At 40.3% G+C, this 576,716-nt stretch overlaps 5 protein-coding genes across 6 annotated transcripts; 3 read left to right on the plus strand and 2 right to left on the minus strand.

Moving 5' to 3' along the window:
• The first annotated feature begins 17,729 nt into the window (after positions 1–17,729).
• On the plus strand, positions 17,730–209,147 carry ME1 (malic enzyme 1). Its single transcript, XM_082480516.1, has 14 exons — positions 17,730–17,908; positions 67,909–68,042; positions 74,518–74,667; positions 99,426–99,501; positions 100,634–100,795; positions 127,028–127,131; positions 166,563–166,672; positions 176,637–176,734; positions 178,486–178,599; positions 190,600–190,705; positions 193,797–193,939; positions 196,957–197,130; positions 206,431–206,529; positions 208,807–209,147. Exons 1-14 carry the CDS (start codon positions 17,807–17,809, stop codon positions 208,963–208,965), a joined length of 1,731 nt encoding a protein of 576 aa, XP_082336642.1. The 5' UTR covers positions 17,730–17,806; the 3' UTR covers positions 208,966–209,147.
• A 2,417-nt stretch (positions 209,148–211,564) lies between these two features.
• RWDD2A (RWD domain containing 2A) lies at positions 211,565–215,509 on the minus strand. Its single transcript, XM_082480667.1, has 3 exons — positions 215,302–215,509; positions 214,776–215,009; positions 211,565–213,010 (listed from the first exon to the last, which is right to left on the minus strand). Exons 2-3 carry the CDS (start codon positions 214,971–214,973, stop codon positions 212,333–212,335), a joined length of 876 nt encoding a protein of 291 aa, XP_082336793.1. The 5' UTR covers positions 214,974–215,009; positions 215,302–215,509; the 3' UTR covers positions 211,565–212,332.
• An 848-nt stretch (positions 215,510–216,357) lies between these two features.
• PGM3 (phosphoglucomutase 3) lies at positions 216,358–226,614 on the plus strand (the record flags this gene model as incomplete). Of its 2 annotated transcripts, XM_082481500.1 has the most annotated exons (12): positions 216,358–216,561; positions 217,180–217,364; positions 217,878–217,945; positions 218,254–218,387; positions 218,544–218,739; positions 221,262–221,419; positions 222,634–222,717; positions 223,435–223,533; positions 223,855–223,971; positions 224,709–224,831; positions 225,644–225,817; positions 226,436–226,614. In XM_082481500.1, the coding sequence occupies 12 exons, from the start codon at positions 216,358–216,360 to the stop codon at positions 226,520–226,522; spliced, it is 1,629 nt and encodes a 542-aa protein (XP_082337626.1). In that variant the 3' UTR covers positions 226,523–226,614. The 2 variants fall into 2 exon arrangements, with proteins under 2 accessions (XP_082337626.1, XP_082337627.1); XM_082481501.1 differs by lacking the exon at positions 224,709–224,831.
• A 1-nt stretch (position 226,615) lies between these two features.
• On the minus strand, positions 226,616–296,879 carry DOP1A (DOP1 leucine zipper like protein A). Its single transcript, XM_082481502.1, has 38 exons — positions 296,859–296,879; positions 283,674–283,865; positions 282,219–282,400; positions 279,767–279,937; positions 278,015–278,204; positions 277,395–277,493; positions 276,164–276,263; positions 274,236–274,345; positions 271,641–271,749; positions 269,856–269,976; positions 269,003–269,122; positions 266,063–266,177; positions 264,959–265,192; positions 261,183–261,807; positions 258,051–258,325; positions 257,312–257,464; positions 253,238–253,338; positions 251,694–251,953; positions 248,996–251,003; positions 248,771–248,882; positions 247,647–247,826; positions 244,682–244,807; positions 244,205–244,339; positions 243,629–243,684; positions 243,013–243,117; positions 242,268–242,334; positions 240,965–241,109; positions 240,638–240,717; positions 239,977–240,086; positions 239,666–239,815; positions 239,172–239,233; positions 238,398–238,550; positions 236,735–236,871; positions 234,728–234,783; positions 233,678–233,842; positions 232,042–232,171; positions 230,013–230,072; positions 226,616–228,086 (listed from the first exon to the last, which is right to left on the minus strand). The coding sequence occupies exons 2-38, from the start codon at positions 283,809–283,811 to the stop codon at positions 227,781–227,783; spliced, it is 7,446 nt and encodes a 2,481-aa protein (XP_082337628.1). The 5' UTR covers positions 283,812–283,865; positions 296,859–296,879; the 3' UTR covers positions 226,616–227,780.
• A 6,046-nt stretch (positions 296,880–302,925) lies between these two features.
• Positions 302,926–392,780, plus strand: UBE3D (ubiquitin protein ligase E3D; the record flags this gene model as incomplete). The annotated part of the gene is made up of 10 exons (XM_082480558.1): positions 302,926–302,987; positions 303,345–303,547; positions 305,826–305,916; positions 312,233–312,464; positions 319,474–319,543; positions 321,784–321,853; positions 322,714–322,822; positions 331,717–331,886; positions 360,289–360,427; positions 392,406–392,780. 10 exons carry the CDS (start codon positions 302,926–302,928, stop codon positions 392,424–392,426), a joined length of 1,167 nt encoding a protein of 388 aa, XP_082336684.1. The 3' UTR covers positions 392,427–392,780.
• Between the last annotated feature and the right edge of the window lie 183,936 nt (positions 392,781–576,716).

Raw genomic sequence — 576,716 nt, forward strand, 5'->3', positions numbered from 1 at the left:
TAAATCAGTCATCACTAGGTGTTTCCTACACTACTGTGAAATAACGAATGTTGCCAATATAAACAAATTAAGAAAGCATAGTGTTTTAAAAAGTTAGATATCAACATTACTGTAGTATTATTGACATTAAACTGGAAAATAGTAAAAGCTTGGCATTTGCAACCCATCAGTTTCAAACTACCAATTAATTCCGTAATTCAATCCCTATGTAATACAGCAATGCAGTAGTCAATACAGGATGACTGCTCATGGCATGAATTTTTACCTGCACTTCAGAAAGTCAGCTTCTCACTTCCTGGTCAACTTTAGACAATTTTCTGTTGAGAATACTCTTTGTCAAAAAGCTGTGAGAATTAAAATTACCTTTTCAGCTATTTGAGAAATTAATTTTGTTTCAATTTTAAGGGGAAAATCCAATTAGTTATTGGAACATGAAAAAGTGCTTTCACACAACAGATCTCTTCTTCATGGGACTACATCTTATGTGATTAGCCCTCTGTGATTAGCCATAAGCATCCAATATGGTCAAGGATTTTAGCAGTTATTATAACACAAAAGAATTACATTTATCCCCTTGTACAAACCCCAGGCTGCATACTACCAAATCATGCCCTAACTCCCAAATATAGTATGCTCTTACATCTTCATTACCTATGGGCTCCTCGGGCTGCTGAATGTCACCACTGGGTCAATCATGGGAGTGACCCAGCACAACTGTGGAGTGCCGTAGAAGTCATCCCATGCTTTCCTAGTGAGCTAGATCTTAGCTATGCCTCCTGGCATTGTTTTTACAGTTCTTAAACTAATTACTTTTTCATTGCTTTTACAAAATATATTACGATCCAGGTGCTGCTATGTTCTGAGGTGATATTTTAAGTAGCTTTATACTCATTTGTCAAATAAATGAACCTGGCACATTCCTTAATACCTTTATTTTTTCTAACTAATTGTAAATCATTCACCCTCAGTCAAATGTAATCCTTAATGCTCTGCTGGACTTTAATCAAATAATAAAACTAGTGATACAGAAACTACAATAGGATTTCAAATCACTACAGATTATCAGGATAACATTACAAATGCTTTCTTGTCACATGCCCAAAGATTGCACTTACAAAATGTCATCTTACTGGCTGTGCTGGGTTGACCCTGGCTGGATGCCAGGTGTCCACCAAGGCCACTCTGTCACTGCCCTCCTCATATGGACAGGGGGAGAGAAAATATGGTTAAAGGCCCATAGGTTGAGATAAGCACAGGGAGATCACTCAGAAAACACCATCATGGGCAAAACTGACTCAGCATGGGGAAAATAATTTAATTCATTGCCAATCAATTCAGAGTAGGATAAGGAGAAATAAGAACAAAACTAAAAAACACCCTCCTCCCACCCCTCTTTTCTTCCCGGGCTCAACTTCCCTCACGATATCTCTACCTCCTCCCCAACCAGCAGCACAGTGGGATGGGGAATGGGGGTTGCCCTCAGTTCATCACACGTTGTCTCTGCTGCTCCTTCCTCCTCACACTCTTCCCCTGCTCCAGTGTGGGGTCCCTCCCGCGGGAGACAGTCCTCCACGAACTTCTCCAACGTGAGTCCTTCTCAGGGGCTACAGTTCTTCAGAAACTGCTCCAGCATGGGTCCCTTCCTTCAGGAACAGACTTCTCCAGCGTGGGCTTCCCACAGGATCAAAGCCTTCTTCGGGCATCCACCTACTCTGGTGTGGGCTTCTCCATGGGCTGCAGATGAATATCTACTCCACTGTGGAACACCATGGGCTACAGGGGAACAGCCTGCCTCACTAGGTCTTTACCATGGAATCTGCTCCAGTGCCTGGACCTCCTCCTCCCCCTCCTTCTTCACTGACCTTGGTGCCCTCAGAGTTGCTGCTCTCACATATTTTCAGTCCTCTCCCCTGGCTGCTGTTGTGCAGCAGTTTTTTCCCCTTCTTAAATATGTTATCCCACAGACACTACCACCATCACTGTTTAGCTCAGCTTTGGCCAGCAGCGGGTCCACCTTGGAACCATCTGGCATTGGCTCTATCAGACATGGGGGCAGCTTCTGGCATCTTCTCACAGAAGCCACCCCTGTAGCCCCCTCTGCTACCAAAACCTTGCCACGCAAACCCAATACACTGGCTCTGTACCTTATTTTCCATATCTCTGAGCTATGCCACTTAATTTAGGCTTGAAAGGATAAAGGGGTCAATGTGTACAAATATGATTACAGGGTTGGAAGTTTCAGAAAGAAGAAAGAAGAAAGTTACCCAAAAACCCTACCTCAGCAGATCTAAAAAACAAATACATACAGCACAATGTTATGCTTTAATAACTTCGGTGCTTTTTGAATCTTTTTGCTTCTTATTCCAGCTCCTGTTGCCTGTCTGGCTTTCCTCATGCAAGTACTTTACAGACTTAAGAAACATATCTTTGCAACATGCTGTACAACAAGGACTTTGCTGACAAAGAAGTGGGACAGCCAGTAACCGAATGATCGCTCATGTCCACAGGCAGGTTCTCTGGCAGAAGGTCAAGTCCTTTTCAGAGTCTGAACTGCAAAGCTCTTCTACCTAGAAATGGTCTTTTAAATATTTGTTTTCCATTTACACTGGAAACCAATTCACAGGTTTCCACTGGTAACTCAGGGACGAGTATACGACACAGTTTTTCGGTTCCACTTCCAAATTAAGTTATTGCTGGCATTCCCCCCCTCTTCACCTCCAACAGCCTTTTTGCATCACTTCCACATGTGGGTCATACAAAGTGCAGATAATCACTTCAGTTAGCAAAAATCCAGCAGAAAATAGCTAAGTTTAATCAAATTGCGCTGCTGGTCCACTTTACTATGTCGCCTCCACAAACGGCTACAGCAGTGCAGAGGTGCTGTGGAAGCGAGTGACTTGGGGTAGCACCACTGAACATCAAACCATGGCTTTAGTGACTATAATTGGCACATGTCTGCACCTTGCTTTGGGTCTGTCCTTATTTAAGTGTATACTTATTATATAAGTGTGTACTTGCAGAAATAGATCACTTCTAGGTGTTATCAACAGGGTGCAACTTTCACCCCCTCTCTTGGGGCTTGAGAAAGGACATCAGTGGTTTGACTGGTAGGAACAATTTACAAGATGGCAGAGCTGTGGGGAATAAATTCATTCTCTTGAGAACAGCAACAGTAACGCAATGGGTGCTGGAGTGAAGGCCGAGGTTTTCTCGTCCTCCTTAAGAAAGCACTTAGATATCCTGACTCCAGAGGAGAACAGAGCACAGATAAGAGGTTCCCCTTCCTCTGCACAGCTTGCCTGAAATGGCTCAGGCTTTAAAGCTCTTATATATTAATGTTTAAAAAAAGGAAGCCACGTTTAAAATTTATTTTCCTTTTTCACACTAAAATGCATTAGAAATCTGTTTGAGTGCCAGTTAGATGATCCAAAACTTTTCCTGTCCTGAAGAACTTACCCCCGGTACATTTGAAATTGCTTGCCGTTCTCCTCTCAGTTTGTGGATTAAGTTGCTGTGCAAGTCCTAACTCAAAGTTCTACTATCTTCCAAGGAAAGGTTTGCTTTTTATTGTTACTCTAGTAACCATATACACGAATCATTTTTTTTCACTGTTTTTCTGTGCAGTCCACACACTTCTATGTTCTTAATTAAAAAAATAAAGTAGGATTTATTAGCTGTGTTTTTAGTATACTGGGCCAAATTCCCAGTTCATTATTGCTTGATGAAATAATAATAAGGTTAAAATGTGTTAGATTATTTTAGCTATTAATCTATTTTTGTTATTAAATTTTTACACAGATATATACGTCTTATCATAATCTTAGCATAATTGCAGAGCAAAGTAGATGGGATTTTGTAAATTAAGCTAATTTTAGGGTCCTCCAGTCTAGTGTAATAGTCTTTCTCCTGCCAGACAACGAAACCAGGAAAAATAGATTAACTCCTTTATTTAGGACCCATCCTCTGACAGGAGCAAAGAATAAATGATCCTTCTTGGACCAAAGCTTTATCCTGAAAAGTGTTAGACACTGATCTTAGTCCAGCAGATAAGTATCTAAAGACTTTGATGAATGAGAGCCAGAGCTCTTGGCATCTGGCGGGAGGGAGTTCGTAGTGAGGCAGCCTCTGCAGGAGAAACGAGCAGGCTGCTACAATAGGTGGTTCTCTTAACAGGGAAAAAAATGCTGAATATAAGGGCGTATTTAAAGTCTTCACTTCATACAGAGTATTTTTAATTTATCTAGAATTAAATCTATGGTGCCCAGGAATCTGGATCGCCATTTGAGAGAAATTATTTTGAGATATCAAACAAAGTTTTAGAAACTACAGGGATGTCTCATGATACTACATATTGGAATGAATACCACCTATAGGTAGGTGTAAAGGAGAAGATTCAGAAGCTAAACCTATGAGACATGCTGTACCTTAACCCCAAATGAAATAATAGACCTATTAAGGAGCTTGGGGTGGGAAGGGAAAGGGAGGACTGAGAGCCACTGCAAAGCTGGCAAAAGCTATAGAGCATTCAGGTCTGATGAAGACAACTGCTAACAGCTTTAGGACATAAATAATACCTGCCATGCCAAAGCCAGTATGAAGAGATTAATATCAGCCATCAGGAACAAATAATAAAGAAGAAATGCGATATTTACAGTTGTAGCATGGAATCCATGGATAAGATAAAAGATAGATACTTCCTTCATGGTGCTCTTCATATATAAAACATGACATAGCTTCTTAAAAGTACATTACAGTAGGTTCCATGAAAAATAACATGGCCGAGGGAAACAAGTTACACACTGAAGCCATGGCTGAGATAGCACTTCCATTTTATATCTTTTAAACTTCAAAATTAAATTCTAGTATGAACTGTCTCAGGATTTCTTGATCACAACCCCTTTTACTTTCTTTAGAAATCCATGACTGTACACAAAAAGTGCTGCCCAGTTATTAAAGAAAGTGGGTCACTGTTTTTCTGCATTCGGATACATTCAAGTAATGTGGCTTTAAACTTGAAACATGTCTCATTGTATATAACCCTCAGTAAGGAATGTGCACTTTGGTGCATATGAAAATATTGGTTGAGACACCAAGACGTTTGATATACTGCACATGTACTATTCATTAATTTTCCCTGACAATTTATATGCATAGCTGTTGGGTTATCCAAATATAAACTTGCACATACCCTGAGAGCTTGGAAGGTTCACACCCTTTTTAAATGCAGGCAACCTTTCTTCTTTGTGAATTCCCATTAGGCCTCTATAGTGCACTTGCCAGAAGGCTGAAGCTCAGCAGGTGTGGTCTTTCTTTAAATTTTTCCCAGTGGAAGTTTAATGGGAACCTCTCACACATATAAAAATATAATACTCACACAAATGTTTGCTGGATCAGGACCTCAGTTTTAAAACACAGGGAGGCAGGGTCTATGTCTTTTAGTATACACTAGCACATCCTGACTCCAGATCAGGGTCCTACATGCCACAGAAAATGAAATAATAACTGAATAGTCATTAAAATATTCTGTAAGAAATATACTAAATCATTTAAAGTCACAGTTCTAGAAATGCCATAGGCTCATTCTGGAAACCAAAAGAAATTCAGGGTGCTCAGCACTTTGTATGATGCGCACTTATTTACTCAGTGTAATGTTTCGCAAAATGAAATTTAAAAAGTGCAGCTACGTGTTTCCAGATAGGTGACATGAAGATTATTCTCTTGGTCTTTACAAAATAATTTGGAGATTAAATGTTGTGCAAAGGCTACGTGTTACTAAAACAGGCGCTCTCATTGCATCTTTGCACTGTCATGCTCATTAGGACACAGTAATTATAGTGGTACTCTTCTGAGATGGAGATCACGTTTCTGATAGCTTCTGCTCCTGACCCAACCATAAAATGTCCTTACAGCTAAAACTGAACATACCAACTTCAGGCCTGAGAGCAATCACTTTATGCCATTTGAATTGAGTTATCATTTAAAGGGAAGTTAAAATTAACACCTCGTAATACAGGAAAGTTACCCCCCCCCCCCCGCCCCCTTTTCGCTGAACAATTTGTTCAAAGCCCCAAGTCTGGACTCACTGTGCGTCCCGCTTATCTGATTCTTAGAGAAAACAATTCCTTTGGGGATCCAGGTCTAAAACGCACACTGGATTCTGACTCAGTTGGAATAAATATATTTCTAGCAGGAAAGAAATCAAATTAGCTCAGTTTTGAGGCACCCATGACCAGAGAAGTTAAAGCAAGTATGCAGTATACCTTCATTACAAGGAAAAAAACTATAGTTGGTTACAAGAATAAGCATTATAGAGAAAGATGCTGCCTACTCAGTTATCTGTTCTATGGATGCACTTCATGGACTGTGACTTCCTGCCTTCTGCAAAACTCCTTTCCAGTCCACCTAACTTTCACTAGTTAATGTTGTATCTACATCACGCAGTGGCAGTGAAAAAAAAAAAAAAATTTGGAGACTGTTGAACTGGAAGTAATTATTTTTTTTTTTATTAACCGTTATTCTGGTAAGAAAAGGAAAAAAAAAAACCCAGCACCTTTATGTGCCTGTTTTAGGAGGTAAGATCTGTCACCCTATGATGGAGAAACACTATTTCATGCCATAAAGAATACTGACATTTCGCTTTAACCTATGTTAATAGTACCACCTATATCCCTTTTTGGTTTCCTCACGTCCAAATCCACCACCCGGAGTCTGCATTACCAAGGATAAGTACGTGCTAAACCTTGTACTCATGGCATCTCAGATACAATATGATTTCTGGGAACACAGCCCACATTTATTGTGCCATGCTAACTGGACTTGCTTTGGGACCAGTCTGTGTTGCAAGAAGTTTGTTGCCCTTCCTCACCCTTCATGTACATATATTTGAAAGTATTTGTCAGAACCCTTCATGTTCAGTATTCTATTTGCTTCTTTCAATTTCTACTAGGGTATAAATTAGTAAACGGTTGTGATCTATTCCTGCTTATAAATTTATGGTGGAATAAGCACCTAGTGAGAGCACAACGTACAGGGCTTGAAAATGATCACTGTTTCTTCATGGCATGCTGGATAGTCACAATAAATTCATAACTGCCCCTCTGTAGACCAATGCTTCTAATACAACAGAATTAGCATAATACAGTAGGATGACTGTTAAGCTGACTTTAAATTATTGGCTGATTCATAAGTGTCTGAGCCTCTGATTAGTGCAGAGCTAAGTTGCCACTGTGCTCCAAAGTATAGCTATGTGCAAACTACATATGTCTCCTGCAATCCTGATTAGTGTTGGCCAATCAACCATTAAAACACTTGCGGCAATGGAGGTTTTGTTGTTTGACCAAAGATTATGGGCATCAGAAATATGACAAGTTCTGGGTTTCAGAGAATGGGGAGCTCACACTTTGTAGGGAACAAGGATAATACTTGTATCCACAGTTCCATTACCACAAACACATACAAACACGTCACCTGCAGCGTTTGTTCACCATTAGGGCAATTTCATGAGAACCATTCCAAGAACTACAGAAAAGATGCGTGATATCAGGATTTTGAGAAAGTCTTGTCACTTCTGACTCATGAAACTATGTCCTTATGTCAGAGAGCTTGGCAAAAGAAAGTCTGACTGTACGCTCACAGCTGCAGGAGGGAGGCGGAGTGAGCTGCCATTTCAAAAGTCCTTGCAATACCAAGTGAGTGGGTAATGAAACAGCAGATTATATTTAAACCAAGTATTGCACGCATGCACTGGATTAATCTAATTTACCTAAGGCCACTTAGGAAAGAGGCCACTGGATCATTGTAGATAATTCTCTGAAAACTGGCACAGAATTTTAGAGGCAGTAAAAAAAGTGAATACAGTTTCAGAAACTGTTTATACATAGAAACTGAAAACGAAAGACATACTACGACCGTGATGTTGTACAATGTCATACGTAGTACACTTGCATCTTGGACACTGTCTGTATTAGTGGTCACCTCAAGTCCAAAGAGTTTTAGCAAAAGCTAGCTGGTTGTGAAGAGTATAAAAAGGTAATGATTATTTATCATTTCTCATACTACAAAAGTAAGGGTCATCCGACAACATTATTAGATGAGACCTGAGAACACACTCCACTACACATTTTGAAACAATAGACTGTTAATTATGAAACACATCTCACTAGGACATTGTATAAACCAAAGCATAGGAATTTAAAAAAGAATCAGACAAAATCCATGTCTATTAAATGTGGTAGTCTGCTTGTAAACACTGACTCAGGAAGTCCCTAGTCCCTGCAAGTTATTGCCATGAATTGAGAGGGGATGCCAAGGAACGCTACGTTTCTTATGATCGTTCCCAAAGAAACTGCTACCTCTTGCTCTTAAAAACAGTATAGTGTGATAGGTGGCCCTTTAGTCAGACCAAGTATGACAGTTCTCATAATTTACGCTTTTACATTAGACAAATTGTATGTAAGATTTTACTGCCCACAGAATAATTTGAATCCCGATCGCTGTGGTCAATATTGTCCATATGATTGTGGCACACCTATGTAAGGCTAATTACAACTGTTTCTGCATACTGTGATTGTGCCTGTAGACCTAGTATTATGGTCCCAGCTAGGCTGAGCCCAGGCAGTTAATCATGAAAAGATGCTTTCTGTGCTCACATTCTGGCAACACAGTGATGGAGGATAATAAGACTCTTTAATATTGGCATATAATGGTGTGAGAGCTTAGAGGGTACTCTTAAAGGTACTCTGTTTCAGTAGTACCTCTGCTGTCGTCTTTCCCCTGGCAGTGCCTTCCTCTTGAGGCATGTTGCGGCACAGACTGCATAGGCTGCATAGAGGTGGGATTTGCTGAAAATAAATAACATTGTTTTTAATGGAGATTTAGAGGTTTTGGGTAATGACATGTAGGAAATCCATGATGTGAACATTCCTTAAAGAGTTATGAGGACTCTACAAGCAGTAATGGTAGGATAGAGTAACAAGTAGTGGGATGTAGCTGTTATGTAGACATACTGTTCTCTCCTGATAGGATTAAACCATTTTAGTGACTTTTAATTTTTTTTTTTTTAATTTTACATAATCACTCAAACACAGTTTGAGTAAAGCTTTTCTTCATGAAATCTCTTCTTGCTTCTTTGAATCAATAAAACAGCTTGCAAACTTAAGCAAACTTAAGACATCTGATTATTTGCCAGGTAAGATAACTAGTGCTATGTAGTGATGTTTTTCTCAGTCCACTCCATGTATTCTACCTAGAATTTCCCTTTTACTCATATTTCTCCCTAGGGCTTGTTTATAACCCCAAATTATTTATTTATTTGCTGAAATAAACAAACCGTGCCCTTCAACTGTGCCTTGCAGTTAATTACGTTAACTGGGACAGCTATTCTTTGGACATTTTATAAAACACTGAAACTCTCATCTGAACTAGGCCACTAACTAATTGCTATGCAACGGCAACAACGCCACATTATTTCTGAAATCCTGTCATCATTGTCCTGTAACTGAAAATGCACAGTAACGGTGAATTATCTTGTGCATGACCACTTTAAATCAGAAAATTTGCTGCTTAAACAAAGTCTCTCTTATTTCCTTTCTTTGGCATGGCAGAAAATAATATTAGACATTTTTACAAATTAAGTTTCAGAAGAAATAGTCTTAACATTGTAATAGGACAAAATGCTGTTTGGAAAATATTGTCAAAACTCAAAATGACCAGGTTAGTTCATCTTCAAAATACTGTCTTAGAAATACAGTATCCTTTTAGATTTTTGGTGTGGCAAGTTATTGTTATCTGTGTAGGAATACAGCTTAGTTTATGTTAGACGCTTGTTAGCTCCATATTAAGAATTTAGGTAGGGTATGCAAACCCACTGCATAAAACCTATAGTATCCAGACCTCTGAAGGCCTCTATAGAGCTGTATAGAATGGCTCTTTGGGTGACAAGGTGAACAGATCTATCGGTGAATACATTCTTGGGACATTGACTGCTACTGCCTGAGTAACCACGAGGTTGAGAATGACCACAGAAGTGGCCAGAGAGAAATGCATTTCTTTATCCTCTGGTGAAGTGTAAACTGAGAAGAATCATTTCTGGGGACTACTCACAAGCCCTTCCTCAAGTGTTCTCTTTTAAGTGCTAAGCTTGGTAAAATGATAAACAATATTATTTTTTCTCTTATGTTTTTTACTCACACTGGAGCTGTCTAGGCCCTTTACAGATACTTTCAAACCGGGCATCATAGCCGTTGATGGTCGTGATTCCTCATACCTAGTCTGCAGACTCCTGTTCAAGCAGAGTGGTAGCAATTCATTATCTCCAAAACTTTTGCCTTATTCTTCTTCCCTGCTGATTTAGCTGATTTTAACTTTTAAGTGGTCTTGTCTAAATGATTTGTATAGAAAAAACCATAAGCATGGCTGGAATCTCATGTGCCAAACCTTCTTGTGCTTTGGCAAGTGAATGGCACGTAACGGACTCCACACAGCTTCCTCTGCATATGGAAGGGGTTCTGATTTGTGCTTGAGCTTCTGCCAACATTTTTGTCAGAAGGTTTGTTTTTAGCATTTGCTAATGATTTGGAAAACAAAACGGAGGTTGTGAGACAATCTCCAAAATGGTAATTAGCACGTGGAAAAGAAAAAGCCCTCCACAGGCTCCCCAAATCATCTGCCTTTTTATAGGAGAGGAAGTAGTTAAAAGAGGAAAATTTCTGAGCATGCTTTGTCAGTTGCTAAACCATTAAAATTACTGTGCCAGACACAACCATGGAAGAAAACAATGGAAGTGCGCCCGACAAGACTATTCCAAAATTATCCTAAAGGTGCTGAAGTTGTTTGGAATCATGTCTGTAACTGGCAGAGCTGAAAGAATTCACCCCATTTTTATAAACAATGAAAGAAGTCTCGCAGAGTTACCAGTCTTATTGCTGGAACATACATCTGACACAGTAATTTAAGTAAAAATGCTGTTTGGGGCCTTTTTCTAAATCCTATTATTCCTAGCAAGACAGTGAACTCCCAGTATTAAGATACAAATCATACCATAAAGTAATAGTAATTTCATTTTGGCATTGAATAATCTTCAGCTCCAAATTCATTGTTAGCGCAACTAAAATGAAGCCAAGAAAAATTTGTTCTGGGACACTTATCCAAACAATTTAAAAAACTTTAATTCTAGTAATCTGAAACATTTTTCCACATATTTTCTCTAAAATATCTGAGATGGAAATATGTGTGCGCATCCAAATGTGTAAAACCATGTGTAGTGTTAAATGAAGGCATTTGCATTCGTGATGAAAAGACAGCACTATCAAGTTTTCGTATCTCTCAGATAAGCAGGTTTGGGAATCTAGAAATATTTTACATTCCTTATCACCAGCCAATTCAGGAAATTAATTTAAAAAGGATATTTCAAAGATTTGCTCCAAGTGTTTTGTATAGTTTGAAGTGAAGGAATGTGATTTTCCACACCTTTATGTAGGTCATTTAAGTCACTCCAGAGTGTATGTATATTCAAAATAGAAGCATTTTAGATCACCTTCACAAATCTATTACTGCTCACATCAGATCTGTTCTTGTGTGATTAAGTGACAACAAAAGCAGTGAATAGTTAGGCCTCTACAGTTTGATACATTTTTTGGGGGGGCGGGGGGGTAGAAATGGGAAAAATCTTAGGAAACTCTGCAGTATTTGGACAAATACTGAAAAAAAAATGGATGCTTACTTTGAGCGTCATTTAATCTCCTTGGATCATAAATCTGGCCAGAATATCTTCTGAGAACATGCTGCGCCGTAGCATATATATTTTATTTGCCTTGTGCTAGATTTGCTATAATAAGGACATGATCTGCAAGTCAAAACAGTAACACTGGCATGTGGGAGAATTAAATTCTCGTTCTACCCCAGGCATGCTGCGCAGCACAAATGAATGGCTGTATAGGCATGCAACTCCTTCTATGTGTCTCTCCCTAATTTACAGCCGTCTTGAGAGCTGATGGAAGTTGGTAATAGTATCATGTACGTGTGGATGTTCTCTCACAGCGCTTCAACAACATCCAGCAACATGTGTTGGCCAGGTACGGCTTTTTTCCTGCAATGCCTGGATTATGCAATGTCAATTAATAACAATTGTGACAGGCATTTTTACGCTTTCATTATATTTATATATATTTTACGTATATTTGATATTAAAATATTTTTTGTATTTCTGTGAATCTGGCATCAGATTCCAAAATTGTGGAGTCTTGAGATACCATCAGTTGTTGAAGTTAAACAGTTTAATTAGATTTAAGGCATATTAAATGCCTTGCAAGAAAGGGGTAAAGTGTAAGGGTTTCCAAGACAGTGCTGGGTAAAAAACCCACTGGCCAAACAGACATATCCCTAAGTAGAAAAAGAGACAGAAACAGAGGAGCAGGATCACAGAAAGTTGGTGAATTCACAAAGAGGAACAGCCTTTTGTGGTTGTAGTGAAATTCCTGTAGAAATGCCTGCATATTCAGAAAGTTTGTCATTCTCAGCAGCGCACTACCCACAGACTCACAGAACAGTCCAGGTTTGGAAGGACGTCTGAAGTTCATCCAGTCCAACCTCCTGTTCAAAACAAGCCAAACTTCAAAGCCAGAGTGGTTTGCTCAGGGCCTTGTCTTGTCAAGCTTTGAAAATCTGCAGGCACGAAACTCCTCAACCTCTCCAGGCATCCTGCTCCAGAGCTCACCACCCTTCTGGTGGAAAATGTCATGATGAAGCCCGACTGGACGTTCTCCAGGTGAACCTTGCTACTGCTGCCTCTTGGCATTGGGCTCCTCAGCTGTGACAAGAGCCTGGCTCTGCTCTCTCAGCAACCATCCACCATGCCAGGGCACGGTGGGGGGCCATGGGGCCTGGGGACTCCCCACGTGGGCAGGCATGGCAGGGTCTCACCACCCAGGGCCCATCCCACCACCCTCAATGAAGGCAGAGGGCAGGCTGGGGACAGCCGGGGGCAGCCCCCTGGCCAGGTCCACTGCACTGCTGAGGCTGGTCTGAGGTCAAGCTGGGAAAGTGAAGCAGGGTCAGGCCCAGTGAGGGTAACCGGGGTGAGATGCAGCCCCGTGATCACTGAGTGAGTCCATAGTGACAATCCCGACCGAGGCCAGCCTGGGAAGTCAGCCTGCTGGTGGTCAGGGTCCAGGCCAGCAGGGCCCATGGCCAGGCATAGGCATGGCTGTGGCGGAGCTGGGGACTGGCACTGCTGCGGCATGGCTGAGGCAGGGACCCATGGCCCCAGGGGGGGCTGAAATGGGGTCCTGGGCCATCGGCAAGGTGGGGGGAACCCTGGGGCAGGCAGGGCTGGTGGGGCCCTCAGGGTGCCGGCACTTCAAAACTACCATTTGATTCCTCTCTTAACTTCAGGAATCTATTATCCAGCTTAAAGTAAAATTAAAAACCAAATATCCACCTTTGTGTTACAAACAAGAGTTTTATGTTATCAAAAGACAGTAAATTATCCATGGCCCAGCAATGTGCCCTTGTTGCCAAAAAGGCCAATGGAATCCTGGGCTGCATAGGGAAGAGTGTGGCCAGTAGGTCGAGGGAAGTCATTCTCCCCCTCTACTCTGCACTGGTGAGGCCACAACTGGAATACTGTGTCCAGTTTTGGGCTCCCCAGTTCAAGAGGGACAGGGAACTGCTGGAGCGAGTCCAGCAAAGGGCAACTAAGATGATTAAGGGAGTGGAGCATCTCCCTTATGAGGAAAGGCTGAGAGAGCTGGGACTCTTTAGCCTGGAGAAGAGAAGGCTGAGGGGAGACCTTATTATGGCGTACAAGTACCTAAAGGGTGGGTTGAAGGAGGATGGAGCCAGGCTCTTTTAAATGGTTCCAAGTAACAGGACGAGGGGTAATGGGCACAAGTTAGAACACAGGAAATTCTGTTCAAATACACGGAAACACTTCTTTACGGTGAGGGTGACAGACCACTGGCACAGGCTGCCCAGGGAGGTTGTGGAGTCCCCTTCTCTGGAGATTTTCAAGACCCGCCTGGATGCAGTCCTGAGTAATGTGCTCTGGGCAATCCTGCTTTAGCAGGGGAGTTGGACTAGATGATCTCTAGAGGTCCCTTCCAACTCTGAAAATTCTGTGATTCTGTGAAAAATTACCAAAATTAAAATTAAACAATAACCTTTTACTGCTTGTACTGTTTAATTTTTTGCTTCTCCTTCAGCTTAACTAACTAAAAACGTGCTTCCCAATAAGCAAAAAATTAATTTTTCAAATTATCAAGCACAAGTCTGAATTGCTAACACTACTGTAAAACGTGTACATAACAGAGACTTCAAAAATGCTTCAGTTCTATTTTTAAATCATTAAACAATTTGCCTTTTTTTAAAGCTAGCCTTGCGCCTCTGCCAAATTTGGCGTGCCAACTCATTCAGCCTGCAGCCCCGCAGGAAAGGACACAGGGTTATACTGGGTTGCAAACCCAGCATGAGTTAACAGCGTCGGGCTATTGCAAAAAAAGCAAACACTGTGCTGAGGAGCAGAAAGGGAATTGCCATAGGTAAGACATGTGAAGTAAAGCTCGCAGTGGATTCAGGGCTGGCGAGGACTTGGTGGGAGTACCGTGATTCACAGTGAGCACTCCACAGTTACCATCGGCTGGTAACAGATTGACTAAAGATCTTGATGGGGTAAGTCAGACATGAAATGCAAGTAACACCCTAAAAAAGCAGCTAATGTGATGTTGTCATGAGGATGTAGGAGTTCCCTTTCTCTCCTTCCAAACCGGTAGCCCTGAAGGTAACCTCTCGCCAGTGCTACAGGAGGACTGCAGGATACGGAAATCCCAGACCCCGCGGTGTTTCAAACAATGGTTCAAGTGGGTCCAAATCCTCTCATTAGTCCCAGCCTGACATGGGGACATTTCCATTCTTAAATATTTAAACTGAGTCAGTCATCTTAATTAACTACTTCAGCAAAAAGGAGACTTTTTCATTCCTGTGCTTATCTCCCCTTACTGTTGGCTTTCCAAGGTTGTGAAGTGTCATTTACTGCAGCTTTTTAACATGAGGTTGAGATACGAAGGTACACTAGATGGCCAATGTTCCTTCTAGTCTTTTTTTCTAGGACTATTTCAAGTAAGAGCTTTTCATATATCCATAGTAGATCTGGGGAGATTTGAGAGATACAAGAAATTACCAGCAAATTTCAAATTAATTCGTTAAACTACAGAGTATTGGGGGGGGTGGGAGGAAAGTGTAAGTATAGGTATTTACAAAAAATCTTGAATACAATTCTTTAAAGCGTACCATATAGAAATAGAAATAGAATTAGGTGCCTGCCAGAAGGGAAAGCCACTGTATTTTCCATCAGAAACACCTTAACAACGTTTGGTGCTAATTGTTTATTCGAATATGGGCTATCATTTGCTAAAATACCTGCATCACACAACCATAACAAAATAATTCTGCCACTTACAAAGGCTTTATTGATAACCACCTCTGACTGCAGATCTAAGTTATTCCTTTGACCCATTTTGAATTGGTTTTGCAGTTCAAATGTCGTGAGATCCTGGATATGGTCACATAAGAGTCACTCTAAAATTCATCTTTCTCAAAAATACTCTGCAAAGGTGATACAACTGCGCGGGAAAATTCACAGGAGCTTATAAACACCAGCAAGGTAAGCAATCACTAGCAGGAGACTTGGACAAATAAATAGCAACTCATCCCGTCAAATGCTAAAATGTTGCAGCCTTTGAGACTTCTACAGGTGACAAGAGACAACCACTTCTTCTTCTTCTTGTTTCTTTGGTTTTTCTTTTGAGCTGAAAAGGGCTGTTGCCATTCTTACAACTCTGGGACACGTTTATCCAAACTGACAGCTATGATTTTGGTTTTATTAGTGTTTGCAAGTAACAAACAGAAATAAATTATATTTTTAAGAAGACAAGGAGGAGTAAATCTGTACTTAAAACACAGTAGTAAACTGTTTCTGAAGTCTGATTACATAAAAAAAATAATATATATATATCCAAATGGACTTCACCTGAATTAACTGTTTCATTACATACCTTTTATAACTGGAGCGAGGTCAGTCAGGACAAGTCCTTAGCAGGGGTCAGACCTCAGAACAGGTACTCAGAGCGTTTGCAGCGACTTTTGGCACAAATCAAAGAGGTTTTTTTTTTTTATAGACAGTATTGCAACACTAAGATAAAAATTACATCAGTACACATTGCGCTCTCTCGGACAAAAATATCGCATTTAGGTTAACATTCCATCAGAATAGTCTCAGGGTGCCACAAAGAAAGGAAAAAGGGTGTTTCTAGTTTGCTTTTTATTTTTATCATGACTAAGAAACACCTGAAATGCCACCCTGATATCCCTGTTAAAAGTTGAAGGTAAGATTCAGGATTAGGTAGGCAGATATTCAGTGATCCGGACAAATCCAAGGCAGGATGAATAATTAGTCACAAACACTCCAGCTTCAAAGTTTGTTCAAAACTTTTTATTAGTACTGCTTTCCATAGCTCTTTCTGAGATGGCGGAGTGAGGGAGAGGTTTATTTACTGAATTTTCTGCTGACTTGCTAATTAAGTTTCCAGAAATATAGACCTGGAAGCCTTCCAACTCTCCTTTGTTAATTAACCCCAAATGAACTTTTTGGAGCTACTTAACAGGAAATTCAGGAAAAGCCAGATGCTGTGGGAGCCCTTTTTTTTAAAAAAAAAAAAAATAAAAAATGAGGTAGCAGAATGGATACAGGCCTACAGATTAAATGTAAAGAGGTAAATTTAAAAGAGCTACAAAATTTTGATCTGTTTGCTGCTGCTTGACAACAGATAGCAAATATCCTCTGTACTTGAGAGGAAAACCCTCTATCCTTGAGTATTTTCGTAGCCGCACATTTAAAGCTGCGTGGTTTCTCTTGCAGGGTTACGGTATCCCTCTAGAAAGTATTTCTGCTTTCCACACACACCACCTTGGAGGAATAAAGCCAGAGTCACGCAGCACACAGCGGAGTAGAAGCGATCAATTTCAGAAGATATTGCAGACAAATATGAGGGATAGCGGGTACAAACCAGCCGAACACCTGCTCTGCCCTAACGCTCTCCATCCCAACCAGGCTGAACCCCAAACAGCGGAGCTGAAGCCGGCACACCGCTCCCCCCTCCCCCCCAAAAAAAAAAACAAACCCCAAAAAATCCCAAAGCTAAATTATACCGCACTCCTGCTGCTGCTGACTGTACCAAGCCACGCACCCCATCCCCTTCGGGAAAAGCTGGATTTCATCCTTGTTTAAATGGGAGGGAAGCGAAACTCGGCTGTCACCGAAGCGCACAGGCCCGCTTCCGCGCGGCCGAGCCCGGGCGGGGGGACAGCCCCCGTGCTCCGGCGCGGTGCTGCCCAGCCTGAGGCGGTTGCGTCTCCCCGCGCGGGGTGACGCCAGGTCCTGCGTAAAACCGAGCTGAGGGAGAACCGCTGCCTCGCGACCAGCCCGTTCCCAACGGTTCAAGGGGTCGTAAAACCCCTCGCAAACGCCGGGCCCACCTCCGCGCTTCCCCCCTTCGCACCTGGGCGCCCGCCGCGGGGTGCGCGGAGCTACCGGTGACTCAGCGGCAGCGGCGCCCCGGTGACCCCCCCCACCCCCTTCCCCGCTCTCCCCCTCCTCCCGGCGGCGGCGCCTTGCCGCGGCTCTGCCCCCTCCCTCCCGGCAGGATCATCCCACCCCGCCGGGCGGTCACCTCAGCAGGAGGAGCCGCCGCTTTGCCTCCGGCTCTCACAGCGACCTGACGGCAGTGAGCCTGGCCTCGCCTCGCCGCGCCGCGCCATGCAAGCAGGGAAAGCAGCCGACAGCCGGGACGGCGGCCAGCCCCTGCAGGTCACCATGAAGAGGGGCTACGAGGTGCTCCGCGACCCCCACCTCAACAAGGTAAGGGGGGATGGCGGGCAGGGCAGGTGCGCCGCGGCGGCCCGGGTCGCTGGGCGACCCCTCCCTCGCCCCGGTCCCGGAGGGGGACGGAGAAACCTGCCGCGGCGCAGCGCCGGCTGCGGAGCCGGAGCGGGGCCAGAGGCGGCGGGGGCGCCGGGCCCCCTCTGTCCGCCGCCTCCACCACCTGTCGCGGCACAGCGGCCGGGGAGGCCGGTGGGGCGGCGGGCGCGGGGCAGCGGTACTTCCTGCGGGCCGGGAGGCGCTTCCTCTTCCTTCGGGGCGGCGGCGGCGATGTCGGTGTCGTGTCGTGTCCGCCCCACTAGCCTGGGCCCCGGGGCGCGGAGCCCGCCGCGGGCAGCGGTGACATCCCCTCCGCGTCTCCCACCGGAGAAGAGAAGCGGCAGCCGCCCGGGGAGGATGCTGCTGAAAGTTGTGCCGCTGGGATGTGAGTTTCCGCTGTCCGTGCCGGTGTTTTCCCGGTACCCTCCTTCTCTTCCAGCCCTCTTTCCCACGGGTGCCCCACCTTGCTTCCTGCGGGCAAGCCCGGCTGTTCGTGCTCTCCTACATTTTATCCCCTGGCAGGTGGAAAAGGCGTTTTGTCACCATCGTTCCACTCGCAGCTGAAAAATTCAACTCCGGTTACCCCCTTGCTCTGTGTCAGCGAATGCAGTCAGCTTTTAAAGAGATGCCGTAACACAGCAAAACCTTTTTGTCGCATCTCTAATTCAGTTAAGAATGGTAGTTCAGCTTGATAAAACTTTCTAAGCATGTTAAACTAATCTGGAAAAAAATAAAACTGAGTAAGTGTTTGTGTAGCTCTGATAAAGATGCAAAGTTCAGATAGTAAAATACTTTGTTGGTGTGACAGGCCCTGGGTTTGCTGCCAAGATGGAAAAATGGGTATAGTCAAAGGTGGATGGTAAACCACACCTAGAGCACGAAGCCTTGGTCGAGTCCTTAGCCCTGACTTTGTTCTTGCACATTACTTTTAATGGTGCCCTGACTTGTACCTCTGCATTAGAATGTATGTACAGTTGTTTTACTTATTGCAGAGTTGTATAAATTGACAAAAACGGTGTCTCTAGTTTTACTGGATAGGTTGACTCATCAGTAAAAGCTCCATATATTAGTTAGATGAATAGTGCTTTTATTAGTCTTGGGGCTTGACTACAGAGTTTCTTCAGAGGCTGTCTCTGTGTGTGTAGGCCTGAGAAGGTCTCCTGAGGTCAGGTGAAAGGAAAATTAACCAAAACATAAAACTCCCAAGAAGAAACCAAGGAAAGGCTGTTTCACTTGGGATTGCTTTTAAGCAGCTGCACTATTCACAGAGAAAGTCTGATGCAGAAGAACCAGGAAAGCCAACCCAACAAAAAACCCACTTTGTTTTTAAGAAGTAAAATGGGGCTTATTCTAAAATGTGTTGAATAAAGGGCAGTTGAAGGCAAAGCAGGCTCATTGCTACCTTTTTCCCCTCAAACATCATACATACGTGGAGATGTGGTGCTAAAGAGGATGGGTCTTGCTTGATTTACTGGTTTAGGCTTTATTTTTCCCTTCCCCGTCAGCCCATAGCACATATGTACCATACAGCAGAGAAGCAAGAAAAAATAGTTGTTCATTACCAGCCACATCTACCCAGCTAACGTGGAGTTTGGTGTTAGAAAAGGTCAGCTGAAAAATCCAGTCTTTATGCCTGTGAGGAGAGTCTGGTCCTGGTCTGGTGAAGAATGGGTAAGCCAGTTTTCTGACTGAGACAGGTGATTTCTGCTGGGCGTGGGTGTATTACACCCTACTATATATATTTATATACGCACACATGCCCCCTAATATATATATATTTGTTGCCAAATATATATATCTATATGAGCAATAAAATCAAATATGTTGAGGACTGCCAACATGGTTGCCAGTCTGATAGCTTGTGGCCTGCCTGCCTGCATGGGACATGGTACTCCCCGTTCACTTTCTGTTGCCAAGGCTGTTAAACAAGCATCAGATTGCAGAGAATTCAATTTGAAGTAGATAAAATATCTCTTTTAATGATTCTAAAGTACAGGGATTGTTTGCAGTTCTGCAGAAGTGCCAGAACTTTCTGCTATCTCCTGGGCCCTAAGAGCTGCAATTCCTTGGTATCAGCACTTTCTTTTGGATATGGTGCCAGTTTTAGTAGTCCTATTTGCATATACTTGGCAAAAGTAGACTGTAAGTACTGACTAGTGGTATCTAGCAGTGACTCATTGAAAACTAAGACAAATGATGTTTTCGGGGTCTCTTGAGCCAAGACAGCTGGCCTGTCAAGCAGGTGAAGCTGAAGTATGCTGCAATATTCAGCAGCTTGGGGCTAGTGTCCTCAAATAATGTGTTCCTTCTCTCAGCCAAGTTGAAAGGAAAATTTTACAGGGAACTGTTCATACTTGGACATCTTTAGAAATAGATGTAAGATGAAATAAGGAGCTAGATTTTTTTTTTTTTTTTAAAATATCTGTCTCCATTTAGTGGTCCACTCACCCAACAATAAAGCTGGATTTCTGCACTCAATGCATACCTCACTTTTTACGCTTACCCTTAATGGCTGGTAAGAGGTGAGAGAAAGGGCTGTGGGAATGCCAGGGTAAACACCCAAATGTCGTCTTTTCCACTTGCTCTCTATTTATACCTAGACAGCAAAATTTCCAGAACATACTAAGCGCTGAAGTATGTTGAAACCCTAGGCAATGTTGTTCTTAAATCTTTTGTGTTTTATGTTTTACTTTGTAAGTAATCAACATGTACAAACTTCACTGAGGAAAATCTTAATAAAAATGTTTGGTGGTTTTGTGTTGTGTGGTTTTTGTTTGTTTTTTTTTTTTTTTTTGTCCCGTGCTGGTTTGTTTTGCCTACATATGAAACTGTTCCTGCTTTTACAGGGTCACTGAGTGGTTTGCCCCATGTCAGCAGAAATGATGCATCAAAAATCATGAGGAACAGCAGATTGTAACACACTGAGTCTAATTACTTGAGGACACATGTCCAAGTCTATGGACAGTAATCACGATTCAGATTATCATCTGAGATTTTAGGTCCATAGTGTTTAAAAGTGTACTTAGAACCTATTTGTTAATTGCCTTTTTTTCCCCTCAGGCAACTAAACACATTGTAAATAGCAATTACAAGGAAAACAAACATAGTTTCACTTCTTTTCACTGAAATAGATTGCATTAGCAGCCTTTGGCTGGGAGTTGTATGCTCTTTAAGCTGATGAGTTATGGAAGTGTGACAGTAATTTGCTCTACTACTATAAATCTCATTTATGCTTTATTCAATGTATGAGTTTGCAATTCTAAAGCACACAAATCATTTAATACTAAACTTTAATCTCATCTTTAATTTTTTTGCCTTTTAATACTGTTTAAACAAATCATAGTTTCCCATAAGATGCTTGTTTTCAGAGTCTCGTTGTGAAGATACGCAAACATGTATTTCAGTACCAAACTTTTCCAATAGCCTGTGTTAGTTGACCACTCTAAACACTTCCCAGATTGAGAAACTTTGCTATTGGAGGAGTGCTTTCCTTCCAGGCTACTTTCATATTCTTGCAGAATGATTCAGCAAGCAGGAAATAAGTGATTCTATTAAATCTAAGTACTCTCTCCCCTCCCCAGCTGCTAAATTTTAATGCCTCTCCCCTGACTGACTGCTGTCATCATTGCGGAGTGTAGTATGCTTGTAAACTGTTGGTCCCTCTTTTTTCTTTCCCTTTACTCAAGTTGCACTAAAGCACTGGAGAATTTCAGAACAGACTGTCTGATGGGGCTGCTGAATATTTGAGAGGTCCCAGTATTAATGCCACCTGCAATGGCATTGATGTTTTGTCCTTGCCACCTTCTGTATGTGATTCCCCTGGATCTTAGTAGGTTCTCAGCTAAGCACTGACATTAGTTGTTAGCTGGAGTTGGCTGTCAGTCCATTGACTCACTATGGGATTTACCATACAAGAACCACACTGGAACAGACCAAAAGTCCATTTATCTCAATGTCTTATTTCTGACAGTGGCCAAACCGGATCCCTCAGGAGAAGCAAAAGAGCGAACGATGCCTCTAGTGATACTTTCTCAGAATAATCAATTCCAGGCTGAGGGAATGAGCAGTTTATTAGGGGGTTATTAAGATAATGAATGCTTGTCTTTCCTATCAGATTACACAACTCTGTGTACTAATTTACTAAAAAACAATTGTAAACTTCCTTTTTTTTAAAACTCAAGTGAAATTGTTATCTGTGCTAAAGTGAAGCATGGACTTCCCTTTTTGCCCCTCCATTTCAGGCTGTGGGAAGAGAGTGCTTGGGAAATACAGATACGTTTTGTTCTGTGTACAGCTACTTGCTTCACGAAAATCAAATTTGATTTTGAGAAAGTATAATCATATGACTGGTGTGGGTAACATACAAAAAAGGTCTTATGACTTTGACATTTGTTGGTGACACTGTAATAGGCCTCAGAAAACCCAAATTTCAGTAAAAGATCAGAAGCATTCCAGTGAGATTTTCTCTATCTGATGGGTAAAAGAGAATAAACACTCAAGAAGCTCCTCTAAATAAACCTATTTTTTTCTCAAATAGTAAGCAGTAGAAGTCTTTTTTCTTCCCATCGGGTAATGTCCATGTTTTCACACCTTAAACTTGTGTGCACTTTCTCTGGGTCCTCTGGAATGTCCAGCGCTTACTGAGTGTTGCTTTTGCCTTAGCTGTAAACAGATATTCTGGGAAGAAAACTGATGAAGCTGGGGACGGAGGAGGAAAACACTCCTTAAAATGGCATACTAGAATGATCTATATTAATTTGTAAAATAGGTTTTCTGGAGGTTACTTGATACTGCAAGGGATGATTTCATATTAAACGGTAGTAGGTGTGATAGTGTCTTTTAGATTGGAAGATGGTCAGCTCCATGTGAAAGTAAAGAGAGAATTTTATGAGGAATTTTTTGGGGGGTATAGTTGCTGGTCACTCTCACCATCTTCTACCTCTTTTTTTCCCATAAACATTTTTCCCTTTACAAATTTGTAGTTTTTACCAGGAATATTTCCTCATTCTTATCAGATCACCTTGCAGAGCAGTTCTGATTGTGATAGAGATAAGCACATATTATATTTCTGGTCTTTGACAAGAGTAAATGGTGCAGTGTTTGTGCTAGTGCAAAATGCAAATTAATCTGGTCTTTGTCTGAAACCTTTTAGAGTGAACTTGTATCGATTTTGCCTGTGTGTTTGGCAAGCATTGTGGTTTTGATCTATTACTGGGGTCTCTGATACTGGAGTTCCTGTTCTGTGGAATGGCAACCTAAAGTAGGAGTGTCTTCAAGTGTGAGGTTGGTTCATACCAGAGTGGTTTGCTCGTTAACAATCAGGGCTGCAAGTTGCAGACTGGCAGAACTGCAGCTACTTTGTACACTTGGGTTTTGGGCAAGGGCATGAGCTCAGCGGTGGCTCACGGGTGGGTACCAATTAATTCTGTGCTTTTTTCCAACTTTCTTACTTTAAGGCAGGTTTGTCCTGCATACTATTAATAAGGAGAAAGTCTTGGGGAAAGCATAAAGTATTTCAATCAGATTACTTTACCATCGTCTATTTTATGTGTAGAGCCTGCAGCGTTCATTGCCTCCTAGTACTTTGTTCCCGACCTAGTAGGTAAGTTGCTGTGGTTGGTGTTACATTCTTTTCCTCCTGTCGGCCTCCAGTTCTTTGCTTGCAGTTATGAAAAAGAGTGCTGAGACAGCGAGTTGGGAACAAAGTTCTGTGACATGAATTAAAAGCAAATAAAATGAAGGAGAAGTTATGTAGGAAGCTATACAGCAGTAATAGCAACTGGATACTGGTATAAGTAGTCACAAGAAGCTTAAACCTAGAATTGTTTTGCTGTGAAGCTGTTCCAGGCATTATTAATACTTTTCAGTTGTGTAATTTTCATGTGAACTGTAATTGAAACAAAGTAATTGAAAACAAAGAGATTTGACCTTTTTTCTTTAGACTGAGGAATCCTATGCCTGCTGGTTATAAATGCTACTTGAATAGAAACAATAATCCTGGCACAGAGCTCCTTGCAAATAGGATTTGTGCATTTAGAATGGGTTAAATGTGCTTTTCTACACTAGGTTTTATGGACATGCTGCAATGGCACAGAAGTTGTTTTGTTTTTTTTTTTATTTTATTGATGAATGCTGACAATAAGTAGGACAAGAGCTCACTGAGAAATTGTACTTTTGTCTAGGTAAAAATAAACTGAAGAGAATATTTGTGCTTTCTGTGGAAAGCATATCTCAGCGTACAGAATTTTGTACCGTTCATTTCTCACTTTATATATCTGGTTCTGCTGAATCAGCCTCTTGTATCGAGTTGTCACAGAAAGAAGTTGCATCCGTAGCAGGCAGAAGCCTCTCTTCCCTGGCCCTGCTTCCCTCTCTGAGGGCGGGAGGAAGTGAAATGTGTGTGACAGAGATGTTTTTTATTAACCTGTGACCCCAAGTTAAAATGTGCCATCTTTGCTTTGTCATGCCTTTCCCTTTGCTTCCTTGCCTGCTCTGGTGAGCCATGTATTGGGTGTTTGACTTGGCCGTGGATGCTGTAGCCCAGGCCCGCAGGGGTTGATGTGGGGTTTCAGGCCGAAGGTCGCATTTCTCCAGGCTCTGATGGGTTAGTGGCCCACTGCCCTTGTGCCTTGTGTTATTGATGGAGGTCCGAAATAGGGTATTAATACCCTTTAATAGGTTCTTCAATGAGGATTTTCCAATTTAAGTTAGAGAATTTTACAGCGGAGCAGTGGTTTCGAAGAAGTGTCAAAAGCAGCATTTGCTGGAGGATGTGTTCCGAGGTTTCAGCCAGAGCAGCAAGTGGTTTGTGCTCCCTGCAAATCTGAAGAGCTCTTGTAAAGCCACCTCTGTCCTTCCCTGGCTGAAGCAAATGGACAATGGTTGCCTGACAGCTCTGTGGCCCATTGTGGCTGGAGGAGTAGCATGGAAAAGGAAGAAAAGAACAGGAATAAGAATGTTGTTGGGTTTGTGTGCCTGTGTAATGAGATGCGCAGGGTATTCTGTTCACTCCCATGTACCTGAAGCAAACAAAGAAGAAATTGTATTCTGTGAGCATTAATGGGAGTGGGACATTTAACATGTGCCGAAACCTCTAGTGGGCTTTTTCTTTTTTTCTTTTTCTTTTTCTTTTCCCCCTTAATGATAACGTTGCACAGGGTGGGATGCTTTAAAAAAGAAAACAAGCAGACCAATTCCATTCGCTATGCACATTCGTCTTCATGCTTCATCATCTTCATTGGGCACTGGGTTAAATCTGTCCCGCTGAGACAAGTACCTGTGGACTTCTGACTCAGAGGTGCCCATACGTGCCTATCAACAAGGCTTTAGTGCATGGAACTGAATTTGAAGAATTGTGCGTATTTTTCTTTGTGTGGGTGCTGTGATATCACAGTAGCACCGAGGTGTTTCAAGCACCAATTAATTAGATCGTTAATGGGTATAAATTAAGGATCCCTTGGATTTAATGAATAGTACAATATTTGATCATGCTGGTATACACACATGATCTTCTGTTAGAAGGATGGTGAATTTTGAACTTCCTTTAAAAAGACTTTTCCAGTGAAGTTAACACGGCCATCGTTGGAGGAAGGCTCAGTCTTACAGCTTCTGAGCATAACGGGTGGTCTGTCTTCAGTGGGAGGTTTTGTGAGACCCAAAGCTATGGTATGACTAGGAAAGGTGCCAGTTTTGGGAACACACCCTGTGACCATCCACAGCATTAGCTTCTGTAGAAGAGGGTGCAGAGGCGACATCATGAAATACAACAAGGGAAAGTGTAGGGTCCTCCATCTGGGCAGAAACAACCCCAGGTTCCAGTATAGGATGGGGAGCTACCTGTTAGAGAGCAGTGTAGAGGAAAGGGACCTGGGGGTCCTGGTAGACAGCAGGATGACCATGAGCCAGCACTGTGCCCTTGTGGCCAAGAAGGCCAATGGCATCCTGGGCTGTATTAGAAGGGGGGTGGTTAGCAGATCGAGAGAGGTCCTCCTTCCCCTCTACTCTGCCCTGGTGAGACCGCATCTGGAATATTGTGTCCAGTTCTGGGCCCCTCAGTTCAAGAAGGACAGAGAGCTGCTGGAGAGAGTCCAGCGTAGGGCAACTAAGATGATTAAGGGAGTGGAGCATCTCCCTTATGAGGAAAGACTGAGGGAGCTGGGTCTCTTTAGTTTGGAGAAGAGGAGACTGAGGGGTGATCTTATTAGCGTTTATAAATATATAAAGGGGGAATGTCATGAGGATGGAGCCAGGCTCTTCTCAGTAGCGACCAGTGATAGGACAAGGGGTAATGGATTCAAGCTGGAACACAAGAGGTTCCACTTAAATTTGAGAAGAAACTTCTTCTCAGTGAGGGTGACAGAGCACTGGAACAGGCTGCCCAGGGAGGTTGTGGAGTCTCCTTCTCTGGAGACATTCAAAACTCGCCTGGACGCCTTCCTGTGCAACCTCATCTAGGTGTTCCTGCTCCGACAGGGGGATTGGACTAGATGATCTTTTGAGGTCCCTTCCAATCCCTAGCATACCGTGATACTGTGATACTGTGATCTCTACTAGCAGAAACCAGATGTTGTAACACCTGGCACTGTGTGCATGTGCTGGCTGGTGAGGTGCTGTGTTGCGGGGGCTCTGGTCGATACTTCTAGGCCTCTTCATCTTTGAATTTCTCTGCCCCTCTCCTTTGCCATGATTAAAACACCTACAGAGTGACAGTAGTAGGCCATTAGTTAAGCTTTGTTTGAATGTCCTTCTCTTTCATGGAGGGGCTTTCTCTTTATTTTGTGCCAGGGCAGTGCAGGCCAGGGCCACCACTGGGAATAGTTTTACAGTATTTATCTCCATTGTCTGGTTTAACACAACATCGAGGAGTTAAATCTGGTATAGGAAAAAGGCAATAAAATGTTGTGGGAGTATCAATTTGTAATACATGGTAGCCAAAGTTTGGTACAGCAAAGCTGCAGACAAACTTGAAACAGTAGCCATGTGCCTGCAAAACTGGGATAGGTGGACTTGTAATAAACTTCCTAATAGGTAGGTAGAAGTAGGAAGACTATGCATTAACTTGTCAGAGACCAGGCAAAAGCTTTGTTGCTTCCAGTTTTTTACCTGACATAATAACTCAAATCTTTAAATAAAGATGCTGACTGTTTCTAGTCAGAGGCGAAGGATTAATTTGGCTTGACACTGGAATATTCCGCCTTATCATTCATGGAGGAGGGTATTTCGCACAGTCAGCAGCACTGCTTCCGAGCAGGACTTGCAGACATGAGAAACCTACTTTACCTGATTGATATATTAAGACGTGATATTTATTGTGAGTATCTTATTCTCAATAACTATGAGGTGATGACTTGTTCCAAAACTGCAACTGTGCAAGCTCTCTGTCGAATGTGCTGTATGTCTGTTCATCTTTGAAAAAAATCAAAGTCATGGATGAAGTCAAGCAAGGTAGGGGAAACCATCGAATAGATACTTTAAGAAAGTGTTGAAATATAGTTGAATTATTTTTGTTAATTTTCACCCTACGTAGCCCGCATAGATTGAACTTCTATGTCAGTCACTCTTTTCTTTACCTTCCCCTTTCTCCCCCTCAATAGCAGTTTCATAAGTAGCATTACACCTTTAATTGAGAAGTAAATGATTACTGTCAAGCATATTGAAACTCCATGAATTTATATTTTAGAAATATTTTGATTTTTTTTTTCTAGAGCCAATAGTAGAGTAATGATATGCTTTCAGAGAAGTAAGAAAATTGCTGTGTGGTTATAATGTGTTGGGTTATCATTTTGACTAGTTTTCATGATTTCATGGCATGTAACAAGATAGTAGGAATTTTAAGACTGCCTCAAAGGACTGTCAGTATGATGCACATTACAGACATCTCTAAGAGGCAGGACTGCCATGATACACAACCATGAGGAATCTAGGTTCAACCATAATCACAAATAAGCCCATGGCTTTTATAAGGATAAGTTTGTATATTAAAGAAAGGACTAAGAACCTGATTCAGCTACTGCTTTTAGTAGTGTAAGGTGAGAGTAAATTAATGATAGAGGGATGCAAGAGGGGAACCTGCTGCAAAACTGTCATGAAATTAGCACTGGTGCATTAATCCTTTCAAAAAACAACCCCCTTTGTCACTTGGAGAGTATGAGCACTGTTAACCTCCACATACTTCCTAAAACTTGATTCCTAGCAGCCCATTAGAAGGAAACATTGAAATATTTGTTCAGTGTGCAAGATAAATGTTTTTTGCTAGTCCAACCTTTCTAAAACTAGTCCAATTTTGTCTAAAATGTTGAATATTATAGTATCTAATTTTTTGATCAATTAAGATTATTTTAAATAGTCCAAATCTTTAGGTGATTTCAGAGAAAAAAAATGCTGTGGAGAAAGCTAAATATGTTTCTGTTAAAAACAGATATCTAAATTAATTTTGTATGAGAATTATTTTATGCATATTCCTCAGGATAAATTTTTTTCTAGGGGTTAATTAAAAAAAGACCTGAATTGCATACATAAGAAAACAAGTTTTGGTCTTATCAAAGCTTAAGCTTTGCTAATGTAATATCTGTTGCGTAACTCAGGAAGCAAAAATCCTGACTTAGAAGAAAGAGGTCACAGGGCACCGTGGAGGCAGTTCTTGCAGGCACTGTGTACTTTCTGTTGAAATCAGTGCTTGTAGTTTACTTGGATACTGCTAGTGCCTATTTCTGTGTGAAACACAATACTCTGTGCAGGACTTGAGGTTGTTTACAATATAGAGGAAGCAGGGGAAGTGTGGAGTAAACACTTTTAATATACATAAAGAATCGATAATGTAGAACTGGAAAAAAAAAAAGCGCGCATCATAATTCTCTTATGCTTTGAATATTTGTGGCTTTCAGCCAAAGATGTAGAAATACATCAGGATGTGATCGTCTGGTATAAGAGTTCAGAAAGAAAATTCATCACTGTTTTGCTCTTAAAATATAAACAAGGCATAGAGCAGCAATGCATCTTATCATTGCATGTTTATGCTTAGGTTTTTACTTTCTTTATTGTTCAAGTAGTAACTGTTATCTGTTTCTGTCTTAGAAATTTTTTTTTTTCTAGTAACTTAAATATGATATTAAAACTAAAGTCACTGTGTTCTGCACTTCTTTTATTGTATTCAGAAAATAATCCTACAAGTGGTTTGAAAAATTACAGACACCTTTGGTTCAATGTAACTTTGCTTAAATAAACTCAGTCTTCAGTTAGTACTCTACATTGATCTATCTTATTAATGACTTGTGTGTATCTTTGGAACACAGTAGGTGCTATGAGGTATTAAATGATTTTGGCATCCGGTTCAGATGGGATATCACAGTTTAGCTTTCTTCCTCTTGTCCCCTGTGAGTGATACACTTTTAAGTTTCCTTTTGGCATGGAGATTGGATAGTACAGAATCACTGCTTTGCCAGAGAAGAACAAGAATTGTTATGAAATACATAATTCCCTTTTCCACAAAGGCAAAAGTAATTTTGGCTTTTACTAATGATGTAAAAAAAAATCTTTGTCTTAAATCTGTCCTGGTGATGAGTGCATAGTGATGATTATGAAGCATGTTGTAACATTTTCAGTACCAGTGTCTAGCTGACTTACTGGATTTCTTCCTCCAGATACCTGACTTTAGAAAGCTAATTTACCTGTGGAGGTGTATTTATGAAAGAGGCAGTAAAGCCTCTTTACCTAAGTAGTACAAAAGAGTTCAATAGTTACAAATAGAAGTCAGAAGAGAAGCACACCCTATTGTTAAAATAAAATGAATACCTGAGTCTGCAAAGCACTTAATGTTGGTTTGATTTGGCTTAAATCTCTTCAAGTCCTGTATGATGTTTTTTGGGAGCAGTTAGACAGGAGTAGTGCACCTGAAGCACTACTACGTGGTTAATAAACTTAGTCTAAAAATGTGAGGTGTTAAAATGCAGTATTTCACCAGCTGACAGCCAACTCTTAAAAAGGACTTTTCAAGATTTTGTAGGACCTTTTCACCATTGTTAAATGAGTTTCTTTACGTAAAGTAGAAGAGTAATTTAATAGCCAAAAAAACATTTTAAGATTCTTTGAAGTACAGAATATTGAACCCTAATGGTGACATGTTCAGCAGTTTTAGTCCATGATAAATATATGGAATAAAATTCTTGTTGGATTTCAAGATACTGACTCTTGAAAGGTAAAATTATCTGCTGCTATTTATAGGCAAATGGAAGTTATTATAAAAATACATTTCAAACTCTTGATTTTGTGCTGTAGTAGTAGTTGGAGTAATTCCTTAAGGTCCTTAGGTTTATATAGCCTTGTTTTTTCCCAGGCATAAGCCATTGTTAAAAGTCATGTCTGAGGAGCAAGTGCTGGGGAAGGAATGAAGAGCCTTCTGCCAGGGGATTGGAATTCAGGCTCTTGGACCTTCTGCAGGAGTGAGGTCTTGCAGCAGTTTGTTCCTCCTTCTGCCAGGGCTTTTCAGTCTTCCTCAGATAATACATTTTAGGTGACTGCTTGACATCTTCATTCCCAAGGTTTCTCTGAAATTCTTACCTTGCTCTTGTCTGGACACCAAGCAGGACAGTTGTCCTTCTGATTCCAACACAACTCTGTGTTGGGATATTTCAAGTTGCCTCTATCCCAGGAGTGTTTTGAAGCTCAGCGATGCCCCCTTTCCACCTTTTTCTCACTGGGGTCCTTGTTTCTCAGGCTGCTGCTGAGTGTAGATGTCGTTTTACAGACTTCATCTAAAGGTTTCAGGCCTGGTGAAGGAGAGTTGGCTCCCTGCTATGCTTCAAAGCTTTTCCTCTGCAGAGGGTAGTCACTGAAGTTCCCTGAAAAAAATTACTAGAGTTTGTGTGTAACAAACATCTATTCATGAAATCAGTGAACATTGGTGTATTATTTCTATGCATAGCTTATGTGTAATAACAAGCTTGAGGTAATATAATTTTTAACAGTTTTAGACATGAAGACATTTGCTGTTTGTTTTTTAAGGCACACAAATGTGTACCTTTCAGGCAAATAATTTTTGTAGTGTTGGGGAGCATAAATGTAGTGTGTCTTATCTGTTTTTGTGTTGTTGCTTTTTGTTAAGACAAGATTTCATGCCAAATTCTGTAAGGATGAGGCTTACCAATTGCATTGCTTTCTCTAAGTGAATACTGGATAAAGCCTTCCTCTTGCTCATGTGATAAGGGATTTGGCATGGCTGTCTATTTATTAGGTCAGTCAAGGGTCACGTAAAGAAACAAGGAATGGCCCTTAAAATAGCTTGACAATTCTGAATTATTTTTTTTTTTTACTTTGTACAGAGCATACAAATTCTTGCATTTAGAACACTGCAGTGGTTGAACTGAGTACATCGATTGCAGGTGAGAATTAATAAATAAATGTAGGTGAGTCTGTGTAAACAGGTATCAGAAAAGGTGTCTTTTATTCACTGTACTGCTTTTTTTCTGCTTCAAAGGTGGCTTTCACCACACCCCCTCAGCAGCTGCTTAAAAGGAACACTTTATCCAAGCTCAAGAAAAGTAGAACATCTCACTTTGCATCTTACCTGGGGAAACATAACAGGTCCAGCTCTGTCTTATAGCCTTGCGTTTGCCAGAAGTGCAAAAGTGTTCCAGGTCAGGAGTCTGTGTGAAACTGGAGCCTCTGCTCTGCTGCCAGGCTGTGTGAGGTACTGATGTACATGGAGTACGTGGATAAACTCAAAGTAGAAAATAAAAAGCAAGCACTTCCTTCTGAGGTGTAATTCTTAGGGGAAAAAAAAAAATCTGTAGGATAAAGAAACATGCCCTTCAAACTAACGTTATTTCCTAAACTTGTTAGTTTTGTGTAGTTTATGGCAAGATATAACTTTCCTCTGATTCTCTAGTTACTGAGTCCTCTAAATTTATTCTGCAATAAGGATGTCGGGTAAAGCACAGGTAAGAAGAACAGATGAATTCTATCAGATGAAAGTACAGTTTAGTTGTCATAATGTTCCACTAGTAATTTAAACAGGGTGTGTGACTAAAAGACACCCTTTCTGGTCTCCTTTGAGGTACACTTCACAAATCTGTAAACCTATGATTGAAGCTTTCTTTGTCTTACTTCAGAACTGTGTAATGAGTATGAGTACACACATTTTTTCCCCCTTGTATTAGTGAGCTCTACTTCAGAAAGAGAGACAAAATATTGTAGTAGATTGGGCACTAGACTGGAAACTAGGTCATGCAGTTGTGGTGATTATTAAATCTTAATCATCTAGTTTTCTCATCTGAAAAGGCAAGCAGCATTTGAAGAGTTTTGAGGATGAAATCTGTCGTGGTTTGGGCCAGACTGGCCACTGAGGTGAAATGACAAAAACTAGTGTAAAGTGCTTGGTCTTGTATAATTAGTATTTTTAGATACTGTTTTGTTATGTTGTCTTTGCATTGCTATAATCTAATTTCTATTTACAATTTTCTTTCCTTGGTGGGGGGATCATCTTCTAGTTTTTGCCGTAATCAGTCAGGAGGCTGCTGTTTCTTTTAAAGTCACATCTGATTACACCCATGTCTAATCTGTATAGTCCTGACATATTTTGTCCATGTCCTTCTACCTCCTGCCATATTGTAGTTAGAAGTAGAAAGGGTGTTAATGGATGTGCGGTCTCCTGCACATACAGTTTCCTAGATCCATGAAAAGCCATTAGACAGGACTGCAAATAGTGGCCAGTGCTGAATGCTGTGGGGGGAAGGAAGATCCGAATAGGCAGGAAGAAATCATCCATCTGTGTAGTTAAAACTGCTCCTGGCTTCAGGCCATGCTGTGCCACATGCAGATTAGTTCCAATTAGATGAAGTGGTAGCTGACCCTTGGCTGCCTCCTCTAAGCCTCTTGGTCCTGGGCAGCGTTGGTAAGAGTTGCATCCATTCCAGCAGAGTTGGGAGAGAGGTGAGAAAGCATTCAGTATTTATCAGCTGAATGCCTGAGGAAGCTCAGGTCAATACTTCCTGGAAGAAAAGGTATTTCAAGCTTCAGCTAACCACTATGCGGTAGTTTTTAACTCAGTGAAACCTCATTTCCTCAAAAAGCTAGAATTCATGTCTCCAGGACTCAAATTCATGCAATGATGTGAATGAAGGCTGACTTTCTAAGGGTATATTTAGCTCTCTGAAGACTTTGCTAGCTATTGGATAGGCAGAGGTGATACAAATTTGAAATAAACTGTCTTCCCACACTTAGGATTCTAATGTTGATTCCCTAGAGAAGATGTCCTGCACAGAAAATGTCTAAAAGCTGAATAAAACTCCTGCCATACCTTGTGTAGTGGAGTTGACTATTGCATTCAAAAATATATTTTAAATTTTTTCTTTTGTAAAATATGCTAGAAACAATGCACATGTATGTCCTCTAAACAGAAGGTGCTGCATAGATTTTCTTTACGTATAGATTGTTATGACATTCTTACAAGTTATGCTTCTGTAGTGTAAATACGTAACAAAATAAGTTTTTCTTTGAATGGTAGCTCGATGAAGGTTTAACAATTAGCAAAATTAATCTATTTTCATGTCAAAATTTTCAATTATATCTTAATCTTCCCACATTTTGTAATAATTTGGTATTTCAAAACAGATTCCTGTTTTCTGTTATGGGATTTCAGCAGTGACCAGAAAGCATACATGATGAATTAATATCTGTGAGCCTAATCCTGAAAATACTTAATTATGTAAGTAGCTATAGAGAGGTAATGCTTGTCTGGCTGTGCTCCAAATTGCCAGCAGCACAGCTCTCAAAGTATACATACAATAAGCATTTTTTTGGCCCTGAAAATACTCACATGCATCTATTTACTTAAATACATAGAAATAATCTTCCAGATACTATGAGGAAATGTGACATTTGCATAGAAGCCCCATTTATTTTGTACTGGCCTCTTAGGCTTCATTTCTTTACATGCGCAAAGCTGCTATGTGGAAAACAGCAATAATGCAGTACTTAGAAATACAGATGTAGAAAACTGAAGCTGGATCTGTTATGGTGAATCTGCTCTGCATTCTGTGAATCTGTTATCCTCAGCAAATCTCATTAATAATAATAATAATAAACCCCTCATTAATCTCATTTTGGTTCTGTGGGTGTTGGAATCCAAGTACTAGCACTGTGAGCAATCCAGCTTGGGTTGAAGGCGGTATGACCTGTCCTGTCCTTTCTTCAGTTGACAATATATGTTGTTATAGGCAAATGAATTTCTGTTTGCAACACCAAATACATGTTTGCAGGAGCAGAACCTGTTCTGGCTGCAAACTTTTCTTTTGAGTCATAGAGTGAAGAGGGCCTCAGCCTCTCTAGAACATGTATGCTGCTCTTCCACTCAGACTTGAAATGAGTGGTTAAAGGAAAATGCAAGTTAATGACTGAGTGGTTTTGTCAGATGCAGCATATTGGACTGAAGTATGCGAAGTAATCACAACAGCATGTGCTGGGTTTTAAAAGAATACCTTCTAAACAAAATTACTTCCCCTCCTGTAGTTTTCCATGCTAAAGAACTTGCAAAGAGAGTATTTTTGTAAGTCTTTTCCATGACTTAACCTACCCAAGTTTGTCTGTGCTCTGACATTTTATCTGTCTAGCAAGTTTTGACAAAGCATGTTAGTTTAATTTTTGGGAACTATTTTTTTTGGGTGTATGTTTATTGCACTGCAATTGACCTATCTCAGTAAGGCTTTCCAGTGCTTTGGCCCAGATTCAGCTGGCTTACACAGATGTGTGAAACCAAGGTGAGTGTGTGTTCGTTTATTTGCCCTGCCTGACTCAAAGAGTAACATCAGGAACAATAATAATACAAACCAATTGAAATGAAAGTATCTGGCATTCCTCAGCCTGAAGTTAGTTATTTACAGTGTCTGGTGCTAAAAACTGCAACGTCTCTTGAAATGATCCTTTTTTCCTACAACTCTGAAGATCACCATCTGAATGCTACTTAGTGGAAGGAGTTTGTAATATCATCACGGGAAATATGAGTGCATTATTACTACAAAACCGTAGGGTAATTCCTGTCGGAAGGGATCTGAGGAGGTCTCCTGTCCAACCTCCTACTCAAAGCAGGATCAGATATGAAGAGAGAACAGGTTGCTCAGGGCTGTATCCTGTCAGGTCTTGAAAACCTCTAAGGACAGAGACTGTACAGCTCTGGGCAACCTATGTATGTGTTTGCGCTCATGGGAAGATTTTTTTTTTTCCTTATATCCAGTCTGAGCCTCTTGTTTTATCTTATGCCTGTTGTCTCTTGTTCTTCTGCTGTGTACTGCTGTGGAGCACCTGGCTCTTATCTTCTAGATAGCCTCAGCATAGGTGCTGGAAGGCTGCTATTAGGTCCCTCCAAAACCTTCTCTTCTCCAGGTTTAACGAGCCCAGTTCCCTAAGCAGGGCTGTGCTTCAGCCCCTGATCATCTTTGTGGCCTTTACTGAACTCGCTCCAGTTTATTGATGTCTTTCTTGTATTGGGGAAGCAAAGTTTAACTTATCATAAATGCGGTCTAATGAGAGCCAAGTAAAGCAGTATGATCATTTCTCTCAATCTATGCTCCTCTTAGTATGCTATGCTGTTGCTGTTGGCTGCCTTTGTTGCCTGTGCACACCGGTGGCTTTTGCTCAGTTTGCTGTCCACCAAGTCCTTTGTGACAGACCAGGTTCTTTGTGACAGACCTGCGCCTCCCCAGCCTGTCCTTGTTGAATTGCACAATGTTCCTGTCAGCCCATCCCTCCAGGCTAAGTCCCTTTGAATGGCAGCTCTGCTCTTGGGTGTATCTACAGTCACCCCTATATGGTATCATCTGCAAACCTGCTGAGGGTATGCTCCATTGCCTTCTCCGGGACATTGATAAACAGGACAGGTCTCATTACAGACTGCAGCACTCCACTTCTTACTGGCCTGCAGGTGGAGTATAACCTGTTAACTGTTTCCTTCTGAGCCCCATCATCCAACAACAAGTTTTTTAGCCATCTGGTTGTCCACCCATCTAGACTGTAATTTCCCAACTTGGGTGCAAGGATTCTTTGGGAGCCAGTTTGGAAAGCCTTGCTTAAGCTGAGATAAATAACATCTGTCTCTGTTTGTCCATAAATCCAGTCATTTTATCACAGAAAGCAATCAGGTTGATCAGGGGTGATTTACTCACAGCTTAAGTCCAGTCTGTAATGTCCTGCTTGCCTTCCTCAGTCCTCTCAGAATCTTGAACTGGATTAGTCCATAGTCACTTCACCCAAGGCTGGCATAGATTATTGTGTCCCCAGTCAGATCTTTCTTGTTGGTGAAGAGCTGATCCAGCTCTGCATCACCCCTGGCTGGCTCACCCAGCATCTCCTCTATCATCCCTGGCACTCTCCAGTAACCTCCCGGATTGTTTGTGTCCTGCCATATTGCTCTTCGAGCAGAAGTGGAAGAGATTAAAGTCTACCATAAGAACAGGGGCCTGTGATTTGGGGACTCACCTTGCAGGTACTCAAGGAACAAGGACAGTTTGTCAGCCTTATACTTGGTTGCTATTGTTGGTATCTACTGCAGTCAGAGATTTCAGTTACTCAGTTAAGCGTTTATGGTCTCCCTATATAAATAGCAGGAGGAGGAAGAAATATCTGCATACACATAGCACATGTGCACGAATTCTCTGTCAAACTTGTAAATTCTGTTGAATACAAGTCTCTTGGCAATATCATACAAGTTTTGGAATACTATAAAGAAAGAGAAGCTATTGTGTCTCTGGTTCCTCTGCTAGGTTAATAGTTGGACTTGATAACCTTAAAGGTCTTTTCCAACCTAAACAATTCTATGATTCTATTCCTCTGCTGCTATCTGTGGAATTTTCAAGCAGCTATTAACACTTCTGTAAAGGAAATACAATGCAACTACAACAGCTCCTTGAGAAGCTGGGAAATATTCAGGCAAACCCAAGGCAGCTTCATTCTGTTTGTGTAAGTAGCTGTTGCAGGGGAAATGTCTAGCAGAACCCTGTAGTTCTTGTCCCATCCTGCTCTATCTGGCCTGAGAGAAGGCCATCTGGGGCTGTTTCTAAAGCAAAATTGTTAGTATTAATTTCAAGAAATTCTCCTTATAGCTACTAAGTGGGCAATGCTATCATCACTTAAGAAATTTAATTCTCAGGTTGAAAACTTTCTGGCTGGGTCTACAGAGCAAAGCAGCTGTGATGTTTGGTGGTTGTTTTTTTTTTATTTCCATACATCAGTTATTTTCACTTTCCTCAGCTCAATAGATCTCTCAGAGGTTTTGGTGCATGGAAATTAAACTGCAAGCCACAGTCCAAGTGTGGTGCAGAAGAGATATATAAATGAAAGGTTTGAAAAGCCTCCACACCAACTGTTTCAAGTTGTCATCTGCTCCAGTTGAGTGAATTGTTAAAGTATTCCTACCTCTGTTACTAAATAAACTAATATGAAAGCTAGCAAGGGCAACTTGTAACTCTCCTGGCTAGCCACCTGCAGATAGGTTGCTGTGGTAGAGTTCAAGGCAGGTAGAAAGGATCGTCTGTCTTGCTGTCATAACTGATTTCACCCTCCTGGAAGAGAGGGCAATTCATATTCATCTTGCTAGATTTCTGGTTTTGATTTTTTGAATCTTTTGTTCTCCTTTTTTTCCTGTCCATTTTCAGCTGTTCCCATGCCAGTTACCTTTTTTAAAGTTGTTTCACAGCTTTGGCATTTGTTTGGATTCTCAGTGGTTCCTGGATGCCCTAATAGTAGCCTACAAAGAGAGACCCAGAATTCCTGAATAATTTAGGTTGGAAGGGACCCCTGGAGCTTATCTAGTCCAGCTTTCTGCTTAAAGCAGGGACAAATTCAAAATAGTGCAATGTGTGTGAATGGAATGAAACCAGATCAAATGGAGTCTGGTGGACCCATAGCTTATAGGAAATGGGGATGCCTATGTGCTTTTACCTTTGAGTTCCTGAGCAAAGCTTGCCCCATTGCACTGAAATCTTGCTGAATGTGGCACTTACTTCAAAGCAGGTTTAAAGCAAGCTCTATGGCATTGACTAACTAACTGACCACCTTCCTTGTTGAGGTCTTAGCCTGCTCAAACAGCCTGGAGCTCTACAGGCTCAGTAATCTTGGAGAAGAAATACATCTTCTAGAGCTACGCTAACTATGGAGCTTACAAGAGATAAGAATAAACCATGAAGTTTGGCTAATAATAAAGAAGACACATTAGGGCTGCGCTTGACCTTATCAGTGATAATGGAGTAGAAATAGCACAAAACATCCTGATGAGTCAGAATCTCCACTGACTGGGAACCTCTTTTTAGGGAGAAAGCCAAAATCAGCTGCTGTTGCTCCTCTTGGAATTATAGGCTGTTTTTTTCAATTTGCAGTTGTCCTGAGTCATGTGTAATTCTTTATGACTGCACAATTCAGAATAATTTAATCATATTATTCTTGCTTTTGTTAATGTGTCAGTGGAAATATAACAAGTGCACCATAAAAAAGAATGTGATGTTTTTCTCTTCTGTATTCTGTTGAAGAGAAAAACAGAGCACTTGCAGTACCCCATGCTCATGTTAGAATAGTTTCCGCTCTGATCTCTTACATCTTAATTAAAGTAATGCGCTTACATATATAGATTTGCAAACTGTATGCAAGTAATAAACACTCTGCCCTTTACGGCCTGTGTCTTCAATGGAAGATAGTATTGATCTATAGACCAGATGCCGACAGTATACAGTGTCAAGGATTTTCTTAGGAGAGTCGGGGGAGGTTGGAGCTCTTTAAAGCTTTATTTTGAATTTTTTGGGGGAGGTGGATTTTTTTTTTTTTCCTACTTTTGCGATAACTGTAGTCTGATCTGGTGGACTGAATGCCTGCTTACGGCTCAGGTATATTAGGTGAAGTCCTGGAACATGTTTTCTAATTACTTTTTATCCAAAAAGAATTCCCTTCAAGTGTTCTGAGACTGTTCCACAATGTGAGCCAAATACAGTGAGTGGTAACAATCAAGAAACATGATTCAAAAGCCTGCATCCTATTCGAATAAAAAAGCTAATGTGTGTGCACCTAATGCATATCATTAAGAAATACAGGATTCAAACCCTTTAATTGTCTGGGCTTAAGCACTTCTATAGGTCTCATCAGCTTTTAGTGCAGTAAAAATGTTCCACATGGTGTTTTAAATGTATATGGATGTATGCTAATTGTTTAAATCCACACAAGAGAAGACAATAGCCTTTCTTAGAATTTCACTTGTTTATCAGACCCAATATATGAAGTTGCTGTGGCTCAAAGTTCGTGCTGATTTACTGCTTTTTTTTTCCTCTTGAGCAAACACCCTTCTCATAACACAGAAGTGAGAGAATTTCACCTATAAATAAAGTAAGATCATTGAGATTAGACGTGTACCAAAATGCAGGCAGCACTTTCCGAGGAGGGTCCTGTCATTTCCCTTTCAAGCTGCCATCTGTTCCAATTGAATGAATTGTTAAAGCTAGCAAAGGCAACTTAAAATGCGGCTAGCTACCTGCAGATAGTTTGCTGTAGCTGAGAGAAATATGTTATTTATAGAATGTAATAGTGAAAAAGTGAAAACAGAGAAATTTAGACCTGCTTATGTACAACATGCTTTTATGTCTTCCCACTTATACATCAAAATAGTTGGGAAAACCTTCTCAGTTGGGAGCAGTACTTACTCTGTGTGTGTGGATGCGAAGATAGGGTCTAGTTCTTAATAGCTGTCAAAAAGTTTTGTGCTCTGAGTCAGACTGATGAAAATATTTCTGCTGCACTTGCTTTACCCGATGTTCCAAAAATTAAGTGGGGTGCAGTGCATAGCTACATTGAATCCTGAGGATCCAGAACTGGTTCAGTAATTGGTGGTGCCATCAAACCCTCCTGCATTTCTTCTCAGCTTCAAGAAATGCAGAGCTGGCTGTTCTCTTTCCTTCCTGACAAAAGTTTTTGTATGCTATGCATATTAAACCCTTAACAAGCATATTTTCAGCTTCCTTTATCTAATCACTTTGGATGGATAGTCTTCGGGTCAATGTGGTTTTGTGTGTTTAATTCAACCCCATTTGGAAGGAAAAAACCAAAGTAGAAGTACATAGAGTAACATATAGTAACAAAACCTAACACAGAAATAACTGTGGCTGTTATTACTGTTGGATGGCTACTGCTGTCTTACTGTGTAATGTCTTAAGAAAGCGCTGTTTTATATGAGATACTAAAAAGAATAATATAGCTGACTGCCTTTATGCTGTTAAGCTAGTAGTATCTTGTTACAAGGTCTCCCTTGCTATTGCTTAGCGCCAACTGAGATGCAAACCGTTGCATCTGAACTAGAGTTCAAATGGGGGAGATTCTTCCACCCTCACACACCTGTTGCTGCCCTGCTGCCAGGATGCTGGACAAGAGGTAATGGGCACAAACTTGAACATAGGAAGTTCCATCTAAACATGAGGAGGAACTTCTTTACTTTGAAGGCTGGAACAGGCTGCCCAGAGAGGTGGTGGAGTCTCCTTCTCAGGAGACATTCAAAACCCGCCTGGACGCCATCCTGTGCAACCTGCTGTAGGTGACCCTGCTCTGGCAGGGGGGTTGGACTAGATGATCTCCAGAGGTCCCTTCCAACCCTGAACATTCTGTGATTGTGTGATGCTAGTCTGCCTGCAGCTCCTCATGCTGTCAGGCACATACATAATTTAAATTCCCAAACTCCATAGGTTTTGAAAAAAGTTTGCAGGGCCTCCTGTATATACGTTTTTCTGCATATTTATTCAAGGTACAAATCTCATAAAAAAAATTAATAAAGGGCTCATTAGAGATTCTTTTAGCACAATATGGAAGTGAAGAACAAAGAACCAGCTTTTTAGGTAAAGCATCTTCTGATAGCCTGTGAGACCATCTGCAGGCCAGCTTTTCCATGAATTCTAGAAAATATTGGAAAGAACATGCGATAGTATTTGTATTCATTAATATCGGTGATGTATTATTTGGTTCACTGATGTGTGTATACCTATGAGAAAACTTCTCCAGTTAAAAAATCCTGTATAGGCGTATCATCTGGAAAATTGTTTTTGGATGGTTATGTAAATCTTTCTGATGGCTTGACACTAATCCTTGACAAAATTGAAAAAGGTTCATTTGTAGGATGTAGGGCAGGCCTGGATAGGGGTTTTGAGGTAGATTTCAAAACCAAAGCAGAATACAAATCATGTACTTCAGCATTCCTAATGTGTCGCAGCCTGAAAGGGCTCCAGAAAGTTTTCTTATTGCAAGAGTAGTTATGTTCTTGTTCTGGTATTTCTACAAGAGAAAGTTGATGAAGTGCATGCAAGAATCACCTCATTCAAAGAGCTGGAACACTTAAGGTTTTGTAAATATGTTCTTCTTGGAACGTGTCCTGACTGATGATCCGTTTCCCCTTCCCCGCTTCAGAAATGACCGGTGTGACCTTGCTATCTACTCTCACTCAGCAAGGAGAATAACAAGGCTTTTAATTTTGGTCATGGTACTGCATTAACCAGGGTTATATATTAGTTTCCATTTAATTTGGTACAAATCTTGTTCCAAAGGAGTGACCAGACTGAAGCAGTTTTTGGCGTGTGTGTGTTTAAAGGGCTGCTTGCACACACTGTTCAGCAGAAACAGGCTGAACCAAAATTATTTAACCAGACACACTTTTTTTTTTTTTTTTTTTTTTTTAGTGGCAATGATGTGAAGAGCTGCTCTGGAAGGCTCTTTCAGGGAGGGATGGGTGGTGATTTTGTAGAGGGTCGCAACTGAGCCTCCGCTGATGCAGCTGTGTCAGTAGAGCCCTCTTTTGGAGATGGGATGTATGCCTGCAGTAGGAAGTTTTTTGTCAACATAGCTTTGTTACTGTCTTAGGCAACATGGGCTGATCTACCAAAAGCATTCTTCTGCTGGCACGTACATCAGGGCTGTTGCTCACATAACTACTTGGCTAGAGTTTGTGACTTCCTCCATGTGATCCAGCCTGACACAACCGTGTCTATTGGCTTAACGTGGACTGGTCCTATGTTGGACAAGAGCATGCATAGAGGTCCTCCAGGTCTTGGTATCTGCAGAGCTCAAGATGAAACAATGGAAGAGAGAGGGTTTTCTCTCCCTCCCCATTACTGAAACTTCTTATTGTCTGTAGCGTTTAAAAAAAAAAATTTTTTTTATTATGAATTACTTTTATGCATGCAGATGAAAATGATCCCTTTTGGAATTCAACTCTTTACTGTACCTTAGAAATATATTAATCAATCAGCAGATATTGTAGGGAATTATTGTTGAACTGTTAAAAATCCAGCTGCTTAACAACAGAATATATATGATTTTGATGGTTGGCTTGGAATCAGTGTACTTTAATGTTGCTGCGAAGTCCACTGGCTTTTTTTTTTTTGTTTCTTTTTTTTAGTAAGAACTGTCCAGGGTGAGAATTGACCTAAAAAATTCATCTGGCAATGTCTTTCTTGAAAAGGCTGGACTTCAGATTTTGTTTCTAAATTGCCAAATGGTGTAAGATGAGTGAACACTAGAAATAATAAGAAAAAAACTATTTGTCTGTCTCTAATTATATGTGCTGTCCTGAAACAAAAAAAGTCACACTGGTGCTATAAATATTTCTATGATCTAACTTAGAAGCAATATTAACTGTGTTTAGGAAAGTCAAAAGAAAAAGAGGTTACTATCTTTCAGTCATTAGTCATTCACATTAAACCATAGATAAAATGAGGTTTTTAATCAGAGAAAATGAGGTTAGATTACTCTTCCCACCTTTCATAATCTCAACAAAAAGTTTCCCATGGAAAAGCAGTAGATGATACTATAAAAAACTGTCTTAAATTTAAAGAGTTTGGTTCAAGTAAACACAGAAAAGCAGCCAGTGCATTATCAGATATTTATTGTGCTTTCTTTTGTTGCAAAAACTATTTGCCCCTTGAACAGAGAAATAAATTAGCTGCTAGATTTTGTCCAGAAAATGATGCAGTTAGAAAAGGAAACATTTATTAGAACCTCTTAGTCATTTTCTAAAGTGAAAATGTGAAAATAAATACTTCCAACTGTCTTCATAGGAATACTTCTTCAACATTTTTGTTTGTCTGCCGTTTTGAAGAATTCTTGCAAACTATTCCTTTTAATTTCTAAAAATATGTATTTAGAAAAAAAAAAAACAAACCCCAAGCCAAAAAAACCCCAACCCCATGATCAAGAAAATCCTGTCAAGGACCACAGGAGGATAGAGGTGGAAGGAAGGACAGACCAAGTTCAGGGAAGATAAGGAGAGAAAACAGTTCTCAACAAAATGGGAAAAGCCTACAAAGAGAAAGTGAAAATTATCCTGTTTCTCATTTATTATTAGAGAAAATAAAGAGTAAACAACTAGTTTGGGGGACCACATAGATTTTGAGAAACTAAAAGAATACTCAAAATCCAAAATAAAAAGGAGGATGGAGTTCGGAGGCAGCATTCTAAGATAGACTGTGTAGTAATTTGGTTTTCTAAAGATTAAATTACAAATAGCCTACTTTGCTGTTGGACAGAGAAATGGTTAATACTTATTTTCTAATGCAAGAAAATGTAATCTACAGCAGTTTCAGATGGTTCCCAGCTGAAAAAAATTGTTATACTTGCTCGTGATCCTGGGTGAGACTCTTACCTGGGTATTATAGAATTGTTCAGGTTGGAAAAGACCTTTAAGATTGAGTCCATCCATTAACCTAGCACTGCGAAGTCCACTGTTCCTCAGCACCACATCTACCCGTCTTTCAAATACCTTCAGGGTTGGTGATTCCACTGCTTCCCTGGGCAGCCTGTTCCAATGGTTGATAACCCTTTTGGTGAAGAAATTTTCCTAATATCCAACCTAAACCTCCCCTGGTGCAACTTGAGGCCATTTCCTCTTTTCCTATTGCTTGTTACTTGGGAGAAGAGACTGACCCCCACCTTGCCACGACCTCCTTTCAGGTAGTTGTAGACAGTGATAAGGTGTCCCCTCAGCCTCCTTTTCTCCAGACTAAACAACCCCAGTTCCCTCAGCCGCTCCTCATAAGACTTGTTCTCTAGACCCCTCACCAGCTTCATTGCCCTTCTCTGGACACGCTCCAGCACCTCAATGTCTTTCTTGTATTGAGGGGCCCACTGGGAAATTATTATTTCAATTCATAAAATATTGTGGTTAAAACATAATGGACCGAACAATTTAACATCTGTATTAATGAGCTGTATGATGAGACAGACTGCATTATCTGCAAGACTGAGGACTATACATGTTAGACAGCAGGTGGCTTTTTAGGGTGACCTAGAAAGACTGGAAAAATGGGTTGACAGGAACTCCATGAAGTTCAACAAAGGCAGATGAGCAACCCTGCGATTAGGGTGGTATAAGCGTGTGCAACAGTACAGCCTGAGAAACAAGTGGAGAAAAAGCACCTCTGTAGAAAAAAGCCTGGGTGAGCTGGTGAACAAGTTGAGGATGAGTTCCAGTATGCCCTTGCAGCAGAGGTGGCCAACTGCAAACTGGGCTTGTTATCAAGAATATAGCCAGCACATCAAAGCAAGTGCTTCTTCCCCTCCATACAGCACTTGTGAGACCACATCCGGAGTACTGCATCCAGCTTAGGACTCCCCACTACAAGACATGGATGTGCTGGAGCTAGTCCAGTGCAGGGCCACCAAGATGGTCAGGAGGCTGGAGCACAGCATGTATGAGGAGGGGATGAGGGAACTGGGTTTGTTCAGATTAGAGAAGGCCTGAGGGGACCTTACTGCTGTCTACAAGTACGTAGTGAGATGGTATAGAGAAAATGCAGGCTCATGATGAGAGAGTCAGAGGCAAAGAAGACAAGTTGGAATAATAATTCCTGTGGACTCAAGCTAACAGAAAAAAATTTAGTGATGTGAGAGTTCACTACAACTACAAAGTTGTAACTAAAACATTTTTTGAGTGCTCTTGTCAAAGGGGGAAACAAGACTTTTTTTTTTTTCATTTAATATATATGCCTGTAAGAACAAGTGTATGTAGGGCATGTGAACTATGGCCCCTTAAAACTGTCTAATGTTGGCATGTGGGCTTTTTGACATCCAATTTTGAAGAAATCTCGGGCTGTATTTTGGTCGTTTTCTCTCTTTAGAAGGAAAAAAAAAAGGAAGAAAACCCAAACAATAGAAACCAGTCTAGACCTGCTCCCTCTCAAGTGATAATTGTCTAACAAATAGTGCTAACCTAAGCAGATATTATCAATTTCTGGTGTGCCATTTCAGAGCCCAGCATGTGGTTGTGTTTGCAGGGGGGGGAGAAGTGGACTTGCATAATCATGTGATTTCTGTTACTTGGATTCTGTTTTATCCAAGCTCCCTGCTGTATTATTTATGGAATTTACCAATCCATTTCTTTATTTAAAAAAAAAAAACAAACTAAAGTCAGACCGTATAGCTAAAATGCTATAGGGAAGCTTATGGAAAGCAAAGATCAGAAAGAAAAAAAGATTATTTTTTAAACTGAATAAACCACAGTGACTTTTATAGTACTATTGTGTATTTTTCTGAAGAGTGTGAAAAGATACTAGTTATGTAGATAAAAGTTTTGCTTTAATGGGTTAGAAAGTACGCTAAAATCCTTGGGATTTTGTTGGTGGACTTCTGCCAATGCTGTGTATTTTCATGCAACGTTCATCTGAAACAAACAAACAAACAAGTTTCATTTCTGAATTTCCTGTAATGTAAAATTCCTCTTAGAAGGAGGTGAGTTGACTGGCAGACTTCCTTAACAGTTGTAATGGAGAGCAAAGCATGAAAAGGCATTCAAACTTGACACAGTTTTGAGTATGAGATCCACTGGGAAAGAAAATAGGAAGAAGAAGGACAGAGCTATGTGAGCCCAGCCAGGAAGTTCTTCTGACCTACTTTTAGGTAACAGATCTTAACTTGACAGTCACTGACACTTCAGAAATGACAGACATTAGATACCATAGTATCATAGGTAATAACCCAAACAAAAGCTTTGGGGCTTAATTATGTTTACTTTAAAATTGCATTTTCCTTTTGTTGTTTGTACTAGAAGATATTTCTTCTTTGGCAAATTGTATAGTCTATGGAGGAAGTTACCTTGTTCATCAAGAATATGTTTGTATGTGTAACAGGATAAATGTTGTGGATTCTGTGCACACAAATCCACAATTTTCTGATTATCTAAGTTTACTGGAGTTGCCTGTGTACCTTTGACAACTTGTGTCCCTACTTTAGAATATAAAAGGTTAGAAATCTCTAAATGCTGCTCAGCTTGTTCTGTGGGAGAAATTAGAATATCTACTATGTTTTTTTAAATGGGTTTCTATAGTACTACTAATAATAGACTTGTTTAAGCCCTGAAAGAAAAGCATTAATTTTACAGAGGACTAGTAAATAGTTATGTTTCAACACAGTAATTTCAAGATTCCAACTTTAAAAACTTGCCAAGCTGGGAGATGCTTTCCCAGCGGATGATGTGTTTTGGGTATCTGCATTGTTTGAGGAACTGTCGTATTCCCCGCTAAGTGTGTGATTTGTAATTCCTTCTGAAAGCCAGCTGGGATTCAGGATTCAACCTTGTGAACTTCCAGTGGGATAGTGCAACCCATGAGAATTGTTTCTGCGGTGCCTTTTCAGCAAGTAGTTGCTTTTCCCATGTTGATAAATCAGGGATGTGGCTCTTGGGCCTGGAGTCAGTAGAAGTGCTTCGTGCTGGCCAGTGGAAAGGCAGTCATTAAATTGTTGTTTCAGTTCCTTGTGATGGAGAGTCAGCCTGGAAGCGTGCATGTGGGTGTGAAATGAAAGTTGTATACGAATACTTGTTCTGTCAAGATACATGACAAAAGTTTGGAGATGGTGATACTGGTGAACTGAGAGCTTAGATCTTGATTACTAGTTGGGAGCAAGTAACTTGGCCAAGGCTATTCATTCCAGTGAATGTCTGTAACTAGGTGTAATCACTATGAGTGCAAGTTAGAGTTTTTCAGTGCTACTGGAGAGCCCTCCCTCACTCTCCAATGCAGTGCCTATCCCCTCTGCTATTGAGGCTGCTCACCCTCGCCCGGGAAAGGAAATGGTACCTTTTCCAGTGTGATTTCAGCTTTCTTCCAGGCATGATTAGGAGGCAACAGCAAAGTAAGGTGCTTTGTGTGGCTGGGTGTGTTGTGCGTGAAGCAGGTTGCAGCAGCCCAAAGCTCTTCTGGTACAATTACTTGCAGCACCCATTTTTTCATTCTTGTGTTCTTCTGAGCTTGATTTCTTCAGCCTTCACATTTGCATTCATGTCTGTTCCCTGATCTTAGTGTTTCCAGGCACCATGCTCAGGTTGGACTTGCTTTATATGACTCCTACCTTTCAGCTCTCTTTCAATTATCAAAAAAAAAAACCCAACCCTGTTACTGTTTCACTTGCTTAGCTGGCTTTTCATTCTCCATCTGCTTAACTTTTCGACTTCCATAGCTTTCAGTCACATCATTTCAGTTCTCTACTCTTTCTCTGCTTTCTGTTGTGCTCTTTCAGCAGCTCCCAGCAACTCCTTGTTGTGTCTTTCCTGTTTTCATTTTTTTTTTCTAGAAAAGTCAGCTACTTCTTTTGGCTCCAGTGAGATGCAGATAGACATAACTGAACTGGGTCCGTGTCCCCAGGAAGGCTACAGACTTTGCAGTATTAAAGCTTGCTTCCTGTGAGCAGTGAAGTGTTTTTTTTACTATAAGGAAACCAGTTTTTCTCATGAATCTTGTAAACAGATCCTGCAGTTCAATCTATGTAAATCACATTTCCTACTAGAAAAATAAGCTGTCATTGGAAAACTTTGCGTGTTATAGCTTAGACATATGGTCTTATTTTGAGTGCCAGTACTGATGAAAGAAATCTGTTTCTTTGTGTTGCTATGCTGACAGACTTAAAATTGACACTTCTGTACAATGCTAGGAGCTACTTTGAGACCAACTCTTCTGGAGAAGAAGAGCCAGAGTAGCCCCTCTCAAAACCAGCCATGCTGGTTTGGAAGATTGCCGCTCCCAGTTTACGCAGCAAGCAGTGAAACATGCTTGCCAAAACAGTCAGGACCAATGGTGAAACAACAAAAAATGTTTAGATTGCCATCAAGCTCTGGGTACCTAGTCATCAGGAGTGGTTGTGAACATGTGAAATGGTCTGAATAGTGTCTGGCAGTATTACTACAGTATAGATAATCAAGGTACAGACAACCAGCGTGAATGGGGTCCACTTTTCCATTTAGTTTCTACCATAAGCTGTCTAAAACCCCAAAAAGGCAGTTTGGGTGACTGAAGTTAATGCGCAGGTTTTTGTGCTCTTTGAAACACTTTTGGTTCAATTTGTTTTGCTGTTTGAGAAAATTTTGTTGTTTAATTTTTTGAGCTTTTTTTATTGTGATCCTTTCATCTTTTACAGAAAAAGCTTGACACTCAGAGAAGGAAAATTTTGCCTTGATGTCAAAATGTGCCTGTGCTGGGGTTTTTTGTTTCTGCTTCTTATCTCCCTATTTCTTGCCCTTGAAGACAGGTTCTTAACGTACTCATGAGGGAGTTCCTATAGTCGTGTGAGACATACATTTGAAGATTATCTTCTGCCAGACTGGAGATAAGATATACTCTCAAATATATGTAGAAATAGTAAAACTAATAAAACAAAATCCCCAGTAACGTCTTCAACTACATTTCATGCACTAGATGAACTAGAAGTACAGGGTACTTCTGTTACTATGCTTTCCTTTTCTTCACCAGCTGGTCTTCGAACCATCGGGTACCTTGTGAACATTAAACTTCATTTAATAAGAATGACAAAGAAGGAGCTGCACTTTTCATGTCAAACAACCAAACCCCAAAAAGTTTGGCATAACAATGTCCAGAAAGGTAATGCACCCCAAAGGAAGCCTTCCCTTGGGTGTTCAGGGAGGTTAAGGCTAGAAGTGATGCTTGCTCAGGTCCATGGATTTCAGCTTCGCCTTTGGTAGAGAGGATTGCTTTTTTTATATAGCTCTCATTAGGAACTAATAAAATAAGTTTAGTGTGCTAGTTTGTAATGTGGAGGTTTATAAACAAAGAAAACACAAGTGTCTTTCTGAGTTGGTTTTGTTACTGTATTTTTTTGTTCAGTTTTGCTTGAAAGGGGCTTAATTTTGGTGTTACTGGTCTGGTTCACATTACTGTGAATTGTTGAAATGTTTCAAGAAGTGGACAGACTTTTTTTGTAATTAACTGGTTATGACACTGATGAAAATTGATGATCCTGCATCTTTCTTAGCCTGAGTAGACCTCTCACTGTTGCCTAAAATACGTTGCAAGTAGGTATCTTAAGTTTAAGGACCCCATGTAAGACTTAAGAAACCCTGTTAGGAGTGTTTCCTTAGATATGTCACAGCCTTATACTTTGCCTTCAATGTGAAAATGGGTTGGTTTTTTTTGGAAATGCCTTAGCTGTTAGCATGAAAATGTGTTTTGCCAGTTTATCTCAAAACTCCTTCCTCTTCTGTGTTACTGATTGCTCTGTACTATCTTGTGTAGGCACTGTGTTTATAGGTCTGCTAGCTCAGTGTGTCCAGAACAAGTTCACATCAAGGGCAGTGGTTAATGCTCACTCCAGATTAATCAGGTTTAAACAAGATACTTGTGCTCATTTTGTACAAGCAATGGATCCAGCATGATCATTTCCATTAGGAAAAGTGGCAGTTATGTCGCTAGAAAAAGCTTCTAATGGGGCTGCATAATTGGATACTAGAATAATTGAAAAGTGGGAACAGGGTGGCAACATTTCCTTCAGGTTCAATCAAACATGCCTGTGTTTAATGCCAGGATATGTTTTTCAATGTCAGCATAGGAAATGGTTTTCTTAAGATAATTATGGGTTGGCTTTTTTTCTGTTTTGTTTTTGTTTTCATGTTGTTTTAGACTTGAGTTTCTGTGAGTGGCACAGATGGATAAAAGGGAGAGTAAATCTTTTGTTTGCTTTGAAAAAAGTAGGAACTTGAAATGAATCGGGTCTACTGGGATGGGATTCTTGGCATTTTTTCACCTTCACAAACTGTCTTTCAGGTAGAGCTCTTGTGTGCCTGATAGCAAATTCAGGTCGTTTTATATTGGCTGGTTTCCTTAGCTACCATTCTGATTTTATTTCCATAATATTCACTTTTCTTTAATCTAGTATTTGCTTTGATGAGTCTAGCTCTTTTGGAGAGCAGTCAAATAAAAAGAAAAGTGATACACCCCATTTTATCACAGCTTTTTCCGTGATTTATTTCAGTCTGATCTTTTCTATGCAGATTCTAAGCAGATACAATTGACATACAGGTTGCATCTTGGCAAAAGTAGAGCCGTATGAACCCATCCGGTACAGCATTTTAAAATGGAATTGTTCTGCTGTTAGTAGAAACCTTCCTTCGATCAACTAGCTGTTTCCATACTCGGGAAGGCTGTTGCATGACTTTGCTTTCTTTCTGTAACTGGTTAAACGACAGTTTGAGGTAACAAAATCAGAGCTCACACTAAGATTCGGGGGGCTCTGTATCTTATTTTTCCTGTTGAATTTATGTTTGAAGAGTTTGCCTTCTTAGTCAAGCTGGTCCTTGTTTTTTTTTTTCCTCCTGCCTTAAACTAAAGGGACAGAACCAAACAAAATTGTAGCAAAGTTCAGATAAGCTCATAATTTTCAGGAAGATGTGTAACTGTATGACAAAGTTATGTGCGCTCTTCTATCCCTTAGCTGCTATTTCAGATTTTGTGATAATCTTTGCCTGTGGTTCTAGTAATGAGTTTGGCTACTGATGGCTATTCTGAGTGTTTAAGAATTCAAAATGGAAGAAAGACCCTGTCATGAATCAGGTACTTCATTGCTACATACTGAGCAAAACTGACACACAATGTATGTAAAGAAAAGAAAACTATCGATTATATATACATTCTTTCACCACGTATTGGGTTTGCGTGGCAAGGTTTTGGTAGCAAGGGGGGTTACAGGGGTGGCTTCTGTGAAAAGATGCCAGAAGCTGCCCCCATGTCCGATAGAGGCAATGCCAGATGGCTCCAAGATGGACCCACCGCTGGCCAAAGCCGAGCCCAACAGCGATGGTGGTAGTGTCTGTGGGATAACATATTTAAGAAGGGGAAAAAACTGCTGCACAACAGCAGCCGGGGGAGAGGAGTAAGAATACATGAGAGCAACAACTCCGTGGGCACCAAGGTCAGTGAAGAAGGAGGGGAGGAGGAAGTCCAGGTGCTGGAGCAGAGATTCTCCTGCAGCCCGTGGTGAAGACCTGGTGAGGCAGGCTGTCCCCCTGCAGACCATGGAGGTTAACGGTGGAGCAGATATCCACCTGCAGCCCGTGGAGGACCCCGTTCTGGAGCAGGTGGATACCCGAAGGAGGCTGTGATCCTGTGGGAAGCTCGTGCTGGAGCAGGGTCCTGGAAGGACCTGTGGCCCTGTGGAGAGAGGAGCCCATGCTGGAGCAGATTTGCTGGCAGGACTTGTAACCCAGTGGGGGGATCCATGCTGGAGAAGTCTGTTCCTGAAGGACTGCACCCCATGGAAGGGACCCATGATGGAGCAGTTCATGAAGAACTGCAGCCTGTGGGAAGGACTCAAGTTGGAGAAGTTCGTGGAGGACTGTCTTCCGTGGGAGGGACCCCATGCTGGAGAAGGGGAAGAATGTGAGGAAGAAGGAGCAGCAGAGACGTGTGATGAACTGACCACAACTCCCATTCCCTGTCCCCCTGTGCCAGTTGGGGGAAGGAGGTAGAGGAATTTGGAGTGAAGCTGAGCCCAGGAAGAAGAGAGGGGTGGGGGGAAGGTGTTTTAAGATTTAGTATTATTTTCTCATTATCTTACTCTGATTTGATTGATAATAAATTAAATTAATTTTTCCCATGCTGAGTCTGTTTTGCCCATGATGGTAACTGGTGAGTGATCTCCCTGTCCTTATCTTGACCCATGAGCTTTTAGTTGTATTTTCTCTCCCCTGTCCAGCTGAGGAAGGCAGTGACAGAGTGGCTTTGGTGGTCACCTGGCATCCAGCCAAGGTCAACCAACCACGTACTAAGTTTTGATATAGCTGGCAATGAAGCATGCAAATGTGCTACCAACTGCCAAAAGAAATAAAATAGAGAGGGTTTTTGTTATATTTATGTTGGCTATTTGTATATAATTAGAAGAATTTCTTACTTCGAAACAGGATTGTTTTATTAATGAATGCTTTCATTTATGTATGGTCAGAATCCAGTGAGGCCCTTGATGATGCACCTTTTCAGAGGTGTTAGGGGTTGGTCCCTTATCTGAAGAAATATTTCTCTTAATATTTGAGTTCTTGACTACAAAGGCCATCTGCTTTTATACTTACGCTATATTCCACTTTGTAAAGGAAAAAGAGTGGTAGAATAGCACCCAAAATTTCATAAAGCTCTCCAGGATTCAGTATTTGGCAAATGTTTATAGTGAAGTTTAGGGTTTTCTTGCATTAAACATGATAAAAACATTCACAATTAATATCTACATAGATTTTCTTTTCTACATTCTTGAATAACCATCTGATCTAGTCTGGAAAAGAATGGTTGAGACCAGGGAAATTAAAAGACAATTTAGATAATAAAAATCTGTCCAGCATAGTTTATCAGATAGTAAAGCAGAATGACCTGGTAATATAATATTTCACTATATTTTTTATTAATTCTATATTAAGCCAATTAAGTTGTCTAACATTTCTACTTAATGAAGAAAGCAGTGAAATTTATTGCTTGCAGTTGTTGGTTATATGATACTATCTTTAAGAAGAAATTGATGGCTGCACAATGCTTATCCCAAAATAGCTGGTTAGACTGTAACCCCAGAGTTTGTTCTGCAGGTTGCAGGGCATGGCTGGTTGCTTGGACTTAGGATGTCAGTGTAGTGTAATTCAACTATGTTAGTGCAGTGGTTCACTACTACAGCTGCATACTATATAATTAATCTCTTACATTCTTTCCAAGATTATCAGTGTATCATCATACTCTGTATGTCTTAATTACTGCTATGGTTTGGGCCAGACTGGCCACTCAGGCAGAATCAGAGATGCTCTGCCCTACCTCTCTCTGAGCGGAGTCGGGGAGAGAGAAAGAGACTTATGAGTTTAGAAGGAACTAAACTACTTTAATGAAATATTAATAATAAAATAAAAAGAAAATAATGAAATAGATACAAAACTGTATCAAGCTCCCAGGATGATGATCACATCACTGGCTGCCACTTGTGAAGTCCCAGACTGGACTCAGTGATGGATGGGAACTGCATTCCAGATCTGGATTCTGGAATGCATGGATTGGGATCAAAGGCAGAGGAACAGACAGAGTCCTCCTTGGATGCCAGCCATTGAAGAAAGAGTGCTGACCCTTTGATCCCTCAGCTTTTATACTGAGCATGAGGCAGATGGGATGGAATACCCTGTTGGTCACTTTTGGGTCACCTGTCCTGTCTGCTGCTCCCTGCAGGTGGGACCCTTCTACGCTTTTCCTCTTCCGACCCTCCAACAGGGCATATAACAAAGTTGGTTGGCCTTGGGTGTTATAGCAATAAGTATAAGCAAGAGCCTCTCTGCATACCATGGCTGGGCATCAGCTATAAACATAGGTCTTACCACTCTGAGAGAGAACAGTTTCTGCACAGTATACTGTTAATTTCAGTAGTTAGAAGAGGCTTAGCTAAAAAGTTACTGAATAGAAAATTGGTTGTGTTTTATCTCACACCAGGACAATTACAACAAGTATTGTTTCTGTCTTCACAGTTTAAATACAAAGCTGTTTTCAGCTGGGGCTGCCTGAGAAGGATGGAGGAGAAAGTTGCTTTTCAGAGTGGCAGCATCAATAGGTTCTGGGGACACTGAATGGGGAAGCAAAACATTGATGATTACAGATTCAAGGAAAGGTCTGCAACTTCGCATATGCACTTATATGTCGGGTGGGTAGAAACTGCAGTGTACTTGATAGCCCTGTACATTTCCTAATACTGATAAATATGCATTGTCAGTAAGGGATGTACATCTGTCTGTGGGTGGTTCTTTTAGAGATTAGGATACTTTACTTACTTAAGAGCTATTCCCTCTTGTTCCTTTTCTGCAAGGCTGCACTGCTTGCTTAAAATTTATTTGCATTTTTAGGGTAAGTAATGTGTGCTGATGCTTGTACCAGAAATCAGTTATACATACATTTTTTAGGTTTTGGTATTTGATGTTAACTTTCCACATGCATGTCACTGGGGCCAGCCATTTCTGCTAGTGAGTTGCATATCCTGGATATGTCCAGGAGACATGTTTCACATGAGGGAAATTCCAGCAAGAAAACAGTGTTGCACCCAGTTCAGTCCAATTCAGTACCGATTTTAGTAAAATAAGTCATTTATATAGAAAACAGATCTTACTTTAAGAGGTTGGGTACCAGTTTGATAAAACTTTTACAGAAATCTTGGCTACAAAATATATATTTGGATAATAAAACTAAAATGTGCATTGGCACTACACAATATTTTAATATAAATAATATATTCTTATTTTATATAAATAATATCGTCTTATTTTACAAGAATAAATCGGTTTAAAAAAAGCTGACAACTTTGCTATAAGTAGGAATTTGGGGTTGGACATGTTGAGAAGGTTCTTTGTTGAGTCTTGGATCTGTTGTTGACTAGAAATAATGTTGGCTAGGATTCAGTTTACAGATCAAGACATCTAAACTTTGGTATATGAATAGGAACTTAGATACTTAATCACATGGTAGATTGTAAAGCCATTTTAGATACTCTAAGGTATCTCAGAAATCTTTGTGAAGCTGAGACATATGACACAGGGCCTGTGTTTCTGGAGTGGTGGCTGGAGGCCAGACAGGATACCCGTGTGGCATCTCAAATGTGTTGCAGCACTGTCCCCTAGATGCCTATACTTCAAAATGTGCTAAATCAGAGTAGTTAGGCTTAATTGATTTTTATTGCCTCAGTTTTCTTTACTATAATGGATGGGAGGTTAGATACCTTAGATCTTCTGTAGACACCTCAGTTTATGTGTCTGAATCTGGGAGCTGAATCTTACCCTTATCAGGCTGCCCAGGGAAGTTGTGGAATCGCCATGCCTGGAGGTATTTAAAAGACATGGTGCTTAGAGACATGGTTTAGTACTGGTCTTGGCAGTGTTACGTTGATGGTTGAACTAGATGTTCTTAAAGGTCTCTTCCACCTAGACAATTCTATGATTCTATGATTGGTAACGTTAGTTATGTGGAACAAAACTGTTAGAAATGTTGGCTTGTTCTTGTAACATCTGAATGCTTATAGCTATAACCACGACAGGATAGTTATCTAGATTGTACCTGCTTGACTAGTGCTTTTTATTACAGCTAAATGTAAACCATTATCTGAAAGCTCAAGGGAACACAGAAATTCAGGGAATTGTCTGTAAGAGGTTCATTTTGAGGTGACGGCAAAAGAAGCATTTATCGTCCCTGGAGGCTGAAGAGCACTGGATAGAAAGTAGGATTATTTGTATAAGAAATGTCAGTGAAGACATTACCAGAACATACAGGTCTTCTGTTGCCATCTGTTGATTTCTGTTCTGCTAAGCATATACATAGTTTCATTCACATGAGCAAGTACATTAATCTGAATAGGAAGGTCTTGCTTATGTACAAATAAGAATGTATAAAAGTCCTTTAAAACCCACACTGGATAAACTTAAGGAAAAGCTAGATGACTTTTATTTGTTCCACTCATTTACTTCTTGCTGTGTTTGATTTCTTGCTTTAAGTGTTAAAAATAAGGCATCGATTCCCTGGAATGCTCAATGAACTTTTAACAGATACAAAGGCATGTTTTGATTTCATATTTAAGATTTTACAACTCTACTGCATTATGTGATAGGCAAAATCCTTATAGCTTAAAAAAGTGAGAGTTATCTGAAATAAAGATATTTAAATAGACATGTCTGCATTTATTCTAGGTGTCTAACCTCCCATATGGTCTAAGGGATTAATGGCAAGCACCTAATTGCTGGTCAGTTGAATTTCTGAGAACAGATCTAACCAGTAAAGTCAACAGCACAGTAAATGTGAGTGAACTGTAGATGTATCTGTGTAGATCCCTAAATTTAGACACAGAACTCAAAGTGACTCCCACCACAAAATGTAAATTTGAATAGTTACATCTTACTATGGCCAGAACTGTGTTTTTCTGATAATGTTGGGATGGATCTACATCCTAAAACAAACCACTTATGGAACAAGGAGGACAAAGAGGGTTGCTTAGCTTAAACAACCCATTACAAAGTCTGACATCTCTTTGCTTACCAGTGTGTAACGTAATCATAAGACAGTCTAAACTCTTGAGCAGTTAATAAACTTTATATGTAATGCTCTTGTATTGAAGAGGAAAGTGTGTAATAATATCTCATTTTCTATCTGAGAAGAGAAAGACCAGTTAGTTGCTTTTTAATTTAGCTCATTAGGAAGCAGGTAAAAAGAGTCAAAATGGGCATATAGTCTGAAATAGTTGTTTACATTACTTTATAGTCCAAAAAAGAGAAAGGGGTACCTCCTAGGGTCCCACTCAGTCTTTCTCTATAGTCTGTGGAGGGTGCCCAGAGGAATAATTTTGAGTAGACACATAACTTTCAGACACAGTGAAACAGTATGCTACCCATGGATAATCTGATAAGTAAGCTGACATCTGTCACTGATGTCAGCACGTTTCAGTGCCCTCAGCTCTCAGGTCAAATCTTTGTAGTTTATCAGGCTGGCCAGGCTTCTGTCACCACATGAATGCAATAGGGAGAATCCTCCCAAGCTGATGATGCTAGTACAGTTGTAGGCGTGGAAGGAGCTGTTCCAATGCAATCATCTTTCAGCCTGAGGACCACATGGGTGAGAGCAGCTGTGGGTCAAGGAAAAACACCTACCCAGGATGAAACCGGGTGGGAAGGAAAACATAGATGTCAGACATCTGTGTGTCTGCAACTGCAAGCCAAGTAGGCACTTAGTAGCTTGCTCATCAGAGGAAAGATTCACTTATTTTTGAGTTGCCATAATTAGGAAGATGCTTAAAAATACAATTTTAAGATATAATCATCTGTGTGGAAAGTTGTTTTTTTTTTTTTAATTGTCCACTAAACAAACTTCAAAGTTGTACCTTCTTTGCAGTACTTCTGCAAAAATGTGCCTGCTACCATTTGTTTCTGCTGATGTCCTTTTGTGTTGCATTGTCCTAGGCTGCTTCTTCAGATTTCATTTATACCATTGTAGTGCTAGAAGTGAAGACTATAGTATTGAGATTGGCCTCTGCCTTCCTCTAAGCAACTCTGTGTTACAGAATTTAAAATATTTATTTGTGTTAATTATTTATCATGCTAGTGAAGAGAAATGTGTTGCTTAGTCCTGTCAGAAGCCCAGAATACAGTAGTTGGTAATCTGTTTAGTATCTGAAAGGCAACAATAAAATCTGTTAAGCATATCAGGTTTATCAAATCCCCTCAGGATTTCAGGGCTTACTAACCTGTATTTGGATAAGTACTTATTTTAGACAGATGGAATTTTTGGCAGTCACTGAAATTCCTCTTCTACCTCCATGGAAATCTTGACTGACTCTCAAATAATATCTGATTTTGCAAATATAAATATTGCATATTGGAGACTGCATACTTGGAGACTGTACTTTACTTATAAAATTATTAGAGTTAGAGACCTTTTATTTGGCATTTCATTTGGAATCATTCTGGTTAGAAATAGATGTCACATGTCAGCTGATATTACGGTTGCCCAAATTCCCTTCATAAATAGAGATTCCACGTTAGTTATTCCGCTGATAGCATCTTTATTAGAGTTATACCAGTACTGACTCACAGCATCTACTGTACAAGTGAATTAATTTAAGTAGAATTTCAGATATGGTCTAGTAAAACTTAGTGACTTCTTTATTAAAAAAAAAAAAAATCACTATAATGCATTAAATGTTAATTCCTGTGACTATAAATTATGTATCTAAATGTACAGCTGCATGTTGATGCATCTGTAGAAGAAAGACAATATTCACAAAGGCAGAAATTAACAAGATTAATTTTGTTACCATGATTCATGCAGGGCATTAGAGATCTAAAGTTGCCTACAACCAGTGTTTTTAATCTATAGTATAGGTAAACTCTGTTGAAAATTGATATCTGTCGTAAGAACATGCTCAACAAATCTGAAAGTGATGTTGCAAACTGCTGTTGTCTCTTTCCAGAATGGCTCCCACAGCCAGAGCTTTCCTAAGTAGGCATCTTTGAGGGTCAATACATCCCAAGGGAGTTTTAAACTATTAGGAATGCCTCAGAAATAGCCAGGGAGAAAAACCCGCTGAATATTTGTTCAGCTTTTTTGGCTCTATGGTTTAAGCTGTGGTTCATGCTGATGTTTGATCTCGTCTTCTAGCTGCAACCCAGATTGCTGAGACAGGTCTCACTGCACTGGTGTGATGTTCTTGCTAGGGGATCACGTTGGGGGAGACACAGATCACAACCAATATTTTTTAGTATGTCTTTTATTAATTGTTACTAACAGAATCAAGCTGTTACTGTTAATAGCAGATAACTACGCCCACTGAGCCTGCTTGCAGTTCACTGGCGTACACGCTCATTGTAGGCCTCAGGAGGGAGCAGCAGCAGGGAGGGCAGCCCCAGCCCCAGCAGAGGCTTGGACTGACGCACTAGTGGGCTTGAGATGGATGTTCAGAAAGTCCCTCAGGGTCTCTCAGGGTAGTGAGTACTGGGGACCTCATGCAGAGCTGGTGACTCTGGTTGTGCTGAGTTTATTGGTTCTCACAGTCAGCAGCATCGCCAAACTCCGGAGCTCTGCAGGTCTTGGGAGAATTCACACGTTGCCTCTCAGCAGGCACAGCTTAGTTTTTTGTTCAGGAAACTATTTCTTCATCCACAGACACAGGGACCTACAGAGCACATCCACACCAGCTCACACCTGCTGAACTGCAGAATTGTTACTCTCACGTGAAAAATGAGAAGCTAGGCATCTTTGCAGATCTTACTCTAACACAACTTTCCCTGAGCAGCTTAATCATTTTAGCTGCAGGTGCTGCAAGACGTACAGGTCTGTGAGTTTGGGAGGTGGGGTATTGAGTGTTTCTGTCCCCTTATATGTTGCAGTTTGTAAATGATTTTGTGGCTTTAAAATTACATGAAATCTGCTTTTAAGACAACCAGTTCTGATAGAAAGCATACAAATGCAGCTCTAGCAATTTTTTGGTTGCTTTGAGATTATGAAGTCCTATAATTACATGAAGGATTCAGAGTAAGATGATTTTTAATGGGACACGTGGGTTGAGGAGTCAAAAGGACAATCCAAGCTTGATGTAGTAGCCCACATATGGGCAACTAGTGCCCCTTGAGATACAGAGGAGTATTATGCCTGGCTTTCATCTGTTGCTGTGCAAGTCTCCTATGCTGTTGATTCATAGTTGATATCACTGCCATAATAAGCTATGTCATGTTGATTTCTCCAGTAACTTCGAGCCTCCCAGTTGACAGTAGGTGCTTAGGTGTGCAAATCTGAATTTGGTCTATAGTCAGTATAGTCATTGGAGGAATTTGGATTACTGACTGAAAGGTATCTATTCTAGGGTGAGCTGGATCTTTCTTTAGGCTTTTTATTTTAATCAATAACTATATCTCCTATAATTATCATGGGAGGATAGGTACAGAGATTGCATGTGAACACCTACATTTAGCGTCTAGCTAGACTCAGTCCCATCCTACCTTATACCAGAGCATACAATATATTTTTATATATTGTTATCTCAGTGACTTGTTTTACTCTTCAGCTTGTTACTGTCTGCTGTTTGTGTAATACAACCTTCACAAACTTAAGGTGAGGAGAGAGATTATGCAATGCAAAAAGATTTTACTGTGCATATGTATAATAAAACAAATATATACAAAAAGTTTCTTAAAATAGGCTTATTGGTTACTTTCAGATAATTGTTTACAGTAGGTTAAAGGAAGGTCGCTAAAATAAGAATGCTGTGATGTGTCATTTCTAATGTGCTGGTCTGAATCATGCTTGTGTGCGATCACCATATCAGCTCACTGCAAGGCTGCCAAGCTGCCCACACGTTCCCATGCTGAATTTGCCAAGAGATGTCTGATCTCCTTCTGGCCATCTGCATTTGTTTTGAGTCATAAGTCCCTGGGCGTGTTTATTAGCTACTGTACTTATTCATGCTTTATTTGTTGGAAGCTAGTTTTGAGTTTTGTTTCACTTTTCCCTGTTGACTCGACTTTTTAAGTTTGCCTTTGAAAATCCTATATACTTAAAACTGGGCTGTGGATGTACTTCAGGTCTCTCGGCTTTCCTGAAAACTACAAAAAAAGGTGTGCGTTCAACATGCTGCAGCAGATCTATCACGACTCTAGGAAAACAACTTTGAAATTATAAATGCCAAATGTCAGGTTCTTCAACTTAAATACTTGTATAGTTCTTCAACTTAAATACTTGTTTAAAAATCTGTGTTTAAAAAATGTGCGTAAAACAAAACTTGCGCCTTTTGGCATTTTATAGCTGAAACTAGGACAGTTCCTTCTTTTCTTGTACGGCCAGTGCTGTGTCCATCAACTATAGTATTATTTTTTTATTTACCTTCAGTGTATCTTGTAGTCGCACAAGCCCCGATGTGTGCCTGTGCACAAGGGCTTATCAAAAGGAGCAAAGTGTTTTATCTGAACTGGGTTCTGCTGTTTACACTTCACCAGTCCTCCTTTTCTGGCTTTTTCCTTCCTTTTCCCAGCCAGGGAAACTGCCTGTACGTGGCTGGTTTTTCAAACTCCAGTGCAGGTACTTAGTAGCAGGATTCACTGCTATTTTAGGGGATCTCAGCTAACTGGTGTGCTGGGTACTGTGTAAAGACAACAAAACCACAGTCACTCTGCCAAAGAAGTTAATGGGTCATTAATCACTGCTTTGTATACTGATTTTTAAACCTTAATCCAAAATGCATAATCCAGAGCTAACCAATGTGCCTTCCTAAATCCCCCAAATGGGGATCTGAGCAAAGTTTTTGCGGAAAATAACTGTACTTTTTTGAAAGATGACAATTCTGTCTCACCAGTGGCTTTTCTACTTGCAGTCTAATAATACCATAGATAATGTTTACCTTATGAGTTATTACTGATCTCCTTTGCTTCTAAATATTCATTGTGCTTTTTTCTGTGTGGGCTGCCAGAGGGTTGCAATAGAAATTTTGTATTTTGATGTTCAGTTTTCATTTCTTAACTCAATGCTACACATCTTCAAACCCTGGTAACTTTCTGCTGGTGATCATATCCTTTCCTGTTACCAGCTTGTAATTGTATTTGTCATCTTTCTCCCTTGTCTTCATTTGAAAGGATTAGTTCTTTCCCTAAAATGTTAATAAACCTGATTTTTCATTAATTAAAGTTGGATTCTGCTATTCAAGCCCTTCTTTTGCATGTAGTGTTTACGACAAATCATTCCTAAGAAGAAACGTGGAGCTCTAAGTTAATATAAATTGACAGGTTACAGGGCTTTTTTTTCCTCAGGTCCAAAAGATGACCCCTGATGACAGAAAACTGTGTGTGAATTTGCACCATTAAAAAAATTACTCCCTCTCCTTACCTACAGGGACACTTTGTAGTACCAGTTTGGCCTAAAGTGCTGGTTGCAGAAGAGATGTTCATCCAGATAGCTGCATTAGTTGCCTGTGCTTGTAATATTTTTTTGGCAGTCATGACAAGAATGGGTAGAGAAACTAGCACTAACATCTTTAGCCATATGAAGTGCTCCAACCCCAATGCCTTGCCATGAACCACATTTGTTTTCAGCAGAATGAACTTATTACGCAGCGTGTGCTTAGATTAGTTATTCTAACTATTTCCTGGGGTTTGTGCCTTGAAATAAGTGCTGGACATGAAGTATTTAAAGTACTTATCTGGTTTCCCTGCAGTCATGTTCAGATAATAAAAATGCAAAATGGAGGGGAAACGCCTGTAAAACTTTATTTTTGCCTGTTTGTAAGTTGATTTTTTTAAAATACAAATTATAGAAAATACCTCAAAGGGATTTGCAGATCATTAAACTCTTAAATGTAGCTTAAAACAGTTGAAAATTCATGCGTGCTGTATTTCTATAAAGATTTTGTAAAAATTTCTTTGACTGTAAAATTTTGCAGGGTTGGTTTTTTTTTGTTTGTTTGTTTGTTTTTTTGTTGTTGTTGTTGTTGTTTTTTGGTTTTTTAAGTATTCTGATCTTAAAGGGTCTTATGTTATTTTAGGTGTCTGAAACGGTTTTCATGTAGCTTATACCTAGCAGGTCTATACACACATTTTGCTGCTTCCTCAGCCTAAGTAGTTTTCCTTAAAATAAAGCAAAAGAGAATTGTTTTATTAATTTTGACTTGGATTCCTCCTTAACAGTACTAGAGTAGTATAAGAAGCCAAAATTACTGAAGGCAAAAGCTTGATCAGCAAAAAATTTGCTTGCAAACAGTTACACATATCAATGATCATGTTTTCCTAAGGACTGCGTCTAGTTCTTCAGTTGAATTTCTCCTGGAGACAATCTTGTCCATAAAATGGTGTGAGCAGTATGGGATGGTGTGTAACTGGCGACTAATAGTGATGACAGTGATTTTTCATCTGGGACATCTTGGGGAAAAAACTCTTCTCCAGTAACTGGAGAATGGTTTTGGTCTTTAAGCCAAAAACATTCATCTTGTTTGCATTTCTTTTTTTTTTTTTTAAGAATATGGAATTGCAGGGTTCTGTAAGTCCATTTGTTCAAAGAACTGATTCAGATCTTGGGCAGACTTGTATTTCAGGCAGCTGTGGGATTTTCTCAGAGCTTTGTCTGGCAGAGAGCTTCCCGGCCTCTTTTACTCTGCTCGGGGTTACCAACTGCTGCGGGGGAAGGCTGCAAGAGGTGGCATCGAGCCAGCTGTCCTCCTTCCAGCCATGGCAGCTGATGTTGTGCATATCTGAGTCCCTCAGATTTGGCTGGTTCTTTCACGATAATGTTGAAATTGGTTCACTGCACTTCTATGATTTAGATATACAGGAGGAGATTTTTAATTGAGAGGTTTTTTACATTTTGAAGTACTCTGAGAAAATTATGAACCTGCTTGTCTGTTGTCCCCAAAATACTTTAGAGACTGTGTTTTTTCTCTAGTAGTATCTTAGATCAGCAATCCAGAGATTTCTTTTGTGTAGAATAGATGATACTTCTAGATATACTTCCTTGCTACATCTTTTTACCTTCCTCTTCATTTCTTCCTTCCTCCCTCCACCGATCCAGTCAACTCAAATATACAGGTGGGTACTTGAGTTTGGATGTTGGCATTGATGGTTGTCTCCTGAGCCCCAGGGATGACCTGAAGTCTTACGGGCCTTGATCTTCTCCTACCAGAGGCTGAGGAAAGAGTCACTGAGTCAGAGAACCTTGGATGTGGACATGATTTCCTCTTCTAAGCCAGCATCCTTCTGCATACTGTCAGGCTAATAGCTTTGTGGCATACCTGCAGTGAGGCTGACAGAAGGAAATAAACTTTTTTCTAAATGAGTAGGAGTTTATAAAAATGGAAGTTTTTGCCTACCAGAACAAAAGAGGGCTAGGTCTTGTCGGAAATTGCAGGAGGATCACTGCAATTAATACTGTTTGGAGACGGTTCTGGCTACCCTTTAGTGAAGCTGAATCTCATTAGTGCATAAACAGGATGTACACATTATTTCACTGTGCTCTCTTTTTTCTTGAGAAGTTTATATAAACTTAACAATTAGATGAGCTTCAGATATTCTATCTGAACAAAAACTATGTCAATGCAATGTAATTTGTATTAAGAGATAAGACTTGTCCCTGCCGACTGTGAACAAAGGCTGAGACAGCTCTTGAAATGCTTTGAATGCGCTCTCTGTCTTCACCAGCACTGCTTGAGAATTCAGTTGAAAGCCAGTGCAGAAAGCTATCTGACACAAGATGATGCTGTGCTGTTTATTCCATTTTATGGCTTTGGGGCACTGCAACTGAACAAGAGAATTGACATATGTAATTGCACTAAAACAACCTTGTAGTTGAGGGGTTTTTGGGGAAAAGAGAGAGGCTGGGAAGAGGACGTATAGTTAAGAGCTGGGTTGATAAACTGATAGAGATTAAATAGTGAAAGAATACTGAGCAATGTGCAGTAATAGCAATCACTGCTACAATTAAAAAACGTCAGGACATTACAAACGGAGAGATGAATCCAGAATTAAATCTATTTGCAATGGGTTGCACTTCTAGAAAATTAAAGTGAAAAAAACAAACTCAGAGAGCTTTCTGTAAAACTGAGAATATGAGACGGCATTTGTGTCAAAGGAGCAATAAAAAACCCCAACTAAACAGTTCCACCAGAAAGTTTGTGAGAAAGGAAGGTAATGAGGTGGCTGGAGAACAACTTAGTTTTACCAAAACCAGAGCATATAAAGAAGTATATGAAACACAACCCTTGAAGAACTGCAAACTCTTACCTGGGAGGCTTAATAATAACAACTATACTTGTCCTCTCTATGATAGATATGTTTTCTTTTGAAGGCATAAAGCAGTGAATAGATCAAAACAAATTAAGCAAAAGTTAATACTTATGGTTGGAGTCTCTTGCCTTGGTGCTGCTTTTAGCTTGTCATACTGTTGTTCTTCTTGGACAATTTATTTGTAATACAGAGTGCAAAATAAAAATGTCCAAATCTTTTATTATAGTTGGGGTGCACTTAAATGATGGAAGCCTCTCCCATTCAGGTGTGCACAAAATGTGGCTCTCGGGAAGAGAAAGGAACATGTAAACCAAGCTGGACCTAGAGCCCTCTCTGCTGGATGGCTGGGAAACAACACTTCAAACATGGAAAAATAAGAATTCTGATGTAGAAAAGAAAATCTGAGAAACTAGTGCAAGAAATTGAGACATAAACCACAGAAATTACATAAATGGGCTCTTCTTATTATAAGCAATTGAAATAGCATACGTTTATTGCATAAAATGTCCTTCTCTTATTAAATTATCAGGTGATTTTTTTTTTCTTTTGAACATATATAGTATCTGAGGAGAAAAAAGGAACTAACATTCCATCTTAGAAATTTGAAAAATTCCTAATATCTGTGCCAAAAAAGTATGCAAGTAAAGAATTTTAAAACCATGTACAGCATAGGAGGTGTAGATGGGTGCTGTATTTTTGTAGTGATGCCCAAAAGAAGTTAACACTTACTGTAGGAGCTGTAGCAATATGTGGAAAATACGCTATTCCAAGATAAAGTAGTTTTTAAAAAAGGCACTTGGCAAGATGTATCAACTTTTTGTATGTCTGCTTTAAAATAAAATATATTTGCCAGTAAGAGTGGAAACCTTATCATAAAATTCATACCTTATTCTTAAAGTGAGGGCAAACACAGACTGAGTTTTTTCTTTCAGAAAATTTGACTAGCAGAAACAGGGGAAAGGAGAGATGCAGAGAATAATTGGGTTGCCACTTTATTGCCAGCACTGAAAGATAGACTAAAACTATGCAGCTCCCTGAAGTCCAATTGTTTGGAACCGATGCCGAAATGTGTGTGTGAGATCACATGCACAGCTTTTATGTGGGTTTTTTTAAGCCAAAGCAAAGACTGCTGGAGATAAGAGGGATCAACTTTGAATAAACTCATGAGGAGTATTGACTCTCCCTTCTTCCATGGTCTTTCAAAATGTGATAGCAGCTGAAGACACTCATAATATATCTGGCCACAGAAAATTCATGTAGGGACAAGAAAAAACAGAGGTGTGTAAACTTTTGGAAACCTTTGAAGTCTTGTGTGCATGGAAAAGTATAGCAAAACCGTTATTGACCTTTATTAAACTGTGTGTGGGAGAAGTACATTCTAGAAATGTTTGATGTTCTGTAAAGTGTTCATTATGAAATTTTTTTTTTCCTTTTTTTTGGGTTATCATTTCACTTAAGGGTAACAACTTCATTAATGGCATTTTAGTGCAGATAGTGTTGTGGGGTTGCCTTAGGGTTTTCTTTTCTACTTTTTTTCAAGCAACGATAACATAACTGCTTGAAATTTATTTAGATTAAAAATGGTGTAAGAAGTGTAGAGTAGTAGGAGATGGGAAGATTTTTATAACGTATTTTTGTTCTGTAAGAATAAGTTATGTGAAGTGAGTATTTCTGAAATTTAAAAAAAAAAAAAATTAAGCCTGTCCAGGTAATCAAACTAACTGGTATGAATTTATCACATTGTATCACTCACCAGGTGTTGTGCAAAAGGCAGTAACGGCATTGTGTAAAGGACTGTGAATTTCTTCTTTTGAAAAGGGAGGAGTAGTGCAAATGTACACTGAAGGATGCCTTTTGTATTTGTGCTCTTGCTTTACCTGGTTTTTCCCATCATTTGTTGACCCAGCTAGTTCTAATGGTAGCATGAACAAAGAAATTTTAAAAGTATATTTACGGAGGTAGTTGTGAAAGTATCTTGGTAGTGTTTATTTTCCACAGGAGAGAAAATGCAGAAAGATTACATTGCCATTTTTTCCTCTTTCATCTCTCCCAAGGTGTTTTCTCAAATATTTTTTCATAAGAAACAAAGTATTTTGTATTTAATTGTATGATAGGTGTAGGATGTTAGGCAACTGTAATGGCGTGTTTATATATGTGTATATATACACACACATATATATATCTTCTTGGTAGAGTAATAAATGATATCTAACCTCTAGTGCATTAACTTTTGCATACGTTTAAGCTACATAATAAGCATATTGCAAAGACTATAGACATTTTTGGTGTTAAGCTAAGAGGGACCTCAAAGACACTTGCAGATCTGCCGGTGCTGATTCTGGAGTGGAAGCAGTGCGGGCATGATGCTAACGGAGAGCTGTAACAAGTCTGTGGAACCACCAACGAGTGGCTACAGTGTGAAACAAATGGGTAGATTTCATAGATTATACATGGAAGAAACTCCTCAGACATTCCTTTTAATCCCCTAAAAATATCAGAGGTCTGATCCCGTCCGTCAGCCCTGCCTGGCTGTAGTTACCACAGCGAAGTAAAGCTTTGGCAGTCAGAGTGCTTGATACTAGCGTGCTAAACCATGGTCATGTTTCTGCTGTAAAGGCATCCTCTTTCTTTCAATGGCTTGGGTAATTTCTGAAGATGTTTTAGACAGACAGACCTCATTAAAAAGCAGCTATTTGGCAGTCTCTACCAATCCACAAGCTGGGTTGAAGTGTTAAGCATTTTGTCCACTTAATACTAAATACTTTTAAATATCTTTTCTGGATGTAATAAGGAAATCCAGTACGTCTGTACAGATTTTTCTTGCTGTAACTGAATGTGAATTTGAAAAACAAAATAAACGTGAATCCAAGTTTGCACTGAACTCGCTATGGCCATGTGTTTCTATTGACTGACTTCACTAGGTGCTGGACCAAGCTCTTTGACTATAAAATGATAGTGATGACTTTATTGTACCACAGAGTCCTGTTCAAAATTCACATGAGCATCTGAGATAACCGAGATCTTGAAAAATTTCCAGATATTAAAAGCATAATGTTTACATTGAAAATGACCATAATCCATGTTTTGTGTTTAGAAGACAGCCAAACAAATGAGTGAATGAGAATATACTGCTGCTGTCTTCTTTAGCTGTAACTTAATAATTTTGCAGGTAATAGTCTTGCAGTGTCAGAAGACCTTAACTCATTCTGTGCTGGAATGGAATTATTGTACTGTACTGGCCGTTCTCTTATGACTCTAATAAAAACTTTTTCCAAAATCATTGCATAATTGTTAATTCTGTTTAATATTAAATAGTTTTTCTGATGCTGACTTTACCTGTGCTATATTTTGCTGCAGAATTTTCTTAAAAGGAATATATCTTGTATATATGTAAGCATGTTTTTTATTTTTCTTTTTTCAGGGCATGGCTTTTACCTTGGAGGAGAGGCAACAGTTGAATATTCATGGATTATTGCCACCTTGCTTTGTTGGTCAAGATGCTCAGGTTTATAGTATTCTTAAGAATTTTGAAAGGCTGACATCTGACCTAGACAGGTAAAGTATGGCTATGAAACTTTATACTAGTTATCAAACTGAGTCCCATATTTATTTTTTTTTTTATGGCAGTAAGGATGAAATTTTGTGGGTATTTTTTTGAGCTGTGGTGGTTGATGACTGGGAATCATTAAGCTAAATATATACTTTTGCTAGAATGCTTTCTTCAAAAAATCATCTCCTAATTTTAAATTGTAATATTCCAGTGCTGTTCACATGAATTTATTATTTCAATAACCAACTGATATAAAGGTCATCAGAAGCAAATGGATTAATGTCAAACTAGAAGTCAGTAATGTCTTTACATGCATATAGATACAAATATATAACATTTATAAAATATTATAAAATTAGTATGTAAAATAGTGGAGACCCCTGCTTCAACCACTGAGAAAACTTTCTCTGCCCTGTCCCTATCTCCTCCTCAACTCTGCCTCAAAGTAGTCCCTTTGTGATACAGCTGTGGTTTCATATGTTTCACGACGGTTAAGATTTTAAGGCAGTTTCTGTTCACCTGTAAGTTAAAAGTAGGAAGAAAAAAGGCCTTTTATCCCATTATTGTATGTGTTTCTTAACTAGCAAAGAAATTTTGCTCCTACTTCAGGTTATAGGATAAAAGCCCTTGTGTTTCTCAAAACATCACAGATTGAAAGTTACAGGTCTGGCTATGTGAAATTCAAGAGGAGAGTAGCAGTATTTCCAAATCTTAACTCTTTATTTTTTTAGCAAAAAACTGTACATATTTAAATGGCTTTTTGCCAAAATGAAAAATTTCTGCAGGAAAGGAAAAAAGAAATTATCAGTTTTAAATAAGAGTATTAAAAGTTTGAATGTTGTGCCATTTGAACCACAATGAAACACCATATACTGAAGTTTTGATTGCGGTGAAAATAATCAAATTAAAATAACTGTCTGCAAGTATCATGGAAATACTTTGCAGAAAACTTGTTTTATCATGTTGAAAGAAGGAAAAGAAAAATCTGTCTGTTTTGGGGGTAAGGGAGGAAAGGAACATATTTTTTTAAAGTTCACTTAATCCATATATGATAGACACAAATAACACACAAGTATAAATAAATATAAATATGTTTACAAATAAATGTAAATAAAAGGTTTTCCAGAAGCCGTCTGCTTCAGATAATTTTTTTCCAAATCTGTTCCTGTTAAGCTTAATGTCTGTATATAATTAATTAAACAAAAATTCAATATAATTATTTCCCACCTATAAGTCGTCTTTTGCGTTTTCTCATTTCCAAATAAATAGTTGGGTAAGGAAGAAATTTTTTTCCTGCTCCTGTGACCAGACATTCTTAAAACAGAAGCACAGCCATTACAATATTGCATCCATGTGTCTTGAGCATTAGGCTGTAGCTTGCCATTTTATAGCATAAAGTGAGTTTTTAGTATATAGGTTATATTGTAATATGCAGCTTTGCAGCACAAATTTGTTGTTGTTAATAGGGTTTTAGCAATGTACTTCAGCTGAGAAAACTAGTAAGTCTTTGCTTCATAGAAATAACTTGAAACTATTAGAAGTTTGGCTTTTTTCTCACTAATGTGATCACTAGTCAAAATACTTCAATTAAGAATTTAGTAATTAACATAATAGAAAAAAATTAAAAGCTGTGTTTATTTTCCAGTCTTATTCTGTGGCATGTGGCAGTGGTATTTTCTCAACCATAATTTTTGGTCCAGGTATTTCTATCTTCTCCTTTCCCTTGTAGTTTGAATAAACAGTGTGGCTCAATTTATAGTGCTGGATAAGATGGATTGGTGTCTTCATTCTTGGAGATATTAAAAACTGGACTGAACATGGTCCTGGGCAACCTGATCTAGTTGACTCTGCTTTGAGCAGGCGGTTGGATGAGGCGATCTCCAGAGGTCCCTTCCAACCTCAGCTAGTCTATGATTTCATAATTCAGGTTCATAGCAGTTAAGAAATAAGCTTATAAGATTTCAGAGGTAATCTTGGGTCAATGCAAATTTGTGTAAATTAAATCAGGTTGGTCCTTAAGCACTTAAAATAATATAAATCCACAAGTCCCCCCCAAAAGAAATTGTTTCTTTAAGAAATCATATTTGTATTCCGTGTGAATGCCCAGCAGGCATAAATTGACGATTCATGTCATGCTATGCTTTGATAAATATTATATTGCTGTGGTCTCCAGTTTTTAGCAAAATAAAATCATTTGTGCATTGGATGTGTAGGTTTACATTTAAGACCACTGATTGAAAGACTTGGTAACATTTGCATACAGGAGGTACTTCCTTTGAAGACTCTCAACAATGACATCTTGTGCTCCTTTGCAGAGATAAAATGCTTGTGTGAATTGAGTGTGCAGAAACTTGCACATGCAAAATGTGATTTGCAGCTGTGTTTATAAGTCAAGTGTCTGAAAATTTTATTGGAGTGTGTCAATAGAGATCCTGCTCTGAGAACATGTGCATTACATGTGCATAAGCTTAGTCCTCCAAGTTCAATATGCGAACTCTGGTCTCCTGTACTTATATTGAAGCATTTTAAAGGGAAGAGTGACTGTGACCTGCCGCGCTCTTTGGATACCTTCACTGATGGAGAATGCCAGAAGATATTGACTATTTTAACTGGATCTTGAAAGAAAATCTCAAGTGCTGCCTATAGAGGGAGGGGCTCAAGGGCAACCTTGCATAAGACCATGCTGCTATTGCCTTCTACTGAATGTAAATGTACTAATTCTAGAAAAAAAAAACAAAATTTCTTCCAACATGCATCTGGCATAGTCTTCACTCCCATAGGAGCAGTGATTGAAAAGAGATAAAGGGAAGCTGTTGTTTTCTTCCTAGAGCTTGGATTTGATCGTGGGTGTATACCTGTGCATTTTGTCCAAATACAAAAGATGAAGTGCGAACATTTGAATATTGCAGAGGTGGAAGCTGTTAAGTACCTTAGACTGAAAGATATTGTGTGATGAAACATTAAGGCTGTGTATGACAGCATCTTACACTGGCAGGATTGTAGCTTGCCCTGGTTTTGACTGGAAAGAAAGGGTGTGTAAATCCATAAAGCTAAGCTGATATTACCATGACATGACATGTTTTGGCATGGCTGAAACTCCTTTGCTGACTTGTAGCATGGAATTGCCGTCCTCTGAAATACCAAGAGTTCACACACATAATGAATGTGAAACAGCAGCGAATATATTGCCTGGTATGCTTGGCAAAAAGGAAGCCAATAACAGGAAACAATTCTATTCCTCTAACTTAATTTGGAAAAGCTGTGATGGATTCTGCAAGTAATTTAATTTTTTTTTTTTCCTCCCCTCTATGTTCTTAATTGTCTGTCTTCTTGGTCTGTATTGACACTGAAATCGTTGCTCCTGACACAGCCACATCTTCTCTCAGGGCCTTTCTTTCTCCAGAGAGTCACACTGGTAAAATGTTTTGCTGGATGTGTGAACATTAGGAGTGGTGCTATCAGATCACTTTTCCTGAGAAAGCTGTGTTATTTTGTTTTTTTTTTTTTTTCTTTAAGTTCTTTGTCTTTTATAGCATTTCTATATAGATACTGATGATGCAAAGTAATGGAGTTAAGTATCTCACACAGCTTAAAGATAACAGTATTTCCTCCCACTTTCCTTTATTTGCTCTCATGTTTTGCAAGCAAACTGAGGGTTTGGGTTTTTTTTTTTTTACCATTCCGTTTTATCTAGTAAAATGCATGCCAGTGATAGCAGGACCAGTTATCATAAGAAATCATCAGTAATTACCTGGTATTTATATCAGTTTTCTTTTGGGGTTTGGATGATATTTGGGTTCTATCCTTTTGTTGCTACTGTATTTCATTCCCTTCGTAATAGCAGACTAGCATGAAAAGTTCTTAGGTGAAGTAAAGGCAAGGGGCAAAAGTGACATACTGAAATTTGAATGCTTGGCAATCCCCTCTGTCTTACTTGCCAGACCTTGGTTTTCATCCTCTGATACTCTTCCCTGAAATCTTCATTCAAGACTCCTTGTCTGAGGACAGATAATATTTTTCTTCCTTTTTATAGTACGAATGATTGTTCTCAGTGTTTTATTGCTTGTTTTCACTATGTTTTCAATTAAATGTGGGCTTCAGTAAAAGATTCCATTAAATGCTGCATTTTAAATATATCTTTTTTTGAAACACAATGCTGAAAACCACTTTGTGCTTTTAGTTGTGTAGCTTACTTGGATGTTGGTAGAAGGTGCATGCTTGTTGTCTAATGCATTATAACCAACACCACATTGAGAATGAAGCGTTTTTGGTTTTCCCCTTAAGAAAGAATTTTTGAGAAAATTGATACCCCTAAGCAAGTTAGTATGCTTAGAAAGAAGAGATATTTTATACCTGCCACTGAGAAGTAGTCTTCTGATCAAAATTGCACTGAACATTCAATTGCAATTTTCAATTGCATTGAAAAAAATTTTCACTTTATAATAATATTTCTTATGCTGACTTGGATATGGCCAAGTATGTAATATTTGGAAATATGATTATGTAGTACGCAGTTCTTATCTTTGAAATTTCTTGAGCATATCCTGAATATAAAAGTGGCATGATAAATGCAAATAAGAAAATAAACCCCCATTTTAATGCTATAGGACAGTAAAAACAAAATAGAGAGTTTTAGCAAATAGTTTTTTGATTTGAAGCCCTTGAGGAAGCCCTTTGCTAAACTTTTGTTTTCTTTTGTAAGTCGTGTCTTTAACCCATTTAAAATTCAGGCTTGATCTGAGTAATAAGAAAGGATGATGAAAAGGTATTTTAAAATTTTAAGGAGCCACATCTCATTTTAAATGAAAGTGATAAAAAGAAAAAAAGCATATACTGGCAACTGCTTTGAAATGTAGTGATATGGCTCGCATGAATGCCTGCAGTCTCCGGTACAGAGCAGGCCAGAGTACACACAGTATTCTCTAACATCGTTTCCAAGATCCTCTGGAAACAAAATGAATCTTTTCAAATGTATTCACAACTATATGTGAAGGAGCTTGTATTTCAAGGTAAATGTTGGGATAATCATCCTCAGGAGAAAGGTTTTAATAAAGAAAATGCTCCAAGAATTCAAGAACATGGAAAGATATGCTGTATCATAACGAAATACTGGGAAAATGAAAGGTTAGTAGGGAAATGTAACAATATGAAAGAAAATTAGTATATATGTATATTTGTAGTTGAGAACGACAAGCGTAGGATATAATTTAGCCTTGGTGAACATTCAAAAATAGCGTGTATATGGAAGGTGGTTCAGGTTGCCTCATGGTGATGGTATTTAGAGTACATCTTCAACTCTTTGGTTTCTAGATCTTAATCTGTTTAGGATCCAAAGTAGCCTTAGTGACACAGGGGGAGGGACACTGTTTTGCCTCACTTCTGTCACCTCATTACAGTCATGAGGTGCCAAACTGGCTGCACTATAAGCCTTGCTTGTAGCGCTTGTAAAACGTTTATGTAGTAGATCATGAAATAAATGCTTCCCTGATATACAGGGATATATACACAAGCTAACCTTGAACGAAACAAATGCAGATTTAGTAAGCTGTTCTTTGTTTGATAGTTGCCTGGCTAGATTTGTGTCTTCCTAAAGTATGAATTAGGTTTTATTGGTACATATAATGCATGAGTATGCTGAAGGAAGGTTCATGTGATTAATATCACATGATATTAATCATGTGAAATGTTTGAATGTTTGAATGTTTGAAATTTGTCTTCCTGGTTGGGATCTTGGAGCAATAATGTATTTATTCAACATTAGAGTGATGGTAGTCTAAAGTAGATTAAGCTAAGCATGAACTTTTTTTCACTCTCATTTCTCTGATTTTTTTTCCTCATTGGTTTTCTTTTTAAATAAATATAAAACTTCTTCAAATGCAATCAAAAATTTATTTCCATTAGGAGATAAAGCATTGCAGATTTCATTATAAACAGAGACTTCAGGGACAAAAGGCTGCATGTTCATGCTTTGTTTTTGAAAGTTTTGTCCTGCAGTATTCAGTTGAAGTATTTATTTGAAGTATTAGTCTGGATTTAAGGGAAATTTCTATCAAGGCAAGAGCAGAAAAAGCTAACATTTATAGTTTCATTTTTTAGGGGCAAGAAAATAAGCTTGTTTAAGTTTTATTTAGTGATGGTCTCATTTCAAGTGGAACAACTGATATGTATGGATTAGGTTCTGACAGACCAAATACTCAATTGCGGCATAGTGTTTTACACCTGAGAGGGATTAGCTTCCTGAGTGTGTAGTCTGTCAACTTTGTGATGGTTTCAGCTTCTCTCTGTCCCAACCATCTTGTTATCATTTGTGTCTGAACTATTTGTGCTGTTAAGACAAAGAAGAATTTAAATATTTTTAACAAGAAACAGGCTCTTATAGAACAAACATAGCTTTAATTAATTATCTAAACACCTTTGTATTTCTAAGTTTACTTTATATGTTCACCTGATGTCTGTCTATTTATATGTAATTTTCCACAGGTATATTCTACTAATGAGTCTTCAGGATCGAAATGAAAAGCTTTTCTACAAAGTACTGAGTTCTGACATTGAAAGGTTCATGCCTATTGTTTATACTCCCACTGTGGGACTGGCTTGCCAACAATATGGTTTAGCATTTCGGAGGCCAAGGTATGTAAGTTTATATTTCAAATAAAAGTAATTGTATCTTATTTTCCTCTTGGCAGATTTCTGCGGGGGTTTTCTAACATAGCTGAACGTAAGCCAAAACTGCAATAATTGAGATAATTCAAACTACACTTTTTGGTCTGCATTAAACAATAATTTGTATTGCATTAACAGGGCAAATGGTTGTTTTAATTGCATTAAAACATGGGTACATTTTTAATCTCATTAACTGACTCTTTTTGAATCCTAGCTGCACGTTACAAGACCAGAGAAGAACGGATCTTTAGTCTTAGATTTGTTGTAGCAACCTGAAGTGCATAGACTTTTACCTGTATAAATATTTATATTATAGGTATTTTATATATAAATATATAAAAACAATATATATATACAAACTAAGGATGCATTATATATGTACCTACAGGCATCTTAAAAATAATCAATAATCATCAAAAGTGCCTATCTCACTGCTTAATAATTTGTTGTTTCATAGGTTGGTTACTGGAATGCTTTTATTCTGCATACAGTGTCTGTATTTATAGAGTGATGATGAAGTGGTATGAAAGAAGGGTAGATGCTTCTGTTTCCCTCTGCCCCTTGAACATCAGCCCACAGAGTCTGAAATTTATGGCGGCTGCTGTTTGAGAACCTTGTGTGCCTGCAAGTGCAAACTGGAACAACACTTTGGAGCCTTCTGTACAGTTTTCTGGCAAAGGAAGAGATAAATGAGCTGTATGTGCATAGCTCTGTTAACAGAAATAGGTTTTTTACAGTCAAGGCATTGATCGAAAATAAGAAGCTTGCAAGATTAAAGGGAACAAATGACTGCTCACAAATTCTTCAGCAGGAAGTATTTGAGGGAGAAGACTTATGGCTTGAAGGTTTTGTTGTTGTTAATGTAAAAATCATTTTGGCCTTGTGACTGACAGGATGAGTCAGGACCATCTGGCCATACACATTAAAAAGTTCAAAAAGACCTCAAGAATGCTTACTTAAACCTGTTAAACGATCTGTGGCTTTTAGGTGCCTCCCCTAGCAAAAAAAGTCATCTCCTTTTTTCCCCTCAGTATTTACCACCATGGTGATTTTACTGGCCTTCCAGGAAGTGCTGAATGTGTCTGGAAATTAAGTCTTTGCCTAAGCTGGTCTCATTGCCCCTTGTTTTCATATCCATTGCTGTATAGGATATTGCAGAAGGAGCACCTCTTGCCCATGCATATACTTTTCGCTTTCTCCCCAAACCTTTGGAGCATCTGTGGAGAAAAAAAAAACGTGTTAAGTTAGTCAACAGTTCATCTGAGTGTCAGTCTGCAACTGGTGAGAAACAGCTTGCAACAGCAATGGAAACAACCCACCAACCCCCTTCAGAGATTTTCAGACTCCTGAACTCCATTCTTCAGTCTGATCCTAAGCACACTCAAGACATGGAGAAAAACTGATTTGGGAGGTGGTGACAGGGAGAGGAAACATTTCAACTTTTTGCCTTTCTTTTTTATTTGGTGGAATTTTTATCTGTGGTGGACTTAGAAAGATGCCCTAAATCTTTCTCCTCTAGATATTAAGACTAGAATCCTGGTTCGCATTGCTCTGTCATGAATAAATGTAAGGATCTGTATAGTTAACGAAACTAATTATACTATAGATATGCAGTTAGCGCAGAAATACGGGGAAACAAGAAGTTATGAGTTCTTCACTATGCAACTAAGCTGCTCTTTAACCTCTCCTATAATCAGAATTGAGTAGGCTCTAAAACTTTATGGATTTGTTTGAATCATTAATGTATGTCATCACAAGCTTATATTTTATTTTCCTTTTAGCTTCAAATATGATATAAAAAGCTTTCAAAAGCAAGGCATAATAGCAGTAGTACATACATTGTGCGAGCCTTGGAATAGCAAGCTGAACTTTCTCAACTCATCAGATGACTGCAGTATAAACCTACTAGTAAATAAATAACATTATACTAACTTCCTATGTTCCCCATGGTTTTTCCTCTGTTCTACTTTTAAAAGTTTGTTTTTCTGGCACATGGATAGCGAACTTCTATTCTGATGATATATTTAGCTATTCTGCACAACGGCAGTGGTGATCCAAGCGCTTGTTGAGCATCCTCATATTTGTATGTTCTTAAAAGTATGATTTTATTTACCAATATTAGAACGGAGTCTCATATTTTTAGTAAAAAAAAAGTGTTAGTTTCTTTATGGAAAATGAGCAAATTCAAGGCAGATTATACTACTTAGATAGCTTATCTCCCTTATCATTTAACTTAAAAATGTATAGCTTTATAGGACATTCCATAATTTGGCATTTCACACCGTTTTTCACTGCAGTTGAACTGCTAATGAGTGAAATATGTTTTAAACAATATTAAATCATGTTTTAACTGATGTGTCTTTTGGTATTCAGTTGTTGTATCCTCGAGCTAGTGAAGTCAGCCTTGGCTATATTCATCTGTCTGCTGCTTCTCCAGCTACATGTATGCTTTATATATGTGACTGACTGTCTGGGGAGATGTATAACATATTTATAAAAGTCTGTTTTATTTCTAGTCCTGCTGAATTGCCTCACTACTTTCAAATAAGTGTTTTAATGACCCATTTAAGTAAAGATGGCTGAAAACACATGCAATCTTCTTCTGCCTAATAAGGATCTCATAAATAATTTTATTCTTAAGAACAAAATGTCATCTCCTGAGTCAGATGTTTACTCTTCCCTGTAAAATTTTCAATTGTTACGTTCTTGTTATCTCACTACCTGCTCTCATCTTCCAACACAGCTGATGCCAGTGTTCATTAGAGGTCTGAAAGGAAAGGACTGTAAAGATTTTCCCCTTTGATAGACTCTTTGCTGCTTAAGAAATAACGTTGTGATCTTCCGCTGTGCTCTGTTACAGAGATCTGTTTTTTCTAAGAAAACCCTTTTCTAAATTATTCCAAAACCAACTGTGCAAAGCAATCATTTTCATTTGGCTTGAAATTATATTCTAGAGTTTCTCATTTAGCATTAAGTGTTATATACCAGCATCCCTCATAAATGGCACCCTCCATGAGCTGAACTTGCAGGGAAGAAAAGAAACCAACATTTAATTTAACATACAGAAGGAGAAAAAAATATAAAATTTAGTCCAGACTATACATTCTCATGGTTTTTTATTAGTTGATTTTTTTTCAGTTGTTACAATTCAGGAAAAAAGTATGATCTTATCATACCTTAAAAGAAAGGTCTTATCTGTAAGAACTGTGTGTATCTGTTTTATGCTGACTCATATCGAAATGCTGTCTTTACTGATATGTGAATGTTTTTCTTCCAGAATGTTTTTATTTCAGAAAATTTCTATTACTGTATCTTCCCACAGCTCAGAAGATGTTTGATATTTCATAGTTAAACAAAGATCCTATTAGGAACAGACTTGTTTATATAGGTAAATAAGTAAAAATTACCCAATTGCTGCAAATCATATTTATCACACTGGACGCTGCAAGGACTTCTTATTATTTAGTTTAAATCTGTAAGTTGTTTTTTTTTTTTTTTATTCGGTTCGATTTCTTTATGTTGTGAACTGAATTTGAAGACCCTAGCTCACAAGTTATGTCATAAGGCAAGGAATAATGAAAATTAATTTAGACTTAAAAAGTAGGTGTCTTGTGGGATTATTAAATGAGATCATCTTCTGTGACTCCCTGACGTGTTTTTAGAAGACTATATGGGCTCACATGATGAGCTTACAGTTACAGAAGGACACTGTGGCTCAGGCGAGATATTTTTCATCCTGAAGCAGTATTTTGCAACTATAGAATAAACATTTGTGGCTGACCAGCTGATTAAGCAACATTTCTCAAGAGAACCAGCTGCAAAGTAACTTGACTCACTGGTTTGAAGCTCATCTGGATAATTGACAGTTGTTTGTAAAATTAAAACTCAAAATTGCATTACTCGCTGTGAATAGTCAGCTTAAAATTCACCAGTTTAATGAATAAGAGTGTTATTCTAGAAATAAACAGTACAGATCTGATAGCAGACCTGTAACGTGCCTACCTACACCACATAGTTACAGAAAAATAATTTAGAAGACCAGTTTTTCTGCTCTTCCTCACAATCACTGAGAAGGATGAGGGAGGAAAGAGGCTCCTCCAGGGGGTAGCTCAGAGAAGGAATTTGGACCTGTACAGATAAAAGCTTTAAAGGCTTATGCTGGGAATGTAATGGAGTTGTGGTTTTATTGCAGCGGTCATGCTATCGTTAAGGGCATTATCTGAGAACCTCTATTAGGTCACTTTTTCATGCAGAGTTTCTATCTATAATTTAAAAATAAATTCTTAAAGTAAAAAATTCTTCGTTGCACAAAGCGTGTACATACATATGACAACTTTTGCTGACTTACCAAGAAACAGTCTATTTCTATAAACGGATTTCTAAAATATAACAGTTCTTTCAGTTGCTTTATTCATCCAAAAAGAATAAATATGGGAAAGTTCAATGGAAATTTCCTCTAAGAATCCAAAATCAACTTTTTACGTCATATAGAGAACACCCATGAGTTTAAGGTTCTGGTGTAAACTCAGCATTCAGAGGGGAGGAAAAATTGCCAAGTATTGCTATGCTGAAGACTTTGGATGTTGTTAAAATGTTAGGTGACTGTTTATGTATTTCCATTCCTAGAAGGAAAAGCCATTTCGAACAGAATATGAAGAAAGCAAGCCCTGGTAACTATTGCAGCCACACAGGCATGGCAAAGTTCCTCTGAAATAACTTCCCGATGCAGTCACACACTGTCAAGCTGACTAGGAGCCATTTTTAAAGCAGCTATATTGAAACTGATGCTGCATATTGAAGATACAGATGCAGTCTCTTAAAGGCAAAGTATGTCAGCCTTAGCTTTGAAGTTTTTTCTTTTTTTTTTTTTCCATATAGGAGCAGATCTTGTTTGGCAAAGTGTTGTCACAGTTTTCTATAATAATTCTTTCAACTCTCTTTTTTTTTTTTGTTTTCCTTCCTCATAAATGACTAGACAGAGCATGTGTAGAGGTTTCTTATTCACCCCAAGTCTAAGCAAGATTACATTTTCAATTGACTTTTAATAAGTATTTTAAAAACGTGTTTAGCTCTTTTAAAATTTTTAGAGAGCACTTGGAATGTTATTAACAGTCTTTAATACCAACTTTTCAGAAGGCAATTTATCATGCTAAATACTCAGTTAACAAGTGCTGATATTATACCAGATTGCCTCCTCACTGAAGTGTGTGACTGACTCAGCACATACAAATTTGAGATCCGTTCCTTTCCTCATATTCCTCAAAGGGAATCTATTTATTTACATTAATTGTATGTATTTACGTTTACAATGGTTCAGAGCACTTTATTGAATGCAAATGCTGCAAGTACGAGTTCTTTTTTTTGTTGACATAGTAATGTTTACATATTGAGATTGTCAACTGCAAGAGAGCATCACTTGTTTTATAAAGAAGATGAATTAGAGAATAGGAAAATATTTATTTCCTGTGACAGAACTTACAAAATATTAGACCTTGGCGGCAGAAGTTGCAATCTGTTTGCCAGCACAAGGTGAATCCTGCAGTACATTTAATTTTATTTTTTTTTTGTAGTTTTTAATAAGGCTTTCACTGGAGTCTGGATTTTTCTTCTTAATTCCATTGGATGCCTTTGACATCCAAGTCTCTTCAGAAACCAGATTTGGCTTACAGGAGGCCAAAAACTTGTCAAGTACTCCTGGATCACATGAGCAAAGAAAGTTCAGTTCCTGGTGCTTCTTTGTGACTGTCTCATCCTCAGATATGTGGTATTTTCTGGATTGAGACCAGAGGGTCTGAATTCATTTGACCTAACTTCTTCACCAGTATTAACTGCCCCCTTAGATTTTTTCAGCACATCTAGATGTTTTTGTCCCAGGCAAAAAAGATGTATATGTTTTTAGAGACCTTATTAATCTGATTGTTACTATGGATAATTATCTTAATACCTTCATTTAGTTAAAACTGATTATTGCGTAACATAAAATTATATGAAAAGATATAACAAAGCAATAGTTTCAGAGTTATTTTTCCTAGTATTTTTTCTCTGAAAACTGCACAATTTTCATCTGGAAGTGAAAAAAAGAAAGTATGGGTTTTTTTAAAGCAATCTCTTGTAAGGGCTTGATCGTTAGGGCACTCTCTGAAATCAAAATGTGTTGCAATAAAGACATAAAATACAGCAAAATTCTGCTTTGAAAATAGCCTATTGGAGTTCCATTCTCCCACAGGTACTGGTGTGGGCTGGGTGTATTAACGACATGGCTCAGGTGGCAAGCTATTCTGTAACATTACAACAGATAATTAGCATAGCTGTAATATTTCTTCTAATTTTAGACAATCTTTCTCTTACTGACTTCAAAAGCCTGATGATGATGGCAGTTGCAGCCCCTCACCAAGCACTTTTGTACTAATGTTGGTTTGTCATTTTCAATTTTGTCTCTTGTGAAGATGACAACACTTGACACTCTCCAGTCAGCTTTTGGTCTTGTTTTTTGTATAGCCTTTCCATTGAATTCAAGCACCATGATGTCTCGTGACACCCAGTAATTCTACTTTTTGGCATGATTCTGATCTGCTCTGTTACCTTCATCAAGCTAAAACTTAGCTTAGCATGCTTCCTCAGCTCCAAAGCAAGGATAATAGATTCTTCTAGCATCACATTCGCCCTGCTCTGAAAAGTTGGAAAAGGAGAATTGGCACAGCTTGAGAGTGTTGAATTCCTCTCTTCTCCTAGACTGTCTTCTAGACACATACTACACTGGATTGTGCCCAAGGTGTATTCAACTTGGTCTGTCAGCATCCAGTAATGCTGGGGAAGGTGTGAGAATCTTGCACAGAAAATGTCAGTTGGCCTCATGTGATCTTAGAGTGATCTGTAAATGCTAAGCCAATTTCTCATTTGAAGAAATAGTTGAATGAAAAAGGTTGTATCTTGATTTTGAAAATATTAGGATATTCATTAGGTTATATGTACATAGTCATCTGGTCTGTCTTGAACTGTGTTAAATTCATAGCTTTTGGTAATATTTTGGCAAAAAGTTTCACCAGTGTGAATTTTTCTTTTTTTACTAAACTTGCACCTTAGAATAAAATCACAAATTATTAGCCTATTCTAAACTGGGAATATATTGTCCTGACCTAGCACTATGGAATACAGTGGCCTCAATGTGGTGTTATTTTTTGTGTCTACTTGGTGCTTGCCTGCAGGTGTTACATATGGCGACAGTGGAAGGATGTTATTTGCAGAAGTCACGCTTTGACCTATTCTTTCATTTAGTCTTTTGTGAGTTTACCTATTGTTAGCCTCTTCCTACTCTCAGGAGCTGCATAGATGGTTTCTTGGGCAGGTAATCTTCTAGGGACTTCGAGGTCATAAAAGCAGCTTTGTCCTAAAACACATCACAAGCATGGAATTTCTGTCTTTCAGACCTAAGTCCGTACGTCTTGATGGTGCATTGGTCTGTTTTTCCTGGAGGGAGTACATCTGGGCTGTGAGCAGGAGGAAATGAGGCCATCCGTATTCAAAACATGACTCTCAAAGTGTTTGGCAGCAGTCAGTGTTTAGTCATTTTCTTTCCCCTCTTAGCACAGTCTTCTGTGGAAGACTGCTAGCAAGCTTCAGGGCCGTTCTACAACACCATCCTTGGTGGTTTCTGTGCAAGAGTGCCAAAATTATCATGCGAGCTATACCTGTCTGTTTCCATCTCCACTTTACACCATGCTGGATATTTGCAGGGGATCCATGTCCTCATTTGGTTTGTAGTGTTGTTTTTTACACTTTTCCACCGTCTCTTGTGTGAGATTAGAACAGAAAGTTCGCCCTCTTCCACAGATTTGGAGGACTCAAATTTATCTTTTCAAGGGCATCTGCACTCTGAGCCAATGGGAACTTATGTGTCTATGGGTTTTGGCATATAATGATTATCTTTCTCACTGTGCATCCTACTGAGAGAGTCTTCTGAAACAAAGACATTTCTTACTGATGCTTTTCACCACATGTGAAGGACAGTTTGCGTGACTGTTATTGTGTTTGTTAGACCCTTCTCATTTGTTTTGTTAAAACAGTCGTCTCGTGGATCTACGTGCAGAAAACTGAGCAGAAAGTACATGATCCCAAGTTAAATGTCTTTACTCTGACTAATCTTTTTTCTCTAGTGCCAATAGCACATAAAAGGTAGGCTATATCCTTTTCAACAAATAAACTGTATCATTGCCTTCTAAAAATAGTGATACTCTTTTGGCAAGTTACTGTTTCATATCAATAATTAGGACTTGTACCAATATATAACCATGTCACTCTTTGATGTCTTCCTTTTTTTCTGAATTTTTAGGGAGATTTTGACTCTACACCAGCCCACAATACTGCCTTCTGGTTACAAGCTTCCAGATTTCCCAAAGTAGTACAGTCCTTAATGAAATGAACTTTAAGGGTAGAGATTTTATTTAGTTTTCACACCTCTTCTTGGCTAGAGACTTGTGAGCAATGCTAAAGCATCAGGTAATACGGTATGGGAGAGGTCTACTCATTGGCTCTGTCCTACTCTGTTCAAGCAATATTTATCTACCAAAATTTTCCCCTCATGAAACAGCCTCTGTCAACCTGCCAGATTTATACGGCCCCCTAATTGTCAACATTGTTTGGCCCCCAAAGCAAACCTTTTAAGGGTTACTTGCTTCAATAAAAGAGCCATAACTTCTCTTAGTTCAAAACCTTTTCAAGGACAGACTATCAAATCCCACACAATGTCTGCAAATGGATGTTACTTTATCTTTACCTCTTCTGGAAAATGATAGATATTGTTGCCACCCTTCCGGACTGAGGGGCTTTTGACAGCCCTGAAGTTGTGGCCTGCAGATGACAACAGCTTGCATATCAGTGGACTGGAATTCTGCACCATCCTAGCACTCATTTAGGACAACACAGACAACTGACAGCTTGTGCCACATGAACATGTGGCATCAGCCTTTAGAACAGCAACTTGAATTTTCAGATTTGCTTATCCAGAGAGTGGGAGTCCCTTTGTGGGTGATCCTAGTGATGTCAGATCCTCTAAGACAGTGCTCAAAGCGAGACATAGCACTGACACTGGTGGCTCCAGCATACAGCAGGTGACAATTTTGGTTTTAAGATCTGAATCCCTTGTCTTGGAGACTCGAACTTTTTTGCTGTTAATGAGCTTCAGTATATTGATGTCAGCTTCTCACCAAAGCATCTCAAACTCCCGTCGTTTTGAATGGCTTTCATGGAGAGAACAGATCATTTTAATCTTTAGGAGCATACTTAGTAATAATAAATGTATTTCTGCCATCAGTCTCAGTTGCCCCATATTTTGCTCCTGGACTCTGGCCACCACATCACTGTCTATGACATATACGCTAGTTTACTCCTAGGCTTCTCTCCAGAGCAATGCAACTGATTTACTGCAGGAGGTGAGGTAAATCTTTCAGTGCAGCCAAATGCAACCAGAAACCATAAAGTTAGAAACTGCTTTATCTGTGTCTCCACAGATGGCCTGTTTTTTTGGTGAAAAGAGGTTAGGAAGTGAGGAGAAGCCACAGCTTATTTATTGATCCTGTTGTGCACACCTTCAGTGTCAGGCATGCTTAGTCTTTTAGACTGACTGACAGATCCTTTTAGAAGACTTACATGTTACTTTGTGGTGTGCTGAGACAACCAAGGGACTCTCTTTTGTCAAAGAGCGACAACAATTGCACAGATGTTATGAAGTAGTTAAAATGGAATCACTTTCTATCAATAAGTGTTCATTGCACAACTTGAGTCAGCTGATGGTTCTCAACTTAAGCAGCAGCTGTGGCTTCTTTGCTGAGTCAGTACTAATGGTTATTTAACATTTATGCTGAATTTGCTGTTCCTGAGGAGTTACAGAGTTGGTTTTGCATTTTGGATGGCAGTCCCTCAGTTTTCATGAAAGTGGCTATTCTGAAACCCTCCTAGAAGAGGTAACCCTCCCCCAGGACGAGCACTGCAGGAATTGCTTAGTAGGGTGCATTAATATATGGAGAAGAACTTAAAGGAAGAAGCTGCTTTTCTGTGGCTGTTAGCTGTTCTTGGAATGTGAAATGTGTACACACCTGTGAGTGACACAGAACTAATTTCTCTTCTACTACTTGGGAAGACTGCACGTTTAGAAGACTGGTGTCTGAATTTGTGAAAATATTTACTTTGTAGCCAGCTATAGTGTGAGGGTTTTAAGATCTCGGTGTTTTTGAGCTCACGAGGTGCAGGGATGAGAAAGAGCGAGACCCGGGCACTTGACCCAAACTGGCCAACAGGAGTGTTTCATACCATGAATATCACATTCACTGTAAATTAGAAAGTTTGCTGCGAAGTTTGCTCTCCCTTCCTGGATGGTTGTGATCCTGAGAAAATCGTGCCCCGGTGCTGGACCCCTGAGCCCTTCCCTTCCTCCCGAAGCTGTAGTGCTCGCAGTGTCTGACATTTGCTGTCCGCTGCTGGGAGTGCATAGCTTCCTACTGATAGAATGGACTGAGTATAATCTGTACATATTCTGTATTGGTATTGGGATCAATATTGGTTCTTTAGTGCTATTAATGTTAATTATCTAATCTAGGGCTAATCTAATAGCCCTTCCATGTGCTATTTAAACTTGCAATTCATTGCTTTAGAAGTACTAAGAAAAAGGTGTGTGCCTTTTTCTCCCTTCTGAGGTCTATGCTGTGGAAAGGAAAGGGCTTACATATCATGAATGGGATAAAACAAAAAAGGTATTACTGCATGTGTTTGCAAATAGGTATCACCAGCAGTAGGGATGCATGCGTAGGCACCGTCAGCATGTTGCAGTGAACTAGTACATGTGATTGATAAGCATTTAGTGTGAGGGTTTTTTGATACTGAGATCTTCTTAAAGATAGAGGAATCCTGCTCTCTGCCTCGATGCAGAGTTTTATCCAAGTCCCCAGTAATTCCCATTGCTATCTCCTGATGTTGCAAAATGAGGTACCAGTAGTATTTCAAATGAGACACCAGTGACTTAGAAACATTACAGGGCTTTATTAGCTCATTCTGTATATATCCCAGCTCACGTCCAGAGGATGTTCTCCTTTAGGGGTTTGCTTACACTGGAATTTCTCCAGCTCTCGTTTTCTGTACATTTGTTGCACGTCCTTCAGCACCACCCATATCCACTGCTTACACATTCAGCAACTTCTCTGTTCAAAAAATACTCTCATTACTCAGCAGTCCAACATTGTCTCATTGTTATATTTCCAATACAAGATATAGTAGGTTTAAAAAAAAAACAGTCGGTTATTCCTGTAACTGTACTTGGTGAAGTCCAAAAGAGGATGGAAGAACTCCAGCAAAATCACTCTAACTTTGCAGTAGTTTGGATACTCTGACATCGTTGTTTTCTGTCTCTGTCTAGAAACTTCCCAAATAGATAGGGTAAATAGGCCTTAAAATGGAAAATTGAAAGAGAAGAGAAGACATAAAGAATTTCAGCCTTTAAGAGCATAACAGTGGGATGACTGTGTGTTTTAATATATCTTGAGTTTCTCTATATTTACAGCTAGATGCTTTTAGTCTGGGAGACTTTTACATGCTGCTTTTGAGACAGCCACATGCCCCTGCTGATGCAAGGCTTCTGGAAAAGGCAAGAGACAAAAATTTAGGGATAGAAATAAACTCTTTTATTTCTGGCATGGCATTTCCATCCTTTTTAGCAAAGTTCTATAGCTTTATACAACTGTTTTCTTATGTGCGCTGTTCAATAAAAAGTGTCAGCACTGTGAATTATAATAAACTTAAACATAAATAGACTAGGTCATAATAACCTTACCAAATCTATTGTAACGTAGCATTAACATAGTGTAATTTGCAGTTGGGTGGAGAAAGGTTAGTGAGGCATCTGTCAGCCTGACCACTGCTCTCTGAGTTAAGTGGTGGCATCACAAGTCAGTTCTGCTTTGTATAAGGACCGTCTTCGCCTAATGAGTATTAAGTGATTAAACCACATGCAAGAAAAACAGTACTTTTTAGAAAACAGCTGTAGGTGTATGAAAGGCTGCTGGAAGTCTAGCTCAAATACATGTAAACTGAACAAAGCAAGTAATTCTTGTAAGAAAAGCAGGGACTTTTAGCCAAAGGTAGACATTAATGTGGAAGGCATAAATCAATAGGCAGAAATAAGGGATGGACCCCAGGGAACTGTGTACTGAGAAACATAAAAAAAAAAAAAAGGAAAGCAAGCTTCAGTTTGTGCTGAATGACAACCTATGTCTGGCACAAAGATGGTCAAAAACCAGTTCTCATTTTTGCCTCTTTATTCCCAAGTACCCAAAGGGGGGGCTACAGGAAAGATAGGGAGGGAATCAGGGAGTGTAGCAATGGGATGAGGGGTGGTGGTTTTAAACTGAAAGAAGGTAGATTTAGATTAGATATCAGGAAGAAATTCTTTACTGTGAGGGTGGTGAGACACTGGAACAGGTTGCACAGAGAAGTTGTGGATGCCCCATCCCTGGAAGTGTTCAAGGCCAGGTTGGATGGGGCTTTGAGAAACCTGGTTTAGTGGGAGGTGTCCCTGCCCATGGCAGAGGGGTTGGGACTAGATGATCTTTAAGGTCCCTTCCAACCCAAACCATTCTTTGATTCCATCATTCTATGAAATAACTAGAATACGAGCATGGAGGAGTCATGATTTGCAAGTAAATAGCATATCTTTTAGATATCTTTTTAAGATTTCAATTCTGCCCTATTTCGATTTGCTGCAAGCAATGCACCTATTTCTATTTTCAGTTTGCCTCTTCACGTAGAAAGTAAAAACACTCCAGTGCAAGCACTGAAACGAGATTCTTCTTGAGGATGGTTGTAACTTCAGTCATTTGATAAGTGGTTGGTACATTGCATTCAAGCTTTACAGTGAAACAATTGTCATCTTTGAAAGATGACTGAATGTATGGCCTATAGACTTTCAGTGCCTATTTCCACAGAAAAGCCTATGCCTCTTTTTGACATTGGACTTGAGCATTCAAGTCCCTTGAATAGCTAGGAAGCTCACAAATAACATTTCAGAAACACTTCTACTATGACTGCTAGCTGATACTTTTTGAATACCTTCCTCACCCCATATGACTGCTTCTGTGACTCCTCACTACATCCATTCCGTATCCTGTGCTGCTTTGTAGGTATGTAGTAAAGGCTAGCAATAATATTAGCCATTTTTATTAGCTGATATCATTACAATGCTGCATTTTTCCCCTAAATGTTGATACTGACTTTATGTGATGAAAAACTTTACATGAGGTCGTTACTGAATTTATATAAAAAGGAGGGAAAATACAAGACCATTTGCCTCTAATGGATGAGGTTAATTTTTATGACAGTGGGCCAGACACATTCCAGATGTTAAATGCTTAAAATGTTACCTTGGGGTTCCATCTATATATTTTTTTTTCTCAAATTTTCTGATAAAGGCTTCTAGTAATTTTTAATTGAGTCAGAAAATCACTAGTTTATTCTTAAATATATTCAGTTCCCTATAATTAAATACACATTGTACAGACAATATAAGTATATGTTTCCTTGGTTTTGCTGGCAAAATTTTAATACTTTTTCTACATGAGAAGAATTTCAGAGAAGAAATGAGATGTTGGAATTAGTTAACAACAGATAACATAGTATTAGAAATAATCATGTATGCCTCAGTTTCTCTGTCTGAGACAGAGATGCACCTTCAGTTTTTTTCCCATCTTAAAATGTATTGTACATTCCTAAAAATTTTGTCTTACACTTTCATGCAAGTTTTAAGTTTAACAGGAAATAAGAGCAGCAATAGTGCTGCTGATCAGGCTGTTTGCATTTTTTTATTTTTAAAGCTTCGTTTTTGCAAATAGAAAATATGGTCATAGAATGATGGAAATTATTATAGCTTTGCTATAGGTGCTGTAATTGTAACAAATTGGTTAAAATCAAGAGGCCAAAAGAAAACAGTAAAAATTGGGTGTGGGATGGATTTACAGCCAAACCCTTCTTATGCCAAGGGCCTACTACAACAGCACTTTTTTGGAGTTCAAACTCAATCTATATTTTGACCAGTTCTTGTAACATTCCATTGGATTTTCTAAAACATTTTAGCTTAAGATCTGTGTTTTAAAATTACTCAAATTTTAAATAAGGCTCTAACCTATGAGATTTCAGTTATTATATGCTTTTTAAAGAGAAGTGTCTCAATAAGTCAAACATTTATGGGGCATCTACCACCTCTCTGGGCAACTTTTGCCAGTGTTTCACCACCCTCATTGTAAAAAATTTCTCCCTTGTATCTAGTCTAAATCTACCCTCTTTTAGTTTAAAATCATTATCCCTTGTCCTATTGCAACAGGCCCTGCTAAAAAGTTTGTCCCCATCTTTCTTATAAGCCCCCTTTAGGTACTGAAAGGCCACAATAAGGTCTTCCTGGAGCCTTCTCTTCTCCAGGCTGAAAAACCCCAACTCCCTCAGCCTGTCTTCATAGCAGAGATGCTCCAGCCCTCTCATCATCTTTGTAGCCCTCCTCTGGAATGGCTCTGACAGGTCCACGTCCTTCTTATCTTGGGAGCCCCAGAGCTGGATGCAGTACTGCAGGTACGGTCTCACGAGAGCGGAGTAGAGGGGCAAAATCACCTCCCTCGCCCTGCTGGCCACACCGCTTTTGATGCAGCCCAAGACACAGTTGGCCGCCTGGGCTATGAGCGCACATTGTTGGCTCATGTCCAGCTTTTCATCCACCAGTTACCCCCAATTCCTTCTCCTCAGGGCTGCTCTCAATCCCTTCATCCCCCAGCCTGTACTGATATGGGGGGTAGCCCTGACCCAGGTGCAAGACCCTGCACTTGGCCTTGTTGAACCTCATGAGGTTCACTTGGGCCCACTTCTCAAGCCTGTCCAGGTCCCTCTGGATGGCATCCCATCCCTCAGGTGTGTCTGCCTTGCCACACAGCTTGGTGTTGTCTGCAGACTTGCTGAGGGTGCAGTTTGCGGACTCTTCTCTTTCCTTCCCCAGATACGTTATAGGTTTCCAGGCCATTCAGCAGTGCCTCAGGTCCTGGAAGGCTGAGCCCAGGGTCTTGCATGAGGATGTGGTTGCAGGCCCAAAACGGGACAGGGGCAGAACAGATGGATGCGTACGGACTTTGCTGGGATCTTCCCACTGGCACCTGATCCTGCGATCAGTGCTGCACTTCAGGCGGGTTGGTCAGTGTCAGTGGAGTCATCTGTTTAAAATGACACTTGGTTTCAGATCCAAGTGGTTTTTGAACACCAGTGCAGGTACCCTTTGTCCCTGCTGCTGCTCTCTTGGGAGTTGCCCTTCCTGTAGGTCTCTCTGTGCCATGCTTGTGTTTACCCTGTCTAATGGTGAGTTGAAGCACAGGTAAGCCAGCCATATTAATCAGTGCAACAAGTAACTCGCAGGAATATTAAAACCATTGGGGATGTATGAGAATCCAGAATGGATTATTTTGCATTAGCAGGACTTTATGCTTGTCCCTCAGATGATGCTCTGAGAGATCACTGATTCACTGTGAGAACCCGAGGAACATGCTGTGTGCACTAGCAGGCAGTAAACTTAAGGTCATCATTTTTTTCTGTTTGAATAAGTTTGTAACTGAGTCAAATATTAAAATTAAAGTTTAAGCAGGAAATTATGTGAGTGTAATTTCCATGAATGATAGAATAGTCTATAAAACAACTGAGGCTGAATAATTGCTTGCTTTTCAACTCAAATTGCATTATTTTTAATCTCTTCTACTATTTTAGTAATTATAGGTCACAATACTACCATACCTGTACTTGATTCTATTCAAAGTAAAAGTTTCTAAGGAAGAAAATATCCATTTTGTGAGGATTTAAAAATGGCTCCAATAGCTTCTTTGCTGTCTGTTACTTCTCTTGCTCAAAGAAATGTTTGTGATGTGAAAGCTTGTTTGGTTTTGCCCTGAGATTAAATAGTTTGGGTTTATCTTAAAATGTGCAGCTGGTAAATTGAGATCTTTACTTTTTCAGAGTGTTATGCCCACCTTTATGTGCTGAAATGTAGGAGACATTTTCAATCGCTATCTGCTGATATGGTCTCCACTGAAAGTAGGAGTAGGTTTCTGCATATGTTTGGAGCACCATCCAAAAAGCATTTGATCTTAGGAACAGCAAACTCTGCTAGAACAGCTATTTTCTTTTTACTGCTAACACTCCTTACTGAAAACTAGGGAAAATTCATGGTCCGTACCAAATTTTTACTTCAGGGGAAGCCAAAGCAAAATAACTGCTGTAGTTGACCCTGCTTGGGAAGGGGGATTGGACTGGGTGGTCTCCAGCAGTCCTAGGCAACCTCAACGATGCTGTGATCTCTGCGCCCTCGGGGTACAGGTCTCGGAGATGCCGCAGAATGCTGTACACAGACAGCTCAAGCCTGGGTGAAACATCTTTGCTCTATGCCTGGGTTCTCGCTGACAATCTTGTGTGACAAGTTTAACCCAGACACTTTCACATCAGCCTTCCTGCCTTCTGACCGGTTACCTCTTAGCACTGCAGCTCCTGGTGTTCAGAACTGCTCTTTCACTGTGACATAAATTGGGTGGTTTCCTTGGTTCCCTTGCATCAGATAAGGTCAGCTCTACAAATAGAAGATAATGTCTCTTTTCAGAAGTGACTTCTTCATTAAAGTGGAAGTTGAGTAGGATATGCTGGAAGAAGAAGCCTTTTTAATAAGTCTTCACTTTTGTCCTTGTTAATGATTATTGAGAGCAAATGATGGTGATTTAAAGGTCAATGAAAACTGGCTTAAAGCACACTATTGTCTAACTGCTGGAAATTTTCCATGTTCCAATGAGCCAGGGCAGCACAAGTGGTTGAAGTAAATAGAAGGACAGTGATCTCACTTGTTTGAGTACTTCACAGTTTAAATAACATTTAAAAGGTTTTCTAAAAAAATGTCATTAGCATTGCAAGTTTCCCAGTAGATACATGGTTGATGTTGTTTGTTGATGGTTCTTTACGCAGTTAATATTAGCATAAAATAATACAAACATGATAGCTATTGAAGCAGAACAGTGGGTTATTTTTTGTCCTAAAAATGAATGGGTCTGGCTCTGGTAAACCATTCTCTCATTCACAATCTTCAAATAGTTCTATTTGTGTCTATTAGAGTGTAAGTAATTAAGTTATTTATTGAGCAACTGTCAGAAGGATTTAAGTAGCTTCTGGAGCAAAACAGCTCTGGCTCTTAAAACAGTATTTCTCAAAGTCTGCCTTTTCCTTTTCAAACAAATGCATCCCATTGAATTGCTGTTATGTGGTTAAGCAACAATACATAAAAGCTGATTGTCTAGATGAATGGTACTTTAGGAATGTAGTTAAATCAACAAATTCATGGTTTAAGAACTGAATATAAAGAAGATATTTGATCTACTCTGCTGCTGTATGAAAAGGATGCATCATTACAGTCTGAATATTCAGATCATGAAGTGCTGTGCTGTCTGCTTTTGTAAGTAAAGGAGGTGAAGCAGTAATTAAAAGAGTGTTATCTAGATGTACAAGAATGAGTATTTTATATAATTGATGCAAAAAGCCTGTTATGACAAAGTTCATGAAGTGTTGCTGTTATTGTGAAGTATTCTTAATTTTCATCTGAAATAGTTTGAGGTGGATGTTAATGGTTTCCAAAATGAAGTAGAGTCTTTTGAATTATTAGCAAAGTGACAAGCTATAATTGCTTTATGTGTTACATAAAATTGGGTTTAAAGTTTTGCTGTGTAAAACTTGTGATGTTTTACTCAGATCATTTTAACAATGTAATTTTTTTGTGTTGAATGAGAGCAGTTGAGGAGATACTTCGTTGGGTTACTTTCTATTGTACATAAATCTGACTTCTTTGCCCAGTTCTGGAGCCTGAGTTTACCTCATTGGCAGTCTGACAAAGTGACAGCAGAACGTTTCAAGCAAAAAAGGTTCCTTTTGCAAAAGTCTTTATACACTCAAAGTAGCAATGTAGAGATTACACACTTTAGTGGCAAGAATCAGGCTCTCAGATGGCTGGGAGAGTCCAGACTTATTGAAGAAAAGCAATAGGACAGCATGGACATGCAGATTTTTTCTCTTTTCCTTTTTCATTTGCTTTCAGTCTGTACTGCTATGGGCAACTTGTCCCTTTTTTTACTCTTGCCCACTCTGTTGTGTTACCATTTATAAAACATGCGCTGTATGCACACTCTGGAGCCTGTTTCAGGTGCAGAAGGGCAGATGGGGCAATGTCTGTGTGATCTGTCCCCTGCCTGGAGATGGATCTGGAGTGTTACGGCTCGCCGTCTTGCAAGTTATTGAACAGCAGCCTCTGGTTCCCCACTTCCCTAATCCCACATGGGATGGAAGAGGGGATGCCCTGAGACCTGAAGTCGGGTCTCTGGGCAGCTCTGGCTATATTTGAAAATGCACCCAGCCCAACTGGGTTGTGACATTTTGCCAGCTAAGATTGCTGGAAGGAAAACACAAGGTGTGAGCAAAGGGAGTCCCATTTGGAAGTTCCTGCAACCCGTGGAGTTGTTTGAACCAGTTCTTCTGACTATAGTTCAACCTGGATGAGGCTCTTTGAGGCACACAGTGTCCCTCATCAAAGAGACAAGGCAGACCTATGGACATCGAAGCTCTTGGGCAGGCCTGAGCATAGTGTAGATACTGTATTTACTTTTCTATTTACTTAGATGTGCAGCATCTGGAGCACTGCAGCTTGCTGAGGCTTGCACCAGAAGAAATGATAACCATAAGCAGCTACCTACCCCAGCTGTCTTTTTAAAAATTTTTTTTAATTATCATCATCATCATCATTATTTATTTTTAAATAATGTCTTAACATCTGTACTTAAAAATTCCGCAGCATCTAAATCTTTGTGTCACTGCAGATATGTGCCTTTTACTCCTCCATACCATATCCTTTGTTTTCTGAAACCTCATTCCCTCAGGGTTGTATTGTCAAATGCCAGCCTTACAGCTGCTTTCAGGTTCGTTTCATCACTTTTCTGCTCTAAGGCTAATTCACATTGTAGACTATAATGTTCTGTAACTTACTTGTCTCTGCTATGTAGATGTTACTTTTAACCGTAGTAACTGTTAAAGCACTGCATTTACTAACAGGGATCTGTGAGCAGCTTTGGTGGACTTGGGCACTTGAAAGAGTACTACTCAAGCTGCCGAGGCTGGATAAATAGTGTTTTCAGAAGGGATTCTTGAAATAGCACTAAATGCTGATTTGCTCCTATAGCTGAAGACTGACTGTTCAGATCCCTGAACATTAGCATTTCCTGTGCACAGTGGTTATGAAGACCATATTTTTCTCTATTTTAATTATTTCCCTACACTCTTGTGCCAAATTGGGCTTTTGAGTCACTACAAAAATCTATTATAATTATAATTTATAGTTATTCTTTTAAGTATAGCTAACTGGAGTTGGCAGATGTTAGCATTTCTCTTCCAGAATACTTGAAGTCTCTTTCCTCTAAAACTTAACTATTTATAATAAATCTATTAGGAAACCGTATGCCAAGCATGAAATAACATGTAATATTTATAAACTTTTATGTCTTTCCCAGGTTAATATCTTATTCTCCGTTGTCTTTCATATACTGTCTCTACTTGCCTGTTTTATGAACTGTATCTTACTAATGTATAGCTTCAGGCTTTCAAAGATGTTAACAGTATGTACTGTTCTCTTAATGCTCCTGTCCTTCTTTTGATGTGGGTTTTTTTTTCATTTAATCTTTGCTTTACTTCTGACAAACTTTTCTGTTTAAATATGGTTTGAGTATATGCGATGTATAGAAGATTTAAAGCCCAGGTTTCTTTAATACTGATGAATTTAGCATGAAGTTCAGTAGCAGCTGCAATTTCAGCATCAATATTTTATTTATTGAAAGAAATACCTGTGCATTGTAAAGTAATGAAATTCACCCAGTATAGAGGGAAAGGTAAAAAATAAATAAATCTGTGAACAGCTGCATTTCTTAAATCAGCCCATCAGTTGTATTTATTAGGCCTCAGAAGTCTTGGAATAAATGTTACTATGAAAAGGAACAGGGTAAGGTAAGATGTAATTAAAAGTTTCAGTACATTTTATATGATGATGGGAGACCATACTGAACAGTTTCAGTGGCAAAAGTTATTATGTCTTGGTGAAAAAAAGAGCAGACTGTTCTTTTGGGGCATATAGGTACTCTTAGTTTCTTGTACAATGTTTGTATTGTGGCACTTTATATAATTTTAACAAAAATAGGTGGGAATTTCAACAGGAACTGGGGAAGTAGTTTACCTCTTTTTTGCAAAGTGCAAGAGTTTAGGATGGTCTAGGCTCAGAAATAAACTGAGTCTGGTCCCTGGGGTTTTTTATTATTATTATTTTTAAGCTTGTTGATTTAGGCTGCCTGGGAAAGTGAAGTCACCTCTATTATAATTCTATGTACAGTTCATAATTCAAATAACAGTTTTAAACATGTAGGGTTGTGAGAAAAGTTTGAACTTTTTTTCATTAAAAGATGTTTGGCATTTTCTGAGACATGTTAGATTGCCTCCTGTTATTGTTTTATGAGGGAAGAAAGGTTATTCTGTTACTATGACACATTTTTCTAAACTATGCTTTAACAGAAAATAGAGAAAGACATTGCTGGTGGAACATTATTTCCTTGAAGCATAATAAACAAATACTCCATTTAATTCTGTTTACTTTGTTCTCATAGATCAGAGTTCTAATAAAACAGAGCCAAATTATGTGATGTAGAATGACCTCCACATAACTGGTAAAATCTGCTCAGTGACCCAAAATAGATCCACCCTTTGTGGAGTGGATCCTGATGTCCTAGCACGGGTTCTCCTCTCACTCTTCAGGGCTCTGGTTTTACTGATGGTGTGACAAGAAGAAAGTAGGCATAGTTACTTATTTGCATAATTATTCCTCGGCTGTAGTTTCATATATCGTTTGGCTGTCTGAAGTGGGCAAAAGTAGAAGTGATCCCTTTGGCTAAACCACTATAAATCAGTGCTGAACTGAAGGCTAACTGGGGCCAGAGTGACTGAAGATGAGCCCTTCTGCATATGCACTCAGACAAGTTCCATGTAGACCTGCTTTGTGCCAAGTTCAAAATGAGCACGTTAATTTGAAGACTAATCTGCTGCTGTAAGCTTTGAGTCAGTTTTGTCACAGTTTTGCTGATTGGCTTTTTAAGCCTCAGCAGGTCTCAATTTGTTGCCTTGCAAGAAAAGATAATATGTGTAACTGAGCTGTCAGTTCACGTAGAAAGGACCATACTGTGTCATAAAATCTACACTTGCTTTTACAGTGAGCTTGCCAACCTGGGCTGCTCTGAAAGTGTGTACAGGAGAACTTAAGCTTACTGCCCTGTGAGATGCTTTTCTTGTTAGATATGTGAATATGCACATGCTGAAAAACATGCAGCGTATTTTTCCTTATTTTTTCTTTTTTTTTACAAAACTTTATCTTTAAGCATTTTTTTTTCTGTACCTTCCTTCCTTCTCGATGTGCTGAAATGTGTTACTTGTCTGTCTGCGATAGACACCCCATACTGAAGTGCTATGTCAGACAGATGTGCGTCCCACAGGCTGTCTCTTGCTCTGCATCCGGCAGAGTGGGGTGTGCATCACTGACATGACTGTACTTCCTCTTCTTCTTGTAGTTCTTGTTCTTCTTCTTCTTCTTCTTCTTATTCTTATTATTATCATCATCATCATCATCATCATTCTCAAATGGATAATTCTGTCTTATTTCTGGACTGAAATACATATATAATTTAATCCAATTTAAATTGCGTAGCTTGCCCCTTTCTTGATTCTTCTCAGGGCTGTGCTTTGACAGCGAAAAAATAACTATAATGTCTGCTAGGTACAAGTGTCAGCTTGTGTCACCCTATCCCTCTTGTAATAACCTTGTTCAGTTGCTGCTTTTCCTGGCCATAGCATGACCTCATGGAAAAGAGAAACTACATAGTTCTACCTTTTGGTGGCTGCCTGCAGGTAGACATGCCAGAGACTTCAATCTCAGTGACGTAGGTTGAATATTCTTGTGGCTGACACCATTGCAAGCTGGGGTTCCTCTTGCAACCTGGTGTAGCTTCTTGTGGAGGACACCTTAAAGGAGAAAAGTGCTTTAACTAAAACAATTAAAGTTGAAGAAAACAGATTCAGATAAAAGAATAAAAGATTCTTATCTCTTATTCTGTGCCCTTAAATCTGGGGGTATCCTCTCAGTCAGGACACTGTGTCCAGAAATGTTTTACTAATCTACAGAAAGAATGGAGGGAAGGGGAGAAGGAGGGGAGTGAAATGCTTTCGACATGACTCTGTTTACACTTCAGCCCCTATTTTCCATTGTTGTTTGAATGTGATCCTGCTTGAACAGATTTCTGAAAAACACTCTCAATACTTATTCAAAGGTCCTTACAAATGTTCTAACAAAATTCCTTCTGGAGGAGCCACCCTGCCTTTATTTTCCTCTGCCAGGCAATTTATTCCATGGAGACCTCTCTCCTTAGCTTGCAAGGAAGAGGTCATTTAACCACACTGGGCTGGGCTCTGGCTCTTTAGAAAATCAATACAAAATCTTGCTTCATTTAACACGAATCTATTAGGTCGGTGTAAATTGGAAGGCGAGGAGGAGGAGAGGGGTGATGCCTCTAGATAGCTTTCCTCCTGCACTCTTCATTTTCTTTTGTGCACTTATCTCTCACGATTGACTGTCTCTGAGGCTAGCAATTTTGATAAGCTGTATTTTATGATTTAACAGTGTTTTATAAAATGACTAACTGTACAATACATTGGAAAGGAAGCATCCACATTTATTTTGCTTTGCTGCTTTACGGCATTTCACTGTTAAGGCCATGTTTTTTCAGGTCACTGGCTCACAAACTGAAATGGTTGTAGGCTTTAAGTACCACAACTTCTGCAAAGTGCTGTAAATATTAACCCTCCTGCCCCCGAGGACTGTCACTTCCACTGGGGTGGAGGAATGAATCTGCTGACAGGAGTTACTTCGTAAGGAGCAACCGCTAGATGTAATCATCCAGTCTGGTGCATTTCTTCTGAGCATGGGGAATGGAAGCAGAAGGGGAATTAATTGGGAATGCCAGGATCAGAGAATTCCCAGTTCTAGGAAGAAATGCATAAAATGAAATTTAAACAGTTAAAAATATCTAACCAGAAAGGACTGATTGGTTTTTTTCCTTTATACAGTGCATATATATTTTTCCTTTAGAACATGACAGTTTTTAGTTCATTAACTACTTGAGGTTGCAGTTTCTATTTCTGAAACTTTGGTTAATTGCAACATGTTTTACACTGCCTTTTGTCCAAAATAATAAACACTTTCGACTGTATATTTTTGATATCAAAGACGGAAAGAAGACACCTAAATAGGAAGTTAAATATAAAATTCAATATAAAAATATGTATCACCTGGTAATTTTTATATATGTAAACTAATATATGAAATATATAAACATATAAAATGAAATATAATTTTTTGACTCAATTTGGTGTTTTGACTAATATACTCTTAAGACTGCAGGAAATTTTTTGCTTGACTTGGAATACTTGCAGTCATATCTGACAAACATTTCCCTGAGTTATTCATTTATTTAGTCCTACATAGGCATGTACCCATTTCTATGAATACGGAGATATTATAGTAGACTTAGATTTAAATTATTTCTCAATGGTTTTCTGTAATTTTTACTTTATAATTTTTATAATAGGTGGATGAATGCTTTAGAATAATTCCAGAAGACGACTCCTTATACTTACTAGTGCGAAGTTTAATTAAAAGAAGGCATCTTTGGCATGTACTTCTTCATTGATGTTTTCTTCATGGTTTTTGACAGATTGCCTTTAGTGTGAGTTTTTTCCACTATCTCACATGAGAAAATTAGATAAGAAATGTCAATACTTGCATGTCAAGTAAAATAAATGAAGAATAAAATGCTGAGGAGTAGGATAAAATGCTGTATTGATTTTGCTTCTGTAAAATATAAAAAATGAAATGAGAATTCTACTTTTCTGTCATTTTGTTTTGTACTCTTCTGTATTGGTGGAATTAAAGGCCAATTTGCAAATGCATATTTGTTATGCTTAGCACTGTAGGATGTACTACATGCTTTCAAATCAAAAAGGTTTTCATATAGAGAAGATAATTTCCCACTCTTGTACGTGTCAAAGGGTCACTCTAATCAAATAGTCAGTCTGTTTTCTAGACACATAACTGAATGCTCCTGAATTATTTTATTTAATTATAATTATGGCTTATTTCAGGGTTTGTTCATAAATTAAAACTTAGGCCTATTCTTCTCTGTAAACACTAAGACTGTTGGGACACTAGTGATCACTGCCATATAATGAACACATTTGGTAGTTTGGGACAATTAATGAACACATTTGAACAGATCAAGTGTTCAGTGAGTTTTAAAATCAAACCTAGCAATTTTCAGAAATGACTCTTACAGGTTCTCACTGCTCAGTGAAGCTTTACTGGGTTACACGTTCTTTGACCTCTACTAAATGGAGACATTTAATTTATTCATTCATACAAAAATGAGCACTTATTGTTGAACTGAGTCTATGTATGTTGAAACACATTTGCATAGAGTTAATTTATTATTTAATTTATTTATACTGATGTATTTAATTGTCTGTTTATATGAAAAGCATTTTTTTATTTGCAGAGGTCTTTTTATTACTATCCATGACCGGGGACACATCGCTACGATGCTTAAATCCTGGCCAGAAAATATTGTCAAGGTAAGTTCAGTTTTAGTTGCGCTGGTTTGCACCTGAGGTTAAGATATTTTTATAAGCTTTTTATCAATTAGATTTGAGTGATTTCATAGCTCATTAAAAGCCAAAGTTTAAGGCTTTTAAACCCTTGTTTAGCTGTAGGCATCCTTTACTGATTAATTGGTCAATCATGTTGGCTACTATGCATCAAAAAAACCTGAATGCTTTTTCTGCATTTCAGGGAATCCCAGAGTGGTTGAGGTAGGAAAGCACCTCTGGAGATCATCTAGTCCATCCTCCTGTTCAAGCAGGGTCAGCCAGGGCAGGTTACTCAGGGCTGTGTCCAGCCAGTAGGTTCCAAGTATCTGCAAAGGTGGAGATTCCACAAGATCTCTTGGCAATTCATTCTTGTGTCTGGGTTAATAGTTCTCCACATATGATACCTGATGAGCTCTCTCACAAAAAAATATTAGATTTCCAACTAAAATGGCTTGTCACAGAGTATGACAAGGAAATTATTGTATTGTCAGCTGCTTGCCATACTGAGCACTTCTGTCCTTTTACAATGAAAAATCTTCCTTTTTAGCACAGTTTTGTGTTTACTGAGTTCCTGTATTTCTGTCAATGAAAACACATACTTCCTCACACATTTAAGTGTGATGGAGTGTGTTATTTGCTCAAGGGAAGAATAGATACATCTTTGAATGGTAAGAACTAGGTGGCTGTAGACAGCCCTGTTAAAGGCTAGCAGGAGTGGCTGGCTCTGGTTCTGCTGAAAACAGCCATGACAAAACCCAGGAGTCTGGGGTTCTTCTTTTTTTGTGGATAACTTCCTTTCCCTTCCTATTCTGTTTTCATACTGTTGACAGAAAAATGTAAGAGGGAACAATGCCAGTTCGCTTGTAATATAATACTAAATACCTCTCTTGTGTATTCTTAAAAGTTTTATATGAAAGTCCCATTTACAATGAAGCAAGAGCCTAAAATAGTGTAACAAAAATATAGTAAAATACAATAAAACAATTCTCAGCCTTTGATGTACTATTAATTTGCTTGTACCTGTTAAATTTTTTACATGAAAATTAAAAAATGATGGTAAGAATATAATGGAATACTTAGTACATATGAGCAAAAAAGCTTTTATTTCTTCCTCCAGGCTATTGTGGTGACAGATGGAGAACGTATTCTTGGTCTTGGAGACCTTGGCTGTTATGGAATGGGCATCCCAGTTGGTAAACTGGCACTTTATACGGCATGCGGAGGAGTAAAACCTCATGAGTGTCTACCAGTGATGTTGGATGTAGGAACAGATAATGAGGTAAATCCTTTTCTGAGATGTAGTGAATATTAGCTGTTTGAAGGGAACTATAGAAAAGTTGAATTGTAAAAAGTTGTTGTTCTTTGTTGTGATACTGGCTTTGATTACGTGCAAACAAGAAAAGTCATATGGAAAAAGTCTTATCCTTATACATAGTGTAGATATACTCATGCTAATGGACAGTGTAAACTGTTTTGTAAGACTCAAGTAATTAAGGATGGTGTCTGTAAAAATGTGCTGCATACATCATACATTTTAAAAAGTGGTATGGGAAATTAGATGTCACAAAGAGGGGGATGATAGAGTTAAAAACACAATTTAAGGCAGCATTCTTTCTCCACTTCTGCTGCAGAATTCCTCTGTAATGATTTCAGATGTGAATTCTGACTGTGCCCCTCATTTTGGTGAACAGCTTGAAGCTATAGCCTGATCTGTGCTGGGAATGCATGTCTACATACTTCAGTTGTACACTGACTTTAGCTACAAAAGTCACTGTAATACTCTGAAATTTCCCTAAATGAGGTCCTAGTGCTTCAAATAAGTGGACGTTACCCTCTTTAACTTGATTTCCCATTTGTGTGAAGTGCAAAGATTTAAGGTTGTTGAAAATTGGCTTTGTTATTTCTAGGGCTCCCGGGATTTCTAGTTAATTACTTGGCCCCTATCCTTCCTTCTTTTTTTTTGAAAGAATACTTCAATTAGTGACTCTGATTGATGTTAAATCAAATATCAAATACTATAAGCGATGCAAGATTTAAACTTTATGCATGATAAATGTATTAGAGATTTGTGTGTTTTATAGCTAAATAAAGCGTTCCTGTACCAGTAAATTTAGCTAGGACTTCTAGATTGTTGGGTTGGGTGTGTGCATCTTCAGCTTGATATACACACCTCCACCCCTGCCCCACTGGGATAATTTAGACAAAACATCATGAAAGCATTACTGAACTAAGAAATAGCCTATTACCCTCTCCCTCTATCCCCCCCAAAACCCCCTTCTTAAGGTGGACGGACTTACTTGTGAGATGTACCTGAACACTGTAGCACGTAGACATATCAAATCACATACAAGTCTCATTAGCTATAAAATGTTTTTATTCCTGGTTTGAGCAGCTGGGCCAGTTATCTAATCTATTATTGAATGTTTCTAGACAGTTAATGGCACCAGCAACTTCTAATACTGCAGTAGGCTTTACATTTTGCTTTTATGCTTGAGTTTCATTGTTTATACACACACACATATATCAAAAAAAGCATACCCTATCCAGTAGCTCAACTTCTTGTGACTAAACAATGAGTTCAATGTGTATGAAAGAATGGCAAACCTAAAGTATTACAAGATGCATAAAAATTGAGCTGGGGTTTATTGATGCTCTGAAATATTCACCTTCTGATTAGGAGGATGCCTTTTGTTGTTTTACTTTGGAATACAACTTCTTATTTTAGGACTGTGTTATGAACTGCTTCAGTTTATTCATACAGTGCAATCAGAGGCTGAGCGTGTTTTCGTCTGCAGCCGGCATGGTGGTCAGCAGTGTAGGACGGGTCTGCTTCTGTCGGGGTACTTTTCGTTCCTGCCTAGGTGTGTAAGAAGCTCAGACATGCACGTGCTGCCTGGAAGTCTAAAATCCCCAGCTAAATATACTGGTACAAGAGACCTTAAACTAAGTTTGAATGAATGGGAGGTTGAGTAAAGGGTTGGTTTTGTTGTTTTGTTTTTTTTTTCAGCGTTGTAGCAGATGCAAGGAATTCTATTAGCTTACGGATCAGTGCCGTTTATGCTCGTCTGGGTTTTTGCAATGGTGAGGAGAAGTCAGCAGCATGAGAGAAATCATGGTTGGGTTATGGTCAACTCTAGAGGCAGCACAATTGTTCTTTCAGGGCTGTGCTAGACTACACTTCAAACCATAGATGTTTGGTGGCTTTTTTTTTCCACTGGGGACTGGTTGCTTAGATATTTAAGCATTTATCTAACAGCTGTAACTGGGAATGAGACCTCTGAATTCTACGGTAGGATTCTGAACAGATGGGATGCTATTGGTGTACTCCTTGTCCAAAGAGACTGCACAGGACTGGTAATACTCATTAATTGGAGCTTGGGTGCAGTTCCCTGGCTACTTTAGTCAAAGTCAAGGATCCTGGGGCACCAGCTCCCTTAATTTCTTCCCTCTAACACCCTCCATCTCCTCCAGCAGCACATCCCTGTTCCCTCCATAACACTGGTGTCCATATAACCATGTGGTGAGCCACTACAGAGAACTGAAATGACTGAAAAGCAATCATATTTTGCTGGCTAAGCTGGTTATATTAGGTCAAGCTGCTGTGGAATTGCACTGTAATTCCTTATCTTAAAATCTAAACCTCTTCGACAAATAACTGTATTTTCATGCTATATTTTCTTACTCTAGCCAGGATTTTCCATAATAAGACACAATAGAAATCATTCTCATAACTTGAGCACATATAAATAATAATTATGCTGAACATGTTTTTTGAAATGTGCAGATGTTTTCCATTTAGATTAGTTCCTTTTCCCTTCTGTGGGGGCCTCAGTGCTTTAAAATAAGTTTTAAAATATGTATTTTTGGCAACTATAATGTGGTTGTGCACAACCTACAAATTCTCCAGAAAGATTTAATCTTGCTCTAAAGCAAATTTCAGGAAAAAACTTCACAAATTCTCATCCTGTATTGTTTTATTCTGTATAGGACCCAAAACAGTAACTCTGAGGAGTAACTCACTCAATTTCTGATGATTATTAAAAGCCTTATTACTGTTAGTTTTAGCAGAGGTATTTTTAGCTGGGGTATTATCCTGCTACTCATAAAACCAAGGAAAGAGAAGAGACGAAAGTAAACCATTTTTATACAATTGCCTAGGTAATAAGCAAGAGAAATGGAAACTGCCTACTTACGAATAAAAATTGACCTAGTAGAAAGACTTGCGTGACCAAACTAGTCAATTGCTCCATGTAATCAGTGTGGGCCTGAGCATCCAAAAGAAGTGGTGTAGACCACTGCCAAAAATAATGCGCCTGTTTTGTAAGTCACTGACAAATTGGAGGCAAGTAGTCGTTGATAAAACATTTTTATCCAAAGCACTTAAAACATTATTTGGAGTATTAGTCATTTACTGCAGACCATGACAGTCTCACTAAAAGTTGTGCCTTACCTAGTAGCCATGTATTTGTCAGGAATGAAGATGATGCTCCTCAGGTGGGATTTTAATCCAAGTAAAACATGTTCAGACACCAGCCTCAATACTGATATGACAGCGTTGCTGGAAATCCTGAGGTGATGTGATCTCTAGATTCTGGGTGTTCATCTAATGTTATAGAAGTATATGTTAATCACTTTGAAATGGTTAAAGAAACAGATTGCAGAAGAAAAATGAAGTTGTCAAGGTACAAGCAACTACAACTTAATGGAGACCTACCTGAAACACGTTCTCAGCGCTGTAAGTGGGATGGTTTAAGGATGATCGAAATAATTAAGCTGAATCAATGAAAAACATTTAAGCATTAAAATGTGAATGATGATCGTTTGTGACTTAAAACATTTTATTAAACTCTCACAAAATAAGCAATATTGAGGCAAGCCTCTTGGTTAAAAATTAGCCTGTCTTACAGGGATGTGAAAACTGGCAGTTGAAAAAAAAAACCACAACAAACAGCAAAACCCAATAATAGAAACCAAGTTCAAAACCTGAGTTTATAGGCAATAAAAAAGCAAAAGACACTAAAGAAAAGAAATTAAATCCATATTAATTACGAACCGTAAGAATGAGATTTTCTGTTGTTCCTGATGCTTTACCTTAATGGCGGTACTTGTGGAAGTATTAGATTGTCAGTATGGATATGGTAGATATTTTTAAAATGTCAGTTTTATCTATCTTGGAGTGAAGTCTTATTTTCCATTTTATTAACAGGAAGCAAATATTTAAACAAAAGCTTTAAAAATTTGTCAAGATCATTAAATCAGAATGTCCAAATAAGCTTTGGCCAGTTCCTTGAAAAAAAAACTCTGGTAAAAGCTTTCTGGACCATGCTGAGCTGGGTGGGGAGGATTTTTAATTACACCTGGGATAAATTGAGAAATTCAGGAAGATTGGATTAAAGTTAAAGCTTTTATTTAAAATACAGTGGTCTTGGTTGCTGTAACCTTAGATAAAGAATTGAGCAAGATCAGAAAGTTTGACTAATCAAGAATTGAGGGTAAAATAACTCTTGCTGATTAGCATGGGCTTATTAAAAACAAATTTAATCTAATGTTAATTTACATGGTTTTGGCTGACTCTTGTTTTTTACCTTCAGTAACACATTTGAATTCATACTGTTCCTTATAAGAAATGACCAATGAAAAAACAAAGCAGGCCTCCTGTGTTACTAGAGAAAATGCAATTTAAAACATATCTTTCTGTGAGCAGTAATAAAATAGTTGTGGTTTTATGGTATTTCACTTTTTTTTTTTTTCAGCTCTGCAATGTTTAATATCTTTATCAATGACTTGGAGGCAGTATTTTTAGTGTCCAAGGGTCATAGATGAGACATGGTTTAGGTAAAGTACTATTATCCAAGCCAGAGCAGGAATGAGATCTAAGAAGACTGATGGCTTGTGTTATATAGAAGTCAAATCAGTGGTGAAAGCGTTTTTTCTAACCGTAAAAATCTTAATCTAATAATGGATGCATAACAGAGGAATGAGAACTGTGTTTATTTGGTGCCTTACAAGAGAAGCTCTGACAAGTTCAGTGCTGCCAGAGCAATCCTGGACTGATTGCATGTGTAAATGCAATACTGGCAAAGGCCAGTTGTGGGAGCTTTGGAAAGATTAATTGTGTGTTAGCATTTAAAGGTAAACCATCAACCATAAATTTCAGCATAGTAGAAAGCATTCAACTCTCTTAAACAGTACTTTCACACAACACGGAGAAGCCAAGACAGCTGGTATTGGAAGAACTTTTTAGACAGTTTCTAGCAGAAGGCATCTTGGTGTCCTGGAGCCTTTGAGAGCTGGGACAATGGCCATGTGCTGGCCATCAGGGTTGCTCAGGTGTCACAAGTCACTCCTGTTGCTGACACGCAAACCCTCACTTGTATACACAGTTAAATAGCTGGCTGGTCATATATATATGCCATTGATGTACGGTCAATCATGACGGTCAATTCACTTTTTGTAAATGTGTATCTGAAGCCTTTCTTTATTCATACAACTGTCAAATACAGACATTTAAGTACTGGACAGTGCATAACAGAGAAACATGCAGGGCAGCTGCTAGCACAGCTACTCCTCCTTCGTTTGCCACACTTAACGCACTTGTGGGCTGCTATTTCAAGTTATTTCCTGCATGCTTGCTTTAGAATATTTTTTTCCTTAACTTACTACAAATATTTAAAGGCAGGAATGTGGCAGTTCTCACAGTTGCCCTAAATAGGTCAATGGGAATGAGTGGGCTGGCAGTTCTGGCTGTTCTGGAGGTATGAGAGGCATCTCTGGTGGAAGACCAAACCCAGAAAAATACGAGGTGCAAATTCAAGCTCAGTTCTTCAACTTGTGCTAGTTAGCTTTCAACATTTCCCCAAATTACTTCCAATTGTCATAAGAACTAGTATGAGCCTTCCAAGGTTCGTGTTCTTGTAAAATATCCACCTATGAATGTGCAAATGGAAACTGTTGAGAAAAAAAACTCATTATTATTATGCTTTTATTATTCATATTCCAACCAAAATAGACACCTGGACAAAAGAAAGCTGAGTATAGAGGAAACCTGCAATTTTATATCTCATTAATCTAAAGATATAAACATATCAAACAAACCATGTAAACTGTGTACAGCTGTAGGGATTTCTAAATAAAAGACAGTCAAAATTGGCATTCATATGGAGATGAGTAGCACTTTTACACAGTTGTTTGTGTAGTAAATGTATCATGGAATGCCTTCCCCTTGAATGATGGTTGTTAGAACTGGAGATGGTATTTCAGTGATACTTTTGATGTAAAATAATAGTAGCATTTCCTGAATTCTATGACTAGAGATTGCTTCCGTCTATATAAAAAGGATCCGGATCTGGTGCATATATGTGACTCTTGTTTCTGGTTTGTATTCTCCAGTGTGTTTCCTAGTAGTTGTGAGTATCTCTGAAATACAAATGACACTATGCGTGATCAGAACAGGAGGTTTCTAGATATACAGCTTTTCATTTAGCTATGTTAAAATGTCACTTCAAATGAACCTTGTTGACCGAGAGAGGCTTTTTCCCATGTTCCACAAGACAGGCCAGGGAAGGTGCTCAGAGGTAATGCTGTGGCCCTATGGCACTGAATTCCAGGCATGAAAATTTGTAAAACTATTGATGGAGTAACTCTTCTATGTTTTGTTTTGTTTTGTTTTGTTTTGTTTTATCATTTGGCTACTGCCTGTCTGTGCTATTCTGGTAGTAGATAATTGCACTTTCCTTCACAAATTAAGTTCTGTTTTACAAGGGGAATTTCCCCCCCCCCCTTAGATCTTGCTGCTAGATCTTTCCCTGGTAGTAGACTGCCAGCGCTTGAACAAAGGAGAAAATACATGAATGTGCCTTTTTCCTCCCCTTTCCCCACTTCCAGTTGGCAAGGAAAATATTTTGGTAGGATATTACTTTTCCTAGAGTCAATGCCATGAGTCATTTTTTTCTTTTCTCTTTTCAATGTTCAGAAGTCCTGAAAAGTAAAGTAATTTCTGAATTACAATTCTGTCTAGCCCATTGTGCAGAAGAAAAAAAAAACACATTTTTTTAATTTGCAGGAATCGGTAGTCTCCTTTTAAATCTGTTCAGTCATTTGTAGTGGACTGAGTATGTGTTAGAGGAAGGAATGGACAAGTACAATCTGTTTTTATCGATGCGTCTTCTAAAACTGGGGGGGTTTAGAGTCATCTTTCCAGTGTGTTTCAGAAGATTCCACCTCTAAAATAAATATCGTATTGCACATCGCTCCTAAACATGCTTTATTTAAACCACAGGGACACCTGGAACTGAGCCAAAGTCTGTATTACACTTGCAAACCTAAAGAACTGGGGAAGGGATGTTGCTTACGAGAGCCACCATTTCCCCTCAGTGCAGGGGTGCCATTGGGTGACATGCTTGAGTGGATCACAAGGATCCAACAGCTGATGTTTTTCAGTAATTTTTTGGAGAGCTTTCCTTTTTTGCTCTTTAATGTTCTCTTAGTCAATAGTTACAATATGTCTGGTAGTACATTCACAACTTGAAAGTTTCAGAAGTTATTTTGACTCAGTATTTTAACTCAGACATGTCGAGAATTTGTAAGTGTAATAATAAATCGAGATGTATCATTTGAATATGTTTCTGCCATATGCTGCTGATTTGTTATTGACACATGTTGAACTCAGTCTTTTGACTAAGCTGTAGCTCTCTTTTTCCATCCAAAGATATTATTTTACATTAGTCTGTTCTGCAAATTCCTAACTTTCTGTTTCTCAGGTATTGAGTCTTGTAAGCTCGCCAGGTTGGATTGTCAGTAGAGCACATAGAAAGTAATAAAACAGATGAGGAAGAGTAAATGAAACTACAGGCTTTAGGTCACAGACAAGAAATTATATTAAATAAACTTGCTTCAAGGGAAACTTGAAATAAATTGAAAAGTAAAGGTTTATGTGTGTGATCTTGTGGAGTATTGTAGATCCAAAGCAATAGCTTGACAAGCCTTATCTACTCTTAGAAGGAAATATTGATCAAAATTGTTAAATTTTACTAGAACAAGAGGATAGTTTGCACAGGTTTTTATACATGCTCTTGAACGTAGATTTATTTTAAAATGAGTGCAATATGGTGACAAAAATTATTTACTATTTATCATGTACTTTTTAATATAAAAGTTCAATTGCTTTCAAAAATGCTCCAGATGCTGGGTAGCAGTTTTTAGGTGGCATATTCAGTGAAAGACATAGTTAATCCTGCAGTCATGAAGTATACATACTGGAAAGGTAATTAATGAAAAACTGAAGAAAACCACCTGTATTATATTTAAATATTCAAATGGAGTAGAACTTCTATTATTACAGCAGAGGTTTTATTTTATTTTTATTATTAAAGAGTAGTTTTAGCTAGACATTAGTGCTTTATCCATTTAGATATCAGTGCTTTATCTGTTGCTCATTAGAAGGACATCATTGACAAATGCTAATGTCCCTCAGGTCTTCTTTGGGCTTGTAAACATATAATTTTTGGGTTTTCTTCATGTCTATTTATAATGTCATGTTGGCCTTTGTAAACCACATGTTATCACTGCTGGTTTTGTCTCATTAATATTTTCATAATCTATATAGTTTTTTATTTGTGGTAGACGTGAGGTGAGTACTTCACAGGACACAATAAACTTTATTTTATTTTTTCCTTACAGTAATATTTCAAGTATGTTCCCTCTGTTACAAATCACTACAAACTTGAGCCCAAACCTCCTGTACTCCAAGGATTCACATCTATGGGATGTTCTAAAACTACTGAGAAATAGTGCGATAGGCTGGTTTTGGGCTTTACTTTATGTATTAGGTGTAAGGGGGATTATCATTTAAATCCCAAAGCTGATTCCAACATTTTGTTTGCGTGTCTCATGCCTCAGTATTTTGTCTCTGTGCATCAGGAGTTTCCACCTGATTGACTGTGTTTGCTACGAAGATTCGTGGCCCCCATGTTGCTGAGCTGGTGAGGTACACCGTGGGATGTGTGGACTGGCACAGAGCCTTACATACAAATTACTATAGTGAGCAAGTGGAAGCATAGGCATATTTAACCACAATTACAGTTTTCCCACAGATTTTATTCGGAAATTTGCTGTGAACTGAAGTAAGGAAAAAACCCAAACATGCAAATATTCATCAGAATTTCAGAATGTTGCATCATTTCCAGTGAATAAATAGGTCCATGTGACATTTTTGTTGACTGTTACTGAAGTTGGTATTAGTTAATACTGAAATTCTTTTCATGGCAGGGGAAGGTGTGGTTGAGTGAATACTTATCCAAGGTCATCTTCTGTAGCATGTTAGAATTCTTGTTCTGTATTTTCTTTACTTTATTTCAGTAGTACAGATGTGGAAGAAGTTATAATTTTTATGTGCTTTTCTGAATCTTGTGGAAAAAAATTAAACTTGGATTTGGTTATTTTATTCTAGTACAGACATTATCATTAGTACAAATAACGAATCAGAACAATAAGAGTCTGCAAAGGCCTCAGTCAAACTATTTGTAATATTTGGTCCCATTATATTGCAGCACACAAAGGTAGTATTTCTTGAGTAACTTGCTGTTTATAATGTGATGAGAGGAGCAATTAAGTAATAGAGAATTCTGCTGTATTTGTTTATTTTTATTTCTATATTCATAGTAAATACTAGTTATTCCCATCTCGATCTAACCATAGGTGCATATTCAGACTTGGCATTCATTTATGTGGAATTGTTTGTGCTCACACAGATATGTCCATTACATAGAGTTAACCATACCTAGAGTTAGTATTTTCGGGGCTGTTAGAAAATTCTGTGTTTTCACAGCACCCTGTCATCAACAGAAATGGTAAATTGTTACTGGATAGAGAGGCTTTTATTGCACGTAATATTCTATATTTTGGAATACTGTGTTTTAGTTGGAAGCCACATTTCCTGTTTTAATCTTGTTGAATGTGTCAGTCTGAATGGTAGCTTGCATCTGACTTTTGTCTGCGCTTTTTTTTGTTCATATGTTTCTTTACCTTCTGTCCAAATTTATTCTGAGATCTATAATCAATTTTCACAGACGCTATTTTTTTTCCCCAACTATATTCACTGTGATGTGTGCAGGCATGTTCTCTGGCGAGATGCATCAAGCAATGCTCATGGAGAGTGATAGGTAATAACTGCAAGAAAAAAAAAGACAAGAGGGCATAAAAGCTTACTAGCCAAACAGTTGCTGCCATTAGTCTTAGGAAAGGAAAATGGCTCATTCTTCACTGTTGGCTTTTCTCCTTGAGCTCAAAGTCAGCTGAGACAGACCTCAGCTTTGAGCCAATGACAAGGAAACCAATGTTAGCAGTTAATGTTATCTGTTAGGTAGCCTTAAAAATACCATTGAGGAACATTCAACGAGACCTCTTGCATCATGATTTTCTTGCAAGAAATCAGAGAGTAATTTGCCGATGGTGTGTTTTACACTATTACCTTCATTGGTTTTAATAGTGGATGTCGCTATATTTCAGAATTCACTTCTGCAATTAAAAATTTAGGAATCAAATGTTTTTTATTTTACTGAATACTCAAATAATAAGTTTCCTAATTTATACTTCCAAGTAGATCCTCAAAACTGCATGCAGCTTTAGTCAGGAAGCTTTTTTACCCTCTATGGCCTAAACCCATTGCCTGAAGTGACTGCAGCATGTTGAGAAGGCGTTCCAGAGAGGGAATCTCTTGGGGGGAAACCCAAGATACTGAGGTTTCCAGTGTGTTTCAGTCTTTTAATACTGCCTTTTGAAGAATCCTTGAGTTTTTCTGCTAGTTTGTCTGTAATCTTCTGCAATTTACTTTTTTAATTACTATTTCTTCTGTATCTTCAGCCTTACTATATTTCCTTGGTTGTATTGAACTTGCAGTAGAAGACTGCATAAATGTCTCATGCTTCCTAAGGGATGCATTGTACTAATCATGCATTGAGAGCTGAAATACAAAACATTCCCTACTCCTTTTATGAAATAATTGTGTACAAAGGGGAACAGCATTTCCCACCATATTTAGAGCTGTTAACTGTTTTGACTTATTTGCAAATGTAGACGATCATTTGCTATTCTTTACCATGGTGTTCCCAGGGGAATGTATTACATCACCTCCCTTGTTTTCATTTAGATACTTTTCTCATATTTTCTTAGGCAAAGCTCAGCAGCTATAAATACCAGCAGTTTTACCAATAAAAATCGAATATAAATGGGCTTGGCTTTTAAACATTTAGTCTCTCTAAATATTTTTCTCAGTTTCATAATATGTACACTATCAGTATTTTGTTTAATGCTGCATTCACTTGTAATGGGCTTTGTTCTTTACTGTAATAATAGACATTCAGACTTTATGTTACTACTTTTATAATGGTCATCTCCTTTTGCCCTAGTATGGGGATGAAAAATGTCTTAATCTACGTTTCCTTTCAGTAGCAAAAATACTTACAGTCCTTTTTGAATAAATAAAAAAACAACAGAGCAAAGTCTTATTTTTTTTTTCACCAGGGTCTTACTGTTGTCATTGTACAACAAAAGGTTATTGCAATTTTTAAAACTCATCCAGTTGTTCTAGTAAAATTGAATTAAAGGAGACCTTCAAGTTTCTGTTATCTTTTAAATATGCATATTGTAAAAAATAGTATATTGTTATATATATTTCAGTGCCAGATTTACATCCACCATCATCCTATATTGCCTCTGGTTGAAATCCTCTTATACTTTCCAAAAATACTAGAGACTACTGTTTGCAGTCTTCTTGTAACCATCCAGCCTTTCTATGTTGCCTGTGTACTAACCCCAAATCTAGACTTTTCTAGTATACCCATGTAGGCAGCAATATTTTTGCCTGTTCTCTTTTATCTTTCCCATACTTAAGATCCAATGGAATGGACAATTATAATCTTGTGTTTGAATTATTAGTCTCGAGAATCTGGGGCCCCATCATCAAACTCGGTAAGTTCAGAATGACAGAAAGAGAAGTGGAGCTTGAGGGTCATCTGAACCTGAGCTAATCATCCTAGGCTAGTTTTATGAAGAGGAGCGGATGCTTCTTCTTGTAGAGTAGCTGTCTCAATTTTTTTCTGCTGAATTGTATTTCAAAACTATCTATCCTTTTGTTTGTTGACTATAAAAAGAGCTTAGACTAGCCACTGTGTATTGAAATATACAGTATAGGTTCTTAAGTTAGATAATGTGAATTCATACTCAGCTTGCACTTCACTTGCCATGGTGTGTGTCTGACATGTTGTCGCTGTGTGGCTCTGGAGGCTTCTACAGAGACTAATAGTTGTTTTTGAGCTTATGTCAACCTCTTATTAAAAAAGCTCTTTGTGTCTTTGAGAAATGCCATTCTACTGCTTAGTGTGTGAGGAAACCTCAGCAGTTGTCTATTACTTTTGGTCCATTGTTATCCTTTAAACTTTGCTATTTTGGCTAGGAATACATGCAATTCTTTTCTGAGACTGTTCATTTATTTTTATGAAATATGCTGTTTACAAATATTTCTTTTGTGAAATATTCTATTTCATTAGACAATGGAAAATGTGACAAAGCCAGGTGGTGCTTCAGATTTTCACATTTACCAAACAGCGTTTCAGCAATGATTTTTAAGAACCAAGAATTTGAAGAGGGGAGGGCTTTAGCAGCAATAATGTAAATGGTGACATGGGATTTAAGTCTCGGTTTTAGCTGACATTAGAAAGAACGAGCTGTGTACTGATATTACTGGCAATTCTGTCAGTCCATTTCATTTCTTCTTACTTCACTTTTCAGCACAAGGGGATCTATAAAAGAAGGCAGAAATTAATATCTGGAAATGGTTATTTTGGATTGCATGCATGAATATCCATAGACCAAATTGATGGCAGACTTTATTTCAAAATACGTTAGACATTTCCAACTCTTCATACTCAGAAGACAGAAACAGATAGTGTTTGTTTTGATTGGCTTCCATTCTTTCTGAAATAGTAACTGCTAGCTATCTGCCTCCTCAGCAGTTTGACAGGCAATGGAGAAGACGAGAGGGAATGAGCCATAAATATAGCTATTATCACAAGAGGTGGGACAAGATGCATCATTTGTGCCTCCACAGAAGTTGGCCTAGTGTCTGGGGCAAAATGTGTCACCTGTTGACTGTAAAGCTGCTGTTACAAATGTTGACCTTGCACTAGCAGGTCTGCTTTGTGCACAGAACTACTTTTCCTTTTTTTGGTCTGGTGCTAGAACAGATATATAGTCAACAGCTGAGATCCCAGCGCTGAAATAGTATCACCAGACTGTTTCATAATAGTCAGTCAGTCAAAGGGACTTTGTTGATGTGACTTGTCTATGTAGGAAGAGGCCCAACTCATTTGGCTTTAGTAAAGAAAATGGCTGAGTAACAGCACAGGAGACGGGTGTCAGCGTCAGATATTTTGATGAAAGACTATATGGGAGTAGCTTATGGAAGTCAACAAAATAAATAGACATAAGTTTAATAGAATGGAGGGGTGGCTGCCACGAGTGATGGAGATTTATAGTTAGATGTCAATGAAAAAAAAAAATTAAAACAAAATATCAGAACTGTTGATATAGAAATTAGAGGTACAGATAAGATAGAACCAGATTTTCAGTTTTGTAAATGGTGTATCTGTTGATATGTTAAAATCCTGTTCAATTAACTATGTGATGGACTCAAGACACACTTTTTGTGCTGTCAGAATGTGAGCTGATACAATATTAGCAAAATCCTTTTTATTAATAGAATATTAAAGATGAATGAAAGTGAGATCTGTAAGACTTTTTTTTTTGAGTTTATTTTATCTCTGTCTTATACCAGATGAAGGAAAATTATTAAGATGGCATTCTTCTGAATATTATTACTTAATAGCAAAACTTTACTGATGTAGTCTTCAAAAGAATAAGTGTTTGCTTTTTTCTGATTCACTTTGCTGGTGGCAGTTTGTCATTAGATTTTTTATTTTATTTTTTTTCGTTTTTTTGTCTGGTTTTTAAAGCTGAATGACTCCTTTCATTCAGACATTTCAGCTTCCTGTCCTAAACAAAATTTGGAAATGTAAGTTGATGTAGGAAAGTTTGATGTATTCAAAGTGTTTGAACCACTTCAAGCACCTATATCTTTTCATACCCTCTTGATTAAGCTGAAGAAGATAATTTAAGATAGCTACGGTCCTGGTAACTTTGCAGGAAAAAAGAAAAGAAAAATATCTCCAACTTCTATAAAAAGTTTCACTGAGGCTAGACTTGTTTTTAGCGTACTATGTAGGCTACTGTGGGTACTATTTTGGCCCTTCTTAAATATTATTGTTTGGCCACCTTCTGTGATTTATTATAAGCACTTACTGATGGACCCTCAAGTATGGTCCAGCACTTCCTCCCTCATTTTTTTTGAGAGCAATAGACTTAGAAAGTTTGGTTGTGATAATCTATTTCTATAGCTTCCAGTTTCCATTATCCATCAGCTTTTTTTCAAAGTGTAGCATTGAGGGTATTGTTAAATGTTTTGATTGTCTTGATGTCTTGATTTGTGGCAGGACACACAGATTGAGATTTTAGCCATATACCTGCTGGGGTTCACGAACAAGAAATGATAGTTGTTAACTGTAGGGGGGCTGTTGAAGGTCAGTTGTGTAGAAAGCCTAAGGGTTAGTCTGAGCCTTTTCTGGGATTCAGTAAAAGCTTTTATAGAAAGTAGATGTCAGGGGTTTTAGGAGATTTCTTGTCAGGTGGTCTGAAAATTGTATGAGTAAAATACAACAGACTTCTCAGATTTCTTTGCTTTCTGATTATTATTTTTATGTTAAAATATTAACGATTATACGCAGTATAATCTGCTGAAGTCCTAAATGATGTCGGATTCTTCAGGACTATTGTTTTCTCAATAGGCAAATGATTAAGTTTTTCAAGAAATGCCACTGGCATGAAGACAACCATTTGTTTTCAGTTTTACTGTATAAAAGAGTTATGCATCCTAAAATTGTGTCTGATGAAATGTTGCTCCAAAACCATGGTTCTGAGCGTCTTCCAAGTTCCAACTCAAATTACAGGCATTTGTGGAATTGGCATCGTTCCTATCCGTGCAGACAGATGTTAACATCAGGAGAGTTCTCTGAGACTGTTAAACATCATGCAGAGTATTTATCTTGCTGTTTATTTTATTTTTCTTAAAATACACAATGAATTAGGCCTCTCTGATCACCTTACTAAGTCTGCTAGATATAGTTCTGGCAGCGGATCATATGCTGCATGCTAGCCTGAATTAGTGCAGCAGTGCCACCTTAGACATTGTGGTGATGCTCTTTTGTTGCAAAATCATTTGTAACCTCCTGAGGAAGAGGTAGAAAGCACTATACGGTGGGACTAATGTGTTATGTCTAAGGAAGAGAGAAAAATTCGTAGGGAAAGGAGCAGGCTGTTGTCTGAGCTCCGTTAGTGGGAAACTGCACTTTTCGGGGCTTGTCAGAATTGCCCAGAATGGAGTTTTCTCATGGCTGGTTGGGACTAGTGACTCCTCCTAAGGGCTTTCTCAGCCCAGGGCATCCTTCAGCTACTCTTGACTTTACCCTGCTATGTGAGAGATGAGGGGTTTTTGCTCTTACTTCATTTATAAAGCTTTTTTGAAAGAGATTTGTCAAGCTGAGGAACTGGGAGAGTTTTTAGCTTAGTAGCACAACCAGAAAATACGCATTGAAATAAACTAACTATTTATGTGCAATCACATATTTCTGTCCACGGAGAAAAAGACAGGTTAGATGATAGTCAGATGATGATGATGAGGAAGAAGAGTTAGAAGACCTCTGGTGCACTTTACTTAAATTTATCTAGGGTCCTTCAAACAATAAATAAGGATAAAATAAAAATTTGAGGGAGTTTTTGTGCTGGCTGTCCCTTGGAAACTTTCAGGCGTCTGTGGGGAGACGTAAAGTCAGATTTTTTGAAGAGTTTTACAGTAAAGAACAAATGAAATTATGTAAGTGTGTTACTGTAGTTATGTTGCTTGTTGCCACTTAGTGCTCATCCCCAGAATGCAGCTGCCTCTGTATTCCACCCATAGTGACAGTGTCCTGCTTGTACAAAGCTTGCCATTATTTGCAGATTGGCACAAGTCACACAGAAAACAGATCATTCTATACTCTTTCTTTTGTATAAATTAAGGAAATTCCAAGATTAGAAATCGTTACCCCTCCCCTTTCCTCCTAGCAATCAATTGCCTTATTAACGACCTGCTTGTCATAGCTGCTATTTGGTGTAGAAGTTAAATGTAGATTTAGAAGACAGACCTGATGTATCTGTGTGGTGGTGGTACACAAGCATGGTACTAGGAAAAGAACTCTAGTGTTATAAGCAAGGACTTTATGAATTTTGGTTTTGAAGCTAGCATTCAGTTAACAGAAGATGTTGGCGTACTTGTATGTTTACAATTGAAAAACTTTTTCATTTTTCTGTATGAAAAATTGACAAACTCGCTAGCTTTGAAGGCAGGGATTTTTTTTTCTTCAGTTACAATATCTTCATAAATGATATCTAATTGAGTCTGGAGGAAAATGTCTGCTTCTCTCCTTATGAACAGCACACAGTTTGTGCTGCAGATTCAGTGATGGCAGTTCTATGATATTTGCTTCTAATAGTTTTTAGAAGTTAAGCTGATTTGAAAGAGTCAATGTAAGCTGTTTGACCTGAAAAAAGTTCCAATGGCTCTTACATTTCAGGGAAAGACCATTATTTTTTTTACTTTATCTCTTGTCTAGCAAAGATGTAGTCTGGGGTGTGCTTCACTGTTGAGCTGTACTCCCAGGTCTTTACTAATTTCAAACTGCTATAAAGAACAAGGTGTTCAAAGCAGTTTTTGCTAGATTCTCCATTAATTTTACTATAAGGGTTTTTTTAATAGTAATGGAAATTTTCTGGAAAAGCTTGATCATTTTTGTGTGAATCTCTTATGCTGTGTACCAGAAAGGTGAGCAGGAGAACAAAACCCTAATTGCTCTGAAAAAACCCACATTCATCTGATGTCTGATATATTATTGCCTTTTAAAATATTTAATTCTTATTATTCAATATGAAGTATGGCAAAATGTACAGTTAGCATAGCTATACTGTGTGTTATATGTAAGTTTTAAAGCCAATCCAAAAGAGAAGTTCAGGTGTCCATGTGAATTCCAGGTTACTGGGAATGGAAAAGTCAGCCTAGAAAGGAACTTCCTTAGGGATGTGAATCATTGATGGGCACCTGGCTGTAACTGGTATTGTTAGTTTCAAGTGCTTGGAAATACTGAATTACACCTAAAAATCGTGAGATAAACTTTTGATTTCTATAAAGTATTTTGTAATTTCCAGTATTTTGGAGGTACGCTCAGAGAGTGACTCAGGTGTACCTAACAGACTCACCCCTGCACCATCAACAGCCCGTGAGCTTTTCACCCATCACTTGATTCCGCAGACTGACTTGTAGATACAAACACCAATGTGTTGCCCGACTCAAAGAACAGTCAGCACAACAGCCTCTTGAAAAAGCCTGTGCATCTTGCCTCTTGCTGCAGCAAGTTTTTCTCTTTGGATTTTACACTTGGTGCTCCCTCGCTAACATAGCTTGTGCTATTTTGCATATTTTATGTATGTTTGTAAATGTTACCCTTAGGGGGCTGAATGATCTAGCTTTGCATGCTCATGCAAGGGATCGAATTGAACTTCCTGGGAGAGCCCTTTTGGGACCCATGAGAAGGGGAGGAGGGATGGCGCCCGCTCGGCATGCAGCCCGTGCACACTGGGGCCTTTATTTGGTGCCACATACATGCTCCGGAACCAGCCCACAGAATGTCCTTGGCACAGCCTGGCTTTGTGCAGTCTCTTGCTTGGGGACAGGCTGCGGTAACTTCATAGCGTGTTACAAGATTCCTTCATGAAGCATTCTTTCCACCCATTAGAGTGATTTTTATTTTGTTGTTAAATTAAAGTTCGCTGGAGCTGACAGTTTTTCAGCTGGGTAAAGCTGTCTGCACGCGTGGGAAATAACTAGAATATAAGCAACAGCGTTTAGTGCACAGTCAAAGCTACAACTGGTAATTCTTCATCAGGTTAAGAGAAGAGTAAGCTTCCTGAGAAGGCGGCAAGCAAAGGATGTAAAGGTCAAACGGACAGATAAACAACCTTATGAAAGGAACGAACAAGATGGATTGGATAAGTCAAGCCTGTCATTAAGGAGAAATAACTGAAAACATGTAGTGTAGCTGGTGCAAAGCTATAGGATCACTATGCATGTATGGAAGAGAATATATTCTTTTTTTTAGCCCAATCTTAAATTATTTTAAACAGAATTTGAAATACTGTAACTTCTTTTCTGTTACATTAGGATATTGCTTCATCAGAGTATTAATATTTCTATTTTGAACTGCCTCAAAAATGCATAATATTCTTTGTTGTTTTGTTTTGTTTTGTTTTTTCCCAGAAATTGTTCCCTTCCAACACTGTATTTAATATTGATGTCAAAGGAACATTATGAATGCATTATCTTTTAAATTCTTGACTCTCACAGGTCTAGAATTTAGTCTGGACAGACAATGGACAGTTTTCAGTGATGTTTCCAGGATTATAGATGGGAAAATGTTAATTATAGTGCAACTGTTGTCTGCATACACAGTCTTTGTCTCTCAAGTAGCTGTCTCTGGCAGCCACTTGGGTTTGGCGAGTCTAGCACAGTTGGGCTCAATTTTTTAAATTCATGTCTAATGTGTGGGTTTTTTCCTGCTTTATCTACACCTAGAATGACCCATTGTAATACCCAGTTTTTTGGCCTCCTATTTTGGGATCTTTTGTGCCATCCTCTCTTATGGGGAATCCCCTGGAGGAAACTGAGGTGCAAAGAGCAGCAATGCTCTGTATGCCAGTACCTGTCTGTTGGGGATATCCAGATAAAGTGCTACCTTAGACTCCCAAAGATGAGGTCAGCTTCTTTTGGGGAGAAACAGAGGATAAGGTGCCTTTTTCTCTTGCGCAAGACAATGGCCTAGTCTTTAGATAGAAGGGACCATGTTCTCTTCTTCATAAGTATGTCATGGGGCCCGTGTAGTTCAAAGCAAAATTTAAAAAAAATATTTAGCTCACTGATTATGAAACTTCTTTTTGCAAAGTATTCTACACCTTAAAACTCAATTAGTGTCATTGTTACTTGCAGCATTCAGCACATCCGAAATTCATTTAGCATTTGGAAACACAGAATCTGTTACACGTTTTAAGGCATCATCCTGTATTTGAGACTTCAAAATAAGCTTATTCAAAGAAAAAAAGGCTTCCTAGTCTGATATAAATTGAAATCTTATACATTCTTCCTAATGCCATAAAAAACACTTTGCAGCTGTTCTTGCAGGACAGAAAATTGTGATTCAGCATGTTAGTGCTTGCAAACCAAAAATTTAAATGAACGCAGATTGATTACTGGGTAATTAGTATTGATAGAAGCTGAAGTTAAGTCCAAAACATTGGCATTGTTTCTGACTGCTTAACTCTTTTATTGGAAAAAGTTTCACATTGAGTGAAATTTCAATCTTGTGGAACCAAAAAAAAAAACAAACCAGTTTGAAATGTCGAACTTTCCTGCAGAACAGAAATTCCCCCGTGCTCACCAGCCCCTCCCCAACCTGGGAAAACTGAGAAAAGAAGTTTACAGAAAGAATCTACAGTGTATTAGTATAAGAAAGTATTAACACTTGAAAAAGCAGCAGCATTCCCACAGTTTTCTTGGTAACTGTGTGCCCTGTTAGACCAATCATACTCTGAAATGTGTTTCATTTCTGGCATGTGGCATGCCTTTGTCCCAAAGCTTCCGATGTCCCATACAAATGTAGTTCTCCTTTAACTTTATAACTGTGGCTCTAACGCAAATAATTGTAGAACTGCTGGAGGGCTTTGACATTTTAATGGCATGGGGGAAGTTGTCTCTCTGAAGCATTACTGTACACCAAAGACTTTCTAGGTGGCACTGAGAGGTTCTGGATGCTCTCTGCTGCCATCTTTGTGAGTGGAAAAGCTCTGTATCTTGCAGTTCTTCACCTCCAATTTTCCATGAAGCTGTTCACTAAAGTATATATCTGTTCCAAAGAAACGATTCAGTGCCAAGTTTGAGAGCAGATGACATTTCCGCATGTTTGTTCTCCACTGATGATATATATAGGCGTGCAGTTTTCTGTTTCTTGCTCGTTTGGCTTTTGTAGCTAAATTAGAGCCAGGTGCACAGCTCAAGCCTTGCTTGAACTTTGATAGTTTACTGATCTCTCTACTATACGTGTGCACAAGTAAGATGGTATAAACAGCTTGCCTTTTTCTTGAAACCCCAAAGGTCATTACAGTTTTAAAACACTCAGGTGGTGCTTCAAAGAACTCTTTGTTATTTTACGCAGCTAATTCTAAGTAGATCTACATGATATTTCCAGTACCAGAACGTCAATTAAGCCCTTTATTCTTGTAAAACCTTATTTCTATTAAAGCTTGAATGTACCACATTGCTAAGCCTGAATGTTTTAGAACTTTTTTTTAGCCTTAGAGTGTGTCTAAAAATAAACCAGCATCAGCTTTTTCAGTATCATTCAATATGCATAACAAACCCACTAAACTGGGAAAAGCAGTTATGTTTTGAAGGGGATTCGATTTCCAAAAGAACAAAACAAAGTTTAAGCTTTGACAACAAGCTGGGGAACAAAAGAAACCCCAGTCATTGAGGAAAAGTACCTAATCATCGTGTCAGCTTGACATACTCGATTGTAAGATGGAACTTTCTTTTCGGTAATCTGTTTTGAAAGCCATGAAATAGTCGATAGCAAATGTTAATCTCTCAAGATGTGTGAACTCTCTAAAAAAAACCAACCACCGTGGACCCGGTTTGCATGGTGTTGACCTGAATAAGGGGATAATGCGCTTAAGCAGCTTATTCATTCTTCAGTGGCCTTTGGAAAGGCAGCAGTCCCACAATGGTTTGCCACTCAGGGCTCAGACGTGACCACTGTTCTTTTCACTTGCTGAATGTTTCATTCTTTTGTCTCCGCCCTGGGTTTCTTCATACGTTGTTCCAAACAGGACTATAAAGGAACTTTTTGGGGCTATTTCTTGTCGAACTGTAACGTTTGTGAAGCAGAATGCACTGAGCTGTAAAGGAATTTTGAACTCTGGGTATATAGCTGGCCAAGCTTTTCATCAGAGATGTGTTGCTGAATTAATTATCTCTGCTTGTGAGACTTCCCAGGCTGGAAGTTTAAACATACCTCAGAAACATTGTATTAATAGTTTTAAATATTCCACATTAAATTTCGGCATCAAAGATAGATGAATGAATTCTTATAGTGGCCTTATAAATGGAGCTGTTTGAGTCCTGAGTTTCAATGTTGGCTATAGATTTAAATGCTCACCAACATTAAAGATGCAAAAGTGGCAAAAGGAGTATAAGTGCCTATGTCTTAAGGCAGACCCGTGACTTGTTTAGCACTTTTTAAACAGCATAACTGTGAATGCCTATTTCTCTTGAACTTTCACAGAATCACTGCCCAACATAAGCTGGCTTCTTGAAAGAATCAGTATGACTCAGTCTGGCTGCAAAGGGTTTGGGAAATATGTCTTCAGAATTTAAAAAATAAAGGGACTAAAGATAAATATATGTGTCTTTTTCACTTCAGACTGTTTTACAAAATGAGTACACGGACTGATTTTTTTATAAAAGTCTTGCAGAAATATGTTAAAAGAGCAAATCAATTTGGGAAGAATAGTTACAGGAGTTGGGAAGGGGATAAGTTACTTACACTGTATTGGACCGTGGAGCATGCGGAATGCTTGCACAGGAGATGGAGCAGGAGAAGCCTGCTGGCATGGAAAGCCACGGCAGTGGGATTTTAGAAACAGGATTGCTGTGTCTGAGTCCTACCGTGATGCTCCTGACAGGGGCTCCTGCTGCTTGGCGGTTCTGCTTTCCGACCTTGCATGCTAAGTCTGGTGGGAAGCACGAGGCAACTCCCACAGGGTTTCCAAACTTGTCTTAAGATTTCACATTGCTAAACGGCTCATTTGCAATTCCTGTGAATTTATCTACCAGAGAAATAAAATTATCCTTGATTTGTCAGATTTTCCTGAGGTCATTTTAATAACTAGGCAAACTCAAAATGGAAATGAAAAAATAATTCCAGAAATATTCCTTGACTACAAAATTGGAAATGGTTATATACAAAAAAAGAAGAGCATACAAAAGAGAAAATTACTTTGGAAGGTATCTGACATCAAGCTCTTGCCAGCTTTTCCTGCAGTATCTGGAATAGGTACATAATTATGATTTTGATTTTGCTGCTAGAATACCTAGAATAATGTAATTGCACAGGTAAAAATGTTTCAGCCAAAGAATATGCTACTTAAGCATGAACACTACATAGAATTGGTGAAGGGAACAAATAAAATGATCACAAGGTAATGACTGCATTTTCATTTACAAAGTAATTTTGATTTTGAACTTCAATTCAAACAGTTGAACTAACAAATTCTGAAAGTCTATAAGTAATGTATTAGAAATCATAGAATCACAGAATCACAGAACGGTCAGGGTTGGAAGGGACCTCTGGAGATCATTCAGTTCAACCACCCCACCAGAGCAGGGTCACCTACAGCGGGTTGCACAGGACGGCATCCAGGTGGCTTTTGAATGTCTCCAGTGTGGGAGACTCCACAACCTCTGTGGGCAGCCTGTGCCAGTGCTCTGTCACCCTCAAAGTAAAGAAGTTCCTCCTCATGTTAAGATGGAACATCCTATGTTCAAGTTTGTGCCCATTACCTCTTGTCCTATCAATGGGCACCACTGAAAAAAGACTGTTCCCATCCCCCTGGCACCCTGCCTTTAAGTATTTATAAGCATTAATAAGATCCCCCCTCAATCTTCTTTTCTCTAGACTAAAAAGACCCAAGTCCCTCAGTTTTTCCTCATAAGAGAGATGTTCTAATCCCCTAATCATCTTTGTAGCCCTTTGCTGGACCCTCTCCAGCAGCTCCCTGTCTTTCTTGAACTGGGGAGCCCAGAACTGGACACAGTACTCCAGATGCGGCCTCACCAGGGCAGAGTAGAGGGGAAGGATGACCTCCCTCGACCTCTTCTTGATGCACCCCAGGATGCCATTCACCTTCTTGGCCACCAGGGCACATTGCTGGCTCATGGTCATCCTGTTGTCCACCAGGACTCCCAGGTCCCTTTCCACAGAGCTGCTCTCCAGGAGGTCAGCCCCCAACCTGTACTGCTGCATAGGGTTATTCCTCCCCAGCTGCAGTACCCTACACTTACCCTTGTTGAATTTCATAAGGTTTCTCTCTGCCCAACTCTCCAGCCTGTCCAGGTCACGCTGTAAGGCGGCACAGCCTTCTGGTGTGTCAGCCACTCCTCCCAGTTTTGTGTCATCAGCAAACTTGCTGATGGTACACTCTATCCCTTCATCCATGTCATTGATAAATATATTGAACAGGACTGGACCCAGTACTGACCCCTGAGGGACACCACTCGTTACTGACCTCCAACTAGACTCTGCACCACTAACCCCAGCCCTCTGAGCTCTCTCTGTCAGCCATTTTTCAATCCACCCCACTGACCATTCATCTAACCCACACTTCCTAAGCTTGCCTATGAGGATGATGTGGGAGACAGCGTCGTAAGCCTTGCCAAAGTCAAGGTAGACAACATCCACTGCCCTCCCCTCATCCACCCATCCAGTCACATAGTTTGTTTTGAAACAGTAATGAAATTAACAACAGTTTTAGACAAATTGGCTTTTAATTCTACTGAATTTTTGTGTTGATTTTTTAAATTTTCTAATCTGATATCTTTAATTTTTTATGATGTGGAGAGAGAATTGAGGGAGAGACAAACAGCTCTATCTGTAGGTCTGCGTCAGGATACTCCCAGGGGAGACAGAACACCACCAAAGGTTTTAAGTTTCATGCTGATTCAAATCAGTCTCCAACTGGGGCTTGTGACCCAAAGGATTTTTCAGTTCTACAACACAGAACAGCTGTGAAGGGAATTTAGGCACTTTTCTAAAATACAGAAATCAGGTTTCTGATTCCAAGCCTGAAAGAGGTTGAGCAAGGTTTCCAGCCTTGTTACTTTGTTTCATACATTGAAGGCTCTCTCCTAGAAGGAGAGGTGGTCTGTATTTTTCTTTACAATATTTTCCTAATTGAAGCTGGTGTACAAGTTTCTGCAACCATGTTGGTTTTGCAAATTGTTTTTGGATGAAAAATGTTAGGTCAAGCTCCTGACCGATTCTGCAAGCAGCTTGGGCATAGAATCATAGAATTATAGAATGGTTTAGGTTGAAAAGGGCCTTGAAGATCATCAAGTTCCAACCCCCCTGCCATAGACAGGGACACCTCCCACTAGACCAGGGTGCCCAAGGCCATGTCCAGCATGGCCTTGAACACCTCCAGGGATGGGGCCTCAACAACCTCTCTGAGCAACCTGTTCCAGTGCCTTACCACCCTCAAAGTGAAAAACTTCTTCCTAATGTTCAATCTGAACCTGCCCTCTTCCAGTTTAAAGCCATTCCCCCTCGTCCTATCGCTACATGGCCTAGTAAAAAGTCCTTCCCCAGCTCTCCTGTAGGCCCCCTTTAGGTACTGGAAGGCCACAATAATATCTCCCCGGAGTCTTCTCTTCTCCAGGCTGAACAGCCCCAACTCTCTCAGCCTCTCCTCATAGAAGAGGTGCTCCAGCCCTCGGATCATCCTCGTGGCTCTCCTCTGGACATGCTCCAGCAGGTCCATGTCCTTCTTATGTTGGGGACTCCAGAGCTGGATGCAGTACTCCAGGTGGGATCTCACGAGAGTGGAGTAGAGGGGCAGAATCACCTCCTTTGACCTGCTGGCCACACTTCTTTTGATGCAGCCCAGGATACAGTTGGCCTTCTGGGCTGTGTCACACACTGCTGGCTCATGTTGAGCTTCTTGTCAATCAGCACCCCATGTCCTTCTCCTCAGGGCTGCTCTCCAGCCATTCCCCGCCCAGCTTGTATTTGTGCTTGGGATTGTCCCAACCCAGATGTAGGACCTTGCACTTGGCCTTGTTGAACTGCATGAGGTTGGCTTGGGCCCACCTCTCCAGCCTGTCCAGGTCCCTCTGCATGGCATCCCTCCCCTCCAGTGTGTCTACCTCGCCACACAGCTTGGTATCAATGGCAAACTTGCTGAGCGTGCACTCGACCCCACTATCCATGTCACCGGCAAAGATGTTGAACAGTACAGGCCCCAGTACTGACCCCTGAGGAACGGCACTCGTCACTGCTCTCCATTTGGACATCAAGCCATTGACCACCACTCTTTGAGTGCGACCGTCCAGCCAGTTTTTTATCCACCGAGTGGTCCATTTTTCGAATCCATGTCTCTTCAATTTAGAGACCAGGATATCGTGTGGGACAGTGTCAAACGCTTTGCACAAATCCAAGTAGATGACATCAGTTGGTCTTCCCTTGTCCACTACCGCTGTAACCCCTTTGTAGAAAGCCACCAAATTTGTCAGGCACGACTTGCCCTTGGTGAAGCCATGCTGGCTGTCACCAATCATCTCCTTGTTTTCTATGTGCCTCAGCAGAGTTTCCAGGAGGATCTGCTCCATGATCTTGCCAGGCACAGAGGTGAGACTGACTGGCCTGTAATTCCCTGGGTCTTCCTTGTTACCCTTTTTGAAAATAGGGGTTATGTTTCCCCTTTTCCAGTCAGCAGGAACCTCGCCAGACCGCCACAACTTCCCAAATATGATGGCTAGCATGGGAGGATTGCACACTAGATACAATGGAGAAATTAGCTTATTCATTTTCAGAGGCCTGTGAAAAATAATAGCAAAGAGTGTCTTTAGATGAGAGTTCTTGGGAAAGCCAGTGAAAGTGTTGACTGGGGAACTGCTGTAGCTGGAGTGAATTGCCAAAAGTGATTGCAAAACACATATAGTAATTTGTAAGTTGTCATTTGGAAATACATGAGACCAAAAGAAGACCTTCTAGGAGCTTGGAAGGAAAAGGTTGAAGGCTTGGTTATGATTTGGCATATTGAATTTTAGAAGGCAGCACATTTTCTGAATATCGGCTCATCAACACAATTGAAATGATGGACTCTGGGAGAGATTTGTGAAACACGATGATAAAAGTAAAGAAAATGCCTTTCTTAAAGTGTCAGAGCACTGTCAGAATGTAAAGGGAAAAGAGAAAAGTACGAACTAAAGCTTTAAAAGATACTTTTGAAACCTGACTTAAACTTTTTAACGTGGAAACAATACACTTCCTTTTAGACTAGGGTATCCCTTTTCATTGATACAAAAGGGTGTTTCTTTAATCTCTTTGTTGCGTTTCTTCAGTCTTTATATAGAGGTGGATAAATGGATATGTACTTCATATGCTTGGGTTAATCCACAAACACTGTATTGTTGTCCTCTTATTATTAACTTAGAGTGTACTAGTGTAACTTGCTCTTGTAATAGCTGAAACATTTTTTTTAACAGGCATTGCTGAAAGATCCTTTGTATATTGGGCTGAGACACAAGAGAATCAGAGGTCAAGCCTACGATGATCTTCTTGATGAATTCATGGAAGCTGTGACTTCAAGGTATGTGATATATCTCTGCTATTCATTGGCGAATTCCACTGTGAACTTCATCTTAGGAGAAATAAAGGTCAGTAGTATATGAAAGAAAGACAAAGTTGTGTGTTAGGTTTCTGATAGCTGTTATTTTGAGCATAGTATTTTATAACTGCCTGAACTACTTGCCTTTAATATTGCAGTTTTATGAATTCACTGCAAGAGTGGTAAAACTCATCTTGAGATGAGTGAATTAGTTTTTCAAGCTTCTTTTTCGAGATTTGGATTGTTAAGTATTTGCCTAATAATTTTCTATGCATAGCACTGTGCCTACGTGATTTTCTCTGTGTCTGTGATTTCATATGTGAGATGTCAGCAGTCTGAAAGAAGCTATCATACTTGGCAACCCCTGTCTCTGCCCCCACCAAAACCACCGCAGGCCTGAGCTTTCAATGTTTTGATTTTAAATGTCATGGTATGGACCTATACCAAGTCAGCTCTTTCTCTTGCTTCTTTTTTCCTATACAGAAAGTAGTTAAATTTATTATTAGACCATGATGAATAAAATAGTTCTTCTCACATGTCAAATAACACATTTGCTCATATTTTCCTTGTTTGTTAAAATATTTGGAGTTCTAGCCCTGCATTCAATGTGCATACCTAAAATAGCCCAAGTGCCAGGATCCTTAGCAGAATGTGTTTTCTGCATCTGCATCCCAAACCTGGGACTGAGCTGTGGAACCTGGAAGTCCTTTCCAGCTCCTCAGTCTTTGCTCGTATCCCATCTGCACATTGACCCTATGTTGGGACCTTGTGGATGTGCACAGCCTCTGTTCTTCCTGCCCTGGTTCCTGCACAAAAGAAACTTGGGCAAGCAGGTAGGATTAATTTCCGTGCCTGAAGCACATATTCCTTCATGTATTACTGTACTCTTCCCCATCATGCCCAGCAGGCTGACACTCCCTTGTTCATAATCTTGCTATGACATTGCTGGTTTGGATCTACTTAATGTGTTTGCTCCTCTTCTGAGTATGCCCTTTCAAATAAAATTGATGCATTTTCACCGCCCTAATAGAAGGCTCAGCATTAGAAATTGCTCTGTGGACCACATTTTGAGAATACATTGCATTCCCTAACTCATCCTTTCTTTAAAATGAACCACCAATTGTTTCTTCGTGTATGAGGTTCAACAAGGCCAAGCGCTGGGTGCTGCACTTAGGTCACAACAACCCCATGCAGCGCTACAGGCCTGGGGAAGAGTGGCTGGAAAGCTGCCTGGCAGAAAAGGACCTGGGGGTGTTGGTTGACAGCTGGCTGAATATGAACCAGCCTGGCCTGTATCAGGAATAGTGTGGTAAGCAGGACTAGGGAAGTGATCATCCCCCTATACTCAGCATTGGTGAGGCACCTCCTCGAGTACTGTGTTCGGTTTTGGGCCCCTCACTACAAGAAAGACATTGAGGTGCTGGAGTGTGTCCAAGGAAGGGCAACAAAACCCTCAATGATTCTATACTGAAGGAAATCATCAGAGTCAAGCAGAAGATTATCTCAATAATGTTTGAAGGTCTGGTTGACATGTTCTTTTTACTTAAACATCTTTAAAACTCTATAATTTTGAGCAATTTTGAGCAATTTGTGTTTGCTTGACCTTCTGAAAGATCACTTAGTTCTCAGCTAAATCTGTCATGGTCTACACTGGTGTAATTTATTTCATGTTTAAAGTGGAGCCCTTACAAATTCTAATTTAAACTTTGCGTGGTTTACTTGTGAATTGTTTTGGCTGTAGTGTGACTTATATGTTGGTTATGATACTCATTTGCTAAGGTGACGGGAAAAGTGATGTAGTTGAGTCAAAAGCAAGTCCATTTGCTCAATAATGTCATATATTCCTAAATTCAAATTCGTGTTTAGCATCCTGCTAGCAGACTCAACACTTGCAGCTGATTCTGGTGTGGTGGGTCTGACTGTTAGGTCATGATTTGCTTTATTGTTTATTACTTTCCCTTGCCAACCATTGTGGTGATCTAGGTAATTGTATGCTTTGGTTAATGCTAGTTACCTTTTCCTTGTGAGTTTCTCTTGTGTTTTTCCTCTTTTCACTTTTCTTAGCCTTCTGCTGGCTGTTTCACAGAGGGAGTATTTGCTTTGCTGATCTTAGATGAGTGTTTGATCTGTTACATTTTAGGTTAGCCCTATTTATTATTAGTTACTCCCATGGTACTCCAGAAGAGGCTTTCTTATTTAGCATTGCCTAAACTATGCTGAGAATGGGAGTTCTGGGGAAATCTGTTGTATTTTCAGTACCGCAGAGTATTATTCTCCATGACATAGATAACCATGAATATCACAAAGCATAAGACTATAATGTATTTTTAATAAGCCAAATATAAAGACAGGCTTTTAATGCGATGACAAATATTTTCAAGAGAAAAGACATCAGGATGGAAAACTATGTTAAATGCCTGGTTTAGATATTTTTACCTTCATAATTCTTCAGAGAAGCCAAATGCTAATAGAAGTGAGAGCCAGGTTTTAGCAGCACTGCCTGGGAACAAGCAGGAGTGGGCAGCCATACGGGGCAGTGCACTTTGTACAGGCTTTTCACTGGCTTCCAGGGAAAGGTCCTAGACATGCACATCATCTTGATTGATTGCTAAATTTTGAAAATCTAGATTTTTAGAAGCTGATGCAGCATCATTTGTAACGTTTCATGTTGAAACGTCACCTTTTACAGTAAATGTCATGATGTGTAATAAAGAAAATGCATTATAGAAAAGTGTGTCTCATGAAGGTATAGTTTCATCAGCTACAATACTTTCCTCTTCCGAGCCTCCACTGCTGTTCACCCCAAGAAGTTCTTCTTATGAAACAAAATTATTTATGAAAGACTCAGGATTTAAAAAAAAAAACCCACAATTTAAATCATCCATTACTAAGAGATTCTGGTACAGTATCCAGTGTGCTATCATGGCAGAATGGAACTACTACAATGTGATTTTTCCCAGATGTGGGAAAGCAGAAGCATATGGAAAGTATCTGGATTTCTGTTGACATAAATCCAGTGCACAGCTTTTATTTATTTATGTATGTATACATTTATCTGTTTATTTAGTGCCAGCAGCTGCCCTCTCTGAGGGCAGGTGCTATAATTTCTCTGGACATTACCAGGTGTTTCTTGCTTTTGTGTCAGTGTAGTAATTTAGTGGAACAGGAATATTCTAAATGAAAGGAATGTTTTACAACTTGAGAAAAAATGGACAGTTATCTTCATCACTGAAGAACGTAAATCAGACTGGAATTCAGAAATGTTTGTTAAGTTTCTGCCCTATGGAGAAATGGGCCATATAATATTTTATACAGAGACGTAAAACTTTCCAAATGACAAGTTGTTCCTAAATATCTATGTTTACAGAGGAAACTCTGAGAGGAGGGATTGCTAAACAAGACTTTGGTAGCTGGGGTTGATCCACCAAGGCTTCCTGTGTAACCAGAGGAAATAGCTCTATCTTTATCCTGGTTCTTATTTCTTCCTTACTTGCCTATGATAATGCAAAGAGAAATATATCAATGGCCAAGAGTTATCCATGTACAACAGCAAAGGGATTATGGAAACACTTGAGGGGAAAATACATAGAATGGAGATGGAACGAGACACGAGAGGAGAGGAAAAAAGCATCTTTTTAATAGCAGGGTCTTGACTTTCCTTGCCTGATGCAAAGTGTAGATTTAAAAGGTCTGGACAATTTTTCCTTATTTTGAAGGAGACTTCCTTTTTACAAATCTGGTAAAGATAACTCCACCTTGAATTCCTCCAAAAAATGCCAGAGTAGGGAGGAACAGCATCCCACCAGCTTGCTTTCTGCTGCAGACCATCCCCAATAGAAGGCCCTGTGCACTGGGAAGGGACAATACTGACTTGCACCTCTGTTCTGTGAACATGTATGAAACTTTTAGAATATGGAAAGAATCTGGTGTAATTTCTGTAGGTTATTTCCTCGCCCACCTACCACAACCCCAAAGAGTTGGATGAAATTATTATTCTGTTATAAGTAAACCCCGTGGATTTGTGATGTGTAAAAGCAACCCTGTAACACTGAAATCATCTTTCTGTGTGTGTTTGATGATGAGTTTTCAGTTACACTTCAAGATGCAAATAATAGTGGTGGACCCTTGAAAATAATATCCTGTGTCATTTATGTTCTCTTCTGTAATCATATTTTAATTAAATCCTTCCCCACTCTTTTTATACGCTGTGCTTTTCTCAAGTTTGTGAGCTATAAACCAAGCTGCTGACAATTGTAATTCAGTATGTTCTGTGCTAAATTACCATGATGTAGTCATTATTCCTCATTTGCCTGATTACATTATTCACAGATGGTAGCAGGGTTTCATTTCACATCATGTGTTACTTTTAAAGTGTTTTATGGTAAGTATGGTTTATCTAACTTTGAGAAGAACTGTAAGAGTTATATATCCACAAAATAAAAATACACAAATATTTTAATAGATGTTTTCATTTAGTAGATTACATTAGAATATAATTCAATTTGTGAATAACTTAATTAATTCAAACAGCCCTTACTTTTGGCAAGAGAATATACTGGCAAGTCAACATAAAAGGTGCTTATAGCTGTGCATCATTAAGGAAGTGGTTGGACCACACAATGGTTCTGACAGTATATTCAAGCACAGATTGTGAGTACAAGAACATTGGTGCCTCTGTCCTCTTCTTCACTGTAGTGGTGCAAGACCAAGGCTTGTAGCACAGCTGTACATTCCCATATTGTTGAAGTTAAAGTGGCTGTCAGAAAGCGTGCAGGAAGAAATACTGCTGCAACAACTCCCTCCTATGGCAAATTTGGTGAAGATCTTTCTGCTCAGAGATTTTGTCCCTCAGTGGGACTTAGACCCTTTGAGGCAATTTTTCAAGTCTATGACTACCTGTTCCTTCCACCATTCAGTAAACATTACCTTCCTAGGGAAGAACACTGGACAGCAGGATAGAAGGAAGGTGGATCGTTAGGCAGAAGCCCATACACTGCCTTGACTACAGTTACAATTGCTTTTTGAATCTACCCTCCGAGGTTCATTTCCAGTCATTGCTGGGTGTGTGTTCCTGAAACTGCCTAGTCCCAGAGCTCAGGTATCCTTGCCTACCTAGACTCCCAGGTGGACTTTGCTTTTATACTGACAGGGCAAAACCATTCAGGAGGATCCTTAGGTTGTTTGCCTATTAAAAAAAGGTCCTAAAACTCAAAACCATTGTGGTTTTAAAACAGCAGCTATTGCTTTCGATAGTGGAGAGTGTTGTGGAAGAGGACAACTCAGTTTGATAAGCAGCATTTGTTTTTTATCCTACTTCAAGCTGGTGTGATGGTTTGCCTGAGGAAAATCTTCAGATTTGGTAATTAATCCTGATGACTTCTAACTATTATCACTTGCAACATTTAAATTCTCAACAGATGATATCACCTCTAGGAAGTTTGTTAAAGAACCCTGAACCCTTCCCCAGGCTGCAGCGCTTAGTGGGGTACCCTGCTTGGAATCGTCCTTGTCTGCCTATGTATTGGAAAAAGAGAAGTAACTTAGCTATAGTATTTTTTTTGAGATGGGATGCTTTTGTGTCCATTTGCTGCTCCTTCGTTTGCCAAATCCAGGGAACTCTGAGGTAGAGGAAAGAAGACTAGGTAGAAGGCATCTACTTCTGTATATACCATCAGGTAAGGGGGAGCAGGTTAATTAATTCACCCTCAGTATGAATATTTCTTATAAACAATATATCACAGAAAGAAGAACATAGGGAAGCAATCTTTCTTTTTGTTATTGGGTGCCTTGTACCCCCTGCTGGTTCATTTGGTGGTACGGTTCTTAAGATTCAATGGCTGGGCAGTGGTTGTTTGATACTCCTGGACAAAAGCAGCCCACTCTGACCTCCTGCAGAATGAATCTGAATTCTTCTTCCTTCTTTTAAAACCTCAGTTTAAACCTGTCCTTGGTTTTGCCATAATCTGTATTTCTAGAGGTTTGTGTCCTGCTTTCTTTGACACCAAAATCAACTGTGATTTTGTGCTGCTTCTTCTCTCTGGACTTCTACTCTCTGGAACTGCAGAAATGTGTGACTTGTGACATTAGTTTATCTGTCTTCATATTTTTACTTACAATTCATTTGTGTTTTCATTACCTGGAACATGAAAACAGATGGCAGGGGTTGCTTGATTGATTAAGTTGCCCCAGCTAACTTAAGAAAATGTATATATCTTATTTCTAGTAGGGTGCTTTCTACCCATCCTTCTCAATAGCTTTTGTTTGTATTCCATCTCTGGCCCTGTCACTTTTACAGCTTAACACAATAGAGATCAGCTCGATTAAGATTTTTTTGTTTGCCCCTATTGTATAAATAGCCAATAACAACACGTTTCTCCTAAAAATAGGACCATCTCTCTTATTACAGGAGAAGCGTTTGTCATTTCCCAAACGGGACTATTCTGTGCAGAAGTTCTGAGTCCTCTTCCATCAATGTCCTTGGCAAGGGAAGGGCCTATGCTTTGTCATCTGAAACCACACTCAGCTCTCACAGCGATATAAACTGTTCTGATTCATCGTTTCCTTTCTTTTGCGTACTCTTGAAAAATGCTGACAGCTTGCCAGAGCAGTAATGAATAAGTATAAATATTCCACCCTCTGAGTTTAGGTGACAGTCAAAACAGCAGCAGCAGTGGACACTGCTGGGAATGTTTCAGATGAGATGCAGAAGTGGGATGTGCTCTACTTTGAGGCAGAAAAGGCCTCTGTAACCTTTTCATTTTCTTAAAGTTCACCCGATGGCAAAATGGGAATGAAGGCCAAGTCACACCAGGTTTTTCATTCCATGTGTGATCTGAATCTTCTATAATGCAATTATAAGGTCTTTCTGAACCTCTTGTAATGCTATTTTCTGTTGCCAAATAATCCAGTTAGTTCCTCAGATGATACAAGTCTGTACTGTGCTACCTGATGCCCAAGCTTCAAGCCTTTGGCAGTGGAAGCTCAGGGAGATTTGCAGTTGCAAGAGGGTTTTTTTTTACCTTTACATAAAATGAAAGTGAGATAAAATTATGCAAATGAATAGCATTACAGTTTTAAAATCTGGCATGGAAAAGATAGAAAATCTAAATTTCAGACCAGTCTTATTTGCATTTGAGCTATGCATCATCTTTTACTAGGCTTTGCCTAGAACCTCAATTGACTCGGTTTCCAGAATGGGCAAAGCAGAAGGAGTAGACTTGGAGTTACACTGGCAGCTGTGCCTCCAGCGGAAGATCTTTTGGGGATTTTGTGACTGGTAACTTTTGACAGCTTTGAAGACTTCTGCATATTCGTTTTGTGATTCATTTAAAAACTTGTTATATCTAGGAAAAAGATAAATCAGCGCTGAAGGCAAAGTTAAATGATATCTGATTGATGGAACTGTTACAAATATATGCTTTCCAAACTTTTCTGACAGAGTAAGCAGCATACGGAAAAGTGAATCTGTCAGTGAAGCAAAATCACAGCAGGATAGACAGACCCTAATCACATCAAGTTTATTTGTAGAGTCCTATTATTGTTTGCAATGTGAGACCTTAGAGAAATTCTTAGCAAAGATCAGCAGAGGAGCCTTGAAGAAATAAAACCTCAATTCATCCATTAAAGAAAACAAAAAGTAATGAGATCCTCAAACACAGTACCGAGGGGGAAGGGTATTGTTTTGTTTTTGTGGGACAAGATAGAGAGAGCGAGAGAATATTTTTAGTATTTTTAATACGCCTCTTGTACCAAAACTGACTTTGGAGCTCAGAATTGAATGCATCCATGTTCTAATAACGCTCAGCTCTGTCCCAGACTTGCTGCAGTCATTCAAAACCCAACAAATGAAGAACACGTTGTTCTCAGGTTTTTCTTTTCCAAACTATTTTAAGAAGGGATTTTTTCAAATGGAAAAGGCCTGGGTAATCTCAGTTACTTTCCTTCCTCTTTTATAGCTCCAGCAAATGGTGGGCAGAATTCTCAACAGAAGTCAGCTGGTGCAACTGTATTGTAAATGTAGTGAATGTTGATTTATGTTTATTTGAATAATTTGTGTGAATGTAATATTTTAACAAGGTTCATATTGTTGTTACAGAAGTATAGTAGTTTTCCAGGCCATCAGAAGCAGCAGTTCCTTATTTTTTTTTTTTCTTTGGGTACTCTAATAAAGTAAAATATGAGATTTTTGGCTGCAGTGCACATCAGAATGTAATAAGATATCTGTCCCTCTTATCCCAGCTCTGTCTCTGTCCCATTACAAGTCAAGAATTATTTCTACCTAGATTTCAACTCTCAGGAGAACTTTCATTCACTGTCAGTCTGGCAAGTGAGATTGGGTACCTCAGTGCTTCATCCCTCCCTGGTCCTTTAACCAACCCAGACAGTGACGCTACTGAGCATCCCACACAAACTGCACCTGCTCCCACCTGAGATTCCTGATCTGCAGCAGCGGATCAGCCTGTGTCCATGGGTGCCTCTGCTGCAGCTCGCAGGCTGGGGCTCCAGGATGCCAACTGCAGTGGGACTTTTGGAGCCTGAGATTTGCTGGTAAAATAAAGCCCTGCTGTGGGAAGACAGAAGGCAGCTGATATGGCTGAGGCCAAAGTGAGTGCTGTCCTTCTGGACTGAACTAGATGTTCTATGCTGCCCAAATCAATCCTGCCCTCCATGAGAGGGCCTGGCCCAACTGAGGGCCATGGTCGTCTCCCATCTAGGAAAGACTTGCATCTCTCCTTTCCCTGCACCCTCTGAGGCATGTGTACCAGTTACAAGAAGTTTTTAACATATGGTTTGTTGACCACCCTTGGTAGGTGACATAGATCAAAGAGTTGGTAGTCTGAATTTCCTGATCTCCTGCTTGAGTACAACTTTTAGAAGTAAATCTGCTTGTTACTGTCTCAGAGTAAGTATCACAGGGGTAAGAAGGATGTAGTGGAGTCGTTGCTGCAGACCCAGGGACTGGTGGGGCCACTGCGTTTTAGTTAAGCACAAGTGATCCAGTGCTCAGGAGGGCACATACTTGACCAGATCCAGAATGTCTAAGAGCTTCCCCATAAGTTTGGTGGGACCTAAAAAACACTACCACCCAAGTGTCAGTTGTTGTCTGGGTCTGGAGCAATGCAATTGTGTAATGTATCATATGAGGAATTCCCTTGTTTTATACCTGCTATGGATTATAAACATTGTTAGTGCCCAGTTGCCTACAAATAAGCCATTAGGAAATATAACGGACATAACCTATTCATCTGAGACAGGTGCCCTAGTGGTGGAAGACACAGAGAAGGCAGAGTTACTGAATGCCTTCTTTTCTTCGGTCTTCACTGCTAAAGCTGTCCCTCATGAATACCATATTCTGAAGGCAAAGGGGAAGGTCTGGAGAGAGGAAGATTTTCCCTCAGTTGAGGAGGAACAGGAGAGGTGCCGGAGGACTGGAGGAAGGCTGACATCACTCCGATCTTCAAAAAAGGCAAGAAGGAGGAACCAGGGAACTACAGACCGGTTAGTCTCACCTCTGTCCCTGGTAAGGTAATGGAGCGACTCATTCTGGATGTCATCTCCAAACATGTTGAGGAACAGGAAGTGATTGGAAGTGGTCAACATGGATTTACCAAGGGTAAATCGTGCTTGACCAATCTGATAGCTTTCTATGATGTTATAACTGGTTGGCTGGATGAGGGGAGAGTCGTAGATGTCATCTACCTTGACTTTAGCAAGGCTTTTGACACTGTCTCCCATAACGTCCTCATTAGGAAGCTGAGGAAGTATGGGCTAGATGAGGTGACAGCGAGGTGGATTGAGAGTTGGCTGCGGGGCAGAACTCAGAGGGTTGTGATCGGTGGCACAGAGTCTAGTTGGAGGCCTGTAACCAGTGGTGTCCCCCAGGGGTCAATACTCGGTCCAATTTTGTTTAATATATTCATTAATGACCTGGATGAGGGGACAGAGTGTATCCTCAGCAAGTTTGCTGATGATACCAAACTGGGTGGGGTGGCTGACACCCCAGAGGGCCTTGCTGCCATTCAGCATGACCTGGACAGGTTGGAGAGCTGGGCAGAGAAGAACCTAATGAGGTTCAACAAAAGCAAGTGCAAGGTCCTGCACCTGGGGAGGAAGAACGCTAGGCACCAGTATAGGTTAGGGGCAGACCTGCTGGGAAGTAGCTCAGAGGAGAAGGATCTGGGGGTCCTAGTAGACAGTAAATTATCCATGACCCAGCAATGTGCCCTTGTTGCCAAAAAGGCCAATGGAATCCTGGGCTGCATAGGGAAGAGTGTGGCCAGTAGGTCGAGGGAGGTCATTCTCCCCCTCTACTCTGCACTGGTGAGGCCACAACTGGAATACTGTGTCCAGTTTTGGGCTCCCCAGTTCAAGAGGGACAGGGAACTGCTGGAGTGAGTCCAGCAAAGAGCAACTAAGATGATTAAGGGATTGGAGCATCTCCCTTATGAGGAAAGGCTGAGAGAGCTGGGACTCTTTAGCCTGGAGAAGAGAAGGCTGAGGGGAGACCTTATTATGGCATACAAATATCTAAAGGGTGGGTTGAAGGAGGATGGAGCCAGACTCTTTTCAATGGTTCCCAGTGACAGGATGAGGGGCAATGGGCACAAGTTAGAACATAGGAAGTTCCATTCAAATACACGGAAAAACTTCTTTACGGTGAGGGTGACAGAGCAGTGGCACAGGCTGCCCAGGGAGGTTGTGGAGTCCCCTTCTCTGGAGATTTTCAAGACCCGCCTGGATGCAGTCCTGAGTAATGTGCTCTGGGCAATCCTGCTTTGGCAGGGGAGTTGGACTAGATGATCTCTAGAGGTCCCTTCCGACTCTGAAAATTCCGTGATTCTGTGATCATTTGGATGTTACTAACTTGTTTTGCCACTGGCCGATTTAGCAATAAAACAGAATTTTTATTTTCAATTATTGACACATCACTCTGTTAAATTATTTGACTGGACTAAGCTAAAAATGTAATAATTCATACACCTGACAGAGAATTTGGAACAAGTGTATGAGTGTGGCAGGGGGAAGTTATTAAAGGTGACTGGCAGATTAAATGCTTTAAGGAATTGCAACTTCAGAATCTGTTCATTTTGGCCTGATTCTGAATAGAAATTCTGGAAACCTATAAATCAGCAAGCATAATTTTGAAAATATAATTTTTATGTAGTCTAATCTACTTTCTATTTTTTGTTTAGAACTTACACAGAGAATAGATATATACATTGTTCCTAGTTACTTTAAAATGATCCCTTACCACTTGAATCTAGAAGAGTAATAGGCCAACACAGGCTCTGCCAGAAAGACTGTCTTGCTTAGTTTGTTCCGAATACAGAGTCTGTGATACCTTCTCAGTTCCTTTGCTGATTTACTGCATCTGTGCTGATGAAATAAATATAACCATGACCTGCTGTTGACATTAATGGTGGACAACATCAGTGACCCTAAAAGATTCAGATGATACAAAAGGGGGGAAAAAAGTATTGTAACACTCTAAAAGTTTTGATAGCGATATGTTACTAGCTATTTTTTTAACCTTTTGACAGCTGTAACTAGAGACAAGGTCCTTTCTTACCAACAACTTGTGACCCAGCTATACTGATTTGGGGCAGGGGACAATGTCTTTGGCTATCAAGGACATGTTCCCAAGGAGCTTTATCCCATGGTAGTGTCTGCAGCCGGAGGCAACACAGAAGGGAGCTTATTCTGTCCGCAAGACATGGGCAGCCCCAACTCAGCATAGGCCTTTCCCTCACCTGTTTCTGTCCTGAGGCTCATGAAAATAGATGATAGTATCAACATCTCATGTTTTTCATATGGTATGCTTTTAGATTTCAGATGCTGCTGTGGTGTTTGTGTATCACGTGTCTCTGATTACGTCTCCTAATGTATAGTGCGTATCTGCTCGTATCAAATATTTATTTCAGTCTAAGCTGCATTTGTTACCTTACCCATCATGGTTTACTCTTTGGTATGTCAGATGTTTGCAAATTGCTGTATAACTGTATTTTATACTGTTTTCCACTGTAGTTGTACCCTTTTTAAACAAAATCTAGCATGAGAGAATAGATATGTTGCCATGGATCTTCAGTGGATATCTTAGAACTGATGTAAATTATTTTAGACGTTCTCATACCTGAGTATCAGAAGCTTTTTCTTGTAAGCATTGTCATCACTATATTAAAACTTGATAGTGACATTAGACAGAGTTGTTTGTACTCCCAGATTAGACAAACCCTTGTATTCCTGGAATTTAGTTATGCATGCTCCTTGAGACCGTTGTGAGACAGAGCACTTGCTAGGATCAAGGGCTCACAAACAAGTTTTTGTACAGTCTTCCCAGGAATTGCGATGGAAACTTCAGTGGCTTCCCCGTCCATCCTAGAATCTGCAGTAGTAATCCATATGTCCTTACATAGCAATGTAGCCTACTGAAGTGGGGACATATGGCACTTCTGAAAATTGGGTTACTTGTCTTGTGGTGCTTAACTGTGGATTTAAATGCTGACTGGTAAAATGGAAATATTTAACCTTATCCTGAGATTATGGCCATATTAGTCTTTCAGCTGTGCAAACTTTGTGATATGAACTGTCTGCCAGCAGTTTGGGATTAGGATCAGAAAGCATGTCAGAACCGACTTCTGGAGTTGTATACATTATCAGTGTAAGTAAGTACGATCCATTCAAAAATAATATAGAATACTTTAAATGAAGTATCTTCTATGTCAAGAACATCCTACTTATAGACTTTTCCTGTGTCTTTTCAGTATAATAAGGTGCAGATACCTTAGTTGTCCCACATGTCCTCAGTCATATCTGTCAGGTCTGTGCAGGTGCTGTGGATACCCTGGTGTGTCCTGGATGGCACAAGGTTCCTGTGTTTAAGCATCTGTATCAAGCCCCAATGTCTATCTGTATCTCCAGGTGCTTGAAGGCTTTCAAACATTGGCTCTGAGTGACCTTCCTAGTGTTGTGCAGGAAGACTGTAGCAAATAGAGGAGAACCCTAGATATCCATTGGGATAGCCTTCTACCTATGCAGCTATCCCTGACCAACTTCTTATATGGATATAGTTTTGGTAAAATTAGAGGTTGCATGCAGATTTTGCACTTGAGTTGTTTAGGACACTTAGAAATACCTCTCTCCTTCTAATCCTGCAGTCTCTCTGTACCAGTTTCATGCCAATGAGGCACACTGAGAGCTTGCTTAATTGAAGGGTGTTAAAGACTGCTGCTTTTAGTTGCAAGATCATGCAATTAATTTGTTTTACTGATTCATTGTCTTTTTATTTAATCTAGAGGTAAGGAGACAGTATTTGGTATCTGCAGAATTTTTTACACTTTTTGGAAATTCCAGATACACATCTTATTTCTGCATTATCAATCTCTAGTGTTTATACACCACTGTAAAAAATATTAGCCTGGAAATGGCTGGAAAATGCAATACGACGCTTTAGACCCACTACCATATGTAAGTGCAGTTAACTGACACTTCATTCACGCCCACGGTGGTGCCAGTGCTAACAATGACTGAATAAATTGGGTAATCTGTTTAGCTAATGTGTTTGTTTAATTACAAAATTACAAAAGTTCTTTGCAATTTTATAAGTGAGTTCATTTGAATAACTGGATTTCTGGAGTTCCAAAGGATGCTGATTGGGTTGTCTGGTAGGTAATCTTTATGTAACTTGGGGCATATATGAGAGAAAAAAGGAACACGTTTTGAAAAATAGAATGGGGTTTCAGCGATTCAAAGATCTTATTCTCCTAATCCCTTACTTTATCAGATTTTGCCGATAATCAGGAGGAAGAATTCCTACTGGTCTGCCTACATTGGCTCTTGCAGAAGGAAATTCTTTACTGTTTTATCTCTGGCACAGTGTTACTTTGATAATTCTCCTTCTAAAAATGGGATTTAGCTTAGTACAAAACCAGAAAGTTATCTGTTTCAAACATTATACTTTGGAAACAGAGAGAGAAGTATCACTTAATTGGCTAACTTTATTTCAGAATTTGGTGGATTTTACCATCAAAGTTAATCATTCATCTACTTGCTGGTCTGTAGCAAGCCTAAATGGCTACTGGAAAGAGATTGCTGGCAGGGTTTGCTGAAAATGAACTATGCAGATTTTAATAAAAAATGAGTTAAATACTGCTAGAAAAAGGCAAGCCTTCTTTCTACAATCATAGAATCATAGAAGATACTATTTCTGCAAATATTTAGTTAGATGATACTGTAAAATTAATTTTATTATAATTGCTTTGGGATTAGTTCTTACGGCTAAAAGTAAATTCCTTCTTTTTTTCGTTTCCCTTTTTTTTTTAAAGACCTTAATGGAATAGATGTTTGGAATCATTGTTCTTGCTTGGGATGGAGCTCTGATCTAGAAAACATTCACAGGAGTTATTTTTCCTTTTACAAAACATACGAATAGAAGAAGCAAGCTTATTTGTGTCTGTTAAATTAACTGAAAAGTTGTTATGATAGTTATTAATATAAGAAAAGTCTGCAAATCTGAAAGCATATTGAGAAATAATGCAGGAAAAAATAGTTCTGTTAATAAGCCATTAGCTGCCACATATAATTAGACTTAGACTGTATTGATTTAAGGTTCTGTACAAGCTTTGAAAGTGTTTAACCAGCTTTTTTTTTGCCTGGATATGATCTGGGTTTGTGGTTCTGTACTTTATAGAAAACACTTGTGCAAGTCTCTGAAATATGACAATTCTCACAGTAATCTCATATCTCGCATGCTTTAACAAACAATAAGAATATTCAAATATAGCAATAATATTTAAGTCCACTTGCTTACATATACTTTGGGCCTGTACCATTAAAATGAATAGATTTTATATATTTGATTTTTTTCTTAGCTTCTTTCAGTAGATGCAGAATAGAAAGTCAGCCTTGTTAGAAGTTTTGCATTTGTCAGCCCTGGAGTCATCTGAAAACCTATGAAGTCCAATTCTGTCACCAGGCACAATGGTTCAGACATTTAGAGATCTTTTTACAGCAGTGAGTTTTTATTAGCTCTGAAAAATTTGATTATGATCTGAGCATGTGTTTGACTTCGGGAATACTACATTTCTTCAGTGGTGTGACTGCAGTATTTTACTAAATTGATACTGGAAAAAAAATCCTAAGTAAATCTTTGATCCTTCACATTTACACCCGCTGATTTGAGAATGTCGTAACAGTTACAAAGAAGTGCTCTTTTAAATTTGTTAATGATTCTAAATTTGTATTAAAAAGTGATTTTTTCAGCTTAAGTCAGACTACACAGTGTTAGGTTTGTTTTCTTTTCTTTGCCAGAGAAGTATAGAAGCTGTAAATTATATATGGAAAATATTTTTAAAGAACAGTATTTTCAGGATCAGAGAACTGAGTGCAGCTGGTTTGGTATATTTTCCAAAATCAGATTTCAAAATGGGAACCAGCTGCTCATCTGTTGCTCTTAGCTAAAATGCCAGCATATGCTGGTTGTCGCGCGATGGCCATTTTTGAAATAATTTATACGAGGACTACTGGATATGACCTTGATGTCAGATTCAGTTGCAAAGTATGCTCACCTGGTTGCAGCACCATCTTCAAATGCTGCAGGCACCTATCCTAAAGACATTTATTTGAGTGAATTGTTTGCAAAAAATCCAAAATAAAACTGATGAGGGGATCGTTGCGTGCAGCATTCGCTGTGCCTTTTCAACAAGCTTTCTACCTGAATTAATCAAGTTACTTGCAGCTGTGCTGTTGGATTGCATTAGCAGACGCCGCCATCTGAGCAGGCAGCTCCTGTGCGGTGGTCTCTGGACATACGAACTGGCACCACTTTGCTTTTGTCCCAGATGCCTTCTCCTGTGAGCTCTATAGGCAGGTGTGCTTTGATGCTGGTCTTTGGCACAGGCAGGAAAACTGAGATGGAGGCGGGAAGAGGCAAGCTACGTGGCTTTGTGGTTGTTATTGTTAATTTGCTGGGAGCGTGGGATACATGTTTTTCAAATAAGACCTGCCTTTTCAGCAGAGGTGCTGACAAATTAAGAAATCTAGATTGGACTGCTAATAGAACTCAAACACAGGGCTGCAGTGAACAGTGCGTTCTTAAGGCTTTTTGTTTAGACTTGGGGCCAAGTTCGTTTGGTCGGAATGCAATTTTCACATTTGATAAGTAGCCCTACAAAACCCCTGTGATAAATATTATTTCATATTTTTTTCCCTTAATATTAAACACAAACTTTAATAAATTGGGAAATTTTAAAAGGTTAAATTGATCAATATCAAAATATGCTGTAGTATTTTTTATTTGTTTTATTTTAAAAAATATATTAAATATTATGCAGACACACTAAATCTTGGACATGAAGAACAGCAACATTACAGCATATATAAAAGAGGTTTGCTTAGAATCATTTGGAGTTTTTCCAGGTCTCCAGAAAACCCTATTTTTTTTATGTAGATTTCCAAGAGACTTTTTTTTTCCCCACAGAAAAGAAATTGCCATACTTTGTCCTGAAATTATATTCAACAATAATCCTGTTACAGTGACTTCTTAAAGAAAATCTTGTAATACTTTCCTTGAGTTAATCCCCATACGCCCTCATTGAACTCAAGGCGCCTTCTGCAAACATTCAGTAATGATGGAAAACCTCTTCTTCCACAGGACGTGTTGTAGCCATCATTCTGCTGCTCTGGGCTTTTGTTGTATTACAAAATATCAGAAAGGCGGAGTTTGTAATTGCAGCTACTGATATAAAGGCACGTTTTAGAGAAAACTTGAGAGTAGAAGACAAGGAAATGGCTGCGTTTCCTAGGACTCAAGTATCTGCACAACGCATTTTTGTTTCAGAATTAGGTGCTAAAACAGGTTTTTCTACTCTGTGTTTGGGAGCAAGAGGTCAGATGGTCGAGAACAAGGAGTTAATATGCACTTAAGCAGTTGAAAAGGTTACTGGAGCTATAGTGTTTTCTCAGTTGAGGCTTGTTGGCAGCAGGTTGAGCCTAAGGAGCAGAGGCAATGTCAAATAACCACTTTACGGAATATGGGACAAAACAGATTCCTGACAAAGAACATAGTCTGTGCTCCAAAGAAAACCACTAAACTAGTTTCAGCTTCAGTAAGTACTACCACACTGCACTATGTAAAAGTTTTTTGAATGTTATCTCATTTTTGTCACCTTGACTTCTTTCTTGTTTAGAAATCTTACTGTCATTGGGAAAAAAGAAATAAAATGGGGAAATCCACCTAAGTTAGTTTTTTCAGCTAACAAACACAGCGATATTGCTCATGGGGCTGGGGGTTTTAAGTCATGGGCTGAGCCTTAGTATTTGTGTCATTGAAACTATTGTTTGCACATAGGTGTTTTAATGGGTTTCAGGTATATAAATTGTCTACACTGATACAAACTAAGAAAGGTGATAAATATATAATCAAAATTCAAAGAGACTTTTAAACAAATGCCTAAATCTATAAGATAAAACTTAAAAATGAAAAATGAAGAATAATTAAAATGCACGGGCTTTAGGTGTTTTGCACTGCTTGTTTTCTCTGGGGTTACAGAAGTGACTTTGGAGCTGTTGAATCATTCTAAGAGGAATGGCCAAGGCTAACTTGTGCCTATTCCCAAAGAAAAATGTGTGGTTTTTTTTTAAAAAAGGCATCTAATTCCACTCCTGTGTCCAAGTCAAATATGGATGTACAGGTGCTTTTAACATAGGCCCAAAGAAGCTGAGTTGCCAGTGTGTGTACAAGCATTGGTAAATATCTCTTTTGGATAGGAATGACTGGAATGGAAAGCAATTTCATTTTTATTTGTAATTATGTTAATGAAAAAAGAAAGTGCTCTTAATTTTGGGCAGTTTTTTGTAGTATAATGTTATGAAAATAAAAGGGACTGACTATGGGGAGAAATAGGAGGCAGAAAACAAGTGCTAGCGTGCTACTCACTTGTCAGTTATAAAGCAAGACAGTGCTATGAACTAATTTTGAAGTTTTGAGCAGGGCTGATGATATGAAAATAGACCTGCCTTAGATTGCTTTTCTCATTGTGAAATGTCATTCAGTTTAAAGCAGTTGTAAACTTAACTACCGCCTGTGCTAGGGACACTCTTCGTTTACAGTGCCTGACACTTGGATTCAGATTGTGCCTGTGGCTGAAGACTGGGTTTAAATATCACATTTACAGGGACCCGTGTTCTTTCATTTATACTAAGATTAATGTTTTTGTTGTTTGTTTGTTGTTTTTTTTTTCTCATTTAGCTATTAGGTAATTAAGTCCAGTGTTGTGCTTCTCAGAGGTGTCACTGTGAGACTCTAATACAGGCATGGCTGTTATATCCTCAAAAGGAGGATGTGATAGGACAAGAGGAGATGGTCCTCTTCTGGGCAAAATTTGATGTTTCCATTTTCTATGCTTTGCTCTTCCATGTGCTGTGTGAGAGGACCGGGGGGGGGGGGGGGGGGGGGGGGGGAGTGTTACACTTTTTGTGTTGCTAAATGATAACTGAGACTCCTGACTGTAGGGACCACTGTGAGTGAACAAACTACACCACCACTAAATGACTACAACGTCTATCACAGCAGTGCTGGGGATTAAGAATAGTGAAGGCATCCAAAAAAATCCCAACTTGCCAGATTTTGCGGGTTTAAGCATTCCTGATCCAGCAGCTGATGGCAGAATGACCAATAATAAAATAAATTTTTTTCCCCTAATATGGTATAGACCTTAGTTAGGTTTTGAATGTCATGGCACAATTATTTGTGGTCTGCTTGAATTTTTCCTTCCCTGGGGGAGGTAGAAACTGTTAAAGACAGTAACCTCGTCTGGTGTGATGTGGCTTGGATGTTCTTTGCTTAACACGACAGCACCCTACCTCACCGGTAAATGAGACAATGAACGCACATGCTGTCTACAGGAGACCATCTACTGCAGCTAGTTAGCACAAAATATTGTGCAGCTTTGCGGTCCGAGCAGTGCCTGAACTTTAAGTCAGTGTAGAAGACAGGCTTAAGGGTTCTGAAATGCTTGCTTGCATGTAATAACAGTCTGCAGCTTTTCATTGAGTCACTCATTCTACATTTTTTGTCTGTTTATATTTCTGTTTTTGCTTACCTCCTACAGCTGCCTTCTATCAGTGATATCTCATCCTGTTGCCTTTTCTTCTTGGTTGACTTTAATAAGTTCCAACTCTGCTTACTCTGTTATTCCCCACTTCTTCCAGGAGAGGAACACATCCTACCCGTGTTCTTACCCATTTTTGTTCTTACCCATAATTATTTCTGATCCTTGTATGTCATGGATGTTTCCTCCGTATGCTTCTAGATTGTTGATTCGTGATTGAGTCTGAGGTTTTCTAAAAGTATTGATTTTATTATTCAATTACTTCATTTCATGGTTTCCTCAATTCTGCTGTTTCTGTCATGCTCTTGCTGGCTGGGGTATGTCCCACAACCTTAGTTCCTTGGCTGGCTCTGTCATAGCACAGCACAGGTCCCACCCTTCCCAGTCTCTTGAGAAGGGATAAACAGATGATAAGCAACTACTGCTTTTTGGTTTCTTTACTACTTCCTTGCCATCACTGTCCCCACTAAAAATAAGAAAGGAATATCATAACGTAACTAAATCGTGTTCATTCTTTCTCAAACTAATTTGCTTGTATATTCAGTCTTGGGAAGGGCACAGGATGGTTTCTTTTCTTTGGACCTGTAGCCCTTGAAGGCAGAGGGTCTGTCTTCTGCCACCATCTAGCATGGTGAGGCATCAGTTCCTTTTGTCAGCCTCGAGATGATAAATATTTAAATAGTTTTTATAACTGTTTTTAGAGATCACTGAAGCATCTCAAGTTTTGCTTCGTAAGCTTTGTCTCAAATGGGATATAAACGAAGTATTTAGTAACCTCCCTAAGTACTAAGGACTCAGCAAGATATTATCTTTATAGTCTTATTTTAGAGTGATTAATACATTGATGTGAGAAAGAGGAGACAGAGTTTCTTTCCACAAACATCTGTTTATGATTTAAACTCTGCAAAATATCCAAAAAAAGATTGTGTGGTGTATACTGACTTAGGACTTTTGCCACGTATCCTACTGTCCCAAGGACTGCTCTTACACTACTATTAATTTTGCCCGTACAATTCCAAATCTGTCATACTTAGTTTTAAAACCTTTGTAGTCACATACCCTACTACTAAACAAAAAAATAAAAGTGAAAACCTGGGGAACATTTATATTATTGATCTATAATATGGCTTGAACATTGATGCTGCAACATTAAATTATGGTCAAAAGCATATGGTCATTATCAGTGAGTTGTGCTGTAAATAGATGTGAAGGTATATGAGAAAGTCAGGTTTACTCCACATGCCTTTTTTCCTCTTTTTGTATGTGTAGCTGCTCCTTTCCAGTGACAGATCTCACCTGTTTTCCATGTAACAACCATCTGCTCTTAATGTCTGGGATGCAGCCCCCTTTTTCACAGCTTGCTAGGTCTCTCCCAACTAAGTCTGCTCTGGTCAAGTAATGACGTGGAGCTAGTGTATTTCGTCCAGCTTTACTTCTGCACTGATACGTTTCTTTCTCTTTCCTAGCTGTCCCTTGGACCAAAGAGAAATACATTATGTCAGTGTTTTAAGAGGCTCTTGGGCAATGCCCTTAATAATATGCCTTGAATTTTGGTCAGTCTTGAGATGGTGAGCTGGGCTAGATGTAGGTCCCTTCCAACTCAACTATTCTCTGTGAGCTTTGGCTTTGTTGAGAGAAGTACTTATTTTTCACTTTGTGTGGTGCAATATTGTAAGCTGTTGTTGTCGTCAATTTTAATCTAAACAGGGATTCTATAATTTGTTTGTAGTGTTGCAGTTTGAAAAATTATTGTTTTTTTCAGACATTATGTGATAGTCCTGGTTAGGGCATAGCCTGTACTTCTAGGAGAACAAGTTCTCCGTCTCTTGGCACAAAGATAAGGCAACACTTACTGCATCGATGTTCGAATTTGTATCAAGAAAGCACTGCAAGAATATCAGGAAAAATGTGAGATTTCAGCAACTAAAAACCACTTTGATCCATTAAGAAGTTTTTTAAAGTACTTTGAAACTACAAAAAGGGCAGTAGAGATTTTCTTGTACTAGAGATGAAAGATGAGAGCTCCTGAGGCGATTTTTGTAGGACAGAGTGAAAGCCAGAGTGTCACTCTTCCTCACGGAGAGGAGATTCCTTTGGAGCTCAGGTCATGGCATTATTGCTCATGACTTCAGAAGTCTTCTAGAATTTTTGCTGGAGACTTGAGCCAAGCTTTGAAAAAGTTTAGCTGCTGAGTGCTACACTTAAGAGTCCAACTCTGGGCATGTTGTGCTAGTGCATACTAGCTTTCATGATGCTTCTAGCCTTTGTTGATGCTAGAAGGGTAACAAACAACATCTGGAAGTTGAAAAATGGACTTCCAGAGCTGTTCTTCGTAGGGTTTCTCTGTATGGGGATTGTTAGTCTTTATACTATTCAGTATCTCATATTTGCTAGCCATTGTATGCTGGCTTTGAGTGCATAAGCTTAGTTCTGTTCACTGTGTTTGAATCATGTAACTATTTTCACAGGACTATCCATGCTCCCAATCAGGAATCTCATGGAGGAATCCCTAGAGATGGTCTCTTCTCACTCTTCTGAGTTGTTATCCCAGAAATGATACACTATTTATGAATTTGCAAAATGTTAATGCACTTCTTTTTTTTAATAGCTGAAACAAAGGGAAAGAAAGTGAAAATATTTTGGACACGTATACTTTAAATATTTTGAGATGGGTGGGGACTTGATTATTTAGCTGAATTTTGTCAAGATTTGAAGCACCAGCTGTCTACTTTGGATGCCAGGAAATGTAGACATTTTAAAAGATACATGTGTGTACATATGTATAAATTTATAAAACAATAATAATTCCAGAAGTATAAAATTGGCTGTAGTCCTAGTTTTTCATTAAAAATAATAGTACTGGAGATATTGAGTGGAATCTCATGGCATTAAAACTGTTTTACCAGATCATTGTTAGATGCTTTTCTTATTTAGTAGACTTTAAACATTTCCAAGAGCTCATTATTCCTATCTCTAGGGAAGAGACTTTGCAGACAGCTACAGTTATTGTACATCTTTCCTGGCCTTCTTGAGGGAAGCAGTGTAATGGATATGTGTTTCCTGACCAAAAATCCACCGCAGTGTCAATGTCTTTTGAGCATTTGGATGAGAAACTGAATAAATTCAATAACAAAAAAACCCTGATTACAGGAGCTACTGGCTTGGTCCATGTGATCTAGCTTCCTAAATTATATAGAGGAGAGATGTAGAATGACGGGAGACTTTGTTGTGCTGGCGTTGTCAATTTGTGAGAAGTTTACAGATCTAATCTCAGTTCACCATCTGATCCTAATTTTCAGCTGAGTTCAGTTTATCGTTGCCTGTCAGAGCCCTGAGACAAATGAAAAGAAAAAGAAATTGGCTGTGTTTCTGTATAAGAGGAAATTTTCCTGAATTCTGGAGGAGTTTCCTCCAGAATCTTGAAGAAGGATGTTCAATAGCAGTGCCACCCATTACCGACAGCAATCTCCGTGTTCGGTGGTTGTCCTTGTGCTAAGATGTTGGGGTCAGATGGCAGCTTTCCCAAAGCTTTTGAAAAGTACATTTTGTAATTTATGCTTTTCATTAATATAAATCACATAAATTGTAACTTTTGCTGATCATTACAGCTCACAAAAATAAATTATGAAAATACAAGGTACTATAATAGCAAGGTAGATGGAGAGTCTGATATTCCTGACCATTTTTAATCTATTAAATGGAACATTGATATTGTAAGAAAATACGCAGTTTCAAAGTGTAATACTTGTTCTTTCTTATGCCATTCTTATTTTTCAGTCAGTCTCTTCTTTTGTAGCTTCTCGAAGTAGAAGCAATGGTCTCTTCATTACCTTCTGCATTGCTTGAACACATGATTGAATATGATACGTGGTTGTGAAACAGTTTTGTTTTCTTTATTGGCAGTGAGGAGAGACATTTGCTATTTAGTGTATTATTTTAATGTACAGATGATCTTGCCAGTATGCACAAATCTCATGATGTAATCACTCTGACCCTTTTAATATTTTTAGCTACTAAAGCCTACCAGCAAATAAAAATATGAATCAAATCAAGTCTTAGCTCTGTCTTTAACTTACAAAGATATGGAATTTGGAGACTTAGGGACCAAGGAGAAATACAGATGCCAAGCTCTAAGCTATCTCGTGTAACAAAAAAAATTTTCAATAAGTAATTTTTTATGAAGGGAATCCAGATGAGCTTCTTGGGTAGTACATGACAGTTTACATAAGAGGAACAGCATTTGATAGCATAATTCTTGTTATATTCAGTATGTTATGGATCATATGCATCCACTGAACTGTATCCAGCAAGTGAGGGGTGGATTCTTGGGGCCACCTCAGATGCCACAGTGAATGTTTAATGTGCGCGTTTAAATATCTGCCTGATACTGTACAAGTTAGAAGCATTATTTAACCAATTAACTCACATTTCTTCTTAAGACTTCTTCCCTTGTAAACGTTTCTTCCCAGAATGGTAATGTGTGCGTATGTGTATTTGCTTCTGCATGACTGGAAGAATAATGATTTTATCATCTTCCATCTACTTCCCACATTTCTGCAAAAATAAGTATTTTGAGTTATCCAGTGTTACTGCTGAAGATGGAGTAGAGTGAGCAGGCTCACTCATTTACAGGCACCCATTAGGGTGTTGGGTCACACAGTGCTTTTGTGGGTGTTCTGCACTTGCTGTCATCCCAACATGTAATGGTTTGACAGCCTTCAAAAAGATCATGTCTATTAGGTGTGTGTCAGGGAAAATAGCTTTCAGACAGGTAGTTGAAAGAAACAGATGAAATTATTATTATAGTCTAAAAACGCAATCAAAGGTTAATTACACTTATTCTATGTAATCTAATGCCATGAATATGTTATCAGACCATTTTCAGAAAACTCAGTGTCATAGGAATTACACAGACAATTCAGATGTTCTGCTTTATGATGTGTAATAATAATTGTTGCCATGCTAAGGAAGCTCAAGCTGAATTTGTTTATTCTCAAGAAGGCACTACAGAAAATAATAAAACCTATTAAAAAATAATAAAACCTATTAAATACCTCTTCCTTACTCCAGAAGTTATGTTTCTGGATGACAGGATGGTTCACATATGCAAACAAAATTCTTAGATTTATTCTGTGATTTAAGATGCTGCTTTTTGGGATGCAAGGTGGCCTTAGGAGTCTGGAAAATCCAAGTCTATAGTTTTGTGAATAACTGTAAAGAAGAGTGTGTTGTATTAACTGGCATTCTTAAACTGCTCCAATATGACCAGTCTCAGTAGGTGCTACACTGTTCTGCATATAATGCACTCAAATAATGACTATGCAAGTAGACCGAGTAAATCTCGCTATGGGCGTGGACATTTTAATACTGATCAGGACCACAAAGAGCAGAAGTCAGATTGTTGCCTAGGGAAAAGGAATATTAACTAATCTTAAAAGGCAGATGGATCTCTGATCAATAAATCATGAACAGGGAACTTAAACTTACTCAAGTAACCGAGATGTATTTTGGGGGGCAATATATCCTGAACATTCCTAGTAAAACAATCCAGTTCTCTGAAGTCATTGGAATACATATAGATTAATAATTTGAATGATTACTCATAGAATTTACCAGTAATTACAAGTTACAGAAAGGTTTTTGCTTCAAACACCAAAAGAAGAGAATCTGGAATTAGTATAAATTTCTTCATGATTCCCCACAATCCTTCCAAAAAGGAGTGGCCTGGCTCTACTTTCAGAATTAAACTGTGCATCTTCAACAGTGATTGAATCCAGTAAGGATTCCAGCAGCTCATGTCTGAAAAAACAATCTCCCAAGACCATTAAGACATACATAAAGCTTTTTTTATTTGATTACTATTCAGAAATTCAAGGAATAAATGAGTTTTATGCAAAAAGGCAAATAATATAGATAGAAATAGAATTTAGAAAGAACATAAAAATATGCTTTTTAACTATTTGGTACATCCTACTTTCTCAATACACCAAAGTTGATATCTGAGCCAGCTAATTTGAAGCGCATGTATATTCTGCAAAATCTATATGCTACAGTCATATCCAGGCTGAAGTAAAATCAGAGAAATACTGCATCCATTAGTGTGCTGCTTCTGTAATCTAAAATAACATGTTAAACATAAATTTCTTACTTCCCTCTGTACCAGAAGCTGGGAGACCATTTGGTACACATCTGAGGTTCCCTGAGGAAGGCCTAAATAATACTGAGGTAGCATTTGGCTTAGCAGGGGTTTATAAACAGTTCTGAGGAGTGTGCAGCCACTTCCTTTTCTCACCTAGTCCCCAATTATAAGAGCTATAATTTTATACATTGCTCTTTTGAGATCAGTGATATAATCCCCAGGATCTTGAATATTTGAAGATACTATGAGGAGGAGCCATCTAAAACTTCTAACCACCTGTTTAAAATGTTAAAATAGAGCTAGAACACTTCTGGGACCTTAATTTAGTCTCCAATTAACCTTTTTTCCAGTCATTGTTAATAAATATTTGAATATAAGTTTACCGGTGAGACAGTTTGGGTTGAAAAGTTTGAACTTGCTTCAAAGGCAATTTTTAAGAAAGCTAAATTCATGATGATGAAACACAATCATAGGCACTAGCACAGGCTGCAATAATATATCCAGCATAGGTCAGCCAAAACTGTTGCCAGTTTTTCAATGAAAAATACAATGTTCATAGTATCCCTTTCTCTCTAGGGATTTCAGAAAGCTTCTGTTTCTGCAATGAAAGCAAGAGCGGCTATTACTTCTTTATGATGACTTCTGGAAAAAACATTACTCTTACAAATATACCATTTTATTGAGCTTGAATATTCTACTTCTATGGCAAAGTTTATAAACATTCCTCCAATTTTTCCCAAGTATAAATCCAATTAGGAGTGATTTTGAAGTTAATATGTGAAATCTTGACTTCATTAATAGTCATGGCAACTTTCGTAGTATCCAAGAGCAAGGAAAAGGGGGGTTGTTAGTCTTTAAGGGTTTACTTTTTGTGGGGGGCTTTGAACATTATCACGTATAAAACCATATTAGTAAAGTTATAGAAAAATGAGTTTAGATGGTAGTAATAAAGTGTGAGTTTCCCTTAAATTCTGGATAATATTTTCAAAACAGTTAATTACTTGAGTACCTCAGAAAAGCATTCTCTGAGTTTTGTTTTCTTTCTTACCTTTAAACACGTAATACTGAATTTCATCAACAGAAAGTTTTGTTTAAAAAAAACTTGTGACATACTTCTGATCTAATTTTCCATGGTCATTGGTCTAAGAATCTTTTTTTTAATTTCCCTGTGAACTCCTCCTTTCCTGGTCCAGATTAACCACAGTCGTCCATCACATGTGAAATCACAGAGCAATCAAGCAGTTGCAACCGTTTTGTAATGTTGATGTGATTGGTGAGAACACGACGTGTGCCAAGAGAGGTGCAAAATGCTCTATATTTTGAGCAGGAAGTGCTCCAGTTTTAGGCCAACCGTCACAAGTCTAGGAGAATTTTCCTTAAAGGCAACTATGTAACGCCTGTGGAGCACTTCTGAACTTTTTTTAGTTTCTGTTCTCTTCTGAAAGATAATAATTTACTTTAGCTTCTGATGCCAACTGCTGCAGATTAAATATATATTTATTAACTTGGGTTGCTGTTTCATTTGCAGAGCTCATTGGAAAAGCTTTTTATTAATATGGAATAGTAATCTTCTGGCATGACCCAAAAGTGCCTGGTGCATTTATATTTAGAGAATCTCTGATCTTCTCACAATAAGGCATGGTATGGAAGCTATAATCCAGATTCTCACCGGTGTATGTAACTGCCCAGGGAAAGGTAGAAAGAAGGAAGGATGCTGTGTGAGGAACAGCAGGTCACCATTCCCAGGAACTAAAGAGTTTGGGTGAACACATACTTATATTTGCTTTTATAACATTTTCTGGTTTGGGCTATCTTCTGTGCAATATGCACTGGTAGTGTTACCTATTTTTATTGCTGTTTCATTTCTGCTGAATAGCACTGAGCTGGAAAATTAAATTCCACTAGCAATGCTACTCAAACAGAACCCACCCAGCTTCTGCGATGGAAGTAACGGTGTTCTCCATCTCACTGGGATGTGTAAGATGAATCTGATGTCTTTCCCTGGGCATAGTTCTTATCTATGCTTATCTTTTATTAGAAATGATTTAAAAACATTTATAGTCTTGAATAATCTCCCTTGTGGATTACAGTAATTTCTGGCCCTCATGATACACACCTGATTTTCTTCCAGGCGGCCCAAAAGCTGCTGCCAAACTCTTCTTCCTCTCCTGTGCTTTGTTCTCACCACTTCCCCTTTAGATAAAGTCCTCATTGGCTCAACATTGCTTTACTATATCAAAATAGTTTTTGTTCTTTCATGGTTCTACACAGCTTTATTGCTACCTCTATCTCATCTCTGCCATAGTGACACAGTTCTGCTACCCACCACATTGTTGGGGTTTTTTCCTTTTTTTTTTTGAAGAGGAATTTTTTTTTTTCATTTTTAATGTGGAATGCCTTCCCCTGTTACATCTGCAACACAACTTTTTTTGCTTACTTCAGATTGCTGTTCAAAACCTATCTCTTGTAAATCCTTTCAACCATCCTGTAGAGCTCTGAGTGTATTGACATAATTGAATGTTTGGAATTCTATGTTATTTAGGCATTCTTCTAGCTATGTTGTGTACTGCAAGTTTATAAAGCCAGAAAAGATTTTTGTAAACTAGCTTGATCTTCTGCATAAAACGGGGCATTTATTTAGAGTCAGTGTGTTTTAATATTTAATTCTTTAATTGTAGACATCAGAAATGGTCAGAGTACTATAGCAGTGGTTATACTCTACCAAATATAAAGTTGAGATTACTCCATCCATTTTTGATAATCCCTTATCTGTACAGTCCTTATTTGTGGTAATATTTTTGGCTGTAATATTTGCTGAGCAATGGTGTATGTCCATTTCCTATAGCTTTCTTTGAAATACATCTTTCCAGAAAAGAGTTCTTCACTTTTGCTCCTTGCTTTATAAATTTACATTTGGCCGCAGTGAAATAAATATATTTCTGTCTTTGCCCAGTTTACAAGATAGCACCCTGTTTCATAATTTATGACAATCTTTGTGTCAAGTGTACACTTTATTAGTGATGATTTTATTTTTTCCCCATGTTTTTGTTATTATAAATATTTAATAACATTGTGCCTAAGCATTAATTCCTATAGGGCTCATCGGAGGGATAAATGCTGCTTTCTCTTTCTTTTTCTTCCTCCCCATCTCCTTTTATTTAGTTGCCCCGGACCTTTTTTCCTATGAAATTTAGATTGTATGTAATGGAGAGCAGAGATTTAGTTGTATAGTTTAATAGCCTGAATGATCTTAAGAATGCAAATAGAGTGGAATGGCAAAAAAGATCAAATGCTTAAGTTATATTGCAGAAAAACATCCTAGAGCCCATGTAGGTGGTATTCTTGGAAAAGTTGATAGAGAAATTGGAAGCTGGATGTTCTTTGGGCCTGTGTCTGACACAAGATTTATACTACAGAAGAGTTGTGGCACATTGATCTGGTCTTTTACAGAGTAATGTCATCCCTAAAGACAGTGGGATTGACTTTAGTCAATCCTAAATGTCAAGTTTATTTCTTTATACATAAAAAATGTCTGATCGGGATGGTGGCAGAACCTGAATCATCATAGCATGATTATGAAGAATTGTAAAATCACACAGGATAAGTTCAGATTTTGTCTAGGCAGATTTCTTTTTCTAATGCAGTGCAGGGCTTAAAACAGATAAACTATCTTGATATCAACGTAGCAGATATTCCATGCTTCTTTCTTTCTCCTTTGAGCGAGAGTGGAACTGAAGAGTTGCCTGGAATAGGTCATCTTCCCTTCCTCTTAAGGATCAGAAAACTTCTAAGGTTCACTGTGCTCAAGGACATACAACTTACTGATTTTCTTAGGAAACCTTGAATCCCATGTTTCTGGGCTCTAGTCTTTGACACTGCTGATCTGCACGCTGGGGAATCTGGTAAACCACAGACGTGGAGATTTTGCCAGTTTCCTGAGATTTGGTCCTTCAGCATCTCCTCTAAGCATGACGACTAGAAGCTGAGGTTCCTCTTCTTCCTAAGTCTCTGAGAGAGTAGTCTGCTAAACAGGCATCCTATAGACTGACTTTGGAAGCAAAGTGTGTCAGAAGAGTCCAGGCTGCCGTATTTCTCTCCAAAATACAGAAGTCCATAGAACCACAGCTAGCATCTGAAGATACTGCTGATTTTTCTCTCCCTGCATATGGTTGCAAGGGTATTAATTCCACAGTGCCTAAGACCATGGTATACACCCCAGGCATAAGATGCAATTCTGTCCCAAAGTGGTTAAGATGAGGTGTGACACTTCTTTCAACCCTTGTCCATCTTCTGCTACTGAAGTGTCACTTAGATCTCAATCCATGCGTTTACCCATCTAGGAAAATTATTTCATATGCCTGAGCCTCTTTTCATGAATTGGTAGTATTGGTTTTGACTGAAAGGATTCCAAATTAATTTTGAGCTTTTTTTACTTCCCTAGATTTGAAATGGCTGCATACTAAAAACAATTTCTAGCATAAATTATCGTTGCTAGAATATATTGGTTACCAATGGCTGGGGTGGGACATATTACAGAATTCAGCAGTTGCTGGGGTACTCAGAACTCCCAGCTCTCCTTCAGGGATGCTTGAGAAAAATTTCCGTTATATGCTCCCCTTCCCTCCAAGAAATGCTTAAGGACAATAAGGATTGACTTAAGGAATATACCATGCTATCCATTTAGGGGCGTAGAGTAATTTTCACATAGGTAAATGGTGATTGTTAATGCTACGAGCTGTTTTGGAAAAAATCTCTGATGCGTCCAAGGCAGACTGCAATTTCTCATGTTTTCAACTGTGGAAACTTGAAATCAAAATCACTAATAGTAAAACCTACAAAAAAAATTCTCTTGCAACCTACTTTCTCCCAGGCTTGGGGAGATAAGAGAAGAGACTTAAAGAACCAGTTTTCTTTACCATCAAGTACCATGAGAGTATCTAGTCCCAAGAAGCTTCTCAGATATCCTTCCTGAAGTCCCAGGATTTTGTCTGCTCCTGGCAATTCTCCATTTATGTTGATCCCAGAATAAATGTAATAAAGGTGTATCTTTTCTACACAGTAGAATAATAGCTCCATTGTGAAGTACAGTGGCTTCCAGTTCAAGGTTTCAAATGTAATAGAGATTACAGTGCAAAGGTAGTATAGCATGCCGCCTTTGCTGTGGAACCATTATACACGAAGGAAGTGTTCTGATCCAACACTGTGGCATCTCGGGTACCTCCAACTCTAGGCATCTGCAAGATTTAAAAGCACTCAACCCCTCACAGTTAGTGGAGCGGGTTTGCTTTTCTTGGCAAAGTAAAATTAATGACAATCTGAACCAGACAGTAATAATCATTGACTTTTTAACAAATGTTTAAAGATTGTTGTCGTGAAGTGACCAGGAAACACACCCATCTGAAATTCAAGTGATTTAACCTGTGTAGAGTGTAATGTATTTTATGTGCTCTTTTTTGATAACAGCAGTTCTTTTTTGGTTTAGTGTAAAGCCATTTAATTAAAATAAAAAAGTGAGCTTGAAGGGCTTACTGAGGACCACTCATTACTCATTACTGAGGACCATTTGTGAGGGCGAGACATCACACACACCTTTAGCTACAGCTAAAGATTTGTGAGGAATAAAGCTACTCAGTATTTCCAGCTGAGATGGATTTCTTTCTTGATTCTGTTTTTCTGATTTACCCTGCTCAGACACTTGACCAATCCATCTGTTCAGTACCCTTTCCTCCCTCAGCCAAAAGTGTCACAGTGCCAAGTCTCTAAAGAAGAACTAAAGAGGCTGAAAAGAAAAAAAAACAAATCCCAGATCATCTGTCTCAAATCTGCACTCATCTCTTTTAAGTGAATATAAAACTGAAGGTAATTTGAGATTGTTCTTTGGTCTAAGTCACAGTTAAAGCAGCTAAGCGGTAACACTGGAAAAGTAGTAGAACAGCTAGGGGAGGTAGAATTACATTTTCAGGCTCCCGGAGTTTTACTTTTGGCTTAGGTGGGGTCGGGATCACGTAACAAGTGAACTAATACAAATTCATGTCAGAGTAATTCAATTTGCTGTTTACTTCAAATCCACATGGAATGTTGTTGGTGTTTTGGGGGTTTTTTGGGTTTTTTGTTTTTTGTTTTTTTTTAGGAGGAAAACTACCAAAATTTACAAATTTACAGTATAGTTTTCTTCCTTTTCAGATTTAACCAAAACATTAGCCCAGCTCGCACACCTCTGTGTTTGTGGAAGTTTGTGTGGTATGTTTTTTTCATGGCAGTGATCTAGTCTTCTGCAGCTGATGTTTGTGTATGACAAGAACTGAGTGTAAGAGTTTCGCTCGTGTCTGACTTTGTGAAATTTCAAAAATATTATTTATTTGGAAAACATGTATTATACTGTATCTCAGTACTGTGTCATCCAGCCACCTTCCTGCTGAGGGGACTCTCACAGGGGAGAGGAGGCAACTTGACACAATCCACTATAGGAAATTAATTTGACAGCACTCAGTGCAAGATCTTACGGAAGAGAGAGGCAGTTTTATGTTACAAAATCTCCAAAAAAGTTGATTTTACTCAGCCAGTCTCACACCTGTGTACTCAAAGCATCAGGGTGTATGTGTTTACGTGGTCTGGTCAGGATTGCTCATGTGTGACACTACTGGCGAAAGGGCTCTGGCTGTCAAGTCCTCAGTGCTTCTTCCGGGCTCCTGGTGATAAACTTGGTTTCATATGGGTCTTGTATGCCTTTACGATCCAACACCTATGCTGGTATGGTTATTTTACCTCAGGGTTTTGCTTGCTTCTGCCTCCATACATTTTAGGCAAGTCTGCTGTCCATGTGTCTCTGTGTCCTCATGTTGAACTTCTTTGGACTCTAATATGACTTCTTCCTGTGCCCATAGGATAAGGAGTGGCATATATGATGTGCTGTGATAACAGATTGCTATTGTTGCCCTTCTGCTGTTGTCAAGGTGCGGCGTCCTGGTCCAAGGCTGGGCTGTGGCCTTAGCAGGGCTCAGGCCTGCTCATCTTGATGTAAACGAGACATTTTTAATTTTCCCGCAGTTAATTTTGTCCTTTCTTATCCGTGTGCACCACTGTTTTCACCTTTGTACTGCTGCAGCTTCCAGTAGTGCATACATTTCCATTCATACTTCAATCATACCAGCCTTCGTATTTCTATTACAAGACTCTGCACTGGAAAAGTCAAAGTTACAGTCAAACTCAGTTCCCCACAACATTGTTGCATGAAGTACTTAAGAAGAAATATCTAAATCCAAAATAAAATATGAGTATTTTTGCAAGAAGAAGAAATGAATCTTTACAGCAATGATAACTTACAGTTAATTATTCCTTTATATTTTCCATCCCTGAGATGTCTGGTAGTTAATTCAATCAGCTATTGAAGTAGAAGAAAGCTAGTTCAGGTTCTCTAGTGACTGTCAATCCTTTAATCGCACTTTGAAAATGAACAAAGAATTAGGGTATGTTTAGAAGTGTTTTCCACTTAATGTTTCAGTAGGACGGACTTCTAAGACTTCAATTTAAAGAGTCCGTGCTACAGAGTGTCATGCAATCAAGCTAATGAAAAATTAAGTTTAAAAAAATCTTTTTGTTGTAGTAATTGTCTCTGTTAGCATACCACAAAAGCTTTCAATTTAATTCTCTTTTTGCATAAGGGAAGCCCTTTATGTAAATAGTGCCTGACTGCGGACAGAGAATATGGTTTTGCTTCTCTGCTTCTGAGCAACAACTTCTAGGACCACCAACCACAAGACCTTCCTAATTCAGCACTGCTGTGTTCCTAAGCGTTGCTGTTCCCAAGGCCTGTGAAGTCCACACATGTAGTAGTGCTGTTGGCTGGCAAGGGGGGAAATATGGTGAAATTATGAGGCATCTTCAGCCCATTCTCCTCATCTCCTGTTGGAGATGAACACCAAACCTGTTCTGGAGAGGGAAAGAGCAAGCAGTGTTAGAGCGTTAGAAGCACTGGTACAAAGCAGGGCTGCACTGCAGAGACTGTAGTGCTGTCGTGGTGCCAGTGAATAGCAAGATGGAAAGTTTTTGTGGAATTATATTTCCTTAAGGGGAACATGAATTAAGGACAAGGATCTGCTGCTGGTACTACAGTGGGTGTTAAATACTGCCATCTCCACCCCCCCGCCCCCATTCCTAGTTTGGATATGTACTGACCTCATCAGGGCAAGGACTGGTTTGGAAACAGAAAACGGCGATGAAAAATACTCCTAAGAAAGTAAATGCTTTCTGTAGATAAAATAAAAACAATGGCTGCCTGCAGGGGGAAGGGGTGGTGGTGGTGGTGGTGGAGAAATTTAAATAGGGTCATTCATGTGGAAAGCAGAGATGCTGACAGTTTCTATTAAGTTCTTTAGAAAACCCCTTCCTGTAAAGAATGTCCTGTCTCTGACTTGCTGGTCTGACTGAGGAGACAGGGAGAAAGTTATCTGTAATTTAATGATACCTCTTCTGGGAAGGTATTTGCGTTGTAGCAGTGGCTAGAGCTAAGTACATCTTGGACAGATTTCTGTCCTGTGCAGCTGTAGCACATCAGGCTGTTAGACCGACAGCGTGAGTAGTAACATCTGCTGCAGAGTGGCTGTGGTGCTTGCCGAAGGGTTTCTCGTCTTGGCCACCTTTTTCCACAGAACATATACATAGCAATTATTGTGGAAAACACTATCCCCCTTGGTCAATTTTTCTTGAATTTAACCAGCAGGTTAAAATTGTAGTGGAAGAGGTGCTAGGATGAATGGATGACCTCATTGTAGTTTAGCTGCTTTATGAAATGAAGTTAAAGATAGCTTGGGGGGGACAGCAGGAAGAGAAGACATCCAGGTCATAAGAGCTGTCAGGAGGGAAGGTGGGAAGGCATCCTTTCATGAAAGCCCTTGTACAAAGAGGAATGGCCATTATGCTTTAAATCTGTTTTGAGCAGTGGGGTATAAGGAAATGAACAAGCTTACAGCGTTTGGAGTGGGGAGGAAGGAGATGATTTCCACATCATCCTGGTGCACTATAAATGGTTCTGGCTGCTGGAGCGGCTGCATGACGTGCAAAGCAAGGGAGAGAATGCCAATGTTGCTATCATTTTGGTTTTGCTCCTTCTTAGGAATGGGTGGCAGCAACCACTTCTGATGGTTTCTAAGGCTTTTTCATTTCCAGGCCCATACGAACAAAGAAAATAATCAAATAGGATTTTGGAAGCTCTAAAAACCTAAAAAGCAACCACTTGTTCCTTTAGGAAGGTTTCCAAAACAATGGCTGGCAGTAAGAACAAATGATCCAAATATATTTCCAGAAAAATTTCTTAGCTGTAGAAGTAAGCATGGATTTTACTGATCATATGGTTTGAATTCAAAATGATGCCCAAACTTTTATAGCTCCCACTGGATTCTTGAGGGTTTTCCCTGTTTGAGGTTCTTAAGAGCTCCGGGTTGCCAAAATGCTAGTACTGTGTATTTGGGATGGTTAAAGAGCTGTTGCATAAAGATATAATCTGTAGAATGATTTGAAAGATTAACATTGTAGTCACAGAAAATTGAATAAAAATTTATTTATAAATCGGGAAAACTATGCTAAGACTGTCACACAAAATATGTTGTAAATTGGGAGAATTATTGGAAGCAGTATTTTCTGGCAGCCGCACATTATTTAGTGGGATGGTTCTTTTTAAGCCGTTGTCCAGCATTTGCCTCCCATACTTGATGACATATCTGATCTCGCGTGCTTGCCACCACTCTTGTCCACATTTTCTGTCAATAACAGAAAAAGGAAAGATGGCTTTGAACTTCTGTCCACTTGGATCCTGAATCAGACTGCCTGTGTGACTTGGAACAGGAGACTAAGATCCAAGTACACAATAAGACATGGGTGACAAAACGGGATTTACGAGGAGGAACAATGATCTGGATTATCACTTTCTAGGGATGATTTATGTATGTTTAATCAGCTACCGTGGTGACAGATCCCAAACAGGCGGAAGAGAGGAATTCACAGCTACAAAACACTTGCCTACAAGAATCCAGCAGTCCTAGCCAGGCTACTCAAGCCTAGCTGTTGCTATCAGAGAAGTGTTTGCCAGAGCAAGAAAACAGTTAAGAATTCACTAGGGCATTTGTTATGGTTGCATACTGAGGAGGAATATCTCCCAGATTTTAATTTATTTTCTTAGTTTTGGTAGCCTAGGACTAGATATGTCATTTCTTCAAGTGTTCTGGTTAAGATAGTTGATGCCCACTGGATAAGTTCTCTCTTCTGTTTATTTGTACCACCTTTCAATATGAACATGCATGTTAATTATGTGTTTCTCCATTTCCCCAATTATCCCCTATGAACTGCTGGGTCAAGAGTAGTGATAGCTGGAGAAATGTTGTCTCCGTTTTGGGCAAGCAATAAGGCATGATATATTGTATGTGACTCATGTTTGCAGCATTGTAGCCACATACAATATCTGCTTACTCACGTGATTCTATTGTTGGTGACACATTCAAATTAAAAGGATTTTTAGGTTTTATTTTAAATGTGTATGCCTTAAAATTTCAAATAAGAAGATGAAATTCTCCTAAGATATATGATGATCAAGTTTAGCCACTTAGATAAACAGTATAAAAGTTAACACCCTTATTTCACACTAGAACGAAATGTAGTCCACTACTTTTCAAATACGGAGAAATATCTCTTACAGCATTTTCTGTCATGACAGTTCCTTGTAACTTTACCTCCTAATCTTCTTGTCGTGCCTGGAGCTGCTGCCACTCAACTGCAGGCCTTTTGCTTTTAACATGACCCCTGTAACAATCAACCACAACCATTCAATGGTGTTTCGAAATCTGATTATTTTGTTTGTAGCAAATCTCAAGTACTGACTTCTGGACCTGCCTGATCAGTCACTGTGTCATCTGAGGAAACTCAGTGAAGTCGATCTGTGCCATATTTGTATAAAGTATTTATGACAGATGTTAAGATTGTCATGTTTCAGGATGTTTTTTCTTTCCATAATGTTTGAAAGATAATATGAATTACAAGGCACTGTAGTGGTCCACAGTTGCTGGAATTTGAGCGATTTGGAAGGCACAAAAGGATTTGATGACTGCATATGAGGAAACAATAAAGTGTTCAGTTCCCTTCTCACCCAGCAGTTATTTGTCTACCATACCCACCTATGAAGAGGCGCAGTTTCAAACTGAAAATTTGTGATGACAATAGGGCATGAGGTGCAAACAGAGAGGGCACGTTCTGCTTTCATGAGGGTTGATTCAAACAGTTTCCCTTTAGAGTGGAGAAACCACAACCTAAAACCATCCATCAGAGTGTGATAGGGATGGAAGGTTATTGCAGACTGACACAGGAAGAAAAGTGGGACCGAGCTGTTGGCTGTGAACATTGTTTTAGGTTTTGGCTCAACTTTCTGCTGTAAGTGATTGCGATAGTAAGATGTGGATGTCATAGAAGAATTGATGGCTGTTTTGGTATGGTCACTGCTTCCAGAACCGTGTGGCACTTTTGTAGCCAATTCATTATTGCAAGGAGATTTTCTGGAATGCCAGAGATTAACTGTTTTGTATTGTCTCATCTATATATCTCATCTCTTAGTGGTTTTGAGAACAAGAATACTCCAAGCAGAGAAACACTGTGTCATCTTCTTGTCTATCATGGGTACCCAGTGACTGGATTTGATTAGACTTTTTTGAGGACATAGACCTCAAACTTCACAAATCTTATGAGGTACTACTGGTCATGGGCAGCACTGAAGTCTCAGGTTTTTACCTGGGCTTCATGTATAACACTTGCAACAAATAAAAATGCTGCTTAGAAATTTTTCTGCTATAGTACCAAAGTCTCAGAGGCCCAGAATTAGACTGCCTGCATTTTTTCCATTTTAATTAAACAGCCATGATAACGTGCTCAGAGAACTAGTATGAACAGTGTGCCCAGTATGAGATGAGTGGTTTCTACAGGGACACTGATTTAATATAATTCACAAGGAGTTTTGATCTGTGTCTACAAAGGCAATGGGTAAGAAAATGGAGAAAAATCAAATGCAGATGAGAAAATGGAATGTTATATATGGTAAAATAAAGAAACAGACATTGGCTTAATGATATCCAAGAAACACTTCTAACCAAGCTCCAGGATTCCAGAGTGTTAATATCATTAGTTTCATATTATTATCCAACTGTCAGGTCTTGGACCCTTATGGAATCACAGAAATTCATGTCATATACTGAATCGGGTTAAAAATTTAAAGTAATTATTGAAAAGTAGCTCTGGTTTCTTATTTGAACTCAGATTTACTGTACCGAATTACTGACTCGCCAAATTATCTTTTAAACAGTTGCCTGTCATTATGCTGCTGAAGAACTCCAGGTTTTTCCATAAAACCTGAAGATGTATTTATTTTCAGCAGGGATTACCATTCCTGCCAGTGGAATCCCAGTAGTTTTGGCTAATTGTAATATAGCTGTAAATATGTGATTTCCATGGAAATTAATTTAGTCACAGGAATTTTTGTCCTTTTTTTTTTTATATTGATGGATTTGCTTAATGTGGTTCCCAAATACATGTATGGTTTAAAGAAAAACTCAATTAACATTAGAGTAGATTATTTATACTGAAATGCTCAGTATACGTATGCGTTTCTTTTCTGGATGAAGCGGGAACTTCTTGACTGTCTCTCTTGGATTTGTGCTGTTAGCAGGTAAAGAAAAACCTTCTTTAGCTCAAACGGGATGCGCGCTGTTGAGATCTTGCCCTGTTAGACCTTAGTGGTAATAATTTCATAGCAACACCTTAATGCAATATTTTTTAAAAGTTTTAATCAAATGGTTCCTTAGTCTGCGCAAATTGCCATTACGTTTATTTAAGTTTAAAATATTTCTTTTTGAAGAACTTTTTTTGTAATATTATTCCAGGGTGGGATAATTTGTATGTGGTATTTCCAGATCCAAACTCTTACAGACTTTTTAGTACTAGCCCTATATTTTAAACTTTTTGTGTTTTACTTTTTTTTTTCCCATATGAGATTGACAGTATTCAAGTTATGTGGTGTTTTTTTGTTTTTTTTTTTGTTTTTTTTCCCCGGTTGCCAATGTATTCAATCTTTACATAGTTTTTGTCTAGAAATGTTTTTGGTGTTTTCTTTTTTTATTTTTGTGGGCTTTTTTTCTTTTTGTTTTAAGGAAGTGTTTGAAAATGCCATATGGGAATGTTAAGCATCCAGAGACAGTACTATTATGAAATGCATCTAAAGACTTGAAGATGCATAGTAGTAATATTACATTATTTTAACTTATTCTTAACTTCACTAGACTTCAAAAGTTACTTACCCATGCTGTTGAACTGACTTAGTTAGTTATATCAACATCTGGTGCAACTGCATACTATATTTTCAAAATAAAGTATACAGAGATTTCAAAGTACTATAGGAAATGCCCAGTCGAATTGTTTCATTAGCTACAAGGATGAGAAAACATTGAAATGGATGATAACACTGATTCTTAGCATACTGTTTAAGAAATATCTAGTATTGATATCAGAAAATCAGTTTTGACAATCCAGTGAAAGAGCAGATGTAAGAAATGTAGATAAACTCATTTCTGCATATACCCAAAGTTTTAGTTTATGTTAACCAATTGTAACTCGATTCAAATTTACAGCTAACATTTTCCTTCCTTAAAGTGTTCTCACATGTTTATCATTTGCCTAGATTAACTGTGTTTCTGATCAGTACCTCTTTTATAATAAGAGTGGTCAAGCATTGCATTGTGAGTGTTGTCATGCTGCTGACCTGCATAATGTCAATAAAATAAAATCCATGTTCTGAATGTTACCTTTTTACTACGTTATGAGGCCGATTTTTTTTTTTTTTTTTCTCACTAGCAGATTGCTGAGTGAAGACTTCTGTTGAGATGTCTGCAGAGAAATGAAGGCCTTTTCCCCTGATATTTTATTCTTAACTTAGAACTGAGTAAAGAGTATTAGTAGTCTAATTATGCCTTCGAGGTAATTTACATGAATGTAAAGATACAGAATATAGCAGAAACATATTAGTAGATGTATAAATCATATTATACTTGTATTTGAAATCTGACTGCAAATGTTAATAGCTTTTTAATATACAATTGTGTATTATTTTTAATGTAATGCACAATTTTTTGTCTTTCTAGGTATGGCATGAACTGCCTCATTCAATTTGAGGATTTTGCTAATGCTAATGCATTCCGCCTCCTGCATAAGTACCGTAACAAGTATTGCACTTTCAATGATGACATTCAAGGTAACAGACTCTTCTCTTCACTCTTGTGATGCTCACAAGCCAGAAAAATGAGTCTTAACTGATGTACCAGAGGGGAAAAAGATGTATCAGCTTTCCAGTGATATTTGAAGATGTTCAGTACAGGTCATCTTTTGCCTTGGGTTTCCTCAGCACGGCTTTCTCGTGAGCTGTCTTTGCTCTTAACCTTTCCCCTCTCATTTATGCCTTATGCTTTATTTAGATGTTTACTCTTCAGGGCTTTTTTTAGTAGATTAGTGTGTGAATGGCTTTCCCATATAAATTATTAACGTCAGATCTTTGGGCAAATGTCAAAGCTCAAGCCTGGATTGTACTTCCCCCTTTTTTTTTTTTTTTTTTTTTTGTTATGGCAGTGACAACTGTTCCACTGTTCCTCCATGTGACAGAGCTTGCTTGATAAATGTCAAACTCTATTTCAGTTCTTAAACTAGCAACTCAATTAAATATCCTTCTAATTTTCCTTGCAGTCTTGGGGCTGCATTAAAGTTTAGAAGGAAATTATCCCCCTGACATTGCTTTCCCATCTATATTATTTGTAGCAGCTGTCAAAAGGAAAAGATCTAGGATGGAAAACGTCAGCAAGGGGAATTGCACCAGTGCTCAATCTAGACAGGCATCTTGTCCCTTCCCTCCCGAGAAGACAGACAAGCAGGGCTGAAGTGGTGGATGCTGCTGCTTGGGTTGCCTTTTTTCCTGTCAGGAAAAGAGCACTGGAAAATAACTTTCTGTAGGGCAGTTAAGTGCGCTGGCTCCCATCCTAGCAAGGAGGCTGAAGTCAGATGAACCGCTGGAGAGAGGGATCCAAGGAGGGCCCTGCACACCCAGCTGCCTCTTACTCCCTGATGTTTCCTTGGGTAGATGGAGGTCCTCAGCAGTGACCGGATCAAAAATGGGAGTTTCACCGTCTTCATTTTTAATAGTTTGCAGTGACACTTTAAGCCAAGCATTCGGAGCTTAAGTTTTCCAGAAGTCATTCTTGAGCCATTCTAGGTCTTATTTCAGGGACTCAACACATGGTGGTGGTTTCAAAGAGCCCTTGTCTTTCTGATGTTTGGGATTTGGCGAGCCACATGAACTGTGTTTCTGTTACAAGCCTGGCAGAGTTTTACTCCTGCATCTGAAACAGATTATGGAAGACAAACTCCCAGATGGGAAATAAACTAATTATAAAATTTCATTTGTCTTTGTAAGAAGCATGGTGCTTCTTACCCTTCAGGGTCTGAGTGTAGCCATGGCTACGACAGTCCAATATAGCAGACCAAACAGCATCTAGAAATTTCCCTAGTTGTTTAGAGACCCAGGTCCCACAGGAAATTCTCTTTCCTTGCAGGATGAAGGTCCTTTCCCGAAATCAGAAAGAGACTCAACTAGAATGTAGTTTCAAAGAAATGGAAGGGAAGCTTTTCAGCAAAAGTGTACCAGATATGGATAAACTAAGCGGAGAAAGTCTTCTGTGTCTCTAGATGCATTTTAAAACCTCTGTGTTCTCTCTCATGCACCTTGGAAAGAAGTGTCTTCACGTTCAAAACTGTCGGAAGGATCTGTTTGGCTTTTGGCTGAGCTGCTGTAGCAGCTATTGGTCTTTCTTAGAAGTGCAGCTACTTGCGGTCTTTTAATTTGTTCAGTTTCTGCAATCTAATTTGTGTTTGTGAGTCTTTTGATATTTTCATAAATGATGTCTGGGACTTTTGGGTGATCTCCATCCTGTTATAGCTTCCAAGAGGTGATGCATTTAGTCTGCTCTGATCTGTCGTTTGTCATCATATCCCCATGAATACCTTCAGTATCTTATTTTTGTAGGATGTTGTCTTCCCCTCTGAGGTGGCAGTGGAGCAACAGCCCAAATATAGATCCAGTGATCTTTTCTCCCTCTTTCTATTCCAGCTTCATAAACCCTAAGGATATTTCACCTGACAACTTTGATGAGGATAGATGGCACTAACTTCTTTAGCAATCCTTAGAGATTTTCAGTTTCTAAATGGCAGGATTTTTTTTCCAGGGTACTTGAAAGAGTGGCCTTCTTTGTATGTGAGCTATATTTTCTACTCCTAGAGCAGTAAAGCTGACAAGTAAGGTCAGGCCAATAAAACCAACCAAACAAACATTGCATCTGATTTGCCATCATCTTCTGAAGATAGTGCTTACATGATATTTTAAACATAGTCCAAATATTTGTCAAGCCAAAGCTATTTTAATGATAGAAAGAAATGTTTAGTATGTTCATGAAAGGGCTTGAGGCTTTTCTCACTGCCGTAGGATATCCATACAAAGGATTTCTGGATATCTTAGTGATGCAATGAGGACCTTTAAGTATTTCAAATCTAAAAAAAATTAATATATGATCCTGACTCCTGCCAGACACTATAAAAGATAAAGGAAATATGGCAAGCTGAATACCCATGTGCAAGTAGTAACTTGGACAAATGCAGTTGCCTTCTGTTAGCTTGCAGCTATTTGCAGGGTGTCAGCATGCCCCTAACTGACGCCATTGCAGAACATTTGGAAAAAAGTGTCTGCCAAAACACTGATCTTATAAAACCACTAAAGATTGGCCATTAATGGTCACCTATAGATACATTTAAGAACTTCTGGAAACAGTTTGTCTCCATCCCTGCTACAGCACAGGCACATATTTGACTTTGGAAAAAGCTTTTTAACTTTTTCTGTGTCCCCTCTCTGTACTCAAGGAATTGGGAACAAGGGCAAACAGGATTCTGACCAACTGCTATAAATCTATATTGGAGTAATAAAATTGCTCTTATTTTATCATTCTAGAAAGCATCTTGGGTTTTGGATGGGTGATGAATTTTTTCCCTTTGCAATTATAATAATTTCCTTGTATTTTAAAAATATTTTTTTACAAATACAATAGCAATAATGTTGCTTTAGGGAAAAAATATTCACTTTTTTCCTTGTATTCTTGTTTGGTTTTATTCTGACCACAAATCAGCTTGCTTCTTTTTTTTTTTTCCTTTCTGAAACATATAGAATATGATTTTTGGAAATGAAAATTGGCGAAAGCCTTGGGTTCAAAACAAGTACTTTTATCTGGTTCTCTCTAACTATTAGAGAGCATTTTCCAAAATTGGGGTTTCCTTGATCATAGTTTCCTCTATTGAAGAAATGTTAATTAATATTGTAATGTCAAGCTTCACAACTTTTAGAAACACCTGAATTAGATCAGGTTGCTAGCTTTGCTCATCTCCAATATATTTAGGAAGGATTTCATATTTAAGATATGAGATGTGGGGTTTTTGTCTCCAACCCCTGCCTGGGAATGGACCAATGCCAGAAGAAGAAGTGGGGCTTGTGTTGCCAAACAAAGCTGTTTATCAGGGTGAAAGATGTTCTCTGCTTGATCACCCCTGGAAGGAGGCAAGGTTGGGATTCATGATTTAGGAGGCTGAAAATCCCCTTGGAGAAACCAACCTGTTCCCTTCCCTACTGCGGGGATGTTGAACAAATCTCTTAAAATTGGCTAAAGAAGTAGTCCTAGGTACAAGTGCAGGATTACGGTGTCTGAAACCTCGCTCTCGGGTAGGATCCGCTCGGACCATACCCGCCTGCCCCTCATCGAAGCCAGTTGGGGCAGAGCAGGGTGCCGTAGCACTCCCTTTCCACACCTGTCTTGATTTTGCTGCATCTGTTGAAAGAGTTTGTCTATGCAGTATGATACTGGTTTTATTCTAGTGTTATAGCTCTCTTTCACTGTGCGTGCAGTTGCAATGCTTTCCCCCATTATGGACACAGAGCCTCTATTTTATGCCAACAAAAATATTTACATGGAGAGATTGCACTGGATGGGAATTAACTTCAGTATCCATCATGACCTTAGATGTCATTCGTTTTTAACAGCTGTGCTGTTTAATTGCATCAAAATTTTATGAAAAGAAACAGACCTAAAATAAAGATGTAGAGCACATATAATTTAAGATTATTATTCCATCTCACATGTGTGGTTTGGTTTACAATATAGGCTAAATGTTCAGCAGACTGCCATTTGAATAATTAGGAAAATTATACCTGGAAGTTATGTTATGACCAATTTAACTTAAGTCAGTGCAGTTCTCAGAAATCGAAATTTCTCTGTCACAAGCATTCTCCTTTTTAAGATTTAATTCTTTTTAACACTAACACCAGAAATGATGCATTTGGTACCTGGAAATTCCAGTTCTTGAAGTCAAACTTTGAAGAGGGTTTGGGGTTTAGTTGTTGTGGTTGTGATGAGCATGGGGCTTCCAATTCATTCTTTGACCAAGAATTTGAAAAATGTGAAGTTGAATGACATGTAATAGCTTATATGTTGATATTATGTATCTCAAATTCTGATATTATGTTCAAACTGTAGAAAACCTCCTTCATAATATGAAGTGACGTTTTCTTCCAGGTGAAACAGGCATTTGGATTTTTTAAATAAAATAATAAAAAAAAAGGCTATTTAGATATATACTGTAGGGTTATGTGAAGTGTAGTTTTCTTTCAGTGTATTCAGGATATCACCTCTCCGTTACTCAGTGGTAAATTCACATTGAAGTCACTATACTTTTAAGTAAATTCCCTCTGCAGTTTTTGTATACTTTTCCATGTGTATGGACAAGTATTCTTCTGCTTCGTTTTTTGCTCATTATGGGTTGAAAAACGAAATCCATTCTCACCAGGTTCATGGACAATAGGCTCCAGGTAGCCCTGCTTGAGCAGGGGGGTTGCACCAGATGACCTCCCAGCCTCAGCCTCCCCGTGCTTCTCGGACTCCGTATCCCTTTTCAAGTCTACCAAACAGTTGCTCTTTTACAAAGGTTCTGTTTCTCCTTCACTATACCCTTTCCCCCTCTTCGCACAGCCCACCTGCCGCAGCTGCAGAGCAGGGCAGTGCGTGTACAAAGCTTTGAAAAGCTACTCCATGGCAAAGAGAAGGAGCTCCCACCTCTTCAGAGAAGGTCCCTTTGGACTACCCACAGCCATAGCATTTGCCTAACTAGCAACTGAGATGACACCTTTCAGATAGGATCTTTACTCTCACCTTTTTTCCCCAGTAAGTGTAGGAGAGCGACAATGGATTTATTTTTTCCCTGGCACTCTATACAGTGTTATTTGGAAGACTAGCTGTGTGTTAACATGTGATTTCTATTATGCTGTGTATTCAGAAATATGAATTTTACTTTTACCACTTCCTAATCTTTTAGTCCAGAATGAATAGCTCAGATTTTAGAATGTGCTGCAGAAATTCCTCCCTTCTTCTTGTTTGCTAGCTTTTTAAGATGGGGTAGAGAAAATTATATAAAGGAACTACTGATACTTGATTAAAAGTTTTATTTTTTGAAACTTTAAATAATGGACAAATCCTTCAGTGCTGTAAGCCATTTCTTGCTAATTTAAATTGAACTACATCCAATAAGATCTAATGTCTCATTCCACATGTTTGGGAGCTTTTTTCCCCCATTTTTTTTCTTTAATGTTGCATCTGCTGAAAGAAGACTGCTCCAAAGCATTTATAATGTGCAAACCCCAAAAGGTCATGCTCTCTAGGATTTCCTTTGACATATTCATACTTAGTCGTACAGTTACAGTAAAAAGTAAAAAGAATCTTGGACAGAAAACAAAGACTTGATAAAGGATAGTGTACTTTGAAATTTCACATCTACCATATTTTTATAAGGTATGACTCACCTTCCTAGAAAACTATAATGAAGTGTTTTCTGTCACAGCAGCTGACACTGCTTTAGAAAAACGTCCTTTGTTGAACTTGCTTTGGTTATTCTTCTAGAAATTTTGGGAAGATAGAATCCGTTTTCAAAATGCTATCTGTGAACAATGTCTATCTCATTCTGCATACAAGGGTTTTATCCTGTGGTCTGTGGGAGAGAGAGGCAAAGCCATTTCTCTCCTTCCTATAGCGATGACAGTCGGAAAAGCAGCGAAATTTTGTTTCTGCTTCATAATGTCAGTGAGAAGTGGTTAGGCTTTGGCAGATGGATGTGAATTGCATTTTGATTCTTTTCAAAAACTCAAGTCAGTATTCAGGGTGAAATTTAAGGTCATGCCGTTAGTCAGAGCAGTTCCGGTTAAACAGATCTGCTATTCACGCTGACGGTCTCCCCCTTTCAATAGGAAGGAATAAGGGAAGCCGCTGATGAGGAGTGATGACAGCCACTGCCAGCAGCAGTGATAGTGGGTTCAGTAATCTAATAAGCTGGGTTATTATGCTTTTTAGAGTCAAATGGCTGAATAAAACTGATGTGGAGTACTTTTAAAATACCATTTTTAGAGCAGTTCTTCTGTGCAAATCATGATTCATGAGAAGTGCAATATTTAAGCCTTTCTATATTGCTATTATAACCTTTGTTCTGAATTACTCTCATAATGAACATACAGGTAATGATAAGTGACATCCCGTGTAAATAATCAATACAAAATGTTATTGACATTCAATGTAGCATTTTATTCCTGTCTCATTTCTCTCTTCTTTTTCCTTAAAACAAAAGATGGTATTGTAATAGAGTTTGTAAAAGTATCTCAACTGGTCATACATAATCCCAGTCCATTTTTCTGGCTAACAAACTTAGCAGTGGCACCTCAGCCATGAAGATAAGCAGGATCCCAGCATTCTCATCTGTTATAAATTTACGGTGTTTCATTTTGTCTCCGTCACCAGAAAGCAGCTTTCCTGACTGACCGAGAAGTCCTCAGATGAAGGCAGGGAGCTGGGGTGGCCACAACTTCTGGCATCAGGGGCTGGAAACAGGACCTTACAGTGCTCCAGCTCAGCTTTCCTTTTCAGGAGACCGGATCAATGGTTTTAGGAATAAGCCATGTTATGTAGGCTTCCTCCTCCTCCTCCCCCGCAAGCACAGCTGCGTAATATAAAATAGAAGAAAGAATTTGGCATCCAACAAGAGGACAGGATTTTTTTTTATTGCCGGTTATGAGGATTGTTTGGTAGGGTACCAAGGGAAACTGAGAGCGTGGTCTGACTTCTCTCTTTTGCCATTTTTGGTCTTTGCCAATTTGGCACTCACCAGAGGAAGACTTAATTTCAGCTGGGAAAGAAACAAGCTAGCTCTTGGATACTGTGGGGTGGAAGTGTCTCAGCCTGACAGTTATTGTTCCCAACGTTGTGCCTCAGAGGAACCGTTTTTTAAATTTTTTTTTTTTATTTAAAACTGAGGGAGAAGAGAGCAAATGATCTCAGCTCTCAGAACAAGTCAATAAAATGACTAAATAACTAAAAATGACAAATTTGTATGGTCTAAACATTAAGACAGCTGAGAACAAGGTGTCCTGTAGTTCTCATGATTGAAGGGAAAAGTCATAAAAGCACGTAACAAATTTTTAGTTCTAAAGACACATGTTTTTGAACTGTTCAGGTGGTTTTACTTCAAAAAGTGACTTTCTAAGGCACTTTCTAACTTTAAAATGTGTTCTTAAGTTTTACTAAGGGTTACCTTTTATTTTTGAAAAAGTAACCATACATGAAACTCAGATGATCCTACCTATAAACCAAAGATTCAAACCCAACCTTCGACAGCTAAATGATGTCTTTTAAGGAGAGGTTTACCCAGTATCAGGCTTCTTACTCCTTCTGTTCTTTTAGTTCCTTAGATACATATATTTGAAACTTAATGGTCTGTGTGCCTGCAATATAAATACCTGTTTTGAGCATCTCATTGAGTTTAATGTCAAGATAGCTGCTATCTCAGCTTTAAATTTTGCCTTGCTTATGAGAAAATAGACGTGTGATTCGCAAAAGTACATCCTTCAGGGGAGCTGCACATTGAGGGCAAATGTCCAATGTGCAGATTCCGGGCCAAGTGCTTTTGGAAGGCTGGTCATACCTATTTCGCACATTTTCTGTAGGAAAAATCCATAGCAATGCGAATTCTCCCCTCAAAAGCAACCAGGTGCCTTGTAGACAATTGCAATTAGGGTTGTGGTGATCAGGGACTGAATTGCAGAAGCCAGCAGATCTCCTCCTTACAAGTTTTTGCAGGCTTCTCAAAATCATTTATGGCCTCATCTTTGGTTTCTTTGAGTCAGTCAATGGCAGCTGCTGTCTGGAGAAGGAAGAATTCAGTTCTTATTCCCAGAACTGAACAGGGGGAATATCTCAGGGCCTGTAGTTCAGCTGTCTCCCTGTGGTTCAGCTCTCTCTGAATCAGATAGGCATCATAAATCTTCAAAGACTGTTGAAACCCATTTTTCCACTTTCAATACCTAATCGTTAGTGGCTGATACAGCTTTTTCGGTCCTGATGAAATCAATGCTGTCTGCTATCTGTTCTTCAGAATCTCCTCTAAAAAGACACATTGAACACAACTTTTCTGCTGGCATCGTCTACATCACTACCATATCCCTGTCCACAGGATATCTTCGTGGGTTCTGTGAACGTATTGAAAACTGATGCACTTTCTCAGTTTTTTTCCCTGGTATTTAATGGATCCAAGTTCCTTGCAGGAATAAGGAGTCTGGCTGTCTTTTTTTGTCCACCTTGTGCTTGGGCTTTAGTGACGATGATAATTTGTGAAAAATAGAAGCTTGTTACCTGAAGTCAGTAATCCATGAAAGAAGACCTTCCCCCTCCTTTGGCTTTGTTGGGGAGGAGGAGTAACTGGTCTTTGCATCAGAAGAGACAGGTATCAGGTCCTGGTGACTAAATACAACTTTTTTCATCATGACAGAAGCCAACAGCTAGACTCAGCAGTGCTAACGATTCAGCTGCAGTGTTGTGTATAGATTTGGGTGCTGCAATTCAAAAAAGATAAGAAACAAATGGATGAAGTTGAGGGGAGAGAAATGAGTGCTAAGTGTTTTAGGAAACATAACTTTCTGAAAAAGCGGAAGAATTGGGTTTATTCCACATAAGAAAACCAGGTTGGGACACCATTCATCTAATATAATACACGTCTTGTTGCAAAGAGAAAAGAACAGGTTTTCCAGTGGTAGATAAGACAAGAGGCCAAAACAGAAGAAGAAGGAACATTTAGATTTGAAATTTTCAACAAAAAGTCTATTGAAGCACTGGAATAGCTTGCTGAGGAGATCATAGCAGTATTCGAAAGACAATGTTAGGAACAAGTTAGACAAAGATCTGTCAGAAATCAGAGGTATGGTTGATCCTGCCATTGTGAACAGGATTGGGTTAGTTGCCTGCTTGAGATCCCTTTATTGCCCTACTTTTTATTAATAGGTGTTTCTCATGATGAGGACCAAAATCTTTCCATTCACAGGCAGGTGTCTCATTCTTTGTGGTTCTGATATGGAGAAGAAAGGCCTCTACAGGCTAAATCATAAAACTGGTAACCTTTTTCCCTGTTTGGCATAACTCAAAGACAGATTTAAAAGGTCCTTCCGATGTTTTAGATGGTAGTAAGCTGGAACCCCTTTCACAGTGGACTGGAGTCCTGAGGGCTTTCAGATGCAGTAGGATAGTTGGTGTCTTAAATAAGCTGGCCTTACTCTTTCAGCTAGCTTAGCTTCTCTGTAAACGTTCACAGTTTGCTCTTCTACTCTGACAACCTCCCCTTGAGAAATAAAGTTTTCTTTTAGTCTTGTATTTTACTGTATTTGAAGTATATCTATTTGAAGAACAATACCAGTATCTTGATTTTCAGCATCTGGATCCTTCAAAATATTTCTGTCTGGGCTCTCACACCCTTTCCTTCTGAAAAAGGTCATAACCAAAATATTTTGTAATATTTCGAATGCCCCAGCCATTATGCCCATCCAGTAAAATCAATCAATCATATTTTATTTAATGTTACTCTGAAGATATTCCCACTTACATTTCACTTCCATAAGAATAAAGTAGAGCAAACTCCAGTTCCACTGAACTTTTTGTTACATCAAGTACTTTTATTTTTTAGCTGAAAGGTGCCGTGGAATTATTTAAAATTTAATGCTTTGTAATTATTTCCAGAATAACCAAATATATTCACTTTTATTATTTTAGGAACTGCATCTGTGGCTGTTGCAGGTCTTCTTGCAGCTCTGCGTATCACCAAGAACAGGTTATCAGATCACACAGTGTTGTTCCAGGGAGCTGGAGAGGTTTGTATTTTTATAAATCAGAAAAAATTGTACTGTGAAGATTTTTCTTAGTATTTAATCAAGGTATATGTATCCAGTTAACAAGAACATTACATGGGTAGAATGATCAGTAACACCTAATGAAAGTTCTTCATTCAAACGTAAACTTACAGAAAAATCTCTGAACGTGTGGTTAAGCCTCATATTTTTCATAAGACATTCTGCGGAGTTCTGTTCTCTTTCTAAAATGTCAGGATTTAGCCCTTCAGCTGTAAATTATTGAACCGCTCTCAATATAAATGAACAAAACTTTTGGGAAAGATGAGGAAATATATTAGGCCACCAAAGAGAAATGAAAAAAAATGTATTTACCAGAGTCAGTGTTATTTAGTAAGAAACAGTGCCCATTTGATTTTTCCTGTTATTAAATACAGTTTTTCAGTATTCTGCATGTCAAGATCATCCATTTATGAAGATTTTTATGCACATTATTTTTTATACTTATTTGTCAATATAAATTTCTAAGCCACTGACACGCAGAGAAGGTTGTAGTTATCTACACTGTTGCTAGCTGTCATCTCTTGTATGAAGTCTACAATCCCATGCAAGCTTCTCAAAAATATTATTCATGGTCATCAAACCCCCCTATAGGTGCAATATACTAATCCAGCTTTGTGTAGTCCAGATATCTTTAATTTGGTTCGATATCTGATGCTACTAAGATCAGGTCTGTAGTTTTGAGGATGACTTGCATCCATGTCGATGCCTTTGCACAGCAAGACAGTCCGTCTGTCTGAAGTTTCTTCCTCTGGTTTTGCTCCATCTTCAACAGACAGATGAATCCATGGTCTAATGTTTATTTTTTTTGTTAGTATTGTCAGTGTGCCTGTTGCTGCAAAGAGGTAATGGTAGATACCACCCCTGCTGTGGGAGCTCATTCCTAATAAAACTACTTATTTCTTAACTAAAAAAGGAGAATCTCACTTGATTCTCAGGCAAACTGAATGATAAAGAAGAAAAAACAGAACCAACCCCATAAGTATGTATATGAGTTGGTAATCAGAAATATTGAATCTGTTGGCTCATTTTGTTGCCTGTTTTTCAATCTGTACCTGTATGACATTTGATCTGTTGGATGAAATATTATAAAATCCAGTAAGAATGATACATGTTTCAACAAAATATTGATAAGTGAATTTTTCTCGCCCCTGCTTTCACTGGGAGCACAGCCAAGTCTAGAGTTACAAAACATGAATAGTAGGTAAAAGGAGACTTATGTTCTTGATGGACATTTTAAAAAAAGATAAGAGCAAAAAGTCTTTTAGGACTGCATTTTACTTTCTGGCATGCAGTGTGTGGTTTCCTTTGGTTTAAATTACAAAAAAAAAAATATATCTGATGAACAGAATAAAATTTTGGAGAAGAAAAAATATTCAATGTCTTCTGAGATGATTATGCGGAATAAATGTTAGTTTAAACATTTTTCATTAAACATTTATTATACTATCCATGCTGTAAATGCCATCTTAAGATTTATCTATACTGTGATTTATCTATACAATTTATCTATACTATTTATCTACATTATGGTTTCTCATTACCAAATGGTAGCAAGAATTCATAAGTGTTTACTTGACGGAAAAATAATGATTCAGTTTCTTAATTTTATTTAACAATAAAACTTACCTAAAATAGTAGGTAGTGGAAACAAGTGAGCAGGAGATTTCTTTCATTTCTAGTTTCATATACTACTTTTCTTCTCTTTCCTTCAGGCTGCACTGGGAATAGCAAACCTAATTGTTATGGCTATGGAAAAAGAAGGGGTACCTAAAGATGTAGCTATCAAAAGGATATGGATGGTTGACTCAAAGGGATTAATAGTAAAGGTAATACAATTTTCTCAGTCCTTTAAATATCGTGTTAGTTATTTGTTGTCTGTAGAGAAAGGTAAAAACATATTATTTGTGAAAGCAGCTACAGTAATTTACATCTCTTGACAAAGCAAGCTTTTTCTTTTCTAAAGTGTATTAAATGAATGACAGAGTCCCATGTTACTTCAGGGGGGCATGATTATACTTGGAGTTCCTGCTCTATTTCTATTAAAGATGAGCACATAATGAAAAGAATTTTTCAGCAGTTCATTAAAAAACATGTAAGGAAAGAAATGTTCAACTTGTGGGTTTAATATTTCCCATGTTAATGCGACTATTATGCACAAAGACGTATAGATACGTTATTAGGGTAGCATTCAAGTAGTTTTTTAAAAGGAGAGAAAATGTTTTTGAAGAGAATATTTTCCTGGTGTTGCAAGCATGTCATCCTTCTGCAAGAACTGAGATATATGGCATCAAATAGCTTCTATGCACAGCAATATAGCTCATGTTGCAGATGTTGTGGTCTGCAGTGCTATCAACACTGGTCAGAATTTGAAGCTGCTGAGAGACTTCATCAGTCACCCTTACCTCATTCCTTCCACGTGCCAAAATAAAGAAACATATGAATTCCATGTGCCAGAATAAAGAAACTGGTATGTTTTAAAAGGTGGTTATGTATTCAATAGTTTGTGAGCTACTTTAAAGAAATGGATGAGAGGCTGGTTGGCTTTGCTTTTTCACCTTGCCTGTTGGTCAGTAGTGTTTATGGTCATCTTTGTTGGTACTGCACTCTTGCGCAGTGTTCTTTAGCTGTCCAATATTTAGGATCTTTTGTAGTTCACATTCCTTTGCATCAGGAGCATGCATTCTGCGGTCAGTATCTGTGTTGGTTTATTGAACAGCATTGCAGCGCCTTTCACTCATACTTTTAAAGGGAAAACAGTAGGATTGTTGACATTGAGATGGAAGAGTGTTACTAAGGTCATCTTGGACATCTCTTGCCAGATGGCACAAAAGTAGCTTGATCAGGTATAGAAGAGTGCTAGTATTTGCTATTATCTAAGACACGGATTTTTTTTTTTTCTGGTGTTCTTTTCTTTCTTTGTTTTAATGAGTGTTTTTAGTCCTTTTGGTTTTCATCTAATAATCTTAAAATGCATTTACATCCAAACACAGATGGCTGAAGGCCTGTTCATCTTCTGTGGCTGTTGAAACCTAGAGGTTGCCTGAGAAGTATGGTGTGTTGCACAATTTTCTCCACCATAGAGACGGGGATTATCAAATAATACAATTGAACTAAAATCACCTCCTGGTGGTATTAAGGAAACAAACTGACAGGGGTAAAAGTATCGGAACTTTACAGTCCTAAAGCAGTAAAAGAGGTCTCAGCTGCATGTCTGTCCAGCCAAGGTGGTTAACCAGCCTTTCTTCTCTCCTGCTCATTTCCTCTTCCAGCTTCTTTTACACCTCTCGCTGCTAATTTGCTAGTCAGCCGAGAAGCTGGGTTGTTGCTCTTGGTACGCAGTGACTAATTCCTTTCGCAGTTTCTAAATTTTTAGTGACTCAGTGACTGTATTCTTTCCTCACCACCTTCTAGCTTTAGCGCTCTCAAGCGATGCCAAAACCAATCAGCGTCTCACACAGCCTCTAAGTTCGTTTCCTCTGCTCATTCTTCTTGGTAGGGCTTTAATTTGGATTTTGTCCAAAAAGCAGTCCACTGAATTTCATGTCCTGCCTAGAGTATATTTGTGAACTATTCATGATAGCCAGACATAACAGCTGTCTGAGATAGATTAGGGCTGAATTTGTGGCTAGATGTTGATGTAAGCAGCGGGAGAGGACAGTGTGCATTTCAGGTCATTGCTGGTGTTCCTGGAAGACCTGGGAGCACCAGTCTCCCTGTCTGGCCGTCCTGGGGTGGGCTTGAGAACAGGTGGGCACTTGCTGCTGTGGTGTGTTTGAGTGCAGAGCCTGCTGGACCTAGAAGCTGGAGATACTGCAGTGTGAGGCCTGAGCTGGGCATAAGGAAACCTGTCCTTGGTCCAGAGCTCTGCAAGTCCTCTCTTGGCTTTCTTCTCTGCAGCTAAATGTTCCCCCTAAAAAATAAAATAAAATAAAAAGATGCCCACCCCCCCCTCCCCCCCCAAAGGAAAGTACAACATAAGCTTTAACTTTATGATTTAACTGCTGGGAAGTCATACATACAGTGAGTAAATAATTAAGATATTCCTGGTTCTTTTTTCTGGCCTGAGAGAGAATGCTATACTTCAGGTCTGCTTAGAAAATTACTTTGACTTTAGGTGATTGCAGAAAAGTGCTGTAACACTTGAAGTACTTTCCAAATTCTTTGAAATGAGATAAGAGAAGTAAAATGAGGAAGATTTGTGAGTAAATTGTGCAATGGGAAGGACTCTATTGTTAGAAAACTTTTCATTGCAAAGATAAGATTTGCCAAGCCATAGCTCAGATCACCAGTTAACCAACTTGCGCATAAACTAAACTGACTTTTATTCCTTACTACTAAGGAGGTTTATCAATGGAAACCTGTTCAAGAAGAATCCCTTAAAATTTGCCCTATCAAAAACTGCCTGATCAAAAGAGTTTTACTTGAAGCAGGGAGACCTTTTCAGTCCTAGAAATATTCTGATCCATTGCTTTAGCAGTATGAGAAATAACAGACTCTCTGAAGACTCAGCGATTGCTTTGTCCAACTAAACTAATATTTACATCTTTTTTTATTCTATGCTGTCCTTTGATCATTATTTTTGCAATGCATGATTATGGATTTAAACATTGTTTCTCCTTTCATCTACTTTCTGTAGTACTTCTACCAGTGCAAATCAAAGAAAAATAACCTTGGAACTTTTATTGACCTGTCTGCAAACAGTTTCCACCTTTGCCTTCTTCCCCCACCCCCAAAAGCTGCCACGAAGTCACTTACCAGGTTTTTGTAGTTGATTTTTCCTTTGTGGCTTTTTAATTGTTCAAGTGCAGCTGTGTTTTCATTTTCCTGCTAATATTTTTTTCTTTTCCCCTGGGAACCAGCTTTTTTCATTAAACCGAGTTTGATGACCAACTTTTCTGCTATGTTGTGGTAAAAGAGCTGGTGATGAAGGCTGTGTTTGTTATACTGTCTATGGTTGTGTTCTCAACTTCATTCTAGAGACCTTATAATGTTGTTGTTATTGTTTTGGAGTTGTTGAGGTGTTTTTTAATCTGTTCAGTATACTTTCACCTTTTGAAACCCATTTTTTCTCCAAAGGTGGATGAGGAAGGTTTGCAGATCATAGTATCATTGGAATTTTGCCATTTGAACTGTATGACTTTTATTGTTCGTAACAGATATCACTCCTTTTGAAAAGCCCATCTTAAGTATCCCAGTGCATTCAGAGGGAATTTTAATGTTTAATTAAAAGACACCTTTATAGTTGCTTTTGCACTCTTGTGTACTTGGAGACTATGCGTAAGCAGTTGGGACTCATCTTTAATTCTGAATTTCTGAACTCTGTCACATTGTCACATTCTGTCTGATTAATGAATAGATATTTACCTATACGAACACTTTCTATGCTTTCTAGTTCAGCACAGTAATACTTGTGTCTCATCAAGTGCTTTGGATTTTAAATGTCCATTAGATGTGTGATCTTAACCCCTGTAAGACTTCAGATCATCTGAGTGAAGCCCAAACTGAATGGCAAGGACAAGAACATCAGTTGATGTCTGATAGCTGAAGGCCTCAGAATATCAGTTTTTGAAGAGGAGGACTGATATAGACCCCAAAAGCTTACCAATTTATGTGGTCCTAAACAATTAGAATGGAGATACCCAGGTAATCCTGTAGATAATCCTCTAAAATGTTTTCATTTCCCTCTTCCTTCCTCCATTTGAATATCCCTGGCAAACTTATTTGGAAAAGGTCCTCACCACCAATTAACTGGCAGTGGATACGACCCTGATTAAAGTTCATGGTTTGGTCAAACTGGATGCTTACATACTTGAATCTTTGCTTAGAGAACAATGGAAGTGAAAGAAGGCCATTTGGGACTGATAGCAGAATTTCAGTGCCGTGTAGGTGTGGTCACTCCTATTCCAGTCAGCTGAGCTCCTGTAATACATGAAAGAGCCTTTAGACCTCTCAATCAAGTATCTTAATATCGAACTGAATCCCATCCAGACTGTCTGATTGCTACTGAATTTTCTTATTTTTTAGCAACAATCACTTTAAAACAATAGGAATTCATTCTACCTACTAACTTTATAATGGTTTTAATGTTAACTTGCAGATACCACTTAATATTATGTCTGCCTCTTCTGCTAACTTTTAATTATTTCTAGCTTTCTTTTTATCGACAATCAATTATTCTCTTTACTTTTGTCCTTGATCAGTTCATTTACAGCTAACTGCAAGTGGCTATGACTTTTCTAGCCAAAAAACTGCTTTGTGTCTTAGCAAAGATGCAACGTCTTGGGTATCTCCAAGGTGCCACGATCCCTTAAAGTGGTTTCTGCCTTATTTTACTCATATACTATCCCATCAAAGCAATCCTTTTGGCTTTCTCAGTTACTCTGATGTCTGGGAAATTAATCTGTACAGTTTCATCTTGCCTTTACCTTGCTCTATATGAAGTATAAGTTATGCAGAAAGGAAACATATTAATTTGTCTTTGAACACTTGTGGCATTACTCATACTCGGCCAGTAATACATGCAAACAAGCGGGGACAGGGTAAAAGGATGACTGGGCAGGGTGTGCTCAAGGAATACTCACATGACTTTCTCTAAAAGAGACACCACCAAAAATTCGAGTGTTAAATTTGTTAGCATGTAACTGTTTCCTCGTTGACACTGTGCACATTAGATGTACTGATGAGATGGTGACCTAATTTGGATGGTTTATGATTTCTTTTGCTCACGCTCTGTTATTGAAATGAATGATTGTTTTGCTCCAGTTTGTTTCTGTTGTTCTGTGGGTTCCTGACTTGCTCTGCTTCTCAGATCTTACCTTCTTGAAATAATTGTCTTTATAAATTTTGTCTTGCCTGTTAACCATGTGTGCGTATTTACGTGGAAAGGGTATTTTATAAATTTACAGGACTTAAATAAACAGACCTAATCTTCTAACAATGTGTCTTAAAGTCAACACCAGAATTACATATCTTACCTAAATCATATGTTTTATTGCCAAACATTATGACATTATCTCCTCAAAATGTTGTGTTTTTTTCACACAGTTGGCAACAAACTGGGTGTTAATTCTGTGTCCCAAGTTGCCTCGTCTGGTTTTAATCTGCTCTCTTCACCTTTGGGTGTTTGGTGATGGGCCTGATCAGGAGGCACAGTCACTTTATAATTAGGGCCTCGGTGTGGGGATTTGGGAGGGCTTGTATGTCTCTGCTTTTTGGTTGCTAAATGAGTTAGCACAGGAGTGCCTGTCACCTGCAAGCCCTCGGGCTGCAGTAACCCCTATGGGTTCAGTGACTCCATAGCCATACCTCCACCTTTTTTTTGGCATTTTGTGACGTCTCATAACCGATACTCTCCTGGAGTTCTGGCTAGGGAGGGCGGGCTGGCCTGTGCCCTCCACGGATTTACTTGAGATGAAAGAGATAAGAAGCCACTTAGATATCATCTCCCAACAGGGAGAGGTTTCACTGTCTTCTCCCATGATTCTTAACCACATCCTTTTTTTCCCCTTCTTCCTTGATGCTTTAACAACTCCTTTTTTTTGTGTGTGTGGTTGTTTTTTGTTTTGCTCTTAACTCTGCAATAGGGAACTCACAGGAAAGATGCAAGTAAAACCAAAACAGTTTGCAGGTGGAAATATTCAACTTACTAATGGACTGCTTTGCTTTTTGGTCTACAGTTCTCATGTCTTTTGTGGTTCTCATGTCTTCAGTATTTAAGAACCTCGGATGAATTTATTAATTTATCTGTGTACTCTTCTGTGTTCTCTTGCTTAAATAAGCCGCAGTTGACACAGTCAAATGGAGGCAAGTGTTTATATAAATAGATTTGTGCCTCCCTGGTTGTGAGACGGGACGAGTGCCAGCGCCGCCTCTAATGTGGGACAGTGCAGTCATCAGGGTGCTCTGGCTTATTCTCAGCTGCTTCCCAGCTGATGGAGAGAGCAAAGCTTGGAGAAGTTCCAGCCCTGCCTTTCTCGCCTCGCTGACATAAAGCTGCTCTGCTCTTCAGCCCTGGCTCACCGGCCAGCCCCGGCAGGAGCGACGCAAACAGACCATGGCATTAGGCTTCACGTTGGTGGTATTTGTAAGATTTGGGTCCTGTTTTGTAATATCCCATATATGTGTCTGCTGCACAGTCTGCTCTTCTGTTTTTACAGCTGTTTTCTATGAATTTTCTCAGGGTTTTACTGATGGGTCATTTTTGTTTGTTATCTGAGCCTCAATTTGGTTCTATAATATGATGATATGAGTAACTTTCTGTGGAAACTGTGATGTACGTTTGCTTGAAGCCTGATCCCAGTATCTCTTTTGCTTCTTGTGCCATTGATCAGCCACTAAAACAAAAAAAAATCCTTAAAACTAAGAACTGCTTTCGGTTCAAATCCCAAAGACAAGCACTTTTTCATAAAACTATTGACTACTGAGCCCTGTTACTTCCTTTTGCTCCTTGAATTAAAAGGTCCCACTGTCCAAGTGACTTTGTTTTACTGTTCGCAATAATAATATATAATACCAGTGACTCTCATCTGTTAGGGAGTATAGACATTTTAGGATTGCCAAGACCTTTCATACATAATGTCACCATCAGAGAATGCTGCTATTGTTTCTTTATCTCTGTACTTCATCTGCTGACTTAACCCAGTCCACATTGTATCTCATTTGCTAATAAAGAATTTAGCTCATATTACTTTCCATCTGAGGTACCATAGTGACTTCCAATATAGCAACATATCTGTTTTCAGGTTGCTTTGTTCTGCGTTGTTCAAATCCAAAATATCCCATAGTTTTCTTGGTACAGAATGATACTGTGATAGAGGCGATACTTTCCCCTCAGAAGTAATTTCTGACATTTTCACAGAGACTTTGAACTTAAGATTCATTAATCTTTTTGACTGTTTTTAATATCCTTCAACTTCAGCATTCTGGTGAAGGTGTATTGTGTAGTTTATTCAGGCAGCCTGAGTATGCATTGAAGATGCTATAGGTATCTTCCTGGTACTTTAGTATGTAGTTTGTTTGTTTTTTCTTTTTATTCAAGCAAACATCATAATGTCCCCAGCAAATTACTTATTCAATAAAAAAAAAAGAAATAATATAAAAATACGTAGCATTGTGAAAAGTTATATAATGAAATGTTGATGTGTTTTTAAATTTCTTTCTTGGGATGCTGAATATATTTGGGAAGTTAAAGCAAGAAGGATATACAGCCGCTTTTTCTAACTTCACCTTCCTCCTTCTGTTGAGTTCGTGAGTTTCTATCTTCCCCTGTGAATAGCTGCACAGGTATCATGTCAAGTCCATTAGTTCATCTTTGGATTTCAGTGTGAAAGTTTTTTTTTTGGATTTAGGGAGTGTCACTTGATGCAGGAAAGATGCTTGTCATATGTCACAGAAAACATATTAGAACTTAAGACAGCTGCTGTCTGGCCTAGGTGAGTCTTCATACTGCTATTCGAACAATGGTACAATAACATCCTTTGGTAGGAACCCCTGGAAAAACTCCTGCCCTGCGCGGCAAGCACTGAAGTGCTACAGTGAGACTGTATTGAGGCTTGGCATAGTGAAAGGGGCACGTCTTTGCTGAGTTTTCTGAGCCCTTTTCATTGAAGGAATGAATTTTTAATAATGCTAAAAGAGTAAGGCAGTGGACTTAGAAGACAAATACGAATATGACTGAAGACAATGTTTCTACTTAAAAGACTCATAGCTTCATACACAGAACCCCACAGCTCATTCAAATTCTTTCTTAGTATGGAGTATTTTAATTTTTTCATTTCCCTATTAAAAGAAGAAGGGAAATAGCAGTGAGCTGTGCATCATGTCAGTATCTTGGGCTTATGGAGATGCAAGCAGACCAGAGCAATTTCTGATTTATACTGCCTTGTGTTATTCCTGTTCAGCACATTTCCTAGCAGCAGATAGCCGGAGTACAAAGCTAGCTGAGCCAGGGCTGGAAATGGAAATGTCAGAAGACGGGCTCTGCACTTCTGGAAGATCTTTCAGTCAGAGCAGCTCTGCACTGACGAGTCCATCCGCTTTGCATCTCTCCAGTATCAGGAGGGAGACAAGATGGAAAACCACACAAATCCAGAATTGAAACTTCTGCATTTTGGCTCCATCCTCTTCCCTGTTCTCACTGACAAAACCCCTGTGATTTCTTATTCCGGCTATAGGCATTCAGGGGCAGATGTCTGGAAGCTTGTACTGAATGGACTGGCAACTTCTTAGTTTGAGGTTAAGCATGCACAAAACGGAATTGTTTCTTCCTTCCCTCAAGTCATTGCTTGTCCTGTTTGCAGAGCACACAGCAAAACTAGCCATGCCCTTGCTGCCGCCTCTGCACTTTGTGGAGAGCAGAACTTAAGAATTTGCCAGTTTGGGGAGAAAAAATACTATCTAAAGCACTGTCCTCTAAATTGTTGGAGTTTTGTAACCAAATACACTGGCTGGTCTTGCAATCTCGGACACAGTTTTTAGGGAGGTGTTATGTAGCTCCTTTAGTATCACCGAATTAACAATTAAAATACATTTCTGGCAATCTATTTAAAATATATATAAAAAAACCCTGAACCATAGAATTTCTTTTATAAACATTTTCCAAGCAAAAATCTCTATGTACATATCTGTTGTTATTTCTGCTAAGCCACAGAATTTAATATTTCATTCTAGGTTAATATACTAGAAAAATATTTACTTGGAGACATGATTCACTCTGACTAATGGGATCAAGCTAATTCAGACCAAAGCTGAATGAAAAAACAAATTTAAATATGTTTGGGGTTTGGTTTGGGATTTTTGGTTTGTTGGGGTTTTTGGGGGGTTGGTTTTGTTTATTGTTTTTTTTTGGTTTTGTGTTGGTTTTTTTTTGTTTGTTTGTTTTTTTTTTTTGTTTTTTGTTTTTTTTTTTTTTTTTTAGAATGGTAGAATGCCCTGTGTGAAATTAAGGGCAGATAGAAATTAAGACAGGGCAGAAGTGAATCTGACCTAAGCTGACCCATCTGCTTAGCACTAGTCTCACTAGCCAGTGTCTCAGAAAGAGTTGCAGTGGGTCACATCCAGCTTACTCTTTGAGTACTCCTTTGTAGCTAATTAAAAGAGACATGATCGTTAATGTCACTAGGAAATGGGGTTTTGAATCCTGGGTGTTGCATCAATAAGTTTTTTAACAGCTCTGCCATTATCTTAATTTTAAAACGTTGAAGTAACATCCTTGAAATTCAATCAAGTGTAAAACTGTATAAAGAAGAAACTCTGTTTCATGCAGGATTTTGGTTGTTTGTTTCAATTAAAAATGAAAATGAAAGAATATCAACATTTTTCTCTGCTAAGATGTCAAGCCTGGCCTCTTAGCTGTTACACACTGTGGAAAAAATCAGAGGTCACCTTTCCTGAGAGATCTGCCCAGATCTGCAGATCCTGAAGCCACTCAGAGCTACCAGCTTGCCAGAGCCTGAAGAATGAGCTGGTCATAACTCTTAGAAGTGATTTCTTTTTTCTTGGTAGCCCAGGACAGTCTCCTGGAGGCTGGATTTTAAGACCAGATCGAAAACTGGCTTCCTCAATAGCCAGTTAATAGCCTATTAAGGAACAAACAGAAGAAGCAACGTAGGATCAGATGGTTGCCCATAGCACCCATTCCCGGCTCCCCAGAAAATCTGCCTCCAAGTTGGGTTCTGTCGAGCATTTCAATTTCAATCAACCAGCTGATTAGAATGAAAAGTGGCTTTTCTTATGGTATTTTGAGTTATTCCTACCAACAAGCTTTTGGCTTGGAAGTCATAATTTTTTTTTTTCTTTGGTGACTAAAAGGAAAATGTAAGACTTTTCCCCTGAAAATGGTAAGGAAAATGCCAGCTTTGGAATGAGATGCATCTAAACTGTGTGTGTAGACTATGGGGACATCTGCTGGGGTGCTGGGAAATGGCAGACTTCAAAATGTGTATTGACGGTGGAATGATTTGAGCGTGAGTATGCCAAAAAATGTTAATATTGAGGTATTCTCTGGAGGCTGAGAATTTCACTTTTTACCCACAAAGGAAACCAGGTGCCCATATCACAGTTATTTCCGTGCTAATCACTCTATGAGAACACTTAATACCCGTATAAGCACATCCAGACATAACCCTCTTAATTTAAAAACTCTGTATTTTGGTCATGTAAAAAGAATCAGTTGAAGAGGAGAAATCTCTGGAAGTTCCTTGTAATCATGGGTGAGCCAAGAGAAGCTGGCGTCCTGTGAGGCAGACCAGCTCCGTCAGCCCCAACCACATAACAGCCTTCCTCAGCTTCCTGTGGTACCCTCGGGATGGAAATGTTTTTCTTGCAGCTGGAAATGAAAAACGGCCTTCCCTCCTGTCTACCAGCTCTTGCGGTGGCCATCCGAGGACCAGCAGAGGAGTGATGTAACGTGGCACAGCCCCACGTTGCCACATCACAGAATCGGGGTCTGAAATGTAGCATAAAGTTTCTCATTTTTGTTAAAATTAAGTAAAAATACCATTAAAAAACTAATCCCGGCTTGAATCTGATAGCATACATGGCCCTTCACTGAGCCAAAATTGTCAAATTCATAGACTTTGGTGGAATCGTGGAATGAATTCTGTTCCAATACTTCAGTATAGTCTTAATTAACTTGCTAAGATTAAGGAAACTTTAATCTTATCAGTTGGAAAAGATGTGGCTGGGGTGATGATGTATATCTGTTCTGGCTATTCAGTCAAAATTACATTTAGCGTTCCATTTTCCTTGTGTATTTCCCTATATATCTGTATAATCTACTTCTTGCTGTCTAAAATTGTAAGACATTTGAGAGGCTGGCACCATCTTCTAGATTTGTGTTTGAAAAATGCCTTTGTGGTGAGGTTTTCTGCAGGCACAAGAATAAAATGAGGGGTGGAGGTGTATGCATTTTAAACTCTTTTTTTTCCTCGCTGAAATTTTCAGATGCCTGTATACAAATGGAGGTCCCTGTATTTAGACAACTAATATAATTTTCACAAATTCTGGCCCCTTCTTGTCCTGCACTCCACGTTACTTACACTGAGTTCAAATCCTGTTGGCAGCCCAGTCAATGTCAAGGTCTACTCTATAGACCCTTTTCCTGCATCTATTGTATTCCATTTGGAAACTTTGTTGGGCATCAACTGGTGGAAATTGCCGGTATAGATCAGGGCGAAAGTTGTTTCACAGCTGAATCAATTTTGCTAATGCAAAAACGGTGCACCAGACATCTGGTTAGAATTAGTTTTATTCCACTCTTAAGAATGAATGACTTAAATATGAAAAGTGTGGAGCAAAATATAGGCTCTCCTATAGTCTATATACTCCCCCCCTATAGTCTCTACACTTTTAGACAAGAGCAAAGCTGAAAAAGCTAAGAGAAACTAGTTTTATTTTGCTTAGTTATGAATACCCCTTACCCTGGTGCATCCGTACTGTTTGCTATATAAATATTTTTGTGCTTTATCATTAGTAACTTTAAGCATTTGACCAAATGTTAACAGGTAAACCAACTTTAAAAATGCTTCAAAGAAGAAATTAATGATGCTGTCATATAATTGTTAATACAGTGGTATTCTACAGCTGTTATGAATTTAAAGTAAAAATATTGACTTTAATTTACCTACTGCTTAGAGAAATAGCTTGGTCCTAAATTATCCTAAGTGTGTTAGCTGTACACAGGGTAATTCTGTCTAATACAGTATTTGGTGATAGACGCAAAAGTAGAAATGAAAATAGGACATGTTAAACCAGATACTTTGTAAGCTGATTACCCAGGATATTAGGTTCCATTAAACTTATAATAAATATTTTTTTTCCTTACTCAGGGGCGTGCCTCATTGACATCTGAGAAACAACGTTTTGCCCATGAACATGGTGAAATGAAAAATCTAGAAGATATTGTAAAAGATATAAAACCATCCGTGCTAATAGGTAATTTCTTTTACTTTAAAGCAATGACCTTATTCTTTTTCAGAAAAAAATGGGGATGTGGCTTTGTCTGAAGACTGGATCGAGTTCCTCTGAACAGAGTTTACCTTTGTGTGTTTTTAGAAAACACTAGGTGCATAATGGACTCTATTAAGCAACTGAACAAATAGTAACTATCCAAGCATGTAACACTGCTTTCACTCCAAGCCATCCATTTTACAGGGGGAATAATCTGAGTTGGCTTAAACATCTGATGGAGAACCTTATCACTTTCCTAAATTACTTCTGATTTAATATGGATGGTATAATACAAATAACCTCGAACTTAGACTGAGAAAACTCAGCTAAGCACATGTAAAGCTGTGCAAATATGAGCATGCTGTAGCTGAATCTTCTTTTCCCTCATATTTAGGTCCTTAGCCACCAGTCCTTTGTGCAGACCAAAACAGATTTTACAAAGACTTTTTCTTTTATAAAAGCTGCAGGGGTTGGGATCTCAGTAAAGGATTGCTCATCCCTTTGCAGTTTGGTTATTATATTTCAGTGACAGTTTCAGGAATGAACTGCAAGTGCTCTTAAATAATTTCTTTAATATATAAGACTTGAAAACTCATCTATCATTCATCAGATGCTGGGAAATCTGAAATGCCACGGTGAAAATTATCCTACATTTTAAGAGTTACCTTTTTGACTATGCCTGGACCCATACGGTCCTTGTTCCATAAAATCTGCTTTTGACAATGATCGTGATTGAGATAAATAAAGCTTATCTTTGTCTATGCTACATAAAGATATGACTGCAGGACAGAGACCAAGTAATCTAGAGAATTTATTTAGTAGAAAACAAGGCTGAAAAAGCTAGTGGAAGAATACATTAAATCACCTGTGACATTTAGCTAGATAAAGGTGTGTGGATGCTTAAGGAATGTTTGCTGTCATGAAATACAGATTTTTACAGTGTGTCATTTTTATATTTTAAATCTACACTGCACTTTCCCACAAGGTCAGTTTCTCCTAGCCATACTGCATAATGAAGCCTCTTCCAACAGAAACAGCAATGAAAATTAATATTGAGGGGGTCTTTTTTGGTTTGGAGGACTAGTCATTCAGTATCTTCTCTTGGGCAGCAGGAGTCACGGGGAAATATGTTGCTACTCCTTCTCCCAATATTTTACTTAAGACTGTCTCAGTGAATCCTCATATACATTTCATCACCTGCTATGGCTCAAGGAAAAGTCTTGGTTTAGCTTGACCAAATATAAGAAATTGCAATTTTAAAACAAAAACCAAAAGGTAAATAGTCAGTGAGATTGTTCAAAGAATTTTGTTTTAACTTTATATCTGAAGATAGTTGTCATTCTTACTGTTGGCTGCCCAGAAGCAGTCTTCAAAGACATAACACATTTGGCAACTGCAGACTTAACCAGAAACTAAGGTGTATAACAGGCTCTTAAACAAGTGGGTCAAAATCATGACTGCCATAACTGTTCATCAAACAGACAGTAGTCCAGCTGGTCTAGCAGAGCTTTTGCATCTAAGCATCCTTGTCCATTCATAGAAGGTGAAGTACAAAGAGGTCAGATTTGCAAAAACGAGTAGTATGTGACAGAAATGTTTGAGCAAGAGATGTTTAAACTTGGAGACAAGTCACTGATTTGCATCAATTGAGGAGTTGCCTCTTTTGTTACCAAGGGATCAGAATAAAGGAGATTTGGTCAGACACAAACCCAAATGGGTCTTAAACATTATTGGGCCCACATTAAGCACCTAAACAGCACCTAAAGAGCCTGTTGTGAGATGCTTGGGCTTTCAGTAGACCTCTTGGGAAATCTCAATTTAAAGCAATGCAGAGAACTTCAGTGGGGCATCCACCTCTCCCTGTTGAGGGCGTAGGCTGTGCTGGAAGATGTCTCTGTAAGATGATACTATGCTTCATGTAGAAACAGTCAGAAAATACTCCTTTGACACCTTTAAGAAATGTTAATCCTGGAGCGTGTATAACCTTATAGGCAGCTCTGTGAGGTGAGGACCCCTTTCACCTCGCTCCCAAGTATATTGTGCTGTCCTTGGGCAGGCACCAAGCTGTCCTTTTAGAGTGGGCAACGTTGGCATCCTCATTTGTGCATGAGTGACGAGAGGTTAGAATATGATCCAAGAGAAACCCTCTCCTGGCCTGGGTTTGAATCTGTTCCTACTCCCCAAAGAGAGGTAAAACAGCTTTTTTCCCGTTGTTGAAACTCAGATGCTGTATGGAAAGCAGACCAGGCACTGGGGGCTCTGAGCAAGAAGGAGGCTACCTTCTCTACAGGCCGAATGATAGAGGCATCCCTGGACATAAAGATCCTTAGGTTTACTCTAAGGTCTGTTTATCTGTTTTTCACTGAAGGCGTGGAGAGGGAGGACCTGATCCTTAGATTCCCAACTCTTGTAGGTTAGGCAGAAATACAGGTGTATTGGCATCTCAAAAGCATCACCAACACCCACCCCATCCCATCCCCATCCTTTTTGGATGTGAGTACAATATGAAGAATAGAAAGGCATCTCTGGTGGAATGGAAAGGGATGTATGAAAAAAAAATTGTTGCTGTCAGGGAAGCCTTAGGCTCGAAATAGGGATTATTCATCAGCTGAGGCTGGAGAAGACAGAATTATCAGCTGTAGAAAGTAGAGACTTTACTCGTCATGTCAGAAAAAATTGGAATCTGACACACTGGATTTGGGAGAAACCATCCAGTCTGTTTCACCAGACTTTAGGAGTCAGACTTGTACCTTTCTACTCCTTATTGGCCTTACCTGCTGGTTAGGTGATACATTTCTATTTTATATAAAGGACCTGAGAAAAGTGAAATGAGAAATTCACCAAACTACAGGGGTGAATAGGTTTTGCCGTATTTTAGGGATAATACTGAAGTTTCATTGTTGCAAAATCTTTTACACAAAACTTTGTTTTAACCACGTTAGGAAAAAGGTTGAACTCCCATTTTAAAGAGGGAGGTATGCAGTAGAAGGAGCTCTGTTTTTTTAAAGGTGACATGCATGTCTTACCTTGGACTGATTGCATTTGTCTGCTTGTTATTTGTGTTTCTCTTCTTTAGGAGTTGCTGCGATTGGTGGTGCTTTTACTAAAGAAATTCTTCAGGATATGGCTGCTTTAAACAAACGTCCTATTATTTTTGCTCTCAGCAATCCTACCAGCAAAGCAGAATGCACTGCTGAGCAGTGCTACAAATATACAGAGGTAACCAAAGATTTACCATCTTTCCAGTGTACATAGTGAACAGTAAATCTGAAATTAAATTTAAAATGGGTGGAAGATAGAAGGTGGAATAGCAAGTGCTAATCATATCTCTGTGGGTAGGTAAAATGAGTAAAATTAAGTAACAGATTTTTCAGATTTTATCAAGACAATTTCACTGAAGTCAATGTATGCATGCACCCTCATAAAAACATTTAATCATTTAATAGCTTTTATTGGTGTCAAGCATGACTCAGTCTTTATTATAACCAAAGCATCAGTAACTGTCAATCACAAAAGCCTTGCACCTGTTTTTGAACTGTACCACTTTGTGTAATATATATACACAGTGGCATGCTTTTCATTTGAGATTTTATAAATATTCTTTAGGGTAAGAAAATACTTCAGTACAGGAAACAGAATCTTTAAAATAATTCTTTATTAAGAACTGAGGTAGTTGACTCCTTTTACAAAGATTTCTATTATAGAACATAGGTGAAAATTAGAACTGTGCTTGGTTATTTATTATTGTATTATAGAAGTGCTAATAAGCACATTATCCTGTAATTCAGTCTAGAATGTGAAATGTATGAGTACTTAACTGTGTTTCATAGGGGATTGTGTGTGGATTTCTTGTCAAATATAGGGCAGTTTGAATGACAGTTTCACTGTGTTTAAAAGACAAATTTAGCATGCCCGTTCCCCACTGCACAGTACACAATTACAGCGCAAGACAAGAGCCAGGGAAGCTGCCTACATGAAGGGTTAGTTATAGTGGGTAATGACATCTGGTAGGCAGAGCAAAAGACACACTGAAGTATTTGATCTGTTACCAAAACATATAATAAGCCAGCCATGATAATATTGCATGACACTAAACCAAACAGAATATTCTTCTGAAGAGCTAAAGAGCAACAGTGGCATATTGTAAAATGCACATTTCCAATTCTCTAAAATGGGCATAGATATTTCTGATACAAAATGCCTCTGAAGTATTTAGCAGTGACATTTATCACTTCGGCAGTGCTAGTGTAAATAAAGGGTGGCTTTTCTTCCCTGCCTAAATTTACTGCTTAAATTTGAAGGTGCTCCCTCCTCAGCGAGGCACGAGCCAGGGGCCTTTGGGCTGTGGGCGTAGGGCCTGTGCAATGTCACTCCCCTCCTTAGTCCAAAACTGCATTGCCTGCTGTAGAAATTACTTCTCTCTCCCTGTGTACCAGGAATGATCTGGGGACAACCTAGAGAGTAGTGCTGCAGGTGTGTCACCTCTGAGGTGCCTCTTCTGCCACTCTTGATGGTGCTGGCACCTGCTCCCATGGGGGTGTTCCTCATCCCAGGGGAACAGTGAGACTCCACCATAGAATCATAGAATGATTTATGTTGGAAAGGACCTTGAAGATCATCGAGTTCCAACCCCCCTGCCATAGGCGGGGACACCTCTCACTAGACCAGGTTACTCAAAGTCCCATCCAACCTGGTCTTAAACACCTCCAGGGATGGAGCTTCCACAACTTCTCTGGGAAACCTGTTCCAGTGCCTTACCACCCTCAAAGTGAAAAACTTCTTACTAATATCTAATCTAAATCTACCCTCTTTCCAGTTTGAAGGCATTCCCCTCGTCCTATCACTACATGCTCTAGTAAAAAGTCCTTCCCCAGCTCTCCTGTAGGCCCCCTTTAGGTACTGGAAGGCTGCAATAAGGTCTCCCTGGAGCCTTCTCTTCTGCAGGCTGAACAACCCCAACTCTTTCAGCCTCTCCTCACAGGAGAGGTGCTCCAGCCCTCTGATCATCTTCATGGCCCTCCTCTGGACCTGCTCCAATAGGTCCAGGCTTGCAGCTCCCTGACAACCCACCTCTTGGTACTCCCATGGTATCACAGCTCTGAATGTGCGTGCTACTGAATGACACCAGGCCTAATGTTAAGCTGTTAGGAACACGAGCTCTGTCGCCATGTCTGGGCCACCCCACAGGCTTCTGTTCCTCCCCTCAGTTGCCTGATATGTGCTGTGTGCCACTGTGGAGCTACGCCTGTGTTTGGGTCCTTGGAAGGTATTTAAAGGTCCCACATGAACTACAATGTAAAATGAGTTAGAGCCAGTTCTCTTGTCCTCAGGACAAGTGATGCAGTGTAACTTCTCTGTACAGCTAAATTTTCTAATTCCCCAAAACAGGCTGGCTCTTCCATACTGCCTGCTGCGGCCAGCCTGTATGTCGTGCTTGGGCCCTGGTGGCAACAGTGCTGCTTGGCACTACCCAAAATTCTGCTGGGAAACATCCTAGTGGTTTATCAGTACTGGATGATCACACTCTGGTGCCTGAGTTGGTGCCCTCACCCTGCTCAGTATATTACAATGAGGGGAGGCACAAGGTCCCATCACCAACTTCTGCTATAGGTTTCACTGTGGGATGCCTTTCCTGGGACAGAGCTTGCACCTCTGTCATTCTGTTGAGCCATGGAGCAGGCGCTGGCACCTGAAGAGGGGAGACTGGGAGGAACAGAGAGCTCTGCCTGTCCCCGCAGCTCCTCAGAAATTGCCACATCCAAAAGTGAAAAATTTAGTGGCCTTAGTGTCATTTTTGTGGACGATCTGCTGTTGGGAAACAAATGTGTCAGCATCACCCGTTGTTACTATGACAGTATTGTCCACTTGGAGTTTTACAGCTCCAGGTGTATACCTTCTTCCCATGTACCCTTCTTCTGGCATGGTCGCACAAAGTGAATAGCAAGTGCTGGCTTTCACTTTCTCCTCCTCTAAATTGTGCTGATAACCCTTAGCTTAGGCAGGTGTTACTCTCTTACATCAGATAGTCACAGAGAATTGCCAGTGATCTCTGGCATCAGCACCCTGATGCTCTGGAGACATACTCAGTTAAGTAGATCTAATACCCTCTCAGAAGAGATGCTAAATAGATGTAATCCAGCTTCCAGGGTAGTAAATATTTAGAGAGATGTGTGAAATACTTCAACAGCATCCTCGCAAACTAATGTGCTTTCTTTGGCTTTCTTGTTACAATTTAGGGACGTGGCATTTTTGCCAGTGGAAGTCCTTTTGATCCTGTCACTCTTCCAAGCGGACAAACTCTATATCCTGGACAGGGTAACAATTCCTATGTGTTCCCAGGAGTTGCCCTTGGCGTTATTTCATGTGGACTGAAACATATTGGCGAAGACGTGTTCCTCACAACTGCTGAGGTATTGTATTAAAAATTATTTAAATTCCTTTATTCAGTAAAATGGTAATAACAAATAGTTAAACAGAAATAGTTAAAACATTATCTTTTAACTTGGAAACATAATGCTTTCTGTGTAAGGTCTTTATTTGCAAGGTATGTTGTTTTTTATAAATTCTACAAGTTGAACAAGTTATTTTAAAAAAGTTAATACTTGGTCCAAAGGTCATCTGACATAAACTTCACCTTCTGTTGGCAAGGAAAAAGAGGAAGACTTCAGTGCAGTATTATCACAGGTGAATGCACATATGTACAATTTGCATACACATGCACATAGGTTTGATTATAGATTGAAAGGAACTATATTTTGATGTTGGAAGCTTTGGGGTGACTTTTGTGGGTGTTTTGCTTGAAAAAAATATTTTAATTTCTTTTAGCTTTTCAGCTTTTTGATATTTCTGAGTAGAACTGTTGGCATAAATTTTGTGGACATCCCTCGTCAACAGCTGGTGAAAGTGCTCCATTGCCTTGTGGTTCCTTGCACCACAGTTTGACACAACTGCGGTCTTATTCTTCCCATTTTCTTTCTTATCATTTTCTGCATTGGTTCTTTTCTTTCTTCAGGCAATTTTTTATGATCTTTGTTCTGACGTTATCCAACATGTGATCTCTCCTTCTTTATCTCCACTCAGTGGGCAAGAGGTGAACAGAGAGCAACCACTTTTGGTACTAGGAGTCATTCACCACCTACTTCCAGTGATTGTTCAAAATCTGACATCCACTGTCTTACAGTAGGACATCATAATTGCACAGGATTGTATCTTCAACATGTATGGGAGAAGAATCTGGCCTTTATTATTTTAGAATTCCCTATTCAAACAAAATATATTACCTGCAGTGGTTGAAATCAAATGCTTAGCACATTTTTTTTATTTTTTTTTTTTACAAAACAGTAGGTCAATCTTTCTGTAGCTGTTTCTCACCTAAGAAATTCGTAACTTTCTATGCTTTTCTGGGTTCAGCATCTTTGCTCCGCATCCACTATAGCGTCATAGCACCCTTACCACTCTGTCTTCTGATCCTTTCCATCTCACCCCCTTCCTGCCCTGCCCTGGAGTTCCTGTCTCCTCCGTTTCCTCTGTTGGTTCTGCTCTTGGCTGGCACCAAGAGCAGCGTAATGATCCTCACAGGACTCAGCTTCCTTCTATTGGGTGATGTGATATCCAGTGATTCTCAGGCTCCTGGCTACTCTGCTCCCAGGAATGTTCTTCCAAGCTCACCCCGCTCAGGGAGAGCCAAAGCTCAGTATAGACAGTGATTAAAGAGCCCTTAGCAGTGCACGATGGTCTGAGCATGTCCATGCAAAGTCATTCAAAGCCTGATGCTTTTTGTTTTTGTTTTGTTTTGTTTTGTTTTGTTTTTAAAGGGTATGGAAATAAGGAAAAAAGGCTCACCTTAGTTTACCAAATTAACTCTAATTAACCTAGTTGCACTTCAGTGTTAATTTCTACCCAGTCCAGTTCATATAAATTACAATCCACAGAACTTTATGAAAGTGCAGCATCCTAATCTTCAAAGAAGCTGCATAAGTCTGCTTGAAAATACATGGGTATTGCAGGTAGCACACAGACGAAGCCTCAAAGGAATGCAATTAGCAACTATTATGGAACAATTTAAAAAAAAAAAAAAAAAGAGAGAAGAAAAAAATTTTTCCCAATTAGCAGAAGTGAGAATGCCTGACTCAACTCTTGCAGCTCCTCTAAGGAGCATTCCAGGATTCTTGCTCCTTGTGTCCACTTCATGGATTAAAGGGAAGAAAATTACACTTTACTATCAGTTGAAGGCAACTGATAGCCAATGTGATCCGATGACAGGCAGTAAGTGATAAGTAGCTTTCCTAAAGGGTGAGCACTTGCATGCTGCTCTTGCTGGATTTCTGAAGGTTTTTTTTTTAACGTGCATACTATGGCATCTTTAAAAAAGTTTGCCAGCAGCTTGCCCTCTATAAGAGAGATATTCACAATTTCCATCTTTAAAATTAGTAAAAAGCCCAGACTGTCTCCACTGGCTTTAACCATCTTAGGAGGGCAATGATCCATCTCGTAAGTCTTTGGATAATTATATCCTCCCTTTAAATCCTTCCCTGTAATTTCAGTTGGATACGGTGATCCTTGCTTGCTGGTCTAAACTGCTGTGTTAAACAGTTGTCTTATTTCATTCTAGAAGTTGCTTCATTTTGGTTTGGGTGAAATGGTTCCTATATATAGAATGCTGATGGATAAAAGGTGACACGTATGTGGATTGAATGATGTTTCAAGTGGTAGTCTACTAAGTTAGAAAAAAATCTGTTCTGAACAGAGAAACTTAATTGAACAAAGAGATGTAACAGTCAGGGAAGTAAAATAGTATCATAAATTGTGAGGAAGCTTTTAAATTCTCTCTTGAGGTAGAGGTTCTCTCCTGACTCTTCTTTTTTGGTAAAGGTTTTGCTACATAATTGCCATTCTAGTAAAATCCCTAGATAAGTTTGAAATTTCAAAATGTATCTTTTTCTTGCATAGAACGTCTCTGTTGATGGCAAGATCAATGAAAAGCTGCTCGCCTTATGGCTGGAGCTAAGACCAGTCACATCTGGTCTCCCGACTTGTGTGAGAGGCAGCGTGTGACTAGGGCTTGGGTGAGTGACAGCCGGTTTCTGAGCAAGGTGACAACTGATGGGTTTCAGAGGAGTCTTTGCCAGAAGAGGTGTCAGGGGTGTGACAGACAGGAGGGCTCCGTAGGCCCTTAGGTGAATTCACAGTACAAAGCAAAGGCAAAAGTGCGTTTTGTTTTGTTTTCTTGGCTTTTTTTAACAGAAGGATAAAATCAAAATAATTTCATGTGGGTTTTAGAATAGTGGTTTGTATTCTCAATTTGAAATGGAAGCACCCAAGATCCTGCAAAATTTAAAGCACCAAACCCATGCATTTTAGACAGAGGGACCTTCTCAGACTGTAGCGGTAGCTTACCTAAAAAAAGAAAGTATAAAAAATAAGCAGCCCAGGCTGCATGCCTGCACCTCCTGTCTTCTCGCTTTGCCACCTCTCCAATTAGATCTGATAAAAGTCATAAATAGCATATTGTAACTACAACAAATTCTACTTTCAGTGCTCTTTCCTTCCTGCCAAGTAAAATAGAATGTAACTTTGAATTTGGACAATAAATCTAAGGTACTCTAAGCTATAATACCTCTTAATAGCAGGCAATTGCTCTGTGATGACAAGGGACATTACCTATTCTTCTAAGTCCTATGAAACACAACAAAAGGGACAGAGAATTACCAACGAATGAAATATTCTCAGCATGTGTGACCTACAGTTAAAAGTTACTCCAGAAATAATCCTGCTAAATCTTTTCATTATAGAGAATATATCCTCCAAAAACCAAGATGCCCCCACTTGCTTTATGCCATTCATCCTGTCTCAGCTGCCTTTCATTTAGGTTCTGCAATAAGGCTTAGCTAATTTCTCTGTTAAAAAATTGAATTAATTAGAATTTAAAACATGAAAATAGCATACTGGGTTGTACCTAAGATCCAAACAGCTCAGTATCTTCCTGTGAAAGTAATCAGTAGCAGAAGCTGAGAAAAAGAGGATAAATGAAGGGAAAATACAGAGCGATTGTCCTGTTGAAATGGCTTCTCAGCTCCTGGCAGCCTGTACTATATGTCCTTCCTGGGCTGGAAGTTATATCCCTGCATGGATTTCTCATTCATAAATGAGCCTAGTGGCTTTTTAAACGTGTTTATACATTTGAACATCTTTTGGCAATTAGTGTCACAATTTCATTATGAGTTCTGTGGAAAAAGAAACTCTCCTCTTATGATTTCCTGCTGTCTGATGATTTGAGTTCTTTATAGTGCCATGAGAAACATTCACCTCCAGTTGTGTTTTGTGTTTTCTTGCAGTCGTCTTCTTTTTTTTTCTCCCAAGCCTATTTAATTGTTTTTTGTCTCCTTGTACAAAAAATAACCTTTTGATCATCCTTGTTTTTTATACCCCTCATGATCCCATCCCATTCTTGGCCTCTTGAAGAATCTGCTTGGTGTGGTGCCATGGGATGAAGCGCTGGAGGGAAGAGGGGCCCAGGAATGTTGGTTAATATTCAAGGACCACTTCCTCCAAGCTCAGCAACAATGCATCCCTACAAAGAGGAAGGCAGGCAGAAAAGCCAGGAGGCCTGCATGGATAAAAAAGGAGCTCCTGGACATGATCAAAAGCAAAAAGGAGGCCTATAGGGAGTGGAAACAGGGGCGGGTAGCCTGGGAGGAATACAGAGGAATCTTTCAAGCAGCCAGGGATTGGGTTAGACAAGCTAAAGCCCAGATAGAACTAAATCTGGCCAGGGACATCAGGACAAACAAAAAATCCTTCTTCAAGTATGTCAGTGAGAAAAGAAAGATTGGAGAAAATGTGGGCCCTCTACAGGAGGAAACGCAAGAACTGGTTACTCAGGACAGAGACAGAGCTGAGGTACTCAATGACTTTTTTGCCTCAGTCTTCACTGGCAAGGACTGCAGCCACACTGCCCATGACGCAGAATGCAAAGATGAGGATTGGGAAAATGGATAACCGCCCACTGTAGGTGAAGATCAAGTACGAGACCACCTGAGGAATCTGAAGGTGCACAAGTCCATGGGACCTGATGAGATACATCCGCAGGTCCTAAGGGAGCTAGCAGATGAGGTCGCTAAGCCACTAGCCATCATATTTGAGAAGTTGTGGCGGTCTGGTGAGGTTCCTGCTGACTGGAAAAGGGGAAACATAACCCCTATTTTCAAAAAGGGAAACAAGGAAGACCCAGGGAACTATAGGCCAGTCAGTCTCACCTCTGTGCCTGGCAAGATCATGGAGCAGATCCTCCTGGAAACTCTGCTGAGGCACGTAGAAAACAAGGAGGCGATTGGTGACAGCCAGCATGGCTTCACCAAGGGCAAGTCATGCCTGACAAATTTGGTGGCTTTCTACAAAGGGGTTACAGTGGTAGTGGACAAGGGAAGACCAACTGATGTCATCTACTTGGATTTGTGCAAAGCGTTTGACACTGTCCCACACGATATCCTGGTCTCTAAATTGAAGAGACATGGATTCGACAAATGGACCACTCCGTGGATAAAGAACTGGCTGGACGGTCGCACTCAAAGAGTTGCAATCAATGGCTTGATGTCCAAATGGAGAGCAGTGACGAGTGGCATTCCTCAGGGGTCAGTACTGGGGCCTGTACTGTTCAACATCTTTGTCGGTGACATGGACAGTGGGGTTGAGTGCACCCTCAGCAAATTTGCCAGTGATACCAAGCTGTTTGGCGAGGTAGACATGCTGGAGGGGAGGGATGCCATCCAGAGCAACCTGGACAGGCTGGAGAGGTGGGCTCAAGCCAACCTCATGCAGTTCAACAAGGCCAAGTGCAAGGTCCTACATCTGGGTCGGGGCAATCCCAAGCACAAATACAGGCTGGGTGGGAAATGGCTGGAGAGCAGCCCTGAGGAGAAGGACCTGGGGTGCTGATTGACGAGAAGCTCAACATGAGCCAGCAGTGTGTGACAGCCCAGAAAGCCAACTGTATCCTGGGCTGCATCAAAAGAAGTGTGGCCAGCAGGTCAAAGGAGGTGATTCTGCCCCTCTACTCCACTCTCGTGAGATCCCACCTGGAGTACTGCATCCAGCTCTGGAGTCCCCAACATAAGAAGGACATGGACCTGCTGGAGCGTGTCCAGAGGAGAGCCACGAGGATGATCCGAGGGCTGGAGCACCTCTCCTATGAGGAGAGGCTGAGAGAGTTGGGGCTGTTCAACCTGGAGAAGAGAAGGCTCCGGGGAGATCTTATTGCGGTCTTCCAGTACCTAAAGGGGGCCTACAGGAGAGCTGGGGAAGGACTTTTTACTAGGCCATGTAGTGATAGGACGAGGGGGAATGGCTTTAAACTGGAAGAGGGCAGTTTCAGATTGAACATTAGGAAGGAGTTTTTCACTTTGAGGGTGGTAAGGCACTGGAACAGGTTTCCCAGAGAGGTTGTTGATGCCCCATCCCTGGAGGTGTTCAAGGCCAGGCTGGATGTGGCCGTGGGCAACGTGGTCTAGTGAGAGGTGTCCCTGCCTATGGCAGGGGGGTTGGAACTCAATGATCTTCAAGGTCCTTTCCAACCTAAACCATTCTATGATTCTTGTTTGAAGTAGGTGGAGCAAAAATGCACACTGTTCAAAGTGGTGTTACATTGTGGATTTGTACATTTTCTGTCACCTCTTATTTTCTTAATAATTCCAAATGTTGAGTTATCATTTTTACCCTACCACTGAACTGATGTTGTCAAGGAGTGTTTTTCAGAGACCACACGAAGAAGCTTTCATACTCTCTGAAAATGCTTGTTTCTGTGGTTTTGCAGTTTTTAGTGCTGTTACAAGAGTATTTTAGAAGGACTAGCATGGTACCTATATAGTTAAGCTTTCTACCTCTCCCACTTCGAGCACTGCCCAAATGTTTTGTGGCTTGCTTTCTATCAACCACATCACAAAACAGAAGTACGCTACTCCTGAACCTTTTTTTTTTTTCAGTGATGTATTACGGTAACAGCAACCTGCTGTTGATTTCTTCAGATTTCATCTTTCTTGCAGAACCCCATTAAACTGTTAACAGCAGCAGTCTTATGTTGTAAGCTCCTCTTTGCAGATTCAGATGCACATCTCGTTTTATCAAAGGGCTGTGTGTCATTTTTAAATAACCTAGTTCCTATTATGGAAAGCAAAAACTAGCTTTTACGTTGTCTTAGCTCCCCCTAGTGGGTTTTTCTCTCTGCTGTATTTCTCAATATCAGATGAAAATATAAACAAATCATTTTCTTTTACTCGTTACACTCAACAAGTGTATTATCTCTTGTTGCTCTTGTTGGCATTTCCACTGCGAATGGAAAAACTTATTACCTCTCCCAGCATGCTGGGTAGATTGCAGAAGAGAACATTGTTTCTCTTTGAACCTGGAATTACTATAGTGTTTGCTCTTTAATTCAATTTACCTACTTCTGCCAGAAAGGATGAATTGATGACAGCCAGGCATCTCTTCTGACACAGCCCTAGTTGTTTGCAAGCAACGTACAGAAGGTTCTGTTTCCCACATGCAGCAGGAACTGTAGGGAGCAGTTCGTGCTGTTTCAAGTATCTTCTGGGTATGTTCCCTCGAAAGTGCACTCTTTGGGCCATGTTATCAGCTTCATTTCATAGTGCTTCCTGGACTTTCTTGGTGTTTTCAGAAATTCTTCATGGGTCATACACGGCTCCACCAGACACTTTCCAGACCAGAGTTTTCCTTCCATCCACAGGTACCCCTACAGGTCACATTACACAGTAGTATCCCTGCACTCCTGGTTCCGTCAGTGATTTGGTTCTAACCTTTTGTTTTCTAAGTTGCAATTGCACAAAAATGTATAATTTCTCCTGATGGGAACACTAAGGGTGCCTCTACATTACTCTTCTATTTTGCATCAGAATGGTTTTCTGGAGCACATCTCCCAGGTGTCCCTACATACTCCACCTTGGTCAACAGTGTTGCATGGTCTTGGGAGGACATGGGCCCTGGTTTCCTTTTGGATGAAACTAAATGGAAGGACAGACTCCAGGAGCAAGCCTAATGTACTAAATATCAATGGAAACTGCTTATAAATTCTAACAGATTTAAGAAGTTTGAGCTTGCACCGTACAAAGAACCTCCTTTCCTTGTGACTGTTAGGTGTTTCCAGCTGTTCAAAGGGCAAGTGACATCCCCACCCCAGAGCCATTTCCTTTCTGTCCCAAAGCAAGATAGAGACATTTGGATTCTGCTGATGCAAATCTCTTTTGATGTTTTTTAATAATTTGTTTTGAGAACTGTAGTAGAGAATGTTAGTGAAGGTAGCTATTAAAAACTGCATAAAGTCAGACCATTTTTGATATATTAATTTTGTGCTTGGTTTGCTTAGAAGATATTTAGATTTGGTTCTAACTAGCAGCTCCCTGGAAGGTACAAAGGTGGGTGGTTAAAGAAATGAAAACTTCAAGTCCACCAAAGAGATTACAAACTAGAAGACAGGTTAGCAAACTGGCATCAGCTGGTTCTCAGGCTCAGCAAATCCCAATCTGGATCACCCTGAAAGGCTATTTTCTATTTCAGATCCCCAAATGACAAACACATTTTAGCTAATGATGGCAGAAGTATCATTAGACCCAAAGGCAGCCCCAGGACCCTTTGCTCCTTAAAAGGTATCTGCTGCAGAAATAGCAGAAGTTCATGAAGTAAGCTCATAAGCAGACAGTGCAAGCAGTGTCTCTCCTCACTGTGCGGAGAATGTCCTCACACCTCATGGTAATAGAAGGTTTTTCATAAGGCCAATGAGTAAACAATAAAAAACAACTTCTCCAGCTTGCTATGCTTTCCTGATCTGTTCGGTGCTGGAGATGACAACAAAACATTTCCAGTCTTGCTAGGAAGACCAAGCAAGAACATTCAGGCCATAAAGGAGATGCTCCTCTTAGATGTGCATCAGAACTTTTGTGTCATTCCTTGTTTCCTCTGGTCAGTCTGATGACAAATCAAGCAAAGAGCAAAATAATTTCTTTAGTTACTTGGTATGGTTGGGATGACCGGCCCACTGCAGCCCCCAAGTGGAGTGGACAGACTTTTTCTTGCAACACTGTCCCAGCAAGCAAGAATTTAGCATTAGACCTTCTATTTCTAAACCTGAATGCAGTGACCTGCAGGGCTTTAAAAGACCCTGGATAATCTTACTTTTATTTTACTTTGGTCTGTGGTTGACCATACTTAGCTTTATAATCTCACAGAGGCCAGATGTGTGATCTGGACACATCACAAACCTGCTCAGGCACCTGTAATTTTATTCAAAGCATTTTACACTTAAGAGTTTCAGTTCTATTTTCTGCACAGGTTGACTTGAAAACTGTTGGAATAACAGGTGCTTCTTTAATTTTAGAAGTCTTTGACCCAGCTGCAATTGATGGCTGGAATTCGTATCTCACAGTGAACTATTTGCTAGTTTACATGTGTCATGGACTTATTCAAGACTTGAATAAGTCTTTATTATCTGAGTGAGAAAAGGGCATAACTCCTTAAATTTCTAGCTCTTGTGTAGCTACTCCTAATGACAAGGCTGGTTGTAAAAAACACTGCCTCAGTGGATTCAGCAGTATCTTCATGATTTGCCAAAGCGGAACAATTTCCATGCTTAAGATTAGATCACTGTCTAATAAAGCTACAGCTGCATCTGCATTTCAAGTTAAACATGTCTGCTTTATTTCTAGGTAATAGCTCAGCAAGTTTCAGAGGAGAATTTACAGGAAGGTCGCCTGTACCCTCCGTTAGTCACTATTCAGCACGTGTCGCTGAAAATTGCTGTGAAGGTAAGTCATTTCAGTCTTTCATGGCTTCTCTTCTTCCCACACTCTCTACATAATTGAGCATTTGCTTTGATCAACTTACACACCTTCACATAAGTTGAAGTTGGTTTACGTCAATCAGTCTTGGACAAGTAACAGTTTTAAATTTAAATTCATAAATGTAAATGTAATCCCAATGCAAGAAGGAAAGGTATGGAGCTACAGCAAGTGTTTATGTCTGTAGAGCCCAAACTGTGCTGTCCACCAGTTTAGGAGCAGGTGCCCGGGCATGCAGTCACGCGAGCTGCGCTGCTGAAGGCTTTTGGCCCTTCACAGTGATCAGGTGCCTGTCAAGAGAGTGTGTGTCACCCTTTGTCCAGGCACTGTTCCCTTTTGTTCCCTTCCTTACTGTGCCCTATCAGAATAACTAACTACTGGGGATGCTTTTTGTTTAGGCCTCAGGTTTGGGTCAGGGGTTGTTTAATTGGTTGTTTTTTACTGGCAAATACAGAGCCGATACAGATGGATTTTCAGTAACTGACCTAAACCCAGTTTCCTAAGAAATTTGGCTGCCCCGGCGCAAAGGCGGCTTTCAAGTAATGTATTTACTCTAGTACCTCCCTTGTTCTGTTCGGGTTTTTTTAGGGGAGGAAGGGGTGTTCAGCATTTTAGGAGGTTATTTTGCTGCTCTGCGACCTTTTCTACTCCAATTATTGTTTTCTGTCTTGGACACCTTAACTGTGAATAATTCCACTTACTGCATATTGTTTTGAAAGTATAACAAGGAACCCTCACACATGAAACAGTTCCCCAAGCTGCACTCCTTTTGAATATTTAAAAAAAAAAATCCTTCTCACAGTTCACGTTGTCTTAGGCAAGTAATACCTCTGTTCTGTAGATGTCAAAATGTTACCTACATTCCTCAGGCAAAATCAAACTGCCTGTGTGTTTGGCAGAAACACAGTGATAGAAATTCCTCCTCTACTTTTGCGTATTATACAAAATACAAAAAAGGAAAATGTTACCAAATAAAAAAAATTAAAAATAATAATAATAATAAAAATACCTATTATGGCTCATACAGCCCAAGAGGTTTAGCAATGGCCTCTGTCTTTTACAGGGGAGGAATAATCTCAAATTTTTTTGGAATACCGAATGTGGGGTATGAATTCAGACCTTATTCAACCGTGATAATTAGGTGCACAGACCTGAAGTTGAACCCTTACATAAACACCCAAAGTGCTTCTCAGTCAGGTCAGGTTGGGCTTCAGATTAATCCCAGAAAGGAATCTAAGGGGTCTCAGCTTCTCACCAAGCTAAAACATTTATGTTTTAAGGAGAGAGCTAAGGAGAGCTCTGCAGGGGGGTTGGACTAGATGATCTCCAGAGGTCCCTTCCAACCCTGAGCATTCTGTGATTCTGTGAGAGCAGGAAGGAAACCATCTTCCTTTTATTCCAAGTAGGAGCGTCTGTCTGTTTGCCAAATAGGGTTTGAAGCAGATCTGCTTCCTACGCAGCGCCGCTGCCTAAAACCAGTCTGTCAAAATTCTTATGTTTCATAGATGAATGTCCAGTCTGAAGATCTACGTTTCTCAAGTAGGTGCTCTTCAGACATGAGAGGCTACTTTGATGTGTTGAGTGGGCTCCAACCCCTTCTAAATTTCATTTTTTTTGCAGATATACCTGTGATGCATAATTGATTCACTTAGGTATGGTCTGGGTGAGGAAAAAGCAAGCAAATATTCATATTTCCCCCAACCACCTCTAGAATTAAACCTCTGCACTGTGTAGGACTTATTTTTTCTTGTGAGTTTACCTTTAAGAAATATATTATCAAACTATGGCAAACAATAAACCTCTCTAATATGCAGGGAGCATGGAGGCCTTGAAAAAATCACGTTTCTTACAGTGCTTTGGAGAAGACGGTAAACCAGGGAAACCTGATGATGGAAAAGCAGAAATTGTTATCTCAGTGCTTGGGGTTCGTGGAATATTTTATCTACCCCTGCACAATAAAAGCTAAGATATTACCAGCCAGGGAGGGACACACTATTTCTAACAGCAAAGACACGTAATCCTGCTTAAAAGTATCATGAGTCAGACTCATTATAGGCAAACATCATCCTCTTCCTAGTTGTATTCACTGTATACTAGCCTGGATCCAGCGTGAATATAGGTGACTGTCAGTACTGGAGAAGAGGAATTTTTATCTTGATTTTGAACCAATTCCTACTTTAAATACTGTTAAATGTATTCAAATAATTTATCAGCACTAATTAGGATTTTAATGCATCTTTCTAGATCGCAGAAGAAGCCTACAGGAATAACACTGCCTCCACCTATCCTCAGCCCAAGGACCTAGAAGCCTTCATCCGCTCTCAGGTTTACAGTACCGATTATAACAGCTTTGTGGCTGACTCCTACACCTGGCCTGAAGAAGCCATGAAAGTGAAACTGTAAATATTTAATGAAGAATGAACAAACTAGCAGCAGTTAAAAAGCATTAAAATATTCAGAACATTTCTGCCTAGGAAGCTTAAGAATAGCTGATTTTTTAAGACACAGAAAACTTTCTAAATTGTAATATTTGGTTAGAAACTGAGATCAAGAAATCATATTAATTATACATCAGAAAATAAAAATTAATATGATAAATATGTTTGTGTTGTTGGGTTATTTTATTTTAATTAAGCTATAGTACACTATAGTTTGACAGATGTTTTTGTTATCAAAGTAAGTGGTTGTATCTTGAGAGTTTTGTCACGAATGTCAATAAGAACTTAAGCAGTCAAATGGTACCACTGAAAATGAAGAAATGCATATGATGACTGTTTAATCCATTACAGGTCACAATGCAATTTGCATAAATTGCCAAGCTATTATTTAACAAAAAAAAACCCAAACTTTAAACAACAGTAAAGTTAGAATATTTTCCTCCAAAGCAAAGCCTTATTGGTCACTCCTGTGTGGCGTAATGAAAAATTTCTAACAAGAACTGAACCTGCAGAAACTTTTGTTCACATCTAATTGGAATATTTTTAACACTACTTAGCTAAGCTGAAGTCCTGTAAATGATCCAAGATTTCATTCCCCCACCAAGATAACTTCCTTTTTTGTCAAGAACAGGGAGTCCAAGCACTTCCATGAACAAACAATTTGACAAAAAGGGAGTATCAAAATGTTATGAATAGGCTTTTCTTTTACTAAATATTTTCTTATAAACATCAGTTATCTGGCTAGTGGTAGGTTTTTTATATATTAAACCTAATGAATTCTGAATTGTATGTGTATTATTCTTTGTAACAAACTCCCAAATCACCCAGCTGAGGTCTACTAAATGAATAATTACTATGGAGAAGAGTCCATCATTATGGGGGGAGCAAACACATTATATTAATTCTTTGATATTTACCGATTATTTCTCTTGCTTACTACTATTTGAATGATCTGATTAGCTCAATTTCTTCAATATGGTCTTTAAAATATTTTTTGCAACTTCACTGATAATTCAGCATGCTGAATACATTCATCTACACACTCATTTCAACTAAAGATGTATTCTTACTTTTTTTTTTAACCTTTCTCATCTGACAACCAGTTATCAAAAGTGATACCTGGCACTGACCCTAAATCTTCTACCAAAAAAAACGTGATTCCCTCTGCAAACCTCACTGGAAGCAACCAGGGACACTACTCACAAACCTGCATTATTCTGGATTCATAATTAGCATTTTCAGAAATAACACTCATGACTCTGTGGTTTTCCTTAGGAGGATATGCAATTGGATTGTACTAGCGGTGGTTTCCTCCTTCCGAAAAAATGAACGAACAAAGCTTAGGCTCAGAAGAAAACTTTAGGTAACTCTAACTCTGAATTGTTTGACCATCCTCCTGCGCAGACTTTCTGACCTACGCCAGTGCTGCCTTTCCTGTTTCCTTCTGCTTGAAATCTTGTGGATAAGACATGTTTCTAAACCAGTTTGTTTTGCTACTTTAAAGGAAAATGTTTATCATTTGGCAATTTCCCAACAGGACTGAATGCAAATTGTTTTATTGAGTCATGATCATGTGGAATCTGCGCTTATCCATCAATGTTCTAAAAAAATGCCAAGGAATTACTAGTTGTTACAGAATTATCACTCCAAGAAAATGGAACATACTTTCTTGACAGTTCTGGAAACAAAGTGTACTTGAAAATTTTTTCTATTGTTATACTACAGAGATTATCTCTACAAAACCAAAAATTAATTTTATTTGTCCAGCCCCTCAGCTCTGCCACAGCTTCAGACTGCAGGTCCTGAATTCACAAAGAAGAGAGGCCCTTTCTCCTTCATTGCATAATGGGAACCTGGAAACATTTTGCCTTGGTGTGCTTTTGGCCAAAGTTATGATCACACAAACAATATACTTACCACAGTCAAGGAACGAACGTTAATTATCATTCTGAGCAACTAGAAACACTGCCATCCTCTGTGTTTCAAAATATTGCTATTATGAGAAAAGTATTAGAACACTTGTTTGAAATAAAATAATATCTGTTATTTTTGTAGTCATCAGCTGAGTGTACTGAAACACAGTCTTTAAATAGCTGCTGTCAAAATGGCCTGGGTTTTAGATTTGAACAGCCAAACCTCTACAGCTCAACAATAACTCTGCTTCCATTGTTCAGTACCAATTTTCATACTATGGTGCTCAGTGACGCAGTGGAATGCGGTTAAATTGCTTTAGGTTCTTTAGGGCACAGCTACTGGGGGCTTTTCAGCAGCATTCTTCATCTACATAGTACACTGATGACATTTAAATACGATAATCCATTATAAACTGGAAGGTTGAATTGCAATTCACTATCTAAATACACACTCAGGACACTACCCTGTAATGCCTAATGAGCCATTAACATCACTTCCTGTTACAAGCTGCTGGAAAATTGTCTCTCAGTACTAATTTGACATAGGAAATATTGGTAATTGTGTATGTATTTTTATTTAATATGTAATGTAAATATAGTTTTTTCATTTTTCTATATTTTACATATATTTCCTTATGTAATGTAGGGGAAAAACAGAGGAAACACTAAACTTTGTCTCATCTTGCACATTTACATTTCCCAGGTGCTTAGTTTACAAATGTAAATATAAAATGCCATGAGTTGAGTGGCTGAAAAATTACTATTAACAGAAGCAGATCATAATGAGATGATAGGAAGAAGATTGCGAAAATGGTGGTATGAGGAACAGAACTATAGGTACTACCCAAAGCATACAAGGGGACGGGTGATGGGAGCCTCTTTCTCCTTCCCCCTGCCCTTTATTTAAAAGCAAAGCTTGGTCCTGTGCCTGGACACGAGCCTTTGCATTTCATGGATTAGCTGAATGAAGCAGATGCTTCGTGGAGGAGTAAAAGACATTGTGTGCACAAGCAGTGAGATGAGCTGGTTGGAAGCCATGTTAATCTGTGACTGCAGCCACTTTGATATCCCACAACTGTACGCAGAAGTTAACTGCAGGGCTGCACCTCAGCTTAGTAACAGTAACGGTATAGGTGAGGAGACAGAACTGTGCAATTCAGGATACTACAGTGTGGGATTTTTATCACCTTGCAAGCACTTCGAGGCATGGCCCATAGTGGCAAATACCAGTTTTGGGGTCTCAGAAAGAAAGTAAACACCTCTCAAAAATATGTGGCAATTCAGAATAGAAGCTCAGATTAACTACTTGAACAATTCTTCTTGTATGTGTTTCCCTTTTCACAGTAGCTATAAGGCACAGTATTTCAATGTTAGCATCATCTCTTGCTGTCCAAATTAGAACTCCTTACACAGTTTCTCTTATTTGTCTGAAAGTTTGCCTTCGACACCAAATAAAATCTGAAAAATATGTCCACTTTGATGTTTTTTCAGGAACTCTAGGAATTGGCCAAGATCCATGTGATAGTCGTTCCTCAGGCCATAATCACCATGTGCCTGAAACTGTAGGTCTTCAAAAGCATGAAAGAGACGAAGATTATCGATGCTTCTCTCTGTTTCTATATTCTCCACATGCTTGCATGAAATATGCTTCCAGTTGGGATACCTAATAACACGCCAGAATTCTTCACAGTTTTCTCTGAGTCCCTCCACACAGATGACACCAGGTTTCCCCGTTAGGCAGAAGCCAGTCAGATTTAACTTCTTTGCACAGTCAAAAATCTTTTTCCTCAGTTCCTGCCTGTATATATGATGGCTGTAAATCCACATGCGATGCAACGTTTCTTTAACTACAACTGCTTTTGAAGCACTTTCAGAAGACATCTTACTGTTTTCCAGGTAAGGCAAGCTGTTGTCTTTCACCCATTGCACAGCTTCAAATACACACAGTTCACCTGAATCCAAAGAGCTGATGTGAGAAGCAAGACCAGTGTTGAGCTGTAACTGTTGCTGTCTGTGCAGCGCATCTGATCTTGCAAAAAGCTGAGGAGCTACATGAGGATACGTATGAGGCAGCAGTACCTGCAACTCCACTTTTACCTTAAAAAGAGAACACATGCACACAAAAAGAAAGTGAATTCTGAAGCTACTGAAAGACACGCTAGACTATTCTTCCCTGTCAAAGGCAGATTATGAGGAGATGTAACTAAGATTGCAGCTTCCTAAAGACTGGAATTACTTCCTCTGCTTTCCTTTTGTTCACTCCTTTTCTTTTGTTGCACCATGGTCGGACTTTCCCAACATATCTAATGTTACCTTCTGCTGTTTACTGAAATAATGCTGTGGCTTGAAAGAAGGTACGCAATTACCCTGTAGGGATATTTCTATTGCATATTTTCGGTACATGGTCAGTGTTGCTGCTGCAATAAACTACCAGTCTGGCAGAGTCAAGGGGCGAGTGGCTTTTGAGAATCTTGTCCCTCACCAAATGCACATCTGATCAATGAACTCGGCCCAGCTGCTGGATCTACCCCAGGTAAACAAGGCCAAGAGTTATACAAAACAGTGTTTATGTTTGTACATATTGTATATAGAGGCATTATTATTATTTTAAGCAAGTATTCACCCTAATAGAGGAAGCATTCTCAGGATTATTGGGGATAAAAAGATTTATGTGTATTTTACACCACGGAAACCTCTAGATTATCTTGCATGATCTCCTCCAAACCACAGACTGTTGAATTTCTCTCAATTATTCCTACTGTGTCTTAAGGTGGAACAATTCAGTTCTTTGGAAACTGAACCCTGCCTCTGGTGCAAGAGCAGGAGAGGATTCATGTGCTTTCAGAGCCTGAGGCTCTTGTACACCATTAAGAGACTTTCACTACAGTATACAATCAAATTATTAGTCCTGCAGAGAGAAGCAAATCGTGAACTGACTAATTATTTTTCCAAGTTCCTTGACAATCTGCCACGGAAAAAAAATTGTTTGTGCAGAAGCTCTCCCTATGCAGTTCAGGAAATTTCTCTCTGAAGAACAGTGAAGGAGTGCATTTCAGAAGTATACGTAAGCCCATACATAAGTTTCCAAATAATTGAGACCACCTCATTACCCAGTAAACTGTTCTAATATTTAATTACTGTTATTCCTAGTACTTCTAGGCTGAGTTTGTCAGTTTTCAGTTTCTCATCATTGCATTATTATATACTCAGACCTACACTAACGGCTATGTTCTCTATGCAAGTATTTACAACACTTAGTTGTCATACGTAACATTTTCTTCAATTAGATAAACTATTAGAAGTCCTTATACTGATAAGTTTTGGGTTTTGTATTGCAGTTCATAGCCTGGTTTTGTTTTAATGTTTGTGTGACTCTTCTTATTCTGCCATTTGGGGCTATTTTGACATTAGTATATTTCAAATGCAGATCAATGAACACATGGCAAGGGGTGGAAGTAAGAAATAATAGGGCAGTTTTGCTAGAAGAATGTAAAGTCCAGCATATGTATTCCCATGGGGGAATTGCCCCATTCCCATTGCTCTTGTAACACACAACTCTCTGTAAACCAGTAAACAAACAACACTCGTGTAAGTACAACCCTAGCTAAGCTCTTGTGAACGCTGTCCACGCCACTGATGTCGGTTGTCCATTCCTATAAGTGATTCTAATAGACTTTCTTGCCCAAATCAAGTTAAGAGTCAAATAATTAAAATCAAGAACTTTTTGTTACTCTTCACTTTTGAAACAACACAGAGAAATTAGGAATTCACACACCCCTTTTTTTTTTCAGTGCAGAGGTTTTGTCTGCACTAGGAGTAACAAAAACAACACGTGAAGAGATCTACGTGGAATTTCTCTCACCTTTGCCTCCCCTACATCAATAGCAATTGAATATTCAAGCTGTGGGGGCAGAGCTCCATCAGTGTTTCTCAGGTAGCGCTGCAGGCCAGGGACAGCATCCTCATCCAGACTTATTTCACCTTTTTTGGGAAACATTGAAAGAAGCATTTCCACTTCCAGCAGCTGGAGCTCCAGGCATTCTTTTACTGCGACAGCCATTGCACTGCCTTCCACACACACCTGGAACGAGAAGCCCTGGGGTGAAACCCCGGGGTTTAACACACAGTGAGGTTTAGCACTACACCGTGCAACCAAACGAGCCGGCCTTCGCCGGGAAACCCCACTGTTTTTTAAGGCCAGAACTTGCATTAAATACAGCTGGGTACAAAACGCTTAGAAATTAGTCCCCCTCACGGGCCTGCTCCACAGCCACGCTGGAGGAAGGAGCCTGCGCCATGGAGAGAGAGGCGAAAGGGATGTGGCACCGTGGCCTACAAGCGTTCGGGGCCGCCACCGCCGGGCCGCGCATGCGCGCAGGCAGCCTCACCTGGCCCGCAGGGCTGTCAACCGCCACGGCAGAGGACCGCCGTCGCCCGGAACGGAGGGGAAGTGACGCGCCTCTTCATGCCGCCTCCCCGGTGGAGGAAGCCGCCGAAGGTGAGAGGAAGCGGCGAGCAGTCCGCGACCTGGCGTCCCCAGGGCCGCCACCTCAGCCCGTAGCGCGGCCGTTTAACGGAAGCTGCGCGAGCCTCGGGTGGCCGGGAGGGGGCGCGCATGCGCGCTCGGGTGGATGGGGGCCCCGGCCCCAACCCCGCCCCCGGCTCTGACTGGCAGTGGGCGTGGCCACTGGGCGGGCGCAGGTTTGGGGCGTGGCCGCGCCGGCTCCGGAAGGGGAGCGTGGTGGCGGCGGCGGGTGGACGCTGAGCGGTCCTAGGTGGGGCTCCGGTCCCTCGCGAGTGAGGCCCGGTGGCGGTGCTGGGTGAGCCCGCAGGCGTGCAGGGAGGCGGCTGCCGGAGCCGGCCGTGGTGGCGTGCCTGCGGCTGGGTGGCCCTCCCCGGCCCAACGGCTGTCTGCGCCTCACGTTGCCTGAGGCGTTGGGCGGGTCGGTAGAGAGCGGCTTAGAGCCGCCATCGGAGTAAAACATCCAGGTGGCACTGCTGGGGATTTCCCTGTGGCTGCGAGGGCTTGGAGAGGGAGGGCAGGCTGCTTTTGAACTCAGAAAGTTGATCTGTGGAGTGGCGGACGAGTGCGCTGGGTGGCCAGTGTTACAGTGAGAAACGGCCAGCAGTTTGCGATAACTTTGTTAGGAGCCCTGGATACAGCCGATGGGGAATCGTGGCTCTCCTCACCTAAATCATGTCATCCCTTCGTGATCTGGTGAAATCTGGTGGAGCTCCGTTTATCTGCTGCTGTACTGGGAATGTCGAGGCTCCTCTATGGACTGCTCTGGTCGTGGTCCCCCCCCCGCAGTCCCACCAAGGGATTTGATATGAACAGTTTAAGATATCTGTGGGCTTCAAAATTAAATAAAGTGCAAAATGTGAAACTAATTATAATGACTTGACTGCTCTCACTTGCATTTGTGTCACTTTCTTCTCTAGAAATGGATTCCGAAGCCCTTAAAAAATACTCAGCATTGCATCCTAAACCTGCTGGACTTACTCTTCAGTACGGCACCGCTGGATTTCGCACCAAGGCCGATCAGCTTGATCACGTCATGTTCCGCATGGGCTTGCTGGCAGTTCTCAGGTCCAAAGCCATGGTATCTACAATTGGCATCATGGTTACAGCATCTCACAATCCTGAAGTAAGAACAACCTTTTATTTAAAAAGTAGATGTGATCAGTCTGGTGGAATCAAAGCTCTTCATGGTACCGAGAGACCAGATCCTGAAGGCGCTTGGACCTGCTTAAAGTGTGTGTTTGGTCTGTTCCCTGTAAATCTGATCTGCAGCATGTTTGAAATTACTTTTCCCTGTACACACAAGTGTCATTTTCTCCCATGTGGAAATGCTGTGATGTAGGAAACTTGTAAAGTTGGCAAGCTAGGAATACCCTTGAGAAGAAATGAACCTTTGAGCGAAATCTGCAAGTTTAAAAAATAAAGGGATGCAGCAATTACAAATCAGGCATTTAGACTTCTGCTGCTGTGGAGGTTATTAGAATCTCCCTTTATGTCATTTGAACGTCAAATGAATTTCATGCCAAAGTTATAAGGCGGGAAAAGTCGGTTACTTAATATGCTGGTTACGTTACTTTTTGGGGCTTGTTGAAGGTTTAAATGAACAGTTAAGCTATTGCTTCCCAGAAATGCTCCACATTTAAAGAAGCAATGTGATTGAATCATGTGTTGGCTGTCTTCAAAGAGATTTTATTGATTTTCCCACTTTTAGGCTTACTATCCTCTGTTCTTTTTTTCTTCTAAGGAAGATAATGGCGTGAAGCTGGTTGATCCTCTTGGAGAAATGCTGCACCCTTCCTGGGAAGAGTATGCCACACAACTAGCAAACGCAGAGGATGGAGAATTACAGAAAATAATAACTGAGATCTGCCAAAAAGCAGCAGTGAACCAGCACAAAGATGCTTCAGTTTTTCTTGGTAGAGACACCAGGTAATTACAAAATGCTGTAGGTGTATGCTGCTTTTATGGAAGTGCCAATGCTTTGTTCATGGGTGCTTTTGGACATTTAGCCCCCACAGCAAGATTAAGCTTATTTTTTTAATGCCTGGTCTGCTACCTGTTAATTTATGATTATAGCAATAAACAAAAGTTTTCCAATACTGTTCCTATATTAGCTTCCCTGATAGTTATGAGAACTTCCTAGCACTGTTTCTGAATGGGATGCTTTAATGTGGGTTTGGATTTTTTTTTTTTTTTTGTGGGTACTGTGTGACATCCGCGTATGTTCAGCAGTTTACTTGTCTTTGCAATGCTCTGGGGTGGTTGTGTTCAAAATTCTTTGTTGGGAGGCACCTACAATAGGAAAATGTATGGATTTCTTCATATTGAAACTAAGTCTACTGGCAAGAAGCTTGTAGAGTCTTCTTCCACGTGTGCTTCCTTCCCAAGTCCATACATAAATGTCTTCTGCAAAGGTCATCGGTTGTATTTGTTGTTTTCCAGGCCAAGCAGTGAGAAACTTTCACAGTCAGTATTAGATGGTATCTCCGTTCTAGGTGGTCAGTACCATGGTATGTTGAACTTTTGCAATTCCAGTCTGATTTCAAGTTTTTATGTAAATGTGACTCTGTTATGTAGACCTAAATCAGTAGCCCAGGCACCGTTTCTATTTTTGTTTGTAACAGTCTTCTTTCAGGGTAGTTGTATGGCTTTAATGCAAAGCGGGGGGTTTCCTCTTTTCGTAACAGAACTTGAAAAATTTCATATGGGTTTTCTGCACTGGATTTGTCTATTTATTGTAGAAGAGCAAATACTGTACACCTTTTAAGGAGGAATCAACTTAGTATTCTATTTCTGAATATTGTGCCTTTTATGCTAGATTATGGTCTGGTGACAACACCACAGCTACATTACATGGTCTGCTGTCAAAACACCCAGGGACAGTATGGGAAAGCAACGCTGGAAGGTTATTACGAAAAACTATCCAAAGCTTTTACAGAACTGATAAAACAGGTGACTACAGGCTGTTGTCTTCTTCATGAAAATGTACAAAATGAATATGTTGTTTTTGTTAGCCTGTTTGGGTCTGAAGTTTTGAATTCAGCATGTCCCTAGGTGTGGTTTCACTAGGATATGAGTTCACTTTGCCTCTTCTTCTCTTGTGCTAAGTCTCCCAGCTCTGGAGAGAGTCAGAGGCACCTAAAGATTGACTGTGCCAATGGAATAGGAGCCCTGAAACTATCAGAAATGGAGCCCTACTTTCCAAAGGAGGTGCTAATTCACCTTTATAATGATGGAACCAAGGAGAAACTCAATCACCTATGTGGTGCAGATTATGTGAAAGTTCACCAGAAACCACCTAGAGGTATGTAGTCAGTAATTTTATGTCCTTTTACCTGCTCTTCAGATCTGAAAGTGCAGGGTTGAGCAGTGGCGTATCATCTTCAGATAAGCTGAGCTCCCTGTTTCTTACTAAGTGACTGCATGAATGGTTCTGTTTGCACAATGGAAAGAGAGAATCGTAGGGCTGGGTTTGGCACATCCGTAGTTTATGTTGGTCTAAATTGTTTGGAGGAGTACAGTATGTCTCTGACTAGCTGAAATATGTTTGACAATCTGGTCTGAATATTAAGGTGGTGATGGTGGAGTCCGAAGATCAGTTAGGACTGGCTTACTGTTATTTACTTTGCTTCCCTTTGTGTTCTCAAGAAACATTTACATTGTGGGCTGGGATATGCAGACACTCTTCCGGGTTCCTGAGCAAGAGCTGGGATAATTAGCAACTTGGTGCCAGCAGACTGACTGATTGACATGAACCAGCAAGGAAACAATTTCAACCCATTTCCTGCAAAGTGCATAAAAGAAAATCCCTGAACTGGGAGAGCAGGCTAGTTTGGGTATTAGGTTTTTTGAGGCTAAACTGAGTTCTCCATTTGACAACTGCACCCTCAATACAACTGCTAGCCAAATCTGAACAGCAAGATAAGGTGTTGTTTCCCCCTTGCCACACTGCTTGCATGCCGGAGAAATGGAGAAAGGGGAGCAGCACAGTGGCAGTCCCTGCCATCACATCTGGATTCCGGCTTTAATTGAGATTGAGGAGAGGCCCCTTGGTTGTTTCCATGCAGGGATGTGCTCTGAAAAGAAAATGTAGTTTCCTAATCACTCACTGAAATAAATGATCTGATTTCTCTGAAGCGTTAAGCGATAACAGGTTCCTGTTTAAAGTCATAGGCAGTGTCAGCCTGTTAAATGTTGCAGTTGCCATTACCTCATGCTTTAGCTTGAGGACCTCAGTGGCAGTGGGATGTATTGTCCTGTATCGCTGTAGGCATGCAGGAGAAGAAACAGGCAAGTTTGAGGGTATAGTTTGCTGTGCTCTGAGGGACGAGGTGTCAGCAACATGGGGCAGTTTTCCTGTCTGCTTGTGTATTAAAATACTTTTTTCCAAGAAGGGGTTACAGGATGGGGCCTGTCCTTTGGAGCTCCCTGCTGAGTTCCTGATGCACTCTGAAATCAGCCTAGGGAATGGCCAGCTGCAGTTTAATTAGTAACTTCAGAGAAATGGACTCTGAGGTTAATGTGGCCGTCATCTTAAAGAAAAGAAAGATGTACCTTGATAAAAGCGCAGTTCATTTTTTGTGAGCATATTATACACTGTTGTATAAATTGAGTATTGAGCAAACTAAATGTGAGGTATTTTATAGCCAGCAGATCCACTTGTATGTTTTTTGTACAGCTCTGAGAAATCTTGGTGATGGTTGCTTTGGAGTGGGGCTGTTTTTTCAGTGGTGGGATTTCTGTGCCACCTCCTGTTGTAATTGCACTTCAGTGTTGGCTTTGCTGGGACGCTTGTCTTGCGTGAGGAAAGTGTGTCTCCTGCGTGAAACGAAGTGAAAGGGACATGCAGGTCTGTGAAGGGGGAACTAAATAAAATTAACTAGGCCTGAAATATTTGCTGAAGAAAAGCATTTTTGATGCAAGGGAAAAATAGTTAATTCCTATGTGTCTTGGAGGGTGAAGTACATAGTAGTGTTACATCAAGAGTGCACAGTGGAGCTGGCACGTGCCGGGAAATGCAGGTGACATGGCTCTGGAGCCCTCCTCTGTCCGAATGTGGTTTGCCTCCGTGGCCAGCACGCTGCGCACCTGTGTCCAACTGAGGTCAGCCTGCTGCCACTGGCTGCTTCAGGCTCCTGCCTGGCTGTCGGGCAGCCCCCGGGTGTCACTCTGCGAACGCTGGCCCGCTGTGCGGGGGGCAAAAGGATGCTGGGGCAGGAGCTAGCAGGGCTCATTTGGAGGGCTTTAAACTAGATTCGAAGGGGGATGAGGTTGTTACTGAGCTTGCATTGGTGGGGCAGCACTCCAGAATTGATAAAGGCCAGGAGGCCTCCCATACCTATAGGATGAAATCGGTGAAAGCGATTCGCCTCGGTCTGTGGGTGATGTGTATGACTCGGTATTCTCTGTGGGGACCGAGTGCATGAGAAAAGGGGTGGGTGTTCTTCTGCCGCAAGGTGTTTCACCTTGTGCCATAACTGACATTCAGCGCTTATTTCCAAAATGTGCAGATGTGACTACACACAGTAGTTCTGGGACTGATTTTCATACACATCTGGGGAGAAGGTGTAGCATAATACGTGCTTAGAGAACCTGCATTTTTGATACTGGTATTTATATTTTTGATCTAAATATGCACTTTTAAGTTGCCATTCAAGACAGCTTTGCTGTTGCATGTCTCTTAGTAAAAGCAATGTCTGTTTCAGAGTATTAGTTTTGTGTGTGTGTCTGCACAGAGCTAATTGCTGCCTGAGATCCACACTGGGACTAATTTAAACATTTTGTATATTTTTCTCTAACTTGAGCTTGTAACTTTGTGTCCACTAGGGCTAGACATGAAGCCCAATGAGAGATGCTGCTCATTTGATGGCGACGCAGATAGAATTGTTTATTACTATAAGGACGCAACTGGCCATTTTCACTTAATCGATGGAGATAAAATAGCAACTTTAATTAGTATCTTCCTTAAAGATCTTCTTGTCAAGGTAACTAATGTATGAAGCGAATGCTGACACTTTAATTTGTAAAGTGTAAAATAGTCTAAGGAAGCTGTGTTAGTTTGTACGTATGTAGTCTTTCTGCATCTACCTAAAGTGAACCTAGTTTAAAAAGAGACCAGTCCTGTACCTCACTGCTATGGCCAAAATGTTGTTTTTACAAGGGTGTGACTTCCACACTCCAAATGAAAATCTGAGCACTGATATTTTAACCTGGAACCTTTTCTTAGTGGGAGAGAACTTCTCCAGTTTCAGTGTACAAAGTATTGATATTCCATTCTCTTTGTTTCAGTATCATTCATTAATATTTAATTAATTTTGGGTTTAGTACTTCCCTCAACATTTCTGTGAAGCTTTATGAAGGTTGGGCGTTCCATTTGCATGAGAACTTGGTTGTGGCAGTGAAGGGGTTTGTATGTCATCATTCCAAAAACACTATCTGCTGCATCACATCCTCTCCCCACAGGGGATAGAAAGAAAAAGCTTTTCTTTTTCAGAAGTCCTCTTAGACTTGTTGTCCACAATACCAAACCTAGACAAGGTATCCTGGCTTTGTGTTCTTAGACACCAACTCATTTCTTACACTGTGGCAGAGAATCTGGCCAGTGAGGAGAAATTGTGCTTGCCACCAGCTTTTGCTTGCTTTGCACTGGAAGCTTTGGCTTTACTGCTTGTGTATATGGCCTCATGTAATGCCCTGTGTGATGGAAGTTCCGTGTTAACATGAGGAGGAACTTCTTTACTTTGAGGGTGGCAGAGCACTGGAACAGGCTGCCCAGAGAGGTGGTGGAGTCTCCCACTCTGGAGACATTCAAAACCTGCCTGGATGCCTGTGCAACCTGCTGTAGGTGACCCTGCTCTGGCAGGGGTGTTGGACTAGATAATCTCCAGAGGTCCCTTCCAACCCTGAACATTCTGTGATTCTATGTCTGGCCAGTGCACTGAGCTTCCTGAATCTGAAAAAGGGGTTTGGAAAGCCTAAGCTTGGAGAGCTGCTTCAAGCAAGCCACAAAAAAGCATGATACACAAAAAGACTTGAACAGAATTCGTGTTGTCTTAAACTTACCTATAAGTTCTCTGTGAACTTTAAGTGTCTGTAGGAGCATGTATGTTTGATAATTCTGATTATCCTTCCAGTTATCCTATTCATCTGGCTATGTGCCTGTCGGACAGTAAAGCTCTTTGGTTTTTTGATTGCTCAGGTGGGACAGACTTTAAAGATGGCAGTGGTACAAACAGCATATGCCAATGGGAGTTCGACACGCTACCTTGAGGAAACACTGAAGGTATTCTCCATTTTTTTGCTGGTAGTTTTCTGCAAATGTTGTTTACTGCAAATTTTTTTACTTTCAAAATAAATGCTACTGTAATATGATTGCTGGGAAAACTTAAACTAGGCTAAAATAAATGACTCTTTCAAACCTGCAGTAGCAACTAAATTCTTGGTGGTAAAGGAAAGGCAAGTGAACAAAGCTGAAAAAGTTCTAGTTAGCTTTTACTAGTTTAAAAAAAGTTTGGCAAAAGCTAAACAGAATCCTTTGTTGCTTCTGGAACAAGCTGAGGAATTTATGGCTTTGCAATGAAGTGAGTCAGTAAAGGCTCCTTGATACTTTGACACTGGCTATTTCATTTCTGCAACAAGCTAAATGTTGTTCATTATGGAAATTGAGCTAAGGTATTATTTCAGTTTGGGTAAAAATCTGGTATGTTCCCCGAAACCATAAAATGAATCGGGTTTTGTTGGTTTGGAGTTTTGTTTATTCATTAAAAAAAAATAAATCAGCCTTTATTGCCACTTGAATAAATGAAATTTTCTTTTTAATTTGGTCTATGGAAATAGTGGATAATTTTAGCTCTGGGGAGTTCGTAGTTGTGAAGCAGAGGTTAGTTTGTAACAGGCTACCCGGGTTGGTGCTCAGGTTCTGGCACTTTACCTGCAGTTCCTGTCTACGGAGGAGAGTCTATAACACGGTTTACATTCCCTGCGTATCCTTGGGCTACAGGTACCTGTGCACTGTGTCAAAACAGGAGTGAAACACTTGCATCACAAAGCCCAGGAGTTTGACGTTGGAGTTTATTTTGAGGCAAACGGACACGGTACAGTAAGTATAAGCATGTAATGCATAAGATCAGCCAATATTTACAAAATTTTAGTTGGATTAGCTGGAGAAGGAGGTCTTTCATTTTCTGCTTATATTAATAAACAGGACTTTGTTCTCAAACAAGGAGAGAAGACTTTTTTCCACCTTCTGTCTTTATTGTAGCATTGCTACCAACTCCTCTGTTTTATGTGGGGATGGAAATTCACGGTAGAAAACACTAATGATGATTATTTGGGATGAAATGGTAAAAGTTTTTTCCTTGTTGCAGCACATATCGTGATGTGGGTTGATCTTGACAAGCTCTCATGGTTTTTATTCTAGGTATTATTTAGTAAAACTGCTGAAACTCAAATAAGACAACTGGCAAAAGAGGAGAAAGATGATGAAAAAAGAGAAGCAGCGAAGGTGCTTGAAAACATGATTGACCTGATTAATCAGGTAAAAACTGAGAAACAAATCACTGTGTTAAGTCATGGGCCTAAGCCTGTTTGCAAGTACCTGTCAGGCTACTGCTGGAGCAGGACGTAGGGTGCTGTGATAGAAGAGGCCAAGAAGAAAAGGGCAGGAACAATCATCTTTAGAAAGATGTAAGACTGTCACAAGTGGATGCAGAATGCTTTTATCTGGCACAGGCTTCTGGCTTCAGGACCCAAAGAGGGAGTGGGATACCATGGGAACCTAGTGACAGGATATGACTTGTTTATGATTCAACAGCGAGTAATCTTTCATCTGATGTTTTTCTACTAACTTACACGGTACAGGAGGATGGGGGTGTTCAGTGCCCATGTCCACACAGTCCTCGGACTCCCTATCTTAGCACAGATGTTATTCCTCTGGGGTGGTGCCAAATGGTCCTTCCCCAGCCAGCTTTAAGCAGCTTTGTTCTGCACCCCAGAACAAAGGTGAGGTGCCAGTCCTCCTTAGGAGGGGTGAGGACTAGCATTTGCCCTTGGCAGAGCTGTGCGAGTATGCTGCTGCTCTCCTTACCACAGGGTCAGCATGGTAAGAAGATAAACCCCCCCCAAAAAACAGACCAGCCACCCTCAGCTGCCCAGACAGAGGCAAGTCAGCCCAGCTGCGTTTTCACTCTCTTCAGCTGGAAGCTTACTGATCAAATCATGCTGTTGTTTCTTCAACGTTGATTGCTCAGGTGTTTCTTCCCTTCCTGTTAACAGACGGTTGGTGACGCCATCTCAGACATGTTGGTAATTGAAGCAATCCTGGCTTTGAAAGGTCTGACAGTGCAACAGTGGGATGCTGTCTACACTGACCTTCCCAATCGGCTGCTCAAAGTTCAGGTGAGTTACACTCCACGCCAGCTCAGGTTACAGCAGCCTCTTGGGCCCCTGCTGTGAGCATCTCTTCCTGTGTATATTTAGATAAGCTTCATTTAAAAGCTAAACCAGCCTATTCAAGGGCAGAATCAAGCCAAACAACCAACCCAGAGAAGGAACCAAAATTTTACTTGACTAAACCAAAAATATGACTTATACAAATGATGTAATAATAGCCAACTATGTAAAATGAAAAAAACTGACCAAAACTCTTCAAATTTTAACTTAAAAATTATTTCTTAACTTTCAAAGTAGAAAAATTCTATTTTTCTGAGGCCCCTGCCTGCTGGGCTGCTGGATTTTTCTTGCTGTGTCACTTGGTATAACCTGAATGTTCAAGCTCTTACTTCTTTATCTTTGTCAATATTCAGACAAAGAGCTTAGGCAGAACAGGCTCCCACGTGGTAGCAGTCTATTTAACACAGTACAGGAGCTCTGGACTCTAAATTAACCAGAGGAGAGAGTTGAGGCTTTCTGATCTACTGAGAGAAGCTGCAGCTTCTGTTGGAAGGCTGACCAAGGAGACATGCTCAGAACTGACCCTTTTTCCCAACTCAGGCAGCTGAGTCCTACCAGGACTTGGTTAATACACGCTGAGCAGGGATCCTAGGGATCCCAAAGCGTTGGACGTAAGCAGGGAACTCCCAAATTGAGGTTTTCTTCAGGCAGTGCAACACATCAAAACCTGACATTCTGTCTTAGCCGTGACCTCTTTCATCCTGCTCTCATCATACAGCTCCAGCATGCAAATAAATGGGCTGTTTCTGATGCTGCAGGTTGCAGACAGGAGAGTTATTGACACAACAGATGCAGAAAGGCGCACGGTTACACCTCCAGGACTACAGGAGAAAATCGATGAGCTTGTAAAGAAGTACAAATTGTCACGAGCGTTTGTCCGTCCATCAGGAACAGAAGATGTAGTTAGAATATACGCTGAAGCAGACACACAGGTCAGAGCCTAAACAACTTGTTTATAAAATGGATTTCTTTTTGTTAAACCATCTTCTGCTTTGCATTGGGTAATGGAGGGAGAAGTGTGTTTACATACTCTTCATTTAGTCACACTTAACAGGTGCTAACTTTGGAAAAAAAACTTAAGTGATCACAAAAAGTCTCTGGATTTTCTTTTATTTATAAAAGTGATGTTTAATATTCTCGATGTTTATCTTTAAATGTTTATAAAGGCAGATTTGACACTAGATGATTTTGAAAAGAAAAATCAGCCTTCTGAGAACTCACGCTTAAGAAGAAAGTTACCAAAGCAGCCCGTAACTGCATGATTTCATAAGAGGTCAAATAAAAAAAATAAACTTCGGCTGCTGTTAAGAATTAGACCACACATGAACTTAAAGTTGACAGCAAAAGCAGTGGTCCTGCTCTTCCCCCTCCACATGCTCCTGCCCGCTTCTTCCTGCCAGCATGACCACAGTGGCAGAAGATACCTCAGGATGACAGAGCAATGTAGGGAACACCGCATTTGCAGGAAAACACTTGTCTTAATATCACATATTTGCTCTAACCTTCTCATGCCAACGCATTTGTAACTTAACTTTTAAAACATTCCACAGGAGAACGCAGATGCCCTGGCCCATGAAGTAAGCCTGGCTGTTTACCACTTCGCGGGTGGAAAAGGAGCACCACCCCAGCCTATATAACGAATGGTACAACTGCAGTTAAAAGTTCATAATGTGACTTTTTTTAACGTTACTTTCTCTACCGTTTGCTAGTGTGGATATACCTAACCATTCCTGAGCGTAGCAAGGATTAATCAGAACTGAGCGGAATATTATTCTGCTTATTCTTTACCTCTGTTAACAACTTACCTCTTAATGACATGCTCTTGCTGCTGAATGTTCCCCAACTGCCCACCGGAGTTTGTCTAACTTCTGAAGCTGAAGTGACTTAGAGGTGACTCACTTCTTGACAGTCAGTGGCCTGGTCAGGCCCAGAAGGAATTCTGCCCCCCATCCAGAGTTATTGTCACATTGTGCCTGAAGTCCAACTCCCACATCCTCAGCGCACTTGCGATAGCCGTGATTGACTCGAGCTCTGTTGTGACTGTGCACACAAAAGCTGCAGCACAGCGTGCTGCTGCGGAAACATCACCCCCACCATCCCACAGCAACTGACTCATCTGTGGACAGACAGTATAAGGCAGAGGCTGTCACTGGTCTCGAGATTCAGTTCACCTCAGTTGAAGGGGGAAGCAATATAATGAAAGAGCATTTGCAAATAATAACATATGATTGCAATAATATTAATCATTAGATACTTTTATGAAATTAAAGTATAGCTTAGAAAGGAATTTACTGTAATTGTATTTATAATCACTTTTAAGAGGGAAGGGACAGAGGCAAGTCTGTCTTCTGTGGCCCTTACTACTCCCCAGCAGTGTGCAGGGGTGGGGCAATGGGATGTAATATTTTAAATACACAAGTATCCTCCTCCACATATTTCAGTTCAGGGTAAGTACCTCTGACAAGTGTATTTTTCATTGTAGTCATGTATTAACTCCTGGCATAATGGCATTTTTCAGATTGCTAAATAAGTACAAGTTCCAATGGATAAAAAAAAAAAAAAAAACAAACCACAAAAACCAGACAAAAATAAACTGGAAACAAATTGCAAAAATGTGCACCTTGTATTTTTTTAGGATTTTTTAAAGACAGAACTCAAGACAACAAAACATGTACTGTAAATAGTAGGCACCATAATCAATATGAGCCACCAATATTTAAACTTGATTCAGGCCACATCCAGAACTTTTCTCTTATTTACAAATATTTAACTTAAATACAACATTAAGTATTTCATTACATACAAAGTAAGAAAAGAATACTATACAACTGGGAAAGATACAGTATTTCGTTTAAATAGTTACACTACACATAAGCTGAATAGTACCAGATTGGTTCATGTTTTTATGACACCTTCAAGAAAATCCTTCTCAACCATTTCTTCTATCTTTTGTCTTGCTTTGCTGGAGAAGGTCTTGAGGGTCTCCATTTTTATGTCCTTACTTGGAAAACAGTTGGGGTAAAGGACAGGGCTCCCTGAGTGTCCAACACATCTGCTTGTGACTTTGCTGTTAAAAACTTGGCTGAGTACGTTGAAGAAAGGCAAAAGCTGCTCAATGCTGCGAACAGTGTAGATGGTTAAAAGCAAGTGACCTGGTTCCCAACTTAGTGTTTTCCCTGAGCTGTCATCCTCCGGGTTTTTCTGTAAATACAGAGAAAGGGGAAATAATACAGGTCAAAACATAAAAAGCACAGATCAAAATGAAAGACTAATGCCTAATGAAGTATTTTTCCATATTCCAAAAATATATGTCCTATCACTGAAATACACATATGCTGGAGTGCAGCTTTCAAACCAGATCTCCTGCTCCTCCCCTCACCAGGCTTTGCAGCAGTGGTGGCCAGGAGTGTACGGGCTGCCAGCTGGTTTTTGGGCTGACACCAAGGGGAAAGCTGCAGTGGGCATTTGAGTCCACCGTCTCAGCCCAGCGCTGCCTCAAAGCAAGGCAGCCCCCTGCCCTGGCACCCACCATCCTGCCCTGCCCAGCTGCTCCTGCTGCAGCGCCCCCGCTGGTAATAAACAGCCCAAGGTGGTGACAGCCAGTGGTGTAGCTGCTTGGGTAAGTTGTGCACCACTTCAGCTGCTTTCCACACTCAGACTTCACCCTACTGCCAGCATTAGTGGCAATAAGCCCCAAAGGAAGTTAAAATAGAAAAGAAGCATTTTCACTTTGAAGCTAGAGTTCAGAGTTTTCAGGAAGAGCAAAAGCAGTGCTGTTTTTAGAATGAAAAATAACAGACATCAAAGCTCTGAGCAAACACTTGAAATTGTCCTCAAAGGAAAATGTTTCAGTTACTTATTGTGTTTTCTCAGAAGACCTGGGTTACGCACTTTCCATTTCATGGGGGGGGAATTTCATGGGAGAGAATTTCAGGAACCCCACCAGCAGAGGCAGCAGTCACACACCAGATGCTCACAGGCAGTGTCAGTACACTGCTGTAACCCTGTTTAGGGTTGCCTTAAATAGCTGCGTACTAAAATACCTGAGCACTAACATCCAGCTGCTTATATGATAATAAGCTCCGCAGACTGCACAGCTCCTGAAGACTGGGCTTTGTAACGAAAGGGAACAAGGGGGAAAGAACACCAGTGGGAACAGCGCGCAAGGTAAAGATTACTGATTTCACAGCCTTTGAGCAAACAGATTTTCTTCAAGAGATGATACTTCAGCAAATACAGTTTTTGCCCTTTAAATGAAGCAACCGTCTTCAGGAGCCTACATGACATCCGTTTCACAAAAAACAATTAGGTTAAAATTAAATATGAGCATATTTAGTATTTTAATCTGGTCATTTGACTCCCTGTCACAGGAGATTACCATTCTAGCTCGATAATTCTCAAGAAAAAAAAGGCTCATAATGAACTAAAACCAGGCAAAGACTGCATTCCCACACAGAGAGAGTTGTTGATGCCTCCTACTTTTAACGAAGCTACTAGTTTTTAACATTTCTCCATTAAAAACTTCACACTGGGTTCACAGAAGAGTGGCTTTTCAGTACTGATTCTCTACTGTGCTTAGCAGTACCCAGTGGTGAGCACGGACACCTCCAGCACACAGCAAGTGTCAGTGTTCCACAGCAGCCAACCAAAGGGGGTGCACGTGCAAATACTCATTCTCTGTCTGAGCAATGAAATACAATCCGTCCAAGCCATTTCCTCACGGCACTATCTGCTAAGTAAACACCACTAATTCCTCAGATACTTAAAAAAGCAGTTAATTTGACAGAGACCGATTAGGGATTGTGTGTTTCACACCCGCTGTTTGGCAAAAATTATGTTATTATTTAATCTTATAATGATTTGCGATAGTAATTCTTCTTAGAACTAACACTAACTTCTTATAATCTTTTTCATGTAGGAAACCAACTTAAAAATAAGTTTTTAAGTTATCTATAAAAATAAGGGCCCTCATGATTCTTTCACTTCAAAAATCTCTTAACTTTGTTCTCTAACAAAATTGACGTCTCTCAGTTCTTACTGAAAGCTAAATACTGCCCAGGGCCTTGAAGTGATGGTGTTATTATGGCGAGCTTGTTTCACAACTCAAGCATCAAAGGCCACCCTCACCTGATGCTTGGCCATCTCCATTCCCTCCAAAACCACCGTCTTAAAGTCCTCCTGTTTGTCCTGTGGAAGGAAAGAGGAGAACTTTCAGACTGCATTTCATATATCAAAATAATACTTTGCCATGAAGGCCGTGCAGTTGCTCGGTTGGGTGCTGTGCTTCAGCTAGAAAAATCACCCGCCCCAAAGAGTCCATGGTCCAGAAACAGCAGACTCTGGAGCTAGTGTGGCTATGGCACTATTAGACAATAACAGCACTGCCAGTTTGTTCCTCTGTGTATTGCCAGTAGTGCCAAAGGAGGTTTTTAAGCACATTTCTTTCAGACAACAGAGCCTGAGCAACACCATGCTACGTGAATCTGAGCGTTAGTCAGAGCATCCTGAAGGAAAATTAAAATCCACTGGAACATTTTGCTCAGAAACAGTTATTTTCTACGAAAAAGCCACAGCTATATATATCAGTATTCTCCTCTACACAAAGAAGAAATGGCCTGGAAGTCCGTATTCATTACCTCATGTTTATCTCATCATCATGGTCCTTGCTATGGTTCAGAGAGTGCAACTGCTGCTGTAACTAGGGGGTTCCAGAAATTCCAGGAAGTTTTCTATGTTCTTGAAGCATACTGTGGAAGTCCTGACTCCAGGCATCTATCTCAACATACAGTACTTACCAGCATGTATATTTTATGCATCATATGTAATTTGTAATTCATGCAGAGAGATTATTTGGAGTGCGACCACTTTCTCACACACATAGCACACTACACTGAACCATCAAGGTTAGAGGCTATGCCTGATTAGCAGCCAGTTAAAACTGAATATTCCTTTATACACCCGAGAAGAAAAATTTAGTTTCATCTTCATGGTTCAAAAACAATAAAGTGAACAATGCAGGTGTGCTTCAGATACTTGTTTTATCCCCTATAGTTGTGAGCCTTGCTTGAGTAGTTCAGATCTGCCCACAACGAAGTTATCCCTAAATTTCATATAGCCACTTGTATGTCAGCAGTAGTTTCTTTTCTCGGTGAAAACATTCATCAGAGATTGTAAACGCAGTAGCTACAGCAAGCTGCCAGTGTTACAGCCTTGACAACGCCATCTATTTGGAGGGAAACCCAAGAATGAAACTTCAAAGCTTTCTCCCACATGGCTTTGAGCTTCCTCCCTGTTTCCCTGGCCCACCCAGAAACCTTTCCCAGTGAGATGCTTGCCCACGGGGGCTCTGCCCTCACAGGGGAGCAGCAAAGTACCCAATAGCAGTTTTCTTACTTTGTGGCAGCAGAAGGGACCTCCCTGGGACGGGGCTTGGCCAAGTTCCACCACTTTCATTAGCAGATCAGGCCTGCACCCCACCCAAACTAGGGTTTTAGGATACCTTATGAGCCAATGTAATGACAACCCTAATTCTGCTCCCACCCTACAAACTGTGCAGCCGAGATTTCACCAGAACTGTTTCTACTGCTCTCTGCCTTCTTCCACTCATCGTAACCGCTTCAGGGAAGAAACCCAGCCCTCCTGGGCTCTGCAGTCTCAAGACTCTTCGTTCTGTCATTTTTAAGGAATGCAACAGCTTTCTAAATATTTAAATGTGATTATTATTAACAGAAATGCTTTTCTACTTCAAAATGTAGTTAGCTATACTAGTTATCCACATATACGACTGGCTGTCTGCAAGTGATTTTATGTTAAAATATATTAGACACTGAAGCATACTTTACTTTTTACTCAAATAATACAAATAATACTTTTAATAGAAAACTCACTAAAAGAAAGTCACTGACCATAGTCTTTTTTTGACAATAGCAGGTTTGAGGGTTTTTTTTTGTTTGTTTGTTTGTTTTTATATCTACATATGGTTTTTCCCTGATGATGACTTGAGATTATTCCAGTGGGAATCTCCCACACCACTTAAACTCCTTTCCATTCTTCATTGTTAAAAAAAATCACTCAATATCCAAACCAAAAACAGTGCTGTAAGTTACTGCACATGAAAATTATCAATGACAAGCAAAACTGGAAGAAAGCGACATACCTTTGCTTTTTTTCGCAGCAGTTTTGCTAGACGCACCACATACGGTTTGAATTCCCTCTGATGTGTACCTTGTCTTCGTACTTCCAAGCCTGAATCATCTGATGCTTCTGGAATAAAAGCCCAACGATACCTGTCATGAGATAACACAAGCAGACATTATCCTTAATGAACAAGCAGGCTTTTCTGCTAGATCTAAGAATATAAGTGGATGAGGAAATCTACTTAGGTATCAAAGAAAGAGGAGGGAAAAAAGCAAACCACACAAAAACCCAGCAGTGTCTGACAAGAAAGAACAGGAAAAGCACATTCTGAAAAGCAGGAGGTAGCATGGCTGAGAATGTAGCATTTTCTTTTCCCTTTAGAGTTTCTTGAAATATTTCAGGATGCCAAGAGCAAGATAAAGCAGTGAAGCTAAAAACAACAGGAGTATTCACACCTTCATTGTGTGCAAGGGAACTGAAAGCAATTCTGATGATAAAATATATAAGTTACTTAAAACACTTTGCTGCACATTTGCTATGCTTACTATAACCCACAAAATGTTCTCAATATCCCGTGTTGGTAACAGAAACTCATTTATTTTACCTATTCATAGGCCAATGAGACCAAGTGGACGTCTTCCCCCCCCCCGACCTTGCTTTACTGCAAAGACTGGCTACTTGCATTATAAACTATGAAGGAAATCAAAGTTTCTGTTCTTAAAACTTCATGCCAAGCCTTCACGAGAATGCCCTAAAAGACAGTGTGATGCAGCATGACTATTGTCTTTCCAGAAATGCACAGTAATGACCTAAATAAAACTGGGCTGGCTAATAATGGAGATTAGAACAACTTGGAGAACGGAGCAAGAATTACGAGCCAAATCCCCAGAAAATAAATCAATGAATCTTCAATATTAGCTTTAGAAACACTACAGGGCACAAACTGACACCGTGTGTGCGCAAATTCCTCCACCCTTCAGCCCACATGAACATCTTTTAAATAACAGGATAATTAGAGATGACCAAATGTCTACAGAGCAGCAGCTCTCACATGGTCACCACTGTGCAGTGTAAAGGAAGAGACAAGACACTTTCTTTTGTCCTTGGTGGCCTCCCATTTCTAGGGTCTTCAGCAAATGTCTTTCTTGCATTCATTTTCTTCCAATACAACAGGATTGCAGATGCACTGGGGAAGCAGTTTGCAAACAAAACTACCGACCCAGAAAAAAACATGGGTTTGTTGCAACATCTCCCAGTCAGACCACTCAGGAGTAATTTACGTGAGTCATGCTGAGACAGCGTAGAGTCCTCTGATGTCATGCATTAGTCACTGAGACATGTGGGTGTATTTTGGGTTCTTAGACATTACTGCAACTAAATACTTTAAAATACTTGAATAAATCACTATTACTGATTAGCTCACAAGTGTGGAGAATGTCTTGCCACAAGCTAAATCAAACCAGCTTGAACTCATTTTGTAGCACCATTTGCTCTGGGGGCCCCTCTGACACTGGGAGGGAATGAACTGTGGGCTGCCCTGGGTGAAGGCCAGAAAAGGGAAGGAAATGGGAAAACAAAGATTTTTACACAGTAGAATTTTACCAAGAGGTATGGTTAAACATCCAAAACCTTCAATGACAGAGTCTTCTACTCACATCTGAAACTGAGGAAGATTCTCAGACGGTAAAGCTAGGGCCAAGTCCAGAAATTTGCAAGCTGACAAGTACAGGTTCAACCATCTCTGACTATTGTAGGATGTGGAGAAACCATTGCCGCCTGTGTACGTCGTCTCCAGACCAGCAACAGATGGGCCAGAAGTTCTAAAATAAATTATAGCAGGCAGATGAGTCATAACAGCCTTCTTCCACTATGGGAACATCATCTTTCTTACTTGCCCTTACAAACACACAACTTAATCCTGAATCCATAAATTAAACCAGAATATTGCAAGCCTCTGCTATGGGTGGGGTTTTGTATGTTTATTTATATATATGTGTGTGCATGATAAAATGTTAACATACAATAAACTATATCTCATTTCCATCAGACTTCCAAATTAAGAGAAAGTATAAAATTGTCAGTCATGTTGACATTACTTTATTTTAGGGAAAAATTCTTCAAAAGAACAAAGAGAATCTAGAAAAAAAGTGAAGAACAAGACTTAGGCAAATAACTCCCCCTGTTCTTTTGAGAAATTTGCCTCTACTGCTAGCATTGACTGAAATTGGATCATACTGTGCAGAAGGTAGATGGGGTAGAAATGGATAACGAAACAAGAAAAATCATCCACCTCATCTTTATGTCTCTCTAACACCAGAAGAAACCACATTTTTATTTAGACAAAAAAAAAGTGCATCAATCTTATTTTAAATATGTATATGACACAGATAAGCTATAAAGTTATGCTATGCATATTTTAATTGCAGAAGCGGTGTCATTTTAGTCAGGAAGACACTGTAAAAATGTACTGGTATTGCATCATCTACCTTTGTTGTTTATGAGCAATCTGACAGTGGGATTTTTTTTTTTTTTTTTTTTTTGTTTTGCCCTCATCAGTATGTCCCTGGTACTGCAGTCAGACTGAACTACTCTTTACTTGTCCTTTTCATTTGAGCTTGACAAATTATTCTAAAGAATGACTCAACTGCCCATCAGCATGCCAGGAGACTTATCAAGGTAAACAAGTGGCAAGTTCATAAGTTTACCTGGAAATGTCTTCATCAGCAGTGAGCTCCTGTTCCATGAGTAAAAATACTTGTACCTGAAGATAAAATGCTACATTTTAATACCATTTTTTAATGAACTGTGATTCAGGAAAATGCTGTAGGGAAGCCTGAGTAATAAGTCTTAGAGGAACTGTTGTTTGGAGCTCCATGTCCATTCCTGGATGATGAAATAACCCACTGAACTATGACAACACTGGCACCCTGAAACTCTCTCATCCCCTGTATATAGCCTGAGTAGCACATATGAAACATATGACTCTTACAGCCAGGCAAGCTCTCAGAGGCTAATCCCCTCCACTACTTGGAAAGAAGGCCCAGCAGAGAGCAAGACCTAAAGGAACTAAGAATAAAGAATCACACAAAGGCACAAACTTAGGTGGGAATTAGCAGAGATGACGTAGTCCTGTCCACTAAAAGTAGTTCCAGGACTGCAGTAACTTGCATAGAGTCCAGGGACAGCACAGGACTCAGAGAGCCACACTGCTCCCAGCTCTTAGCAGATTTTACAGAGTAGAATGGCATTCTTAATACTTAATACTTTATTCTTAATATTGACGGTGTACTGGTTTTGGCTGGCATAGAGTTAAATTTCTTCATAGTGGCTTGTATGGGGCTATGTTTTGGATTTAGGCTGAAAATAGTGTGGATAACACACCAATGTTTTAGTTATTGCTGAGCAGAGCTTACACAGCATCAAGGCCTTTTCTGCTCCTCAGACTGCCCTGCCAGAAAGTAGGCTGGGGGTGCACAAGAAATAGGGAGGGGACACAGCTGTGACAGCTGACCCCAACTGACCAAAGAGATACCCCAGACTATATGACAACATGCTCAGCACTAAAAGCTGGGGGGGTGAAGGTTGGCAAGGGGCTGTCATTGCTCAGGGACTGTCTGGGCATCAGTCAGTTGGTGGTAAGCAATTGTTGTCTTTTGCATCACATGTTTTTCTTGGTGTTTATTTTCCTCTTTTTTTTTTTTTTTTTTTAAGTTATTAAACTATCTTTATCTCAACCCACAACCTTTCTCACTTTTACCCTTCCAATTCTTCCCTCGCATCCCACATGGGGGACGGGGGGCACTGAGCAAGCAGCTGTGTGGCGCTTAGTTGCCAGCCAGGGTTAAACCACAACAGACAGGCTCAGAATTAAGTGCATCTATTGCTAAAACTGCGCACTTGATCCTTAAAATACTTTATATAGCTTTTCTCCTTTTATCACTTCGATCTGTGGTTAACTAAGGGCTAGGTTAGGAGCCAACAGACAAAAAAAAAAAAAAAAAAATCACAACAGTGATTCCAATTTGCTATGTGTGTTTGCCAGCCCCTTAGGAACTACTTGGCTAACAGGCTAAATGGACCACAGAATGCATCAACCACTCTCCTCCATTCCCATTGCAAAAGCTGAAACCTGCGTGTGAAACGCCCAGCAGCAGAGACTCCACAGGTAGCAGCTCTTACAAGAGATGTTTATGCTGTCTTGTTATGCAGTGTAAAATAAGTGAAAGAAGAAATCCAAGTCAAGCCTTGTACAAATCTTGTTACAAAATTTCAGCCACAATGTGACCTGAATGACTGTCAACTGCCAATACAACATAGATTCTGACTCCTCATCCTCATGGCTGGAGGAAGAGGGCTGAATGACAAGGAAAGTAGAAACAGGGAACACAGCAGGGTAAGAGTGGGAACAGCAGAGAGTATACATATAACATAGGCAGAAATTGAAGTAGGAGTCAGGAGGGAACAATGAGGATAAATGGAAATTTAATTCAGGAGACACGTGAACAGCTTAAATAGCACAAGTCAACAGATGTTCTGTTTGATTGCAAAAACCAGACATCAGGACTATGAAAATAAGTCTGTGTACAATTTGCATCCATTGTACATTTACATGCACATTATCCAGAAGAGATTTTCTTAAAAACATTGAGAAATGAGGTTGTGTCTCAAATTTGCACCAGTCTTCCAAATCATGAATGTTAACTGCAACTCACCAGTTCAGTGATCATGGTAGGCCAAAGCGAGGTAAGGTGCTGCGGAGACATTCTTAAAAGCAATACTCTGAAAAACAGGAACACCTGGGAATGAAGGGTGGGCACCTGCGGCAAACGAAGACTTTCTACCAGCCTTTCTGAAACCAAAAGCCAAGAAGGTTTCCTCAGTTCAGAGTAATTCCAACCATCATTTTCACCTTCCCTCATTTACTCTCAATTTTTCCTTCCCGCCTCCCGCCGGTATCTGTCATGTTACTGTTTCAGGACTTTGCTACAGTTTTATTCTGTCAACATAAAAAATAACCACTTTCACCAAGCAACAAACAAAAGTGAGAAACCTCAAAACAGTGCAGTTACATATTTTTGTTAAAGTTCTCTACATAAACGCAATATTGCATCAGGGAGTTTTGCTTATCTTATGCAGTTTTATCCATTCCAAAAAGGGGGTTAACAGATTCCAAACAATACAATAACAGCCCAAACAGCTAGGATATATGTTATTAAAAGGCTGTATCATCATAGTACATGGGATATTACACAAGGACAATATGCTCTTATTTAACCATAACCGCCTCTAAGTACTCAAAATGGAGGGAGGTACATAAAGAAATTTTTCAGTCAAACCAATGATACACGTTGCAATTCAGACCAGTAAAACCACCTGATGTCTTGAACATAGTAAACCCAACTACTGACTTACTGGAAAAAAAAACAAACAAAACTTCAAAGAATAAATCCTGGAACAAATGAAACAACAAACATGATGCAATCAATTTTCCATATAGAGGAAGAGATCACAGTGTCCACCTTGGTAGCACTAATAGACAATGTATCTAGAAGAAGGTGCTTTAACTATTTGTATCATCTCTTAATAAAACCAAGCAGCTCCCATTCCCAATCATGTCATGTAAAAGGTCACTGGAAGAGACCTTTAAAGGTCCAACCACCATCGGCAACAAGCAGGGACATCTTCAACAAGATCATGTTGCCCAGAGCCCTGTCCAACCTGACCTTGAATGTTTCCCTGGATGGGGCATCTACCACTTCTCTGGGCAACCTGTGCCAGTGTTTCACCACCCTCATTGTAAAAAATTTCTTCCTTATATCTAATCTAAATCTACCCTCTTCCAGTTTGAAGCCATTACCCCTTGTCCTTTCGCAACGGGCCCTACTAAAAAGTCTGTCCCATCTTTTTTATAAGTCCCCTTTAGGTAATGAAAGGCCACAATAAGGTCTCCTTAGAGCCTTCTCTTCTCCAGGCTGAACAACCCCAACTCTCTCAGCCTGTCCTCACAGGAGAGGTGTTCCAGCCCTCTGATCATCTTTGCGGCCCTCCTCTGGACTTGCTCCAACAGGTCCATGTCCTTCTTACGTTGGGGGCTCCAGAGCTGGACGCAATATTCTAGGTGGGGTCTCACAAGAGCGGAGTAGAGGGGCAGAATCACCTCCCTTGACCTGCTGGCCACACTTCTTTTGATGCAGCCCAGGATACGGTTGGCTTTCTGGACTGTGAGCACACGTTCATAGAGCCATAGAATACCAGGCTGGAAGGAACCTCAAGGATCATTTGGTCTAGCCTTTCTGGGCAAAAGCATGGTCTAGACAAGATGGTCCAGCACCCTGTCCAGCTGAATCTTAAATTAAATGATATATTTTTACTTACCTTGGATGTCTGGAAGGTATTTCTGGTATTGGTCTATCTCACTACTAAAAATTGCAAAAGCCAGTCTCTTCAGGAGCATAGCACGCTGTTCCAGCTCTACATCTCTGTTAGCAAACAGATTGAGTGAACTGCTCTGAGCCACAGCCACTCGCGCTGAAAGAAAAAAATGAAAAGTGTGGAAACGAACTTAAGATTTCCCTTCTCTTTCACTTCAAGGAGCAAATAACTCCTACTTTCATTGCATTAATGTAGTTCAAAACCAGTCATTAAGATGATGCATGTTTTGCAATTTGTATTTAACCACAGTGTTTTTAAATACTTGTTGAAAGAAAACTCATAAGTATACCCAATTGTGCCTTAGTTTGGGGGATTTTTAGGAGGGAGTTTACCTCTTTTTTTTTTTTTTTTTTTAAAAATTGACAGGTATAGATGCTTGGAAGTTTGGAATGTGCAGAATCCTTTTTTTCTTAAGCAGAGTTGGTGTCAGACTAACCAAAAAAACCCCCCAACACCCAACACTCCCCCGGCTCTGCTTAATTAACTTTGCCACATAAGCAAAATTCACTGTGGCCTAGGCTGGTTTCAAATTCTCTCACTTCAAGTGAACTTATTTATGGATTTTTCAGAAACAAGTAGTTGAAGAAAATACAAAAAGCATTGACTAATTTAAACAGATTGGAATAAATGCTGAATAAATGTTTTCAAAATACTTATTTTCACTTTTTTAAATGTTTCCCTTGGAGAAAAGTCACTACTACATCAATAAATACTTACTCATCAAATCTCTGAATGTGGTTTTGTCATGCGTCATCAAATTATCCATAATAGCTCTCCAGCTAGAATAGGAAGATTACACACAAATCAGAAAAGCACGAAAAAAGCAAGAATTTACAGAAATATTTACAGAGCTTTTGCTGCTCTTAACTAATTCAGGCTCATGTTTGCTAAGGCTTCCAATCCAAACTCTCTGCTAAATAGGTACCATTTAATTTGCGCAATTTGATCTGAAACTGTAAAACGTTAACTACTTTTTACTCATAGAAATTAAAAAAATATATAGAAAAAAATAGACTCGTGCATAGAAATAAACTGTAGGTAACAGACTTTAACAGACTTTCATGTGGTAATCCGAAACACAGAACATCCCTCTATTTCACTCAACAGAGATCTGTTGGGAAATTTTGATCCACATTACACATCCCCTTGTGTAATGGTATACATAAAATCTGTAACAGCCATTGATATAAGCAGAAAAATGAAAGTCTTACTGGTTAACACACGAAGCATCCATCTGGAAGAAACTAGAATCCATAAACAGGTCAAAGGCTTCCTTTTTCCATGCTCTTCTTGTATACTGATACCCACTAAGACTGCTTAATAACTGAACACAGGCTCGATAGCTGGATGCATTGTGAGCACTAAACAAAAAAAAGTCAACATGAAACAATTTTGAATTATTCCTTTAGAGAAAGTTTGATAGAAATCTAATCCTTATCATGCCTGTTTCAACTTAAGTATCACCCACCAAATTTGAACTGGCTGTAGAGATCTACATAGATTCAATAAATGGTAAAGATACCTGTGATTACGGAGGTAGGGAACAACATAGTGCATAATATTTACAAGCAAAGGAATAACCCTCTCTTTTTCATCACTGTAGAAAACCATATCCAAGAGGTGAGCTAAAACCTATAAAAGGAGAGGAAGTTATGTTATTATGCATTCCCAAATTGCTTTTTATCTACTTTTTAGCATTTGTTTTTTATAATGTTCTTTACTGAATGTTTAAGTTTATGATGGAAGTGATCAAATTTCAGGTACTATACAAAATCCAGAGTATAACTATCCTATCATTTTTAGAACAAACTAAGGTAAGAACACACAAGCATAACCTCCTGGGCAAAGCATTCTACAGAATAAGCTACAAACAAAAAATTCAAAGCCTGATTACGATCATCAGCAATAAATAACACATACCACTATCAACACACAAAGTTTGCCATCAAAAACATTCCCTATAGTATACATCTGAAAGGCCATGCTTTACATCTCATCCATCTCACTGAATTTTTATAACTGTTTTAGTAGCAAAGTTTTATATATTGTTAGATTACAGGAACCAGAATCCATTCACATCAGTTTCCCATCAAACCTCTTTCTCCAAACTTGTAGTCCAAAGCTTTACACAGTATAAAAGGTTACCTTAAGACAGTATTTATTACATCTGAGGAGACATTTACCTCAGAAAGCAAGGTCAATGCGTGGACACTATAAACAGATGGAGTTATGTTTGAAGTTTCCATTGCTGGAGACAACATATCTAAAGGAAGATAAAAATAAAAAAAGTCCAAAGTCAGTTTTCTTAAGTCATTATTTACCTCACAAGCATATTTTAATAGCATATATTTTGAAGATGTACAGACTTTACCAGATACACTATATGTTACTAATACCTGAACAATAGTGAAGCATTTTTAATGTATCCAAATATAGTAAAGCTGTCCTCTTTGTTCATTTTGGGGTGATAATTAATGTTTTATTTAAAATAAAGATGAAAATGAAACTACCTTCAACATCTGATTCTAAGTTGTTTCCATCAACCATAATCTTGGGAGAAGGCTTAACCTCTAAGTTTCTTCTTAACCAAGTAGTCTGTTCCAAGGAAGAACCAGCAATTGCCCCAATGGCATCCACTATCTTGTGTGTTACATCCTGGTAGAAAAAAACCAAACAACCAACCAAGCATTTCAAGAACTTTGTGCTGAAGGGCTGTATTTGTTGTCCTGATATGTGTTTTTATAGAAAAATCTATGTAACTAAGCATAGAACTGCTTTCAAATCACTTCTGTTCAATATTATCAGTGATTGATAACTCCGCAGAAAACAAAATCTTTTTCAACAGATTATAAATAGCACTAAGTAGAAGATAGTAAAGTTTCATTTCAGACTTTGGAACTGATGCATCAGATAATTCTAGTACATTTGAGAAAGGGTTTGAAGTTAACAGAATAAAAATCCGTAAATGTACACCTTTCTGTGAGAAAAAGGGATGAAAATATTTTTGTAAGAGTCCTTCCTACCACATGCACTGATGCACTGGTTTTAATAGAAATTTAACTCTATCTCAGTCAAAACCAGTACAACCAACTACAGTTCTAAACATGCATCTGGTTGTGGTAAAATGTAAAATAAGAACAGGCACACACACACGAAATAAGAATAATATGCACACACTTAATTGAGGAAAGGAAACATTAAACCAAACAAAGAGCACATTTTCTTGGCCAACAGGTTAATAAAGGCTAACAAATGCTGCTTTCTTACTAACATATATTTCACACTTCTCTTTCCCTCAGTCTGCCTTTCAGCCCCACCACTCTCTTGCTTGTGACCAGCTCTCTAACACCTCCCACACTTAATCTCTCAATAACCTCTCCCTACAGCTCTCTCTTGCTTCCCAAACTGTTTGGCTGGAAAACTGGCAGCACTTGAATGCTGTCCAGCTGCTGTTTCTCCCTTGAGGGGGGCACTAATATCACCCTCTTCTATATAACAGACAATTTTAAAAAGCGTATAGGAATATCTTTAGGACATCTAGTCTTCCATCAAACTTAGTTTAAAATTGGTTATCACTCCTTGGGGTGGTAGAAAAAAGATGGCACCCAAGCCTAATTTCCTTTGGAAACTACACTAAATAAAGCACTCAACTTACAAGCAATATTTTAGTTTGTTTAGCACTTATTAATTGATTAAAAATACTTCTACAGAAAATCATTTAGGTTACATCACTGTCATTCATATGATTCTCTCAAATTATGCATTTACTGTTCAATTTTTTCAAAAGAGACATACATACCACAAATTTCTTACCTGGAGATCTCTCTGGTCTTTCTTATTCTCCAGGCTCGGGTTTTTCATAATAAACTCATTAAGAACACTGAAAAAAATTTAGAAGTAGATGTGGATTTTATTCAATAATTTTAAAAGCTAGGACAAATCTGAAGAAATTTACGTGCACAATACTTAATTTACTAAAGCTACTTATCAATATTCTAGAAAATATCCTTTCATGTTTCTTAAGTTAATTTTGATCATAAGATAAGTTTATCAAGAACATGTTTGATTATACAGAAGTATCTTATCTTCCCTAGTAAATTTTCTCTAAAAATCCAGAAATTCAAGAAAATGGTTCTTGAAGCTTTATACAGAAAACCATATTCAACATGTAATTTCTAACACTCAACAAATAGCTTTCATGCTGGGAATAAATCCTTTCTCATGGGCTGCAAATCTACACACGCCTAAGAAACAGTCATTATAGGTATTTTCTAATTAAAATGAGAAATTTAAACCTACTGGTTGAGAGCCTGAATGGCTCAAATAATCAGTAAGGTAAGACCGTGGCTTATACTATATTATAATATAAGATTTAATATATGTAACGATTCCTCAGACAAGAAACTAATTCGATAAAGACCCCATAGAACTCAGGCAATAGGCATTTCTCTCCATTCAAAAATAATTGATAGAGATTTGAAAACACTAACAGTTCAGTATGATTTCAGGCACTTACATTTGAGCTTCTTTAGAAATTGCAAATATCAAGAGCACTTACCCAAGTATGAGGAATTGTCCCGGAGCTGGAAGACCCACCTGGATGGAATCTTTTAACAGAAGCAGCAGTGCTGCCCAGCTATCTACTAAGCTGGTCACTGGAATCCTAAGAGAGAGAGCAGCAATGGCAATGGAAACAGCATCATTACCCTCAGGTATTCCCCATTTTCTTTCTGCCTCACAATTCTCCTGCCAGATACTGTGAATCAGCAGTCATACAGATTCTCTGGTTTTTCATTTAATAACAGGTGGCTACATCAAGTCATTAAGAAAAGGAGGAAGGCAGAACAGTGTACTCGAAAGACATGTTTTTCAGTCCAAGATACCAAGAGGTACCAATGAGTTGCAGCACAATTAAGATTAGCTTTACCTGGTCAGGGGTCAGATTTCCTGCAGGATTTTTAGGGGGGGGGGAAGAAAGGTGATGCAGAACTAGGGAACTCACAAAATAAAACCCTTTCTTTTTTATATAACAATTACAGTTCAAAACCATTATATCTTCATGACTTATATTTCACAGGCTATTTCTCATCCTAGGGATTATAAAAAGATGTAAAATATTCAAATTGTCCATCTGCTTCTTGATGACAGAAATGAAATTTAACTTCTTGTCTTACCTTTGAGTATAAGCATAGAAAAACTGCAACATGCAGACTTCCAGTGAAAGATGTTTCTAGAAAGACATACAAAACCTCTGTTATCAGGAAGAAGAAACTGACTGTTTTTTTTCCCCCTCACTTGCCAGGGCAAAACTGACAATGCTATAATATTACTTGCAGTGTCTGAAGATACAGCTTCATTAACCGGATATTACAAATATGACATCTCTCTATAAAGTTATTCTTCCCTTTTTTAATTCCCTCTTTTTCCCACTTCCCTGAAAAAAAATTAACCTGATGCTAGGGTGTGCACCTATTTCCCTCATGTAAGCAGCCTATCCCCACAAAACAGTCTTGTACAGATGCAGTGAACCAGATTCTGGAGTGGTTCAGTACATGGCAGTGACTTAAGAAGGTACCACTTCCCTCCAAAAGTTCATCCATCATTAGATATTATGAAAATTTTCACAATGTACTGAGCGGCAGCATTAATTACTTGCTGAGCTTTGTGAACAAAGTATCCGTATCATCAGTGTTCTAAGCTTCAGCAATCTGACATTAAGTAAACCAATATCACCGCTACAGTTTTCATACCTTGTCCTTTGCTATGGCTGGAGGCTGCTTCAAAACTTCTTTGACTGTTTGTATAACAGTCTCTGTTCTCATAACACTGATAGAGCGAACTAGCTCGACCAGTAGAAGTTGTTCTTCACCTGCTGCAGGAATAACCTAAAAGAATCATATGTATGTCACTGGTTATCATCATAGACAATGCCTATGCCAAAATTAAGGCAGCTGGCCTCATGGGATTGAAACATTAGTAACTAATAGTTAATCTAGAGACTTGGAATCCCTTGCTCTTTTCCTGAAGAATTCAAGGAGATTATCCCTTCTAAAATACACTGGTAGTTCCCTGACAGTACAGTTGGTAATTAGAAATAGAATATAAATATTGTCCATATTTCATAATATGCATCTTTTCACTGGAATGTCTGAATTTTCTCCTTCCTGTTTCTACATCACGTAAGGCTATTACCACTATTTAAAGTGACCACTGTAGTATAAACATACCTTTGTCCTAGAAGTATTTTTATTTTGCCTTCTTTCATTCCATACAAACGCAATAGCAGCCATGAAGTGAACACCATGGTTCATTGAAATTGGACCCAACAGTTCAAGAATCTGCTGCCTCAAATTCTGAAATGTGGAAGCAGAACACATACACCTTTAGATAAGTACCTCAGCACTATGTTTAAAACAGTTAGCTATAAAGCCATACTTGGATGGTAACTATCACTAACTTTTATCAAAATGGAAGGATGCACTCAGAGGGTTCATAAAGCTCTATTCTACATCTGGTACTCTTCAATCATTTTATTCATCGGCTACGACACGGGAAGATAAAATACACTTGTTAAATTTGCAAATGGTAACGAAGTGGGAAGCAACTGAAAGGTACAAAACTAAAAGTGATCTGAGAAACTCAAAAAGCCTCCTGAAAAAAAGATAGGCTGCAATAAAGGCTTAATTTTTGCATGCAAAGGTAGGGATAAACAACTGTAGCAATTCAGGATGAGAAACTATTTAGATAGCAGTGCTACAGCAAAAAAAAAAGTCTTGGGATTACAGTGGATCACGAACTCACCATGGTAACTTTGCAAGGAATGGGAAAACAGTATTCATAAACAGCAACACTTCATGAAAGACACAAAAAATTTCCTCCCACATACGATGTCCAGTTTTGGACACCTGTGGTAGTTTTGGCTAGGATAGAGTCAATTTTCTTCATAGTGGCTTTTATGGGGCTATGTTTTGGATTTGTGCTGGAAACAGTGTAGATAATACAGGGATCTTTTAATTATTACTGAGCAGTGCTTACACGGCATCAAGGCCTTTTCTGCTCCTCATACCACCCTGCCAGAGGGTAGGCTGGGAGTGCCCAAGGAGTTGGGAGGGGACACAGCCGGGACAGCTGACCCCAACTGACCAAAGGGATATTCCATACCATATGAGATCATACTCAGCCATAAAACTAGAGGGAAGGTTGGTGAGGAGGCTGCTGCTTGGGGACTGGCTGGGCATTGTTTAGTTGGTGGTGAACCATTGTTTTCATTTGCATTACTTATCTTTCTTGGTTTTTATTTCTCTCTGTTATTTCCCTTTACATTACAATTTATTATTATCATTATTTTCATTATTATTTTATTTTATTTCAATTATTAAACTGTTTTTATCTCAACCCATGAGTTTTCTCACTTTTACCCTTCTGATTCTTTTCCCCCATCATGCTAGGTGGGGTGTGTGTGTGGAGGGAGCGAGTGGCTGTGTGGTGCTTAGTTGCTGGCTGGCGTTAAACCATGACAACATCTTACTTCAAGAACTGTACCACAAGCTGACAGTACTCAAACTATAAAAAGAAAGATTAGTGATACAGAATGTGACCTATAAGAAGGGCAGAAATAGGTTTGTATAGTCAGGGAAAAAGCATGTAACAGTTATCTAATGTGTACAAGGTAATTAGGAGGAAGAAAGGAAGATGATGTTCATGTCTGCCACAAATAGTGATGGACTTGCTTTGTCACAAGTGAGATAAAGATTAAGAAGTAGGGGTGGTGGGGAAATCCTAAAAGAAAGAACACACTGCTCTGGGAGACTGAAATATTCACTACTGAAACAATTAATATTGTGTTTCTTAAGCGCGTCAGAAGTTATTGAGGCATACTTGGGTCAGGAAGTGTATTTCCTGAGCTGTCATCATGTCCTGTTTTCTATGTCAGGAAGATTCCAGAGAAAAATGCAATTTCTATCAGTTTTCTGAAAGCCATTTTTACCTTGGTCAGAGATATTTCAGTAGGAATTGTCTAAGCTTGCAGGAAACGGCCTGACAATACACTTCATGCACTTGCCAAGAGTCTGGTTGCCAAAGCAACCTAGTTGTACTGAAGGTTAAAAAGCTTGCTTATACTTTAGACATACAATTTTGTTCCATAGTTTTGTGTGTTTTTAACCACATCCACCACCAACAAGGCAACTACAAAAGCATTACCTGAAAGTAACGAGGTGAAAAAGTAAAATAACCTATCTTGACACTGCACCAAACAAGCTGAATTCAAACTGGACTTTTTCCATATACTGGACATGTTGAATACACGTTTGAATAATGTGGATTTGGGCAAATTAAAGAAAAGCTGCAATGTACACAAGAGTTAATGTTTAACCAGAGTACAAAAGCTTCTTTATTCACAGAAGGAGCATAACATTATGGGCCATCAACAAGTATGGACCCCTGTCCTTTCAGCAAGTCGGAAGCCCCGTGGGCAGCAAAAATATGACATGGATGCTGTCTGTGCAGACATGGAGTCTAATATAAGTTATTTTGTATTCCTTCAGTCTGAATGACAAAGGTTGAAAAGGATGTAACAGCATCATCTCCAACAGTATCTGACAGTACTCAAATTAACTGAGGAAATCTTATTTTAAAACATTTCAAATTTAAATTACAATTTCCTGTGTAATAACGTGAAGTATAAGAAGTTTGAACTGCTTCCAATAAGAGGGCTAGACAATGTTCTCAGTATAGTCCTATTTGACCCCTTCTCAGGTTCTCTTCTTTATGATTACTAGCTCACTATCTGCTATGTCATTTCCACGTGCACAGTGACATCACTGTATGGGAATTAAATAAATGAAGGACCTAGTGCATAAGTGACTAAGTACCAGAAGTTTTAAGAGGACAGTTCGCTTTTGCTAAGATTTTACATGAATATTTTATAACTTTTGAGGTGGCTTAATTTTTTTCAGGATGGATTTCATTTTCTCTGTAGAAAGCAAACAAATAAGACATTGTTGTCTTGAGTTGATACACTCAAGTTTAAAAACAGATTCAATACCTGTAATAAGCCTTGTTTCTGAGGTGGATGACTAGATGAGGACAAAGGTATTAAAACTCTATTTACATTTCAGGGAATGGGATTGGATTTAGTTTGACAAAGGTATCCATTAACAACTTAAACTATATTATCCCCGATATTCTAACCTTTGTTGACCCAAGATTAATAGTGGTAATGGAGGCAGCAGCAGCAGTAGTTTTCTCTGAAGAATCTGCAAGGTGAAGGATGCTCCAAAGCAAAGTCACAGAAGACATGATCATATGCAAGATAGACAGGATCCCATTGCGTGCTTCAATCAAGTGCTTCGGATCTACATTAACCAAAAGCTAGTGGATTTTAAAGGGAGATGGGAGGAAGAGCATTAAGTATCTACATAAACAGCATAAGTAAAATAGTGTAAATTGAGACTTAACAGACATGGAAGCTTTCAATGTTAACTCTTTTTCAAAATAGTTTTTCAATAATTCTTACAGTATGTACAGGTTTTGAGTCCATTAAAAACAATAATCAAAGAATCTTCTGAGTTGCACAATATCAAATGCATTCTGAACATGTGAGGCCTCATGTCTACAGCAATTTTGTATCATCTGCCTACACCTTTGCAAAACAATTATTTCAGAACTTTAAGTGTAACTTACTTGCACAATTATTTACTTGCACAAACAATAAACACTTTTCAGTTACTTTTAAATGAACAGAAGGCAAAGGTGTGTAAGAACAACAGAAAAAAAGCAAAACCAAGATTGCAGAGAGCAGGGCAAAAAATTCTTGCAGGCTCTGGAACAAATTTTTAAAAGAGACTATGCTCAGAATATCAGATCTAAAAATACAGCTTGGTTAAAAAGACAAATTGCAAATATACAGAAGGAGAAGAAAGAGAATGTTTTGACATATTGCAACATGAACACAGTCCAGCCAGAAACAGGATAGGCATCAGTCTGGGAAGTCCCACAAATGAAGCCAGCTCTAAAAAGTAGCATTTTAAAAGTCTGAAAGTTAAGGAATTCCTACTTTAGTTATTTCAGGTGAACAAAAAAAATTCCCCCAACCTAAACAAAAAATCTAAGATTATTCTCTTAAAAGTCTAATTAGTAGAACACTGATTTTCTGTTTGAGATGTGTATATTATCAATAAAAAAACCCATACTTATAGCTAAGATAATATATTTGGTACTTTTCCCAGTCAGATCTTCAATTCTGTTAATATAATCACAGTCCTTAATTTAACATGTACTGCACAGGAACCTCTCAGACACCCAGATAAGTTTACCTGGTGATATTGCGTAGATGGATCCAGGAGGCAGTAATGAATTATTGTTGTGATCCCTTCTAATAAGGTAAGAACCATATCTGGGGGAGTGACTGATGCCATCCAGAGAGGCCTAAAATAAGAGATTCATTATTATTTTTTTTTTTAATTGGTTAATCTGGTTGTAAAGTAATACAACACAATCAAATCTGCCTAAAAAGATTATACACCTCTACATACACATACCTATTATCAGATAATCCTGTTTCATATTTATACTGCTGAATTAAATTATCCAAATTCCTGCAGAGCTGAAGAGTCACTGAAACAACCACCCTCTGAAGAACTTTTCCCATGTAAGGCAACGTAGAAGTGATAAGGCCAATCCACTGGGGATGCATTTTACAGGCACAGTGCTGGTGTAAAGCTCGTATCACTGCGCAGAGAAACATGCCTTGGCAGGTTATTGGCTGGGAATGTAAATACTGAAGAGAAGTCATCGGCTGCTGGGGACCAATATGCTCCAAGTCTGTTATAACAAAGTCAAAGCCTGTTTCATTTTCCTCAGGCACAGTCATTACTCTGTGTTCCAACACAATCAGTCGTTGAAGGACTTTTAAAAGCTGTGACTGCAGAGTACTACCATTGTCAAATTCATCTTCAGAAAAATTTATAAGGCTGTCTTCAGAGAAACCTTCTTCTACAGCCACTATGTTTTTTCCAGCCATCTTTTCACTGTGCCACTTCTGTGCACTGAAGATAGAAGACAGCAGACAATGCAGGATCACTTTCTGAACCTTGCACTTCGACAACATGTCTGAAATAAAACTAGGAAAGCCCTTTGCAGAGCTTTCTATCACTTTTGCCAACTCAGCAAAGAGAAGTGTCAGAATTTCTATACTCATCATTTGCATATTACGGTTTCCTATTAGATCTTGTGAGGTTACTTTAACATGAGTTGGATAGTGGCTCCGCATATAGTATAAACACAAGGAGATAAGAATTTCTATGTACATAGAGCTCCGAAAGTTATGGTTAGAATCAACTGGGATGTGGCTATAGAAATCCTTGCCCATAACAGATATTCGATGCCTGGCTAGAAGATTCTGGAGCAATGAAAGCTGAGGAGTGTATGCATTGTTGACACTGGTAGTGGAGATAGCACTTACAAAAGCTGAAGGATTTGTTTTCAGAATTGCTTTAATTGCAGAAAAAGCATATAATGTCCTTGAAGAGTCATACAGCTGGAGATAAAGCAGCACATGTTGATACAATGGATGGATATTAAAGTTGGGAGATTTTCGCATTCCTGGGGACCCCACATCACTTTCTATTTCTGAAATTTCTCCTTCTCCACAACTGTACCAGTTTTCTAAATCAAGACCATCACTAAAGAAGACGTTTGTTTGTTTAAGCTTTTCTGTTTGTGCTTTCTTCTTCTCTTCATCTTTCTTTTTGGCTATTTTCACCTTAGGTTTTGCACCTGGTTGCTTACCAGCCTCTTTAACAATTGTTTCTTTTTCAGACATTTTTTCTGGTAGCTTTCCTTTGAAGCTGAACTGAATACTACTGTGGCTTCGCTTTCTGGACTTCGATTCAGTGGAAGCAAGAGTGAGATCAGAGAGGGATTGCTGGCTTTCTGCAATACAGGGTGAAGAGTTATTTCTTGAAATTTCATCTCTTAAGCTCTCAAGTCCAGTCTCAGTTGAGGCCGATAGCAATTGGGAGCTGTCATTACTAAGCAAACTACTCTGGCTACTTTGAATATTTTGATCTTCACTTTTTGTCACCTCTACAGAGTCATCCAAAGGACTGAATTTACACAAAGTATCCTCAGAGTGTAGACTATGTTTAACTGGCTCAGCCTCTTCTCCAAGACCACTTACAACTTTGCATATAAGATCTGTAACCACTTGTTGCACAATTTCATCAGGTGAGTCTTCTCTCAGAGTCTGAGAACTATCTTGAGCACTCAGGCTTTCCGTTTCCACTTCATAACTGATATTGTCTCCGGTAGATGACTGAGAACAGCCAGAGTCAGAACTCTGCAGTATTTCAACCTGATGGTCAGGAAGGTCAAAATCAGACACAACCATTGGTATGGTCTCACTGCTGGTACTTAACAAGGAAAGCCTGTCACTCAGGGGGTTGACAGTCAGGCTGAAGTTCTCAATTTCATCCATAGCAAGTTGTTTTTCATTGCCTTCTTTAGGTATAATAAGTTGTCCTTGGCTTACAGGCACATGGGAAAATGCTTAAAGAAAAACACAAAAAGTTTTATACACAAATTATTTTATTCTTCAGAATAAGAATTCAGAATTAAAATTTAGAATTTAAACTATTATTTAGACTTCAAATTATAAAGGCATGGTAAATGTGTCTTTGCACTTTACAGCAGAAAAATAATGTTAAGATGCAAACAATACATTCACATAACCAAAGAAAGATTACTTTAGCAGTAGACCTTAGCATAACAACATAATTCCCTTGTGAAACCTTATGCAGTCTTATCTGCTTGTGTTTTCATACAAGAGAATTACCAGTATGTTACTAAGATTACACAATACATGCAAACACCGTCAAACCTTATCAGTATGTTTTCAGCCAGGCCCACATCAGCAGTCCTAACTCACAGAAGCATTTCATTTCTCGGTTGAGCTTCAAGCCGTATTTTTAAGTTCTACTGAAGTTCAGTAAGATATAAGAAAATGCTCTGTGTTAAAGTACTTCCATATCATCTTAATTTGAGAACAATAAAACTTCAATGATGCTTCGGACACCCAGACTTGAATTAGGAAAAACATGCACAAATGCACCTATAAGTACCTATTCCAGCATTTTGTTTTGTGAGTTACCCTCAAAAATTTATGTTTTTAATGTTGCATGTAAACAACAAATACAGAAATTAAATAAGGAACTTCCTATAGTCTTCTTGTGTACATACCATCAGCACAGCTAAACTTCTGCATAAAGTGTTTTTCATTTTCTTCCTCAGGGTGATAGGGAGATTTAGTCCAGTAACATTCAGCCTGTACTCGCTGAACAGAAACTCTCTGAGTTTTCGGATGGAGAAGCAGTAGGAGCAAAGGTTCAAGAACCCTTGCAATATCATGCCTTTGAAGCACTTGATTTAACCAGGCTTGTCCCACGGACCATGTAGAACCATCCAAGCTATTAAGGCTGTCCAGCATGATAAACAAAGATCTAGAATAGAAAGAAGAATGAACCTAGCATATATTTTATACTACCCACAGAATAATCCCATTTTAATCTAATATATGATAAATTTTAACATGTTTGTATATACTCCAGTGTCTTCTCCATGTAAAACAGTATTTTATTTGGAATCAAAACTTTGCAACCTGAAGTTCTATATTTTAGTCTAGCCTAATGAAGAAATGGCCAGGAAAAGCTAGTAATAAAATTAGTTAAGATAGGTGCTCTAAGAGTACTAGTTGTATAGTCAGTTCAAGTACTTGTACGTCTAACTGGCATAACAAGCTTTGGTTGCCTACTAAGTGGTACTGCAGTACAAAAATATAAAACTTTAAAAGCCAATTCACCCAGATGCATGGAAAAGAGACAATAACTTATTCAAAGATCTTTTCTTGAAGAAGAGAGGAGTAATGCATTTGACAGTTACGCACTCCCTATTATCATTATTCTCTTATTTTAATAGTTTTAGCCTTTAGAATCCTTTCCAGACTTGGAAAATATATATATATACACACTGGACTGAATTTTATCAACTCTTTTACATCCTCCAGTGGTACACATTCATAAGCTGTATGTACAGAATTTATCACCACTCCTGAAATGAGTGAGAGTATCAAGCCAAAGAATTAACTTCTTACTCTGCTTCCTTGGCTAAGTATACATTAGGAAGTTTAAATAAGCACTTTTCCATAACATTTGTGCTAGCTGAGGATGACAAGACTAGTTTAGAGTCTGGATCATTCAGTTTTTTCTAAGAATGTAGTCTGATACCAGAACACAAAACAGAAATCCTCTGCTGCTTGCCATAAATGACATCTTACGCAAAACACACAGATTAAACAAAAGAACTCTTGTATCTTAGTGCTTACTTGCAATTTTGTTTTAAAGTTTTCTTGCTTTACTGTTACTTTCCATTTTCAAATAATTCACTTCTGGGTTGATTTCTCTCTCCTGCTTTTGTTTTTACCAAATCACAGCGAGAACTCAGATGCTATGTTCAATACACACAAATATTTCAACAACAATGATAGTCAAAGAATCACATGACCATTCCTGTCCTACTGTTTACAGCTTTACCAGAAAAATTTACAGCTTACATAATCATCATGTGAAAACAATTTTGTCTAACACAAATTCATTTCTTGTTCTCCTTCCTTGCTCTCAGTTACATTGTAGTTCTTCAATTTCTAAACATTTTATGCTGCCACTGTAATGTAGTTAAAGATTTTGAAATAAAAATTATTTAAATGGAATCATCTTGCAATCACCAACCTGTCAAAGGTACGGCCAAAGGAAGAAGACTTGTTAATATGAAGGTCACGGGTGAGATGCCATAGTACTGCAAACTTTGCATGAGCTTCCATTCTTACTTTCTGTGGACCAAATTATAAGTTAGATCTACCAGAATATAACAGCCTCTGATAAGAACTGGGAAAAAAAAGAGGTATACAGCAGCTTAAAGATATAATGAAATTATTAAAGTTAACTTTGACTATGCATTCAAATCTTATTTTCTATCATTAAAAACAGTAATAGGCAACAATAGGTCTCTGTGAACAATTTAGTAATATGAAAGGATTCTCGCCCATCTTGATCTTTGATCAAGTTTAGCTTGAAAGAGTTTTAAACATTTAATGTGATAGCTTGTACAATACTTATTTTACTCCCACAAGTTGCACAGCGCTGTTTTCAGTGAGTTTATCTATATGTATCAAGGCACTAGAAGAGAACATGAAGAGATAGAAGGACGAAACATGCAAGCTTTTCAATATGAAAGCTCAAGCATACAGAGGCAGAGAGAAGAGGAAGAGAAAGAAGAGAAATTTTTAGAGATAGTGTCTGTAATGATAGGATTAAACACAGTACCCATGGACACAAGGGAATGAAAATAAATTGGCTAGAAACAGACATAAGAATTCTCTAGCTAGATATGATGTAGATAGAGTTCATCACTAACATGCCAAATTTTTCTCTGAAACTTAGAGTTTTATTGGGACAAATAGGACATTCTTACTGCCCAAATAACTACTAATAATAACATGTAGAATACTTAATGGTAAAAATGGTATTAAAGTAAAAATTTTTATGCCTTTATCTCTTTACTGTGGCTGATCAAGACAAAGTTATTCCAGCAAGGCTGTAAACAATAGTAAATACCATGCTGTGGTATGAATACACAGGTACATCTATTAAAAACAGCTTTACCCAAGACACAAGGAAGCTACTAATCAGTTGCAGGGGTGAACAAACAAAGCACAGCAATCAGCGTGGTTATACTGAATAAAGCATCAAAATTACTTTCAAATACAACCAGGGCTTAAGCTAAATTACTAGATGATAAGCAGAGACAAGAGGATGAAGGTTTTCACTTCTTTGTTCTTAAAATATATGCTTACAGGGAATGAACATTAGGTATATTTAATCAAAATGAGACCAAACTAGAAACTGTTAATACCACTGTGACAACCTGGCATACTTCCAGACTTAATTTACAACATACAGCTTAAGAAGCTTTGCAACAGCTCATACAACCAATATCTGCCACAATAATGAAAACTTAAAGTAAAAGCTATAAAATCTGAAAATTACAGAAAGGACATAAGACAGATCACATCAGATGTAAACTAAAAAAAAACAACAAAACAAACAAACAAAAAAAAACAAACAAAAAAACCCTAAACCCCCAAAAAACCCACCACACCAAAACCAAGAGAAACAGCAGCATTCTGGAAAGTAAAGCAAGCATCACATATAGTTAGAAAAAATATGCTTCTCATAGGAAAAAAAAAAAACAACACAACACTGCTGCTAAATATATACAGTTACACAAAACAGTTCACTAACATCTGCTGAATAAACACTGAAAATACCAATTCTCAAACACATACAGATGACTCCATGTGAGCCCTTGCAATCCATGCTGGGAAAATGTAAGAAATTCCTGTTTTCACAGTAAGGTTGGCAGAAATGAGTGAGTACCACATCCACAGTCACAGCAGTTCACAGACCACACTAATTAGTGAAACTATAAATCATTGGCAGTTTTATCAATATGCCAAGCTGTGAACTGCAGTGACGTACAGACTGGCTCACATTCACTTTTGTTGACCTGGCTACTCTCTAGTAGAAAGGCAAAAGGGTAACTGCTTCTGAAATCACACAACCATGAGTCGCCAGAACATGTAACCAAGTAACTCCCTACAATTCATTCTGTTTGGGCTGTGAAAACAGTTCATATATCTAAAATTTAAAGCACTACGAAGGCCTCAACTCAAATGTCAAATTGACAGCCTCTATTTGAAACAAATTCCTAGGGTGGGGTGGGGGAAAAAACCATGATAGAGTACCTGTCATAAGTAGAACTCCTACTAACAATAGGAAAAGCTAAGCGTGCGCTTTCTGTGTTGGGAAGCAGAACATAACTTTTGATAAGAGATAAAGTCTCCTACACAAGTCTGTTGCTGAATGCTCAAAAGCTCCCTTTGTCCAGCATGAAACTACAGAGGCTCATCACAGACCTAAAAGAAACACTGTTCGTCAACAATCTGAATACCTGCTGGTTTCAATAGATTTTGAAAATACTACTTGCATTAGCTAAACTGATAGCAAAACAGAAGTAATCAACAGGATAGTCAAGATCATCTCTAAAAAAACAGCCAGCAGAGAGATAAGAGACCTTTAAGCAGCAATAAAGAATGGGAGAAATCCACCAAGTTGAGTCATGAGAAAACATTACAACCTGTGGTAGCAGAATAGAAGACAGGACAAGTGACGAAGTAATAACAAGACACCAAACAATGTTATCAGAGACAAAGAAGCAGCTCTCTGATCACTTGAGTGGTTCTGCTTAAATTATAGTCCATGGCTTTTGACCTGAGACAGAGATAGAAAGTAAAGACCTTCAAGAAAAGAGTAGCCTCAGCAGCATACTGTGAAGAAATGCACAGACAAGTCACAACCCAGCTGCCATATCAGTCAGAGCAGAGTAGGCAAATGCATTGCCCACAAAGACACAGATGCACAGAAAACTGGCAATTACTGTTAGAGCAGTTTATTCGTTGCCCTCTAGAACTGGCAAACATGGCAGAAATACTCAGAATTAAAATCTTTTAAGGACAAATAACTAGAGAAGTGAGGGGCCTTATGAGATTGGAGAAGAATCTACAGAAGCCTCTTCATCAAAAGTATCCAATTATTGCAATTCCCCTGCTTCCCAACAGGGGAAAAGAATCTCACAGAAACACTTTAGCTGGAAATAATTAAATGAGACAAGTGTCAGAAGATGGAGCTCAGAAATACACAGCAAAGCTCTTGGGACCTGGAAATAAAATAAGATCTTATTAATTACAAGCCGCTCTTTTGTCTTACATTTACATTAACTCTTACAAAAAGAGGCAGAATCAGATAATACATAAGTGGTCAGAAAGACAAAAAAAAAAAACAAACAACCCAAATTCACTGCTGCTTAAAAGAGAAAGGGAACTAAGGCTGAAGCAGCAAATTAGTAATATCAAATGCAGCGGACTCATAAGGATGTGTCTCACAGAAAGGGAAAGGAATTGAAAACAGATCTCAAACTGTAAAAAACAGAGACACAAAGAGAAAGACACGAAGGACATATCAGCTGAGAGGGAGAGAGAAAAGAGAAAAAAGGATCTAAAGATAAAAGGGACCACACATGACTGTTTCAAGAAAGACGCAATCCAACCCCACCATCAAGAAAAGCAACAGAGATGTAACAATGACAACTTGACTGTTGCTCCTTCTCCACGTTCTGGGGAAGAAAGGAAGCAGAAAGTCTAGATGCTGTATTAGTACAAATTATTAGACAAGATGCAAGAATTAGTTGAAACAGGAGGGAGCACACCAGAAGACTGAACTACAGTTGGTTAAGACACAGCAAAAGAAAGTGTGCTTAAATTTGATGGTGCTGTACGTGGAAAGAAGAACAATTAGGACAACTGGAATGGAATGCAGAAAATCTATATTCAATTACTACCATTACAAACACTTTTCATAGATTTGTGAAACACCAAGACGTCATGAAAATAGGGCTCAACTACTACAAACATAAGGTTAAGGTTTCTTGTGAGTGGGAATACAGGAAAGAGGGAGGCAGTGTCAGAGGGTGGACAAATCTGATGTTCTGTATGCAAGATAACAGTATTTTTAATATTTGAAACAATTAGTGTAAGGCAACATTTTTTCGATACTGAAGTTACTTATGCCCTCCTCTGAGGCACCAAGTCCTTTTTCTAAATATATTTCTACAGTTAGAAACGTATACTTAAGTCATATTTTAGTAAATAAATATTTTAGTAAATAGTAAATATACGAACAACTTGCCTTGTCTCTGTGAGTCAGCTGCTGACTAATAACATCTTCACAAATGCTAGAAGATGGAACAAGGTTGTGCAGCTGGTAGAAGAGCTCCACACTCTTCTGATGATGCTGTGGAGTTCCATCACCCAACTGGTCCCAAAGAGTTAAAGCTATATGCTTTGTACATGAAAATAAAAGTTGCAAGAGAGACAAGTGAGTGAGTATCATGCCTTGTTTTGCTCTTGACTACGTTGAGCTCTATGCAGTTGAAACACTGCAATAACTTACTACATAAAAATTCCTGTTAGGAGTCAGGACTCACAGGCACCTCCAGAAAAAAAGTTGTGTTAAAATATAATGAACTACGTAATATACCCTGTTGCTGATTATCTTTTGTAGATGATTTCTTACATAAATTACACAAATGCAGAGACTGTAGTTTACCAAAGTCCTACACTACGCATATCTCGGTTTCATACCTTTGCTAATTAATGATACTATTAAATCAGGTTTTATCTACGATTTAAAAACATTCATTCAAACAATGATTTTCACCCAAGCAGTCAGTAAGACAATCACAGTGGGAAAGCTTACTATGTGTTTTCACTTGGAGTCTAACACAGGTTATTACAACTGTTATCAAAATACTCAGCAAGAAAATTATGTTTACTACACTAAGGATGATAAAGTAGCCAAGACTGACAGTCATCATCAGCCAGAAAAAGAAGTCTAAAGAAAACATCAGCGAGATACTGCATTTTACCTTGAAGAAATCTGTCTTTTCAGCCATGTATCTCAGATTGCCTTGAGTAAGAGGAGGTCTGATGACCACTGCCACTCTTCCCTGGTTAGGGCTAAGAGGTTGAGCAGTTTCCACACTGTTCAGATTTTCTCCAGTGACGAGAGCAACTGATTGAGTCAATCCAACCAAGTCCATCACAAGGGAAATAGTAACACCCTGAACACTGAAATCACTTGCTTGCTTGCAAGCATTCATTAAAGTCTGTAGCCACAGTGGAGGCTGTACTTGTTCACAGTCTGAAATAAAAATCACAGATGATACATCCATTTAACAATTTCAAATGTTATAAATTTTTCCTCTTATAGCCCATTACTATACGTACAATTGTCCTTTGTTGTTCATATTTCAATCTGCCTGTTGCACAGGTTTAGAAAAATGTAATGTATGCAGGAGAAAGATACTTCTTGATGTATCTCTATCTTTTAAATAAGCTAATTAAGAATGCAATACACTATCACTTCAAACATTAAGTAACCAAAAATAAATAGGAAAATATGAACAAGGAAGAGAAAAATAAATTTTATGGAATTGCATCCAGATGATTTCATGCTTTAGACATAACTGGACTTCTATGAGTTTCCACATCCTTTCATTCATTTTCCTCCTTCAGGAAATTCTTGACCAGCAATCAAGTCTTAACGTTGCAGTTTGTAATCCAGAATAACTCCATAGTATTTTTTATAGATATAAAAATATTATATATATTTTATATTATATAGGTATTACAAAATATATATATACAGATTTATTTATTTTTATGCATAGAAACTAAGTTTAAACGGACAAAAATATAGAGATTTTCCTGGCAACACTTTAAAAGTAAAAGTACCTGTGAAAATTGACAGTTTAGGTGATAAAAACTTGATCCTATTAAATCATACTCTACTTTCACCGTAGGCGATTGTTTTCCCCTTCTTACCATCCCCTGACTTAATGCCATGCACTGGCCTGACAATGCAAGCGTCTTTCTCTGATGTTCACGCTCAATTCTCCAAGCAAATAACAAACCCTTCTATTTTACAGGAACCAAAGTAATTTTTCTTAAAACTTCAAAAGGACTCTATTGGTCCTGTTCCTAAAATAGGCAAATGCTTCTAGAATCAGACAGAAGCGAAGAAGTGTTTTTTAATAGGCACAAACAGAGCATCTATTTAGAATTAAGAGAAGGAAGATGCAATTTCTAATTTATATCCACAATAGTTAATTTTGCAATGTAAATTAGAGCCTAAATATACCTTACAATTCCACATAATGTTCTCGAGTTTACATATATAAACATTATTCTAAGCTTGACTCAGTTCCCTTTTTAATTTCTTCAATTAAAAATAGCACTCATTTATCTGAGAAATTAAGCCTACAGCAAAATTTAAGCACAATTATGTTCTATCAATACCAGATTAATTTGGCTCCTTCAAATAAACTGACTGATGACTCTCACCATTGATTAGAGGCAATTGAGTCACATCACTAATGCAACCCATCACAAACATGTTCCATATTTAGGAACCCTTCAATAAAAACAGCCTCTTCAGCAGTAGGAAAACATATCAATAGATGAAGAAAAGGCTGGTGTGAATTATGGTAACTACCTTCTCCCATTCTCCATTCTGTGTTCCACCAGCATTCCCTGTTACAGGAAGCAGGATTCCTGGGACAGCTATGCAGCCCCATTCCCATCACTATTCCCATCTGCCCTGCCATTCCGTACAACAGATGTTTACATCTGAAACAAAATCCTTCCCCTTGATTCCAACCACTTACAATTTATGCTTAGTTCTCAAAGTCACACTATTTATTAGACTGCAAATGCAACATCACAAACGGGAAGTTCAGATGATGAAAGAAAGAGCAAAACCAAAACATTTCACAAAGTGAAAAGGATTCTTCGAATCTCTGCCTTCATGCGAAGCACATACTACTCAAGCTCTACAGGCTTTCTGCTTTAGAGTAGGCAGCATTCCTTTTAGCATTGCATTACCCTTAATTAATGAACAGCTGTAACCAAGTTGCCTTCAACTGACATAAATATTTGATACCTCTGGACCTTGAAGTCAGACACGCCCTGCTCCTGGTTATATAGTGAAGTCATACACAACACATCTTAAAGAACACAGGAATAGAAGAAGCAAATCATGTTAAATTAACATGCTTGTTTCCAAAAGCCAAAAAGCTATTCGTCTCCAAGCAGTGCCCACTGCTTAGTCTCAATAGATTTTGAAAGTTGTGGATAAGAACAAAAAACTGCAACCATGAAGTTCCCTAGAAAGAATAAAATCACAGAGGACAACTGTGACAGCAGTCAAAATTATTGTAACTATTTCTTACACGCTACAAGTATATCCAGCATGATACCATTTTAAGGCAGCAACTCTCAAGCTACAGATCAGAAGTGGAACCAAAATTGAAGACTTCACAAACTTTACAAAGGATTGTCTATCTAAAATGTCACATTTTACAGTAATACACAACTGTCAACATTTTAATCACATTTCTGTATTTCAGTGTTCACCTATCTGTGAACACATTCATATTTCACAACCCCCACCATTTTTCTTTTCTTTTCTAATGCAACTGTAGCTAGAATTGTTTGCAAGAACTGTTCCTTTAATAGTAGCTAAGTAAAAATAATTAATTTCCTATCTGGTATGATTTATATTGGACAGAAGCTTATAATTTCCATGTATTGCACAAAGTGATCAATGTGCACATCAATCCAAAATAAGCTAAAAACATAGTTGATGTCAGCTGTGGCTATTACAAAATATGACAAAGAAAAAATTGTGGATCCATACAGTACAGGAACATCTGAAAATCTAGACTCTACTCTCAGGCTTTAGTTTGCATAATTTATATTTGTCACCCCAATATTAATTAGTGTCAAATCCCATGCCAGCAATATTCTTAAAATCCCTGAAAAAATAGTTTCTTTTCCAAAAAACAAGCCAATTGATACAGAAGGAAACTTACATTTCTGAAAGGAACAGCAAACAGCAATACACACAAAGCACGAACACTATTACTTTATTTGGGGGGGTGGGGGGGCGGGTGGGGATAAAGGAAAAAAAAGAAAAAAAAAAAAAGAATGCATCTTACCAACTTCAGGCTTCCCAGGATGTAATTCTGAAGTACGGTTTCCTTCAGCAATGTAAACGGGAAAGCTGGAACATTCAAGATACAGCTGACAAGCAGCAATAAAGGCAGGAAGGTATTCTTTTGGTGTTTTTTTCTTGTTTGTTTTCTTCACCTTAGCATCAACTTGTGGTTCTCGGTCCCATTTTGTGGTCTGTCCTTGCTCTCTAGTGGGGTCTACTGGAAGCTCTGCCCCTAAGGGCTGAGACAAGGAATTACTCTGAATGATATACAGGTTGATAAATCTGGTTAAAAACTGCTGGACATACTCCAAACAGCACTGCATTGCAGTCTTTTGGATAGTTTTCCCACTTCGAGTTGCTGTCCCCTGCATCATTATGGAAGGAGGCTGCACAATGGTTTCCTCAGATCCCACAGTTGAGGCTGTCTCAGTCTCTGAGGATGTGCTACCAATAATAGGAATGCCAGGCGCACTGTGACCTTCATTCAGTGCTCGATCAATGTCATCAGTTGTATCTGCCTGGTATTGTACAAACTCAGTGAATCCACTTTCTGATGATCGACTGCTTGGAGGATTTTCACTATCTTCAAATACATCATTAGGATTTTCAAGTGAAACTGATGGCACCTGAGTGAGATAAAAGTTTAATGATTGTTCAAAATAGGTTAATTAGGTACTAGTGAGAAAATATGTATTTGCTTCTCCTTGAAAGCAACAATTTTATTCCACAGTTTTAAATCTATTCATATAAATACATTTTATGCAAAATGATGTTTGGTGTTTCAGTAAGCTTGCCAGACCAAGCTAACGATAAAAATCCCCACCATTGCTTATCAAGTAAAATACTTCAAATATTATTGCTTTTAACATTTTATTCATATAATAATCATGTCTATTTTTTGACAGAATGCTGAAATGCATAGGCACAGGTATTATTAATTTATACAGCATCATAAACCAAAATATTCATACATCAAAAGAAAACCCCTCAGTTCCAGTAGGAAGCAGGACATTGAACTATGTCGCTTATGGTCACTTTAGCTAGCAAGATTCTTCTAATACTTTAGATTTTATCATGTTCTACAAAAGGACAAGATATTTATCTGTTAATCAGAAACTGCTGTAGTCATAAAGGAGTAAAAAATGCCTGCAGGCAAAGGAGACAAAGAGATGGCAGCCAAGAAGAATGGGAAGACTTGAGAGATTAGGAAAAAGTATAGACTTCTCTGATCATGCTTTTGAAGTTCCCACTGTAGAAGTACATAATCACACTAGATATTAAGTTACTTTAACCTAATAATTGTCTATATATATTACTGATAAAAGAACCATAACAAAGTTTTGTCTCATTAGGAAGGCAGGATCAGTGTCATTTAACATTACAACTATAAGTTGTCAAAAACACCTTAAAAAGAGTGAACTGTAGAGCTGTAAATTAAGAATAAAATCTTTCATAACCTAAAAAACAATTTTCCCACTTCTGCATTTATACTAACAAAGCTAGCTCAATTTGTCAGTAAAAGTTATGCTCTTTGATTTAAGAATTTGTCTGTTAAATGTGGATGGAATCTTAATTCATAGCTGTATATATGGTACAACTTTAAATAACTAGCATCTTTGCTTTTATAGACCAATCCCAAGATTTGGAAGTTGGGGACATCTTTCAAATACAAAGTTATAATTACATAAGAAGAAATAAACTTTCATTTAATAACTACTAACCATTTGCAACTAGAATGAAAAAAATTCACCTCCTAGAAACAAGAAAAAAGGGTTGCTTCAGCAACAACAGTTCTTCATGACCCATTGTGAGCTTTAATTCCTCATAAGTTCAGAATAGGCAGAAACCTGATGAATGATTTCTACTCAAAAAGAATCCAGAGCGGCTTTCTGCGCTGCTCTAACCCCTTATAGCCTTGTTTGTAACTGGTAGCACGGTCTCTGCTTCCTGGTGAGAATGTGAGGTGAATAGAGTACAACTTGAACAGAAATGCATGGATCAGTGGGAGTAAATGCAGGTAAAGAACATGTCTACATACTTCTCATCTAGCTATCTTTCCAGCAACGGCAGATGATGCCCGAGATCCAACAGGCCCAGAAATTGCCTTGTTGTCTGACAGCCTAATCACTAGCTGTATTAAATACAGAATTTGAGCATAATCTAAAAATCTGAATAACTTTTTAATGAATAATAAAAACCAGAGATTTCATTATATAAGGTAAATTACATCTTGCTTTACCAGAGATGGAGTAAAAATTAAAATTTTTTTGGAAATAGCTTTCACTGTCTTCTGCGTTAATATGTACTAAAAAGCTTGGAAAGACATAAAGGGTGACCCTGTCTTATAAAAGACATCAGAAACATGGTAATTAATTTCACTGTCTCTCTTTAACAGAAGCCATGGCTACGTGTAAGTCTGTTGTAATTGAAAGATAAAGGCTGTTGAAGGTTCAAAGGGCAACATTATTCAATTAAAACAGTCTTTAAAAAAAAAAAAAAAAAAAAAAAAGAAAAAGCAGAAGAACAAAACCAGGCGGGTATCAGCTGGCTAGAAAGAATAAGAATAGGATCCTGATAAAAAGATGTTGGAGTCCTAATGGACAATGTGAACACGAGCCAGCAGTAGAGCCTTCCAATGAAGAAGGCCAACCAAAGAAAAGTATAGCCAGCCAGTCAAGGGAAGTGATTAGGCCCCTCTGCTCAGCAGTTTTAAGACCACATCTGGAATACTGTGCCCAAGTTTGCACTCATTAGTACAAAACAAACATTGATGCACTGAGTAAGTCCAGTGGAGGGCCACCACAGGAGCACCTGACACAGAAGGAAAGCTCAGAGTTGGATTTGCTTAGTCTTAAAAAAAAGAATGCTAAAGAGTTGTAGAGGGTGAGAAGGTGTCTTCATTGCAGTCTGTGACTTCCCATTAGGTAGTTGAAAAGATGGAGGCATGCTCAGAAATCCACAGTGAGAACAAGTGGCAACGAACACAAGCTGCAACAGTAGAAATTCTGATTAAATAACACAGTGCAAACAAACAAGCTGTACAGAGAAGTTGTGGAATGTTCATCCTTGGAGATATACAAAACTAAGCTGGATATGAACCTGAGTGATCTGACGTAGCTTTAAATTTTAAGCTTTGAAATCAGCCCTGCTTTGAGCAGTGACCTGCAACTGTCACTTTCAAACTAAATTATTCTATGATGTTCCTCTAGTTTCTTCAGCTGGAGAACAAGGATTTTGGGGCACGTCACTTAACGTACCATACAGAGCCATGGTTGAGTAGACCAAACTAGACGATGTTAAAAGAGAAAGAGTTGCTGGCTGGTTTTGCTTCTATTTCTTTATTAAATGATTCTAAGAACTTAACATTGACAGTAAAATAACTGATGGGTGTTAATCTGATGTACATAAATTGAGTGAGAGGAGAATTTACATATGCCTGATAAGTAACCAAAATGGAGAATGCTTTTGAGTCCAGTTATTCTACATTATCAGACTACTGAAGTGCATTACAACTTCAAGTCTTTGTTGATTATTTCATTCTTAGGACCCGATTCTGAAGTGATTTACACATTTATAATATTAAATCTAGATAAAAACCCTTATGAATCAAGGCCTTTTACCACAATGCAGTGCACAATTATAATTTCTTTTGATGATCCAGGTTTCACACACATTGTTGTATATTAAACTAAGTCAAATCAAAGACTCGTAGGTGGCTCAGCACAGACTTAGCCCTCTTTTCCTTTTTACACAGTACTGCAAAACATAATCAGTTACCTTTTTATTTTCCCATTCTTTGATGGAGCTGCTGTGTCCACTAGGAAGTTGCAGGATACCATCTGTACCAGCAGCTAGCAATGGAGGTTGAACCTTACTAAGGATCTTTGAGCAGAGTCTGAGAGAATCAGTAAGCTCGGACAAGTGCAAAGTATGAAGATGGCTCGTCAATGCAGAAATCATCCTGAGCAACAGCTGAGGCAAGTGTTCTGTCTGTATTTCAATGTAAGTCTCCTAACAAAGTAAAAGTAAAACTCATTAATTGTAATGCTAAATTCAGCCTGAAAGTTATCTTCTATAACAGTGGTACCTATCATTTGCTTAACTGTGTTCTTAGACATACAGAACATGGAAAAAGGAAAATTAATATCTTAATATCCAAGAAATACATGCTTTACTTAAAGTTTACAAAATTAACTTTACAGTTGGATAACCAATAAACAGAAATCTATTTAGCTCTTTTGCAGAATTTTACATCTTGTTCATTACAGAACAAACACATTACAAAAGATAACTATGAGGCTAAAGAATGCTACTACTATTATTTTAATAACCTTAATATAAAAGTTTAAGAATGAAAGATAAACAAATTATTGAAAACTAAAGGGAAAACAGGCTGATTGCCATACCTGACACAGCACTCTCATACTTCTAGTAGGCTTTGAAATGAGAAAGCAAAGAATTGAGGAAAGACAGGTATAGAAAAAACAGTTCCAACAGTCTTTGCTACATTAAGCAATGCCAACAGAAAGAGAAGATATATCATATTATGATATTTAAGAGAGCCTTAAAAGAAAGTTGCACATCTCAACTAGCATATCAAACTACAAAAGATTATACTTGTAATGAATACAGTGTAGTATTAGAGAAAAGAAATCAAGGACAGACAAAAATTTTCAGGTGTAAGCATCACAAAACACACTTTGGTTATATCCAGCCAGTCTATCAAGAATCATATAACGAACCCAAAACTTCTTCTAAAGGTGTCCACCAATTTATGGGAATATATTTTCAGGAAAAACAATTAATAAAGCAGATACAGTTTTTCTGTAGACTATAAATATACAGAATCCCAGTATTAGCAACAAATAAAGCAATTCTTACCAAAGAAACTATATCCAACAAAAAATCCACTAACAAGCAGAAATTTGTCAGGGGTAACTCAGATTGCTCACTACCACCTCCAGGCCCAGTTTGAAGTCTGGCATGTAATGTCCTCCTGCAAAATTCAAATATGGTTTCACGACATTTTTCCCCCCTCACCCTTACATTGACCATGTTTCCGTAACTTAATGCAGAACTGTACACATCAGGGAAAATCTCTATAAACAAGTAAGCAACTTCTCATTTTACTGTTAAGAAGCTCATTTGGCCCCACTGCATGCTTTCAGAAAAAGCAGCAACCAGCCTTTCCCTGTAAACCAGTCTTCATTCACAAAATAGGAAATTCAGGCTACAGAAAATTGCATTTGTGACTCCACTATATACAGCAATATTTATTAGTATGAGCATGGGCACCAATAATAGAATTAAGGGATAGTGTTACTGGAAGCACAGTAACTTGGAAGAGATCTAAACCCAAGGCATTAAGCACTTAAGATAAAGACAACCAAAAGTGACATAAAAGGCCTGTGAAGCTTTAAAGCTCTGCAAGAGGAAAACAAAACAAGCTCTTCTAAATGTTCACTTTAACTTCAGCTGACTGCATTGTTTTACTATTGACAGGAATTCATAAGCTGATGAGTTTTATTTCTGAGTGAATTAAGACGGAACACAAATTCCCTTGTGAAATCATGTTGCAATGTGACAACGTTATAAGCAAAGGATATGAACAAAAGAATAATATTTCATTTCTCCAATTCATTTATTCTGCTGGGGGTGGTGGTGAGGGCAGCGTCACATTTTCAGCAATAGTTAGTTACACTAACCCTTTCCCTCTGTTTTGGAAGGGTTCATGAACATATATGCCAGGACTGATAAAATGATTTATTTGAAATAAAAAAGCATTACAGAAACCAAGTCTGAAACAGTGACAGTAAGTATTTATCAAAAGATTTAAAAATATTTAAAAAAAAAAAAATCAATATTTCAAATGTAGGTTACTGACAGAATGCAATTTAAAAGTAGCACCCTACTTAACCTAGACCTCCATTGGGTTACTGTATCTCTCTAACAACAGATAACTGTTCATAAAACTAGAACCTGTTTTACAGTTCTGCGAAATGGTCCCTTTGTCTAAGTCATAATATAAACTCTTTTTCACAGTCTATGCTCCCACCTAAGAAGTTTTACCATTTCATAAATTACTCACAGATTTGTTAAACTGTAATACCTCATAAAGGATTACTTGAGTTCAACTCACTGAGCCCCTTATCAAACATAGCTTTGAGAGAAGGCTTAACAGCAATGAGTGATACTTAGATAGAAGAAAACACTAGACATAAAACCCCTTATTTTTAATTTTTAGTGGGGGAAAACTATTAGAAAAAGCTTAAGAAATTCAGAGGGATATCTATATCACTTTAAAAGTAATAACTGTGATTTAACAGACTAGATGATATAAAGATAAGCAGTTGATTTCAAACCGTGAATTTAAGTTATGTTTCACTTAATGGTGTATCTTTTAAAACAGGAAGACAATAACTTACATAACACAGCAGCTCCTGCAGGAAAAAAAAACATTCTCTAGATTCCATTTATTTATTAATAAGACGATTTGGTATCCATGCTTACAGTAACATCTACTTATACATAGAGAAATTCTCATCTGCTTGTTAGTTGGTTGTAGACTGCTTTTTTACTTTAGCAGTTCAGTCCAATACACAAAAATTAAGTCACAGACATGTTGGAAGGGATTTCATCTAGTCCAATGTCTCACACTGAGCAGACTGTTAACACCACAAGATAAATTCATATGCAGTTTTGTCTAGCAGAGTCCTGGAAATCTCTCAAAGAAGCTCCACAGCCTTCCTGGGAACCTGTTCCACTGTTCCTAGCAAAGCTTTCCCAAAAGTCCAACCTGAACCCCTGAGTCAACAGTTGTTGTTGCTGTCTCTTGTCTTACTGTCAGCCATTACCAAAAGTATGGCTTTGTCAAGTTTGTAAATGGCCTTCAGGAAGTCATAGGCTGCTATTCGAGCCCGCTCTTTGCCAAGCTAAACCAAACTCACCTACTTCAACCTCCCAGGCAGAGTCCTATGACTCTGACAATCTTAGCAGTCCTCTACTAGAGTCTCTTCAGTTTTTCAACACTTGTCCTTAAGCGGAGTGCCCAAAGCTGGACACAATATTCTACATGTGACCTTAGAAACACTAAGTGAAAGGAAAAATAACTTCCTTTCCCCTGCTGACCACACTCCCCTAATGTAGCTCAAGACAGTTTTCTTTACTTATGAGCACACTGTTGGCTCATAGACAACTTATGTCCAAATACAGTGTCCAAATACATTATGATCCTATTCCATAAGTAACAAAAAAGTCTACAATTTTCATTTGAAATCTCTACATCATCTATCCCTTGCCACAGCAATAACCCCCAGTCCCCTGTGGTCCCTTGGTCCCCCTGCCTCCCATTAATATTTTCAGTTGTCCCTTATTTACTATGTCACTCCCGTAGCATCTTGCCATGTACAGGATTCCCACACTTTTTCTTCCCTAAAAGAGCGGGGCAAAAGATAACACATTCCACAAGTCACTTTTGGTAAAGCTGATGGGTTTGCAAGATGCCCAATGAGTAATCCTGTACTGGACAGACAGAACAAAACAAACTAGCTTTGAGATCACTCTGGAGTCTTCCCTTCAGCAGAAGTGCTAATTCTATCCCTTGATTTTACCCAGACACTGAGCTTGTGAGAACTCACATTGCTGAGACCACCAATCACATTTGATTGAAATTGGCCAAAAGATCAAAGTTAAAGGGATGGGGAAGAAAAAGACTTACAGACTAAATGATCACATTAGAATAACTTCTTTGAAGGAAAAAAGCTTATAAAACCAAAGTCAACTTCAAGTTTACACATACAGAGATTAAGTATTATAACTTACCTACAACATTCTTCAAACCAACGAGCAATGTAATCCCACATATAATAAGGCTCAAAGGAATTAAAGAGAAGGTTGGCAGTTTTAATCAATTCTGCTGTTTTCTTGTTTTCTCTCAGTTTGCTGAAAAAAAATAAAAAGAACATTTTATATTTTTACACTTAATTTTCAAGTTATGTGACTACACATCACCATGAGTTTACCCATTGCCAGTTAACACTGATAATTTATCCTCCCCTCATCCCTACAGTGGTTGTTGCTTTAGGGCTCAGTATATTGGCAGGCTCCTCATATCAACATCTTTGCACAGTTCCTAGGTTTCTCCTCTATCCTTTCTTTAGTATTTGTCTTCGAACCACATTTTTAATATCCCATGATCATTCCTACAGTTGTCCCCCCCGAGGTTTTAACTTCCCTCTTCTCTCCACCTTTTAAGATATTCAACTCAAAATCTTGAAATTCTTTTTATCCCCCAGTCTAGCTGTCTTATATCACTCTTCATTTTTACTCTACAAGAAAGCTCATCAGTCGACTTTACATCTTTGTTCTTAAAAAAAAAAAAAAAAAAAAGAATGCCACTACTAATTATACCATTGACATACTGACTTCCAGCCGTATCAAGCAGGCATTTTTGTTATGGATAAAGAATAAAACATGCTCTAAATATTTTTAATAAAATAAAAATAATAAAGCTATAGCCCTTCAGACATTCCATTGAACACAGAAGTTGCAATTAAAGTCAATGGATCCTGTACCATGAAGAAAGCAGATCACAGTCCCATGGGCTTCACAGTCATGGTTTCAGCAACAAAAAGATATATTATTTAATACCAAACACATTCTGTTCATTATTCACCTGCTTAGCTGTGTGTGATCTTTGTTGAAGGAAGGTTCTGCTTGAAGCTCCAGTTCTGCTTTGCACTGTGTATATAATGTTCGAAACACTTCAATCAATACATCCTCTAGGATGGCAGGGCCTAGGGAGAAATACCAGCAATCAGTCTTATGCATCATAGCACTGCTAACAGTCCACATCTGAAAACTATCCAAATCATTAGCTAGCTTTATTCACTGAAGCCATAAAATTCCTTCTGTTCAACTTCATAAGCTACCTCAATTTCAGAAGTTTTATTTTGCATTCCAGAAATACACAGGCAACTGTGATGCCTGGGAGTAAACAAACCACAAGTGGAGTTCTTTTTCCATACAATGTATGTACAATGACTGCTAGATACAAACACATCCAGTTCAAAAGCTATGCAGTCACATTGGTATAGCCCATGTTCAAGCCAACACACCCTCTTTGAGGGATTATTAGTACAGCTCAGTAACATGTAACTACATGGATTCCTGGTCTAAGATAGCTTTCAACCAAACAGTTTCCAATGCCCACCCATAAGCTAGCTGATGCCGCTATCATACAGAAAATATACTCAAATATTTAAATGCAAATAAAAGGTAAAATATTTTGAGCATCTTATTTCCTTTTAATTTGTGGCAGGTTTTCTTTAATTCTGGATATAGTCTGCAGTATACTTTTTGAAATGGTGCCTCCTTCAGATTTGAGCTAAACATCGAGTTTGAAGAAAAAAAAAAAAAAACAACTCATTTTGAAAGGAGTTCACAAAGTGATCCTGCTTGAAATATCCTTTGTTTTTTCATGCTTTCTCCTAGCCTCATTGAGCTGTCGTGCTGAGTTAAGCGGAAATCCTATTAGCTTCTTCTACCTCAGTTTGCTAAAAGAATCCTCATAGCTCTGCTTACTTCATGAAATCTTAACGTACCCATTGCCTGTGAAAATTTAAACTGACCCCCAGAAATCACTAATTACCAGGAAGATGACAAATTCTCGTCAGGTATTTTGTTCTTTGAGGTCTGTCTTAACCACTTCCTTTCAAGTTGTACTCTTTTATTGTTGTATTTTAACACTTTTATTATCCTGCCCCCAAATCTTACGATAGACTTCAAAAATTATTTTGATTTTTTCAGTCACCTCCAAAACTGTTATTCCAATGAAAAAGGCAAGATATCCACCACTTCACTGCAGTAAATACTTTTGCCTCATCTACTTTTGTCCCACAGTCCTCTGCACTCACCATCTAAAAAGTACATTTAAACACTTTAAACAGGGAAAAGGAACGTTAAAAAAAAAAACCAACACAAACAAAAAACCACAAAACCAACCAAAACCCAACCAAACCACCCACAAAAAAAAACCCAACCCAAAATACTTGCTTCCTCCAGATAAATTCTTCTGAAAAAAAAACAACTGTTTTTTTGTTAATATCTCTTATCTCTGTGTGTATATTAGAAGAATAGATTATTCCCAAAAGCAACAGCTGAGATTTAAAATAGTGAAAGTCATTACTTAATTAAAGAAATGGAAAAGAGCCAATCTGCAGTTCTTCAAACACACAGTCAGTTCTCTCTATGACTTTAACTCACTATTTCCTGTGTTGAAAGTAGAAGAAATTACATTTGATAAAAGGTAAATCTAATGAATACACTAAATTATTAGGTTGGAAGAACTAAGAAATCCAGCTAAGCTGCCGCTACTAAGAATACAGCTTTTTCAATTTGACCAACAAGAGAGAAAAACAAGTTACAGATTAGAAGAAATATGAAGTGATATGAAAATTACCTAGTTCAGGCTTATCCAGCAAACTGATAAGAATACGAAAAGGCTTTAAGTCTTGCATTAACGTGCTTTCTTCTCCATGCCCATTAACTTGCAATATTCCAACCATTGCCTGCAAAGAGCAAAAGGATATAATGAAAACAAAACCAAAAAACCCACCAGTTTTGAAAGAAAGATGCAATAAAAGCTGCATATAAAGGGAAAAGTCTCAGTACTGGAGACCACTATTTCATCTCATTGCAGTCCAGCCTTCCAGTACCTAAAGGGGGCCTACAGGAGAGAGAGCCTACAGGATGGACTCTATCATGGAGCATAGTGATAGGATGAGGGCTAACAGTTTTAAACTGAAAGAGAGTAGATTTCAAGTAGATATTAAGAGAAAATTCTTTACTGCAAGGGTGGTGAGACACTGGAACAGATTACCCAGAGAAGCTGTGGATGCCCCATCCCTGGAAGTGTTCAAGGCCAGGTTGGATGTGGCTTTGAGCAACCTGGTCTAGTGGAAGGTGTCCCAGCCCATGGCAGGGGGGTTGGAACTAGATCATCTTTAAGGTGCCTTCCAACTCAAACCATTCTATGATTCTATGATAATTCTCTCAACTTTGCCTATGACAATATTTCTGTAGAATAGAACTTGGTAACTTGTATATACTTAAAATCAAAACAAAATATTATAAACAGATACCAACTCAATATTTCATCAGAATAAAAGAGAAGACATGAAAAGTGATGAAGAAATTGTTTGAGAATGTAAGGCATGTAGTTATTAAGGGCTTAATAAACTTCCATCTAGGATATAACCACCTACGCAGCAGAAAACTTTCTTGACTAAGTATACTAGATAGCAACGAGAACTTCAAAACAAATAGGAAAACTGAGTTTCTACGCTGAAGTAGTTTAGGGAATGAGCTGTGGAATTAAAGAAAGCCCAATGAAACTGCCACAGATTTGCTTAGTTTTTCTCTGTGGGGCTAGCTTTGCTGTCCAAGTTGAAACTAGTTTCTTTTACAGCTTCTAAAAAAGGAGGACAAAGAAGAGAAAGAAGAGAGATGAGAAAGAAGAGAGGCAGGAAAACAGTTTCAACCTTGCTATCTGCTATAAACCAAATATTATCAGCCAGTATCCTGAAAGAAAAATCTTCTGTACTTGAATATACCTTTACAAGGTCAGAATTTTCAGTACATTGTATCAATGAATAAGATGGGGGTGGACTGGATAAAAGAACACACAAAGAGGCTGCTAGGGAAGAAGGCAGAAAGGAGCAATGCTTTTGAAGTCTTTCAAAAGACAGCAGATGGATTTAGATGGCATATGCAATTTGTATTATGTAGAGCCAGCCACTGATTTTAATGTCCATAAAAATTTTAAAGCAAAAAACATGCGAATTATCCCCATTACAAAAAAAACGGCCACTCTCCATTCTCCTGTAGCAGTAGTGCCTGCTACCAAAAAAAAAAAAAAAAAAAAAAATAAAATGGACTGTAGCAACTACACTGTTGTTAGTCTTTTGGACATAAAAGCTTTAATGATACTGAATAAGCTAGAAAGATGGACAGATTTAAAAGGAAGACCTATTAACAAATGCCTGAATGGTGATAAAAGCTCACCACATTTCGTATAGATGGGACATGCAAACCTGTATCTTATTCGGGCCTCTCCTCTATGCTTGGATAATTTCTGAATCATCTGCCATGGGAGACAGAAGGGTGACAAGAAAAGGGTGAGAAGCACCAATGAAGTCCTTGGTGCACTGGAAATCTGGAGTCTCTTCCTCATCAATAGAACAGCAGATCTCATTACCTTCAGGTAAAACTGGAAGTGCTAGCACTGTGCTGGATACCAGCTTTAAGTTGTAATGAGCTAAATAGTCTTGTGTCAGCTACTAATATTGGAAGCCCCACTCTCATTCCCATATATAGCATCACAATTCTGACTGAATATAAGAAATATCCTGACCTTATCAATTTGCCTTAATGATAAAGTGTCTTCCAGATTTCAAGATGAGACTCACCGCATCTTGAAAGACATCTGTATACTCTAATTACTGTGAGAGAAGGAGCACAGTTCTTGAGGCTAGGTGATCTCAATCACTTAGCAAGGCTCTAAAGGTCAAATAGTCTGACTGCCAATGGCCAGCAGAAAAAAACGTTCCCCTTTCCTAGCAGGGAGGAAGACCCTTCTTACTTAGACCTTCTGAGTACCATCTGATCAACTTTTTCCGATTCCCAAGACACAGACAAGTTTCTGTATATACAGAAGTAGAAGAGAATCCTCTGGTTCTGTTTTATGAAAGAACAGGTTACAGTGTGCTCGGCTCGGTTCATAATCAAATGTCTTCCGTGTATTTACATTCATCGTGGAAGAGGAGAGAGGGAAATCTAATATTTGTCCAGAACATACTTTTAGTCTAAAGAAATACATTATCCCATGTCTTCATTTTTCCACTGAGAAGGTTTTAGCAGAGTAGGACACGATACCACAAAAAGACAGAAATCACATGGTCACATTGAAATGTCAAGTCAAAAGATAAAGATACAGTAACTTTGATCAGCATCCATTTATGAAGATATATGCCACAATGAAACATCGTATAGCTACCTGGACTAACATCTCCTTAGAGAAAGTGTTGAAATAGTAAGTGGCATGCTCCTCAGGATTGCTATGCCTTGTACTTCTGGGTCCTATAAGGGCACCATTGTTATCAAAACCTTCAAGCAAACAAAAGACAAGGCAAATAAGTATTTATCTCTTAATGGAATATTTTGCCAATGTCTTTAAACTAGAAATCGACACACTAGCACTGATAACTTACCAAGATGACGTCCAAGTAATGTTGGCAAGAGAAAGATAGATGATTTTATAGAGTTTAATACAGGAAACTAAGTGATACTTCCATGCAAGCAGTTTGCACACAAATTACAAACTTTAGTTTTATGCAACATTATTAACCAAATTACTTCTTGTGCAAAATAAACAAATATTCACAAACTTTCTACAAACCACACAGTGCTAGAGTATCTTCAAAAAACCTGTCCCACAAAAGTATTTCAATATTAATGTTATTATGAGAACACAAAATTCAGTATTTTAAATATAAAGAGACGATCATCAAAACACACTGACATGATTAAGGCACTTAGAGAGAATACCAGTCATGTTACACAAAATCAATTTTGTTACTCAAAATGACATGAGGGAGATAGACCTTTGTTTTGTAAGTTTGTATCTTTTACCAAGTAAATTTTTTGTTCTACACAAAAATAGGCTTAAGAAAAAAAAAACAATTAATTTAAAAAACAAAAACAAACCCCAAACAAACAAACAAAAAAAACCACAAAAAGGTGGTCAGGATATCACCCAGTTCCACAGAAGCGTTTTCCACAGTTTTTGTCCTGAAGTGACAAAAATAGAAGGAAAGCCAGAGAAGATGCATGCCCTCCAGCAGCAACTTAAAACAACCACTTTTAACAATGGTTAAGCTAACCTGGATTTAAAGAAACATAACATATTTTTTATGTCTAGAGAGTATTACTAAACCACTCCCAGCTATAAAACAATAGGAAGGAATAGCTAACACTGGAATTAAATAGTGTTATACAGAACATCAGATTCCAGAGAGTATTCCAACACAACCAACCCCCCTCCTCCAATGTTTTATATTAGGAGTAGAGTATCATGATAATATAAAAGCAGAACAGTATCAAAAGAAAAACAAGCAAAAAAGCTATATTGCCAGAAGGTCTGTCCAAATATATAGCAAATGGAGGCACTAGCTGTTCACAAAACAGGACCAGGAACAGTCACTGTAAAACTGTCTTCTGAAGTTATATTATCTTTCAGTGGAGACTATGCTCATGTAATAGCTGTGGAAGAAGGTTCCACAATTAAAAAAGCAGCATGATATTTTAGGCACATAAAATATCTTTTTCAATGACAGCAAAAAGACACATCTAATCCACCAAATGTAGACGAAACATTAGTGCAGTGTTTAATCTGGGAATTATTTTTTCCCTAAATTGGAAAATGTAGGTATGAACGTGACAGTGCATTTCACTGTCTTTCTTTAAAAGATGAGAAATTTGCAAGACAGTGTCTTGAGAAATGATTAACTAAAGAAGCCCAGATTTTTCTCATATTTGTCTTCTAAATCCCTGCAACTTCTACAGCAACAAAACCAATCCCCTCATGCAAAACACTGCTGTTGACTTCATCCCTCCTGTCATAAGTTCAGTTCTCTTTCATGTCCCTTGACTACTTACTTCCTTGCTCCCTTATCAACCTGCCCCTGATGTCTCAACTATTAGCTGGGAAAAATGCAAGAGGTGCTGGGAAGAGTTCTGGGTCGCCTGAGAAGCACATATGTGCTTGCTGGTGAGCTGGGAAGTCAAACAAAAAAAGGTAACAGCAGACCGCAAAACAGTCTTTCCTTCGAGTAGAGAAATCACTTTATGTCTCTCCATTCAGTATCAGTCAGGTATCTCCATTCAGTATTTGTCAGTAAACAATGAAATGAAATACAAACCTACCTAGAAGCCATGCATAAAGCCTTCGGTTGAGTGACATATCCCTGCGCAGTACTACATGAAGGGCTGCTGACAAAATTCGGATCATGTCTGGACGTGTTGCCTGAAGAAGTTAGAAACGTGATTAAATTTAACCATGAAAAGCAACACTTTTTCTATGCTAGCAGCTTAATGTGCACTAAAACTTAGTCAATTTCATGTTTTGACATTTCTGAATTTAGAACAGTACAAGAAAACATAATCTTGCTCTTAGGAAACCAAAATGATTATCATTTGGAACAGACACTTTGTAATAGAATGCACCCTTTATGAACAGCAAAAATACTTGACTCCATTAACAGCTCATGTTTGTTATAAGACACTTCATTTTGCTTATCACACAAAAGCCTTGGAAGCAAAGTCAACTAAAATCCAGTGTAAAAAAAAAAAAAAAAAAATCACTGAAGAATTTTAAATACCTTTCAATCTTTTACTACTTTAAATGTTTGTGTAAGTCTTAATATTAAAAAAAAATATTCTGTATTGATAATCTCAGCCAAACAGAGCACCTGAACAGAGACACTCCAAATACTCCTATAGTAACTGATAAATGTGAACGAACTGCTTCCACAAGCAGGTTCTTTTCACAGGAAAGTGCAGGTTTTCCATAGTTTCTAATAAAGTGAGAATCAGCCTTGTGTAAGTTTTCCTCCAAGAGTAAAATAAATCATGGATCATTTAAAAAACAGAAAGTGACTAACAATAAATGCAGTAAAAAAAAATTACCTAGAAGTCATAAGACTTATCTCCCACTACTGCTAGTACTACTACTCACCCAAAACCAAAAAAACATTTTCAGTTCTCTAGTGTTTGGAACTAGTTATACTAAGAGGATTAACTTTGGCTGCTTTTGAACACTGAGAATTGGAAACTTGCACAGGAACAGATAATTTGTTTTCTCATCAAATTAGAGCAAATTAAAAGCTTCTGCATACGCTAAATACCATAATTTAAGTTGGGTTTGCATTTACAGAAGTTAATTTTAACTTCAAAGTTAACACATCAAGCTAAAAAGCAGAAGGGCAGAGATCATGACATGAAAATAGCCAAACCTATCAGAGAAACTCTTACATGTGCCTCTTGTTCAAGCTTGGAGAAAATCATTAACAAAGACTGACTAAATACTGCTACTGCCTTAAGAAGCAGAGTACATTTAGGAGTTTGCCAATTCATCTCTCTCATGTTAATAACATACCTGGCTCATGTGGAAAGGAAAACAAAAAAGGATAAGGTCCAACGTGCTCCTCTGTACTAAAACACTGGTATCTTGCACTGATGTGCTTACTGCTTCCACCTGAAGTAACAGCAGACCCCCCAAAACAGTTATTTACTGTATTATTTTAAGAAGGTAGATATAAAAGAACACTAACAACATCACAGTTATTTATAAATAGTGATATGTACAAAATGAAGTTTTTTTTAAAAAATGTTGAACAACGAAACTAGAGAAAACAGGAAAATAAAATGTTTCAGCAGTAAGGAAACACATAATCAACACAGGTTCCCTGAACTATGCAAACATTAAGCTTTTGCTTTTTTATATTATCAATGAATATCTTAAGAGACAAAATAATACTCTATAGATTTTTCAAAAAATGCAACAAAACTCAACCACTTTTAACTGAAACCTAAGCAGTTCTGAAACTTTAACTCAGCTTTACAACACTTATCATGCACAAACACATCAGCTTAACCGGAGCTATAATAAACAAACATGCATTTTTATTTCTTCAAAGGCTATGTTCACAGACAGAGAAGTATATTATTATATAAATAAGTAACACCAATGTCTTCGTTGTTCCAACAAAACTTTACCATTAATTCAATGTCACTGCCAATTATGTAGAGTTGATCCTCCATTGAAAGCTTCCTGTTCAAATGGGAGAGGACATAGGTGATCCCAGGCAAGCGAACCGCAGGGCTTGTGAGGAGGCTACCCCAGAGGGCACTGTAGAACGCCGACTGATCCACAGCCGAGGCAACCTTCTCCAACAGCGTGTTCGTTCTGCAGTAAAATCAAGTCAGCTGAATTAAAGCATGTATCACAGCCCTTGCCCCTGCCCCCAGTTTGAATAAATATGAAAATAAATTGCTACAGGAAGGTCAAAACTTTCCTTTGAGAGGCCAAGAGAAGCCCAAGTTATACAGTGAACCTTATAATGCAGCCGGAACAGAATGATCCAATAAGCAAGCCTGTGGGCCAACCTGGCTTGCAAAATGCTTCTGCCTGCCCACAGCTTCTCCTTATGTTCAAAGAGCCAAATAACTTCCTCCTCTGCTACTTAAAGCCAAGTGTTGCTACACAGGTTTCAGAGAGACAGCAGGAAAACACAGCTACTGAAGAAAAGAATCAATCAAATGGCTTTTGCCCTCTCATTCCTTGCACTGAGCACTTTTGGCAATAACAAGGCAATAAAAATATCACAACTCTTTGAGCACGAGCAATCCCTTCCCCCTTCCTCATTTCTTCCCACTCATGTGGCAGTACCTCTACACCCTACAGCAGGCACCAGCAGGCAAGTTGAGTAGCCCTTGTTCCCTGTTGTAGAGATGACAACTACACTTTGTGTATCTACCTAGGCAGAAATAGAAAGAGACAATGTTAAATTGCTCTTCCCATACAAGTCATGAAAATTCTAGTGTCTGAAGTTGGAGGTATCAAGAATGTGTAAGCATGTAAACAATTCCAAGAACTCAAAGCCTTGGAGTGTAACTTCATTCTTTAATGTTAAGATTCTACCCCAGTACCCAGTATAATGGTCAAGATAACTCAACCAGGGTTTAGTCTTGCAGGATAAGAAGAGCTATTACCTCCCAGGCCACTCTGCTAGAAATAGAGTAATAACCTATAAAGACAGGTGGATTATTGTCATTTCCTACATGGGTGGTTTAATGACAATTTAGATAACACAATGAGCAAATCTTAATGATGGAAGCTTTGTTTGTCATCTTAAATTCAGCTCAGGTATGTACTTTAGACCAGGAATAACATGGCAGTACTACCTTAGAGGAAACCCATGGAACAGAAACAAGCAGCATGTTCCTAACATGTCACATATCTCAATCCATAACAAGAATCATTTAGGTTGGAAAAAACCCTTAAGACCATCAAGTCCAACCGCAAATCTAACACTACCAAGTCCACTGCTAAACCATGTCCCTAAGCACCACACCTACTCAACCACTTCCCTGTGCAGCCTGTTCCAACACTTGACAACCCTTTCAGTGAAGAAATTTTTCCTAATAGCCAATCTAAACCTCCCCTGGCACAACTTGAGGCTACTTTCTCTTGTCCTGTTGCTTGTTACTTGGGAGAAGAGACCTAATGTTATACAGTCTACTTGATGTCAATTCCCTTTCAATAAAAGGAACAACTAACACTTAATTTATCATAATTAATGTTAAGAATCTTCTACCATACTATTCCATTGCAATTAATATGACTGGATGAAATTAAATACCACCTACCATAAAAAAAAAAATCTACATACAAGTATTTAACAAAAAGTTGCAGCAAAACACCCTCAAATGAAGCCCTACTAATGTCATTAACATATCTATCCTTACCTTTCGTAATACTCTGACCCTTCCTCTAAGCCAGGCAGAATCCCAGTTAACAGTCCTTGCAGTCCTGGTTTCAATGTTTTCCCCAAAGGGAGGTAATAAATCTCATACAGACTCAATAATGTTGGCTTGACAGACATAGCGGCATTGGCAAGGAGTGGAAATAGTCCAGAACTGTGGAAAATAAAATTTATCTTTTTTTAGGAAGCTTCTCAAGTGAGACAATTTCATTTATGTCTTAAGACTGTTACAGGCATGCCCAATGTAGTTTAAGTATCAAGTTTTTATCTTAGAATTTTGCACAGGCATAGACCACCACACAATATGACTGCCTTTGAGACTGACAGGTTGGTATGTCAAGATTAATATTATGAACTTTATTAGCATTGTGACAGCAAGCACTGAAGGTTCAGAGATGACTGTGTTGTTCACCAATAAAGCAAATATGATAAACCAGAAGCATCTCTGCAAAACAAAATGTTAATTTTGCCATGCTGAACTACATTACAATGGAAAATGTATTTAAAAATACATTGTCTTTGCACTTATTAATAAAAGAAAACAAAAAATAGATGAGAATATTTGAGGAAATTTATAGAAATACTTTTTTTGTAAGAAAACAGAAGTAATATTTTGCTCCACCAAGTAACCCAAAGATAAAATTTAAGACATTTATACCATTAAGTAGCAAAAAAGTATATATTTACTTCAGAAATTCAGTCTGAAAATAGATTCTCAAGCTAACAATAAAACCACTGTTTATGATGCAGCATTTAAAGGACTGGAAACATTGAAGCATGTTTTGAGTTTACTATGAAAGTAAGCATAAGTTCATGAAAGTTACAAATGTGACCGGGTAAGGAGAAGTTACCTACATACTAAAACATGTTTGCTATAATTACTAAATATCATAAATTATTACAAACAGCACCAATAATCAAAGGCACATAAGCACAACAGCAATTTTCTAAATCACTGAAGACTCAGGTCAGAAGACCCTCGAGACATGAAGAAGAAAATAAAAGAACAATAAAAAAGGTAAGTTTGAGACAAGGGTCTTAAAATATACACCTACAAATCCACTGTAAAAACAAACAAACAAAACAAAAAATGCCTTGCACTTTGTGGATACAATGTTAATGATGTTACAGGAAAAAAATAATCTTTCCAAAGTACAAGAATGTTCATAAAATTTATTTTTGCCTTTATCTATCTAGAAAAACTACTGTTTTGCCATTGTCAATTGGTTTCTTTTTTCTGCACAAAACGTCTTTTTGTTCAATAACCAGCACACTATCCCACAGTCTTTCTTTGTAAGGCTACTACTCATCCATCAAGATTTGATGTTCAGACACTGTCATTCTGCTTTCATGAAAAATACTGGAATCTTTGATAATGCCTTAATGTGAATGTCAGCCTTCTGCCAAGCATCAGTAACAATGGCTTTTAGTTACATTACACAAGGTAGCATTTTCCACTATCCTAGAACTTGCTGTTAACAAGATATTGCAGCTAGTGAATCTCTGCACAAGCAAAAACTGTGAGCTATGAGATCACAGAATCTTTAAAAACATGTGGGAACACAGAACTGAGACACTCCCCTCCTCCCCCTCACCAAACGTAACTATATATAAACATCTTGCCAATGCAAAACAAAATAGCTGATGTTAAGGCATACAATTTATTTCCAAGCATTAATACACACCTTTGCTACCTGAGCAGAATTCTATTTTATTCCACTATTTCTCATACTGATGAAATTTTAATATCCAGGGATAGCTAAAGATTAAGAACCATGTGTGACCGTGTGTATATACATGTGCACACATCCCTCTATGCATTATATAATAAATAGCTTAATGTCTTGCCTGCCTCACCCAACCAAACACCTATTGGAGGTTTAGGAATCAGTATAGTTTCACTACACTTACTTTTCAAGGCTATTCTTCCTTTTCATTATCGTCAGTTCTAGAGACTGACAGTAAGAAAAATTTTGTATTTGCCCCCCATTCTCAAAACACTAACAATCTTTCTGTTCTATTGATTTGATTGCTTGGAAGAGAAAGTTTCTTGCAATAAACTATACTCCAATTCTTTTCCAGTACTACTTAAATTACAATAGAAAAATGTAATGTGAATACATTGAAATAAGAGTTAACATTTCAATCACTGTACTACTGTACATATGTGCATAAAATTTTGTTTATTTCAATAAAGAAATAATAAATTTCAGGTTTTCTAGCACTAAGGTTGGTTCCTAAAGTTTAGGTGATCTGTTCATCTTCTGATATGCAATATCCGGGAGAAGAGTACTGCACAAGCACCAGTAACACGAGGGAAAAAAATTGATTGATTCTTGCTATATAACAAAGCAATATTATTAATACAAAATTCAGGAAATCAAAAGCATCATCTCAACTATGCATTTGGAATGGAGTTGTTTAAACTATTTTACCTGTAGAGGAAAAGATCTTTGGCCAAACGCTTGGGTCCAATGATTTTGAAAATTATCTCATATGTTTCAAGTGCCTTCCGATGAACCCCTCCCGGCAAAGCTGGATGAAGACATTGTGCCAAGCGCTTGCCTATAGTCAGTTTTTTTGGTACTACCTGGTACTTCGCGTTGTTCTGTAATACCTGATAAATCAATATGTTGAGAAAAACAGCACAAAACAAGTTAAACATCAAATGCACATTTTATAAATGAGTTCCTGAACATGGCTAGTAAGTCACAACACATACCTAGGTTACAACACCAGAAAAACACATCTTTAAGATGTACCATGGAGCTTTTTCTTCGCAACGCCTTTCGCTTGTACACTTGCTATAGATGGAATTGCCAAGGCATTTAAAACTTCACCTGCAGTGGGCTCCTTACTTACAGCTTGTCCATTTCATTTTACTCATCCTTTTGAGGACAAAAATTACTATCTCCATTTCTTAAAATCAATTGCCAATAGCTCAAAGAGTGGCTCTAGAGAGTCATTAAAATGTGGGTGGTGAGTCTGGAATAAGTTTAAGAAACTGTCATAGAGTGAGACAACAAAACTTTACCACTGACTGAAACTATGTAATCACCTCAGGACTGGAACACAGAGTTGCATTTACATCTTTAGATTTTTCTTTCCCAATATCATAGCCTTCACCTTGTATGCATGTGCACCAAGAATGCTTACAATACAAAAAGTGAAAGAAATGCGAGTTTATACAAAGTCATTGGTATTGCCGACTGTACTGTCGTTCTTGATTTTCCACAAAGTTTAAAGGGTAGAATGTAAATGCTTCAGACCTGTAATTTTCTATGCCAAATTCTGCAAAGCTTTACATCGGTAAAATGGGTGTGTGTAAAGGGAACTCTATGACCCTGACTGGAGGTTCCTAGAAACACATAGGACAGATCAGAACAAGATTTTTTACAGATACCAGGATCTGTATTCATTTGCAAACGGCTATTAAAGATGATGATGATATTACATATTCAACTTATTAACTGTTAAAAAGAATCAGAAAGATAACATTCTCTGGTCAATGAATGATTTGAGCCTCATTTTATAAATCATGCTTCATAAAAATATTGCTGATATTTATACTGGCTACTATTTTTCACACTATTTCAATAACATTGAATGGTATTAGAAGTAAGTGCCAGTAACAAAAAAGACATTGCATTTATTTCCACTAGGAATGTAAATAACTTCTCCCTTTACTTACAATTACAAAGGGTTCAACTGCAACTCTTAGAAAGGCATTTGTTTGATTTGTTTGTTCCTTGCACACACCCAACATTTGGCTTAGACTGCTAAAATATTTGCAAGAATATTAGACTGCTAGAACCTTGCACTTCTGTATTTTTATACCAGTAGCTTTTGTCAGTTCCTGAATCTTTTCCAAGAGCACCTGCCAGGCATACCTTGTTTAGCTTTCCAAGTGCTGATATTAAATCCGCCCATTCACTGGAATATTCAAAGTTCTTCAGTGCTTTGTCAACAGCTGCTACATAGTTTCTGTACTTGGAATCAGTCAGTAGCTCCAGCTCCTCCGTGTTCATCCTCCCACGGTGTCCCCACTAGAGACTAGATTGCAATTCATGTACAGACATTACCTGTTCAAAATAAAAAAAATTAAGAAAGCCCAAAACCATTGTTTCCAGAGACATATTATTAAAAGTTTTGTATAAAGAGCATTAAGTTTTCCTCAAAGGCATTACAAAATATCAACCTGAAATCGGTTCACAGTAAATCCTAAACAAAACCTAACATATTGCGCATAAGTATTTAACACATGTCCAAAAGACTATATTTGTAATCAAGTACTGTTTCAAAAACCAAGCACCACTCCCCAACAAACAAAAACCCCTAGAAAATTAATGCCCTGCCCCTCCCAAAAAAACACCGTTTATTCTAAACAATGCAAAAAAGGGTTTTTTTGTTTTCTTTTTTTTCCTCCTCTGGGCTCATCACCAGAAAAACCCACCTTTCCACAAATCAGCCCCTCTGAAAACAGAAGACACCATTATTTCTGAATCACTTCCAGGTAGAAGACAAGAATGAAGGACACATACAAGAGTCACGCACTATTTAAGAGTACTTCCATGCATCTCAACACTTCCTTTTACAAGACCTGGTATTCTAATTCAACAAAGCAGGTCTACTTTGTTTCTATATTATCATCACCCACACACAACAAAAGTACATGTTTACTAGTGTTCTGCAATCAGAGGCTTTTGCAATTTGCTCTATATATTTTCATCACATAGTAATCCACACCAAGTAATTAAGATATTCTAGTTCCAGAAACACTACCTCATACTTTTATAGGCCATACACTATTTATTTCATGAAATTTGATACCTATTAAAAATAAATATGCTTTTAAAGCTACTTTAACCCCAAGCAATTACAACCCATAATGGGAAATCCTATTGTAGAATGCCTGTGAAAAAGGCAGCTTTTGTGCCCCTTTTAATTGGGGTCTTTTGGGAGTTCTCTCTGATACTCAGCTTCAGAAGAGGCTTCACACTCAGCAGATGTTGCTCTCTTCTGTCTTGAATTGAAGGAAAATGGGAAGAAAATTGCATGCAGAAGCACAGGCTGAAGCATGGTAGACCAAAAAAACCAAACAAACCATACAACACTTATAAAGAAGCTGTATTCATCAGACTGTCTACGACATATGATAAATAGAGTCACGCTGAAAACAGCGGCTTCAAGCAGGCCCTTCCAAAATTACTGGAGAACATGCCTTGTTGGCCCCTATTCTCAGTGAACAGCAATATGACAAAATAGCAGGACTGTTTGAAATGAAAAATGCCAATGAAATAACAGAGCAGAACTGGCAGAAATAAAAAGTGATATTCTGATTTCTGGTGGTTCTATAGTTGATGGAGATAATCAAACCACTTATCTTTAAATTCCGCTCAGGAAAAAGTTTAAGTGTTTTTAGACCAATCAGAAAAGACTAACAATTCAACTTGTATTACTTCATGTAATAAACACACTCCAGTTGTGCAAGATGCATCAAAAACATGAACACTTTTCTGCCTTTTATCATATATGATCAATTTAAAATGTTTTATATGAACACATAAAAATCTTTATTTGACTTGTACTATATCTATCCCTCCCTTCAAATAAGTGTTGTCCCCAAAATGGCTACCAAGCTGCTTTTTAATAACTTTGTCAACAGTTCTCAGAAGGAGTCACCACTGATGGAACAACATAAAGCCCTAGGATTGGTTATCCACTATTTTCAGCTACCTGAATGCCAACTCCTTGCCATGTTCCTGAAACAACGCCAAAACCTACAAACTATGTCACTATTAGTACCATTTTACCTTTTCAGCACTCCAAAAGGGAAAATGAAGAAATCTGTGTTCTGACATCTCCACATTAAGACAGTAGTAAATCAGGCTCAAAACTTCATGATCATAAGCTTGTCAAGTTAATCACAAAGTGCCCTGGCAGATTTTTGCTCCCTCCTTTTTTTTCCTCTTTAATTAGCAGGTGCTCATGAAGATAAATTGATAAGAACCCATCTTTAATCCTCCCAAACTTCGTTTTTTTTAGTGCTAGAAGAACACTAAAAAAGTGTTGCTTCAGTCTTCAGAGACAGTACACAACCGCTCTGGGTCGTGGAGAGGGACCTTCAAGAAGCCTCTTACCCCTAACCTTTCATGCGTGGGCACACATAAGGTGCCAGACAAGTCTCTCCTCTGCCATCATCACATTTATCTTTTCTTCAACAGAACCACCAAAGTTGCACATTAATCATTTCTTTATCCTTATTACTATCTTTCTCCTCATATTGCTCATCTCCTGGTTTCTCAGCATTGTAAGGAAAAATGCCAGAAAGAAGAAAAACAAGAAAGGGACAGACAAAAGGAAGAAAGCTGGGATAACAGGAGTGAATAAGAAGGCCAAGAACTACAAATCTTTTGCACTCTTGATTCTGATAGCAGACTAATACTGACAGATTGTCTCCAAGGCAGAAGAGAAATGCAAACCATTACTTAAAAAACATATTGTGGGTGCCAAATTGATAGATTCTGCAACACCCTACTGGCATAAAGCACTTAGATCTCACTTTTTATTTTAAAAAGGTATTCATGTGGTTTCATTTTATAATAAACATCTTTCTTTGGATTAAGTCCAGTAAAAGATCAGGTTTGCTTTGAAAAAGCTATAGAATGCCAACAGATTTCTCAAAGAGACAGTTGCACAACTGCCAATGTCTGATCTCCAAAAGTAAAATAAAGTATTGACACTAAAAAAGAAGAAAGGACCAACACACAAAAGCAGCACAATTCTCATTTTTCCAGGCACAAAGGATGGAGAAAGAACTTGACACAGCGAATAATGTGTTCTGAGTGAAGAAAGCATCAGCATCCTTTTTTTATCCAGCTAAAGCATAAATGCAACCATTTATGGCTGAGTAGAAAATAGGGCTCTGTCTTCCTCAAGTGTTTGAAATACCTGAAACCTGAGAGTGGATTCATTCAGGGTTACCCAAAGGTTAGACAAAACCAGCAGGAACACAGGGTTAAACTAGTAGCTTTTTCCAGACTTACTAACGGATTAGAATATTCACTTCCTTTTAAAACCAAACAAAAAAAAAATAACAATTTTGACTAAATAACCTATATTTTTAGACAAGTCTATCGCACACCAGCTGATACTAATGAACTTACTTTACTTGTGCAATTGATATTTACGTTTATCCATGTTATCAGTGAATTTAATCATTATGAAGTTTTGTATAGAGGAAAAAAAATATCTGTTTTCTTACTACTCTATGGTTATGCTATCATTTTTCTTTCTTACAAAAAAACCTTCTGTATAGTTTGAGGTTACAGGGAGAGAATTTCTTGCATATTTTTTCCTACAACTAAGAGTCTCTATTTTAAACATTGTATCGTCCAAATCATATCAGTAGCCATAATAAGCCAGGGATACAGAGAAGATGCTATGTAAATATTATGCATTATTTTTATAAAGCTGGCACTATTTTTATTCTAAGACCATTGAAACTACAGGAATGTCTATTTTTATTAGCTCCGATACATAAAAATATACTTGTCCTACAAGGTTTACTTTTTGTTTAGCCTGAAGATATTCCAAAATACAGTTTTTAGTGTTTTCTTGTTTCTGTCATGTATTCTTACTTATACTTTTGTGTTCTCTTCATCTATAATAAAATTGGAGATTTAACGTTTAATTTACAGCACTGATATTTCAATACAATGTTAAAGTCTAGTAATGTTCATCTTGTAAGTGTCAGTAGGTCTTGACACTTACTACTTTCCACTTCATCTTCTCATGGGGATTAAAAAACAGACACAGCACAATTCTGAATATACCTGGATACCTGCAAGAGTCTTCGAGTACAACTTTGAGATGGAAACCAGTTACCTGGGGCTGTAGATCTCCTTTTGCTGGGGGCTGTGTATAGTGTATTCACGTCATCAGTGAGGTGGTATTGGCTTTCCTCTGAGTTAAGATGATACTGCTACAGCTGTGTTTTCCACAGCAAATGCTCACTCCTCACAACTCGTGCCTAAAAGCCTTCTGTCTCGCATCAACACAAACTATTAACCTCTTTAGCTTCAGTGGAAACCATTTAGTGCCTCTTAAAGAAACTCAATTGAGAAGAACAGCAGCTTCATCAACATTTATTCAATAAAAGCAGCTTTCATCTAGATTCTATCCCAATTTAATCATAAGGTATAAGTCTTCCCAACAATTCATAAGCTCTCCAGTATCTGTTGCACCCCAAAGCTCCTCTTCAGGTTTGATTTGCTACTGTTCCGCTCTTACATTTTTCAAGCCTCGCAGAATTGCTCTATTTATCTGCTTCACACCATCTGCAATAATGAAACAGTTGCTTTCTAGTGCAGGTCAAGAGGCTGACCACTGTGAGCACAAACCTGCATACGTCATGTCACTTCAAGAGTTCTCAAGATTTGTCCCAAGTACTACAAGAACCTGAGCTCACAAAATTGCTCCCTTTGCAATCCTCAGTTTCAGCTTTGCAATATTTCAAGGCTTTTCTAAAATAGTTTACTGTTTCAAGCGTGTCTATGGGACATACAGTAAAAGAACTAATAGATAATGAAAAAGCAGATGAGAAAAATTTCAAATTTCACAGTACTAAGCTATTGCTTTCTAAGCTGTGAACAGTGCCCACATACCAAGCTGGTAACTGCAGAAACATATTTTTATTTAAATAGAATTAATACAAACACAGATTTGAATACATGTAAAACAGAAGCCTTGTCATTTGGTAATTTATTATGCTTTGTTTCCCCTCAGAAGCATTTAAAAGCATGACTAGCAAAATAAATACTCCAAATCCCAGGCTAGTCTCTAAAGATAAGAATGAAATGTTGGAAATATATATATTCTTCTGTCACCAGAGATGAAGATTTTCCAATTACATCTAATTACTCTATTTCTAAATTGTCTTTCTACAGAATCCTCAGAGAGATTTTTCAGAGAGGTATCTCTAATGTCTTCTGAAAAACAAGAACCATTTGAGCTTGTTATTTTGGCCTATTGGTCTTCAGTAATGAAAGATAACACCCCCCCATATTACCCAAATAAACAAAATAAAAAAATCAGACTGTATAATTAATTATAATTACTCATGATCTCATTTGCATCCTGCAACAGTATAGAGCAATTAAGATTTAATATCGCTATTAATAAATTAACAGTACACTTTTCTACCCAGTCAAAATTCACAAGTAGAAACATTTTTCCACAGAAATAGGTGTTCAAATTCCTTTCCACTACAAAATTAAATCAAATCAGCATAACAGTCTATGCATTACCCATACTGGCAACTTCTAAATCAACATGAGATGTTTTCCTGAGAGTTGAGGAGAACCGGGTCAGAGACCACTTGGCCAAGCTGGACATTCATAAGTCCATAGGCCCTGACGGGATACACTCGCGAGCGCTGAGAGAACTGGCAGATGTTATTGCTAGACCACTCTCCATCGTCTTTGAAAGGTCATGGAGAACAGGAGAGGTGCCTGAGGATTGGAGAAAGGCTGACATCACTCCGATCTTCAAAAAAGGCAAGAAGGAGGACCCAGGGAACTACAGACCAGTTAGTCTAACCTCTGTCCCTGGGAAAGTAATGGAGCGACTCATTCTGGATGTCATCTCCAAACACGTTGAGGAACAGGAAGTGATTGGAAGTGGTCAACATGGATTTACCAAGGGTAAATCATGCTTGACCAATCTGATAGCTTTCTATGATGTTATAACTGGTTGGCTGGATGAGGGGAGAGCCATAGATGTCATCTACCTTGACTTTAGCAAGGCTTTTCACACTGTCTCCCATAACGTCCTCATTAGGAAGCTGAGGAAGTATGGGCTAGATGAAGTGACAGTGAGGTGGATTGAGAGTTGGCTGCGGGACAGAACTCAGAGGGTTGTGATCAGCGGCACAGAGTCTAGTTGGAGGCCTGTAACCAGTGGTGTCCCCCAGGGGTCAATACTTGGTCCTATCTTGTTCAATATATCCATCAATGACCTGGATGAGGGGGCAGAGTGTATCCTCAGCAAGTTCACTGATGATACCAAACTGGGTGGGGTGGCTGACACCCCAGAGGGCCGTGCTGCCATCCAGCGTGACCTGGACAGGCTGAAGAGCTGGGCAGAGAAGAACCTAATGAGGTTCAACAAAAACAAGTGCAAGGTCCTGCACCTGGGGAGGAAGAATGCTAAGTACCAGTATAGGTTAGGGGCAGACCTGCTGGGAAGTAGCTCTGAGGAGAAGGATCTGGGGGTCCTAGTAGACAGTAAATTACCCATGACCCAGCAATGTGCCCTTGTTGCCAAAAAGGCCAATGGAATCCTGGACTGCATAGGGAAGAGTGTGACCCGTAGGTCGAAGGAGGTCATTCTCCCCCTCTACTCTGCACTGGTGAGGCCACAACTGGAATACTGTGTCCAGTTTTGGGCTCCCCAGTTCAAGAGGGACAGGGAACTGCTGGAGCGAGTCCAGCGAAGGGCAACTAAGATGATCAAGGGATTGGAGCATCTCCCTTATGAGGAAAGGCTGAGAGAGCTGGGACTCTTTAGCCTGGAGAAGAGAAGGCTGAGGGGAGACCTTATTATGGTGTACAAGTATCTAAGGGGTGGGTTGAAGGAGGATGGAGCCAGGCTCTTTTCAATGGTTCCCAGTGACAGGACGAGGGGTAATGGGCACAAGTTAGAACACAGGAAGTTCCGTTCAAATACACAGAAAAACTTCTTTACGGTGAGGGTGACAGAGCACTGGCACAGGCTGCCCAGGAAGGTTGTGAAGTCCCCTTCTCTGGAGATTTTCAAGACCCGCCTGGATGCAGTCCTGAGTAATGTGCTCTAGGCAATCCTGCTTTGGCAGGGGAGTTGGACTAGATGATCTCTAGAGGTCCCTTCCAACTCTGAAACTCTGTGATTCTCATTCAAACAAGAATTAAATGAGAAAAAACCTATGGCTTGTACTAATGAGGTTAGATTATGTACCCAACTGGATGTGCTCCCTCCTGGCTTTAGAATCTACAAAACATGTTTATTATTTATTATGCTTATTATTACACAAAAACCAAACTGTCAGTAAAAAGAAACTAAGCACACTTTTTCTTCTTTTGCATATACAGGAAGTCACAGAAGAAAGACAACTGAAATAAAACCGTAAGTCTACCACTGAGCATAATCTGATGGAAATAGATAAGGTACATAAAATGTTCTTTCTGCTATTGCTGTTTTATGGTATTCTAAAGTCTGAATGACTTTTCATGACCAGACATGACTTCATAAAGAAGTCACAAGCTTAAAAATTCATAAGGAACATACAATAAGCCTTCTCAGTAATCAATTTCTCTATTCGCTGTTTAAGAAAACAAATTTATAATTATGAACAATCTCTAAGTGAGTGTATTTTCTTTTGAACATAATTTTTCAGAAGTAAAAAAGTATGAAACCTATGTGTATATGTTTATTGGAGGGGAGAATAAAGTGACCAAAGACTTCTCACTCTCGTCGGTAAATACACGTCTCTTCCAATTATCTCTTAAAAACAAGAGTTAGGGTGACATTTCAATCCCTCTACTCACTTCTGTTTTATTACAACTTTTCAATATCTAACAGGTGAACTACAAAACAGTTTGATATACTAGACTGAAATTTCGAGTTTGACTCTGGACCCACCAACAGAACACTACTGATTCCTATTCTTCCAGCCTTTGGGCACTGTACTACTCCGGACTGTCTTACTGTTTGTGGCAAAGTATGAGGAAAAAAGCAGCCCTGTTCACTGCAAGGATGTCCACACTGTTGTAATAAGCCATAAAAGGTTTGCTCTGTTAAAATAATCTTTGGCTTAATGCAAAATAATTATTTTCATTACATAGTTAAAAATTAATTCAAAAAATCCGAATAAAGCAAATTAAGTACGTATTAGCCACTGAATGCATTGTAGTGGCATACAACAGATGCTCAAGTGACATTGTGATACTCAGTATAACAGACACCATCATTTCCAGAGTTAAGTTCTCCTGTACTACACAAATGCTGGAATCCCACTTACACTAAATTTTCTACTTTTAAAATACCATATTCTTCCCGAGATCAAATCAAACATTCAGCTTTCATAGATACGAACTTATGTCACTCAGTAAATGAAAGACAATGACTTGCATCTTCTTCATTGTAACTTAGGTCAATCATTAAACTAAAACTATTTTCTTCTTCCTAAAATATTTTCCCATGTTTTTTTCCTTTCTATCAACAAATTATTCCCAAGTTATCTATCTACTATATTATAACTTAATCAGCATGCATTTTACAAGTCAACAAAACTCCAGATATCCAAACTTATTTTAAATTATGCAAAATATCTAACACATTTTATTAAAAAACACGCAACAATTTAAGTCAGAATAACACAACATAGAGAAAAATGAGGAAATGCTTCATTGAACTTGTGGTTATCCTTCAGTGCTCACTTACAAGTATTTTTCTTGTCCTGTTCTTCCCTTTGTTGACCACTGTATTTGAACAACCAATATTTCAACCTAGATCTAGAACTGGTCACTATTTCCCTCTTATTCAATTACACATTTGAAGGAAAGAAAAACAAAAAAAACACCTAGCATTTAACCTGCACTCTGTTGACATGTTTGCAGAGGACTTCCTCCTTAAACATTATTTCATCTCAGCTCAGTTACCGTCTTTATACCCAATTTAAATTATAGCAGCAATGTATCTGTCAAATAAAAAATATAAACAATCTGGGTAAAGGCTTTTTTTTTTTTTTTTAATAATCTTAAATTCAGACATGCCAGCAATTCCAAATGTAGAATATAACATTTAAGGTTTGTTGGGTTTTGTTTGTTTGCTTTTAAAATATATGAAATGTAACATCCTGGAATCAACCAGTCATTTTGATAATGCCAAACCAAACACCACCACAAAATCCCTACTCAGAAACTAACATTGTATATAGTGTATCAGGTACTGTTCCCTGGACCAAACCAAACTGTTGTCATGCTGAAAAAGGTTGGCTTGCGCCCTTGGTTGGTAGACCATTTTTCAGGTATCCACAATCAAACTTGCAATATCGTGCAGTTACCAGTTTCTCCACCTTCACGAAAAGATCTTGAGACTTCATATTAGAAATAAGGCTGTTTGGGTTACTCTAAACAGAATATGGAAGGTATTTATCTGACACAGCTAAATCCATGGTAACCACACAAGTTTGGTGGGTTGGGAAAATCATTAGCAAAGAGATAACGAGTGTGTTCTGGTGTGAGTGCAACTGCACCCTCCCCGTGGCCTCCGTACCACCTGTCAGCGCTGTAAGTTTTGTGCTTTCCCTGTCCCACTGTGCTATCACCCAGGTCTCACACGCACTGACTAGACTTTGGGGCTACTGCCCTCTCTGTTGAGAAGTGATTGATAAGTATGTACATGATTTCATATAGTTATCTCATCTCCAGGTGTCTGAGCACAGTAACAAGACAAGCTTTCTAAAATAAACTGCAATTTATTTTCACTTTTACATGTTTCAGCCTCATGCCTTCAAATGGTCACTGTATCCTCTCTGGAAAGAATTCCTTTTTAACTAGCTAGATCTCCTTTTCTGATATTTTCCAAGCATTTACTGACAGAAGACTTATCTTCAGGTATTCTTTTTCTTGCTTGCTTATTTTTTTTACTCTCAGCAAACTAGTATTACTATATGAATAGGATTTACAGTTGAAATAAAGAAAAAAATAAACAAACAAAAAACACCACAGCAAAACGTAACAATGAAAAACAACTCAAACCAGTATGACTACTTTTAAACCTAAATTTGTACTACACTTTGTTATAAAGGAGAGTTTGCCAACTTCCAGATACTTTCCAGCTTGGTAGACAAAAATAAGGACCTACATGAGTTTCACTGTCTTACATTATGCTTGCAGCACTCTTCCCTACTGAAAGAGATGCCTTGCTTCCAGGGTAATGCTGTGCCTTCACCTTACAACATCTCTTTAAATATTCCAATACACACTTTAAAATAGAATCTACCAAATTAACAATAATAAAAAAAAAGTGACCTGATAATTTATTCATTTATTCTTTGCTCACAATAACTTTAAAATTGAAGATTTAGATGAACCTTTTATTTGTCCATACCCATCATTCTAATAATATGTAGCTTCAGGTGAGTTTAACATTCTGTCTCCAAACAACCCTGATATTTCTTTTCACAAAAACATGTCAGAAGTTCTCATATCCTTATCATTCCCTTACTTAGGTAACCTTTTAATACAATGCATTTGGGCAAGACTTTATCCAACTTCCTTTTTTATTATACCCTGAGGTCCTAAGATATTACTAATTCATTCAAGTTTCAACTCATTTCTATCACTTTATTCTGATTTTAATTCTGAAACAGTGTCATATGGCACATGTATACCTATGCATTACGTAGACTGTGGTTATACTTTACAATGCATTTGATTTTACATATTCTGCAGGTGCATTTCAAAGGAATTTGTAAAGCAGAATGCTTTTCTAACCGTTCTGAAAACAGTGGCTGAACCAAAACTTGTTCAATCTCCTTATACTCAGAAGTAAGCCAGAAAAAAACATAAGGGTAAACTCCCTCTGATTTTTGCAAACGATACTAGAAACAAATTAGGCAAAGCACCATTCCTCGGCCTTACATAATTCTTTATGCTTATATTGAAGTACAAGTTTATAAAAGCAGGAATGTGTTGACTAGTGAAATCACTTACTGAGTCTCTTTGGTGCTTTCTTCTCATTTCTTGTTTCAGTTATTGGGTAGAAATGGTTGAACCTGCAGTGTTTCTTCTCCCCAAGCTCTCAGAGGGAAACATATCACTTACTGTTTCTATTTATCACTCAACTTCCTTTCAGCTACAAGTCAGGGCAACATGATTTACGTGCATACAAATAAATTACTTCAATTTTTCTATTTCATGCTTTAGCAGGTATCATTTAGTTTAGTCTCTTTTCTATCTCCTATTTTTCTAAACAATTTTCAAAACAGGTTTTTTTACACCATACTTCATACCTCTTCTTGGTTCTCTTCTACATGCCGCATATTTAATACAATATAGCCCCACTGAAGAAAAAAAGTAGAATAGTAATAAGCATTTTCAGTCAGCCCAGCCCAAGCAGTCATTCCCAGCTAAGTGAGAAGACACTAAAGGTGGACAGCAGTAACTCTGGTCAAGAGAACTAAGCCAGCAATGAACACATGTAAGCACCCTCTCCTTATTCAAATGGAGAACAATGGCAGAAGAATACAGGCTGAGCTCATGTACACCAGACAGACTGCATTCTTACCCGTGTAGCTTGCTGTGCATGCAGTGAGTATTTCTAGTGGTCAGTGTAGCATGCCAGTATTTTTACACAAGAAAAACACTACCAGTATAAATACGGCCTAACTTGTGAACATAACCATCCACTTGAATGCGAGGCCACTCCGCTAATGGATGACATAGCATAACCTGTCTTTGCAAGATGCTGTTTAAACATCTACTGTCACAGATGTAACCAACAAGTTGGGAAAGTAAGACATTTGGTAAGTCAGAAATGCAATCTCTCCTCCCTCATCTCTCACTTACAGGCTGCTTAGTTTCCAAAAGTGCCTATTCTCATTTTAATTAAAACAAAACTAGGAATTATACTGTTGATGTTCTGACTGTTTCCAAACCGACATTCCTCCACATGACATTCCTCCATGTTATATTAAAAATGACTGTACATTTTGGATAATCACACTATTTAGACATCACACTATTATTAGACCTGCAAAAGACCTACCATATTTCAGCCTGGTTTTGAAAAGTTATCAGTATTTCAAATAAAAAAATAAGCAAATCTGACAGCCAGGCCAGCATAAGTATATAAGCACGGACAGACCAAGGCTTGGCAACAAAATGAAAGACACTGATCTTCACCCTTATACTGTGCCCCCTTATTTCCTGCTAGCATCTAGCCCATTACTATTTAGATAGAGTCTTCCCATCACTTCACACTCCCAGAGCTGGAATTCAGGTATCACATTACACAGTTAACCTGAGAACCATAACACATTCACTATTACTGCATAGGGAAAGAAGATCAAGGAGTGCAAGGGTTCTTGCTAATCAGCAATGAAAATACAAGGGTTGAGTCACCCAGAACGAGCTCATCCAAACCTGCACCCCATATCCAGCATCTTTTAGGATACTTAAAGAGCTAAATTGTTTAGGCTTTTCTGGTTATTATTACAGGTATGCAAATGTTATGTCTAAAAACGTTTAATACCAGAGGCTGTCACATATTTATGCTTTCCAAGTGGGCATCACAAGATTAAAGGCCATCCCTGTGTCAACAGATGAAATTTAACCCTGCACTACACAAGCTACGGACAGCTGTATGGCCCACGTATCCTTCCAAACATCACACGCAACAACTCCAGCAAAAGAGGTCCACGGCCCTTAATTCGCTCAAGGTCAAAGCGGAACGGCTCTGGCAGCCCAACACCGAGCAGGTTCCCAGGCGGGAAGAGGTTCCCTGACGAAGCCCCTCCACGAAGGGTGGGACCAGGCCCCGCCGGCAGCGCCCGCGGCAGGTGCCTGGCTGGGGACTGAGGAACGGGGCGGGAGGGGGCGGGGAGAAGCTCTGCAGCCTCCAAACCCACCCGGGCCCGCTTTGAGCTCCGGGGGACGGCACCGGGGAAGCGGAGGGCAGACCACGGAGCGGCTGTCGGCCGCGCCAGGAGCCACAGGTTAATTGATGCGGCGCAATTAACAAGGCTAACCGCTCTCCCCAGGCTCCTCGGCACCTGCCCTCCCGCCCCCAGGCCAGCTCGGGCCCGGCCCGGCCCTCGCCCTCCACGACGGTGCCCGCGGCCCGGCACCAGGAGAGCAGAGGAGAGGGCCGGCTCGGCTCCAGGGGCGGACCCCTCTCGGCTGCGGCGCCCTCCCCAGTACGGGAGCGGCCGCCGCCGGGCCCCGCAGCCTACCCGCGCCGGGAGGAGGGGGAGGGGGAGGAGGAGGAGGAGAAGGAGGGAGAGGAGGGGGCGCCGGGGCGAGCGGCGTTACCTGAGCGACCCGAGCCGGAAGAGCCCGACCGCCACCAGCACCCCCGCGCCGCCCTGACAGCTCCCGGAATGCACTGCGCCGCACCTCCTCCTCCTCCTCCTCCTCCTTCTCCTTCCCCCCCCGCGCCCCGCACCGCCCGCGCGCCGCCGTCGCACGACGCCCCCTGGCGGACCGCGGCCGCAAAGGCGCGCGCAGGGGGGCGGGAGGCGCGCGGGCCGCGGGAGCGGCCGACGTTTGGTGGCGGAGTGTGACGTGTGGGTGGTGATGGAAGTAAAAACAAGAGTTTTATATACATACGTATATGTATTTATTTTGCCTAATCTTCACGTAGCTCACTGAATAGAGTGCAGGTAAAAATGGAAGGCAGGTGGTACTTCAGGAAATGTTATCGATTATGTTATTGATTATGTTATCGATTATATTATCGATTATATTACAACGCCAAGTGCAAGGTCCTGCACCTGGGTCAGGGCACTCATAAGTACAAATAGAGGCAGGGTGGAGAATGGATTGAGAGCAGCCCTGAGGAAAAGGACCTGGAGGTACTGGTGGATGAGAAGCTCAACATGAGCCAGCAATGAGCAATCGCATCCCAGAAGGCCAACAGCATCCTGGGCTGCATCAAAAGCAGTGTGTCCAGCAGGTCAAAGGAGGTGATTCTGCCCCTCTACTCCAGTCTCGTGAGACCCCACCTGGAGTACTACATGCCTCTCTGGAGCCCTCAACATAAGAAGGACATGGACCTGTTGGAGCGGGTCCAGAGGAGGCTGCAAAGATGATCAGAGGGCTGGAGCACCTCTCCTATGAAGACAGGCTGGGAGAGTTAGTTGGGGTTGTTCAGCCTGGAGAAGAGAAGGCTTCAGGGAGACCTTATAGTGGCTTTCCAGTATCTGAAGGGCACCTACAAGAAAGCTGGAGATGGACTTTTTGCAAGGGCATGTAGTGATAGGATGAGGGGGAATGGCTTCTAACTGGAAGAGGGTAGATTTAGAATAGAAATTAGGAAGGAAATTTTCACTCTGAGGGTGGTGAGGCACTGGAACTGGTTGCCTAGAGAAGTTGTAGATGCCCCATCCCTGGAAGTGTTCAGGGCCAGGTTGGATGGGGCTTTGATCAACCTGGTCTAGTGGGAGGTGTCCCTGCCCATGGCAGGGGGATTGGAACTAGATGATCTTTAAGGTCCCTTCCAACCTAAACCATTCTATGATCTATGATGTTAGTAGCAGTTGTATTCAGCATTTTCTCAAATTTGTTGTGATTAGTGTGCCTAAGTCCTTATTATGGAGAAAGGTGCATGGGGTGCCCACCTGGACGATATTGGAAGGAATTTTTTACTGCAAGAGTGATTTTTAAGTAACCGGATCCACAGTATGAAGGGTGCAGTTCTTAGGCTGCAATCTGTTAGTTTCAAAGTCATCATTACGGCTCTCAAACTTAAGCAGGCTTCATAATAGCAAACAGTTATTATGGTTATAAATTACTTAAGTAACTGCAAAACAAAAAAGTGCATTCAGCTTAATAATAAATCTTTTAGACTTTGTCTGAAAATATTTCTAAAATATTGCCAGGGAAAATCTCATAATATTTATAAATATACTACTTGGTGACTTATGTTATCAGCCAACATTTTATAAAGTCTAATTTTATTCTCCAGACTGGGGATAATGATAAAGAGGAAATGCGATTCCTTTTCTCATTAAACTATTCCAGGATTCAGTAGGTGAGGAATAGTTACTTTTTGGAAAGCTGGCAATTCCCACTGGTTTTCTGAGGCATTGAGTATGACTCTACAGGTCATATATTTCCAATTAAAATGGTGCATTTACAGTTATTTTTCTTTGATGATACCTATAAGTGCATTTGAGATTTAATTCTTAACTAGGGTTGGTGGTGCTTTTGGAGTTATCTAAAAGCGGTGATCTTCACAGAGGTGATGGGACTCTCAATAACGAACTACACGATTTTGCATGCTCCTGCACTGTAAAGGAGCTAGATTTCTAAGCTTCCCTTTTGCTGAATTTAGTAGTAGCAGTTACAACTCAGAGCTCTCAAACAGTCCTCTGAAATTGTCTCATCAACTTTATGTGCAGTGGCAATCAAAAAACCCCCACAAAACATTGCATGGTATTGGGAAGAATATTGAGAACAAGATAGAGGGAGTCATTTGGTTGCTATGTAAAATGCTGGCACAGCCTCAGATTGATTACTGCATCAGTTCGTGTCTTCATGGCTCAAGAAGGATGTGGAGGAGTTAGGGAAGGCAAAGAGGAGGGATGGCACCGCTACCTTACAGTAAGAGCAATAACAACTGGGACTGTTTGATACAGAGAGAGAAGGCAGGGGAGAGGATTGATCAAGATTTACAAAATCATGGAAGATACAAAGTTGTTGTTGACCAAATCGCACAGCATGAGAATAAGGAGGCACCTCATGAAAACACTGGAAGATCATTTTTGAGACATGTAAAGAAAATGCTTTTCTGCAAAGCAGATTGTGAACTTCTAGAATGTATTGCGACCAAAGGTTGGGGACTTGGACACTATCCGTAGGTTCAAGGAAGCATTATTCATATTGATGGAAAACATATCCATAAGTGGACACTGAAGGAAACAGGCAGGGATGTACCCTCCAGCATCCCTAATACAATTAGAGATGCAGGGGAAGTACCGGGAAGTAACCACACAAAGGAGTTCTTCCTAAATAATACCTCCTTTTACTCACGTTGGAGTCAAAATACTGGGCTAGGTGCACCACTGATGCTAGGTGCAGTTGCTCTGTAGGACATTTACCTTCATTTCTGTGTGATTATTTCACCGCAGTAATAGTGTGAAACCTATAATAGACACTTTTGAATAAATGAAGTTCACACCCTGTGAATACTTAAGATTATTAATAACTTTGTAGCCTTGTGTAAGCTTTTGTAAAGTCAAGGCCCTTTTACTAATACTAGGAGTTGGTTCTCCTGTAATTACATGGATCTGTTTGACGTGTGACCTGCTTGCTCATAACAATTTAACCTGCAATATGTACGTTGTTTTGTAAAGTAATTGGAAATGAAAGCCATCATGTGGACCAAATACTTTTCTTCCTTAAAAAAGCAAGCAAACAAACAACAAAATCCCAAAACACCACCATCAGAACAGCATCTAGAGAGTACAGCCTGCATCTTAAAATACTTGAATAAATTCATGCTTTGTAAAAAAAAAGTACTTGCTTGAGACATTTTAGCTGACTATTGTCTGCCATATTTTCCCCACAAAATCTAACCTCACTCCATCTACTTCTTTGAGACTCTCCCAAGACATCTACTTGGTTTTGCTAACTCCAAGGACTAAGATTACTTCAAAGTAACCATCACTAAGACAGTAAATTGCTATAAAATTAACATGTGCAAATCTGCCTTTTTGTTTGAAGCTTTACAGATCATGTTTTCAAATAACTGTGCCATCGGAGAAGGTCTTGTGACTTTCACAGAAAGTAAACACTTGCCATTGCAAAATTGTTTTTTTTTTCCAGAGCAAAAGCTTCTTTCCTTGGTGTCCTCAAACACAGACCATCAACATATACTGTGAGGGCGGCATGCTGGATGAAGTGTGCAGTGGTGACAGTAGTCATGAGCTAAAGGACAGTCACCCAGGGGTGTGAAGGGGTGTCTTGATAAAAGACCTCATGAGAGGCAGTAGGAAGCCTCACCCCAGAGCAGGAGATGCCTGTGGGCAGAGGTCCGTTTGCTATGAGCACAACATGACAAGGGCTGGATGAATGTGGACTGAGAGGAATTCGGGCAGACTTATGATGTTGCAAGAAAAAGTGGAGAGGGAGTTGTTCACAAGGCAGGGGGTGGTGCAGTGACACACCACAGGGGACAGTCCCCAGCACTGAGTGGGGAGCCTGCCCCTGGCTCAGCAGAGGCCTCTACTCAGAGCTTCTTGGGCATGGTGGGTTGACCCCAGCCAGCTGCTAGCTCACTGCTCCATGGGGGGAGAACCAGAAAAACAAAAGCAAGAAAAGTTGTGGGTCGAGGTAAAGATGGTTTAGTAAGTGAAAGAAAGAGGAAAAAAAAAAAACAAACATACAAAGACAATCACTCACCAACTCCCACAAGCAGATCGCTGATGTCTAGCCAGTCTCTGAGCAACAGCTACTTTGGAAAGACTACACCCCCAGTTTTTACCACTGAGCGTGATGTTATATGCTATGGAATATCTCTCTGGTCAATTCAAGGCAGCTGTCCTACCTCTCCCCCCACCCCAAACTCTTCCCTACCTCCAGCCTGCTTCCTGTCGGGAGCAGAGTGAGACACTGAGAAGGCCTTGACAGTGTGCGAACACTGTTCAGCGATAGCTAGAACATTGGTGTGTTATCAGCACTGTTCAGTCAAAAATCCTAAACACAGCATCATACGGGCTGCTGTGAGAACACTCCATCCCAGCCAGACCTAGTACGGGGGGCTGCAGCTTGGGAGCCCTGGGGCTGCAGAGACCACCCTGCAGAGGCTGGTGCCCTTGCTTGCTGGATGTATGCAGTGGTGAGGAGTCATTGCCAATCTAAGGAGCTTGAGGAGGATACCAGCAGACTGTGCAGTACCAGGGAAGACAAAAAAGAGTTTGACAGGGTCTTCCCAGAGACCCTGCGGAAGTGAGAGCCCAAACGGTGCAGAAGGAGGGGCAGCTAGAGATTGTGGTCAGGTGTAGGGAAATGGAGGGTTTCTCGTGATGGGGAAGGCTGGAAGCCTGTGGCTTCTAGCAACAGGAGGACAGCGCCTTCTCCACCTGCAGATCTGCAACTGGAGTATAGGTTCCATGGCCTGGTAGCAGATGACGGGGAGAAAGGCTTATCTGGGGATGCACCACAGTTGGCCAAGCCTGAACCACACAGCAGCACTACCAGGAGAAAGTGGTGGATGAGAGCAATGGGTGACGCCCTGCTATGAGGGATGGAGGACCCTATCTACCAACCTGACTTGTTGTTTGTTTTTTTTTGCTTCCTGGGGGTTTGGATCCAACATGTTGCAAGGACACTGCCAAGGCTTGCCCGTCCTCCGGCCTTCTACCAACTGTTTATCCACGCAAGCACTAGTGACTGCCCTCTTTGTGAAGCAGCATCTTGGGTATGTGGAGCTCTTGTATCAGCTGGGCAATGGGCTGGGTCAGAGCTTGTACGTCAGGATCAGAAGTGAAGCCAGTGAGGGTGACAGCTTGGTGGAAGCATGTTACAGACCACCCAATCAGGATAAGTGGATGAAGTCTTTTGATAACAACCCAGGGAAGTCTCTGTCTCACAAAGCCTGGTTATCATGGGGGACTGCTGCCCCTGGGAAGGATGAGCCCTGGGCACCAGTACAGACCAGGAGCGCCTGGCAAGGGAGCAGCTCTGTGGGGAAGGCCCTGGGGCCCTTGTGGGCAGCGAGCTGAGCTGGCCCTGGCAGCAATGAGGGCCAACAGCACCCTGGAGCAGAGACCATAGATCAAGGAGACTGACTATCCCCATTACTTGGCACTTGATAGACCACTTCTAGGAGACAGTGCCCAATCTTCGCCCTTGCTGGGAAGGTGTCTGTAAATGGGACCAAGTTTGTTGGACGCTGCCAGGACAGTTGGGGCAGGAGCACTGTGAGGTGAGATGGCTTTGGGGAAGGGACCCAACCGCAGACCCCAGTGCCTGTGGGGAGGTACCTGAGAAGACGGACCCAGGCTCCTCACAGCGGTGGTGTGGCAGAAGGACAGAAGATGACAGGCAGATGTTGACACACAAGAGGTTCAGGCTGGTCATGAGAAAACCCCGTGAGGCCAGACGAGCCCTGGAGCGGCTGCCCGGACAGACCGTGCAGGCCTGGGGACCCGACGGGACCCAACCCTGGGCACTCAGGCCCGACCCCACCGCCGGCTGCCGGGCGATCAGGGGGTGGGCCGCAGCCACCCCGGGCCGTGGCGGCCGCCGAGCTGCAGGCGGCGCTGTGGCGGGAGAACGGGCGGGCGAGCGAGCGGGCGCAGCCCCTCCTGTGCCGGCCCACCGGCGGAAGAGCCGGTCGTTTCCCGCTCCGGCCGGAGCTGTTCCCTTTGCCGGCATGGCGGGAGGGTTTCTGCTGGAGATCAGGCGGGGGACGCAGAGCGCGTTGCTGGTGATCCGGTAGTGCGGGGCCGCTGCCTGCCTGCCGCCGCCCGGGCCGTGCGGAGCGGCCGGTGCTGGCGGGGGGAGGCGCCGGGCGCAGCGCTGGGGCGGCGGGTGCGGCTTTTCCCGTCCTTAGCCTTAAACGCGGGGGATGGCGCGGGGGGTGGGGTGGTAACCGCGTTATGTACCGGCGTCTCCCCCTGCCCTTCCCTTCCCTTCCCTTCTTGCGCGACTCGGAAGAGCCTGAGTTACTGTGCAAATAAACGCTTCCTGAGAACGGTGGTTTATTTCTCTCGATTGCTCCTCGACCCCGCGTGGGTCCTGGGGCGCGGCACCCCCTCTGTCTGAGGTAAACCCCTTACTTTGCGTCCCCAGCGAGGCGGACCTCCCGAGCTCGGCGGTGGACGTCTCGGTGGCGGCGGACTGCCTGGCGGTGAGAAGCGGCGCGCGCTGGGCGGCGGCGGCGCTGCCGGCAGGGGTCAGGCTGGCCCCGTCCTCCTGCCGCGGCCTGCGCCGCCTCCCCGGCGACGGCCTCCATCTGCGCATGCGCCTGCGCCGCCCGCCGCCGCCGCCCGCCGGTAAGGCCGGGGGTGGTGTTGGGGGGCGTTGGTTATAAGGCGGCAGCTTTTGCTTAGAGGTTCTCTGAAACCGTACTGTTTGAAGCGACGCGCAAAGAGAGGCTTTAAAGAGCACCTCTCCTGTGAGGGCAGGCTGAGAGAGTTGGGGTTGTTCAGCCTGGAGAAGAGAAGGCTCCGGGGAGACCTTACAGCAGCCTTCCAGTACCTGAAGGGGGCTACAGGAGAGCTGGGGAAGGACTCTGTGAGGGAGTGTAGTCATAGGATGAGGAGTAATGGCTTCTAACTGGAAGAGGGTAGATTTAGATTAGATATTAGGAAGAAATTTTGCACTCTGAGGGTGGTTTCCCAGAGAGGTTGTTGAGGCCCCATCCCTGGAGGTGTTCAAGGCCAAGCTGGACGTGGCCTTGGGCAACCTGGTCTAGTGGGACGTGTCTCTGCCTACGGCAGGGGGGCTGGAACTAGATGATCTTTAAGGTCGCTTTCGACCTAAACCATTCTATGATTCTGCAGCACAAAAAAAAAAACCCTGAAACAACTAACCACCCAAGACAACTGGAGTTCATGGTTTACGTTTTGTGTATGCTGTTGTTTTTTTCTAAAAGGCTGTATTTAGCTCTGAATGGGAGATTTAAACAGGAACTTATAAAATTTAATAAAGTTGACAGTTATAAAAATGAAAAGTGCAAAAAGTAGCAGAATGAATGGGAAACACAGTTGCTGAGTAAGTGTTGTGTAGGAGTTTGAGAACTGCTCTCAGTTCCTCCCCTGTGCTTTCCCATATTACTTTAAAATTATTTTCTTTCACTCCTGTTTTGTGTTTGGTAGCTGAAAATGCAGTAATTTGATTCATCCAGGCTATTGCACTAAGGTTGTCACCAACCATTTCATTGTAAAGGATTGGGATTTTGTGTTGTAGCTGCTTGTTCTCGCAGCCTGAGTTTGGAGAGGTTAATGTAGCAGGTAACATCTGCAAAGTTACCTCCTTCATTTTGGTGATGCTCATTCAGGTCTAGGATGTCATTGCATAAATAGAAGGCATGGTAGTATAGCTGTTCCTTTCATTCTAGCATCCAGGCTCAATATATTTTGATTCATTTAAAAGGATATGACACAGAAAAATGTGTTAAATAACACAAAATTGTCATTTTAAAATAGAAATGACCAATAAAGTATGTGATATACAGTAACAGTTTCAACACCAGAAACACACTGGAATACTCTGTTGATTTTATGGTATGCTAAGGTTGCTTCTGTATGTTAATCTGTAATTATGCATGTGTTTTGACAGTTCAATTATACAAAAATTATTTAGTGTGTCTTATTAATGAGGCACGCTTAAAAAGATCAAAGATGACATTTTAAAAAATTACCTTTGAAATTCATGCAGGTGAAAAACATCTATGTGAACAAGATGGTAATCAACATATATTGGATAACCTCGGTCAGCTTTTAATGCTGAGAATGCATATATTAGTATGCAAAACTAGTTGTCTCTTATATGGAATTCTGTAACCTTTGAAAGTACTTTTCATTTGTGGTTGCAACCTAAATCTTAAAGACTGAATGCTAGTGCTGAGAACATACTTTGATTCTTAGGTTATAGAAAGTGGGCAATGCAAAACCTATTCATACCTAGAGCTAGCTTACAGCTTTATATTTCTTCCACCTAATTTTATTTGATAATTTGTGGAGGCTTTTATAGCACCTTTTTTGATTTGGAAAAGTTGTCTAAGCTAGTTTTTGTGAGAGCGTTTTTGCTTTGTGGCCTGCAGAGGGTATTGCTCACTATCTATTCCTTGAGTGGTACGACAGTGGCTGTGTATCTTACCTGCCCGAAAATTTAAAACTAGTGCCCTTTCCACCCCCCAGCTATTTTATATTACATATTGGGATGTGCCCTCATATTGCAGAGACACAGGTCAGCAGAACTATCATTACACAAGAGTAGCATTGAATTTTAATGTATACAATCTCTGTAATGATATCAATATCTCAGCTCTCACTGTGGAGTGGATTTCCACCTTTAAAATAATTATTCGCATATACATTTCCATTCAGCAATATGGGGCATCAGGTGGAGGTGGCAAGTTTCTCTAAATCTAATTACTTGCTTCTATAGGTAAATAAATTAAGGTTCTGTTTAAAATGTTAGTATTTTGCTTTGTTAGATTCCTTTTTTTTTTTTTTTTAGTTTGAAGTATTAGGAAGGATTTTTCTGTACAAGTGACTGAAAATTTTATACAACCTGGAAGATTAATATATCCTCTTCTATCTATAGTTTTGGTTTATACTTTGAGGGAAAGCCTGAAACCCCAGAAGAATTATGTCTTTCACTGTCAATCCTGTGGTGACATCATAGTAAAAGACCGGTGAGTACTGCAGTGTCTTGTATTTATAGCAATAAATGCCATAATGATTGGTATTCATGTTATTTTGTGTACTTAGAGAGATAGCTAAAAGGCATTTATTTTGAAACTGATAGACGAGAACACTTTCGAAGCACTACGGATGACTAAAAGCAAAATTACCTGAAACCGTTTTTCACCACTTACTCATTTACTTCTTGATTTCATTCTGGCTGGAAAGTAGAAGTATGTACAAAGAGAGTTTGGTGCATTGTCCTGGAAGCTGGGAAATCTGGATTCTTTTCCTGCTTCTCTGCTATGCCTTAAGTGAGACATTTCCTTTAGTGGCTTGACTTCCCTACATGTAAAATTTCTGCTTTGAGATCTATGGCTTTTTGTTCATACAGAATCTGTTTGCACTCATCATAATAGCTTCTGGTTTTGCTGTACAAACAACATGTAACAATGCTGTAACATTTTGGCCTGGAAATATTGCAAATAAAATACTCATAGTGTATTAGTAGCTGATATCTTTGCTGTGTTGAAGGGAATAAAACTGAAAATTTGAGTCTAGGCTTCTTTCTTCCTCTTTGCTTCAGGGATGCTCTTCAGTTCTGCTTAGCCTCTTACAAATTCCTTTCAGCCATCGTGCCGTAGTTACAGACTGGCTGTGCAGAATGGGGGTGTTCACCACAGCTCTCTTTTATGTGTTAAGCAAACCCAGTCTCCACATAGTTCAGGGGTGCTGAATTTGAGAAACACAGGGGCTGTTTCTTAGCTCTGTGACTTAGCCATGTCTCTGATCTTTACAAAGTCCGCAGAGTGAGTGAGAAATTTAATAAAAAGCTGCTGCATTTTCTGGCTCTTCTGATGACAAATTTTGACAGCTTCAGCCGGATATCTTTGAGTTGTTAGAGACACACTTGCAGCCTTTTATCTGTGTTACTCCTAATACTCAAAATGGCAATACAAATATGGTATATTCTGTAAACTCCTGTTACTTTCTTGATATACGTATGGATTTGTGTCTGGCTTGAGTGTAACTGAATGAGGATTTCCTGGCTTTCTCTTCTGAAATGTCTCATCAGAAAGTCTAGCAATAACTCTTATTTTGGTACATTTGTAGAGTAATGAAGCTTCTGATTTCTTGCCGGTAACATTTGCTTTCAAAAGATACTGCACTTCTATATTTTTGTGTTTGAGTGGGTGTTTTCCTGAATTTCAGTGCACCAAATTCATATGCATGGAGTTTACATCTTTTGGTTCTGCATCCTGTAACATGACACAGTCAGAATTTTTGAGAAAGGAAAAAGAAAGCACGTTCATGGCTCCTTGCTTGGCATTTCTCCTTGCAGGGAACCTCTGAACCCCTTGGATGTTAAAACAAAAAAATATTAATTAAGACAAGTGTAGAAGAGTGGAGCTGCCAGTGTATCCAACACCTTCTGTTCCAGCACTTCCAAAAGGAAGACAATAGCATAGTCAGTACTTCTAGCTACAGAATTTGTATTGGTCTCTCCATGGAGAGTGAGTATGACAATGGCAGTACAGGTGATGAGATCAAAGGAAGTTACAGAACTGTGTGAGGGGGAGCTTAGTGAAGTGTGAATTACTAGGAAAGGGTCTGTAGAAAAACCTGATACCTAGAAAATGATACCTTTGAGAAGAAAATGAAATAAATGGGACTTACTTTAGATAAGACTGTGGAGATGTAAGACTCTTCTAATATGTAAGTTGCTGCAAAGAAGGTGGCAGTAGCTTTCAGTTAAAGCAAAAGGAATTTAGATTAAAATGAAAAAAAATAACCTAAACCTATTTTAAAGCTTATTTTTTACTGTTAGAGACCGCATAGGAAGCCATCATTTTAAAGAACAGATTAGAGAAATATTTTAGAAATTGTTTAAATGTAAGTGATCCTTCCTTGATGCAAGAAAATGGACACGATACATTTTCTGAAATTCCCTGGCTTAGTCTGTTTTTTTCCATGAATCTGATAGCTCTTCAGAGATTAGGGTTATGCTCTCTGATTCTTCTCTGTTACCCTCACATTACCCACATTAGAGAAAGTGATTAGATTTTTTTTTTTCTTCCATGATTTAAGAGCTGCAAAGAATTTGGAATACTTTCTTTTTTCTTTCTCTCCTTCCAGTTAGGCTAGGTGTAGCTCGTATATCAAAGAATTCTTTAAGACTTTATGTAATGGAGAAATTCTTAAAGGCTGAATGGTGTGAAAAATAAATTTCATAAACTGACTGTTAAGTGGTAACCCTTTTCCCTAGTCCAAACACTAAGAATTTGTACTACATAAGTATTCTATTGAAAAACTGATTGTAGGGGAAATTTTCTAATTACATTTTTCCTACATAAATAGCTTTAAGCATGGCAATTAACTGTCAAACTAGGCTGTCCAAGATTTCATAGTAAGTAAATAAGGAAGACTGCTGTTAAAGAAATTCAGTTGGATCTTTCTTCTTTCTCTTTTCTCTGATAGAACAGAAGGGTTATATGTTTAAAAGTCTAAAGTCCATTTTACTTCTAGTTTTGGGAATTTTCAATAGATAGGATGATATTACTGTGTTCTTGAATATTAGTTAACAATGATGTTAGAGATTGTTTTTCTTAATCCAGTCTTGTAAAGATCTCTATGGTCAAATACTTACCTTAGCATGGAAGCCCACCTAAGAATGACATCCTTATGGCAGAACTCTTTTAGACTAGTGCCTAACTTCTAGCTTTTTAAAAATAAGTTAATTGCCTAGGCTTCCTCTGTTTGGAGACATAGCACTATCTCCAGAGGGAGATTCAGCCTGACTGTATTAGACACTTTCAGAAGGAGAAAGTTTCTCTTAAAGGTCCCAACCTAAGAATCATTTGTCTCTCTCTGACTGTGAAGGCAGCCTAGGTGGCTATCTTAAAGTAGAGACTCAGTTGTTACAAGGAGCAATTTTGGGGAGATGAGTCCCCCTGTTAAGTAGGTTTTATCACTGTATTTAGCAGCCTCAAGTTATTCAGAACTGAGTAATGTTCAAGCTTCTTTTTTGTTGTTTTTCTGGAAAGCTACTTTTTTATTAGTGTTCTGTTTTTCCAGTTCTAGTGATCCAGAATATGGCTTCCCACCTATGAATTGCAGAAGCCTAAAACATAATAGAAATGCTATATTTTCTGTATAGCTCAAAGTTAGGAGGAGTCTGTTCAGGAAATTCCTACTGGTTGGAGCAACTGCTTTTGTTGGGCAAGAATTCAACATCTTGATGCACTAGACTGTGAGGGTAAAGAAGGAGTAATGTAACGAAACTGGACAGCATTAGTCTGCAGTTTAAGCTAATCTTTGTCTTTGTTTCTACCTGTATGTAACACTTGAAAAAACATTGCTGAACAATACCAGCTTTTTGTTGCTGTAGTGTGAAGAGCAATACATAGGAATGAAAACTTTTTTTTTCAGTGTGAGTCTGGGCATTTGTCCTGGGTTCAGCTGGGACGGAGTTAATTTTCTTTGTAGCCTTTGCTATGTTTCAGATTTGGTATGAAAGGAATGTCAATAATACATATTGTTTTGGTTGTTGCTAGGTGATGTTTATACTATTCAAGGACTTTTTTCAGCTTCCCATAGAAGCTGAGAAGGAGCATAGACAGAACAATATAATATTCTGTACCGTATACGTCATGCTCAGTATATAAATGAGGGTTGGCTGGGGGGTGGGAATTGATGATCACTGCTCAGGACGGGCTGGGCAACCTATCATCAGGTTGTGAGAGTGACTTGTGTTGTATTACTTTATCTTGTATATTCTTTTACCATTATTATTATTGTTATTTTCTTTTTCTGACATTGTTCTATTAAACTGTCTGTATCTCAACCCACAAGGTTTTTTTCCTTTCTGCTCCTTTTCTCCCTCTTCTCCCTGCCTTTCTAGGAGGTAGGGGGGAGAACTGTGCGAGGGGCTGCATGGTCTTTACTGCCTGGGGTTAAAACATGACAGTATTGGAACTAATTGTGCAAGGCTGATGAATAATCAGTCATTAGACCAACACCAGAATTAAGGCCTTACCACGGCAGAATTGTGGTTGTATCTCAGGCAATATATAAGACCACAGAGAGTGAAGACAGTGATGGATAGTGCTAAGGCACGATCTTACCAAGTTACGGTAAACCTGGGTCAGAGAACGAGTAATTCCAGCTTTCATCTGCAGGTGGGGCAAGCACAGTTTAAAATGTATTGACGATCTAGAAAGAAGTTTTTAGAAAAGATTTTGCTCTCACCCGCAACAATACAAAAGGCACAAGAAATTTCAATGAGAAAAAGGGGCACCTTCAGAAAAGAATAGTCTGTGAACTGCAAGAAAGGGAGGGTGTCTTAACTGTTGCCTTAGCAACTGTGTGATTATTTGTGAAGTAGCACCATAAGCAAAGCTGTATTTGCAAGCTTTAAGTAAGGAGTAGAATAAGGTTTTGGGTGACTGCAGAAGAAATAAGGGGACAAAAGGAAAGCATTCAAGGAAACTAGGCAGAGAGCAGAAGGCACAGCTCTGCAACAAACAGTCCATCTAGAAAACTGTTGGAGAGGTGCACACTGTTAAAGCCATTGCCCGTAGTTTTGGTAAACGGGCTGAATTTCTTCCCAGTGCAATAGTTTTCTAGAAAACACAGGTTAAAGAAAGTGTAAATATGTGGACATGTTGTGGTTTAGGCCAAATCGGCTACTGGGGACCTGGGGGACCCCAGATGGACTGACAGATGCTCCCCTCTACCCCTCTTCAAAGAGAGAGGCAGAGGAGGAAAAAGAGACTTATGAGTTTAGAAGGAACTAAACTAATGAAATATTAATAATAAAAAAATAACAAAATATATACAAAATGGTATCAAGCTCCCAAGATGACAATCACGACACCGGCTGGCACTGGGGCAGTCCCAGGCTGGACTCTGTGACGGACGGGAACTGGATTCTGGATCTGCATTCAGGATCAGGATCAAAGGCAGACGAACAGAGTCCTCCTCAGACGTCGGCCATTGAAGAAAGAGAGAGACACCTGACCCTTTGATCCCTCAGCTTTTATACTGAGCATGAGGCAGATGGGATGGAATACCCTGTTGGTCAGTTTTGGGTCACCTGTCCTGTCCACTTCTCCCTGCAGGTGGGACCCCACTGCGCTTTTCTGCTTCCGACGCTCCAATGGGGCAAATAACAAAGTTGGTTGGCCTTGGGGGTTAGAGCAATAAGTATAAGCAAGGTTCTCTCTGCATACCATGCCTGGGCATCAGCTATAAACATCGGTCTTATCACTCTGAGAGAGCAAACATTGTCTGCACAATATGCTTTTAATTTCAGTAGTTAGAAGAGGCCCAGCTAAGAAGCAAAGTTACTGAACAAAATTGGTTCTGTTTTACCTCAAACCGGGACAGGACAGTATCCATCAATACTTCTACATTCTTAATAAAATCACATGTAGTGGGACCTCAGAATGGCTATAGGAACTGTAGGCAGGAAAGTATTGACCCCTGACTTACAATGACCAAGCTGGCGTTTATATAGCCACATGTATATATCCTAGCTTTAAGAGTATATTTTACAGCTTAAAGCAGAGGTTCCAAACCTTAGCTTATAAAGTCCTCTGGCACTATGTGTAACCAAATGAAGTAAGTTAAAAACAACACAGATAATGAAAACAAAGCCTGATGTTGCCTGGAGCAGCAGCCTGCTTCGTCCATACAGCTGCCCAGGAGAAAGGGATTTGGGTTTTTTTGTATGTGACTTCTGAAAGTTGAATCTGAGTCTAAATTAAGATTGCATCATCCTTTTTTTTTATTTTTTTTTGTTTCCCTTTTTTAATGAAGATATTTAGTGGTATTTTTGTCAAGATTCAGCTTTTCAAAGTCTGGTATTTGACTTTGAGGGACTTCAAAGGACATGCTGTCCCTTGCTGTGGTAGAAGTCTGTTTCTGTTGTTTTTTTATCAACGTTTGTTGCAAGGGAACTTTATAAGAAGTAATAATAAATATAATTGCAGAATGCCCATTGTTATATTTTTCATGACTGGGTAGAACTGTTTTATTTTTGCCATGTGATTCATTTAAAGAGAGGATTATGCCAAGTTCTGCCTTATAGTCATTGGAGCTTCACTCGTGGGAAATGCTTCATCGCAAACTTGGCAGGAAACACTCGGCCATTGCTTTCTCAGAATTCATCCAAAGAAAGTGCCTTTGGCTAAAAGAAGAGTCGAATGCTTCCTTTTGGAGAAAATGCCATACTTCCTCCCCCCTTTTGTAAGGAGTCTAAGCTATCTTTTAGTGTCTTAGAAAAGAATATAATATATTGAAATATTTTTTCTTCTTCCCTCTTAGGAAATTTCTGAGAGTTCTTCCTTTACCAAGCGAAAACTGGAGTGCTTTAGTTGACGAGTGGTGTTGTCATCCTAACCCCTTTGCCAGAAGCACTTTACACCCTCAGCATGATGACTGTTTTCTTGGAGACACTTTTTTTCTGTTGAATTCAGGAAATGCATCACACGTGCCTGAATCTCCCATGTGCTGCTCAGAGACTGGACATCATGCTTCTCAGAGTGGCTCCAACTTGGTAAAGTATTTTGTTTTAAAAATTCTTAAGTGAATGTATTTGGACTTTTTTCCTTGTAAAACACTTCTTTGTCACTGGTTTATTTAACTTATATGCATTACAGAGCTGTTTTGAAGGTCATGTACAGTTGTTGACGTTCAGTTATACAGAAGCCAGAAAATATTCTAAGCTATGATTTACATTTTCTAAAGCATGCACCATGGTCTTGATATTGACCTAGATAGGCAAGAAGAACTTCTTCTGAATTAAACCGAATTAGAAACTATTTAATTATATAGTTCTAAACCCAAGTATTCCCCTCCACCCCCCAAAATGTCCTGAGTGAAGGACATCAAAATTTAGTAAGATAACTGTAGCGAGGTAGGTATTTGTCAAAGGGTAGTGGAGTGAAGAATGAGGAGTAAACTAGAGTAACAGTACTTTTTCTTCTTAACCTATGACTAAATGCATGACCATAAATATGGTCAAAGGAAGGTGTGATTTTTTGGTGTTTTTTGTTTGTTTGTTTGTTTGTTTGTTTTTTACTTTTAAAAAGACTCAGAAAATTAGAATGTGTTTTGGGTTCAGATGGGACTGTCTTAAACTCTTAGAATACAGTAAGGAAATTGAGTTTGTTTGACTGCTGTCTTTCTAGTGAAAGGCACCTGCCACTCCAGGTTATAACTCTTCATGTTGATGTTTCTGAGGTGTTCCAGGACAGGATTTGTCCATCAGCTGAGTCTCTAGGAAAAGGACTATCGTTTGGCTTATAAACATCAAAATTTGTTGTTGCCCAGGAAAAAAAAAACACATTTGAGGTATACTGACGTTTAAATGGTGGGATAAAACCCATGAAGAAAGAAAATTCAGTGTGTTACTCATCTTGGAAGTCTAGCACTTGTAGAAAAAAAGTTCAGGCAATAATCTTCTCTTCTACCAGAAGAACACCCAGGAACTTAGTTCACCAAAGCCTACATTTCCATAAAGCCTTTTCTGTTAATCTGCTGCTTCTCTGTATTTGTGCTGAGGAAGGTTGGGCCTGCAGATACCATCTTTTCTTCCAATACTGTGTATTAAACCTAACTACTGAAGTCCTTCTTCAGTTACGGGAACTGTTGCTGCCTTGGCAACTTGTGTCTGTAACAGCTGATGACTTGCTATGTGCAGATTCCCAACATGGAACTTTTAATCTCTTGAGAAGTAACACCAGAGCCCCTGACTCCTGTCTGCTGCTGCTGCTTATCATCATTACGGATTTGTATTATACCCGGTTAAATCACCAGGGTTCTCGCAGTTCAGCAGTTGCTGGTGCAGTGCATCCAAGCAAGCCATCTGCTTGGGAAACAGTTCTGTCCTATGGTCCATATCAGCAAGTCTTGCAGCTGTGGTCCCTTTGCGGTTCCATTGTTCTTTGAAAAGCAGAATATGGGGAGGGGAAAAATAAGAACCGATACCCTGAAAGGATATCAGCATGGGAGAAGCAGATTAAGTTGGATTAACTCTGTGGCAGTTGGAGTAATTTCTTTTAAGTATCGTTAAGAAGGAGGCTGAGCAGAAGATTCTGAATTTCCAAGAGGACAATGCTTTCTGCCAGAGGTCCTCAAAATTAATTATCTCACATTTCAGTAGTCTCAAAGGAGATCATAGAACAACGGGAGCAAAGCTGGGAAGAGGCAGGGTGCATGGAGTTCATATTGCAGCCTGAAGACAGGGGAGCAGTCTGCCCAATACACTTCTTCGATCAATCAAAGAGAATGTTTGCCAGAAAAGAGTTGGTTTTGAGTCAGAAACATGATAAAAGGATGCAGGACAAAGATGTTACTGAGATGCGGGTCAAACCAGGATAACAGCAGAACTTTTGAATGAGGGAGGAGGTTATTTTCTGTCAGAGGCATACAGTAGTATTTTAGTGTGATGAATTTTCCTGTTTGCTTCCTTAAACTTGCATTGAAGTTGAGAATTCTTTCCCTGTTTGTATCAAATCCCTCTTTCTACATCTTTTACACTTGCAATAAATTCTCATTTTTGTGTTTGCTTATTTCCAGTATCACTTGGTTGCCAAGCAAATGAGTAAAACTCTAAGATCCAGCAGAAACTGGACTAATAAGGAAAAAAACCCTCATAACTGAAACAGAAAATTCTTCCATAATATGAGTAATAGAAAGTTACAGGCAAGATAGATTGCTATTGGCATAAATGTTCTCATTTCAGAGAATATTGTTGCAGTCTGCCCCAGTATGAAAGTTCTTTTTTAATTGCATTGCAGTTCTTTGGAAAGTGTTTGCCTATGACCAAAATAGTAGCAGGAATGTACCAGAGATGCTTAAACAATCTTTTCCAGCCTCCAGTGGGACCAAGACAGCATCCGTCCATTGAAAACATATTTCTCACATCTATTAGTCTTCTGGTGTAACATAGTTTTTAAATGTCACATGGTCCTGCAGCATCCTAATAGTATCTCTTGGGGAAAATAGTTTCCCTGACACCATATCAGGGATCCTTAGGAATAGAAACAGAAAATATTAGGCTGGTGATCCACCTCCATCTGCAGATTGCCAGCAGCTGCAAGTTGTCAAATAGATATATTGATTTAATTAGTCTAGCTAAAACTATCACTTTTTCCGTTGAAGCATGATACAACGAGTTAGCGATGTTTTTTAGGTACCATACAGCACAGTTCTCAGCTAGCACCTGTAACTGTAGTCAGAAAAAAACATTAAAGTTGTAGCTTTCAAGGAAGTACCGTCTATTATATACTTGTACTGTACAATATTTGTACCAACCTCAAATACTGTTTTTCACAAAGCCCTGTCTACTTATCCTTGTTTTTCACATTAAGCAAGTAATCTTACTGTGTGTGCTTGAGAGAAGTCGCAAGGTAGGAATTTGGAAATGGGATAAACACGTATCTATGAACTATATGTTTTTTCTGCTCCGTAGCAAGGCGGTTGTACTTCCGACATAGTCACCTCTCTGAAGCTTTAACAGAAGCTGTTGGGCTCTCCCTGGGGCTTTTAGTTGGATTCCTGGTTTGTAAGGAACAAGGAGGGCTTTGTGATCATAAGTTCAGATTCCACGTGGGACGCTTTCTGTTTTTTTTGTGGAACTAGAGTGATCCTTTCTGTTCATTTTATTATTTGCGTAATACAGATCAGAGAGCTCTGTTAGGTATTTCCAGCATCAAACCCAGCAGTTCTGCCTGAGCTATAGCTTTGAGAAAGACATCCAATATTTATTTAATACTTCAAATGATGGAAGCTTTATCACAGTCCTTGGTAAGCTGTTTCAGTGGTTAATCACCCTGACTCTGCTGCCTTCTTATTAAATTAAGCACACTAAGCATTGCAACTCTGTATCTCTTCTTATCTCTGAAGTGTATTTATTTTCTAGAAATTGTTTTTGTAGCAGTTTTCCAAACCCTTTTCCAAATTTTTAACATACTTCATAGATACTTTTTTGCAGTAATCATCTCACTAATTCTGAAGATATTATATTTTTCTGTTTATCTGTCTCAACTATTCAGTTGTTCATGCGTTCAGAGATCATATTTGCCCTTTTTTTTGTAGCATCTCAGTAGTAACTCTGGTTTGGTTTGCTACCATCATCTAAATTCTTTTGATTTTTGCTGTCTTCCACTATGTATTCCTTTATCATCACTGGCTTTGTTGTTGCTGTTGTTCCTGAATATATGATCTGACATTTGGCTGTGTTTTAGTGCAGATTGTGAGACTAAGCACAATCTACTTAATAATACAGACTGGTGTGTATAAGTCCTCTGTCTCCCTTGTTAACCCCTTCCCTATCATTGTAGCAGGAAGTACTTACACTTTTCCATAGAGAAACTGAAAAAGTTGGCCCAAAGTACCTATTTGACTTGTCTATAATCTCTTTCACCAGTGGTCTAATAACAGACCACATGTCCTTCGAGGAGCCTGAATTAATATCAAACAGTTAACAAAGCATTATTCACTTTTTGATTAGGATAATTGTGCTTGGAAGTCTGCGTAGTCTGAAAGTCCACAATCCATGTTCTGAAGACAGCCTGTAATGGACATACCTCAAAACTTGGCTTTGTAAGACAAAGAGTTTACCTGACATAGCTAGGGCCATTGGATTGACTTCATGCAGCAATTTTTATTTTTATTTTTTTATTATTTTGTATTGTGATAGGCCACTATCACATTGTGAGTACCACTTTTTGTTCTGGACATCAGTCCGACAGAATTATCTTTCATCATACCTTTTTGAATTTGAATACTAAGGAGATAGTGGTGATGAATAAAAACTATGCTCCCCAAAGAGTGCATGTGTGTTCAGTCCAGTTGGAATCCATTGGAACTGTGGACGTCTTTTACAAAGGTTACAGCAAAAGATAAATTTTGAGTTTTTTCCCCTCAACTAGTTTAATTTATGCTAAATTTAGATATTATCATTGTAGGCATGTGCTGCAATATGATTTCTCAAGTTGATAGTGACTTGTTTGGACTTATAAACCAAGCTGATAAAGCAATAGTTGTTTAACTACATATGGGTATTTTTATGCAGTGTATACTGTATGAACAATTATAGAGGTGATTATAGAAAGACCACATGTAAAAATCCAGTTTAGGTGTCTTCTCATCACATTCTCAAGATTTCTAACTCCAGAAGGGTTTATTAACTCAGGAGCATCGTTGTGGTTGCATGTATGCACTGCCTTCAGACCAGAGCTGTACTGTGCTACACCCAGGTTAATAAGGCTACACAGAACCAGTTCTGAAGTTTACACTTTGGATTAAAGTAGGAGTTGTGCTTACTTGTATCTTTATACTGATACTGAATTTAAATATTAACACTGGAATTAGGAGTGTTACTAGGGCAGATCACAAGTTCATCTAGGAATTATATCTTTTTCAGTGGGCAGTAATGGATGCATAAGAGTGAGGCAAATATTGAGCGAAGTTTTCGCCAGTGTAGAGACTTCTTGTCCTAGATGTTGTTATCCACATTTTTTGTTTTCAATAAGCCCTTGTTGAACATTGCTTATCCTGAATTTCTGAAGACTTTTTGAACTTATATATAGTTTTAGTATGAAAAATACTTTCCTGTAGTGTATACTTTGATACAAACCAGGTCATAATTTCATAGCATGAGCTGTGAGAGTTAATGTTTTTTTCCTCTTCAGCTTTTCCTAAACATTTATGATTTTATATATCTCAAAAATACGCCTCAGTTTTCTGTCTTTCATGCTTTCTCCCATTACGTGTGTTTTCTTGCCACATATGGAAACTGTTTTGCACCTCTGACAATTATTTTTCTTCTTTGTCAATACCTTTTGTGTTTCTGCTTGAACTGAGGGAGAGGGGTCGTTCAAGAACAGAATCCACTGCACCTTTCTAGAATATCATACTATGTTTTATTCTTCAGCTGTTTCCTAGTAATTCAAAATACTCTGTGGACATTTTCTGCTCTTTGCTGAGCATTGAACTGTCAACAGTGGCTGCAACTTCACTGAGTGATGGTAGTCACATTACAGCATAATATTTTATGTATATATTTTGGAATACTTCTCATGTGCATTATTTTGCGCTTACCAAAATCAAATTTACCTTGTCATTTTATCATCCAGTCACTCAGTATTACAAGATTCCCCTGTTAGCTATTGCAGTTTGTGCTGTGATCAGTATATATTGCCACATTTTAAAACTAGTATGAACTTGTGGACTTGTGCAAAGCGTTTGACACCGTCCCACACGATATCCTGGTCTCTAAATGGAAGAGACATGGATTCGACAAATGGACCACTGGGTGGATAAAGAACTGGCTGGACAGTCACACTCAAAGAGTGGTGGTCAATGGCTCGATGTCCAAATGGAGAGCAGTGACGAGTGCCGTTCCTCAGGGGTCAGTACTGGGGCCTGTACTGTTCAACATCTTTGCTGGTGACATGGACAGTGGGGTCAAGTGCACCCTCAGCAAGTTTGCCGATGATACCAAGCTGTTTGGCGAGGTAGACACGCTGGAGGGGAGGGATGCCATGCAGAGAGACCTGGACAGGCTGGAGAGGTGGGCCCAAGCCAACCTCATGCAGTTCAACAAGGCCAAGTGCAAGGTCCTACGTCTGGGTCGAGGCAATCCCAAGCACAAATACAGGCTGGGCGGGGAATGGCTGGAGAGCAGCCCTGAGGAGAAGGACCTGGGGGTGCTGATTGACGAGAAGCTCAACATGAGCCAGCAGCGTGCGATCACAGCCCAGAAGGCCAACCGTATCCTGGGCTGCGTCAGAAGAAGTGTGGCCAGCAGGTCAAAGGAGGTGATTCTGCCCCTCTACTCCACTCTGGTGAGACCCCACCTGGAGTACTGCATCCAGCTCTGGAGTCCCCAACATAGGAAGGACACGGACCTGCTGGAGCGTGTCCAGAGGAGAGCCATGAGGATGATCCGAGGGCTGGACCTCTCCTATGAGGAGAGGCTGAGAGAGTCGGGGCTGTTCAGCCTGGAGAAGAGAAGGCTGTGGGGAGATCTTATTGTGGCCTTCCAGTACCTAAAGGGGGCCTACAGGAGAGCTGGGGAAGGACTTTTTACTAGGCCATGTACTGATAGGACAAGGGGGAATGGCTTTAAACTAGAAGAGGGTAGGTTCAGATTGAACATTAGGAAGAAGTTTTTCACTTTGAGGGTGGTAAGGCACTGGAAGAGGTTTCCCAGGGAGGTTGTTGAGGGCCCATCCCTGGAGGTTTTCAAGGCCAGGCTGGACGTGGCCTTGGGCAACGTGGTCTAGTGGAGGTGTCCCTGCCTATGGCAGGGGGGTTGGAACTCAGTGATCTTCAAGGTCCTTTCCAACCTAAACCATTCTATGATTCTATGAACTTATAAGAAAATTGAAATTTAGAAAGCTGAAATAGTGAATGCAAATCTGTGTGTATGTAAACATAAAGAGAACAGAAACAAATACAAAGTTCACTATATACTCTGGAGAGTATGTAAAAATTATACATTCCTTTTTCAGAATAACTGAGTGATGTTTCAATGACATTTCTTTGTCCTACAGAAATCAAAGGAAAATACCAGAGTAATTTGTAAGCGCTGCAAGACAATGCTGGGAGAAACAGTATCATCAGGTATGGGATGTACAAATCAAACTAGGCTTCACTGCATCAGCCATTGAGCACTGGAGATTAAAAAGTAGTTTATCAGTAAGTTGCAGGGCTGATTCCCGTGTGTTTGTCTTTATTCCCTTCTGGAACATTTGAGGTTGTTGCTTCCATTGTTAGACCTTGAAAATGACTTATGACAGGGATTTTCCTCATCCTTATTTCTGTTCCATGCTGTGATGAGATGGTGATATTATTGGTTTAAAAGCTGTCATTATATTGAATTGGCAGGAATCTAAAGATGAGTCTCTGGTGTTTTTCAAAATGCAGTTATTAACAGGAGAGAAGCACCGATAAGACTGTTACTAGCAGGGTTCATTCTTTCATTCTCCTACTCCACTGCTTCAGTCAGTGTGATCCCGGCTCGCACTGGATCACACAGAGATCTGGAGAATATAAAAACTTATCAGCAAATGCAAAGCCTGTTTAAGAAACACATTATGAGGGACACAAGACAGAAGGTCTTCTGTTACAGAAGGTTGAGATTGTCCCGTACAGGGATCTGAACAGTGCAGACTTTAATAAAACCAAATTTAAGGTAGAACGTTTGAAAGCCCACAATGCAGGTTGTAAGACTTTGGGAAAACGGTGGTTGAAAAAGAGCTTTACAAATCATCATGAATAATGGAAGTCTTAATCCAAGCCTTCAGACAGTTGTAGCAAGCAGTAGCTGATGTGATCACAGGGTATGGGAAAAAGCAAATACTGTATAGATATGAAGGGAGTTGATCTGGACTCTGTACATGGCTGAAGTTAGATAGCGTGTCCCTTGTTTTGACCATGTTCAGTACTGTAGGAACTTTACAGGACATTCAAAGAGCAGACAAAAGACTTAGCCAGAGATGTATGGTGTAAGTGTAGACAGGACCATCTCTGTGAAAAGAGAGGAGAGAGGAGACTTGACTGTCATGCTTTGGTACTTCCTCATAAGCAGATACCAGTGCCTTGAAGATAAAGCTGGATTAGAGTGGTGTAGCTGTGGAGGCCAGATTTGGCTTTGAAATTACCTTGTTGGCTATTCCTTCCCCCAACTCTATACCCATATATTCATATGCTTTTTTTCTTGAGAAATCCCACCTTCTCTGTCTCCCTGCAAGCAAACATCTCCTTAATTCCCAATGCCCTTTTCAGCAGGAGCACAGAGCTGTTACTCAAGGTAACAGCTGAGGAGCTAGAGTGACCGAAATGGCTTCTTTCCCTCCTGTCTCCCAGGAACTAGGCACAGCATGGACCAGACTAAAATTAAACTTAGAAGTAAAATATAATTTCCTAACAATGAGGATAATTAAAAAAAAAGTGTTGTACTTATCTGGAGAAGGGGTGGGATTACCAAACCTTTGGTAATCACATTGTCTTTCTGAAATGCTTCCTTTCATCCGCTTTTAACAATGTGTGTGGACAGATATCAGATGAAATGATCCCTTCCACCCTTCTGATTTGTGGAACTGATGAATCTTTACTGTTTTTCACATGCTAAGGCTTAGTGGAATTAATTTATTACTCTGTATGCTTAACCTGTTCTGCTGGCCCTCTGGATAGGCTGTGTTTGTAGCATAGACCCAGAACTTCAATATAAGCACCTTTGACCTGACTTCACTGATGGGGATTAAATTTGATACTCAAACACTTGCATTTAGTGTGAAAGGCTGTCTTAGTGGGGCTTTTGGGGAACGGTTACATTGAAACTCAGAATGTATGCAGTATTAGTGTTGAGTCAGTGTGATTTTTGGGAAGAAGTTCTAATCTGCTCTTTGAGCAAAGATGAAAATTATTCCCCTGTGTGTGCTGTTATTAAAACTGTCTCTTGTGATTCACTGCAGCATTACTGAGCAGCAGAGGGTACTAAAATACTTATGTAAGCTATGCTGATCTTAGTGCTTTAGGAAAGTTCTTTCAATTCATCTTTCAGGTTTGGCTTGAGCTCTTGCTTGCTTTGTTTCAAGATGATTGTTCCCGGCGTTAAACAAGGATCAATATGAATGACAAATTGGTGATCATGTAATTAGCTTAAAGTAGTCTTCTTCTGGCAGTGTATGTTTTCTATTATTGGTTGCTTCTACTCCCACAAACCAAAACAGAAATTGACCATCTGCTGCACCTCTTAATTGAGTGCTGAACAAAAGTTTAATTAGTTATAGTGATACGGGGACTTAGTCTTAACAAGTTGGTTGTTCTGTTGTACTTGAAAAATGTTTTTGTCATTTTAGATACCATTAAATATTATGTTACTGAGGTGATAATTCGACCATCTGAGGGAAGTTTCAGCCCAACATCAAGGTAACAAATAAAAATTTAAAAAATCAGATAATTTGCTCAGGTTTATGTTTTAGAAAGGATGTTAGAAATGCACTAACATCTTAGTTTCTTGAATAATTACTTATAATAACAAAGTGCTGTCAAATTTTATGTAATCATTTACAGGCATTGTAAAGGCAATGTAATCTGAATTCACTCGTACAATTTTGTTTGCTTATCTTTGTGTGTGATTGTGTGTGACGCAGTACAGACATAGTGTATAAATTGTTGAAGTGTCTCACTATTCAGGTGATAAGCCAAAATACAATACATACTTGTTTTGCACCATTTAAGTTTGCATGATGTCTGGAGACTAATTATGAAAATGGAAGGTTACATTATGTACAATTAAATTAAGTAAAGCTTGAAATGTTGAATTGGAAGTGAGATTTTTGAATTTTCAAGTAATTCAGTTTGAAGACTAAGATGAAACAGAACTTGATCTAGCTATCTTGTATCATGTACTGTGCATTAGTCACGGTTCTTTCCTTCTGTGAATTATATTTGAAATGTGTGCATCATTCTGAACTTAGTGTTCATATGTGTAAAATATAATAGGGAAAAGCTTTTATTCAGCATTTGACATTTGGTGTTGGTCCAAACAAAGGATGTGGAGCAATTTAGACTGCTGATACATTAAAAAATTCCTGTTGCAGGAAATAAAGGCCTCTGGTTTTGAGTGAGAGAAAGATAAAGAAGCCCCATCTCAATAAAAAGCGATTGTAGAATGTAGTGGAATTGACAGTATGGAGATACTCATGTACTCGTACGGCATTGATTTGAATGACTTCACCCATGTAGGTGTTATGAAAACATACAATATGTGGTCAATTCTTAAACAGGTCTCAATTTGTACAGAGCATGTTTGCTCAGTGTCTTGTGGAATTGTCCTCTGCTAAAAGCACATTTAGATTCACCGTAAAAGGAGATGATGGAAAAATCTATATTCTGGTAAGTTTGTTTTTTTTTTCTTTTTTTAATCTTTATCCTGCTGAAAAAAGTTTAACCTATGAATTCCAGCTCCTAAAATGTATTATTTTTGCTGTTCACGATTGTATGTTTAAAGAAAATTAACAAATTCAAATTCTTGTGTTGAAGTAGTTCTGCAGAATTCTGTTCAAGTAAGAAATTTCCCCCCATTTTATAATCTAAGTAGATGTGCATGTAGAAGTTTTCTGTATTAATACAGTAATGAAAGTACTCCAGATGCACCACAAGTAGCACAGAAATAAGTTTTTTGTATTCAGAAAATATGGAAAGCTTAGGGTTTGACTTTAAAATATATATCTCATCTTCTTGCTCCAGTGCTTCTTATCTTTAATCACCAGAAGTTCATCAAATTGTATAGCATCTTTCACAAATATTGTCTGAAGTCAGCAGAGGCTACTAATGTAGTCAGTACATTGCATTGCAAAGTGAAGTGCAAACAAAAATAAAATTGCCTATTACACTTAATGTTCTAATGTTGTTAAACTTGGTTAAGCTTGATATTTAAATAGCGACAGCTAAATTCCTCAAACTTTTAAGATGGATAGGAATTTGGGTCTGCAATTATCTTAATACTATACACTTGGTATAACCAGAGATGTTTTCTTTTATTCATGAACTAAATATAGGTGCATAAATTGTAATTTTGCACTTTGTACGAGTAATTCATAGACACAAAGATAAAGAAATACATGATTGTATATTCCTGCCCTGGATAAACTTATAGATGCACTTTGTTAAGGTAGACAATCTAATTAAACAAACTGTTTTATACATGCATTGTCCAAGTTCTGTCATTTCCGATCCGAACATCCAGATTCTGAGTTAAGTATATATCTGTTGCTTTTAAATAAATTTTAGTGCCAAGAGAACATTTATGCAATCACCGAGAAATACTTCTGTGATGATAAAATAAGGTCTCATAACCAGACCCATAATTGTGACTATGTATAAAGTAATTGGTGAGTCATTAAAAATTGTTGTGATTTTTATCTTGTAGCTTATGTGTTTCCAAGTTACCTAATATTCTGATGGTTAAGTCTAGTAGCTTGCATAGAACAAACGGGTTATTTTCTAACAGAAAAATTACCTTATTTAGCAGATTTCCATTATTCTGAGCTGCATTTTTGCCAATGTATTCATTAGAAGAGTAGGCTGAATTAGGATAGGGGCTGGCTTCTGATTGGCATCCGTTCCTTTTTATTAGTGAACTATTAGTATTTTTTTTGGTGTTTAACATCAGAAAGCCTTTACTCATGTCCAGGGTGACGTTCTAGGTACTGTATACACAGCAACACGTGTTCCGGAGTCATGGTTTGAGTCTTAGGACTCAGAGGCCTTGTGGAAACAAGTAACCACTGTTTGTATTAATGATTGCAAACAGCTAAACAGTGAAAAATGTAGGTGCTTGAGGCTGTGAGTACATAGCCAAGTTAGACAAGTGGTTTCATCACTGATGATGCATCATGGACCAGCTGTCCCATTTGTTTGTTTTGACAATGAGCCAGAGATTCTCATTCACAGTGTTTGGGCTTACATATGTGAATGCATACAGCTTAGGCTCTATATGTAATAATTAAGGTTAAGGTTTCTCACAAGTCTTTTAAAATTTTTTTTAAACCACAAATATACTAATTTTTCCTTATTTCCTTTGCACGTATATCTTAACATTACCAATTATGTTATTTGCGGATGTCATAATATGAGTTTCTGTTGCTTAAGTTAGGGATAATCAAGTTCCTGAAAGCTATATAATACTTACTGGTATTATACTTACTTAAACTTTTTGGTTTGTTTGTTTGTTTGGTTGGTTTTTTAAGGATGACAATAAGTAAAAGTCTCTTTGTCTCAAGGAAAAAATAAGTGGAGTATACAGATTTCCTTACTTATCCCAACTATACCTCTACCCTCTTCACATTCTCTAAAAGATGAATCACATGCCTCCTCTCTTTGCTCCACTGTTGAAGAGTTCCCTACCTTGAAGTTGCATGACCAGGGAGGTTGACCCAGGGAACTACAGGCCAGTCAGTCTCACCTCTGTGCCTGGCAAGATCATGGAGCAGATCTTCCTGGAAACTCTGCTGAGGCACGTAGAAAACAAGGAGGCGATTGGTGACAGCCAGCATGGCTTCACCAAGGGCAAGTCATGCCTGACAAATTTGGTGGCCTTCTGCAAAGGGGTTACAGTGGCAGTGGACAAGGGAAGATCAACTGATGCCATCTACTTGGATTTGTGCAAAGCGTTTGACACCGTCCCACACGATATCCTGGTCTCTAAATGGAAGAGACATGGATTCGACAAATGGACCACTGGGTGGATAAAGAACTGGCTGGACAGTTACACTCAAAGAGTTGTGGTCAACGGCTCGATGTCCAAGTGGAGAGCAGTGACGAGTGCCGTTCCTCAGGGGTCAGTACTGGGGCCTGTACTGTTCAACATCTTTGTCGGCGACATGGACAGTGGGGTCGAGTGCACCCTCAGCAAGTTTGCCGATGATACCAAGCTGTTTGGCGAGGTAGACACGCTGGAGGGGAGGGATGCCATGCAGAGGGACCTGGACAGGCTGGAGAGGTGGGCCCAAGCCAACCTCATGCAGTTCAACAAGGCCAAGTGCAAGGTCCTACATCTGGGTCGGGGCAATCCCAAGCACAAATACAGGCTGGGCGGGGAATGGCTGGAGAGCAGCCCTGAGGAGAAGGACCTAGGTGTGCTGATTGACGAGAAGCTCAACATGAGCCAGCAACGTGCGATCACAGCCCAGAAGGCCAACCGTATCCTGGGCTGCGTCAGAAGAAGTGTGGCCAGCAGGTCAAAGGAGGTGATTCTGCCCCTCTACTCCACTCTGGTGAGACCCCACCTGGAGTACTGCATCCAGCTCTGGAGTCCCCAACATAGGAAGGACACGGACCTGCTGGAGCGTGTCCAGAGGAGAGCCATGAGGATGATCCGAGGGCTGGACCTCTCCTATGAGGAGAGGCTGAGAGAGTCGGGGCTGTTCAGCCTGGAGAAGAGAAGGCTGTGGGGAGATCTTATTGTGGCCTTCCAGTACCTAAAGGGGGCCTACAGGAGAGCTGGGGAAGGACTTTTTACTAGGCCATGTACTGATAGGACGAGGGGGAATGGCTTTAAACTAGAAGAGGGTAGGTTCAGATTGAACATTAGGAAGAAGTTTTTCACTTTGAGGGTGGTAAGGCACTGGAAGAGGTTTCCCAGGGAGGTTGTTGAGGGCCCATCCCTGGAGGTTTTCAAGGCCAGGCTGGACGTGGCCTTGGGCAACGTGGTCTAGTGGAGGTGTCCCTGCCTATGGCAGGGGGGTTGGAACTCAGTGATCTTCAAGGTCCTTTCCAACTTAAACCATTCTATGATTCTATGACTTATAAGCTAAGAATGAGGACAGCAAATAGATAGTGAGCTAGGCAAACATAATCAAGATGGTATGTTATTGGTCAGCGTAGCAGCATCCTAATACACGTCATTTTTTTCTGTACTACAGAAAAGGGTAGGTTTGAAAGAGGTAAATAAGTAGTTTTTTGGATAGATACAGGGATTCATCCCATGCATGGGATCAACCTGATAAAACCCAGAAAGATACATCTGTGAAAATCAAAGGGTGTGTGATAGAGCTTGGAGTGTTTGAATACTTACTCCAGTCTTCCAATACTGAATGAAGGCTGTTTTTTGGAGTGGGATTACGCTGTAAAGTACATAGAAAGTAAGGCAGATTGTATTTCAGGAATGAGTGGAGAGCAAGTGGGAAGATAGCCCAAGAAAATAATTAAGTAACAAAATGTGAGAGATGTGTCAATCAGATACTGATTCTTGAACCATGTTTTGGAGGGCATGAGCAGAACAAGTTTGCGTTTCTCAAAGCTGGAGAGGGGGACGTTGCAACAATCAAGATGTGAGATAATGAGCACCTTGTTGATACTTATCTGCCCGGCTCTCTTTGAGAGCTTTATTCTTTGTGAAGTTTGAGGAATCACAGAATGATAGGGGTTGGAACGGACCTCTGGAAATCATCTAGTCCAACCACCCTGCCAGAGCAGGTTCACCTAGAGCAGATTGCACAGGATGGTGTCCAGGTGGGGTTTGAATGTCTCCAGAGTGGGAGACTCCACCACCTCTCTGGGCAGCCTGTGCCAGTGCTCTGCCACTCTCAAAGTAAAGAAATTTCTCCTCATGTTTAGATGGAACTTCCTATGTTCAAGTTTGTGCCCGTTACCTCTTGTCCTGTCACTGGGCACCACTGAAAAAAGACTGGTCCCATCCTCCTGGCACCCTGCCTTGAAGTATTTATAAGCATTAATAAGATCCCCCCTCAGTCTTCTCTTCTCCAGACTAAAGACCCAAGTCCCTCAGTTTTTCCTCATAAGAGAGATGTTCTAATCCCCTAATCATCTTCGTAGCCCTTTGCTGGACCCTCTCCAGCAGTTCCCTGTCTTTCTTGAACTGGGGAGCCCAGAACTGGACACAGTACTCCAGATGTGGCCTCACCAGGGCAGGGTAGAGGGGGAGGATGACCTCCCTCGACCTGCTGGCCACACTCTTCTTGATGCACCCCAGGATGCATTCGCCTTCTTGGCCACAAAGGCATATTGCTGGCTCATGCTCATCCTGTTGTCCACCAGGACTCCCTGGTCTCTCTCTGCAGAGCTGCTTTCCAGCAGGTCAACCCCTAACCTGTACTGGTGCATGGGGTTATTTCTCCCTATGTGCAGTACCCTACACTTGCCTTTCCTGAACTTCATTAGGTTCCTCTTTGCCCAACTCTTCAGTCTGTCCAGGTCACGGTGTATGGTGGCACAGCCTTTCAGTGTGTCAGCCACCCCTCCCAGTTTTGTGTCATGCGCAAACTTGCTGATGGTACACTCTATCCCTTCATCCAGGTCATTGATGAATGTATTGAACAGGACTGGACCCAGTACTGACCCCTGAGGGACACCACTCGTCACTGACCTCCAACTAGACTCTGCACCACTAACCACAACCCTCTGAGCTCTATCTGTCAGACAGTTCTCAATCCGTCCCACTGTCCATTCATCTAACCCATGCTTACTAAGCTCGCCTGTGAGGATGATGTGGGACACAGAGTTGAAAGCCTTGCTGAAGTCAAAGTAGATGACATCCGCTGCCCTCCCCTCATCCACCCATCCAGTCACCCCATCATAGAAGGCTATCAGATTAGTCAGACATGACTTCCCCTTGGTTAATCCATGTTGACTACTTCTGATAACCTTCTTTTCCTCCAGATGCTTTGAGAGGACACCCAGAATGAGCTGTTCCATCATCTGTCCAGGGATGGAGGTAAGGCTGACTGGCCTGTAGTTTCCTGGGTCTTCCTTCTTGCCCCTTTTGAAGACTGGAGTGACATTGGCTTTCCTCCCGTCCTCAGGCACTTCGCCTGTTCTCCAGGACCTTTCAAAGATGTTGGAGGGTGGCCCAGCAATGACTTCTTCCAGCTACCTTAGCACTTGCAGGTGCATCCCATCATACTTGTGGGTATCCAGTTTACTTAATTGATCTTAAACTTGATCCTCTTCAACCAAGGGAAAGTCTGCCTTCCTCCAGACTTTGTTACCTGCAAAGTGGGGGACTCTCGAGGGCTGGCCTGAGCAATAAAGACTGAAGCAAAGAAGGCATTCAGCAATTCTGCCTTCTCTGCATCATCTGTCACCACGGCACCTGTCTCGTTCAACAGCGGGCCCGCATTTTCCCTATTTTTCCTTTTGCCTCTGATGTACATGAAGAAACCCTTCCTGTTGACCTTGACATCCCTTGCCAGATTTAATTCCCAAGGCAGTCTTGGATTTCCTTATTTCATCCCTGCATACTCTGACAGCATTATTGTACTCTTCCCAAGTGGTCAATCCCTTCTTCCACATACCGTAAACTTCCTTCTTCCGCTTGAGCTGTTTCAGAAGCTCCCTGCTCAACCATGCAGGTCTCCTGCTTCCCTTGCTTGATTTCTTGCTCCTAGGGATGCACTGATCCTGAGCTCGGAGGAAGTTATACTTAAATATCAACCAGCTCTCTTGAGCCCCCCTACCCTCTAGAGCCCTCACCCATGGGATTTCTCCAAGCAGTTTCTTGAAGAGATCAAAGTTAGCCTCCCTGAAGTCCAAGGTTGCAATCCTACCTGTTTTATGCATACTACACTTAATCCTGAACTCTGTCTTCTCATGATCACTACAGCCAAGGCTGCCCCCGACCTTAATGTCCTCCACCATTCCTTCTTTGTTTGTCAGTACTAGTTCCAGTAGTACATCTATCCTTGTTGGCTCCTCCACCACCTGAGTCAAAAAGTTATCATCAATAACTTATGGAAGACCACATCTTTATCTGAACAGTCTGAGTGTAAGGACAAAGAAGCTGTGAAGAAAGATGTTTGCATTACTGACCTGTGTGATGATGAGAGTAATGGTAATGTCTGCAATGGCTAAGAAAGAATTAGCAAGGAAGAACAACAGCTTCTTTTAGCCATGTTAAATTCGAATTGATGCCTAATTGTCCACAAATTGATGCTGCAGAGCCAGGTTGAGATTTTAGGAAACTGATCACAGAATATTAATCGCTATTTCACCTGTTTGGATCAAGTCCCACAAAGTATAACTGAGATTTGTTGCAGCTTTTCTGCTAAGAGCATCTTTGAAGCCTATCGACAAGGTGATTTAAAAACCAAAATAAAACAACAAAAAAACCCACCAACGTAACCCCAAACACTCTCTCCTAATGCTGTTGTTTCAGAAAAGGTCATCAATCTGCACTATGAATGAATTCTAAACTTTACCTGTTTATCTTTCTGTAATGGAATTAATATGAAAGGAATTCAGTTGTGCAGGCTCTGCTGTACAAAGTGGTAGAGAGGAAGGAAAGATTGTATATTGTGAGTAACATAGTTGAAAGCACAGCGCAAAATTTGAAACTGTTAGCTAGGAATAACATGTATAAACTGCCTTGAGTCAACACACTGAGTCTTGGTGAATGATTGTTCATTCAGACCAAAAGTAAGATCAAAAAATAATTCCTGCATGAGGAAAAAAAGGGAATTGTTGCCTAAAGAAGCAAATGTAGTTCAGAAGTGGATTTTCTTATGGCCAAGTGTCCTTCCACCCGCAAAGATTCATTTGCTTTCTCTGTATTGTGTGCTAAATTATTAATACAGATCTATTGCATTGCTGTTGAAACAAAAGTGGTAGAATTTTATTGTCAGATGCCACATACCAGCACTTGTGGTAGAAGGAAGTACTTTTCAGAGGGACCACATTACAAATGAAATGGTTTGGTTGTTTTCTCTAAAGCAAGTTGCAGAAGGATTTTGAATGGAGCAGACAGCTATTGCTGCATTGTTCCCTAGGCTAGTTTGAAGGATATTCATCTTCTGAAAAGCATCCCAGGAGACTGCTTCACAGGGAAGTGTTAATAATTTCAAAAGGAAGGAACTCTGTTTAGTTAAAGCTAAGCGTGTTAGCAGTGGCCTGTCTGCAGGACACTTCTCTTTTTTTCCGTATTTTCTCCAATACCTTTTAAACACTTGGCTTAAAGCACTGTGTGCAATGGTCCTAGCTAATGAGGTATATTTTGCAGTTTAGGCTATGAATGTGTACAGTGAGTTACCAAAGCAAAACTGATGAACAGCCACTTGTTAAGCCAAGTGCAGTTGCTTGTCATCATTTATGTGCATATGCTAAAGTGATTCTCCTCCCATCCCCTCCCAAGACATCTTTATCAATATAGCTCATTCCTCTTTTATGGAGCTTCCACTGTAATGTTCTGAGCCTTGGGCTCTGATAAATTGTGACTGTCACATTCAATTACGACATATACTGTGTGTCCTGTTAACAGTGGCTTTCTCCCTCCACAGGGGATATCATATGTCTGCTACCTAACATCATGTAACTTGCTTTACTTGAAGCTGATTAAGTCATGAGAAGCAGAAGATTACTCTCTAGTGAGCAGCCCTGCTTGAATCCCACTTTCTATGATAAATATTTCATATATAAACTTTTCATACAGACTCAAGACTTGTAAAAATTGATTTCCATTGGTAACGCAGATCACTACTGCAGGCTGTGAATAAAGGAAAAGCCCAACTATTTGTTGGAGTGCTTAGCATGAAGGCCCCGAATCCAAGTTGAAACAGTGATGCACAATCACACAAAGATTAAATAAGATCATAATGTGGTGCAAAAAGTTTAGATTTCTCAAAACTCTGCCCAGGAAATTGCCCATGAATCACTGTGAGCAACTAGTGCTGAACAATACCAGTTCCATTATCTAATTTGATAAAGATTTATTTTCCAAGTAAGGGCCTGTTGTGGCTATTTAAATCTCAGTCTTCGTTTTAGACCACATTAATTGCTGTCTTTTGCCTTGCATGTCTTAGCTCTATCCAGTCATAACTATCACGCTTTTTCTAAAAATCCTTTATTTTTGGCACTTCCAGTAGGCAGTCTTTCAGTTCCCTGTCTTTAGCCCTCAGTTGTTCAACACCATATGCTCGACTAATTCCTAAAAAACTATGAAATTAGAGAAATAATCCATTTGGTACTGAAAAAGATGAGTTGGGACTGTTTCTTTTGTTACTAACAAAGAAAATGTGCTGCAGCTACAAAAAGAGGCACCTTCACAGAAATAATGATCTTAAGAGTGACTGTGATAAATCGGGCATCAGTTTATTGTATTAACCCATTTTTCTCCACTAGAGGCTGTGCAGACTGTGCTGAATAATAAAATGTCAATTTATGTCTGTTAACACTTTGTTAGAAACTTAGAAACTTAGATTGTGGCTTTAGGATCAGAGTAAAGGAACAAATTGAAATTGATGTAAACTACAGTAAAATTATTTCTTCATTTGTAGATATGGCTTTTAAATTCTGACACATTGCTCGTGGAGTCTTTAGGAAGTTCCTCCTCCCACAGTGTTTTTACATTGTTTGGAGATATTTTCATGCCTAGTTCTGGACCAGTGGGGACCTGGAATGCTGTCAAAGTCCTTTACCAGCCATGCATTAAAAGCAGGAATAAGGAGTAAGTATAGCCTTTTCTGACCTGAAGTTCTGATTGTTGATTTGTTCTGTTTTTCAGGGCAGCAATATTTCTTTGAGGTTCTTTGGGTAGTCTGTTAGTGTTAGAGGTGTATCTCTGAAATTGCATATTTTATTTTATTTTTTTAGCTAAATGACAGAGGAATAATATTTGGTTTCTGTTACAGCCAGAGAGATAATCTGGTGGTTAAATTTTTGCACTGTAATGTTAAAATGTAGACCAAAGTGTTATGTTGTTCCTAGAGGCACATGTAGATAATTTAGGTATATGATACAAATAGAAGTTGTCTCCCTTGATTGCAGGAGAGTAATATGTTTTCTCATGTATCCGTTTTTTACGTGTAGTAGCTCACTGTGCATTTCTAGAGCTTGGTCATTTTTCTGGCTGTTGGCAGAAGCTGGAAGGATGGTGACACTGTGAATCCCACAGAGAGGCAATGAGTTTTGTCTGTACAGTCTCAGAACGTGCTGCTCTGCAGCTGTAGCTGTAGGCGTAGTTCAGGGAGGAGGAAAAATTACAGGGAGATAAGGGGCATGGTCTGACACCTGAATATGCTTAAGTTTAGCTAGATCTCCCTCTTTGTCTTCAATTTCTGTGTTTTGTGTGAAGATCTAATCTCAGCTGTCAAGTTATTTATGGGATTCTCTGCAATTCCACAGTACAGGATTTGGACCTCTTTGGTACATCTGAAACCAAGAGGGTAGAGGTGGGTAGGTATTAGTTTAGCAAATCTTACCTACCTGTTCCAGCTTCAGTCTTGACCTTTTTTGCCTTAAAATTGTGTGTTGTTTTGCAAGAGATAGAGCTGTTCGCAGGCCTGGAATTTGTCTAAGACAAGTTATCTTCCGTTCTACAGGTGTTTTCTGGTGGGTCACAATAAATTAGTGTAATGATCACGGACAATGCGTCTAACACTGTTGCTGTTAAAAGATACTTGTGAATGTAGCCTAGCAGAATAATTTGAAGAATGCTGTATCAGTATAGCATACTCTCAGCATATAGCATATTCTCAAAAGGAAAGCCCTTTTCAGATATGATTCAGAAGTTCATTGAGTTATCAGATTAGTCCCTATGTGTAACTTGCTTTCAGCCCAGTGGTGGCATTATTTCAAAAAGGAATAGGCCCTGAGAGAAGGGGAAAGAAGAGGTGAGGAAGGTGTTGATTACAATAACACAGAAATGTTTTTCTTGGACATATCCAAGACTACTGGAGCCCTCATAAAGTAAACATTTGATTTCAGCAAGCTTTGAAGTATACATTATGAAAAACATACACTGCCTAACGTATTAAAGCCTTTATCTGTTGGAGAGCAAAGATAAGAGAATATTGATTAAGCAGAGGGTCTAATGTTTGCAGGTGATGGAGTGTGATTTTAGCATAATTTTCTGCTTCTGTTTTGGCAGTGATAGAAAAGAAAGCATTGGTTTTGTATCAGCCAGACTTAAATAGTGGTTTGGTTTTGTTGTTTTTCCTTTAAATTCTTGGAAATTAGATGACAGATTTAAAGAAGTATGGATGTATTTAAGATTTAGAAGACAGTCCCTCCAGACTCAGTCAGTACACAACTAATTTATAGCCCAAAACCTCATAAAAGTACAACAAAAATGTTGTCTTCCACAGACAAGCAAACATGTACATCCGAATTTAAATATTTTTGCAGGAGAAATATACACCTTACAAAAATGTGTGATTCATCATAGTGTTTATCCTGAATGTTGCCAAGTGTATCCTTTTTATTTTTCAAACAGATCCAATACTGAATAGTTGAAATAAACTCTGACATAGGGAGAGAATTCAAAATTCTAATATTTAGAGAAAAGGTCATACTACATTGTTTATGTTATTCATGTAAGTGAAAAAATTACCTTTAATGTAATAGCTTCAGAAGTTGGCATTGGAAAACCTCTGTGATCTAAATGTTATTTAGTGATCCAAAATACATCTTAAAGTATTATCATTTAAACCGCTTATTCTTAGAATGGGAGATATTGGAAGAACTGCTGCCTGCTCTAAAATGAAAGACACTTCACTTACCACTATTAAGTCTTACAGAAGTGTAACTTACAGGTTTGCTTTTCAAGTTTCAATTCTTTATCACCGAGAAGATTTAATTACCTTAACACACGTTCAGTTACTTTGACATGCTATTGAGATAAAAAAGTCCGATCTACTTAGTCACTTCGCTATTATTCACAAATGCTTTTCTTGAATGAAGTTCTCAGCAGCAGAATTTTACTGTGAGATTTTATTCAGTTCTTTCCATTTCCCCAAACAGACTTGTTACAAATCACTTGTTTCTGAAGATTACTTTGTATTTATCTTTGGGACTCTGCAGTGAGCAGAAGGCACAACTGAGGTTTTAATTCTGTTCTGACAGTAATTGACATCTTTCCTGTCCAGTCCATGGACAAATGCAAAAATGGAAGAGAAAAAACACAAGGTTCTTTTTCAGGTTCAGTAGCCAAAGTAACTAATGGTTTAGTATTGTTCTCCCATTTTTATATTTCTAGTAAAGAACAGTAAAAAGGACATTAGCACTTCAGTCTCTTTCCACTAACTCATTTATCAGTTGGCTTGAAGTACTGCCTGGACATGTGCAATGAGACTGAAGACTTTCTGTACTGAACAGGAATGTAAACATAGCAGAAGCAAAAATATCAAAACCAGTACAACTTAATTAATGCAACCTGTTTGCATTTAGATTTCAAATATTATTTCAAGAATTTTGAACAAAGTGTCTGATTTCTTGAAAGTGCAAGTTCCAAATGTTTTAGATGCCCACATTCTGATAATAACTATAATACTTACCTTGCTTGTTTCTGCACACACACCTGCCTTTGAAATAATGCAGCCTGTGGTCTGCTCCCTATGAGTGGGTAGTAAGCAAGGATACCTCCTGTGTAGGAAGCAGCCAGCAGGAGGTCTGCTTGTGACCTGGACCCCAACAGTTACAAGGGATAAGCATGCACTCTGATATCCTGTTGGATGCCAGAGAGCCTCTTCAGTTGTTGCGAGTCACTGGGTACACTTGAGTCCTATCTGATTCCTGCAGTGCCAGAATCTGATCTGTGCGATGGGAGGGGAAGCACCTTTCTTACCTGTGGGCACAGCAGAGCCTGTGCTGGGTAGCTGGGCCATAAGTTTAGATGGTTTAAGGTAAACTAGAAATAAAAACATTTATTTTTCATATCTAAATATAATAACATAATCACATATTTGTAAAACATGAGTGAAGAAATGAAAGAAAATCTGTACTTAGTCTACTTACAGAAGTATAAATCTACTTCCTGAGACAAATACATGGTTCCATGGTAGTAGTCGAGGTCTTGGGCTTTGTGAAATTCTGCCCTGGCAAGCTCCCTCTGCTAGAGAGAGCCTAACTGTGATTCTCTATTAATTCAGATTCAGGCACCCAATTTTTGAAGTCACCCTTAGGTTCAGATTTCTTGGGATGCACTTGAATATTTCTCTTTGGGGGAGTGTAGTAGCTTTTATACATGATCTTTCTTTTCAGACTTTTAGGAAGTCAGCAGAAATTTACAGGCTTACTCCAAAGCTCATTTTTTTTCTTCTTTATTCAGAGTACAGTTCATTCAATTAAAGAATTGCAATTCTTCATAATTAACATAATGCTTATTTTTCTTCCTCAGATATTGAAGTGCTTTTTTCCCCTTAAACTAGGAATTAAGTCCTGTGAACAACACTATGGTTCAGTGAGCAACAGAACTCTCTTTCCTCCAGTAAATCACTGGTATATCTATCACTGTACCTTACATTAAGTATTACTCTGTTAACAAAGCAAAGGAAACAAACATTTAAGTAGGATAAATTTTAGTGGTTCATTACTGGCTGCTGAGTGATACCAGCCACAATGATAATTAACAAATTTGGAGCAATAGCTGTTTGGGGGTAGCTGATCCCGAAGCCCGCTGTAACAATACTGTGTTCTGAGTTAGGCTGAATGTTGCTGAGAAGGTTACCCCTTTTGTTGTGTCCACCTTTTTATCAACAACATGCTGATTCATGTTCAGTTTGTTGATCTGTGTTGACCATCTGATCCTTTCCAGTAAATTGAAGTCTAATAGGCAGCCTTCCTTTCTGTTTTTGTGCGGTTGTCCTTTGTTTAATTACATCCTAATTTTGTTCAGAATATTTTTCCCTTTTGGCCTTGGCCATTTTGATTTCCAACATGTGGCATACTGATGGTCCTTCCCAGCTTCATGTCATCTGGGAATGAAAGAAGCATCTCTCTTGTGCCAGTCTCCAGGAGAATGACTGAGATACGGAATAGGACCAAACTAAGAACACGACATGTGAAGCCTCTCTCTGTGTACCTTTGTTTTGGCAATGAATTATTAATGGTTGTGCTCTGGGTATTCTCTGCATGTTAGACTGCATTGCTTAAGAATGTTCAGTAGCTTTTAAGGAATTGTGAAGTTAAGACATGGTTAGGTATATCCAGACATGCTGTTTAAAATGTAGCTCTTGGCATTTCTCCTTGCAGAGCCCTATTCCTCTGATCTTCCTGAGAGCAGCCTTGAAGTGTTTTATTGATTTTATTTATTTCCCTTCCAGTACCTAAAGGGGGCCTACAGGAGAGCTGGGGAAGGACTTTTTACTAGAGCATGTAGTGATAGGACAAGGGGGAATGGCTTTAAACTGGAAGAGGGCAGGTTCAGATTAAACATTAGGAAGAAATTTTTCACTTTGAGGGTGGTAAGGCACTGGAAGAGGTTTCCCAGAGAGGTTTAAGGCCAGGCTTGATGTGGCCTTGGGCAGCCTGGTCTAGTGGGAGGTGTCCCTGCCTATGGCAGGGGGATTGGAACTCAAGGTCCTTTCCAACCTAAACCATTCTATGATTCATATGTTACTCTTTCAACTGTTAAACAGGGCTGGAAACGCTTAGGTATGTCTCATGTGTGATAGCACGAGTTCTGGGTAGGTCTGGCTACAGTAGGCTTCCAGCCTTTGCAGGATCTTTATGAGTAATCCTTTTACAACAAATTAGTTGAAATTATATACTGTTGTTTCTTCTTGTCACCTATGGGAAACGTATGTTATGAGTGTAGTTGAGTCCCATTAGAGAAGGATGCCTCATGTATTTTCTGCTCTGTTCTTACTTAGATTTTTTTTTGACGATGTGTATGTGATTATCCCTCCACTTTTCTCTCAGCAAGGCTTCTTTTCTCCACCTACAAATCTGCTGTGTAGACAGAAGAGGTCTTCCTTTCAAGTAGCAGGTTCTTGGCAAATAACACCTTGTGCAAACAACCTTGACTGCTGGGAGTGATAATGATAAATACTGCTGAAGTGAGAGTGTTGTAAAAATGTATGAAGAAAATTGAAAATACAGTTACATGGCAATTCGACCATAACTTGATCTCAGAAAATATATGTGAAAGTACAGTTAGAGGAAAATTACACTTTTCCCTTTATAGTAATGTGCTAGGCAAAGCTTTGTCAAAAAGTCATTGATAGCTTTTTATTTCTTGCATACATCTGGAGCCTCTCTGAATGGTTTACAGCTTTTGCAGAAGCCTACTCCTATGTAAGAATTTGCTGCTTATCATTTGAGAGTTGAAAAATGACTTCCAGAAATTGTTTGGTTTATTAGCTTTAGAGGGACAGAATAAGCTAGAAAATTGAGTTTGTGGCGAAAATGTGGAGGTTTTGTGTCTCAGTGCTTTTATTACAGTCCATGTATAGTGAGCTGTTTATGAAGCTGTTACTGATGTATTCCAGAATGTTGTTTATTTGTCCCAAGAATCACTTTCATTCTGTATATGACTCTAGAGTAATTCACCTCTCATAAAAGAATCAAACTGTGTCCTATTTCACTGATTTTTGTATGTGTGGAATAGAATGCCTTTTCCTAGTGTTTCAGTAACTCTTGCCTGTAGAAAACACATGGGACCACACAGACCAAGAGTTGTCTGACGGACTGACCAATGTTTCACTGTTCTGTGCCCTCTTTAAGGTGATTTCTGTAGTATAATAATTTTTTTGTGCTATATCTGGATGGATTACATGAGTGTGTGTGATTGTAAATGGAGTGTGAAGGATCTGTTTTGTTTCAGATATTTCTTTTTTCTGTTCCCTTCTTGAATTCTTTCATGGTATCAAGTTAAGAGAACTGACACCACAGGTGAGGTGGGTTTCCTTAAAAGAACTGACTGAGCAGTCACGCAAAGCTTTTTGAAAGATGCAGTGTGATGCCAGTCAGGGTTTTGGGACAGGAGGGAGAAAAAAAAATACTTTTCAGTTTGATAGACATGTGGAAGCTGGAGGCCTCCTGAACTTTGAATGCTTGGGCTGAAGCTTGGAGGAAGAGATGAAAGCTCCATGTGAGAACTATTATTTTTAGCTAGAGATTGTTCTCCAGAAGAAAGAACTGTTCTTCAGTACTGGTAACATCCTTTCCCACCTCTAGGAAAAGATGTATGCAACTTTTAAGTATAACTTTCAGGAAATATCCTGACTTTCTTGTTTATTGAAACTAGACCTGCCATGTGCAGCATCCTTTTCTGGTAGTTACTTAAGAACTTCATTCTTATCCCTAAACACAGATCTGATATATCTTTCCAACTCTTCGGAGCCGTCATATTTTTGGTATCTACCCTTTCCACTTCTAAATAGACTTAGAAATACTAACTGAAGTAGAGAAAAATGTTGGAATAAACTCTTTGTCTACCAAATAAGGTCTCTTGTATTTTGCTCAAAAATTTTGTTCATGTTATCATTCCAGCTGAGCTTGTTGCTTAGATTGCCTTTTTTGCTTATCTTTTGAAATTTAGCATTGAAGTCAGAAGACATAGGGGTCTGACTGGTTTTTTAAAAGTGGATTTGGAATCCCAAATCACTTAGCCATTTGTTAATAATCTGATCAATAGCCTGCCTTTTTTCTTGTGTAGCATGAAAGCTGCTGATGTGTCACTACTCACCTTGCAGGGTACTGCTGTTGTACTCTGCATTAGAAGTGTTACATACTATATACATAGTAATTGAAAATGTAAAAATAAGAAATTGACTGTATGTGCTATTACTTAGATACTTTTTGTGTTCTAATTTCTTAGAAAAAATAGATAAATTTGCTATTAAGATCTATCACATTTAATATGCTTTTGAATCGGGATTTGGGATTCTGTAATATGGTAGAACAAAAAATATAATTTAGGCTTGTATTTTTTTTTTAATTAGTCTTCATATTTATATGTGAAACACAATTTTGGTAGTTCTGGTTCTTTCCGGTTCTCCGGTTCTGGTTGGCAGTGAGAGAAATGTCAAGTTGAATGGGAAAAAAAATGTGAATTAAAAGCAGCAAGACTATCTAAAACTAATTTAAAATGTATAGGCTGACACAACTGCATTGCCGGTTAGTTAATTCCACTTTTATATGATGATAAGAACGTAAGAAATGCCACGCTGAGCCAGATCAGTGTACCAGCTAGCCCAGTATCCTCCCTCTGACATCCAGAGGTGTTCTTTAGAGTAGCATGTGAGCCTCAGCACTTCCTTGTACTGCTCAGCTCTGTAGTTGTTGTATTGAGAATGTTAGGGGGTACAGCCCTGCCTGTTTCCTTTACTATCTGTTCGTGCATCTTTTGACCATGTATTTGAATATATGCTTTTTGACCGTACTGGTGCTGTCTGTCTCCACAATGTCTTGTAACAGCAAGTTCCAGAAGTTCACTACTGCTGTGTAGTACTCTTTTAACCTCTTCTAAGCTGATCTCCTACTAGTTTCAGTGAGTTGCCTCTAGATCTAGGATTGGGGGATTTAGCGCACAACAGTTCTGCATTCATACTGGCAAAATGGACATGGGGATCCTAAACTTTACACTGGGATTACAGCATGTGGTGTTCTTGCTGATTACATTTAGGACTTAGATTTACTGGCTAGTTTGCTGGAGGGACAGCAGCGTCACATTTATTCAAGTCTTGCTTGACATGTATATATCTCTAGTATATTAATTTTGGTTTTGTTGTAACACTGCTTTTTTGAAAGCCATATAGCCTAAATGCGATAGTGATGATCCATTGAAGATAATTTTATGATCATAAGTCACACTACAGCAGCTTTCCACTTAGAGGCTTACAGTTCGTTTCTCATAGACTTATAAAAACTGCTGAGTTCACTTGGGAATTGTAAGTACTCAACTCCTATAGTGCCTTTTAAATGACAGGATCCATTTGAGCAGGGAGGAATCGTATAATGAACCAAGAGTGAAAAAACAAAACTTATAAAAGCCTGTTGGACAGATTGCCGACAAGAGCTGCTTAAACCTCAAAACTTGATTTACTGAATTCTAGGATCTTGGGCTGTTTTAAATTAATTACCATTTGTTATTTCTATTGTATTTCTCCATGACAGGCTGTGTAAACTAACAATACTTAGATTAACAAAATGATTTAGGCTGCTAATTTTACTTGCAATACTTTTTAAGTCAGTAAGGCTAAAGCAAATTGGGAGCATATGACTTGAGACCAAGGAAGGCTAATTGGTGAAATTGTTCAGGATATTTCCATTTGTGTGTGGCAACAATGGGATATTGCTGTTGGTTGCTTATTTTGAATGCAGTAGCATCAAGGATAAACAGAACAAGCAATGCTCATGCTGGTTCCTCTGAATACGGGCCTTAAGCTACGTGAAATAATCTGTATAACTAATAGGCATAATAAGTGATGCCTATGTGGATATGAATGTTTGAGGCAGAAGAGGAGGACACCTGGAAGGTGTACTTCCAGGGAATAAAATTGCTGCAGAATTTTAGAATTTTAGTCAAATATATTGCTGAATTTCAGTCAAATAATTGCTGAAGGCAGGGCTATTAGATCTATTCAGAAGCGAGCTGTTGGATTGACCATGCCCATTTTCCTTCTGTGTATGGTTAAAAGAGTATTAAATTTGGCTTATATTCTTCCCAGAGTGTACGCATTAACATAATACCAGTTAAGCCTTCAAATTTTTCCTAACTTCACAGCAACACTGACTGGATTCTATGGAGTTCTCCATTGTACCGGAGACAGGAATACAGAAATCACTTGAGTGCTCCTGTGGGCCCTGATTTTGCTGGCTTTCCTGGAGAAAGCAAAATTGTATGGTGTCTCGTTGAAGATGGTTCTTCAGGGAAGCGACTGCAGGCATGTGTGTCAACTGGATGTCCATATCTCCAATGCTGCAGCTGAGGCTTTTCAGCTGGTACTGATGGGCAGCTGCATAGTATCAGTAGCAGAACTGGTTAGAAGTTGGGTTTTAAACTAAGCATGTCTTTTCTTTCCCGTGTAGACATTGATTTTTCTGAACCCTCCAAAACTGTGTTATTTTAGTATGGAAATGTTGTTGAGGTAGTTGCACTTTTGTATGTACTTCTTTTTCCTTATTGGCTGGCTTCCCAACTGTTGTGTGTCTCTTGTTTATATCTTGTGATGGAAACAATTGTATGGCCTACAGAGAACACTGCTGAAGCATTTCTAATTATTTTTTACATTTTTTTTTTCTGATTTTTAAACTCCCTCCAGAAGTTGGGGAATATTTTTTAATTGGGGGAAAAAAAAAGAATCCAGCATAATTTTGACCAGCTGGAATAACAGTGGTAATGCAAAGAATCACCTTCTGAAAAGGGACTTAAAGGGGCTCTAAGAAGACCCATCAGATATTTAATGATTTAGTGCATTTTGAATCTAGTATTGTTACCAACTGTGAACAGTAGTGATTGTAGTCATACCTAAAAAAATCGTTTGTCAATATTCTCTACTTCATGTTTTCAGGTGTTTGCATATTATTGGTGCAAACTGCTGTTAAGCTGTTGTATTTCAAACAGAAGTGGCTGCTTATTATTAAGGCCTCTAATTTTTCAAGCATGTCATGATGATTAAGAAATACATGCTCTTGTCTGAGTTGAGAAATTTCATTGAAAACTATATTTTTTTTTTCTGAAACTGCCGAAACTGTCGCTGGCTACTGCAAGAAGTTGTCACTCACTGAGAAGCTGTTTTTTGCCCCCCAACATAGCAATTGTGCAGACACTTTTAGCAGCTCTCCTTTATGTGTAGGACCATTGAATTTAACACAGTTGTCCAGGTGAGTTTCTTGTATCACCAGTTATGTCCGGTGCAAGTCTAACTCAGCAAATTGTTTCAAGAACATAGTGTAGTAGTGGGTACCAGGTAACTGTAATGTTCTTTGATTGCCTTCAGTAGAAGTTGGAGACATCATACAGATGTAGTTGATTATGAAAAAGTTTCGACTGGAGATTGGAAGCTTTCCAGTGTCAGAGCAGTGAGGTTCCTGCAAAGCCTTCTAATAGCAATAATATAGTCAAGACACAGAATTGTTTTTAAGATGAAGCATGATTTAATTGCTTTGACACAATGCCTGTTCTTGCAGGGAGATAAGCTTTTTGGCTGGGAGATGCCTTCTAGTTCAGTTTTCCAGCTCTGTCATTGACCTGCCAAAAGACTTTCAAGTTCACCTTCACCATACCTCTTTTGGTGGAAGCTCTTTAGAGTGACGAGTTTGCATGTGGGGAGAGCCATGCTGGTACTGTGGTCTTGATTGGGCTGCTATTCAACAATTTAGTAATTATCAAGTGTGACATTATTTCTTTACCTATGGCGTGTTCTCCTGTATCTGGATTCCATTGTAATTAACTTTATTTGCAAAGGATTTATAGTACTTTATCTGCAGCTGTCTTACTTTCAGCTGTTGCATCTCCACTTTGAACGAGGTCATCTACTCAAAGGCTTCTCTTCTCACTGAGCTCGTGTCTGTCATTCAATCTTTCCATGCCTATTTTACTTCCTTTTGACAAAGCTGCGTTTTAGTCTCTCTGTAACATCAACTCCTGCGTCAGTATTGACTTAACTTGGCTAAACCCTAGGTTTAATCTTCCATCTAAATCCCCATTTTCTTCCTTTTTTCTTCTTCTGCTCTTGCTCATGTCCAGAACTCAGCTGCCAGGCTGCATGTCTCCCCTTCCTGTTCCTTGTGCTTCTAAGCCAAGACTAGGTTTCCCTGTTTCTTGATCCATAACATTTTAAGAAAGCTCATAAAACTAAATTAAAGAGCCGAAACAGTCTGCATTCACTGATCTGACTGTGTCAAGGTATGCATATGTGCGCAATGCAGCCCCCACAGTGCTATCTCAGATGGATTCACCTGATGCCCTGTGTGAATCCTCCAGCTCTGCTTCGTGCTGACAGCAGGACAGCAGGACTCTGCACAGCTGCCTGAGTGCTGTGGGGTCTCCATCAACATAAGCAGGAATTATACAGACACTGTTAAATCTCTGCTGTAAGGGAAGGGGAAAGCTTCAGAATAATTGAAATGGAAAACTTGGGAATTAGCTCTGAGGAGAGCTGTTAAAACTAGGGACAGTTTTGTGAAGGATGGAGGGATTATTTCTGGGGGAGTATTTCTATGCACAAAGGAAACCTGACGGATGTGTGAGAACGCATGCTGGCTGAGGACAGGGAAAAGGGGCTAGTATAAAGTTGATCCTTCCAGACTGGCAATTAGTCTGTTGTGAGTTTTCAAAGTGGAGTGTGGGATGTAGTAAAATCAGGTGGTTTGGCCATTTGTGACCTATGTCAAAAATGTTGCTTTGCCAGTTTATGTTTTTGCATTAACTTTAAGGTTATTTTTAGAAAAGGAAGCTGTGTTCTTGACTGCTGGGTTTGTTTGTTTATTTATTTATTTATTTATTTAGGATTTAATTGCTTGTTAAATTTGGCTTGTAGCCACACCTGATGTTTTAATGTCAGTGGTGTGTCATATCTGCATAGAGTGAGCATCCATACAAATTTTGCCACAATCATATTGGTGAAGAGGGAGAATGATGGGAAAAATAAACTGTCCAGGAAAATTATGGTTTCAGTGGGAAAGAGAATATATGTCATATGTGAAGTTCTAATTTTAGCAATTAGGCTGTTGTTTGGAAATGGTTTGGATTGAATGACTGACAATAATAAATTTTGCTGTCAGCAAGTTCTGAGGATTAACCATTTCTGTGATTTGTGGTGTTCCTTACTTTGCTGCAGGTTCATGCAATTACAGCTTGAAATACTGAATTTACTTCTATTCTGAAGTCAGTACATCAGAAAAAAAATAACTTTAAAGCAGCAAGCTGAGAATTTTTTGTGAACAGTGATTACAGCTTTTATTTGTGCAGCAGGATAACTTTTCCCTTTGGATTCAGGCATAATGTTCTAGAGTGCCTGGTATTTGTGAATACTTCTATATGGAATATCAACAGCACTGTGGAAGTGATTTAGTTTTACCCAAAGGTTTAAAAATCAGAGGCCAGAAAACATTTTCATCTTTATATTGTTCTGAAAATCCATTTCAACTTCAGAAATGGCCTCCTGCTTGGTATAATAGGTCTTAAAAAGGAAATTAAGGTTTATGGAGCATATGCAAATCTTCATGTGGCACAGCTGGTAGGAATAACCTGCATCCAGGGAAGTGCTTTGTGCTGTGGCCAGGGAACACAAGGCTTTTAGGTACAGGGCAAGTGTGCTATGCCATCACTGATCATACACACCATTGGCTCACTCATCTTCAATTTAATCAATTTAATTTGATTTTTTTTAATAACTTTTCTTCACCACTTGCTCGGTTGATTATGCTGAGGAAAAAAAGTGTTACTATTTGTTGCTAGTCTAGGGCCTTGATTACACACCTGTTTCAATACTGTTAAGACAGGGTATCAAAGACACGGTTCAAGAAGGACAGGGAACTGCTGGAGAGGGTCCAGCAAAGGGCTACAAAGATTATTAGGGGATTAGAACATCTCTCCTATGAGGAAAGACTGAGGGACTTGGGTCTTTTTAGTCTAGAGAAAAGAAGACTGAGGGAGAGTCTTATTAGTGCTTATAAATACTTAAAGGCAGGGTGCCAGGAGGATGGGACCAGTCTTTTTTCAGTGGTGCCCAGTGACAGGACAAGAGGTAACGGGCACAAACTTGAACATAGGAAGTTCCATCTTAACATGAGGAGGAACTTCTTTACTTTGAGAGTGGCAGAGCACTGGAACAGGCTGCCCAGAGAGGTTGTGGAGTCTCCCACTCTGGAGACATTCAAAACCCTCCTGGATGCCATCCTGTGCAACTCGCTGTAGGCAACCCTGCTCTGGCAGGAGGGTTGGACTGGATGATATCCAGGGGTCCCTTCCAACCGTGACCATTCTGTGATTCTGGGATTCTGTGACACCATCCTTCTGGTATTGGGTCCCAGTGTTGAGGCTGCTGATTGATCTGACAGTGGTGATAAGCAGTGGGACCTAGGCAGTCGGAGAGACCTGGTGGAAAGATACTGGCATCTAACATGAGTACAGTTCACATCATTTGCCTAGAAGTTTCAACAAGCAGCTCTGTCCTCGTAAGTGATATATCAGCCATGAGCTCTGTGGGTGTCGTCCATATTTTCTACGTAGTGCCCAATGCCATGCTCCCTTGTTTTGTGGTTAGAGCTTTTGCTGGGGACTGTGGTGTGACCACTAGTAACAAGGCAAGGGGATAGCACATTACTTACTGGGTTTGCTGCTTGCCCATGGGGCATACCACCTCTCTGCTGCTCTCCCTGCACTGCTTAGATGAGGAACTTAGTCAGATTGTCTCACTTAAGCCAAGTTTTCTTTTCAGTCATGGTCTTAGCTGAGGTTACTGTACCAACTGTTCGCCTGGCTTTTGCAGCACAGACATCTGAGCCACTTGACGGTCAAGTCCTTAACTGCTGCAGTTTAGAGCATATGGTTGAAGGTAAATTGTTGCCTGTTTTGGATTGCTTAAAGGCACTGCACTGTGAACTGTGACAGTTTAGGAAATGAGTGATGAGCAGTTCAAATGTCCAGGCAGGGTCAACAGCTGGGACCAGTATCTTCATCAGCTATCTCACCCCTGCTCATCAATCAGATCACTGAGTACCTAAAACTGAGTGATGTGAATACTTCCTAGTGTGCTCACAGTGCACAGAACCAAGAGGTCACACCAGCTTTACAGCATTTAAGCATTGGTTCTACATGTCTTCTATTTTCAGCTGTAACTTCTAATTTTTTTTTAAAAAGTAATGATTACTTAATAAACCTATGCTGATTTATCATAATTGCATCTATAAATCCATTTCTAACAGCTAGATGCATACATCTCATCCCTTCCCTAAGGCCACATTAGTCAGCACGAGCTCAGACTGATACGTAGACAACTTTTTTTCCTCAAACTCATAAGGAAGTGTAAAAAATTTTATGATGTTGCTTTAACAAGGCCCACTGGGGTTTGGGATTATTTATCTAAACCCTTATTAAAGACAAGAACTTTTCTATGTTTAGCCACGCAGAGCAAAGCTGCTCTTCAGACAGTCCAGTGCACTTTAGAAATGAAGAGAATTTGATAAACGTAGAACTGAAATCATGGAGAGAAGTATGAAGGATCTTTCCTCTGTATCGATTTACCCTAAAGCCAAAGTTACTATTAACCACTAATATAAAAAGAAAAATGTGGTGGCAGTACCTCTTGAATTTTAAGGCCATTTCACGATACTAGGAAACAGCAGTGGAAAACTTTTATCATTGTTAGAAGGAAACTACTTGTGACAGTGAAGAAAAAAACCAGAAGATTAAAAAGATCTGCCTCATTCCCTAGCCGGAGGATTGATTCTCCTGTACAATTAATCTGATTTCTTAACCTCATTCTTCAGCACCCAAATCTCTATTCTTTCTCTGTGAGGTAATTTTTACTCGTGTACACGTCTGTTGGGACCTCAGTTTAGCACCCCCTTACTCCCTTCTCCTAGGAAGCTCTAGAAGGAGAATTAAATGGAAGGTATTTCATGAGATACTTTATGTTCAGCTCCCTCTTGTTTTCTTTTAGTAATTAGGAAATGAAAGTGTTTCTAAGGTCTTGGAAAATTAAAATCTGATGTAATTTAATTAAATTATAAAATTTGAACCTAATATTTTTAGGAAAAGTATTTTACAAGAGCCCATAGTGTGGTTGGTATGAAGTTTTAAGTTTCACTCCTTTTGTAAATCTGAGCAATCCGTATATCCAGAAACTGAAATGCATTCTTTGTGTCTCTCAAGAAATTAGCCATTCCTCCTTTTGTGAGGGTTATACATTGATAAATACCTACGCTGTTTCATTCGGTCTTCCTTTGGGTAAATTTCTGCCATTTTCATTTTGAGCGTTTGCTGTTTGTAATTAAGCTTTGCTTCTGAATTCCTCTTACCAAATCTGTAAGAGAGCTCCTCTGCCAGCATTTCAGAGTTAATATGTGATTTCCATTCAGTAGATCATTCAGAGGCACAACTGAAGCATCAGACCCAATGATGTTGCAGTTTCATGAAACTGAGTTCGCTGCTTCTGCAGGCATGTCCAGATCCTATTGTATAGGGTATTCTGTCCTCAGACACACCACAAGAAAAATCCATAACACTGTATATTTGCTGTAATGCCTTAAAGGTAGAAGTTATTCTAATAAAAGTGAATTTTATGTCGCCAGTGTCAGAAGCCTTATTTGGAACTGTGACTGGGAAAATATGCTTCCTGTTCTTTGCAAAGGCCCCCATTCATCAAGGCTTTCTGATAACTAGCTCTGAAAAGCTGTTCAGTGAAGTTTCTCTGAGAGAATTTATATTATCACTGGCAGTCCATACAGGGCAGTCTGCAGGTAAGTGGGCTGCACAATCCTAAAAAAACATTGAAGAAAAAATGCAAGCCTGAATGGAGGTGGGGCTGATATTACCATTTTTACAAGCAGTGATACTGAACACTGTATGAAAGCGTGCAGAGACATAGATGTTCTAGATTATTGATTAAGCTACAGGTGCTGACCTATAAGCAGCATGTGCATGTATTTTTACCCTGTGTAGATGCCCCAGATAATAATTAGGTTTTGTTTCAATAAGCAATGGGAACATTGTCTTGGGATGTCATTGTGTTCACCTTGGTTAATATAGAATGATTTAATCTGGATAAAAAAATCTGCTTTTTTGGACACAGAAGTGGTAAAATAATCTTTAAATCTGATGAAGCCCCCAACCATTATCTTTCATCTCTTGAATTGTTTTGTTGTTTGTTTGTTTGTTTGTTTTCCCTGCAACATCTGTGAGATTTTGTCAATAATGGTTATTGAAACTGGGCACACATGACAGCTGCTGCTACTCTAGGAATTTTAATCAGATTTACCAATTTGGAAACATCTGGTAGCTGTTTTGGGCAAGTGAGCCAGGTGTTTTTGGACTGACTTCAGTAATGTCTTGGTGCAAAGGAGGACCTCGAACAGATGAAACTGGAAAACAAGTCTTGTATTTGTGATGCTTAGAATTATTATAAGAGGTCAGGAATGGTAACTATAGTTGTTGTCTTTAAATCTGGGAGATTGTATACTAGTTTCTTTTGAAACTGATATAACATTCTTTGCTAAGGTGGTGCAGCTTGGTTCACTGCCCCTGTTTTCATTATGAGAAATTCTACTTCTCTTTGAAAGCTAAGTTATGTTTACTGTTTCCAGCTTTAATGCATTTCCTTATGCATTTGCTCTTTGTATGATTTGCTCATCTGAGAATCGATTGGGTGAACCTAAGTGAATTAAATGCCTTTTCAAATGAGATGAGCCTTCTCTTTCTTAAGCATCTGACCCTCAACAAGTCTGGGCAGACTGCTTGTGAGGTTTTTGGAACCTTTTGTACTGAACTCGTTCAAAAATTTAACTTTTGTATTTAATCTGCCTTGCCACTGTTTTGAATGATGGATTTGGGTTTTTTGATTGCTTGTTTATCAACCTTTCACATTTTACACTGTGCAAAATAATTCTCAGATACTGAACATAGCACTTGTTCACAGGGAAACTTTCTGTTGAGGTAAGGCGCCCTTGTATTTGTGACAGGATACTTGACACCACGTGTTTTATGTTCTGCAATATAACATCTCATTTTGATGCTTTTTAAATTAAAGTTATAGTTTCATGAAGAGTTGTAAAGACATCTCAGGAAAGCAGCGCTATTGATAGCATCTCAGTGTTCAAAACTCAAGACGTGCCAATATTGATAAATATGTCTTTCTCCTGAGTCTTCCTACTATATTTTGATTGCAGTTTCCAACCTGTGGGAGGGAAAGAAGGGAAGAAAAATGTCTGTAAAATCATTCCTGTGTGAGAGTTTGGTGGAAGTGTAACCTGGGAGACAGCAGAGACATTTTGTGTTTTTTGGGGGGGCTTCTGTCTAGTGTCATGGTGCTTGGAGGGGCTGAGAGACAGAGGCTGTTGTCTCAGCCTCTGGGTGGGAAGGCAGAGGAGATGCTAGCTAGTGTGCAAACAAGTAGGAGGATACCCCCCCCCGCATTTACGGTGCTTCATGGTGAGGGTGAATAGAGGTAACCAGCAGAGTTGTCCTTTGTTAACATTCTGTGAGTTCTTAGGGTTGGTTTATGGAAAAAATACACCGAGGCAAATATGTTTTATTTCTCTGGGGAAATGAAGTGTATGTGACAGTACTTTCTGTCTGCCTGGCCAGTTACCCCCATCCTCCTTTGCCTGCCCCTGACTTTTAAACACATTGCACAGTTTTGGACATAAACGGTCTGAATGATACTTTTCCCACCTGTAAAACAGGTGGCTATATCAAGGACAGCATCCTTGTTAATGCCCCTGGTGAGAAAAAAATTATAGGTTGAAAACAACAGTTACAAGAAGAGTCTTCTGAGGAAGGCAGCCAGTCCACCAGACATCACTAGTCCCGTGAGCAGGTAGCAATGCTTCCTTAAAATTACATGGATCTTTCAAGGGTGAGCTATCTGGAATTACTTGGTATTTACTGTAGGGTAACCACATTGATGTCAGCAGCTGCCATGAAGGAGCTTGTACATAATACTTTGTTTTTCTACAGCCCTGCTGCGCACTTCTGCCCTTCAGGAAATCAGAATTATTAGAGGATGTGTACTCCCATTTGCCAGGACAGTGGCCCTTATTTTTCTACATACCTGAAGTGTTGAAAGGTTAAAAAAAAAAAAAAAAAAAAAGGTGTAAACTCAGAATTTGAGTGCTTCGTTGATATATGCTGGGAAGGGATATCAAATGCTCACATTTGATATTCCCTGTAAGTAAGATGGCACCAGTCAGGCTTTTAGCAATAGGTCAGTAGCACGCTGCTCTGTGTCCTTTGCATCTATCCCAAGCACAGTAGTCTAACAGCTATTGCCATACATTAGGGAAATTACGAGCCATCTGTTCTAATTTAGAGTAAGATGTATCCAGGAAGGAATCAAGAAGTGCTGAAGGTGAAGAAAAGTATTTTAAGGAGCACGCAAAGCTCTCCCTTCATTCTGAGCTGAAGGCATATCCAAGAAAACTGCAGTCTAGAGTTGTGGTAGAACTGTTACTAGTCTAGATGGTGATGACCATCAGCAGTGCCATCCTCTGCTATGGTGAATTATCAGCAGTGATCCGCTACAGCAATCTGATCTCTATTGGTTTCAGAAAAATTATTTGAATTCTTTCCACCTGGGATGCAGTAAGGCATTCAAAAACTGCAGCTTAAAGCCTAAAAACAACTGTTAAAGTGAAGAGGCACATTCTAAAGCATTGGCCAGGCAGTTTTTACGAGGGTAATTTGCTTCTCCTTTTAGTGGAACCACGTCGCTTTGCTGCTGAGATGTCTGCAATTACATTGTACTTTGGAGCTGTGCCAGCAATTCTACATAGCGTGGATGTTCAAGAGGAGTTGCAGCAGCAGACTTTAGGCAATGCCCAGCAAGAGCTAAGCTCCTGTACTTTTCTTGGTTTTGTAGGAGAAGTTCTAAATTAATGTGCGAGTTCTGCTCTTGCTCCCTGCTAGGCAAAAATGATGTAGGGAATTTTAAAAAGTAGTTTCAAGGAAGTACATTGTGAATCTGTTGAATTCTGTCTGCCATGTTTTCTTCCTATTATCTCTATATATGTTTGAGCATCACAAGCCCAGCAGGAGCTTGTGTTCCTCAGTCAGATGCTCTAAAGCAGAACTTCATTGTAACTGATAAAAATTTGCTGCAGTTTTCTGCTTTTACATTACAGCTTCAGCTTTTGCCACAAACTCTTGATCTTGCAGATGAACGAAGAAAGAATTTCTCCCCATAGACCGTTACTATTATGAGGTGGCTTTGTGGTTATAGCTGTGGCGGCTGTACCTTTATGCACTGTGGTTTTGCTGGTAGGACACATCCTGGGAAGTACCTGGCAGGCTTAGGATTTTATATCCAATGTCAGTTCCCGCAAAGTTAAAATTCCTTTTTCTCATCATTCTATGATCAGCCTATTTTTGCTTGCCTGGTGCTGAAACTAAATAAAGATGATAATATCTTAGTTATACTCATTGACCATGTGTGTATGGTTTGAGTACTGTCGTGAATGTTAAGTTTAGTGCATTTGCAAGTGTTTGTGGTCCCACACATCTAGGTGTCCCATTGAACATAGGTCTGCTTTAGACATTGTCACTTGATTTAGCCATTCATAAATTCATTTTAGATATTATGAATCTTCAACTTAAAGGTTGCAGAATAGATGAACACTTGCTAATCCTTCCCTGTGATGTTTAAGCTTTATTTCAGTGATTCTTGTAGCTGAAATTCTGTTTTCTCTTCCACAAAGACTGTACAGTTGGTGCTGTTTTGCAGTGGAATGAAAATATTTTATGGGTGATAGGTTTTACAACTTAAAATTAATGCTTTTGAAGTTGGATAGCAGCCAGCTGGAGGAGGGAAGGCAATGTAGAAAAGCAGTTGGTGAACACCCAAAAATCTTTAGTCTGGAGAAGCACATTGAGCATTACTTTGAAATTACATGCTCCAAGGCAAAGTTACTCCTGGACAGGATTAAAATCTGAAGATTTATTTCCATGCAAAATGTTGCATTATGTCAGGATAGCTTTCTGTGCTTCAGAGGAATAATCTACTTGTAAACAACCTTGTCTGCCTTGACAGTATACTAACAGTTGTTTGGTTTTCTGGTTTTGCCCTTTACCGCTTTGAGAGAAAAACAATTTAATTCTGTGGGCTATACACAGGCTTTATTTGCGCTAATAGCAGTTTTCAATAACTGTACTAAACCAGTGTAGTTACTTTTAAGTTAATATGTGACAGTTGAGTCTAATAAAAATGTTGATTGGTATGAAACAAAAGAGAGATAATTTGGCTTGTACTTTACAGGTTGAGATAGGCAGCTTTTACTTCTCTCTCTGACTTCCCTTAAATAGTTTAAAATAATCAAAGCATGTCAAGATAAAATACATAAATAAAATGAATGTAGTTGAGATTCATATGCAGTTATCTGATTCAAACAAAATCATTTAATTCACTGTCTTTTAATGTACCTTTTAGCATGAGTTATTTAATCTATACTAAATATTGGAGTTAGAAATGAGAAAACTGCACGTGGAATATCTATTTTAAATCGCAAAAGCATTCATTTAAGCAAATAACATAATTTTACTTAAAAGGTCCTTTGAAATGTTACAAGAACATTTGATACTTCTTATATCAGACCTTCTGAAAAATATTATGACAGTGGGCAAATGGAACTCTAGTGAAGTTAAATTTGAATTTTTATTGTAAGCCTTTCTTATTACTATTAAATAGCTTGTCCTTTTCAAAGGGTGACACACTGAAAGTTCAAGAAGGGCTTACATTTTGTAGGATAAGGTATTTTAAACCTGCTGAATTGTTTTTGTAGTGTATTTATGGATAACTTCTTTTTGACCAGACTCCAAAAGTGCACAATTTTTCTATTCAAAATATGCATTACTCACAAAAAAGACAGAAGACTTAATGGTCATGTGTTTGTGTATATAACCATTATATCTATTGATATTAATGTATAGAAATATGCATAATTGTATAATTATATGATTTACTTATAATGAATATATAGTTATATATACTATATTAAAGTATATGTACATGTATATGGTGTAACTTTATTATAGGATTTATATATGAGTGACTTTCTTACAGGAATGCTTTACAGGAGAGAGTATTTAAGACTACTTGAAAATATAGAAGTTCAGTTAAATGAACCTTCATCCTGTCTCTGTAGTGATGCTCTGAAAAAAATTAAGTATTACAACTTAGAGATTGAGCTTCTGTTCTTGGCTACTGTAGTCTATTGCAATAAATCTAAAAGAACCCCTCCTCATGTACGTCCCTGTATTACTGCTCTCTGTCTTCTTACTTCTCTTGATATGTTTCTCTTCTCTTGCTCATTTCCTTGCAAGGACACCAGCGAGTTAAATTTCTGTTCTTCCTTTTGATGTCTCTTATGAGAGATTTAATACCTGTTGGTACCATGCGACTAGTAGGGAAGATTTGCTCAAAAACCACACTTGGCACTCTCAGCTACTGAGGATGAATAATGAATGGCATTAGAACAAGACTGCAGTTGTTTGTTTTAAGAGTGATTCTGTAAAGAAAGTTGTTGTTTTTTTTTTTTCTCCGACGGAATTTGCTGTGGGCTGTGGAAGCATTGAACTTCTTAGTGTTCCATATTATTTACATTTTGGCAAGAGTTTAGTAGCTAATGAGCATGCATTGATTTTTATGTCATTTTTAGATCACTGCAAGGATAATTAAAAGTATAAATAACTTAGCCTCCCGGTATATTAAGTATATAGACACATCATCAACCATAATTTAGAATTGTTTTTAGATTAAATCATTTTTACAAATAGGTATTTAATTTAGCAGGTTTGTCCTTTGGTTCAGTAAAGTCATCTGTCATTTATATTAGAGCTGTAGCTTGTGGAAAGGGCAGCTTTAACAACATTCAGTGAACTCTGAGAGTCGGGGTTGAGCTTCTGTCAGCTTTTATATTCGATTCTTCAGCACAGCCTTGATTCAGCAAAGCACTGAAGACATAGCTAACATAGTAATCTCCTTCAAGGGTTTCCTAGTATTTGGAACCCTAAATGCAGAGCACATTTACATAGATTGTAACTACTCAAGTTAATCCAGTGCCTTGGTAGCAACACTGAAGAGTGCTCTGAGTAAGAGCTTTTTCATTTTCCAGTTTTGATCTCTGTACACTGCTATGTATTTATAGAAGTAGATTGGTAAGTCAGAGGTGGTGATGGGGGTGCTCTGGAAAGGAAAAAAAGGGCTTACCCTGTTCCTCTTCAAAAGCAGACTTATTTTGTCTGTTGCTGGGACAGTTGCATTTGCTGGAGTTGTGGCTGGACCTGTTGGAGTGAGTCCAGAGGAGGGCCATGAAGATGATCAGAGGGCTGGAGCACCTCTCCTGTGAGGACAGGCTGAGAGAGTTGGGGTTGATCAGCCTGGAGAAGAGAAGACTCCAGGGAGACCTTATAGCTGCTTTCCAGTACCTAAAGGGGGCCTAGAGGAAAGCTGGGAAGGGACTTTTTATCAGGGAGTGTACTGCTAGGACAAGGGGTAACGGTTTTAAACTGAAAGACGGTTAATTTAGGTTAGATATTAGGAAGAAATTCTTTACTGTGAGGGTGGGGAGACACTGGAACAGGTTGCCCAGAGAAGTTATGGATGCCCCATCCCTGGAGGTGTTCAAGGCCAGGTTGGATAGGGCTTTGAGCAACCTGGTCTAGTGGGAGGTGTCCCTGCCTATGGCAGGGGGGTTGGAACTAGATGATCCTTACGGTCCCTTTCAACTCTAACCATTCTATGATGTTCAAGTGAATCTCATGCATGATGGAGAGTGATTATTACTGACAAACGTCCTTGGCACCAATAGAAGAGGCTTCTTTTGAAATAAATTCAATCTAGTGAGAAATCTGGTCCAGTTTTTCAAAATCTTATGAGAATCCTTATCATTTTTCCCTGGTTTTGAAATACAAAGATTTCTCTTGCTTCAACTGACATGCTATGAATATTGTATTTTTCGTGAAGACTTAGGACATTATGGATGGGTTCCACAACCTGATGGATGACTATGTTTGTTTGCTGGTACTTATGTCAAGGAATTATAAAAAAAGTATATTTCATTATTCTGATGTCTTAAACCTTGTTTTTAAGGACACAGTTTTCAAATGTTACTCTGACTTATGCAGGCATTTTAGCAATTCATTGGGATCAATTCCATAATGAGCAGTGGAGAAATACCATTGTCTGATGCACAGTGAATCAAATGTGCTTATCTGAAAACATTGTGATCAATTACTTCTGCTGGAGAAGTAATTGTCTTATCTTTAGTCGTATTTGAGTAGTTGTTTTCATGTTTTGCTCATCTCTGCTTTCAGAATTAATTGGTTGAATTTCAGATAACATTTGCCAATTTGGGGTTTTTTGTTTTTTTTTTTTTTTTTAAAGAAATCCAAATTTCCCTGGACTTCCCATTATTATCAGCTAAACAGGTTTGAAAATAACACTTCATTTTTCAAAACTTCTTTCACATATTACTGTATGAATTTTACTTTCCTAGCTGCATTCCTTTGACTAGTTATGGGAACGTGACAATCATATCATGCTCTAAATTTCTCCTTCAAACAACCAGTTACTTAGAGAAAGCATTGAAAAGGACAAGGAGGGAAGATAGTCTCAGCCTTTCATCTCTATTTCTTACTTGTTTTGAATGCTTCATTCTGACAGTTTAGCACATAGTTATTTTGTATCAGCATCTAGCACAGTAGCCGAGTATCTTCCCCCTTGAGTAGAATTTTACTTTCTTTGCTTTCTGTACTACTTTAGTTTGGTTCTGAAATGTTTGCCAGAAAGACATTAAACAGTTTGATTAGCATTAATCATATGCAGTTCTGTCTTTCTCAAAATGAAAGTTATATGAAGGTTTTAATTATATCTTAATCTTATGTCTGTTTATTGTGTTTTCATGGATGAGACTAGTGTATATCTTGTAGATGGAACAGAAGGGTTGAGTTTAAGCTGTCACTTTAATATGCAGAGGCTGCATCTCAAGTTTGGTTAACCCTGGGAAGAGTTCTGACTCTTGCTATTCCTGGGGAACAGTTCCATTATCACCAACCCTTCTCCTGCCCCAAAACTTAGGAGGTTTTCTTTTCCAGTTGTCCTGAACCCACAAAATTGAGTGTACTTTAAGTAAAAGCACCAAGTCCCTCAATTTGGCTCACTCATTAGGGAGTATGGTAAGCTGTGAAGAGCATGCTTATTTTGCTTAGTAGTGTGTTTTGCTAGAGAGAAATGTCATATTATTGAGTTTATGCTAATATTGTCCCAGGTAAACATCACTTGATTATCCGGTATATATGCTGCTGAGCTCCATCAGCAACTTTTCTCTGTGGAATGACTAATGGTGGGTTTCTCCTCACTACTCAGACACTGATTTTCAGAAAAACATGAAACTTCCCCGAACCTAATGTATTTGAGATCTTTCTTAAGAAAATTTGGTTGAAATAGACTAAGAGGTTTAAAAGTTCTGGGGAAGGGGGCGATAAAGAGGGAAAAAATAAGAAAAATGGAGTGACAGACAGGATGCTTAGAATGATTTGGGTTTTCCTGTTGGTGAGATCACGGGCAGGCAAAACTGGATGATGATGATTTACAGAGGTGGATTTAATGTCCTGTGAAAAAATTCACTCTGACATGTCCTTTTCTTAGTTCAGAGAATGCTCCTAGTTTGGACCATTATACTGGGTATGTTTTACTACATCTTAGTGTTCTAAAGCTTGGTTTCTAAAGCTGACTCACATCTCTCTCAAACACTGTCAAGGTCAATATGTAGTGGTGAGATTTTACCTGTCATAAAGTCAGTCTGAAGTAGATGCAGTCTTGCACCCTGCGATGACTTAGGTAATCTGTAGAATTTATTAATTTTATTTGATTCTGAGGGTCATAATTTTTTTTGTCAGACTGGGAAGTCCAGAATCTCAAGGCTTCTTTGCAATGTAGAAAAGTTGAGTGTTTGCAGAAGGAAGAACATAAAGTAGCATTATTTCTCTTGTTAACCTCACCTTCCTCCAGCTAATCTGTTTTACCTCCCCCTTATTCCTTTCAGCCAGCATAGCAAACTGTGCTGTGCTCTCTGGGAATCATGCTGGCTCTTGCCTTTACTCAGAAAAGGAGCAGGCTTGGCCTGGCCTGCTTTCTCTAAGGGAAGCTTAAAAGCAAGAACTCATTGCTGAGTAACGGTATTAAGGAGCAGGGGAAAAGACCACACGCATGCAAAGTCCCGTCTACGTGCAAAGTTACTGTGTGCACGTCTGAGTCCTACTGTTTTCTTTCTCATCTTCTTCCTCAGTGCTCCCATAAACTCCTTCTGACAATTTGCCCTATCTTAATGTCAAATTGAATTATTCTTTTTTTAAGATCAGGAGAGCAAACCACAGTTTTGTTTACGTGGCTGAGGAACTCTAAGCCAGCTCAGACTCTTGGCATTTGGGATTGGTCTGGGAGGAAGCACTGAGCTGATGGGCTGAGTTGTCCTCTGTGGGTGCTCACTCTCCAGAGGAACACTATCAGCCAATCTGCCTCTTTCTGTAAACAGAAAGCAAAGTCTCCTCTCCTGTACTGGAAGTGAGGCAACTCTCCTTATACAGAAAGGTTCTGTGAAACTAAGGTGAAAAAACTCAGGGGTGTGTGCTTTGTTTTGCTTTTGTTTTAAGCATAGATGTTTTTCTCCTTCCTTTACAATGAAGATAATGGAAAAACACTCCCATGAGTAATAGGGCTAAAGAAGAACAAAGAGACATGATCTAATAAAGCAGTGACTTCCCACACACTTGTGTTAAATGCTGCAAAAGGACAAGTCATAAAGACTAATTCCTAACATGAGTGTTCCTGGAGCAGTAAGTGCTAGGACACACATGGTTTGTTTGTACTAAGGGAAAACACTGGAATTGTTTCAGGAACTACTAAAACCCAAGCCATTAATAAACAAGAATTGCAATATAATTAGTCTAAATGTCCTTATGCAAACAGTCTTTCCCCCAAATAAACCAATAGCCACAAGAAAAAAAAAAAAACAACAAACAAGCCAGTGCAGTGCCAGGACTGTGAGAGTTGGACTTTAAATGGAGGAGGCAGCTCCAAAAAATCCTCAAGTCAAAACACAAGGATAGAATCGGGATACTGCAGTAAGCTGTGATGTTTTGAATATTGCTTGGAGTTCTGAAAAGTTTATTTGCAGAGAGGGTGTTGATCTCTGGAAACACCTCCCCAAGACCCAAAACCTTAGTGTATCACCTTCTGTCTCAAAACTCTAGCTGTGTTTGAAGGTGCCTGCGCAGTGCTTTGTTTAGACTTGCTGATTTCTGAAAAATTGAAACCCCCAATTTTGCTAGCTTCACCTAAATTTGCCTGTATCACCAGACAAGATTGTAAAAAATGTCAAACAAAGACCAGTAAGGAACATATAAAGGCAAATTTCTAATTATGTGTGGAAATGAAGTTATGAAATGGTAATGAAATATAAAACTCAATTCTGTATTACAATTAACAAGACTTCTTGGTTGCTGGCTGCTCAGTGCTCATCATCTAGAGCTGGATGTTCCTCCTGGGGCATTTACAGAATCTATGGACCAGTCAGGGCTGCCTCTCCTGGACTTGGCTACTCGCATAGTCTTTTAAAAGAATCCTGCTTCCTTTCAATATAGACAGAGTATTTGGGGCTTACCTGGAGTCTTGTACCTTTTAATAGTGAAGATACTCCAGGGTGTCATCTGAACTGCTCACCTTCCTGGCCAAGCAGACAGGGCTTTTTGTGGTAGCTTTAAACAGCTTTTCCAGATCCGTCTGGTGCAGTGTAAATGTCCAGTGACGTACTACGTATAACAAGGCTGTTAATGTGTGGCACTTTTTGGCCTCTGTTCTTTGGTGTGGCCTCAGCCACATGTGGCGGGGTACATTTGGTAATTTAGAAGTAATACAATTTCTTTGTCTTTTATTACGGATTTTAAAAAAAAGTGAGAAAAAACACTCTTTAGGGAGATGTAAGCCCCTCTGACCTTGTGTGCATTATGGGTCTTGCTTCTGTGTATTGAAGCAGAAGTGGATTCTTACAGACCCATGGATAAATGAGGAAGGAGGAAGAAATGTAAAGATTAGGAAAGAAAAAACCAAACAGTTAAAGTTCAAGAGGCCAGTTTCAGACAAATGAAGGTAAGAAAGTGAAAATACACCCACTTTTTGAAGAAAAATGTGTAAATTATGCTAAGTAGAATATCTTCTAGAAGAGCTAAGAAGGTGCTAGGAAGGGTTAATAATGGAAGCATATGTACAAAAACTGTATATGCAAGCCTATATCTAAGAAACAGGAGTTTACATAGAATCAGTGGGTTTGGGAGACTTGAGAGAACGAGAACCATCCAGAAGGACACAGATATTGTGAAAAGCATATTTGCTGAGTTTTCACCGTGCTGTATGTTAGGGTGATGCCTGCTCTTTTAGGTGCTTAAAAAAATGCAGCTGTATCTAGATAACAAGCTGATGCATTCACAAGCAGTGGTTCAGTCAGAGTATTGTATTTCCAGAAGAGCTGAAGGAATTTAAAAGTGAAAGCTCCTGCTAAAATTATTTATTGAAACCATGAAGTCTTGGACGTGGAAGGATAGCAAGCATTGTCTTCCAAAGTGATGCTCTCAGATCTGCTGAAAATAATTGGCATCCGTCTTGCTTTGGAGAAACTGATACTAGCTGCTCAGATAGAATTGTTAAACTGACTGGATCACTGATCAGTGTGACAGTTTGTGCATTATAGAAGAAACAAGCCTGAACAATAGGAAGTGGAACATTCTTGCCTTTTGAGTTAATCTTGTTGAACTAATCTTGTTCTTCGGCGTGTGGTAGTGGGAACAGTTTATAGAAATATGCTTTCAGAATGTTGATTTTATGACTAGTCATAAGAAATGTTAATTCTTTTAATACATCTAAAGCAGAAGGCTGTATAAAGTGAACTGGGATGGAGTTTTTGTTTGGTATAGACTGTTAGTAAGATTCCAGTGAGAGAATCATAAACATCAATTTTGAAAATCACACCTGACCTCTTGTCTTTTCAGAAGTGAAAGGACATTTTTCTTTCTAGAAACAAAATAAAAAGCGGAAGCATTATGTTCTTTGTAGAATACTCTGTATGTAAAAATACTATATGATGGGAAATTGCCAGTGGCAGATGAAATTTGGTTCAGAAAGAGTTGGACTTTGAATTAGAAACATGAAGAGATTGCTCTAATGTATGCTAGGTGTTCCTTTCACATTATGTATCTTTTTGCAAGATTGGTGATACAGATAAGGTACTCTAAATGCACCTTGTATTTCTGGTAAAACACACTTATTTGTGACTTTTACAGGGAAAATGTGAAGAGAATTTTTTATCACAATACTATGGCAGATTCTAATATTTATTTGAAATTTAGGTTTTAGATATATTTTCAGAGGATGAAAAAGGTTTTTGTTTTTTGTTTTGTGTTTTTTTTAACTTTATAGCCTTGCTGATGCATGGGAAAATGATATTGGAGTTCATCCTTTAACATTTCCATCAGAAACATGTATGGAGCTACTGCTGATACTGGGTTTGAGTACCACTTCTCTGCCACCTTCACTTCGATGCATGAACTCTTTTCAGGTAAGGAACAGCTGCTATTTCAGTATAAAGGTGTTATTTCTAGGAAAAAGAGAGACCCTGGGGCCCATAAACCCTTTCAGAGTAAAGGTTTATCTTCTGTAGTTGCATGACTCTCCATTATATTAAATATAGCAATGGAGAACTTCTTGTAGTGCTCAGTTTCTTTCAACCGTATTAAATGTAGACCAAGGCAGGAAATGTCGCTGGATTTTTAAACAGTGAATCACTATTTAAATTAAATTAGATGTTTAAAGAAATTTCATCAAATTTAGGCTGAAGTAGCTAGAATCATTATATAGAATCTTCTTGGCTTCAAAAGAAAAAAAAAAACAACAAACAAGTCCTGAGCTAAAAATAAAGATTTCCAGTGGTGAAAACCTGTAAAATTAGGAGTGAAGCATTCACAGTTTTATCCAGTGTTCTTCTGTATGTTGCTGCTGAGGTTTGCAGCAGTCACAGAAATTTTCCTAAGAAAACATTGTTTCAGGCATGTTAAATTGTGATTTGTATTTATCATGTGTCTGAAGATGTACGATTTTTACAAATGAAATACACAGACATCTCAATTCATGATGATACGACATATCAACTCAACCTTTTTATCATGCGTCTATCTTCTGTTGTAGTTACATAGTCCATCAGTTGTGTATTGATGCAAATCTAAAGTAACCAGCTGTTGAGCAATAAACATACCTGAATCTGTGTTTTTTTTGACAGCTATAGAAGAATCATTATCTTAGTGGGACTGAGTGTCCTAAACAGTTTATAGCATGAAATCCGGTAGCTTCTATTTGTCCATAGTCCCAGTTTGTACTTGAGGCACATTTAATCAGTGTTCCTGAGTTGTGTTTACTGAAAAATAATCTTATTGTAGAATTTTGGAGCCAGAAAGAACATGGTCATAAACCAAAATCAAGTAATTTTTTTAATAGAGTTATACTGATGTACAACTGCTGAAAACACATCTAGATGTTAGGAAATAAGTATGCATTGTCTGCTTCTTTTGCATCTCATAAGCTTGGAAACAGGGGATCTGTGTATGGTGAACTCTCAGGTATGGCAGCAGCCATTGATTGTTTCAGCATAATATTTTAATACCCAAGGTCAGAATTGTTATTGGGTTGTACATTCAGAGGCCATAAAATTGAAGAATCTCCTGGATGCTGTCAGAGTGAGATCGTAAAAATTACAAGTTTCAAGGATTGGCCAGTACCAGTTGTCCGTGCAGTTGAATAGTCCGTGTTTCCTTTTAAGAAGCGGACATTTTGGTTGTCTAATCCAGGAGGATGTATTCCTTGTCCATTACGTTGCCGGTAATTTGTGGTAAAGTCTTCTCTGCTTTACCTGTGATAGGCTGAATAGGAGTCTCTTCTTGTATGCTGAGGCTGTATGCCCTGTCCTGTTTCTGTGTGTACTCAGTCCCAGGTTGTGCACTTAGGATTTCCTTTGATTTGTATATTTGGGTAGAGATAGGAAGTGATGAATGACCATCAATTGGTGCAGATACGAATCAGTAAACTCAGGAAGGGTTTTTACTTCAGACTGCACAAAACACCAGACTTTTCGTTTTCCTCGTCAGACTTTCCATGATGGAGCTTGATTGCTCCTGGGCCATTTTAGCTTTGTGAGGCTGTCTCTGGAAATGAACTGTTGCCATAGAGGCGTCTCATGCGCAGCCTGGAAGCGAGTCAGGGGTAGGGTTATGTCAGCTGTGGGGCAGGATGGCCCTCTGACGGCAGCCTTTTAAACTCAAATTTCAGTGGAACTGCTGAAAGCAAACATTGCAGTGCTTTACTGAACTGAAGTACTGTGGGGGACGGCATCGTCCAGCGCTGGCCTGCACAGATCTTAGTTTGCCCGCCTGTGTGTCAAAGCTGGTGATGTGACAATGTCCAGTCTTGGTTGCAAACATGATTTCAGGCTGAAGGTACTGCATTTTGAGTTGATCTCCAGTGTCTGTGCTCTCATAGCAACAAGAAAGGCAAAAATTCATAGTTTTCAAAAAGCCAAGTTCTGAAACCCACTCTGATAAGATAATATTTTATTTTGCCAAATGGAAGGAAAGGAAAATGGCTGTTTTGATAAGCTTCTGGCTCCAAATGTCACTCTTCTTGCCAGACAGTCAGTATCACCAACTGTTTGTCCTGGAGGGCAAACACTGTCCAGGAAAATATTGTTTTATTTATTTTGAACCTTGCAAACCTTGTTTGGATCCCAGTTTGGGAATCCATGAAGCAGGAACAAAGTTTTGCCCAAACTATTCACTAATGCTTGACAATGGGCTGTCAGCCTTATCAGATTTTTTTCTGTCTTGCTTCTTTGTACTCATGTTCACTTTCTCTGCAGCAAATATTAGAATTATGTGTCCTAGTTTTTCTGTATTTTTCTTGGAAAAAGTTGGCAAGATCTGCAAAGGGCTTGAATAATGATATTAAATTGTGCTATTGCCTGAGTGTAAGATCCCTCTGCATCCAAAATACCGACTCTGAGTCAAATGGGGAATAATAAAAAGGTACTAATTGAAAACTGATATTTCATGTGTCTTAATGGAGCAATGGCAAAATGACAAAAACTTGTTTTGTTTTCTTTTGTGGTAGACCTGCAGTGGTCTAGAAAAAAAATAAAATTAATTCTATATTACAATAATCCTTGTATTTGAACTGAAACAATCACAGAGTTTCCTTTTATCCACACATGGCAGTCTTGTTCAGCAGGAGGCCAGGCTGTTGCAGCTGAATGCTGGGGGAGTTAGAAGGGGAAACAACCCCAGAAAGTGCCAGAGTTTTCCCCTTTCATAAGTGATCCTACAGCTGGACTAGTGGTGTGGAGCTAAACGGACAGCTAGTTTCCACTGGTGCATTTTTTGTGTTCTGATACAGCATTTTAAAATGCGTGTAACAGGCCGCTGTATATGTAGAGATCTAAAAGTTACAGTTTAACTCCGGAGATGATATCAATGTAGCTTTAAAACATCCAATTATTTGTAATTAGGTAGACAAAAATGATCTCAGCTGTACCTTTGTGTTGTCTGAGACTGTATTTACCCTCTCTCTCTATTATATTACAACACTGTAGTGTTGACAAGCCAAATTTTAGTTAGTATAAGTATGCATTGGATGATGTTTAGGTTGTAGAAAGTACGCAAGTGAAATATGCTTAGTTGCTAATCATCTTTGCAATAAACTCTGTTCTGCTTTGTGCTCTTGAAGTGCTCTCTGGGACTAGCTTAGCAGACTCCGTATCTGTGCTGAGACATAAATTACATTTTATTTTCCAACGGTGTGCTACTGCTTAGTAACATAATATTTGAAATCACTTTTCAATTCCGTTTTGACCCTGTGAAGATCTTTCAGTGTGATTTACGTCGCTGGAGCCGCCTGCAGGAGAGGAGCATCGGCAGACTGCGTTACATAGCTCTCTGCTGAGTTTAAGGGGGTCGGTGCTCACCACAGCCAGCTTTTAAGCTTCCCAGGCTGCTGATCCTAGGTGCTAGATCGTCTTTGGCTCATCTCTCATTTTACCTGTGCAGTTACACTGACGTTGTTCTGGTGGACCGTAGAGAGTTAAATCTTGGCAAGCCTGAGCCTGGAAGCTCTTGAGGGACCAAAGCGGGCAGACAAATTCTTGCTTGTTGATGGCGGCCTCCAGGTTTACTGGAGAACATAAATTTGCAGCCCTGACTTGCACCTTCCCAGGCCTATAATCCCTCACCCATACTGCAGATGTCTCAGATCAAGGGAATAGGTTTGACTGAGGCACTTGATATTTATCCTGGAACGGCGCAGAAAGCAGTAAGAAGGGAGAGAGGAGCTGGCTACCGGAAAAGATTAAAAAATTTCTTAGCTGGCTTTTGCTCTGAGCATTGCTTTGCCGCTCTGTTCAGCTCCATTACGCTGCACAGAAAGCTGTGTTACTTATTACACTCTTGATCTGTCTGGCTGTCCACCCACCTGAGCTGTCAGCCCTTTGCTTTAGGAGCGGTTGGGCTTGACTCTGTGTATTATTCTTAATACTTGCAAGCACTTGTAGCTAGCACCCACTTGAGTTATCATGTACTTTATCACTGAACTGTTCAGCTGCTGCTCCTCAGCGCAGACTGGGAGGGTGTGCTGGTACTTTAGAGCTTACACCACAAAACAGTTAACACGGGGAGATGCTTTAAAGTGACAAGTATTCTCTGCAGTGTTTTGCTAACCTTATCTCGTCTTTCTCTGAATTCAAGCACAGTGAACAGAAAATGCCCTGTATATTGAATTCTTATGATGATATATGGGGCTGTTCAGCACATTCTCTCTCACTGCTGGTATTGTGGGAAACCAGGCATTTTGCTTCCTGTGTCAAGGCGCTATTCATAAGGCCACAGACTGTAATGAGAGTTCTCAGGGTTAAAGAGATCATGGTTTTATTTTTACTTCTACAGTTGAAGAAGTTGAAAGAAGATTGTGATTAAGAACTGCCAAGCAGTTTCAAAATTTTGTTTGAAATAGACCTTGATATTCTTCAGTGCTGCACCTGATGCCACTGGTAGCTTATCAGCACACTAAGAGAAGTAGAGCCAGTGTTTAAGAAAAAAAAAAAAAAAAAAACAAACAAAAAATGTTCATTCTGTTGCTACAGTAAGCATTCCTAGAGGTGTCTCTGGAGGAAAAACTCGTTGGCAGTTACTTTGCTTCCAAAAAAAAGGAGGAAAGAAAGTTTCTTGTAGAGCAGCCTCTCAAGTTCTCTATCATTTAAAGTCCTTTAATCAAGTGCAGAAAACTTCCCTAAAAGTGACAGGTTTAGAGATACAAAGTAGCAAGTTGCTCAGACAATATAAGAATGAATAAATACAATATTCATTATAGTTCAATGGCCCTAGTATATGAGTATCAAAAGTACTCAGAAGAGTCATGAAGGGCAAAATACAAAATTACTGCTGTCTCTCAGGTCTACACATGGTATGAACTAAAGTGTGCCTTGGTATTCAGTGTTTTTTAATATTGATACTTTTATTTTTTATATGTGTGTGTATATATATATACACAAAGCACTTTCAAACTTGTTTATCTCAAAAAGAAGTTAACTGAAGATAGAGGACACTTTGCAGATGCACCTGTGTTTTCTGACAATCCTTTTTGAAGCAAACAGCTGAGTAAATTTTAGAAAAATCTGCTCAGCTTCTCCTTTTCTTCCCTTCTGGGCATTTGGAGCTGGAGAAATTGCACAGATTCTTTTAAGTTGTACTCCACTCCTTTGGACTACTGTGAAACAGTATCAAAGACAGGACAAGGAGCTACTGTGATTCAGAATGATCTGGAAAATAATGATGTAAGAAATGAAAATATCGAGAGGGAAGGAATGGCGTCCAAAATATTGTGTTTTTTGTTAAACTATCACAGAAAGGAAAAATAAGTATGTCCATTTATGCAATAAAATAGCTTATTATCTTTTTAAACATTTAAAAAAAAGTATTACTTGCTTACTGAGGATGTTCCACAAAATGAATTATAGATTTAAATATGTATATTCTGTAATATTTTGCAGACAACAGACGAGTTCCTAAATATTGGAGGATTTTTTTTTTACACTTAGGGTTTTTTTAATATTTCTCTGAAGCTTGCAGACTACTTAGTTGCTGAAAGTTCTGAATGAATATTGACATTATAAATATGGAGAAACTACTGCAAATATATTGCAGTCTCTGTGTAAAATACAGTCATTTTTGTTTTCCTTAACTGACTGGTTTTACAAAATATAAACTACAATGAGGAAACCAACTGTAGTTAGTGTCAGCCTCTTTTGGCTGCTCCTATTTCCCCCAAACTAGAGGTGTTTTGATTTTTGCACATTAGGATAAAAGTGCCTGGTATGTGCTTTTGCTAGTTTTGACTAACACAAACAGGTTGCCAGGATGACATAAGATGGATTAATTTTCTATTTTATTGTGATGATTATGTGGAAGTTTTAAAGTTTGTTTTCAAACAATATATTTTTAATAGCGAATAAGTACCCAAGCCTTATGTAGTCCTTGGAAAGCAGATGTAGTTTTTAAAAATATGCATAGAAATATTTCATTGATTTTAAAATAAAATAAGTTATAATGTGTATATTTGGGGGTTTTGTTGGTGTTTGTCTGCATTTACTAAAAGGCCATAATCTGCTGAAATTGTGCAGAATAATTAAGAAAGAAGTTATAAAATTATATTGAGCAAATGCTGACAAGAGCAAGTGATATTAAGAGAGTTAGTGTTTCAAAGACAAATCTGAATACTTCTTTGCAGAATGATAGGGATTTCTAGGTTCAATTAAGAGGTTATCATCTTGTTTTTCTTGTCTGCTACAGAATTATCCTTCATTAAGTTGATTTTTATTGTGCCGGTCAGGTTATCTTACTCAGTGTTCACTGTAAGCTATCTTTTAAAAGTATCTCTAGAGTGTTCAGTTGTATTTATTGAATGTTGACACTATTCCACTTCTTTTAATGTTAACTCTCAGGACTTCAAGCTGAAATGGAACAAATTTTTTCTTGAACTATAATTAATATTTTGAAGTCTTTGTTGAACCTGTACTGAAAAAGTTTCATACTGTTGATTCTGCATAAACTTTATTAAAACATGTCCCCTAGCTGAGAACTGTTTTACTCTGCATATGCAGGAGCATATTGAGCAATGTCCTGTACCTCCTTATGTTGTCCCATCTATGACTCATCCATATCTGCAGCACAGGCTCTCATTTCTACGCTATGGGTTTGTGATATTTGGTGCTGCTTTGGAGGTGCTGATGGGAAGGTATTATCTCACTTATCTAATATGTGGCATGGCTACATTTCCTCTAATGGAAAGGAGCTGCCCATTTATATTGGCCTGAAACAGAAAAAAATCAATCACATGTAAACCTAAACTAAATCTATGAGTGGGGAAAATGCAGGCTGAGCTTGTTTGGGGAAGCACAAACTTTTATGATTACTTCAGTGCTCAGTGATGGTGAGTCAGGACCTTGACAGCAGCAGTGGTCCTAAACTGAGATTCAAAATTTGTCATCAGCTTCTCAGAAGACCTAAATGCCTCTTTTCTTCCAAGACAATTGTCCAATAGAGAAGAAATCAGAGAGAGTGAACCCGATCATATCCTAAACAGAAGTAAATATAATTACAAAAACCCCATGAACTCCCAGTGAGAAGCAGCATACATGTAGCATACAGGCAAGTGCCTCCTCTGGAAATAGTCCCCTGCTGCTTGAGAGGAAAGATCTGCTGAAGGGATTAACTTGTTTGTGTGCAATTCCCTCTGCCTGGAATCTGGCAACAGCCATTTGTAACATCAGCATCTGGCAATATATTTCATACCAGTTTTCTTAGAAAACATGCTCAAATATGTTATTTACCATTTAGACGTGAATGTACAATTGATTGCAGAAATCCAGTTTAGATAACATGGGCTATACCAGACTATCAACTGCTTGAAAGGGGGTGAAGACAGAACTAATTAGCAATGAAAATGCCTGATTGATACCACTCATTTTATTTCCTGTTTGCTTCCATTGTGAATGTTCTGCTTTTCCCAAGTCATTTTGAAATCCAAAAGTGTAGCTGTTATATCCTAATTATCCAATACATGTGTCCGCAATGTGCTATTAAACACAAACTGAGAGTTTGTGTTCTTTATCCTCAACAGGCACCATACTGTGTGTTATGGAAAGAGAACAGACAAATAGCCGTGTTTTATGTACCTGAATATATACATAAAGAAGAGTCTTATGGGAGGCATGATACACTTTTAGAACATCCATTTCAGTTTATTAACTGAGGCTGTTGCCTTTGTGACTGAGAAACAGGCTCTGCTCAAAAGAAATATTTAGCCCTATAGAAAACCAAATAATGCTGTGTTTGTAGATAATTTATCTCTTTAGGGCTGCTTCCGTCCAAAACGTTGGTTTCTCTAAGTTAGTATTAGCTCTATTCAGGTCATAATTAATAGGTTGACTTATGTGAGGAGTAAGTTTCAAACTCTTAGCCAACAAGGTGCAGAAATATGATTATCAGCTGCATAGAGCTGGATAGGCAGCTGTTGCTTTGAGAATAATACTGAGTCATTGGATAGAAATGATTCTATAACGGTAATTTTTCCTTAAAGTTTCATGTTGTTATGCTGTGTGCCTTGTGAATGGATGTTGTTCTGGAAAGCTACAAGTGTTCATTTCCATTAGGAGTCTACATGGAAGCTTTGAAGCAACTTATGAAGTCCAGAAAGCTCTGCAGAAAAAAAAGTTCTATTTATGATGCTACTTCTTAGTAGGTTTACAGGTGCTTTACAAATAGATTGATTCAACCCTATTGGATTTCAGCTGTAGGTTGGAATAGGTATGATGTTATAATACATTAGAAAATTTTGAGGGATCCTGAAGGAGCATGTCACTGAATTCTAGCATTGTATTAGCAGGCGGGGCAGCTTGCCAAGGCACTCAGAGCAGTTCAAGAGTGTTATGTGTTAAAGAGTTGGAAACGGTAATGATGTCTTCAAGGAGACAAATAGACAAATATACAGAAGTCTGCAAAGCCAGAGCGTAATAATTGGATCGATGACTTCACTATGATAAAGTACACAGTCGACAAAAAGGAAGGGGATTGTTAAGTTCTGCTTTTTTTATTGTCAGTTGAAAATGAGTCTGGAATGGATCTTTTGGTGAAGAAGTCAGTAATGCCTCCAGTAAGAAACATACAGTTTGCCTTCCCTCAGAAGCAGAAGTCCATCATTCTGTTGTGATGTCAGTAGAGAGCAGTGTGCTCTAAATCTCTGTGCTTAAATCATAGGTCTTGGATCTGGGGGTGATGGCTGATGACAAATGGTAGTGCTTGAAAGCTCTTGCTCGTGAAGGAAAAAAACTTTAGGTTTGGATTTTAGGAAAGCTAGAATGGGCAGAAACATCACATGGGTAAACAGGTCATACCACCGTCTGTCCAGAGGCAGGGAAAGACCTGAAGGAAGGTGTAAGAGAGAAGATGGACCAGCTATTCTTTCAGTAGGCTGATGCTGTTCCCATTGACATACAGCAGCACAGTTCTGACTGACCGCAAAGACGGCAGGATTATTTCCATCATCTCTAAGTTGCATGCTGCTTTTGACTAGTAAAAAAGATCAGTTGTGCGAATATTCATTTGTACTATAGCTCCACCACTTTTGAATTAAAGGAAGCTGTTCTACATATGGGTGTGTGGGGAGGCATCTTAGCGTATGTGTTTTCAAGAGCTCCCAAAATAAGATTTGGAGTACTCCTACAGGAAGAAAAAAAAGAAGGGCAAAAGGACATGTCAGCATTAACACAGCCTACTGAAATACGGAGACCATTTAGCCTTCAACAGGAGGCTGTTATGCCTTGAGGTGAAACCTGGTAACCATTTAACACTATGCAGAAAAACTTGCAGGAATCTGAAGATGCCGTAGCCGAGTGAGATCACAGGGAGTGATGGGTGGGCAGAATGTGATTGCTGTTTGGACTTTCGCCAGGCGTTCTGGTTAATGTTTCTTTATCTGTCTCCCTGCAGCTTGACAAGCGAAAAAGGAAGTGATTCTGCCTTACAGAAAAAAACTATAAAAATACTATTCCCATATCACTAATATAAACTATAAAAGCATAGTCTATAGAGAAGGAGACTATTTTAAAATGCCAGTTCCAAGTCTTCGTTATTTTTGTGAGCTGTGGTGTTGTGAATTGATGAAACAGATCAGGGAGCTATATACCTTCTGTTGCTTTTAGTGGGCTTGAATTTTATAAGGGAAATAGAAGAAAAAATGAGTATTAAACTCCTTAGCTACCTGAAAAAGGATCTTGCCTGCAAACTTGTACAAGCGAAGACATTATTTTAATCTTACTGATTGTTTTCTCTGCTCAGTCCACTTCCAGAATGCCTGACATTCCTAAATATGATCCTGAAGATGACTGAACTTTGTACTGTTCAGACGTTCGCCCTTTCTGTGACTAGTACCACTGACTCTAGTTCTGATTCTTATCAATAACTATTTGCCTGCATAATTCAGTTTTAGATAGAAGTTTTTCTTGCTGATGCTCCACATGTCACATTTTCCAATTTTCTATTTTCATATGTAGATGTTCCACCAAATAAAAAAAAAAGTCTATCATTGTGTAATGGGGGGTGGCTAACTAGCACATTTATTTTTTAACTCATCAGAGAGCCTGATGCTTACTCTTTATTTCACGTTTTCATACAAAGTCTATTCCATTCATCATCTGCCAGCTTTACAGAAATTAAATTCTAGGACTGCCTTGTTTTTTTCTTTGTTGACCACCTTGGGTTTTCTTCACTGATGAGTTTCCATGTCACTTTCTCATTTCTACTAGATACAAATGTACTTTGTTTCTGTACTGTTTATGAGTATACACCCCTGTAATTCTCTTACACCTTTTCACTGGTTAAAAACTAACTTTCAGTACTTAACAGTCATCAAATTGTATTTGCCTCTTTTCAGGTAAGTTGGAAAAACTGAGGCTGGGAGGGGAACAGCAGGGCTCTATATCCTTCTTTGCAACAAAGTAGAATCAACTTTACTTCTCATTTAAAAAAAAAAAAAAAAAGTCTGCTGAACACAGGGTAACCTTCATCCTTCAGGTTGCATTCTCTGCTTCCACAGAAAGAAAATGCATTTTCAGCTGTATTTTTATAGAGCGGTAGCTAGTGACTAGTTAAATTAATCAGAAATGTCTATTCTGCATGGTTATCCTGGGGATATATTCCATTTAGTGACTGCTTTTTCTATTTTAAGGTGATATTTAGAATTTGACTAAATACTGTCTATAAAACTTACTGTATTTTTTTCTGTAAGCTTTTACTTGTTTCTTCTGCTCTTTATTTTCTACCTGGTTTTGCCCTCTCATGTAGTGCTTTTTCTAAAACCTGGACTTAATCCTGGTACCAGTGAACAAGGTTAAGATTTTTTTTCAGTTTGAAATGTTCGACCTAGTGTTCTGTGAGAAGAAATTCAACAGCAAGTAAAATTAAATCCATGTGACATCCCACACAGCTAATAAATCCTCGGGGATTGAAATTTAACTGTATAAGTAAATATGAATTTTACATTAAGTTTTCTCAGCTCAAGTGCTGATGCTATTGGAGAACTGGAATTGTAGAAGTACTCCACTGCTCCAGTAGTGTACTGCTGCTCTGAACTTTCCTAGGAGGAGCCAGGATACTGGCGAGGCCAAAATTTGACAAGATTTGAAATGAGATGGGATTTTGATGTATGCAAATAAGAAATGCGGAGCTATATGACTTAATGCTAACATCGATTTTGAAAGAGCTACTGAATCTCATTCTAAGCTTTTTTAAGCCACTCCCGCATGAGGAGTTTGGGAGGAGACCATTCTCCCATTTGCCTGGTTTTTGGAACATCTTCTGAGGACTCTTGTATTCAGCAAAGTTGTATCCCCAACAGCAGATTTAGATGAAGCGGAGCTCCAATTCCACCTGGAAATTACTGTGCTCCTGTGATTTAGTTAAAATGAACTGTCAGAAGTGAGACACTGTTTACATATTTTTAAGTGTAGCTCAGGAGCCAAAGAAAACCCTGGTAACGCTTATTAGTTACTCATTTTATGTCAGTCTTTCCTGTCAGGGCAAAGCATGTATTCCTAATACAAAACAATGCAGAAGTCAAGTGTGGCTCTTTTACAACAGTAGCGATAGTGGTTAAAGTACTGATACTTATTAAAGTGCAAATGCTAACACCTGAAAATGGAGCTGTTGGATTATACTCCTTTCCCAACCTACATTCAGATAATTTACAAAACAGCTGAGTGCCTGATTAACTCTTCCAAAATAATCCTCAGAACAATCCATAATATTTTGTTTACAACAAGGAAATCATCTAGAAGATGTAAGTGACAGGAAAAACAATTTAGTGTAAAGACATTATCTTAGTCTTGTATGCTGCTCTGTTTATGCAAAAGTGACTTGCCTGTCCATTTTTGGCCCTTCCAATAAAAATTGACAGTACTTTGGATTACCTCAGGTTTCATTCAAATGAACAAATACTGAGTGGTTTTGAAAGTTAAGCAATCCATTTAGGGTGTCCACCTGAAAATTGAGGAGTCCGTTTCTCATCTTGTAAGCTTAAAACTGCCAGAGATGGTCCCTTAGTAGTCGCAGCTTTGCTTTAATTAGTTTGTGTCATATTATAGAAATGCACCTGAGGTGTTTGTGATGATAGCTCAACTTTGTAGGCAAGGACCTGAACCTATTGAAGTTAATGTCAGAACTCTGTTTGGCTTCAGTGGCGCAGAACTGGACTGCAAATGAATAAACCAGCCAGCTGGATATATTGTAGAGAAATAATTATTGCAGACTCTTTGAAAGTTCCTCATTAACACTATTGCATGAGAACTTTGCAAGCAAATGCTTGGAGCTAGTCTCTGATAGCTATTCGTTAGACGAGTGAATTAATAACTGTGGCTGCTGGTTCGTGCAGAGGGTTTGCTGTTATTTTTTGTCATTTCTTTGAAGACTTCAAACAGTATAAATGATTTAAAAGCTTCACTCCACTAGATGGGGAAAAAGATGCTTATAGTGTAGTACTTGCTTACACTCTGCAGTTATTGATATGATGTAATATTTTTATGCTTGGGTAAGTATAGATTTTGAATAAAAGAATTTAATTAACACTGAATAGATGTTCCTCATAAGGGGAAAATTCTCTAGTTCTATTTCATTAATGCTTCATGCTTCTAGCAGTTAACTAATTTAATTTTACTCCTGGTGTTCAAGGTCTGTGCTTTTCTTTCCTTCTGTCTTTCAGTCTTTGTTTGTGTTTTATAGTTGGGAAGAGAAGATCAGCCAGAGAAATAAAACAAAGGGAAAAATAGAAAGCTTTTTTTTTTCTTTACTTGAACTTTGTGTAATACACAGTGGACACGTATCTAGGACTGTGCATAAAATGTTTGTAATGTGGAAAATTAGGTCTTTGGAATGATCTTTGAGATTTGAAGACTAGAAAGCCTAATTTTAAAAGTCAGCTAAAAGCAAATGAACGATTTTAGGTAATTAAAGGTAGGTAGAATCAGTCACGTTATAAAAGTAATCCGTGCATATACTAACAACCACACTCATTTAATTTGGCTTACTAAGGAACATAAGGTTTGAGGGGATTAAAATCCATTTGGGTATTAGGGTTTTTTTGAATTTATTTGTCTATGCAGTACAATAGAATTTTGTAAAACATGCTTAAATTCAGGATACAAAATGAGTGAAATGTAACAAACGCTCAAAGTTAATTAAAAAAATCTGTTCAAACTGTCCGTCAAACAGTAAGGGTTTTAGTGTGAGAAGGAGAATGATTGTTTTTAGATTCTGAGGCAAACATTTTTTCAGTTTGCTTTTTTTCACTAACTCAGTACAACTGAATTAAGCGTTTTCATGCAGAAATGTTAGGTGCCTGGTTTCTATCTTTGCTATTTCTCAATGTTTATCTTATAGAGCCAATAAAATTTTGAGCAACTTCAGGTTATTTCATTCAGATCTTAAGGTCATGCTATGATCCTCAACTTTGGATCTTGCATAGTTCTAAGGAGTTTTAAACAATATTTTGGAAATCTTAGACCAGACCCATGCACTATACTAATTATACTTCAATAATCCAGAATGATACCTCAAGGGAGCTATGACTCCAGTGTATAATTTGTTCATATATACTTGTCCTTGGTGGTAAAATTGTATTAAAAAAATAAGAAAAACAATAGAAAAAAAGAAGCCAGAAAATTGATTCTTCTTGAAGGTCATTAATGTTTTCTAAAAAGAAGATAAAAATGAACATGAAAATCTGATTGTTAAAGACATTGTGCTAGCTTTGTTTTGAATAATCAGATTTTTATCAGAATATGAAAATGTCTCATAGTAATAAAACCTAATCATTATTTTCATCTGAAACTGGAAAGTATTCAATGGCTGAAAAACAGCTGGAGAAAAAGAGGGGGAAAAAAAGAAGCTTGAAGATAATAATATTGATTGCATGTAACTATGAGCTGAAGGACAGACTCGTACTATATTGTAATATAAAGAAAAGAGGGTGTTAGGGAGGAGGGGAGGAGAAGAGAATACAAGTCAACCAAAATTGCAAGATCGTGTTTAATTCAGAAGTTTTTTCTGTCCAGTATTTAATTAAAGTATCTTTAAAGTGCATGGAAGAATTTGATATATACAAGGAAGCTTAGGGAGCAAACTGAAGAGAAACAGTGAAATTTGCACTGCATCTAAACCACCCAAAAAAGAGCAGAGTGACAGAAGTCCAATTTGGAGGTTTTACAAAACATTGGAATGGTTTGTCTTGAAGAATGCCGTAATGACCAATCTTTGTAAATAAGCTTGTTCACTTCAAAAATGCATGCAACAGAAATATTTACAGAGTTGCGTAGTCACTGAGGTTGGAAGTGACCTCTTGATATCATCTGGTCCAACCTTCTGCTAAATCGCAGTTAGCTAGAACAGGTTGCCTGGGACCATGACCAGTTGGGTTTTAAATATCTCTGACAATGGAGACTCCACAACCTCCCTGAGCAACCTGTGCCAGTGTTCTACCATCCTCACAGTAAAAAAGTATTTTCTTGTGTTCGGAAAGACTTTGATGCTCTTTAATTTGTACTCATTGCCTCTTATCCTGTTAGTGGGCACTACTGGGAAGAGTCTGGCTCTCTCATCTTTACTCCCTCCCATCAGGTATTTATACACATCGACCCCTAGACCTTTTCTTCTTCAGTCCCAGGTCTCAGCCTATCTTCATATGAAAGATGCTCCAATCCCTCAGTCATCTTTGTGACCCCTTGTTAACACTTACCTCTCTTCAGTAAGTTCATATCTTTCTTGTACTGGGGAGCCCAGGCCTGGATGCAGCACTCCAGATGTGACCTTACCAGTGCTGAGTTGAGGTGAAGGATCACCTCCTTCAACTTACTAGCAAAACGTTTCCTGATGCAGATACATGTTCGCTTTCAGTAACCTCGTCTTCCTTCACCAAGGGTAAGTCTTCTTGTTCCACACTTGACCACCAGGCTCAGGGGCCTGGGATTCCTGCAGGCTGGTCATACCAGTAAATACTGAGTCAAAGACAGCATTGAGTGCCTCGGCCTTTTTGTGTCCTTTGTTGGCAAGGCCCCTGGTGTCATCCGGGCTAATGCTGTGCTACTTATTGCTTGCGTCTCATTTAGGATTGGAAAGAACCACCTCCTGCCTCACTTGGTTCTCATCCTCTGCTAAAATAGTTTGCTGTTCGTGGTAATGGCTGTCGTTGCAGTTAATCATTTAATTTGAGTGAGTAGGGACCCAAAGAAGCCATCTCCATTCCTGCAGCGTGGGGTTGACTTTACCTGTTAGATCTTGCTCTAGGTCTGTTCAGTGAGGGTTAGGTTGGGAGTGCGAATATTTATCATGAATACGGCAAGACTTTTGTCTGTTGCTGTAATACAGACAGTAACAAAATGCATGGACTTTGAGTTACCTGTATCCCGAAGCAATAGTTTCTAAATAATCTCATTATCCCAGCCCGTTGAGATAAGCAGTCCCTAAATATCCCACACGTGTGCATAGATGTGTAATAGCAGTTAATGTCTTTTACTGGCACCAGTGTTTTAACATCTTTTTTATTTTCAAATGGGTCTCATTTCAGCCAGTTAGCCAGAGTGCTGCCAAAGCCCACGTATGAGGTGTGCTTTGCAGTGATAAATGAGTACAACATTTCAAAACCCATTTGTTTTTTTTTTTGCTTGGATCTCTTTTCAGATTAAGATGGGTGGCCTACTTTTATGGGGATGAAAAATTATTCTCCTGTTCCATTGTGACATTATGGGTCTTGTAAACTGTTGCACAGTCTTTTGGAGTAGGTGGCATTATTAGGATGGATATTAATTATTTTCAGACTGCTGATACATCACCTCTGCATGATCTATATTTGTCCCTTGAATGTTCCTTGTCTCTTGCTAATTATAGGTGGTCTTGAGGGAACCGGCTTCCTAAGTTAAATAAACAAGTGTAACACACTGTTTTTGAAGTGTGTTCAAATGAGACTTGATTCATGTCACCTACTTGCGTGTTCACAACCCCCAGATTTTCTCACAGTTGTGGGGTGAGCATACGCCAATGCTGCTATACACCCTCCCGTTTGGGAGCAAGCTTCCCAAATCCCCTTGCCCTTAAGGCATGTAAATTCCTTTCTCTTCTGTTTCCAGGCTTGTTCAGCAAACTGGTTATATTGTTTCTGTTTTAAGAAACGTCAACTTTTTGTGCCTTTTTGCTGCCCATTAATATTTTTCTTCTGTTCCATCCATTATGTTTTTTTAAAACCAGATTTAAGCTCTTCAGCAGATTTTGTGATTACTGTCACATCAGTCATCTTAAAGTGAGAAGGGAAAGAGCTTGTGTGGGTTTTTTCTAGTTGTCTATTTTGCTTATCTAAAAAATGTCTCCATCTTTTTTTTTTTTTTCCTTTCTTTTCTCTTCTCTTCCCCCCACCTGCCAGCCCCCAAAAACTGGAAACATGAGAGGCCTTGTCTGAGCATTGGATTAAGAGCCAGGAAATCCTGAATCTTTCCATGACTCACTGTGTGTGTCCTTGGGCAATCTGTTACTATTACAGACAAAAGCTGTGCGTAGCACTTGGCTGAAAAATTAAAAGCATGGTGCATGATTCAAGAAGATTATTTTCAAATTTAGATCAAAGCATGGCAAAAGTGGACAGGAGAGAGAGGCTGCAGAAGATGAATACTGGAGGAGCAGTTTGTTTGTGAGCTGCATAAATTGCCTGTGAAGGGAGATGGCTATTGCTCACAGTAATTTCTTTCTTGTTGAGGCCTTTGGTTCCATCACAGTGCAAGTATGTGCTGTGGTAGATGATGGACACACAGCTCTCAGTTTCAGAGCTGTTACTTTCTTATTTGAAATGAAGTCAATAAATAAGAGTGATGAATGAAGAGAGGGTGCGCGGTTGCATAGATGAACCTGCACTCTACCTCATAAATCCAACCCTCTGAGGGCTTTCTTGGGAGATGGGTTTGGTGTTTTTGATTAAATGTATGTAAATGCTTGAGGTTTTTCTATTTGTTTGCTTTTCTTTTTTTACATTTCACATCCTGAAGGACGTGAACTCTTCCTCACAGTTCAGAAAAAATAACAGAGATCTTTGGAGACAGCAAAGGTCTGGGGTTTTTAGGCAGTGTCACATGGAGGTATGGGAAGACAAATGGGATCGTTTACCTGTATTTTGCATGATAAATCAGACATGAAAATAACTTCCAAAAGTAACAGAATATGATACTGTAGAGAAAGCTGCCTTCTGTATTGCTTATGTGACTTCTTTGGATAAGGCTGAATGACATGAAAAGCTGTCTACCGGACATGCTGCTTTCAGAGTGTATTTCCAGGCATTTTAACACTGCGTTTGTTCAGCATTCGTTCACATGACATTGCCTATAGCTTTATTTTGCCTATTTTGATGTCCTGTACAGCTCCCATTGCTGTGGTATGGAGGGTGGTAGTTTTATATTCAGCAGGAACTATTTGATCTGGTTTAAGGTAACCCTTCCATCTCCCCTGGCCTCTTGTTCATGTTCTGCATCATCCAGTGACTATTCAGCTGTGCCAACACAGCACGGGGGGAAGTTTGCAAGAGCATTTGCTTATTGCTTAAACTTCCACGAAAGAAACGCATACTTCTCTGGGGAAATATATTTGTGAAGGCTACTATGGTCTTTGTATAATCTTTGACATTCATTTGGTGAGGAAAAAAAGCTGTGCTTGGAATGAAGGGTTTGGTTTTGCCTATGTATGTTTTTTTTTTCTGTTTTTGATAGTAGTGGTTTGTTTAGAGGAAGGATGTCAAGGTTCTGAGACTCAGAATCTTCCGGTGATGTTAGGGTATATAAATGGTTGTTGTCTCAAAAGGTCAGTCCTGCCCCTGCAGTGGAGGTTACTGTCCCCGATGCCAGAGAGAGTGGGGTCCGTCTGACCTCTGCTTGCCGAGCATTAACTTGCTGCTCTGTTGACAGGCTGGGATGGGAATCTGATGAAAAGACGCTTTCAGAAAGGGTTTAGCTCTGGATTCTGTGCTGTTAGACATTTGTCCTAGCTTTTGTAATCAGTTTTTACCCCATAGACTTGCAGTAATTGGTGTGGTTTGTAGATAGGACCACATGGAACTCTTGTGTTTTGTTAAATTTAGTCCCCTGCTATTGCAGATAACATGTCACGTATCATCGATTAGTCAAGCTCCGTCTTAAAATCTCTTTGGTTCCTTGTACAACCCTTCCTTCTGGAAGGCCAATTCATTTTCTTCCAGTGGCTTCAGAAATGATCATTAACTGATGCATTCATCAAAAGTTTCCAATTCTGCCCCAATACAGAGTAAGTATTTAGAGTTGTCTGATGTCTGTCAGGGGCAGGAATCCATAAGCCATTTATGAGTCTAGATTTGACTCCCATAAGCACTTCACCACATCAATAATTGCCTCCCTTGGATAAGTGGGTTAAATGGAGCTGCTAAGAGCTATTCAAATATGTGTGCACAATCAATGATACAGGGCCAACTTCAGCTTCTGTTCTTGTTGATGAATTCATTAGAATCAAAAGGACGTGTGAATTTGTCTCAGGTCAAAATTGTTTTCTTCAGTATTTGTTTTCAAAGAGGTAATCCTCTGTCGTCAGTCATTTTAAAACCTTCTTCACTGTCTTGCTAATTTAATAGACTAATTCTCTCATGGGTGACTACTGACAAGAAATACTTAGAAAGGATGCATCTTAAACGTACTGAAGTCAAAGATAATTGTATTAAACCTGCTTAAAATGCAAAAATCATTTAATACTAGGAAAATAAACATCTAGTATGCAGAAATGACATTACTACATTCTTCAGTCAATTGTTCCACAGGCCACAGGAAAGCTTTTTCATAGTGAAAGACATAAGGGACTTCAATATAGTCTAGACAACCATTTTAGTTTCTTACAACATTCTCAGTCCAACTTTTGACTTTGGAGAGTCAACCATGCTGGGAGTTCCCACAGCTGAGGACCCATGCTGTAGACAGAGAGGCTTGCCTGTATCTCTGTAGTTAAATTTTGTTTATTTTGTACATTATGTCCTACTCCATCATGGAAACCATCATGGAGTATGGCAATAAACAAAGTAATAATAAAGACCATACATCTTGTGACACTTCCCCCAACCCGAACCTTTGCTTTTAAAAATCATTGCTCAGTTATCTTATTGTTGAGGGAAAGATATTCTAAAAATGGTGAATATTGTGTTTTCTTATGGAGCTTCAAGGTCAGTAACTATTCTTTTTACTAAGAAAACATCTGTTTTCATGAGTTTGAGCCTTGAAATGGATGGTTTCAGCTTTTCTTCTGACTGCAACTGGCAAAAGAATGTGCTCAATCCCTAGAAATAAAAATCAGGTTGACCTTGTAATGGCTGTAGGGATCTTAGAGGCCAAAAATCCGCACTGTAAAAATACCTTATATAATTTAGAAGCTCAAATATCACTGGTAGTGGCCTTAAACTCCTACATCCTTTTGAGGCTTTGAAAATGTTTTATTACCCAACCAGTATTAAGTGGTGAAATGGTTGTTTATTGAATGCCTGGCCTTTTAACAGGCATCATGAGATTGTACAAGAACAGGATGACCTGGGACCAAAGGACAGCCCTGCTCAGACTGTGTCCCCCTGAGAATGAATCACAGTAGGCAAAGACATTTTCCTAAATATCCCTTAGTTGTGATTTTTCTTTTTCTTTTGGGTGCCTCTCTATTTCACAGGATACAAATGAATGCCATATTGAAATTATTTTTGCCTTCATCTTCTTGGTTAGTGCTTTTATTACAGCCATATCATCTTCCAAACACCTGTTCCCTTTTTAACTCAATCCTAATCTCTTGCCAAAAGCTGAACTCAGGTAGGAATGCAGGGACTCAGGTAGTCCCAATAAGGTGTTAAAAATAAAATAGTAGTTGATACTTAAATACCTATTTATATACACAAACAAATTAATTCTCATACCTCATGCAGGGAGGTATTTATTCTCATTCCAGTTTTAACTGCCAGGAAGCAAAGAGAGAATTTAAGCAGCCAATTTTTCAAACTTGCTTTTTTCCATAAAGTTTTCAAAAGATAACCCAATGAAGACACCTGTTCAAACTGTCTAGTTTCAAAGTGTTACTTAACAATGCCACATTCTCCTTTAATTTGTGCTACTTACTTCTTTTGAGTTGTGGTAGATTGACTGTTTGGACTATATTAATTGCATGTAAATGCGAGCACATAACCAAATGCTTCTCATTAAAAGATGTAATTTATTTCTGTTGTTCTCTGATGCATCCATTCTGTGTCATGCTCCCTCTGCCCCCTCCCCACATCTTCTTGGTATTTCAATGGTACTTCAGGTAGCGTTTGGGTTTGGTATATTCAGAAAAGGATGTGCACACAGGAGATGGCTATGTCTTACACCATTGCAACATAGCATATGTGACAAGATATCCCAGCAGTTGCAACATGACATCACGGTGTGCTCTGCTCATGCAACATTTGCTAAGGGAGATTCTTACAAACCCGCTTCATGTCTGTGTGCTGGTTTGTGTGCCATCGCTAACTCTAAACCTTGCAGGAAATGAAGATAGTAGACCATTTCTTAGCTTTCAGTTTTTGGCAGACATTCTTTTTTGGATATAAATGAAACAGTTTGGAGACGAAAGCAAAAATTTACTGGAACTTCTCCCGCCAGTCCATGAGCAGGTAGAGTATTAACCAGAAGTGGTTGGCTTGTTTCTTTGTTGCCTCTTTGTTTTAAAGCACTTTACCAGAGTAGCTTTTAATATAGCTTTTCCTGACAGTCAAGTTTGAAGACCAAGCAGGTGACCTCTGGTGCTGCTCCGTAGTTTCTCGTGACAGTTTTACCTGTCTGTTTGTTTTTTTAGAGCATCTTGGTGTAAGAGGTGAGAAGGTTGTCTTACGAGTGGCCTCAGACTCTTAACAGGTAGCTAAATTTGACAAAGAGAGAAAGATTGATTTTCATTAAATTAAAATTAAAAAATGCATTGACCTACAACATTAATATCTAATGGCTCTGGTGTCTTGCCAGTGCTGAATCCTGCAGATAACCGTATTGCTATTACACTGAAGGTTGTGGAGAGCATGAGGGAAACCCAAATAACTTTTTTAGTTGGTACTTGTATGATAGCCTTGATAATGCACCACACCAATTATGTATCTGTTTTATTTAGTGTGAATGCTTGTCTACACTTCAGTTTTTAGCAAGAGATACTGCTTTCTCCTCCTTTCTCCGTATGTTTCCAGTTCAGTTCCTTGTTCTTTTTAGCTTTCCATCGTGTTGCTTCTAAAATTGAAATAATCTTAGCCTGCTGTTTTTTCTCCTATTAAGGCCAGGGGAGGGGAGGGAGAAAAAGAAAAGAAACACAAGCAAGAAACAGGCATCTCCAGCCAGGCCCTGAAGGGGATTCTGACTTGCAGATTTTACCTGCTGCTGCAGCTGGGAAACAAATAATTATTCTTGTGTTAATCTTGCTTTTCCTAGGGAAACAGCATGAGCAACACTGTGTGGAGACTTTATCTCCTACTGTAGGATATAAGCCATAGCACGGGCTGGAGGTAAATCCTGACTGAAGGTCTATTGTGGGGGTTTAGGGGAGAAGGATTGATTGGTGTGAGGAGACAAATGTTAGGAGTAGTGGTTAAAAATAGGAGAAAGAAGATTTGAGTTAATGTGGTGAGTGGTTCGATATTAGGGAATAATAGAGAAAATGTTAGCTTATGCTGAAGGGATCATTTGAGCTGGAAAAATAAACTGGTAATAGAAGACTATATTATTCATTTTTCTGGTTTGGATGATACAGCACTTGAAAGTCACCTTCCCGTTCTACAGTTTTCTACAATGCTTCATGGCTGAAAGGACAGGAGAAGGAGAGGAAGGAATCAGACATTTGCCAGCTTAGAATCCAGCTGAGCATGCTATTGTGTAGTAAAGACTTAAAACCACTGCTTCTCTTTCACATTTGTTAGCACTTCCCCCTCTTCAATTCATAATAGCATTGGAATACAGTAACAGGATGTTTTGCTGAGATAGAACGCTTCATAAATGATGTTGCAGAGAATACCACCAAAGTGCATCTAATTGAGAGCAACAGCCATGCAAATGACCAGACCACCACACATCTGGGTAAGCCAGCATCTCTTTAAAGAAATAAGTGCATAGTGTGCTGACTGATCTCCAGTCTCACACCTGACATGCACCATACCATGTCAGCTTACTTTGGAGAGAGGTGATTTGATGATACTCTTGAAGAAAGATTATGTTGCTGCTTAGTTGGCCCTATTTATTCTCTCTGGAATTAGGTACAATTTACTTGCTTCGTGGCCAAAAGACTAAATCCGTATCTCTCTCTATCTCAACCTTTCTTTTAAAAGACATCAGACTATGCATAGTGCCCTGTTCAGGACTTTTTTCATTCTTTTCCTCATTACTGAAATACTCTAAGAGGTGCACTTGCTGGATACTACAGCAGAAGCAGTGTGTCACTCCTTTCTCTTTCTGGGGAAGATGCAGCTGTGTTTGGATATTGTTGATGCTGGTCAGTTGAAACAGATTCCCAAGAGCGCAAAGAAATCTAGTGGTACGAGAACTGCAGAACCACAACAGAGCCTTAGACTGACCTGACTTTCAGGAAGTTGGCTCAGAGTAAATCCTGCTGTGACAGCAGGCTGTGTGTGAAAGTGTGAAACGGGGTTGGAGGGCAGGTCTTTGAAAGGGTGGCAAACACGACTTTCACTAATTCAGTTTTGTACAACACCTTTCAGCGAGGCTAAAATGTTTTTAGGAGCTGCATCTGATGTTCCAGTTTGGTGTGCCAAGGTTTAATTTCTTCAGGTGTCTCTAGCTTTAGGATGCAGCTAGCATGCTGTAAATTGACACAGCAGCTTGCAGTGACTTGTTTGTTTTAGGATACCGTGTGTGTCCCAACTGCCCATACATGTATGTGCTTAAACAAATGTCTTTTCTACAGCAGTTTAAAACCACTTGATGCAGAAGAATATGTGCTGTTTGGATTGCCTGATTGGTGTGAAGTTCGGCGTGGTAATTACTACAGTAAAAACCAAACATCATCTGGTGTTGACTAAGGAAATCTTAAATCCCGTGGGTTTTGTAGCCCAGTTCGCTTTGGAACAGTAGCTGCAATGCAACATTAGTACTAAGTTCCATCCCCCACTGGGGTTTTCATTTAAGAGAAGAACTGTGTTTAAGACTAACAAAGGTAAATAATACTGCTGTTTGTGTGTCTGTCTTAATGATGGGTCACAAGAAGTAACATCTGCAGTGGAAATAAAAGTAGTGTAGGCTAATGAGGAAGGCTTGGCAAAAGACAAAACAAAGCCATGAAGTTTTGGGGCTTCTCATATGTAGATATAAAGAAACAAAAGATTAATAGCATTCTCAAGTCAACCTGAAAAAAAAAAAAACCCACACAAAGAACTACTTGATCTAAAATAAAGAAAAATCGGTCGTCTTCATATAAAATAAAAACATGCAGAGATTTGTTTTCTACTGGTTTTGCAGCTGCTTATAGTTTTCCCTCTAAAGCTTGGGCAAGCTTCAGCATGCAACTGTTATATTAGCAAAGAGATAGCTTGCAGTGCACATGCACAGCCTGGGACTTTGGAGGAATGCCTTGCTTTTTCTCATTTCTCACTGTCACATTTCAAATCCAGCTTCATTCTTATAAGAAATTAATACTTTTAGGAAAGATTAGTTGAAAGAATGCATGGTGATTTATAGATGGGTTTATTTCGTAAATCCTGAAGGGGCATTACAAGATTGAGAAATCATATTTAAAAAAATAAATCCTTGCTTTGGTTACAATTAATTCCACTAGTAATTGAATGAAAGGAATTTAATTCTCTTTCTGCTTAGTTGTTTTGGTTATATTTTATATCTTCCCAGCTCGGACAGAAGAAGGAAGTGATTTATCAGAGTGACATTCTCCTAATAAGCTTCTTCCTGCATTGCAGACTGGAAAGCCCACAGATCTACAGTGGCTTTCACATTGTACAGGAGAGGACTTGCCTTTCCCCAGCCTTCTCCTAGAAGTCCTAGGGAATTTGCTGTTTAGATGATAAGTTTTGTGAAGCCAAGTTCTCCCCAGCTTTTGTTGCCACCTGTGTTCCTCTGCTTCTGTGGTACTGTAGCACTGACCAAAAATATGTTTTCTGTAAGATCGTAGAGCTGCTTGAAACAACTTCTCTTTGAGATGGGAAATTCCTTGCAGGTACATATGCTAAAGAATGACCTTGACCTCCTGTGGAGTGAGTGAGGTAAGAGTCCTTCACAAAATGTCCTCTCATCCACACCCAAATCTGAGCCCTGTAGGGGTTAGTGGGTCAGATTGCAAAACTGCCATTCCACACACCCTTATTCTTCAACCCAATTTGCAGGGTTTTATCTTTTCAGAATAACACAGTTCCACAACATGTGTTTCTGTTGACTTCATTATTGCTGTCACCACGTGGTCTTATGCAGCACAGTGCTGCAGTGTTTGGCTGTGAGAGTATTCTGGATATATTTTAGTTTCTGTCTCCATTGGAATTCCAGCATAATAGTGATAGTCCTGAAGGCCTTTATACTGACCCAAGATTTTAACTTCTTATTTGATTAAATATTTCAAACTTGGCTTTTCCAACTGTTTCTGTTCAGTCAATCTGTAGGATTATAGTATTGTTTTAATGACCTTTTCAAGGGACTCGTTTTTGTTTGAAATTCTTTGTTCTCCACTGTAAAGTATTTAAGACTTAGCAGCCTAGTTGGGTGAAGTTCTGCTGCTCTGAGCACAGGCTGGTGGTTCCTCGGTTTGCTTAGTACAAAAACGCCAAGGAAGGGTAATTAATAGAACACTTTTTTGTGTTCTGATGCATACTCAAACCCAGACTTCTCACTGCATTTAAAGCATGTTGGTAACTTTCCCTATCTGAGAGAACCTGAAGCAATTTTTTTTATTTGTTGTGATAAGTGGCTGCCATTGATTGGCTGTGGAAGGGGTATTAGAGCAGCCAAGTCTACTTACATGACCTCTGTGGCACAGAGGAAGCAGACACGTAGTGACATAATGTTCAGCTGTCATCCCAAGAGCCTGGAGTGTAGAAAAAGGAGAATTAAACATCAGTGTAATGGAGGGCAGCTTTGCAACTGGAGTACCGCCAGGGAGTTTGCAGGCTACCCGGAGGCCATCTTAAGGCAAGTAAATCCTACACTGTCAAGGTAGGGACGTCTCTGGCTCCTCTCATTCTTCTAGTAGTGAATATGCTGCCTTCCTCTCCAATTTCCTCTAAAAATGCCTTTGCACTTCCCAGGAGCAGCGTCAGAGATGTAGGGGTAATATGCAACAGCTTGGTAGCATTCAGTCTGGAAAAGACAGCTGCTTTTTTATGGGTCTGTGGATTCAGTGGGGGTGAGTGTAAATATAGCAGTTAATGTTCTCTCATGTCTCTGCTCATCTAATGCCATCTGCTTTGTGTCCGTTCATTCACACTGGTGCCAAAACGTATTTCTGGAATAGGTTATTTGTGCATCGGTGGACTTGGTCCCTGACCGTTAGGTGAGAGCAAATACGTAAACTGTGCAGTATGAGTAGGCAGGCAGACTCTTACTGTGGTTATTTATAATCAGCCGTAGCCAATAGTTGCTAATCCACAGAGTAACGGTAACAGCTATAAGACATTGCTGCTTCTGGTGGTGGAGCAGGAATGGGAAGAGCACTGTTGCACCTCAGGGAAGGCAGTATTCCTTTAGTTCCTCTGTCCCTCGTCAGCAGCTGTGGGAACACCAAACCTTAAGTAGAGTTTATTAGAAACCAGATATTTATAGAGGGAGGACCTGGACATGGTACAGATGCTTTATAGTCATCCCACTCCTTGATCTGTCTTTATTTTACAGCAGTGAGAAATGCATCAGGCAGGATTATGGCCTTCTCTATGTGTTTATGCACATTGTCGCTGTAGTTGTACCAGTGCATTATTAAATACAGGGTTTTTTTTTTACATGTAGGCTCAGTTGTACTCACACAAACGTGGTTATATTACTTCGTCTGATTCTTTTTTTCAAGGCAGAGGTGTATTCTATGTACAGGGCGTCTTGATTGCACTATAATTGCAACCGCACAAGCAGTTGTAGTAGCTGTAATTATTAAGGCTTAAACCATAACACCTAGCACTAGCCAGAGCTTTCATGGTAATACAAATCTGTGTGAATTGGACTTTGGACTGAGGCTTTGCATCTACATTATACACTATCTTCCAAATCCAGCTGTACATGTGGAAGGAAACACTCTTCTCAGGTTTTCACTCGTTTCGACCAGAGCTTAGTCCCCCCACCCTGTGATCTGCCAGCAGAATTGTTTGTGCAAGCCCTCCCTTTCTAGTTTCTAGGATAAATCAATCCGGTTACTGCAGACCAAAGTTTAGCATACCAATCTGGTTTCACCAGACACTAGGTAGAAAGCTTGAAATGGCATTTTGTGGGGAGAGAGGAACAGTAACTTGCGGCAGAGGGATACCATTGACCCTGTGAAGTTAACATCTTCCACCAGCGTAGCTGGATCTGGGAGGTGAGGTCTGCCCACATCTGTCCACATCTTCTTGGGAAGGTTATTCTCTTCCTGCACACATGGATGTCATGGCATTGCTTGATACTTGTCAGCCTTAAGTGGAAATGAATACAGCATTTGACGTTGATTGTAGGCTATAGCCTCATTGGCGTGTAATCGATGTTTCCTCTGCAGTCGTTCAATCACGCCTGATTTCACACTAGCACATGTGTAGGATTAAAGCATGGGTAGCTGTTTATGTACAGGTTGTCTGCTTGCAGTAGGAATGATTTAAGACAGCAGTGTAAGTTGTGGTCTTCTAAAATACAGTGTGATGTTATGAACTGTGTGCGGTAGTGTTTAAAAATTGGTCTAATGTTCAAAGAAGACAACATTAAAATGTCTTTTATGCATTTAAGCTTCAGTTTTGAGACTAGTAGTGGAGTTTTGTTCTTTGGTGTGCAATGGAAAAGCAAAACAAGAGCAGTCATATTTCAGGAAGCGTTTGTATGTTTAATAGGTTCATTTTCTTCTGCTGAAACCAAAGCATATGTAACTACTTCAACCCACTATTTTCCTTTATAATTATGCAGGAGTAAACAGGAGTACAATTACCTCTTTAATACTGAAGACAAATTCTGTAGTATATCTTCTACCTACTTTTGTTTAACTCTTAGGAGAGACATAGGTATTAGAAATTCTGTTTCCTCATCTTTGAGAGACATACACAGAGATCTTGATTTATGCACGATTCACTTGGTCTCCTTTAATGAGAATACAAACATAAGAACAGTATAAAAGTTCGTGTTAGAGTGGGGGAATGCATCTTTTGACATACAGGTTGTTTTCCTGTTTTGTTGAAATAAGGATCTGGCTTCTTTTCTGGTTTTTGGTTGGGTTTTTTTGTGTGTGTGTGTGGTTTTTTGTTTGGTTTTTTTTTTTTTTTTTTTTGCAGCTGAGTGAAAGATTGAACTGCTTTTCCTTTGCTTAGCTGAGAAAATAATTTGCTCCTAGAGCTGCGTTTCCTCTGTCTGTTGTCAGCTTCACAAGACATATTGTATGCACTGGATTTGCAGATCGCATTTCTTTAAAATATATTGTTTAGCTGCCTCTAGTCATGCTTCTGCTTCTCTTACAGCAGTCATCCACTCTGCCTGCTCACCCAGTGTTACTGCTTGGGTAGAAGAGATTTCTTTCCAGCAGCTTTTGCCATCTGGAACTGCCTTCTTTTATCTCTTTCGTTCATTAAATCTCCATAACTTTTCAAATATTTTCTGAAATTATAACTTTTTTCTTTCACCTGTTACTCCTCAGTGTTAGACTCTGTGACTGGATGCTTAATTTAGTAGGAAATGCCCTTACCCCACTGTTTTCCGCGAGATTTTTATCATATGAAGTCAGGGAAATGCTTTGAGGCACAGCTTGATGAAGCACTCTATAAAATAAAATGTTATTAGAAAGTTTCAGAAAGACTGAAACCTATAACCCCATAACTACGTTCTCCCTACTGAGGAAAGAATATTGCCAGCCTCTATTTTTGTAGCTTATAGTAAAAGAGTTTCCAGCAGTATAGCGCTGCTGTTTCACTTGCCTGTGTGTGTGTGTATGGACAAAATTGTCATGGAGTCGCGGAGTGGCTGAGGCTGGGAGGCACCTCTGGAGAATGCACCGTCCAACCCCACCACTCAAGCAGGGTCAGCCAGAGCCGGGTGCCACAGCTTGTCTCTGGTTGGGCTTTGAATGTGCAAAAGACATATGGAGATTGCACAACCTGTCCGGGCAACATGTTGCAAAGTTTGACCAGGTAAGCATGCTCTCTGTTGGGATACTTTTCCCAGTCATCAATGTCATTCCCACATAGTCTGGAGCATGCTTAACAGTTTGACATTTTGTATTTTCCCTGCCAGCTAAGGGAGCACAACCTGGATTTCTTAACGTGCTCTGGCTCCAAAAGCTTGTAACAAAGTTGTTGCTGTTTTACTGTTTACATAAAAAGTGATTTTGTGAGATATATCATTTGTATGCCTGTGGTATTCTACTGCTCCCTCTGTATTGATATCTCTTAAAATGCTCAAAAATGTGGAATTTATGTTTGTTCATTATCCAGAGGTCTTTGCAGCTTCTGGCTCTGTGGAAACTAATGGGGTGGAGTGCTGAGATGCACTTGGTACTCTGAGATAGAATAAGATTATAATCTTCAGACATAATTGAGAGGAAATGAAAAAACAATGTCTCCTGTCGTACAAGTAAGGATGCTACATTACAAAAATCAGTTCTTAGTGATTGATTAATATTAGGTATCTTAAGTGCTTTAAGAAGAGGACAACATGCTGAGAGACGGTCAATAAAAATCCTTTGCATAAACTGAGTCAGAGAACTGACTTTTATTCTGAATTTAGTGATAAAGCCTAGTTTGTAGATCAGATAGACGTTTGGTGCATTATTTTTCTTTTGGAGTACACTAGTAGAGGTGAAAAACTGGATTTGCAAACTTCACATAAAGAGTTGCTACTAGACCTGCAAGAGGCCAGTAGTTGTCTGTCTTGGAGAGAAAGTATCGTGATAGATGGAGAACTAGGGGAGAACCACTTAGTCCCACTTTCCCAACCTATAGTAATTCATTTATTATGTAGAACATATAGTTTACTACTGTTTGGAGATCCAAGAGCATCTAGAGTAACAGTGATGATAAAGAAATATTTTGTATGCTTTCTGTTGAACTTTGGTCAAGGTGGTGGAACTTCACAAGTGGTTTTGTTTCACTTGGTTTTGTTCTTGAACATCTTAATGTGTTACAGGTGTTTTTTAAAAAGCTTATGATTTTTGTGTGTTATCCCTTTTTCTTGTTAGTATGTCAACTGCAGGAATGATCTAATGTGCTCTTTTCATTCACATTGGTAATAAATATAAATACAGACAGTGATAAATGGTTCCTTTTGATGTTTTTCATTTTATTGGGCAGTAGGGGAGCCTAGCTGTCTAGGGAAACATTATGTTGCAAATAATCCCCTCAAAGGAGTGAAAAAGCATATTTCATGCATTGTAAAATATAGCAAGTAGTCAAATTAAACAAATATATCCACTCTAATGATGCCTCAAAACTGTGTATCAAAGGAATCTACAATCTCAGGCAGGAAAATCTGCTTAAAATTTTTAATCTTATGAATTGAAATGGTTATTGCTTTTCTTGATTGTTGTTTCTCTTCCTTGCAATGCAAGGACCAATTTCTCTGGTTGTTAAAGCCGATGCGAGTTTTGTCTTTGACTTCATTGGTGCTAGGATTTCATCCCTGATCTGTGTTGCTTATGACTTTTGCATAGGTAAGATTTTACATTTGCTATTAATTATGCATCTGTCTCTGTTCATCTGAGTGGCTAAATCATGAGAAAGGTGACAGACATATTGATTTTCCTTTCATTTTATGTCTTTTACAGTGGGAGTCTTTGGCCTAGTGGATAAATTTCCCCACATGATGAGTAGTCTCTAGACTTTACAACACCCCTTGGCTGAGCTGACAGAAGTGTTTTTGATGTAGCAACTTACTACTGGAAAATGCTGATTAAGATGAATGAAAACTCTCAGTGAGAATATGTCAATGTGTTGAGATTTTCATGGGAAAGCAGGCAGACTTCCACCCTGGCCAGGTGGCTATTTGCTGGCCAGCTTTACCTACAGACGTTTCTGAAAATTTATGTTATACATGAAAATTTCTGTTTCTGAATTTTAGTTCCAGTTTGGAAGATCAGAAATGTGGGAGCTTTTGGGGATCTCAGTTTTCTTATCTGTACAAACCCTTCCATGCAGTAGCATTGCAGCTTTCTAATAGATTCCTGCTGTTAGTGTTGGAGTAGCAAGAGAGATGTTCAGGAAGTGAAATCACTTGATTTTTTCCAGTCTTAACCAAGAATTGCTGTTGTCATGTCCCATTCATGCCTCATATTCATGTTATTTTAGACATGAATCCTTTGTATGAATTATTTTCTGAGAAGACTCTTAGATATGTTAAAACTTGCTTAATTTTTTGCATCCTCTATAGCAGACATATAACTCTCTCTTAAACGTTCTTTGGGCATAGGATCCAAAATAAATGTTTTTACTCTGTTTTGCCCTCTGTTCTGAATACTCGGTAATATTTTAGGCTTTAATTCAGTTTCTTCTGGTTGATCATGCTTCATGCATTCGTTAGTCACAGTATCAAGTAGAGTGGTGACTGAGGGTCAGCTCTGCAAATCCAAAACAGTAATTGATGGTAATTTGAATCTTCACTTAAGTGACTATTGAAAGGTCTTGGAGAAAAAAAAAAAAAAAAGGGAAGTGTATGTCTCAAATGTTTTTTTCTTGTGTGTTTTTCATGGGATAAGAAAAGCAGGTTATCTTTTCAGAAGGTCATTGTATAACCTGGTAGTTTTTGGGCTTGTTTGGTTTGTTTTGTTTTTTTTTTTTTCCTCCTGTGGTGGCATCTGTCCATCTTTTTTTCTGTCCTTGTGATCAGTGAAGTTCCCAATTGAATATCTGAAGCAATATCCTTGGCAGATGAGAATCTGGACATGTGATTGTGTTTCCAGTCAGCTAACTTAACTCTATGAGTTAGTATTCCGCATGTTCTGAAGAAGACTAAACAAAACCAAAACCATGCAGGGGAAACTTCTGCACGCACATGACCAAGAACAAATGAGTTGGGACACCAGAAATCCTATAGATCTCTTGTATTTCATAGATCACCTTCCTTCTAAATATCTATTAGACATGACAGTCCACTTAGTGCAATAAAAAGGAGAGGTACATAATTTGCTATCTTCTGATCATGTACAAGTATTTGTCTTCCCCCTCAGGGTAGAATTTTAGTTCCTGGTCATTTTAAAATGTAAGGCATTTTTTCTTTATGACTTTGGACTTTTCATCAGGACTTTTCATCCTGACTTTGGAATCGGGATTTCACTTATAGCAACAGCACTGTTCAAACAAACTAATAATCGGGCAAAACAGGGAATGTATCAAAGATTTAATCTGAGCTAGTTTCAAAATACTATCAAATAGCCTTTTAAGGTAGATAGGATGAACACCTTGTGCTATGTTATTCTGGGGAAAAAAAAGGTTTTACTATGTAGTTCAGCAACAAGTGCGGTGCAGTGCTTAAGCAAAAAGAGTAAGCTTGGGAATTTTGAGAAGACATATTAGGTAGAAAAGTGGTGGGAAAGTAACACCCCTCTCAAATATAGTCTCTGCTCTGTCATTGTGTTAGTGTGTTATTTTTTTTAAGTGAAAAGATGATTATAATATGTAATTTCAGTTAACACAATGAAATATCTTTGTTTTACCTGCAGTGTTGAGACTAATTACAGTATTGTTTTTACTTCCTTTTACAGGTTGCCTTTTTGAAGATGTGAAGAATGCAGTTACCAGTGTTGAAAACTATTCTGAAATTCATTTTCAGCAGAAATACACAGATAACTTCCAGTGGTGTGACACTGACAATACAAGACTAAATGGGGGTGTGGTGTGTTATTCTTCATATCTGGATGTGTTACAAAACCAGAGAGAGTTAACTTCGGCATCTGGTATCTTCTTAGATGGAGTTCTAAGAGTGATTTATCTGTCACTCCTGTCACATCCAGCTGGGATGGCTGTTAGGATCTCTTCATTGCCAAAAAGAAATTAGCTATGTATCTTAGTACTTCCTTTATTAGACAGTGTTTGATAGTGAGCTATATGTCCTTGGGAAAATTCACAACTGGTAGCAAAAAGAGGTTTTAAAATACTTAATGTCATGGATACTAATCTAAGTTCTTTACTTTCTATGTGCTGGTAAAGTTAGAGGTCCAACTTTAAAATATAAAATCTATTTTTTGTAAACATGTTTATCATGTATATTGTTCCCGTATTTAAGTTTACCTTCATTCTTGAGAGAGAAGGAAGACAGTTTCTGTATCCCTACACCTCATGTAGAATTTTTTTAAAATTGATAATGTTTTGGATAATCAAGGTTTTATGGTTACTTGGAATAATTATTCCTTCAACTTCAAAAAAGAGCATGTGTATGAAGGCTGGCCTTGCAGAAACTGCTGGAGGTGAAAGATACTTGTAGCAAGTCAGTACGGTTGCTCTAAATTGTCACTCTCTGTTGTGGATGCTCAGCTGCCTTCCATGGGAGCGAAAGCTCATCTCCGTGGAACACAGAAGCTGTTACCATTTTTGGTTTTGGAGTGAATTGCTCACTTAGTTAACAGGAATTTTTGCCTTCCATTGTCCAGAGTGCATAGGCTGAGGTGCAGAAAAGATGCCTCCTGGCATTTTTGCCTCAGTTTCTGCTCATTGGGCTGGACTGCTCTTGAGCTGGAGGGAGATGATCCTTTAATATCAACTGTCTCTCTTGGACCCTTCTTCCCTCCAAAGTCTGATCCCATATCTACCTCGCTTATTTGCAGTTTTCCTTAAAGAACTGCTCTTGGCAAATCAGTCAGGTACTGGAATGGTTCGTCTGACCTAGTGTGACAATTCTTGTATTCTCAAAATGTATACAAAAAGGTATCCAAACAGGAAAAAAAAAATAAGAGAGAGCAAGCCTGTTTACATAGACTGGCTTTTTCAAGGTCCATCTTTAAACTCTTAAAATAAAAACAGGTGACCTTGTTGGAAAACAGCTCTACTTTGGGAGAATGGATTCTGGAGGGAATATTCTTCATAGAGGAGTTCTTTGAAAATTCCTGAATTTCAAGAAAAGTTAACCAGGCTTTTACTCATGAAATTGTCGTAATGTAGGAAGTGACCCTGCAAAGTGTTGGACACATTCTCTGGGTTTTACACATCCAAAGAGAAGTAGCTGAGGCCTCCCAGCACCCAGTCTGGGTATCACCTTGTTTTTCTGTTATTATTTTAGTTTTCAATATTGAAGGAAGAACATAAATATGCTGAGTTTTGCATTCAGGGACTGAATTATCTAGCTCCAAGATATTTTGTCTATGCACCATTTTATGAATGCAGTCATTTTATGAATAAAATATATTTCCTAAATCAGTTTACTGTTTGTTCTGTTTAATTTCTGTGGCAGTTTCAGCTTCCCAGAATAGGACTGAGCAATTTGCAGATGGAAGACATTCCTATCACACACAAATACTTCAACTTTAAAATCTTTTCCATCCTATTTAAATGACCCCCGTTGTGGTTTTGCATGTATGGAGCAATCTTAAGTCAGAGAATATGTATGCTTTTGAAGTTCAATCTCTGTCATGTCCTGCCTCATTTGATATTGTGGCCATAAAAAGTTAATCTGCCTCTGGTAACGTAAATGGTTCCAGAATGAGTATTTTGGGGGGGAAGAAAAGCTTTCCAGAGATGAAAGACAAATCAACCCCATCCTGCCGGGTCTGTCGCTCACCTGTAGAAGCTAGTGGCTCCAGTCGTGCTGCTACAATGTCAGTGCTGCAGCTGGCTCAGGAAGCAAATCCTGAGAGAGGGCTAAGCCCAGCGTGTACGTTTCAAACATTCAACTTTGTAGGAGTTTGCCCTCTGCCTATGTATGCTTAAACCTTTTCTTTGTGCTTTTTTACCCTATACGTTGTTGAGCTGGGTCTGGCTGGGTGGAGTTAACATTCTTCATAGTAGCCCATATGGTGCTGTGGTTTGGATTTGTGGCTGCAGCAGTGCTGGTAGCACACCGATGTTTTGACTATAGCTGAACCTTCTCTTTTATTTCCCATTCTGCCCCCACCTTACCCCAGTGACTAGGCTGAGGGTGGGCAAGAAGTTAGGAGAGGGGGGGGCACAGCAGGGACAGCTGACCTTGAGTTGGCCAAAGGGATATTCTGTACTGTACAGCATCATGAGCAGCATGATGTAAAAACTGGGTGTAGAGGAAGAAAGGGGGAGAGGGGTGGTTGCTCAGAGAATAGCTGAGCATCGGTCCACTTGTGGGAGGTGACGAGTTATTGCCTTTGCATCACTTGGTTGAGTTTTGGGTTTTGTTTTATTTTTTTTCTCTTTCCTTCACTTATTAAACTACCTTTCTCTTGACCCACAAGTTTTCTTGCTTCTGCTCTTCCTATTCTCTGCCCCATCACACTGGTAGAGGAATGGGGGTGGAGAAGTAAGAAACTGGGTGGGTGCTTAGCTGCTGGCCAGGGTTGACCCACCACAACTGGAAGCAGAAGTTGTGAAGTCCCCAAAAGAAAAAGAATAAATCTTTCTGTTTCAGTTTCCCTCCCGTTTGGGGACATTTTCCTTCCCCAGGTTCCCCAAAGGCCCCAACTGCCTGTCTGCGTCTATACGAGGGGCAGGACAATTTGACACACTTGGTGCCATGTCTCCCTTTCCTTTGAGCTCTAGCTTGAAGACCTCCATAACATTAACATGGTTACATTGACATTATCTGGAAAATATCAGACCACATATGATAATATATGAATGCCTCAGATGTGTTACCATTTGAAAATAGATTTCGTTTGCCACATTCAGAAAAAAATGTTTCTGATACTTTCCCAGGTACCAGGCAATCATTACTCAGAACTCCTGTTTCTGAAGACAACTTTCTTGGCTTCTTTTTTGCTTCTGCTATTTCTTATGTGGTCTTTCCTACTGAACCAGTAGTGGATTTGAGGTGTGACAGCTTCATTTGACATTTTCTTGCACTCTAGCTGCTTTATAAAAGCAGAACTTGGCCATTTTTTCAGGATTATCTTAGCGGTGAACCACGGGTTCTCATAAACAATAGCCTTGTGTTCAGAAAACCTGTTGAGATCCCCTCAAGGCCCCATCCTTGCCCTTTGACTGTCACTGCTCTTGCTTCCATTTCTCTGTTGAATAGCATGACGCTTGTTGACATCAGCATTTTGAAAAGTCCTGTAAGTGCAAAGTACAATTAGTTACTGTGTTATTTTCTTCGCATCCAGAGTTAGTGGTACATTTTAGTCTAGTCTAAATACCATGTTTGGATACATCCATAACAGAAAGCTTGTTTAGTCTTGAAGCGCGCAGACAGTATCTCCATGCAGATGGAAAAGTGTGCACCAAGATAGGAGTTGGCCCAGAAGCTGTGTTCTTAGAAAATGTTTGGTCTTTCTTATCGCTTGCCCTTTCTCCCCAGCATTGCTTTACCTGTCACAGTCTGCATTTTTTGCTGCAGAAAGTGTCTTAATTTTTTGCTTTCTGTGGTGCCAAGCACAGCATTAGTCTTGAAGCAATAATAATAAATCAGCAATGACGTTAAGAAGGCCCCAACTCACATTAACTGAGATAGATGGGCATCTTTTCCTAATATGCAGTTTTCAAATAGTGCATGGCAACAAGAAGATATTAAAAATGTCAGCTTTAATTCTAATATGCTATCAGGTTTTAAAGATGGCTATTGGTGTGGTGCAGAAAACATGCCTATCCCTCACACCGGTCCTGTTCTCTCCATTAGCAACAACAGACAACAATACTGTTTCTGTCATTAACGGGTCACAGGGCGATTATATTAGTGTAGGGCTTGATACTTCTTTTAATCAAGTTTGACCATTTAACTGGGATAGTTAAATTGGCACACCAAATTGAGTCCCAGTGAGTTTATTTTAATACCAAAGCGAGGGTAGCTTTCTAGCTTCGTTTGAATCCCAGATGGAGTAGGTTAGGATAAACTGAATAAAAATAACAAATGGGTTGATCAGGGAGCTATGCTGGTATTACCCTGTGAGTTGAAGGGCAAGTTTTAGTTTACCTCCGTTTTACTTTGCTGCATAGAGAAACTTTTATATATAAGGAACAAATTTGATTAGAATTTACAATAGATGTTTCTGCACTCAAACGTTCTAGGTTTAAATGCAAATGATTTTCAGTAATTTTCTTTCTGTTTGGCCGCCTTCACTTTCATTCCTCCAGAACATCACTTTGTGGTTTCAATTTTAGACTTTGCGTCCTTTCATTTCTCTCGTAGCCAACTGTGCTCCATTATAAATGACAGGTAGCTTGTTTGAGGCGCCGCATTAGCTCATCAGCCTCATTCCTTTTGGTTTATCCTCCACAGGTTTTCTTGCTACCATTGTATCACTGTCGTAGAAGCACTGCAAAATCTGCAGATGGAAAAATTATAGAAACATTGAGCAACTCTATCCTTCCTTGGAAAGATGATGGAACAGTTTGTTCTGGGTGTCATCTCAAAGCACCTGGAAGAAAAGAAGGTTATCAGAAGTAGTCAACACAGATTCACCAAGGAGAAGTCATGTCTGACTAATCTGATAGCCTTCCATGATGGGGTGACTGGATGGGTGGATGAGGGGAGGGCAGTGGATGTTGTCTACCTTGACTTCGGCAAGGCTTTCGACACTGCCTCCCACGTCATCCTCATAGGCAAGCTTAGGAAGTCTGGGTTGAATGAATGGACAGTGGGGTGGATTGAAAAATGGCTGACAGATAGAGCTCAGAGGGTTGTGGTTAGTGGTGCAGAGTCCAGTTGGAAGTCAGTAACGAGTGGTGTCCCTCAGGGGTCAGTACTTGGTCCAGTCCTGTTCAATATATTTATCACAGTATCACGGTATGCTAGGGATTGGAAGGGACCTCAAAAGATCATCTAGTCCAATCCCCCTGTCGGAGCAGGAACACCTAGATGAGGTTGCACAGGAAGGCGTCCAGGCGAGTTTTGAATGTCTCCAGAGAAGGAGACTCCACAACCTCCCTGGGCAGCCTGTTCCAGTGCTCTGTCACCCTCACTGAGAAGAAGTTTCTTCTCAAATTTAAGTGGAACCTCTTGTGTTCCAGCTTGAATCCATTACCCCTTGTCCTATCATTGGTTGCTACTGAGAAGAGCCTGGCTCCATCCTCATGACATTCCCCCTTTATATATTTATAAACGCTAATAAGATCACCACTCAGTCTCCTCTTCTCCAAACTAAAGAGACCCAGCTCCCTCAGTCTTTCCTCATAAGGGAGATGCTCCACTCCCTTAATCATCTTAGTCGCCCTACGCTGGACTCTCTCCAGCAGCTCTCTGTCCCTCTTGAACTGAGGGGCCCAGAACTGGACACAATATTCCAGATGCGGTCTCACCAGGGCAGAGTAGAGGGGAAGGAGGACCTCTCTCGATCTACTAACCACCCCCCTTCTAATACAGCCCAGGATGCCATTGGCCTTCTTGGCCACAAGGGTACAGTGCTGGCTCATGGTCATCCTGCTGTCCACCAGGACCCCCAGGTCCCTTTCCTCTACACTGCTCTCTAACAGGTAGCTCCCCATCCTATACTGGAACCTGGGGTTGTTTCTGCCCAGATGTAGGACCCTACACTTTCCCTTGTTGTATTTCATTAAGTTATTCCCTGCCCAAATCTCCAGCCTGTCCAAGTCTCTCTGGATGGCAGCACAGCCCTCTGGCGTGTCAGCCACTCCTCCCAGCTTAGTGTCATCAGCAAACTTGCTGATAGTACACTCAATTCCCTCATCTAAATCATTAATGAATATATTGAATAATATGGGCCCCAGTACCGACCCTTGAGGCACTCCGCTGGTTACCGGCCTCCAACTGGACTCTGCCCCATTGACTACGACTCTCTGGCTTCTCTCCTTCAGCCAGTTCGCAGTCCACCTAATTATCCGGTCATCCAGTCCACACTTCCTCAGTTTAGCCATGAGGATGCTGTGGGAGACCGTGTCAAATGCTTTACTGAAGTCAAGGTAGACCACATCTACCGCTCTGCCATCATCCATCCACCTCGTTATTTCCTCATAAAAGGCTATGAGGTTGGTCAAGCATGACTTCCCCTTGGAAAAGCCATGCTGACTGCCCCTAATAACCCTCTTATCCTTGATATGCCTTGAGAGGGCACCAAGGATAAGCTGTTCCATCAGTTTCCCAGGGATGGAGGTGAGGCTGACCGGTCTATAGTTACCCGGGTCCTCCTTCTTGCCCTTTTTGAAGACTGGAGTGACATTTGCTTTCCTCCAGTCCTCAGGCACCTCGCCCGTTTCCCAAGACTTGGTAAAGATGGTGGAGAGTGGTCCAGCAATGACTTCAGACAGCTCCTTCAGCACCCGCGGGTGCATCCCATCTGGACCCATGGATTTATGGATGTCCAGGTTGCTTAACTGGTCTCTGACCCAGTCCTCATCAACTAAGGCAAACTCATCCATTGACTTGACTTCATCTTCATCTGGGGTCTCAGCGGAACAGGACTCCTCAGGACAGCCCCCGACAGAGTAGACAGAGACAAAGAAGGCATTCAGTAGTTCTGCCTTCTCTGTATCTTCTGTCACCAGGGCACCCACCCCATTCAGTAGTGGGCCTACATTGCCTCTGGTGTTAGTTTTATCTGCCATGTATTTGAAAAAGCTCTTCCTGTTGTCCTTGACCCCTCTTGCCAGGTTTAACTCTAAGGAGACCTTAGCTTTCCTAGTTGCCTCTCTACATCCCCTGACAGCAGCCCTGTACTCCTCCCAAGTGGTCAGCCCCTCCTTCCATGATCTATAAACTCTCTTCTTCCACTTGAGCTTGCCAAGCAGTTCCCTGTTTAGCCACACAGGTCTCCTGGCTCCCTTCCTTGACTTCCTATGTGTTGGGATGCTCTGATCTTGAGCTTGGTAGAAGCAGTCCCTGAATGCTGACCAGCTATCCTGGGCACCTTTACCTTCAAACAGCTTTGTCCACGGGATTTCCCCTAGTAATTGTTTGAAAAGGCCAAAGTTTGCCCTGCTGAAGTCCAGGGTTGCAATTCTGCTTGCTATTCTGCGTCCACCAGCCGAGATCATGAACTCCACCATCTCATGGTCGCTGCAGCCAAGGCAGCCTTCAACCTTTACTCCTTGCACCAGACCCTCCTTGTTAGTGAGGACAAGATCCAGCAGTGCACCTCTCCTAGTTGGCTCCTCCACCATTTGCATCAGAAAGTTGTCATCAGTGCATTGGAGGAACCTCCTAGACTGAGGCTGGCTGAGTAGTCCTTCCAGCAAACATCCGGAAAGTTAAAATCCCCCACGACAACCAGGGCCTGTGACTGTGAGGCCACTCTCAGCTGCCCATAGAAGGCCTCATCAACTTCCTCCCCCTGATCTGGTGGCCTGTAATAGACACCCACAACAGTGTCACCCCTGCCAGCCTGTCCCTTAATCCTCACCCACAGACTCTCAACTTGCTCCTCAACTGCACGTGGACAGTACTCGGTACATTGTAGTTGCTCTCTCACGTAAAGGGCAAGTCCACCACCTCGCCTGGCTGGCCTGTCTTTCCTGAAAAGGACATAGCCACCCATGACCACATTCCAGTCATGTGAGCTGTCCCACCATGTCTCTGTAATTGCCACCAGATCATAATCTCCTGACCGAACAAAAGTTTCTAACTCTTCCTGCTTATTCCCCATGCTGCGTGCATTGGTGTACAGGCATTTCAGGGAGCGAGCTGAGCACACCAATTTCACCCTATGGGTATGGGAGGCCTCCTGGCCTTTATCAATTCTGGAGTGCTGCCCCACCAATGCAAGCTCAGTAACAACCCCATCCCCCTTCGAATCTAGTTTAAAGCTCTCCAAATGAGCCCTGCTAGCTCCTGCCCCAGCATCCTTTTGCCCCTGTGAGATAAACTTTTCCCATGTGTCACTGTCCAGACCGGTGTCTTATAAAACCAGCCGTTATCAAAGAAACCAAAGCCCTGCCTGTAGCACCAGTCCTGAAGCCAATCATTTACTGACTTAATTTTTCCATTCCATCCCACATCATCACGTGAAGATGGAATCAATGACATGGATGAAGTTCGCTGACGACACGAAACTGGGAGGAGCGGCTGACACGCCAGAAGGCTGTGCCGCCTTACAGCGTGACCTGGACAGGCTGGAGAGTTGGGCAGAGAGAAACCTTATGAAATTCAACAAGGGCAAGTGTAGGGTACTGCACCTGGGGAGGAATAACCCTATGCAGCAGTACAGGTTGGGGGCTGACCTCCTGGAGAGCAGCTCTGTGGAAAGGGACCTGGGAGTCGTGGTGGACAACAGGATGACCACGAGCCAGCAATGTGCCCTGGTGGCCAAGAAAGCAAATGGCATCCTGGGGTGCATCAAGAAGAGGTCGAGGGAGGTCATCCTCCCCCTCTACTCTGCCCTGGTGAGGCCACATCTGGAGTACTGTGTCCAGTTCTGGGCTCCCCAGTTCAAGAAAGTCAGGGATCTGCTGGAGAGGGTGCATCAAAGGGCTACAAAGATGATTAGGGGATTAGAACATCTCTCCTATGAGGAAAGGCTGAGGGACTTGGGTCTTTTTAGTCTAGAGAAAAGAAGACTGAGGGGGGATCTTATTAATGCTTATAAATACTTAAAGGCAGGGTGCCAGGGGGATGGGACCAGTCTTTTTTCAGTGGTGCCCAGTGATAGGACAAGAGGTAACATGCACAAACTTGCACATAGGAAGTTCCATCTAAACATGAGGAGGAACTTCTTTACTTTGAGGGTGCAGAGCACTGGCACAGGCTGCCCAGAGAGGTGGTGGAGTCTCCCACTCTGGAGACATTCAAAACCCGCCTGAATGTCGTCCTGTGCAACCTGCTGTAGGTGACCCTGCTCTGGCGGGGGGGTTGGACTAGATGACCTCCAGAGGTCCTTTCCAACCCTGACCATTCTGTGATTCTGTGATTCTTCGGTTTATTCTTTCGGAGCAGGCTGAGTTGCCTCATAGCAGATGCCACAGGCATCAGGCAATGTTCACAGGATATTAGGAATTTTGCAGGTCCACATGCTAACGGCTCGGTAGCAATATATGTGTCTTCTGATACCTGATTGTGACATTAAAGCGCGACAGTTTTCTTAGTGTGGACGGCAATTGCTGTGCTCAGATCCTGTGGTTCTGTGATTCAGTATGTTCAGATGGTGTTCTCTTAAACACTGCAGGAATGTTATTGTCTCGCTGCCGTATTGTGTCCAGTGGCACATGCTTCATTCCCATCCGATCGCCTTACACGTGGGTCGTGCAGGTCTGTGTACTGCGTCCTCAGTAATAGATGCTTCTTCTACCTGCTTGTATTCAGTGATGATATAAACGTGTATCAATTTGTCATTGCAAACAATAGAAAACTGTTTATTTCAAAATATAAAGCGTCATTTTAACTTATGCGCTTTTAATCACTTCCTCAAGATTGTGAAGCGTTTTATTTTGTTATTTATCTTTTTCTGGGGTAACGGGGGTTTCTGTTCTGTGCAGGTGGGAAGGCAGAGCTGTGGGTGGGCTCTACCACATGTTTGTGTCACTGGCAGCTCCACCTGCTACGGGCTTGTGAAACAGACTTTACACCTTCATTATTGACACCAGTTAATTACAACCCCAATTGGCTGGCCGTCATGTCTTTTACCTACATGTGTTTCCTCATTTTTAAAACTATGCCTGTATCTTAAGGGTCATGACTTTCCTGTCAGTGACAAGGTCGTTTGCTCAGCAGTGCAGCTGGGAATAATGTCCCTGTGTGGCCATAGACTGAGTTACGCAGACGAGGGGCAGACCATCGAGTGTGATACAGCTGCTGTAGCTCTCCTGACTTTTATGGAGCCATTGCCAATTGATATCGGCCAACGATGTGCGGCGTGGACAGGAGGGAGATGAAGTCTCTTGTCTTCCCCTGTCAGTCCCACTTCAGAATATGGAATTGAGTTGGCACACGTATAGAAACGGGGCTGGCTATGTCTGAGAAAAGCCTGAGACCACCTCCAGACAGGCATGGAGTCGGTCATCGTTGTGCCATCATATCGGGAGGGCTCAGCACAGCTCACAAGTGAAAATGCAGTAGAAGGACATCATTGACTATAAAACAAGGAGAGGGGAGAAAGAATTTCAGTCAGTGCTCTATCAGCTCTGGATGACGTAGTCCTAGATTAACAGGTTTTTTGAGTATACCCATGATGCAGCGCCTCTGCTCTCGACTTCTTTGTAAACTTTGTCAAAAGTTTCCATCTGTGACTAATGGGAAGCATGACATGTAACAATCCAGTCGTATAGTTAGTGTAGGCTGTTTGCTCAGATTACTAGGCTTGCCCTTTACCAGCCTTTGATTTATGTGGACCTAATAAGAGAAGGGCAAGAACAGTCCATTGTTTGAGCTTTGAAAGAAAACGGAGACATGGGACAATTTACAACTTGCGCTTTGTTGCTGGAAAAGGGTTTTGTAAATTTGTTGGAATAAATATTCTCAAACGCATGAAGCAAAATGAAAATGCACTAAATTAAGAGTGCCTTTTAAATTAATGGGTATTGAGAAGGAGATACGAGTTGTTGTTTTAGTTGATTCATAGTAATTATTAAGATGATATTTTGTGGCTGAGATGCACAAACACGGCTTGACTGTTGCAACCTCTTATCTCGAGAGTACAAAAAGCGGTGTCAGTTCCGATCCAGCAAACACAGCTCTGGCAGCTCTGGCAGTTCTCCACGTAGGTAGGTAAACACGGCACAAGCGAGCCCAGCAGAAGACAAGGAGCACAGCGTGACAGAGGGTTCTCTAAGATGCTTAGAGGGAAAATGTATTAACAACATGCCTCAAGGAAATTTTTTCCTGTCCTTAAAAGTGCTTTTTAGATTGCCGCAGGCATATGAAGAAACATCTTGGTGGGTTGGGGATTTGCAATTGGTGTCATAATTTGCAAATGAAAACATATTTCCTACCCTGTTGGGTTTTTTCAGTGATCACCTGAACTCAAAAGAACATCTTGTCGTATAGCAACACTGATTTATTTTACAATTTATTTCTTATTACCTGTGGATTTGCTAGGATATGCTCCTCTTCTAGATTTTGACACTTGCTCAGCAAGAGTCACCATTTAGACAAGAGTATATTAGCTTTCACCAAATTTAGAATTTTTTTGTTTAAAGTAGAAACTAGTTGCAATTTTTTGTTATAGTTACCAGAAGACTAGTAAGTAAAAAAGACCTCACATGGGCTTTGTTTTGTTCATTTGTATCATTTCGCATTTTAAAGTGGATTTTTGTCTCTTAACTCGACTAGGCAAATGTTCCATTATTAGTATTAATAATTTTTATTTTGGCCATAGAACATGGTTCTAAAGCATTTTCGATAGAGCTGGAATTCAGAACCTGTAAGACTTTTCCATCCCTTAAACCCAACCTCCTGTTGCAGCTGGCACTCTTCCACATGGTTGTCTCTCATATGACTCCTTTCATATCCTGATCCACTCTAAATTTAATCAGGTTTTTGGTTGGGGTTTTTTTTTTTTTTTTTTGGTCCTGCTGTCCTTACTGGAAACCTGGCCCAGAACCTCACTCTTCTGATAGTAATCTTCTTATTTCTGGGGTAAGGGTGTCCCTGGCTAATTTACAGCCATTTGTTGTTGCGCCATTAGCATTCTTTAAGGTAGGTAGGTAGTTTTCTTCCTGGGTTCTTAAACCTCATTCCGTGTTTAAGGAACAATCCTATCTTCTTGGTGCTCATTTTATTAATGGTTTCTTTCCCAAAGGCACTCTTTGTGTTCTACCAAATTCTGTCTGTCTCTCCTTGTGCAGGAGAGAGCAAATTGTGCACAAGGTGTGCATCTTAGCAAAGTGGCATTAATGCTTCCTCATTTCTTTTGGGAACACCTCACCTCATGCATTAGCGAGCGCTTCTCTTTTTTTCACGTCTGTAGCACGCTGGTTGTTCAAACACCCCAGCTCTTCTTTCCTTCCATTTCCAATTGCGGAGACCCACAGAACGCCATTACTCTCTGGCAGAAAAATCCGATTATTTCATAAGTGCATGACCTTCTGCTTTGTATGTTTGATCCTTTCCTTAGTTTTCCTGATCCTCATCTTTATTTATCATGCTTCTGACTGTCACATCGGCATATGTTCTTAAAATACTTCTAGTGGACCGTGTCAGTGTGCTGTGGTCACTAGTGAAAATGTTTAATAAGACTGGCTCATAGGCAGAACTACTATTCCCTCTGGCCAGTTACTTCTCTTTCAGGCTTCCGCTGAGAGGTTGAACCCTGGGGGTTCAGTTCAGAGCTCAGGAGGATTCAGGATCTCAGTGCCGTCATCCCGAGCCCTGTGCCAGTCCTGATCTACCAAGCAGCTGTTATTGATGCTCACTGGATCATTCATGTTCCTGACCATACGTGTAAGATAAATGCTCTGGTAAATGGAGTCCCCCCACCTGCAGTAGACAGGTGTTCAGTGTATTATATATTTCAGCTATTAGGTAAAAATTGCAGATTATCTCGTTCTTATATAACACTCTGTTGCTGGTCCATTAAATATTTATTTACTTATTTATTTGTCCGTACTGAATTCTGGAGCAGTTTGTTAAAATTTAATGTTTGGGACAAAGAGAATGTCATTCCGGTGACCAAATGCTCCTGTACAAACAGTGTTTTATTCCGTCCCTTCTGTGGTGAATACCAAACACAACCAGATGATAAATTGAGACCAAAGTATAGTCGTGGGAGCAAGACACTGGTCAAATTCCAGTAGCTCTTAATGGAAGGTGATGCTGCTCTGGGCCTGGATGCTTGATGTTTTAGCCTTGATAGCTTTGTGGCTATAGGCAGGACCTGGGCGATTCATACTTTTCCTGACTGAGTGTATAAACTTTCAAAGAGGCGTTTGACAGACCTCTGGCAGATCCGCACTTTAGTTTCTCCATATGGAATGTTATTTATATCCCAGGCTAATAACAATGCACTATATGCTATATAAGCTTTTTTTAACTATAAACTCTTCGGATCCGGCAATCTGCGTGGTGTGAGTTTGTCATCGCTGTAGTGTCGGAGCAGCTTTGTGCATTTGGTAGCACCTCTCCAGTGTGACTGAACCCTTCCTCGCTGCAGAGGGGAGGTGCGGGACGCCTGTTGTTTTGATCTGGTGGGGGTGAGCAGGGACAGGTCGCTTAGTTGTTTTAAATGTATGCCCTGCTTGGGGTATCTGCTAGAAAAGGCGAGTGACAGAAGCATGCCTTGGAGGGAAAGGTGTTAGGGTTTGCCCCGGTCCAGAGTTTTTGTGTGAAGTCCCTCCATAACTGGAGAGGCCACCGGGAAAAGTTTTTCTCTTGTGGAAAGGGTGATAACTTTCCTGGGCCCAGGTTTTCAGGTACCTAGAAGAGAGCACTTTGGGATCATGGACTTGATTCAGAGCTCCTTGAGAGAGCAGCACAGACAGCAGGCACTAGGTCATTGACATGTTTTATCAAAACTTAGTTGGAAGGAACATTTTTGTCAACAAACTATGTTAAAAATCTTATCCATTGAGTATACATTTTATGATTTTCACCCTGACACTAGTAGTGTTTTTAAAATGCAGACTACATTGACCCACCGAAGGCTGGTTGGTCTGTCACCGTGATGTTCTACGTTCCTCTGCCTACCACCAACTAGAAGTGTTTTGTCTTGCTTGAATTCAGTTTCAAGTAACAATTCATGCAAAGCTAGTGTCGTTCAAACATAAGGCCGCTAATGGGGTGGCCTGGCTGTATGAGGTGAAGGATGGATGAATGACTAGAGCTTCTGCAGAAATCTTTGTCTGATTAGCTGTATGTTTTGTATATTAAAATGTATCATAGACTTTATTACCCTAATCCACACACAACAAATGCACAGGAATTCCATACATATCCACAGCTGCAGAAGATAACCCAGGCTACTATTAGTTATTAATTTAATATGATCCTCTAATCAAAGATGATACAGTAATGCACAAAAGGACACATGCAAATTTACATTTGGTATTGTCTGCCTTGAATTTTTTTGTCACATAATGTAAGCATGGGCTTAAGTTTTTGATGACGCGTAGGAAAAGGCTTTTGATTATTTGGAGGAAAACATTAAGGAATTCTGAGCTTGTCACGTGTTTAGACACGGCTTCATATACAGGGACTGGGCCCGCTCCTTCAAATAATAGTGTCTTGTATATCTGATTTCATGAAGAATTCAAGATTTAAGGTTGACTGAGATGGTTTGTTAATATTAAAGCACAATTTTGACTACTTATCCCTCTAATGAAATGGTGTTGCACACGTTGCAGAACAGTGGTAATTTCATTTTACTGTAATTCATAAAGAGAATAATAGGCAAGCAACAATGCACTGGGGTGTTTCATTAGGAAAGCGAGGGCCATCTTCACTAGTTTTTCCAGATAGCTGTTCTCCTTCCCTCTGTGTTGTTGTTTTTCAGAATTGCATTGCTTTGGTACTATCTCATTTCTGCAAAAGGCAATTTTGTTAAATGTATTCCCGAACGCACTGATGAAGTTATAACTGTTTGGCAAAGGCTTGGAGACGAAGATGCTGCCATGAAAAATGACCCCTGTCAACCGAAAACTGATTTGTGATCACAAAATGTGGACAACGTGTTCAATGTTGTATTATCTGTTTGTCTCCCACTTTCAGGTGTATCCACTATCCCAAGGGAGTTGTTAATGTCAGGGACACATATGGGCTGTGTCAACACTTATTCACTGTCAAATTATATCAGAGCGGAAACTTCTGTCACCTCTCAGCTCTATGGCTTTCGCCCAGTGTAACTGGATATCCTTGGGCTTTGTGGTGGGCACCTAGTTCTTTTTTTGTGCACCTGTACCTGTCTTTAGCTATGTCTCTCATCTGCGCTTATAAAATGGGAGAAAAGCACTGCCTAGTCTTGAAAGAGATGTTATGAAGAGAAACGTGTTAAAGCCTGTGAGTTTTGGGGTAAGCAGTCAAGGGTTTAACAGATGAAATATGAATTTGCTATAGACTCTAAAAGAAGATGTATCTTGTTCCATACTAATAGTCGTGTGGCATTCTGGCACGTATGTGAAAAGCTCTTGCTCCCGGTGTCTGCTAGGAGATCATATTATTTCCTTCTCTTAACTCGTAATGCATTTACCATGGCTGTGATTTATGTAGCCAGAAACAAGAACTGAAGCACTTACACAGGGGAGAGGATGGGTTCCTTGTGTGCCAGAACTGTTAAAAGCTAAATCTTCACATCTTTAACCCATAGGATAATGTTTCTAAAGAGGACGCCTTAAATCAGATTGTATCTATTTATTAGTTTCGCTACTGTGCTATTTCTACACTATTTAACAGCAGCTGATATCTTCCTGTATTTTTCAAGATCCCGGGGTGTTTATTGTAGTTGCACCTGGATGAGAGGACAGAGTGTACCATCAGCAAGTTTGCTGATGACACAAAACTGGGAGAAGTGGATGACACACCAGAAGGCTGTGCTGCCATTTAGCGTGACCTGGACAGAGCTGGGCAGAGAGGAACCTAATGAAGATCAAGAAGGGCAAGTGTAGGGTCCAGCACGTAGGGAGGAATAACCCCATACACTGGTACAGGTTAGGGGTTGACCTGCTGGAAAGCAGCTCTGCAGAGAGGGACCAGGGAGTCCTGTCGGACAACAGGTTGACCAGGAGCCAGCAATGTGCCCTGGCAGCCAAGAAGGCCAATGGCATCCTGGGGTGCATTAAAAAGATTGTGGCCGGCAGGTTGAGGGAGGTTATCATCCCCCTCTACTCTGCCCTGGTGAGGCCACATCTGGAGTACTGTGTCCAGTTCTGGGCTCCCCAGTTCAAGACAGGCAAGGAACTACTGGAGAGGGTCCAGTGGAAGGCTGTGAAGATGATCAAGGGACTGGAACACCTCTCTTATGAGGAAAGGCTGAGACACCTGGGTCTGTTTAGCCTGGAGAAGAGAAGACTGAGAGGGGATCTCATCAATGCTTATAAACATCTAAAGGATGGGTGTCAAGAGGATGAAGCCAGACTCTTCATGGTGGCACCACTGAAGAGTGGTGCAGGACAAGGGGCAGCAACAGGACAAGGGGCAATGGGCACAAACTAGAATGCAGGAAATTCCATTTCAACATGAGAAAAAGCCTCTTTACTTTGAAGGTGGCAGAGCACTGGAACAGGCGGCCCAGAGAGGTTGTGGAGTCACCTTCTCTGGAGATATTCAAAACCCACCTGGATGCGATTCTGTGCAATCTGCTGTAGGTGAACCTGCTTTGGCAGGGAGGGTGGGCTAGATGATCTCCAAAGGTCCCTTCCTCATAAGGGAGATGCTCCACTCCCTTAATCATCTTAGTTGCCCTTAGTTCCCCTTCCAACCCTGACTATTCTGTGATTCTGTAATCCTTTCGTTGAGATCAGCGGAGTAGCTGGGCTTCTACAGCAAACAGAGACTGCAGATCTATTTTAGCCAATGAGCCATTAGTTTATGCTGGTCTAGGAAATTCTGCTTTCTGTTAAACTGCAGCAGCTTATACTCTCTCAGAGTGGCATTAATACTATCCAGTCTTCTTAGAATGTGCACTGTTTGTTTTGTTCTAATCCATCTGTTTGAAAAACAACAAGTTAAATGGGTTACGCATGATGTGTGTTGCTTTGATGACAGATTTGGAATTTCCTGCCTCGGATAAAGGAGCAAGGATTAGCCTTAAAGATGTAATTCCACCTCTGCCATCCAGATACAATGCTTGGCTTGCAAAAGGGGGAACAATCCTGTTTTTGCAAGGAATTCTAGAGTCCCCTTTTCCAAAGTGGGAAAGCTGCACTCCAGTTGCTCGGATAAATTTTCAGGGGTGTTCCTGGCAGCTGCTAAGACCTAGGAGGGATGCTGTCTTTCCGTGTTGCCACTGACTGAAGAGTAAGAGGTGACTTCTCAATTGTGTGCTGGTTTTGTGTAATCTGAGTTTCATTATATTATCTGGGCTGAACATCCTACGGGTCATTAGGAATATAAGAAGGTTTAACAGAGGTGCAGGCAAAGAAATGATATATAGATAGTATCAGACAAAATTTCACATATTTACTAATGTCCCTTTGCTACTTGAGTACCCTGCAAGAGAAACAGCACCTGAAGGGTAAGGCAGGGTCCTAAAGCAAGTATTACATTAAACGGGTGTCATGGTTTTGGCTGGGATGGAGTTGACTTTCTTGCTGACAGCTGGTGTGGTGCTGTGTTTTGGATTTGGGATTGGAGTGTTGTTGATGGCACACCAAAGTTTTTGGTTGTTGGTAAGCAGGCAAGACCTTTTCTGGTCCTCATACTGCCCCGCCAGCGAGGAGACTGGGAGTGCACAAAAAGTTGGGAGGAGACACAGCTGGGACAGCTGACTCTGACTAAACAAAGGGATATTCCATGCCATGTGATGTCATGCTCAGTATATAAAGCTGAGGGAAGAAGAAGGAAGGCGGGGAAGCTTGGAGTGATGGTGTTTGTCTTTCCAAGTTACCATTACATGTGGTGGAGTCTTGCTTTCCTGGACATGGCTGAACACCTGCCTACTGATGGGAACTACTGAATGAATTCCTTGTTTTGCTTTGCTTTGCTTGCATGCACAACTTTTGCTCTACCTATTAAACTGTCTTCATCTCAACCCACAAGTTTTCCTTATTTTTCTGGTTCTTCTCCCCATCCCACTGCAGGGGGGAGAAGTTGAGCAAGCGTCTGCGTGGTCCTAGTTGCTGGCTGGGGTTAAACTACGACAACAGGCTAGAAAGCTGAAGGCTGAACTCTTGCCATGAGCCGTGATGACTGCCTGCATCCTCACTAAAAACCTCCGAGCCAGGCTTTTTCCTTTTGTGCTATTAATGCACCACGCAAATACTCCTGTGTCTGTGCAACCTGTATCTCACGTCAGTAGGAATGTAGCCCTCTAACCTCTGAAGGTAACATCAGCTTCACTGGGCAATTACTTTGGCTATTTTGTGTTAGAAATGGTCCTTTAGTACTGCGCTAACTTTAAAAAAAAAAAAAAAAAAAAGTTTTAAATCACCCTGAAGGAAACTTTAAAAGGTAACGAGCAGAGGTGAAGGGGACAAAGAGAGGAGAAATAGAACTATATTAAGACTTCAGCTCTCTGTATTCTGCACATAACGGAGCCAAAACAACATAAACACCCCTTCTCTCTGTAGCAGAAAACATCCTTCAGACTGGCTCTCCTGTGCAGCCACTGTAAAAGAAGTTTAAATATACCAGAAATAGACTTACTGAAAAACTTGTGAGGGGGCTCTAGTTTCCAACATCCCTGTCCAACTCCGAGGCATCCGAAATGTGCGCAAGCAGAAGGCACTGCTGCCGTGCCCGAACCTGTGTTGATTGTCACTTGTGTAGGTGTCAGTGCTGAACGCTTTCCCACCCCCTGAAATGCGGGAGGGCTTTTGCTTTGCTAAGTTTTGTGTTGTTGCCGTCTATTTGAGATTCTCCTGGCCGAGGATTCAGGCAGTCAGGGGCGAAGTTGTGCTCCCAGGCCAGCACGGAGAGGGTGTGGGAGGTGTATGCTCCTGGGGAGCGCCTTTCTAGTTCTTCTTAATGGAAAGGTGGATGCAGAAATTAATAAGCATGGGTCCTATTACGACCTTTTTGAAATAGGAGTTTCAATTAAAGAAACGCATGCTTAGGAAAGCATAACAGCTCCGCGCACTACTTAAAACCTCAAACAAACTTGCAAAATGCTTTTCACAAGCTTTGTAAGTTGGAAAATGAAAAAGCAAATGGCATTAAAAACTTAATTTAAAAAAAATATTAATAATTTCACACTAAGGTAACGAAATTCCAATTAGACAGAAAAATACCTGGTGTCAGAGGGGCAACACTGAATGCTATAGGGTATCAGAGCCCTCAGCTGACAATGAGTTTCTAATTTAGGGCCAAATTAAGCTCTCATTTATGCTGGCATGTATCCCCAGGAACTCTTTTCACTTCTCAGGGTACTTGAGTCTTACCCTTATGTAGCTGAAACCATAAATGAGCCCTTAAGAAGCTTTTTGCTACTGAGAATTCTTTTGGAGCCTTATCATTATTTAAGTTCCTTCCTGAATAATGAACAGGCAGAGGCAGTAGGGAGAAAAGTGCCAGACATGAACCTGCTGTTATAAAACAATAAAATGTCCTGAAACTTGACGATTCTGACTTTGTTACAGATACCACTATTTCAGTAAGTCCTTATTGTTTACCTCTGACATTTAAATCCACTAAACATTGGGAATCCAGAAACTCCAAATTATTAAGAGAATGAATGGACCCGATTACAACGTATAGCACTGTGTTATTCATATGGAAGCTTTTCAAAATTGTCTTTCAATAACTTCTTTCCAAGTCTGACAAAAACAGATTTCTACAGCTGGACATTTATGTAGTGTAGTAGGTGTGTTACATATGAGTGTGACCTTCAAACACTAACTTTTATGGGCACATCTCTTGTGGTTAGCATGATAAATGATGTTACGCTGGCTAATTAAATCAATACATCTCATTAATGTCTTGCAGTTTCTGAATTTCTTGTCACTCTTTAATTCCATGGATCACCTTTCGTATCTGCTTTTCTCAGACCAACATGCAATTTTTTCCCCCTTCTTTCTCTGCAGAGATATAATAATTCCAGTATTCTCCATCTGAAAGTATGTTTGAGAAGTATATTTAGTACATCCAATAAGAGGATAGTTGAAAGGTAACCAGTAGCACCTCCCGCTTCCCCATTAACTTTATTTTGATCATTTCACAAATGGAGGCCCTTCTGCATTTTTTGGACTTAAGTTATAAACTAAACAATGGAAATAACATTTTTTTTGGTTGAACGTGCTGTGAACTGTGTTAATGCAGGGAGAGAATGGGCGCTGGGAGATGGTATATGAAAGAATGTAAAGAATCCTACAAGGATTTTCACTGTCTTGCAGCACTGCAAGGATCTGAGTTAGGCATATGGCAAACAACATTGTCCCTATGCCTATTGTGTGTGTCTGCCTCTACGCTTCCACATAATAGAAAACCTTTTTCTATTCCCTTCTTGACTTTTGCCATATATCAAATACCTAATAAAAGAGTTTTAAAACCTTTCCACAAAACATGTTTCTTCCACAAAGGTAATAGCCTAAATATCTCTTGGAATATGTTAATTCTCTTGGATATTTTTCACTTTTTTCTTCTTAGTAAATCATATTTTCAATACCACCTCAGAATAGAAACCAAGATGTAGAGGTTTTGGGGTTTTGTGTGCTTTTTTTTTTTCCTTTTTTTTTTTTCTTTCCCTTCTTTTAAATCCTTCTTATTTACATTTTTTTCACAGGCAAAGAAAAGGAAGACCAGGGAAGAAATCTCTCCACAGTTCGCATTTGCTGGAAAAACTTGGAAGAAGCAGGTTTCTACAACAGCTAAACAAGCAACACGAGACATAAAAAGAGCAACTACCAATGTTTTAGGCAAGCCCAGCAACAGCCCAGGCCTGGATAGCTTGTTATGATGTAAGTGTGTGGAAAAAAGCAGGGGAAAAGCGAAGTTAGTTTGATTGAACTGAATACCGGTAATTCCCAAACAGAGATCTTCCCAGCTGTAGGCAAACACCACCTCTGACTTAGACGCTGTGGCATAAATGCAGTTGATCATCCCATACTAATGCCTTTATGCATGGACCTGCCCCCATCCCTGCGGCATGCCAGGATGTAGGAACACAGCCTGACCCCTCCCTGGGACCCCTGTCTTGCTTTTCTTGATTTGTAACAAGACAACAGGAAGATAGTGGAGTAGAAACCGGGGCAACACCTCTCTCTGCACCCCTACAGCCACTGACTCCGGTCCCCTGATCTGTGGTGCGAGTGGGAAGGGAAAGGTGAGGAATAAGCAACCTGACCTGTAGATGTGTTAGGATGGAGGGCTGCCAGGGGAGAACATTGGGATGATTACACCAAAAGCATCTTGCTCAAAGGCTTGTCTGGGAAGCCTTTTGCAGGAAACGGAAATCTGCTGTCTGCTGAGCCTAGAGCTCTTATGCAGGACTTTTCCTGCCTTCTTTGCACTGTACATAATAGGTATGTTAGTAAAGACGTAAAAAAAGTCCTCAGGTTGTGTTGCTTCATCTACCACTAACCTGTCATATCGTGGCTTGTCCTGCAAGAATCTGGGTTGCAGTAAGAAATCCAGCTCATTAACCAGAGGTGATATGACGCAGCGTTCGCCCGTCCTGTTTCTGCAGCTAATAGAGCTGTCAGCTCCGCTGTCATTCGCTTGTCAGCCCATCCAGAAACATATAGAAAGCCTTGAAGGAAACAGGTCATCCCAAGGGTAGACTCTTGAAATAAAATTGACCCTTATTCAAATGTACATGCAAAATGGCTTGGGCTTCTCCCTTCAGTTGTTATTTGTACTGGATTTGCCTTTCGTTCCACAGAGAGTTAATGTGGGTTGAAAATATGACATTTTTCAGGAAAATATCTGTTATGGGTGCCAAAGGCTGCTCTGTTGTCAGCGGTTTGCGATATTTTCGTGGCATATTTGGAAGAAAGGTTTTCCCCCTCTGCCTCCTTCCGTTGCCTTAAGCCCAACGTTACCGTTTCATTCAAGGGATGATAATGATTGTGTTCACTTGTTTCATTAGATGTTTGTGCCAAGGGTGTTTATGAATGTTCTAGCTGATTTTAAAGGCAAACTTCAGTGCCTGGAGACGCCTTCATATTGAAAGCAATTGAGTCGCCATTGCAGGGAAAGAGAGGTTCAGCAGGTAAAGCGTCACTCAGTCAAGAAGGTGCTCGTTGGCTAGTAAAGTACAGGGGATGACAGCTGGTCTGACAAAGTGACATTTGCAGTTCCAGAGAAGTGAGACTTTCTTAATTTAACCGGAGAAGTGTCAAGATCATCTGCTGAGTAAGTTAGAAGGAAGTTTCAGATGGAAAGAAAGAAAGAAAGTTTCAAGAGGAAAAATTAAATCTGCTCAGAGCCCCTGGAAAGGAGATTAGTTATAGACATTGGTGAGGAGGAAAGGATTTTCTCTAACAAGTGCAGCCTGCGACACATGACACGCAGGGAGACAGCATCCCTCACGTGTCAGGAGAACACCTGCAGCAAATGCATGGGGTACTGAATAAAAAGGACCTTTTATACTTTCTCTTGTAAACAGGCTGAGCATAGCCTTCTTTCTTATGCCTTAAAACCTCTTTGTTACTGTGGTTTCTATTTCGGATGCTGTAAATAAATACTCCCGCTTGGATTTTGCTTTATCCCAGCTGGAGTTAAAGTACTTGATTAAAAACAAGACATTCCTTGCCCAAGGCTGCCACAGCCCTAAATAGGCAACCAGGGAGGTGGTCTGCTTGGGGTGAGGAGGAGAAGTCACCTCTTCCCGCAGTGAGGGATCACTACCCAGGCTCTTAGCAGGCTGCCAGTGAGCATACCTGAGTCTCGGTGGTCCTGAGGGAATTTGTCACCGGTGTACTTGAGCCATGCTGTGTTTTTATTCCTCTCTGAAAGAGCGAACCTCCATGTTAAGGGTGAGCTTATCTGTCTCCCTTTCTTTCTTTGTTCATGAGCAGCTCCTGGTTGGCTGGGCATGCAAGTAGTTTACCAGCAATCATGTCAGAACATTTGTTAGCATCATACTCCCACTTTTAAGTCATAAAGAGGCGAAGGGAATTACTGCTGCCATCTCTTAAGCAAGGCAAAAAAGGCGTAGACATAGTAATGCACACCCCTAAGTATTTACCCAGTTCTTTTCAACATCCCTCTTTTTGTTTTTCCGAGTAAAAAGCAGCACTCCCAGGCAACCATTTTAAGGCTGAGGGCATGCTGAAAGTGAGCTTGACAAATGAGAGTGAGATGCTGCGGCATGTGGGACTGGCGGAGCCGCCCGGTGGAATTACCAACCCCACGCTATGCACAGCCACCCTGGGCTGCATCCCTGGGACTCACAGGGATGGGAAAAATGCAAGCAGCCACCTAAGCCAGCGAGCAGGAGGTGCTCAGGGAACAGGCTCCCACATTTTAACAACCCTGAACTCTGTCCCGGAATTAAGCGCAATCCCCCCCCCCCTTTTTTTTTTTTTGAATAAAAAAATAGAGTGCTGAATATTAGGCTTCCTTTTTAACAGGAGAGGAGAAGCAAAAGTCCCAGTTCTAAATGCTGACCAAGTGGGCAGAGCACTTACCTGGGCTGTAGAAGGCTCAGATTCACATCCCACCTTTGCCTGAGGAGATCTGACCATCAGTGTATGATGAATAGACTAATCACCAGAACGTGGGGTATTTAAGACAGTGCTCTTTCCAGATATGGGTCTGGCTCAGCGGTATCATCTAGTGGCTCCGTGACAGGTGTGGCTCTGCTGTGCCAGCCGTGTAGTCCTGCCCTCTTCTCCATGCCAGCTCTGATGGCTACCTGACCATACAACACACTGCTACACCTCACTAAGCAGAAGATATTCACCTTGGTTTTGTTGGTGTAGTTTCTCCTGGAAGGGGAGAAAAGAGGAGAACAAAGGTGCTGAAGAGCAGGACCTCCTTCCTTGACCATTAATGACTGGTTGGGCTGACCCAGCTCTACCACTTGCAATCCTGCTTGTTAAAATTGCTCAGCATCTCACGGAACCGTAAAATGTTCCCAGAGCTTGAGAAAGTCTATTTAGCCCATAGTAGAGATGCTCATCTAAGAAAGATGAGACGTAGGCTTTCTTCTCTTGCCATATATTTCCCACTGTAATTTTTTTTTCCATTTGAAGTCATACTGGGCTCATTACAGTTGTATATCTGTCGTACACAGAAAGACTGGGATTCTGCGCTCTAAGAGAAATGGGGAACTGGCCTGGTATCTCAAGCAGGGAAATGGAGGATTGATTGTGTTTTGATTCACGTTGTATAATCTTCAGTTAGTAAGTAAACTAGGAAAGCTGAATGTTCCCTTCCAAAGTCAATAACACATACAATTTTTCAGGGACTTCAGCAAATGTCCTGGTTACCTGCCTCTGGCGTATCTCCCTGCATCACTTATGAGTACTGAGCTGGATAACTGGAAGTCTTTATATTCTCATCTGTCACTTTGTGCTCCAATGGGTTCTGCCTGCAACAAATGCTACTGAAATGAATCAGCCCCTGGGGGAGATGCGCAGGGAAATAATAAGGCGAGGCAGGTGTCAGATGTCTACCCAAGAAGATTTTACTACCAATCCCCACTAAATAAAGTTTCAAACCTGTTACTGTGACCATCAGGCTAAAAGCCATCAAGCTAAAAGGTAACAAAGCAATCATTGTAGCTGACTTTTAGGTATATCTTCTAGTTCTTATCAAAAATAGTTGTTATCATTCTTGGGGTTCTCTACAGCAAAAATTAAAGGGGCTATATAAATGTTGTTTTTTTTCTCCAGAGATTTTTTAATGCCCAGATCCATTGGTGTTGGTAGAGGCTGTGTGTTTGAGAACCATATTCTGTCCATCCCCCCATGCACAGTTTGGAAACTTAATGAGTCAATCAGAGCATCCACTGTCTGGGGTCCACGGTCATGGCTTATTAGACAGGCAATGACTAAAATAATTTCAGTGTCCATGACAGGCATTCCTAGCGAGATGTTTGAGTTCAGCCCTAAATAGCTTTGAAATCCTTACAGGACATCCAATTTTTCACTTTTTTTTTGATTGGAGAAAAATAATTTTGAAGTTTTATGCAAAGACAAATATGATATAGAACTATGAAAGTATATCTTTTTGTTGTCTTGTCACAGAGCCTCAACATATTAGTATGAAGAAGGGTAATAAATGCTACCAAGTTAATTTACTCTGAAGACGGTGATTGAGTCCACTGAGAGTTTAGTCGTCTTTTTCCATTTACCTTGTTTCTTATACTTACTGCCCAGAATGATATGGTAGCACCCAGATATTCCCCTTTTTTCTTGACTGCAGCTGCCTATTCTCCATCAAGGCACAGTCCTGTTTTGTTATTAAATCAATGCTTATTCTATTTCCTCATTGTTTGTTCTGTTTCTTTTAAGGTTCTGCAGTTGAAACAATAATACTTCATTAGCGCTGGCATTAAGGGGAAATTGCCAGATCTAAAATTATCAGTTGCTGAAGCAGTATAAACTCTCCTGCTTCGGGGCATTTATCTTGGGTTTGAGCAAATAAATTGCTCTATAACAGCCAAATTTAGGGTTTTGGGAATTTCCTTTTGAAGCAGCTTGCTCTGGCTACTGTTGGAAACAAAACAGATGACAGTTCTCATGCAACATAGGAAAGTTTGTGTTCCTTACCAAAAATAACTCACCCTCCAAAATAAACAGAGGGACTTAGGAAAGTCAGGGACTCCGTGTATTTCTGCAGTTGCTTTACTATGGCTTAACATATATGAAACTATGCACGAGGTACCTAGTGGGGTTCATTCCTATTCGATGGTGAGACATTGGCTGATATTACTTGTATATTTAGGTTTAAAATATGTGTTAGAAATACAGACAGTCTGGAGCATAATAGAGTCAAGTTCTGTTTATTTTTGGTAAGGTGACTCCAAATCATATTAGGAGCTGGGGAAACATCATCAGCTCCTGAGGCAGTCACAATAATGATAGCTTTATCAGCACTCATTCACCATTTTGAAGAACAAAGGTTAATAAACAAGAGATAGAATATTTATTCTAATATGGGTCCCTGGGGTACTAAGTCATCTTTAATGAGAAATGAGGTAATTACCAGTTCTGTCACCTTTCGTCTCTCAAATACACTTGAAACTGTTTAATATGAGGCCCGTGTTGTTCAATGGAAAATAAAGACTTAGAAATTATTGTAAAGCATTGCAATGTCACTATATTAATGTAAAGACAATGAAGCCTGAATATCAAAGTATATATTTAAAGGTGATTTGAATATTTTTCTTAAATTAAAATGGGATGAGACATCAGGACAAAAAAATACATCAGTTATCCTGGTCTGTCATCACCCTAATCCTTACAGACTACTCAGATCCTCAAATTAGAGATATTTTGGGTTTGAAATGGAAAGCACAGTGAAAGAATTGGACTGTGACAAATCTTGGAAGGACGAATTTCTAAAGTTGCACCACCTGCCCTACATCCAGAAAGCTCATGGAGAGTGATATGGGATCAGCTAGGATGAAAAAAAAAATCACAAAAGGTAATGAGCATGAAGAAGGAACAAGGAACGGCTGCCACAATTAAAGAAAATACACATGGTCAAACTTCTGGAAGGCTGTAAGCCTCATTTTCCTTTGCTTTGCTGCATTTGCTGGATCAAAGATGCTTGAAATGGATTTAACTGCCTGTCCCTTTTTGCAATGTCAGAGCGGTGGAAAGGAGACACGATGTAGATGAGAACCACGTTCTGCAGAATTAGGTTACGGTAAGATAATTACACAAACAGCCTTCATCCACATGCTGCGCAGTGCAGGCAGGATTTAAATGGTTCGAGTTGCGCAGGCTGAAATAAATAGTCACTATCAGGTCACTCACTGGTGTGCCAGGGACATCGCCTTCTGGAGGACACTCTTCTCCAGCCATCTCTGCACCAGGAGTGCCCCTTGGAGAGAGCCCAAGTACTGAGGGATGGGTTTGCTGGCACCTGGCTGCTTCCCACGGCCAAGCTGGGAGTGGGGCTCTGGGCTGGACCCCAGCTTTGGCTGTGGTCATGGGCTTCTCCTGCAGGTGAGGTGGGTCAGGGGAATGAAGGTAACGCAAAACTGGGAGGAGTGGCTGGTGTGACAGAGGGTTGTGCTGCTGTTTGGAGGGACCTGGACAGGCTGGAGAAATGGGCTTACAGGAACCTTATGAAGTTCAACACAAGGAAGTGCAAAGTCCTGCCCTTGGGGAGGAATAACCCCATGTGTCAAGTCAGGTTGGAGCTGCCCAGCTGGAAAGCAGCTTGGCAGAAAAAGACCTGGGAGTCCTGGTGGACACCAAGTTGACCATGAGCCAGCGAGAGCCCTTGCCACCAAGAAGGCTAATGGTATCCTGGGTTGTACTAGGAGGAGTGTTACTAGCAGCCGGAGGGAGGTTATCCTCCCCCTCTACTCAGGACTGGTGAGACACATCTACAGTGCTGTGTCCAGGTCTGGGCTCCCAAGTACGAGAGAGACATGGACATAGTGGAGACAGTCCAGCCAAAGCCACAAAGACGATGAAGGGAGCAGAGCATCTCTTCGATGAGGAAAGGCTGAGAGAGTTGGGACTGTTCAGCCTGGAGAACAGAAGTCTCAGGGGGATCTTATCAATGGCTGTAAATACCTGCAGGGAGGGTGCAAAGTGGACAGAGCCAGGCTTTTGTTAGTAGTGCCCAGTGACAAGACAAGAGGGTATGGGCACAGACTGAAACTCGGGAAGCTCTGACTGAACACCAGGAAATATACTTTTTTACTGTGAGGGTGACCTAGCACTAGCACAGGCTGCCCAGGGAGGTTATGCCATCCTTGGAGGCATTCAGAAGCTGTCTGGACATGGTCCTGGGCAACTGGCTTTAGGATGAGATGACCTCCCCAACCACAACCACTCTGTGATTCTGTGCAACAGGTGATTCCTGTTGGGGTAACAGCATTGTTGATATTTACCTCCCAAGCAAAGCCAGGAGAAATCTTTGCCTTGAAGACATTCTGTTCAACAAGACAAAGCCTTTGTGGCTGTGTTTGCTCAGACTGTACAAGACTGAGGGCAGAGAGGTCCAAAGCCGGGTGCAAGGGCAATGGTGCTGGTGGGGTGGCCAGTGGGTGCAGAGGGCTGAAGATAAGAGGGAAAAACAGGACAAATAACGTCCAGATGTGGAACGGCTTAGTTTGAGTGGCTGTTTGGTTGAGGGTGGGGGAAAAGGCCACTAGCAACGCTGGGATGGCATTCATTCCTGTCATTGGAAGAGGAGTAAACATAACTGTGACAAGAAGCTGTGAAAACATTTTGGGTGGCAACAGCAGAAGCAAGGTCTGGTCGCTCTGCTGTAGCCTGTTACTGGTCAGCACTGCCCCTTTTGCGAAGGCATTGTGGGGATCGGCGCCTTTCCAGGCCTTCGTGTCTAGTCCTGGCCTCAGGGAAGGAGACTTGCAAAGGGAGCAATAAGGACAAAGAACACTCTGAAAATTCGGATGTATATTCACACAGAAGTTGTGTGCGTTTCCAACCTCCCCTGCTTTTCTCCATGTAAACAATTATTTAACTTTAAAAAATCTCTAACAAGTGGCTGATAGTGTTGTTCTCAGGTTATAGTTGCTAAACCAGCTCCAGGCTTGGTTCATTACAGAGTAATGATGGCTTTGCATCTTCTTGTTTGCTATTCAATAATTGTCCTCTTGAGTCAAAGTGCCTATTGACCTGAACAAAATATAATTGTGTCTCACTTCAACTTTCAAATTTTTAAAAGCATTTCTCCATTGAACTGGCCTTCTCCAATAATGCTTGTATTTGTTATAGATTTCCCTGGCAACATAACAGTATGGAAATAAGCATTTGTAATAATCTTTTCCGCTTCAGTTCTAATATGCAATAGTCATTTTTACGTCAACAGCCACTGTCTAGTTTTCCCTTCAGTGTAAAGGTTAAAGAGCTCCTCAGCATCACTGGTGCAAATGATGTGTCTCTCAGCTTCTCTGTGTCACAACCACTCAGAAGCTCCTTCTGCCCGTTTACTAAACAGGGACAAACAGCATCTCTCTTCCTCGGCAGATGCTGAGGCACCTGCAATGGGTTGGCACCTACTTTCAGTCTCGCCCATGGAAGTGGGTGCATTGATAAATCCCCTGACAGACAGCAAGAACTTTCAGACGCTGATAAATCAATCCACTTTTCATTCTTATTTAAAGGTTTGGAAAGCTCCCAAACCATGGAAAGTTTGGGAGTGTATTGCTCCTTCCCTCCTCGTGATGCACTATCCAGGGAGTAATTGGGGAATTTGCTTCCAGGCAGCCAGGGGAACGCCCCAGCCATCTCTCAGCTAACTTCTTGATTTGATACCATCTCCGTACTGAAAGATCAGCAGGTTTGTTTAAAACTGCACAATATAATTCTGTACAACTAACGACTGTTATCAGTGGCTTTGATCCCTTACGAAAACTGCATATAGCACTTCTGAGTGTAATTTGATGTGGTAGGTTTATTACCTTAATAGTCGGGAGAAAATTTTCAAGACCACTCTATGCAAAATCAGCTGCTTTGTTACATTTAATTAATTCAGGTTCATATGATTTTAGTGCAGCATAAACAGTTAGATGTTGAGAAATGGAGAACATAAAAATAAAATGAATAAAATATTTTTTTTTCTCCAAACCTGATGATTTCAGTTTTGTTTAAAAGATTAGAAACAGCTTTTGCTAAGAACTAGTTACTAACTAATCTAACAGCACAACATAGGATCAAAATATTTAAAAAAATATGCCGCATGGTCACTTGGTGCAGGAACTTAAATATTTAGTTTAAAATTCCAGCATATGCTTGTTCCACATGAAAGGCTGCTGTAAACAGTTCCAATTACTGCTAATTGATTTAAACCTCAGAACTCAGTAGGAAATCACAGATGTTAACTGCTCAGCGATGCACTAAAACTTCCTGAGTTTCTCACAAAAGATTCAGTGTAATTGCAAGATATCTTTTTGAGGCCCAGGGATTATATAAATCTGTTCCAGTGAGAGCTGTTCCACGGAAAGCATTGATGTTAGGCTTGTAAAGGCTGTTAAGGAAAATAACTTTATGTTTGTTTCGGGACCTTCAACCTGTAGAAGACAAGAAAATGTCTAATGTTTTTGTACTGCAAAGAAGAGAGAAACTCCCTCTTTTTTGGACTCCCATGAAGGATTTCATAACCCTTTAAAAAGAAAGCTGGCCGTTTTCTTGAAAAGCTGAAAAAAGATGTGGCAGAAAGACTTGGAAAATATCCAATCAGCAGAAAATAGGTCTCCTGAACTAATATGCAAGACTGAAGTTTAAGCTATAGGACAGAGAATATAGGGAAAATGTTCCAGAAGTCTTTGATTAAAAAACCATAAAGGTTGTCTTTGGACTATCTGGGAGCCTGAAGTTAAACAACGGAGATAAGTGCATAAGCAGGATGCAATAACCACTTAAATGTAAATGAAGACAAGCCTCAGCAACCAAATTGCTTCTAGAATTAAAATGACCCTGTTCCCCTCCTTATCCATAGAAACTACCTACAGATGCTATCTGCTGGCTAATCCTCATCTTCATTTCCTTTTCTGTGGCAGTTATGATGAAGTTCTCTCTAGCAGAAGTGATTTTTCTGAAAGTTAAAGAAATATTTTTTTCTAAAACCCACAGAGCTAGTACTATAAATTCTTTAATATCATTAGGAATTCAGTAATATCCCAAGCTGCTGGTGAATCTCTCGGCAAGATGAAGTGTTGCGGATCAATTACTGGCAGGTTTCCCAACAGGTGAGTAGGGAGCTCAGCTTTTATGGTTTAAAGCCTGAGGGCATCTCTGGGCTGCAGGTTATTTTTTGCTAGGCATCTGGGACCTCCAGGGTTGGTGGCTCTGGCACAGCGTGGACTAAGAGCAACAGCTTGCTGAAGAAAGTGAGTTGGATAAAACTGCAAATTAGAAATCAGGGGAATTGGGACCTGCTACGTGACTGCCATTTTCCCACGCCTCTGCCTACTGTTTGTAAAATAAAAGAATTATTTGTCCCCTGTGAAACCTTCTGAAATCCCATTAGAAAATGCTGTCTGTCAGGAACACGGTGTTTGCAGTGCCGCTGCGGGTCCCAGGCATGGCTCCCAGCCCAGAAGATGATAGAGGGAGAATCCCTTTCCTAGGGAATGCTCTTTAAGACAGTAACACCAGCGCAGACAATGAAAATGGCCATCCCTCTGCAGCTGAGGTTATGTTTATGTCAGTGCAAGCCCGGTATGTCTGACAGCGGTTTCTGTCCCTGAGTGCACCGACCAGAAATTTATGGCTTAACGGGCAGAACAACCATGTCAAAAATGCACTCTGGCCTCAGGTGAAGGGGACAGTGCCCAGTTACACCGGCAAGATTAGGGGATCCTCTCTGCCTACAACTACCCGCTAGCCCATTCCAGGGCACAAAGCTTACCTTGCCTCTCTCTCCCACCCCAAGAAGACAGAAAGAAAACATGTTAGGGATCATCATCCTAGACCTACAGGGTCACACAGGTTGGAGAGCACCTTGGGGTCATCCAGCTCCAAGACGCCATTCAAGACTGGGCCAACATCCACCAGGTCCCTCAGCCTGGCTGGGGGACAGTGTTTGTACAGCAGGAGCACAGGCAAGGGCCATTAGCAATGTCAGTGTCCTCGCCCGGCTTGCTCCTCAACATTTGCTCCTTCTTGGCAAGTCTGCTAGTGTTTTGGGCAAGGCCCCTGGATTTACTCTGCAGCCTTTTCCAAAGGTGTTGCCTGGACTGGAAGACTCCCTCGGCCTCCACCTGTACTGTGGTCCAGTACTGCTGTATGGTTTATACTGTGTCCCTCTTATATTGTAGTTTTAGGTATGCAAATTGAAAGAGATCCGGTGTGTGTGTTTCTTCCTAGTCATCCTCTTAAAAATACAGAGGAAAAACCGACAATGGACAATATTTACACCGGGAATAATAGCCCAAGAATCAGGAAGAACATATTTCCCCATGTTGTTATGCGTACATTTTGGAAATGTTATCCTGCTGTTCATTTAATGAGATTGTACTGGGGAAAAAAGGAGAAGGATGCAGGCGTGGTGAATGTGTCTAGCAAATCTTTAAATGCCTCAGTGGTGATGATAATGTAAGCAGGAGTTTATTGCTCTGCATTTTAGAAATACATTTTAAAACCTTCCAATTTTGCTAGGCATTTATTTGCATACAGGCAGTTCTGCCTCTCCTTTCCATAATTTTATTGCAGCTGTAATAGAGATTTTGGAAACCAAATGCATTCCACTATATTTCAAGGCTTTGTCTATGGTATTGGGTGATATCTGATTTATGAAAAGAAGGGACTATTTGGCCCACCCTCTGTGTTTCTGATGGAAAACTACAGTAAATTGAGATTAATATATCAATTCCTTGTGCATGTGGGTGGATATAAGGGAGATGCAGATTTCAGTCTCATAGAGGTTTCTCTTCTCACCTTATGTAAGCTTAAAACCTAATTTTTTTTTTTCCTTCTTTACTCCTCCAGTCTCGTGCAGGATGCTGCTAATGAGACGGTAAGTTTATTGGCCATTGAGTCTTCCTTCATATTGTTACAATTGTGTCTTATTCTTTTGAACTTGTCTATCATCCCTGTCTTCTTCAAATTAAACAGGGGATGGGGAGGGAGGAGTTAGGACGTTTTTTAGAATATGATTTTTCAGTCTGTATCCTTTCACTAACTGGAGGTATTACTCTTAGAAGCGACTCAGATCCCATTATTTTTGTAAGCTGCATGTCAATTTTAATTTGAAAGTAGCACTTGAGGTCAGATTTCCCCACCCTCCCCTTCCCCAGCCCCCACCATCTGTATTGGAGGTATTGAGATGGTCTCTATGGAAATTCCTTGGCATTCTGGATTTAAATCGGTGTATGAGAAAGGAAAGCCTTTGTTCTCATACTTTCCTGTCTCCTCTGGAAGAAGCAATACTTGATGCTGACCAGCACCCTAAGACATGACTCTTTTCTCAGTCTATTTTTGGTTACCAGACAGTACTGGATATAATTTTATTAGCCATTGTGCCTTAAATCAAGCTCTCATTACCTGATTTGAAATGTTATTGTGTGGTTTCTGAAACAGTTATTTTTATCAAATCATATTTAAACATTGAAAGTAGAGCTGAACAAGCTGCAAAGAGAATGTTATGTTGCTAAGAAGTTAAGAAGGGTGTTGATGGAAGATAATGTCTCCTAGAAAACTGGATAGACTAAAAAATAACCTTGCTACATCTGGATACTGGCTTTGTCATGGCATTAGATAGCTATTACAGAACTGTACACTGTCTTTCCTGCTGTGAAACAAGAGGTGAGAGAAGCAAATTTTTAGCCATTTTTACATTTCATTAACAAATAGTCTTCCTTGAAAATGCACTTCTCTAGATCTTGGCAGTAGTGAGATGCCTGTATACAGGAGTATAAGTCTCCTCTCAGTGATTTGTGGGGCTGGATATTAAACCTGCAAAATTCTGAATGTACCTGGCCATGTACTGTAAGATGAGCGCGCTGGTAATGTTATTGGTCAAATATCCTCAGCAAGACCCATGCAATTCCATGGTCATGTTCCAAACTGCAGCCTTCTGTCGTCAGACTTGTTTACTGTCTTCCAGATGAGTCCAATACTCAAGAAGAAGTAATATCTAGCTTATTTTCAACTTGCTGTAGCTCCTTAGGCCTTGCAACTAGAAAGGAATATTATTTTCAAACCCAAGAATAATTTTAATCCACCCTCAAGATACCGGCATCTGAAAGTAATCACGTAAAAGTTATTATACACCTTTCCTTCTTCCATATTACTTACAAGGAATACTGTTATTGCAAGCAGGCAGTGAGTGCCAGGGTGTTCTCATCCCTCAGTTCGTGACCCTGGGTGGACCAGCACTGTGTCATGGGTGCTGCTGCCTGCTGCTGGGAGGGGGGACAAGACATGCGAGGAGCACACCCACGGATGCTGCTCTTCTGAAGGCGTTTCTAATATTAGGTTTGTGTTATTGATCTCTGCTCTCCCTGGAGCCAGGAAAAAGAACCTACCAAAAGAAGCTCAAACCAGGACAGAAGCCAACAAGAAAAGTAAAGCAAAATGTAAAGAACTGACCTGTGTTTGTTGTTAAAGAGCGTTGCAAAATGCCTGCTGCATAGCTTAGATCATCCACAGAACAGTGATGAAAATCACACTGGCATGGGCATTATGCAGCATTTATGTCCATTTTGCTCTTAAAATGAGCAAATTTGGGTTATAGAGAAATATATGCAATTCTGAGGCATTGTGCTAACTGAATTTCTCACCAAGTGTGTACAAGTATAATGGAACAGATCCCTCAGGCAAACTTGCATCATCCAGTGATGAAAAGGACAAGGAAAGTTCAGATACTTGCTACCAATCCAAAAGCAGAAGTCCATGAAAGGCCACTGAAAGCAGGAATGGTGTTTACTTCAAACATTGTAATTAAACACTAAAAATTATGTTGTAGGCTTGGGTAACTACAGCGGGTTCCCTTGTTGCCACCATCCCTGCATCAGCGTGCTCAGGCAAGTGTGTAATAAAACCATGATGGAAGCTTGCAAGGCCTCACCCTGAGCTGTGTAGTTCAGTCCTTCCAGCCTTGAGGCCACAGTGTGAGGATGCAGAGGACATCATGGCCCATAGAATCATAGAATGGTTCAGGTTGGAAGGGACTTAAAATATCATCTAGTTCCAACCCCACTGCTATGGGCAGGGACACCTTCCAGGTTGCTCAAAGCCCCATACAGCCTGGCCTGAACACCTCTAGGGATGGGGCCTCCACAACTTCTCTGGGCAACCTGTTGTAGTGTCTCGCCACCTTCATAGTGAAAAATTTCTTGCTGATATCTAATCTAAATCTCCCCTCTTCCAGTTTGAAGCCATTCCCCCTCGTCCTATCACTACATGCCTTTACAAAAAGTCACTCTTTAGCTTTCTTGTAGGTCCCTTGCTTGAAGCCTGCTATAAGGTTTCCCTGGAGCCTTCTTTTTCCCAGGCTGAACAACCCCAACTGTCTCAACCTGTCTTCATAAGAGAGATGTTCCATCCCTCTAATCATCTTCGTGGCCCTCCTCTGGACCCGCTCCAACAGGTCCATGTCTTTCTTGTGCTGAAAACTCCAAAGCTGGACACGGTACTGCAGGTGGGGTCTCACAAGAGAGAAGCAGAGACATGTTTCCAGGCTAAGTCCCTGCTGTTGTTGTTGGTCACACACAGAAAAGGCTGCATGCAACACTGATACTACATAATGTACACCAGAAATCTCGGTTGTTTTAATGCTAATATATCAGAAGCCTCTTTGACTTTTGACTAAGCCTTGGTTCGTGTTGATATAATTAGCCTGGAGTCAACAGACAACACCCTCTCTAAACTGTTCAGGCATGAGTGAATTAACCTTTCTGGGACTGCGAAGGGACTTGCTTGGAATTTGGGTCCAAGGCTGAGGTTGCATTGCACGGTAAGTCTGGCCGCAGGGCTCCTGATACCAGACCCAAAGTGATGCAGCGGGTTGACACAGTATGAACTCCCCCTGTGGTTTCAGGTTTGTTCCAGAACAGTTGGATGGGCTAACTTTGTACCGAGGAGCTTTACACAAGATCAGGTTTCAGCTGTCCTCTGCAGCCAGTGCTCCTGATTGCATAAAGCTACAATAAATTCCCCGCTGGTTGTGGAGGTTATTCAACAGAAATATGACCATCTGCCTGTGCCTGCTCTGGATCATATTTGTACTGCTGGGTAACCTGCCTGATTGCACATTGATAAGCAGTAGTGATCACAGGACCATGGTCTCACAGGTATGAGCCTGACATTAAAAAAGGTCTCAAAATGGTTAGGTTTTCCCCTTAGCAGTAGCTTTACTGCCTATTATTTCAGATATCCGCTTGCAAAAGGGCGGGGGTGTGTGAGCATCAAAAACAAGGAAAGAAGTCAACACAGCTTTCTGCTGCATGACTGTCTTGTAGATTTGTGAGAAAATGATGCCTTGTAGCTCCCTCTCTTCTCCCTAAAACAGAGCCGAATCATTAAGACTCTGCTAATAAACTGCATTTGGGTTGTCTGCGCAATTTCCTATGCATTTAACAAAGGAATAAATTCAATTAAGCATCCATGGGTTAGCTGACCAACGTCAACTTCAAGCAAAAGGAAGCAACAGTGTTCTTCCCAAAAGCAACCATAGATTTTAATCCATTGTTGAAAGTGCAGTGTTTTACAGTGCTTTTTTATCTGTCCTCTACCAAAGGCGTCTTTAACAAGAGCTGTACAGACACTTGTAACAGTCCTGCTGTCTGTTACCTACCTCTAATTTTTACAGAGCACTGAAATTTATAATGCTACATTAAGCTTGATTCATTACTACTCTCCGTATTTCACTCACAGCAGTCCTGTTTGTGTCAACAAAACTTCATGAAAAGCATTGCCTGTTACCCGGAGGGGGGCTGATGGCTGTGTTCCTCGTACCATGGCCCTGTTTTTCTAAAAAAGATTTTATCTACAGTTATTGAAGCTTTCTTTCTGCTCCTTTCTGCTGATTTAAGTTTAAAATTGTAATAAGAACTTCTCAGTAGCTTTTTTCTGTTAGGATTATTACTAGGACAAAGACAAAATATTCGTGGGTCTTTTTCTAATGAATATTCCAAGTTTGCAAATCCTTATGACGTGCCTTACCTAATGCCAAGGGAAGGAAAAGCAACACCAGATAACGTGATGTTGCAAAGCTCAGTTTAATTTAGCAGGGCCAAGAAGGGACACGCTCTGCCAGAAACAGCTTTTCACGCACTCTCACCGCCGCCCCCATCAGCTGAGATGTGCCCCCCTCATCTCTCCAGTGAGATGGTGATGTCTACTCCTAGGGGCGAGCTCTGGGCAGTGGGCATGCTCCAGTGCATGATGGTGCCAGCTTGGATGCTACATGTTGTCAGACATCCGTGTGACAGTGCTGCCCTCATCACCAGCTCTAAGGGTCATTATGGCCACGTGTCAGCCCTGGCCACCGGACCCTCTGGCCACGATGACATCCTGTTACATCTGTCTGATAGTTTCAGGTGTGCTCTTCCATCAGGCGTGGCTACACATCTCTGATGGTTTCAGGTATGCTCTCCTGTCAGGCATTGGTCCGTGGCTCACATAAGGCTCATACCCTGGTTTCCATTGCCCTGTTGGCCGCGGCTCACCACGCTCAGCCTGTTTGTGCCATGTCCAGGTCTTGGCCCAGCTGAGGCTGTGATACTCCGATGTCACCTTTGGAGGGGAACTTCCTGCAGTTAAGCTTTGCATCTTTTGGGACTCTGGGCCTAAATCTCTCTTTTTTGATTATATACAGAACTGATGAAACACACAAATATGTATATATTATTACTGCCTTTTGTGTTACAACAGACCAGACCAGATCAGAAGACTCACTAATAATAAAGACAAGTAAAAAACTCCTTTTTTTGCTCTTTCTGACACATTGCCATTTCATTTAATTCCCCTTCACATTTCACTTGTCTCAGTTGCAGGGCCCACTTCAGCTCGACTGGATGAGTGCAAGGGTCTCTCTGTTTCGGAAGAAGGTACCTGTACTCCAGCTACCATCCTGGACAGACTTTGGGTCTGTTGTCCAGATGGAGGCCAGGGCACAGGTCCTCATGGGAATGTCCCTGACATCCACCGAAAGTCCTTCTAAACTTAGAAACTTGTGATGGCCAGTCCTGGGAGTTCATAAGACTGGTTTGTCCATTGGCCGAAAAGAGGAAGCATGTGAATTACGTTTGTGTAAAAAAAAATATAGTAGAAACAACTGAGAAAGAGCTTGGAAACAAATCCCTTTTCTCTAGTGTGTTTGAGGAGCAGCTGGCTGCAAATGATAATTGTTCTCTATTTAGGAACAATAAATTAAAGCAGAGTGAAATAAAGGGAAGGATATTCCCAAAGACCTAGCTGATAATTTATAAAGGCTTGTAATCACTGTAATTAAATGTATATTAGAAATCTATAACTACAATATGAAGCTGATTTAAAATGACGGTTACTTTCTCGTGTCATGTACTTCTTCCTAATGATGACTTGTATTTGACAAAGTTGAATTAACAATGTTTGTATTAAAATGTACGCAGTGAATGCTTGCTGCACTAACTTGTCAGATTTGGAAATTACATCCTTTTCAAGAATATCTGCAGACCTTAAAAGGACACTGGGTCTTCTGAATTAGGAAAATACTGAGCAAACTCATATATTACATTGTAAAAATCTGCCGATGCAGGAATGTCTACAGCAGAAGCAGATAAGGAAATACAAATTTTAGCAATCCTCCTGTGCTTGCAATGTTAAAGAGCAACTTCCTGAGTTTGAGAGCAAGGGTCATCACATTCCCTTTAAGAAGTCACTGCCCGTCACATGGCACGCTACCTTCAAAATTTTATTACATAGCAAAAGCCTTGTTTCCCTTAATGAGATTCCTAATTAATTGTAGAGTTCCATATTGAATTAAAACCTATGATTTTTTTTTTAGAACTAAGGGCCCCAAACTGGAGATCTGGAAGCCCAGATCCTCAAGAACAGCAGTAGTCCCTAAAAGTGCAGCAGTAGAATTTCTTGCGCGTGAAAACTGGTCTGAATCTTCCAATAAGTGATTCCCATTAGCAGCTGTTCAATGGTTAATTGTGTCTCACTGTAGGTTTCTCCTGTTTCTCTGTGTGTGTGTGATCACCTGCCTTCCTCCTCGCTTCAGAGATACCTGGAGAAGATCTGGTGGGACAGTAAGATAGATAACGCTGCCCTCCCCGTGCCCCGTGTCTCACCTGCGTGTGTCCCCTGGCGTCCACCTAGTTAGGATATGGAGCAGTGGGGAAATTACACTGTGAAGACCCAGAGAGACAAATAAGCCCTCATACCTCAATAACTCAAAATGTATTGCCAAATTCAGATATGCCATAACAGCTGATGGCAGCTGCTAAGGAGCCTACCCTGTCCCTTATTCTCCATTTTGTCATGTGCTATAAATTGTCTTCTTTTTTTGCCTGAAAATAGAAGATGTAATTCAAATGTAAATTTGGAATGCAGGTACGTTCTGGACTTGCAACTTTTAATTGCTCAAAATGTGGTACTATGCTGTGTGACGGGAAAAGAGCAACGGGCTCTGCTATGGAAGTCCGAATTTTTTTCAATGCTTGGATCAGAAGGAATGTGCTGGGATAAAAAGTGCTATGTGCTGGTTGGAAATAAGGGCCAGTTTAGTGCTCTGAGGAAAAAAGCTAAGTAAGAATAATGTGGCTCACTTCTGGAGGCCTTCCAGCAACTGGCAGAAAGAGAACTGAATCAGTATTTCAGCTGTGAAACTGAAGAAGGTTTCTAATCACTAATGCCCAGATCCTGCTCAAGTGCTTTGCTTAATAACTGTGTTAAAACTCAAACCACATCTAAATGGGTTGCTGAAACGCTTGACTGAACTGGAATAAGAGAAGAGCAGAGGTCAGGCAGGGCATGAGTCTTGTTTCTGAAATTTTGGGCTTGATGGAAAGTCTCTTAGGTATGAGAGATTTCAAGCACAAACATCCAAAAAATTTTTTTTGCAGAGGCTGAGCCATGGCTAAAGGCCAAACTCCCATCCGGCTGCTCACTTCACCCCCTCCAGTGGGATGGGGGAAGAAAATAGGAAAAAAAAAAAAATGAACGCGAGAGCTTGTAGGTTGAGATAAAGATGGGAGATTGCCTACCAATTACTGTTTTGGGCAAAACAGACTTGACTTGGGAAAAAGTAGTTTTAATGTATTGCCAAATAAAATATATTATAGTAGTCAGAAAAAAAAAAAAAAAGACAAACACTAAAACAATACCTTTCCTCCTCCTTTTCCATTCTTAACTTCACCACTTAACTCCTGCTCTTCTACCCCTCCAAGCAGCACAGGGGGATGGGAATGGGGGTGTGTGGTCAGTCTGTAACCTCTCCTCTCTGATGCTCCTTCCCCCGTCCTTCCACATGTCTGTGCCCGGCATGGGGCAGCCCCTGGCCATTTCTCACAGAGGCTCCTCTGACGCCCCCCAACACCTTGTCATCTACACCTAATATAACTCCTTTGCAGTGAAAGGGCAATCATTGCGCTTTCTTGAACTGAGACCAAGGCCAGAAGCTGGTGCTGGTTTTGGTCTCTCACCCCATGCTGGATGGTCACCCAGAAAATTAACGAAAACCCTTGGAAAATGAAAGGCTTGCTGTGTGTGGTTAGATAAGGTCAGAAATGCCAGCAAATTTCTGATGTCTTACTTCATGATAGAGGAAAACCATTAGTAATGAAACACATATGAAGATGCCGGTGGATATGACAGAAATGTAACCATAGATATAAGCAAGCCAGCAAGGGTAAGGGTGAAGGTGCAGTGCAGTTAGCAAATGGGAATTTCATGTGAGAAATGGGAAAAAGAAGAACTTTTGTGATTGCCTTATTTCATCTAGCTTGTATATGTCACCACAATGTGCTGGCATTTCTGAATAGCAGTTTGCCAGATAGTTGCATATTGCAAGTAGTAAGTATATTTACCCCAATTACATAATTATGTACCATTATGCAAGTCAAATAACTGCATTAGAATTGACAAATTTCTCTATATGTGCTGTCTTTCTAATGTAATGCTATCATAGTAACCTAAACACCCACTGAAATACAGAAATAGGTACATAGAGGAATATTTTCCTTCATGTATCCATATGCTTCTTTATTTAAATTACTGCTAATTATGTATATGTATGTAATTTCTTTATTGCTGCGAAGAAACAGGAAGAGCTCTGTTAATTTTTTCAGGAAAAATAAATGCTGTCAGAGTGAAGTGTTTATAGTATTTTCATACAGGTGAATGAAGAAAATATTAGCAAGCATCTGACAAGATTTATATTTGATGTTTCTCATTTAAACTTGTAATTTTAAAATATGAAGATTTCTAGAGGTGCAATGGTACAGGTAAGACCTAATGCTCTTTTCACTCTTTCCGCCATTTCAGCGCAAATGATGACTGTACTGAGGGCACAGATGAGTTTGAAGACACACAGCCCTTCCCCCTCTCTCTTCAGGGAGAAGTCTGAATAAAATCTGGATCAATCTGGGGATGGATGAGGAGTGGGGCAGGGAGAAAACTGCTTTCCTTCTCTTTCCTAAGACTTGTTTGTGAAACAAATCTGTGCTCTTGCTCTTTGGGAGTGGGTCTAAAAGCAAGTCCAGAAGTGGTCCGTTCCTGTTCTCTAGTGTCTGCCCTGCTGCAGCAGAAGGGGCAGAAGAGCAAGACCTGTGGCCCCCGTGACAAGGTAAGGAATGGGAGGCCCTCTGCTCCTGCCGGAGAGGGAGGAAGAGCAATACGCAGGTAGGCACATGGTGCAATGGGAAATGCAGCACAAGACTTCCAGGTAAGCTGGTGAGGCCAAGACAATTCCTTGGAGGTGCCTGTCCCATGCCGTGGAGGGCAGGGCACCCATTTCAGGTCACAAGAGTCCTGTCTGAATGAGGAATTTGGAATTTGACCCAGAGCAGATGAGCCTGATGCTGAGCCAGTCCATGGGACACCAAACCAGTCTTTATTGCAAGCACTCCAAAGTGGTTTAACACTGAAAATGAGCTTGGAAAATGTGAAACAGGAGGGGAAAGGGAAAAGGCGAGGGGAGGACTATGTCTTCTGCACTTGTTGGATTTAATCAGAGGAGATGCAGCCGGTGGGGACACAGCGAGTGGTCACCAAGAAGGCAGAAAGCAGAGGGCAGCAAGCCTTCCCCACTGACACCAGCAATAAACATGCAGGCAAGGTTGGTAACACAACCTTTGAGCTAACGAGAAATAACTTTCACCCCATTACATATTTAAAGACTAAGCTGCTAAAAATCTACATTTCCATGTCTGCGAAATTCTGGGCAAAATCAATTCAGACATCACTTCAGTGAGGGTGATTATTAATGCGGACATTAGAATTTTTTAAGTTTTAACAGTCAAAGCATAAATTAAAATATGCTTCATTTCCTCTGAAATAGCTTGCATGCAGTAATGTAAACTACTAACTATATTCTCTGTGTAGGGAGTGTTGTTGTTTTTCTAAACGCCTCGGTGTGACAGCAAAACTGCAGGTCTTAAGAGCTGTGTAGACAGTTTGCTACAGTCTCTCCTGTTTACCTCCAGTGGACAGGGTTTTTCTGAAAATTGAAAGCAGTTATCAAAGAACGGCAAGGTCAGCTGGAGAGTCTGAGAGCGAGTGGGACAGTCAAAGGCGATATGAACACAGGAGCACAGGAGCAAGACCATTTCCTCACCTCCATTTTCACCAGAAGATGACAGAAAGAGGCTTTCCCAGTCTTTTTCCTTATGGAAAGAACAACTGACTCACTGTTAGAAATCAAAGGCATCAAGAGAAGATGTGCTTGTCAAACCACGAAATTTGACATATACTTTCTGTCCATTTTTTAGACTGCTAATCCAAGCTTTAAGAGCTCCTAGCAAGTTGTTCAAGACTTTAATGTTACACCCCAGGGGACTGGCAAATGCCAAATACTTATTCATTTAAAAAGAAAGCCCAAACAAAAACCCCAACTATAATGGCTTTGGTAATTATGGACCAGTAATTCTTTCTTTAGGAACTTATAAGAAACGTTTGAAACGATGAGAAATTTCATGGACTGCTTACGTTGCTCTTTGAACAAAAATTTTCCTGTGTAAAATAGGAGAGCGCCAGCTCTCAGAGGATGAGGACTTTCAAAAGGCCTGAGAAGGAGCCACATACCAAGCAAGGCACAAAGAAAAGCGGTGCACAGTCTTGCATGCCTCTACCAGCCAATTTCCCCTTAAACACAGAATTAGTGGAATAAGTTTGAGAGGAGTGCGGGCTAGGGAGGACGACCCTGCCCTGCCATCATTCCTTTCTGTGCAAGGCCGTACCCACGGATCAGCGCTTTTCCTTCTTTACACATTGCTCCCAGAGAGTGATAAGGACAGGCACCAGCAGTGCAAATTCATCAGCGTTTCTGCATGTGGAAAGAGGAAAACGTCTCTAAGGAGTCATTCAAAGAGTCTGAAAAAGTGCTGAGCCACCGTCTTGATCCGGATACCTTACCTTCTCCTTGATACTAACTGCAGAAACTGTCTGAGTTACCTTTAATAAATGGGTCTTAAGAACATTTTATGTGGCATAAAAAAAAATAATAGATAATATCTTGACTGTTTCAAGAAAATGCAATGGACCTATCTTCTTTTAAATGCTGTGTGTCCTGAATTTACTTTCCCATATATGATCAAAGCACTGTAAATAAATACACTTCTGATAGTGGAACAAAGAAAGAATAGAATAACTCTGCTTCACAACCATTTATTATCTGCATAATTAAATCAAGGCTGTGGATAGAAGTTTGTTGAAAAAGACATCTTTTTGGGATGTGCAATTAGAGATGAATGTAAAATAACCCCAAACCTACGTACAATTCCGTCTCTTGTTTAGGAGATGACTGATTAAATCTTGCTTTAAAAATCTTGCTTTTTCCTAGGTCAGTCTGATGACTTTGAGCAAATTTATTTCAAATTTTTAAGGTTATTGTAAAGAAACCAATGGAAAATTAAAGCTTAGGTCATGTTTGCCAATGTTCACATCATGATGTGTTCTGTTTGTTGCCATCGCCTCTGTACTTGTGCCTATACTCCTACCTACATGTATCTACTACTGCAATAATGCGAGAGAGAGGAAACCAGTTTTAATAAACCCACCTCTATTACGGCACATACAAAACACCCCACCCAAAAAAGAGAAAAACAGAAGACCCCCCCTCAAACACCTGGAAAATCTTAAGAACTTTCCACATTTAAAATTACTCTGCTCAGAGAATTGCCTTAAAAAAAAAACCAAAATTTCACTCATCGGGCAGTATTTATTCAATTTCTGTTTTGAAGAGTGGTTCATGTTGATGCATGCTATCAAATCATTGCCAGGCTTTAATCCTATTAGTGCACGTGAACTCTCGTGGGTAAAGGACACTTACTTTAGTTTCTACAACATCTAGACATGGCTCATTAGGGAGAGTGACTTGCCTAATCTTGATGAAGAGCATCAAGGTGCCTGGATGGAGCTGGTGGGGAAGAGAGGAGAGAAGGGCAAGGGAGACTCTGCTGGTGGAGCAGCTCCGAGAAGCGTTGCCCCTCATCACAAAATTTTCATTCTCGGCACGAAGAAGATGCGGTCAATTCAAAGCAGATTAGATAAGTAATCTTTGCAGTTTTATTAAAATGGAACATCCCCTAATTTTGTAAAAAACAGTTCTTATAAATCTCTAACTAAGATTCCTTGTGTTTTATGAGATCAGTCTCAACATATGTTTAATTTTTAAGACCTAATACATAAGGTAGTTTTGAGAAAAAACTGTTCTAAAAATCAAAGTTATTAAAAGTGTGTTTACTGTATGCTATGGAAATTTTTTTCTTGCAGCGGCACATTACACCACTGGGTTGCTTAATTCTTTAGATCTGCTTATAAGCAAAAGTTTTGTTTAAGTAGCTCCTATCCGTTTTTGCTGCACAGGCAAAATTCAACACTCTTAATATAGTGGAAAGCTGTATTACAAGAGATATTAACTTAGAAATAATGAAAAAAATGTTTCACTAATCCAAATGTGGAATATATTTCTGTTCTTGTGTTCATTTAAGGTGTACACGAGTGCTTTGGTTTATGCAGAGCAAGTATTCTGATGTATGGACTGCTTTTTCATTTGATGTTTGTAAAAAAACCTTCATGATGAACTTCTATACCACGACTGTGTCATGTTAGTACTACATTAACACTATTTCTAGTAATCCCTGATGACATCATAGACCATCTGCTAAGGACCTTTATCACCATTCCAGGGTCCAGACTGCTTTAGCTGCACAATGAGAATTGTGTGTATTTGGGAAATAGGTGTTCATGCTTCTGGGACTCCCTTTCAGGAAACCGTGACCCAGAGCCCTACTGTGACGTGAGAGAGATTCGTATCATTTGGGTTCAGCTGCAGGTTTTCCATTGCCATGTACATTCGAGGTATCTTTCCCACCCATCACACTAGACCCCATGAAGATTAGCTTTTCCCTCTTTTTAAAAACACTTTGCAAATGGAAGAGCTCTGCTCTCATGCCCTCCTGCCGGGGATGTTCCTCTTTCCCAGAGGTCCGTATACTTTGACTCCTGTTTGGCAGCATCAAGGCCCTGTCATGCACTTGTGGTCTGGAGCTGATGAGCTGTGAATCACAGCAGCCTGAACTCAGATTGCTAAAGGCAAGAGTGAAACTTACCTTCCTCCCCTTTTGAGTCAGTTCTGGGCTACTGGCTCTGCCCCCAGTCTCTCAGGTCCTTTTTTTCCACTTCAAATGCTAGGCCATGGATTACTGCAATTTAATAAGGGAAAAGTAGAAAACAAAAAAAAAAAGCAAAACCAAACCAACACACCAGCTTTTGCTTGAGAAATTGCTCTGATCCAAAATCCAAGGCAGGCATTGATTTTACTGGGCTCTGGAGCAGTGGCTCAGACCTCGTTTCAGCAGGGTTGCAAACGTGCCTTGCTGCATGCCTCGTTGAAGTCACAAGCCAGAGCAGCTTTCTGAATCCAAACTTACATTTATATGGCAGGCCAGAAAGTGGAAGGGCTAAATAAAGTCAGCCTTGCCTTCAGTCATTCATGGCTGCCATGAAGAACAGCTCTCCAGTAAACCTAAGAGCAGGCAGACCTTCATGCAGGTTGTGGATGATTCCTAGTGCACCACAGAGATGATAATACACAATGATCTTTCCAGGCTCTCATGAAATGTCGACAGTACAGAAGAGCTTGTCATATTGTGTTTTCAGCTTGAAGAAAGCTCTCCTTTTAGCACAGACATAATAGAAGATAAATGATGGGTTTATTACTCAGCATTTACACTGCGTTATGATTCCTGTTCATTAGCATGATTAGACTTGTTATATGTTCAGAGATCAGCGGTGTTTGTTTTCTCATGCGCCTAAAACATCAGAATGATGCTTAGATGCTGCATCCTAAATATCAAGTTACGTAGATCTTCAGTTCTTACAGAAACTTGTCACATTTTTGGTCTAATAAATAATATTTTTAAAAGTTTGAAATAACACAGTGCAGAATGTTTGATTTATGAGCACAGGTACATGATATTTAAAGCAGAAACATTTATAAAAGCAGAACATGTGGGAACCAGCAAGTAACAGCTATTTCATTTGGTGCAGTTTGCTTATTTTTACACTTTTCAGTCCAGTCTCCTTCCTGAGTAATCCCAAGGTCACCGCCTCAAAACTTTGAGCAGTAGGTCATTTAACCTGCTTACCGCTATCAGAGACGAAAAGTGATTTTTTTAATGCTTACTTTAAATTTATTTTTCTTTAACTTCCATTTGTGTTCTCCTTATCCAACCTTCTGCACTGAAGCTAAAAAAGAAGCTTCTGTTATCTCAGTTATTTACGATTTTGGTCACTTCTATTAAATCCCTACTTACGAACATAGTTTTCTAACTTGTTCTCATAACTCATTTCTTTTAATCTTAGGATTACTACTGCCCTTCTTGGTCCTTTCTGATTTTTTTTTTCAAGAGCTGCACTTGCAATAGTTTCTTGTGGGGGGGTTTTAATTCAGGACTGAGTTGGTTTCTTTTTTTTTTCTTTTTTTTCTTTTTTTTTTTTTCTTTTCATAAAAGGCTTGCAAGAAACAAAAGGAAATCGCAGGAAGCGGTTTGACCAAAATTAATGCCCAAGAGTGTCCATTCATATTTTGCTTTCTATTAACTAAACGGAGGGATCATGGGGGAGGAAATTTTTTTGGAACACGCAGTTTAAATATTCCATTTTTTCAGATCAAGTACCACTTGTGTTATACTTGTCTTTTTATAGAAAAGCCAGAACTAACCCTATATTTAGGTTGAGTATTATGTGCTGTTATAAAAATTTTTGGAGCCTTTTTATAAGAAAGTCTAACACCCTCCATTGTTTGTGTCAGGCTTTTGAGATTTTCAGCTGAAGACAAGTGCTTGGGGTAGATAACCCTTTTTCCTCTCCATTTATGCCCATGAAAATTCATTTATACTTAGATGAGATGGAGGTTGTTAAATTACTGTTCCTTTCTTTCGGTGGTAGTCTTCTGGAAAGCCTTGGCACCACATCAAACTAATAACAGGCAGTCCTTGAGCACCAGTCTGCTGCGGCTGCCACCACCAATGCCACCAGGAAATGGGCAGCCAAGAGAGGGGCAGGCAGGAGCAAACCCAGCAGATTCAGTCTCTGCTGACCTGACCTGGGACCCCCACCAAGAACCTCCCTCCCTGTCTGGTCATGGAAGAGAGAGAAGCCAACCTGATGGGAAGCTTCCCAGACCCTCTCCAGCCAGTGGTAAGGGTACCCTGATGGCCAGCTGCCGTCTGCAGGGCAGCAGACATCAACAAAGTGCCAAACGCTGCTGATTGCAGAAGAAGGATTTACAAATGCAGGTCTGCCTTTCATCACCCCTTCCTTACAAAGGAAAAAAACCATGGATTACAGTAGTGATGATAGATGGAAAGTCTTTGGTGAGCTGAAGTCATTTTGATTGCTGAGCTGCCTGCTCTGTGCATCTCAGCTGGCTCCATGGGGGATCCAGCATCTCTCTTTCCCCATTCCCTGTTACAGAGCGCCCACACTGGCCACTTCCACCTCCCAGTCCTCACCTGCAGAAGGTAAAAAAACACTGCTTGCCTCATGCGACAAGGCTGAGGAAGGGTACCATGATATCACTTACCCAATCCCGGTCATTAGAAAAGGATGTCCTAATTCAGAGGACTCCATTTTCTCTAAAGGAACTCCAGTTTCTTTCTGCCAGTTACTGCTGAGTGTGGTGTTTTGTCTCTCCTTCACATGCTGCAACTCGTAGGGTGTTTGAGTTTCTTCCTACCCCATTATCCCTAAACCTCCAGTTTTCAAACCCTTCACCTTTTCCTGCCTGGTGGTTGCAGAAGAGCCTGCCTTACAATGAGCCATTTTGTGCTGCACAGCCATGAAAAATAGCCAGCTTTTTAGTCCCAAGGAGGGACATGCCACGTGAACATTACATTGTCAAGAAAATCAGCAAATAGCCTGATCTTTTTTTTTTTTTCTCATGAGCGCTAAGTTAAAGTGTGTATGAGTAGCATTTTAATTTATATTCTGCAGCAACAGATGGGTTTTCATTTTTGAGGGCTTGTTGTTTTAAATATATTTATTCTTAAATGCGTACTTGATCTCATCTGCTTTTAAAACGCCAGCAGGAAGACTTCTTGACAGTTCCCTCTGGAAACAGAAGGGAGAGGGAAGGGGGCTGTTTGCAATGTCTCCAGCTGTTTGGCTGGGCTTGATGAGCTAGGAGGAGTAACGCAGGGCTGGCAGGCTGCAGTTCTTCACCCTGTACCAAGACGGTGCTTAAACCCTGCTATGTGTAGACACAACCCTTGCGGTCTCGCTAACAGCCTTCATATATCTTCCTTGCATGTAATATTTCTGAGTGTTAATGGAGCTGATGTACAGCATTAACCTCATGTCTGGGTTAGACTTTGACTCCCATCGAGACGTTTCTGCTAATGTCAGTTTGAACTTAGAGCAGTATTGAGCAGTGCATAAATCACACCGTCAGATGCTGAGACACCCATTTCTTCATTTGTCTTCTTGTGTGGCTGGTGATGAGAAGTCTAAACCCAGAGTTTTTCCAGCTCTGTGTGGTTTGGCTTGCTTGTCTCTTTTCCAGCTCTTTCAAAAGAGATGAATATTGGGATGATAGGCGAAAGGCACTGTCAAAGGGGGAAATACTAAAAGCTCTTCATGTCCCTCATTAGACTTCAATCCCTGTAACTTTTCCTGCCTCGTGGTTGTTGGAGACCCCACCTTCCAACCACCGTTGCTGTTGAAAACATCATTTTGATTGATCAGGATGACTTTTTAATACATATGACCTTGGTTGCCTGGGCCCTTGGTGCTTTAGTCAGGAATGGAATGGAACTATCTGAAATAAATGAAATAATATGAAATAACTTTTCTCTCATATGAAAACTTTTCTTGGTTTCTGAACATTTTACTTCAAATTTACATTTTTACTTCAAACAGAATATTTTTGTACAACTTAGGATATCTCCTCTTCTTCACCCTTTTTTTTTTTTGCATCCAGACTGTAACTTTTCCTTCAATAATGTCTTCCTAAAACCTTCAGCTTTTCAAAGGAAGCTTCACCAAGCCTTTTGCCAGGAAAAAATGCTTAAGAAGTCCCTTGTAATAAGCCTTATTCCCTCTCTTCTAACATGTCAGTGGTGTTAGAGCATAAATACTCCAGTGACTAGTGCTCTATAAATACCTTTGATAGATAAATTACAAACTGCTACACACTAGAGCAGGTTTTACTTGCGCTGTGCAGTCAAGGGCAAGGGAACTAACCAAAATAAGCACAGGCTTGCTGGTGGAATGGAATATGTCACGAGGACTTGGTTTGCCAGCTATTGTCACAGCTATTGTCTTTACGTAAGCACAGGGACAGAAATATAGTAATTATTGTTGGTAAACGCCACTTCGTATCGCTGACTGCTGTACTTTCCAAGGACTCTCGTTACTATATAATCATTGCCAGTTTTGACAAATAGCATTTGATTAATGAAAACTGTATTTCTAAAGGAGCCGTACCTCCTGGGAAGTCACCTCCTTGGGTAGGAGAGGAGGAGAGCTGAAGAGGGATCTGACCAGGGTTTTTCAGAAGCATGGAGACCCCAAGTGTGCTGCCTGTGCTATTAGTAGTCATCAAATATCCCAAACAGGGCCACTGACTGAAACAAGAAGAACGGTATAAAAGAGATGCACGAAAGGCTGCTCTGAAAGCAGGTGATGAGCTTCTGGAGCTTGGCACTGCTGGACATGCTTGAGGACATGTCAGCAGGCTGAAAAAGGGATTAAACACATTTAAGGCCAACAAGTATATAAACAGATAATAGCAGGAATATGCAGGGATCTAACAAAACAAAAGTATGAGAAAATGTTGAGGCTTGTGTGCTGCCATAAATAGCCTCTGCTGTTGCCACCACTGAGACCAAATACTGGGGAAGAGGGACCATTGGTCCAACCCAGAACTGCATTATGTCCTTAAAATACAGAAAACACAAAACGGCTGCTGCTTCCATAGATGCCAGCACAGAAAGCTCTGGTATGTCGCCATGGAGCGCAGGGTGGAGGGAACGGAACAAACGGCATGAGGGTTGAGAGTTAAAAAAAGGCTGAAAATACACGTGGTAGAAAAGCACACTTCCAAAAACGTAGGGGGTTACTTTGAAGTTTCACTTGTACGCATTATTTTTACACATACACTTCTATTGCTGTGAATTACAGCACAGAGGTCTTTCCTTAAATTCTTTTTTTGTTGTTGTTGTTGTTTTTGTTTTGCCTATATGTTCACACGTTTAGTGAATATGGCTGGTTAAGAAACCCAGTGAGGCAGTTTGAACTTATGTGCCCAAATGTGCCTGCATTACCTTTCAGCTTCCTTCATATATATCAGGATCTGTTTCTTTCTCTTCTCTTTCTTAGAAGACTTTGGAGATTCAACTATGGCCAAAAGATACAAAAATAATTGCAAGACCCCACTTTGTTTACAGCTCCGTTCCCTCTGCTTAGAGATGTTCTCAGTGGGAGGTTTAATTTAATTATCCCTTTTTGCTGAGGAAAGCACATTTTTAGGTTTTCTTTAATTTTACAGTAAGTTTACATCCTCTCCTTGCTGAATCTACAGCACAGTCTTTGTTCCTTCCATGTAATTTATCACAACCTTAACAGGGAGAGACCGAAGACAAGTTCCACTGGGAGACATCTGTGCAAACATCACTGCTGCCTTTCTATTCATCAGGTTTTAATCTGGACCCCTGCCGCCTTCATTTTTCCTTCAGCCCTGTGCTTCCCAGAGCCTGTGCAGCAAGCTCTCCATTTTTTTATTTATACTCATCATAAATTGCCTGGAAGCCACCTTCATTGACCGAGATCCCATTGTGTGAGAGGAAAGAGACAGGTGCTGTCTCTAACATATTTTGGGGGTGGATTTCAAAACACTTGTACCTTCAAAACCCTAAGAAAAAAACCCAACAATATGCTGTATACAGCTGTCCAATTAATAAAAAGCATTTCAAGGTAAGTTAGAGCTCATCCCATAAAGTAGATGCTGAGGTAAAAATGTAGAACTCTCCTCTCTCGTTAGGGGAAAAAGTATTAAGTCCAACGGACGGAATATGCTCCATTTATAAATCCCAGCGTTTTCAGTATTTTATTTAGCATCTAACTTAATTTAATACTGCTAATAGGGTTTAGAGGCAGAAGCGAGGAGTAGGGCTTACTGTGTTAGTCTCGTCTGTCAAAACCCCCAAAACCTGTAGAGATGATGACTTTCCTCAGAAACACCCAGGCTTTCTGTGACAATGTCCAAGCACTGAACTTTGAGGAAACCAAACTGAAAGCTGTGTTCCTGAGTGCTTGGATTATCAGAAACTTTGATGCCTGCAATTTGCATTAACTTCACAAGGAATTTCAACATCTTTCTGAAAAAAAAAAAAAACAGAACGCTAGTTAGATGTCTAACTTGTCATCTGAATTCACGGACCAAATTCCCAGCAACTCCTGAAATGAATTCTGCAGCGCACAGCTCCAGCCAGTTTCTGTTGAGAACTTTTTCTCTCCTCTTGCTGACAGTGGCTTTGCGATTCTGATTTATTCTGAGCTTTATTCTCTGTACTTTTTAGTCTTTAATAGAGTCTTATATTGTAATCACAGCTGAAATCTGCAGATTATGCTGCCACAATAAATTATTCAGATGTGCTACTTAAACTTCATTTTACTAAAATGGTTCCATCTCTATCAGTGATTGACAGTTATTTCTGAGTATTATTTAGCCTTTCACACTACAAATCAGGACTCCTGCCTGTTGCCAGCTCCAGCATCCAGTGCCAGATTCCCATCTGGCATTGTAACAGGGAGTATTTGAGTAGGACACACTGCCTTTTTTTAGTATCAAATCCATAAGGCTCACAAAGAAAAAACAGCTTCTTTTATCTACTGAGCTCAAACTTGCGTATTCTGTAAATCATCTTAACTTCTCAAATGTCGAGATGACTTTAATAGCCCTAATTGAATGAAAAAATGAGCTGAAACTCAGATGTGGAGTTGGAACTCTCGATGAGGTACAAAACATCTTTTTTAATAGCCCCTCTATTAAAGAAAAAGAAAGTTAAGCACTATGTTATGTAGACATTTCTATCATGTTCCTCCCTGAGCAGTAATTAGTTCTGCTCCTGCCTCACCATCCAGCTGGGGCTCTGGGGAATTACAGAGCTTTTTCAGTAAGGTGTGAGGACCCATACCAGCTACCAGCATCTGTGATGCCCTACCAAGCTCTCCTCACAGTTGTAGGCTCTCCTGACCTGTCAAATCTTTCATGAGGAGCATGGTGTCCACCCACATGTCTCCCTCTTCTTGCCTCCCATGCAAGAAGCTGCCTACTGTGCGGGCCAGGTGCATGGCCAGGGCTTTTTTTGTAGCCTGAATGGGAGGTGCCCCGGGTGAGACCTTCAGTGTGCCGTTGTCTGGTGGCTTGTTGGCAGCGTATGTCTTTTGCCAAGGCAGTGGATGCTGGAGAAGTCTGTGAGATGGGCTTGGGGCTGCATGGGAAGGATCTTGCATCTTAAATCTAAGCTTAGTGTGCCAAGTCCCAAATCTCTCAGCCTTTATTGTTATTACACATGTAACAATAAACAACAAAAGGAGGCAATCTCAAAAAGTATTAGAGGATCAGAAACTTTGATGGTAATTTAAAAGTTACCCCTCTGAGATAGTTACTCTGTGCCCATTTTTTTACTAACCCAGATTTTATTTTCCATGATTGACAGAAGTAACTTTGTCTCATGAATAGCATTTTTTAGTTTGCTATCACAAAATTATCTCCCCAAAAATCTCCCTCTCTCTTGTAAGTGTTTGACCAAGTTTTTCTCCCCTTGAGGGAGGCTTTTTCCATAGTCATTTTCCTTAGGAAACTCATGAGTGTGTACATATCATCTTCTGCTGTCAGAAATTCAGCTGTAATGTTTCAGAAGTAAATGCAACATGACATGGGGCTTTTAAAATTCATCTCTTATTTGAATTGCTTCTAAAATTTAGTGTCACAAATTTATCTCTGAGAAACCAAAGCAAGTAACTCCAGTGTTTCTGCCAAGACTTGTCTCTGCTGCTAATACTTTAACTAGACACCAGCAAAACCAGTATGAGCAACAACTGATTTTCAAACAAGGTTTACGTGAAGTATCAGAAAACTCTAGTTGCTCTGTCTCTGTTTCCCATTCTTGCTCTTACCCAAGTTAAAGACCACACCTTTTTCACAGCTAACACCTTTCTCTCCTTTCTTTTGTCTTGCTGGAGAAGTTATCCTGCCTTATATGGGTAGGTGGGAAGATCTGGCTTTCTACAACCTCAGCTAGACTATTTAGTGTACTCATTGATGTCCTGTGGCAGAGACAGTCACTGTTACATCCATTTCACGTATGTAACAAACTCAATAATTTGTGTGACAAGTGACTTGATCTCTGTCAACAAACAACTGATTTGATACATGTACAGGGTTAAATTTATACCTGGAGTGCATGATAGCAGACTGAATACACCCATTTTATGTAGGTAGATTTCTCCATTTGTTTGATAAAAGAAGTCCTGAATGCAACCGAACTTGAGTGCGCCACTTTCTGAATTGGTGAAGGTAAAGCTAGCTCTGATGTTACCAACTAGGTTACTAGTAAACTTCATTGGTTGGTTTCCAGTGCCTGGTACGATAGTTTATTCAAGCTAAGGCTTATGCCCAAGATCAAACAGTCAGAAATTTTAGGAAGAGATAATCGGTGTTTTTCAAGGCAATTGATGGTCTTGGGTCAAGGCAATAGTGAAGTATCAGATTTTCAGATGTTGGTGTCAGAAGCAGAAAAGTTTAGGTTAATAGAATTTAACTCTAACTGCTATGGTAGATGCAGTGCCTCCTTGTGACTTCCAAAAACTCATTAGAAAACTTAATACATTAAGGTATCAGGGATTCCAAGTGCATAATATAAGGCATGAGCTCTATAGTCAGTCTTAAGTGGAAAGGAGGATGTAAACTGTGAAATCCAATGTACCATGTGAAATCCAAAACCATGGTACCATGGATGTACCATATGAAATCCAATGGTTTGGGATGGATGAGTTTTCCAGTTTAAACAGGGTGAAAAGACGCAGAGATTGCTGTTGATTTTAGAAATTACTGTGGTCACGACTAAAAGGTCTGACAAATTGTGACTGAGATGGAGCATTGAATAAGCAACTATTACTCAGTATTTCTCATGATACGGATTAGCAGAGAGCAAAAAGGAGGAGGCAGTTGCATGCAGGATAGAGATGTCAGTAGTGACTGAACACGACAGCCCACTTGCAACCTCCAGGCCAGATTATCTGTAAATCACTGATTGCTATAGCGGGGAAAGATATATATGTTCCAGTTTCAGACATTGGTCCTGCCCACAGCCATTGTGAGAGGGAGGTTCTTTTTCCTAATCAGAAGGAAAAAAAGTTGTGAAATTATGAATGATGTAGTTTTTTTTAAATCTTTGACTCAGATGAAAATGTCATATTCATTTTTTTTTCCCTTCCCCAATTTTTTCCAAAATGGAATGAGGCTTGGGTTTTTTACATTTAATTATATCTATTAATGGAGAAAAATCCCTCAAGCATGGTGTAGTTACCAGCTAGCACATTGTGACTACCTGTCATATACCAACAAGTACCTAGTAAAAGCCAGAAGTTGTGAATATTTGATTTTCACGATACTGAGCAAACAATAGCCTTGAACAGCATGAATTTCTGTGTATTTAGCAGCGGAAGCAGCAGTTGACAGAGAGCTGGAATCCTAAGGATTAAAGTGTCTGAATATATTTATATACAAACATAGCTCGAATACTTAAATAAGTGGTATGGAAGTAGAATTTGACGGAAAGCTGGAATGATGAGGAAGGAGCAGGAGTGGAAGGAAAGCCTCTATATACACAGGTGGCATCCCAACCGATGCTTCTATAAAGTATAGATGTATACATGCGCGCGTGTGTGTATATATTTATATATATGTGTATAGGTATATAATGCTTTCTACTGCCTGTTCTTGGGCATTAGAAGGATATGATACAGCTCACTGGAAGGAATCCTAACTTGTTCTATACAGATTAAATGTCTAATGTAATACAATTTAGTAAAATGAACTATATTGCCAACTCCACCATCACAAGCTCTGCGACAACTTTATTGTCTGGTTTTTGCCAAGTGAGAACAGCATAGCTGTTTTGTCATATTGTATTCCATTCATTCTGCAGCCTGGCATAAACAAACTCATGTTCAGCTTTATCCCAAGCAGATCACAGATTTGCCCTTTGCTTGACCCAGTCTCTTATGTTTGCAGTTCCTAGAGAAAAAATTCTAATTATAGGATGCAAGTCTTCGTGGATGTAGCCTTAAATGGCTGGAATAAAAGACCTTATTCTATTAAAAGAGGTTTTCAATTTTCAGATTTAAAGCCGTATCAGGTCTTAGACCTAAAACTGTATCATTATAGAAGTCACTGATCTGTCAGTGTTGCGCCCCAGGACTTTGTTACGTGGTATGTTTTACCTGATTCTACAAAAGGGGTTCTGAGGCGCTGAACAGCGAAAGGGCAACCAAGGGCCTGATTCTTATTCATATTAGGCCCCTTTAATCTGTGGAGGAGCATACAGATAAAAAGAGAAGGAAATTATATTTGAAGTTTCCAGAGAAATAAGATGTGTCATGGTAGACCCATTTTTTTGCATAAGCACAAGTTAAAAGTCTTTGCAAATCATGTTGCCTCTTTCAGAGTTTAGAAAAGGAAAAACAAGTTTATTTTAAACTAGGGTGCTTTTCCTTACTGTTTGACAGCATACTCTTATTGCTGTATAGAATTTGTACTAATTAGCCGTGAATATTTCAGTGACCTTGTTATGCTAACCAGATGTTGGCATTTTATTTTCTGCACTAACTACGCTCTATTTCTGGTTGTCGTGACTCCTGTGAGTAGGGGCCATTCAGTGCCAACGAGCCATTTCTAATGAAAGCTTCCCGAGGACCGCTGTCAGGGAGATGACTTCTACACCTGAGAAGTTCTCCAGAACTTGCATGCACACACCCAGACAGCACTGTCCTGCCTTCTGTGTGGAGCTCCTATCCTGCACAAAAAACAGTTTGGGAACTACTTAGACAAGAAATATTCTTCGGTGTGTGAGCCGAGTCGGCTGTGCAGCTGACTGTGAAGACCTCCTGTACCCTCCTTTCCTTGGCTCACCTTCATTATTGGCAATATCGGTGAGCCACCCTCCTCCCTCCCCATTTATCCCCTGGCTTTAGGTGCACTTAATGAGGAAAAGGGCCCCCTTAATCACTCCTAATCCAAAGGGACCAGTGTAGAAATCAACTGTAAGATGGTACTGGCTTTGCTGAGTGGTTTCCTGGGGAAAGGTTAGTACTTAAAGATATGTTTCCATCTTTTTTTTAAAGAAATGATCAGGTTTAAGCATTTTCTGGCCATCAGGAGATGTGGCGATAAAACTCTGCTGTGATGGTTAAGGCAGGTAGTAGGAGTATCAGCCGCACACCAAACTCACTGAGCCTTCAACAATGACAAAAACTAAAAATAACCAGCATGATATGTTCATTCTTACCTGTAAGATTCTTGAGGCTTTTATCAAAGATGCTAGAAATACCATTTTATACCTTGACTTGTTAGTGTGGGCTCTTTTATTCATGGATTATTCAAATTGGAGCAATCAAGCACAGAGGGAGTACAAAAGATATTGTTAGAATTTACTTTTTCAATCAGCCTGGCCTTTTGGGATATGTGGATTGAGGGGAAAAACTCCCCTATATTTTTTCAGCAGATGAATTCTGAATTAAAAAAAAAAAATACCAATGAATAGCAGGGATAATACACAGAGTAAGAACGGCTGGAAGGGCAAAGGGAAACAAATGGGAGAATTTCTGTTCAAGATGTGATCCAGATTTCACCAAGCCAGGTACAACTAGTATAACTTGTATTGTGACAGAAAAGAAATGACGCTGGAGGAAAGATGATGCCTCGAGAAAAGCAGGCTGCTCTAGCTCTGCTCAGGAGCTAGAGATGTGTGCACACCTCCAAGGCTACGATCTCATTGGCATCATAGAAACTTGGTGGGATGACTCCTATGACTGGAGTGTTGCCATGGAAAGCTACAGGCTCTTCAGGAGAGACAGGCAAGGGAAACAAGGAGGCGGTGTTGCCTTATATGTTAACGAGCAGCTGGGATGTATGCAGCTCAGCCTAGGGATGGATAAAGAGCCGACTGAGAACCTATGGGTCAGGATTAAAGGGAAATCGGGAGCAGAGGACACTACAGTGGGATTCTGCTACAGGCCACCCAACCAAGAAGACCAAGTGGATGAAGCCCTCTATAGACAGATAGGGGCGGCATCACATTCACAGACCCTGGTTCTCATGGGTGACTTCAACCACCCCGACATCTGTTGGAAGGGTAACACAGCCAGGCACAGGCAATCCAGAAGATTCTTGGATTGCATTGAGGACAACTTCCTTCTCCAAGTGGTTGAGGAGCCAATGAGGAGCGGAGCTATGCTGCACCTTGTTCTTACCAACAAGGAGGGGCTGGTAGACAGGGTCAAACTCAAGGGTAGCCTGGGTTGTAGTGACCATGAAATGGTCGAGTTCGAGATCCTCGAGACAGCGAGGAAGGCACACAGCAGGCTGACCAACCTTGACTTTGAGAGAGCTGAATTTGGCCTCTTGAAGAATCTGCTTGGTATGGTGCCATGGGATGAAGCGCAAGAGGGAAGAGGGGCCCAGGAATGTTGGTTAATATTCAAGGACCACCTCCTCCGAGCTCAGCAACAATGCATCCCTACAAAGAGAAAGGCAGGCAGAAAAGCCAGGAGGCCTGCATGGATGAACAAGGAGCTCCTGGACCAAAAGCAAAAAGGAGGCCTATAGGGAGTGGAAACAGGAGTGGGTAGCCTGGGAGGAATACAGAGCAGCCAGGGATCGGGTTAGACAAAATAAAGCCCAGATAGAACTAAAGCTGGCCAGGGACATCAAGACAAACAAAAAATCCTTCTTTAAATATGTCAGCGAGAAAAGAAAGATTAGAGAAAATGTGGGCCCTCTACGGGAGGAAACACAAGAACTGGTTACCTGGGAGAGAGACAGAGCTAAGGTTCTCAATGACTTTTTTGCCTCAGTCTTCACTGGCAAGGACTGCAGCCACACTGCCCATGATGCAGAATGCAAAGACGAGGATTGGGAAGATGGATAACTGCCCACTGTAGGTGAAGATCAAGTACAAGACCACCTGAGGAATCTGAAGGGGCACGAGTCCATGGGACCTGATGAGATACATCCGCAGGTCCTAAGGGAGCTAGCAGATGAGGTCGCTAAGCCACTAGCCATCATATTTGAGAAGTTGTGGCAGTCTGGTGAGGTTCCTGCTGACTGGAAAAGGGGAAACATAACCCCTATCTTCAAATAGGGAAACAAGGAAGACCCAGGGAACTATAGGCCAGTCAGTCTCACCTCTGTGCCTGGCAAGATCATGGAGCAGATCCTCCTGGAAACTCTGCTGAGGCACGTAGAAAACAAGGAGGCGATTGGTGACAGCCAGCATGGCTTCACCAAGGGCAAGTCATGCCTGACAAATTTGGTGGCCTTCTGCGAAGGGGTTACAGTGGCAGTGGACAAGGGAAGACCAACTGATGTCATCTACTTGGATTTGTGCAAAGCGTTTGACACTGTCCCACACAATATCCTGGTCTCTAAATTGAAGAGATATGGATTCGACAAATGGACCACTTGGTGGATAAAGAACTGGCTGGACGGTCACACTTAAATACTGGCGGTCAACGGCTCGATGTCCAAGTGGAGAGCAGTGACAAGTGGCATTCCTCAGGGGTCAGTACTGGGGCCTGTACTGTTCAACGTCTTTGTCGGTGACATGGACAGTGGGGTCAAGTGCACCCTCAGCAAGTCTGCTGATGATATCAAGCTGTTTGGCGAGGTAGACATGCAGTAGGGGAGGGATGCTATCCAGAGGGACCTGGACAGGCTGGAGAGGTGGGCTCAAGCCAACCTCATGCAGTACAACAAGGTCAAGTGCAAGGTCCTACATCTGGGTTGAGGCAATCCCAAGCACAAATACAAGCTGGGTGGGGAATGGCTGTAGAGCAGCCCTGAGGAGAAGGACCTGGGGGTGCTGATTGACAAGAAGCTCAACATGAGCCAGCAATGTGCGATCGCAGCCCAGAAAGCCAACAGTATCCTGGGCTGCATCAGAAGAAGTGTGACCAGCAGGTCAAAGGAGGTGATTCTGCCCCTCTACTCCACTCTCGTGAGACCCCACCTGGAGTACTGCATCCAGCTCTGGAGTCCCCAACATAAGAAGGACATGGACCTGCTGGAGCGTGTCCAGAGGAGAGCCACGAGGATGATCCGAGGGCTGGAGCACCTCTCCTATGAGGAGAGGCTGAGAGAGTTGGGGCTGTTCAGCCTGGAGAAGAGAAGGCTCTGGGGAGATCTTATTGCGTCCTTCCGGTACCTGAAGGGGGCCTATAGGAGAGCTGGGGAAGGACTTTTTACTAGGGCATCTAGTGACAGGACAAGGGGGAATTGCTTTAAACTGGAAGAGGGCAGGTTTAGATTGAACATTAGGAAGAAATGTTTCACTTTGAGGGTGGTAAGGCACTGGAAGAGGTTACCCAGAGAGGTTGTTGAGGCCCCATCCCTGGAGGTGTTGAAGGCCAGGCTGGACGTGGTCTTGGGCAACCTGGTCTAGTGGGAGGTGTCCCTGCCTATGTCAGGGGGGTTGGAACTCGATGATCTTCAAGGTCCTTTCCAACCTAAACCATTCTATGATTCTATGATTCTGTTTCAACAAATCTTTGAAAACGTCTAGAATATGAAGGGACTGTTTTTTAGTTTGCTTTTTGATGCGATGTGGCTTAAAGGTTGCGATTCTTCATTCTTTAATTGCTGCTGACAACAAATAATGTCAACCTCCTGTACTGCCATCTGTAAAAGGATAGTCTCAGTGGTGACAGTGGCTGCCTCCGTTGGCAAAAAGGTTGCTCTGAGGCTCACACTGATTTTCGACAGGAGTGAAAGGAAGACTGCTGCCACTGATGTGGGGAATAAACTCCCGTGAAGGTTGATGATAGCAGTGTAGAATTCAGTGGGGTTCTTTCTGGGTGAAAACCAGGAAGAAGTCCTTTCAGTGAGTGCTGTTTAGCTGGGCTTGAGCTGCAAATCACTCTTGGGGGCTGGAGCTTTCCCGGAGTCTCACCACAGATGAGATGGGTGCATGGTGAGTTCAGGAGATTTGCTCTTTACAGTTCATCTTGATTTTATCTAGCGTACACACAAGGAAGAGACACTCACGCGTGGCCAACGAGGAAAGTAGGCCTGGCTAAAAATTGGCATAAATTCTCAAAACCTCAGAAGTCAAGAAGAAATCTTACTCCTTCTCTGTCTATACCCCAAGGGAAATGGCAGTGGACCGAACACAGCTGCCCCTTACACTCGTGGTGCATCTCTGACATGTACAAACATCATCTTTGGCCACTGCTGGAGCTGCACGTTAGTCAAAGAGGACTGTCACTTTGTATGCTGCTTATGAGAAACAGGTTGCTCTTATGCCTGTATTGTTATATTGTCATGCTTGCAAGTTAAAAATTATTCTGTCTTGAGTTAAACACCATCTGCTGATGGCACTTGGAGAATGACAAAGATCTAAGAAAAAGGAGGTGAATTTTTCTGGTGACTTTTACCTTGTTTAACGATTTACAGGAATGAAGCACAAAGAAAAAGTTACAAATCAGAGCAGTAGCTACATACACTAGACTTCAAGTTTTATAGACTTCTGCCTGGCATCTTGTGTGTGGGAATGCCTCAATGGCACACATATTTTTTGAAAATAGGTAATATGTTGCTGAACATTTCAGATGGCATATAGATTTCAAAGCAGATCCCATCTCTTAAATAGATGAGATGGGAAAAAAACAGGAAAACTACAAAAGGCTTTAAAAGCTGCTCAAGATCCTAGTGAAGAGAGAAAAGAAAGAATATAAATCTTTCCAATGCATTTATTACTGACCTGAAAATTTTATAAGGCTAATTACTCTGTTCTAATTTTTCCTGATATCAAGAGGCAGCATTAAAAATTTCACTCTTATGACACAATAAAGAAATCCAAAAGTAAAGCACCTCACATAAAGCACTCCAGGTACCTCTGAAAAGCAAGAAAAGGTGATTTAATTACATATTTTAAAAATAATTTTGCTCTGAATTACCATAATATTCTGCAGACAGTTCTCTTTAGTTGCTTGATTTTGCAGTTGGAAACTTATGTCCCAGCATTGTTCATTGTTAAAAAACACATGGTGACATTTTTTACTCTTTTTTTTCTTTATGTAGTTTATTCTAACACAAAATAAATGGAAAATGTCACGCCTTTCCAAGATAGTTCTTTGTCATAACAGAACTCTTCTGATAATTACTTTGGAAAAGATGAGGACAGCAGTGAATTGATTATTTGGCATGACACCTGCTCTCACAAAATATATAGTTTAGGTTAGAATCAGGGTTTCCAGAATATTTTTCATCTGATCCCATCTTCTCCCATCAGAAACTTCCTCACAAACAGTAACCTGAAATAATGTCAGCATACATTGTGTGCTTCTTAAGTTTTTTCACCTGTCATTAGTCAGAATACTTAAGACACTTGAGAAATGAAGTGACTAGTGAATTCTACTTTTCATAAACATACTTAATCTATTTTTCTTATACAGACCAAAATAGTCTTAGTAATTGTTTAAATTATTTAAATTACATTCACAGAATCACAGAATGGTTGATGTTGGAAGGGACCTGTGGAGGTCATCTGGTCCAGTCTTCATCACACAAGCCATGACCCCCAGGGTCACCAAGAGTGGGCTGCCCAGGACCACGTAGAGATGGCTTTTGAATACCTCCAAGGATGGAGACTACAACCTCACTGGTCAACCTGTGCCAGCACTTGGTCACCCTCACAGTGAAAAAGCGTTTCCTGTCATTCAGAGGGAACCTCCTGTGTTTAAGTTTCTGTGCATTGCCTCTGGTCCTGGCACTGGGGACCACTGGAAAGAGCCTGGCTCCCTCTTCTTTGTACCCTACCTTCATGAATGTATATATACTGTTGAGATCCACGCCCAAGTCTCTTATTCAAACTAAACAGCCCCAGCTCTCTCAGCCTTTCCTCATAGGAGAGATATTCCATTCCCTTCATCACCTTTGTGGCCCTTAGCTGGATTCTCTCCAGCAGCTCCATATTTCTCTTGTACTGGGGAGCCCAGCATTATTATTATTAGCTACTAAAGTTATTAATTATTGTATCTGTGCACTTGAAGGGACAAAGCCCTTACATTTTCTGGAAACATGCATAGCAAAAACTACTTCAACCTGTGTGAAAACAAAACATCCATGCTGTTGAGGAATATTCTCCTCCTTGAAATGTAGCTTGTCTTTGCTATTGCATACTGTCCAGATACATCTAACATTATAAGTCCCGAAGCTGCACTCTGACTAAATCTGATCACTGACTGGTAATCTCCACTGGCCTCAGTCTACATGCCTGTTTTTACAGTAGATAAATAGATTCACAGTGTAGCGTTGAAAGTTACTGGCACAATAAATTAGATTTTTCTGGCACCGGAGCATCCATACAAATATGTTCAGGTTAGCTCTTAAGGAACAGTAGACCCCTGAGTGTCTTGGTCTGAAGCCAAGAGAAACAAATAGGAGCAAACCTAGTAGAGTAAGGAGATGGACCAAGAGCACTGGCAGAAACACCAGAAAGTACTGGCGAATATTTGGAAAACGTAAGTTCTTGGGGGCATCTGTGTTTTGGATCTATGTCCTCATTAGCCAGTCCCGGAGATTTTTGCCTTACTTTCTAACCTGCATATGGGCTTTTGTGTCATGTTTGTTGTAAACGAAAGATGAAAACTAACTTTTTCCCCCACAAACATTAAGGTTCTGCCTCATTATACTCAGCGTATCCAAATGACAGATGATGTAGTGAGGACTGGAACACAGTGTTTTGTTTGTCCTGGCGTTAATGAGCGTTTGAAATGCTGATGTGTAGGCAAATCTATTTTTGTTTTCATATTTTGCATATATATTACTGTATAATGCCTTGTGGGGAGAATAGGAATTTAACATCTAAATATTTCAATATTAAACAAATAGAGGTACGTACGAAATAGAAGAAGGAATGTTTTTTCCCCTTAAAACATAGCAGTGCATGTTAGTTTGGCCTCATGCAAGCTATTATAATGCTTGTACTAATTTCTTCCTCTAATTTAGGGTTGATAGATGTTAATTATTGTCTTCAGGAAATACACAGCTCTTCGCTTGTTCTTTTTATTTAGGAGGCCACCTCTTCATAGTCTGAAGTGATGCACGCTAGCAGAAAGGGGTTTGGTATCCCTTCAGTTTGGCAGTTGAAGATTTCACAAGTGCCTTGAGCCGAATCAGGACAAACTCCAAGTGAAAACAAGATGCTTGTTTTTAACATGCTGTAGGCAACTGGAGGTACACGGTGTCCCCTGGTGTGAATTGCCACAGCCTGAAGTCTTTAATCAAGCCTGTGTGTCCCTCTAAGAAGACACGTGCTGTCATTGCCTCATGACATTGATAATAGCCACCCAGCAATAACAGGATTACGTTCCACATCCTCATTACAAAGACCAGAATATATAATCATAGAGGTCCCTTCTGGTCTTAAAATATATCAATTAATTAACTTACCGGTTTACTTAATTTGATTTAGATAATTTATAGAGATATTTCTAGATTCTGAGAGTGGGGGAGGAGGGGAGAGAGAGGTTTACGGTCAAGTGAGAAACAGTAATCTATCAACTGGTGCTGTGGTAATTATTTTTGCCCTTTGCATATAGTGGTGTGAATATGACATCATTTTCACTGGGTTTTGTCATCCGCTGAAGTTAACTGAAAGACTTTCACTGAATCTGAAGGGCACTCCAGTCCTAGTGAGCAGTCGTACAAGGTTTTCATGGGCACAACTTCATTCGGTAAGGATTTTACTGGCATGAGATTAGCCAGAGTAGCCAGTCAGTACATGGCTCCTCAAGCTCGCAGTGCAAATTATGTACGCAGAATTACAAACAAATAATGCAAGATGCTGCTGGCATATGCCATCTATATATAACGGGTGCCAAAAAGGGAGGCTTCCATCTAGCTCTGTGACTACTGCAAAGAGCAACGCATATATGGATAGATCTCTTTCAGATATGAACGGGTTTTACAGGTTACGAAAGGTTTTTAAAACATAGAAGGTGTGTTCTTAGCTTGCAAGTGTTTAAAACACAATACACTCTGAGCTCCTCCTGGATTTATTTGCTTTGCTTCTTGCTCATTCTCTCTTACCTTGGAGCAACAATTTATCATGCAGTCTGGTTACCTTCCTCGTTAAAGAGATTTCAGTTTAACTCATTGTTACCCTGACACTACTGTATTTTTCTCATAATACCTCTCGATTCATGCAATCCCCTCCTAGAAAGCTGAAACACTGGGATTTGTAAGTGGAATAACCTTTACTTATGAAGTTGCGATGATTTTTTTTCCTGTAAGTTCATTTAAACCAACGCAATTCAATTAATTTCTTTCTTGAATATTTGTCAGTTGTACTAAGCTGATATTGTGGCTTTGCAGTAGGGTCTACAATGTTGTTTACTGTCTTGGCACAGGCATTACTGGAGGAAATGTTGTAGCTTGCACCCCGTGCAAAGAAAATCTCCCTTCTACTACAAAACCAGTCTGCTCCAGCTACTGACTCTCATGCCTTAGATTTATACTCGGGCTTTTTACCTATACTGCTGGTTGCAGATGTAATAGTATTGTCACTTCAATACTTGTAGAAACCTCCAGTTTTCATCTGGAGTATTTTTGTAAACCGGAACCCGCTTTGGCATTTGCTTTAGCAGGTGGTTGGAATTCAAGGTTATTTGTTTAGAAGGACACTTGCCTTTAAAATCTAAGGATTTCAGTGAAATGTAAAGACAGGCAAACATTGAGATGTATGAACCATAACAGCTCAAAGACAAAGGTTTTGCGTACACACTTATTTCCCCCTTTTTTTTTCCTTTTTCAAAATGGACATTTTTGTGACTCTGTTGTTCCTTTTGGGACTTCTTTTCACAAAATCCAAATTAAAACGAACAATTCAAGGATGACTTCAGAATAGTTGTTTGTGTTTATGCCTTCTACTGGGATATAGTTCCTCTAGAGCATTGGAAATTCATTCAAAGAGGAAAACATAAATTTACAAATAATTTTGGAAATTTTTTTATTGTTTAAATTATTTCCAGGTGATACTTTTCACTAGTTCTTTTAAAATCAATATTATTCTAATTTCTCTCCATCTTAGCCTACTAACTGTGTGCACATTTTTTTTCACTGAGTGCAGTAAAATTAATTAGATTCAGAGGGATTTTCCTCTTTTTTCTTACTCTCTTTTTCACTTCTTATTGTTTCAAGATTTCTTCCACTTTTGGAAAGTCTTAGAGGAAGAAAGAAAAATTAAAGATGGAATTGCCATTTTAGCACTCTTGAAACTGATACTCAAGCTTGAGAAAGTTTTCATAAGTTCAGAGAAACTGGAAAAAAAAGGAGTGAAATTAGAATACAACAGGCATAAACAACAGGCATTTGGTGATAGAGCAAGAAAACAGGGAAAGAATAAAGAGAAAGTAACATCCCTCTCCCCCAGACTCCATGTTTGGTTTTCAAGACATAATACTGAATGAAAATAAACCTCTGAAGTTAAACAAAATGGAAATGTTTGTTTTGTTCTAAATACTATTGCTGAAAATACACAATGAATATCAAAATGGAGCTAAAGCCACCTAAATCACCCCCGATTCGGGCAATTGCTTACAATTCACATATATTACTTGCAGACATGGTTATTGCAAGATCTTTGTCTGCCTTTTGCAAAATACCTAAGCAGCTGAAGCACTTAACCTGTAAGGAGGACTGAACCTTTATCTTCACAGAGTCGCAGAATCCCAGAGTCTCCTAGATTGGAAAAGACTTGTAAGATCATCTAGTCCAATCATTAACCTAACACTGACAAGCCCACCACTACACCATGTCCCTAAGCACTATATCTTCATCCAGATGCTCCCTGTGTACCCTGAGCAAGGCACATTTTTAAACTCTGTAGGCACGTGGAGCATCCTGCATCTGGAAATGCAATAGTCGAGGGGCAGGTTTGGAGAACCAGATGTGAACAATCATAACTTAGCCTGTTGGTTAGGGCAGGCAAACAGCAAGGGGTAAAATGTATATACGTTTATGTTGGACCATGATTAAAAAGCCAGAAAATAATTCTGGGGCCTCAGACCAAACTCATCTGACTTTAAGGTCAGTATTTCCCCACTTTTTCAGAAAAAAAAAACCACAAAACTTGTCATCACAGAGGTGGCAAGGATTCTGCCTTTCCAGGGGGAGGTTGAGAAACCAGACTGAACCAGTGTCCTCCTTAAGGACTCACTTTGAAGTCTGATAAATCTGTACTTGACTGTAGGGCAGAGAAGAAGTGATCAGTACTCACATACCAAAGTGCTGTTGGCCCTTCCAGAAGAGCCACAGCAGAGGAGGCAGGAGTGAGTGCAAGCTGGTGGTCGCCCAGCACAGTGCAACTTGGTTCCTCATTCCCTGGGAAGACTTCTCATGACAGAAAGCTCCTTAACTTAGCAAGCCAAGACATAGAATGGGTAGAAACAACACCTAGATAACTTCAGACTAGAAATGAGGTGCAGGAACGTAACTGAGTCGTCAAATGCCCTTAAATATGTGGTAGATTTTTGGACGCTCCCAAGCCTTTAAGTTGGGAATGCACCCTGTAGAGAGAAATATTCTGGGTGTGGAAGAAATCATCCAAGAGCTCCACATCCTGATGCTTCAAGTTGCTGTGCCGTGTAAGCACAAACGACCTAAGCAGATCTGAGCACTGGAACTGATGTTTCAGTTAATAATGAGTACAACTGAAGTGAATAAGGACTTTGTTTTATCGCTTTGGCTCTGAACTCTCTCCCCAATACTCACTGTGTGACCAGCCAGAAGCTATTCAGGGCAACAGCTCATTCTTAGACCTGCTGTATGGATTCATGGTTTCTTCATACTGCACTGCAATGGAGAAGAGCAGAGGCACAGTGCTGCTGATGAGAAGCTGTTAAAAGGCTCCTGAGTTCTTTCATATCGTGTGCATATTATCACAATAACTTTGCAGAAGATGTAAAATTTGGGATGTAAATGAAGAGAACTAGTGCAGCATTAGGACAGGATTGAGTCCAGAGCCGGAGAAACTTATAAGCTGCTTGTTTTGTTATGGGCTGCCAGGTGGCAAGAAGGTCTGCTATGCTTGAAGAGATTTGAAAGATTGAGAATAAACCTTATTGGTTTCATACACTTTTTCCTATACGTGCTAAAGAGAGAAGAAAAAAAAAAAAAAAGGTGCTTGGATCAGTCTTAATGTTTACTTGAATAAATTCCTCACAGAGTGCAAAGCATTTCGGAGAAATGAGAAAAGGGCAGAATAGCAATTTTGAAAACAAAATTGCAAAAAAAGAGGTAATATAAAAGTAATGTACAATATGTTAATAGTGTGCTAAGTAAGTTATTAGAATGCAAGAGTCGGGGGGGGGGAGGGGGGGGGAAACTAGATGTATTCTCAGGTCTCTTCAGTTTAAAAAGCAACACAAAGGTTCTGTAAAGAGCGTTAATGTGTTGCATATATTATCTTCTACCTGAAACGGGGAATGCTAACGATTTACAAAGAAACTTATTGTGAGACTAATTTATTTAAAAGAGCTCTTTGAAGCTGGTACAAGGGCTGACTTGGAGCTTGATTTAGGGTGTGCAACCAGGACAATTGCCTCCAAAGACAACAGAGGAGCTTTGCAACATTAAAATGGGGAATAGGAAAAGGCGGCGTGCGCATGGCTAAAGAGCATATGGCCACATTTTAGCCTCTGTGCACAGACCCTGCAAGTCTAATGTCAGTTGTGAGCAAACTCATGGCATTTCCTCGGTTCTGGGACAAAATAATGTGTTGTTTGGTGGCATTTGGTTTGTTGTTTTTTTTTTTTGTTTTGTTTTTTTAAATTATATCATAATAGTTGTTAGAAATAAGGAATATCTCATGAGTGGCAAAACTTTCATCAGGAAAGAAAGACTATGGAAAATCCAAAGCTGGTACATATCAAGGGGAGAGTCAACCTGGAAAAATGAGCTGTGGCTAGTAATATAAAATTAACCATATGGTGTCAGTTCACATACTAAAGCCTTTGGTTTCACAGTATCACAGTATCACAGTATGCTAGGGATTGGAAGGGACCTCAAAAGATCATCTAGTCCAATCCCCCTGTCGGAGCAGGAACACCTAGATGAGGTTGCACAGGAAGGCGTCCAGGTGAGTTTTGAATGTCTCCAGAGAAGGAGACTCCACAACCTCCCTGGGCAGCCTGTTCCAGTGCTCTGTCACCCTCATCCAAACCCTCCTTGGTTTGGATGAGTTCAGGGCCCTGACAGGTTGACACAGGAGGCCCAGTGGGGACTGGTGGAGGAATTTTCACCACACCATTTAGGTAAAATTAAAGGGTAAAAATAAAGGCATGGATGCCCTCCTGAAGCAAAACATGGTGTCTGAACCCTTGGAGCTCTTGTAAGCGAACTTGCCGTGGTGGCAGTAGCTGGGGTAGGGAAAATGCCTCTGCTTTGCCTGTCTTCAGCTTGAGGGTTTTTCTTTGTTCAGGTAGGCACTGGGCTTAGGCGAGTCTGGGCTACCGAGAGGATTGTATTTGCCTCATGCTTCATCTTCCAGGTGCAGCTCAGAGCTCAGAAGTTGATGCTCTGGGTTTTTCTCCCCTGGAGTCATCATTGTCCCTGCGGTAGTCACACCAGCTGGGAGCTCTTGCCAGCAATCTTGTGCCAGTCCTAATCACACCTGCTTTTCCAGGTTGCTGTACACCATGTGCACACAGAAAGCTCTGCCTTGTATTATCTTGCTTGTTATAATCATGTTCTTTATAAATAAAAGAAAATTCTTCTCATTCATTTGAATAAAAATGCAATTTGTATATATAAATGTTTATTCCATCCTGCTCTTCATTCCTTAAAGCCATAATATCAGACACTCTAATTGTTCCTTTTGTAACCAGCCTGATGAGCCAAAGAGAATTATGACATTAGGTAGCCTAAGTAGAAGGCTCAAAGCAAACATCTTTAATAAATTTGTTTTCATTGATGAAAAGAAAATCAAAGTAGCTTACAGTTTTCCTTGAGACTGCTTCATGGATTTTAGATTTAGGTGATTTTTATTTTTTTCTTTTACTGTGAACAACAGTTCTCTAAACACGAAGCTTTGAAACATGATTTAACCGCTGGCCATTTCTTGCACATTACAAGCCATCTATGACTCGGAGTGCTTGGATCAACTTTGCTTCAGTCACACCTTGTATTTTGGTGAATCTCAGCTGAAGATTTTCATTGTATTCTTTCAGGTCAGCTATATTGAAAATGAGGATCCAGGCTCTGCTTCCTGGCAGAGGATTTTGTGCCCTGGGCTAAGGGGAAGGTGTCAGCCGAGGGAGGTGGTGAGTAGGGACACTGCTCTGAGTGAAGGGCTCAGGTGGGCAATGAGACCTGACATGAAAGGGCTAGATGGCCACCTCCACACCTGAAAACTGAATAGGGCTGAGACCCAATGGTCTGACAGATAACCTCTCTATTTAATTTAGGGGTATAACTGTTTTATCACACCACAGAAAATTTCCTGATCAGCTTGACCTTATTTCTTCCCTACCACCCCAGGTCCCCTTCCCTCTCACACCCAGATGCACTTGGAAATTTGCTGTTCAAAAAAAAGCAGCTGAGGCTTTGCAAGCACAACCTGATAGAAACCCAGGGAATAAGCCACTGTGATACGTTAGCTTTACGCTTTCTAACAGGTATTTACCAGTGACTGCGATACTATTGTTACCTGTCCTGGTTTGAGGTAAAACAGAAGCAGTTTTGTTCAGTAACTTTGTTTCTTAGCTGGACCTCTTCTAACTGCTGAAATTAACAGCATATTGTGCAGACAATGTTCACTCTCTCAGAGTGATAAGACCAATGTTTATAGCTGATGCCCAGGCATGGTATGCAGAGAGGACCTTGCTTATACTTATTGCTCTAACCCCCAAGGCCAACCAACTTTGGTATTTGCCCCGTTGGAGGGTCGGAAGCGGAAAAGCATAGTGGGGTCCCACCTGCGGGGAAAAGCAGACAGGACAGGTGACCCAAAACTGACCAACAGGGTATTCCATCCCATCTGCCTCATGTTCAGAATAAAAGCTGAGGGATCAAAGGGCCAACGCTCTCTCTTCCTTCAATGGCCGACATCTAAGGAGGACTTTGTCTGTTTGTCTGCCTTTGATCCCGATCCTGAATGCAGATCCAGAATCCAGTTCCCATCTGTCACTGAGTCCAGCCTGGGACTGCCCCAGTGCCAGTCAGTTTTGTGATTTTCATCCTGGGAGCTTGATATGGTTTTGTATATATTTCATTATTTTCTTTTTATTTTATTATTAATATTTCATTAAAGTAGTTTAGATCCTTCTAAACTTGTAAGTCTCTTTTTCCCTCCTCTGCCTCTCTCTTTGAAGAGGGGTAGAGGGGAGCATCTGTCGGTCCTGTATGGGGTCCCCCAGGTCCCCAGTAGCCAATTTGGCCTACACCATATTACCTTTCCAAATCTTCTGCAGCCAATGCTGGCAAAGAAAACCCACTGAAAACTTAGAAAGAGATGCTGCACTCCCAAGTAACTGCAGTGCCCCTGAACTAGCATATGTCTTGAAAACAGAACTAAGCTCCTCTTACTCTTGAGATAGCCATCCATGCTGAGGTATTAAGTTGCACAGATGGGTAAAAGTAAAACGGAAGCTTGCAAAATGAGATTTCACATACATAAACAGGTTTCTGTCGATGGCAACCTAATAAAGGAGGTAATTCTCTAAACATATTGTTCCCATTTTGTTTCTAATTACAGTGAACTACAAGGTTAGTTCTGCTCTTTAGGTGCACTTTAATTACTCTCTCAATGTTGACTTTCTGCATTATGAATCCTTTAACACGCCATAGGAAATAGACATTTAATTAACCAGATGTCACTCAATAAATCTTAACTTCTACTCTCTGAATCAGAAAAGCCAAAGTTAATGGGCATAAAAGGGCCAGGTTTTCAGAAATAATTTACTTTTTATGTTTCTTTAGGTCTTTGTTATACTAAGGAAAATGTCTGTAATGAAGGAAAATCAAACTGATGTTTGTGAGCATTTAATTTAGTGAAAAATAGCTCCACAAAGTAAAACCAAGATTCTAACATTATGTAAGCGTTGATGTTTCATAACATGTAGGAAAAGCAATTCACAATGTTTAGGTTAGCAGTGTGGTATGTCTACAGCCTGATGTGTTGGCTCACTTGTTTTACTTCACATCATTTTGTCTGTACTCATTTAATATCTTTGGCTTTTGGGGACTCGTTTTTGCATGTAGTTCTATAAACTCATAGTCCCTGATCATGCCACCATGGTAGTCCAGAAACATTATCTGTAATAGTAATATATGGGACAACCCCATGCAGCGCTACGGGCTTGGGGAAGAGTGTCTGGAAAGCTGCCTGGCAGAAAAGGACCTGGGGGTGTTGGTTGACAGCTGCCTGAATATGAGCCCTCAGTGTGCCCAGGTGGCCACGAAGGCCAATAGCATTCTGGCTTGTGTCAGGAATCACGTGGTGAGCAGGACTAAGGAACCTGTACTCAGCACTGGTGAGGTCCCACCTTGAATACTGTGTTCAGTTTTGGGCCCCTCACTACAAGAAAGACATTAAGATTCTGGAGTGTGTCCAGAGAAGGGCAATGAAATTGGTGAGGGGTCTGGAGAACAAGTCTGAGGAGAAGCTGAGGGAACTAGGGTTGTCTAGCCTGGAGAAAAGGAGACTTGAGGGAAGACCTTAACACTCTCTACAACTACCTGAAAGGAGATTGTAGAGACGTGAGGGTCAGTCTCTTCTCCCAAGTAACAAATGACAGGTCAAGAGGAAATGGCCTCAAGTTGCGCCAGGGGAGGTTTAGATTGGATATTAGGAAAAGTTTCTTCAACAAAAGGGTTATAAAATATTGGAACAGGTTGCCCAGGGAAGTGGTGGAATCACCCTTCCTGGAGGTATTTAAAAGATATTTAGATATGGTTTAGTGGTTTTGTCAGTGTTAGATTGATGGTTGGACTCAATGATCTTAAAGGTCCCTTCCAACCTAGAGGATTCTATGACAGTATGATTCTATGATTTATATAGCAAAGGCAGAGTGAGACAGGCTTCCAATGTGACAGCTGAAAGTGTCTCCTGACTTTGGAGGAGGAGGAGGGCAAAGTTTGGCTTCCTGAGATTCTGCTGACCCTCCCAGCACGCCTATATAGAGACCTGGTTTGTGCCACACAGCAGCCATCATGCATCCCAGAGCACCCATTAATCCTGCGCTTGGAGGTTTCTGAAAATTTCCAGCAGCCTTAAAGTCAAATGAACACAGCCAGGTACTCAGGTTGGTGGCAGCCTGAAGTGTTCAAGTGTTTCAATAGCTCGATGATCTCTTCAGATGAATTACTCTGGCCTATCTAGAAAAGTTTCTGGGGCTCTCCACAGTAACTTGCAGCAGTAGAGTCCCTTTCCCCGACCTTCTCTCCTTCGGGTCAATGTCCTGCCAGAGACTTCCTCACATCTGACCTTAACCCTTGTCCCATTTCTTAAGTATTCTTGTTTTAAATTATAGGAACCTCTTTACTACAGCCACATCATTCTTCCTTTCTCCATTCCCTTATGTTGACAGTGCTTTTAGCCTTCCTTTGCAATGTCACTGAATATGGCCAGAGTCCCATAAAAGAATACAACGGGGCACATTCTTCCATTAATAATTGCAGTGTAAAGCTCCTATTAAAATTAATGGGCACTCCATGTGCACTGGAGTGTAAAAATAACCCCCCTATTCTCACATGCTATTTTAGTCTCTTCATTCTTTCTAACCAATATATCCACTCCCATTACACCTAATGAATGCTGTGGGAATGCAATTCTTCCCCCTGAGGTTAGTGGCATCAAAGTTGTCCCTCGGTGTAAGATTCACACTGTGGCCGCCCAGAGTCTCTTCAAAATGGAACCAGGCACATGTTCTGCAGCTCTTGCGAGACCGTGTTTTAGCATTTTCCAAGAGAGATAATGTATGATAATAATACTGAATCTTTTTAGAAACCAACCCAAATGCAAAGGCAGTGACATCAGGGAATATGCTATTCCTGAAAGGTAACTGTCAACGATTAATTGCTTTTCCAGTCTTGGTCTTTGTCTCTTTTGATGTCCAGCCTACTTTATGGCAGAACAAGGACAGCTTTTTAAGGTTGGCCTCTCAGCTGCAAGGTACTTTTCTGCTAATCTGGTAAACCAACTGCTAGTTCTCTTCTTGCACCTCCAGAACATATTTTTCCATAAGCTCCCTGTGCCCTGCTTGGAAATAGCAGCAGTCAATACATTTTATAGACAGTATGATTCCATCCAAGTGACATAAACAAAAAATAAGAAGCAAAAGAAAGTTGATTTTGTACATGGATCCTTAAGGCTAGCAAGTTTGATAAAGCTTCCAAAACCTGGTGAGAAAATATTGCATAAATATCTCTTTCAAAATATGACTAAAAACTGGTTGTCCTCAAAACATTTCACATGGGCATCCACAGTCTTAACAGAGCCCATTTAGAAGATAAAACCCCATGCTTCAAAAAATCTTTAAAAAAGATTTTTCTTAGTTGAAGAGAGCATGTTAGGAACACTCCCATGCCTCTGCATTTGTTAGCATGGAAAACATGAAACTTCTTGGGTGATCTCAGTGTCATTCCTCAGGAGTCGGTACTGGGACCTGTACTGTTCAACATCTTTGTCAGCAACATGGACAGTGGGGTCGAGTGCACCCTCAGCAAGTTTGCCGATGATGCCAAGCTGTTTGGCGAGATAGACATGCTGTAGGGGAGGGATGCTATCCAGAGGGACCTGGACAGGCTGGAGAGGTGGGCCCAAGCCAACCTCATGCAGTTCAACAAGGTCAAGTGCAAGGTCCTACATCTGGGTCGAGGCAATCCCAAGCACAAATACAGGCTGGGCGGGGAATGGCTGGAGAGCAGCCCTGAGGAGAAGGACCTGGGGGTGCTGATTGACGAGAAGCTCAACATGAGACCCCTCTCTTGTGAGACCCCACCTGGAGTACTGCATTCAACTCTGGAGTCCCCAACACAAGAAGGACATGGACCTGCTGGAGCGTGTCCAGAGGAGAGCCACGAGGATGATCCGAGGGCTGGAGCACCTCTCCTATGAGGAGAGGCTGAGAGAGTTGGGGCTGTTCAGCCTGGAGAAGAGAAGGCTCTGGGGAGATCTTATTGTGGCCCTCCAGTACCTGAAGGGGGCCTACAGGAGAGCTGGGGAAGGACTTTTTACTAGGGCATGTAGCGATAGGACAAGGGGGAACGGCTTTAAACTGGAAGAGGGCAGGTTCAGATTAAACATTAGGAAGAAGTTTTCCACTTTGAGGGTGGTAAGGCACTGGAACAGGTTGCCCAGAGAGGTTGTTGAGGCCCCGTCCCTGGAGGTGTTGAAGGCCAGGCTGGACGTGGCCTTGGGCAACCTGGTCTAGTGGGAGGTGTCCCTGTCTATGTCAGGGGGGTTGGAACTCGATGATCTTCAAGGTCCCTTCCAACCTAAACCATTCTATGATTCTATGATCTCCCCTGCTCTGAGTTGTCTGAAGGCAGCAGTGACGGGGTGAGGGCTCAGTGAGAGCTGCTCCCAGGAGAGCCTGCAAGCCAGTGCTGCAGAGCTGGGAGGTTGTGGCTGCAGGTGCAGGGAGAGCTAATGCAGCGTGACACTGGCTTTGCTCTTATGCTGGCTGCCAGTGAAATGTCAGAAGATTGGAAACAGGGAAAGGAGTCACAGGAGCGCTGTCAGAGTTGTTTTCTGGCCTCACGCAGAAGGATGAATTTCCCTGTCCTGTGGCTGCAACCATGGCAGAGCCACCATAGCCAGAGCACCTGGAGTGATTCCCTGCGTGTTCTCAGCTACTTGTCTATGCAGGGGAGACAATGGACTGATTTGGGACAATGGACAGGATGAGTGTTTCAACTCCCAACCCACAATGTTGCGATTTATGATTTATGTTGTTCACAGCAACATAAATCACTAATGGGCAGGAGCTCTCCTGGTGGGATTTTTGGACAGTCCCGAAGACCCCATGGGCAGTTCCCTCCATCCCTAGACGAGTGGGTAGGCTGGGTGCCCAGACCCGTGCTCTGCTAGGTGGAGGCTGCTCTTGCCTCTGAAGATTACATTGAAACCTCTTTTTCATTTTCAGCATATAAACCCAAATTACTCCCACTGATCAGAGTTCACTGTTAAACTCACAAACAGCAATACAATTTCTGGGCTGGAATTTCCTACCCAAACCATGTTTCTTACTTTCACCTGTGCCTAAGCTCTCCTAAAGGAAATAACTCTTTAGTTGCTCAATTGAGCTCTGAGTTTAGGAAGGCATTACCAATTCAGAAAGCCTCCAGTGAATTCTCGTTTGTGCTAAATCAACCAGGTGACTCATCATTACCTTTTTAAGATGAAAATTCCCATAACAGTACTACAGTAATAGCTTCAACCAATTAAAGTGAACAGTATCAGGCAAAATAGCCATTCAGTGATGAAACAGCATTTCCCAAAATATAATTTTTGGGGACCACAGAATACCCTTTTTGTATGAGGATCCATCTTACAGCTGTGCCTTGACTTGCCTCTTGAGAGCTGGTCTTTTAGTAGAGGTTCCCATCTGGCTGGTTATGCTGCTGTATAACTTAATAATGTATTCCATCTGTGCCATCTCAGAATATGTGATGTCCCTTATAATTACTCTAGAATTATTTACTCTCCTCTCTGAAATCTAGTAAGCTTATCCACAAAACAAATTTCTTCAAGTGGCTGAGCTCTTGTAGCATCTCTTTTATGCAGTAAATTTCCTACCTGTCCCTCAGAATGGGACCTCCACTTTTCATGAGTGCTTTGTCAGGTGACAGAGAAAAGGAAAGGAAATGGCCACCCCAAAGGAAAAAACAAAAGCTTTTGACCCTGGAACAAAGAAAAACCTGAGATTTTCAGTTTCTCACATTTGTGTTTCTTTGGTAAGCAGCAATCATGCAAACCGCAAGCAGGTTTCTAGGTAACATTGGCTTCCCTATGAATACTCAGTTTGGGTCAGTGGTTGGATGGAGACTTGCACTTGCTTAACTTGTTGGAAGTAGCTCTGCACATTTTATAGAATGGTTTATACATTTCGGCAAAAGTTAAATAAATAAGAATTAATGAATCCAAAGAAGAAAAAACCCTTCACTGAACTTGGGAAGTGTGCTAAAGTCGTGCCTGATAAATGGGAATGTGGAGCCTGAAATGAATAAATGCAGTGTTAACCAGTGAATCAAACACAAAGGGGAAACTCATCCTGCCTGAGCTGACTCCAAAAGGAGCGAGCAGAGGCCCTATGGTTGCTTGGTCAGCCATGTCATGGGGTCTCCCCTCCCTCTGAAAGCCTGTTTAGGAGATGCCTCTGAGCCAGAGAAGGATCTAGGTGACGGTCACCAAATTGGGAGTGAAAGCTTCAAGACAGCTCATCAAATGAGACTCCAGTTCCTTTTGTTATCCAAGACCCAAATCTCCTTCCCTGCTTTTGTCTTGGTTTGAGGTAAACCAGGACCAATTTTGGTTTTGGTTTCTTTTTCAAAAGGCGTGTCTGACTAGTCTGGTATCTTTTGCAACACTGCAGTGAACCTTATGACTAGAGCAGATGCTAAAAACAGTCTTCTTACATGTCCCAGGGCTGATGTGAGCTCACCCGGGCTCAGAAGGGATGGCAGGCTGTCCTGGGCTTGTCTTCCACCAGCAGTGAGTCTTTCTCTGGTTAGAGAAGCTGTCCAATATGGAGATGTGCTTTTCTATCTTTGATGCTGATTTTTCTGTTCTTCTCTTTTTTTTTTTTTTTTATTTTTGTCTTTCTTTGTCTTCAAAGAAAAAGAACCTGTCACAAATGACATGAATAACAGCAGCTTTCATGCATCTCAGCTGTTTCCCTTTATCCTCAAAAGAACCTTCCCCCATCTCTGATAACATCTGAAAGACCTAACAGTTTTGGTTTTTAAGTCTTCTCTGTTTTGGTTGTGTTTTGTTTTTTTTTTTTTTGTTTGTTTTAAAAAAACCACCTCACCATATGGCAGACTTCATGGGTAAGGATGTGAACTCATGTGAAACACACATGATATTTTGATTACTGCTTAGTATTTGTTCATCAGGCAGTTCTTTTCCAGTGGCCTATCCTAATCATATCACTTAGACTGAGTCTGAAGAGCATTTCTTTGCTCCAGTAGACAATAAACTAGTAGAGGATGTACCCATATGCAATTTCTTTAAAATTGAACACGAAAATAACATTGTCTTGCGTTGTGCTTTGTCTAACAAGGTGCTAGTGCTGTTGCATATTTGAAGTAGCTTCCTGAGTTGCCCAGGCAGGTGCAGGAGACAGGGAGAGCACACGGTCAGGGGAGATAGCAGCAGTAATTGGAATTGCAGTTATCAAGTCCTGCGTGTGTTGCCAGATGGGAATGAATTTGCCAAGAAGCACAGTGTCGTTCACCTTTTTCACCAAGGCCAACTGCAGAAACATCAGCAGTAGTGGCATTGCACCCTTCTGTGTTTCTGAATGACCATGGCACTCATTCTCACATTCAAATAATTAATTATCAGTCGCAATTTCAGTCATGCTGGGTAGGAAGCTGCAGCTGTAATTAGTGGCAAATTTTTAATTAACAAGTTAAGTACTTCTTATTAACAGCTGTTTGAGAAATAAGCCAAGATTATTTAATGGGTCCCTTGGATCCATAAAGTATTAGACTTACATTCTCTGTCTTATTGTGAATGCTGCCATCATATCTATGCGCATGTCTACAACTCTATATCTCCATAAAAAGTGTAAGGTCTTGTTGTATATATTGACATTAAGAGCAGGATTTATAAGTGTTTGATTCGTATGAATCATCCCATGGATAATTTAAATATTGAGCTATATATTAGTGCTGGAAGCTTAGAAGCTGTTTGACGTAAAAGAAATTTATGAAGACCTGGAGGGAGAATAAATAAAGGAATCAGGCAGTGTTTTAACATAGAAATGTGCCATTTGTCACAGGAATTAATGTAGTTTAACTTTCTTGTTGATAATTACATTTATATAATCTAAAAAAGTATCAGACAACCCTTAGCTTATATTTTTTTTTACATATTGTATATAATGTCATGTTGCATGTCTGGGTGTCAGCACAGTCCTATGATGATTCCCAACAGGAAGGTTAGATGCACCCACTTGGTTCAGAGGTGACAGCATAGAAGTAGGCCATGCCATGCCAGAGGGCATCAAGAATTGGAAAATGGCACACTGTATTTGGTAGCAAAAATATAGCTTTACTTTCCAAGTCTAAGTATATTTCCTAGTGATTATTTTTATTAATAGATTTTCTTTGAGAATTTTCCAAACCTATTTCAATGTTTTTTATTTACTTGAAAAAAACTTGGAAACCTGTTGCTATACTCAGAATCTACTTTTCCGTTGCTAAGGGACATTTGAGACCTTAAAGTTATTGCATGGCTCATCTTGTTCTCTTCGAGAAAGGCTAATGAGTAACTACAGAGTACGCATTATCCATTTGAACACTGAAATATTTAAAACGGCGGACTGAGAAATGTCTGTGCAACTTATGTACACACTACATAACTCAGGACAGCTCTGTCTCCCTGTTACTCATTCAAGCACCACTTTTTCCTTTAATTGAAGACACGTGTATGTTTCCAATGGGAAGCGAACAGCCACTTTTGGAAAGCCGACAGCCACTTTTGGAAAACCCTATCTTCTCATGTTTCACAGGAAATGGAAAAAAAAAAAAATCACCCTCGTGTCCCACCAAAGTACTGCTTGTACCTTCAAGTAAGTCTCAAATGAGATTCATGACGTTTGCCATAGGTGAAGGTACCTTCCTTGCTGTACCGACAGCTTTCCTAGTCTCTGCAGAGAATTACCAGCAGTTTGCAACGTGTCAGGGAGCAGAAGGGGTTATTTAGTAGCCTGGTTAGTTTAGTGAGGGCACTATGAGACTGATAATTAAGGTGATGTCTTTTGCCAGTGGAGGAAAAAAAGATATGACAAGACATCAGCTTGGCTCTGAAGCTGATTCATGACACGCAGGAGGGCAAATTATGTCGGTGGTCTGCTGCAGCAGGTGGTGACACTTTGAGGTGCAGCATTCAGAGAGACAGTGTTCGTGGGGGTGAGCAAAAGTTCCCCCCCGCTCCTGGGCTCATTACACATTGTGTTTGTATACAGGGGCTGAAATGGGACTTGAGAAAAATGGTCTGAGCACTTGTAAATACTGATATGTGGGAGATGAAAACATGGCATGCCATTCTTCCAGCCCATATTGTAATGTCCATAAATGCTAATGAACATCTTTAAGGAGCTAATATAATATGCTTAATACACTAAGTACAGCCACTCGTTCTGTATGCAAAGGGTGGCTAAATGGATATCAGGATGAGCAGAACTGAAAAAAAAGATAAATTGTTGTTTGTTCGAGTCGGCTTTGAATTGGTAAGACCCCTCTGAGTCCTGTGCTCACCAGGCATCCTGTGCAGATGATCTGACCTTTCAGTCTTGTGCTTCTTCAGTCTTCCCGGTCTCCTCCTCTTCTGCTGCTTCCGAAAGTCTCCACTCTCCTCACATCCATGCAGTTATGAATGTGAAACACCCTGTTGCCTCTCTCTGAGAACAGAATACTCCTTCCTAGTGCTGACAAGGCCCTAACTTAACTCCAAACCCCATGACAGCATGCTAGTAGATAATATCCATTATTTTTATGTCCGTGCCTTAGGGGCATTCTTTGTCTTGAACAGGACATTTTTCTGATGATCCGGCTAGAAGTTATTCTAATTGTGAACAAGTTTTGACAAGTGTCATCCTCTCAGTTCAGTAAATCAAATCAGCCTGTAGGCAGTCACCTACTATGTGGAAATATTGTTTGCATCTCTTCTTCATGCACCAATATCCCATTGTTTGACATATTATTAATTGCAGGACCTGGAAAATACTATAGGGCCAATTGTGTTCAACAGGTTATGCTTGTCTGTTTTTATCAGTATCACAATTAAGGGTGAGCAGATGTTTCCAACTAAAATAAAAATAGAGTAAGAACCTTGTCCTTTTCTCAGATGAAGCCTGTCTTGAGTTTTGGGAAGATTTAGTCAACTTTTTCTAGTCCATTTTACTGTTTTGTTTTTCTTCATGCCCTCGTTATGGTCAAGAAACAGCAGCAGAAACAGTAAAACACTTCTCAAGAGGTATGAGAGAAATATTTGTAGTCTGAACATAAAAGTACTAAAAAAGATGAGAAAAGAGCTTGTTTCTTGAAGATGTAAACTGGATTAAATGTTGGGCTGATGGAAGCAGAGAGCTTCAATGGGCACTGCCTTAGGTTTTGGCTCCTTTTATGTAGTTTTTATTTAATCTCTCCAAATTCTTGCATCTGTTGCTCTTTCCAGCATTGTGCTTGTGGATACCCTTCAAATACCAAATTTCAGATCCGTACAGCCTGTGTACACGGTCCCAGCCCACCCCAAGCTGTGTGTACCTGCCTGCATGGCCCCAGCTCGCACCAGTCCTTTCCTGATTTAGTTCACTGGCCTTTTAGCTCTGTGTACGGTTTATATTTTTTCGTCTTTCCTGCCTTAAGCTACTTAAATTTTTTTTTCTGTGGTAGATTTCTTTTGGTTAATATTTATGCTCTTGTCTTTCTGGTCCTCATTATATTATCATCTCAGTGTTGCATGGTTAGCCTCTCATCTTAGAACTATCTATACATGTCATACACTTTCTGGATCACCAATGAAAATTCTTAACAAGGCATTGGTAATATTTACAGATCTTTCTGAGTGACTAGGAAACTAAACTGACTTTCTGATTAGTTTTAAACTCCTACATTTTCTTTCTCAAAACCAGTTCCTATCCCTTTGGATTTGAAATGTGATTATTATGCCTAAAGATTCAAAGGTGCCTCCTGAGATTTTCTTTGGTTTTGCTCCCTAAAGAGGATCAAAATCTAAACTTTTAAAGGACTTATGCTTTCTTGGAAATATTGTCATACCTAACAGTACTTTAGCTGTATCTCATCACACATTTTATCATGAAAACTATTTGTTATCCCTTGTTACAGTTCTTTAATCTCTTCACAAACCATTTGTTCATCTTCTAGCCAATCCTGATGTAATCTTTTTGTAGATTTCATACCACTTTTTCACACGCTTTGCAAAATCGAAAATAACCCATCTACCTTATTCCTATTTTCCATTTATTTTCATAATTCCATTGAGCACAGCAGTCAGATTTCTGGCATGATTTATTCCTTATAAATTCACTCTTTTTTTTTTTTTTTTTTATCAGTGATCACATTATCTTCAATATAACTACACGTGTATGAAACTTGAAATGCAGAACTTGATCATAACTTCTGAATTTTCATTATTACTAACCTAATGGATAAATAAAAAGTTTTCAGATTGGAAAAATCTACACTTCATATGCATGTATGCACCAGATGCTATTATTTTGGCAATTATATTTTGAGCCTGCTAAAATGATGATAAATTGCTTGTTTCTCACGTTTTGTGATTTTGAAGGTCTCACGCAATGTTTTTCAAAAGCTGCAGCAGGAAAGACCAAGCAAACAGTGAAGATACGCCAAGATACACCCAAACGAAAGGTTAATTTCTACTGGATAGGAACCTGCTCTTCCTTTACTATCCACTGCTCTTGTACTGAGTCAGAGGGACTAGGAAGGTAGGCACTCATAAGGAAAAGATAAATAGCACAGGGTGTTCCAACCTGGGAGGGGAGACCCCTGGGTCTGCATCTGCCGCCCGCCTTCCCTGATCCTCAAAAAAGAGCAGACACCTTTTACAAGGGGAAGATGGAAGATGGAGCTTGAAGTGGCCAGTTTTTAATGGCATACCCTACAGGTTTCTTTTATTTCCTCATTCTTTTTTCTGTGTGTCTTGTTTTTCTTTAGGAATTGTTTCCAATATTCCAATTAAACATCTAACATTTTCCCATAGCAGAATAAACTCATTAATTTGCATCTTTAAACATAATTTGCAAATAAAGTGTTCTGTGTGTAATCTGATAAGCACATTCCTCACATGTCGACTGATCAGTGTCAACTGCCCAACTCCTAGAGCAGTCCTTGGTGTAGGATGCAGCTGTTCTCTGGAGCAGGGCACATCTTTGACACCCTTCATCAAAGGCAGTATGCTAGGACCCAGTTAGCAGGTTTTAAGTAGCACTGCTTTGGCAAAAAGGGTAACAAATATGAAATTTCACGTGACTCAACCACAAACCTCTTGTCTTAGGGCTGTACTTTCTTTGTACAAGCAAGTAATAAGTTTGGAGCTTTTAATTGGAATTGGGCAACTACACAGACCTGCAAAACAGCCCCTATGAGCCAGGCATTGACTTGATCTCCAGTAAAGGAGGAGAGGACAAGCATTTACGTTGGTTCACTTTCACCACAAGACAAACCATGAATTATGTTTTTCCAGGTCACTTTCTAAATATACACACTCCCCCCCTGTTACTTTCATGTGCATTCCCTGGAGTTTTCTGCAATCTACCCCTTCACTCGCAGATACAGCAACAATAAGGGCCATGTGCTTCAGTAATATAAATAAAAGTGTATGTCTCTATATCCCTGTAGACTCCTAACCCAGATCCCATATCCTGCTTCCTCTACTGCAGTCATTCTATGCCTCTAATTCCCCACGCCAGCCTCCCAGACGCATCTGGGGACATGCTTGTATAAAGTCTCTGCAGGTCACCTGAGCTGCTGGTCATGCCCATGCGAATGTGGTATGGTACATGAAATGAAATAGTGTAACTAACTTCAATTTGAAGTCAATTGCATTTATTAGTGCTTGTTTATTAGTGCATATTGCCTGAAGAGTTTCATATACTGCGCCGTTACCAGATCTCTCTCATGTGTACTGAGCCCTTTTGAAAAGGATCCAAAACTGCTGATAAATCCATGGAGTTTTTTGTCAGTGGGAGTGGGGGTGGGTGCTAAATTACTAGCAGTAGTTGTGAGCACAGGCTGAAAGGTGCCTCCAATGCTTAATGAATAGCAGATTCCCACCAGGCAATCAAACATGTTTAGGAAAATTAAGTTCTATGGTCATCGACAATTAAAGATTAGACCATCTTTGAGGAAGCTGCAGAGCTGCTTCTGAAGCTGTGTGACCTGAGTGGGAAGGCGTGAGGTCTCGAGGGGACTCCACAGCGCAGACAGAACTGGTGCAGAGCCAGCAGTACGCTGTGGGTCAGCCTGCTTCTGATTTACTCTGGGCTTGACGCACATCTGGGAATATTTTCAGTTTCATGTGTTCAAGCGATTTGGACAAGGAGAGAAATGTTGAGTTCTCTCTCATTTTAAACTGCATGTTGCAAATTAAAGCTGCAGTAAAGCACCTTCAGTAGGAGATCCTGTTTTTCTTTAACTTCTTGTGGCTTCACATTTATTCCTCGATTGTGGGATGAAGGGCAAAAGGTTGTGACTATGACTGATAAAGCTGATATGCAAAGTAGCATTAGAGTGCCTGGCTGGGGTGGGGATATCAGGTGGGTGGCCATGGCGTGTAGGGCTCACTGTGGGTGTCCTGTCCCACTCCTCACCCAGGTCCCGGCGCAGGCATCGCATCCTGTGCTGAGGCTGGGTGGCTGCGATGCTGCAGGTGCCCAGGACAGCTCTCCACACACCCTGCTGTGTTGCAGGCGTGGACTGGATGTGGTCTGAGAGCCCAGGAACCGACTGGTGGGACATCTGTTTCAGCAAGGGAGGGAGAGAACTTATGTGCAGGGTGAAGACAGGCCTTGAATAAAATGTCCTAGTCTAGGTTACGGCAGACGGTGTTATCAATAGAAACTTCAGGGAATTACAGGCTCTGAGAGGTTCTGCAAAGTCAGAAGTCCAGGCCCTTAAGCTGCAGTGTTGGCAGAAAGTGACTCTGCCATAAGTAAAAGACACAAACAGCTTCCCTGTTTAGCATCTCGAGGATAAACCCAAAGGACAGGAGAAGGTAATCCTGCATAAAACCCATAACTACATGATTTCCACGTGTGGGAAGATAAATGGTAAACCCCCGCCTTTTCCAAACAAAGCAGTATCTCCTAGTACAACTTGTCCACCTGTTTCACTGTGCCTGTAGCGTAAACAAGATTTAAAACATAGCAGAAGTTACATCTTTGGGTTCTTTTTTTCCATTTCTTCTACAAGCCATTTCTAGAAGCATTCCTACAATATTCTCATTTTGCGTGGAAGCCTTGGTACTTTTTTTTTGCATTTATATGCAAGGCCATAGAGACGGACTTTGGGGGAGCAGTTTGCAGCTGTAGTTTGGAGTTTGAGTTTTCTTTTCTTCCGTTGAACGCATAGGATTGTGGGACCCGAACCCCACCAAGAGGTCAACTTATTTCCACGTGCAGCAGTGGGCACAGTGACAGGTGACTCCGATGAATCACTGGAGCAAGGGGGAGATGCTGCTGGCAGGGGGGGACCTGCTCAGGCATCCTGTTCTTCAGCTCTTCTCTTTGCTGTGACAGGCTCACCGCAAAAAGCTGACGGCCTTGTCAGCGCAGCGTCAACAGAAATGAGTGCTTGGTTTCGGGGTGGCAAGCACTAGAAGGGCTGCAGCCAGTGCATATGTTTCTTTTTATTTTAAGAGCAGGGAAAAGGGCAGCTATCGTGAGCCTCACCATCCCTGGAATCCATTTGACACCCCAAACTGCTGGGTTGGGAATTAGAATAAATGATGACAATTGCATAAGCAGAACAAGGGGAACTATTAGCGTATGAAACAAAAGCTCTTCTGAATGCTCAGACATTTTTAGTTTCACTGTCCCAGAAATGTCAGTAAATTAAAGGAACGACTTCAGCCGTAGCTCGGCTCCGTTGTCATTTACATGTCAGGTTCTCACACTTTGCTAACTGAAGGCGATGGAGGTGGGTGTGAAACAGATTCTTGGCAAAAGCTTTCAAAAAAGTTAGACCCCCTGAGCTCTGCAGAAGCTGCTGGATATTCAGAGCTTGGAAAAATTCAGCCACTCACATGCATCCAGATGTAGGCATTAGGTACCTTTTAAAAAGAAATAATCTTGTTCTTTTATAAACTGGTAGTCCCCAATTCTACGGATCTTCCACAAAAGCAACGACAGAAATTACTCAGTATCTCAGGGCCTGAATTTTTATTCAAAGGCCAAAATACTTTCCCTTGACTCGAGAGCTGATGAGAACCAACATTACTTTTTTTTGCCAGCTGTCTGGCCCATCTGCACTAAGGTAACACCAGAAATCTCAGAAGGGAGAGCAAAGTTTAGGAAAGCTGGAAAATTGAGTGACTTCAGTCTGAGGCATTGTAACTTCAAGTCAGGTCAAAGCCCTGTTGAGAGGGGTTAATAAATACATCCTGCAAGGCTGAAACCAGCATTTAATTACTTCTGAGCTTTGTTTCTGGCTCTTCCAGTCCAACACTTTTTATGAGTTATATTCATATAAAAATAGGAGTCTTGAAAAGAGAGGAGAAGCTTATGTTCATTTCTGAGCTGATTACCTCTCCTAACTGTTTTTTTTAATGCAAACATAGAAGCTGGGTTGCTCCGGATTTGCTTGGCTGTAGTGGAAAGTTTCTCTGCAATTTAAATGGCTTGCAAAACTTGAGATTAAGATTTAATGGATGGTTAGCAAAACACATTTTTGGGCTTGTAGCGTGATTTCATGCTATGATGCCTACATTGACTGGTTAGTTACAAACCTGCTTCAATTCTCTGCTAGCAATATGTTTCTAATTAACGCAAGTATGGCTGGAATATTGAAAATCCCCTCCTTTATCAAAGAGATGTAGGGCCTCTAATTATTCTTCCTGTTTTCCCCCTTCCCCCCGCCCCCCTTCATTCCCAGAAAGAGATTTTGTGCTCTTTAATACCTCAGAAAACCTCATTCTCTCCGCAACCTACAAATCTCCCTCCGCTTCCTAAACATTGCCCTCACCCTGTACGCAGGTGATTTATTAGAGCGCTGAGTCCACAGAATTGCTCACGCAGAGCACTAACACCATCATTCATTTTTTATTTAAAAAGCTTTACAGGCAGTTTATGGCAGGATGACAACAGGGCACCGCTGCTTGCGAGAGCTCAGGGCTCGGCTTGCTGGAACTTCCCACTGTGGCTGAGGAAACGCGATGGTCTTGGTGGAGGGAGCCACTTTGCTTGGCTAAGGGTGGGTTTTCATCGCTTCCCAGGGGCCTGACGTGGACTTGGGCACCAAGTGCATAGCTGAGAAGAGTGAGCAGCTCAGACTGGAGAGAGGTAGCTCTGCGTTGCCAGCGATGGATACTTAACTTCTATGTGGCCCTGAATAACAAACCCACTTCAGTCAGCCCTGAGCAGCGGGACTGAGTCGCTCTCTAAAGCTTTGAACATTGATGCCACGATAAGTTTCCGGAAAATGGCCATAAAATCTTTTTATCACAGTGCGTTTTGAGCTGGGAATGCAGGAATGGCTTTGTAAAGTGGTGAATTGGATGCTTCGTGAACTCTATTTGTCCGGTGTACTGCTAAGCTGCTGAAGTCTGGAAATACTATTTATAGGGCAGTAGCATGACCTGAGCCTGAAAGTGCTCTGCCCTGAACAACCAAGTAAGACACAGTCCTTGTCCCAGCTACATTACCAAAGCGCTGACAGTATTTGTGCCGGAGGAAGAGGCACAGAAACTTCAAGTAGAAATGTTCACTGCTCTGCACGCTGTGATGAGGGGGACAGAACTAGGGAGAGAATTGCAGGATGGAAGACTTCAAAACATGTCCTAAATCACAGCCAGGTTAGAGAGGGGACAAGGAAGGGACAACAGCACAGTGCCACTGGCATAAGTCCATGGTTCACATACGTCTTTAGTGTTATATGCTGTTCTGATCCCCCCCAGCCTCAGGAGGGGTACAGTGGGACTGGAAGGGGTCGAGAGGAGAGTGATGAACACAGCTTCTACGTGAAGAGCAGCTAAGGGAGCAGTGACTTGAAAACCAGGAAAACAGACAGCTGAAGAGCAATATGATGGAGGTCTGTGAAAATGCAAGAGACTTGGTGGAGGATGAATGGACTGATATTTTTCTGTCGCTATGAGGAATAAAGCATCAGATGAAGCTACTAGGAGCTAGGAGCAAGACAAACCAAAGAAGATGCTTCTGTGTTAATCACAGTCCTGTTTTTAACTTGACACTGTGAGTGTGATGAAGAAAACCAGCTCTTTGACTACTGTTACTTTTTAATGTTAAGAATGCACCGCTGTTGCATGAGATGTGTTACGTCAAGTTTGTAACAGTTAATAGAAAGCTAAAGTAAACAGCGTGGGCAAGTTCAATGTTTTTAAGCTGATGCTCAAACTCATTCACCATTGGAAACAAGACATATAAAGACAGCAGGGATCTGGAACTTTGTTTTTCCATTCTGGTTCATGCAAGAGAATAGCAATTTTGGTGTTGCAGTGTATATTCTGGCTTTGCACTACAGTGCATGCAAACAGAACTGTCAACTTTACAATTAAATGAATATGGATTGAGGAATGTTTGGTGCCATTACTCAATAGGACCATTTTGCTGGGTGTTCAGGATTGTAAACCCCTCCAGTGAATCAACACTTCATCATGCTGTTATCCATCTCAATCACTCTACATCCTGGCAGAGGTAGCATTAGCTCTGCATTTAAATTACTGTGCACAGCTATGAGTTGTGTAAAAAAAAAAACAAAACCAAAACAAAACAAAACAAAAAAAGGGGGCAGAAATCTAGAAATCTAGAAATCCTGCTGTTCCACTTATCAGCCAAAGAGAGCTGATTTAGGGTTATGCATTCCTAATCTCCTGTTTTGACAGCCTGTGGTTTCGTATTTTCATTTGTAAAACCTCAGTAGGAGTCACTTGATTTGTAAAGAAAAAAAATCACAGCTTCTGCAGAAGTTTCTTAAAAGATCTTAATTTGGAATAGCCTAATGGTTTTCTGGTTAACAAATTCACCACTGCTCTGGGAACCTCAGATTCAAGCATCCTTTTGTTTTAAGGGATATTGTTAGTTTTTAGCTGCCTGTCACTTTAGAGTTGAAAATCATTGGTCTTAGAAAAGAAACTTTGGAAGACTTGTCAGTATATGAATAAATGCCACTGAAACTCAAGTTTCCAGTTTAAGTAATCATAGAATCATAGAATGGGTTGGGTTGGAAGGGACCTTTAAAGGTCATCTAGTCCAAGCCCCCTGCAATGAGCAGGGACATCTTCAACTACATCAGGTTGCTCAGAGCCCTGTCCAACCTGACCTTGAACGTTTCCAGGGATGGGGCACCTACCGCCTCTCTGGGCAACCTGTGCCAGTGTTTCATAATCCTCATCATAAAAACTTTCTTCCTTTTATCTAGTCTTGTGAGTCTTTGCATTTGGGTCTAGTGCAGTCACATTTACTCCCTCATTGGTGCTCAGGAGTGGTGGCAATGTTCTCACACCTCCTAGTTGAGCAAAACACAACATGCTGGTTCCCACTCTCCTGTGGTCATTTTGGTCATTACAGCAAGTCTGAGTGACAGATCTCTGAACTGCAACACTGGTTGCTATATTTTGAGGGTAACCAAAAAAGGCAGAGCATGGTTGCAGCTGTAGTTCCTTAGATGCCTACTTTGTTAAAGGCAGTATATATTTCTGATTCTTATAGATTAGAGGGAACACTAATGTTCCTTGGATTATTTTCTCCGCCCTACCATCAAATTTGTGTGCTTTGCTCATAATCCCACTTGTCAATGAGCTCCTGCCCCGCTTTATCTTGCTGAGGCAGAGCTGTTGGCGTGCACATCAATCCAGTGTTCTCCAGCCTGCCTACCAAAAGCATGTAGGCACTGTGCCTACTATTTTGTAACGCCTTTTTGTAAAGCCTCTTGTAACAGGAGACACACAGAAACTCTGAACCTTGACAGGAAAGTCCACTCCCCTTCACAAACCTGCCATCGTAACAGTACTGGTGCAACCATGGTTATGTTCAGACTGGCGTCAGGAAAGCATCCACACAGCATCTTGCTTTCTTGAAATTAACACCAAGGAGACAGAGAGAATGGTTAGCAAGAAAGTATTTATCTTCACTAGTGTTTTTCTTTCCTTTGCAAAGGAAAATTCAGTGTTGTGGAATAGCAGTCTTATCAGAAAGAAATGTTTCCCTCCACCTCCCTCCTCCACATTCTGCTCTCATACAGTGTTACAGGACGGCAGACACGCTCCTAGGATAACTCCTTGTTTTTCCTTGTCATTTGGTGTGTGCCTGCTCTTTGTTCTACTCAAGTTGACTAATCATACAAATAATCTGGTGGCCTTTTGAAAATGGAAACAAAGTAAAGATTAAAAAGGTTAAAATCTGCATCCACACAAATATCACCTGCACCTCGGGGAATGGGGCGGCTCGAGTGTCACAGCAGTAACTCAAGCCAAATTAGGAAAGTGTGGCTGCTCCTCCCATGAGCTTCCCCGAACCCTCTCTAGGATATCTTCATCTTGCAAAATCGGTCCCACAGTGATGATCAGGGTACAGTATAAAGGAAATAAATGTTCTTTACCTTTCCTTCTCTCTAGTGCATCTGCCCATGGACGCTACCTGGCTTAGGGAGCTGATCATGGAAGTAGGTCTCCTAATTTTGAGCCACAGTGGGAATTATCTATGGCTGAGAAAGGTAAACCTAAAACACTGCCTCCGGCGTTAATGGTTGTCTCCAGGCTGCATAACTGGAGCAGTGTCTTAGTTGTGTTGCTTAAAATTTCGGTTCCATCATAAACCCCCATTTTCAGGTGCTTGTAGCTTTGGAAAATTTCCACCCAGGCTGAAATTCCCCACACTGTATCTGTGGACTTTAGACTGAATACTCTCAGCAAATTGTGTAATTTTTTAATAATAATAAGCCAGGGGAATAAAGGGAAAGTACTATTATTGTTAAGACTTACTGAAACTGGTGGATTTAGCTGGCATGCTTCATTTAAAATAAAGTTAACTAATTCAGTAAGCTCATTTATGGACGCAAGTGGCTGAATCACTGTAGCCTCTAATACACAAGCATGTGTCTGCAGGAACGGCCTCTGCGCAGTTGTCCCCATCTCCTGTGGTACAGGAGCAGATGCTGCGCAAGCTGAGCTGCAGGTTGGGCTGAGCTTCTTCAACTGCCCCCGGAAATCTGTGCTGGGTCACCTCTGCCCAGACAAAGGCAAATGTGAGACTGCACAGAAATTTCAGACCGTCTGCAGAGAAGGCTGTTTCTGAGGGTTTGCACAGGAGTGTCGGAAGCTCAAGAAGCATTGATGCTGGAAACAAAAACCATCAGAGAAGATGGTGCCGAGGTTTATCCAGGATGAGAGCGGACCTGGGATGGGTCCAAAAGACTACAATCTCTCAGAAAAAATATGATTGAAATGGTTATTGAAATCACAGTGCAACAGGCATCCTGAGCACTAAAATAGGCAGTGGAAAAGCTGTGGGGAAAAGCTGCAGTCATTAAAGAGTGTATGCTTAATAGAAGAAAAGGGGGAGGGATGTTACCCAGTTAAGAAGCTGAATATTTGACTGCAGCCTTTCCTTCCTTCTAGACCTTTTATCTGTAATTTTAATGGATATTATCTAAACTCCAGATAGTGTCCACTACCTCCTAGCTTCTTGGAAAGGGTCCCTCCAACATACTTAAGTAGGATAATCTTTATTTTTATGAGTTTATGAGTCCCTGGGGTGTTTCTTCTTTCCCAGAAGAAGGGAGAGAGCGTATCATGCAGATATTCCTGGAAAATGCCTTTTTTTTTTTTTTTTTAGGAACCCTCCATCTGGTTGATCAGTATTTTCTGCATTTGAGCCAAAAAAAGAGCAGAGCTCTCAGGACATTTTTTGCTTATGTGTAAATACACCCTCTAGACTGCTCCTATAGTGTTGCCCCTTTGGCCCTCCACTGCCGTTTTGGCCTTTGCAGAGGATTCTTGCCATAATCCTGACAATGAAACGATCCATTGCATAACAAAGAAAAACATTAGTTTCCACTTTGTCAGTTCTGCTGTGAGCCATGAGCTAGGCCTGAGGAACACCCCAGTGCCTGCCAGGCTGATCTGCCACAGGCAAATGTCAATTCTTCCCTCTAAGAACAACAGAAAAGCCCTCCTGGTGCAGCAGGATTCATATTGCATGCTCTCTCCCATAAACTAATCCTTCCCCGTCACCGATAGATTGCCATAACATATTATCATAGACCAAAGACTGCTGTTGCCTTCGCTTGTACCCCATATCAACTGTTTCCTCTCCCATTCTGGTGTTAGATTACATTTATGGGAAAAGAAGACACAATGTGCGTTTTCATTTCACATATCCTGCTGTACAAACAGCATTTTAGATTACCATGATTTTTTCTCTACAGAAGTGACAGGGTGCAGCACTGTCCCTAATTCTGCACCCCAGGTTCTCTATTCACTTGTGTCAGAAGCTGTTATTCAACCACAAGAGTGTGTTTCATGGTTTGGCTTCAGCCAGCAACAAAGAACCACGCAGCCGCTCGCTCGACTCCCACAGCCGTGGGAAAAAAATCAGCAGAAAAGGGCAAAACCCGTGGGTTTATTATAATTTAACAGAACAGACAAAGGGAAGAAGAAAGAAAAACAGTAACACCGGTAAAGGAATATAAGAACGCGATTACAGTACTGCCGCGCAGCGCGCCGACAGGACCCACACCACTGCAGCCCACCCCCGACTGGCGACTGACTCCTTCTCCCCGGCTAGCTCCTCTTATAGCGGGGCGTGGGTCACGTGGTATGGAATGCTTGCCTCCCCTGCCGGCTCCTTGGGGAAATTAACCCCATCCTTGCCGGAACCAGGACAGTGTGAAGTGCCCATCACTGTCCCTGTGAGGCCCATAGGCTCTAATCAGCATCACGAGACTGAAGAAGAGAGCGGTTTTTACGTGTGTTTGCTGCCTGCTTTGTATTACATTAATTTCGCCTAACTTCCCTTCTGCTTATCAACAGTGACAGATAACAGAGAGGTTTAGAGAGAGTCTGAGATTCTAGACTGGAGCGAAGGAGCTCGGGTGGAAGTGCAACACTCTGGACATACATATGAAAGCTGAAGCCTTGTGTGTGGCTTAGATCACCCACAAAGCTGGAGAGGGTAGGAGAAAGCCAAGAAGATGGTCCAGTACCATCACCAGAGTCGATGGGAAGAGGGAGGAGAGCAATGGGAGAGATTAACACCATGAAAGACTGTGCGGCTGACAGCCTGGCAGGGGGAGGCAGCGCAGGGTGGAGAAGTCATCGCTGACTGTGCAAGAGCAGCAGAAAGATCAGGAGACTGCTCAGGCCCTGGAATATAGCCAAGACAAGGCTAGAAACTTTGAAAGCAGTTCGTGGAGACTGGTGAAAATAAAAAGCAGCTTGGAAGAGATCTAGGCCAAAGCTGGAAATGTTCATTGCAGACTAGGGTAACGACTGAGGGTTCAATGAATTTTGTGACCCAAGGAAGAAACGCAGTAAAGCGGCAGCTGGAAATAAAGATTTCAGGAGTGTGGGTTTTTTTCTTAAGTTTGGTTTTCTTAAGAGAGGAAGATCAGAGCCAAAAGTATGCAGAGGACAGGACACAAAGATGAAAAATTAAATCATCAGGGGGCATGTGAAGAAAACAGTAAAGAGGACAGATAAAGAAGAAGAATGCGTGTGATTTCAGCAAAGAGAAGGGGAAGGTGGGCTGTTTGCAGGTGTGCATGGCAAAGATGCCATTATGGGTCCTTTCAAATGTTTTAACAAAACTTTACATGTGGGTTTAAGCAGTGCAAGACTGTTCAGCTCCAATTTAAATGGGGGGCTGTGCAGGGTAAGTGTGCGGTGTGAGATGAGCGCACACAAACTCGGTAATGGGGGGAAAATTGGTGGGGAGCCAGGGAAAGAGGGCTCTGGACAAAAGCATTGGCAGAAGGGGAGAAAAGGAAAATCTTGCAGTGCAAAAAGGTATGTAGAATATATCTCTAACTACAAGGAAAGGGAAAAGCAAAGGACTGTGGAAATCACTGTGGAAGGGTGGGCAGGAAAACCTGCAAAGGGAAAGGCAATGGAAGATTTGATAGTGGTCTGTGAGAAAAGAAGGGAAGGTGAGGACACGCATGAAGAATGAGAGCAGCAGTCAAATTTAAGACAAAGTTATAATGGAAGCCATGGTGAACACAGGTATCTACAAGGACTAAATTGCCCCGTTCGCACTGTGGACTTCCTGATGTGTACCCAGTCTCTCCTGGAAAAAAAACGAAGAACAAGCAACGATTCCTTGCTGGATGACAAACAGAGAAAAGCATACACTTCAGACAAGTAAAAACATCTTTCTTGTCCTTTTCTCATCAATCAAGTGTATCAACAGCTGCTTTTTGGGAAAGGAAAATTCATAGTTAGAGCTACCTGAAAGAGATTAGCTGTGATCCTTCTTTGTTCATCTGCCATGCTTGTGGCTGTCACTCAAATCTAAGCACCAAAGCCATCCTCTTCTGCGGGGAGGGCATCTGTCTCTGATGTATTTCATGCATAACAACCAGTTGCGCTCAGAGGCAGAGGCACAGGCAGATGGCAGCGTGCCTGCTGGTGGATGGGCTTCCATGGGGACCACTGGGGGTCTGTGAAGGCTCCTGGCCTTTCTCCACCACGCTAGCTCCAGGCATGGCGCGGTGTCTCCCTCTGGGAGGAATTTTGACTTGGTCATTCCAGGCGGCAATTACTCAAAGAATAGTAAATATGATGGTATGGCTTGAAGCAGTGGTGCTCCCCTGCTGCAGTGCCTGTTGTTGGACTCCCTGTGTCCTGGCTGCAGTGCTGCTAGAGCTTTTGTATAAACAATTTTAGATGGGCAAATTCTAATGATCGATTCAATTTGGAGTGTCCTCTCCTGATGTGAATCACTGAAACTGCAGCAGTAGTCCAGCCAGAAGCTTAGACCAGAGCTGTTCTGCAACAACTGCTACTTACCTGCATCAGGATTTGGGTGTCTGGGGACAGGTCGTGGGTCTGACTTCAGTGGAAGTTAGTAGGGACTGCAAGCTAATGATGGTTAATGGCTGTCCCTGAGCAAAAAATTGGAGGTCTCTCTCTGACACAGTACAATTCAGTCCAGAGGACTGAACAGGCTCCAGTGGTATTAAATCTATGCCTATGTCTTCATTCTTTTAATAACCTTGAGATGGAGGGGGAGGTGGTGAGTACCCATGCTCGCCCTGCTTGTGATGCTTGGGAGATAGAGCCTCAAATCTCAAGAAATGTTTGCTAAGCACTTCATTCGTACATTGGAAATAAAATAATATAAGCCTGTTCACAGTTGTGTCAGCTGCTATTTCTTTTTCTAGATAAGAGCCTCTTTCTCCCTGTCTCTCGCTGGCTATCAGATGTCTCTCCTACTTATCCAGGGTTCTCTGCCCTGTAGAATAAATAAGCACAGGGTCTGACCACTTTAACAGTGGTCCATTTTATGGACCACTCCATTTTATGGCTGTCTTCAGATCGTGGCTAGTTTGCAAGCTGCTGTTTAGTCTTAACTAGAAAACAGTAGTTTTTTGTTTGCATTTAGCAAAACAATTACTTAAGGGTAAAAAAGCAGTTATGGAACTTATTGTTATATTATAATCTGTGTTAGTATACACCATAATCATTTTTATATTCTATATTTATTTTTAAATATCTCAAATTTCTTGTAGATTGATCATGTGAACAAAGCAGTATTTTGCATAAAGAATCGTGCCCTTAGTCCTGTTGGTTTCATTCAGATGACTGAAATATTACTGAAATGGAGATTTTAAAACAGATGAGAATGAGAACTAAGCAGTTAACAGCACAAGTGAATTGTAGTGTTCTGTTCAAGTTCTTAGTGCTGTGTTTATTAATGTAACTATAACTTGACAAATGTTACAGAAATTGGGCACCTTTGTTATAATTTTTATATATGCTTTATTTTTTACATGTTAGTATCTCCTTCTTTCTCCAGTGTTAATACTGGCATCCTTAATAATTCTTTGTTTTTTTCTTTGCTTGAAAGGAAAAAGAAAACAATGGTGAAAAAGCCTATCATAACACATTCCTTCCTCCAAATAATTTACTTTTCCACCCTACCTTTTCTGTTCTATGCTTTCTCTGGCCTGCAGTTGTGCCTGAACCATGGTCCTGAGCAGCCCCAGAGACCCACCTGGCCCAGTGCAGCCCTCTCCGATGGGTGGGTGCACCAACCCTCAGATGGCCATCGACCCTACAGTGCCAGCTACTCTGCAGTGTGACGTGAACATTAGACACAAAAGTTTCCAGAACTTGTGTTTATGCTGCCTGACATAAAACAGTGAGCTACATGTACATCATGACAGTTCCTGTGCTCTCGAGCTAACCGTTTTGAGGTTTATAGAGGGAAAAAGATGACAGACTGCAGGTTCCTGTAAACTGAGTTGTATTTGGGATGGGAAAAGCTGTGCTTTTTGCTCCCTGGCCTGTTGCTGACCTGCAGAAAATCTCTTCCAGTCTTTGTACCTCTGCTCGCCACCTCACACCGTCTGTCCTGCACATTTTGGGCTGTGGCACAGCCGGCACCAGGACACAGCAAACCTGCTCCTGGAGGACATGTGGGACTGCTGAGCTGACCTCCAGGGCCTCGCGCCGACACACCGGACCTCACTCAGGAGTTCAGAGCAAGTGACAAAACCTTGCATCTACCCACAAGCAGCCAGGCCAGGCACTGTGGCTCACTCACTTTTGACGTCTATTTATTTCCTTATTTGTTCTCTTTCCTTGGACCTGTCTGTTATTCTCCTCCATCTTTCTCCAAATGTCCAAATCTGCACACTCTACCCAATTATTTTCCAAGACCTTTTTAGGCTCTGCCAAATGCCTGATGGTCTTCTCTGTGTATCTCAGAAGAAGGTGTCATCCCTTAGCTGCTGAAATCCAGTGCCCTGATGAAACACCAGCATCCCAGAGAAGTGCTATGTTGAAACACTGGGATCCCAGAGCACCTCCCAGCCCCTTGGCCAGGGAGCAGGTAGTGTTTTTGTGTCCCCGCTGAGCAGACACCTCCTGGCACCCCAGGGGTTTTGTGGGAGGGAAGCCCAGATGCAAAATGTGGACGGGTCCCTGGTTTGGACATTCAGAGTTGTAGACCTAAATTTAAAATCCAGGGTCTAAATTTAAATTTTAAATTTAAACTTAATTCATACTGTAAACCTTAATGCATGAAAATGCCTGAGTTAGAAATATCTTGGGGCCATGATGCAGAGAGCAACTTACTGCTGAAGGAGCAGAAAGACTTTAGGCTGATGCTGGACTTATTCAAGTGAAAAAGCTGGAAAAAAGTAGAAGCTCAGCTGACTGAAAAATAAGAAATCATTAAGAACTCACACGGGCAAAGGTCAGAAAGTCAGCTTGTTCACAAACAGCAAATGGATATGTGAATACAACTTACATAGAGTAAAACAGTCTTGTATTATTGCTATCTGGTTACCTCATACAGATTAATATGACTTTTATTAGTGGAAAATTTTGTCTCTGAGATATATTCATGGAGCATTGAACCTGGCACGTACAGATGCCTTGAGATCTTCTTTGAAGCAGATTCTCTGCATTTAGATAAGCTGGGTCAGATTTCTTTCCTAACAAGCTGGCCAACTTCTAATTTTTTATAAAGAAATAAGGAGAAGCAGCCGAAGTACCGTATGGATTTGTCTCTGCCCTGTAGTCTTCAGCGGTGTCGTTCCTACTCTGCAAAGTTTTGTCTGGCTGAAACTCTTCTTGTGACATACGTGGATGGAGAAAACTTTCTCTTGCCCACCTCAAAATAACAAAGAGTAGGATTCATGCACAGCAGAAGAGATTTCAGTCAGTGCCATCTTTTGAGTGGCTGGAGGTTTCCGGGTGCTCAGAGCTTCGAAGGACAAAACTACGGTATGAGGGAATGACTTTGAAGACTGAGAGACACATTTTTTCTGCTCTTTAGCAAACTGACAGATTCACATAGGAAAACTATGAGAAAAGCAAAGGCGACATCTTTTTGTGTAACTCAAGCTCCTAATTTTCACAGCCATGGTGCAACCTAGAAGTGGGCTGTATAAAGATGTACTTGTTGGCTCATTACAATAGACCATGGAGATGCAAATGCGTCTGTAGTCTCAAAACCAGAAGCTTTGATCTCAGTGTTATTCCAGAAAGCAAAGAGGTTAGAGATATGAAGTGGCTTTCCGTCTCTTCTCTCCTCGTCTGCCCTGGTTCTAGCATGATGGGAAGTGTGTGTGGACGTTGGTGCAAATCTGAATGGTGCAAGGTAGAGTGGCTATACTCTAACTTAATTATGCTAATAGAATAACAAGACATGGCAGTGTTTCTTTTTTGCACGAGATCAGGGCACAACCCATTCTGGTTATACCTTCTTTGTAATGTTTTCTGGCCAGGGGGAAGCCCTTGGGTTAGGAACCAAATATCCCAAAAGCCCTCTCTGTAAGAATGATAAAATGCAATCTGAATTTTAGCAAGTTGGCCTGGAGTAACTTCTTATTAAACAGCCATGATGATTGTGATTATGGTTAGATAAAATTAATAAATAATATAAATGCTCTCCAGGATGTATAAAATTATTAATGAATAAAGCATAAACTGGAACTAGAGTCAGCTGCTTTATTTGAGGATACAGTAGAAGAACAATAAATCCTGCAGGCAGATTAGTTGGAAAAAGCCAATAAAAATTATTTACCTAACCAGCCAGCCCACTTGCTATTTGGTTTGACAGATTCAATTTATTTTCTCCTTTTAAACTCATTTTTCCTCTCTTTATTGCTACAGTTTCTTGGTTTTTGGAAACGGCTGAGATGGAGTGTAAAGTTGTGCTTGTATTTCTCACAGGGTCTATTAGAGGTTGGGGAGCAGCGAGCCTAGATTTTAAGACTAGATATGATATATGAGCAGCTGAACAGCTTACGTGTGATCTAGAGGCAAAGAAGCTGAAGTAACTCAGGGCACAGGTCCAGATCCATGATCTCAAAACATCATATTTCAATGTTCTTACATTTGTCTTTCCTTTCACATGACGAGAATGTGGAGAGGAAGGGATTAAATAAATGTTTGTGAGTATAATCTGATAGAGCCAAACGCTGAATCATTTTAATCCTGGAAGAAGCTATGGTTTGGGTCACAGGAGAGCCTATTTACAGACTGTCAACCACTTTCAACACTGACCCGGAATGATCACCCCTTAAGGTTAAGAAAAAGGTCTTCTGTCCTGAAAGTGAAGAGCCATTTAAATGCGAATCAGTTTTTTTCACAGCCACCAAGGTCCCCACTGCTTCACAAATAACCAACGGGTCTCCTGTTTGAGAAACTCACTTATTTCACAGCCAACAGAGTTCACTTTTACCTTCTCACCTTGTGAGGGAACAAATTTGCCCAGCAAAGACTGAAGTCCATCTGCAGTGCTTTTCGTCTGTGAGGCTGAAGAAGTTAAGGTTGAAGATGAGTAGGAATAACTACCTGCCCTAGAAAAGCCACGCATGCTTGTAAATCAAAGCAACCTCAGCAGGCAGTGGTTTGCAGCTGAGAATTGCTGTAATGTGGCACAGATGTCGGTGGTTGTGGTGTTAGGCTGGGGTGTGGGTGGCCCTCCAGCCTCAAGAACTGGAACCCAACATCCACTCCTGCACAGGAAAAAAATGTCCAGGTTCTTCACAATTACAAATCTCTCCATGAATCAAACCATGAGCGGGGAGAGCGCTAAGTGGGAAATTAGTGTTCCTGACAGTGGGTGAGACAGACTACTAAAATCATGACGATCCCGCTAAAATTAGTAAGCAAGGATCTATCTTTACCAGTTTCAAATGGTTTCTAGAAGCTGCGTGGTCGTGCACTTCAATAAAAAATTAAGGTGAGAAAAAATTGCAGTTTACATTCTGTGTCAAAATTTGCTCTTCATTAAGATGTCTGGTAAATTTAATTTCTGTGAGGCATGATTTCTTTTTTCACTGGACAAGGACCAGACTGCATACCAAGGTAATCACCTCCCCTGCTGCAGCTCAGAGGGGCTGATGGGGTAGATGGAAAGAGATTCCTGAAATACCATGGCTGCTCCGTGTGGAAAAGGCTGAGTGACTCTGTGGGATGTGTCCCTACAGAATGCAAGAGAGGCTTCAGGGGGATAGTTGCTTTGGTCTTGGTCACTTTTCCCCTTCTCATAACTCTCTTTGGGTTGTGTAAGGGATAAAGCAAAGATAATGATATGGGTAGGGAGCAGTGGAAACAGGTCACAGTTACCTCAATTTCCTCCATGTGTAAAATCAATTATGATTACTGTATTGGAAATGTGATTAAGTTGAGATTAATTAGTATGTGGTGAGTTATTAATATCAAAGAAGAGCTTAAAATAATAGCAGATGTGTTTCTAGAAGGGACTGCATGGCTCAAAAGGACAGCATCATACCATGCCATGTGCAGACTACGACAACAGAAGAAAGGAATCACTCATCTGATTCATAGAATGAATTAAATACATTATTTGACCATTAAAAGTAAATAAGAAAGACCACCGGGGATGATATATTCATGATTACCAATAACGTTGAAGCAGGCTGGTGACTGAAAGGTCAAACCTTGCTCATTGCAGAGACATTTCAAGAGATGGAGGCCATTGACGTTAGTGTGGCAGTGGATGGAGCAGGGACAGGGATTCCAGACAAATCTCTGTGATTGAAGAAGACATAAAATTGCATCCATTCTGCACCAGGGTGTCCTGATCACCACTCTTTTAATGGAATTTACACCTCAGCATTCACTAACTGCAACTTTCCCTGCTGCACCCCAGCCAGTGGTGACCATACCTGTTTCATGATGATATCAGGTATCTCCTCCATGTAATGTTAACAGTGCAAATGGCTGAACCTCAGGTTTCACACCATGCCATCTAAAATGTGACTGGTTTTTGGCAGTTCAGGCAGTACTTTATCAATGCTCATAGGTGCATCATACTCACACTTAACACCTCTCTACCAAAATCCTGGTGTCCTGCTTATATATGGTGTCCTCTTATCACACAGTCCAGGAGTTCTCCAAACAGTTGTGTTACTCCTGCTGGTGGTTGCTAACCATCCAATAAACCAATAATTTAATGAACGATTAGTTTAAAAGGCAGGAAACCCAATGCTGTGCCCTGTGCAAGACAAGGAAATGTACTGCTCTTGGTCCACATGCGCTCTAAATGGAGGAGCAGTACTGTTAGCACGAGATTGAGCTCTCCACAACTGCACTGTGTTGGGAGGGGGGAAAGTCCTATTGCATTTGATGTCATACAGTACTCTGCCACGCAATATAAGAGTGTAACAAAGTACAGCACGTATAAGTGCAAATATTGTAGTGTACTTCATGCCTATATGTGTCCCAGTTCTGCATACGGGTGTTATAACAGAACTGGTTCAGATCAAGGTGTACTGGTGAATTCCCTGAAAAATAAATGAAAAAGAAAGGCCTACATTTACATGGCTGCTCTCAGACGTAGCTTTGGGATACAATAAACACACCGTGGATTAGTTTTAGAAATGTCTTTGCAAGTAAATCCATAGCAGTAATTCCATAGCTCTCTGAAACTCTGGATCAAATTTTTAGTAAGTAGCTGGGTAACGGCAACATTTTTGAACAGAGAACACCCCTGGTGTGCAACCACTTGTGGTCTGAAATTGAAAAAAATCCTCTACCCTGCTCTAGCCTAAAGCACAGATATTAAAGACTAAAGAACATGAACTCCTGTTTATTTCAGCTGAGTCACTGAGTTAGTGGAGACCTTGAGACTTACTGATGGAAACTTAGGTGCTAGAGAAATGAGATGGAACCAATTAAATACAGTATAGGGGAGATGAAGCTTGAGTATTTTGGATTCAAGCTGCTGACCAGCTGGACACTTCTCTAGCCTGTGTCCTCTCTGACCACTGTGACAGTGTAACACTGGCTGTACACATAAATTAGACTAAAAAAAGGAATAAATTCCATGCTAATTGGAGGTGTGTGGCTGAGCAAGGATGAAGTGTAGCTTGTCAAAAAGGAGTGATTAGAAACAGATTCTGGAGCAGCAGATTTTGGAGAGCCAATGCTGAAAAGCAGCATCTGGGGTACCAGCTGTGGCCAGGGCATGGAGAGGCCAGAAAGGCAGATCCCAGAAGGAAAAAGCCATGACTGGACGTCCCGATATGTATTGCTGCACTGACAAACAGTGAATTATTTAGTGAAGGAAGAAACTGAAATATGAAGCTGAAACAGCTGTGCTCAGCAACCTGGTATTGGCAGTACTGGAGGATGGGCTGGGGAAGAAGGATAGTCTGGTGGTTTGGAAGAGGTGGCCTTGAGCTGCTGTTTCTGCAGCAAACTTTGTGACCATTGGGACTTTCATACCACCAGAAAAGGTTCTGAACAAATCTGAGCTTCTAACAACATCCCTGCTGGTCACATGGCCTTTCTCTAATGGCAGGTACTTTTGATCTACTAATTAGCCCAATCTTACTCCATTTAACACAACACTGTTATTGGTACAATGTGCTGCTGGTTCTGTAAGAATATCTTGTAATACCTTATCTCAGGAGAAATACGTGTGGAAAATATCTTTACAGTTAACTTTATTACATTTTTAATCCTACCAGAGAATTAAATCCCATTTCCAACTGCACTATGGTCACTGGTGTTGATTAGACTCTGATTCTATAATCCTCTCTTCACTGCGTCTTTTGTCAGCTACTGTGGGCTGCCACCATGGACTGATAGGAGGCATGGGTCACCCTCTGACTTTTGTGAGTAGGGACATTCTCTGTGAACAGTGACAAGTATTTTAGCTGAGACAGAGCATTGCTCTGGCAGACCTATGCCATTTCTGTCACCCAAGCAAGGTGGTGGAAGGGTCCTCTGGCTGACTGTGCATGACACTGTGTCCTGGCTTCTATGTGGGCATTTCCTCATTATTCCACAAAAAATGAAAATCTTCCCAGTGCAAATTTTCCCAGTCAAGCTCTGAACAGGCTCCCAGGTGATGTGCTCTCTAGTTGGTTTGAGTGGCCAGTGTCCCAACATGGATGAGGAAATTCATGTCAGCCAGACTGGGTAGCGGTCTGCATCCCCCTGTGTGCTGGTGTGGCTTGAGAAAAATCTTTAGGTAAAGTCAGTGGATGCTCCACATCTTCTTCTCTTTTGGCCTCCGTCCTTGAGGACAGAGAAAAGAACTAGAGAGAGTAAAATGGTAAGAAGGTGAGAAAAGCAAAAGGAATTCTTTTATTGACTCTGTTGACTGTCTTTGGACTACTTGGCAAGAAGGTAAATGCATTTTACTACGCACTTCAGGCTATAGATTGGAGAACGTTTTCAATGTTTCTTTCCAGTAGAAGGGAAAGAGGAAGGTCATTTCACCACATATTTCCAATCAGCTCCTTTTTCTGGCTTCAAAAATCATGAAGTGACAGAGGCGACCTGTAGATTAACGGGATTGAGACAGTCAAAATCAACTCATGTTTTGGTGAGGGCCTCTGGGTGAGATGACTGAACCATTTCCTTAGGATTATCTGGCTGTTAAACGCAGAATCTTTTGTAAAAAAATTCTGACTGAATAGCGGTCTGTCAAAAGAAAAAAACCCTTCATTCATTGCAGCTTTATTTATATACAGTTGCTTTTCTGGCAATGAGGGAACCAGAAGGAGATACGCAATAGCTCAAATAGAGCTGTTTTCAAAGTTACAGACCATCTGTGGACCGGCTGCTTGAATACTACTTTATTTGGATGCTCATACCTTTGACTACATGCTGTTTTGAACAAATTAAGGTTTGTTCAAAGTTTAACCCTTATCCCCGGGCAAAAAAATTGCAACCAGCAAATAGAAGTAGATACAGTGGCACTGATGTTACTCAGTTTTTCAAAGTGTGTTAAGTTCAAAGAGTTTACTTGCCTAATTTAAAGAAAATTGTATTTAAACCTATACAAAACTCACAAGGATAGCATCTTAGAATACAGTCACTTGAGCAATAACATTCAAAAGGTCACTATTCATAAGAGCTGAATTCAGCAGCTGCTATAGAAACCTTAACGCTTCATCATCTAACAGATTAAAAACATTGATAATATTAATGGAGGCTTCAGCACTTACCATGTTTCATTAGTTAAAATACTCATTTTTCTTGTGTCTTGAAGAATAAGAATAATTACTTTAGCACTGTTTTCATTTCTCATAATAACAGTGTAGTGCCAAATAACTTAGCTAGTTACTGCTGAACTGTATCAGAGTCACTGGGCTATAACAGCCCAGGTGATGTTAATTGAAGGTAACTGCTAATTGAGCTGCCAGGTAGCTGCTAATTGAAGTTTGCTTTTGGTGATCCAACTTTTTGCTTGTATGACTGCGAATATAAAGGTTTAATTTTCAACCTGGATTGCTCAGGTAATGAACAGCACGTGAATTGGGCAGAAGTGATATTAAAAAACATAATTATTTCATTTACATGCATTGTAAAAGGGGATTTCTCTCAGCTTCCAGCAACTGCCATTTTTTTCTCTGGGGACAGTATTTTTTTCTTAAAGATCTTGGTAGACGTTTCATGCTTTTTGTAACGATCATCATTTTAGAACATATGGATATAAAGTTTACATAGTATTTTACCACTTTTCACTTTCCAGTGCCTGTGGCCAAGTATCTATTTTAAGCTGGGTCACCTGGGGCCAGGTTTTAGCATGAGTCTGGAGCAAGATGAATACGTGTCTTTGGCACCACAGTGCATCACCTTACCTACTTTGCTACTGGTCCTTGTAGCAAAAGATGAGCAGTTACCTAAAACTGCAGTTCAGGAAATTCATGAAGGATGAGAACAAAAAGAACCCCAGATTTAGCTGATATTGCTTGGTTTTGGAAAATGAACAGAGGGCCGATGTCCCTTTGAAAAGTCTGTCTGCAATGGAATGAATGGCAATTTAACTAGCTTTTTGAGGAGTGAACAGTAGGATGAGTAAATATGAGAACATTTTGTTAGTGAGATCTCAGTGTATAATTCATGATGGGTTTTGATACCGAGTAGTTCTCCAGTGCAGTGGGAAAGCATGTACCTACAGTAGAAATGACATGCTGAGAAATAAGGAGCTATTCTGGTCAGCAGTATGATTTGAAAACACTTCCTCCACTCCAGGTAGGAAGTTTTTGTGAGAGAAGAAATAAGTCCTAGCCAACAGTTTGCTGAAACAAATGGTGACAGTCTCTAAAACAAACTGTCCATTATGGAGTGAAAAAACAATGAAAACTATTTTTTCCCCGGACCTGAGAAGTCTTTGATTTAATCTGGTTTGGTTTGGTTTGGTTTTTTTTTTTCGTTTCCCCAGGAAATTTGTACAATTTTCAGATTTCAAGGGATTGACTTATTCTGGAGAAGGAATAATTTCCTTGGGTCTGGGATCATGCTGTGGTCACCAAGATGATTATTTTGTACCACCTTTTGGGCAATCAGCATCCTTTCTCCTTTCTCTCCAAATCCCTTAAGTCATCTTTTCCACTGTTTTGTTCCCAGGGAATTGTTCTGTGCCGAGCTTCATGTTGACAAGTGATAAAATCAGCTCCTCCTCCCAAATCCAAACTGCTGCCCAGGGTGGATGTTGATTAGGCTGAGGGATCGTTAGGGCTGGAGGCGCCCGTGAAAGCCAGACCATCTTGAACATACAACAACAAATGCATGGATTTTGGTAGAAGGGGCACAGAACTATCCTAAAATCAGTCCCTAGTGACATGCGTTTGGAAATACTTCTCTCTGGATCCCAAAGAATTTTTCTGTGCACTATACCACATAAAATAGCGACCCTATTAAAAACATTTGCTACAATATAAATGGGAATCCTTTTCACATTACGTATAATCACCTATAAATGATCTGAGAAATTTCTATGTTTTCTCAAACAAACAACATTTTCTCTGTTTAATAACAGGATCTAGACCTTTTTTTTTTTGTCTCTCTTAGTATCACCATGACCACTCGTTTTTTCTTTTTACCAACTTCAGAGGGAAATCAGCATAAAGATTTTTTTTTTCCTTCTTGAAAGCAGCATTAACAAGGACAAAAGCAGAGCTCGTTCTCATAACTGAAAACCTGGCTGTTTCACTTCCAGTAATATTTCTTTTGCAGAAAAGCTTATGCATAAAAATATCTTTTCCCAAAGTTAGCATTTCAACAGCAATTTGAGCAGATAGGTGCTGTTCGTAATTAGTGCTGCATTTTGTATTGACTGCTGTGCCAGTGGAATTTTGTGACACCAACTACATTAGTTATGAATCTCTCTCCGTGTATAGGCAGTCGAGGGGGTGGGTAATGTTGAGAGAAAAGTGCCTCCTGAGGACTTGGGAATGTTACTGTTGAACCACAGGTACAAAGTGATGAAATAGCTAAAATCCTCACAGGACATCACCCTGACGCATTAGGCAAGGAGGAATGTAGGCTGCTTGTGATGCAGGCAGACAAGAGCGAAAGGGGGCGGGAAAAAAAAATCATTCATTTGGAAATTTCCAGTGGCAACTTTCTCTTAGAGGTGTTTATGTTTTAAATATCACTACCTCCCCGTCATGTTACCTATGAAAATGTTCACTGCCGTGTGTGTTGCAATAATAGACAGTTGATCTTTTCGGACTCCTTGTAAGACATACTGAAAGGAATATTTGAATATTATAATTAAAAAAGTCCCTTTTCTCTGTTACCATTCATGAGTATTTAACCTTTCCTCTAAGGGACCGGTTCAGTAAAATGTGTGGATAACTTCCGCACCGCATTGCAGAAGCTTCCTATAAAAAGGACTTGAGGTTTCTTTCATCATTTTCTCATCAGCCACACACAATGATTTCAATCTGCAGTTTCGCATTAAACAAAGGTGGAACAAGGCGCTTTCTTTCCCTTATATTCATCAGCCTTCAAAGGACAGTTTCAGAATGGAGAGGACACTGGCAGAAACCCAGTGTGATTTCTGCCTGGCTATTCCTCTTACTCTGAGGCATCTCCCCAGGGTGCTTCCATCCCCTCTCGTCTGCTCCGTCTGGCCCCGGCACTGTCTGGGCCTCCCACTGCTGGCAAATGTCCCCACAGGCGGTGGGATAAACCGGGTCCAAAAGCACTACCAACAGCATGACTTAAGGAAAGTGAATCAGGTGCTGTAATCACTGCAAATGTTTATACCTCTTTGGCACCTTTTGAGGTGTTTTATCGTTCCGGCTCAGTGGGAACATATGGAAAGAATTGTCTGAGCCACCACAAAGTTATCAGCAGGGAGCCAGCATCTCCCTGTGACAACCCCACGTCCCCTGTGTTTCTATGAGTGAGGGATTTCTAGTGATACCCAACCCGAGAACGGATCTGCTTTGATAAAATGGACACCAAAGGCAGGGAGGGGAGAGGGGAGGCAAAGGACCTTTGCATGTCTGTCTGCGACGGCGGGAGGAGAGAGGCGAGCTCACGGTGAATAAATGGCTACTTCCGGAGAAAAGTTTGGCATTCCTGAGATATGCTCTGTTTTGTGTCCAATCTCTTTTCTAGGCTTACATACATTTACAAGGATTTTCTATGCTTGCACAGACCTGTCTTCCTACAGTTGTTCTAACTGCGGACATGAACCGTGCTATACTGGCCCCTTGTCAGGGGTTCAGCATAAAGCCGTCGTATGGCATCACGTTCTCTTTTTGCTGTAAGCAGGTACAGCTCTTCCGTTTTTGGAAGGTCTGCCTAATTCTAGTGGGAGACCAAAACTGCCCATGTCGATGGCAGACATCGGTATTTGCTGCACAGCCTGCCTGGATTACCCAGTGTGTAACAACTTAATTAACTCAGCCAGTTGGAAGATCACCTTTACTGAGATGCTCTGGATAAGCTGAGCAAGTCGAGCAGGAGAGGTGTTTGTTCTGAAATTAGAAATAACTTTAGGCCATATGAACAAAATCAGAGAACGTAGCGGGCACTGTGTCGGGGAGAATTTTATGTGAATATGTCTGATCAGCAGGATGCTCGTGTTAGACCAGCATATGCTCCCACTGAGAACAAGGTCTCTGTGTATTTGTGTAAATAAATAATGAGAAATACCTCCCCTCCAAAGAGCTTGATGTCTAAATACTGCAGATCAGCTTTAACGGTAACAGGGAAGAGAAGGGATTTATGTAAGGCTGGTGAGAGCAGCAGGGAGAGCATGCTGCTTTTCTGACTCCCCAGTCACCACTGTTTGAGCAGCTTCTGTGTCAGCAAGTAGGACCCAGAGAACAGCAGCCATGGGGCTCTCATTGCAACCACTGGCATTGCTCTCCAAATTTCAGGTGGGTTTTACTGGGATGAACTTCTGGCAACGCTGCCTGTGAAAGCTAACACGAGAGAGAGGAACTGTGAGCTAGTTTTGTGCCTGGGTGTAGCTTTTTCATATGAATGTGCATGTTTATAGCTATATACGTAAGTATGTATACAGGGCGGTCAAAAAAGGGATGCAAAATCCTGTTTGGGAAATGCAGGTGTGCCATTATGAGACGTCTTTATTCTACTACTGTAACATTAAGGAAAGAGCCAGCATACCTAATGGTTCTCTGCAAAGACCCTCTATAGCTAACGCTGGATCACCATTTAGACCACCCTACAAGCTTTGAGAAAAAGTTCCAAAATTTTGTGAGTGTTAAAAACGCTGCAGAATTGACAAATGAACTAGGACCTGCCTTGGCACAATTATTTTTAATGGCACAAGCTTGACAACTGTAGAAAATTGACTCCTAGTTTGATTTCTTGAAAACTGAGGAATTAAAAACTATTTCTCAAATAGAAAAAAGAGTGGTACATTTTTACTACCTTCTGTTGAACCCGTGTTTTGAGTACAAGGATTTTCTTTTTCCATCCACAGATAGCAGTAAAGGTTTTTTCCCCATTCAATTAATTATTTACATTTTAAAGCGAAGACTGAACAATGAATCTGTTGGGACCTACCATTATCTTTAAAAAGCAGCAGTTAAAAAACAAAAGTTGCCAGCCTGCAAAATCCCATCTTCCTAGATACTGTATGTGGTAGAAAAGAACTGAGGCATGAGGATCTTCACTGTAGAATCAGGAGAACTGAGTGAACTGTGAAGGCAGTGAGTCTGTCACATGAAATCTCCAGGAGGACAATCAAAGCTTGGTTGGACCGAAGCTTCAAAAAGTTTTGTGCTGATCATGCTGATATAGCCACACGTCTCACTGAAGGACTGAACAAGTTTAGAGAGGGTGAATCTGGATGGAGCATTCCCTCTGCATGACAAGAATATTGTGTTCAAGACAGATTCATATGTACTGTGTGAAAAATATGTAGAATCCATATTCCATAAGTGGCAAGATCCAGAAGGTCATCCAAGGGTGCTGGAGAAGAAAGGGCTCTAATGAAGAGATAAATGACATGAAAATAAAGTGTTTGGCTTAGGTTTCTCAGTCTCTTTGGGCGATGAGGAATGAACTAGGAGCAGTTTGCTGGAAGGGCAGGAGGGGCAGGGTGACAAGGACACAACAAGGTCCCTTTCATATGGAATTTCTTGGGGAATGGGGAGCTTTCTACATACCATTCAGAGCCTCTGAAAAATCACCACAGAGGGGGCCAGCCCTCCTGCTGTGGTGGATTGAAGCAGGGATGGCTGGAGCAGCCCCAAGCTCCGCTCTTCCCAAACTCCCCAGCAGCAAGGGCAGGTGAACAGGTCACACATCTTTTTCCAGACTGCCTCCATTTACAGCTCAGCATTTTAACATAAACCCTTTGATCTTCGTTTTTACATATCACACAGTAAATAGCAGCCATTCAGACACAGCTGCCCCACCGGTTCAGCTTCTTCTGTTGGGGTCTTCCCCCCTCAGGGAAAGCAGCGGCGTGGGATGGTGGTAGCAGCAACCATTTCAACTCCTTTCCTTTGTCAGACACCTCAGAGGAACCAGCAGCTTCAGCTGCATTAACATGCCTCTCACCAGGAGACCTCCATAACTTGGACATCATCAGTGAGCTGGATGGAAACTGGAAAGTATTTTTCCAGCTAAACCGAGGACCTGCAATACGTTGTACTGCAACGAAGGCTGCTATAAAAGTGAGAGGTAGGAGACTTTCCTCACCTCCCAGTGCCTACGCTGGGTCTCTGAGAAGCTGTTCGTGTTTTTCCCATTCTGCTTTCGGTGAATTCAGCTGCCATGCTGGAAGTGCTGAGCTTCATGCATCCTCTGCCACAGGTGCCCTTCCTAAATGCTCCTCTATACTCATAACAAAGAGGCATTCAGAAGGGTGCCTGTGTGCAGCACCTCTGAATAAAAACAAGGTTTCTTTTTTTAAAAAAAAATAATTAAGGTCTGGATGAGGCTTCCAAAAAAACCTCACTGCTACACAAAGCAGATGGAAAACAGAGGGAGACTTTATTCGTTCCACCTTCCTATAGCACCAGGAGACGCAAGCTATGGGCTGTAACAGTGCTTCCCTGCTGCCCGACCACGTTCAACTGTGAGCATGTCTTAAGATTGTAAAAACCCGCACTGGAATGGGGAGGTGAAGTTAGAGAGGTTTTGGTGAAGCAAGACCTGGTGAAGTTGCCGCTCAGCTTGGGGATGGAGGGAACAGATGCGGTAGCCCTGAAAAAATCCACATGAGGCTTTATAATTTTCCACACTGAGAATTTCTGCGTTTGTCTTTAAAAAAAAGAGAGAGTGAGAGGAATCATCGCTGCTGACCCTTCTTTCCAAGAACTTGCTAGCACAAAGGAAAGTGTCTACCTCAAACCTGTGTGAGAAATAGGGAAATGGCAAATTTGTCTGTGGGTTTGCCCCAGAATTTCCATGGGATAACGGTGTTTCATTTATTGTTGCTGATAACCCAAGTGCTGAACAAGATTATAGCTATCTGTTCTGCAAGAGGACAGGATTAACTAACCTGAAAGTACCTCAAGAGTCAGCCTGTGGAGCTGGAAAGGCTAACAGTAATAACGAGGAGTATTAACAATGACAGCAAAGTAGGTGACTGTTTTCCTAGTCCAGAAACCACGTAGTCCTCAGGTGAAAATTGTTCTTCGGTGTTAAATAGTTTTCAACTTTGCTTGATGTGTCCTCTGTGTCTATTTTTGCTGCAGAACACATTGCTCAAACAATACAGCAAATGAAGGACACGTCTTCAGATCCTCTGGGAATGATTCAGGTGCTTTGAACATGCATGTCTAGCGTCATTTGAGCTGCCCTTGCTTTTCTGTCGAACTTCCAGTGGCTGATCCAGAAGGGCGATTGCTTTCCCATAGGTCATATCTGACAGCCTTGTGAGGAGGGCTCAGACACCCTGAGGCACATGAAATGGCATTATACGGGCACGTTTAAACACACCAGTCACTCCCTGCCAGCACCTCTATTTCAGAGTTGTTATCGAAACACTTCACTCTGTGTTAGCAAGAATAAAGACACTTTCTTTCTGCTCCACAGCAATCACATGAACAACAGCACCAGGGAACACCCACCATCTACTCACTCCTGCAGCTGGTCTCTGGTGGCAATGACAGCTCTGCCAGTGGATGTTGGAGAAGGCTACCCTCCCTCCAGGGGGTCTCGCGATGATGGGATGATTCAGTTGTGTGGGTTTCATAGAATCATAGCATCATAGAATTGTCTAGGTTGGAAGGGACCTTTAAGACCATTGAGTCCAACCATCAATCTAACACTGACAAAACCACCACTTAACCATGTCCCTAAGCATCACGTCTACCCATCTTTTGAATACCTCCAGGGATGGCAACTGCACCACTTTCCTGGGCAGCCTGTTCCAATGCTTGACAACCCTTTTGTGGAAGAAACTTTCCTAATATCCAATCTAAACTTCTGCTGGTGTAACTTGATGCCATTTCTTTTTGTCCTATTGCTGGTTACTTGGGAGAAGAAACTGACCCCCACCTCTCTACAACATCCTTACAGGTAGTTATAGATAGTGATAAGGTCTCCCCTCAGCCTCCTTTTCTCCAGTCTCAACAACCCCAGTTCCCTCAACTGGTCCTCATAACACTTGCTCTCCAGACCCCTCATCAGCTTTGTTGCCCTTCCCTGGACACACTCCAGAATCTCAATGTCTTTCTTGCAGTGAGGGGTCCATTCATTTTCCACATGATGCTTTTGCCCAAATTTTACTAATGATTTGACCTGTTGGGACTTGGTGTCAGACTCTGACCTCCACAGCCCCCCTGAAACTCTTGAAGCTGATGAAACCCTCCCCAGATACACAATGCCCCAGAGAGGACATACAAGGCACTGCAGAAAGGTGGGCATGAAGAATACCCCTGAGGTGGTTCCTCTTCCCAAAAGAAAGCCAAGCAGACACTAACTGATTTGGACTGGCATTTAAAATCATGTTGCTTTCACCATTTTTTTAAAGTGTTGGCAGAGCAGGAACTGTGTAAGCAGGTGTGAGGACCCCCGGCTCCCAGCACAGAAGGTGCTGGAAGGCAGCAGTGGGTGGAAGACATTAGTGCTCCGCCGGCTGCAAAGCCTGCAAGGAGCAACCAGGGGCATTAAGGGCCTTATTTCCTTTTTAGGAAAATTATTAATGACCATGAGAAGAAAAAATGATTCAATACTGAAAACTTGCTGCGCACCAGCTGTTGTTTGGAGATGGATTCAACTAAAAAGAGCAACACAAACGGTACAGTGAGTTTACCTCACTTGATCCAATGTATGAGCCAAGATGCAGTGCTATTGCTCTTTGCTGCGTTTCCAGCTGTTATTCTACATTGTTCCCTTCACTGACATTGTCCTTTTGCTCAAAAGAACTATTGTTTTCACTTGAACAAAACTAAAATAATCCAGAAAATGGGACTGAAACCCCAGAGCAACAGCACACATAACTTCAGAGGTGAAATTAATTTAACCCATCTTGAAATTCTGCACAAGCCCCTTTTTATGTAAGGGTGATCAGAAAATGTAAATTGCGTGGGTTGTCCTGCATACCTGAATTTTCCACCTAATTTTCCACCCTGATATCAGGATAAGAATATTTGCTTCTGCTTGTAGGGCATAGGAGCTCTCACGGGGTCAGGGAAATCACTACTACTTGTGAAAAGTGCATGAAAAGCAGTATCTGGTCTGTGCTAGAAGTCCACAGTTTGCTTGGGGAACCTGTCTTGTACTAGATAAAGACAGAAAACAGTTTGCATTGTGCTTTTTGAACACTGCTTTGAAGATATTTCCTGGACTTAGTCTCCAAATTCAAACAATGAGGCAGCTTTGTGAATTTATCTTTATTTTTCTGGAGTTCATGGCTGGTGACTTAGGAGTGGCTGTGGTGACCTCTTGCCAGCAGACTTAGGACTGGTGCTGGGACTATTTCTAAGTTTTATGAGTGTGAGCTGCATAGTTCTCATTTTTCAATTTGCAGACACTTTCAGAAAAATCTTTAAATTTACATTCATTACTTATTTCTTCTGCTAACAGTAACAGCCTGACATTTTCAATGCTCTCATTTAAGAGTTACATTATTCAAGTCTCTTACGTTAACTTCTGTTATCACTGTAAAGGGAAGATTTTTATTATGTATATTGCTTTTGTTTTGTTTCTTGTTCTGTTTGGTTATGGATTTCAAAATAACCTTAATGTACAAAAACGCACAAGTAGAGCCAAAAAATGGGGTGCGCACATGTGTGTGTGTGTGTGCTGTATCCTAGGTCCAATTTTACTCCTTCCAGCAGTATCTGTGAGTCTCTGTGGAATTTATAATCTCCGCGTAAGTTTATTAATTTTGTATACAAAACCTCTTTATGTCTTCCTTGTTAAAAAAAGTTTTCAAAGTTGTTTATTTTTTAGAAGTTGTTTTCTTAACAGTTCTATATGCTATTAAGGATCTTTATTTTCTCTAGAATAATTTTTAATTAGCCACCTGGCATAATTCAGTAAACCCTTTTTTTGAAGATAAAAGAACAACTGTCAAGAAAAAAAGTTTTAAACATAGGAACCAGAAGAAAAACCTTCCTCTAACCTCTTCCACCTATTATTCATATTCTACGTTATGGAACAATCACAGGAGAGAGCTGGAAGATCTCCTCAAATAGTCCTCCCACCATATGTGAGACGGTGGAAGCAAAAGTAGAGAGGAGTTATTTAATGTTTTTTCTTCTTGTTTTCACAGATACTTTTTAAGCCTTCACAGCTGTTGTGTAATTAAGCTTTACTTTTTTTGTAGCTTCAAGAGCAAAAAGTGAAGTGTTAAAAGTGTCACCCTGTCCTCGACACCTGCCTTCTTGCAGCCAGGTTCCTAGTTCACGCTCCATGCTCAGGAGCACGTAGTTGTTCTAGTTTCTGCTGACAAGCCCGATCCTCCTCTCTGCCACCCCTTGGTGATCTCATTACAGGTATCACAGTCGTACTCTGAATGTTTACTTCCCTTCCTCCTCCACTGTAGATGTCAGCCACCCTCATAATGTGCAAGGCATTGCCTATTGACATATCACTGCCGAATACTACAGGAAAACCCTCCTATGATGGGTTTCAAGATCACATTCCCATGTAAGCACCAGTCATTTGGACCCCTTTCTGCTTTGCCGCCCGCTGTAATCATTTTGAAACTCAAATAAAGGTAGCCTGCATTGCTACTATTGTCTCTGCTCCCACCTGCCCTGTGGGTCCCTGAACCACCCTTGAAAAACTTAGTAGGACTGTAGCGTTCTGCCTATGGACCTGTGCGACAGGATAAGTTGACACTGTTCACATCTACTTGCGGTAACCAGGAGAACAAGACATGCGGGTGGTCAGCCTCCACCATTGAGAATCAGACATTTAGCTCACGTGTGCGTGGAGAGCATGCGATGTGGCTCATGGCAGGCAGAGGCACTGCTCCCTCAGGCTGTCACTCAGGCGCTCCTGTTTGTAGCGGTGAGGAACTTTGTATACCAACCTGGGTTTTTCTAAACTGCAAGGAAAGCTCCTGATGGCACTGGATCTGACACAAAGGTTTCTAGTCGTTTGTGTCTTTGTGTGTTGGGGCCATCAAAGCAAATGAAGGTAGCAATGAACAGCCCTGGAAATAAGGCAGAGTAGCTACCTGGGGAGCCATTTAAAACACAGCAGTAAGGGAAAGCTGTGTGTAAGCCTTGCCTGCTTAGCTGCTGGGGACACCAAAATCCTCTGATGCACAAGCTGGTAATGGTATGGTTAGGGAAAAGGAGACCTTTGTGCAGCCATGTCATGTCAAACAGCTCTCTTGCTCCCGTGGGCTGCTCCGGCCATGTTAGGTCAACGGGAGAAGGAAGGGTTCTCTCAGACCCTCCAGGCAAAGGGCTGAGGGGTTAGTGCCCAGGGACAGATTGCTGGTTTGAAGCAGGAGAAAACACCAGTTCCAGCCTCCATGGCTCTCCCTGCTATCCTGCGATGGAGCCGTCTCTGTCAGTACATTCCAAAGAGTTGCTGCACCTCAAGGTGATGCACCATCATCAGTGATGAGATGGTGTCTGCAGGAGAGTGCAAGAAGACGCACTGCTGACCATCCTGCATCACCTCTCTGCTCCTGCCCACGCTGTGAAACCCTGCTTACAAAACCTGCTGGGTGTCCCTGCAGCAGTTCATACTGTGAGCCCTGTCTATATGTGGTGTGACACTCATTGCACAGACAGCCTCGACCTGCCAGTCTTGGGCTGGAGACTGCCCAAACCACCTCATTGCATGAACTCTGAGAAGAGACCTAACAAGGAAGGAAAAGCAGCCTCAGCTAAGGACTTTGTGGAATAAAAGAAAAAGGACTTTTGGCCCAGCCTGCCTGCTCAGGAGAGTTGAGCAAGTTGAGCCAAACGTGCTGGTCTTAAGGATTTCACTGGTGTCTACTAACCTCTGCACTACCCTAGTGCATATATGTCTAATACAGGGCTTAAGGAGTAATTTAAGAGAAGAAAAACATCAAATTTTGAGGTGTGTTAGCCTTAGAGACGAGCTTCCCATCCCTTGTTTGGGGTTTTCACCTCTTTTTCTGCTTTAGAAATTAAATCTCAGTGTTACAAGGGAGTTGATCACAGAAGAAATATCTTTATATGAAGACCCTGTTGGACAACCCCAATTTCAGTTCTGGCTCAGAGGAAAATTGGTATAGATTTATCAACTTTCAATCCACCCAGCACATGTGTGGATGTTCACTCCTCCACAGCTGCACTGATTCTTCACTCAGGGAAGCACATGGACTTGGAATTACCTTGAAAAACATATTTAAGACCTGCTGAAGTCAATAAGACATAAGTATGCAGTTTATTTAACTAGGTCCATGCTGCTGGACACGCCAGGATGTGAAGCCGTATTGGTCTGTGCTGGGCTCAGACAGAGGCCTGCAAGATGTTCAAGGCATCTTTGCAGCCACCCTCAGCAGGGCTTTCTAGATTGCACTGTCCACTTGACTCATGTGCATCGTACTAGCAATCTAGTAAAGTATCTCAACCGTCCTGCCTGATCCACACCCCAAACTACACCTCTGCTGCCATGTGTTGAAGAGCTTCTGAGTTTCTAGCTCCAGGTGTGGGACAAGTTTCTGATTCCATAGAAGAGCCAGAGCTGCAGGAACACCAGCTCCCCCCTTTCCCTTCCCAAAGCCCTGGGTTCAAGCAAAGAAAATGGAGATACACTAGACAGGCAGGATCCACAGCAAACCAGGGCATGCTGCTTTGTACACCCACAGGTAAACACAAAAACGTAGTCTTCTTGACCATGCTGAACAGCCAGCACAGCCACGCTGCGTGCTGCCACCATGCTGGCCGTCAACGGTGGTTGTAGTGCTGGGGTGCGAAATACTACCTTCTAAGCTCTCTGTGTTCGTTGAGACCTTCAGTACAACCACACAACCACAAGGTCTCAAGCACCCAGACTTGAGGAAGGGTTTTCCTGCCTAATGTCTCACCTTCCCTCCAAGGGGAGACACCAATTAAGGATAGAATATTGAGCCCCTGAAAACACTTTAACCAAAATAAGAGATCCCATCAGACACATCCTGTGTCTGTATAGGGCAGAGAAGCACAGCTGAGAGCGTCAAGCCAATATAGTTTCTTCAGCCATAGACAACCTAGAGGTGGCAGTCTATAAAGTTTCCTTTAGAGCTAATGGGAGGCATGGGCTGTCGACTACTCTATATCTCAGTTTTATCGCTCATAAGTATTGTGTTTAACCTACCAGGTGTTAAGAGTAGGCTAATTTTCGTTATGTTATGAAGAGCTGCATTTAATTAATAAACTTTGTAGCGAACTTGGTTTTAAAGAACTTAAAACAAGACAACCACAAATGTGTTAATTCAAGTACACAACAAAATGTATATTAAAATCATTCAAGAAAGAAATGGCTGATCCCCACCCTTAGCACTCCATGACAATGCAGAGCACTGTCACAAGGAATGATTGGCACACCTGCAGGAAAACAAAGGCTGGAGGGGTTGCTCCACTGCATGGAAGGGTAGATGCAACTTGCTTAACACAAGAAAAAAAGTTTGTTGCTCTAAAAGACTCTATGAGAGCTGTTTGCCTGGGGTGAGCCATAAAAACCAGTCAGTGAGCCTCCCAACACAGCTAAGATACTGAAACAACTAAGGAATGTTGTTACATTTTTTTTATGTCTTTAATTTTGGCAATACGTTTCTTTGTTTTATGTTTTTGTAGCCTCACTTCACTGTTGTGCTCTCCTGTGTCCTTATATGAATGTACTGTATTATCTTTACATCCTACCTATGAATAAAGCTCCCCACAGGTGAGCTGGTGAACAGCGTGGCATTGTGCTACCACCAGCTTGGCAGCTCTTAAAGGTCAGGCATTCTTGCAGTGCTCAGCACGGAGTTTCTCAGAGTACTGCTCCAGAGCATGCAGAGGGTAGCAGGGTCCATTAAGGTCCACTGCCCAATTTACTAATTAATAAAAAGGGGGGCGCTGAGTCAAGAAGCTGATTCTGGGGATTGATCTTAGAGAAGAAACTCCCTGCAGGAGAGTACTAATGTTCTTATCTCTCTGTGGGAATCCTCCAGGCTCACCGGAGAAACATCTTCCATGGTGGAGATCCTCCTTGTCCAGCCTAGCTATTCAGTCCTTGTCCTGGCTGTTAGTGAAGCTGCTGGAGAAAGGAGTGGGAAGCAATGGCATCAAGCAAGGGATCGAGGCAGGGACAAGTGCTGATCAGACTCTACTGCATGAGAAAAGCTGTTAATGGTATGTCCCTGCTATATCTATTTCTAGCCTTTAGTGAGTGACGAGAGAATCGAGAAACTCCTGCTTATTCAGGTCCCTCCCTGGAAACTAGAGCAGGTATTTAAGAGTATGAATTCTGCTCTGGCCACAGTTGCAAAAGACCCATTTCATGTGATGCTATGCCATGGAGAGATCCAGGAGAGAGGCCAGATCTTTAATGTAGTACTTTTAGTCACTCAGCCACCAGCCAGGTTGGTCTGGGACCACCCGGAGTTCCTCTCGTCTGAGATTCAATTCAGAGAGCGCCGAAGTTCGTCTTGCGGCTCTGAGTCTGTTGGGCTGTGAGTGAACAGCGGGGGCCAGAGGGTTTGAAAAGCTCAGAGAGAGACTAGCAGAAAGGTTTGTTTGAGTCAGGCTGCCTGTGGCTGTCCTAGTGCCTGGTCCTTGATGTGTGGGAATGTGATTGGCCTTTGCTATCCTGGAGAGTGAGTAGAAGCACATTCACACACATCTCTCCCCAAACCCCAAATGACAGCTAGTTACTGGCTTTGCAAGAGCCTGTTGCAGATTCTGCTTGGGCAGAGAATTGTGCATAGACTAGGGAAACCGGGACTGGTGGCCAACAGAAGGAACTGACCTCTCTTGGGGCTAGAGAGCTGGCAGGCCCAGGAATGTCTCCTAGGGTTTGCGCTTGGAGGATGGAGCCGAGGTGGACCTGCACAGAGTGCATGGAGGGGAGGGGAAGAGGGAGGCATGGGAATTTGCCAGCTTCTGCAGGGTATGCACCGAGGCACAATAAATAGTCTCACCAAGACTCGGGCTCCTAGGATTTCTACAGCTTCTTTAGAAATTGTACCCGTCAGAGCTGGGTGCTAGACTTTCTTGCGGATAGATGCTGCTACTGCACATAGGGTAAATGGGAACAATCATGGAGGCATCTACTGGTACCCAACCATGCTGGCTGGCTCAGCAGCAGCACAGATGCTTCTTCAGCAGGGCTTAGCAGGGCGAGGCCAGGGGTCTTCCTTCACGGAGTCTGTCAAGGTGGGTTTGAAGAGCCCTAGAACTTCACAGGCTGGATATCAGGCCATAAAGTGCTTCCTCAGGATCCCTAGACTGTGAGACAGCAGCCCTTGGTGCTGGAATTTCTCTCTAGAGACTGGGAGAAGGCAGGGAACTGTGGTTCCTCAGTGGCTTGGACATCGAAGACCTCACAAGAGCACTCATAAAAAGGACCCACTGCCATCAAGATGGATATAGGTTCCTGACCTGCTTTATGTTGGCTTTTTTTCCCTTTTTTTCCCACTATTCAGCTACCTTGTTAAATACATTTCTCAGCCCTACATCAGCTCTGCTGTCGGACACCTGTATTATTTTTTTTTCCTTTTGCAAAATGTTGTCAGGTTTTGGGTAATCCTTCACTCACCTTGGGGTTGTAGGCAGAAGATCTTCAAAATATCTGACAGTGCTATAAGTGGGATAGCAGCTTTGCAGCCTGATACCGATGGCAGTTGGCAGGGGGATGCCAGTGAGAATTTGGTGGTCTGAGGCATCAAGGCACGGAAGAGCTTGTGGGGCTTGCTGGGGGCCAAGGCAGAGCCAGCTCGAGCCAGTTGGGTCCATATAGCCTATAAGGGTAGGCTGAAATACAAGCCAGAGTGGAGACTGTGTGAGCAAGCGGCATCTCCAGGCTTCCATACAAACTCAGGGCTGAGCCTAAATAAGTAGGTGTGTAATGTATGCCATGCAGGAACTACTGTGACAGTAAAGGTGTAATTTGTGTCACATAGGATAGATGTTGTGCTCTTCTCATTGCTGTGTGCCGGTATTGTGTCAAGAGACATGAACAGAAAAAGCAGTTTTAAAGTAGCTCAGCAGTTGAGTCTTTATATTGATTCAAGCCTTTATACCACACATAACAAAGTAGAAAAGCCCCATCAGAGAGACAGGTGGTAACAAGTGAGCTTTAGGTGGGCATGAATCATTTCTTACCAAAGGATTGGAAGTGATACTGTGATTTTTGCTGCTTACCCGTCTCTTTGCTTGTTGGTGCCTAAGGCACTTTCCCATAAATGGTTCAAAGGACACATTCTATATACTTGTATGCTGTAATGAAGAAAAGCGATTTCTTCTCAGAAGAAAAAGCCTTCCAAGGTGAGGAACTTTTAGTCATCACTCTATACCACTTGATAATCTGCTACGACTATATATAAGGAAAAATGTCATCATAGAAGAGAAAAGAAAATGTAAATCAGAGATTTTCCTTGAGATCACCCAATGGAGAAAGGTGTGGGAGGATGCTGGAGATGGAGGAAGAAGTTAGGACCTCAGGGAGACCCAAATGGAAGTCCCGGCCCTGCTGGAGACTGCAACTAACTTCAATGGGGTAAATATATGGTCTAAATACTTAGACAAAGTTTAAAGAAATTGGTGGGGATATATTTATAGATGGAGCTTGAATGATTGCAATCAGTTGTGCTCTATTTCATTACTGTATAAAACTGAAGCTACCGACTTCAATTACATTGCAAAGGTTTTTTTTTTTACCAATAACAATGAAAAACAGAATTTGGCTTTCAAATCCTCCATGTAAAAATAGCTCTTGTGTTATATTATCCAATAGAAAAGTTGCACATTAATTTTTTTTTACATTCTACACCACCTGTGAGCATAAACACGTTTATTATATATATGTCCTGGCTTGTTAACAGACATTGCAACAGTCTACACCCTGTTGACACAATTTTTCAGTCAGTGGGGTTTCTTGTGGTAATGGGCAAAAATGCAAAGTGGAATGAAAAACAAAGCAGAGGCCAAAAGTCACTGAAAGAACAAGGAGAAACTATAATTTTCCTAACAACCTCAGAGACTGACCATGGCGTGGCATTACTGCCATAAAGGGTACAAATATCTTCACTGTCTGCCAGGGGTTTTCTGATATGCTGCAGAGGAAAAGCTACTTGATTTTGCTCATTTGTAGAGCAGAAACAGCAAGGTCAGTTCTGCAGGGGTAAGAGATGTTGGAGGAAAAACCTTGTTTCCCTCCTGGATTCTTTTTTGAAACAAAACAAAACAAAACAAAACAAAACAAAACAAAACAAAACAAAACAAAACAAAACAAAAAAGAAAGAACTCATCCTTCCAGCTGAGGAACAAAGTAATTCTGAAATGATAAAAAAGTTGGCACAGATTTAACTTCTCATTTTGATCGTAACTTACTTCTGTAGGATTTTGCCCTGGATCTTCAGTATGTAGGATGATAACAGAAATTATTGTACCAGTAGCTGTGGAATCTCTAATCAATCTGATAAAGCTTTATTTCTGAAAAATTCCAAGTAATCATTCATAACCCCTCCCCTCTCTGATAAAAATGCAACTTTGCCCATGATCAGAGCTGAGGAGCTGCAGGAAGAAAAGATATAGAAGTTTGATTTTTCTTCAAAAGCCATTTTAAAGGAGATGTTTGCCTAATGCTTATGTTCCATAAAGCCATTTTGTTTTAAGACCTGAGCAAAGTTATTATCACTCTTTGATTTTTGTGTAGAAAAAAAACCTCAGAAAAGTTACCTTTCAACAATTTCCGGTGGTAAAATACTTAAAATAATCACCCTATCAACCTGAGGGAAACCTAATCTAGAAAAATTATTCTTACCCCCCAGAGAGTTTCTCTCTGCTGACACGCTTTCTGATCACCCCCCTACTGTTTGGAGGGTGAGGTGGATTTGAAATGCCTGTGTTGATCTGGCAAAATCTGGCAGCCTTAGCTTACTTGGCAACTTCAGCACTTTAAAGTGGAAGTTTGAAGCTAGATGTGACTTTTTCCTTTATTTTTAAGTTTAAAGCATATTAATATCAAGTTCTTAATTTAAGAAGACAAAGAAAATGTTAACATTTTTCTGTCTTGTGATATCAGTGGCAATATCTCAGTAAAATAAATTTTAAAATGTAATTGAAGAATTTCTTCTTAGAGGCAGCTGGCTTTCCTTTCTGCCTGCTCCTATGCTATGTATTCAATCAAACCTGTATTTCAGAACCTGAAAGTAGAAGACATGTTTATACTATTGTATACTATTCTTGTGCTATTGCACAACACTCTTTTATCTTGACAGATATTTTTAAAACCTTTAACTTCAGAGAATACACATATTAAGTACACCGTATGGTGTATTTGTCTACATTTCTGTAGTGAAATGTTCGTATTTTAGGTTGATTTCCTATCAGTGGGTGTTAGGGATTCAGTGGTGGTGACACTGGGCGTCCTGGAGCCCTAATTCGTCCAGTCTTCATTACATAAGCTTAACTTTCAATCAAGAGTCTGATAAAGTCCTAAAAAATAAGGTAATCTGGGGAGAATTAAACTCACATTTTGTAGGTTTATAAATAATGTTAACTCATTGGCAAAAGCGAGCAGGGGATTTCAAATGAGAATGTCGTCACTGGGTCTCCCCTGATGTTTCCCATGCGCTGCTCCAGCTGTAGTTGCAGGGAGCGTTGGGGAGTGCATGCAGGGTGACTTTGGACCCGTGAAATCATAATTTATGTGTTGCTCCATGCTGGCTGTGAGTGCCTGTCAGGCTGGGACCAGGCACTCTCTGGTCAGCCACGGCAATTTTTCAGACCATCCAGTGGCAGGAGAGGTGAGGACACAAAGCCACTGCACACTGAGAGGTGTCCGCAGCCCAGGACCGCAGGAGGGAGGAAACCCAGCTGTTTTCTTCCCTTGGCCTCAGCTGGGAAAAAAAAAAGGTTGTTCTGTAGTTTGGGATGATGTTAAAGGATGGATGATGCTGCTCACTCGCTGGATGCGAATTCCTGCTGCCTGCTCAGTTCACCCAGCTGAATGCCTGACCATTGAAATCTACGTTTGTTTTGCTTTTCTTCAGCATGCACTTTGGTTTCCGTGACCAAAAACCAGATCTTATGAGTCAAATCTGTTTTTCCACAAAACAGAGGCAAATATGTCCTAAAATGAATCCTGCTTTCCCCATGGAGACTGAAGGCTTTTTTCTGACTGTGGATTCCCTCTTGACATCATTATATGGATGTTAAAGTCAGGCACTTTCAGAGACGTTAGTGTGGGGGGAGGAGACATAAATTCAGGCAGAATAAAAGAAATTTCCACTATCATAACAACAAGAAAGGAGGGAGAGTGGCCATTTCTTGTACAAGAGCAGAGGCTGACGGCATTTATCAGTTCTCTAAGAAGGTCAATGTGCCATAAACTATAAGCTTAGAAATGGGAGGTCAGGATATCAGTAGCAGATATTCATGACCAGAAATGTCACAGCTGATTCAGAAAGAAACCCTCTTTGCACAAAATCTTTGTATCGTCATCAGTGATTGCAATGAAATTACTTTTGCATGCCTAGCTATGGATTATGTTACGCGGTAACGTATAGGAAAGAGCCCCAAATAAGGCAGCACAGTTTAAGACGGGTCATGCTTCACTGAAAAGGAAGTGGAAGTGGAAAATAGATGAATTGAGGTCAGTGCTGCATTAGGTGTCCATCAGTCTCCTGCAGCAAAGTCCAAAGAATAAGTCAGGCTGCTCAACAGAGAATGAAATTTAATGTAAGTCACATTGTTTTTCATCTTTATAGTAGAGATTGCCAGCAAGGTGATTTCCAGATGAACGTGCCCTCTTCCAGTCTCAGTAATTTTTAACAAATGAGAATAAAATTATCCTTAAAAGCAGGATCCCTACAGCTCTCCTTTTTTTGAATGAGAGCTATCTGAGTCTTTGTGTACATGCAGATTTATTCTAGCTCATGAAAGACTGTTAACTGTTTTGCATATGAAGAGCTCCATCAGGTTCAGGTTTCTGTGTGCAAAGTCAAATATGAATTCACATATACCTAAGGAATGTTTTTATTTTGTGGCCAAAATCTTTTATCTAGAGCACCATAAAGTAGGCAAAGCATTAATTCGCAGTTTTCATAGCAAGTGAACAGGGTCAGACCCTGCTGTAACTCAGAGAAAGACTGTTGCCAGATCCTATTCTATCAGGCGGAATGGTTGAAACATAGCCAATGACTTCAACATTTACAAATGAAAGTATTTTATAGACCAAGAACTTACTCTGGTTTTGTTTGTTTGTTTTTCTACTGGCTGCTTCTCCATGCAGTTTGTGGATCTATTGGGACGGTCATTCTTTTCAATATATTTTCTTCTACGTGTGTGTGTATGTGTAGGATTAGAAAATAATTGTTCGCTGTTAGAAAAGTGTCTGGATTACTAAGTGTCTCTGTACCACACTAGAATGTGGGTCATCAAAACCACTAAGAGCTCAAACATGTGCAGTGCAGATGTCTGATTCAGGGAAAAAAGGCAAATCCTAGGAAAAGGTACTGTAGAGGAAAGGACAGGCACAAAAGTATATTTTCAAGAGAACTGTTGTGTGTCCTTTGAGTCAAGTGCTTTTCACTATTTGTGTGCAAACAACAAAAACTAGCAAATGGCTCAGGATAAACCTGGTCAAGGGCTAAGATCATTACCACACAGAAGCAGAAATGGATTTTCCCACTTGGTAAAGCAGGGAAAGACTGGATGCATTGCAGATGTTATATCTTCTTGGCAGTGCAGCTAAATGAACACTAGGCAAATTCTTGTTTAAAGGTAGAGGTGAAAGTAAATCTATTCTCTGACTTTCTCTGGTGGTCTGTATGCTGTGTGTGGCTGCTTTGCTGTGTGCTGCTGTACTGGTTGTGCGTCAAATATATACAGCTCTCCTGGGAGCACAAATGAAGGTGGAGGAATAAAAGAAAAGACAGATGTGTCTTAAGGATGATTGACGCTGTGTAACAATTGGCAAAAAAATCTATACAAAAAAGGATTTTTGCAGAACTTACAGGGGAACAATAGCAAAGGAGGAAGAGCAAGCACAATACCATCTTCAGCAGATACTTATATCTAAGAAGCTTGAAAATGAGAGGAGACAGTGTAATGATGTTGTTTCATCCACTGAGCATACAGGCCTGTACCAGCATGGTTGCACGTCTGATGGCTTGAGAGGCTTCCCGTGCACTCAAAGGCAGAGAGGCAGGTCCAGGGCAAGAATGGAATGGGGCGGCTCACCAGGCCCGTGGGGCCAGGTCCCTTGGGACTATCCCTGCCACAAGATCGCAGCCAAGACCGGGCCATGACCCTGTGCTCCCATTAAAGCTCTGAGCTGATGGCCTCCAGCTGTGAGTATCAGTGCCACAAATGTGTACAAAGCACCAGGCTTGGCAAGCCCCAAGGCCACCTGATAGAGTTCATGAAGTAAGAGGGATCACGCAGAGCCCTTACGCTGTGTCTGACAGACAGCTCGGTATACAGCCGGCCTCATGGTGACCTCAAAGTTGATTTGGAGCCAGTTGTTTTTCCTTCAAAGCATAAGGTTTGCTTAAATCTGTTTGGACTGAGGATTTAGAAAATGTGAGAGGAAGAAGGAAGGAGAAGTACTCCAGGCCAACAGCCAAGTTTAAAACTGAAAGAAGGGCAGAGATGATTGAATATAATTCTTGGGAGAACCGTTGGCTGGCACGCCTCAGTTCTTGGGGAGGCACTTCAGCAAATCTCCCCTCGATAATGAGGCTCAAAGCTGCAGAGGTTGGAAAGTCCTGGGTTTTTGACAGACTCTACTGTAACAAACACCCCTCTTGGAAAAAAAATATTGGTAACAATTAATCCCTGTAAAGGATGTTCTTTCATCCGCGGATCAGAAATATCGCAAGTTACAACTCATTAAAAAGATTCTCTCTGGGCTCCTGTCCAAAACTAGTGCCAGCTTTCTCTAAGCATTTGAGCAAACACAACTGCCACCGTCAGTGCTGTTTTCCTGGGGAAAAATCCTCTGGTGCTCAGTGGCTGTGGTAGCCAGCCAGCCACTAACACGTGTCTGCAGTTTCCTACTGCTGCCTACAAGGTACTACTGGGCTGAACAAAGCTGCACGGCTGCGAGCTGAGGTACCACAGCACACGGTCTTCTAACCCTGCTCACCTCCCAGGCACTGCACGGCTCCGGAAGTGAGTTATCCAAATGGGCTGTGGGTGTGATACAGGCTAGCTGTGGAAATGCTAGCACAGAAGCAGAAAATGTTCTAGCTCAATCACAGCAATGTCTTACGGCAGGACAGTGTCGTTCAGCTTTTCCAACACTGCAGGTCTACAAAATTCAGTGGGAGAACAAAGCTGCTCATAATGGGATGGAGAGAGGCCAGCCTGCTCAGAGCAGAGTGCCAAAGCTAATATGTAGGAAATGTGGAAGGAAAAGACAAGCCTGAACTCATGCTCCTTTGGGGAGTGCAATTCCCATATACCAGGCTGCAGTGCTGTAGCAATCCCTAATGAAGATTCATAGTCCTCCAATCGGCCATGGGTTTGGATGCTGAAACCAGTCACAAAGGATGGAGCCAGTGAGGGGCTGTTCACCCCTTTGCCAGGGCCAAGCAGTCGTTAGATAAGGCTGAAGTAATTCTGGTGTCAACTCCAGAGGTGCTTGGGGAAACAGGTGAACATCCATGTTGCGTTTGCAGATGCCAGATGCCTGCAGGATTAAGTGGCCACTGAGCAGGGAGTTGAAGTCAGGTATCTGCAGAAAAAGGCAGCACATAAATGAAGATGTGAGTTGGCTCTGACATGAAGAACACATGGTTTCTCTGCTGGGGAGGTAGTGGAAGGATTAAGATGGAATGTAATTTGGTAGATCTCCTTGAGGCAGCTAATTTTGCTGTGGGGTATGTCCCAGTCAAGCCCCAGCTCAGTCCCCAGCGTGTTTCACACCCAGGACTTCTTGCTCCAGGCAGGAGTTTCAGGTGCATTTCCTTGGACATTGAGTCCACTGTGCCACCGCATGACCTGGGGTTGGGCTTGAGTACTTGAGTAGCACTTCCTTCACTATCCCTACCAATTCGCTGCGAGGGGAAGGATGAAGGGCCTTTTAATTACCGACTTCTTTATTTTGAGACCCTTCCTGGCCTCAGTGCTGGCAGCTGGCTAAGACATCTGGATTTTCTCCTAGGAGAAACAGGAGTTTTAAGAGGGCACTTCTCTTCTACTCACTGGGTAAAAGACAGACTTAACATTTCATATCTGGAAAAGATCTAACAAATGTTTACTTTGTGCCTCACCAGGGCAGGGTTGCTCACCATTTAATACTACTGGGACCTCACATTGTACTAGTTAAGAACAAAGTACTTAACAAATATTAATTAACCTTCACAAGAATATAAATGGTTCAGTTTTCAGAGGGAAAAACCCAGAGGGTAGTGACCTTAAGCAAGGTCATGCACACAGCATCACTGTTTTCAATAACTTCTGTTTGGGAGAAGATCCTCAGAAGGGGAATAACTTGAGGAGTGGAACCTAGTGGGGACTGCTGAAATGGTTGATGGGTGAAGAAGGGGAGAAGCCTTTTGCTGAGCCAATCAAAAGAGAAATACCTCAGTGATATTGGACAGCACGAGTGGGCTGCAGAATATGCTCAAGGCCAGTACTAGCTGGTGTGCTGGTGAGATCAAACTGGAGTGAACTGCTTCCAAAGCAGCCCTGAGGCACAGGGAATGAAATAATTGTAAGGTTCCTGAACTCTAACACCAAGTACAAGGTGTTAGATTTCACCTGTGTTGGTTAAATAACTGCTCCAGCAGTGGCACTTCAAATGTCAGCACTTGCCAATATTTACCACTGAGTGGTTAGCTCAGCTGGGGGTCCGGCCCTGAGATTCGAAGTGTTCCTTTGTGATCAAAAAGGGAAATATGATGGTAAACATACTGGCAAATATAAATGGGAAATAATTTTAAATTGTGGCAAATGTGTATCGTATCCCCATTAAAACCAGATACAGCAGAACCTAGTTTTAATTTCACTGATACTCACTGTGTGGAACTACCGTGCGGAGATTTTCAGTACATTGCATGGTAATACTGACCCCACAGACTTCTAAAAAAGACTTGAAAAATACATCTTAAAAGAACTGTAAAATGTATTCCACAAAATTAATATTTTTTTTTTATTTTTTTTTCCCTGGAGAATGCTTTTATAAATTAATAAACGAACTCTTAGAAATTTTCTCTCCTGAGACGCTGCTTACCTTTGCACATCTGGTAAGAGACTTGGAAAGAATTTAGTGCAGGTGCCAGTTGAAAAAGTCACCTGCAGTCCTGGGATTACTTCTGACTTCCTATTTTCTTTTTAAAGTAAAGAAATAATGCAACTTGACAGTACAGTATTACCTCTCTGCCCAGAAAGGCAGTTTTAAAAGATTCAGTGCCTAAATAAGATTTTCAAATAGTTTTTACTGCTTTTCTTAGTACACAGCCCTACAAGTACACGAGCCCTCCTGTACAGGCAGAAGGCTTATTGAACAGCATTTTGCCTGGATAACAGCAATATCAAAGGGATGCAACTATGGGTTAAGCCTGGTTTTATGGATCTGCTATTTCCCTTTAAATCATTTTGCCATTCTGCAGCAATTTTCTTGTTTCTTTCTAACGTCTCTGAATAGCCAACAATTATGCATGTAGAGATCAAGAGGAATATATTCATGGAATAAGGCTGGCAGCCTTTCTTTGAGGGTGGGAGAAAAGTGGCCACTTAGAAATAGATATTCATGAGAAGTAAAACATCACGGTTTCCTGTCAAGGAAAGTTGTGGAATCAAAAGCACAACTTGGACCTTCTGTCTCTGAGACCAGTTCAAAATTAACAAAACAGAATTGCCTTGGAGAACAATACTGCAAAACACAGTGCTGTCAAATAAGCTGTGTTATTCTGCCATATTTTGTTACCTTTACAAATAGCCACTTTAAACACACCAGTGAACTAATATATCTTGGCAGACTATTTTTCTTAGATTGGGGAATATATTAATGTATCACCACTATGTGTTAACATTGCAGTTTATTAGTATATCAACTTCAGTACTCGATTTGGCCAATTCTGGAGCATGATTTCATTAGCTTACTGTATCTTGCTTACTTACAAATTCAGCGCAGCAATCTTCCTCCCTCCTTAAATTACTGTTCTTCAGCAAATCTTTCTATAAGTGAAAATGTAAATTTCAATGTCTGCACTCAATAAGGTATTGTTAACTCCATCAAAAATTTCTATCTATCTATCATAATACCATTTGGGAAAACTAAGGCTATTACCAGAAAATTCAGCTCTTTCCAAGTTTCAGGTTTGCATTTGAAAAGTAGGCCATTAAAATAACACAAGTGCTGCAGACCACAGATTCCAAGTGACTCCTACCTATAGATACATGGAATAACTTAAAAACTGGAATCAAATCCTTCATAAGGAATGGCTATACAACAAGTGGACTTGCCCAAAATGCTGTCTGTGAGGAGTTTCTAAGACTCAAGGACCAAAATGAATTTTAAATTATCTTTTGGTAACTACAAATAACTTCTTATCCAAGACCAAAATCATGAACAAATACTATATTGTTGTACCCTGGGCTTGTCCACTAATGTCACTGAAGTTCTACAGAGAACATAATTTGGCACACGATGTATTTGTTGCTTGACACTTGCATATAGTTCTTGCATGACGGTAATTGAAATGATTGCAACTGTACACCTGCAGAATTTTGTTCTTTTTCCACTGATGAAAGTCTGGGGTGATTACATTGATACCTATGATCCTAATTCAGCGATCATGTCAGAGCCAAATTTGCCACCCCACTATTTAGTCCTTCACCATAGTCTTAAACTTCTTAGTGCACTGGAAAATGTTACAAGGCTGGGTTACTGTAAGTTTGGCACACAGTGTGGGCTGAAAAGCAGGGCTGTAAAAGTGGCTTTGAAAGGACCTTACGAGATACAAGTACCTCCCAGTGATAAGGTATTGTGGACATCCATTATAAGCTTCTGAGTCTTTCCAGAAACCTAAAGATAGCCAGGTTGATTCTGGACTCCAGAACTGCCTCCAGTGCCCAGCTGCACACTGATATCTGTAGCACAAGTGACAACATGACACCTGACGTATCAGGTAGAGAGACTGATGTCTCAAGTGCTTGGAGTTCCCAACAATCTTTTAATTTTCAGGCTCCATTTCTTTGTGATCAGTTTGTACTCGTTCTTTCGCCTAAACAGCCTTCCTGCCTCCTTGATGTTTACACCCATGTATTTATATGCAGCAGACCCCAGTTCTCTCAGCCTTCATTCTTCCAGTGTAGAGCAAAGCAAGCAGTTTTAGGGTCTTCTCATACGAAGATTTTCCCCAGTTCCTCATACTGCAGTAACTGCTCTTTGTGCTTTTCCCAGGTTGACATGCCCTTTCTGGCACAGGAACGACCAGCACCGTTTGCTGCATTGCCTGTCAGCTCTCACTTGTTCTTTTCAGGTGCATTAATATTACATGCTTCACTTGTTGCATCAATATATCTGTTCCACATTGCAGATGGCTGCTTAAATGTATTGTGAGACTGTATCAGACTGGGAGCTTTTAGCCATCCTTTGCTCAACTACTATGTCCTCTCATCTTCTGCATACTCGGGCTTACAGTGAAAGAATTTTTGATTACTTCACCTAATTCCATGGCTCCAGGCACAACGGGATCAAAAGGAGCAAGAAGTAAGATAAGAGCAGAGGCTGTCACGTGTACCTTGCTGAAGCAAGCCACGGTGGAGATGAGCTATTACAGCAGCTGTCACCTACTGTGCCCCTTGGCTACAGACTGTCCCTCTTGCAGCAAGGGTAGAAGGGCACATGCACTTGACCCTCAGGTGCCAGGCTTCAGTCTGGTACCTTAGCTAAAACATCTAAAGAAGTAGCCCATGCTAAATTACCAGGCTGTAAGTTCTGGTGACTGAACTGAGGATGTGTACCCTGTCCTCCAGCTGAAATGGAGCAGAAAGGTTTGCTGAAGGGAGGGGGGAACAGCTGGGTGCAGCGTCAGCTTCAGCTGCCCCAGCAAGAATCAGCACTGAATTTCTGCCAGGGTCTTTATTGCACCTGCTGTCATCATTATTGATAAGTGAGCAAGTTAGTCCCTCAGCTCAAGTGATGGAGGTGGTTTTTATGCGACTGAGAGTTCGGTATCCAATCCTGGCCAATATCACTGCCAGAGGGAACGTTAGCCTTGGCTGCAGAGAGCAATAAGCCTATTTGCCTTTGAAAATCCTATATAACCCGCTCTTGGTGTAAGAACTTGACAGCAGTGTAATAGATGTGGGTGAGTTATTGATTTATCCTTCAGTTTCTGATCTGTCTTTCATTTTATTAAACTAACTTTATATCACAGGTTTTATGACTGATAGAAAAATATAATTCTATTTCCATTCATAGAATCATAGAACAGTTTGTGTTTGAAGGGACCTTTAAAGGTCATCTAGTCCACCCCCTCTGCAATGAGTGGGACATCTTCAACTAGAACAGGTTGCTCAGAGCTCTGTACAACCTGAACTTGAACTTTTCAAGGGATGGGGCATCTACCACCTCTCTGGGCAGCCTGTTCCAGTGTTTCACCACCCTTATTGTAAAAAAATTCTTCCTGATATCTAGTCTAAATCTACTCTCTTTTAGTTTAAAGCCATTACCCCTTGTCCTATTGCAACAGGTCCTGCTAAAAAGTTTGTCCCCATCTTTCCTGTTGCCCCCCTTTAAGTGCTGAAAGGCCACAATAAAGTCATAGAATCATAGAATAGTTTAGGTTGGAAAGGACCTTGAAGATCACGGAGTCCCAGCCCCCCTGACATAGGCAGGGACACCTCCCACTAGACCAGGTTGCCCAAGGCCACGTCCAGCCTGGCCTTAAACACCTCCAGGGATAGGGCCTCAACAACCTCTCTGGGCAACCTCTTCCAGTGCCTTACCACCCTCAAAATGAAAAATTTCTTCCTAATGTTTAATCTAAACCTGTCCTCTTCCAGTTTGAAGCCATTCCCCCTTGTCCTATCGCTACATGGCCTAGAAAAAAGTCCTTCCCCAGCTCTCCTGTAGGCCCCATTAAGGTACTGGAAGGACACAATAAGATCTCCTTACAGCCTTCTCTTCTCCAGGCTGAACAGCCCCAACTCTCTCAGCCTCTCCTCATAGGAGAGGTGCTCCAGCCCTCGGATCATTCTCGTGGCTCTCCTCTGGACACGCTCCAGCAGGTCCGTGTCCTTCTTATGTTGGGGACTCCAGAGCTGGATGCAGTACTCCAGGTGGGGTCTCACGAGAGCAAAGTAGAGGTGCAGAATCACCTCCTTTGACCTGCTGGCCTCACTTCTTTTGATGCAGCCCAGGATACGGTTGGCCTTCTGGGCTGCGATCGCACATTGCTGGCTCATGTTGAGCTTCTCGTCAACCATCATATCCATGTCCTTCTCCTCAGGGCTGCTCTCCAGCCATTCCCCGCCCAGCCTGTATTTGTGCTTGGGATTGCCTCAACCCAGATGTAAGACCTTGCACTTGGCCTTGTTGAACTGCATGAGGTTGGCTTGGGCCCACCTCTCCAGCCTGTCCACGTCCTTCTGGACGGCATTCCTCCCCTCCAGCGTATCTACCTCGCCAAACAGCTTGGTATCATCAGCAGACTTGCTGAGGGTGCACTCGACCCCACTGTCCGTGTTGCTGACAAAGATGTTGAACAGTACAGGTCCCAGTACCAATCCCTGAGGAACGGCACTCGTCACTGCTCTCCACTTGGACATTGAGCCATTGACCACAACTTTTTGAGTGTGACCGTCCAGCCAGTTCTTTATCCGCCGAGTGGTCCATTTGTCGAATCTATGTCTCTTCAACTTAGAGACCAGGATATCGTGTGGGACAGTGTCAAATGCTTTGCACAAGTCCAAGTAGATGACATCAGTTGGTCTTCCCTTGTCCACTGCCACCGTAACCCCTTTGTAGAAGGCCACCAAATTTGTCAGGCAAATTGTCTCCCCGGAGCCTTCTCTTCTCCAGGCTGAAAAACCCCAACTCTCTCAGCCTGTCCTCACAGGAGAGGTGTTCCAGCCCTCCGATCATTTTTGTGACCCTCTTCTAGAATGACTCCAACAGGTCCATGTCTTCCCTCTGCTGAGGATCCCAGAGATGGATACAGTAGTCCAGGTGGGGTCTCAAGAGAGTGGAGTAGAGGGGCAGAATCACCTCCCTCAACCTGCTGGCCATGCTGTTTTTGATGCAGCGCAGGGTGTGGTTGGCCTTCTCGGTTGTGAGCACACATTGTTGGTTTATGTCCAGCTTTTCATCCACCAGTACCCCCAAGTCCTTCTCAGCAGGGCTGCTCTCAATCCCTTCATCCCCCAGCCTCTATTGATACTGAGGATTACCTCAACCCAGGTGCAGGACCCTGCACTTGGCCTTGTTGAACCTCATGAGGTTCACATGGGCCCACTTCTTGAGCCTGTCCAGGTCCCTCTGGATGGCATCTCGTCCCTCAGGTGTGTCAGCTGCACCACTCAGCTTGGTGTTGTCTGCCAACTTGCTGAGGGTGCACTCGATCCCACTGTCTGCGTAATGGATGAAGATATTGAACAGCACTGGTCCCAGTACAGACCCGCAAGGGTCACCACATGTCACTGATCTCCATATGGACTTTGAGCCATTGACCACTAACCTCTGGATGTGACCATCCAACCAATTCATCATCCACTGAACAGTCCACCCATCGAATCTATATCTCTCTAATTTAGAAATAAGGATGGTGTGGGGGACTGTGTCAAAGACCTTACAGAAATCCAGATAGATGACATCCCTGTCCACTGATGTAGTCACTCCATCATAGAAGGACAATAGGTTGGCCAGGCAGGACTTGCCCTTGGTGAATCTGTGCTGGCTGTCTCGAATCATGTCCCTGTCCACCATATGCCTTAGCATAGCTTCCAGGAGGATCTGTTCCATGATCTTCCCAGGCACAGGAAATGTTCCTTGTGCCCCTTTTCCTAAAGAAGACAAGTGATCTGTGACACAGTTTCTGTGTCTTCACCATCTCTGATCACCTGATCCAGAATCTGCTTTTGTCCCCAAATCAGAATTGGAGCAGATGTTGAACGGCAAACAACAAGCATTACAGCTGCTCATGCATGAAGAAGAATATTTGTACAAAGACCGGCCATACTCCAAATAGTTGTTCAGACAAACACTTGCTTTTGTGAATGCTCACAAATAAGAATGATGGTCGAGCTGGCCAACAGCTCCTTCAAATATGCACGTATATACATATTTGGCCAGTTCTGTTACTCAAATTTTCAATCACATCTGATCTGAAACATTGAGAATATATTCACTCGATGATATTTCCCACCTCTTGTTTGCTGATGGATTCCTCTCCTGCATGATGGTTTGCTAAAATATACCACTGAAAGATAATGACACCTTGCTTAAGCACACTGCATTCTTATAAGAAAACAAAATAGAAAAAAAAATTAAAGTACGTAGTTTGTACCTATATCCTGCTTCTGATGTCAGTCATTAAGATTGATGGACTGTCTTGTGTTTCTTTCTTTTCATTCATGATTGTGTTTTTGTTCAAATCATTGATTTATCATGGATCTAATGATTCTTTTCTGGTTTTCAACTTGAAAAATATCCATGCCCCATCTCATTACTGTAGTATTTGTCATCAGAACAACACCATCAATCATTTTAAGTTTAAGATCAGACTGGGAAGGTGGAGGAAGGTCTGGATGATTTAAAGACAATGTGCAGAAGAGATCTGAAAACTTCTCTACAGCAGAAAAAAAAATATTTAGACAATAAGGCTTTACTGGAATTGGGTTTTCTCTAGAAAGTGGGTACTGTGAACTGTGGGTGTTGTTCTAACAACATTATGGATGTTTTTATGTGTGGAGAACTTTGGATGTATCTATCAATGGATTTGGGTAATGTATTGCCTAGAAAATCTTATGAACTGCCTTAGCGTTAGTTTTCATGTTTAAACTCAATGGCTATAAACAGCTGTTAAGTGAAATATGCAACCAAAAGACCTCCTGGAAAGAAACCGTTGCTGATGTGGATTCAAAACCATGGCTTATCTCAGAAGAGGGAGAGGAGAGGAGAGGAGAGGAGAGGAGAGGAGAGAGAGGAGAGGAGAGGAGAGGAGAGGAGAGGAGAGGAGAGGAGAGGAGAGGAGAGGAGAGGAGAGGAGAGGAGAGGAGAGGAGAGGAGAGGGAGAGGAGAGGAGAGGAGAGGAGAGAGGAGAGGAGAGGAGAGGAGAGGAGAGGAGAGGAGAGTCATGGCCTGTCAGAGTCACAGGGCAACACCACAAGAGAGACCTTGGTCATAGGTTGGACCATGTCGAAGACAAGTTGGCTAATAGGGTTTCTGGCTGGGTGGGTTCCCAGGCTTCTGCTCAGACAATCAGGAGCTTGAAATTTGGACATGGAGTGAAGCAGAGAGGTCAAAGACACAGCTTGCCTGTCATTATATGCCTGTTCAGGGTCTATTTGCAATCCCCCTGCTCTGGCTGTTGGCATATAATCCCAGTTCCGCCCTGTGGAAGTATCTTTACAAAACAAGAACACACAAAAGTAGATTGAAGAAAGTGAGCACTGTTTCCCACTTTCCAGTGAAGTCCAGGCACTTTGGTATCTAGTCTGAATTTCATTGGCAAGAAAGCTGCTGCACTTATGAATTTCAAAACAGGTTGTGATACATATATCAAGATTATCTTTCAAAACTAACTCGTTTTTTATGCCTGAACACAATAAATAAAACACCATAAAAAAAACATATTGCCTCTTGCATGACAAATCATTTCAGCAATTTCAGACTCTTCCTTTTTAAAAAAACCAATATATGGGAAAAATACATAGGTCCAGATGAATCCTTATTATTGAATAATATTTACCAATTACGTTTCTGTGAGGAGTACTTTCTTGGTCTACAAGGGTCAGGTGAACATCCACTCTCCTTCATATCTGTACTACTATAACATGACCTTGGTGATACTGAGGTAATCTCTGAAAAACAAATCACTGAAGGTATCACTGAAAAACAAATCTTGTCCAGTCTTGTTAATGTGCCACTTAGTTGGTGTCTAACATACTGTGAAGTGTGATTTACTAGGCTTGGACTGATACCCAAATTCTCAGAAAAGTCTAGAGAAATTCTTCAAACACATTTTAAAATTTATTTTACTGAGATACTGCCACTGATACCACACAACAGAAAAATGTTAACATTGTCTTTTTAAATTAAGAACTTGAATTAAATATACTTAAAATAAAAAAAAAAAATAAAGAAAAAGTCACATCTAGTTTCAAACTTTCCGTTAAAAATGCTCAAGCTGCCAAATTAGCTCAGGCTGCCAAATTTTGCCAGATCTTAAAAAACAACAACCTGAGGGAGTAATATTGTTGATTGAGCAAAATATAGAAATGTATACTGACACACAGCAGGGAATTGGTGATAACTGCTGTGTGCAGTCTTTATTTCTGCGATATGCCCACAATTCACTTAATATAAAAGAAAACGGCCAGCTGGTCCTGTTGAACTAAAGATATCAAGCTGTGCTCCCTTCTCATTAATCTCAGGAAAAACCCTGTTCTTGAAAATTTAACTTTTCAAAATGACTTGAACTATTCTGTATTTGTTCCCAAATATTTCCATAAATGACTAAATCTTATAACTGAGATCTTCGAAAGAAAGTTTCAAGTTTTGTTCAAAAAGAAACTTGTTCTCAAATTTAGTTTTGCAAATAAGAAAATGTACCTGATCTTTTAATGTACTGCAAGGTGACAATAAGACAGAATATTAATAATTACAATATCAAGTTTTCCTTAGTTTATGGGCTATATATTGCTGCTTCTTATCTTGAAAAATGTTGAGTAGAGCACCATTATTGTAGTAATGAAGTTACTTGGCTTACCATAATGTCATTTGCCATTGTCTTCAAGTAAGGGTGGGAAATAAAGACAAAACCATAATTAGGATCACTGTATCCAAATATATGGAACAGTTAGATACAGAAACAAGTGTTAAATTATTTGTCTCTTATATGTAGATCCTTCGAGACTCCAAATTGTTTCTGTCTCACACTTCTTAAATTAATTCACCGAACATAAAAACACAGTCTCATTTGCAAAAATATTATAAAAACAACACCAAAAAGTCCCATCAATCCTCACAGTTTACATTTACTTTATATAATGTTTACGTTATAAAATAGAAAAGAAGCACAGGTATTGCGGGCAGCGTGTGGATGGAAACAAGCCGCCCTTTTAGAAGCATTTGTCCTCCGTGCAACTATTATTTTCTTCCAGCAGTGAATCGGTACAAAGGTTTCCTGCACAGGGAATAAATTAATGCTTCTATTTAAAAAGGACAAATATTATACTGCAATCCATGCTCATGCTATCACAGCCAAACAGATGCTAGCGAAGTAGCGTTTCGACATTGTTTTTGCAGAAACAAAAGGTTTATCACTGGAGTGGTATAACGTTAACAAGAGTGCTGACCTACTTACACACCGTAACACTCTGAGAAGTGTCTGGGGAGGTAGGAGCCCCCGGAGCAGGGCATGCTTTACAAGCCAAGTCATGAAACTATGACCGAGAGCACAACTTTCCTTGTACCAGCTGTTTATCGTTGACAGAGAAATGTTGGGCAAGTTTATTTCCATCTCAGTACAGATATTTAAGTTTTAGTTGTCTAATTCTCCACTGATTGCTCTAGGCTTCCACTACGTTCGTTGGAGAGCAACCCACACATGCAATCTCCCTGACCTACTTTACTCACCTCCAGATGAGATTAATTTCTCCCTGGATGTGCCTCGTTCTCCCAGCTGCCTATAACAGGAGGTAGGGTAAATAGCAGAGTTTAACAACTAACTTTTTGAGACCTAAGTGCGATAGATCCCACCCATGGTCTAAGGAGAGTGTCTCCATGGGTTATAAATACCTAAGCTGAGTCATGTAAAGAAATGAGAATGCTCTCATAAGTTTCTTAATGGATGTGACTAATGAAATGACCACTAGCTGAACTGTTATGGGGTCTGTCCACACTCCACCACAGACTCTCTCTGGTGAGTGAATGGATAAACTACCCAGATTTTCCACTAAGATAGTCTCGTAGTTTACCTCACAGTGAAGCCTAGACATAAGTGAAGTAGAAAAGCTGGATAGCGTCACATCTACTCACTGTGGTGACAAAACGATGGGAAAGGTGTACCCAGCATACAGAAAATAAAATAGCTGAACTAATTTTACTGAAAAAAGTAGATGTCTGTTATGCAAAGACATCTTCTCTGGGGCATTAACACCCAACTGCTCTTTCAAGTAGTTAGTGTTATTTCCTCTAAGGCTCTAGAATTTCCTCTAAGGCTCTAGAATTTAACAAACCAGTAAATGTCACTTTGCAGTAAGGCAAGGAGGTTATGAAAAACTGGTCATATGTTATTGAAATTATACAAGAATCCAGACAAATTTAGTATTAGGCACAGTTGCTTCAGGTGAAGTGATTCTCCTGCTGGTGAGTAACAAGGTTGACTGTCACAGAGGTACCCAGTTAGCAGCACATTATCTCAGGGCAGTAGCACAGCAGTCTATCACGCTTGCACATCACTGATGGCATATACAAAACAAGCTGGTTTTAATCACTCTGCAGATGAAACAGCTGAAAAACAGGGAATTAAATAAAGTGAGCTAAATTTTGTGTATTAAAAAAACAAAACAAAACCTAACCACCCAGGGCCACAGGTCAGATACAGTCATCTCTAAATCCTATCAAAACTTCCATCAACAAAATTTCTACAGGTTTTTAACTTAGTTTGAGAAGTACCTGCTATGGCATGCCATAAAATCATAATGGAAAAATAGTTCCTGGGTACCATTACCTATGTGTTTCCAAAGTATCTGCTTCTCAGGCTGGATTCCCTTTAGCAGGTCAGCATGCTGATGAATTGCTAGGTTTGATAGCATTTCTGCTGTCTGGTTATTTAGACTCTTACTGCCTTCGTAACAGATTGCCTTGCTTGGGAGGAAGCATTACATTCAGTTTACCTAGGGACAGAGGAGAGAGGATTTAAGGAGAGGTAAATCTCCAGCATGGTTCAGAGACATCTTGTTTCTCTGCATCTTCTCTTACATGAATCTGCATTAAACCTTCACCTGGAAAATGCTGAACAAAAATGAGTGCAACCCCATCTCTTTATGAAGCTGACCTTGTTCCTGGCTTGGTGCTCTGGATCCAAAGCCTGGCTTTCCAGCGGGTGCTGGGCAAGGCACAGGTAATATAAATCCAATTAGTTTCTAACATCCACATGAGATTCTAGTATGTGGACTTATCCTGCCCGATGTGCTAATTTATACTTCATGGAGACAGGTGCCGTGTCCCAGCTCCAGCTGGTTTACACCGTTTGGAGGTCAGCTCTTGAGAGGCTCTATTTGTTTGGCATACTTTGCTCAGGGTAAGACACCTGGTATTTCTGTGATGCTATATAAATATTTATGATAAGCTCCTGATACATCTCAGTTGCTCTCATGTCTAAACCTCTCCTGCATGGTGATACACAGCTACCTGACTTTGATTTCACACTCTTTCCTGAGTTTTAGTTCTGGATTAGATGCTACTCACCTGCTGAAACAGTAAATCCCCAGGGCCTGATCAGTAACCTGTATGGTTTTTATAGGTCTATGTACTGTATAGCATACGTAAATGACACATGCTTGTTTTATAGCAAAGTGTCAAGCCTAACTAGCCAGTGAAAAAAAAAAAAAAAACAGCTGTTAGCATAGCTTTTGACTATACCACTTGTCAATATTTGTATTACAGCAGCACACAGAGGCTCAGCCAAGACCGAGGTCTCCAGTGCTGGCGCTTCACCAGTGCCCCAGCAAACTCCAGCCCTCGCCCAGCCCCACGGGCAGTGGGAAGGTGGGAAGAGAAGTGACAGCACACGAGATGCACATATTTCACTTTTTGGAGACTGCTTTAATGTATCAGCTCTTATTTGAAAGCCAAGGGACTGTGTCGCCGCAGCACTGAGGGACCAGTGCTATGGCTCTTAGCTGAGATGTGTTCTTGCAGGTCAGAGCTAGGGCAAAACGGGACGTGCCGGGGTCCTGGCAGTGGGAAGCCATCCAAGAGGGCACTGCAGTGGCATTGAACACATGGCATTGCAGTTTGCAGTTTGGTAGACCAGGGAGAAGCCAAAAAAACAAAACAAAAGAAAAAAAACAAAAAAAAAAAAAAGAAAAAAAAAAAGCAGCAGGTAGGGTGCTTTTAGTTTTAGATTTGTCATAACACCATAGAATCATATGGTAAAATCCTGATGCTCTAATTCACTAGGTGTTTGCATTACTTTGTAAGCAAACAGTTATAAATTCAGCCTGAATAATAGCAAACAAGATGTGGTACACGGATATGGACACTGAGAAAATCTGACCTCATGATTTTGCTGGAGAAATTTTGGGCTTTTCAGCATGTTGTTGTTTTGTTAGTCTTTTACTGCTCCTATAAACCTACACTATTTCTGTAATTAAGTTTACAGGCTCATACCATTGACGTACAGACAGAACTATTTCTGTTCAATATTCTGCCATAATATATCCTAATACGCAAGAATGAAAACCCCAAACCAAGACAAATAAAATATGTACATACTTGTCTGTGTGTGTGTATATACATTTCCCTCTTTTCTAAAGCTAGTTTTAGTTAAAAGATTCATAAAGCTATTTATTTTGTAATTGAAAAAAGAAAAAGGATATTCCTGTGAGAATAACAGAAAGATAAAATAATGCTTCTCCGCAGAGCATTTTATTCCTCCCAATGCAGACACCACTGAAAGCAGCTAGCAGAGGTGAGATTTGCTGGTCAAAATTATGCTCTGAGCAACATAGCCTGAGAACAATGCCCATGGCTGATAATAGATTGTCAACATTTGGACATGTTAGATACTGGAAACTATACCTCAAACCACACTGCAGAGAGTCTTCTTGTCAGCTTCTAATTTCTTCTTCTCTTCTTCTCTTTTTATAGAGAAGCACAACCTTCCCCTAACTCTTCCTACCCTTGTTCTCTTTTAATACTGAGGCTTAGATGTGGCCTGCTCAGCGCAGCCTGTGCAGGAAAATCATACCATGAAATGGCCTGTAAGGTTTTCTTGCCTTTCGTTTCCTTCTGTTCTTCATATGGCTGCAACGCACAGCTCCCAGAGGTCTTCGGGCTTTTCCAGTTCTCAGGGCTCTGCTGAGCTAATGAGTGCCCCGGGGCAGTCCTTGCTGCTTGTAGTAGCTATCACGGAACCACGGAATCACGGAATTTTCAGAGTTGGAAGGGACCTCTAGAGACCATCTAGTCCAACTCCCCTGCCAAAGCAGGATTGCCTAGAGCACATTACTCAGGACTGCATCCAGGCGCGTCTTGAAAATCTCCAGGGAAGGGGACTCCACAACCTCCCTGGGCAGCCTGTGCCACTGCTCTGTCACCCTCACCGTAAAGAAGCTTTTCCGTGTATTTGAACGGAACTTCCTGTGTACTAACTTGTGCCCATTACCCCTCGTCCTATTACTTGGAACCATTGAAAAGAGCCTGGCTCCATCCTCCTTCAACCCACACTTTAGATACTTGTACGCCATAATAAGGTCTCCCCTCAGCCTTCTCTTCTCCAGGCTAAAGAGTCCCAGCTCTCTCAGCCTTTCCTCATAAGGGAGATGCTCCACTCCCTTAATCATCTTAGTTGCCCTTTGCTGGACTCGCTCCAGCAGTTCCCTGTCCCTCTTGAACTGGGGAGCCCAAAACTGGACACAGTATTCCACTTGTGGCCTCACCAGTGCCGAGTAGAGGGGGAAAATGACCTCCCTCGACCTACTGGCCACACTCTTCCCTATGCAGCCCAGGATTCCACTGGCCTTTTTGGCAACAAGGGCACATTGCTTGCTCATGGATAATTTACTGTTTACTAGGACCCCCAGATCCTTCTTCTCAGAACTACTTCCCAGCAGGTCTGCTCCTAACCTGTACTGGTGCTTTGCATTCTTCCTCCCCAGGTGCAGGACCTTACACTTGCTTTTGTTGAACCTCATGAGGTTCTTCTCTGCCCAGCTCTCCAGCCTGTCCAGGTCACACTGGAAGGCAGCATGGCCCTCTGGGGTGTCAGCCACCCCACCCAGTTTGGTATCATCAGCGAACTTGCTGAGGATACACTCTGTCCCCTCGTCCAGGTTGTTAATGAATATATTGAACAAAATTGGACCAAGTACTGACCCGTGGGGGACACCACTGGTTACAGGCCTCCAACTTGAGACTACTCCATTAATCACAATCCTAACATCACAATGTGCACACCATGCTGCATCAGGTGCATTGTTTGTGTTACTTATCTCCAAAAATATTTAACCGATTTTATTCTAGTGCATTGCAGGGGGATTCCTACTGGTTTGCTGTCCGGTTGCTCATGATCACTAGCTTAATCTAGCGAGAACGGGGGAAGCTGAAGGTGGACTTGGGTTATGGCTGCAGAGACTCTTCATTTGAGAGTCACTTGTCTCTTCATAATGAAGAGCATTAATCTTCCAGGGTTTCACTGTGTTTCCAGCCTCTCTTTTCCCTTTCCTGCCATTTACAGTGGTTTTGCTTTCGACTCCAACTGGGTCCGGACACCCCTGCAGTGATGCACACGATAGTTGATATAAAGTTTACTTCCAAATTCAGCCCATCGATTTCTGCTGCCACTTTGACCTTCTACGTGCTCCTAAACTTTGCTTCTCCTACTTTAGAGTGACACCCAAAGAAAATACCTCATAAGGAAGTTTTTAGTCAGCAGACTCAGGGCACCTTGAAGCAAAGAGCAGAAAGAACATGTTGCCGTTCCCACCACCCACCTGGCTCTAGCTGAGCTCAATATTAAAATTCTGCTCAAAACAGAAGGAGCAAATTAGCACAAGAAACTCACGGAAGCTTCTGGTTAGCTCAGAAGTCCCAGGCCAGCTTCTGGTTTGGCTGGAAGCTAATCTTACAGGATGAAGTCTCCATGTTTACAGTCCTGCTTGGAAAAGGATATGTTGGAGGTTTTTCTGGGGACAGAGCAGGGAAGTGTTTTAAAATACGGAACTCTTAAAGCCTAGCACATCTCAGCTGTTAAACACTAAACTGAAACTAATCCAAAATAATCAGGCAAACCTTTATGACCTTAGAGAAGGCGGAGCCATGAGCAAGCACTTCGGTGTTTCTCATTCTGCACCGGTTTGGGGTCTGCCGACAGAGGTTTAATTTTGAGGGCAATGTGCTGTCTCTAGCCTTTTTCTGTTCAGGGGACATGAATCATCCAGCCTCAGAACAGCCCATAGCTGTCTGCCTGTCATCACAGCACCGGGCATCAAAGTGCCGTCACCCTCTTGCCTAACCCATCTCCAAAAGAGAATGAAACATAAAGTGTGAGAAAATGTTTTGCAAGTTGCCTTCTTGCCTAACCTGTCTCCGAGAGAATGAAAAGTAACGAGAGAGAAAATGTTTTGCAAGGAGCCACAGAGCATGGGAACACTGGCAATCTCCAGCTCTTGCTGATGTGGAATCTTCCTCTCCTGTGAAAGGACAGGAAACCTAATAACTGGGACCTGCAGTCAAATCAACAGCAGTTGGAGTTACACAGTGCTTCAGGCCACACTTATTTAGGGATCTAAACACGGATCTAGGTACCTAACCTCAGGCACAAAGGCAACCCTCAGACCATAAGCAAGCTCCCACTCATTTTTTTTATTAAGATAGCAGCTTGCTTATGATAAAAGCTATGCTTGGTCCTACATTTATAAATAAAACCCCAATAAAAGAGGAACTCTGTTGCTACTGAATAGTTCGATACAGCAGGCTAAAAATATCCCCCAAATCAGTCTAGAGTAGAAAGGTTTGTGAAGTTACTGAACTTCCTTATTTTTTTCAAGATGAAGGTTTACTTGCTGCCGTCATTTATAACCCCTGTATGTATCAGAAAGTGAGATATTTATTAAAATAATCAGATATGAGTGCAAGTGAAAAATAGGATAAGAATTTAAGGTATGATGGATTGTACTGTAACTATCCAGGATATCTGTTTTTAAACATGAAAATGCAATATTGTATCTCGAATTTAAAAATATGATTAAGTTTCGAGTATTTAGTGGTTCTATCAATGAATTCAGCAGGAAAATGAAATTGTGTGGTAATGAAAACTGCTGCTAATGAAAAGGTTAGCAGTACCAGCACTGCAAACGAGGAATTGAATATCAAATAAAAGAACTTGGCTGAACCTTTAGATTGGAGTTACAGAAGTGGGAAAAAAATTAATAGGCACTAATAGCAATAACTGTCATTGTAAACCTGAAATTTATCATTAGGAAAGGCGAGAAGAAGAAACATGCATGTGATGGTCAATCACGCTCAAGGAGATGCTGTAATGAAGAAAGCAAATACAAGACTAAAACCTACCAGATTCGATATTTCTACTGCAGGTAAGCAAGTATTAACCCATTGTACAAGCTGCTGTTATAGTGTCTCTGGAAAAAATGATTGCAACTCTGATCACCCAGTTCAAAAAAAAAAAAAACCAACAGAAAGTTTATTCTATCTGCCGTAGGTGCAGAGGAAGGTCACTCAGAGGGTCAGGGACTTTCTGTCATCTTTGGGGAGACTAGAAAGGGCTTGAGTTGCTCACTTTAGCAAAGCAAAGTTTGGGTGGGGCTAGAAAGGCTGTTTTCGTGCAGACCGGAGCTGGGGGTTAGCGCTGTACAGAGTGAAGAACTAAGATAAAGGGTCTCCATGTCACGAAACTGAAGGGTACAGCTGTCTGGGAATCCATTTAAGATGCGAGTTTGATGAAAGTTTCCATCCTTCAGGATAGAGCTTAAAAAGGCTTAGAAATTGGGAAACAACTGCAGCATTTTTAATATGGAACAAGATAGATTTATGAATCGGTTTATGTGGAGTGATTGCTGGAGATAGCAGGGGTCTGGATCTGATGACTCAGAGGTGACTTACAGTCCTGCAGTGTACTGAATGTTCCTCCTATATGCCGGGGCTCGAGGGGGTCAATTTATTTCATTATTTGCTGCAAAAATACAGATTTCAAGCTATGCAGCAGACCGCCCAGGAGAAATAGAAAAAAAAAAAATATTATACACCCACCAGTTTTTTTCTCTCAGGTGACTTATACCCAATGGTGTGGGATTGCAAGGGAATAGACTGAAGCTTGACAGTGGGTGAGGTGCTTCAAGCATTCCTCAAAGTCACCTTCCTCCTCACAAGCAGGTTCGAACACCTAGATTTTTCTTAAAGCTACCTTGCTCCAAGTAACTTAAATTCTCTCTTCTTTTATTTTTGAACTGTATCCTGAGTTCAGAAAATACATTTTACTGAACTATCCTTATTACTCTCCTGCTACCTCTAGATTTCAAGAATTTGGGGCTTTTCATCTGTTTTTTCCTCCACTAAACCTAGTGTCTTCCTCTGTACTTTTTTTATCAGTCAAACTAGATAACTTAATGAATGTGCCTGAACTGAGCCTGACTATGGAAAGGAGCAGGGGAGGGATTTTCACAGCAGGAAAATATTAATTTTACAAAAGATTTCCTCATTTTGCTGGGCTGGTCCTTGCCACTCAGCATTCTGCTTCTTTTCTCACAACATATTGAAGATTTTTTGCTCATTTTTAGTGGACAGATTCATAACCTTATCCTCCACTTTCTGGGTCACCTAGTGACTCCTTCCTGACACCTGAGTGGCTACTTCTCATTCTTTCCACTGTCTCCCCCCAAAATAGGATGCCAAGATGTGATGAGAGAAATGAAGTAGGACTTCGGTGTGTGCAGGAAGGGTGGTGGCAGCAAGGAGTATTTGCCAATGAAACCTTGACTCCAGGCTCTTTTCAGTGGTGGTTCCCAGTGACAGGACGAGGGGCAATGGGCACAAGTTAGAACACAGGAAGTTCCATTCAAATACAGGGAAACACTTCTTTTCAGTGAGGGTGACAGAGCAGTGGCACAGGCTGCCCAGGGAGGTTGTGGAGTCCCCTTCTCTGGAGATTTTCAAGACCCGCCTGGATGCAGTCCTGAGTAATGTGCTCTAGGCAATCCTGCTTTAGCAGGGGAGTTGGACTAGATGATCTCTAGAGGTCCCTTCCAACTCTGAAAACTCCGTGATTTCGTGATTCCGTGATGCATGCTGAAATATTTCCCAGTGCATATATGAAAGGTGCCTTTTGATGCTGAGCCTTCATGAACAAAGCCCTGTAGGAATCACAGAGGCTTAGCTAGCCATCTGAGGCACTTCTTTGGCCGTATCTACACTGGAGTTGCAGCAAAGACCTATCTGAGCTAGGATTAGGTTAACTGCCTCACACAACAGCAGGAATCCAGCTGGGGCAACACTGCGCTTATGCAGACTGAGCAAACCACCCCTTTGGGGAGGATCTGTAGCCCACGCTGAGCAAAGCTGCTATCAATCATGGCACAGTTGGAGCAGTGACTGTATTACAGACATTTTCTTTGTTTGTAAAGCGTGATAAAGTTAGGCCCACAGCTGGTGCAGAGAGGCTGTTTGAGAGCTGTGCTGCAGCGTGAAGCCTCTGAATTCCTAAATGATGGAAGGGCAATATACTTGCACTGTTTGCTAATGCTTGTTCCTGCGATGCCATATAACAATAAATTGAGTTCTGCAACTTCTATTGATAAAAGTTGTTTATCTCCAGCTGAGATGTTGGACTTGATTTATATTAGACTGCTTTTTCTATTTCTACTGAGTTATCTACAAGACAAACCACTCAGGGAAGGGGAAAAAAGCTTTTTTGTTGTTGTTGTTTGTTGTAAGGTCAGCCTCACTGCCTCTTTATAAGGATCCCAGACAATGGATATAATTGGGATTGCACTGTAGCCCAAAGTTTTCTGCATATTCCAACAAAGATCATTAGTAAACAGAACACAGGACTGCAAGCATGTAGGGCTAGATGAGGCACCACAACATTTCCTAACCCCTCTTGCTGTCGAGGTGGGTTTACCTTCCTGGAGACTTTTGCTGGTGGACTGCAGTAATAACACATTAAATGTGCCTGGCAATATTCTCTGATCCCAAAACCAAATTGCCCAGGGAAATGTACTTTGAAGCTCTCCTACCTTGCTGTGAAGGACGCTCCCCTTGAGTCTGTCTCTTGCAAATGGTCCCTGGCCCATGTCAGCTGCCAAGCCCATGCCTGGGAACTGTTTGGGGAGTGCTGATGGATCCAGAACAACTGATGGTTTTGCAGGGAGGATGACTGAGTGCCCAGGCTTATGCTTTATTATTGCTGAATTGCTAATGTTGACATAACCTGAGCATCCTGCACTGATGGAGGTTTCATAATCTCCCAGGGTCACCTGACTACTCTCTCTCTCTCCCCTCGTCATGAAGAAGTCTTCCCTGGTATCTACCCTAAATATGGTAAAGTTAGCAAGAAAAATCTTTATGAAGATGGAAGATTTCCATTTCTTTCTTAGTCCTCACTTTCCAAGCTGAACAACCCTAGTCCTTTTTGAATCTTTTTTCCTTTATAGAACTTCTTTTCCAAACCTCTTACTGCTCTTACTGCTTAAATTTCCTTGTGTTTTCTCTGACTTATCTTCAAGTGCAGAATCCAGGTCTGGATGCAGTGCTCCAGGTAACACTTCACCAGCACTCTACATCACAGAAGAAATATCTTCTCTGTCTTATTGCACACACCATTTTTGTAACGCTTCCCAAAATGAAAATTGTCTTCCTTCTGCAGCGCTAGATTGTTGCATCCAGACCAGTTTTGTGACCCCTGTAAACCCAGCTCTTTCACCAACACACAGCTGTCTAGCTGATCGTTATCCCCATTGATTTGTTCTGTAATAGCTTTCCAGGAATAAACCCTCCACATCGCATTTGAGGCAAAGACAGGCTGAATTCATCTTGTTGATTTCGGACAACTGCATTACCAGATCATTTTAAAATTTGGTCTGATCTTCCACAGCTTGTGCCACCCCTATAGCTTGTCATTAACCATTTTACAGCTCTACGTAAATGAAAATATTGAGTAGACTGAGCAGAGAGGAGACTTGTAAGGCAACTTACTTGAAATACCTTCCCTCTCCGAGTGTATTTTAATATTCAGTTGTGGACTCCTTTTATGATATTTTAAGCTAGGCCTGATTTCCTTAGGTAACTGTGGGAATGGTGTGCAAGACAGCACTGGAATCCCACCCCTGGCCCAACTCTACTTTAAAGACAAAGTAGAGTTTTCCTTTCTGACTAGGCATATATCCCATCTTGGTAGGAAAATACTTTTCCTGCACAAAGTCAGAAAGACATGCAGTACTGGTTTGAAAGATTCATCCTGGTGGAAACCTCAGAAAATGTTTACTCTGGAGTTTCAGTTAATGCACTGCCATAGTGTATGGCTTCTCATTGCAGAAAATAGCTGGGTTGTGTTTTCCTATATGTAGTAATGTTGTGGTTGGAGCTGTGACCCTCTGAAGATCAATCTTTTCTAAATTACAGATCTTGCTTGCCCAAAAGGTAACATTTGTAAGCAGGGGTAATATAAGAAATTGGCTGATGTAGCTCCTGTTTTAAATAAATTATTACTGTAACAGTAAAAAGAAAGGAAAGAAAGAAATTGTTTTGGTGCTATTATGGTAATGGGTGCATTAGAAATGCATACAAAGAGCATCTCAGTGACTTAAGCAATTGCTCACATAAACTGTTGGCTCTCAGGTTTCTGTGGTGGCTTTTCTGTTTTTCTATGCAGCGGTTCTCAAACTGCTGTAACTTCCATTAGTTGAAAGGACAAAACCTCGGGCTTTTCCCCCCACAGTAGAGAGTCTGTGAACAGCACTACACTCACCGCCCCCAGGAAGGAACAGACAGGGTGCTTGTGACTATTGGGTGCTCATCCCAGGTAGAAACCTGTTACCCAAGCGATGACTCTCACAGTGAGATTCACTTTCAATTTAGCCATCTGTCCTCCGCTGTCTGCCTGCATTTGGGAAGTCCACAAAGGAAAGACCAAGGAAGAGGTCTATTTGTAGCTTTGTGCTAGCTGGTTTGCACATGGTGGAAGGTGTCCCTGCCCACGGTAGGGGGGTTGGAATGAGATGATCTTTAAGTTCTCTTCCAACTCCAACTCTATGATTTTATGTTTCTATGATGAGATGTCTTCTTTGATGGTTCTGGATACATAGTTCAGATTGAGAAATGGGGCCAGCTAAAGATCTGAGACAATGTAGGAGGTGAATGGACCTGGAAGCATTAGCCCATCACGTAGCAAAAGTCAGTGCTGCGTATCTTAACTGAACATTTTCCATTTACTTGTCGCTTGTGGGATCTGCTTAATACACGAATTTTTAAATACATGCATACTCCTGGGATCTGTTTACTGCACAACTGAGACTAAGAGAGAGAATGTTTATATTCAGCTGCTGATCAGTGTGTAAATCCCCTTGATTAAAATATCTATCAACTCGGCAAAAGTGTAAAGGCCTGACTCTGAGAGCCATCAGATGCTGAGTATCTGTTGACCTTCTTTGGACAAGCCTTTAATCTATTTTGTTTTGATGAGACTAAATGAGAATAGATGTTCCTTTGCCTGTTTCTACCCTTTTGCCTGCTTGCAGAGCTCAGTATGCAGTGTGTGCTATTTTTATTCATGAGATTGGGTACAAACTTAACAAAACTACTTATAATTGCAGTTTGCAAAACTAATTTCCATGCCATGATGTAGAAGGTGCTATATTATGGGTTTTGTTAATTAAACCAGAAAATATAGATTTAAGAACTGCTACAAGGCAGGCTTAAACCAACAAAAGCCAAATTAGAAGTAAAACTGGCATTTTAACTCATCTGTTGTTCAAGTCTAGTACTTACAATGTTCGAGATGCAATTATGAGATGTTATAATGTAAGTTAATCACCTTTTATTGTTCAGCCACTATGCCACGACAAAAATTACTTTTTAAAGTCTATTTATAATTAATTTTTTTTTCAAAAATATTTTTTCTTTTTCAAAGGGAAGAGCTTTCTCTCTTGCTGGAGAGTTTGGCTTGTTTAGAATTCTCTATGCGACTACAGATGAAAATATAAAACAATTTTCAATTTGGAGCCGTGTGCAAGTGGCAGTCTTCTGAAACAGGCAATCTTCCTTTCCTATCTAGGCAAGGTCCCCTCATCAAAATGACACACTTCTGTGTACATTGTCTCCTTTACAGGTATATGTCAAGAATTTACATGTCCAGATGCTCACACCAGTGCTCTTGATGTTGCGCTTGTCTTGGAAGTCAGACGTAAGCAATGAATGTATTCTGAAGAATACTGTTTGTTCTCTTTGAATTTTTAGCTGATTGATCTTCTGAGCCAGAATCAACTCATAGAGGCCGTTGCTAACCAAACCTAATTTCTAGGGCCTTGTTCTTTGTTCTTGGAAATGAAACTGAGTTTCTCAGTAAGTTGGGAAAGGGGATGATGAGCATTTAAATCCCACCATGTGCATTTACATGGATATCCATGTACATATACTTGCTGTCCTGTGCACAGTAATATGCATCATGTTGTTTCGTATGGTCCTGCACCATGCTGGGGTGGACTGCATGTTTTAAATCCTAGCCTAAAATGCTGAACCTTGTTCTGTTTGTAGAATCTCCCAGCCCTTCAGAAACGTGCCCATTAATGGTGTGACTTGAGCAGAACTCCACCACTCCCACTCTTCTTCCACAAGATGTGCACCTTCAGCCTTGCATGACTGGGGCTGTGCAGCCTGGAAAAGAAACAGCCAAGAGGTCATGCATGCAGTGGCATGGAGAAGGCTGGAAACTATCATTTATGGTCCCTTCTAATACAAGAATGAGGGGCACCAGGTGGAGCCAGAAGATTGTAGATTCAAACGAATCACAGGGGAGTCATGCACACAGTGCAGAGGAATGTGGAAATCCTTGCCAAAGTGCATTGGAGGTGTTAAAAGGCTGCATGGGCCTAAAAAGCAGTGGGACATATTTGTGACAGAAAAATCCAACAAGGACTCCTGATTACAAACATACGACTTGAGAATTTTTGGCTCAGGAAAGTTTTTAAACCACATATTATTGGGTCTGGGAAGGTATTCTGGAGAAATACTGCTATAGGATTATCTTTCTGTTACACTCTTCCCTTGGCATTCACTATTGTCTGCTGTCAAAGACAGGACACCCGGAGAGATAGCTGCACGGAGGATGCTGAGGCTGGTCCACATGCACAATGATTAATTAGTGGCATCTGTAGCTGATGGGATATGCTGATTTTAAAGGTACAAATTAAGTTTCGGGAAAACTGAAAAACAGGATAGAGAGAGAAAAGGAGCAGGGAAAATATTCCCAGTGCCCGGCCATGAAGAGCAGAGGTGAGGTCCCAGATGATCGTCTGCCATGGGCATTGTCTCCAGTGCAGCCGGTGTCAAGGATGAAGATGACAAAGAGGAAGAGGATGATTTTTGCTGTGCTTTTTTCCCATAGAACTACATATTTTTTGTCAAGACTTGCCCCAAATCTCTACTGGTTGTTTCTGTCAATGATGTTATTCGTGCTGACTGGATTTTGCTGATCAGATGCAAATGTTGCACATTCATTGATTGTTAAGCTTCTGCGCATACAGTATTGCATCTAACAGGGCCTCAGCATTGTTAAGGCTAATGCCCAAGGGTACCTTGGGCACTGGGCAGCAGCATGGTGTGGAGCAGGAGTGGAGATGGGCACCTAGAGGAGAGCCACCAGGAGAGCTGACAGCAGGCAAGGAGATGTCGCTTTGAAATGACCTATGTTTTTCAGATACCAAATAATATTTCAAGCAGAGAGAGAAAAAAAATATTGTTTGAAAGCATTTAAGAATATTAAATAAAAAAGGAAAACTGCACAGGCAAAGAAAGTGTGTTGCACAGGATTCATTTAAGCTGCAGAACCACAGCTATACATTAAATATATTAAAAAAAAAAGAATTTACAATTTTAAGGATTAGTTTGCCTGTCATAAGGAAACAAAATAAATGTCCCCATTCTTCTTTTATAGAAAGACAACTGCTTTCAGAACAATTGAAAAAGGAAAAAAAAAAAAAGAAGTCTTTTGTTTATTTACTGTCCCAAAAGGAGAAAAACTAGCCAGGCTTGCCAGCTTGACACTACCTTATTTGAGCTCCTAGGTTTTGTTTTATCAAGTGTTTATAGTTTCATATTGAAAAGGCTGACAGGCTTGCTATTACAGAAGTGCTACCAGGTGCTTAAAACCAAAATACTACATAATACAGCCTTATTTCAGGCCTGATGAATTTATGTCTCTCAAACATCAGCAAAGATGGACTGTCACCTTCCCAGATGCATTTTCACCCTCACTGAGGTTTCTTCTGCAGCAGAGTACATCTAACTATGTAAGTTGAAGTCAATGAGGTAATTTTTATAAGTGCCCCCTAACATGACTGGGTGCCTGCCTGTGTTTACCATTTGTGTCTGGTTTTACCACATGTATGTATAACAGGTAATACAACTTGTCTTAGTATAGGTTACAGATAAATGAAGACAGATCTTTGCAACCAAATGGATCAATGAGAAGCAGGAATATACTCTTACTTACACTTATGTTATCTATAAACTGTATGGTTTTTAATATTGTTTTGATTACTTGATTTTACAGCCTTCTCTTCTTTACACACTACAATGAAGAAAAACACATAACCTTGGGCAAAGATATCTACTTACTTAAGAAGTTTAGCCTTAGTGATTCCTTGACTATTCTTACACCTGAGTCGGGAAAAGAGCTATACCACAGCTCAGTCCATATGGGCTGACAGTGCTCATGAGTGTACTAGACTAAAGAATCAAGATCCTGGCTTTCAGCTGAGACCAAGGTTACAATAAAGAGAGACGGAGTCTATTTTAACAGGAATGGCAGTAGGAAAATGGAGATTTTTTACTTTTTTTGATGGTTGTAAGGCAGCACTTACATATGAAGAACTGAAATAATATATATACCTGATCACATGAGTTTCAGGTGTGGTAAGAGATGTAGGCAGATAAATTCTACTCCTTGTCCCTCTACTTGGGAGTGTTCTGGTTTTGGTAACTCTTACAAGAGCTGCAGAAGCTGTTTAAAAACATTATTTTATAGAGTTAAGATGAAATATTAATATTCTGCTCCAGATCTGGATGGAGACAGCAATAGGAACAGGTTAACTCTCTCAGCCTTCATCCAAAGAATGAAACAATTGGAAGTTGCGATGGAAATGAAAGAACAAAGCATGGCATACTGGAGAGATCATGCTACCTCATATTTGGGAATAACCTGTCTTTAGCTACTTTTGGACCCACATTTTGTTGCAGCTTTCTGTTTGTTTTGCATCTGGTTTTGTGAGTGGCATGTATACCTGTCACATCGCTCAGTGCCACAATACAGCCGAATCTTTTGAAAGCCCTTCAGATGGCAGCAATTAACTGGATAATTTGACCTACAAGAAGTCATAGGGTTGGGTATTGAATCCTGAATATGCAAATCTGAAGAGGATTTAGGGGCCGGAGGGAACAGACAATTCAGCATGAAATTCCAGAGTGGTGTTGGAGCAGAAAGGATTAAAGCAGCCCTTGGCTATGCAAGCAAAGAAGTCGCGAATCATAGTAGGATGTAGTCTTAGCTCAGCGCACAGCACCAGTGAGCTCAACATTGGAATAACAGGCTGGGGTTCATCAGCACTAGCTTAGAAGAGATCAGTCTCATCCAGAAATAGACATGCAAGCTGGCAGAATGATTATAAAGGGAACCATTTAGAGGTTTGCTGTCTGGTGAGATGGGTCCCATCCTTGCTCCTTATAGTTTGCTTGTGGGATGTTGAAAAGTTGGAGGCTGGTCAGAAGAGGGCCATGAAATGATATAAGAGCAAGAGACTTGTAGTTACAGACTCAATCTGTTTAGTTTATCAAAAGAAAACTTGAAAGTGACATGATTACAGTATACTTTGAGGATACAAAAAATAGGCCCTAAAAGGTTCTTTATCCTAACAGACAAAGGCATAAAAAGAACTAATGGCTGTAAGCGCAGGCTTCTTAAATACAAAGGAGAAATTAAGAACATTCATTATTTGTAATCAATGAGAAACAAATTACCAGGGTTGGTAGCAGATTCTTAATTTTTAGATAACTTCAAATTATGACTGGATGGAAGATATACTTTAGCAGAACACAAGTTATTTGGCTTGATATAATCCTTCTTTATTTGCTGTTATTAATAGGAGTATTAAATCTTTTCAGTCACTAAGGTTCCAGAACGATACACTATCTACAGATCTTGCTCCCATTTCTTTTTCTGTAAAATACTAAATCTAATCTTGTTGGTTTTTTTTTTTATTTTTTTCAACAGTGACTGTGGGAGGAAACGTGTCTGAGAAACGACAGTATAATAAATAAATAAATAGCGCATACAAAATACATTTTCAAACGTGGCTCTACTTCCCCTCGAGAGGCTTGAATCTAATATTGGTTCCAAGCTCAGCATTTCAAGTCCTTCAGCAAAATTCATGCTAATAGACCCAACAGTTTTGGATTCTGCCTCTGCTGCCCTGACACGCTCAAGAATGTCATATTAAAACAGCAAACACAAGAGTAAATCCCATTATTATTCCAAGCAAAAAAATTGCCTCGGAACCAGTGGAACTAATGCAGATGCCATCATAGGGATTTGTTTTCTGCATTACTTCATTTCTTTACAATAACCTGGCACCTTCCTTCCCTCCTGCCATGATAACCCACCAGCTGTCCCCTCGGGTCATTGCCCAGCTTCCTGTGTCATCTCCATTTTCCCTCTTCCTTTGGGCACAGAGGGGACCCCGAATGGCCCATCATTCCACATTTATGACATGCCTCAGTCGTGTCCCTTTCTCCATGGCTAGGCGAGGGGCTGTGCATGGGTTGGAGTTGCACGTGTGCCAACCCATCGGCCAGCCAGTGCACATGACGAATTTGTTCTGACCAGTTTGCCGGCAGTTGCTGTTAGACTCACTCTGCAACCTTTCCCTCAGCACAGGACGTTCATTTAGATCTCTCTCATCTGCCCAGTCTCAGACTTTCATGAAATGTGTGGGAAATTATTTGTCAATGATATTTTACCTTTCTGTCAGATGGACTGGTAGTCGGCACATGATAGATGGATGGACAGAGACAGCAAGATCACGTAAGCTGCATTCCCCTGGGAAACCAGACTGAAAACACATAAGGTATGTGTTACAGAACACACTGGCTTAACTTTTCTGGCCTGTAAATGTGTTTAAACCATAAATTTTCCATGGGAAGTATGCAAGTTAGTGAGAAGCAGAACATAGTGAACTCAAGATGAGTTCAGGATGATATACGGTGTCTGTATCTCCAGAAAATAATTCTACTTCTTTCCACAGACAAGTGCTTTTTTAGTATTGTTTTTCTTAAAGTAATAGCATATCTCATACACCATTAGATATTACAAAATTTCCTAGAAATATACAAATGGATTTCAGAAGCTTCATTCTTCTACCATTTATAGTCTGAAAAATATTAACAATCTTCCTTCAAAAGGCTGAAAAGTCTGAGCTAAGTATAGAGTTATGTGAAATCTATTCTTCCTTTTCATGTGTTTTTCCTGAGTATCTGTGTCTACGTTATTGTCATCAGCAGGACCTGTGAAGGTAACAGGTAACAGCATGGACCAATTGATAAGATCAGGCCTTAAATCTGCAGCGTTGCTAGCTTCTAGCTTAAAAAACAGAAGTGGATGCAATAGGAGCCTGTGATTCCCTTTGTAAACTCATTGAAATCAGCTCTAAATTAATTATATGTAAAGTATTAAGAATACAAAAGACAATGAAGTCAAAGATGTTAAAGTCTGCAGTAGGCTACATGAAAAACAACTTTACATCGTGGAAATCCTTTTTGGCAGATCAACTTTTGCAGATTTCTCTGCAAAAATGATTGTTGAAGATGTTAAAATCCAGATAATGAACACCACTATGAAGTCCACTTCTAAAGCAATATCAATTAAACCCCATGTTCCCTAAGGTTGGAGGAAAGCATTATGAAGTAGAGCCTAGAAAATCCAGATAACTGATTTAAACATAACCTGGATTCAAATTTATAAGAAATAATTACCACTGCATATAAATATGCTGACTTTGCAGTTTCCTACACAGAACTAACTGGCCTAGAGGACTACATGGGGCCAACTAATTTATTTTAGGCATTTCATATTAAATTCCACATTTTTGCATGGTTGTATTTTTTAAAGAACTATTGTCGTGGAAATTAAAATTTGTTCCCCCTTTTTATTTGATTTTTTACAGGCAATTTTTTCTAACTAGAATTGGTCTCTCTGCCCATTAACCTCTTTTTTTTTTCTCTGCCAGACTCAATGTCAGGTAGAAGGACAAAAATATCTCATACCAGTGATAACGGGCAGTATCTCTAACCCAACTGGCATGCTAGATGAGGTTTCCTGAAAAAATGTCACCCTTTGAGAAGAAAAGCAGATTTTTTTTTTTAATTAGATAGATCCCTTTTATGTTGCACACACTGAGGAATTTTGGCTTTTTCAGTGCTTATCTGATCCTCTTTATATGATTTTTAAAAAGTTATTTTGATTTCACGTGCTTCTGGTGTCTGAGTTTTGGGCTAAAATAAGAAATAAGGAGCAGGTATAGAAAAACTCCGAGAGGCGCTCCCCCCAGGTGAATATACAGTCAAGTGGTGCTCTCTCATTTCTACGTAGACACAAAACATAAACGATCACCTGCCTCGGCCAAAAATCTTCTACAAAGTCAGACTGAGTCCTGCCATGCTTATGGCTCTTCTGAGAAAAAAAGGGAATTAAAAGGGTATTGATAGAGTCGTAGAAGAATTAGTGAAGAACATGTGATCGATTTGTTCATTTGGGATAAAGCAGACCTGTGACAGTAGGCTACATGAACTGAAACGGCTCCAGCAGGAGCCTACACCAAAGCTTAACGCCATTTCTTACGAGTGATGCAGAGCAGGATTTTGGGCCTGGATCTCCCACATTCCAGGGCCATCTTCAGATGACTGGGACAGTTTTCCCTGTCAACCTGTTTGGGAAAATACTGCACAAAGTTGATACCAGATCCACCAATCTACTTAGGCTTTTAGCTTTTACTCAAAAGCTAAGTAGAAGTTACAGGCTTGATGCCTTGAGAAACTGCCTCATAGTTTATTGTTTTGCTGCCATTCAGAGGGACCTTAACAGGCTGAAGAAATGGGCTGAGAAGAATCCCATGAAGTTCAATAGGGGCAAATACAAAGTCCTGCCCCTGGGGAGGAATAACCCAGTGTACTAATACAGGCTGGGGGCCAACTGTCTGGAAGGCAGCCTGGTGTAAAAAGGCCTGGGGGTGCCAGTGGACAACCAGTTGACCATGACCCAGCAGTGCATCCTCACAGCAAGGATAGCAAACAGCCTCCTGTATTTCACAAGAAGCATGTCCAATAGTGAGATGAGATACATCTGGAGAGCTGGGTCCAGTTCGGAGATCCCCAGCACAAGACAGCCACGACCATACCGGAGAGAGTCCAGACGAGGGTCATGAAGATGGTGAAGCACCTGGAGCATCTGACATTCAAAGAGTCTGAGAGAGCTGGGCCTGTTCAGCCTGGAGAAGAGAAGGCTCTTGGAGATCGTAAAGATGTGTATAAATACCCTATGGGAGGCATAAAAAATGATGGAGCCAGGCTGTTTGCAGTGATGCCCAGTGACAGGACATACAATGGGCACAAACTGAAATACAGGAAATTCTATTTAAATGTAAAAAAAAAGCTTTTTCTTGTACTCTGAGGATAGTCGAACACTGGAACAGGTTGCCTAGATGGTTGTGGAGTCTCCATCCTTGGAGATACTCAAAGCCCAACTGGACATGGCTCTGTGCAAACCTGCTCTAGTCGAGCCTGCTTGGGCAGGCAGGTTGGACAACAACCCTGAGATTCCTACTCTCGAGGCTTCTGTACACCACTGGTGGGGCAACAATCACCGTTTTGTCTCCTGGCACATTCTTAATGTTCCATAATAAATAATGAAAAATACAGTTTTAAAAATTTTCTGTTTATTTTTAACATTATTTCCCTCTAACTTGCTCACTACAGATTTTCATGTGGAACTTTCTAGTCAACACCAATTAGACAGGTTTCAGGCAGGGAAGATGCATTAGGCCTAATGCAACATTTGTAATGTGAAAAGTATTATATAGAGTAAGAGCTGACAGCCCACCCTTGGGAAAATATGGAAATTGTGCTTAGAGCTGCAGTTTAAACTTGGATTTCACTTGTTAAATTCCCAGCAGGTCAGTGATTCGATGTATGCATTCAGATAAGCAGAGAAGGTATCTTGAAAATGACACCTCGTTACTTACAGAATGGGAAACGTGGGATGAACTATTAATTTTCTTTCCTCTTCCTCCTATTAGCTTATCTATCCCATTTTTAACTCCTACATCTATCAAGGGAAGAAGAAAAGAAGAGGATAATACATATGCTTTTCATTATCATTGCTGTGACGTGTTACAAGCACATGCACAGACTGGGTCACCTCGTTAAATTTTGGCGACAGCCTGCGCTCAGATGCCTCCCAGTTCTTCACAATGCATGACTGACCTCTTCCAGCCACTCACCAGAAATTTATACAAGCTGGTGCAAAACCAACACCAAATAATTTGGAAAAGGGTGAGCAAGCCTGCACAGTTCAGTGTGTCCTGCTCTGTCAGAGAGGCAGTATAAGTCCCTCTCATGGAAGTTATTTTCACCTCTCTAGAGGCAGCCCTGGGAGTGTTCTCTGTCATTCCCTTCCACTGCACACTCGATAATTGTTCACAGAGAAACTTGTGTCATTCCCCTTCTGAGTCCTACCTTCCAGGTGGTAAAAATACAAAAATCTGTGTGGTTTTTCTTCTTTAGTTCCGTTCTGTGCCTGTTATATCACTGTCACCTTCTTCTCAAACTCTTGTTTTTTATCAGCTGTGTTTATGAAAAAGAAAGTGCAAGCTACAGCTCAATGAATAATAAACCAAACTAAATTGCAAATATTTTATTTAAACTTTTGGGGGAAATTTTCCTCCTATAACATGTGAAAGTAATGAAAAAATAAATAATGTATGGGGGGAAATCATTAAATGCATTGTGTGACTTATTTGAGGAATATTATTGAATAATCCTTAGGGAAAAGAAAATGCCCCACATGCCATGCTTTTAACCTGACATACACCTGCTTGCCACGTACCAATCAAATCTTTACATGCCATATTTGGGGCTGTTATTGCAGGATACCCCACTGGACAAAAAGGCTATTACCGGTAACAACTATTACAGGTGATGATTCTAGGAAAAAGCGGCCCCATGCTTCATGGAGGAGATGTTTCTTTTCTTAGCATCTTGCATATGGACAGAGCATTATGCTGAGTGGTCATTCCTGCCTCTCTTCATAGTATTCTTGTGAAATTATCTATGAACACCTAACGTTTGTCATAGCCATTGGAAAGATCTCCTAGTCTCAAATCCTGGAAAATTCTAGTTCTTCTTAGGTTAGCATTATGGATTATTGACAAACTGAGGGCATATTTTCTTGAGCTAGAAAGAGCAGGAATACTCATTTAAGTGCACTTGTAGCATATATGTTTTGACGTCTTGATCTCCCTATATGTCAGGGGTTTATCTGTAAAACATGCTTAACAACCCTTCCTTTCTACAGTCTTTTTCTCTCGTCTGTTCAAACTGCAACATCTTGAGGACAAGGACTCTCTCTTTTCTATGTATTTATCACCTAGTGCAATGGAGCCTCTGGATGCTATCATAAGACATTTTAACTGAGTATTACCAGAGTAAACTCCTAAAAAATGCAATGAAAATTAGTATTATCCATCATAAACCTGACAGTATTACAAACTAAAACAGCATAGTCTGGAATCTGACATTGGCCTTTGAATAAACACTTGAGATTTGATGGTTGTCTTCAAGGGATGACTTAGTATAGGATTTGCAAGAGATCATGCAGTGGAGCTGTCTACCTGATATATTTTTATATCAAACTAGTTAACCCCCTATATTAATTTCTTGTTTTGCTGGTTGATTCATGAAGACTCCAGGATTTAGAGTGCATGTGGTTGCTCATCCCACCTAGCTTTCCTTTTCCATCCTCTATAAAGGATCCTCTTCAAAGCTGGGCACAGATGCTAACAGCGGGTGGACTGCAGTTAACGGCACAGTCAGCCAAACTTCTTTATCAAATACAGGTGCAATATACTTTTCCAAGGAGTAATTAGAGCATTTTTCACACTGGGGGCTCAGTGTCGCCGCTGACCCGTGGCTATTCCTGCCTCTCACTCATTCTTGAGAAAGGCTGTGGCTCTGTCTGTGGACATAGACTCACGACTACCCAAGTTATTGGCTCCCAAATAATTTTTCTCTTTGCTTTCTCATGCACTTATTTACCTTTCAAACTCAGCATCTTGACTTGGAGTCTGAAAGCACCTTCCTGACATCAGAGTGCTCTTCAGGGCATCAGGCCACCATTTCTGCAATCATAACAAAGAGAACCCGAAGGGGTGAGCTGTGAGAATTTAATTTGTGCCTTAGGATAGAGACATAATACCTCATTACTTCTGATGTCTTCTTTTACGTCTCCTTTTTATTTTATTTTATTTTTTAACATGACAGATATTTTTCTGAGGGGCCCTTGGAGGCCCAGAAAGAGGAAAAGAAGGTTGTGGTCACTGCTGTCAGCTGAAATCCAATCCTCATTTCAAATCCTCTTATTTCAAATCTACTGTTGAAGTGAGAGCCAGATTTTGGGGGGGAAACCCAAAATCTTCAAGGGTGACATTTGTATGCCATCAAGTAATAAAAACGTTGCCAACTTCTCAATGGTTTGTGTTTTTTTAAATTGATGCTTAAAACAATTATGACACTGTCTTGCTATAGCCTGTGCCAATGTGATGTAATGCATGTTGCTCCACAGGCAGGTTGCTAATTTTCTCTAGTGTTTTGCTTTGGCACCAATAGCATCCCTCATTAGTTTCTTTATTAGTACATTTAAATACCCTTTTAGCACCATTAAGTCTGAAATGGCTTTATTCTTCGTTCAGCAGTATTTGTGTTCAACATATTTTCTCAGCGCTCCCTACAAGGGTCCTTACAACAGATGTTATGACGCAGTTGAAGGAATGTGAATCAAATTGTAGGTAATGGTCCATGCTTATTTGTTTTGTGTAAGCTGTGGTTTCTATAGCTACTGTACATCTGCTTCATGCCATTTGCTGATCACTTTCTGTAGCTGTCTCAGTCTAGTATTTAAAGCACACTGTACTGATTCTGCTCAGTACAGTGTGCTTTAAATTGCTTCTGCGCAGCAATCTGATAACAGCTCGACATGTGAACCAACCTACCAATTTGGAAACATGTTTGAAAACAGCTGTTAAGTCTATGCAGTAATTCTCTATCTACTACTGGCACAATGGCCGCCTCACCAAAAACTGAAACACAGGGACGTCCAGTCTCCACAAAAGATTTGAAATGACGACTAACGTTGAGTGCAATTGGGCACAGTCTCAAGCTGGTTGCTAAATTGGGCTCCTAGCGTGGAAACCCAGAGGCCCAGACAGCAAATCGCTCTGTATTCTGCACTTTTACCAAAAATCAGAAAACATCTGTGGCTGAAGCATATAATTCTGTTGGGGTCGGTGGAATTACCCAAGGGCTGCACCAAAGATAAATTTGACTCATTGTTTTTGTACTGAAGTCTTTCCTTCTGTCATAGAAGCACAGTAGCAGCGTCTTGGCCTTTCAGACTTTGCCTTTATTGAAGGAATTCCTCTTCTGTCCTGAAATCTCTGCTTCTGTCATTGAAAATAATGCTATTTGGCTTGAACTACTGGGGTTAAAGAGTGACAGTAAGGGCTAATGTTTTTTAAATTTTACATCATTGTTGTACTTTTTTTCCAGCCAACCTCTACCAGCCATTCTAGCTACTTTTTCTGATGTTGATTGGTTAATGTGAATTTGCTTTTCTAAGTGTATAAGGGAGGCAAAAAAAGCTGAAAGTTCCGTTCTGCCTTTATCGCTTACTTTCCAAAGATGTTGGGCTTACACGATCTGTTTTTCAGGTCTTGCTTTATAATTGTTCAAATGTCGGCTAATTTCAGCTATGTTTGACCAAAAGGGTAGAGATCTCAAAGGTATTACATGCCTACAAACTACTTCTCCATGGCTCCTTTTCCCCCCATGAAATACCTAAATTAGTTCCTCCACTGAGTAAAAGGCTGCAATGCTTGGCTGCATTATTAGACAGCTGAGAATCCACCTGGGAGACAGCCTCTGGAAACAGGACCTCTGAAGTACTGCAATACATGAATCTGCTGGTTTCAGATAGTGATAAATGCTACTTCAACTTTTATAGTAAAGCTTAGAGGGTTGTATTAATTTTCAGCATTTTTTTTCACTGAATTTTTAGGCATTTCTGGTCTTGATGGCTACACAAGAAAACTTGAATCAGTTACAGTGAGCAAAAGTTTCTTTATATTCGATTAATAGGCTCATTTATTTAAAATATGATGAGAAGGTACCTGGCACATTAATTGCCTTCAGCAACTGTCATGTAATAGCTGGCTGGGTTTTATTAGTTCATAATACTGGTCTTTCTGTCATAATCTGACATCATTGATTTTCTACCGAAAAAATGAATAAAAACAAATGTTCCTTTATTCTCTTTTCACTTCTTGAATTTTAGATACTATCCATACTTTCTTTCAGCTCCAGCAGAGCCCACAGAAACTGTAGTTTGTGAGGAAGCAAAGAATGCTTATTGCATATGAGAAGCTGTAGCTCTAAGACAAATGTAAATTAGATCCAGAGGAAAAAGAGAAATCAGATTCTTTACTCTGGGACAAGTGTGAAAATCAACAAAAATTAAGAAAAAAAAGAAAAAGAAAAACTTACTGAGCTCGTACTTCCAGGGTAGAAGGGATTTTCTAGGACTAAATATGCACATTTTAATCATGAAATGGATGAGTTTAAGGTAAACACAGCCTAAGCAAGAAAAGCCCAGCCTGCTTCGGGCCCGAGCTAGAGGCATTCAGGCTTGGTCTACCTGCACAGTGCATCACTGCAGGCTGCGGTTTGCACTACACACACTGCTGTAGCAGAGAACATGACTAGGTTTTCCCATTTTGTTCAGAAAAATTTAATTTTTCATTTAGAAGAAGTTTCCATGGCTCTGCTCCAGCAGTTTGTGGCGTTGATGCGGCAATAAAGCGGCTGTCATGCTGCTGGCAGGAGCTGCCCGAACTTCTCACCCTCCAGGAAAGCCGTTGGCTGCAAAGAGAAGATAAAGCCATCCCGTGGCGGAGGCGGCAGCGAGATGGCACCATGGGGAGCAGCGAGGCAGGTCATGAAACCCCAGCTGGGTAGGACATGCACACCGGCTCTCCTCCTCCAGGCCGAGTTGTTTCTATTTGGGTGTTGGGCACGGACAGGTCAGTGTGTTGGGTTGGGGATGGTGGTGCTGCCGCCGGGCTGTTTGGTCCCCTCGGGAAGCAGATGGACACCATGGCATGAGCAGCTTCAAGGAGTCATTGGCTGAGCGCGGTCAGTAACGGGGCTTTTCTCCAAGCACAGCCCAACCCAACTATTGTCCTGTTTGCTGTTCCAGGACAAAGGATGTTAAACGAGACTAATCTACACTTGTCAAGTAGTGCGTGGTTCGATACGGCAGATCAGAGAAAGGGGAGGATAATGCCAATAAAATACTATTTGCTACATGAGGCAGCAACATTGACTTGGACGCGTGGATCAAATTTAATACTCAGTCTTTCATTTTTCTCCTCCTTCAGCAGCATTGCTTCTAATCATAATATATTATCGGCTAGCCCAATGTGAAAAGGTGTTAAATTAGGGAAAAAACAATGTTGGTGAGTTGGGTCTTTTTCTTTCTTGGATGAACAGAAAATCACAGATTTCATAGTTATTAAGTGAATAAAATGCATCATGATGCTATAGCAACACGATCTGATTTTATGACTCTCTTTAAACTAGAATACAAGGAAGAAAAGTTGGGGTTTTATATAAACAAATATAATTCACATATCTGAAGTATAAGTTTTTTCTTTCCTGCACATCACTGAAGGATTTAAAAGAATTGCTGAGAGGTATCTGCTTACCAAAATTCCTAACCTCACTGAAAAGCCCATCAGTCTTAATATTTATTTTTATTTCTAGTTTTTACACCTTACAGAGTACATAATAACAGCTCTATATACACACTATCAGTTATTTGTTAAATGATATATCAAGAAAAAAAAATAGGTTATACTGCATTTGTATAAAACTCTTCCTCCAGTGCTGAGCTAACTCTCACACTTTCCCTGCAGCCAGAGAGACAATGATCCAGAGCATGGACAGACTTAAATGCATTTACTTCAAGCAAAGGGTTATGACCTGGTTTAACTATATCCTGGAGACTAGTTTGACTGGCAAGCGTGTCAGAGTTTGCAGAGTTGGTGCCTTAATCCTCCAGGGCTTTCAATGATACCTGACACCGTATTCACTCTGTCAGGGCTAATAAATGGCCCAGTGGATGATTACCTTTAAATATTATAGCCGTTGAAAGTAAATTATTGATGGACATTACCTCATTTCATTGAAGATCGCTTTTACTTCTATTGCATTAAAAAATAAACAAAATAACAGATGGATCACCATCTTTATGGTCAAAGGAAAAAAAAGTTCAGTTGAAACTGTATATACTTTGTATGTGGATGCTAATCTGAATTAGAATGCTATTTTTTATCAATTGTTTTTTATTCTTGTATTTGATTTTGCAATGAAATTAATGTATTTTTTGTTCCTAAAAAAAAAAAAAAAAAAAAAGAGTGATTTTTTCAAGAGGGTGATTTTTCTTCCTGCTGTGTGTTTGGAAGAGTGTGACCTGGTGGGACTCACAAACATATAGGAACATTGGAGAAGGGAAAAAATCTCTTTGTTGAGAAAGAAGAAAATTGTTTGAGGCATCAAAAGCTCTACCTTTGCCTGAATTAGGAATACAGAGAAGGTGCCAACAACCCTTCTCCTGGAAGCAGAACTAAGTAGCTACCTCCTTGCTTGGCTGCAGGAGGAAACCTTTAGGCTACAAATAGTGAGGCAGTGAAGGGCTTCAAAGTAGTGTTCGAAAACAGCTTACATACCGAGCAGAAAACCTACCTGATAAGAAAACAGGGAAAGAGAGCATCTCCCCTTTTTGGAGCTAGTATACCTTACTCAGGTGGAGAAAAAATATCTCGTCACTGTGGATTCGTGCATGACAACCTTTCCTTCTCGGTGGGCAGCGGCGGGCACGGTGCTCAGCCCTGGAGTTGGGCAAACTCCTGCCTCTGCTGCAGTGGGCAGAGGCTGCATGCGGGCGAGGGGCAGAGCTGGGCGCTTTGCTATGTAGCACGGTGGTGAACACCCAGTGCAATGAGTTTTCCATACACCTGGTGGGGAAGCTTAGGGTAAGCTCTCCATCAGCTGTGGCATCAGGCCCCACCCCGAACCTTGTGTCTGTTCTTTCACAGCCCCAGGGACCTCGCATACCTTCCCAAGTCTCTCTGAAGCTCTTGAGCTCTTCATGTTCTCTACTGTACACTGGGACTCAGAGCCAGCACATCCTGGGACATGGTGCTGGCGTCTGCTGCTCTGGGACAGTGCACTTCACTATTTTAGTACCAGAAGCACTGCTCCTTAGCACAGCTTAGAGAATCGAGAATTATGTTTCTGTGTTTTAAATACCTACTCAGAAGGAATTGTCCTACAAGGAATAGCAGGAGTCGCAATAGAGGGAGAAATTTCCCCTTCCTCCCCTTCCAGAAGCAGAGTGAACCTGTGCTGCTTCTCTGCATTGAAGGACACAAGGCTTGCGTTTCAGGCTTTCCTGCCTTGCTGAGACCATCGATCATTTTTAGTGTATGTCATGTGTATGTCATTTGTTAAGCACTGAAACAAACTGTGGCATTCACAGTCAGAAGCTGCGGTAGCTGGGGTTTCTGTTCCCAAAACCCACCCTCCTCAATCAGTCACTCTGTGGGACCGTGTCTCAGCTTCAAAGGGGGCTGAAGATGGAGAGGCATGCGAGGAATGCTGAGCTGTTAAATCACTTAGCTCCTCAGTTCATTCCTGGACCCCTGCAGCCACACTACATATAAACTAGTTTTTTGGGGGTGTTTTTTGAAGAGTGTGCATGTGTGTGTCTTTTTTTTTTTAATTCTGAGCTCATTTCTGAAACAAACCAGTTAGTTCTCTCTAAAAGAAAACCCATGAAAGACCATTTCATCCCAGAGTCTACTCCAGGCCAGAGCGTTTGGGCGCAAATCACACCAAGTTTGGCTCCATTCATTCATGACTGTCTTGTAACATGACCCCAGCAAGCACTGGGAACACTGGTGGATCCCCTTTCCGCACCCGGGCAGTGTAACACATACCATTGGCACCGTATTATACATGCACCTTTCCCATGCGCTGCAGCACAGACCTTGCAGTTGCTATCTGGAAATCATTGCAGTGTGGAACTGAAGGACAACCAGAAAGGACAGAAGCAAAGAAAATGTTAGAGATGTATATCTATAGATACAGAGATCTAAAGGGGGGGTGGGGGGGCGTATAGCCACAAGCATAAGCTGGATGTTTTCATGAGAAGGCTGTACTTTACCCAGTAGCAGAAGCACTATTTATGTGATGAAGAGATGCTATGTTTGCAGTAAGGCTGTATTTAACAAAGCTGGGCACTGTGGTGCCGTTCTAAAACCGGGGTCTGAGACATGGGCAGCATCTGCTTCCTCCTCAGCTCTTCTGTTACTGCATTATATACAGAGAGCAATTGCTGGTCACTCTGTCTGCCTGCTGCCCTGATTAATACACAGGTGGCTAGGCCTCACACCTACTGCTTGTGCTTGGACCAGTGGCCACAGGACACTGTATCAATATTTCACGTGCTTTCCATCGAAAAGCAGCTGTCAGGTCTTGGGGCTGGAAGGGCACCTGGAGGAGACTCAGTGAAATGAGTGTGCAGCGTGGGTATAGAATCATAGAATCATCTATGTTGATTAAGATCATTGAGTCCAACCATCAACCTAACGCTGACAACACCACCACTAAACCATGTCCCTAAGCACCATGTCCACCTGTCTTTTAAATATCTCCAGGGATGGTGACTCAACCACTTCCCTGGGCAGCCTGTTCCAATGTTAACAACCCTTTCTGTGAAGAAATTTTTCCTAATATCCAATCAGAACGTCCCTTGGCGTAACTTGAGGCCATTTCCTCTTGTCCTATCACAAGTTACTTGGGAGAAGAGATTGACCCACACATCTCTACAACCTCTTTTCAGGTAGTTGTAGAGAGTGATAAGGTCTCCTCTCAGCCTCCTGTTCTCCAGGCTAAACAACCCCAGTTCCCTCAGCTGCTCCTCATAAGACGTTCTCCAGACCCCTCACCACCTTCGTTGCCCTTCTCTGGACACGCTCCAGCACCTCAATGCCTTTCTTGTTGTGAGGGGCCCAAAACTGAACACAGTATTAGAGGTGGGACCTCACCAGTGCTGAGTACAGGGGGACGATCACTTCGCTACTCCTGCTGGTCACACTGTTCCTGACACAGGCCAGGATGCTGTTGGCCTTCTTGGCCACCTGGGCACACTGCTGGCTCACATTCGGCCTGCTGTCAACCAACACCCCCAGATCCTTTCTGCCAGGCAGCTTTCCAGCCACTCTGCCCCAGTCCTGTAGTGCTGCATGGGGTTGTTGTGACCCAAGTGCAGGACTCGGCACTTGGTCTTGTTGAACCTTGTACCATTGGCTGAGGCCCATCAATCCAACCTGTCCAGATCTCTCTGTAGAGCCTTCCTACCCTCTAGCAGGTCAACACTCCTGCCTAACTTGGTGTTATCTGCAGTTTGCTCTAGCAGGAGGCAGTCCCAAGCAGTTAGGGCACCAGTCGCCCTGCATCCTCGTTTGGCTTGAGAACAAGCACTGCTCTCTTGGACAAAAGCCTCTAGCAGTGGTGATGTAGCCACAGAGAGCTACGTAGTTCAGATGCCTAGAGCTGTCCTCTGAAGGTATCCATCCCTGTTGATTTGATGAGACATCTAGACTAACCAGCAGATAACAAAGATGACACAAGTGGTCAAAGAAATGTTAGCTCCCACCTCCCTTCTCAGTGCCTAGAAAGGCAGGCAAAATCACTGTGAAAAGACTGATAGAAACAGAGTAGAAATTACCTCTTCATTTTTTGAATGCCAACGGGCAATTTATAGGCCGTTCTGCTGGATTCTCAGAATAATCTACCTAAGGCTGTGCATTATTAAAATAATTAATCAGACAACTAAACAGCTCTTCATCATTACTTCCTGTGATATATTTCTTCTGGTATTATAGGCAATTACCTTCTAAAAAGAGAATAATATAAGCTATCGTGCCTCCAGTCACCTCTTTCCTACCACTTACTTGCTGTAAGAGATTAGTTATGCACATCTCCAGCAACGTGTGCAGTTCCTCACATGGATATTGTAGTTTCTTTGCCACGTCTGCTCTGGTCTCTCCCCTTTGTTTCTTTAGATGTTAGAAACAACAAGACCTTATCCCTCCTCACAATCTCAAGACATGTAAAAATATCTGCTGCCCCACCTTCTGGAGACTGATCTGGATACTGTTATCCCACATTTCCTCCCTTTTCTTGCATATCAGTACAAGCCTCAGTAGTCCTATTCCCATCTTTGAAACAGGTAAAACATTGAAATGTTTTTCAGGACCACAGTATTGATTTTAGGCATTTCTCAATATCTGCAGAAAGAGGCATTGCGTTCAGGATTTAACATTTTTTTTTTAACACAGCAGCCAGGCAGGCCCCCGACTCTCGAGGTAGCAGTTCCCAGTTAGAGCTGGAGAATGCTTGAAGGAGAGGAAAAAAAAGCGATGACGTGGATTCAAAGCTGGAAGCTGTTGCTTCCCTTTGGGTAACATCCTACCCATCAACAGCTCTGGGTGAAGCTGCAGTTCCTGGCCACCGCTGCCCTCTTGCAGGTGCTCTGGCAAGCCACCATGGGTCAGCCAACTTGCAGGAGCTTGCCTTGCTGGGCTGATGGCTCACACACCAGCCATCTGTAGCAGGGTTGGACAAACCTGCTGGGAAGCATTGCCCTGCTTAACGTGGTCCATCAGCTGTGGCTTGCCTCGGTACAATGCCTCCTGGCATTGTGGAGAAGGCTGCTTGTTTCAAATGCCACTCTTTGGCTAAAAAATGAGACAGGGTGGTCTTCATGATGCTTCACCCATCTCTTGAGCATGGGGAATAGAGGATATAGCCCACGTGGGTGCAAGAAAGCACTTGGAGTTGAGTGCATTGTCCTAAGGCTACTGAATCAGAGCAGCTATATCTATCTCAGACAGTTCAAACCATGAAATTCTGAGCATCATTCTCTGGGCTTCCTAGAAAATAGTCTTCTGGTCACTTCTTCAGCTGTTGCTAACCATTTATAAGAGTATATACTCATTTGATGAACAATTCAGCAGTAACACTTATTACAGAGCATTAGGCTCCCAGAGAAGTTCAGATGTTGTCTCTCAAATTCCCAGAGCAACTTGAAGATTCCTTTGGGTCTACCCTCCTTTAAGGTCTCCACCCCAAAATTTAATACATGAATGACTTAATGATTGTAGGAAATTATTGAAAATGCAATCATATCTTCAAGCACAGAATGGTCAAGCTTATTAATCTATATTATTGAATTCCAAGTGAATTTTTTTTCTTTGCTTTTGCTTTTTCAGACTTGTATCGGTTATATTGTAATATTTACCCCATGGCTGCTTTATCTTTGCTTTGATATCTCATTTGAAACAGCTAGTCTTTGAATCAATAGACTATTCATATGACCAAAGGAAAAGGGCAGCGAGATTGTGATTCTCAGACTAAATGAGGAGACAGTGAGCCATCATCAGGTAGCAACAAATTTCTCATTCTGAATCTGAGTTTGTGATTTCTCTCTTCCCAGTGTCAAACAAGACTGGCTTTGCTACTGCTCTTGGTTGTTTTGAGGAATATAATACTTTACCTTATATAAAACGGATTAATATTGAAATATATCCAAAATAACCAGTGGGAGGGAACTCGTCACCAAATTAAAAAAGAATAGTAATAAAAATAGTGCAGTAAGTGAAGACCAGGGCTGCCCTAAGCTGCTCCGAAGTTTCTCTACTGCCGTATTGCTTTTTATTGAAAGGGACTGTAGGGACTCCAAGTCTGGAGACTCTGGAGAAGAGACATAAGGTCTCCAAACTCCATTTCTTCAGTAAGAAGCATGGGCAGGGTAAAATCATGCTTGTTTGCATCTCTGCTACATTTAGTCTGAGACAGAACAGAAGTGCTGCCTGATATTAAGGTTTCCTGTGCCGCATCCTGCTCAGCTGCTGTGCAGCAAATCTTTCCTTGAGCATTTCTGTCACTGCTGGCAAACGAGCTATGCCATCAGGAAGGGTGGTTTACTCTGTTTTTGAAGACTACTGCATTGGCTTAATCGTAAGAGATGATAATAAAACAGACATTACTTCACAGGAATGATAAATTCCACTTTTTTTTGTTTGTTTGTTTTTCCTGAGAAACACAATGTATGGGCCTTATGCTCCAGCAGCAGCCTCGCCTCACTCCTGTGATCAGTATAGAAGAGCATTGGAGGGCATAAGAGGAAAATCCATGCCCCAGGGCTAATTCTCTCTGTGTGGTTACCAAAAGAGCGAGACTAATATTGTATGGGAAATCTCCTGCCGTTGCACCAGCACCAGCCAGTCTCCGCCGTAACACTGGCAGTAGGGGTCCTCTAGACAGGGACTGAGTATTCCCACTGGTACACCATCTGGACCAGCCCTGTGCTGGGACATGCAAACTTCTGAGGGGAAATTAAAGGTGGATTTCTGGGTGTAAAACGATCCTGAATTAACAGGTGGATTGGGAACTGCGGGTGTTCAGCCTACTTTATAGGGGGAGCAGAATTGAATCTTTCTAACTTTTTGTTGACATTTTTCTGACATAAATTCCCAGCAGAATCTAGCATTATAGTTTGTGTTTATGAATATAAGAAATGCCCTCTGTGTTATTATTTTAAGCTGAAGCAGTTCACGGTGCAGTGCACTGGCCAATGCCACTGCCTTGTTAGAAATGTGTAGGGGGAGAGTGACAGGTCACACTAAATAAAGCTCTGTGGGTTTCTGTACTTGGAGTACTACATGCTCTTAGTTTCCATCACCATCTGCATCAGGAAAGACATGAACTCGCTGCTTTTGTACACGTTCAAAACGGTCATAAATTTTTGTAGCCAAGTTTACTGAACTTTCTCATACAAACGCTGCAAACAGAATAACAAAGCACACCAGTTCGTGTTTCAAAGGTGACTCACACCAGCTAGCAATTTATTGTGGGATCTTCAACAGGCCTATTTTTGGTCTGCTCGTGATGCACACAACCTTAGTGAAGACTCCCAGGTGTTCTGGCTCAGAGCGATGCGATATGGTGGGGATTGCCCTGCAACGAGTGAACGTGCTCATTAAAAATGATTTCTGATACAAAACGGAGACAAGTGGCAGTTAGAACGTCTCCTTGTGGTGACCATTCTCTTCTCTGCAGGGGGAGGATGCGCAAACGTGGCTCAGAATAATGATAACTTGTTCTTAGAAAGAACAAGCGCAGGCTGGAGGGAGAGGAAGGATTTTTGGTTTGTGCTCTGTTCAGTGTACGTATGTGACTTGCATAACTGGAATTGCCTGATGATACTCAAAAATTTGCATTTGTGAGTACACAAGAGGAACGGCCCTTGGCTAATCGAATCAATAAAATGCAGCATCTCTGTGGCAGGATTAAAATGTAATTAAAATGGGATTTCTCTTTTAAAACTATTCCTTTTAAATACGTGTCTTCAGATGGTAAAACTCAGCATAAATTGGAATGGGATATGAAACTCTCTCCTCAGGACACCGGATTAAGAGGTGGAACTAAATGAAAATAATTCCATTTTCTATTAGGCTTTTTTTTTTTTACTTTTACACTATGTTACAAGATTAGATTAACTTTTCCTAGCAAAATTAAAGAAAGTGGAGGTCTGTCATGGGTGACAGATTTCAGTACCAAGTGAGGAAATTCATGCGCTGTATATGTTATTTAACTGTTCAAATACAGATTTTACTGGAAAATAAATGAAAACAAATCCTTTCATGGCTACAAAGGTGTATCAGATGTTCTAACCGCTTGTTTACATGTCACTAGGCTCTGCACTTCAAACACGAGGCTTTCTCTGCCTGGTGGTTGCACTACTCAGTTTGAAACTCGGAGACAGCTGCATACAATGAAGTTTTAAAAAAACTTTTAACAATATATTTTCCATTCCTGTTTTAAATGGGAATGAGTGTTTCTACATATTTTATGGCTTTGAAATATTTTAGCTTGTAGAAACGACCAAGAAACATGCTAACAAACAAACAAACAAACAAACAAAAAACCTAAAGCAAGATACTTACTGCTAACTCTCTCTGCTTGCCTTTCTTCACAGTGTATTTCTTCCAGCAAAGGATTCTGCAACAAAATGGAAAAGCTGAAACTTCCCCTCCGGAAGTCTTTTAAAAGGGAGGTTATCAATGTTTTATACTGCATCTCAGAGTATTATGCTGTTTCCCCAGAAGGCCGAGTCTTCAATACGAACTCTCAAAGTGCTATAGGTTAGTTACCCGCTTCCTCATTTACTGTCTGCACGATCATAACGTCCCTTACACTAACCACGCAGTAATGAGTGACAAGAAGAGTAATGTCTTTGGCTGTACGAACACCTCTCTTACAGACTATTATATTTGCAAATGAAGTGAACTTTCTGTCACCGGTATATTTTTTTACATCTTGTCGCTGCTGATCAGCATGAAAAGTCTTTACAGAGAACTCCCATTTACATCCCAAGGGTCTTTTTCTAAGGTTATTGTATTTTAAAAAGAAACAATTTTATAAACTAGTGAACCTCACTTTCTCCCTGAAAGTTTGTCTTTCACTCTCTTTACAGACACAAAAATCCTAGTAGTTTTACACCAAAATGGCCAAGCACATTATGCATTGGTCAGATATAGGAAGAAAATGATTTTTTAAATTTTTCTTCACTTTTTTTTTTCCCATTTATAGTTTACCTCTAGTCACACTGGGACTAACACCACAGCTCTTTCTCGAGTGAAAAGAGAACTCTGAGCGAGTGTACTGAGCTCTGAGCATATGAATGATGCCCACCACACAAGTGGAGTCACATGTGGCAGAGGACTCATCTACTGTGTCAGCCTAACAGTTCCCTCTGGAAAACCCAGGGCTGCCCTCGCTGGCTCCATGTGATCCCAATAAGCAGCTCTCCACCTCATGTGAGACTTAACTGTGCAGCACAGCCTCCAGATCCCACTCCCTCTCGCTTTTGCCACGTTAGGCTCTGTGTTGATATTTTTATTATCAAAAAAAGCAATTACACTGTAGAAGGCTGGCACAGATTTTGGCTATGGTGTTTGCAACCTGTGGCAGTCAATAAGGAACTGAATGGTTTTAAATACATCCTGGATACAGCTGCGAACGTGGTAGGGAGAACTTTCACTGTTCTGAAAGTGACAGGTAAAAAGTAATTTGATATTACTGTTCAAATTTTAATAGTCTTTGTTAAGCTTCAGAGTGAACATCTACAGCTATTAATGAGGATAGTTCCTATCTCTTAGAATTACTGCTCGGAAACTCCTGTGTCTGCATTTGAAGGTGACCTCTGTAACAGTAGAGGTGAGGTATTAATGAAAGCTAATTCATTAACCAATTCATGGAAGCTAATTATGCAGGAGCTTAAAAGGAGTTGTGGAACTACATATTGTGGTTGTATTACCACATTAAACATTGAGCTCTGACTTGTGTAAACAGGCTTAGGTCACCAGACTATAGGCAGCTCTTGTTGATGAAACGGGATGGAGAAATTTATCACATTTCACAATATCATTTCTTTAATAAGGTTTGGTTTAATGAACAAATCTTGTACAAAAAAATACATATAGAAGAGTGATAACAGTTTCATATTTATATAAATAAAAATACAGCTTTTACAGTTTCATTTAATAAGTACTTTACAAACGATACCAGTCAAAAACTGAATGAGGATACATTCTAATGAAACATGTATTTCACAGCATGAAGTGCTGTAGCTTTGTGAAATCATCTTTTAATTGGATGAAACAAAAAACTTGGAACTGGTATGATCATTTTCATGAAGGGGGGCAACTTGAGGTGTTACTAAATAATGATAGTGAAAACTGTGCTGATTACCTAGGTGGTCACTGGTTTCTTAGTGGCATCTCTACCACTACTCATAAAATGAAATTTTTCCATAGGGTGGTATGTCTAGAACAAAGTGAACTGATGGCTCCTGTCCATCACCTATTTCACCACTAAAGAAAGGGGTTTGTATATTATTTTGGAACTGAAATTGCTGTTTGTACTTGACTTCCACTCTGGGAACACCCCGAGAGGCTGCTCTGACAGTGCAGAGCAATGAAGTACACATACGGGCTACAGGAGCGCTGGGACAGTCCTCAGTGAAGACTTCCCATTACCAAAATCCACATACTGCCAGGTGTATGATCTGGCAGTTCACTGGAGCTATTGGACTGACCCAAATGCTTCCCTCTCTGCATGAGGAAGAAAAAGAGAAATTCTGACCTGAAGACACTCTCCAGAAGGGACAAGCCATTTCTTTCCAAGCCACAGAGGGCACATGGAGCCAGTCTATGATTAAGCACCATCACAGTCCAAGCACTACCTCACATCATGGTTTTAACTGGCATATTTGCATACGGACCAGTCATATGGCTTCAGGCATTTAGGAAGTTGATGTCCTCGTGACCTTAAAAAAACTGTGAGCATTCTCTGATGGTTCCTCCCTTTGCCTGTGCTCTACATGATCCTACGGCACAGCCCTCACACTTAAGAGTTTGCCCATTCCTCCAAAAGACAGCAAAAACCATGTCTGTATAAGGAGCGAACCTGGGGCAAGACTCACGTTACGGGGTTGAATTTTCCAGGAGAACAATGTCACAAGCAGAGGGACACAGTCCCTTGAATTACGGTTTGCCTATTTCATAAGCCACCAGCAAAACAATCCCCAAACAGCTTTAGTTGTCCTCTAAGCCACAATGTCCTGGAATTAATTCAGTCTTTCCTCGAGGCGTGCTTCTGTATGTGTATATAGTTATATATATCTGACATATAAATTTGAAACACATATATGGAAAGCAAATTTGTGTCGTAATTAGATGACCGAATTGTATTCACCTCAGTGATGGAATTTTTAAGGATGTTTAGCTGTAGTGTCAGATGAGCCTTCAGACTTACCGGGGCCTTTGGGTGATATGAACGTCTGAAAATCTGACATAAATCACACCATTAGAGGATTATACTAATCTCATTTTACTAAGAAAGTACTAATAATTGGGTTTAGCAGCTCATTGTACTAAACATCTTTTCTAGTGATGAGTCAGAAGAATTATGAGACAAATTATGATCTACTCTCACAGAACAGAAAGTAATGTAAGTGAATCAGCTGCTCTCTCCAAGCCTTCCTCCCCCCTCATGAATTAAAAAGGCCAGGTAGCCTGGGAGGGACATAGAGAAATTGTCCAAGCAGCCAGGGATCACGTTAGGAAAGCTAAAGCCCTGATAGAATTAAATCTGGCCAGGGATGTCAAGGGCAACAAGAAAAGCTTCTAGAGGTGCGTCAGTGATAAAAAGAAGACAAGGGAAAATGTAGGCCCCCTCCAGAAACAAATGGGAGACCTGGTCACCTGGGATATGGCGAAAGCTGAGGTACTCAATGACTTTTTTCCTCAGTCTTCACTAGCAAGTTCTCTAGCCACACCACCCAGGTTGCAGAAGGCAAAGGCAGGAACTGGGAGAATCAGGTACTGCTCACTGTAGGAGAAGATCAGGTTCAAGACCATTATGAGGAACATGAAGGTGCACAAATCCATGGGACCTGATGACGTTTATCCGCAGGTCCTGAGGGAACTGGCAGATGAAGTTGCTAAGCCACTATCCATCATATTTGAGAAGTCATGGAAGTCTGGTGAAGTTCCTATGGACAGGAAAATGGGAATAATAACCACCATTTTTAAAAAGGGAAAAAAGGAAGACCCAGGGAGCTACAGGCCAATCAGTCTCACCTCTGTGCCCGACAAGATCAAAGAGCAGATCCTCCTGGAAACTATGCTAAGGCACATGGAAAATAAGGAGGTGGTTGGTAGCAGCCAACATGGCTTTGCTAAGGGCAAATCATGCCTGACAAATTTGGTGGCCTTCTGCAATGGCATTACAGCGTTGGTGGGTAAGGGAAGATCAACTGACATCATCTATCTGGACTTGTGCAAAGCATTTGACACTGTCCCCACACAATATCCTTGTTTCTAAACTGGAGAGACATGGATTTGATGGGTGGACCACTAGGTGGATAAGGAATTGGCTGGATGGTTGTTCTCAAAGAGTTGTGGTCAATGGTTCGATGTCCAAGTGGAGGGCAGTGACAAGTGGCTTTCCTCAGGGGTCAGTACTGGGACTGGTACTATTTAACATCTTTGTTGGAGACAGGGACAGTGGGATTGAGTGCACCCTCAGCAAGTTTGCTGACGACACTAAACTGTGTGGTGTGGTCAACATGCTGGAGGGAAGGGATGCCATCCAGAGGGATCTGGACAGGCTGGAGAGGTGGGCCCAAGCCAACCTCATGAAGTTCAACAAGGCCAAGTGCAAGGTCCTGCACTGGGGTCGGGGCAATCCCATGCACAAATACAGGCTGGGCGGAGAATGGATTGAGAGCAGCCCTGAGGAGAAGGTCTTGGGGGTGTTGCTGGATGCAAAGCTCAATATGAGCCTGCAATGTGCGCTCGCAGCTCAGAAAGCCGACCGTATCCTGGGCTGCATCAAAAGAAGCGTGGCAGCAGATCAAGGGAGGTGACTCTCCCCCTCTACATTGCTCTTGTGAAACTCCATCTAGAGTACTGCTCCTGTTGGAGCAAATCCAGAGGAGGGTCACAAAGATGATCAGAGGGCTGGAGCACCTCTCCTATGAAGACAGGCTGAGAGAGTTGGGGTTGTTCAGCCTGGAGAAGAAAAGGCTCCAGGGACACCTTATAGCAGCCTTCCAGTACCTAAAGGGGGCCTACAGGAAAGATGGGGAGGGACTCTTTATCAAGGAGTGTAGCGATAGGATGAGGGGTAATGGTTTTAAACTGAAAGAGGGTAGATTTAGATTACATATTAGGAAGAAATTCTTTACTGTGAGGGTGGTAAGACACTGGAACAAGTTGCTCTGAGAGGTTGTGGATGCCCTGTCCCTGGAGGTGGTGAAGGCCAGGTTGGATGGGGCTTTGAGTAACCTGGTCTCGTGGAAATTGTCCCTGCCCATGGTGAGAGGGTTGAAACTTGATGATGTTTAAGGTCCCTTTCAACCCAAACCATTCTGTGATTCTATGATTGATGTGACATGATCATAAGCAGATTGTACTTGATCTATTTCAGGATAATTGAGGAGCAGTGTCCAAAGAAAGCATGTCTAGCTGTGTGCCTTTGGAAGGGATTCAAAATTTATAAGACACAATTCAAAAGGCTTGGGAAAACCATCCTCTGTCTCCTGCTCCTGTGTGTTAAGGCTCTTTTACTTGCAGAACCAACCCATTACTTTGTGCTTGTATTGCTCCAAAGTGCAGGACAAGCTTATTTTGCTGGCCAGGAACATGAATAGTTTGCTCAGAGAAATCCCCTGCTTAAAGTATTGGACATACCTTTCTGAGCTCTCACCTAACTTCAGATAGTTCGTGCACAGCTCCTGCTGAAGCCTATTACAGGTCCATACAGAGAACCAGACCTTGGGAAGTTCAGCTCTTTTGAGGAGGGTAACGTAAGGTGGCCAACTGGAAAAAGAGGGGAGGAATGGAACAGCTGCACAACTGCCTCGCTCAAACGCCTGCTTACAAGTGCTGCTGTGTGCTCAAGAGCTCAGCTCCTGTAGAGGATAAATATTTGTTACAGCTAACAGACATCTTTGCATAAAATTAGCACATTTGGAAGCGCGTGAAAGAAAATAAATGAAAGAGAAGCAGTGCAGTGTTTACGTTACTTTGATACCAATACTTCAAAGCAAACTAGCCACAGCCCTTAAGACTTACTGGGCCAGAGCATCCCTCAGAGGTTTCTGCACAGATCTTTTTATCAATTTTTTTTTATTAAAAGAAAGCATTTTATTAAAAGAAAGCTCATGATCCCCTTCACTGCTGTCTTCCTCCGTGGGGAGTTTGCTATGAGTACGGGTGCTGTGATGGCTGAGGGACTGGGCACACCTGACTCAGAAAGATGACGCAGCTGGGCTGGACTTTGCCAAAGAACCTTGGGGAGGGGCTGATGATGTTCAAAAATGCATGGATTCCAGCAGAAAGCCTACTTCTGGTACAATCTAAAGCATCTGGGATGCTTCCATCTTCTTTCACCACAACCTCACAACCTCATTCTTGGTCACTAAGTAGGACTTTTTTTTTTAAATTATTTTTGTACCAGAGTTCTGTCCTGGATTAGTTTTTTAATATTTTCTTGAAGAATTGTTATGGCAAAAAAGACGGTATCTTTTTGTTGGTGGTGGTGTTGTTGCTCTTGAAAGAGGCAGCCTCTCTGGTAAATTCTCTTGCAAAGAAATCTGTATTGCCACAGCTAGACTTCTTGTACACAAAGCAATGTATTTAAAGCCAACTCAGGTATCTCTGCATTAAACTGGAGGCTTTCCTCCAGTTTAGCATACAGTATTTAGCTGCCTGAAGAAGAAGTCTTAGGCCTGTCTCCACTTATCTCATTTAAAAATCTCTTTCCTGGCACAGCCCTATTATAACGTTGAGTACTTTGTGCCTAGAAGGTGCTACTTGCTCAGTGATAAGTATCAAAGGAGGAGGCTCAAGTGTTTGCCGGATTCGTTACACTATTCCAAAAGCATTGGTGCTGTTAAAGCAGTATGTGTTATTGGGAAGCTAACAAAGAAAGTGCAGTAACTGGTCTGCGTACCACTACCATTACTTATTTTGCAGTAGCATTTGGAGGCTCCTGACAGACAACAGCAACCCAATGTGCCAGGCTATGTAGAAATACAGGACAAAGCTACTCTCTACCCCAAAGAGCTCACCATGAAAGATGAAAGTGTACTTCTCAAAATATTGCTCCTAATAAAAGTAGAACTTCTACCTATTCCTACTTTACTTTATTCTTGAGTCATAAAATTATGATCTGACCTCCGCAAACTCATCATTTTTTGCAGTATTCACAATTCCTATTTTGTAGTATCCACTAGAAAAAAACAAAGTTGCAAATTAAATCAGGGTAAGTACGGTGCCTTTTTCCTCCCTTTTTAAAAGGCAGTCCTATGTGTTACGATTTTGTGCCACCAAGAAACAGGCAATTGATGGGCTAAGGAGAGGTCCCCCAAGTACCTAGTAAAAATTGCACCATAGAACACTTTTTCTGTCACCACTAGAGCTCTGCTTCCCCGAGCAAATCTAAATTATCTCTGTCAAGAATAATTTATCCCCACAGCTCAAGGAAATACCTTTGAATCTCCCATTCTCCTTGCTGGAGTGTCCCAAGTCACACCGCAGGTCAGGCACTTTTGTGATTTTGGAATAAGGATGGAGCTCTAGTCCTCCCCTGTAATCAGTGTGGTTTATGTCACTTTGGCTGTACAAAACAGCCACAAAGGCAGGATAACTGGATACAAAGGGATTGCTGGCACTGTAGAGAGAACCTCCAATATCCAGAATTGTTCCTTTGCCAGCCCACAGACAATGCCATGGCCCCAGATGAAAGAATCATGGAATGGCAGGGGTTGGAAGGGACCTCTAGAGATCACCTAGTCCAACCCCTCTGCTAAAGCAGGTTCACCCAGAGCAGGTTGCACAGGATTGCATCCAGGCGGGTTTTGAGTATCTCCAGAAAAGGAGACTCTACCACCTCTCTGGGCAGCCTGTTCCAGTGCTCTGCCACCCTCAAAGTAAAGAAGTTTTTCCTCATGATGAGATGGAATTCCCTGTGTGCCAGTTTGTGCCCATTGCCCCTTGTCCTGTTGCTGGGCACCACTGAAAAGTCTGGCCCCATCCTCTTGACACCCACCCTTTAGACATTTATAAGCATTGATGTGATCCCCTCTCAGTCTTCTCCAGGCTAAACAGACCCAGGTTTCTCAGCCTTTCCTCATAAGAAAAGTGCTCCAGTCCTAGTCTTCATAGCCCTCCACTGGACTCTCTCCAGTAGTTCCTTGTCTTTCTTGAACTGGGGAGCCCAGAACTGGACACAGTAGTCCAGATGTGGCCCCACCAGGGCAGAGTAGAGGGGAAGGATGACCTCCTTCGACCTGCTGGTCACGCTTTTTTAATGCACCCCTGGATACCATTGGCCTTCTTGGCCACAAGGGCAAATTGCTGGTAAGGCCAAAGAGCCATTGCACGACATCCGACATGGCCTCCTTCACTCCAGTGGCTCTTGAGAGTGTTGAGGTGTTGGTGTAACTCTCCTTCACCACCCAGCAAACGGGCAATCCAGCACAAGAGCAACACTGGGTCTTAAGTCACCTTTCACAGAGGTGCTGTCGCTCCCCAACTGCATTTGAAGATGGCGACCCTTTCACGTTACAGAAGCAGGACACGGCACCTGAACAATGCACTAACCATACCGACACCCTCCCACAAAGCATAAACACTTAACTCTCCTGGTGCCAAATTGTATTGTCTCTTGGTAATTTTCCTGCTGTGGTTTCGACAAGAAAATTCAAGAATATCTCAGTCCCTTGCTCTTTTTCTCTGAAGGCATATCATCACAGACAGAGATACACAGATTTAAGGAGAAAAAGAAGCATCAAAATATTGGCAGCATCCTCATGCTGAAGAAGCAATAAAACCAAAGTGGAGGCAAGGGAGTATTTTGTGCTAAACTATTCACCCAGGGTAGGCTTCTTTCTGACTGTTTTACAAGTTGTGAATTCTAAAGCTACTCACAAGACTTAATAGATGCTAAAAATTGCCATGCTAACCTGTACTATCATTCCTGTTATCGAAAGTGTTTCTTGCAAAACTTTACTGAAATTATTAGTTCAAAAACATTAGGCTTTATTTCTTTTATCAAAAAAAAAAACCAGTGAGCAGAATATAAATAGCTTTTAATTAGCATTATTTGTAAAAGCCTGCACATGAGATAAAACTGAAATATTAGTTTCCAGCAAGAACTGCATGTCCAGCCCACCTGCATACAGGGAGCATGCGTTTTCATGTATATCTAAAATCAGTAAGAATTTTAAAATGCATTATATAAATGTGTGTGTATATATATAGATGTGTACATATATAAATCGAAAATGTATAAAATGAATTTTATTTATTTGTGCCATTACGAGGTGAAGATACGAAGAACAAAAGGGTATGGGGATGTTTCCCCTTTTCTTTTGAAGGTAGCAAGAGCAATCCACAAGATGACTAAGTTACCTGCACATCTCCAGTTTACCTCGTAATTCTCACGCACTCTGAACTGCAAAGCTCCGATCAACACATGCTAAATTTTGGCTGACGCAGAAAAGACAATAAAACCAGCCCTGAGGTGCAAATATTGTGTGTCCAGGAAGGTAAGAGGATGAAATTCACGTCGTTTTAGCTGTAGGGTGCGACACTGCTCAGTGAGGATAGCGCAGGCTACAGCAATAGAGTCTGCCTCGATAAACTGAAATTACAGTCAGGAATAAACCCTCTGTGTGCAATACAACTGTACCTGCGATGAAATGAGGGGGAGACGTAGCTGACTGGCAGTTTCAGGTTAGAGAGTTCTTGTCTTCTGCACCCTGAGATAAGGATTTGGCAGGTTGGGAGAGGGAGAGGGAGAGGGAGAGGGAGAGGGAGAGGGAGAGGGAGAGGGGGAGGGAGAGGGAGAGGGGGACCACCTTTGCATATGGTCTGGCCTTTCACAAAAATCAGTACTGTAGCAAACTCAACGAATGGACGCAATACAGAAGTGCAAACCTCATTTTGCTGTTGAAACGCTTTGCCCCGAGAGCCGATTATATCATAACACCGGGGTTTCTGCTTGGAGTGTTGCTCCTGTTACTAGGAGCAGTGGGGATGTCTGCAATGGTGTAAGCTGAAGCAAGGGTGCTTATGGAGGGAGTTTATTTACTGTGTTGTCGTTTAAAAACTTATTTCATTTGGATAATTTTTACTCCATATTTTTTCACCATTTCTAACCAATAATTTTCCTATGGGCTTCATCTTGCTCCCAAATTTATGCAGCTTCTGTTCTACTTCCTGATGCAAAAGAAAATTTTAAGGCTATTACATTCCTTTGGAAAGATGAACATTTAGGACTAAGTTAAAGAGGAGAATAACATACCTAACATTTTCTGCTGAATCAGACAAAAGGCTTTTTGCAGAGGAGACAAAACTTTCTCCAAGCAGCAGACTTTCCAAAGGAACTTATTCATCCAGGAATTAGGGAATATCACGAAGCTAATCAACCTTCTGCTTTAAGTACAAGGTGCGAAACTTAAGGCAAGATGGTGCATACAGTGTGCCTCAGCCAGCGTGAACGCTTCCCTTGGGAGGGAGGGAGAGAACAACAAGTGCTTCATGTGTTACTGGAAGGCACGGAGTGCAGTATAAAAATAGTGGAAAGAAAATATATAGCACATTCTGGCATTGATATTTTCTGGTGAGGTAGATTAAATGTTGATATATGAATTAGCTGAGGCCCCAGGAAAACCTGAATAAACCTAAATAACCTGAAACTTCTGAAAGAAACCATATCCTCTACTTCAGCATCACTAATGTTGTCTCATCGTTCTTCAGTGAGTGCAAAAAGAACTGTCATTACAGGAGATTTTTGGCTCTACCACTATTCTTTCTTAAACAGTTTGTTCTGTCAAAGAGCTTCCCTTTTCTACTTCTCCCCTTTGCATGGCAGAATAATGGAAAATAAGATTGGGAGGGTCCTCAGTAGCATTTCTATACTATCCATTGATCTCCTTGTACTGTGTTTACAGTGTTGAATGTATAATAATGAAAAAATATGTGAGGCCGATACATTTCTGTGACTAAAATTTCTTTAATTCTCATCAATAATGTGATCAGTAACTATTATTATTTTAAGATAGAAGATTTTTGCCTATTAATTTGATTTACACTAACCAATTGTTGTTTTCCCCGATTTTCTTTCCAAACCGCAGAGGAGACATACAGTTTTCTGTGAACTATTACACAATTCATATATGAGCAAACCTGGAATTTCTGTGGTGGAGGTGGTGCTTTACACCTATATCCAAACACTTTTGGACATCCTATATTCTATATCAACTGCTAAACGATAAGGACAGTGTGTTATAACTGTCTACAGTGACTAATACTCAGTTTTGAGTTGTCTTCTTCCAGTTAAAACAACAATTGTAGCTGGTGAAAGCACCAGTACCACCTACTCTAAGCTGGTGCACCACAGCATCATCTGTGTGTGTTTGAAACAGGTCACATCAATTCACATTACTCAGTGTCATTTATGAAATCCTATCTGCTATCTCTGTGATTTTGATCAGAAAAATTGCTAAAACTACAAAATCTAGAGAGCTTTATTAAGAACAAGAGTAACCCCTACTGGATTGTGACTGTCTCCCTGGAAACCTAAGAGATAAAACACCTTGTGCTGCTTCGTGGAAAAGGCAGAGCCCGCATAACTACGATGAAGAACAAGTCATTCCTCTGCTTGCAATACATTTCAGTGTCATCATTTCCGGGATTAAGTTGGAAATCCTGCTGAATTTACACTCAAGCTTGCTGAAAGACATCTGTTCCTTGCAAATTCAAATTCAGAGCAATTTCTTTTTGTATTTACAGATAAGTTATGAAACCAGGCTTATGCCAGCTAATTTGTTTCTGTGTTAAAAATTACAAGTACTAGAAGGTACTTCTTTATGTGCCCACCCGAAAAGAAGGGCCTTCCCATACGATTGATAATCTAAACAAATTACCACATCCTGGTGAATGCACTTTCTATGCTCATCTGAGTCCTCTTCAAGCATATTGGGATGGGGGTGGGCGCTGCAGGGAGGAGAAATCGGAGCAGAGGTACCATACGCTATTGTAATAGAAATCTCCCGGTCTCGTTAAACAGCATACATATCAGTATCACAAATTCAGCATTCCAGTTCTTTCTGCATATGTAACATTTCTGACAAATGAAGAATATGTTAGCAGAGCTATTTTCAGTGACATTTTACTATCTTGTCAGAAAAGTTTGAGCACTCTTTCTCCAAGATTTTTTCTAGACTATCGTCTCAAAGTGAGACCTCCTTTTTCATTACTGGAAATTGGAATCAGAGAGTTCCTCTGGGCTACCACAGAAGACTTCTGGTATGCTGGAAAACTAAACAGAAAGGGACAAACAGGAAAAGGGAAAACATGAATGAAAGTCTAACAACAGCTATAATCTTATTAATGCTTAGTGATAAACATTCAAGATTTCATTTTAAGCATGACTTGTTTCATAGGAATTCTACCTTTGCTTACCAACGTGAAGTAATCAAGCTTGGTCAAAATAAAAAGGTGATGGAAAAAAGGCATCTGGATTAGGGATGATTAAATAAGTGAGCTGCAAAGGAGAAAGGATATTCTGCATAGACGGTGTTACAGAGATTTCAATGAATCTGAGAAAGGACAGAGAGCAAAGACTGGGGCATTTCAAAAGCTCTCACAAGTGTTTATATTGTCGCTCAAGTATATACCAGACATATGCCTTCTCACTCTGAGAATTGTTTTTTTCCACACCTTAAAAGAAAATCAGTGTAATTTTCCAAAAGGTGTTCAACAACTTTTGTAAATGAAGCCC

This window comes from Vanellus vanellus (assembly GCF_965231255.1).
Source record: "Vanellus vanellus genome assembly, chromosome: 3".
NCBI classification, from domain to species: domain Eukaryota; kingdom Metazoa; phylum Chordata; class Aves; order Charadriiformes; family Charadriidae; genus Vanellus; species Vanellus vanellus.

Excerpts from the sequence above, each read along its gene's own strand:
- ME1 (XM_082480516.1), top strand. The coding sequence starts at position 17,807 with ATGCAAGCAGGGAAAGCAGCCGACAGCCGGGACGGCGGCCAGCCCCTG. Across the intron at positions 176,735-178,485 it reads TGTTCCAGGGAGCTGGAGAG|GCTGCACTGGGAATAGCAAA; the intron begins GTTTGTATTTTT and ends TCTTTCCTTCAG. Across the intron at positions 178,600-190,599 it reads CAAAGGGATTAATAGTAAAG|GGGCGTGCCTCATTGACATC; the intron begins GTAATACAATTT and ends TTCCTTACTCAG.
- RWDD2A (XM_082480667.1), bottom strand. The coding sequence starts at position 214,973 with ATGGCTGTCGCAGTAAAAGAATGCCTGGAGCTCCAGCTGCTGGAAGTG. Across the intron at positions 213,011-214,775 it reads TTGATGTAGGGGAGGCAAAG|GTAAAAGTGGAGTTGCAGGT; the intron begins GTGAGAGAAATT and ends TCTCTTTTTAAG.
- DOP1A (XM_082481502.1), bottom strand. The coding sequence starts at position 283,811 with ATGAACACGGAGGAGCTGGAGCTACTGACTGATTCCAAGTACAGAAAC. Across the intron at positions 242,335-243,012 it reads GGACAATTCCTCATACTTGG|TGTTCTTAATGAGTTTATTA; the intron begins GTAAGTGCTCTT and ends AATTTTTTTCAG. Across the intron at positions 232,172-233,677 it reads AATCTTCCTCAGTTTCAGAT|GTATCGTTGGGCTTTTATTC; the intron begins GTGAGTAGAAGA and ends ATCTCATGACAG.